The 576,716-nt window shown below is 35.0% G+C and overlaps 1 protein-coding gene across 4 annotated transcripts; it reads left to right on the plus strand.

Annotated features, from left to right (window-relative positions):
• Nucleotides 1-1,706: 1,706 nt before the first annotated feature.
• PRR16 (proline rich 16) lies at nt 1,707-370,246 on the plus strand. 4 transcript variants are annotated; one of them, XR_011964416.1, is made up of 4 exons: nt 1,795-2,048; nt 203,486-204,387; nt 327,314-327,347; nt 370,131-370,246. XR_011964416.1 is itself a non-coding variant. In XM_072597145.1 (2 exons), the coding sequence occupies exons 1-2, from the start codon at nt 1,890-1,892 to the stop codon at nt 204,242-204,244; spliced, it is 918 nt and encodes a 305-aa protein (XP_072453246.1). In that variant the 5' UTR covers nt 1,707-1,889; the 3' UTR covers nt 204,245-215,566. The 4 variants fall into 4 exon arrangements, 1 of the variants encoding a protein (XP_072453246.1); XR_011964415.1 differs by lacking the exon at nt 327,314-327,347; XR_011964417.1 differs by lacking the exons at nt 327,314-327,347; nt 370,131-370,246 and adding an exon at nt 242,462-261,880.
• The last annotated feature ends 206,470 nt before the right edge of the window (nt 370,247-576,716 follow it).

The raw sequence follows: 576,716 nt of genomic DNA on the forward strand, positions 1-576,716 counted from the left end.
TAAAAATCAAATAAGAGAGGTAAAAGAATCATTAGGCAAAGAAATGAGAGGTGGCAAGAAAGAATCAACAGCTTGGAAAAGGAAGGACAAACACGGACTGAAAAAAATATTCCTCAAAAAATACAGTTGGCCAAATTGGTGGGGAGGAGGAACACTGAAGAAAACAACTCCTTGAAAAGTAGAATTAACCAAATAGAAAAGGAGGTACAAAAGATAACTGAAGAAAGTAATTCCTTAAAAATTAGAATTGGGGGTGTAGAAGCTAATGATTCTATGCAACATCAAGAATTAGTGAAACAAAATCAAAAGAATGAAAAAATAGGAGCAAATGTAAATTACCTCTTTGGAAAAAATAGCTGACCTGGAAAATAGATCTAAGAGAGATAATTTAAGAATTATTGGACTACTAAACCATAGGGCCAATACTCTGAAGCAGCTATATAAAGATTGTCATTTCTTCACCAAAAATAGCAGAGACTTGGTAGACACAGAACACATGATAAGTGGATTGGAGCCATGCCAGTCATTTTGAATTTTGTGTTGCCACTGGATTCCCATGACCCTAGAGGAGAGAGTGAGGTTAATGACTTTGCATGCCTTGGGATCCAGTCATCATTTATAGGAGTCACTTCATTTAAACTAAGATTGCTGGTCAAAATTGGAAAGTTGGTGGTCTAAAGGGGATCATTTTGACAGAAGGATTTCCTCATAAGCAACTTAGCTTAGCATAAAGATATTAAGAAAGGTAGAGGAGTATGAAAAAACCAAATAGATCAAATATTATATCTATGAGGGAACATAATGTAATAATGCAATGTTAAGGAAATGCAAGAAAGTCAAGTAAGTACAGAGATGCTTATATTGGTCACCAATGTCCTCTCCCCTTCCCCCCCCCCCCCATGTTTAATAATACAATTATAACCAAGTCTACTTGAGAGACAGGATATATGTAGGATCCACACCATTACCATTTATATATTCTAGAATTCAACGTAAGAGAAACTACTAGATGCTTCTTAGAAATGTCTTGGGCTCTCGGGCCTTGTGGATTCTGATTAGACTCCCTCCACCTCCTGCACTCCTAAGAACATAGAACAACCCTTGCTCCCTTGTTGAAACCCTCTTCTTTAAAGTTTCATTGGTACCTTTGGATTCATTAGCTCCATCATGTTGTCCCTGATCCCGCCAGTAGAAAGGGCTGTTCTTCAAATTTTCCTGGATCGTCTTTTTAATCTCTTTTTTTTGCCCCTATCAAACCATAATTTGTATCTTAACTTTTGTGACCCTCCTCAAATTATAATCTTCTTAAGGGAAAGGCCTGGGGTGTTTGTCATCGTTATATCTTCCACATAGTGCTTAGTGCTTAGTGCAAAGCATGGCTTAATAAACCCTTATTGAATGAATTTGAATTTGCTCTTCAAGGTAGAAAGAAAGATTATGGCAGTGGTGAGACAGGCAGAAACCCGAAATCGCACCATGTGTTTAAACAGCAGCACACACTACTGTTGTGGGAAAGAGATCCAGGCGGTATGCACTGCCCCTTCCTTTCCCCCCTGGGCTCTCCGTGCTTCTTCCCGTGTGTGCCTGCGTGAGGCAAAGAGGGAGTGCGTGTGCAAGAGTGGTGTGTGGGGCAGGCAGGCGCAGGCGCGCTGTTCGCCAGTCTGCAGCCCGGGCGCTCTCAGTGCAGTTTCTCTGGGAGTTGATGGCAGCACCACAGTGCGGCCGCCTGGCAGAGAGCGAGGAGCAGAGAGCCGCTGTTCAGGAAGAGCCAAACATGTTGGGGAAGCAGCGCGGTTGCGGCTACGGAGCCAGAGACCGGGGCACACAGCTTCCGCTCGGCCAACTGTCCTGACCTGCCTCCACTGCCCACCTGCCCCAGCCCCCAAAGTATGTCAGCCAAGTCCAAGGGGACCACCTCCTCCACCTCTCCGACCGAGGGGCCACCGGCAGCCTCCAAAACCAAGGTGAAGGAGCAGATCAAGATAATCGTAGAGGATTTGGAATTAGTCCTGGGGGATCTGAAGGACGTGGCCAAGGAACTTAAAGAGGTGAGAGGCGACAGGGTGGAGAGGGAGTGCTGCGTTTCCCGTTCTTCTGAGTATCGGGGGCACCCAATTTCACTGGGAACTGGCAGATTTCTAAACTCCTGGGAAACAACTAAGAAGCCTCCCGCAGACATACTTTGCTCGCTCCAGCACCTTCTGGGGAGACTTGTTTCACTTTTTTTTTTTTTTTTTTTATCCTGAAGAGATCAACTAGTGTTTCTATGAACCGATGGATGGAGGTGTGCGAGTGCTTGTGTGTGGAGAGGAGTGGGTGGGGGGTTGGGTTAGCCTTGGAAAAGAAATAATCAGCGGGACTAGAGAGGGTTTACGATGTTCGTTTTCTTTCCGCCTTCTCGGTCATCCGATCCTTTTTTTAATTTGGAAAGTCCGCTCGCTCAGTGCTGGAGGATGAGCTGCTCCTGGACACGCGGATTAAGCGCATTTGGCTAGGGTTGGCTAGGTCGGTATAGGGACAGCTCATTTTCCCCGGGTCTGGTGAAGCCTCGGCCATAAGGAAGGAGGCAGTTGTTGGGACAGAGGAATCCCAGCCCTCTGTATTTGAAAGGGGTCTCGATCAGTTCTTGAAGCATACTCCTCGTCCACACCTCTTTACTTCCCTCGCTACCTTCACTCAGTCTCTCCCTGTCGATTCTTTACATTCATGCTGGGATATGAGTGTGTGTGTGTGTGTGTGTGTGTGTGTGTGTTTACGCACCGTTCTTGTAACCTTGGTACTCGCTTCTTGAAGTGGAGTAGCACTGGTCTATTGCCTGTTCACCGGTTTTATTTGATCTTTATGGGAAGGCATGGAGAATGCCTTTAGGTCTGAGACAGCCGAACTCATCCTAGCTTGGAGATGGAGGAGTGTGCAGAGTTACAGAAGAACTGGGCGGGGCGGTGCCGGGTGACCGCCTCCGCTAGAGGGGCTTGGTTTGGCTGGTTTGGAGCAGAGACCTGGTATGGCTCTGCCACTGCTGCCACTATACTCTTCCTAATTGGCGCCTCCGGCTTCCTTCTTAGAGAGAGGACTCTGATCATAGGGTTGGCTGAGAGCTAAAATGATAAGCTAAAAAGGTGACGGTGGTGGGAGGCAGCTACCAAATGCGGGTTATCTCTGATATTTAATCTCTATTAGGGAAACCAAAGAGGTGAAATTTGTGACTGATTTTTGGCATCTGGCCTCTAAAGGTTACCCCACACCCCAGCAAATACACACACACACACACACACACACACACACACACTCACACACACTTCTTTCCTCGACTTGGGTAATAGCCAAAACAAAGATTTCCTCCCTCTACACCTCTCCCCGCTTCCCGCAAGTCTGTTAAAACATCACATTCATCGACGTGGTTCAATTTGCCAGTAGCAAGTGTCAGTTCCTGTAGGTTAATCTTCAGACAGAAATGTAATTACCATGATTTTTCCCCCCAGTGGCAAATGCTGTTCTAGCTGAAAGAATAAAACTTGTCCGTTTTTCCTCATATTACTAGCTGACATATGGTTAGGTTTTAGGTTGAAATTTTATGTCTAAAAATGCTGTTCATTCTTTTGTTTTCCTTTTATTTGACAACTATCATAGCCTACTTTTTTGTGTATGAAGCACATTTATTTTTTAATTAAAATTCGAACACATTCTTTTCATTACCCTTCTATTTAATGGAATAAACATTTGCTGTTACAATGTTGTTGAAGATCTGGGAAAGCTGCAGTGACAATATGTGGTTTTGCTGTCTTCCAAAGAGTAAGATGGAAATAAGAGAAACAGTCAATCATAATTCCACATGTCTTTTCAGTTGTACACAATCCTTTACTTTCCATATTTTACACAGCCTACCTTTCGTTTAACAATCCCCACATATTATTTTCTTCATATGTGAATGATTGCTTCTAAGTCAATTGGAGTCTAGATGCCTAGCAAAGTTTTAACCATCTTATGGTTCTTTAAAAAACCTATTAGAGTCTTGTGTTACATAAATACATATGTATGTATGTATGTATGTATATTTCTATGTATGTAAATCAGACTCTCCATTTCTAATGAGCTAACTGTCTTAGCAGCCTTGGGATCAAGAGTCATCATTTATAGGAGTCACTTTATTAAACTAAGATTGCTGATTAAAATTGAAAAGCTGGTGGTCTGAAGGATAAACAATTTGACATAATGATTTCTTCATAAGCAACTTAGCCTAGAATAAAGATATAAAGAAATATATAGGGAGTATAAAAAAAACAGTGATCAAATGTTATATCTATGAAAATATAATCTAATAATACAATATTAAGGAAATGAAAGAAAGGCAAGTAAGCATAGATGCTTTCATTGGTCACCAGCATCCCCTCCCCCTTGGAGGATGGTTAATGATACAACATGTATCAGATGCTGAAACTTTGAATGCTAGACTAAACACAGTAATTCAATGTTTATGTTCCAAACAGTACAGTCATGTACATGTTAAACTGTATATTGTAACTTTTTAGAACATTGGTATTTTTTGTTAAATATAACATGAACTGTCACTATTTTGAGAACATTTATGGAGCATGTTTGCCCTATGACATCTTGCAGTTGTCCAACATCTATATTTATAAGTTAGGCTACACATGCTACTGAGCATTGCCTTAAATTTATTTTTGATAGGGTGCCGGGAAACTTCCTAAATTATAGTACTACTATATTAGGCATATAGAGTGTGAAAAAAAACCCTAAATATTGCTATAATCATTCATAAACATTCACAAGAAATATCCTAGAATATTGTATTTTTCTCTACCCTGTTTGTGTTTTCATTGATGAAGGGAGCTCCTATAGATATGCAGTTTCAGAATTTATGGTCTTAGTTGCCCGGTGCGTTGCCAAGTTGTAACTTGCCTGTGGTCACACTGACACTATATTTCAGATGATAAATTTGAACGCAGGTCTTCTTATCTCTGACACAAGTTCTAAATCCACTGTATTAAGCTGCTTTTCCAGTTTATAATTAGTATATATTAAATATAGACTGTCACATTTGGACTTTGAATTCCTGCATCATTAGTGACATGTTTTGAAACAGAAGATGTTTTGATAGGGATTAGTAAATAGTTCTTACAAAGAACAGGATTTTTTTAATGGTCATGAATGGATCATTGTGTCAGTTGCCATATGGTATTTGTTTTTCTTTTCCATTGAGTTTACTTTAATTAAAATATAATATCATTTTAAAAACTATTCTGCTTTTTATCACAATTTAAGCCTTCTGCTATGATCAAGGAACTGAAGTTTTGCTTGAATTTTCTCTCAGTTACATCATCAGTGTGATATAATCTTGTTGTCTTAAGTTTTCTAAATAAACTGATTTTCCTCAAGTCATCAAGAACATCCAGGTAACATAGTACACCATGTTTATCACTCCTTTCTTAAATGACTAACAACTAACCCCAGACTTAAGGTAGCTATCATAGGTGTGATTTATAATTGAATTCAGTATCCTTTTCAGATCTCAGGAATGAGATCCCAGATTCAGCTCTGGGAATGATTGGAAATTTTCTATGTTTTAGAATTTTATTTTGAGGAATGAAAGGATTATAAGAAAGTCTCAATCTTTCTGGTACCCTCCAAATATGCTTGTCTTACTAAAACAACAATTTATTACATAAATTCAGGGAGGTTAAATAATATTTCTCCAAACAAGATAACTAAACCCTGAAAAATCCTGATATTATGATATTAGTTTATAAGATTCTCTAGGACCTATCATGTAACAAGAGAACTCTGTGTTTAGCAATCTCTTGATAATTCTGTTCTTAGGAAGAGGAAATAGGAATAAGAGTGCAAAAGTGAAAGATTAAGAAGTTCTTATTGAGTTCTGCTATAATATATCTGAGTAGGGGGGTTGAAAGAAAAAAATGTAAGACATGGACTTAAATTATATTCAATGTGAGAATAAAAGACTGACACCAAACAATGTCAAATAATGCAAGCAAATAAATTACTGCTAGAGAGAGAATGGGCTCTAGAGGGCTATCAGTGAGTATTCAGGGAAACTTTCTACAAGAAAGAAGGATTTTAGTTGAGCCTTAGAGGATGGTTCACATTTGGATTGCCATAGGGGAGCAATAGAAAATAGCTCATCCGAGTAGTGTTTTTTCTACATGTCTGAAGTTGAAAATAGATGTGAAACTCCAGAGTATTTTGGGCAAATATAACCCATTAACTTGTAGCAGGTGTAGGATAATCCATTTCCACTGAGAAATATGTGAGGAGGAGCTTTTTCTAAATATTGGTTCCTTAAAAATAGTGTTCGAGCAGTCTGACATAAGCCATTTGCAGCTTATATGTCCTTCTCTAGGAGTCATAAAGCAGAGAAATCTGCCCTCCTGGTTGCCTGAATGGTATAATGAGAACTTTGATAATACGACTGTTTGGACTGAATCTTGGTGTTCATTTGGCACAGGTGCTCCTATTGCTTACTTGATGAACATGAAAACCTGGCATTAATCTACTTAATGGTCTTCCTTTAACAACAAATATTTTATTTCTATGTAGTCATTTCCAGAATCATATATTCTAGTATTTCTCCTTATTATTTTGGGTAAGAAAATTATCACAAGAGGAATCTAAGTCTAAGAAACTTTGATGTTATTCATGAGCCATAAATAAATAAATAAATAAAACTGGCCTGGGTTTTCAAAGTTTTCCTCTAATCCTTACTGTTACAAAACTGGTTGGCAGGTGAATGTGTTATACACTGGGATTAGCTTTGAAAGATGCTATCTATTTTTTTTACTATTTTTTTATTTGACATCTATGGAGGACAATCCTTATGTTCACTATGAAATGTTATAATTTTTAAAAACGTTAATAAATCTGAATGTATTCCTTTTTGTTAGGTATTTCTTAAGAGCTTGAAGTCCTAGGGAGATACAGAGATAAGAATGATGATGTTGGGAAGAAAAAAACGACAACACTTTAATTTTTATAAACCACTTTATCTACAAGTGCCTTCCCTTATGGAGTTTCCAATCATGATAGTACCTTTCTCTTTTATACTGCATTATTTGAAACTGTAATTAAAACTGTACAATTAAACAATAGTTACAAGGCTATTTTGGAAAACAACAACAACAAAATTCATTTAAATTGTATGTACTCTGTATATTGACTGATAAAGCATTTAAAGGGAAAAAAAAAACTTCCTTGTATTATTCCATTTTTACTCTGAAAAATATCATTTTTGGTGTGTGACCAGTTCATGGGAAAATATTTGTAGCCCTGGATTTTTATACTCCAAGATCAAGCTAGCTTCTGTTTTTGAGCTCTAAGAAAAAAATGTAGATGGCATAGTGTGGTGGAAAGACCATTAGAGAGAACTAGAGTCACCCGGTATTTTTCACAGCTTTGGTTATAATACAATTATTGACCTTCTGTAAATGAAAACCTTCGAGTCTTAGTTTATTCATTTGTAAAACGAACAATTTGTATGAAACTATCTTTAAAGTCTCTTCCAATTAAAATCTTCCAATTTTATGTGAATCTGGTAGCATACTGCTGGCAAGAGAAGATCATGGTCATATATAGATTACATATGCCACAATGAGGATTCAGAGTAGGATGTTATTGGAGGAATACATAACTATCACATTAAAATATTGACTATATTTTAATATTTTTACATTTTACAAAAGATGTCAAGTTTATGTTTTTATTAACTATCCTATATCTCTTCATCGTAGTCATTTTGAACATTCTTCTCTTTCAACATTATATTATCTTCATTCTCATCTACTCCCTTTGAAAACTTTTTTTTTCTCCCAAAGCAACTGCAGAGAGATGCAGGTGACATTATTAACAGTGCAATTAAAATCTAGGAGATGCTTTCTTTTTTTACCTTCACCTCCTGACTTCCCTGGCTTCCTTTCAACTCAACTTAAATCCCACCTGCTATAAAAGGTCTTTCTTGGTGGCTGCAACCCTTCCCTCCCCTCCCATCCTCTGCCATGTCTTTCCTCTGAGATTATCTCACATTTACACTTAATATATCTTGTATTCCTAGGGTCAAGCAGTATTATGTACTCTCTATCAAAAACACAAATAAATATCTGTTACCTTGAATTGAAGTTAGCACAGTTAATAACTGCTGTTGTAAAATTATTTAGTAACTGACAGATAAATATGTTGATTAAGCACAGCAGTGATTCATAAAATCCCTTATTAAGAAAGAGCAGGGCCTAGTGCTTTTCATTAGAAAGCCACTGAAGGCTTTTTTTTTTGAGTTCTCATTGAGTATGTAAGACTTGGAATATGGCATTGGGAATGACAGTTTGTATTCAGGAATTTGAAGAGCTGCTCTGTGGAAGAGGGGTTTGATTTTTTCTGTTTGACCAAGGAAGGCAGAAAAAGGAACAATGAGTAGAAACTGTAAAGAACTAAATTCAGAACCATGGAAAGAAAACTATCTGACACTCACAGCTATTCAAATATTCAACGGGCTACCTCAAGTGAAAATGAGTTTGTGATCACTTAAGGCCATCAATCAATGTCTTGAAATTCCATTTATTGCTGTTTTGTAGCTGGAACTTTGTTCCAGTAAACATCAGACTAGATGATTTCTGAGATACCTTCCAATTTTGAAATTCTAGAACAGTGTATGATATTGACTCAACACCTAATTTTTTTGTTGTTTAACACAGAATTTTGGAAGATAAGTATAATATATGTCAATTTGGACCAAAGTGATAGAAACTTTTTTCTTATTCTGATAAAGATTTTTTTTACTAGTTGGCTTTTGTTTCTTTTTTTGGAATTTCTTAATAATTGTCATTCATTTGGAGTTTTATAACATTTAGTTTGGAAAATCCTATAAGATTAATACATTTTAGTTAACTACTATGAACATATATATGCATATATGTCGCATTCATAATAATAATCAAAATATCTACTTATGTAGTACCTACTATGGCACTATGCTAAGCGCTTTATAATCATGATCTCATTTGACACTCACAACAACCCTGCCTGAATATAGATACTATTATTGTTCCAGTTCTACAAATGAGGATACTGAGGCAAACAGAGTTTATGTGACTTTCCCAGGGTCATGCAAAGTGTCTGATGTTACATTTGAACTCAAGTCTATCACTATAAGCTTGATATTCTATCCTCTGTACCGACCAACCACCTAGTTGTGTTAGACAAAATGAATTTCAGAAAGTATTCTGTAAAACATTGTCACACCTTTTTAATTGTAGAACAGACTTTGATATGTTATCAAATGCCAATTGCAATTTTCCTTTTCCCCCTTAGTGCACACAGCAATATAACTACTAAATGTGAGATGTGTTATTCGAATTAAAAAGAAAAAGAAAGAAATGTGTTAGTAGCCCTTCATGCCCTTTAGAGCACAGTGGGTTATTGTTTCAGTGTCAGGATTGTTTTGTTTTGTTTTTTGAAATGTGTTTGGAGTATGGTCTTTAAACACATCCTGCCCCTCATAACACATTTAGATTATTCATAGAACCAGTTTGAAGTACTTATTTCAAAATTCAGGTAGCAATAAAAATACTATAAAGACTTTAAAGCATTATTGAAGTAATACATAATAAAATCATTGAATTGTTTTCATGGTTACTGGAATTATATTTCTTTTCAACCACGTTGCTTTCAATGCATAGCATTCCACCTATGTAAAGAAATGAGGGAAATAGAATTTTTTTAACCTTATATAATGACAACATAATATGCTATCTACTTAATTTTAGTATAATGTTACCATCTATCTACCTATTTGCGTATCTATCTAGACATCTATCTATATTATACTCTTTGTAAACAGTATTTACCCCTTTTGCAGAAAACTAAAATTTTTAGGCTTCAATGTTAAAATGAATCCTCTATCAGTTTATTAGTTTAATTAATCAATAAGCATCTATTAAGTACCTACTATAAGCCAGGCACAGGGATTACAAATACAAAACTGATAGTCTCTACCTTACAAGAAAGTACATTCTACTGGATCACATGAAAATTGTACCTCACAAATAATACTTATTGCCTCCCAAACAGAGGTCAAATTTCAATATTTGGCTTCAAAGTCCTGCAAACTGACTTTAACAAACCACTCCAGCCTTATCTAACACATATGCTTTTAGCCAAACTGCACTGGCCATTCCATGAACATGTTGTTCATTGACTCTCTTCCATGACTTTATTCATACCATCCCTATGACAGAAATGGCCTCCCATTCTCATCTCCCACTTGGCAAAATTTTGGTTCAAATACCACTAATAGAAATTAGATAGACTTTGCCCTGACTTCCAATTGCTAAACTCTACTGACCGCTAGTTAGTTTGAGGTAATTCTAATTTAAAGGACTGAAGAATATAAAGCAAGCCTCTGAGGCATTATCATCTCCCCTTCCCTTCTCATCCCCCATCAATTATTCTAGGCAGGAGACTTATTGTACAGTAAGGAATACAGTATAGTGACTCATACAGTGGAGATGCTGAGTTCTGGGTGGATCTAACCCAGATGAACAAGATATTGTGATGGCAACCAAATTAGAATCTTTTGCTGTTTTTGTTTTACCACAAGCTCCTCTGATTGAATAATGTGATTAAAGAAGACATCTTCCCATATATTGATAGGCCTGCCCATTGAGGGAAGCTTGATTAGGGGGGCTGTTTTGTAGGAGGGTCCCAGGTATCTTTTGTTTTTTCTGTTGTGGCACTGGGTCAGAAGATTATGCCCTCTGAGTCTGAAAAATGTATAAATACTCTGAGGGTGAGGTTTTACTTTGGGACTCAGTTATTGTATGAAGATCTGAGTGCCAGATGAGAGTCTGGGAAGGCCCTAAGCAGCCCCCCAGCTTTGAACACCCAGATATTGGTGCTTCCCTTTCTGGTAAAGATATATGTATGTTAATGGTCAGGCAGTTTGGAAGTGCTGTCTGTTGATTATTGATTTCTCTGAAATTTTGATTTTGATTTTCTCTGATACCTGTGCTTGATTAAAGTGATTGTTAATCCCTCAAAAGCTGCCTTTCCTTTTGGAAGCAGGTCAAAGAACCTGTGGTAGCAGGGCCCCCCTGTGAATGCTTACTGATTCAGATATCTAGTTCTGATCTCACACCCGGTACTACTAAGGCCCAGAAGCTATGAGTTTATTTGACCACATGTGCACCTCACTTCCATTGTGCTCTTAAATTTATTCCCACTCTTCCCCAAGATATTTATTTGTGGAAGAGAGAATGCCAGTATTGTGGTGGGAAATTTTTTTTTATCAACTGTATTAACTCTGTCATCTTTGTGAATTCCTTTATTAAAAGTTAATTGTGTCTATTCACTGATCATTAACAGGAAGCATGCTGGTACTGATAGAAGATAATGAACTACAGTTTTAAAAAGGTGACCCCAAATGCCACTACTTTGGTTGCTAAAGTATCAACTATCCTATGGATACCCAGTCCAATAATATCAGTTCTAATTAGGGAAATAGAGCCACTGTGTGGGCATATCCAATATATATTGGATTTCCATGTACATTTTCAGGGAATCACTGAAGAGGATATTCATTTAGGAGAATCTTCTTTATGGATACCCTAGTAAGGATTCACTGGAGAAGAATTAGTAGTTTTTCTTTATTTGTTTTTGACTGGTAATTAGGCAGTATTTCTTGTAGTGTGTTTATAAGATAGAAGTCTTTTTTATATAATTTTGACATAGTTGGACATTTATATACTGAGATTTCTTGTATTGGTACCCATTATTGGTGTAGAAGCTAATATCAGTGCTATGAATTGTTTGCATCTTTAAAGTCTTGGTTTTTATCTGTTTACTTAAAGCACAATCTGGGAGCTCATAAATGTTTCCTTCATCCTTCTTCCTCTTCTTCCTCCTCTCTTGTCTTTTCTTCCTTCTTACTTTTCTCCCTCACTCTTATTTTTAATAAAATATAGATGGAAGCCTAGGTATTTATGACTTCTTCAGTTTTCTGAGCTAGTAGTTTTAGCAAATAATACAAAATTTTTGCTGAAATAGTTTTATCCTAGGAAGGATATAGGATAATTTGGGGTAAAGTTTGATTTTCATTGAGTGGTTGTTTTGCTTTGGTTTAATATTGCTATACATATACACACATATATTTAGGTGGGCTTTAATAATTAGAAATTATCTCCTCCAAAGTTTGTGCCCTGTTCCCTCCAAAAAGTAATCTGATATTCATGTTTACTTAAAGAGCAATTTCTTTATTTACTTTTATTTTCCATTATATGAGCCAAATTAAGTAATGAAATTTCATGTTATAAAGCGTGGAATTATTTCTAGAATATGAGGACTGAGCTTAATGACTACTCTTTAATTGTAAAGATTTGCAATTTTTAAATTCTTTGCTTTTCTGAGAACTTTCTTGAGAAATTGCTATGCTGATTCATTCTATAAGCATTTATTGAGCATCACCTGGATGAGGAGGAAGTGGAGGAAGAAGAGGCATAATTTTTATGCTAACTGATATAGCACTTCAGTAGACTTGGGGTCATGAAATATACTCAAAATCCTACCTGTAAGTGTAGTATTGCCTCTAGAATCATTTCATTAACTATACTCCACTGCTCACTGGTTGTTGTCCCCAAAGGATAGCCAACTACTAGTATATACATACATACACACATATATACATTCATATATACATGCATATACACATATACATACACTACACATATATGTGTGTGTGTGTGTGTGTGTGTGTGTGTGAAGCTTGAGTTGAAATTACATCAACTATAATTCAGAGTGAATTGTCTCACTTTCAAGTAAAGGTTGGTTAAAGCCAGGTTGTTTCTCCAGTAATGACCACATGTAAATATTAGTAAGGACCCCAAAGAAGACTCAAGATTGCAATATAGGAAAAAAGAGGGTTGAGCATAGCAATTTCAGTCCTTTAAAAAAAAATTTATGGAGTTCTCGTGAAGTTATTCTTAGGTGTGATTCTCTGCTTGTCTGTGAGTATCAGTGACTTTCTAGAATCCATGACTGGCCTGTTATTCTTCTAGGGTTTTGCCTATTGAAATGGACTTTATTCTGGGGATCACACAGATACACTCACACACACACACATACATACATACATATATATTTATAAGTATGCAATTCCACAAACAAATCTGTGCCATTCTTTTGTCTTCTGCTTGAACCTAGAGAAGATATTACCAGCTTTATCAGGGTTGGCTTTTTGTCTAGTTAGGGTGCACAGCTGCCCCCTTTCAAACTCTGCAGTTATTCCCATGCCCAATAGGTTGCTTACTTGGGCATATTCATCTCATCATTTTTTTTGCTTTTTCACTTCCCAAAATCTCTAACTACTAAAACCAGCTCTGGAGGATTCTGATACTGACTAATGCCAGTAGTGGGACCTTTGATGGAAAATCAATACCTCTCCATTTCACACGGTCACCTGGATACTTAGTTTTTTATGTAAACATTTACCTAACATCAAGAAAGTTTAAAAAAAGAGAGAGAAAAAAAGAAACACCATGTGTTCAATGACATATGGCAATTGGGTGGGCCAATGTGATCTTCTGCCTACCCCTTTTCTTGGCAGCTTTCAAAAGTCCTGCCTCACTCATTGTAAAGGAGAAGAGAATAAGGGACCACTAAGGTCATCCTATTTGTATGTGTATTTTTTTAGGCTCGGTACCTTATCATTTATTCATGATTTGAGCTCTATAACTGATTAGGAGATTTTTCATCTTTTCACAGTAATGGCCCTCTGTCATGCATGATTGGCTGGCTTGCTAGGGCAGCTAGGTAACACAGTGTATAGAGTATTAGGTCTGTAAGGAAGATCTGAGTTCAAATCTGGTCTCAGACACCTACTAGTTGTTCATCTCTGGGAAAGCCAGTTAACCCTTATTTGCCTGAGCTCCTCATCTATAAAATGGAGACACATTGGAGAATGAAATGTCAAAACACTTCAGTATCTTTGCCAGAAAAACCTCTTGGAAGTCATCACATAGAGTTGGACACAACTGAACAACTACATAATGATGACACAAAGGATTAGAAACATTCCAGTCAAAATGTTGGGCTTGAAAATAGACAGTTAGTTTATGCAAATGCTCTATATAACTCAACAGGACAAGTTAATCAGAACATGCTCTAAGGAACAGGCCATCATTGACAAGTCCTTTATTATACAAGAAATCAGTAATCAACTCTTAAACTTACTAACATGAGTGATTCAAGCAACCATTTTAAGCCTCAGTTTCCTCATTGGAAAAGCAGAGATAATAATTTTCTACCTACTCCCCAGAATCGTTGTTAGAAAAAGCATTTTTTCTTTGTATTAGCATATATATAAATGCTATATTATTATACAAAACATTATACATAGAAATCTGATATTTTGAAAATAGAGATTGTATAAAAGCAGAAGACTTGCATCAAAATAATTATGGTCTGATGCATAATATGGTAATTATCATGTCAAAGTAACATAAAAAGTAATTCAGGTAATATGGTATGGTTCACTGGAAAGTTTACTGTCTTCTCAGGGGACCTCAGATTATCCACTTCTGCTACTTACTACTATTGTGAACTTGAATACATTACTTATTATCTCTGGACCTTATTTTTCTTATCAACAAAATAATAAAATTGTATTATATGACCTTTTCTAGCTCTGAATCTATCATCCTAACTGCACTGTCAAATTTCAATGCATTCCTCATGATTTGACAAGATTTCTAAGTTTTTGTTTAGTAAAGCATTTAGGAACTTAATGCTACATCATTTTGGGGGATATAAGAGCCAGCCTTGAAAATAGAATATTCTGATTCTAAATTTAAACTACCCCTCCTCCCCCTGATCAATGATTGGGTAGACAAGAAGAAATGGAATTATTCAATGCTACTTCAATGAAAGAAGGTTCATGTAATATATCAGAAGAGTTTTTGTAAGAAAATTCAGAATAAATGCAAAAGATTCAATGTGAGCCATCTGTCTTCTTACTGAAATGTGCTAAAAATGAATCATTCTTTTTGCACATGGTTGTTCATGAAGTTCTTACTCTTTTCTGTATTTGACTTCTTATATTTCATTTTAACTAATAGTATCTGGAAAATCAAGGCTTATTTAATTTAATGCATTAAGTATATTCAATATATTTAAAATATATTATTTACTTTAAAGCTTATTAGTTGATTTAGTTACATATTCTATTAAATATAATTATTTTTCTGACTTTAATGTTCTAACATTCCTCATGAACAGCACCTCTGAAAGCATCACAGGTGGCTGTTTGTTTCATGGTTACACCTTGATAACTTCTGAATCATTCCTTCAAATGAAGGGTAAAATACAGACATATTGAGCACCTTGAACTCTCTTCTATTTCCCTCCTTCCTGTTCTTTTTTCCTAGTGTTTTTTATAGTACTTTATTTTCCCTAGTTACATACAAAAGCAGTTTCTAACATTCATTTTAAAAGCTTGAGTTCCAAATTCTCTCACTTCCTCCCTCCCCATCTATGCTCTCATTGAGAATGCAAGCAAATTGATGTAGCTTAAATATGTGTGATCATACAAAACATATATAGCAGTCATGTTGTAAAAGAAAACACAGACAAAAAAACCCTCAAGAAAATTAAAGTTAATAAAAACAACTAAGTTTCAATCTGTATTCAGATACCATCAGTTCTTTCTCTGGGGTTGAATTGTAGTTTTCATCATAATTCCTTCAGAATTGTCTTGGATCAGAATTGTATTACTGAGAATGTAATGTAATGTAATGTAAATTTGAAGCTGATCATCTTACAATATTGTTGTTACTTTTTACACAGTGTATTTCACTTTGCATCAGCCCATACAAGTCTTTCCAGGATTTTCTGAAAACATCCTGCTCATTTCTTATAGTACAATAGTATCCCTTCACAATCACATACCACAACTTGTTCAGTCATTCCGCAACTGATGAGCATCCCCTCAATTTCTAATTTTTTGCCCCCAGAAAAGAGCTGCTATAATATTTCTCTGCATATATATCCTTTTCCCTTTTATTTTTTATCTCTTTTGGGATGCAGATCTAGCAGTGGTATTGCTTGGTCAAAGGGAATGCATGGTTTTTTAGATCTTTGGACATAGTTCCAAATTTTTCTCCAGAATGGTTGGAGTTCACAGTTCACAGTTCAAAGTTTATAACTCCACTGAAAGTATATTAATGTCTCATTTTTCCCACATCCCCTCCAACATTTTTCATTTGTCATTTTTCATTTCTGTCCTATTACTCAGTCTAAGAAGTAAGTATGAAGTAGTGCCTCAGAATTGTTTTAGAGCATTTTTTTTCATATGACTGTAGGTGACTTTGATTGCTTCAACTGAAAACTTCTCATGTCTTTTGATTATTTATCAATTGGGGAATGGCTCTTATATTTTATAAATTTAATTCAGCTCTCTATGTTTGAGAAATGAGGGCTTTATCAGAGAAACTTGTTTTCAAATGTTTTTTTCACAGTTACTATTACCACCTCCATTTCCGTTCGTCCTATAACCTCTATTTATTCTATTTCTTTTCACCCTATCCCTCCTCAAAAGTATTGTTTTGGACTGACTTACCTCTAATTTGTCCTTCCTTTTATCATCTCCCCACCACCACTTTTCTTATATCCTTTTCTTCCTATTTTCTTGCAGGGTAAGCTAGATCTCTATACCCAATCAAGTGTGTATGGCATTCCCTCTTTGAGGCAGTTCTGATGAAAGTAAGCTTTACTAACTGCCCCTTATCTCCCCCATCTTCACTTCCACTGTAACAGATTTTTTTTTACATGAGATAATTTACCCTATTCTACCTCTCACTTTTTCTTCCTCCCAGTACCTTTCTCCCTCTCACCACTTAATTTTATTTTTTAGGTAACATCCCTCCATATTCAACTCACATCTATGTCCTCTTTATATATACTCTTTTTAATTGCCATAATAATGAGAAAGTTCTTATAATTTACAAATATCATCTTTCCATGTGAGAATGTTAACAGTTTAACTCTCAAATCCCTTATCATTTCCCTTTCCTGTTTGCCTTTTTATACTGCTCTTAAGTCTTGTATTGGGAAGTCAAATTTTCTATTCAGCTCTGGTCTTTTCATCAAGAATACTTGAACATCCTTTACATCATTGAATATCCATTTTGTCCCGTAAGGATTATACTCATTTTTGCTGAGTAGGTGATTCTTGGTTGTTATCCTAGATCCTTTGCTCTCCTGAATTTATTCCAAGCCTCTGACCCTATAATGTAGTAACTACTAAATAGATGTTCTTCTAACTGTGGCTGCACAATACTTGTTTTTTTTTTCTGACTGCTGGTAGTATTTTTTCCTTGACCTGGGATCTTTGGAATTTGGCTATAATATGCCTTGGAGTTTTCATTTTGGGAACGCTTTCACTAGATGATGAGTGGATTCTTTCCATTTCTATTTTACAGAAGGTGAAGGTACAGAAAGATTTAGAATATCTGGGCAGTTTTCCTTCACAGTTTCTTCAAAGATGACGTCTAGGCTCTTTTTTTATCATGATATTTTAGGAGTATTAAAAATTTTTAAATGATCTCTCCAGGATCAATTTTTCTTCTCCATTGTTTTTCCAATGAGATATTTCACATTTTCTTCTATTTTTTCATATTTTCAATTTTGTTTTATTGTTTCTTGATTTTCATGAAGTCAGTAACTTCCAGTTGTTCAACTCTATATTTTAAGGAATTATTTGTCTTCAGTGAGCTTTTGAACCTCATTTTTACATTTGATCAATTTTATTTTTTTGGAAAATTTATTTTTTCTTTTGTAAATTTTTGTACCTTTTTTCCATTTGCTCGATTCTGCTTCTCAAGGCATTGCCATTTGGTCTATTCTGTTTTTTAAGGTGCTATTTTCTCCACTATTTTTTAGTGTCTCCTTTAACAATCTCTTGACTCTTTTTTCATGACAGTCTTGCATCACTCGTATTTCTCTTCTCATTTTTTCCTCTTCCTCTTTTACTTGATTTTCAAAATCCTTTTTCTGCTCTTATATGTCTTGAATCCATTCATATTTTTCTTGGAGGCTTTAGATGTAGGAGTTTTGACTTTTTAATTTTCTTCTGAGTGTGTGTTTTAATCTTCTTTTTCACCATAGTAGCTTTTCATTATTGGAATTTTTCCTGTTCTTTGCTCATTTCCACAGCTTATTTCTTGACTTGTAAAAGTCTCTTTGGTAAAATGAGATATAATTCCAGGGTGATGGGTATACTGCTGCAGCCTAAGGTGTTTTATGCAGGTCTTTTCAGAGATACTTCTAGGGACCTGTAAGTTTCAGTTCTTCTAAGATGTTGGATCTCAGGAGAAGCATGTTTACTACTCTCCTGGCCTTTGCTCTGGTCTACAAGTGACCACAAGCATTCTTTTCTGCCTGGGAACTTTGACAAGGGTTCCCACTCCACTGTGGCCACAAACTCATGTGTGTTAGTGCTTCCCCTAGCCCTACAACTGCCACCCAGGACTATGAACTGGCTTCAAGTATGGGCAGAGCAACAAAGTCCTGCCTCAGTGCAAGCAAAGAGACCCTGTAATCACCTCCTAACTAGATGTTCAACTCCCTTATAAATTGTGGACTAAGAACTCTAGAAGCAGCTATTGTCACTGCTGATTCAATGGCTCCCAAGATGTACTTCTGCTTTTTGGAAGCCAGGACTGTGCTGGTTCAACCTGTTTGGACTGTACTCTATTCTCACCCAGGTGCAACAGACCTTTCTTGATGAACTTCTAATTTGTCTTTGGTTGGAAAATTGTTGCACCCCATCACTTTCTGGGTTCTTCCACTCGGAGAATTGTTTGTGGCAGTATTTAAAGATTTTCAGAGGGTTTTGGGGGAGACTTTAGACGACTTGCTACCTTTTCTACTACATCTTGGCTCTGCCTCTAAGGGCTACTTATGATCTAAGATAGAGGAGTCTGCAAAGAATATTAATGACTTGAGAAAGGGGAAAATGTACTTGGGGAAGATTCTAAGTAGAAGTAGAACATTTGATCTAGGTCTTAAAGGATGGTCATGATTCCAAAAGATAGAAATGAAATATGTGTACAGAAAGAACATTCTGATCATAGCAAATAGTACAAACAAAAACACAGAGACCGTATAGCACAGGACATTTGCCAGGGATGATGAATAGTTTATTTTGGTTGGAAAATAGCATTCTGAAAAAGAAGTAGTTGGAGTCAGGGTTAGAAAGGTATACTAATACCTTCATAAGAAGCATCTTGAATGCTAGGCTAAGAAGTTTAAACATGATTAGGTGGTCATCAGTAATTTTTTGAAGGATGTTGAGGTGATGACATTTTAAAGCATTTCTAAGTTAGATAAGTAAGATTTCATGACTTGAGAGTGTAAAAAGAAAATGAAGTCAAAATAAATTTGGGGCTTTTCAAAATAAAACTCTGGGAACTTATATTTAAAAAATTAAATACAAAGGGTAGAAATGAGGGAAGTTATATAAAGAGAAATATAAAAAAAATAGCAAGATCTTCAAGGAGTAGAAAATCTAAAGCCTAATAAGAAAAAGTTGTACCATGTACTTCTTTATCTAGGGTAAAAAAGATCATGCAAAAAACAGTACTACCAAAAGATATATGAGGATAATTGGCACAGAAACAAGGTAGAATTAGCTAGATCCTGTTTTCTTGTTTTTTTTGCCCTAGGACTAGAAGAAACATCTTAAGAATAAGTAGTAAAGAACAAAAATTTTTTAAAGGGAATTGAAAAAAAGATCATTTTCCTTCCAATTATTGTGCAAAAGTTATATGGGAGAAGACAAAGATAATGATTTGTGTTGAAGAAGAAAAAAATGAGAAGGATTTACAGGGCTTTGGAAAGATGGAGAAAGGCAGAGTATTGTTCATTTGGACATGTAGGGATCAAGGGATAGTGTGAAGACAAAGATGGCAGGAATGTTTTAAACTTGGATGAGTGAAGGATGATTGCACTATTAACAGAGAAACCTGAAGTTAGAATAAGATTTGGGAGGGGTTGTATGGGGAGGAATATACTGAGTTTAGCTTTTGAAATGTTGATTTGAGGTGAGATCTCCAAGGTCCAAATTTTGAAAGTGATTGAGTTATGTCTCTGAAATTCAGGAAAATTCTTCTTTCCTCTAACAATAAATTGTATAGCAATCCCTCTGGACTCTTCCCCAAATTTGAATAACCACTCACAATGAGAGATTGGGTCACTTGTCACCTCAGGTTCTAGGAAGTACCTTATGAATAAATGATTACTCCTAAGATTGTAGCTCACAGGTCTCCAGGACAGTGTTTCCTATTAACAGTCAAAAATAAATTCATTTAAATTTAGAAAACTTAGTTTAGACATTTATTCAAATATTATAAGAAGAAAAGTAGTTACAAAGCAAACTCTCTCCTAAAATATGGGATATATTTTCCTATAAATATACACATCATCTTCTGGAAAAGTAGGCATGCACTTATATAGAATATAACCATAGTGGTGCAGAGGTGTACATGTGGCTAAAGCAAATAGCAACTTTGGAACTACAAGCCTTCACACTCTTTCTCCCTGCAGAACCTCCTCATGAATTTCATCATGAGATCTGACATTTGTAATGTACAGGTCAATCCATGAATAAGCTAGTCTGGCTCCCAAAAAAGCGTGGTTTGTCTGCTGCATAGATCAAACCTCAGGATTCTGAGGACTCTCACTGTAATGAGCAGCTGTAGTTTCTACAACTTATACCCTCAGGCTTCTCTGATTTGTTGTTGTTTGCTTGTTTGTTTGTTGGCTTTCCAGCGCAAGAGCTATTGGTCTCTATCAGAAAGAGCAAAGACCCCCTAGCCTAGAGTGGATAGAAATCCCTCCTTTCCCCACCAGACCTTATTCGTTGTCTCTACAAGTCTTTTCACATATTATAGATTCCCTACAAGGTGTGGAATGTTTCCTTTACATCTGAAAATGCCCATCCTTTACCTTTCAGTGTCTTTGACCTTACCCCTTAAAACCTTCTACTTTCACAATGTTTAAAGGGGACATGTCAACACAAGAATTTATAATGAAGAAAAAGGCTATGTGGTGGACTGGAGAGAAAACTGATCTTTGAGTTAGAACTGTAAGTCCTGCTCATACTAATTTCGTAGCCTTAGGGAAGTCACTCTAAGAGTAATTAGCAGAAAAGTTATTGATCTATATTGATTTTTTCCACAAGTAGTTCCCCACAACTAATGAAATTACATGTCCACAATAACAAAAACTGAAGAGGAAGTCTATAGATTTTCCTTTTTTATACATGTCGTTTATCTTCTTCCGCCTTAATCACCACATATTTCAAATAATATAAAACAAAGTAGACAATATATAGTTTAGATGCAAGTTTATTTATAATAACAAATATTGTAATTTTAGATTTACAAAATACTTTCTAAGTATCTCATTTGATCATCACAACAGCCCTGAGAGGTAAGTGCTATTGCTAGTCCTCTATTACAGATAAAACAGCTAGGTAGGGCAATGGATAGGATGCTAGTTAGGAAGTCCTGAATTTAAATCTAGCCTCAGATTCTAAATAGTTGTATGACTTCGGACTAGTAATTTAACCAGTTTGCTTCACTTTCCTCAAATGTAAAATGAGGATAATAATAGAACTTACCTCCTAGGGTTGTGTGCAACAAGTGAAGTAATATTTATAAGACATTTAGCACAAAGCCTGTCTGTCACATAGTAGGATCTACATAAATGTAATTATTATTACTAGTAGATGAGGAACCTGAGGCATGCAGGTGGTCTAAGCGTCTAAGACTGGATTTGAATTCAAGTCTTCCTGTTCCAGTTCTAGTGCTCTATCCACTGCGCCACTAGCTGTCTTTAATTAACTGACGCCTTTCATCAATATTCTGCCAGGGCAGGGATAAATATGTTTTATTATTTGTTCCCTGGAACTATACATAATGTTTTAGATATTTATGTTTCTCTTTAATTTAATAATTTTTTCTTTGGAGTTTTTCTTGTAATTTTCTATGTAGTTCATTTACTTCTGTTTATTGTTCTCTGCATTAGTTTTTGTACATTTTCCCAGATTTTTCTCCATTTTTCATACTCATCATCCCTTACTACACAAAATATTAGTATAACATGGTTATTGTTTTTGTAAACATTCCAAATCCATATGTGACTACTTTATTTCCAAATCTTTGGTGCTACAGAGTGCTACTAATACATGCACACATATATGCATGGATCTTTTGCTTATGTTTTTATCTTTTAGAAGTTCCTAATAGTGGGATCTATAAGACACATAGAAATAGATTTATTTTTGCTTATAACAAATATGCAAATATTTAAAGAACTCTGCATGTGAAATTTGAATACTAAATTATTTTTACTCACTCCCTCTAGTGTCTAGAAATATTACTACTTTTATTACTTATTATACTGTATCAGTAATGCAAAGATACTAATAAAATGTGTCCAATTTTTAAAAATAATGCTAATGCATTCAGCTATATCCAAGAGATCATGATGACCTTTGCAAATTTTGTATAATTTACAACAATCTCCATTTTAAATATTCCCTTATCTGAGAGCTGTCACGCATTTTACATGTAGTTTTTTGCATTTTGCATGCCAGGCTTTGATTACACCTACTGAAAATGCAAGAAGAGAATTGAAATAATTGACTCTAAATATTTAGGTCATGTTAAGAGAAAATGAATATTACATTGGAATCTATCCATTAGTTTCCTATCTAGTTTTATATACTGTATAGAAAATGCTGAACTACTGCTACAGATAGTAATATGAAATGAGCCTTTTTAGGTTGCTATAGATAGGTAAATTCCACCAGATTTAATTTTATTAGTTTTGAGATTATTAATGTCATATTTCAATTATTCTCTTTGCCACTGTAAAATGAAGCTCTAGAACTTGTTTAGTGGAATATTAGAGGTGCCCTCAAGACTGAATGATTAGTGAGATAAGACTTTATTCAGACAAGAAAAAAATAAACCTCAATTAATTAATTATGAACTTAACTGCTATCACAATTGATCTACTGCTTTTAAAAATGATGAAATAGTATTTAAACTTATTGTGTTTTACTTTACAGGCAAAGTAGGGGCAATAAAGAGTTAGGGGAAAAGCCAATGAAAAATAAGCATCTTATTATGGCTTGCCAACATACTTTATTCCACTTTCTCTATGGCTTGTTGAAAAACTTTTCATGTTGTACTAAATGCATTTTGAAATAGAATTAGAGATTCAACAATAAAACAACACTTTGTTTTTTTCAGTGAAATTTATATCCGTTTAGCACTTAACCTCATTCATATCAGGTTCCATTATATACCCTTGAGGGAAACTACTCTTCTTAATGTAGCAGTAACAGAACAATATGATGCAGCATGCATGTTTATGGCTCTCTGATTAATCACAGACAATAGGTAGTAGGATGCTTTAAAGTTTAACATCTGCTTTATGTGAACCTTAATGTTTATGAATATAATGTCTAATGAATGCTCTACCTCACCAACAGAGTAACACTCTACTGTTTGTCTTAATATACTGTATGCTCAATATTACCTTGAAAGAAAATGCTTTTCCTTTTGGGAAAAAGGAATAGAAAAGTTGCTAAAGATAATACTTTTTTCTCAATGTTCTTCCTTTTATTTATTCATTCAAAAGGACAGATTTTTATGCAAATTTATCATTTAATTTTAATCTGGATTGAGTTCTACAGAATGGTAAATTCTCAGGCTGTATTTCTAAATATATGACATATTAGCTATTAGTAATATGTTTATTTGCACTGGGTACTTGATGAGGAAGAGAAAAAGGAGCATTAAGGAGAAAGCACTGAAATTTATGACCTAAGGATGGAATTAAAATAATGAAAGAAAAAATGTAGTGGGTGGTGATATTAGAGGAAAAAGGGTAAAAATCCAGCAAAATAGTTTTAAATGCAGGATTAGAACATTGCATGCTAGAATAGTCAGCTTTTCTGTGGCCATACAATTGCTTCTTTGGAAATGCAGGGTAATGTTGGGTAACAAAGATAACAAAGCTAATATCGGATCAAATAATCTAAAATTATGAGGAGTTTCTAATGATTATTTCTATTGGAAAGCTGGAATGGTTGGGATTTTATGGACCCGTGGTACCATATTTTTATTTCCTTTCCAATTTTCTTGTTATAACATTTGATGTCTTCAAAACTCTGCAAAGTCCAGCTTCAGTGATTTTGATCAACTCAGTATTTCACATTAAAATCCATAGGTGGGATAACTGTACTTGGTCACAGTTTGATTTATTTCAATTAATCAATAAGCATTAAGTACCTACAATGTGCTAGACTGTAGTAGGCACTGATGATACAAAGACAAAAACAATGAAATAATCACTGTTCCTTAACCGTGAAACTTCATTTCTAGACTCTGTATTTGCATCAGCCAGCCTCCTTTCCTACACTGCAATTTGCTTTCTCGTCTTTCTCATTGACTCTCTCGTTTCCTTTAATATGTATCTCAAGAACCACTTTCTACATGAAACCTTTTCTGATTCCTACAACTGTAGGTACAATGGTAGTCCCTAACTATGCTATATTTAAATACCTTATATTTATTTTGTAATTATTCTTTACATATGTGTGTGTGTGTGTGTGTGTGTGTGTGTGTGTAGTCTCCCCTGTGAGAATGTAAGCTCTTTCACAGCACAGCTAATTTCCAAGTGCTGATTTTAAAGCTTCCCTTTATGTCTGTGTATAGTATTTGTAAATGTGTGATATTATCAAATTTTTTCCCGCTATATCATTCTGCTTTTGTCTAGAAAAGTAAGAATAGAGCTATTATTAGAAGGGATGAAAAACTAATTGTTTTCAGTTAGAGGCATTTTATTAAAGAACATACAAAAAAGGGCAATAAGCATAATCAAATTTGCTCTTCAACTTGTTCGTTTTTAATTCATTTTGAACTATGAATTGTGGCAAGATTTAATGGACAAAACAACAGTGTATAATTGAATATGACATCTGTTCTTGCTTGCTATATAAAATGTTAGTTTTCTCAAATGGCAATAGAGACCCTAGTAAGGAATGAAAAATTCATGGAAATAGTGACCTTTTTCCCGTATGATATATGATTTATACCTAGCTTTTGTTAGACTTTTTTCTTTCATGTGTTGTGTATAGAATTAAGACTAGGAGATCGCTGTAAATTTCGAAAGATTATTTGGAGCCAGGTAACTCATTTTCTCAGAGAAATGAAGAACCATTTGACATACTCTGATCATATCTTATTAGATGTGAGGGACAAGAACTATATAACTTTCTTTTGTTGATCCAGGAGTTTGAGAAAGATGTTACTATGGTGCAGTGCAATGGAAAGAACACTGAATTTGAGTCATGATTCCAATATGACCTAAAGATAGGAGCATTTGCTCTATTTTTAAAAAGCTACTTTAAACTCTGTGTCTCTGTTTTTAATCTTTAAAGTGGGAATAATAAGACTGCTAATGCCCCAATGTGGTATTGGGAAGAAAATCGTACAAAAAGGTGATATGTTGTCTTATTTATTACTTTGTATACATTAAGTTTGAAAGCAAAGTCATTAATTGGTATTTCTATAATTAATGAAGGACCAAAGAAAATGACCTCTTTTCTCCACTTAATAGTATTTTATTTTCTCCAATTACATGTAAAAATTATTTTCAACATTCACTTTTATGAGATTTTGAGTTTCGATTTTTTTCTCCCTTACTCCCTTCCCCTTCCCTGAGACAGCAAACAATCTGATACAGGTTGTTCATGTACAATCATATTATACATATTCCCACATCAATCATGTTGTGAAACAAGAACCAGAAGAAAAGGGAAAACAAACAAGAAAGGAAAAAAAGCAAAAAATGTGAAAATAGTATGCCTCGATATGCAGTAAGACTCCACAGTTCTTTCTGCAGAAGGCATAAGATTTTTCATCATGAGTCTTTTGGAACTGACTTGTATCATTTTATTGCTGAGAACAGCTAAGTCTATCAAAGCTGATCATTGCTGTGGATAATGTTCTCCTGGTTCTGCTCACTTCACTTAGCATCAGTTCATGCAAGGCCTTCCTGGTTTTCCTGAAATCTGATTGCTGGTTATTTTTTATAGTCTAATTGTATTCCATTATATACATATAAGTTTAGACTTCACCCCAATTAATGGGTATTCCCTCAGTTTTCATTTTTTTTTTGCCAACACGAAAAGATCTGCTATAAATATTTTTGTACATGTGGATCCTTTCCCCTTTTTAATGAACATTTTGGGATATAGACCTAGTAGTAGTTGTGCTGCATCAAAGGGTATACATAGGTTTGTAGTCCCTTTTGGCATAGTTCCAAATTGCTCTCCAGAATGGCTGGATCAGTTAAAAATGACAACAACAATGCATTAGTGTTCCAATTTTCCCATATTTTCTCTAACATTTATCATTTTCCTTTTCTGTAATATTGATCAAATCATATTGATTACATTAATCTGATAGATGTAAGGCAATACCTCAGAGTTTTGATTTTCATTTTTCTAATCAATAGTGATTTCCATATTTTTATGTGACTATAAATAGCTTTAATTTCTTCATCTGACAACTGTCTGTTCATATCTTTTGACCATTTACCAATTGGGGAATGACTTGTATTCTTACAAATTTGATCCGGTTCCCTCTATATTTTAGAAATGAGGCCTTTATCAGACACGCTGGCAATAAAAAAATTGTTTTACAGTTTTCTGCTTTCCTCCTAATCGTGGTGAAAATGGATTTGTTTGTGCAAAACCTTTTTTAATTTAATGTAATCAAAATCATCCATTTTATATTTCATAATGTTCTCTATCTCATTTGGTCATCAGTTCTTCTCTTATCCATAGATCTAACTGGTAAAGTATTCCTTGCTCTCCTAATGTGCTTATGGTATTATCCTTTATGTCTAGATGATGTACCTATTTTGAACTTATCTTGGTATACAGTATAAAAATATTGGTCTGTACCTAGTTTCTACCATGCTCTTTTCCAGTTTTTCCCAGTATTTTTAGTTAGATAGTGATTTTTCATTGTTATTCTTATTTAGTTTTTATTTTTCCCCAGTGATATGTAAAAATAATTTTTTAACGTTTCTTTTAAAACTTTAAGTTCTAAATTCCCTAGCTTCCTCCTTCCCCACCCTAGCTCATTGAGAAGGCAGGCAATTCATTATAGGTTACACATGTGTCAACATATAAAACATCAATACAAAATATTATATCCCATCCTGGTCACGTTATGAAAGAAAACATAGGATTCCCCACCCCACCCCCGCAACAAAAAGAAACTCAAGAAAAATAAAGGAAGCTAAAAAATATGTTTCATTCTGTATTCAGATGCCATCAGTTCTTTCTCGGGGAATAGATAGCATTTTTTCATCATAAACCCTTCAGAGTTTTTTTTGGATCATTGTATTGCTGAGAACAGTTAAATCATTCACAGGTTATCATCTCACAATATTGCTGTTACTCTCTCTCTCTCTGTATATATCTATAAATATAATTATAAATATATAGATATGTATGTATGTTTGTATAATTTATTTATTTTTCAGTTTTCAACATTGACTTCTACAAGAATTTGAATTCAAAATTTTCTCCTCATGCACACCATCTATCCCTACCTCTAGTCTGTCCTCCCTTCTGTTATTCCCCTTTCTTCCTTTCTCCTCCCCTCTATATTCCTGTAGGGCAAAATAGACTTCTATACTCCATCCATCGCCTGTACATTTTATTTCCCAGTTGCATGCAAAAACAATTTTTAACATTCATTATTAAATCTGTGAGTTCCATATTCTCTCTCTTCCTCCCTACTCCCTTCATCTTCACTGAGAAAACAAGAAATTCAGTATAGGTCAGACATATGTAGCCATACAAAACATAATAGTTCCATAATAGTTAAATTGTGAAAGACTAACCACATTTCCCTCTGCCCTGTCCTGACCTCCATTTATTCCTTTTTCCCTCTTAACCTTTCCTCCCACAATAGTGTTTGCTTCTTATTTTCCGTTTCCCCAATTTAGTGTCCCTTCCATTATTTTCCCTCTCCCATCCCATTCTCCCTGCCTTCCTGAAGTGTAAAATAGATTTCTGTACCCAACTGAGTATGTGTGATTCCCTCCGTAAGCCAACTCTCATGAGAGTAAGGCTTACTTGTTCCCTTTCGTCTTCCTCTCCTTTTTAAAAGCTCTTTCTTGCCACCTGTATGTGAAATGATTTTCGACATTCTACCTCTCCCTTTGTCTTACTCCTAGCACATTCCACTCAACAGTAAATTTTGTTTTTTAGGGATTCTCCATTCATAATCAGCTCACCCTGTGGCCTATATGTGTATATGTACACACACACATATATGCACATATACCCATGTACATATTCATACCTACACATATATTATATACACATTCATACATACTCATACAAACCTCTAAGTATCTTAATACTGAAAAAAGACTCATGAGTTACAAATAATAACTTTCCAGGTAGGAATATAAACAGTTCAACTTTAGTAAGTCCCTTATGACTTCTCTTTCGTGTTTACCTTTTCATGTTTCTCTTGATTCTTGTATTTGAAAGTCAAATTTTTTATTCAGCTCTCGTCTTTTACACAAGAATGCTTGGAAGTCCTCTATTTCATGGAAATTCCATTTTTTTCCCCTGAAGTGTTATACTCAGTTTTGCTGAGTAGGTGATTCTTGGTTTTAATCCTATCTGCTTTGACCTAGGGAATATCATATTCCAAGCCCCTTGATCCCTTAGTGTAAAAACTGGTATATCCTGTGTTATCCTGATTACATTTACACAATACTTGATTTGTTTCTTTTTGGATGCTTGAAATATTTTCTCCTTGACCTGGGAACTCCAAAATTTGGCTATAATATTCCCAGGAGTTTTCCTTTTGTGATCCCTTTCAGCAGAACATTGGTGAATTCTTTCCATTTTTATTTTACCCTCTAGTTCTAGAATATCAGGACAGTTTCCTTGATAATTTCTTGGAAGATGATGTCTAGACTTTTTCTTTTTTTCTTTTTGATCATGGTTTTCAGGTAGACCAATAAATTTTAAATTATCTCTCCTGGATCTATTTTCAAGGTCAGTTGTTTTTCCAATGAGATATTTCGCACTGTCTTCTATTTTTTCATTCTTTTGGTTTTGTTTTATAATTTCTTGATTTCTTATAAAGTCAGTAGCTTCTGTCTGACCCATTCTAATTTTTAAAGAACTATTTTCTTCAGTGAGCTTTTGGACCTTCTTTTCCATTTGGCCAATTCTGCTTCTTAAGACATTCTTTTCCTCATTGGCTTTTTGGACATCTTTTTCCATTTGGCATGCTTATTAGCCTATGTTGGGTTAGTCTATTTTTAAAGGTATTTTCTTCAGTATTTATTTTGGTATCCTTTAGCAATATATTGACTCGATTTTCATGATTTTCTTGTGTCGCTCACACTTCTCTTCCCAACCTTTCCTTTACCTCTCTTTCTTCATTTTCATAATACTTTTTGAGCTCTTCCATGGCCTCTTTTATATTTTTTTGGAGGCTCTAGATGTCGGAGCCTTGACCTAGTTGTCTTCCTCTAGTTGTATGCTTTGCTCTTCTTCATCTGAACAGATGGAAGAAAACACATTTTCACCAAGAAAGTAACCTTCTATAAGTTTATTCCCCCCCCCCCTTTTGGGCATTTTCCCAACTACTTACTTGACTTGAGACCTTTAGCAGGTGGAGAGTGTACTACCCTAGGCTTCAGAGGTTTTATGTAGCTGTTCTCTGAGATATCTCTAGGGACCTGTAAATTCTGTTTCTCCGAAGTGGCATAGTCAAGGGAGAGGAGTTTACTCCTCTCCTGGCCTGTGTTCTTGTCTGTAAACCACCACAAACAGTCTTTTCTGCCCTGGACCTTTGAGTAGTAGACCCTCTCTATAGTCATCACCATATCTGCCACACCAGTACTCTGCCTCACCCCAGGACTGCCACTCAGGACTGAGACCCAGATCAGTGCTCTATTCCCCCAGGGTCTGTAGGCAGAGAGCTCCAGAAGTGGCTGCTGCTGAAGCAGTGGTTATTGCTGCCCTGGACCTGGACCATGCTCCCCTCTCACCCAGGTAAGATAGCTTTCTCACTGACCTTTGAAGCTGTCTTTGGCATTTTGGGGTTGAGAAATCTGGAACAGCAGCTGTGCATGATTCAGTGCCCTGAAACCTGCTCCAGTCTTATCTGTGCGGCATGTTACATGATGGTCTTCACTCTGCTCTGATCTGTAGTGATAGACCTTTCCTGCCTGTCTTGGACTGGAAATCTTTTTCATTCTGTCATTTTGTGGCTTCTGCTGCTCTATAATTTCTCTAGAGTCATTTTACAGGTGTCTTAAGGGCTTTTGAGGGAGAGTTTGAGCAGGTATGTGCTTCTATTCCACCATCTTGGCTCTGCCTGTCCACAGTACATTTCACTTTGCATCAGTGTATATAAGTCTTTCCAGATTTTTCTAAGAGCATCCTTCTCATCATTTCTTATACAACAGTAATGTTCTATCACAATCATATACCACAGTTTCTTCAGCCATTTCCCAATTGATGGGCAGACCCTAAATTTCCAATTCATTGCCACCAGAAAAGAGCTTCTAAGAATACTTTTGCACACATAAATCCTTTTCATTTTTAAAATTTCTTTTTGCATATATGCCTAATAGTCATATTGCTATGTAAAAGGGTATGCTGGATTTTAGACCCCTTTTTTCATAGCTACTAATTGTTCTACAGAATGGTTGAATCAGTTTGCAACTCTATCAGTAGGGTAGTAAAATCTCATTTTTCCTACATCACCTCCAAAATTTCTCAATTACATTTTCTTTCCTATTAGCCAATTTAACAGATATGAAGTAGTACCTCAAAATTATTTTAGTTTGCATTTCTCCAATAAATAGTGAATTAGAGATTTTTTTTTCATATGGTTACAGGGAGCTTTGGTTACTTCATCTGAAAACTTCATAACTTTTGATCATTTATCAATTTATCAATGATTTTCACAAATTTCACTCAATTCTCTACATGTTTGAGAAATGAGGGCTTTATCAGAGAAACTTGTTTCATTTTTCTCCCACATTTACTTTTGCTAACTGTATTTTCCTCCATACAATTTTCTCCCATTTATTCTATTCTCCCTCTCCTTTCACCCTGTTTCCCTACAAAAATGCTTTATTTCTGACTACCCTCTCCCCAAATGTGTCCTCCCTTTTATCACCTCCTTTTCTCTTATCTCCTTCAACTAGTACTTTCCTATAAAGTAAGATAGAGTTCTGTACCCAATTGAGTATGTATTTTATTCCTTCTTTGAGTCATTTCAGATGAGAGCATGGTTCACTCACTCCCTGACTCCCTGTCATATCCCTCATCTCCTTCTCCACTGAACAATTTTTCATCTCTCTTTCATGTGAGATAACTTACCCCATTCTACCTCTTCCTTTTTTCTCCGGTACGTTCTTCTCTCACCCATTAATTTTACTTTTGAAAAATCATCACTACATGTTAAAGTCATAGATGGTCCCTCTGGTTATATATACACTCCTTCTAACTAACTTAAGAATAAAGATGTCATTATGAGTTACAAGTATCGTCTTCCCATGTAGGAATGTAAACAGTTTAGTCTCATTAAATCCCTTATGATTTCTCTTTGTTGTTTACCTTTATAATGGCAAGTAAAAGAAGGTCTTTTGCTGTTTTTGTTTTAGTATAATCAAGAAGTATGGTGACTGAGGAGGATCTTTCCCTTTTCATTGTTGAGCCTAAGAAGATTTGTTAGAAGGTCCATGCCTTTTGTTAATGAGGTGTCATTCTCAAGGGATGTGATGCCCTCTGACTAAAACATGTTGAAAAAATCTGAGGTGAGGGTTTTATTTTGGGGTTAATGTGCCCCTTGGCTTTGAGAACCAATATGTCATGCTTCTCTCTCTGGTAACTATGATTGGATAATTGGGGTCCAACTGTCTATTGAATTCAGGCAGAGGAAGTCATGTCTGTTGATTTTTAATTTCTCTGTATTTTCTTTGAAGTTCAGGGTGCTGACTCCCCTGAAATATATATATGTGAATGATACATGTGCTTGGTTAAAGGAATGATGCATGCATTTAATTAAAGTGATTAACTCCTCAAAAATTTGCTTTCCTTTTACGAATGCGGATCTAAGAACCTGTGATAACAGGCCCTCCTGTGTATGTTGGGGTACTTACTGTTACAACTTTTTGATAATTCTCTTGAAATTCTGCATTTGAAAGTAAAATTTTCCATTCATTTCTGGCCTTCTCATCAACAATGCTGGAAAGTCCTCTTTTTCATTAGATATTCCTTTTTCTCCCTGAAGGATTACACTCAGTTTGTTAGGTAGGTGATTCTTGGTTGTAATCTTAGTTCCTTTGCCCTGCAGAATATATTCAAAGTTCTGACCTTTTAATGTAGTAGATACTAAATCTTGTGTTATCCTGACTGTGGTTCCATGATTCCTGAGTTATTTCTTTCCAGTTGCTTGCAGTATTTCCTCTTTGATCTGAGAAATCTGAAATTTGACTGTAATATTTCTTAGAGTTTTCATTTGGGGATCTCTTTCAATAGATGATTGGTAGAGTCTTTCCATTTCTATTTTATTCTTTGTTTGTAGAATATCAGGGCAGTTTTCCTTGATAATTTCTTGGAAGATGATGTCCAGCCTCTTCTTTTTTTTATCATGGCTTTGTGGTAGTCCAACAATTCTTAAATTATCCCTCCTGCATCTATTTTTAGGGTCAGTTGTTTTTCCAATGAGGTATTTTACATATTCTTCTATTTTTGTTTTTATTCTTTTGGTTTTGTTTGACTGATTTTTGATGTCTCATGGGATCATTAGCTTCTACTTCAAAAATTATAATTTTGAAGGAACAATTTTCTTCAGTAAGTTTTTTTATCTCATTTTCCATTTGGATAATTCTGAGCTTTAAGGAATTATTTTCTTCAGTCAGTTTTTGTCCTTCTTCCAAGCTGTTACTCTCTCTTGCATTCCTCTCATTTATTTTCCCCGTTTTTCTTCTACCTATCTTATTTGACTTTCAAAATTCTTTTTGAGCTCTTCCATGAAGGCTTTTTAGGCTTGAGACCAATTCATATTTCCTTTCAACCTTTTTCATGTAGGCATTCTGACAATGTTGTTTTCTAAGTTTGTGTTTTGTTCTTCCCTGTCATCATAGTAGCTTTCTATAATCAAGGTTCTTTTATGCTTCTTACTCATTTTTTGACCCTATTTTGTGGATTTTAAAGTTGAGCTCTGCTCCTGGGGCCCATGGGACACTGTTCCAATCTTCTTGTGCTGGGAGCCAAGGGCCAAGTCATTGGCTCTGTATTTTGGAGCCTCAGATACTGGCTACTTGATCACTGTTCTGGGGTGGTCTGGCCGAGTCACACCTATTGTTACTTGGTTTCTGGTCCTGACAATTTGCCTTCTCTGCTGGGGCTAGAAATTTCACAGCTGGCCTGCTGTGGCACTGGCCTGCTGAACCTTGACCAAGGACCCTTGGTTGCTTATGTATGCTGTGGCTCAGAGTCTCTTGCTGGCCTGTCCAGACACCAACTATGCTAGGCTGTGGTCCCCCTTTACCCCAGCAAGACAGATCTTTTCTGAAGTCCTTGTATGTTATCTTAAGCTGGAAAATTGTTTCATTCATTCTTTTTTTAGAAATTCATTGTTTTTGTTGCTCCAGAATGTCTTTTGAGGCTTGAGTTATTTTTTTTTCTGAGGAAAACTATGGAGAGTTCAGGCAACTTCCTGGCTTCCCTCTGCCATCATAACTTGGCCACCTGAACATGACCTATTTTTAAAGAAGAGGAAATAAGAGCTCTGTCCCGATGTTATCTTTTCTACACTTAAAGTGCAGAATGACCCAAGAATCTTAATACCACATTATAGCTTCAATATAAATGTGCAGATCTCTTCACTGATCTTGTATTCATAATATGAACTCTTAAAGCTTATTCTTAAATAGTTACTCCCTTAAGAGTATACGTTGTGAACATTTTAGTTTAAAAGGATAAAAACTCATTGCAAAATTCCAAATATTCCCAAAGATGGAGTATAAGAATGACTTATAATGAAAGATCAAGGAAATGTATGATTGGGAATGAAAGTAGACCAGTCATTTAGCAAGACTGAAAAATGCTAAATTGAAGATCAAGTACTGTACTGGCATCCTTACATTTTAATGTAAGAAAAACATCTAGAGGTAATTCCACCCTTTTCTGGGTTCCAAGAACTATGTGAAAATGTGGGCAAGAATAACAATGGTTCAAAAGATCAATATATATACATACATATGTATATAAATGAGTTTCATCAAGCATTAATACATGCATTGATGAAATTAAAGATCCTTTGAATAAATACAAAATGTCTATAGTATGAATGTATGATAATCTGAACATAGGTAAACTCTTTAGGGTAGTTATTTTTTATTTTATTTTAGAAATAATATTACTTTAATGTTTATCAGGTTTATGAAACACTCTCCCTATATCATCTTATCTGATTTTTGCAAGTCCGTGAAATAGGTGCTATAGGTTTGTTTATGCCTGCAGAACCAATAAGGAAACTGAGATTCAGAGAAGTATAATTATTTTTTCTCATGGTAACACAACTGGTAAGTGTGTGTAATGAGAGATTTGGATTTAGTATTCCTCTGATTCTAGATCTACCACTCTATCCACTACAAAATGTTGATTTCTCATCAATAAATATGTCAATTAGAACTGATAATTAAAAGTACTATTATTCCTTCATTTAACAACAACAACAACAACAAAATTTGTAAACCTATTGTGCTCAAGTCATGTGCTAGCCATTGAAGGGGATAAAAACAGAAATAATTTTAAGTGTTTTACTTACATGAAAATATAGGCATTTTCTGCTTTAATTTGGCTTTGGCTCATGAGTCTGAATTAAATATATTGTAATCACTAAAGAGCAGCATTTATTTCTTAGTTTTTTCCTGATCCTAGTTAACTAATGGAGGTAATACATCACAAATTGATTCTCACTTAATGGATTTGAAATATCTATTCAGGTTAAACACAATTCATTATCATAACCTGTTAATTAACTTCATTAAATACATGTTATTATTTTCACTCTGCTTTTTAAGTAAACCAGCAGCATGTTGTTAAACAAATTTTAGAAGACTCACAACATATAAAGTCTTCTTAAGTTTCTTTAATAGCATGAAGCTAAGTTGATTAGAAAGCAGCCTGAAAATAACAATATTCATTTAATAAAGTTAATTATCTGGTCATGATAATAAAAATAAATTGCATATCTGGACTTTTATTTCAGTGTGTCCTTTCTGGGATTGAATGTACTATGCAAATGAATTATCATTACAATTATATATATATATATATATGAATAAAAAATTTTCTTTTGGGTACATTATAGTTCTGAACTACCTTTGTGGGGAAACTCGGTAGTGTTGGGGAGTGTTGAATGTTTCATGACCTAATACCTTGATGACATATCTAAAATGTCTTAATGAACAAACTCTTAAAGCTAATTTTGTATTTCTATCAGCAACTAATTCAGGGTTCTGTACATGATATACTTAGCAAATGCAGTTAAGCTAAATTTCTAAATTCCACGTAAGGTTTAGGGGTGCTTGGGGTCCCAAAATACTGACACATCTGGTCCTGCTAGAATGAATTTGACTCAAGCCTTCTTTCAGTCAAAGAAAAACAAAATTTATTTAAGATCAGCCATTTTGAGTAGGCTCTTAAAGAGCCTAAGCATTTGTGATGCTTGTATTGACAAAGGCCAGGTTTAATCTCAGCTAGATTGAATCAGAAAAACTTCATGGAGGTAAGATGGAGCTTATGTACAGAAAGACTGTTGGAGGAATCTAGGGGTGTCCAAGTGGTCTGGGGTTATGGGAGGAGGATCTTGAGGAGAAGTCTATGGAGGATCTTGATAGGACTGAGGTGTCTAAAGGTCAGAACCAAGAGAGTGGGATTTTAATGGGATCAAGGGTGGGAAGCAGCTGGAGGCAATCTGGAGGTAACAGACAGTGGAGGCCTTGGCTAGGTTAAGGGTACTTTGATAGGATCAGGGATTGGAAGCAGCCAGAGGCAATTGGACAAAGCTACAATGAAGGGCTTATTGTCTCAGGTGAATGCCTGATGAAGAGGAAAGATTCAAGGAGAGTTCAAAGGGATTTCCAGAACCTGTACCCCATTAAACATTCAATCACTGTAGGCACCATGGTATAGTAACAAAGGATCAGGAAAGCAGATTTAGGTCTCAACTCTTCCTCACATTAGGATTGTGACCTACCCCTCTCCTTACCACCCCCCTCCAAAAAAAACCACTACATACGTGCATTTTGTGTAGATAGTTTTTCCACTGAAAGTTCTTGCACTTGGAGAAATCCCGTTGTCTCATTATTGAGACTTTACCCAAGTAATTCACATAAATAGGAAATAAAACAGTGAGGAGAAATTGGGTCAAAGGTGAAGCATTTTCTAAAAATGAAATTTTAGAAATACAGGATATCATAGGTGAAAGGGACCTAAGAGAAAGAGTGCTGGACATGGAATCAATCAATCAATAAGCATTTACAAAGCACCTAATGTATGTCATACTTTCTGTTAGCTGCTGGGAATGCAAAGAAAAGAGCAAAATCGTTTGTTCCTCAGGGAGCTTACAACTTATTTGGGTAGATATTCAATTTCTGGGAATAAGACATAGATTTAAATACAGTCTCCAATATAATAGCTATATAATCATGAACAAGTCAGTTAACAATTTGTCTCACTTTCTCATTAATAAATGAGGGTAATGATTCATATAGTAGGTACCTTCCATGGTTTTTGTGAAATTCAACGAACCAAACCAATGTGATACAGTAGAAAGACCATTAGATTTGGAGTCAAGTGATCTCATTTTAAAGTATCATCTTTGTCATCTACTGTCTGGATGATTATTTGCAAATCTCTTAACATCTTCGGGCCTTGGATTTCCCATCAGTAATATGTCTTGGACCAGATGATATCTAAATAACCATTCATAGCAAAGTGGATAGAATGTTGTACCTGTAGTCATACAGATATGAATTCAAACTCTGCCTCAGACATGTATGAGTTGTATGACCTTGGGTAAGTCATTTAACCTTTCTTATTCTCAGTGCCTTCATCTGCAAAATGGGTTAAATAATAGTATCAGCCTCAAGGACTGTTATGAGGCTCAAATATGTAAAGTGCTTTTGTGAATCTTAAAGCACTACATAAATACTATTTACCATCCTCCTCCTCCTCAAACCTCTCTCCTAACTCTCAACTTGTTTTCATATTTTAATCACACAGATAATTTATGGGGAGTACTTTGTAAAATTTAAAAAGTGATATGTGGTCTTTTCCAAGTGTAAACCTATAATCTAATTATCCTATTATCTTAATCTAGGTCCTCATTTTACGCAAGAAGTCCGTGCAGATGACAGGAAATGTTCAAGGTCACATAGCTTGTTACAAAGCTACAAGTAAAACCTAAGTCTCCTTTCTCCCAGTTTTATCCTTTTTCTACTGTTCTTTTTACATTTGTGCTTTTAAAAAAATATATCCTTAAAATCTTCCTCTTTTGTTTTCTTGACTGGCAGTTTATTTAAAGAAGTGAAACTTTTGATTTCTTGAATGCTTTCAAGTGGAAATGTCTTGACCTTACTACTTAGATAGAGTACCTGAATGGTCTAAGTGAACAAAATTAGCTACCCTAAACAATGAAAGAATTGGGAATATACTTGACAGTGATCTGAAAATGCATAGAAAAGGGAAGGAGCAAAGTGCATCCATTAACAGTTTAACTTAGAGCCGAATATTCATTTTGTATAGAAAGTAAAAATAGCTGTGGGATTTGAAATTGCTGGAAACTGGCCCTGGCTAAGCAAGGAAGAACTGGAAAGAAACAAGTTTCTGACAAGATGTTGTTGCAGTTATTTGCTGATTACTTTTTACCAAACTAGTGGCTTGACTCATATAGGGAGTTCTCAGTGAGGACCTTCCTCTGTGTTTTGGTGTATCTTCTTGGCAACTTGTGGTTTGGGAGAATTGCCTGGAGAGGCAGCATTTCACAGTCAAGTAAACTGAGAGCTGGATTCAGTCAGGCAGTGCAAGTCTTACTTCTGATCCCCAGCTAATAGTAACTTTGAGACCCAGGATAAGTCACTTAAACTGTCAGTGCCACATTCAACTCTATGCATTTATTTAGCACTTGTATATATCTATTCTTCAAATAAAAAAGAAATCATGCCCAAATGACCAGAAGAAAATCCCTAGTTAAGAAGCTAGCCTGCTGCTGAGCTATATATGCCATTGAAAGAGAATAAATGAGTTAGAGATTTTAATCTCACACTGGAAAATCTGTAACTGGGGTTTTCAGAAATCATTTTTAGGATTTTACTTTGAGCCTGTTAGCCAGATGAATTGCAAAGTCCAGTTATTTATATAGGACTGGATCTATAAACATTTAGCAGCTGTATAAGTAACAATTGTTTTTAATGAAGCTAACTATATCTTATGGTGTAGAATTTTCCATTTTTACAATTAAAATCTGTAGTGTGGTATTCTTGAAGGTTTGAACCCTTTTCCCACCAAGTCTTATAATAATCTCTCGAAAAAGCTGAGAAAATATTAAGGGAATTTAAACAAACAAAAAAAAGGAAAGCTCCTTTTATTGAAAAAGAGAAGAAAATGTCAACTCCAGAAATGATTCTGGAATTACTTTGTCTTCTTTAATCTGATACACATGCATACATATACGTATGTATGCTGTTGATCTCTCTATTTTCCTGGATCTATTTATCTATTTATCTTCCTGTTGGAAGTATGACTTAGGTCTTCCTAAATTTGAGATAAGCTTTGAATTTACTTTACTGTGTGACACTGCATCTCCAGGCACTTCTCCCAAATTACAAGCTGCCAAAAGATGCTGAAATGTCAAAGCAAAGGAAAAGGTACTTAATAATAATTCCTGATTCCAATGAAATCACTGGGCTAGTAAAAAAAAAATATGTGTATTTATGTGTATGTACATTTACATATATATATATATATATATATATATATATATATATATACACTCACATATATACATACACACATAGATATATCAGTTTTCATATAGTGCATTGTCTCTGTATCATATTCACTTGTAAACCCATACTGAATGACAAGTTATAACTGCAGAGACATAAAACACTGGAATCTCCAGTAATGAGACTTCTAAACAAATTAATTAATTAATTAATTAACATCTAACATGTACAGGAGTGCTTTCATTCATCTGCTTGAATTCTCACTTGTGTTTCCTTGTATTAGTTTAGTGCTTTGAATTAGGAAATGTAAGCAGCTTCTGAGTTCACTGTATGCTTGGTTTTATACTTCCAAACTTCTTTCAGGAGATGAATAAAATCATATTAGAAATTATCGCTGAAGGCTAAAATTAAGAGTCTGATGAATAAAGTATTTTGACCAGACATTTCAGAAGAAGCCTGTGCTTTCCAAATTAATCGATATTTTTTTAAAGTGAAAGTGCATTTAGTGACATGACATAATGGCTGATGTGATCTCTGTCACATGATAACACTGGGTTTGAATAAATTTCTGTCATTTGCTAGGGCCAAAGACCCTTACATTATTTCCTGTTCATCTTTAGACATTTCTCTCCTTCCCTTCCACTTCTGACTACACCTTTCATAATGATTACTAAATCAACCCTACCCTCTCTGAAAAGAATGGTTCTATTATTTGACTTGTGACAGTCACTATCCTCTTTTCATCTTTTATTAGAACACTGCTTTCTGGCTGCCACTTCCTTGCATTTGTTGTCTTCCTGTATTAGAACGTACTCTCCTTGAGGGCAGGGACAGTCTTGTTTTCTTATATTTTCATCTACAGTACCTAGCATAGTATCCTTCACATAGTAAAGACAATACATTTTTTATTATTAACTCTTTTTTCATTTGATTCATCCATGTAGAAAACATAGATATAGTTCTTTCAGAAAGATTATTTCTTTTTTTATTTTGTTATTTATTTACTTTTAGTTTTCAACATTCATTCCCACAAAATTCTGAGTTCCCACTTTTCTCCCTGTCTCTCCTCCCACCACCCCAAGACATCGAACATTCTGATTACTCCTTCAACCAATCTGCCCTCCCTTCTAACATCCCTCCCTTCCCTTATCCCCATTTTCTCTTTTGTCCTATAGGGCAAGATAAATTTCTATACTCCATTATCTGTATTTCTTATTTCTCAGTTGTGTGCAGGAGCAATACTCAGCATTTGATCCTAAAACTTTGAGTTCCAACTTGTCTTCCTTCTTCCCTTCCCACCCATCCCCACTGAGAAGGCAAGCAATTCAATGTAGGCTATATATGTGTAGTTTTGCAAATGACTTCCATAATAGTCATGTTATGTAAGACTAACTATATTTTCCTCCATCCTATTCTGCCCTCCATTTCTTCTTTTCTCTCTTTTGACCTTGTCCCTCCCAAAAAGTGTTTACTTCTAATTGCTCCCTCCTCCCATTTGCTTTCACTTTCCATCATCCCCTCACCCAGCTTATCCCCTTATCCCCTACTTTCCTGTATTGTAAGATAGGTTTTCATATCAAATTGAGTATGCATGTTATTCCTTTCTTGAGGCAAATGTGATGAGAGTAAGCTTCCCTTTTCCCTTCTCACCTCTCCGTTTTTTACCTCTATTGAAAAGACTTTTTCTTGCCTCTTTTATAAGAGATAATTTGCCCCATTCTATTTCTCCCTTTCTTCTCCCAATATATTCCTCTCTCACCCATTAATTTTATTTTTTTAAATATGATCCCTTCCTATTCATCTCTCTCTCTCTCTCTGTCTCTCCATATATGTATATATATATGTATATATATATGTATGTTATTATCTGTGTGTGTGTGTGTGTGTGTAATCCCACCAACTACTCAGACACAGAGAAAAGTTTCAAGAGTTACAAATGTTATTTTTCCATGTAGGAATGCAAACAGTTCAACTTTAGTAAGTCCCTTATGATTTCTCTTTACTGTTTACCTTTTCATGCTTCTCTTGATCCTTGTGTATGAAAGTGAAATTTTCTTTTCAGCTCTGGTCTTTTCATCAAGAATGTTTGAAAGTCCTCTATTTCATTGAAAGACCATGTTTTCCCCTGAAATATTATACTCAGTTTTGCTGGGTAGGTGATTCTTGGTTTTAATGCTAGTGCCTTTGACTTCTCGAATATCATATTCCATGCCCTTTGATCCCTTAATGTAGAAGATGCTAGATCTTGTGTTATCCGAATTGTACTTCCACAATACTCGAATTGTTTCTTTCTATCTGCTTGCAATGTTTTCTCCTTGACCTGGGAACTCTGGAATTTGGTTACAATATTCCTAGGAATTTCTCTTTTTAGATCTCTTTTAGGAGGTGATCTTTGGATTCTTTCAATATTTATTTTGCCCTTTGGCGCTAGAATAGCAGGGCAATTTTCCTTGATAATTTCATGAACGATGATGTCTAGGCTCTGTTTTTGATCATGGCTTTCAGGTAGTTCCATAATTTTTAAATTGTCTCTCCTGGATCTATTTACCAAGTCAATTGTTTTTCCAATGAGGTATTTCACATTATCTTACATTTTTGGTTTTGTTTTGTGATTTCTGATTTCTTATAAAGTCATTAGCCTCCATCTGTTCCATTCTAAATTCTAAATTTTTAAAGAACTGTTTTCTTCAGTGAGTTTTTGAATCTCCTTTTCCATTTGGCTAATTCTTCTTTTTAAAGCATTCTTCTCCTCATTGGCTTTTTGAACCTTTTTTTGCCCTTTGAGTTAGTCTGTTTTTAAAAATATTATTTTCTTCAGCATTTTTTGGGTCTCCTTTAGCAAGCTGTTGACTTGCTTTTCATGATTTTCTTGCATCTCCCTCATTTTTCTTCCCAATTTTTACTTTTCCTCTCTTACTTGATTTTTAAAATTCTCTTTGAGCTCTTTCATGACCTGAGACCGTTGAATATTTATTTTGCATGTTTGGGATACAGAAGTCTTGACTTTTATGTCTTTCCTTGATGGTAAGCATTGTTCTTCCTCATCTGAAAGGGTGGGAGAAGATACCTGTTCACCAAGAAAGTAACCCTCTATAGTCTTATTTTTTTCCCTTTTTTGGGCATTTTCCCAACCAGTTACTTGACTTTTGGGTTCTTGGTCAAAAGCAGGGTATATTTTGGGGACCTGTAAGATCTCAGTTCCTCCAAGGAGGCACATAGAAGCCTGCACACTAATCTGGGAGTAACCAGAAACTTTTGTGCCCAGAATTTGCGAGTGGTAGAATTTCCTCTCCACAGCAGCCTCACTTCCAATTCCACCATGCCAGTACTCACTGTTGAGGTTTAGATCAGCTGCTCAATTCCCCCAGGGGCTTTACGATGAGGCTTCCAACAATGGATGTCCACTGCTGCCTGCCATGGGAGCTTCTGCCACTGCCATCTGTGGCCAGAGCCATGGAGGGAACCCTGCTCCCTTTTTGGTCAGCTGAAAAAGTCCTCTCACTGACCGTTAGAGCCTGTGGGTTGAGAGATCTGGGAACCGCTGCTGCTTCTGATACTTTGGATGCCATCCCTGAGGCCTGCTCTGGTCCTCCTCCCTGTGCCATGGAGTCAAGGTTGGGCTGTGCTCTGCTCCTTGTCCTGTAGGACAGACCTTTCCCCTTGACCTTCCATGTCACTGTGGGATAGACGTCTCTTTCACTCTGTCGTTCTGTGGCTTCTGCTGCTCTAGAATTTGCTGAGAGTCATTCTTTACAGGTATTCTATGAGTTGTGGGGGGAAAGCTAGAATATATGAATCTTTCTACTCTGCCATCTTGGCTCTACCCTCTAGAAAGATTATTTCAAGCCGAGAACCTTTCTTAACTGGTGAGTATGGGGCAGGGCATGAGTGAGGAGTTCTTATAAAGAGCAGAATTTGGATGATATTCTGAATATATGTGTTTAAATATGTATGTGTGTAAATGTATGCATATACAATACTCACATATGTGTGTATATGTATATATATATATATATATAATTACGAAATAAATGAATCGATATTTTCATTCTTATCAGTTTGATTAACAGCGTGCTAGCCATGTGATTGACTGGATTTGGCAGATGATATTTATTATGAAGAAAGATCAAAGAGATCAATCTCATTTTAAAGAAAACAAACACTTGTATGTAAAGCTCACATTTCACAATTTTACTTTTCTTCAACAGGATCATTTTCTGATAAACCACTACTGGTTCTTTTATACTCTAAACCTGGTATTGTCAGAGGGAGGCGGAGAAGGAGGGTTGGAGGAGGAATATTACTATGAAGACCTTTTGCTTCTTATCGTGTAGAGTTAATTAGACTTTCAAATACTGCAGTTTCAATTTGTGTGATGTAACAGACAGCAATATTTTTTGTATTCCTGTCGGATAAAGTATTAGAAGGCAAAATGAATTCTATATTCCAGAGACTTTCTACTCTGTGACCTAACGGTCATTGATTCTGAATGAACTGTTTTACAAAGACATACATTCATAAATAAAAAGGACCTAGATTGAAAAATTGTCTCTTTGTGTAGCAGTACTTACTTTTATGTTTGATATCGTAGTGCCAACGCAATATTCACAGCAGCTGTGATGGCCATGAATATCGCAACACAATTCTGAATTGCAAAATACGACAGACTCTCCACATGGAAGACAGAATCAAAACATTTATTCAGACACCACAAATCCAAATCCATCATAACAACAAAAATCTATACACAATAACAATGCAGAGGACAATGCCATCCCCAAGCCTTCCCCCTGCTAGGTTTCCCACAGACCAGCTTCACTAAACAAATCACAAACGACCGTCTTAAATAAAATCACAAACAAGCTCTTCACTCACACTAGCCAGCAGCCTGCATCCTTCCTAGCTTTGACTTCTCTGCTCTCAAGAGTAACTTTCTCTCAGTTCTAGTCTAGCTCTGACTCTTCGTGTTCCACCCATTCAACAAACTCCTTCCACCACAGGCTCCATGGGACTCAGACACATGTAACTCAGACTTCCATGTGACCCAGGCAGATTACATAGGCCTATCAATTAATATGAAAGATTTTCCATTTTAGTTACCAGTAATTCATGCCATTATCTGGTTCATAAGAGGGAAAAAGGAAATTTGGATAGGTAAGATGAAAGTTTGAGTACTTAAAATAGTTTACACTGATATTGTTTACTTTACAAAAAAATATGCAATTGATAATCTTTACTTACATATTTATTTTGTCCATGAATATCCAGTGTAAAATTTTAATTGACTGGCAAAAAAGTAGTATATCGATAAACCTTTTCCTTTATAATAATTTGCCTTTTGTATTTCATGTGTTCATTTTGTAAATACCTATATTCACAAAATTTAAAACCACCACAGCCTGTTATGTTCATGGGGCCCACTATGGTTTAAACATAATCTGTAAGCCAGATTTCCTGCACAGTTTCTATGGAGTTCCCTATATCTATATGTAGGATAGCTTTGAACTGGATGCTTTTGCTATTATGTTAAGAGTAGGGGAAATTTTCTAGATATATTATAAGATCCGTGGCAGTAACGCACTTCTGTGATGTCTTGGATAGAAGCAATCTCATTTGAGAAAGTGTCATATATTTTGCTAAAGCTTTCCATTGATTTAAATTTTACAGGTTCTGTGAATATACAAAGCTCTTAATTTAATAAATGTTTATTAAGTGTTTACTCTGTGAATAGAGAACATGGCTAAGGAAAGTTTAGGAAAAATGTAGGAAGGTATCCTATCTCCACGATGCATTCAGTCTGGTATCAAGTATAAGACACTCACATTATTTGGGGGAGTGCAATTTAAAATGGTTAAAAAGTTTGTTGAAATCGATCATTACTATCTTGTACTTGTCAGAATATTAAAGAAATTGATTAAAAATATCTTCTATTCTTCTCCTCTACCCTCTAATTCTCATAACTATCTGCAGTAACACTTAGGAACAATTTTAGAACCTAAGTATCAGAAGAATTTAAGTAGTTAATAAGTCAGCCATATAAAACCAAAATTAAAAAAATATAAAACCCCACCATTTCTTCTAGACCTAGCTTATGCAGATTTTTGTGGAACATAAGTAAGGAATCCATATGTGTTTTGCTTTAGCGTTTGAGATCCCACAATTTTTGTGCCTTAAATTGCCTTAATTAAAAGTAAAAAAAAAAAAAAAAAGTCATTTTAAAAGACCTGATTGTGATCTACTTGTAAACAAGATAATTGTGCTACAACTGAAATAGAACATAGTGACCTTCTTTTCTCTTTGACTCTTACTGTCTTTCTCCATTTACTGATTTTGCCTTTTAATGTTTCTGACTTTCTCAGTTCTTCCTGACCTAGATCCATCTCTTTCCTTTTGTTTGACCTTTCATTCTCTCTGCTACCTACCTTCTATCTTGATTTATTAAACTTCCTTAATTTCCTTTATGCTTTCCTTGAACCATTCTCATAATTTTTCATTATTTACAGTTGAATATAGACTTCCTCTCTTCACTTATTTATCTTCTCTCTAGTAAACTTTAAAAAAAATCTTTAAAAGGATATCAAGTTGTATATCAAGTATATTGAGCACATGATAGCCAGTAATTTTTAAAAAGGATTTTAGTTGTGTATGGTAATTTTTAAAGTTATGAGATAGAGAAAATTGTTGGGTTTCTTAAGAGATAAAGCAGTGCATTTTAATGTACGCCTGAATAGATTTAAGCCATACATCTATAAACTTCGCAGTAAAGTCATTCTCTAATGCCCCATCATTATATGAAGGAGAAGTTGCATTCTTATAGGGTAAGCTGATGGATTGCTAAGTTACAGTAGGATCTACCAAACTGGAGCTACCAAAGTCCTCCTTTGAGGACTAGACTGCATTTCAAGGAACTGCGTAGTGAAGGTAGAAGGGATTTATCACTAGAAGTCTGATTACTAGGTTCTGGGACCCAGCAAATTGTGAAATGAGTGGGGATATTCAGAATTTTTAGTGATGAGTGGAGTATTCATATTCTTCTCCCAACCAAGCAACACACACACACACACACACACACACACACACACCTTTCTGGAAGTTGAAGGTAATGAAGTTGAAAAATCATTTCAGTAAGTATTTAGGTACAGTTAAGTGTCTCATACTGTTATTGGCTCCATGCACAGTAGAGATAAACAGTAGACCCATTTTCTACCTGCAAGGAAGCTAAAATGTTACTGGGGACACTAAAGATACGTACCTGAAATAATCAGTGAACATGATTCTCCCTATTCAGTTGTGATCTCCTCTAGGACAGGGGTTGCCTACTACCTCTCTTTGAATCTCAAGTGTTTAGTACAATGTTGGCATATAGCAGGTCCTTATTAAAGTTTATTAACTGTTATGACTGTATATAATAAAGTACCCAGTTGTGTTGTACCAATAATTACAAAATGAGAGAAGATACAGTGAAGTTCTAATAGTGTGGGAAAGATTATATATGCAAATGGAACAGAGATAGATCACTGTGGGATAGAATCATTAGCAAATATCATCAATCATTAAGGAATACCATCAGTTATCAAAGAATGCCATCAATCATGAGGGGAATGCCCAGACTTAGCACACTATTGGCTTATTTACCTCAAACAGTGAGTCTTGTCAGCAAAGATGGATTAACCACCTGAATGAGAAGTAGCCATCAATATTAATAATATTTAACATATTCCCATAATGCTAGTATATAAAAAGCAGGAAAAATACTCACTGGGTCTTATTATTTTAAGTTAGTTCCAATTTTGTCCTTAAATCATTATAACTTAATATTATCGCTTCGTTGGTGAAAATATGAGAGCGTATTTCCTGAAATCAGTTAGATATTTTTATGAACATATAACACATGATTGGCAGAACCCATTTTGTTCTGAAGTGCTTTGTAAATTCTAAATGACAACATTAGATATGTATGACAGTGTACTGCTAATGTATGTAGAAATGCATTTTATAATAGAAATATTGGAAATTATATGCTTTTGTAGTTGAAACTACCTTGTAGTTGAAATTATTAAGATTTGTGTTTAAGAATTATTCTCTCACTTATCCTTGCAAAGCAAGAGCCTGTTATCTGCATGACATAGTACTGTGCAGTCAGTCACATGTACAAAAGGATCATGCCTTATAAAAGCCAAATAAATATATATGTATATGCATGTACATACACATGTATATATGTGTGTGCATGTGCATATGCACATATGTATATATGTGTACACATATGTTATGTGTGTATATTGAATGATGCTAACATTTAGGAAGAAAATAATCAGAGGCAGAAGATGAAGGAAACTCAGTAGGTTACCACAGACTTCTTAGATTGAAGAAGAAGTCTGATTTGGGGATGCTCAGTTTAGCCTCATTACTTCAGTTTCCAAAATTTAAATACCTAGAGGGTACCTGCCCAACTTTGATCCAAGTATTTGAGTACAGAGGCATTCTTAAAGAGTATCACTTCCCCAAATGATTATTTCATATGATATGAAGCACCATAGAAGAGAGTATCTTTGCATAAAATATCTAAATATAAAGTCAGAGACATTGCCAAGGTCATCTTTACTGGATCATACCATTGTCAGTTGCTGACCATGAGTGTCACAAGACAATGTGTCTGCTTACTCTAGATTGAAGACTTACAGTTGGATGGAAGTTTTTAGCTTCTCTAGTGCTAGTCTATGTGAACACTGAGACTCAAAGAGGCAAAGTCATATTGATTGAAAAGATAACAAAAGGCCTGAGACTCCAACTGTGATCCTCTGAATCCTAATGTGACATTTTTGATACTGCACCATGATCCAAGAAGGATAGATTTAGAGCTGGAAGAAAAATTATAGAAAATCTACTCCAACCATTTCATTTTTAAGGATAAGGCCATTGAAGGTTAAATGACTTCCTTATGTATCCCTAGTGCTTAACATAGTTCCTGGCACACAGGATGTATTTAATAAATATATATTGACTAAACGATTGTCCAATGTCACACAACTAGTAGATGGCACATAGGATGAAAACCAAGTTCTTTGAATTTTAAGTCCAAAACTCTTTTAACCATTCTATGTTCCCCCAAAGATTATGGTCAAGACACTTGTCATCCTCATTAACACTCATTAAAATTCTTCTATGTCCATCACGTTAATGCAGAACTTTTGATCATCTCTACTATATTCTTTCTCTAATTTTGCCTCCAACTGTAGAATATATCTTGACAAATCATGCTGACCTAGCCTAGATAAATTCTAGCTGTCAAATCCCAAGTTTTCTGCCCTAGCAGCTATCTATATACATCTATGTACATATGCACATAAATGTTTATATCTATGTATACACATATCTATGTATACACACATATACACTATGTTTACATGCTATATACGTCCATCACATTTGTGTGTATTTTTCCCCTTACCTATCATTTTGCCTTTCTCCTTTCTAAGGTTAATCCTTCTATCAATACCTTTAATACCATCTCCTCTGAGTTGCTGAACTACGTCTTCTTGCTCTGTAGCATCTTTGGTCTCTCTTTGTTGACTCATAACATCAGAAGGAATAGAGCAGAAGTGACCTCAGATCATCTCATCCAACTGCTAATTTTAAAGATGAGAACACTGAGTGTAGGAGAGGCTGAGTGATTTATCCTGGATCATAGACAGAGTTGTGGACTTTTTTTTTTATTTGTTTGTTTATTAGAAACAGTTTTTTTAGATTTTAAATTCATTCTCTCAAAAGGAAGAATGCCAAATTCTAGCCAACATTAACAAGCAAAACAGCTCCACCTGTCACTTTGGCATCATTCAAACAAACATATTAAAAAAAATTACCAATATCTTATTTATATGGGTCTAGTTTGAAAGTAAAAGAGGATAATTTGAGAAAAAGGAGGAATCCTACATTTTGATCCAAGCAAAGAAAAACCTACTAAGCAAGAATAACAAATATCTCTCAGATTTATCTTGGTGCAGGAGAAAGAGAACAGTTTACTATGAGAGTTAATAAAATCTTAAGAAAGTACATTACCTACTAATGTAGGAGAAGCTCATTGTCAATTAGCAGCTAAAAGTCATTATGATACCCAGTAATTATATTTTAAATGTTTTGTGAATATTGTCTTATTTAAATTTCAAACAGCCCTGTGAGTTAGGGTCAAAGAGGTTTAAAAAAATTTTCTTTATTCTTGCAGAGATAAAATTGGAACCAAATATATGCAATGGCCATTTGAATTGGAAAATTTTTCCTATTCATTAATAGGCTCATTAAGTCATGTGGAGCCTGTGGTGGGAGGAGTTTGCAGAATGGGTGGGGCAGGAAGAGGCAGGGCTAGGGCAGAACTGAGAGAAAGTTAGTCTTGAGAATAGTCAGTGTTAGGAGGGATTCAGGCTCCTGGATAGCATGAGTGATTTTGTGATTGTTTGTGATTTTCTTTAAGAAGGCCTCCCTGTGATGAGTGTGATGTAACTGATTTCTGGGAAGCCCAGCAAGGGGAAGGCATGGGAATGGTGTTGTCCTCTGCATTGTTATTGTGTATAGATTTTTGTTACTATGATGGATTTGGGTCTGAATACATGTTTTGGTTCTGCTTTCCTTGTGGAGCGTCTGTGGTATTTCATGATTCTGAATTGTACCGTGCTATTCATGACTTTCATGGGTTCTACAAATATTACATTGGTGCTACAGGACAGTAATTTATAACACCCTGCCTCTCTAGGCATAAATCATGGTATTACAACATTTCAGAGCTAGATGGAATCAGGCTGTAAGTAAATGGCAGAAATGGGGCTAACTTTCTGACTTTTTTATTTTAATTCATGTGTATTTTTACTGAACCAACTCTAAAATTCAGTGAACATTTCTGGGAGACTTTCAGCCCTCAACCAGATAAAATTATTTGGCTTACAATTCTCTTTATGGTAGCACCATTCCCATTCCCTCTGGGACATATCATTTGCAGTCTCTGCTTTCTTTCTGTATAGATAACACTCAAATTTTTAATGGGAGAGTTGCTTTTTGATCTAGTCAAGGACAAAATGGTGACCTGAAACTCTTACTGTCTTGTCAGGGTAGTGATACTACCATGAAATTTCAGAGATTCAGTCAGTTGCTCTCTGGCTCCTTTCCCTATATATAGTTTCTAGTCTTTTAAAGAGAATTTTTTACTTTTCCCATATGTTCTATTTTTAAGTGGTAGAGAAGAGGATACTGGTAATAGAATCTATGTCTAGAATGATGGTGATGGCTGAGCTGCTCTTCTGACTATGCTTTCCTCCTTGATAGAAATTAATTACAGGCATATCTTGAAGATACTGCAGGTTCAGTTCTATATCATGACAATAAAGAGAATATTTTAATAAAATGAATCACATGATTCTTTTTAGTTTCACAGTGCATATAGAATTACCTTTACATTATACTGTAGTCTATTAATTTACAATATTAGTATGTCTAAAAGTGCACATGCCTTAATTTAAAATATTTTATTGCTAAAAAATGCTTACCTTCATCTGAGCCTTCAGTGAGTCATAATCTTTGCTATTATAGGATCTTGCCTCAATATTGATGACTGCCCACTGCTCAGGATGGTGGTTACTAAAGGTTGGGGTGGCTATGGCATTTTCTAAAATAAGACAGCAACGAAGTTTGCCATAGTCTATCATCATCTTCATGTGCTTTCCTGCTCTTATCCCTTTTTGAATCAAATTGGAGACTTTTCTCCAGGAGAGAGGATGTGTTGGACAGCAGGAGTTCCTTTCTAATAAGAAAACCTCATTGTCATGCATCCTTTTCACTTACACTCTGTTTTTCCTTTCCTCTCCCATACCCCCAATAAATAACTGGATCAATAGAATATTGAGTTATTGTTTCACACTTTATTACTGTTTCATTACAGCTTTACATTAAAAAATTTTCTCACATTATTAAAAAAGCAATATGGTACACGATTTTGACAGTGAAAATCCATAAGAAAAGTATGATTCATGTGTAAATTTTATATCACATTCTCTCCAGAAAGGTGATTTTTAACCTGTGCACTCTACTTAAGTATAAATACGAATGGTTTGATTTGAAAGAAAGGAAAGATAGAAAGTGGAGCTGAGAAGTATCTGCTCTTGTTGCAAGGGATAATTCTATGACTGAGGGTATGGAAATTCACAGTTAAAAAAAACAAAATACCAGAACATTACGAAGGAAGAATCTGTAAGGAATATACAATTATATTGTCAATTTCAGCTTTCAAACTTATGACAATGTGAGAAACACTCTGAAATACAGAAATGTAAAGGTTTTTTTTTTTTATGTAATGCTTTTACATGGCATTAAAAATCATCATATCCAAAGAACTTTCCACTGAAATACTACATGCATTTTTGCTGTTCACATCTTTTTCCTGTAATGTCTTTTCTCTACAAAATACTCTTTCACTCACAATATATAGAGTATTATGAGACAAAAAGAGGTCTAATCCACTGAAAAGACTGTGCAAAACATGAAATACTGGATTGTTCAAATAATTTAAAGAATTTTGGGGTTTTCGCAGGTGGTGAAATTTCCTCTTTTATGAGCTTTCCTTCCCTGAAAACCCCAAGTAGAAGTCACTTCTGAATTTCTATACTGTTGTTATTGCTGATGTTCAGTTGTTTTCGGTTGTGTCTGTCTCTTCATGACCCAATTGCAGTTTTTTTTCTGGGGGGGGGGGGTAGCAGAGATATTGGATTAATTTGACATTTTATTTTCCAGTTCATTTTACAGATGAGTAATTTGAGACAAAGAGGGTTAAGTGACTTGTCCAGGATCACATAGCTAATAAATGTCTGAGGCCAGATTTGAACTCAGTTAAAAAATCTTCCAGACCTGAAACTCTACCCACTGTACCACCTTTCTTTGCCCCACTCCTGTAATTCATTATAATTCTGTGCTATTCATGTTAATCTTTCATATTATGCTGTGAATTCCATTTTTATGACCCAACTTTAGTGCCATGTCCTCACTGATGCCTAACTTGACCACTCCGAATATAAATATGGGATAAACGCAAAGATTTGCACTTGGGTCCAAACACATACACACACACACTCACACACACACACACACACACACACACACACACACACACACAGTGATCTCATAGGCATAATATGGGGGAGGAATAGATAGATGACAATTGAATTTAAAAAAAAAGATCTGTGGATTTTAGTGTAGTGCAAAATCAATATGAGGAGTTACTAGTATGTGGTGGTGGCTAAAAAAAGATAATGTGATCTTGAACTGCATTAAAAGGGGTGTAGCTTCCAGGAATAGGGAATTAATATATCCTCTATGCACTCTTCTCTTGTCAGACTATGTTCAGTTCTGGGTGTGGTGGATTCAGAAAGATAAGGAGAAGAACGAGAATGACCTTAAGAGGACAGTCAGGATAAGGGGATATCCTCACGTTCTTGACATATGAGGATTAGTTGTGAGACATTTTTATCTTGAAGAAAACTGTCATTGATCTTCAGGTACTTGAAGAGCTATCATTTAGAACTGAACATCATACAGAGAATTTTGTATTTTTCTTCCCGGGGAGAATCAAAAAGCAAAGCAAAGCATATAAGTTAAAGAATCAAATTTAAGCTTGATGTCAAGGGAAAAAATACTAACATTAAAGCTCTGACAAAGTGTAATGGGCTGCTTTGAATTATGGTTAGATCCTCTCTTATTGATGGTTTTTAAGGAGACACTGAATGATGGTAGACTAGAGCTCCCTTTGGTGAACTGGTTGGACTACATGACTACTGAGGTAATAGTAACATTAGTTAACATTTATATAGCCCTTACAGTATGTTAAGGAGTATGCTAAGTGCTTTACAGTTATTATCTCATTTGATCCTCACAACTGCATTTGGAGGAAGGGAATTTTAGGGTAGGTCTTTAAGAAGATTATTAAATCAAAAAAGAGTTGCAGAAAATCTATCATATTTTGATAAGAGAGGGATGATATTCTAACTGTATTTGCATATTTGAATACCTCCTATGTGGAAGAGAAATGGGGCAATCTGCTTGACTTTAGACTAGAATAATGGACTATTATAAGTCAAAGTATACTTAGATTTATGTAGGGGAAAATACCAAACGTCCTTTAAGCAATTAAAACTTTTCAAAAGCTGTCTTGAGTCCCAAAGGGATTTTGGTCAGGTATTTGTTGAACATATGAATTTCTTTTCAACTCTTACATTCTATGAATCTATCTTTAGTGAAACAGTTTAAAAAAACTGCTCTAACATTTCTAGTCAAATCATAAACATTTAGTAAATATTTTCTGTGTGCTTGGAAAATAGTAGCTACTTAAAAATGTCTTTTGATTAACTTTAGTTTCTAATTTTAACTGTTCCCCCTTACTATGCTTACTGATTTTTTTTCTGTACTCTATTTCCTATCTTCATTCTCTTTTTCCAAGTTCCCCTACGTATCTGTATTCTCTTCTTCCCTGAAAATTTATACCAAAAGATTTTTCTTCAATGAGATATTTTTTGAGGACTTTTTTAAATCTTTCAACTCTGAACAAAATTTCATAGTTTCACTTTCTCCTGAAGGTATGTAAGATTATTGATTCTTTATTAAATTTCTGGAATTTGAGAAGTGCATTTCTAGAAGACTTCAACAAACCTATAACTTGGTCTTGTCTGAAAATGTATATTCCAGTCTGCAGCCCATATCCCCTTCTCTGTGAGGTGGTGGTTAAGCCAGCTTCATCATCTTTCTCCTGGAATCATGATTATTCATCGCATTGATCAAAGTTCTTAAGACATTCAAAATTATATCTCCTTACAATAGTAAAGTTATTGTAGTTTGTATATAAATTTTTTTCTTCTCATTTCACTCACCGTTTTCATTGTTACTTTTTTTTTTTAGCACAGTAACATTCCATTATATTCATTTCTAGTGATGTGATATGACAAGCACATAAACATCCATGTATAATTTGGGTCTTTTTCTCCCCTTTCTTTCATCTCTTTGGGGCATAAGACTCCACAGTTATTACTTCATTCAGTTCTCCTAAGAAACTTGTACAGAGGTGTTATCACAGTTAAATTCTGTTTGCGTCACTTTATTTTCAACTATTTGAAAATATAATTGTATATAAAACATGGTAATTGGTTATAGTTCAATGGAAACATTCCATGGTATCACTTGATTAAAGAATATGCAAAGCTTAGTGAATTCAAAAGTATTGTTGCAAATTGCTCCAGAAATAGTGCATTAGTTTCCATTTCCTTCCATAGACTTGTAAACCATTGTTATTCTTTTATGTCATTAATGTCAATGTAATGGATCTGGGACAGAACCAGAAAGCTATTTTATTTTGCATGTCTCTAATAATTAGTGACTGTGGCAGCTAGTGACTGTGCAGTTGATAGAATGGAGGGCCTAGGGTCATGAAGACTCATTTTCCTGAGTTTAAATCTGGCAACAGACACTTATTAGTTGTCTGACCCAAGGCAACTCTTTTTACCTCAGTTCCTTATCTGTAAAATGAGCTAGAATAGGAAATGGAAAACCAATTCAGTATCTCTGACAATAAAACACAAATGGGGTCACAAAAATTCAAATGTGACTGAAAAACAACTAAGCAACAACAAATTGTTAGTGATTAGGATTTTATTTTCAGATAGCTGTTTACAGCTTCAATTTCTTCCTTTGAAAGCTTCCTGCTATTCTGCTTTGACTATTTATTTATTGGGGAATACTTTATGTTCTTATGTACTTTCATCAGTTAGATGTATTTTACACGCTAAGCCTTTAGCAAAGAAATATGCTGCGAACAGTTTCCAAATTATGTATTACCCTTCTAATTTTAACTCTGCTGACTTCACAGGAGGTGTCAAATATTTTGTAACCCAAAATATTAATTTTATTACCTCTGAGTGTGTATTTTTCTCAAAATATTAAGAGTTCTCCTATTTATATGGGCAAGTAGCTTTTCTTCCCCTTCTTTTCTCTTGTTTATGATATACTCTGTAATATCTGGGTCATGTGTTCATTAGTAACTTATATTGGTATACAGTGGGAGATATCAGTCTAAATCAAATTTATGCCAGACTCCTTTTAATTTTCTTAGGCAATTTTTGTCAAATAGTAAGCACTTACCCCAGTACTTTAATTTAGTGAAAAATTGTATTGTGGTGTTTAGTTGTGTATATTATCTATCTATCTATCTATCTATCTATCTATCTATCTATCTATCTATCTGTCTGTCTGTCTGTCTGTCTGTCTGTCTGTCTGTCTGTCTGTCTGTCTGAATGTCTGTGTGTCTCTCTGTCTGTCTTTCTATCCATCCATCAATCTCTCTTTATCTATATGTAGATAGTTAAAGATATAGATATACATATACCTCTATATAGGTATGTAGAAATATCTATGAAGATATAGATAGAAAGATAGATCAACATATATCTATATAGGTATAGACATATTGTTACCTATGTATATATGTCTATCTATATATAGATATATTTTGCAATCAAATAGTTTTAATGCTTGTAGCTTAATTGGAGACCAAATTTTTTTTCCATGAATTATTTTGAAAGTTTTGACCTTTTGTCTCTTTCGATGAAATGTAGTCAATCTCTATCCCCTCCCCAGGTCAATAAAGCAATTCTTTTACAGTTTGATATGGAATTGAGTGATTTAAATAATTAATAATGTCACTGTGTGTTCATTAATTATATAGACTAGATATAATAACAAAAACATAATAATAATATTTGTATAAAGTTTTAAGATTTGAAAGTCTTTATCTCTTATCTATCAAATTTGGTTCTGACCAGTGTGAATGAGTCCCATGAAATTGTCACAATGTTGCATTTTGCAGCATATGAAGTTACAATGATACATCATCTTCTACACCTGACATCCTTTGTATTCAATCTTTTGCCAAGGCCTGTAGATTTCACCTCTTGCAGCATTTTTCAAATGTGTCCCATTATTTCCTCTAATACTGCCACTATTCTGGTACTGGTTTTTATCACCCATTCCCTGGACTATTACAATATCCTGCTTTTGGGTCTGTCTACCTCAAATCTCTTCCTAATTCAATGATTCTTCATTCAGCCATCAAAATGTTTTCCCTGAAATACAAATATAATAAGCTCCCTATTATTTTGGGGATCAAATAAAATAAAATCTCTATTTGGCATTCAAATTCATTCAACATCTAGCTGTTTTTCATCTTTCCAGTTTTATAGTTTACTTCTGGAAATGTTCTCTTCAATCCAGTGACACTGGCCATCTTGCTGTACCATGAACAAGACACTTCTCTCAGATCTAAGCATTTTCTCTGTTACTTTCCCATGCCTATAGCATTCTCCCTCCTCATTTCTGCCTGCTGATTTCTCCTAAGGCTCAAATAAAATTATATCCTCTGTAGGAAGTCTTTTTCAAACCATCTCATTTTTAGTGCCTTTTCTCTGTTAATTATTTCCAATTTATCCTGCATATGATTTGTTTGTAAAATTTATTTTTATGTTGCCTTACCCATTAGAATGTGTGCTCCTTGAGGGCACATTATTATTTTTTTCTTTTTGCCTCTTTTTATATCCCCAGATTAACACAGTGTCTGGGACACAGTAGAAAGATAATAAATTTTTGTTGATTGATTTATATATAAAATAGGTTAACTGGTCCCAGTCCAATGGAAATATATAATGAAAATTTAAAATAATTTAAATTCTGTTAATTAGCAGAGATAGATAAGAATATTTTAAATTTGTTTATCATAAATTAATACAGTTTTAGAACACAATTTCTTTTCAAAATAAAAAAATGGCCAAAATGTTAAAAATAAGCCTATTTTGACAATATGACCAACATACTATTGTTGTCATTTACAATATTTTAGTAACTTAGATTGAGCTATCTTCTCTTTGTTTAAATATCTACTTGCAGAGAGCTTTATCTTTGTCTCAGTGAATTTGCATGCTTCCATTGACATTTGGGTCAGCATGCAAAATTTTTTGCTCTGTGACTTTTACAGCTCAGAACATATCTTCAAATTCATTGTGAGTAAATTGCCATTATCTGCTTTTTTGGCATCATTGTGAGGCTTTTCAGACACCTATTGATTTAAATAAACATAATCAATTCTTCCAAGTGGGATTCAAACAATTTCCAGATATTATCATCTTTAGTTGATCAAAATCAAACTTTCCTTTATTTTTTTTCCTTCTGTAACAACGTGCTTTGATGGGAAAATTCAAACTTACTATTTTCATAATGTTGCAAAATGTTGTTCTACCCTGCTGCATCCTCATCTGCATTGACCGCTTTTCTGAGAATTTTAACATTATGCAATTGACTTGAATATCTTAGGATTAAAAAAAAAAGTTCAGAATTCTGTCCCTGCCTCCTCCAATGATCCATTGAAAAGGCCTGCAATATGATATCCATGGCATGAATGAAGTCATGCAAAATATATTTCTATGTTAACAATTTTGCAACAACAACAAAAAAGCACAAACAAGAAAGCAAAAAAACAAACAAAAAATTACGTTCCGATCTGCACTCAGAGGCCATCAGTGCTCTTTCTGGAGGTGAATCACAGTTTTCGTTATGAGTTCTTTAAATTGGGCTTGGACCATTACATTTTTCATGGGAGCTAAGTCTTTCATGGTTTATGATTTTTGCAATATTGTTATCATTCTGTACAATGTTCTCTTGGTTCTACTTACTTCACTTCACATCAATTCATGCCTTCCCAGGTTTTTTTTTTTTCTGAAACCATATCCCCTACCATTTCTTATAATATAATTATATTTCATCACAGCAATAATATACCATAACTCATTTAACCATTTCTCATTTGAAGTGAATTCTATCAATTTTGAATTATTTACCATAAAATAGAGCTGGCATAAATATGTTTGTACATCTTGGTCCTTTTCCTTCTCTTTTGATCTCTTTGGGATACAGACCTAGTAGTGGTATTTCCTTGGCCTCAATTTTTAAAGTTATTGAACCTATCAATGCTTGCAGCAAAACTTTCCACACTATCCACTTCATTTCCATTTTCTTTAGTTGCCTTAAATAAACTTGAATTTTTTTTTCTCTGAATGGCTACTCTGCCATTTTTCATTGCAATCTTCAATCTATAAAACTAAAAGATATTCCATTTCTATAATTGTAACACTTCTGCTCCTTATAATTGTTTGCAATCCCCCATACACATGCACATATGCATACACATATGTACCCCCACACACAAATTGCTATTGATGAATGCTATTAATTTTTCCATTTTTAATGCTACATCTACTATTTTTTGAACTATATGAAATAGCAGTGATGATAAAGAACATCCTCTCTTTATCCTTAATCTTGTTGGAAGGACTTTTAACATTTGTTACTTTCATATAATATTAACTCTTTATTTTAGATAGATACTCCTTATTGAATTAAGAAAAGTTTCATTTATTCCCTTGCTTTTTAGTGTTTCTCATTAAAAATGAATTTTTCAGTCAGAAACTTTGTCTTCATTCATTAATATAATTATGTGATTTTTATTGTTTTTCTTAATAAAAAATCTATTTATCCTTTATAACATTAAGCAGCTTCAAAGTCCTCTTTTTGTTTTCCTTAACTCTCTATATCTCTTAAAGACCTTAGAGTTCTGAGATGTCATTTTGTTTCTTCCCTTTTTAGAATATAAGATTTTAACTTCATATAACACCTTTAGTTTGATTAAATTTATTTTCCTTTTTAGTCAAGTGTGGGCATATTTATATATAGATGTAAATATATACATACTCCAAAACATATGTACAGTTATATGCATATATATACATATATAATATAAATGCATACTTTCTGTAACAGATTCTACTCCTAACCTTGCATAATTGCTTTCTTGTTCAAATTGATTTCCAGAATGAATTATAGTTAACCTTATGATTTTATGAAGCACATTATTCAGATTTTTATTTTAAATTATGGTATTTAAAGACTTTGAATAGTCTGAGATTATCTCTTTGATTTGCTTTCCAGTCCGTATGTTTTTGACAGTTGTTACCTTTCATTTTCTCCCATTTTCCTCAAACTTTACATTTTATTCTATTTTTTAAAAATGTTTTTTCTTTTTAATATATTCTAATCTTCAGCAGTTTGTTACTACCTTTTGTTCTAAATGATTAATTCATTCTTTTTTTCATTTTACCTTTAGAGTCCCATATCTTCTTTCCATTTCCTGTTTTATGTCGTCCAGGTAATCTCTTCATCTGTGTGTCTGGGGAATTTTTTTCCTTTGAAGTTTTGCCTGAAGTTGTAGAGTTATACTCTTCTTTTTAATTGGCCTCAAGTAGTTCTAGATGATTAATATGTTTTTCTTGTGCTCAAACTAATTTTACTCATAGCTCCAGCCTTATTTCCTAAATATAGACTTTGTCCTTTTTCATTCGTGTTGGTTGACTCCTGTTTGGTACTGCTACTGATTATCTAATGTCTTGTTGGTCACTTACATTTCCTTTTTCTTTTCTTTTTTCTTGGTAGTTATTTTTTTATTTTTAAATTATTTATTTATTTTTAGTTTTTAATATTCAACTTTCACAAGATTTTGAGTTCCAAATTTTCTCCCCATCCCTCCCCTCCACCCACCCCAAGACGACATGTATTCTTATTACCCTTTACCCAATCTGCCCTCTCTTCTATCATACCTTTCCCTTCTCTTATTCTTATCCCCACTGTTTTATGGTATGGTAAGATAGATTTCTATACTCCATTGCCTATATATCTTATTTCCCAGTTGCATGTAAAATCATTTTTTTAACATTCATTTTTAAAACTTTGAGTTCCAACTTCTATCCCTCCCTCCCTCCCTCCCTAACCATCCCCACTGAGAAGGCAAGCAATTTGATATAGGTTATGCATGTTGAGTTATGCAAAACACTTCCATAACAGTCATGTTGTAAATGACTATATTTCCCTCCATCCTATCCTGCCTCCCATTTATTCTATTCTCTCTTTTGACCTTGTCCCTTCTCAAAAGCGTTTACTTCTAATTACCCCATCCTCCCATTTGTCCCTCCTTCTATCATTCCCTCTCACCCCTGCTTATCCCTTTCCCCCCTACTTTCTGTAGTGTGAGATAGATTTTCATACCAAATTGAGTGTGCATGTTATTCCATCCTTAAGAAGAATGTGATGATAATAATTTTGGTTTTTCCCTCTCACTTTCCCCCTTTTTCCCTCTTTTCTTGCTCTTTTATGTGAGAGATAATTTGCCCCATTCTAGTTCTCCTTTTCTCCTCCCAATATATTCCTGTCACCCCTTAATTTTATTTTTTTAGATATAATTTCATATTCAACTCACCCTGTACCCCATGTCTATATGTCTGTAATCCCTCCAACTACCCTAATACTGAGAAATGTCTCAAGAGTTACAAATATTATCTTCCCATGTAGGATTGTAAACAGTTCAACTTTAGTATGTTCTTTATGATTTCTCTTTTCTGTTATCTTTTCAAGCTTCTCTGGATTATTGTATCTGAAGTCAAATTTTCTATTCAGCTTTGGTCTTTTCATAAAGAATCCTTGAATGTCCTCTATTTCATTGGACATCCATTTTTTCTCCTGAAGTATCATCTTCAATTTTGCTGGTTGGGTGATTCTTGGCTTTAATCCTAGCTCCTTAGACCTCTGGAATATCATATTCCAGAGGCTCCAGCCCCTTAATACACACTCTGTTAGATCTTCTATTATTCTGATGGTGTTTCCACAATACTTGAATTGTTTCTTTCTGACTGCTTGCAATATTTTCTTCTTGAACTGGGAGCTCTGGAATTTGGCTACAATATTCCTAGGAATTTTCTTTTTGGGATCTCTTTCAGGAGATGACTGGTGGATTCTTTCTATATCTCTTTTACCCTCTAATTCTACAATATCAGAGAAGTTTTCCTTGATAATTTCTTGAAAAATTATGTCTAGGCTCTTTTTTTTTTATCATGGCCTTAGTTAAATAATTTTTAAATAGTTTCTCCTGGATCTATTTTCCAAGGTAGTTGTTTTTCCAATGAGATATTTCACAATGTCTGCTATTTTTTTTCCTTTGGTTTTCTTTTATAATTTCCTGATTTTTCATAAAGTCATTACTTTCCATCTGCTCCATTCTAATCTTAAAGGATTTATTTTCTTCAGTGAGCTTTTGGACCTCCTTTTCCATAATTTTCTTGTACTCTTGAGATGCAGGAACTTTGATTTTATTGTTTTCTGTTTGTATATTTTGGTCTTCCTTGTCACCAAAGTAAGATTCTATAGTCTGATTTTTTTTCCTGGTGTTTGCTCATTTCCCCAGTCCTTTACTTGACTTTTGAGCTCTTTGTCAAGGTAGCTCTCTGCTGCAATCTAGTTTCAATTACAGCCAGTCTATTTAACTAATTCCTTCAAAGGTCTCTAATAATCTTCAAATTGCCATATCTATTAATTTCATTAAAATCCTAGACTCATGATGTGAATGTAATATGTCAAACTGTTAATAATTCTCTCCTTCTGAATAGCATGCCTTTATTTTTCTTCTCCTCCTTCTTTAGCTACTCCTTTTCTATTTCTTTCATTGCTCCATATCCATTTTTTGTCTCATTACAATGATTGCTTCCCAAGCTTTAAGCTTGGACTTTTTCTGTGTTCTTTCTCTTGGCATTCTTAATCATTTATATGGCTTTAACTCTCATCTCTACTTTGATTATCCCAAATATTATCTCTAGTTCATACCTCTCTCTAAATTAACCTATAGGACAGCTTTGTTAAGACAACTGAAGCATTTTCTGGGGGAAAAAAGTATTATATTACTTAGTATTTACACTACCAGATGATGCTGGACTGGACATTACAGTATGGATCCATTATCTCTTTCAGACTCCATCTGATTATATTCATACCTTAAACTGAGTCTTTCTCAAACTGCTCCAAAATAAATTCCACTTTCTATGTGATCCCATGATTTTCTGTTGTCAATCCGCCCAACACACAGAGAATATCTCACATAATTTATCTGAAACACAGCAATACATTTATAATGTATTCTAATTATTGATGCCTGTGTTCTATCCCTCATCTATATTATAAATTCCATAAGGGTAACAATCACGTACTGCTCACACTTTGTATCTATCTCATCTATGGCCAGATTAAAAAAATAATTTGAATTAATTTCTTTTAAAATGACATTCTTTTATTCCTTTTTGTTCCTTCTAAAATATGATTTCTTCTTTGAGATTATATTTAAATGTTTTTCTCTAGGTCTGTAACTTTTGCTTAATTTCTTTCAGTTTTAATTTCCACTATTTCTATTATTTGTAATTTCTCTGAAATGAATATATATCTTTTTTGAGTGAAAGGGAAAGTTGTAGAAGAGAAGACATGGGAATCACTAATAAATAATCACTTTTAAAAAATGAATCACCTCTTTTTCTTCACTTTCATATTTTGAATTTTTTTCTAAATTGTTTGAGGTAATATGCATCACTTTTCTCAGAGAAAAAATAAAGAAGAATGATGCCATCCTCTCAGGATCTTTATATTATTCCTTTATAGGTTCTGGAATTTCTGTGGGCCTAATAGGATATATTTAAGTTTCTTAATTTAATTTCTTCTTTAGTTTGCTACAGTCTCTTTAGGACAAGACTTAGAAGATAGGAACAAGTGCTTCAGTTTTGCCACTCAGTACTAACTTGAGTTGCTTTAAACTAGGTAGACAAAATATTATTGTTTTATAAAATTTTTACGTATTGTCTCATGAAGACAAAGTTAAAATCTCCTTTTACATTTCTGAGAAATAGCATGCCTTTCACTTCCAATAGCATCTTATTCATTTATAATCATGGTTTTTAAAAGCATAGGTCTTGGTTTCACACACACACACACACACATAATATTACACTGAAAATGTTTTGGGATAAATTATATATCTCTTATAATGATTTAACTTAATGTAAGGGTAATATTAATAATCACAGCATATAATACCTCTATATACTGTTGTAATATTTAATATTATGGCTAGTGATATAATTTTACTAATTAGAAGAGTCATGTTTTTTTAATAGCAGTTATTAACATTGTCAGTCTTCAGACAGAAACTTAAAAGAAATATTATGAATAAACGTTATGGCTAAAGACAAGTTTGAAATATAGCCAGAAAACAGGGAATTGCTATTAGGGAATTTAATTAATTAATGGTATGTTTGCTGTATTGCCAACTAAAACATCTTTTTATTCTGAAGTTTTATAGATCATTGAAATCATTATAGCCTGGCAATGAGATAATCTAGATGACTTGAATTACTCAGCTATGTGTGAAATGAACATTTATTTCACAGTAGGGTTCTCCCCTGTCAATTCTTTCCAGAATATCACTTTTCAAGAAGATATAGTCTCTTAAAATAAAAATGAATTATCCTTTTACAGTAGAAATACCAAATAGACCAATAATTAATGTACTTGCTAATGGATCCCCTCTGATTATAATTCTTTATAAAATAACTTATTTTCTGTTTAGCTACAGACTTCTCCAGTGATTTTTTTAAAGGGTAGAGAGAAAGAGTAAAAAAAAAAAAAAAAAAACTTTCAGAGTAGCTAGCTTACACTCTATTACCATTGTATTTCCAAAGGTCAGTAGAGAAATTTACATAGAAGTGACAAGAGTCTTAGATTCTGAATCAAAGGACCTAGAATTTAATCCTGTTCAACCATCTTTTTTTTTTTTAACTACCTGTGTTACCTTGGATAAGTCTTTTAACTTTTCTGGCACTCAGTTTCCTAATCTGTGAAATGATGAGTTTAAAAAGATTTACTTAAAATAATAGCAAGCATTTATAAAGATCTCTAAGTACCTTGCAAATATCTCATTTTTTATCATTTTTAGATTATTTTCAACTCTAAATCTTATGGATTGAGGAAATAATGGTAATGATAATAGAAATAACAAACATTTATTTAGGTAAGTGCTATCACTTACTATGTGCCAGAGACTATGCTAAATGTTTTAAATTAATTACTCAGAACAACCCTGGGAGGTAGGTGCTATTATTAACCCTATTTTATACTTAAGGAAACTGAGACAAAAAGATTGAAGTGATTTGCCCAAGGTCACACAGCTAGGAAGTGACTGAGGCTATATTTGAACTCAGGTCTTTGTATTTCTAGGCTCAGTTGACACCTCCCCCCTCCAAAAAAAAGATTTGCTTATCCTAATCAATAAATGTAAATAAGATAATATGGACATTCCAGATCTTTAAATAATTGAATGCTGATATGTCTCCCTCTGAGTATAAAAATTTTACCTCTTGTACATTCTTTATTAAAAATAGGTAATTTTGTTTTGTCCTTTTTGGTGGAAAAAAAATTGCAGATGCTCAATCATATCAAAATGAATAATAAATATTAATTTAAATCATCTTCTAGTTGAGAATGACAACCTCTTTTTGTGGTTGACTTTGTTTTTTTTTTTAATTTCCCTTTGTGTTTGGGATATTTAATTTTTATTTATGATAAAAATGCATTTTAAATATTGTACCTTATATAAGGCTACATAGTTTGCTGCATTTAATCAGATCATGTTCATTCATCTTCTCTGTTGTGATGCAACTCACACTCTCTTCCCATTAGCTTTCTACTTCATATTCTGGGCACAATAATCAAATTAACAGTACAATATCATTGTTCCTGAAATGTATGTGTCAATTAGCTGCCTTCTGTATGAACTCACTATCTTTGTGATTTACCAGAGCAAAATTATCTTCCCTGTCCACCAACTTTCTTTTATGATCTCTTTCCCCCATTAGAATTTAACCTCCTTGGGAATTAGGGCTGCTTCTCCTTTGTATTCATATTTGCAACAGTTAGCACAGAATTGGACCATGTTAAATGCCAAATTAATGATTTTTTAATCTATTCATTTATACATTGAGTTAGTTTCTTTCAGGAGCAGCTACTTAGAGCAATGGATAGAGTGTTGGGGCTGTAGTGAAAATTCATCTTCTTGACTTCAAAACTGGCCTCTTACACTTACCGGCTGTGTGACCTTGGACAAGTCACTTAACCCTGTTTGCCTCCTTTTTCTCATCTGTAAAATGAGCTAGAGAAGGAAATGGCAAACCACTCCAGTATTTCTCCCAAGAAAACTCCAAATGAGTTCGCAAAGAGTTGAAAATGACTGAAAAATGACTCAATAGGAATGTTTCTTTGAGGTCTCTACCTCTTACCTAAGGTTGTGAAAACAAGACTTTTTCATTTTCATCTATTCTTTACATTTAAATATGGATATAAAATAATTTCTCTAGTAGGGACTGCAAGTAGGAGTGGGAAAGTTGAAAAATTTAAATTATTTCTGATACAGTTAAATAGTCTATTTATTCTACTTATGGTAGGGATGACCTTAAGAAATAGTTATATAATGAAACACTTATGTACCATAAAAATCCAATAAAATAAATTTATTTACTTTAATAAGAGCTGAAAATGATGAAATTAATTATTAAAAATAGATGCTGCCTCCTCATTCCCATGGCTATAATGTTTTGCATAGCCATGGAAATTCCACTAAAACTCTGACTTTCAACAGGATAACTTTTTAGGCCTCGTGTAACTAGGAAGTAGTATTAATAAATGGTTCAACTCCCAACTGCCAAGAACAATCAGATAATAAGGATAGTCTACTTACTTCTTTACAGTGAAGTAGTTCCTACCTATGCAAATTCAATGCTGTTCTACTTTATTTAGCATGCCATCTGAAACTATGTATAGACATACCAGTTGTTGAAATTGTAGCAGCTAGAGAAGGCTAGAGTTTTTACATTTTATTATTATTTCTACTGAAAAAAGAAAACAATACCATACAACAGCAAAAGGATATGGGAATGCAGTTTTTGTCTTTTCACCTCATGCTTTTCTTAAAACATTTTCACAGAAAAAAAAAGATTCCAAATGTACAGTAGTTCCAAATTATTCTAAAGAGCTTGCCAGCTACTGAAACAATGAGAACACAATGAGAAGATATCACTAAGGTTTCCAAATGCTCATAAGACAGGGACATAATTAAGAAGAATAGTTAATATGTAATAATTTATTTAATACTATTATTTATAATATTTAATATGTAATATTTAATAATAATTAAGAATTTATATTACACCTTAAGTTTTGTGAAGCACTTCACACACACACACACATGCTCACATGCACACAATCTTATGTGAGTTTCATAGTAAGACTGCTATTATCATCCCCATTTAACACTTGAGGAAATGGAAGAATAGAGAGGTTAAGTGACTGGCCCAGAGTGACAGAGCTAGCACATGTCTATCTCCATATCTAGGTCTGGATCTACATCTAATCTATACATACTTATACCTATGCATCTATCTGTCTGTCTGTCTATCTATCTATAGCAGTAAGGTAGTATAGTGATTAAGCATTGGACTAATTCAAGAAAACATGAGTTTGAATCTAGACTTGGACACTTTTGATGCTCGGCAACATTTTTGATGTTTGAAAGGATACATACCTGAATACACACATACATATACACGTATGGTTGTATGTATGTAGAGGAAATTGACAGTATTTATTCCCTTCTATTAGGTTCTAAACTCTGAGCTTCTAAGGAGTTTTAATCAATCTTTAGACGAGAGGTGTTTTGAATGAAGCCTGAAAAATGCTGTATTTGAATGGCTTAAAAAAATTACAAAGCCTGTATTTCTGTATCTGATTTGCAATAATATATATGTTCAAGGAAATGCAGCAGTTTTTATGGATTCCAGTACTAGAGTATCTTCCAGTAAACTGGAACCTTTATTAACCTCTTTGTCTGGTTTGTACTAAAATAGTTGGTTTTGAAAGAAACTAGTTACCATGGTGATAGATGTTTTTAAAAATCATAGGTAGATAAAGGCACTGAAGTATCATATGAGAAAATATAGAGCATAGTATTCATATTCAAGAGATTTCCATTTCTGTTTTGTATGTTCACTTCTTTTATATGAAAGAAAGTTGGTGGCTTTTGTGTGTTTGTGTGTGTGTGTGTGTATGCTGAAATGAAAATGGAAGTATGCTTTGTAATTTTGCATTAGATTTATTTCATTTAAAAAAGTTTACAGTATTCTAATCAATCTTTCCCGTTACCTGAAAAGCTGAAAAAAGTATGGACACTCCCTTTTACTTATGATGTTGTGAACATACAAATGGTTGATTGTACTGATTTTCTCTCCATGCAGTAGCCTCACTCTCTTAGATAGTAGCCAAGCTGCTCTGGACTAATGTTCCCCTCTAGTGGCCAATGCTAGGAGTGGTCCTTTCCAGGCTGTACTTCTGACTTCTGGACTTTCTCCACCATGCTTCCCAAACTACTTTATCCTGGAAACTCATTCAGTCCTTGCACTTCACATAATAGGATGGTCTTCCAACCTTCCTTCTGATTGTCTAGTTCCTCCCAGAACCTTTATTTTAAGGAGAATTGCCCAGGCTAGCTATATCTTCATTCATCTCTGGGCTATACTCCTGACTCTCCAGGATTTTCTCTACAATAAGTATCTGGGTACTGCACTGAGTAGTTTCTTCTGCTCCCTGAAAAAGAGAAAATGTGTCACTAATGCATTTTCCCATAAACCTGAGGCACACTTTCCACAAATATAGGTGGGAAGAAGGGATTAACATATGGAACATATATTACCAGGGCATATATATGGAGAGACAATTCACCATGCCTTCACTGCAGTGTCTTGGATGTCTTCAGGTTATATCATCAACCTACTTCTTACTCGTTGCCACTAGACATTTAGCCTTCACCAGTAAAAGAGTAACAACTCCTTTAGGCGCTAAACTATTGAATAGCGATCTACTTAATACTGTTGTACTGGACACATGGTCTGCTGTATGCTGTATTTTGCCAAATGCATAATCTTTAATGTATCTTGCCAGAAATGACCTTATTAGGTATATGATGCTCCATTTATTATTCCTTGTTTTAGCTATAGTGCTTGGCTACTTATGAGAAGAGTGGGCTCTGTAGTGCTCTTTTAGCCACAGAACATGCAACAGCTTTGCAGGAAAACAGAACAAAATAAAACAATGTCAATGTTTTGTCCCCTTAGAAAATGACTTGTTCTCTTCAGAATTTTGGCTTTCCTGGCCTGAAGTCCAGAGAATTTCATCCTCAAGTGACAAGTATTTTTGATTCTCAGAAGTCTTGGCCAGCAGACCACATGCTCCAGTAAAACTGAGGGGTGGAGAAACAGATTAAAATATGATTGAGAATGATTAAAAATTTAGAAAATACTATTCAATGCAGATAATTCTAATTTGTGGTCTTCTATGTCAATGCAAATTTTGCAGGGAATCTTTTCTATTTGAGTTTGATACTCCTGGGTTAGGACCAAAAGACACTTTTAGTTCAGGAACCAAAACTCTCAAGATCAAGATTGTGTTGCCTTTCATTTCAGCTTCCAGTTATAGGGGTTTTCATCTTTCTGTCAGAATATCATCACAGTTTACTGACAAACATTCTCTATGACTCCCAGTTGTAATCTCTGAAGCCTAGACCATTCCTAGGCAAGGGTTATGCAAGGGCTATTTGCTCAATAACTACCAAACAATTCTCAGGTTTGAAGTTCCCCAGTTTTATAATTCAAAGTCTCTTTTTATCCCAAACAGATGAGTAGGTAAGGAAATGGATAGAGATAAAATTAAATTGAAGGATGTTACTTCTACATGCTAAGCTACATTCTTGACCTTTCGTATACATATATGGCTAACTAAAACTTAAAGGGACTATGAAATCAAGTTTAAAAATCATGTACTCATATCACACCAAATCACTTTTGGATCACCTATAATTTTGATTCTTTAGAGATGGTGGTATCATAAGATTTAGAGTCATAGAACATGGCAGGAGAATATTGGTATTTATAAAAAAATCTATTGTGCACGTGCATATATGTGTGAGTGTATAAGGAGCTTAGGAGTGTATAAAAACACTGTGGAATTTCTCAAATGAAATCTATTCTGTTCCTTTCCTCCTTTTCAATTCAGGCTCCAAATTGTCGAATTGTTGTGAAGTGTTGGGGTCTCCTCTTGTCTTCTCTCTCACACAGTCTCTGTGTGTGTGTGTGTGTGTGTGTATATACATATATATGTTATACATATATATGTATATACACACACACGTACATACACACATACACAATATATGTATATATAATGCGATGAGTGTATGTATATATATACACATATATGTGCATATACATGTGTGTATATACATATATATGTATGTGTATATATATATATATAGAGAGAGAGAGAGAGAAAGAGAGAGAGAGAGAGAGAAAGAGAGAGAGAGAGAGAGAGAGAGAGAGAGAGAGAGAGAGAGAGAGAGAGAAAGAGAGAGAGAGAGACTGACATAATATAGACATACAGGTTTTCCACCTGGGGGAGGCAACACTTCTTGCTGTCTCACCCTCTCTTTATCCTTGTGTTTCTTCCCTCTTCCTATTTTCATATAGCTTTCATTTCTCTCTTAGGTTATATGTGAAGCAAAATTCCTCACCTGATCAATGCTATTCAGTGTAAGAAGAGTCCTAATGATAATACTTGTATCAAGGAAAAGTAAAAGTACACATTTTGAAGTAAACAGACGTAATATAAAATTGACATCATCAATATCTAAAACCCTTGAAAGTCCACATTCTTAGACTTATTTGCCATGTCTTCACCTATTACTTCGTACTCCTATAATAAAGCCTGCTTTTCCTCAAGCATCAACATTCATAACATCATATATCTAGAGCTAGATATCTACTTTAATATTCTCATTTGACATTTGGGAAAAATTGAGACCTAAGGAAGTTAAGTGATTTTTTGATATCACATACAGTTGTCAGAGTGGAGATTTGAATTCAGGCCTTTCAACTTCAAAGACTTTACTTTTTCCACTATACTACAAAATGTTCAAAATCCTTGTTTAAAAATATTTTTATTAAGAATTTTTTCTTTGCAACAGCACCATTTTCTATTATTTTTCATTATTCATTACAATTCGTGTATTATGTTGTCATTGTTTCTATTTATTATAGAATGCTTCAGAGGAGATCCTCTTCCTAAGATCTCTAACAAATGGTACAAAAGAATGAGAACTTAAGGTATAAATGTGGAAAGTTTATTATTATGGTAGCTGTTTGTGGGCTAGACAAATGGGAAAGAGGAAAGGTTACTGAGAGCCTTCTTGATCTGGATTTGGGCTCAGGAACTCTTATAGGCTGTAGGAAGTATGATGTGTGAATATTTTACATCAAGGGAAATATTCAGGCTGATTTGAGAATGATCAAGTTCAATTTGGTCAATGTATGAGCAAGATTATTTTGCCTGACTGATGTCCTAATTATGGTAGTTGTGGGCAGTGAACCGTTTGGGGAGAAAAGAATTTTGGAGAGATTTGAAATGATTTTTGAGTTAGTAGTTGGCTTTGGGGCAAGGCCAGGGAGGTATATGATGGTCTAATTTCAGGATGGGAAATATTTCTTCCTGCATGTTTCTGTAAGAGATTAACTAAAAGTCTGATGGTTATCTTGAGAGCAGTTTTATTCAATAAGGTATTCTTTCTATTTCTGAGTTGTTTATCAGTCTATACTCATATATTCATATAATGGTCTCATTGGAGCACTGCATTTTAACCTACAAATAAAAGATAGCCAAATATATGTTTTTCCATATTCTTTTTAAATTGGATTGGTGATTTTTAGTTATGTATTAAGAAAAGAACTGATGAACATAAATAAATCATAGTATTAAGCATATTATCTAAGAATGGGGATAAATGCAGGATAGCCTGCTAAAGCTACAGTAATATTCACATAAGCATCATTTTCTTTGACCTCTGAGAATGAAGCAGGTTATTATCCCAAGTAAAAAGAGATAGTTTGCCATAAGTTGTATCAAAAAGAAAACTGTCAGTCTTACAAACAAATTTTGCACAAATCTAAGCTTCATCTCTTTGTTGAGAGTAGTTTTGGTAATTGATTGACGTATACAGTCACCAGATGGATGGCTTTGCCATAGGTTTCAGATAGACTAGACCTAACTTGTAGCAACTTCCTTTATGATACCTCATCCATTCTCCTACTTTTGCCCCACAGGCAGGCATATATACAATACCTTCTCACAAATGACTGTTCATAATTTCTAAAATTATACACATTTCTTAGAGAAGAACAGGAGGGCTAGTGGAGAATGTATTCTCAGCTCAGCATAATATTAAACTATGAAATTGTTATGCATATTTAAATGGGTAAAAATTGTTTCAAGTATAATTAATTCATTGAAGATCTGCTATTGGGCTGTTGCACAGCAAGCTGATGAGGCAGTGATAAAAAAAAAAATTACTAACTGACATCTAATGAGTTGAAGAACTCGGCATTCAGCTTGTTAACAGGCAGTTAATGTAAATGTTAATTCCAATACTAGCTCAGTCAGGAATTACAGGCCTTTTTTCTTTGTTGATTTTGTTATTTCATTGATTACTTTCATTCTCTTATCCCTTTTACCAAAACAATGTGAAATAAATTTAGACTGGTATGAGGAATAAGATTCATAGTCATCAGCCTCACATCTTTTACTTATTTAATAATCTTATTTTACTTATTTAGTTTAACTGTAGTTAACTGTGGTCCACAGACCCTTGGAGATCACTGAGACCAATTCAGACTCTCATTCAGATCCAGGAGGTCAAAAGTTCTTTCATCACAATATGAAAATATTTTAGTTGGTGACATAGTAAATATCTACAGATATAATCTATATAAAAAAACTCAGGCATCTTCCATAATTTTAACAGTGTGAAATGGTCCTATTGATGAGGGTCAGGTAGAATTGTAGTGGGACATATCTAAAGAATTTCAAAGACTGAGGTCTATTCCGAGCCTCTTAAAAAGATTTATTATGGCTTTGTACTTTCATGCTCTGGTGAGCGGCTAAGTTCCTTAGAGGAATTAACAACTGCAGTAAGGCAAGATATAGAATTTTATAGAATATATGATGTTGAATATACAATCAAAATTTACATAGAATATTGGAATATAATTAATATTAAAAAGGCAGGAGGTGTTTGTTAAGTGATTATTAGGTAATTATTAGATAATGGAGGAAGGGCCCCAGCCTCAGTGGAACTACACATGTAGTTACCCATAATGCATACAAATAAATCCATTTGGGATATGTGTGTATGATAATGATAATAATAATAATAATAAGAATCTCTATGTTATAAGTTCAGTCTAGGTCAGTTCTTTACTATTACAGCACAGACACTCTCTTAGGGTGGGCCCCTTCTATGGTTTGGTGGTCAAACATCTTGCTCTATATCCTGGTGGTGCTTTATTCTGATTGACTAGCTGTTGTGGTCTTGTTTGGTCAAGATGCATAATATGGTTGAGGTTGGGTTCATGGACATACTTGTTTTTGTGGGAAATATGATAAATGGGTCTGGGGGCAGTGGTTAACTAGAGACAGTGTCTGAGATCTCATCACATGGACACTCCTGCTGTTTCTGTGAGGAATATGAGTTCATGGACACACTTGTTCTAGTGAGCAGTGAGGCATATATAAAGAAGTTAGGATATTGGGGTGGGGCCAAGTAGGCACAGTGAGCCTGCTGTTCAATGGGGTCCGTAAGGAAGTTAAAATGTTGGGACTAGAGACAGCTCTATTAGTATTCCATCACTGTGACCAAAAAGTTTTAGAATTGCTTATTTAGTAATTTTCAATTTTGAAAGTAGGTTAAGGTAAGTTCTGGATATCTCTAGCATTTGAATTTCATTCTGTCAAATCAATTTCTAATTTGTATAATATTAATCTGTGTTCTTGTGCAGTCCCCTAACTAGATTTTTAAAATCTCATATTAAATTGTTCCTGTTTAACTGTGATTGTTTTGGTCCCTCTGAGGGCTAGATGCATTACTTTTCCACCACTCCCCCAGAGTTCTCTAGTACTTTTGGGAGCCTGGGGGTCTAATATCTCTGCTATTCAGTGAAACCTTCACTGATTGTGTTTCCCCAATTTAGGAATGAATCAAAACACCACAGATCCACTTAACTATTTAACAGTAAGACTGGCTTTCATGGAGGAATATTTACTTTAAAGTTATAATAAAAGCAAAATTAAAATAATTTTTCCTAACAAGTCAGGAGCATTTAGCGTCTCCCCCCCCCCCCCCCCACTGCCTCATGGGATTAAGTTCACAGCTTAATTTAATTCCAATATAAAAGAGGTTCTACCAAATTCCAAATCCCAAAATGTGCTTCCTCGGATCTCGCTTCTGCTGTGGATGGAACTTCTGTCCTGGAATCCTGGGCTCCAAGATTCCCATGGATTTTATTATAAGTGCTGGACTCCAGTCTACATGCCTAGAAAATTGAAAAACACAAACAAAAGAAAACCTAAACTGCAAGTCTATTTCTCGGAACCATAAAGCCTAAAAGGAGAGAAAGGTGGCCCAGCATAGTATCCTTCAGTTAGTGAATAATTCCTTTACCCCTAGACACTTCTGGAAAGAGAGAAATGGTGCCTATTCAGGTAGATACATTCTGCTACACAGCCAATGGGGTGGGACAGGGGAAGGGGAGGCTGCTCTTTCTCACATGGCAAGTCAACACAAAATGTCCAAACATGCAAAAATCTTCCTGTCTCAGAATCAAGTCCCTGGCATCTCCCTTGTAGGTCCTTTTATTATGGGTGTTTTGGATGCATACCAAACCCCTGTTGCATCTGCATTCCAAGGGGTGTGCTGGAGCCAATTCAAACCACTCACTGGAGCAATTGGTAAGTTTTCAATGTGAGCATTTATACCTTGGAAAGTGGTAAAGTCTACAAGTGAGGGCTTGATTTATTGTTTTATAGTTTGTCTAGAATTAAGAAAGTGATGGAGAAAATGGTTATGTTAGATATAATCTAAGAGTTCATTAAATTCCTTTCCTCACTCTCATTTTGATTGCTTAACATTTATCAGTTCAAACATAATTATTCTCAAAACCAAATCAAGTGCTTTAAACATAGAAAAGGATTATTATGGTGGAGCAGAATGCTTACTAAATCTGGGGTCACAAGATCTGGTTTTGAATACTATTCCATTACTAATTTTCTTTGACAGTTCTCTCTAGGATCAGTTTCTTCAGTGGTAAAAAGAGTGTGTTATATAGATATCCTTTTAGGTCCTTTCTAGTTGGCAAGCTATCACTGTAGGAAATGTGTAATAATTGTTTGTTTGGATTAAATAACCATTCAGCTTTCAAATGTGCAACAGATTGTTTATATATTTATTAAGAAATATTTAACTTCTTATTCCTTTAAAGTATACCTGAAAACCATATGTGGAAAAAATATTTATAGAAGCTCTTTAATACTGTCAAAGAACTGAAAAATAAGGGATTACTTGTCACTTGGGAATACTTGAACACATTATGGTATAGAGTGTAATAGAATACTGTTATGCTGTAAGAAATGTTGAAGGGGTCTGTTTTGAAATGTAGTGATGCAAGGTAGAATGAGCTGACCTAGGATAGTAATTCATATAATACTGTAAAGACAAACTACTTCAAAAGGCTTAAGAACTTTTCAATGGAATGACCAACCGTTATTCTGGAAAATACATGATGAATCATGTTTCCCACCTCCTGTAAAAGAGATGTTAAAGTTTGAGACATATACTTTTTGGACATAGCCATTGTGAGAATTTGCTTGACTTTTTTGTTTCTAGGATGTTGTTATGTTTTTTCTCCCATGGGAGGATTTTGAGTGAGAGAAAATAGAATTTTATTTACTGAAAAAGTAAGTTTAATTGAATAAAAAATGAAGTATTTTTTGAAGGTTCTGTGTTTGAAAGGATTTGACCTAGGAGATAAGTCTCAAAGAGTAGACTGAAAAGTATAAGATAATTGTTTTATGCAGAATAATGCAGCTTAAGTTGCAGACTGGACTTCAACCCAGATTTTGATTCCAAACACAGAGTTACATCTACTGCTCTTTGCTGTTCTTTACGTAACTTCTACAGGAATCACAATAATAAACACTTCACAACCTAATAGCATTGTATGACAGTGCATTTTATATGTCCAGGAAATTCTTTCTAAAAGTGAATAATTTTTTCTTAATCAACTTTACACAAATGTTTTTCTTTTTATGCATTTTCTCTTCTTTTCCTTCCTTCACCCTTTCTTTTTTCCTTCCTTTCGTCCTTGTTTTCTTCCTCTCTTCTTCTCTCCTACCATCTCTCTTTCCATCATCCTTCCTTCTTTTCTTTCTTTGTCTTTCTTTCCTTCCTTCTTTTCTAACTAGAAGCAGTAATCATTAAGTCCAGCACATTCCTGTTGTTTTGCAGATGAAGTAATTGATGTCAGAAGAATTTAAGTAGGTTAAACAAAGTCACACATATAAGTAAGCAGTAGAAACAGAGTATAAGCCTAAGTCCTCTGACTTTAAATCTAGTCCTATAATAGCATTTTTCACATTAATTCTTTTCATTTATTCTTTAAAATGTCCAAAATGTACAACTAAGACAGTGAACAAAAAATAAATAAGCTTTATATAAAATCCTATTATGATATGTTACAATAGAAAAATAACTAAGATTTATGTCTAGGTCTTCCATAATTCTACAGAATGTGGAACATTGTTTATATGATTAGATTATTCTGTTGATGAATTACATTTTATGTCTTTCTTTTCCTTTTTTGGGTGCTGTTATTTTAATAAATGGCTTTGTATGGGGTTAGAAAATCTTTGATATGAGGGAAATGTAAAAATCAATAAAAGTTGAATATGTTATTCATACATACATGCATGTTCATTTTTATTGCACATATCTATATGTATGTACACATATATTTATGTATAAACATATATATCTACATCTTTACTCTGTTAACTTATCAATCTACATCAGTCTACTGCTGCACTCAAGATAAAATACAAATTTCTTATCCTGACATTTCAATCCCTGAATCATTTGCCTCAAAACAAATTTTTCAGTCTATTTTATGTTTATTGTCCTTTAGAACTAAACTGTGCTTCCAGATTTTTATTTAAGTTTTACAAAGAAATATCCACTTACAAGACAATAACTAAGTAAAGTCATTTTCCCAAAAACTTCAGAAAAAACTCTTAGCTCAATTTCTACACAATATTGGATCCATCAAGTTCATATCCAGATGCTGGCTGAATGCTGGGTTAGTCTTCATTACACTTACCTCTGGTCTGAGTCCAGAAGATCACCTCCTTGTTTGTCTGGGCACCTTTGCTGCCTAACAGCAAAATCCTGCTTCTCAACTATGGTCTTTCTCATCCTTTCTTCTTCACCACTTTGCTACTTTTTGTTGAAATCGTTGGTGATTTTGAATTTTCAATGAACTTTATTTTATACATATGTAGATGCACTTCTTTCTTGTTTGTGAAACAGACTTAATTTTTAATGCTTAGAAAGCTAGTGGCCTCTCATTCCCAGGGGACTAACTGTAATGGTAACAGACTTAGTGTAGATACCTTATCATCTTTAGTCTTTCTGTAGCTCACAACTTCTCAACTCAAGAGATTCACCAGCTTCACTCTCCCCAAGATCAAGAATTAAAAGTAAGTGTCATACTCAGATCCTATATGGTATTAATGTTTAGAGGACCTAACGGAGGGGAGGGCAGATAATAGTTTAATGGAGGAGGAGGTAGGAAGAAAGTAAATTTTTATTTTCCTCACTTGGTAATGAAGCATAAGACAGGTACTTTGAAAGTGCTTTTTAAACTCACAGTGGAATTAAATCTTATGAACTTAAATATTTTTAGGTAGAAAGGACTTTAGAAGTCAACAGATCAAAACAGTGATTATATAACTAGTAAATGACAGAGCTAGAACTTGAACTGAAATTCTCTAACCTCCAATGTTGTCTTCCCCTGTTGCTATGAGCGTTGAATGGGAAGGAGAAGTGATATTTTTTCTGGCCTGTAAAAGGAGGAGCTCAAGGAATGCTTCAAGGAGCTGGTAGCATTAGAAATAAGCCTGGAAAAATAGCCAGGATTTTTATAGTTGGAGAAGGGACACAAAAAAGCCATGTTATAGGAACAGGAAATTTTGGGATCTAGGTCAAGAAAGCATAGTAATTGTTCTGCAGTATTTTATTATACAGAAATAATGCAACATATTACAAAAAAAAGTATAAAACAAATTAGACGAGCCAGGTTTAACTCGGGCCAGGCTTCAGAATTTGAACTCTTTTCTGAGAAAATGTGTAGCCATTGAAGAATCTGACCAATTTGATCAGAGCTGTACATTAAGAAAATTAATCTAAAAGTGGTTTATTACACTGGAGGGAATGAATAGACTAGAGAGAGTAACGAAGAAACAATTACATCAGTGTAAGTAGAAGTATTGACCTGGAGTTATGTCAGTAGAGCTAGTAAAGAGAAAGGGGAGAGTTTTGTAGAGATAGAACTTGTTGACTATCTAGCCATTAGGAAGCAAGAGAAGAGGAATCTAAATAAAGCTCATAAGCATGAGTAGTTTATGCACAGAACTAAGAAAATGACAAAAAGCAACATGAGGAATTTTATTTTAAACTTGTTGAGTTTTTGGTACCATTGGGTTATCTAAGTAGAAGTGTCAAATAGAGAGCTGAACATGTGGGTTTGCAACTTGATAAGAGGCAGGGATAAAGAGATAGTTGAGGATTTATTTCAGTAGAAAGTGAGAATAATATAACTTATCAAACTTGTGACATGAAGCCAAAGAAACAGTTGGGGGGAAATATACTTCTGAATATGTTATTCAATAAAGAAGTCTTTGAACAAACATATGTTAAGAGATTCCTGTGTCAGCCACAGAAGTAAATGAGAAAAAAAAGGACATATCAACAACATTCCCTGTCATGAAGAAACATTGAAATTATGATAAGAAACATGAACTTTACTTAAATAAATATGTATAAAATCTCACAAAGTAGGTACCAGCTACCATGAAATGGTGACACTTGAGCTAAGTCTTAATGGAAGCCAAAGTTCCTAAGAAGCAAACGTGAGGAGGGAGAACATTCTATGAATAAGGAACAGACAGTGCTAGTCAAGAAAGATAGGAGATAAAGAATCGTTTTATAAATAAGAAAGTAGAACTTTAAGGATGGGCAGTAGTGTGCACAGAAGAGGATAATGTCTAAAACGATGGGACAAAGGACAGGTTATAATGAACCTAAAATGAAAAACAAGATAGCGTGTATTTGATCCTAGAGGTATAAATAACCCCTGGATTTATAAAACAAACAAAAATCAGACTATAAAAGTAAGAAACAAACAAGCAAAAAACCCTAAATGAACATAATGTAGAAAATCTGAAAATAAGAAATAAAACAAAAAATTAAAAATGGATTAACGAATAAAATTAGTTGTTCTATATCCAAGTCATTTCTGGCTTGGAGAAAGATTTCTAAACTTCACTCTTTTTATGCCAAGAAAATGTTGCTGTTTTCCTTAGTTCTTGAAGAGGACCATGATAGGTAATGCAATGACATGCAAGTAAACTGAATTTAAATGAGGGAAGGCTGTGTGAAGTTATCAACTTCATTGTCACCTGTAGATCCATTTGGCCAGATACAGATCAGGACAACTGGAGATGATTCTGGATTTAATGGGGAATCTTGACCTTTTTAAGCTAAGGCATTTAAAATAACTCAATCTGACTGAGGCAAAGCCTATTTAATGATTAAGGCTTAATTCAAAATATGAGGCAGGGAATGGCCTCTTTAAAAACAAATAGGATATTGAGGTATCATTGCAATACTGCATGAAATAACCATTTTGAACAAAGAAAAGATTATAAATTGCAATCTGATTTCAGATTCAAGAATTCAAGAAATTCAACTATTCAAGAATAATTGAGTAACATATTGACTATCTCATTCCCTCCTAACCTATTCCCATCACTCCTGTAGTAAACAAAGACATCTCATGCCTTTTACAGCTATCTTTTTTTTTTTCAGTGGAGAAGTGCAGGTCATAGGGTCGGTCATTTCAGGTAGATGGAGAAGAAACAATCTTTTTTGAGTAAGGGTCAAGCTTAATCTAATAATCTATTTCTTAAAGAAAGGCCTTAATATTTGTCCTACTGATGGTCCTAAAAGGAAAAATTTGAAACAAATTTTAGACTAAAGAATTATTATTTCTTAATGTTTTAGATAAACTAAAAAGGATACTTTTAATGTGTAACATCAACATAGGACTAAATGAACATTTCCTGAAACTGGTAAACATAGTATCTTACACACATGATGTTGCGGTGAATGATATCTTCTGATAAATGGAGCTAGCTTAAATATTACGCATGTTACGAGAAGCAGTCCTCAATCAAAACAGTATGGGCCCCAGAGAAACTGTTATCGAATAAAAAGATTTAAGTCCCACAGGGCAAAGTCACTGGTGCAGAGTAGGCAAGGTGTCTGGACTATAAAATATCTCTACTTTGTACCTATTTTATGTGTATTTTATATATACTTCTATAAGTACACATAAGATCCTTACATTGGGGTACTTCCTGAAGTAATGCCCCTGAGAGCAGTACTTGAATTTTGTTTTTATATCTCCTTTGTTTAGTATAGTACCTGGCAAAAAGGAAGTGCCCAGTAAGTACTTGGTGATTAGTTGGTTATGTTTGTAGAGATTCAATTAATGGTATCATACTAGGTTTGCAATATGCAAAGTGTCTTGTAATCTTGAAGTATTGTCATTTTATTTTAGGTGATATAGTGTGGTATTTGTTATCTCTGAAACACTTCCCCCCGCCCCCTAACCCCATCTAGATCATCTTATCTTTCATTTTGGAGAATTCCTTAGCCAAATTCAAGTGATTAGTGGACTACTCAGTAACATAAGAGTTGGGTCTGAAATTTTCTCACAGCTCTTTCACACTAGCTGTCAGGAATTAGCATGGTAAACCATATAGTCTCCCTTTTACTTGGTTTGTTCAGTTGAACTGTCTTGAGCCTTAGTTTATTCCTTATCACTGAAAGTCATCCAAAGGTAACCAAATGATCATTTTAAAACCTCTTTGCAGATATTGTCCAGTCATGTTTTCAGTCATATCTGACTTGTTGTGATCCCATTTGGGCTTTTCTTGACAGAATTATTTTCCACTTACCTCTCTAACTCATTTTACAGATGAGAAAACTGAGACAAGCAAGATTAAGTGACTTGCCCAAGGTTGCAAAACTGGCGATGTCACATTTGAACACCAGACTTCCTGATCTCATGCTCAGTGCTCTAGCCACAGTGCCACCTACTGTCCCTAAATAGAATTTGTGATTTTGGTAGCGACTGGACTTGGAACTTTGAAATGTATGTCAACTCTAAAATTATGAAAATGAGGAGGGTTAGATAACTTACAACCTCCCTTTCAAACTGTAAAATTCTATGAACCTTTATTCTATACTTGATTGTGGAGTACTCATGGTCTATGTTTCAAAATCTTTGGGACATAAAATTATGGAGTCCCCTAACTGGAAGAAAACTCAGAGATCATGTTGAACCTCTAGTGCGATCTGAATCAGAATCTCCTCCATAACATATATTCAACATTTCCTGTGCCTCTATGCTTATTGCACACATGAAGGTCTGCATTATGTTAAGGATGTTCTACTGAATCTGCTCCTACGCAGGACCGTTCTGTGAAGATCTCTTGTAAAACTAGGATAAAATGTCCCCCAATATATTAATTACTTCTGATAATTGCAGAGTAATTGATATTCTAGGAGAGGATAAGTTTTATTTGTTTATGTATTCAGTTTTAACTCCTGATACTCTTCCATCTCAGGAAATTAGAGAGATCACAAAACCATGCAGTTTTATTAGACAGTTGACCTTCTAGGAATTCCTCCAAGGCAATGTCATTATCCTTGTATTTCAGAACCTAATTTGGACAGACTATATGACTGACATGAATACATTTCATAAGAAATTCTTATGGAATCCACATTCCACATGCTATGCCTCAGCATAAGGGTAATCTCAAAATGCCTCTGAAACCTAGTTGGACCAAGATAAGGTTGAAATGGATAAATGATTGAGACACAAATAATGATGTAAATAAATTAATGGAGCATGAAAAAAAATGCACCTCTTAGATCTATGGATAAAAGAAGAATTTATGACCAAATGAGAGAGAAGATCATGGGAAAGAAAACCGATAATTTAATTATATGAAATTGAAAAATCTTTTTCACAAACAAAACTAATATAGCTAAAATTAGAAGGAAAACAGAAAACTAGAAACATTTTGCAGCAAATGAAGGCCTCATTCCTCAAATATATAGGTAACTCAGCCAAATTTTAAAAGAAGAACCATTTTCTTATCTAATAGGAAACAGATATTAACCATCATTTTTTTTCAGAAGAAGAAATCAAAGTTATCAATAGTCACATAAAATGCTCTATATTACTGCTGATTAAAGAAATGCAGATTAAAACAATCCTGGCATACCTATCTGATTAGCTAACATGACAGAAAAGGGAAATGACAAATGATAGAGAAGATGTGGATAAATGGGAATACCAATAAATTACTGGAGCTGTGAATTGATTCAACCATTCCAGAGAACAATCAAGAACTTTGCCCAAAGGACTGTAAGACTGTGAATACCCTTTAACCCAGCAGTACTACTATTAATTCTGTATCCCAAGACATCAAAGAAAAGGGAAAATATTTATAATGGTTCTCTTTGTGGTGTCAAAGAACTGTATGTGGAAGGGATACCCATTAATTGGGGAATGGCTAAACAAGTTGTGGTATATGATTATGATGAAATACTATTGTGCTATAAGAAATGACAAACAGGATGCTTTCAGAAAAATCTGGGAAGACATACAAACTGATGCAAAGTAAAGGGACCAGAACCAGAAGAACATTGTATAAAGTAACATCAACAAGGTAAGGATGATCAATTGTGAAAGACTTAGTTACGCTGATCAAGATAATCATCTAAGGCAATTCCAAAGGAATCAAGATGAAAAAAATACTATCCATCTCAGTAATTCTCAATAAAGATTGACACATACTTTTTTTAACTTTGTCAGTTTTTCTTTTTGCAACTTGGCTAATATGGAAATGTGCTTTGTATGATTTCAACTATAAGCATTCTTAAGGAAGAAGGAGGGAAAGGATGGAAGGAGAGAGAATTCGGAATTCAAAATGATTCAAGTGAATTTTTTTTACATGTAAATTGAGAAATATTTTAAAAAATAGGAAAAATATCTTAAAATGGAACTTAGTTTCCCATTTAGATATAGGAAAAGTCAGAAATATGACTAAGGAGGTAGAATGATAATGAACTTGATCATGAGTTTAGCTTTGTCTCCATGCTTTTTCTTGATTTCCTAATCTACATATACAAGAAGAAGGGGGTTTTAGAATTAAGAAACTAGAGAACCCCAGTACTTTAAAATGAATTGTGTTTGTCTTTCATTTTCAAAGAAGACCATGACATCAGGGAATTAATGACATGACTTGCGGTTGACTTTGATTTAAATGAAGGAGTGTTGTGCAAGGTCCCCAGACTCACTTTCTCCTCTAGAGCCATCTGAATCCAGTGACCTGATATTCATCAGAATGACTGGAGATGGCCCAGGATGCAATGGAAGACCCTGACTCTTTTAGACTAAGGCCTTTTCTGGTACTCAGAGTAAGATAATGCCCATTTTGTGAATAGGCCTCTTTAAGAAGTGAGTGAAAGAATGGCCCCTTTAATTAGAAAAAAAAGGGGAAAAAATCAAGCTGGGAGGGGAAGACCCTCAGGGTGGCTGTTCCAAAGAGAAACAGTTACTGTTGACATTCACTCTAAGCCAGGAGGGCCCAAAAGTGGACCTTGGGCAGGGACATATTGTGGTCCCATCTATGAGCTTCAGAATGAACTGGATTTAAGGTTTGGTAACCCTGGGCAAGTTGCTTAACTTCAACTTGTTTCTGTTTCCTCATCTATAAACTGGGGATAATAGCACAGTCTACCTCCCATGGTTGTTGTAAGGGTAAAATGAGAAGATATTTGTAAATCATTTGTAAATCATTTAGTACAGTGCTTGACATTTAGTAGGCACTATATCAATGCTGGGTAGCAAAGTAGAAAGGGTACTGGGCCTAGAGGTCAAAACTGACATTAGACACTTACTAGCTATGCGTTATTTGCCTCAGTTTCCTTCACTATAGAATGAGCTGGAGAAGGAAGCGGCCAACCACTGTGGTATCTTGGCTAAGAAAATCCTAACTGGGGTTGTAAAGTGTCAGACATGGACTGAATGACAATATAAATGCCAACTATTATTATTATTTATAACTGCAGTAGCAGCACTATTACTACTACATGATATAGCAGCACTATATGGAGGTAGTAGCAATAAAATCATATTAGTGGTAGTAGTATATGAGAATGGTAGAACCCATACTAGTGTTGGTGCTGTTAGTGGTAGTAGTAGTAGCAGCAGCAGCAGCAGCATCTGTAGCAGCAGCAGCAATAACAACTAATATTTTTGTAGTGTCTTAAAGTTTGCAGAATACTTAAATCATTTGAACATCACAACAATCCAGTGACATGTTGTTCAATGTCTGACTTCATGACCTAAACTGATGTTTGCTTGCCAAAGCTACTGCAGTGGTTGCACATTTCCTTTTCCAGTGCATTTTACAGATGAGGAAACTGAGGCAAACAGAGTTACATGGCTTGTTCAGATGCACACATCTATCAAGTGTTCTATATAAGGTGCAGTAGTATACTCTTACTTTATCAGTAGCAGTGATAGTAGTACTAGAGTACTAACAGTAGCCATAGTACTCCGGAGACATGGCAGAATCTACTCTTTCCTTGAGAACATAGAGCCAAAGACTTTAGCTAAAGTTAGAAGGTGGAGATGTTGTTGAGGTCCAAAACCATGCTTCTAGAAGGGGTCATGTTGGACAGTGACTTGCAAAGACTAGCAGCACCTAGGGGAGCAGTATCCTTAAGAGCAGCAGCTGGAGGCCACTAAGGGTCCAGAGGAACAGTATCCATTGGAAGTCAACAGAGAGTAAACCCAGAGAGACCAATGAAATCACTTGGATCCACAACACTGAATCATGTGGTGCTCCTCCTTCTGTGCACCTTGGCCCTAGATGTGTCTGCTTTTCTCACTGGTGTTGTGTATATTTGTGGAAGCAGTTTTCTCTGGTTTATGAGGTGAATATTTTGCTAGTTTACCTACCAGTCCTTTATATTAAATATTTTTGCATTGAATTAATATTGTCCTTTGGCTAACTATTAAAGGGAAGCACATTGGGAGAGGGGGCTTGTGAGCTGAAGTTTTAATGGCTGTGGTCCCAGTTACTAACCTGAAGCATGGGTAGCTTTTTATGGGAAGCTACTGGTTGAGTTGGGAGTGCCTCCCCTTCCAGCACTAGTCAAGCCATTTTCAAAATCAGTGGAAAGTAATGATATATTGTCTCGTATTATTAAGTTTATCAAGATGAATTCATTATCTTCCCTGTTCCCCAGTGCCCAGCACAATGTCTGGCACAATTAGGCATGCAAATATTTCTGGACTGAATGATTGATTCGTTTCTATAATTAATCAATAAACATTTATTAAAAACTAAATGATTAATTAGTGCTATAGATACAAAAATTAAATAGTCTCTGCCTTTAAGAAACTTACAGTCTTACTAGAAAGACAAGATACAAGCAAATGTATTCAAAGAAATATAAACAAGATCTCTAGGAAATAATCAGAGGGAAGTCATTAGAATAAAGAGGGGTTGGGGAGAAATTCCTGCAGAACATGGAATTTTAGTTGAGACTCAAAGGAATCCAAGAAGATCAGTAGGCAGGCATGGGTGACAACCAGAGAAAATGTCCAGACCCAAGAGATGGAGTGTTTTGTAATTACTTTTTTTCATATAAACAAATGGACTTAGCTTAGTTAACCCAAGTCATTGCTTTGAATACACTGAAAAAAGTGACTAGGTAAAAAGCAGTGCATTTAGTTAAGATAAATAGAGACATTGGTATGTATTTTAACATGAACTACAGTTTATGGCATTTTAATCTGGAATTCATTTTTTAAAAGTTTAAGTAAATCTCCCCCAACATTTCATGAAATTTGTCTTTTGGAATGGTGTGGTGTCTCTCACAATATGACATGGGAAATCAAAAGCATCACCTCACATTTTTCCCCTTAAGGATTATATTGAATGTGGCTTATTTTTAGGAGAAAATCTTGGCACAGCAATGGGACTCAATTTTATAAAAGATATAAAAATGTGATATGACATAATGCTTTATAAATTAGATTTAAAATGCCTCATGAATTATTTCATGGTTTTTAAAACCATACCCATTGAGGTGAAAAAGCCTAAAACTAAATTTTGGAAATGAAACATTTTCTAGTACATTTTCCTTTCGGTCTCACTGCCATGTTTCACCAGATTTTCATGTATCAGTTCCCTCATAATTTTTTTTTTTAAATGGGGAAACTTGGATATTTGACCTTTCTTCACTGGTGATTATTAAGTGCTGATATGCAAATTAGATGCTCAGTCTTTACTTGAAGAGATTCCTCAGTCTGCTTAGCTGTGGAAGTTTGCCAAGAAGATTGCTTGTCTTTTTCCTTTCAGAGTCCTGAAAAAAAAAATTGAGAAACCAAATTGCTTTTATTAAATCTGATCAGTTTTGACAATGCAGTAGTCTAAGATTACATACTTTAAGGTAGACTTTATTTTTCCTGAAGCCAATTTACTTATTGACTGGCAAAAGTTTATTAATAGAATAATGATAATTAAAAGCACACAGTTCTTTTGAGTACATTGAAGGATTGTGCTGTATATAGATCTATGTCTTGACTAGATAACTGAAATTGTTGGTTAACTTAATGTTTCTAAATTGTTATAGGAGAAAGAAATATGCTGGGAAAATGCTATTATAACATTCTTCTTACTAGTTTCTCTGTTTCCACTTTTACTGTGCTATAAACCTTACTTCACAATACTGCCAAAATATCCTTTTAAAGGCACTGTTCTGATGTAATTCCCCTATACAAAAATCTTAAGTGGTTCCATACTGCCTTTAGGATAAAATGTACACTCCTTTAGCCATCATTTATGATCCTCCACAGACCACATCCAACTTATATTTCCATGCCTATTTCATTATCCTTTCCTTGCACATACTGTGTTCTATCCAAATTGGACTAGAAGCTGCACCCTGCTTTGTCTTGGAATCTCTCACTCTTGTAGACATATTTCTTTCACGTGTACTATGTTATATACATATGTATATGTGTGAGTATAAGTATATATGTGTATATGTTCATGTGTGTATACATATACATACATAAACACATGCACATACACATATATATACATATGTGTGTATGTATAAATATCTCTATATAGATATCTAACAGTTGATAGATAGACAGATAGATACATATGCACATAGAGTAAAGAACTTCCTCATATCCAAGTCTTGAAACCCTTCAAGTTTCAGTTCAAGGACTTACTCCTCCACCATACTTTCCCTTCTCTAATTTTTCAAGACCACTTTGTCAGCAAATCTCTTTTGCTTCTGTAATACTCTGCCTTGTATCATACCAATTCATGCACATTTCACATGCTTTGTAGTATAATAGCTCCTTACTGTAGTGACTATCACTAGTTCATCTTTGTATCTTTAGCATCTAATATACATACCAACTTAAATTAATATTTATTTTATTCAGTGTATAATTAAAATGAACTGACTTCTTGACTACATTTGTCCTTCAGATTTATAGGGATGGGGGCTTATCAATAAAGTCAGATTACCAGATCAAGGGATTTGTATTTTAACTCTAATAAGTCTGAGGGTGTCTATCACTCTCTAAAATGTGAAGACTGAAATATCCTACCTTAAAAAGAGTGAATCATTTTCTTTTTTTCACTCCCTCTTCTCAAATTCATTCCCATTATAATTATAGTCCTACTTTCCTATGGAGACTTATATGAGAGAAACATGCTCATTGGCATGGAATTGTCATTTCTTAACAAATGAATCACTTTCTGGTGATAGTCCAAAAATAAATGACATCATTTTGTGGTGGTTGTTGTCTGGTGAGATATGAAGAGGTAGAATGTGAAGCACTGAAACACTTAGGCTGCTCAATTATTCAGATTATTTTCAAGATTCTTTCTCTACCTTCAAATTCTACATGTCCTTTGAGATGGAAGATGTAGGGAAAGTTTGTAGGTCTCTGGGAATAGAAGGAACTGCACTTATTGAAAGTAATCTTATCACAAACTGGAATGAGTAATTTATTCTTTATTGTGAGTCTACTAAGGCAAGATAATGTGATAGTATGAGGAAAACTGGCAGGATACATGGAGATGAAAATAAGTAATTTTGAAAATTTTAATTAGACGGGGTTTGGGATTAGATCTGATTCTGGGATAAAGCTTTCAGTTTGGTTACTATTCCACATAGAACTAATCTGATTAGAATGACAATGTTACGCAGACAGTGAAGGTAACTGAAGAAGATCGTTTTGGATTTCATTACATTTCTAAGTTAGATAAAATCAGAATTTCTTTGAAAGCTTATCATTTTATCATGGTTAAAATTATTACTGTTTCTAACTTTCTGCTGAGGACTGCCTAACTCCAGTGATAATATGTATCTAGATATAAAACAATGAAAATCCATGTGATGGGATAGAAAGATCATTGAATTTAGATTTTGAGGACATGCATTCAAATTTCTGTTCTGCTATTTAAGATTTGTGTAACTCTAGGCAAGTTATTTAATTCATTTCAACAAACAAAGATATTAAAGCAACTCCCGTAAAGCCAAATTGCTTATAGGGAGTCCTGTGCAGTATGATGACAACCAAATTTGATTCTGGATTAGCCTGAACGAAGGGTGGATTTGGCATGAGAGTTTTTTGGTTTTTTTTTTTTGCTTCATAATAAAACATACTTGGTTCACATCCTACCTTAGGGAGACTGACAAGAAAGAGGTGGGGGTGAAGAGAAGAAGATAGACACAAACTGACAGAAAGAGACAGACACAGACATAGAGACAGACACAAAGACAAAGAAAGAGATATAGAGACAGAGACAAAGACAGACAAAGAAATAGAGACACCAAAATAGATATTGACAACAGAGATAGGCAAAGAGTCAGTGCAACAGAAACAGATAATTACAAAGAGACAGAAAGACAGAGATGTACAGATAGACAGAAATGGAGAGATATAGAGACAGACATGAAAAGAAACAAAACGATAGAAACAAATTTAAACTTTGTAAAGAAGATGAGGGTAAAACTGACTCCTCAACACATCGCTAATTTTTACCTTGCTTCCCTAGAAACGTCGAGAAATTTCGTTTTGTATGAGATTAGGACCTGTCTCTGGTTTGCACTGAAATATCTCATCTTGCTATTATCTGAAGTGCTCCTTCACTCTTGAGTTATTTATGGCTATATTCTAACCTATATAACTCCCCTAATTTTGTGTATTTGTTAGGATAAATTGATTTACTTGCTATTCACTATTTGTGATGGTCTTTTGTGCAACTGTTTTCCAAGTTAGCGTGTTAAGCTTCAAGTACCCTAAATCTTTAGGGGACAGTGACCAGGGAAACTATCAAATTTAGACTTAAAAACCATGTCCTTAGCCCAGCAGCATTTGGAGGGAGTTGAAGAAAAATAATATTTACAGTCTGGCATTTCATTGTCTAAGAGAGGGAAAAGGTATCCAGTCTATTCCTGTCAAATCAGGAATTTTAGTTTCTTTTGGAGATCAATAGGCAAGATTTGAAAAATATCCATTCCTTCTCTCAGGAAGCCTGTCAATAAATTTAGACATCCCATGTAGATATATGCATATTGCATAGACATACCATCTTACATTTAATACTTACTTACTATCTACAAGGTGCTATGTTTGATAACACCAAGTGGTCTCTGCCCTCAAAGAAACTGAGGAATATAGCATGTAATCAGATAAGTAAGTAAATAGCATGAACAAAATAATTACATTGGAGCATCAATAAATGCCTTATTTACAAGATGGCATCTCAGTTGTGATTTGAAGGAAGCTAACGTTTGACTGTTGGTATGAAAAACTATTTTTTTTTTTATCATTTTTCCTCTTTATCCAAAATCTAAAACAGACTTCCCCCTTGAAGGTAGATTTTATTTTTATTGTTCCCAAAGAGTTCTAAATGATATGAGACTTCTTTCTAACAGAAAGTGGTAAAAAACAACTTGTTCAAAGGTAGTAAGGTAGAAGGTGAAGTGTTCTATAGTGAGAGCAATTATGTCTAGGTCACAATTTCTTCTGTAAATTCAGTAGGTTAGTTGAATTTCAGCCCAAATTTTCATTATTTGCTCTAAATACTAGTACTACATGTGTCAGCTATTATCTTTTATGCAATAGGTACACTCATATTCTAGGACATTTCATAGTAATGTCTCATCAGCTCACAAATACCCTATTATAGTGGGGTGGAGGAAAGAGAAACCATGGGAAATATTGCTTACAGAATTAAGGAACTTTTTTTTTTTAAGAGTACTATAGTATTTTCATTTGTTGGCAGTAAGAAAGAAGTTATTGTAAGCTTAGTTACATTCATTTTGCTTTTAAAGATAAGCCACAACTTTGCAAATTCAAATGCTTTGCACAAGATATACCAGGTTAGCCCAATGTGATTGTCCATGACTGACTACATGATTTTTGCTTCAAAGGACCAAACTTTGCTATAGTGAACCTAATTCCTTGATTGTAATATAATTTTGTTCACTTGAGTATTTCTGGAAAGACGTTGGGACTTAAAGAATTACATTTTAAAGATGGAGATTATTGATTATTTGGAATCATAATCATATTTGATTTACCAATGGCTAAAAATTATACTATATGTAGCAAGTTACTACAACATAGTCTTGAAAACAATCTAAACTTATGTCTGGTTTTTCTTTCACAAAATTTTTTTCTATTGATATGTTTGTCAAGGATAGGTCAAAACTGATTTTTACACTTTACTGACTTGAAATGAGCTACTTTCAGAATCTTAGAACATGCTATTCTTGGTATGACAAGAGCACTAGCTTATTTTCCCCTTTATTACTGAAAATTAAACTAGAAGAGTCTATCATGTGCCTAAAACAAGGTTGACCTCCTTGAGGATTTTTTATCCTAATATACCTTTCATTGTTTTTTGCTTTTTTCTCTTTTGCTATTTCCACTGTTTGGAAACAAACAGCTAAACAAATCTTTTGAAAATAGCATTTTCATTGTGCCTTGCTAAAGAAGTGAAAATGCTGTATATTGCTTCAGTCACCATGTATGAGTTCTGATGAATGGCCCAAATTCATTCAAGTCCTCAAATAATCTGGCATTATTTTACCTATATTTTTACTTAACTTTGCTTTTTACTATTTTGTAATGCATAATTTATTACGGTCAAACTGATTACCTCATTGTCTCCACACATGGCATGGTCATTAACTATCCATTACTTTATCCATGGAACTTTTCCAAAATAGAATGGCCTCTCTGTTAGAATTATATGCACCTGTAAAAGTCTGCATCCAATTCTCTCTTCCATGAGGATTTTTTGATTAGTAAAAATGGTAGATCTACAATAGTGTTGGGTTTTTATCCCATTTCTGTCATCTACCACTTCTATAACCCCGGACATGTTCAAAAGTCCCAATTCCCCTATGTTTAAAATGTGTCAGTGGTACCAGTTCATGTCTACAGTCTCCTCTAGTTCTAAATTTATTACATTATAGCTGCTCAAGTTCATATTTTTCACCCTTTTCCATCGCTTATGTCATCAATATTATGAATTTTAAAAATTCTTTAAGTATTTTGTATGTCTTGGTTTTTCTTTTCTCAATCACATTTCTAATTCCTTGTGGTTGGAACTAATGTGTCATATTTAAGTTCATTCCACACAATTCCCAATGTAATGCTAGATGTCTAATTAATTTTCAGACTTTAATAAGTTCTCTAGTCATTGTAGCCAACTGAACTATGATCTGGGGCATAGAAAGAAATGACAAATATGATTCCTTACTCAATATCAGTGGTCTTTACAAATAATAGAAAATAAGAGAAGTACTATAAAAATAGGGAAAGAAAAATGTAATTCTGATTTTCTAAAAAAGGGAAGAGAGTAGAGTTCTCAAAGTAAAGGAATGGAAAGCTTAAATCTAATTCTTGTCCACATCATTAAATTCAACATAAAAAAAAATAAAGTTTTAGCATTTCAGAAAGGAAACAGGGATCACTAGGAGCCAGAATATGTTCATCAAGGACAATTTGCGTGGGGGGAAGAGTCAAGATGGAGGAGTAGAAAGATTCACATATGCTAGCTCCAAACCCACAGCCCATAAAATATCTATAAAAAAGAACTCCCAACAAATTCTGGAGCAGCAGAAGCCACAGAACAACAGAGCAGAGGAGACTTCTGTTCCAGAGAGCCCAGAAAACCTGATGGGAAATGTCTGTCACACCCCAGACGCGGACCCGGAGCCCAGCCCAGCCCTTTCTTGGCCCAAGAGCACCGAGAGGAACAGAACCGAGCAGGCTTCAGGGATGGAATCTCCAGTGGCCACGCAGGTCCCTCTTCCCACAGGTGACAAGGGTCTGTGAGAGAGTCTTTTCACTGGTCCAGGGAGAGTGGGGTGTCCCCATAACTCAGGTCCCTTTGGAAGGCAGCAGCAGGGCAGCCAGAGACAGGGTCTCCCCAAGCAGGCAGGAGCCCAGATCCATTGCTGAAGGTCTCTACATAAACTCCCTGAGGGAACTGAGCCTGAGAGGCGGCCCTGCCCCCACCTAAGCACCTGAACTTAATCTCACACTGAATAGCAGCCCCGCCCTGACCCAAAGCCCTGAGGCTGGGAAGCAGCATTTGAATGTCAGACCCCAAGCACTCGCTGGGAGGATCTAGAGGCGAAGTGGGTGTGTAGAGAATATTCAGAAGTCAAGTCACTGGCTGGGAAAATGCCCAGAAAAGGGAAAAGAAATAAGACTACAGAAGGTTACTTTCTTGGTGAACAGGCATTTCCTCCCTTCCTTTCTGATGAGAAAGAACAATGCTTACCATCAGGGAAAGACACAGAAGTCAAGGCTTCTGTATCCCAGCCCATCCAATGGGCTCAGGCCTTGGAAGAGCTCAAAAAGGATTTTGAAAATCAAGTAAGAGAGGTGGAGGAAAAACTGGGAAGAGAAATGAGGGAGATGCAGTCAAAGCATGAACAACAGGTTAGCACCCTGCTAAAGGAGACCCAAAAAAAATGCTTGAAAAATAGGCTAACTCAATTGGCAAAAGAGGTTCAAAAAGCCAATGAGGAGAAGAATGCTTTCAAAAGAAGAATTAGCCAAATGGAAAAGGAGGTTCAAGAGCTCACTGAAGAAAATAGTTCTTTCAAAATTAGAATGGAACGTGTGGAGGCTAATGACTTTATGAGAAACCAAGAAATCACAAAACAAAACCAAAAGAATGAGAAAATGGAAGATAATGTGAAATATCTCATTGGAAAAACAACTGACCTGGAAAATAGATCCAGGCGAGAAAATTTAAAAATCATGGGTCTACCTGAAAGCCATGATCAAAAAGAGAGCCTAGACATCACCTTTTATGAAATTATCAAAGAAAATTGCCCCGAGATTCTAGAACCAGAGGGCAAAATAAATATTGAAAGAATCCACTGATCACCTCCTGAAAGAGATCCAAAAAGAGATACTCCTAGGAACATTGTGGCCAAATTCCAGAGTTCCTTGATCAAGGAGAAAATATTGCAAGCAGGTAGAAAGAAACAATTCAAGTACTGTGGAAATACAGTCAGGATAACACAAGATCTAGCAGCTTCTACATTAAAGGATCGAAGGGCATGGAATAGGATATTCCAGAAGTCAAAGGAACTAGGACTAAAACCAAGAATCACCTACCCAGCAAAACTGAGTATAATACTTCAGGGGAAAAATTGGTCTTTCAATGGAATAGAGGACTTTCAAGCATTCTTGATGAAAAGACCAGAGCTGAAAAGAAAATTTGACTTTCAAACACAAGAATGAAGAGAAGCACGAAAAGGTAAACAGCAAAGAGAAGTCATAAGGGACTTACTAAAGTTGAACTGTTTACATTCCTACATGGAAAGACAATATTTGTAACTCTTGAAACTTTTCAGTATCTGGGTACTGGGTGGGATTACACACATACACATGCACACGCACACACACATAGAGAGAAGTGCACAGAGTGAATTGAAGAGGATGAGATCATATCTTAAAAAAAATGAAATCAAGCAGTGAGAGAGAAATATATTGGGAGGAGAAAGGGAGAAATGGAATGGGGCAAATTATCTCTCATAAAAGAGGCAAGCAAAAGACTTTTTAGTGGAGGGAAAAAGAGGGGAGGTGAGAGAAAAACATGAAGTTTACTCTCATCACATTCCACTAAAAGAAGGAATAAAATGCACACTCATTTTGGTATGAAAACCTATCTTACAATACAGGAAAGTGGCTGATAAGGGGACAAGTAGGGTGGGGGGGATGATGGAAGGGAGGGCATGGGGAGGAGGGAGCAATTTGAGGTTGGCACTCATGGGGAGGGACAGGATCAAAAAAGAATAGAAGTAATGGGGGACAGGATAGGATGGAGCGAAATATAGTTAGTCTTATACAACACGACTATTATGGAAGTCATTTGCAAAACTACACAGATTTGGTCTATATTGAATTGCTTGCCTTCCAAAGGGAAGGGGTGTGGAGGGAGGGATGAAGAGAAGTTGGAACTTCAAGTTTTAGGAACACCTGTCGAGTACTGTTCTTGCCACTAGGAAATAAGAAATACAGGTAAAGGGGTATAGAAAGTTATTTGGCCCTACAGGACAAAAGAGAAGATGGAGACAAGGGCAGACAGGGATGGTAGAAGAGAGAGCAGATTGGTGATAGGGGCAATTAGAATGCTTGATGTTTTTTGGGGGGCGGAGGGGACAGAAGGGGAGAATATTTGGAACCAAAAATTTTTTTAAAATGAATGTTAAAAGTTAAATTAAATAAATAAACATACAAACAAACAAATAAATAAATAAATAATTTTGCAAACCTTAAAAAAAAAAGAAATATGAGTTAATAATGTAGTTAAGAAAGTGACTACAATCTTATTTTTCTTTAGAAGAAGTATGTGATTTAGAAGAGTTGGAATTATCCCACTGTATTCTGCACTGTTCAGGACATTTTGTAAGTTGTATTCTCACTGGTAGTCATGGTCTTGAAAGGGGGCAATTAATAAATTAAGTATGTCCAGAGGATTGTGATTGGGATGGTTTGAGAACATGTATTATGATGCATAATGATTAACCTACAAAAGATAAAATTATCTGGGAAAAGAAGGTGCCAGATAACTAATTTTGGAAATTTGAAGTGGAATTGTAAAAGGGAGTAGGGTTATTATGCCTGGCTACAGGCTATAATATGAGTACGTGGAACTATAGGAAGACAATCATATGTTTGGCAAAGTGTAGTGGACTATCCCATAAAGTAGGGAACCACTTGGCACTGGAAATTTTGAGTTAAATGTAGTTTGTTTTGATATTATGTAAAGAAAAGTATTCCTCTTTGAAGTGGGAATTTGAAATAGAAGTTGTCTGGTGTAGCTTCCAGTTATAGGATTCTAAGTGTATATAAATTCACATAGTTGCATCTCCAAGGTTTAATTAAAATATGCACGCGTGCGTACACACACCTCATATGAGTTCCTGAAACGTGAGGCATTCATATTCAAATATAATTGGGAGTACTTAAACTTTGTAATAGAAAATGAATGATGAGTCAAAGCATGGTAGATCTCTGACACCAGAAAATCATTCCTTTATGTGACATAGCTTACCCTTCAGGTTTTATTTTCTCTAAATTTTTTTTGGCTTGTCTTTTTCAAATTGATTTATTTATTTTTAGTTTGCAACATTCATTTCCATAAGATATTGAGTTCCAAATTTTCTCCCCATCTCTCTCCTCCCCCACCCCAAAACATTATGCATTCTGATTACCCCTTCCTCCAATCTGCCCTCCCTTCTATCACATCCCTCCCTCGTCTTATCCCCATCTTCTCTCTTTACTTGTAGGGCAAGACAGATTTCTACACCCCGTTACATGTGTTTCTCATTTACCAGTTGCATGCAAAAACTATTCTTAACATTCATTCCTTCAACTTTGAGTTTCAATTTCTCTACCTTGGTCCCTCCTCCCCCATACCCACTGAGAAGGCAAACAATTCTATATAGGCTATGTTTGTGTAGTTTTGCTGAAGACTTCCATAATAGACACATTGTGAATGAATAATTATATTTCCTTCCATCTTATCCTGCCCCCTATTTATTCTGTTTTCTCTTTCGACCTTATCCCTCCCCTAAAGTGTTTTATTCTAATTATGCCCTCCTCCCATTTGCCTTCACTTCTATCATACCCCACCCCACTTATTCCCTTCTCCCCTATTTTCCTGTAGTGGAAGATAGACGTTCATACCAAATTGAGTGTGCGTGTTATTCCCTCCTTAAGCCAAATATGATGAAAGTAAGATTCACTTTTTCCCTCTCACATCCCCCCTTTTTCCCTCCACTAAAAAGTCTTTTGCTTGCCTCTTTTATGAGAGATAATTTGCCCCATTCCATTTCTCCCTTTCTCCTCCCAATATATTTCTCTCTAACCCCTTAATTTTATTTCTTAGATATCATCCTTTCCTACACAACTCACCCTGTGCACTCTATCTATATGTGTGTGTGTGTGTGTGTGTGTGTGTGTGTATGTGTGTAGTCCCTCCAACTACCCAAATACTGAGAAAAGTTTCAAGAGTTACACATATCTTTCCATTTAGGAATGTAAACAGTTCAACTTTAGTAAGGCCGTTATGATTTCTCTTTCTTGTTTATCTTTTCATGCTTCTCTTGATTCTTGTGATTTAAAGTCCGATTTTCTATTCAGTTCTGGTATTTTCATTAAGAATACTTGATAGTCCTCTATTTCATTGAGTGACCATTTTTCCTCTGCAATATTATATTCAGTTTTGCTGAGTAAGGAATTTTTGGTTTTATTCCTAGTTCCTTTGATTTCTGGGATATCATATTCTAAACCCTTTGATCCCTTAATTTAGAAGCTGCTAGATTTTGTGTTATCCTAATCATATTCCCACAATACTCAAATTGTTTCTTTCTGACTACTTGCAATATTTTCTCCTTGACCTGAGAACTCTGGAATTTGAGTACAGTATTCCTAGGAGCTTCTATTTTCAAATCTCTTTCAGGAAGAGATCAGTGGATTCTTCCAATATTTATTTTACCCTATGGCTCTAGAATATAAGGGCAGTTTTACTTCATAATTTTATGAAAGATGTTGTCTAGGCTCTTTCTTTTGATCATGACTTTCACGTATTCCCATAACTTTTAAATTGTCTCTCCTGGATCTGTTTTCCAGGTCAGTTGTTTTTCCCACAAGTTATTTCACATTATCTTCTATTTTTTTCATTCTTTTGATTTTGTTTTGTCATTTTTTTGGTTTTTCATGAAGTCATTAGCTTCCATCTGCTCAATTCTAATTTTTAAATAACTATTTCCTTCAGTGAGTTTTGGACGGCCTTTTCCATCAGGTTAATTCTGATTTTTAAAGCATTCTTCTCCTCATTGACTTTTTGGGCCTCTTTTGCCATTTGAGTTAGTCTATTTGTAAAGGTGTTATTTTTTAAGAATTTTTTTAGGTCTCCTTTAGCAAGATGTTGACCTGCTTTTCATGATTTTCTTGTATTGCTCTCATTTCTATTCCTAATTTTTTGTCCACCTCTCTTACTTGATTTTCAAAATTATTTTTGAGCTCTTCCATGGCCTGAGACCATGGCATATTTATGTTGCAGATTTTGGATGCAGAAGCCTTGACTTTTAGGTCTTCCTCTGATGGTATGCATTGACCTTCCTCATCTGAAAAGATAGAACAAAAATACCTGTTGGCCAAGAAAGTACCTTCTATAATGTTATGGTTTTTTTCCCCATTTTTTGTGCATTTTCCAAGCCAGTTACTTGATTTTTGAGTCCTTTATCAAAAGGAGAATATACTCTGGGGACCTGTAAATTCTCCATTCCTTCAAGGTGGCATAATCAAGGAAGAGGAGTTTATACCTCTTTTGGCCTGCACTCTGATCTGGGAGCTACTGCAATATTTTCTACCCAGGAACTGTGAGTAGGGTTCTCTCTCCAGAGCCTAAACCAGCTCCATCAGGCCAATATTATTCCTCAACCCACAATGGCCACTCAGAACTGTGACCCAGATCAGTAACTCAATTCCCCAGGGTCTTTAGGCAGAGGACTCGAAAAATGGACGCTGCTACTGGTGTTGCCTAGGAACACCTGAGTAATTGATGGTGTAAAATATAGAACAGTTAGAAAGAATTTCAAATTCTGAGAAAAAGTATCATAGAGGTAGTAGAGAAACAACAGGATTTATTGAATAGGAGAATGGCATGGTAACCATTTGCTTTAGAAAAAAAAATACTGATAGTTCACAATAGAGAATGAAGTGTAGAAGGGAGATACAAGGAAGGTAGACCAACCCATAGGCTATAGTGATGGTCTATTTGTGAGATGATGAGGGACTGCCCCAGAGTAGTGGCAATTTCAAAGTAGGGAACAGATTGTGTATATAGGGTTTTGTGAAGGTAGAATCAAGAGGAATTGGAAATAGATTGGCTTCAAGGGCAGTGAGAGTGAGGTGTCAAGAATGTAATGTCTCTTATTTTGTTATTCTGGGTGAGTGGGAAGATGGTGGTAACCTTGATAAAAATAGAAAAATTAAGAAAGCCTTTTGGGTCAAATAAATTATTTCAGTGAGTAATTTAGTGATTTGAACATGTCTATGGGGACCTAATATAATAGGCAGTTGGAAACACAAGACTAGATTAGCGCTGGCTAAATAAACTTGGTAATCATCTGTAAGGAGTTGAATCTATAGGAGCTGATGAGATCACTAAGCAGTATTTTATAGATAAAATAGGAGAGCAACAAGACAGAAACATAAGGACACTCATGGTTATAGGGCATGACCTGGATAAAGACAGAGTTAAGTAAGACATAAATAATTTGATGTCTTAAATTTGTGGTTATTATCAAAGGGGGAGACTTATATAACACACTGTTTGATAAAAATCAGCAGATCAAAGGATCTCCATAGGACAAAATGATAAATGCTAAAAGGGATAAATATCAACTTCTGCAATTGTACTTTAAATGTAAATAGCATAAATTTAGTATAGTTAGAAATAGGACTTGTTAAAAAGAAATTTGAGTGGGTGAAGACAACATCCACCTAGCAGGTTATTATCATTAAATATATTTTTTGAATTGATAGCAAAGCCCAGGAAAGCAACTTGAAAACTTGAAGACCCCCAAGAAAAAGCTCTGAAAAGAGCAGCATAAAAAAAAAAAAAAAAACAAAAACTTGAACAAACAGAAGTTTGCAACAGTTCCCCCTCCACCTCAGAAGTAGAGGTCAACTTTAACATAAAGTTAGATGTCAAGAAATAGACTGGAAGAATGAGTTAACAAGAAAAGAAAAACCTGACCATAAAAAGATACTGTGGTGACAGTGAAGATCAAAACATAAATTCAGAAGACAACAGTGTCAAAAGAGTTGTATCCAAAGCCTCAAAGAAAAATATGATTTGGTCTGAGGCCCAAAAATAATTTTAGAAAGGGCACAAAAGTATATCGTATAAATCAAATAAGAGAGGCAGAGGGAAATTGGGAAAAGAAATGAAAGTAATGCAAGGAAATAATGAAAAAAAACCAGTTGCTGGGTAAAGAAGACACAAAAAATCCTGAAGGAAATAACAAACCAAAAATAAAATTCTATAGACCAAATGATAGAAAAGACAAAAAGAGTCATTGAAGAGAACTCCTTAAAAAGAAGGATTGACCAAATGAGAAAAAAAGATGTATAAAAATCACTGAAGAAAATAATCCTTTAAAAATGTAAAAAATGGGAAAGTGGGGAACCTAATGGCTCCATGGGACTTCAAAAAACCAACAATGGAATGAAATCAAAAGAATGAAAATAATAGAAGAAAATATGAAATATCTCATTGGAAAAACAAATAACCTGAAAAATGAATTGAGGAGAGATACTTTTAGAATTATTAGACAGCCTGAAAGCCACAATCAAATAAGCCTAGACATCACATTTCAAGAAATTATCAAGGGAAATTTCCCTGATCTCTTAGAATCAGAGAATAAAATATAAAATGAAAGAATTCAATGAACACCTGAAAAAGATCCCTAAATTAAAACTTCCAGGAATATTGTAGCTCATTTGCAGAGTTACCAGATCAAGGGGAAAATATTTCAAACATTCAGGAGGAAATAATTCAAATACTATGTAGTCACAATCAGGAGAACGCAAGATTTAGCAGCTTCTACATTAAAGGATAGGAGGCTTGGAATATGATATTTCAGTGGGCAGAAGAGCTTGGATTAAATCCAAGAATCATCTATCCAGTAAAACTAAGTTTATACTTATATCCTAAATTTATACTTATACTTCCTTGAGGAGGAAAATGAATATTTAATGAAATAAGGGACTTTCAAGAATTCCTGAGGAAAAGACAAGAGCTGAATAAAAAATTTGACTTTCAAATGCATGACTTAAGAGAACCACAAAAAGATACATAAGAAAGTGAAATTCAATAAATGTTAAACTGTTTACATTCCTACATAGGAAGAAGATACTTGTAACTACTAAGAACTTTCTTATTTTAGGGCAATTAGAATGAGTATGAATACATATTTACATATCCATTTACATACATACACAGAGAGACAGAAGGCATGAGTGTGAATTGACCATGATAGCCTGATATCAAAATAATAAAATAACATTAAGGAGTGAGAAAGAGGGATGAACTGGGAGAATGGGAAAAGGAGAGGTAGAATGATATAAATCATCTCACTTAAAAGAGGCATGAAGAGTGGAGGAGAATATGGGGGGAGTGGCATGCAATCCTCAAGCCTCATTCTCATCAGAATTAGCTCAAATGGGGAATAATGTACATAATAAGTTGTGCATAGAAATCTATTTTACCGTACAGACAAGTAGGACAGGAAGTGAAGAAGGGATAGGGTGTTGATAGATGGGAGACCAAATTTGGGTAGGCAGTAGTTAGAAGCAAAAAACTTTTGGGGAGGGACAAGGTGAAAGGAGGGAGGGAGGGAGAGAGACAGAGAGGGAGAGAGAGAGAGAGAGAGAGAGAGAGAGAGAGAGAGAGAGAGAGAGAGAGAGAGAGAGAGAGAGAGAGAGAGACAGAGAGAGAGAGACAGAGAGAGAGAGACAGAGAGAGACAGAGACAGAGAGACAGAGAGAGACAGAGACAGAGAGACAGAGACAGAGACAGAGTCAGAGACAGAGACAGAGAGACAGAGACAGAGAGACAGAGAGACAGAGACAGAGATACAGAGAGAGACAGAGAGGAAGAGAGAGAGAGAGAGAGAAAGTGTATGGAGAGAAATACATAGTAATCACAATTGTGAGCAGACTTCTCTAATAAAAGTCATTTCTTTTCTAGAGCTGAGTCAAATTTAGAAGAATGTAAGTCATTCCAGAATTGATAAATGGTCAAAGGATATAACAGGCAGGTTTTAAAAAAAGAAATCAGAGCTATCTATAATCTTATTTAAAAAGTGCTCTAAATCACAATTGATTAGATAAATGCAAATAAAGCTAACTCTGAGGTATCATTTCAGAGGCATTTTAATAATTTTAATAATATTTTAATCGGTTAATATAACAGAAAAGAAAGATCACAAATGTGTTGGTGGAATTGTGAACTGATCTAATCATTCTGAAGAATGATTTGGAACTATGCCTAAAGGGCTATAAAGCTATACATACCCCTTGACCCAACAATACCACTACTAGGTCTGTATCCCAAAGAGATTTTTAAAAACGGAAAAGGACCTACATGCATAAAAATGTTTATGACTACTCTTTTTGTGATTGTCAAAAAGGAAAAAAAAAAAACAGAAATTGAGGGGATGCCCATCAGTTGAGGAATGGCCAAACCAATTGTGGTTTGTGATTGTGATGAAATACTACTGTGCTATAAAAAAGGAATAAGCAGGATGTTTTCAGCAAAAGCTTTAAAGACTTCCATGAACTGGTGCAAAATGAAGTGATTAGAATAAGGAGAACAGTGTACAAAGTAAAGGTTATATTGAATGATGATCAACTGTGAATGACTTAGCTATTTTCTGCAAAACAATAACCTGACCATTCCAAAGGACTCATCATGAAAAATACTGTCCACCTGCAGAGAATGAACCGATGAAGCATAAATACAAATTGAAGCATACTTTAAAAAAGCATTTATTTTTCTTTTGTGTATTTTCTTTTATATGACTATTATGAAAATGTGTTTTATATGACTGCATATATACTATGTATATAAAATTGCTTTCCTTCCCAACGGTGGGGAAGTAGAGGGAGATAATTTGAAACTCAAAATAAAAAAGTATATTAAGAATGATTTTTGCATGTAATTGAAAAGTAATAAAATATTCAAATTGGAAAAATGACTATGATGAGGTCACTAACTAAGTGAAGTAGCATGAAGTACAAAAGACATAGTAGGGTAGGCCATTTTCCATCTGGTCAAATTCACACTTAAAAAAGGATTTTCACTATAACATACCTCCCAAATGATCATAAACCATACGCTTAGATTGAAAAAAGAACCATTATCTTCTGAGGCATCTCATTACATTTTAGGATAGCTCTGTTAAGAAATTGTTCTGTGCATTAAACCTAAATCAAATCCTACCACTTATATCTGTGCTTAGTTTTGTCCTTTTTGACAAAATCTAATCACTCTTCCATTTGACAGCCTTTTAAATGGTTGAAGACAATTTCCATGTGCCACTCAACTGTAGTCTTTTCTTCTCCAGGCTAAATATTCCCACTTCTGTCAATAAGACCTCTTAAGTCACCAACCCTGCACTGCCTACAATCTTCTCCTTTTCTCATCTTGTCCCATTGGTAGAAACAGTTCAACTGTATACTATCTTTTTTTTTTCTTGAGTTCCTTAAGTCTTTATTCTATCACTGTGTTCTTGCCCTGTCAAACCCCTGCCTTAAATTGCCCCAAATATCTATTCCTTTCTATTTTCTTCCAGGAAGTCAAACATAACAGTCCATTAATGAATACTGGGCCCAAAAAAAGCAGTGGAAAAAATAATTGAATTTATACAGAACTTTAAAGTTTGTGAGTCACCTTACAAATATTATTTCATTTTATCTTTACAATAGCCATGTTACACACAGGAGCTGAATACCAGATTTTCTGTAGGTAATGAGTTTGAAGATCTAGCTAAAACAGGTATGACCCAGAGCCAGCTTAAGCTGACCCAAGCCCAGAGAAATATAGAAGAAGTGTTGTGATACTTAAAAAAGCTGTATTCCTTCCAGTGTAGGTCCCTGTGGATATACTCTCCCAAAGAAAAGTCATGTTTTAACTTCCTGAACAAAAACATTGAATTGGCATATGGAATCAGACTGAAACTTCCAGATCCTTGGCAATCAGTTTATACTTACATCTTCCTCACTGCAGAAACTAATCTCTTGTTCAAGTAAAGTGTTTACTTTTTGGATAGGGAAAATACAGTTGCATCAAAAATTTTAAAAGTATTTGGAATTTATAATATTAACAAGGGAGATGAAATTTCTCTAAATGAGGGTACTAATACTTGAAATTCACAAAGATATTTGGAAGAATGTTCTTTTTATATATTAAAGTGATATATAAATGGGTATGATATTATGCAAAGTCTTTGCTCTTCTAGGAGCTTATGTAAGGTCAAGTAGGAATTTCCTTGTGTCTTTTCTTGCATAAAATTTCATAACCTGAGACTGAGTTAAAAGATTGAATTGAATTAGGTGAAGTACTTTCAATGTTAAAAGGAAGAGACATGTTCTGTTAGTCACACACTCAATTTGTAGGAGAATCAACAGAAGAGCCCCCCGCCCCCCGCCACCTCCCCAGTCACAAAAAGCTTGAGTGATGTTGGCAAACTTTATCCTTTTTCATGTATCCTAGTTTCTTCCTTTATCCTAACTCCTGGAACTTTAATCCACCACATTTCTATCTTTTGTCTTTTCTCTAGTTTCTCACCTGGAACCTCTTTCAATAATCTAATACCTTGTTCAGTAAATCTCCATTCCTGGTATGTTTTTTTACCTGAATTATCCTTTGTTTGCCAACTAACCAGGTACTCAAGACACCACAACTCATTTTAATTGCAGAATTCTTAGAAAGGGTATTTTTCTAAAGTCTAATTTAGATTGTTGAATGTCTGTATAAGATCATTTCTTAAAAGGGAATTACTTGTACACAATACAGGCTCAGTTCTTTTAAATTAGCATGGTATGTGATTCTGTCAGAAGCTTTGCCACAGGAAGGACTCTTAGTTTTTCTCTCTTTTTTTTTTTTGTAAAAAAATAAACCTTGCATTAACTTCCATTAGGCTCTGACTATATTTTGATAATGAAGATGTGCAGTTTCATGATGTTATCAGGCATGAATAAGAAAAGAATTGATTGAGTAAATGCTGGCCAAAATGAAAATACTTGTGATTTATATTGTTTTTATCTTCAATAATTATTGCTTCATCTAAAAGAGTGTCAGAGAAAATGGCTACCTTCTTTTTCTATTAGTTATGCACTACAACTCAATAGGAAAAAATATCTCAAAGATTTTTAAATGATTAAATTGCCATATGCCAACATAGTTTTGAAAGACGGGCAAATTCCAAGAAATGTTTCAAAATGGATGACTAATTGAATGTTATGGTGGTTTCTCACTCATATGATTCATACCTCATTACAGGCAGCAGGATGTGCAGAGACATTGTTTGTGGCTTATTTTTGTTATTTAATTTTATCTCAGCAATTTAGACATTAAGCTTTCTACATTTTCATAGCAAATCTTCTTTTTTAATAGTTGTCCAATCTCCAAGTTGAAAAGATTTTGGAATAATGATATCTTAGTTAAAAACACTACTTATAAGGTCTGAAAATTATCCTGAATTGAGATATTTTTTATTGAGGTCTAGGTGTAATTATTTGCCTTCCATAATCTTCACTGGAAGTGTCTGGTTCAGCAAGTTAGTCCAAATTTGTGAAAAATGAGACAAAGAAAAAATGAAACTGTTAGATTACTTTAAGATCACTTAATTTTTTTTTAATTTTTATTTCTAAGATGCACTGAAGTATCATTATATTATTTTTTAAAGCAGAAAATTGAGGGACTATTATTAAAGAAAACAATCTCTTCTGTCTTTTTAATATAACTGTCTGAGGTTTGGTCTGAAGTCTAAACATAGAAGTTTTCTGGGTTTTCCCAAACTGTGTGTCATGCAATCTCATGTTCCTGGCTTCCCATTCTCTTTGCTCCTACTTTACTGTTAAGTTCCATTTTTCCTGGTAATCTCATCTGAAATGTTTGGAAGGGTCCCTTACATAATGTATTTCTGTTCAGAAAAGGCTACATAGCATCACTGAATAATTGCCACAATCATAAAGTCTATGTCTGATCTAATATAAATTTAGTAATAAATTCACTTTTCAAATTAGAGAAATACCTTTTCAATTGATCCAAGATGAATTAGAAATCACTGAAGATCTATTTTACTTAGACATTTATTTGTTAATTATTCTGTCTTTACAGGGAATTTATTTATTTGTTTATTTATGAATAAGATTGTTATTAACTCACTTCATTATGTTATTGTAATATTGGAACAAAGTTATTTCCTTTCATTTGCAAACTTTTTTGCTCTTAAATAACTAAATAGACTGATGATTCACCAGTTCATGGTTAGTGTTGTTTTACAGCTTTCAAAGTTAAGAATTTTGGGTGAGTCAATGTAAATTTCTTCCTTAAATGAGATTACACATCTAAGCATGGTTATGTGCTTAGATTTCACTGCAGAAAGTGTAGTGTTCATTGTCATAAACTCATGTGGGTAGAGACAGCATTATTAGATAATTCTGGGTAATTGATACGGACCTGTAGACAAAAGTCAGACATTTAAATTTGTGTAAAGAACAGTTTCAAATAATGCCATGTTTGAGACACAAACGTGGCAATGAAAATATAAAACCATTGATTCAAATCCTGTATTCAAACTGAATATTTTATGGGATCTAAATACAGATCACGTTCATTGATTTGTTTTAAATTTTGGCAATGTCATTTTCTCTCCTTTTATCATTTTGATCACAAGAAATAAATTTGTATTTGATTTCGTTGGCATTTTTTAAAACTCTTATTTCCATTTTGTGTATCATTTCTATAGATTTTTGTTTCCTTTCTTTTCTTTCATAATTTTATCTTTTATGTTTAAGTTTATGATTTTCTGTTTTTAATTGTGTACTTTCTTTCTAAATACTTTCTCCACTCTTGTTTGCTAATATGCGGTTTCAGAGACACACTTTTCCCCTCCCACTAGTGAACTAACTAGAAGATAGATAGCTTAATATGTTCTCATCCTTATATCTTCCTCAGTTAATTTTCCTCTATGATTTTTAGTTTGATTTATTATTTGAGATGTCATTGTTTAGTCTTCTTTTAGGCATTTTTGCAACTCCTTTTCCTGTTTGTTTTTATTGCATTATTATACAAAGACTATTTTAATATTCATACTTTCTTACACTTATTTGTTTATTATTTATGAATATATTATATATTTGTTACATTTATTCCCTGTAATCTACCACATAGGCTTTTTAAAAGCATAATATGTAAACTAGGTATGTATATTCATTAAGGTTACCATTCAGAAGGCATCATACACACACACACACACACACACACACGCACGCACATATACAGTGTCTAAATGTACTTACCTTGTGTTCAACTCTCCCTCCTTTTGTTTATGTTTTTTTTCTGTTTAAATTTGAAAATATCTTCAAATTACTATATGCAATTTTTTTATTTTTGGAATTCAATAAACTTTTCTTTATGAATTTTATTTTACATTGTAATACTTTTTAGTTTTCTTTTGGTCTTTGGTTTCTGTTCTTTAATTTATTTTTAGCATCTTTGATACTTTATCTACTTGTGACCTTGCTTTGCTCTTAAAGCTTCTCTACTAACTTTTAGATCCTTTAGACTTTCTCTTGAATTCCAAGTAACTTAGCTATAATTTTCCTTCTCTTTCTTTTAGCCCCTTGTTCTTTCACTGCTTTACATATTCCTGTCCCTCCACCTCACTTAAACCCCATGCAGTCCTGTCTGGGCAGTCTTCAGCCTCTTCTCTTTGATTTGTTTGGTGTTCATGGTTTAGAATCTGAGAGAAAACTGATGAGAGAAGTCTGGCGCCGTATAGCTTTCTAGAATTCATTCCTTATCAGTAAAAGCTCTTTGTCTTCTTTTGATCTCTTTGGTGGCATTTTCTTTGGTCCGTGAAAATCTCCAGTAGTTATTCTTTTTTCATTTTGTATGACTGGGAAGGATAAGTGTCTGTTGCCCCTTATGGCATATGGAAGATTCAGATTAGATAATTGTCATTTGGGAATTAGACATGATCCTTTCACAGTAAAATTGTGAAGCACAAGCCTGCAAGATTGTACTGGCTGCTGCTGGTACATGGTGTAGTTCAGGAGTGTGGAGTGGGATTTCTAAACATTATAATTTTCTGATAGAATTTCATGAATTTTATGTTATGTAATAATACTAGTTTCTAGTCTAATGATCTTGTCTTCAGTTACTTTATTTCTAAACCTTTCTTTGCCTTTTTTTTCTGTTTGGAGAAATATGTGGAAGAACAACTTTATCACTTGACCACAGTTTAAGAATAACTGATTTTAGATAATCTATTGACTAGAGTATAAAAATCGAATAAATTACAAAGCCCTGTCAACTACTATTTGGTTTCTACCATGTGAAGCCAATTCAAAAAACAAGAAGCATAAGCTCAAACCCTAAATTTAATTTTGACTTCTACATTTATAAAAAATACCATATGTGAAGTCTGTACTCAAGATTAGGGAGACAGGTAGGTAGAGTGGGAAAGAGCTCCAGAAGGAAAAAGAGAGCCCATATCACCTCCCTATTGAAAAAAGATCGGCTTAGGAGAAAGAAAAGTGTCTGCCTTAACCTTTATAGAGCCACATTCACTTATTGTTGAATTGCTGTTCAAGAATCATTTATTAATTGCTTGCTAATTTCAAAACACTGTGTTGAGTATTAGGAGGGATAAAATTCCATTGGCAATTATTATGATCTGAATATACATAAAAACATTGTCTATTACATATCACAGATGGAGGAACTACAAGGTTTTCTTGAGGAACTTGTAATTGCTCTCATTGCAGGAAACAATATAATTTGGAGAGACAAAAAAAAAAAAAAACCAGTAAAAACTAGGACAGGAAGAACATCCTATAAAAGAATGCACATAAGGTAACAAAAAAACGATTATTTCTTACACCTATAGTAAGAGTAATAAAGGTTGTAAATTTAACTATTTTACAACGTCTGTATGTGCACAAGAAAAGTATAAATCATGTATTGTGAATGTAATGTAGGAAAAGGTGTTTAATTTCCGAGATCAAGGAAGTCTTCAGGGAGCAAGTTACATTCAATCAAGATTTTGAAGGAGAGGTAGGATTCCAGATGTAGGCAGAACAATTCATTCTATGTACAAGCTTAGCAAAGCAAGATGTAGAGATTGGAGAAGGTAGGCAAAAGTGCTTTTGAGGGAATGGCCATTCAGTTTGTTCAGAATATAAAGTATGAAGGAGAGAGAAAAATTAAGCTGCAGACAGATTGTGGAGGGGCTTGAATCTAAATTAACAGATTTTGGATTTTCACAAAGAAAATAGAAATCTAATGACAAATTTTGATCACTGGGGAATGCTGTGATCAGACATTTTGATTTAAAAAAGAAAATTATTATGACAGCATTATATAGGATTTATGAGGATAGAGGCTGCAATAAGACCTGAAAAAGCATCTGAAAAGTGAAAAGAAACCAACTGGTCCATCTTCTTTAAATTTATATTGCCCATCACTATCATCAGCGGGTTTAATCTATTTTTCCACTATTATGGCTATAATATTAATTTTTTAATATTGATTTAATTTTTTCACATATAAAACATACCTTTATTTTCACATTTATTATTTTATTATTGTTATTTTATACCATAATTTATAAGCCTTCAGACTGAATGCTTTTAATTTTATCCTAATATGACTCATGATGACTCTAACTCAACTGGGGCACTTTAAGGTATGACCTACACCCTTTCATTTATATGCTGCTATACCCTTTGAATTCATCATTATGTCATTAATCTATAAATCCAAAGAGTGTAATATAACATAATTCTCTGAAGTCAGAGATTTATACGAATTTGCTTGCTTCATGTATCTTTAAGGTTGAAAGAAGTAAAACGACCATCTTTGGAAGAATTCCTTCTCAGTGATCATTTTGTCTGAGACTATTTCATCTATCTGTTTTCTAATAAGAGTTAGTATTCCACTTGTATATATCACACATTACTTCCTGTTTTAATTATTTCTGTACCTGTTATAGTTTTCTGTTAGATTTTAAATTCTTCTAGTACGTAAAACCCTTCACAGTCTATGTCCAGCTTAGTGTTTCAGATTTATTTCACTTTACTCCCCATTCTATACCGAACCTTCCAGTCAACTTAATGATTTTCTCTTCCCTGCATATGATAGTACATCTCCATTCTCTGGATCTTTTCACAGGTACAGTTCCATACTGGAATGCTCTAACTCTTTATCTCTGCCTCTTGGAAACTAATTCTCTTCACATCTGAGTTTGGGTGTTACCTGCTCAAATCAGTGATTTTTTTTGATTTTCTTAGTTGTCATTGCTATCCCTAGTTTCTGAAATTCATCTGTATTTAATTTGTATGTTTACCTTGCACACATATATGACATGTAATCATATATATACATATAATTTTCACATATACACCATATATACAGATAGAAAACATTGACTTTATATGTTTGATTTTACATATATGCACATTGCAGTATATATGTATGTGTATATATACACACAGACATTCAGAGAGAGAGACCTACTATGTATAAGGTGTTGTGTGTATATAAATTTATATATGTACATATTAGTCTATAGCTACAGCTATATCATCTATATCTATCTATGACATCTACTCTATGCAAAGTACTTTAACTGGAGGGATTTTGTAGAATATAAGGTACTTGGGAATAGCAAAATTTTATTGTCTCTATATTTCCAACATCAAGCATAGTACCTTGCAAATAATAGATACTTGTTGACTTGAATTGAATTAGCTATAGATCATTAATTACTTTTTAAATTTTCTCAAAACTTGTATCTAAATACCTTTAAGTTAGGAGACATTCAATAAATATTTATAATTGATCAATAGTGAATCTTGCTTTTTTTTATTTTTAAGATTCATTTTAAGAAAATTTCAGTTCCAATTTCTCTGCCGTCTCCCCCTCCACAAACCCTCCCAAGCACTCATTGAAAAGGGAAGAATATCATACCCATTATACATGTGAAGTCATGCAGGACATATTTCTATATTCACTGTGTTAATAATATAATATTATATTATAATAAATAATAATAAAATATAAGCAAAAAAAAGCTTTTAAAACTTGCTTCTGCATTCAGAGGTCCTCAGTTGTCTCTCTGGAAGGGGATAGTATTTTTCTTCAGAAGTCCTTTGGAATTTCTTTAGATTATTATATTGATCAATGTAGCTAAATCTTTCACATTTAGCTATAGTTAAAATATTGCTGTTATTGTGTACAATGTTCTACTGGTTCTCCTCACTTTACTTTGCAGTAGCTTATATTGCAGGTTTTTCTGAAACTCTCCCACCCACCATTTTTAATAACATAATAGCATTCCATCACAATCATATACATTTTAATGGTAGATTCTTAAGTAGTATCACTTGAATGGCAAGGGATTTAATGAGAAGAAATTTATTTTGAGGTATTTTAAATCTGCAAGATTCTATGTATTCATTGAGAATTCTTAAGAATTAGAAATAGCATTTGTATAAATATTCAGAAAAAAACCAGGATCTAGATCAGGTGTGTGTTTCAAGTGGAAACTCATTCACTGATATAGATTGCAATCTATCTATAACTTACATTCATAGAGAGTTGCTTATAAGTCAAAAGAGGTTAATAGTCTTGTCCATGGACAAATACTTGATAAGTATCAGGTGTGAGATTTCAACCCAGGTCTCCTTAATTACAAATCTAGAACATCATTCTCAAAATCATGTTGCCTCTTATTTTATATGGAGTATTTTTTTATAATGTTTGCCAAATTAAATTGTTTCTTAAGGGAAGGGGTTATTTTGTTTGCTCCTTTGTTTATTTTATTTCTGAAGTTCAAGTGTTGCATCTTTCCAATAGGAGACTTTTAAATCTTGCTAAATCAAACTGAATAAATAAGATATCTGTTCGTATAGTTTCTTTGCCTCACCAAAAGAAAATATATTATCACAGTATCTGTAGAAGTATTAACAATAATCAAGTTATTATTATTATTATTATTATTATTATTATTATTTAAATACTGGTTAGAATACATTATATGTTAGAAGCTTCTTTTCTTTGCTGGTCTGACAGACACACTTTATTACTGCAAATATCTACCTCAAAACATCCGGTAGAACTCAATTAATAGACTCTATATGAACTGTGCCATTATCATGGACATGGTTGTTGTCCTTCATTTTCAAAGAAGACCAAAAATGACACCACTACACTAGAGTCAAGTTTCAATGTGTCTGACTGTGGCTGATCAGACTAATAAGAGCTTGGAATGATCTACCTCAGGTTGGACACAAATAGTCCATGTGGACATTTGGGGTGGATACTCTCAAGCTGCACATCCTGCATTTCCTTTGAGCGGTTTCAATTCATAAAGCACAACACTTTCTCTGATGTGGGCACACCATGCTGAGCAGTCCTGTACCAATGTCTCCTATGTCACACAATTAATTCCAAAGTTCTTAAGAGAGACCTTGAGAGTGTCTCTCTATCATTTCTTCTGACCATCATGTGAACACTTACTTGCCCTGTGTGAGTTCTCCATAAAACAGTCTTTTTGGCAAAAAACTACAAAAAACCCTACAAGCGTAGGTTTTGCATTCAAACAATGGCACCAGCCCATCAGAATAGCATTCTCTGTAGTAGTATGAATGCTTGGTAGTTTAGTTTGAGTAAGGACCTCAGTGTCTGGCACCTTATCCTTCCAGGTGATTTTTCAGAATCTTCCTAAGTCAATTTAAGTGGAAGTGATTCCGTTTCCTGGTATGGTGCAGGTATAATGTCCATGTTTCACAGGCAGACCACAATGAGGTCAGCATCATGGCTCTGTATGCCTTCCGCTTGATACTCAATATTTCCTCTTCTCTTCACCTCTTCTCTACCATACTTTCCTTTGGAGTCTCCCAAACATCAAGCTACCTCCAGCAATGCATACATCAACTTATTATCAATGTATACATTCCTGGAAAGTACACTACCAAGATAAGTGAACTTATCCACAGCTTTAAAACTTCTCCATTTGTTACAACCAATGGTTCCATGTGAAGACGGTGTGGTGGTGACTGATAGAGTACCCGTGTTTTCTTGGTTTAATTATTAGGCCAAAATTTGCACAAGCAGCAGAGAACTGATCCACACTTAGTTGCATCTCAGCTTCAGAGGCTGCACTGAGTGCACAATCATCTGCAAACAGAAAATCATTCACCAACACTCCCTCCACTTTGGTCTGGGTTGTAGCTTTTTCAGAGTGAAGAAATTAGCATCAGTGTAGTAGTTGACCTTGATGCCATGTTCATTCTCATTGAAAGCATTTAACGATATGACGGAAAACATCATGATAAAAAGCATGGGAATAACCTCACAGCCTTATTTTACTCTATTGCTGACTGGGAAGACATGAGAGCATTGTCCATTATCTAGAACCTGGGCAAGTATACCATCATTAAATTGAAGTGCAATGATGATGAACTTCTCCAGGTAATGAAATTTTGACATTTTTCTTATAAGCCCTCATGACTAACAGTATCAAAAGCCTTTGCCAAATCTACAAATATTGTGTATTGACTTCTGTTCTGCTTCTTAAAGAAATTGAAGAACATTGTTTTTAAATAGATGTCTATACAAAATCCTAATAATCTACAAGCTAAATAAACTATAAAAAAAGATCTATAAAAATATCAAGATATGACAAGAGCTCAAAATCATATAAAAAGTGAAGATACTTCATGTGGAGATTTGTATTCCTATCTGCTACATTAATTTTTCCAATCATGCAGATCAAAAAATGAGTTGACACCCTGATATCCTTTAATGGCAAAATTTCAATTCCAAAATTTCATCATTCTGTTTACCTGCAAAATAGTCTTCAGAAATGTATGCCTAAAAGAATAATCATTCTCAAAAAGTCCACTTCTTAGTATAGAAATACACCTGGGCTTTTAGAGGCTATGTCAAATTGTGCATACATAGAAGTCCTCTATTTCATTTAAGATTTATATTTTCTCTTAATATGATCATACTAAGTTTTCCTGAGGAAATTTTTCTTGTCTCTAAGTCCATGTATTTTTACTTGTGGAATACTGCATTGACAGCTCTCTACTCTTACGTTGCAGTTGCTGGTAAATCTTGCATATCCTGGATATAGTTCATGAGTACCTGAATTCTTTCTGTTTATAAAGTTTGCGGCAGTTTTCATTTGCATGTCTCTTTTAGAAAGTAACCATTGGATCCTTTCTATTTCCATTTTGCTCTCTGATTCTGAAAATTTGGGCCTAAATATGATATTTAGGTCACTGTTTTGGCCAAGGCTTTCAGATAGTTAAATGATTCTTATTTTATCCCCTAGATCTGTTTTCTAGGTCAATTGTTTTTCCTCTGATACATTTTAAATTCTCTTTCACTTTTTTCCAGTCATTTAACTTTGTTTTAACATTTCTTGTTACTCGTGAAGTATTTACCATCTATTTTTTCCATTCTGATTTTCGGAGGTGACAGATTGTTGCTTGAACAAAGTTTTGAACCTCTTGAATCAAACTGTTAATCCCTTTTCCAATTCTCCCTCTCATAGTTCTCTTTAATTTTCAATGTATTCTTGTACTCTCATTTTCTTTTTCTTTCCTTCTCTTTCTTTCGTCCTTCCTTCCTTCCTTCCTTCCTTCCTTCCTTCCTTCCTTCCTTCCTTCCTTCCTTCCTTCCTTCCTTTCTTTCTTTCTTTCTTTCTTTCTTTCTTCCTTCCTTCCTTCCTTCCTTCCTTCCTTCCTTCCTTCCTTCCTTCCTTCCTTCCTTCCTTCCTTCCTTCCTTCCTTTCCTTCCTTCCTTCCTTTCCTTCCTTCCTTCCTTCCTTCCTTCCTTCCTTCCTTCCTTCCTTCCTTCCTTCCTTCCTTCCTTCCTTCCTTCCTTCCTTCCTTCTTCTTTCTTTCTTTCTTTCTTTCTTTCTTTCTTTCTTTCTTTCTTTCTTTCTTTCTTTCTTTCTTTCTTTCTTTCTTTCTTCCTTTCTTCCTTTGCAACAAATTTCCCTATTAAAGGCTTCATTTTTGAGATATATAATGAACTTCTTCAAATTCTTAAGAATAATATCCATTTCCTAATATTTTTTTAAAGATATGAAAACAGAGTCTTGAAAGAAAAAAAAGGAAGGAAGGAAAGAAGAAAGAGAAAAAAAAAGAAAGCCTGGGCTATCTATAGCCACATAAAAGAAGGCTCCAAATTACTACAAATACAAAAATGCAAATTAAAGCAATTCTGAGATTCCACCTCATATTCATCTGAATGACAACGTAGGAAAATGATAAATGTTTGAATGGCTGTGTAAAAACAGGAACATTGGTGCTGGATTGCTAATAGGCAGCAATGTTCTGGAAAGCAATTTTTAATGATATACACGAGTGAAAATTCCCTAGCAATGCTTGTCTTTTTCTCCAGCTATATCATTGTTAAGCTAAAATCCAAAAGAAATCAAAGAAAAAAACATCCTGTAAGTAATATACATGTACAAATGTGTGCATATATGTATTATGTATGAATGTTTGTAAATATATTTGCATACACATTCATGGATGCATACATATACTTTTCAGTGGGGCACTTTCTTGTGCTTGGTCTCCCTCTGGGTGCCCTGAGTTCATATGCTGACTACCACCTCCAAGGTTCAATACATCTGGATTTTCAATATTCAGAGTATTCAAATTTCAAATTCCTTTCCAGTGTCTCAAGATGAATCTTGAATTTTGTGTGAATCTTGAAGCCTCTGGAACGAAGTTATTTTGTCTAAATGGTGACACACTCCTTACTGGTTGGGACTACAAACAACTGTTTGAACTTCTCTTTCCAAGCCCTCTGGTCTTGTGACGACATAGTAGTTTCAGAGGAGCCCTCTATTCTTACTGCCTCTGGACACAGAGCTTTGCAGGCTGCAAGTGTCCCTTCCAAGCATATGGACTCACTGGGAGGTTATCTTGACCTGGTGTTGACATGTTATGTATACCAGGGGAAAAAAAAGTCAATTACTATAATTTATAATTTGATTTCTTGATCATTATTCAATCTGGTATAAACGTCATAGTATTTTTGAAAGGGGTTTGTGGAAGTTAGTATGCTCCCTCTTTAAGTAGCTATCTTAGCAGGAAGTCTATTGCCAAAATTTTAGCATGAATTTTGGACTTGCCCAAAGTTAAACAGATCTCTATTATTTCTATTGTGCATACAAATAGATATAATTGTATATTGCTTAATAGTTGTGCAAATGGACAGCACAATTCAGCTTGAAGTTCAAGAAGTTGGTTTTTTTGAGTCTATACATTACAAAGTAAAGTGTAAAGTTGACAATTCTTTTAAATACTGATGAATTTTTAAAACATAACCATTCCTTATTCTGGCAAAAAAATGGCTTTGTTTGTTTTCTTTTTTATACATTAATTATTTTGAAATAGCTTCAACTCTTTATGCAAAATTATATTATAGAGAAGGCTTCTTGAGTTCTCAAGATGTATGACTAAATTTTAATGTTTAGAATCAAAAATGGTAATTACAATCTGAAAGAGTAAGGTAGATGGGAGAGTGGGCAGAACATAGCACCTGAAATCAGGAAGACAAGTTCAAATTGAGTGTGAGAAACTTACTAGATGTGTGTCTTGGGTGAATATTTTATTTGACTCAAGTTCTTTGTGAAAAGTGGGAAAAATAATATCACCTCCCTGGCAAGATTGTTGTGATGATCAAAACAGGTAATATTTGTAAAAGAACATATCTCATACATAGCAGGAGATACATAAATACTTATTTCTTCCCCCTCACATTGTATTTTTGAGTTAGTAAAATAATGCCTCTTGAAGGTAATACCTTCAGGTTTAATAGAAGTGTATGTATACCTTCATCTTGAGGCTTATTTAAGTTTAGGTGAAAGGTAAAACTTTCAAGATAATATTAATTTTTAAGAGCCATATTTAAATTAATGTAAGCATCTTCAATATCTGAAATAGAGGTAAAATCAGACTCTTTATTTGAAGCAAACAAGATAAATAATGTTGAAAAACCTTTTAATTTTTTTCAAATAGTGCAACCAACTTGAATACTTGCTAGATTTAAAAAAATATGTTCATGATCAATACTTTTGAAAGATATGATCATTCTTAACAAAAGCATTGAATTATGGGATAATTTGGGCATATGTAATGATTTGTTTTCTACACAGCCCTTTGATAAATTTTCAGTACAAAGAACTCAGTTTAATGGTTATAGGATGTCTCAAAAATATACTTTTGTTAGCCATAAATAATAAAGAGAGCTTTCAATTTCCTATCATGGAGATGCACTTGGAAATCTGGAAAATGAAATGCAGTTCAGTCCCCAGTGTTCTCAGCACAGTGAGTACATAGTAAAGAAAAACTTACTGGCAGGTGCTATACCCTTGTTGTTGAAACAACATATTTAATGCCAAAGTGGGCTTTTTGTTTTATTTTGAAATCTAATATATAAAGCGAAGTATCCTAAATTTGTATACACACATACACATATACACATATGTAAACACACATGTGCACAAGGGGAAATGCAATGCTATATTTCTTTTTCTTTCTTTTACAATTTTGAGGCAAATAAATTATTTTTGATAGAAAGCAGAATCATCAGTTGATATTAAGTTCAGAAAGAATATAGAGTTTACCAACAAAATATACTGAGTGATTATCTTTCTCTTAAAAAAAAAACACAACAGGGGGGAGGAGCCAAGATGGTGGAGTAGAAAGATACACATATGCTAGCTCCAAACCCACAGCCCATAAAATACCTCTAAAGAAGAACTCCCAACACATTCTGGAGCAGCAGAAGCCACAGAACAGAGGAGTGGAGGAGATTTCTGTTCCAGGGAGCCCTGAGAAACCGACGCCAAGGGTCTGTTGAACACCAGACCCAGAGTGGAGCCCAGCCCTGCCTTGGCCGCGGGGCACAGAGAGGAGCAGATCAGAGCAGGCTTCAGGGACAGAACCTTCAGTGGCCACGCAGGTCCCTCCACCCATGGGTGCTAAAGGCCAGTGAGGGAGTCTTTCTGGCTCACTGAGAGGGGAGCAGGGTGGCCCCATAACTCAGGCCCCCTCAGGAGGCAGCAGCAGGGTCGGCAGCAGACAGGAGCTCCCAAAGTAGGCAGGAGCTCGGATCCATTGTTGAGGGTCTCTGCATAAACCCCCTGAGGGAACTGAGCCCCATGTGGTGGCCCTTCCCCCACCTGAGCACCTGAACTTAATCTCACAATGAATAGAAGCCCCAACACCACCCAAAGCCCTGAGGCTGGGAAGCAGCATTTGAATCTCAGACCCCAAGCACTGGCTGGGCAGATCTGGAGGCAAAGTGCTTGTGGAGAGGACACTTGGAAGTCAAGTCACTGGCTGAGAAAATGCCCAGAAAAAGGAAAAAAAATAAGACCATAGAAGGTTACTTTCTTGATGAACAGATATCTCCTCCCATCCTTTCAGATGAGGAAGAACAAAGCTTACCATCAGGGAAGGACACAGAAGTCAAGGCTTCTGTATCCCAAACACCCAGAATAAATATTCAATGGGCTCAGGCCATGGAAGAGGTCAAAAAGGATTTTGAAAATCAAGTTAAAGAGGTGGAGGAAAAACTGGGAAGAGAAATGAGAGACATGCAAGCAAAGTATGAAAAGCAGCTCAACTCCTTGCTAAAGGAGACTCAAAAAAATGGTGAAGAAAATAACACCTTGAAAAATAGGCTAACTCAATTGGTAAAAGAGGTTCAAAAAGTCAAGGAGGAGAAGAATACTTTCAAAAGCAGAATGAGCCAAATGTAAAGGAAGTTCAAAAGCTCACTGAAGAAAATAGTTCTTTCAAAATTAGAATGGAACAGATGGAGGCTAATGACTTTATGAGAAACCAACAAATCACAAAACAAAACCAAAAGAATGAGAAAATGGAAGATAATGTGAAATATCTCATTGGAAAACAACTGACCTGGAAAATAGATCCAGGAGAGACGATTTAAAAATTGTGGGACTACCTGAAAACCATGATCAAAAAAAGAGCCTAGACATCATCTTTCATGAAATTGTCAAGGAAAACTGCCCTGAGATTCTAGAACCAGAGGGCAAAATAAGTATTCAAGGAATCCACAGATCACCACCTGAAAGACATCCAAAAAGAGAAACTCCTAGGAACATTGTGGCCAAATTCCAGAGTTCCTTGATCAAGGAGAAAATATTGCAAGCAGCTAGAAAGAAACAATTCAAGTATTGTGGAAATACAAACAGGATAACACAAGATCTAGCAGCTTCTACGTTAAGGGATCGAAGGGTGTAGAATACGTATTCCAGAAGTCAAAGGAACTGGGACAAACACCAAGAATCACCTATCCAGCAAAACTGAGTATAATACTTCAGGGGAAAAATTGTTCTTTCAATGAAATAGAGGACTTTCAAGCATTCTTGATGAAAAGACCAGAGCTGAAAAGAAAATTTGACTTTCAAACACAGGAATGAAGAGAAGCATGAAAAGGTAAAGAGCAAAGAGAAGTCATAAGGGACTTACTAAAGTTGAACTGTTTACATTCCTACATGGAAAGACAATACTTGTAACTCTTGAAACTTTTCAGTATTTGGGTAGTTGGTGGGATTACACACACACACACACACACACACACACACACACACACACACACACACACACGCCCACACAGAGACAAAGAGCACAGAGTGAATTGAATAGGATGGGATCATGTCTTTAAAAAAATGAAATTAAGTGGTGACAGAGAAATATATTGGGAGGAAAAAGGGAGAAATGGAATGGGGCAAATTATCTCTCATAAAAGAGGCAAGCAAAAGACTTTTTAGTGGAGGGAAAAAGAGGGGAGGTGAGATTAAAACATGAAGTTTACTCTCATCACATTCCTCTAAAGGAAGGAATAAAATGCACACTCATTTTGATATGAAAATCTATCTTAAAATACAGGAAAGTGGGGGAGAAGGGGATAAGCAGGGTGGGAAGGGAGGGCAACGGGAGGAGGGAGCAATTTGAAGTCAACAGTCTTGGTGAGGGACAGGATGAAAAGAGAGAATAGAAGCAATGGGGGCAGGAGAGGATAGAGGGAAATATAGTTAATCTTAGACAACACGACTATTTAACAGAAGTGATTTGCAAAACTACACAGATATGGCCTATATTGAATTGCTTGCCTTCCCACACGGAATGGGTGGGGAGGCAGGGATGAAGAGAAGTTCGAACTCAAAGTTTTAGTAACAACTGTCGAGTACTGTTCTCGCTACTAGGAAATAAGAAATACAGGTAAAGGGGTATAGAAAGTTATCTGTCCCTACAGGACATAAGAAAAGACAGGGACAAGGGAAGGGAGGGATGATAGAAGAGAGGGCAGATTGGTGATAGGAGCAAGTAGAATGCTAGGTGTTTAGGGGTGGTGGGAGGGGACAAAAGGGGAGAAAATTCGGAACCCAAAATTTTGTGAAAATGAATGTTAAAAGTTAAATAAATAAATTTTTAAAAAATATAACAAAATTCAAACTTTTTAAAATAAAATCTTGACAGTAGGAAATTAATTCTGTCTGTCCTTATGACATTGTATATATTGAGTATAATTGTTTATTTGAATAAGCTCTGAGTCAAATTTTGCTTTTATGCAATTTTCATTTTTTTAAAATAATTCTTTGTAATGGCATAACATCCCAGATATAAATAGCAAGGTCTCACAAGACAATTAACTGAATTCTCTGAAGTATATTGTGTCATAAGTGGTTTAAGCTGTAATTCTCTGTTCAGAGGTGAATCTATAACATAGCATATGGTTAGTGTGCTTTTTTTCCTCATCAATTGATAAACATTAACTTGAATTATCTTTTGAGTCTTGCTGTGAATTGCTGAGTTTCTTATTGCAATAGCTCTTTTTTTCTCCAATTTCTCAAAGAATTCAAAGTTATCAGGTGGAATATATTTCGTATGTCATAAAATAGACTGGATCTAAAGTCAGAGGTACTGAAGAAAAATTCCACATCTCATAGTTGCTATTTACATTTCCTTATCTGTAAAGTAAGGACTCTACTATATCTTCGACCTCTTAGTGTATGATTCTATGAAATCATTCTTGTCTTGAGAAAGTCATGATCAATCAGTAAGTATTTATCAGATACTTACTATGTGCTAAACACTGTGTACTTACTCAGGATAAGAGAGCAGAAAATACCACTGCCCTCAAGGAACTTATCTTCTAATGAGGAAATCTCTCTTTTTCTTCTTCTTCTTCTTCTTCTTCTTCTTCTTCTTCTTCTTCTTCTTCTTCTTCTTCTTCTTCTTCTTCTCTCTCTCTCCATATATATATATATATATTATATATATATATATATACATATATATATAGGTATAGGTATATTCAAGATATCACCTCAGACATGAAGTTTCTATCTTTTGGAGAAACTGGGAAAGGCCTTAATTGCATACCTAAAGTAGTTTCTCTCCCCATTACAGTTAATTCTCTCCGGTTCACAATTGAACTTCAATATCTCTTCATTGTTGCAAAGCTTTCATTTGTATTTTGCAACATTAATTTTCATAATTTTCATTGTAGTACTGAACTGAATTAGAAGAGATATTTTCTAATGAGGCCAAAATTTCTCTCTTTGTCCCTAGGCCCTTCAACAAATAAAAGTCATGTAAAATGAGGTTGTTGTATGCATCTGACCAAATAATTATAGATGCCTGGACTGGATTAATTAGTCAATGTATGATTGGTGTGGTACTAGGTTTAGTATTGGTGTTGTCATGAATTAGGTTTTTTTTTTTATTTTTGGTAGGGTGAAGTAAGAAGAATGAGAATGATTTGTACAGCAGCATTATTGAAAAAACTATCTACTTTGAAAGATTTAAGAAGTGTCATCAGTGAATTGGCTAAGAATAACTGAGAGAACTAATTGACTTTTGATGGTTTTTTCAGTATTTTGAATTTGTTATAATATTTCTTTTCCTTTCTAATTATTAAAGAATGTTTATTTCGTTCAGTCTTTTGGGGGGAAGTCCCATAGGTCATATTTTCAATATTCTAAGATGTTTGTTATCCTTTCATTTTTTTCTGTTTAAATATTTGTAATTTCATTTTACTTCTCGATTCACATATATGATGGCTCTGCTTCTAATAATTGTGACCAATACATTCTTTTTTCAGAGGCATTTCTAGTATTCATTTTTTTGTAGTTATTTTCTGTTATTACGCTGCTGCAAACAGTATTTTCATTATATTCCAAGATTTTTTCTTTTTACTCACATACGTTTTTATGGTATCATCCAAAAGATGAAGCAAATATTTTTTCTCTAAGTTCTTCAGTAGGTTTCCTTTTTTTCTGTTCTACATTTCCTTTTTTTCTTTCCGTTAAAAATACCCAGCTCTGAGAAAATAATATTAAATTTGCTTGTAGTCATTGTTTTAGTATCTATATCTTTTTTGTAATTTTGTTAACTTTTGGTATTTTTTAACATCCAATTTTTAAAATTTTGACTTCCAAATTCTTTCCTTCCCTTCAGCCCCCCTCCTCTTGAGAAAACAAGTGATACATTATCAGTTATTCACATGAAGTCAACTAAATAATTTTCTATATTAGCCAATTTGAATAACAGGCAAGAAAAATGAAATGAAGAAATATACTTCAATCTCTACTCAGAGTTCATCACTTCTTTCTCTCGAGGTAGACAGCATTTTGCATCATCATACCTGTTGAGTTGTCTTAGAGCATTATCTTGTTCGGAGTAACCAAGCCTTCACAACTGATCATTATTTCAATAGTGCTGTTACTGTATACAATGTTTTACTGGTTTTGCTTTCTTTGCTTTGCATCAGTATGTGGCCCCTGATCACTCTTCTTTCTAAGAGGTATTGGGGCTCTTTTCAAAGTTTACATGAACATTTATGATAGCTTTGGAAAAAAATAGCCAATCATCCAGGTATTTTATTTATAATTTTGATAAATTATAATTTATGATTTATTTATGATTAATATGATTAACTATGGTTTACAAAGATTAATAAAATATAACTAAGAAAATGAACCACAGCAAAGCATGTATCTTGACAAATTATGCTTCAAGTACTTTCACTGGGATTTTTAACCTCATCAAAGTTTTGCCTTTGTTTTTAATAACCATTCTATTCTATAGTTGTGGAATCCTAGAGGTACAATAGGTCAGTTAGGATGACTTGTTTGCATGATGGATACATGTTGCATGGGTAGGTAGTGTGACTGCACTGTTTACATTAAATACCAAAGGCAAGGAGAGGGAGAAAAGAGAATAATAGCTAATTATATGGGCATTTCTATTCTGCTTTCTGAAGAGTGTCATTGTTGTGGTTTTTATTGTCCTTGCTGCTGATGCTGTTGCTTTTGAGTTATTTCCTTTAGGAGTGCAGTCTGTAATATGATGAGATAATTGGCTAAACCTGCTTAGGTGAATCCAGACATATATGCTTCGGAATCAATACTATTCCCATGATCCTGAAGTCTCTTATTGTTGTAACTCTCTCGTTATTCCAGGTCCTCTGAAATCATTTAACCTCTGCTCTTAAGTCATCATTAAAGTGCTTCCCATCTTGTATAAAGGATAGAATGGAAACTTCTCATAGCTTCTTCATATAGATACAGAGGTGTGTGTGTGTGTGTGTGTGTGTGTGTGTGTGTGTGTGTAGCAAGTATTACTGTCTTCTTTTGAGAGATTAAACCTTTATGATAAAATGGGAATGGAAATTCAGACTGTTCATAATCTCTATTACTAGAAAAGATCATAGATTCAGAGGTAGAGGTAAAATGTAGTTTAATGCAACCCTCTTATTTTACAGAGGAAGAAACTGAGTCCCAGAGAGGTCAAATGATTTGCCTAAGGCTACACATATAGGAAGTTGCAGAGCCATGATATGAACCAAGGTCTTCTGACTACAAATCTTGGGAGTTTTTTCCTTTTTTCCTGTAGCACACTGTTCAGTGATATATAGCTTTTTCTAAAATTTGGTTCTTCTCTCATTTCCAGTGCCAGCTGAACAAATTTTCTTTCCTTTTTTTTATTTCCATAAACTCTACCAAGTGCTGAGATAACTTTTTTCTTTAAAACTTTGGGGGAGTTCCAGATCTTACATTCAATTAGCATAAAGATCTCATAGTTTGGAAATTCCTCTCATGGGAGTCAGAGAGCCTAAGTATGTTCCCACAGGTAGTGTGAATTAGAGATATGGCTTGAATCTAATTCTTCCTGTTACTAAGGCGAATTAGTCCCTATGTCACTCAGCATTTTTTTAGATACCAATGGTCTAAATGGTAAAAATAAAAATAATAATGTATATTATGTGACAATGTGTTTTACAATTTTTAATCTTAGAGGGCAGTTTCCTTTTATTTTTCCTGAAGGACCAAGATCAGATATTTCTATTGCAGTGTGAAGCATAATTTGGAATACCATGGAAATATATATGAACAAATATTATTCTTCTAAATTAATTTAATATAAATATACAACCTTTTAGAGTGGTTACTCATTTTTCTTATTTTGTTTCCTTTCTTTTGGGCTCACAGATATTCTAATGTAATATTTTGTTTCTGAAATTTCCCAGCACTTTTTTTAGAAAATGTGCATGATTGGTTGAGTAGGCATTATAGTTTACCCTGTCCTATAATATAAAATTTTATTGGTGGTGTTCCAAGGACATTTGAGAGTTATCCTTAGAGTGCAGTTTACTGGTAAAACATCTTGGTCGCAATTTTCATGGGAATGGAATTTACATTATGGGTTTGTGAACCTATACAGTTGGACATGTTATATGTGTTTATCACACATGTCTAGAATCTAAATATTATCAGGAAATTTTACACACACACACACACACACACACACAGAGAAGGAGAGAGAGAGAGAGAGAAAGAGAGAGAGACTCATCTTAGAGAATGTAAACAATTTGAGGATAGAAACTGTTTTGTTTCCCTTCCCCCCTCTCTTAGTCTTTGTCTTTATTCCTCCCTCTGTTTTTCCATCTCTGCATTCTTTCCTTCTGATACAGATAGAGGGTTTATCAAGCACACAATATGTGCTAGTCAGTATACTAAGCACTGGGGATAAAAATACAAGCAGACAAGACAGTAGCAAGCTTCCATTCTATTGTGACAACATGATATAAATGGAATTGAAATTGAAGTCATAGATGGGAAATGGAAGAGGATTGATTTAAATTTGATACTAGGAAATATTTCCTTATAATTAGAGCTAGGTAAGAGAGGAATGAATAGTGTCAGTATAGAGTAAGTTCTTCCTCACTAAAATTCTCCAATCGTAGGCTAAATAAACTTTGGATTATGTTGCAGAGTAAATTCTTCTACACGTACAATTTAGACTGACTACTCTCTGAGGCCCCTAACAAGGCTGATATTTTGTGAATCTGAGAAAAAATGCAGTAGGAATAAATGAGAAGTCTAGATAAAGCATTTTAGAAGTTTGAAGAGGAAAGACATGAACAAAAATAAAGTCCATAATATAAATACTTTATCCCTTTATTTCTTCTCACAAACTTTCTTCCTTACAATGTAATCCTTTATGTGTAGAGTGGTCTATGTATTGTTATAGTATATCTACCTATCTATCTATCTATCTATCTATCTATCTATCTATCTATCTATCTATCTATCTATCTATCTATCTATCTATCTACCTATCTATCTATGTATCTATCTATCTATCTATCTATCTATCTATCTATCTATCTATCTATCTATCTATCTATCTATCTATCTATCTATCTTTCTATCTATCTATCTATCTATCTATCTATCTATCTATCTATCTATTTGTTATATCTATTTATCTGATTATTATATCTATTCATTCATTTATTTGTCATCTGTTGTAATCTGTTACAAGTAACAGAGAATCACTTTTTATATACTTGTTGAGAAATTCGATAACATTTTATTACAACTGTCTATACTGAAAACTATTTGCTTACACCTATACTTCAGGAAAAAAAAAAACATAAAAATTTTCAAATATAAAGCCAGAAAAGAAATGACCCAATTCATAACTTTACAGGGCTGTGCTAGAACCAACTCAAACCAACTTGGAGAGTTGATAGTTAAATTTGTAGATGACTATGACTCAGGCATTAGCAAATACTACAAATCAACCCTGGTCTGTTGTTGTGTGGATTGTCTAGACTTTAAAAAGTGAATAAAATATTAATAATACCATATATACTTAAAAGCGTGTATTGTACATTTCCCCCAAATCAGACAAATATTTATAAGTATATCATGTCTTAGACCATATCTGAGGGAAATATAGAAAGGCATAGGTAGATATTTCATAAAGTCGGTTTTAGAAAGTGATGGAAATACTACTTAAATATTTTGAAAATTTCTGCAAATACACAGTTTAAACAGTCATCCTGTTGTATTGTATTCCAACTTTATCAACTATGTCACATAGACAACTTCATAAGTGACTTGAGACATGGAACTCTTTACTTTGGGATCACTGACTATGATTAAGGCTATCTTTTTCTTAACCTAAAATGTCTTGTCGTGGTTGACTAGACTTACTTGGTGAGAATATGTTATCACCAAAGCACAGGCTGTGGATATGGGTTTGATACCTACATATGACAATTAGCTTAATATTTCATTGTATGTATTTTAAAATTTTTATTCTGTTTTCTTTTTAGTGGGTAGAATTAGCTGTAGAGTCTAGGAGATGTGGGTTCAAGTTCTGCTTTTAACATACTGTGGATTTGTGACTGAAGGGAGCCACTTAATCTCTCAGTACTTCAAGCTTTTTTCTAAGACTATAAATTGCAGAGCAAATTTCCATCTACATTGGTGGAAGGAGTTTCCTTACTGGGACTCTGCAGCCCAAGAAAGTTTCAATTTGTTCAGAATCTCTGTTCCAAAATGATAGGTGACATCTCTGAGATTGAAACTTTTGTTTTCAGTTATCAGGAGGTAGCTAGCATGGTATATATCCCTCCCTAGTGTTGCAAAGATTATCTGAAGCCTATTTCAAATGGAAAATGGTATGTAATATAACAAATATATACCGTTTCAAATGAAATTGTTATTCCCAACATACAACGTGTAACACAATTGGCGAGAAGGAACACAGATGATTTGGTGTGTTGGCATTCTTTAGGGAAACCAAAAGCTTTGTTATTCTTTCTTCTTCTGTCTTATTTTCTCTTTTTATACCCATACTTCCCATAACCCTTCACAACTAACACCAGAAGAATCAATTTTGATTTGTGTGATATTTTTAAGGCTTCTTTCAGATGATAGATAGATAGATAGATAGATAGATAGATAGATAGATAGATAGAAAGATAGATAGATAGATAGATAGATAGATAGATAGATAGATAGATAGATAGATAGATAGATAGATAGATAGATGGAGCATTTCTTAAGCACACACTATGTGTCAGTCATTGTACTAAGCAGTGGAGATACAATTTCAAATAGACAAGATGGTCTTTATCTTCCAGGAGCTTACATTCTATTGGGAGAACACAACATATAAAGAGGAGCTGAAAATGGGCACAGGAAGGTATCCCTCCAAGTATAAGGTAGCAACGAAAATGAAAAGCATAAAAAGTGAATCTGGGAGTAAGTGCATGACTGGAGTCCTTCCTGAGACAGTAATTTCATGAGGAAGCCACCAACTGGTAGAACAAAAGCTCAGGGCAATGGTTTCACCAAGGTGAGAAAGATGTCTAAATCTTGTGAACCTAATAAAAGTTTTATTAATCAAATTTTTAATTCTGGTATGCCCTGTTTCTTTGCTAATCTTTAAGGGAGAACAAATGTGTTCAAATTGCTCACTCCCTGAATATATACTGTACATGGAATCCATGTTTTTTGATACCTATGTGTTTATTCATTTTGACAATGCAATTTTATTTTTCATTTATTATAAGACAAATATAAGCAACTAACATCAACTAAAGCTAAGAAATTTTCCAGTTGATTATGGACACTTGATAATTGAGAAGCAAAGTAAGCTTGCTCACGTATTTTTTTTAAGGACAGTAGATAATTTCTCAACAGTTTTAATTTAGTTTGGATAACTTGACCTGAGATCATTTCTAAATCAAATGAAATAGTTTTCAGCTGACTTTTGCTAGAAACTGAATAGCAGATAATTGAAATGGCTCACTAACAGTATTTACTAGGTAGACAGGCATTCTCAGCAAGACAAAAAAACTAAGTTTGTTTTTAAATAATTAAAATCCCACTTTAATTCCTCATGGTGAGAGAGAACTTTGACTTCTCAAAGACTATTCCAATAGACAACACAAGCTCTGGGAACTCATACCAAGTTGAAAGGGCTTGAAATGTGCCAAGTTTTGAATTATCTGTCTGTAATCATGTATAACCAATCTAATGAAGTGAAGAGGGTTTCATTCTCAAAGGTCCACCATGAGGTGAGTATTTATTGGGGAAGAGAGCAAAGACTCAGGAAGACAGTCTACCTAAATGCAGATGGGATTACAGTTTTCAGTGGCTAAGGGAGTGTGCATAACTGAAATCAAGAATTTTTCAAGTTTTAACGTTCATAATATATATATTATATATATGTTTATATATTGATCTGCATTGCTCTAATTTCCACTGTGGGACTTCTCTACACCTGTGAAATCCCTGGTTTAAAATATAAATGTGTCTGTGTTTAATTGAGAGATGACATTTTTTACATATTATACAAACATAAATATATACAATATACATACATGCATACACATACTAAAGGCACAAAAGACGGAAGAAAAGCAGTGGTAGTTTTAAAACTAGGAAATTTTTTGAGTATTTGTGCTTTGTGTATAGTGCCATGTGAGTGCCAACTGTCAGAACTTGGTCGTGCTTCTACTATACAGAAATGCATTCCTTGACCTTTTTGGAGATCAGAAGACATGTGGAGTGAGTTTGTGATTTTGAGTCATTCATCCCAGGAGTTCTGAGAGCTTCTGTCAAGAAGGAATATTCTAAGCAATGGTTACACAATGTAAATATGAGACCTGAACCTTCTCTTACCTTCTTTAACTAAACATATCAATTCTGTGGATGAAGGGACAGATTATGACTTAATTTTAGGAAAAGTTTTTTTATTGGAAAAAAAGATCTATTTTTCATTAAATTTGGGAACATTTTGGTCATTCTTTTCCCCTGTAATTAAAAATATCTTTCTCAAATGTTATATGAAATATTTCTTTACTGTTCTTGTAAATGATACAATTTTATTGCTTCTTCATTTCTTTACTGATAGTTCTTTTATTAACTTCAGAGTACTCTGTGTAGTAAGAACATTTGATTCAATAATTTATTGAATATTATGACCAAGATACCATTTAATACTGAAAGTTCATTAGATAAATGAAATTTTAAGAAGTTATTTCACAAATGTGTAAATATTCTGGATACATTTGACCTTCAACTTTGTAGTACTATAATTGTTTTTCCAACATGATTCTTGAAACTAATGTCTTAAAATTTTATTTTTCATTATGGTAAGTATGATTATTAGTGTTGCTTTTCTTGAGTTAAATCTCCAGCGTATTTATAACTAATTTTCTTCTATCATTGTTCTGAGGTTAAGTTCATGGAGTTAATTGGCTGTTGACTTGTAAAGCAGCAAGGGGCAGAGGCTGACTGTGTTCCATCTGCTAAACAAAGACCCTATATGAGATGATATGGTTTCTTATCTGCTCTGCTTTCAAAATGAGTCAGTACGTTACTGGTGTCATGACTCAGACAATCTAAAAAGAGACATGAAATATTGGATTTGGAATTAATTTTTCCAAGGTCATACAATTTCTTGACCATACAATGGTACATTTGGGATTAGAACTGAATTTTTTTCTTGAGCAGCAATCCATCATTTATTGCTGTAAACCTTTTCTATACACCAATTCTATACTCCTGTGGCCTGAGATATAAGGTACAGTAGCAGAACTGAGAAGTTCTAAAGTCCCTAAAGGGAATCTGTTTGGTATTTCTTCGCCATTCCATGGCATTCCGAGAAATATCTTGGTATAATGAATAGAGAATTGGCTTCAATTTTAGAAAAACATTGGTTTGAGTCACATTACTTCTGACTTGTGATGGCTGTGTGACCATTAGAAAGTCACTCTTAAAACTGTATTCAACTCTCCAACAGTCTATTTTGCAAAGCATTTTCTATATGTCTGACCAAACTCCCTCTGCAAAATTTTGAAATTCGTTTATTTTTCTTTTCTTCTGAGTTTACATGAACCTGCTTACTTTAGCTGGTTCAATTTGAATGTTCTTTAGCAGTTAGGTCAACTTTAGATCAAAGGTTGATTATTCCTTTTACCTACCCCTATCCATATACCTCCCTGCTGCCCCTTGACTTTCTCCTCTCTTTCTGTAATTCACTTTTGATTTCATAAGTGTAAGTAACTCAAGCTGAGAGATATTCCTTTATCTAGACAGAACTGTTCTTACTCTCCATATTATAATCTTTGAAAAGAAAGGGAATGAAATATAAGCAGTAGAATCTGTTCTCCTTTCATACATTTTTTTCTTCTCCATCTTCTCCACCCCCACCACTAAAACACAAACATCAACAAATTGAGAAGGGCTTCTTTAATGTTGGGATCCAGGTAAAGAATTGTTGCTCATCCTTAGAAATGAGAGGGAAAGAGAGGAGTAAATAATTTATTCACCAGGCAACTCAGTTGTAGGTTTTACAGTTCTAAAACAAAATTATCAGCAAAATGTTTCGATCACATACCTTGTAAAAAGAAACAAAATGGGGATCAGTTTGTACTTGAGAGCTCTTTATTTCTAGGATAAATAAATTTGTAAATTATTTCAAAATTCACCAAAATAATGAAAGTAAGTTTCTTGGTTTTGTGACAAGAGATGTTGATTATTGGTTATATTTACTGATATTTTTCCTATTTCCATCATGCTTCCACAAAAGTTTTCTATATGAACATTTCTCATCTATCAAATTCTCTTTGTCTTCCATTCAACTTTTTCATAGTTAACATGACCCATACTCACTGCATAACACCTTCCTTTTCATACTCTCCAGGACCTTGTTCGGTATATTTTGGAAGCATGTGGTAAATATGCCATTTTTAAGAGTTTTCTAATTCTCTTAACAGAAGCTCCATAACCTACTCCCACCTCCCCACATGATGAAAACAGGGGAAACAATGCCGCAGGCAGACAGTGGCAACAAGACAACAGGAAATACTTGAAAAGGTCAGCCCCACCTTGAAATGATGCTTTCAATAATTTGGATACCACATCTAGTGTATTTAAGTTAGATGTTGCCCCTGCCTATCAATTATTGCTTGAATATTATATTTGAACATTTTCAAAAGTTGAGCTAATTTAATTTCTTTGAATATTGAAATAACAATGGAAATATGGCAGATATTATCGACAGAAATAAAATCAAAAGTTTCTAATTTTAATGTAACAAAGGGTAATACTAGCTAAAATATTCTTACTTTCAAAATCTACTATTGTATTTTTCCTAACAATATGGTGAAATTCTAAGATATTTTAAAGGAATGTACTTAAAAAATCAAAATATAACTTTCAGAGTACTAAAAGTAATGCTAACTCAGTGACAGTCTATAAAACAAAATAATTTAACGTGGATCATTGTGCATATATTAAGAAAAAGAAAGCTTATTCTTCTGTCCAGATAAGGGGAAAACAGTCCTAGAAAAATATCTTCATAGTGTATCAGAGAAGAAAGTTGATTCTTTGAAGGCTGATTTTTGCAGCATGTAACTAATTCATAATGACAACTTGGCAGTAGATTTCCTATATGCAACTATCAGAAACATCATTACCTTTTACAAAAGTGAAAGTTAATGGAGTCACAACATATACTGGTTAAGGTCACCAAAATTCTTTAGCTATTATTTTATATTTTCCCACTACAAAAACTCTCAGTATATGTTCCACAAGGAGAGTATTGTCTTTTTTGTCAAGGAGCATGGGTTTAGTCTTTAGAGTGTGTTGTTGCTCATACAACTACTTTTTTCTCCCTTAGGCTTTCTACCCCAAAAGGGACTCTGGTTATTCTAGTTATCTAAATAAAAGTGTGAATATTAAAATCCACTTCCAATAGTGCTCTGAGACCTGTTAGAATCAGTCAACTGATTATTGTTTTTTTTTTTCCTAAAATGGAAATGAAATAAATCTAGAGAGACAAAGAAACACATTATATTTCTAACAATGCTCAAGTTTCAAGCTAGTAGCTTATTATTTCCAGTATGTAAATGTGTTGATGTCCTTTCCTTGCTTTTATTTTTTCCTTCCTCTGATTATCTAATTCAGTGATACTACCTTTGAAAAAATGTTTTTTGCTGGTGTTCATTTTTTAATTCAGGTCCTGTTAGAGAAATTTTCTAACCAGAACTGATGGGTTTCAATGTTCCCTAATATATATAAAGGCTTATGATTTTGAACCCAGAATTTAGATGTTATATATTTTAGAGGTAGTCCTTCAATAATCACAGGTTATTTCTAAATATCTTTGTAGAGGCCCTGAACCTGATGGATTCCTTGATTTATTTATTTATTTCTATTCATTTTATGTATTTATTTATTTGCTTGTTTTTTATTTTTACCACAGTTCATATCACATAAAACAATTCCAACTTTTGGTCAGGTGATATTTCTTTTAAAGCATTTCGAATATAGACCACAAACGAATTTTTTTTAACATTATCCAACTGAGACGCAAATAATAACTATGTATGCTAACTTCACAAGCCCTTGACCTATTAGTCTCCACACTATTACTAAGAATTAAAGGACCCGAACTTATTGTTGTTTTAAATTCCTAAGCTTAATCGTTTAATTTTCGACTTAACCTCAGATGTTCCTCTACCAAAAATCTATAATTTAATAGATCTGGTATTAAGCTTACAAACTTTTTGACTATAGGAAATTGCCACTAAACCTAGGGACATTGCAGGGAAACAATATCTCCCCAACTTCATATCAATTCCAGGCAGTAGTAGATTGTCAACTTACACTCAGTCAGGCTTGAAGTTTGCCAGGTATCAGTGGGGAAATTAAGTCAGGAGACTCCTACTTCAGCCCAGAAGGAACAGCCGCTCTCCCACCCTTCCCATGAGATGACCTTTTTTAGTTCATACCAACATCTCGTAGGTTTACTGGAGTAATGGATTTGAAGCTCAGACTACCTTTCTTTTATTTTTTTTTTCTTGGGGAAAGGTGGTTTTATTTGTTTTTTTTTTTAAATTTATTTATTTAACTTTTAACATTCATTTTCACAAAATTTGGGGTTACAAATTTTCTCCCCTTTTATCCCCTCCCCCCCCCAAACACCAAGCATTCTAATTGCCCCTATGACCAATCTGCTCTCTCTTCTATCATCCCTCTCTGCCCTTGTCTCCGTCTTCTCTTTTGTCCTGTAGGGGCAGATAGCTTTCTATACCCCTTTACCTGTTTTTCTTATTTCCTAGTGGCAAGAACATTACTCGACAGTTGATCCTAACACTCTGAGTTCCAACTTCTCTTCCTCCCTCCCTCCCCACCCCTTCCCTTTGGAAGGCAAGCAATTCAATATAGGCCATATCTGTGTAGTTTTGCAAATGACTTCCATAATAGTTGTGTTGTATAGGACTAACTATATTTCCCTCCATCCTATCCTGTCCCCCATTACTTCTATTCTCTTTTGATGCTATCCCTCCCCATGAGTGTCGACCTCAAATTGCACTCTCCTCCCCATGCCCTCCCTTCTATCATCCCCCCCACCCTGCTTGTCCCCTTATCCCCCACTTTCCTGTATTGTGAGATAGGTTTTCATACCAAAATGAGTGTGCATTTTATTCTTTCCTTTAGTGGAATGTGATGAGAGTAGACCATGTTTTTCTCTCACCTCCCCTCTTTATCCCTCCACTAATGAGTCTTTTGCTTGCCTCTTTTATGAGAGATATTTTGCCCCATTCAATTTCTCCCTTTCTCCTCCCAATATTTCTCTCTCACTGCTTGATTTCATTTTTTTTAAGATATGATCCCATCCTCCTCTATTCACTCTGTGCACTCTGTCTCTATGTATGTGTGCATGTGTGCATGTGTGTGTGTGTAATCCCACCCAGTACCCAGATACTGAAATGTTTCAAGAGTTACAAATATTGTCTTTCCATGTAGGAATGTAAACAGTTCAGCTTTAGTAAGTCCCTTATGACTTCTCTTTGCTGTTCACCTTTTCATGGTTCTCTTCATTCTTGTGTTTAAAAGTCAAATTTTCTTTTCAGCTCTGGTCTTTTCATCAAGAAAATTTGAAAATCCTCTATTTCATTGAAAGACCAATTTTTCCCCTGAAGTATTATACTCAGTTTTGCTGGGTAGGTGATTCTTGGTTTTAGTCCTAGTTCCTTTGACTTCTGGAATATCCTATTCCATGCCCTTCGATTACTTAATGTAGAGGCTGCTAGATCTTGTGTTATCCTGATTGTATTTCCACCATACTTGAATTGTTTCTTTCTAGCTGCTTGCAATATTTTCTCCTTGACCTGGAAACTCTGGAATTTGGCCACAATGTTCCTAGGAGTTTCTCTTTTTGGATCTCTTTCAGGCGGTGTTCTGTGGATTCCTTGAATATATATTTTGCCCTCTGGTTCTAGAATCTCAGGGCAGTTTTTCTCGATAATTTCATGAAAGATGATGTCTAGGCTCTTTTTTTCATCACGGCTTTCAGATAGCTCCATAATTTTTAAATTGTCTCTCCTGGATCCATTTTCCAGGTCAGTTATTTTTCCAATGAGATGTTTCACATTATCTTGCATTTTTTCATACTTTTTGCTGTTTTTTAACTGCTTGTTTTATGTCATAGTCATTAACTTCCCTGAACTCAATTCTCTCTTTCAAAGAACTATTTTGTTCAGTGCGCTTTTGAACCTTCTTTTCCAGTTGGCTAATTCTGCTTTTTAAAACCTCCTTCTCTTCATTGGCCTCTTTTTCCAATTGAGTTAGCCTCTTTTTAAAGGTGTTATTTTCCTCAGCATTTTTTGGTTCTCCTTTAACAAGCTGCTAACTCATTTTTCAAGTTCTTCTGTTGACTGAGCTCAGTTTAAGTTCCCTTTGGAGGCTCTGGAGGCCTTGACTTCCTGTTCCAGTATGCCTTGTTCTTCCTCATCTTAAAGGATGGGAGGAGATCTCTGTTCACCAAAAAAATAACCTTCCATGGTCTTATTTTTTCCCCTTTTTTGGATGTTTTCCTAGCCAGTTACTTGACTTCTGAATCCTTTGTCAATACAGTGGTCCTATTGTCCCTCCTCTCCCCAGTATAGTGTTTAAGGCTGAGATTTGACTCAGCTGCCCAATTCCCTGGGGACTTTGGGTGGGTGCAGGTCCATCACTCATGGCTGAGGTTTAGATTGGCTACTCCCTACTGCCAGAGGCTTTAAGTTGAGCTACCTGGACAATGGACCCAGGTTGCTTCCATGCCACTGTAGCTGCATGTAGCCTGCTGCTGCTGCTGCTGCTGCTGCTGCTGTCCCTGGGGCTATTGCTCCCATTCCCCTCTAGTCCATCTGGGAAAGCCCTCCCACACTGACTTTTGTAGCTTTCTTTGTAGCTTATGGGTTGAGGGATCTGGGACCCTCCCTGATGAAAACTCTGCTCCTGAAGTCTGTTCAGGTCCTGTTCCTCCCAGTGCTACATGGCCAGGGCTGGGCTCTGCTCTGCTCAGTGTCCCATGAGATAGACCTTTCCTGTCAGCCTTCCAGGTTACCTACGGCTGGAAACCTCTTTTGCTTTGTTGTTCTGTGGCTTCTGTTGCTTTATAATTTGTTGAGAGTCCTTTTTACAGGTATTTTGTGGGCCGTGGGGGAAGTACTAGAGTATATACCACCATCTTGGCTCTGCCCCCCCACCCCGGTTTATTTTAAAAGAATTATTCATCAGTATTGAAATGATGAATAATAAATGCTAATTATCATTTGTTACTGTTTTCCAATTTAAAATGTGAATATGAATGTGAATTTACACAGTCACTAAATTTATAGAGTGTGTTGTACAGGGCACAATATTTTGTAGTTTGGATGGAAAGATCCTAAGAAAAGAACTGGAATTCTGGATCTGCCACCCTCTAGTTTTGTGACCATTTGTACATCACTTCACTTTATTTTTTGAAAGAGATAGAGACTCATTTATTTTTAGCTATACAATGAGGTCATTGAACTAAGGAATCTTTCACCTCTTATAAATCTAAAATTTCACTGTTGTATAACAGGAATCCCTAACTCTACTGATATTATGCTCTTACAAGGTGACACTGCATCCAAGTCTATTTTTGTATGTTTTTAATGCCTTCATCTGGCATCATAGACCACAATCCAGGTCCTTGATCTTGTCAGCTAAGATGGCTTATGTTTCCCGCTATTTTTATTTGAAGCAAGCATAGAGCTGCAAAGAACATATCTCATCACACAATGTCCCCTATAATTCCAGGATGTGTATGGAGTGGGGAACCTTTCTGAATACATTTCATTCCAGGTGCACTCAGAATACTGATAGCAACAATTAATTTCCACTTAGTGCTACAGAAATAGTTTAAGCATATTCGTTTTTTAAATTTAGTATCTTATTTTCCCCATTTATACATAAAACACTTTCTACATTTCTTTTAAAAATTTTTTTCTTTTTTTTTTATTATTAAATTTATTTATTTAACTTTTAACATTCATTTTCACAAAATTTTGGGTTACAAATTTTCTCCCCTTTTATCCCCTCCCCCCCCAAACACCAAGCATTCTAATTGCCCCTATGACCAATCTGCTCTCTCTTCTATCATCCCTCTCTGCCCTTGTCTCCATCTTCTCTTTTGTCCTGTAGGGGCAGATAGCTTTCTATACCCCTTTACCTGTTTTTCTTATTTCCTAGTGGCAAGAACATTACTCGACAGTTGATCCTAACACTTTGAGTTCCAACTTCTCTTCCTCCCTCCCTCCCCACCCCTTCCCTTCGGAAGGCAAGCAATTCAATATAGGCCATATCTGTGTAGTTTTGCAAATGACTTCCATAATAGTTGTGTTGTATAGGACTAACTATATTTCCCTCCATCCTATCCTGTCTCCCATTACTTCTATTCTCTTTTGATGCTATCCCTCCCCATGAGTGTCGACCTCGAATTGCACTCTCCTCCTCATGCCCTCCCTTCTATCATCCCCTCCACCCTTCTTGTCCCCTTATCCCCCACTTTCCTGTATTGTGAGATAGGTTTTCCTACCAAAATGAGTGTGCACCTTATTCTTTTCTTTAGTGGAATGTGATGAGAGTAGACTTCATGTTTTTCTCTCACCTCCCCTCTTTATCCCTCCACTAATGAGTCTTTTGCTTGCCTCTTTTATGACAGATAATTTGCCCCATTCAATTTCTCCCTTTCTCTTCCCAATATATTTCTCTCTCACTGCTTGATTTCATTTTGTTTTAAAGATATGATCCCATCCTCCTCTATTCACTCTGTGCACTCTGTCTCTATGTATGTGTGCATGTGTGCATGTGTGTGTGTGTAATCCCACCCAGTACCCAGATACTGAAATGTTTCAAGAGTTACAAATATTGTCTTTCCATGTAGGAATGTAAACAGTTCAGCTTTAGTAAGTCCCTTATGACTTCACTTTGCTGTTCACCTTTTCATGGTTCTCTTCATTCTTGTGTTTGAAAGTCAAATTTTCTTTTCAGCTCTGGTCTTTTCATCAAGAATACTTGAAAATCCTCTATTTCTTTGAAAGACCATTTTTTCCCCTGAAGTATTATAGTCAGTTTTGCTGGGTAGGTGATTCTTGGTTTTAGTCCTAGTTCCTTTGACTTCTGGAATATACTGTTCCATGCCCTTCGATCCCTTAATGTAGAGGCTGCCAGATCTTGTGTTATCCTGATTGTATTTCCACAATACTTGAATTGTTTCTTTCTAGCTGCCTGCAGTATTTTCTCCTTGACCTGGGAACTCTGGAATTTGGCCACAATGTTCCTAGGAGTTTCTCTTTTTGGATCTCTTTCAGGTGGTGTTCTGTGGATTCCTTGAATATTTATTTTGCCCTCTGGTTCTAGAATCTCAGGGCAGTTTTCCTTGATAATTTCATGAAAGATGATGTCTAGGCTCTTCTTTTGATCATGGCTTTCAGGTAGTCCCATAATTTTTAAATTGTCTCTCCTGGATCTATTTTCCAGGTCTGTTGTTTTTCCAATGAGATATTTCACATTATCTTCCATTTTTCCATTCTTCTCTCTTTGTTCTGTGATTTCTTGGTTTTGCATAAAGTCATTAGCCTCCATCTGTGACATTCTAATTTTGAAAGAACTATTTTCTTCAGTGAGCTTTTGAATCTCCTTTTCCATTTGGCTAATTCTGCTTTTGAAAGCATTCTTCTCCTCATTGGCTTTTTGAACCTCTTTTGTCAATTGAGTTAGGCTAGTTTTCAAGGTGTTAATTTCTTCAACATTTTTTTGGGTCTCCCTTAGCAGGGAGCTGATCTGCTGTTCATGCTTTGACTTCATGTCTCTCATTTCTCTTCCCAGCTTTTCCTCCACCTCTCTAACTTGATTTTCAAAATTCTTTTTGAGCTCTTCCATGGCCTGAGCCCATTGGGTGGGCTGGGACACAGAAGCCTTGATTTCTGTGTCTTTGCCTGACGGTAAGCATTGTTCTTCCTCATCAGAAAGGAAGGGAGGAAATGCCTGTTCGCCAAGAAAGTAACCTTCTATAGTCTTATTTCTTTTCCCTTTTCTGGGCATTTTCCCAGCCAGTGACTTGACCTCTGAATATTTTCCTCACACCCACCTCACCTCCTGATCCTCCTAGCCCGTGTTTGTGGTCTGAGATTCAAATGCTGCTTCCAGCCTCAGGGCTTTTGGCGGGGGCAGGGCTGCTATTCAGTATGAGATTATGTTCTGGTGCTGAGGTCGGGGCAGGGCCACCTCTCAGGCTCAGTTCCCTCAGGCGGTTTATGCACAGACCTTCCGCAATGGATTCAGGCTCCCGCCCTCTTGGGGAGCCCCTGTCTGCAGCCGCCTCTCAGCTTCTACCTCCCAGGGGGGGCCTGAATTATGGGGGCACCCCACTCCCCTCTCGACCCGCCAAAGAGACTCTCTCACCCACCCCTGTCACCTGTGGGTGGAGGGACTTGTGCGGCCGCTGGAGATCCCGTCCCTGAATCCTGCTCGGATCTGTTTCTCTCGGTGCCGCGGCCGCGGCAGGGCTGCACTCAGCTCCCAGTCCCGGCGCCCAGTCCGCAGCGCGAAGGACCCCCCCGCGAGAGGTTTACAGGTCTCTCTGGAACAGAAATCTCCCTCGCTCCAATGTTCCGTGGCCTCTGGGTGCGGAATTCGCCGTGAGTTACTTCCCTGTAGCCATTCTATGGGTTGTGGGTTCAGAGCTATGTGTATGTGCGTCTTTCTACTCCGCCATCTTGGCTCCGCCCCTCTTTTTAAAATTGAGTCTCAAATTCTCATACTTGTCACCTCCCTCACTGAGAAGGCAAGCAATTTGTTGTAAGTTATACATGTATAGTCAGGTGAAATACATTTCCTTATTAATCAAGATGTAAAAGAAAAAATAGGCCAAAATAAAAAAAAAAGAAAAATTAAGATAATTTTAAAAAATATTCAATCTGTATTCAGATTCCACCAATTGTTTCTCTGGAGTTGGATAGTATTTTTCATCACAAGTCCTTCAGATTTGTCTTACAACATTGTACTGCTGAGAATAGCTAAGTCATTCACAATAATTATGTACAAAACACAAAACGATCTACGCATTTCACTTTATATCAGTTCATTTATGTCTCCAGGTTTTTCTGAGAGCATCTAGCTAATCATTTCTTATAGCACAATATTTTTCCATCACAATCATATACCACAAAATGTTCAGCCATTCCACAATTGATAGGTATCCCCTCAATTAATAATTCTTTGCCACCAGAAAAGAGCTAATATAAATATTTGGACATAGTTCCAAATTACATAATTTTTAATTCAAAACTTCAGCAACAGTGCATTGGTACCTCAATTTTCCCACACCTATGCCATCATTTGTAATTTTCATTTTCTGTCCTCTTACCCAAACTAATAGGTATGAGGGAGTACCTCAGAATTGTTTTAATTTGTATTTCTCTAATGAGTAGTGGTTTAGAACATTTTTCATATGGTTATAGATAGCTTTGATTACTTCATCTGAAAACTGACTATTCATATTTTTGGGTAATTTCTCAACTGGGGAATGGCTCTTATTTTTATAAAGCTGATTCATTTATGTATCTGAGAGATGAAGCCTTTATCAGAGAAACTTGATTCAAAATTTTTTTACAGTTATGATTAATGACTGTATTTTACTCCATCTTTTTCCCCTACCCCAGTTTATTCTATTCTCCCTCCTCAAAAGTATTTTGCTTCTAATACCTCCTCCAATCTACCCTACCTTCTATGAGCAACCCTCTTCACTTGTCCATTTCCCCTCATACTTTCCTCTGGAGTAGGATAGATTTCTTTATCCCATTGACTGTGTATGTTATTACCTCTTTGAGCCAATTATGATGAGAGTACGGTTCAAGCATTTCCTGCCACCTTCCCCATTTTCCCCTTCACTGTTAAAGCTTTTTGCCTCTCTTTTTTGAGATAATTTACCTCATTCTGTCTCACCCTTTTCTTTTCTTCTAGTGCATTCCTATACTCTGACACATTAATTTTATTTTTTAGATATCAACTCTTCATATTCAACTCACACCTGTGCCATCTGTGTATATATGCTCCTTCTACTTCCCTAATAAGGATAAAGTTCTTAAGAGTTACAAGTATCATCTTCCCATGTTACAATTTAAACTGTTTAATATTGTTAAGTCCCATAGGAATTCTCTTTCCTGTATACCTCTCTATGCTTCTTTTGAGTCATATTTTCTCTTCAGTTTTTTTTTTTAACAGGAATACTTGAAAGTCCTCTATTTCATTCAGTGCCCATTTTTCCTACTGAAAGATTATACTCAGTTGCCCTGGGTAGGTGATTCTTGGTTTTAATTCTAGATCCTTTGCCCTTGGGAATATCATATTCCAAGCCTTTGGATCTTTTAGTGTAGAAGTTTCTAAATCTTTTGTTATCCCAACCCTGGCTCTATGATAAATGAATTATTTCTTTCTGGCTCCATGCAATATTTTCTCCTTGATCTGTGAACTTTGGAATTTAGCTACAAGGAGTTTTCCTTTTAGGATCTCATTTAAGAGGTGATGAATGTATTCTTTAATTTGTATTTTGCCCTCTAGTTCTAGAATATCATGGAAGTATTCCTTGATAATTTCTTGAAAGATGATGTCTAGGTTCCTTTTCTTCACTCATGGCTTGTAATAGTCTAACAATTTTCAAATTCTCTCTCCTCTATCTATTGTCCAGGTCAGTTATTGTTGTTGTTTGTAATGAGATATTTTACATTGTCTTCTATTTTTCATTCTTTTGTGTTTTAAATTATTTCCTGATTTTTCATAAAGTCATTAGCTTCCATTTGCTCTGTTCTAATTTTAAGGAATTATCATCTTCAGTGAGCTTTTTGACCTTCTTTTCTATTTCACTTAATCTACTTTTTAAGAAGTTTTCAATGAATTTTTGTGCTTCTTTTTCCAGTTGGTCAATTCTGCTTTTCTAAGGCATTCTTCTCCTCATTGGCTTTGTGGACCTCTTACCATTTGCCTTAATCTCTGCTTTTGAGGTGTTATTTTCTTCAGTATTTTTCTTGCCTCCTTCATCATTTTTGACTCATTTTTTCATGAATTTCTTGCATCATTATAATTTCTCTTCCATTTTTCCTCTACCTCTCTTTCTTTATTTTCAAATCTTTTTTGAGCTCTTCCAAGACATGAGACCAACTCATATTTTTCTTGGAGGCTTTAAATGTAGGGTTTTTGACTCTGTTATTATCTTCTGATTGTGTGCTTTTAACTTCCTTGTCATCAGAGAAACTCCCTGAGGTCAAGATTTTTTTTATAAGTTGCTCTTTAGGGCTGTGCTTCCAGGGTGAAGGGCATACTGTCCAAAACTTCAGGTGTTTGGTGCACCTGTTTTCAGAGATAGTTCTGGGGGCCTATAATTTTTTTGGTTCTTTCAAGCTGGTATTATCTAAGGAGAGGCATATTTACTATTTTCCTGGTCTGTCTTCTGGTCTGTGAATTACCCCAAGTACACTTTTCTGCCCTGGAACTGTAAGGAGAGTCCCTGCTCCACTGGGCTTCAAACTCTGCTGTGCTAGTGTTCCTCATCACCATAGGACTACCCACAGGACTGAAACCTGGATCAGAGTATGGGCAAAGCAACAAAGGTGTGCCTACATGTTTGCAGAGAACCTTGTAATCTCCTTCTGAGTAGTTGTTCAACTCACATACCATCTGGCAGCCGAGGGCTCCTGAACTGTCCCCTGTTGATTCAATCATTCCTAAGTCCCGGTTCTGGTTTGCTGTGACTGGGACTGAGCTGTCATGGCCTGTGTTAATTTTTGTTCCACTCTCACCCAGATGTGACAGACCTTATTTGCTGACCTTCTGAATTATCTTTGGCATCTGAGTACTGAGAGGTCTGGAAACTGCCAGTGCTGCCACTGATTCAGTCACCCTAAGGCCTGCTCTTGGTTTGCTGGGGCCCAGTGTACACAAGTGTGGCCTGTGTTGAGCTGTGCTCCTCTGTCACTGTGGTGCAACAGTTTTCCTGCCAACCTTCTAAGTTATCTTGGGCTGGAAATTTGTTTCATTCTAACTTTTTGTGGGTTCTGATACTCTAACATTTATTTACTCATTATATAAAGATACTGTGAGGGGTTTCTTGGAGAGCTCAGTGAGATCCTGCCTTTATTCTGCCATCTTTCTCCACCTCCCATCAATTTCTGTATATATAAAAAAAATTCAAATGAAAAATTTCATCCTTTCAACTGTGTGGAAGATAAAAAACCTAAGAAAGGATCAACTTTGGTGGTTTAGATTTAGGAAATGAGTAAAGAAGGTTTAATAATAATGTGTATCAGTACTGGTTCAGATGAAGTGTTATTTAGTAGGTAACTTCACAAAGTTTTGGATTAGAAAGCATATATAGGACTGGTAAATTTTGTTATACGTTACTCTTACAGTTAGTAACATCCAAAAATATGAAATGAAACGTTTTCAGATTGACTTGACCCCTTTTTGTTCTCTTTTTGTTTTTTTAAGTAAAATTTCTTTGTTCCATTAAATATTTTCCAATTATATTTTTAAAATTCAACATTTTTTATTTTTAAATTGTGAGTCCCAAATTCTCTTTCTCTTTCCAACCCCTGTCTCTTCTTGATGAGGCAAGCAATTTGATACTGATTATACCTGTGAAGTTTTGAAAAACGTTGTTCCATAGTAACCTCACTGCAAAAAGAAAACAGACAAAACATCAAGCAAAGTAAAGAAAGTCTAAAAAGTATGTTTCAATATTCATTAGGGGTTGATAGAGAAAGCATTTTTCTTTCTGTGGATGGAGAAGGAATTTTTCATCATGGCCCTTTCAAATTCTCTTGGATCATTTTCTTGATCAGAGAGACAAATTCTTTCACAGTGGATCATCCTTAAAATATTGCTGTTATTGTATAGACGGACCTCCCAGTTGTGTGTACTTCACTTTGCATGTGTTTATATAAGTCTTCTAAGGTTTTTCTGAAACCATCCTGCTCACCAATGTTTTTTAACCACAATGGCATCTATCCCAAAACAAATACATACCATAGGTTGTTCAGCCATTCCCCAAATGATGGGTATCCCCTCAATTTCCAGTTCTTTGCCACCAGAAAAAGAGCTACTATAAATATTTTTATACAAATAGGTCCTTACCCCCCTTCACTTTAATCTGTTTTTGGGAACTTGGTATTGAAATTTCTGATTTAAAAGATATGTAGAATTTTATAGCTCTTTTGAAGATATTTTGAAATCATTTTCAGAATCGTAGCACTAGTTTACAATTCCACCCACATTGCGTTAGTGTCCCAATTTTTTTACATCCTCTAGAAAATTTGTCATTTTTATTTTCTGCCATGTTAACCAATCTTATAGCTGTGAAATAGTATCTTAGAGTTCTGTTAATGTGCATTTCTCTAATTAATAGTGATTTCCAACATTATTTTTCCCATGTGGCTTGATAACTTTGATTTCTTTTTCTGGAAACTGTTTGTTCATGTCATTTGACAATTTCCCCATTGAAAAATAGTTCTTATTTCTGTAAGTTCAGCTCAGTCCCTTCTATATTTGAGAAATGAGGCCATTTTCTGAGAAAATTTGTAAATTTCCCCCACTTTACCATTTTCCTTCCAATTTTTGCTACATTAATTTTGTTTATGTAAAACATATTTTTAATTTCATGTAATCAGAATTACCCATTTTACTTCTTGTGACCTTCTCTATCTCTATACATTTTTCCATGCTCCCCTAATTTACTTGTTATGTCACTCTTTATATCAATCTCATGTACTCATTTTCATCATATCTTGGCAAATAGTGTGAGATGTTGATCTATGCATAATTTCTCCCAAACAGTTTTCCAGGTGTTGCTATTTTTTCCAAGTATTTTTTCCAAAGGATTGAGTTCTTATCCCAAAAGCTTGAATCTTTAAGTTTATCAAACACCACATTACCATAGTCATTTACTACCTTGTAATGTGTGCCTAATCTATTCCACTAATCTACCACTCTGTTTCTTAGCCAGTGCATGACTGTTTTCATGATTGTTTCCTTGAAATATAGTTGGAAGTTTAGAACTGCTAGAAGTAGTTAACTTCCTTCATTTACATTTTTAAAATTGCTTTTATGTTCTCTATCTTTGTTACTAGTTTGTCTGGATCTCTAAAATAATTCTTTGATTGGTTGATAAGTATGGCAACAAATAAGTAAAATAGGTAGAATTGTCATTTTCATTTTCCTGGCTCAGTCTACTCATGAAAAATTATTATTTCTCTTATTATTTGCATCTGTTTTCATTTGAGTAAAAAGTGTTTTATAATATTGTCCATGTAGTCCCTGGGTTTGGCTTAGTAGGTAGAATTCTAAGTATTTTATATTGTCTGCAATGATTTTAAATGGAATTTCTCTATCTCTTCCTACTGTGTTCTTTTTGTAATATAATGCTGAATTGTTTTAATTATGATGAATCTTTTTAATGCTGAATATGTGGATTTATTTCACACTTTGCAGCTTTGTTAAAGTTGTTAATTGTTTTAACTGAAATGACTGAGGAAATAAAGTTTAAAGCTTCAGAACACATCAATTTATTAAGTAATACATTCCAGTTGCATGACAAATCAGGACCAGGCCTCCTCAGGATATCCTTGGAGCTCAAACAGAGGATAAGAATGATTTTTGTTCATTAAAATATAATAAAAATCAGAATAAAAAATAGGATGTTTAATTTGGTCATATCATTTCTTATTGGAGGAAATATTAGAGATTTTGTGAGTTAGGAGGGGGAGAGTTAACAGGTGTATTTCTTTGAAATAAGAGAAATATGTCTTCTACTCCACACAAGTGTCTGTATTCAATCAAAGAAACATGGAAACAGCAACCTATTGATCAGTGTGGGGACAGTTTTAGATAAGCTATACGGGTTGTTTAAGATGCATAATTGTGAGAAAACTCCTTGAATTAATCTACAAAATTGACTCGGTTTCTGGTCAGCATATCCTAGGCCTCTAGTTTCAAGGCTCTTTAAATAATTGGTATAGATGGTCTAGTTTTGCAGCAATGCAGTACTAGGTTCAAACAATGAAATAAAGTTTTCTCACAAGACAGAAATTGAACTAGACCCATAGTTGAATACAAAGGGACCTGAGTTAGATCTAGAATTATGTCACAAGATGGAGTCAACATGATTCAGCCAGTTCCACAGTTCTTTCCTTCTTTCTTTCGTTCTTCCCTTCCTAAAGCCATAAACCCAGTGTACTCTAAAGCCCATAGAGTGGACAACAGTAAGTCCCTGTCCAAGTTCCACTTACTGACTGTTTTCTGGACCTTCTTGGCTTAGAGTGATTATCTATAGTAACTTTTTCTCTTTCCTTCCAAGATTGATTTCGTTACTTTTTTTTCTTTTTCTCATTAAACAGGTCATTTTCTGACTACTCCTTAAAGAAGCTTATTCAATGAATGGGCATTACCTCACTCTAAGTGAGTACCTGAAAAAACCTTAGCCTAAAAAGGCCAAGGGTCTCCCATTGCATCCTGGGCTATCTCCAGTCATCCTTATGAATGTCTGGTGACTGGATCCAGATGGCTTAGGAGAAGCAAGTGAAACTGGTGAATGTGCATAGCTTCCATCACTCAAACAAAGTCAAGTGCAAGTCATATTATTTTTCTGATGCCATGGTCTTCTTTGAAAAAGAAAGATAAACACAGCAATCATATCATCAGCAAAGAGTGATTTTTGTTCCCTCCTTGCCTATTTTTATTTCTCCATTGAATAGCAGTGATCATAATAAATATTCCTGCTTCACCTCTGGTCATATTTGGAAGGCTTCAACTCTATCTTCATTATAGGAAATTACAGAAAATGCTTAGTTTTAGATAAGATGCTCCTTATTTTAAGAAAGACTTCATTGATTCATATCTCTTCTAGTGTTTTTCATAAGTCTTAAATATTGTCCAAATAATTTTCTGCATCTATTGATATAATGATATAATTTGGATTCTTTTTTGTAAATTATACAGTCAATAATTATGGTGATATTTCTCATAATATTGACTGAATCCTGCATTTTTATTCATAGTTATATGTTTATACAAATATATATATATTTAAGTATAATCTCTTTGCTAATATTTTGTTTAAAAGTTTTACTTCAAGCCTATTAAGGAAATAGGTCTATAATTTTCTTTTTATGTTTTTGGTTGTCCTTTATTAGGTATCAAAACCATGTTTATGTCAGAAAAAGAATTTAGAAGGACTTATTGATCTATATTTTCAAATGACTTAAAAATATTGAGATTGTGTTTTTCAAAATGTTTTGTAAAATTAACTTGAAAATCCATGTGGTCCTTGAGGATTTTCTTAAGGACCTAATTTATGTTTAATAAAATTGGTTTTTCTAAGGTGTGGTCATTTAAGTAATCTATTTTATCTTCTTTTAATCTGGACAGCTTGTGCTATTTGAAATACTCATTCATTTCATTAAATTGTCAGATTTACTGCCATATAATTAGACAAAATAAGTGTTTTTTGAAAAATTGCTTTAACTATGTCTTTATTAGGCATTTATTCGCCCTTTAAATATTTGATACTGGTAATTTTGTTTTCTCTCATTTTCAAATTCAAATTAGTCAATATTGTCTATCTCTTTTATCTTTTTTAAAAATAAAATTATTTCCTAGAGTTATTTATTAGTTAATTTTTCTGCTTTCAATTTGATTAATCTCTCCTTTGATTTTTGGGGTTTCCATTTTGTTGTTTAATAGAAGATTTTTACTTTTTTTCTTTTTCTATTTTCTTTCAGTTGTTTGTTCTATTTATTTACTTATTTCCTCTTTTTCTCTTTTATTGATTATGTGTTTAGAGTTATAAATTTTCTCCTAAATATTGTTTTCTCTCTTTCCACAAATTTTGGTGTGTTATCTCATTGTTGTCATTTTCTTTGATGAAATTATTGATTATTTCTGTTCTTGAGCATTGTATTGTTTAGTTTCACCTTAACTTTTAATCTGTGTTTCCATGGTTCTTTTTCAAATGCAATTTTATTGAATTTTTATCTGAAAATGGTACACAAGATATTTTTTGTTTTTTGCATTTTGTTGTGAGTTTTCTGTGCTTTAATATATCCTCAACTTTTGTGAAGGTGCTTGTGTCTTCATCTTCCATTGCTGAAGAAGACCATGTCATCAGAGAAATAATGACATGACTTGCACTTGACTTTGTTTTGAGTGAGGGAGGGCTGTGCAGGTAAGATTATGTGAAATACCTCATTGGAAAAACAACTGACCTGGAAAATAGATCCTGGAGAGACAATTTTAAAATTATGGGACTACCTGAAAGCCGTAATCAAAAAAGAGCTTAGACTTCAGCTTTCATGAAATTATCAAGGAAAACTGCCCTGATATTCTAGAACTGGAGGAGAAAATAAGCATTGAAAGAATCCACCTCCTGAAATGGGTCTGAAAAGAGAAACTCCTAAGAATATTGTAGCCAAATTCCAGAGTTCCCAGGTCAAGGAGGAAATATTGCAAGCAGCTACAAAACAAAACAAAACAAAACAAAAACAAAAATAACAACAAGAAAAAAACAAACGTTCGAGTATAGTGGAAATACAATCAGGATAACACAAGTTCTAGCAGCTTCTACATTAAAGTATCAAAGGACTTGGAATATGATATTCCAGAAATCAAAGGAACTAGGGTTAAGTGAAATAGTTCCATTGCAAATAATAATTCTACATCACTTGCTCAGCAAAACGGAGTATAATACTTCAGGGGAAAAATGGTTATTCAATGAAATAGAGGACTTTCAAGCATTCTGTATGAAAAGACCAGAGCTGAATAGAAAATTTGACTTTCAAACACAAGAATCAAGAGGATGAAAAGGTAAACAAGAAAGAGAAATTATAAGACACTTACTAAAGTTAAACTGTTTACATTCCTATATGGAAAGATAATATTTGTAACTCTTGAAACTTTGCTCAGTATTTGGGTACTTGGAGGGATTTTATATACATATGCATACATGCATACATACATACAGACATATATATATATATGTATATATATACGCATACAGATTGACAGAGAGCACCAGGTGAATTGAATAGGAAGGGATCATATCAAAAAAATAAATTTAATGGATAACAGGAAAATATTGGAAGGAGATAAGGAGAAATGGAGTGGGGCAAATTATCTCTCATAAAAGAGGCAAGAAAAAGCTTTTTCAATGGAGGGGAAAAGGGGAAAAGTGAGAGAGGAAAAAGTGAAGTTTACTCTTATCATATTTGGCTTAAGGAAGGAATAACATGCACATTCCATTTGGTATGAAAACCTATGGTAAGCTACAGCAACGTAAGGGAGAAGGGGAAAAGTGGGATGAGAAGATGATAGAAAGGAGGGCAAATGGGAGGAGGAAGCAATTAGAAGTAAACCCTTTTGGGGAGGGACAAAGTCAAATGGGAGAATAGAAGAAATGGGGGGCAGGATACGATGAAGGGAAATATAGTTAGTCTTACACAACATGACTATTATGGAAGTCATTTGCCCAAAGGTCATCTTTGGGATACATCCCTAGAAGTGACATTGCTGCATCAAATTTTTATAACATTTTTCAGCATAGTTTCAAATTGTTCTCCAGAATGGTTGGATCAGCTCACAGCTCTACCAGCAATGAATTAATGTTCCACCTGTACCACACCTTCCCCATGTTTTCTCATGTAAACTGATCTAATAGGTGCAGTGCGGTATCTTAGAGTTGTTTTGATTTTCATCTCTCTAATCAGTAGTGATTTAGAGCACTGTTTTCATATAATTATAGAAAAATTTGGCTCCTTCCTCTGAAAACTGCCTATTCATATCCTTTGACCATTTATCAATTGGGAAATGAATTGTTTTCTTATAAATTTAATTCTTGTCTCTATATATTTTAGAAATGAGGCCTTTATCACAGACACTAGTTGTAAAAATTGCTTCCCCATTTTCTGCTTCCCTCCTCATCTTGGTTGCATTGGTTTTGTTTTTGCAAAAATCTTTCAATTCAATGTAATCAAAATTATCCATTTTTGCTTTTAATAGTGTTCTCTATCTCTTGTTTGGTCATAAATTCCTCCATTCTCCATAAATCTGATAAATAAAATTTTCCTTTTTCCCTTAATTTGTTTATGGCATTAGCCTTTATTCCAAGATTGTGTACCCATTTGAACTTTATTCGGATATAGAGTGTCAGCTGTTGGTCAATGACCAGTTTCTGAAACACTATGTTCCAGTTTTCCCAGCACTTTTTGTCAGTCAGTTCTTATTCCAAACCCTAAGGTCCTTGGGTTGATCAAACAGTAGACTAATATAGTCATTGATTACTATGTCCTATGTATCTAACCTATTCCACTGATCTACCACTCTATGTCTTAGCCAGTAGCAAGTAATTTTGATGATTGAAGCTTTGTAATACAGTTTAATATCTGGTATAGCTAGGCCACCTTCCTTAGCATTTCTTTTTATTAATTCCTTTGTTCTTCTGGTCCTTTTGCTCTTCCAGATGAATTTTGATATTATTTTTTCTGTCTCTGTAAAATATTTTTTTGGTAGATTGATATGGCACTGAATTAATTGATTAATTTAGGTAGAATTGTCATTTTTATTCTATTAGCTCAAGCTACCAGTGAGCAACTGATGTTTTTTCCGTTTATATAGAGCTGACTTTATCTGTCTGAAAAGTGTTTTGTAATTTTGTTCATATAGTCCCTGAAATGGTTTGGCAGGTAGACTCCCAAGTATTTTATACTGTCTATAGTAACTTTAAATGGAATCTCTATCTCTTGTTGGATTTTGTTAGTAATGTATAGAAATGCAAATGATTTGTGTGGGTTTATTTTTTATCTTGTTAATTTGCTGAAGTTGTTTATTATTTCAAGTATTTTTATTTTTACTCTAGGATTCTCTAAGTATATCATCATGTCATCTTCAAAGTGTGATATCTTTGTTTTCACTCTGCCTATTCTAATTCCTTCTACTTCTTTTTCTTAATAGAAAGCTAACATTTCTTTTACCATATCGAATAACAGTGGTGATAATGGACAACACTGTTACCCCCAGTCTTATTGAAAATGCATCTTGCTTGTGCCCATTACATGTAATGCTTCCTGATGTTTTAGTTAGATGCTACTTACTATTTTAAGGAAGGCACCATTTATTTTTATGCTCTCCAGTGTTTTCAAAAGGAATGTGTGTTGTATTTTGTCAAAAATTTTTCTGCATCTATTGAGATAATAATAATTTTTCTGGTATTTTTGTTGTTGATATGACCAGTTATGCTGATAGTCTTTCTAATTTTCAAGCAATCGAGCATTCCTGATATAAATCTTACCTACTCAATATGTATTCTTTTCATGATGAGTTGGTGCAATCTTTTTGCTACTATCTTATTTAAAAGTTTTGCATCTATATTCATTAGAGAAATTGGTCTGTAATTTTTTTATTAAAAATTTTTTCTGTTTTTATACTTCCTGATTCAGTTATCACAACCATATTTGTATCATAAAACGAATTTGGTAGTCCTCTTTCTTCACCTATTTCTCCAAATGGTTTATATAGTATTGGAATTAATTATTCTTTAAATATTTGAAAGAATTTGCTTGTAAATTAGTCTGACCCTGGGGATTTTTTTCTAGAGAGTTTAGTAATGGCTTATTCAATTTATTTTTCTGAGATAGGGCTAATTTAAGTATTTTACTTCCCCTTATGTAAATCAGGATTTTCTTATTTTGTAAATATTCATCCATTTCACTAATATTGTCAAATTTATAGGCATACAGTTGGGCAAAATAATTTCTAGTTATTGTTTTAGTTTCCTCCTCATTGGAAGTGAATTCACCCTTTTTGTTTTTGATACTGGTAATTTTGTTTTCTTCTTTTTTGTTTTAAAATCAAATCCACCAAATGTTTATATATTTGAATTTTATAAAGTCAGGTCTTAGTTTTATTTATTAGTTCAATAGTTTTCTTATTTTGAGTTTTATTATTCTCTCCTTTGGTTTTCAGTAATTCTAATTTGGCATTTAATTGAGGATTTTCAATTTTCTCTTTTTCTACCTTTTTCAGTTGTGTGCCAAATTCGTTGATCTCTTTGTCTATTTTATTCATGTAAGCTTTCAGAGATATAAATATTCTCCTAAGAACTGATTTTGCTTCATCCCATAAGCTTTGTTAAGAGAATTGTCATTTCCTTAAATGAAGTTATTCATTGTTTCTATGATGTGTTCTTTGACTCACTGATGCTTTATGATTAGATTGTTTAATTTCCAATTAATTTTGGTTAATCTTTCCATGACACTTCATTACATATACTTGTTATTGCATTATGATCTGAAAAGGATACATTGATTATTTTTGCCTTTCTGCACTATATTTTGGGGATTTTATGCCCTACAACATGGTCATTTTTTTGTGTATGTGCCATGCACTGCTGAGAAAAAGGTCTATTCCTTTCTATCCCCATTCAGTTTTCACCAGAGATCTGTCATATCTATGTTTTTCAGAATTCTATTCCCTTTCTTATCTTCTTTCTTGTTTATTTTGAAGTTAGATTTCTCAACCTCAGAGAAGAAGATGTTGAAGTCCCCCATTAGTATAGTTTTGCACTCTATTTATTCCTTAACTCCTTAACTTTTCCTCTAAGAATTTGGATGTTATGCCACTTGGTGCATATGTGTTTAGTAATGATATTTGAATGGATCAACTTGTTATCTCTTGAGCTCTGTAATTTGACTATAATGTTCTTTGTAGTTTTATTTTGGCAACTTTATCAAGAGCTGATTGGGATTCTTTCAATTTCTATTTTAACCTCTAATTATAAGATATCAGGGAAATTTTCTTTTATAATTCCCTGCAATATAATATCCAGGATTACTCTGTGATCATCACATTCAGAAAGCCCAGTAAATCTTGAATTATCTCTTCTCATTCTCTTTTGCTGTTAGTTATTTTCCAGTGAGACATTTCCCATTTTCTCCCATTTTTTTCTTTTGGCTTTGTTTTATTATTTCTTGATGTCTCATGAAGTCATTATTTTTCACTTGCCCAATTCTAATTTCTTTTTTAATTTTGAAAATATAATTTATTTTCATTTTTTAACATTTCACTTACACAAGATTTTTAATTCCAAATTTTCTCCCCTTCCCTCACCTCACCCCACCCCAACATGGTATGCAGCTCAACCAAGCCTTTCCTTAATCTGCCCTCCCTTTTATCACAGTCACTTCTCCCATTCCTCTTCTCTCTGTTTCCATGTAGGGCAAGATAGATTTCTATACCTTATTGCCTGCACAACTCATTTTCCAGTTGCATTCAATACTCAGTTATAACATTCATTTTTAAGGCTTTGAGTTTCACATTCTCTCCCTTTCTCCCTCCCTTTCTTCCCTCATTGCAATAGCAAGCAATTTGATATAGGTCATACATGTATAGCCATGCAAAACACTTCCATAAGAGTCATGTTGCAAAAGACTAACCACATTTCCCTCTATCCTGAACTGCTCTCCATTTATGCCATTCTTTCCCTTGACTTGTCCCCCCACAATAATGTTTGCTTGTTACCCCTTTCCCGCAATTTACCATCCCTTCTATTATCCTCCCTCTCCTATCCCCTTCTTACCCTCCGATCTTCCTACAGGGTAAGATAGATTTCCATATCTAAGTGAATGTGTGTTATTCTCTTCTTAAGTCAAATCGAATGAGAGGAACGCTTACTTATTCCTTCTCACCTCCCCCCTCTTCACCTCCATTGTAGAAGTGTTTTCTTGCTTCTTTCATGTGAGATAATTTATTACATTCTACCTCTCCCTTTCACTTTTCTCCAGTACATTCCTCTCAATACTTAATTTTATGTTTTAGGTATTCTCATTTTATATTCAGCTCACCTTTTGCCCTCTGTCTATACATACATACATACACTGAGACACAGACACATATATGTATATATACATACACATATATCTTCACATATACAATATACACATACACATAAATCCACATATGTATATAGATATATTTGTATATGTATGTATACATATATACATATGTGTACACACACGAACATATGTATGTGTGTATATATATATATAATCTTGATTCTTGCATTTGAAAGGCAAATCTTCTATTCAGCTCTGGTCTTTTCCACAGGAATCCTTTGAAGTCCCCTATTTCATTGAAATTCCATTGTTTCCCCGAAGTATTATACTCAGTATTCTCTGGGTCACTGACTTTTCACTTTAATTCTAGACCCTTTGACCTCTAGAATATCATATTCTAAACCCTCTGATCCCTTAGTGTAGAAGCTGCTAAATTCTGAGTTATCCTGATGGTATTACCACAATACTTGAATTGTTTCTTTCTTGCTGCTTGCAATATTTTCTCCTTAACCAGGAAATTCTGGAATTTGACTGAAATAATCCTAGAAGTTTTCCTTTTGGGATCACTGAAAGGAGGTGATCAGTGGATTCTTTCCATTTCTATTTTACTTACTGATTCTAGAATATAGAACAGTTTTCCTTGATAATGTCTTGAAAGATGACATCTAGGCTCTTACTTTTAATCATGGTTTTCAGATAGACCAACAATTTTTAAAATATCTCTCATGGATCTATTTTCCTGGTCAATTGTTTTACCAATGAGTTTTTTAACAGTGTCTTCTTTTTGTTTTCATTCTTTTTGTTTTGTTTTATAATTTCTTGATTTCTTATAAAGTCATTAGCTTCCATTTCCTCCATTCTAATTTTTAAGGAATTATTTTCTTTTCCTAAAAAGTTATTTTGCCTTCTTTTCCTTTTGGGTAATTCTTCTTTTTAAGGCACTTTTCTCCTCATTGGCTTTTTGGACATCTTTTGCCATTGGGTTAGTATTTTTAGAGGTGTTATTTTCTTCATTATTTTTTGTTTTCTCCTTTAGCAACCTATTGACTCATTTTTCATGATTTTCTTGCATCACTCTCATTTTTCTTCCCAATTTTTCCCATACTTCTCTTATTTGATTTTCAAAATCCTTTTGACCTCTTCTATGGCCTGAGACTATTTCATGGTTTTCTTGGAGACTTTGAATGTAGGAGTCTGAAATCCTCCACTTGTATGCTTTGATCTTCCTTGTTGTAAGAAAATGCCTTTTCAGCAAGAAAGTAACCCTCTATAGTGCTATTTTTCACTTTTGGATCATTTTCTTAGCCAATTACTTGACTTTTGAGCTCTTTGTTAAGTGGAGGGTGTAGTGGCCCAAGTTTCAGGGATTTTGTGCAGCTGTTTTCCATCTCTAGGGGCCTGAAGGTTCTCATTTCCTCAGTTCTTCTTAAGTGATATGATCAAAGGAGAGATGTTTACTCCTCTCCTGGCCTGCACTGTGGTCTGTGAGCAACCACAAGCACTCTTTTCTGCCCTGGAAGCATTACCGCCCCAGAGCCACCACCACCTCTGCTATGCCACCACTCCTCCTTGCCCCAGAACTGCAACCCAGGACTGTTACCCAGATCAGCAGATTGATTCCCTTACTATCTGCAGGCTAAGAGTGGCTACCACTGAAACAGTGGCCCTGAAGCTGGCCCTGGGGCTGGGGATGGGTCTGCAGCTAGACCTTGTTCCTCACTTACCCAGGTGAGAGAGTTTTCCCACTAATGTTTGAAGCTGTCTTTGTACTTTTTGGATTGGGAAGCATGAAAAGCACTACAGCTACCAATGAATCAGTGTCAAGGCCTGCTCTAGTCCTTTCTGTGCTGGAGTGATCTACACTGGGGACATTGCATCCAATTATGTTCATCATGATAACATCCATGCCTGATGATTCTTTGTGGCTTGTGCCATATCTTCGTATGAGTTAGACAAAGGACATCCACCCAACATTTTACTGGCCTTCTGTACGTTATTTTTTGGGTAATGTTATTACACATCTCGCCACTACATGATATCAGTTGGGACATTTTTTTCTATTAAACGTGATTCTGTGCAGTTTGGGAAAGACTAGGATTGGTGAAAAATACTCTGTCACTTCCCTTGAAGCAGTTCATCCCACTTTTCTCCTCACTTACAAATTTTGATCTAGTTCATTGTCCATATGCACTTCCAAATAGAGTTAGACAAGCTTTGTATAATGTCTTCTCAGATGTATGTTGATATTTGTGCAATCTATATTTTTCTCCCCTTTTGGCCTCTTTTGAGTAGATGGGCAGATAAAACTCCAGCAAGTAATTATAGATTTTGTCCTGGATTCTCTGCTTTTTCTTGGGGCATGATGCCATAAATACAATATTCACATATAGACGAACTGCTGGAGAACATTATCAGCAATGAGAAATCACTCCTCTACCTCAACTCTGCCCTAAGTCACCTTCATCAGATTATTTCATGTTTATTTCTGGTATGTTAGCCCTTTTGTTATGCCTCACCTGTGGTTTACTCTCAGTAAGTCATTTAATAGAACTGTTTCTCCTCTGCATCTTCCAAAGAATCTTGAATATGGTTGATGCAAAAATGGGACACATTTTTCCCTAAAAGAGTTGGAATGATAAGATGTACCAAAAAACTGGTCCACATCAGGTTGTCTAATTTTATTACCATATGTAAAACCTGCACATCAGTGCCAGTTTTAATCCCTTTACAATTTGGTGGATAAGTCAGCACTCTTGCTTACATAAAAAATATAATACTAGAAACTTTTTTCTTTCCTGTGATATCAATTATATTAGTTTTTCTATGATAGGTACATATTTCTCTCTACATTTCTTCCTCTTTCTTTTCTATCTTAAGGAGTTTTAGAAAGGTATCAAAACACAAAGGCCTTATTCATTAATTTGTGACTAGTATCTCTGAGAGTAGAACATGAAAAAGATAAAAATATCATTTTTAAAAATCTTAGCAATTTGCAGTTATGCTTAAATCTAGTACTTTTTTATTCAATTTCCTGTTTGTCTTTTAAAAGAATCTGAAATAGGCAGAATTTTACTAGTAGAAATATCATCTACTTAAGATATTCAAGAGAGAGCATGAAAAATAAAAGCTTTAATCTTTTAAAAATACAACACAGTTTTGGGGAATAGTAATTCACTGTTGATGGAATTATGAACTGATTCATTCAAGAGGGCATTTCGGAAATATGCTCAAGGACTATGAAATTTGATCCAGTAATAACACTAATAGGTCTGTATCCAAAAGAGATAAAGAAAAATGATGACTTCTGTTGCAAAAGTATTGATAGCAATTATTTTTGTAGTGAAAAAAATTGGAAATTGAGAGAATATCCATTAAATGGAGGATGACTGAACAAGATATGGTATATGATTTTGACTGAATACAATTGTACTAAAAGAAATGATAAGCAGGACAATTTCTTTTTTTATATATTTTTTATTATTATTTTTTAATATTTAACAATCACTGCCATACAATTGAGATTTTATCCCCCTCACACCTACCCCCCACTACCCCCCTCCCTCCCCACGACTGCATACAATTCTGTATAGGTTCTACATATACTTTCCTATTGAGTATATTTTCACTATAGTCATGCTATGTAGTCAGACTAAAATAAATGAAAGAAATCATAAAACAAATCAAAACATGATACACAAACACATACACATACACAAACATGATCTAAGCAGGACAATTTCAGAAAAAGCTGGAGAAAAAACACACCAAGTGAAGTGAGCAGAAGCAGAACATTGTAAACACCAACAGCAGTATTGTATAATGATCAACTGTGAATGACCTAGCTATTCTCAGCAATTAAATGTTTCAAGACAGTTCTAAAGGATGTATGATGAAAAGTTCTTTCCTCCTCCAAAGAATTAACTTATGGAGTCTGGATACAGATCAAAGCATACCAAACTGTTTTTCACTTTTTAATTTTTTCTTGTTTCTTTTTTTCTCTTCATCTTATTTTATAAACATAACTAATATGGTAATATGTTTTGCACAATGACACATATATAACTTATATTATAGAGCTTATATTATCTCAAAGACAGTGGATGTTATTGAAGAAGGAAGAAAGAATTTGGAGCTCAAACTATTTTTAAATGAATATTATATATTCTTTTTACATGTAACTGGAAAAATTAAAATATTTATTTTAAAATGATTACTTTAGGAATGAAAGAAATTGCCTTAAAAGAAGATTACATCAGGGATTAGAATTCATGAGTTTAAAGTCATGGACGTCATGACATAGTCATGGGTGATCCAATTTGTTAGGAGTAGAAGGAAGATATGTATTAGAGGAATAGAGCAAGTTGATGAAGTGGAAGAACTGAATCAAAATTGATATTGTGTTGTATTTCTTTTAGAGCAAAAGAAGGAAGGTCTAATCTTTTCACAAACTGTATTTTCTGTTTTGTGGAAAAAATACAACACAGTTTTCCCCTGGGAATTTACATACAAATTGCAATAATGTTTCTAACCAAGAAAAGAAAAATTATAAGAAATGATGATTGATTGTTATTATTTTAATCATTTATAATATACAATGATTTTAAACATGTGCTGTCTATGCAGTTATGGCAGCATGGAGAATCAAAACCAAAAACTTTTAAATGATTTGACTCTTTAATATTGGAATAAATAAAATTAATGCATTGCATAAAATTGTGAAAGGATAGATGAAATTTAATTGAAAAATCACAATTACCTTTACAAATCCTTATCACAGAACTATTATAATTATAAGGACCATCTTTATTATATGTTGCACCTCAACTGATCCCCTGCTGATGAAATTATTCCCAGAGATCCCATGATGCAATCACAAGATGTTCAAGATTTAATAAATTAATTATAAAATAACCTTTAAACCTAGACCATAAAAGTCCAGTAACTCTCTGGTTGAATTGAGAAGAGAAGAATATTAGAATTAATATTTAGAAAATTAGGAATGTTTTATATGGTTTATAGAGATGCAAAAAAGAGAAGCCAAAAATAATAGGAAAGGACTGTTAGAAAAAAAAAAAGGTTGACAAATCACAGTGAATCTTTTTGTTCGTTCTTCTTTTCCATATCTCTTTCTTGGTGTTTAAAAAAAACCAAACCTATCAGCCCCTATTCAAGGACAGGGTTAAATAAAAGCATTCCATATGGTTAGTTTTATAAGACATTTTGAAATCTTTTGAAGTTTAAAGTGAAGTAGAAGAAGCTTTACTTGGCTAAAACAGTGCTTATTTTCCCTTTCCTTGCACCATAACTGAGCCTTTATTGCAGAATGCATAAAAACGTATGTTACAGATGGAATTCAGTATAATATATTTCATCATGAGCACATATTAAAACCATGTTATAGTTAATTATATATTGTATAATAGGACATATCCAAATGTTGACATTAGAGTAAAGTTCTATTTTTAAAAGAAAAATAAATTAAAATACAAGGTAATAAAAGCATAGATAGATAGATAGATACATAGATACATAGGTAGATACACAGATAGATAGATGGATAGTCAGATTTAGACATACATATTAACATGTAACACTTTAGAGTAGATAGGTTCATCTTACTGTAAGAAAGTAAAGATATGCAGTACCTGAGATATATACAATCTTCTTTTAGGTCACTGATCAGCTATGATTGACTAAAATGAATTTTTAAGTTCGAGATCGGTTTTTCTGGGATGTAAAAGCTGCTGAAAATTATAAGAGCCTGAAAAAGGTCTAATATGTCATGTAGTATTTATATTAAATAGAGAATACTATATTAATGACAGTGAAGAATGTTTTAGGGCACAGAAAAAAACAGAATAGTAAGATTAAAGAAAATCATTTTTTTGTTGTTGTTGTGGAGCCAACATGCAAGATTAAAACTGGGAACTCATCTTATTTTGTTTATTCTGCCATTCCAGAATGTGTTTGGAGGCATTACTGTAATGTTGTTTGGAGGTAATTTAGCACTTCTCAGAAAAGTCCGAGCATCTAAATACTTGAAGGAAAAGTTAAATAAATTATAAGAAGAAATAATCAATAAAACTATACTGGTGGGGTACCTCAACTTTTCCCTCTCAGAACTAGATAAATATAAGCAAGAAATAAAAAGAAGGATTAAAGGGGATGAACTGCTTTTAGCAAAGCTGGATATGACTTTCTGGAGAAAACTAAATGAGAATAGAAAGAAATATGTCTTTTTTCATGGTGGTATATGACACCTACACCAAAATCGATCTTATATTAGTTCATGAAAATGGCACAATCAAATGCAGAAAAGCAGAAATAATTAAATGCATCATATTCAGATCACAATGCAATAAAAATCACATATATTAAAGAACTATGAAACATAGATTAGACTTTATTGGAAACTAAATAATCTAATCCTAAAAATGAGTGGGTCAAAGAATAAAGGATATAATAAATAATTACATTCAAATTTTAATTCAATTAAAAAGTAGTTGAAATAATTAACACTTTTAGCAAAGTTGTAGGGTATTAAACAAACATAGATGAATAGCAATAATTTTACATATTGCAAATAAAACGCAACAACAGGAGATAGAAAGAGTAATTCCATTTAAAACAATTATGGACAATATAAAATATTTTGCAGTCTTCTTGACAAGACAATCCCAGAAGCTATATAAACAGAATTATAAAACATTTTTCACATAAATAAAATCAGATCTAAACAATTAGAAAGATATCAACTGCTCATTGGTAGCCTTAGTCAATATAACAAAAATGACAATTCTGCATAACTTAATTTACTTATTGAATACCATACTAATCAGAGTCCTAAAAATTATTTTATAGATGTAGACAAAATAGTAACAAAATTCATCTTGAAGAACAGAAGGTCAAGTATATCAATGGAATTAATGAAAAAAAAGTAAAGAAAAGCAGCATAGTTGTATCAGATTTTGTATCAGATTTCATGCTATATTATAAATTGCTAATCATCAAAACCATCTGGCTCTGCCTGAGAAACACAATGGTGGATCAGTAGAAAAGATTAGTTAAATAATATTCTGTAGTAAATGGTCACAATAATCTTATACTTGATTCAAACCTCAAGGCTTTTGGAACAACAATTCACCATTTGTTAAAAACTTCTGAGAAAACTGGAAAACAATTTGACAGAAACTAGGTATAGATCAGAATCACATCGTATGACAAGATATGGTCTAAATTGATACATAATTTACACATAAATGATAATGTCATTAAAAAAAGTAGTGGAGTATGGAACAGTTTACCAGTCAGATCTCTCTGTAATGGAAGAATATATGACCACATGAGCTAGAGAGATTGCGAGATGTAAAATGAATAATTTTCATTACATACTTGTATTCTTCTAAATCCAGGTCACTCGTTAGTTAATAAATTGTCAAGTATGTGTGTTCATCTTTTATTGCTGAACAAGACCATGCCATTAGAGAAATAGTGACATGACTTGCACTTGACTTTGTTTTGAGTGAAGGAGGGCTGTGTAGATCACCAACCTCACTTCTCCTCCAGAGCCAATTGAATCCAGTGACCAGATATTCATCAGAATGACTGGAGATGACCAAGGATGAGACAATTGGGGTTAAATGACTTGTCTCAGCTAGTGAGTGTCAAATATCTCAGGTGAGATTTGAACTCAGGTCCTCCTGACTGGTGCTCTATCCACTGTACCATCTAGCTGCTCCAGGTCAAGTATATGGACAGTTTTCAAACACAGAAATCAAAGGTATCTGTAGAGATATAAAAATACTCTAACTCGAAACTGATTAGAAAAATGCAAATTGAAAGAACTCTGAGGTACCATTTGAAACCTATCAAACTGGTTACTGTAACAGAACAAAAATAAGAAATGTTAATTGTAATATGGTAAAAATTGGGTTGCGGATACGTCATTGGTGGAATTGTGAAGTGATATATAAAAAAAAAGAGCTACATACAAGAATATTTATAGCGGCTTTTTGTGGTGGCCAAGAATTAGAAGTTGAGATGTCCATCAATTGGGCAATGGTGAACAAGTTGCGGTATATGATTTTGATTGAATACTATTGATCTATAAGACATAAGAGCAGAATGTTTTCAGAAAAACCTGAAAGAATTTCATGAACTGATGTAAAGTGAAGTGAACAGGGCATGGAGCATATTTTATAAACATTTTGAGATGATCAACTACGAATGACTTAGCCATTCCCAGTAAAACAATGATTTAAAATAATTCTGAAGGACATGTGATGAATAATGTTATCCATCTTTAGAGAAAGAACTGACATCTGAGTGAGATCAAAGGGGACAGCTTTTTATTTTTCTTTTTTTTTCTGTGTTTTCTTTCACAACACAACTAAAAGACAAATATGTTTTATATGAATGCACATCAAACTGCTAACCTCAATGAGAGTGAAAGGATGAAGGGAAGGAGAGAATTTGAAACTCAAAATTTTTCTTAAATGTTAATTATTTTTACCTGTAATTGAAAAAAATATTCTAAATAAGGAAATAAACTTGTGGGCACAACAGAAACTTGATTTCCTTTCCTTTACCTGGAAACCTGTTTAGGTTGGCCAGGATATATTTTCTGCAGACATGTTTGTATTCTTTAGTGACAGGTGAGGAGTAGAAAAAAGGAAGAGAAAAAGAGAGATCTTCAATAACCATTTCATGTTACATTTTCAGATTTCTTACTATGGTTAAAGTTAGATAACTAGAAGAGAAGCAAAAAATATACACACATATGTATTTGTATGTCTCTGTGTACATGTACATATATGAATGTATGTGTGTATATATACATATATGTGTATGTATGTGTACATATACATATATATTCTTATCAAAATCAAGAGGGTAGATATGCATTTTATTATTCTTTGTATTGCCATCAGCACTACCACAAAGTAAAGTATAACCAACAGGTGAGTATTATATGGGACACTACATGCAGCAAGACGAAAAATGACATCACTTCCTGCCATTGGAGTCTTATGAGGTGCAGTAATTAGGCCAAATGCAGGATATATTTTTAAACAAATAATGTCATTAAAGTACTGTATTCCTGTTGGACTGAAGAATTTACACAAATTACTTGCTCATAGTATTTTTTAAAACTATGATTAGTTTAAGAAAATGATGAAATGAGAATAAGTAAATAATAAAGAGGACATGGATAAATAAAAAAGCATTATAAGTAATTAGTTTTAAATATATTATGAGTTAATATCAGGAATGCAAATGACAAACCAAAGTCAAGGAGATGAATGTGTTAGAGCTAGATGATACCTCAGAGATAATTTAGCTCATTTTAAAAAGTAAGTTATTTAGGCTTTATAGGCTATTTATAACAGCAAGCTTAGTGAGCCTGTACTAGCAGAGACCTTTATCCAGGGAATGACATATTGAAGATTTCAGGGTTCCAGACTTTGCATCAGGAATTCTTATTATTCCCAGACAAGAAAAAAATCTGAAAAACTAAAAACCTCTTTGAAAATATAGTTAACTATTTCATAATTGGTACCTAAAATAACCAAAGTTGGACTGTTTAATTTTTCATGATAGAATATGTTTAATTACAATTAATACTCTTTCAAATTAGGGACTAAATCATTGGCAAAATAACAGAATTAAAACTTAATTTCTTTTAAAAATAAATATTTTATCCTGAAACAACAAAGCAATTTAATGAAGAATTCAGTTGCATTATTACTTGGACACTAAATACTTTTCTTTTTCTCATTGCTTACTTTTTTCTTAACTACATAGAATTTGATGTTTTCTTGGCATAATTCCTATATCCTTTACTCATGGCATATTTGTTTTGTCATAAATAGATTTTCTTATTGAATCTATGCTGTCCCATATTTATCTGATGGAGTTCATATATGATTTTCATCACATTAGCTAGACTGATAAAAGAAAAATAATGACTCTGCTTTTGATATTATTATAGAAAAAATTAATCTAAATAACTTTATCTTTTAAGTTTTGACACTGAACATTCCCAGCAAATGATGATTAGAATTATGTCTGCTTAGTAGAAGGTATTTTTTCTTTTGGATGGCGTAGAAATAATGGACAGGCTCCTTCCCTGACTCACTCCTTACCCTCCTTTTGAATGGCAACCCACTTCTATGCTGTATTATTGGTGGCTATTTCTGTTTCTTTTTAATATATGCAGTGGATATTCCTAATAATGTAGTTTTCTTGATTTTTCTTCCATTTTCCTCTCATTTTCAGTATTATGACTCATCTAGGAAAGCAGCAGGAAGTGTCTCCTCTAAGGCAATTATGGAGTTCTGCTGCCAACATTTTTAAGCCTATTTACACATGGTCAAGAATAATGAAGATGGCTACCTACTTCCTTGGCATATATACTTTGTGTGTTGGAAGTGAGGTTGAGCTTAAAAAAAAAGGCAATGTATTCTACTGGATAAAGTGCTAGGCCTAGCATCAGGAAAAGCTCAGTTCAAACTTGACCACCAACATGGACAAGTTATATGATCCTGGCAAGTCACTTAATCTTTATTTGCCTCAATTTTCCTGTAAAACTGGCACACCACTTACCTCCCAGGGTTGTTGTGAGAATCAAATGAGATGCTATTTATAAAGCACTCAGTACAGTTTCTGGAACATCATAGGTGTTACATAAATGCTTACTCCAAACACCTCCCCTCCACACATAGACATACATACATACCTGAGTAAAGCATTTCATGATTATTTCAGGAACAGAAAGGTGTGGGGGTATTAATAGAGACAGAAAACGTTAAATCTTGTTTGACCAAGGCTGCAGCTATCTTAAAATTTCATAGACATTAGTATTTAATTTATGTGGGTGCCTGAATGGTAACGCTGCTGCATGTGATTTCACATTAGTGATTTGATATTCTGTCATAAATCTCAATGCTGGAAAGTTGTTTTTTTTCTTTTAATTCAATAATTTGAACATAGAATTTACTTTTGGTTCAATGATGAGGGACAATCAAACTTAATACCATGTTAGAAAACACAAATCTTACACAATATATACAAGTACACACACACACACACACACATATATATGTGCAGATATGCATACACGTATGTACTTATATAGTACACACAAACTCCCTTCTTTCATTAATTGTTATACATTTGCCATATATTTGTTATATGTATGAAATATGTAACTATATATTAGCATGTAATATAAAATTAAAATCATTATATTTACTGTTCACTTGATCAAATTATGACTTCTATTACTGATGCACAGCTGCCTGATATTAATGCTTCTTTACTTTTCTTGTGATACATGAGTAGTTGTAGTTGAAGTACATTCAGGATCTTGTATAACATTTGCATGATAGTTGCATTCAGTTGCATTTCAAAGTGATAGTCTAGGGGGCTGAGCCAGGATGACGGAGTGAAAGCAACGACTCACCTAAGCTCCTGGACAAATTCCTCTGGATACCTCTGAAAGGAGAATCTGACCAATCTTTGGAGGTGCGGAATCCAGTGGGTGACAGACATTGATAGATTGGGAGCCCAGGTTAGACTGGAAGGTCCACGGGAAGGATCTGTTCTGCGAGGGTGAGCCCCCAGCGCACAGCGCAGCGCGGTCAGCGCAGCAGGGCGGAAGGGACCTGAGAAGACTGAGTGTGGCAGGCGAAACCAGCGGAGCAGGAGACAAGCCAAACTGAGCCGGTGAGAGCTGCTGAGCGCCAGATATCAGCGCAGCAGCCCTTGAAACCTTCAGCCTGAAGACTAAACTTCGGTAAGTCACCTACTTGAACCTCCGGGAGCCAGGATGGCGGAGTGATCAGTAAATGCTCTCTCCTCCCCCTTGATGACCATGAAAGAAACATAAAATATTTCCCCAGAAAAATCCTGGATCAGCGGGAACAGCAGAAGGGGGCAAATAGTCTCATAACACCAGACGCTAGGAAAATAGCAAAGGAGGATTGTTCCTACTGTGGTGGAGGCAATCCAGAAGGACAGAGGATCCAGGGCAGAGAAAATTCGCACTGAGACCCAGGCAAGCCTCAGCGCCGGGAGACGAGCCCCAGGAGGGGTGGGAACACGCATTAGCATCTAGGAGCCCTCCAGGGGAAAAGGGAAGGCAACAGGGAAGCTGGGATCACCATCCCCTGACCTTGCCTTTGCCTCAGGTCAACTGAGGAAATCTCCTGTGACCAGATCACTCCTCCCCCACACCTAACAAGCTAACCCCAGGGTTGATTTGGGAAACAAAAAACAAAAACCTGCTTTTAGCTTCTTCACACATCAGCTCAACACAAAGTTCTGTACCTTCTGACTGAAAGAACCAGAAGCTACAACACTCAGCCAACATCATGAATCGGAAAAAGCAGATGAAGGGTGAAAAAACCATAGAATCTTTCTATGGGGATAAGGACCAAAACACAAACACCAAAGAGGTCAGAGCTGAGACTGTACTTCCATCTGAAACTTCAGAAGGGACTATGAACCTCTCGCAAGCACAACTAGCTTTCCTGGAACAGCTGAAGAAGGAAACAGAAGAAAAACTGGCCAATGATTTTAAAATTATAAAAAAAGAATTCACTAATGAGAACATCACTTTGAAAAGGAAAATTGAACAAATGGAAAAGGAAGTTCAAAAATTAACTGGAGAAAATAATCCCTAAAAGGAAGAGTTAATCAAATGGAAAAGGAAACCCAAAATCTAATTGGGAAAATTGATCAAATGGAAAAGGAAACACAAAACCTAACTGGGAAAATTGGTCGAATGGAAAAGGAAGTACAAAAATTAAATGGAGAAAATAGCTCCTTAAAGGGAAAAATTGGTCAGATGGAAAAGGAGATGCAAAAGTTAACTGAAGAAAACAATACGATGAAGATTAGAATTGGGCAAGTAGAAACTAATGACTCAATGAGGCAGCAAGAATCAGTCAAACAAAATCTAAAGAATGAAAAGATAGAAGAAAATGTAAAATATTTAATTGGAAAAACAACTGACCTGGAAAATAGATCCAGGAGAGAAAATTTAAGAATTATTGGCCTGCCAGAAACCCATGATGAAGAAAAGAGTCTGGACAATATCTTCCAGGAAATCATCAAGGAAAACTGCCCAGAAGTACTAGACTCAGAGGGCAAAATAGTCATCGAAAGAATCCACCGTTCCCCTCCCAAAAGGGATCCCAAACTCAAAACCCCAAGAAATATCGTTGCCAAATTCCAGAGCTATCAAGTGAAGGAGAAAATACTACAAGCAGTCAGAAAGAAACAATTCAAATATCAAGAACATACAGTCAGGATCACACAGGACCTTGCAGCTTCTACATTAAAAGATCGAAAGAATTGGAACCCAATATTCCGTAAGGCAAAGGAGTTGGGACTTCAACCAAGGATCAACTACCCAGCAAAGTTCAGCATAACATTTCAGGCAAGGAGAAAGTCATTCAACGAAATAAGGGATTTCCAGAGCTTCCTGACCAAAATGCCAGAACTCAATAGACAATTTGATCTTCAAATGCAGGTCTCAAGAGAATCATAAAAAGGTAAACAGGGGGGAAAAAACAAAAACAAAAACTTGCTACTCAATTAAGGCAAACTGTTTACCTCCCTATAAGGGAAGATGATACCTGTTAATCTTGAGAACTGTGCAGCTATTATGATAAAAGGGATATACGTAGAGGGAACGGGTATAAAGTAAATGATGTCATGTCAAAAATATGATTTAAGTATGAGAAGGGATTGTAATAGGAGGTGTGAAAAGGAGGAAGCAGAAAATGGCAAATTACATCACAGGAAGAAGTACAAAACTATAGTAGAGGGAAGGAGGGGAGGGAGATGAGCATTGTTTGAGAGGTACTCCCATCTGATTTGTTTAAAGAGGGAACAATAATCTTAAGTAGATAATCCTAACTAGCTCTATAAGGTAGTAGGAGGGGAAGGGGGAAGAAAGGGGAGGGAGGCTAAAAGGGAGGGAAGAAGCAATTAGAGTAAAGGGGAGTAAAAGGGAGGGGGGGCTAAAAAAAGGAGGGGAAGGCTGCAGGAGGAGGGGGAGAAAAGTGAATACTATTGAGGAGGGGAAGGGAGACGGGAGAGCTAAAAGCACAAATGGTGGGAAAGAGGATGGAGGGAAATACACAGATTGTAATCATAACTGTGAATGTGAATGGAATGAACTCTCCCATAAAATGGAGACGGATAGTAGAATGGATTAAAAGCCATAATCCAACAATATGCTGCTTACAAGAAACACATTTGAAACGGGGAGATACACATAGGATAAAGGTCAAAGGATGGAGCAGAATATATTGTGCTTCAGCTCATGTAAGAAAGGCAGGAGTAGCAATCCTGATCTCAGACAAAGCAAAAGCAGAAATAGATCTAATCAAAAGGGATGAGGATGGAAACTATATCCTGGTAAAAGGCACCATAGACAATGAAGCAATATCATTACTAAACACGTATGCTCCAAGTGGTATAGCATCCAGATTCTTAGAGGAGAGGTTGGGGGAGCTGAAGGAAGAAATTGACAGCAAAACTATACTAGTGGGGTCCTCAATCTCCCCCTCTCTGAACTCGACAAATCTAACCTCAAAATAAACAAGAAAGAGGTTAAGGAGGTAAATAAAACTCTGGATAAGGTAGATAGGATAGATCTTTGGAGAAAATTAAATGGGAATAGAAAGGACCAAGCAGTACATGGAACATTTACAAAAATTGACCATGTACTAGGACATAAAAATCTCATAATCCAGTGCAGAAAGGTAGAGATAATCAATGCACCCTTCTAACATCATAATGCAATAAAAATTACATGTAATAAAAGGCCATGGAAAAATAAACCAACAATCAATTGGAAACTAAATAGTCTAATTCTAAAGAAGGGTTGGGTTAAAGAAGAAATCATAGAAACAATAAACAATTTCATTCAAGAGAATGACAATAGTGAGACAACGTACCAAAACTTATGGGATACTGCAAAAGCAGTTATTAGGGGAAGTTTTATATCTTTGAATGCTTACATAAATAAAATAGAGAAAGAGGAGATCAATGACTTGGGCTTGCAGTTGAAAAAGCTAGAAAAAGAACAAATTGAAAATCCCCAAGTAAATACCAAATTAGAAATACTGAAAACCAAAGGAGAGATTAATAAAATTGAAATTAAGAAAACTATTGAATTAATAAATAAAACCAATAGTTGGTTTTATGAAAAAACTAATAAAATTGATAAACCTTTGGTCAATCTGATTAAAAAAAAGAAAGAAGAAAATCTAATTATTAGTATTAAAAATGAAAGGGGTGAACTCACCTCCAATGAGGAGGAAATTAAAACAATAATTAGAAACTACTTTGCCCAACTTTATGCCCACAAATTCGATAATCCAAACGAGACGGATGAATATTTTAAAAAATACAAATTGCCCAGATTAACAGAAAAGGAAGTTGAATACTTAAACAACCCCATCTCAGAAAAAAAAATTGAACAAGCCATCAATGAACTCCCTAGGAAAAAATCTCCAGGGCCAGATGGATTCACAAGTGAATTCTATCAAACATTTAAAGAACAGTGAATTCCAATACTATATAGACTATTTTTGAAAATTGGGGAAGAAGGAGTCCTCCCAAATTCTTTCTACGATACAAATATGGTTTTGATACCCAAACCAGGAAGAGACAAAACAGAGAAAGAAAATTATTGACCAATTTCCCTAATGAATATAGATGCAAAAATTTTAAATAAGATTTTAGCAAAACGAATACAGCATCTTATCACGAGATTAATACATTGTGATCAGGTAGGATTCATACCAGGATTACAGGGCTGGTTCAATATTAGGAAAACTATTAGCATTATCGATCTCATCATCACCAAAGCTAACAAAAAACACATGATTATCTCAATAGATGCAGAAAAAGCTTTTGACAAAATACAACACCCATTCCTACTAAAAACACTGGAGAATGTAGGAATAAAGGGAACTTTCCATTAAATAATAAGCAGTATCTATCTAAAACCTTCAGCAAGCATTATATGCAATGGGGATAAGCTAGATGCATTCCCAAGAAGATCAGGGGTGAAACAAGGATGTCCATTAACACCACTATTATTCAATATGGTACTAGAAATGTTACCTGTAGCAATTAGACAAGATAAAGATATTGAAGGAATAAGAATAGCCAAAGACGAAACTAAGTTATTACTGTTTGCAGATGATATGATGATCTACTTAGAGAATCCCAGAGATTCAAGTAAAAAATTACTTGAAATAATAAACAACGTTGGTAAAGTTGCAGGTTACAAAATAAACCCACACAAATCTTCTGCATTCCTATATATTAGCAACAAAGTCCAACAGCAAGAGATAGAAAGAGAAATCCCATTTAAAGCTAGGGTCGACAGTATAAAATATTTAGGAGTTTACCTGCCAAAACAAACACAGGGATTATATGAACACAATTACAAGACACTTTTTGCACAAATAAAGTCAGATTTAAGTAAGTGGAAAAACATTAGTTGCTCATGGGTAGGCCGTGCTAATATAATAAAAATGAAAATTCTACCTAAATTAATTTACTTATTTAGTGCCATATCAATTATACTATCAGACAATTGTTTTCTAGAGCTGGATAAAATAATATCAAAATTCATTTGGAAAAACAAAACGTCCAGAATATCAAAGGGACTAATGAAAAGAAGTGTTTGGGAAGGTGGCCTAGCGCTACCAGACCTCAAACTGTACTATAAAGCAGCAATTATCAAAACCACTTGGTATTGGCTAAGAAACAGAGAGGTAGAGAAGTGGAATAGACTTGACTCTCAAGACGCAGTAGGCAAGGAATATAGCAACCTTCTGTTTGATAAACCCAAGGACCCCAGCTTCTGGGATAAGAACTCACTGTTTGACAAATATTGCTGGGAAAACTGGATAACAGTGTGGCGGAAATTAGGCATAGACCCATACCTGACACCGTACACAAGAATAAAGTCCAAATGGGTACATGATTTAGGTATGAAGACTGATACCATGAATCAACTGGAGAAGCAAGGAATAGTGTATTTATCAGATCTATGGAGAAGGGAAGAATTTTTTACTAAAGGAGAGATAGAAAGCATTATGAAATGCAAAATGGATAACTTTGATTACATTAAACTGAGAAGTTTTTGCACAACCAAACCCAGTGCAACCAAAATCCAGAGGGATGTAGTAAATTGGGAAAGAATTTTTACAGCTAAGCTCGGGGATAAAGGCCTCATTTCTAGAATATATAGAGAACTGGTCCAAATGTATAATCATACAAGTCATTCCCCAATTGATAAATGGTCAAAGGATATGAACAGGCAATTTTCAGAAGAAGAAATTAAAGATATCTATAATCATATGAAAAAATGCTCTAAATCACTATTGATTAGAGAGCTGCAAATCAAAACAACTCTGAGGTACCACATCACACCTATAAGATTGGCAAACATGACAGAACAAGAAAATGATAAATGCTGGAGAGGATGTGGGAAAGTTCGAACACTAATTCATTGTTGGTGGAGCTGCGAGCGCATCCAACCATTCTGGAGACCAATTTGGAGCTATGCCCAAAGGGCTACAAAAATGTGCATACCCTTTGACCCAGCAATATCGCTACTAGGACTGTATCCCCAAGAGATCATAAAAATGGGAAAGGGTCCCACATGTGCAAAAATATTTATAGCAGCACTTTTTGTAGTTGCCAAAAACTGAAAGTCAAGGGGATGTCCATCAATTGGGGAATGGCTGAATAAATTATGGTATATGAATGTAATGGAGTACTATTGTGCCATAAGAAATGATGAACAAGAAGACTTCAGAGAGGCCTGGAAGGACTTATATGACCTGATGCTGAGTGAAAGGAGCAGAACCAGGAGAACTTTGTGCACAGCAACGACCACAGTGTGCGAGAGTTTTTTCTGTTAGACTTGGAATTTTGTAATAACGCAAGAACTTCTTATAAAAAAAAAAATCCCAATGGTGGTTCTCAAGGCAAAATGCCTTCCACACTCAGAGAAAGAAATATGGAAGTCATTCGCAAAATGTAGCAAATCATGTTTGTGTATGTGTATGTGTTTGTGTATCATGTTTTGATTTGTTATATGATTTCTTTCATTTATTTTAGTCTGACTACATAGCATGACTACAGTGAAAATATACTCAATAGGAAAGTATATGTAGAACCTATACAGAATTGTATGCAGTCGTGGGGAGGGAGGGGGGTAGTGGGGGTAGGTTTTGGGGGGGATAAAATCTCAGTTGTGTGGCAGTGATTGTTAAACATTAAAAATAATTTAAAAAATAATAATAAAAAAATACAAAACAAAACAAAACAAAAAAAAACCAAAGTGATAGTCTACAAAATAGCATTTAAAATTATTATTCTGTACCTAACTTAAGAAATTTCATAAAAATACTAGTTGGTTACAGGATTATCTCATTTATTCTATATGACTGAGCATCAGAAGTGTAAAACTGAGTTTAAACAGTTCAACAGAATTTTCTTTAAACCATTGTTAACTTCATATTACAAGATAGATTCGCCAATTGTAAAGTTCTGAAATGTTTTCAGACTATAGGTATGTTGAGCATAGACAAGGAGTTCCTATTGAATAGGATGGAGAAATTTAGAGAAATTATAACAAAATAAATAAATTATTTTATTCATGGTACCTAATAATTGCGAACTGAGGAAGAAAAAAAGAAAAATTAGGTCAGAATGTCTATGTCATAGAATGTTTCTGAGATTCAATCCTTTTCACCACCTAAAAACATCAGTAAGCACACCAAATAATTTTAAATCTGATGGAAAAATAGGAGAAGAGAGAATGAATAAATCATCAAATAATAAAGGTAGAAACTTTGATAAAAGTAGTAAGCAAAAATTTAGCTGTATCAATTTTAATAAAAGCTAAAGGACTAAAGAAAGCATGTAATAAGTTAGTTAATGATGCTATCACAATAAGTAGACACCCAAAACAAAGAAAGAGAAAACACAAGTAGCTCAAGATTGGTTTAAGAGATAATAACTAAAATGTCTTGACCATATTACAACGAAAGGAATTCTGGGTGACAGGTTGAGTCTAATAATCAAAGAAATAATTCAATAGAATTAATGTAAGTTATAAGCATGAAAATAAGAATTATAAAGTATAACTCAAAATGCCAACAAAGTATTTGCTTGGTATATATGGTTGAAAAATCTTAATGGATAAGTACTAATTTTGAATAAGGATCTTGATCATATAAGAATAAAAAAAAATTATTCCTGTACTTTTCAAAATCAATGTGTCATTTTATCAATGACCATTTTCTCTTTGCAACACATCCTTCACAGCAATTTCAAATTAATGTCCCTAACAGGTTATTTACAATGGAAAAGTAATGGAAACATTTTCAAGATTTTTCTGGGATAAAGCAAGTATACCTTCTGATTCTGCCATCATTTGACATTTGACATATGGATGTAAATGATAACTATGTTAATAAGAAAAGAGAAAAGAATATTCATTGTCATATATTTTTCAAAATAGTCTTTATTCCTGGAAGATATTTTTTACTATGAAAGTCCTACCAAGTCAACAAAAATTGAAGCAACCCGTTCCTTCAATAAAACAGTAAGTGGAATCCACAATAAAAGCACAAAATTATCAATTATTTTTAAATATATAGTAAGACAAGATAGAAAAAGAATACTCAAATTCTTCTGTAACTTCACCGATGTGTGTGTTTTCCCATCCTTGTTTTCTCATCCTCTCTCTCATCATCACCTCCCAAATCTTCCCCTAAGTTTTGTGGAGTTTTATGAGTTTTGCTCAAGATCTCCTGATAGTACAAATATATTAGTGGAGCAGGTAGGTTGCTCATCCCTCACTTTTGATGTGCAGTCAGCACATCTTTCTTTTATCTATACATTTCCGTTACTTTAAGAGGTTCCTTGCAGTGCTTCACCTTCAAAGTTCCTGATATGTAATGTTTTGAAGCGTGATGTTGCCCATCATGTGTCTTTTCTGTTGCCCTTTCAATGACTCTTAATTTCTTTTTTTGAGAGACTAGTGTTCAGTGATACATAACTATAAATAAAATACACATACATAATATTAATGGAATAACATTGGTATTCAAAAAAGTCTGTTTCAGAAATAGACTTTTCATTTGCAGTAGCAATTTATCATGTATCTGAGAGCTTCTTAAAAATATGGATACTGTGAAAGCACGGTGAATAAGAATTTTCAAAGAATTATGATATTGTAAGTAGTTTAGAATGAAGAAAGCAACAAAAGGAAGAGCAAAATAACAAATTAAACATTAACAAATAGTGGAAATATAAAAAGTGATGTTGCTGTTATTAAACTATTCATATTTCCTTTATTTTTTTACCGTTAAATTTATAAGTGGAAACTGGCTTGTCTTCTCAGTTACAAACACATTATTAAGAAGCTTTGCTTGTATACGTACTTGGAAGTGAGGTGTTTGGGTCTTCGTTGTGATGTGTCTGTTGTATCAAAACAAAACACACTCTCCCAAAATGTGAGCAAAACCCTTCCCCCATAAGACATACAAACTTTATCCACTGATGTACTCTCTTGCTATTTTTCCCAGCAATATTTTTGGGAGTATTTCCTGACATTTCTAATTGTTTAATTTTTTTTTAGTAACTGCTGCAGTGAGAACGTTACCCCTGAATGTCTGAAGCTGGAGGATTCTGATAGCACTCATTGCTCTTCACCTCAAAGAAAAAAAAAAGAAAATATTGAACTTAGCATCAAGTTTTAAAAGAATATATTTGTTATTCATAATGGGATACTACCAACTTCCTTTAACCCAACCTCCCTAACTCAGACCATTCCTGTTGCAAGGTGAGGGTGGGGAAGCATGTCTCATTGTGTTTTAGAGCTCCATTAAATTTTCTTTCTGTGTAAAAACCAGGGAAAATACGTTATAGGGCTGTTGTATAATCCCTCCTTCAGAGAGGGTGCCACCAAAACCTTCCAGCTTCCCATAACTTTGAAAAGAAGTTATGCCCTCTTCTCGTACTGCATCATCCCACCTCGCATGAAAAATTCATGAGGCCAAGAGAAGTCATGTGATAGAGATGGAAAAGGTCTAAGACTATGAGCTCTATTGGTCTCCTTATACTTCTGCTTAATTGATAGGAAGGGAAGAGGAGGTGCTGTCTCCTTGGAAATAAAGTAGATTAGATCTTGTGGTACAGGGTTCACTGAACAATTTCTCCTTACTTTCATCCATACTTTGTGGGGCCCCAATGTTTGTTTCAGGAAATTGTGCCAAGTTTCTCCTCTCCCACCCTCTTGTTCCATGATAGCTTAGGTAGAGAACAGATTGGAGGGCAGGGACTCACATGACTTCAGATAGACAATTTTATTTTTAATCAGTATTAATCATCAATATTTTATAGACTTTCTTCCTCTTCTAAGAGGAGGAAGACTATAAGACAAATGACATTAGGGTTTAAACTATTTTCTCTTTAATAGCCTCAGCATGTATTCTTCCTCTAGAATTCAGCATTATCATCCACCACCACCACCACCACCACCATCATCATCATCATCATCTACATTTATATAGTTATCTACAGTTTGCAAATTCTTTACCTCTGTTACCCCATGTTATCCTCACCACTTGGAATTATTACCCTAATTATTCATATGAAGAAACTGAGACAGAGAAAGGATTAATGTTTGTCCAGGGTCACACAGCTATGTGTCTGACGCCAGATTTGAACTCAGATCTTACTGACTCCATGTCAAGTATTTTGTTCACTGAAGTAACTAGTTGCCTTCATCTAAATGTTCATTCCTTCGATGAATTTATCTTTTCTTTAAGGCAATGAATTCTGTTGAGTACAAGGGAGGTTATAAATATAAATAGATAATGGTCCTTGACCTCAGAGGATTATTTCTTTCAGGCTTGCTAAGACATATGCAGAGATCAGTGTTATAACAATTAAAATAAAATGTCATAAATAGAGAGGACCATATGATTTAACGTAAGAGATGAGTTGTAGCTAGGAGGAATATGTCAGTTACTGTAATTAGCTAGTTTATTGTTATTAAGTTGTCTCTCTGTGCTGACTTCTTGTCTTTTAGATGCAGCACAAATCCATTAGCTATCATTTTAACCCTTTTCTTATTATTTTTGAATCAGTGCTTTTATTTTTGAAGATTTATTTTTTTTTATGGAAGATTGACATTCAAGGCACAGTGCCTTACTTTGATTTTATGACTCTTCTGTTTTCACTTTATGATTTTCTTGGTCAGAACATAATGTTGTTAGCAGTGGAATTAAGGGTGTCCTCTTTTCAAACAGTAATCCTAATTGCAAAAATTGTAACATTTTACTGGTTACATTATTCTGTACTTAAGTGACTGCTGCATTTTAAATATAAGTGGCCTGGGTGGGATAGAGATAATATAAAACATGTGCTGGAAAGTTTCACATATACATATTAGAGTATGTCTGAGTATGTACTGAAGAATGGATCCTGTTTCTTACAATGCAGTACTTTTAAACATTAGGAAATGTGTGCTGATTAGGATCCATTCTTTGCTCAGGAGGCTGGGGCGTATTTGAATGGGGGGAAAGGAGGAAGATATAATTGAAAGGTGGAATATAAGCAGGGAAGATTAAATATCTCCAGAGTATGTGCTAAACCTCTGTGACTTAAATCAACAAATTCTAATTCAATTAGAGTAAAAAAATGTTAAACACCATGTTCAGCATAGTGCACTACACACCTCTTACAGTTTCAGGTTATGATAAAAATGGGGATGTTTGGAGAGAGAGAGAGAGAGAGAGAGAGAGAGAGAGAGAGAGAGAGAGAGAGAGAGAGAGAGAGAGAGAGAGAGAGAGAGATGGAGGGAGGGAGGAAGAGAGAGAGAGGAGAAAGAGAACAGAAGTGATAGAACAGTTAGTTAACCATATTTTTATGTTTGTGCTTGATTTTATTTTTTAAAAGGAAAATAATGACAAAAATAAGTTCATTTCAGAGATTTATGTCAAAATGCAGTTTCCAGAGAATAGCATGGCATTATTAGAGAGTAATACTCATCTACTTTACCTTCTACATCTATATTTGTTTTGCAGCACAATGAGAAATAATGATTATAGTATAAACTGATGAGAGTGAAGTACTTGAGAAATCCTGTCATTTAAAAATAATCATTGTTCCCCCCAAAAAAGCCCATACATAAATAGAATATTTTTAACATGCAAAAGTAAGCAAATTGGAACAATAATATTGTATATGTGTAGCAGAGGTTGTGGGTTCACTATTCCAACCCTGACTCAAATAGTACATTGTGTCCTCAGAGAGTAGAATAACTGTGGGGTTTCTAAAAACAGCATTTGATGGATTCAGTTTGTGTTGGTCTGTCAGCAATAAGCATCTATTAAGTTCTTCCTCTGTGTCAGGCTCTACATTTTTCTTAATGCTCTTCCATAACCAATCAGCTAACAAGTATTCTCAGTTCTATATCTAAAACATTTTTTCACATTTGTCCCATTCTCTCCCCCCCCTCGTTTCTATCTCTCTGTCTCTGTCTTTGTCTCTTTCTCTGTCTGTCTCTGTCTCTTTGTCTGTCTGTCTGTCTGTTTCTCTCTCTCTCTGTGGATATGTGTTTTAATTTATTGAATGCATAGTAAATTCTGACCCAAGCTCTCATCTTGATTATATGTGAATATTTGTGTTTTAAGTGTGTTTCTTGTAAATGAAACTTTCTTATATTCTGTTTTCTAATCTAGAATGCTATCCTCTCTTTAATGGGTGAGTTCATTGCATTCATATTATTTTTGTGTGAAGTATATATTTCCTTTGAACATATCCCTATCTTTTGCTTACCCCTCTCAACAAAGAAAAATAAAATGGTTAAAAAGAATTAAGATCAGAATTAGAAAAAAAGAATTAGACCAGAACTACTTATCTAAGAATGGAATCATTTGATCACTCTCCTTTGTACTTCCTCTCTTTACCTAGTCTATACTCTAATGATTAGTTCTTTCAGTTACTGTTCTTTTTATCTCCTCATCCCTTTTATGATTGACACTCTGAATGTTTTTTCCAGAGGAGAATATTCCTTCTCAGTTCTGCACTCCTCAAAATCTTCCTTTTCCTGTCCTTGTCTCTATGTATTCCCCTTCTGGTTTGTGTCCATCCGTTTTTTCAAAGAGAATCATGATATCACAGAAATGATGACATGACTTGCATTTGACTTTTTTTTGAGTGAGGGAGGGCTTTTCAAGGTCACCAGCCTCATTTTCTCCTCCTGAGTTATCTGGATCCACTGACCAGATATTCATCAGGATGACTGGAGATGGCCCAGGATACAATGGGAGACTTTGGCCTTTTAGGCTAGAACCTTTTCAGGTACTCACCTGAAGTGAGGTAATGCCCATTCAGTGAACAGACCTCTTTAAGAAGTAGTCAGGGGATGTTGCCTTAAATTAGAAAAGAAAATAAATAAGGAAATAAATCAAGCTGGGAGAGGCAGGAGCTGCAGGATTATTGTTTCTACCAGAAACAGTTACTATTGCCATTCACTGTAAGTCAGGAGGGTCCAAAAACAGGCATTGAGTGAAGATTGGGCAGGGATGCATTATTGTTCAATCTATGGCCTTCAGAGTTCACTGGGTCTAAGGTTTTAGGGAAGACAAGAAAGAATGGAAGGAAAGAAAGAAAGAAAGAAAGAAAGAAAGAAAGAAAGAAAGAAAGGGAGGAAGGAAGGAAGGAAGGAAGGAAGGAAGGAAGGAAGGAAGGAAGGAAGGAAGGGAGAGAAGAGAGAGAGAGAGAGAGAGAGAGAGAGAGAGAGAGAGAGAGAGAGAGAGAGAGAGAGAGAGAGAGAGAGAGAGAGAGAGAGAGAGAGAGAGAGAAATCTAGCTAGTAAACCCCAAGTTAACTGGGCAGCTTATGGCCATCAAAATTTACATTCTTTTGGAGAGAAGGAAGAGGAGAGGGAGAGCCTGAGAGACAGCTAACTGGGTCCCCATTCAGGAAGCTACTCACAGATTGTGTTCTTGCTTCATTTTCGAAAAGGACCATGATATCAGAGAAACGATGGAATGACTTTCACTTGACTTTGTTTTGAGTGAGGGAGGGCTGTGCAAAGTTGCCAGCCTCACTTTCTCCTCCTGCACCATCAATATAAAATCCTTCCTTGAATGTGTTGGGAGGAAAGAAGTGTTTTATCAACTTTTATTCTGGTTCCATTGAGAATGAAGTTTATGAAATCCCCATCATATAACAAAATCAACTCTTGACTGATCACACTCAATTTTCTGGTATAAATGTGTTTTATTTAGTTGTGTCTTTTTAAATAAACTTTTCATAATATTGTGTTCAAAAAATTTTCCTTCATTTCTAATAGTTGTAAGTCTCGTGTGATCATGACTGTGGTTTAATGAAACTTGAACTCTTTTTGCCTGATTGCATTTTTTTTCCTTTGTCTTAGAAGATGTAGGTTTTGCTTGTGATATTCTTAGTGTTTTCAACTTGGAATTTCAGAAGGTTTTCAATGGATTTTTCTATTTACATTTTGTTTTCTTGTCACAATAGACGTGGGAAGATTTCATTTATGATTTCTTGAATATGTCATTCAGATTTTTTATTTATTGTCTGTTTTTAGGGAGTCTCATTGGATTCCCTAAATTTATTTTCTTTCTTTCATCTTTTCCAAGTCTGTTTTTTAAAGAGATATATTACCTAATATTCTATTTATTTGATCTTTTGAGTTTAATATCTATCCTTTTAACTAAGTTCTGTTTGCCCTTTTCTTTTATATGGAGGATAAATTGGGTATGATTTTCAACCTTTTGTTCTAAGCTGTTTACTTTTCCATCATTTTTATCAGAAATTGAATTGTATTTTTAATCTCCTGCTTCATTTCTTTTAATCCCTCTTTGAGTCCTGGCAGCTACGCTATTTTTTTTCTCTCTGAAACTTTACTTTTCTTTTCTTTTTAGTTACTATATTTTTCTGAGTTTACCTCCTTGTTTATTTTAGTTCGATGTTTAATCACTGTGTTTGGTATTTCATTTTGTTTACTGATATCTCTAGCCACATTTTCTGGATTAGGTCCCTGTATTAGGGCCAAACTCTCCTCACTCTTGTACTCATGAATAGTTTGGGTAGGACCTCCTTGGCCCTATTTCCTGGGTAGACTGTATGTTGCTGGAGCTGCTACTATGAATCTGTATCCACTCTTGGAATCTCTGGCTTCTGCATTTCTCTCCTAGTGGGCAAACAAATATTAAAGTACTCACAGAACTATATATTTAGATCAGGATGGAACCTTAAAACCAATAAGTGCAAATTCCTCATTTCGCAGTTGAAGAAACTGATGTTGTGGTTCACAGTGTTAGCAAATAAATGAGGCAGGGTTTGAACTCAGATCTTTGTGACTCCAAGTTTAGCATTCTGTCTACCACATTCCTTTGACTCTTCTTTTTATTCTCCTTGTACAATCCAAATCTAGTGGTGACCCTATCTTCTGCCAAGGGCACTAAACGTCTAGTATAGATTGTCCTCATCATTGGTGTCCTGAGAGGTTTCCACTGTTCGGCCTGTTAGGTAATGATGTTGGCTCTATCATTTCCATTGGCTCGAATAGAAGCATTTGTTTGAGTTCTCTCATTGATTCCTTGGTGTTTGAGCTTCCTGGCTCTGTGTCATATAATGATTCCACTGTGGGTGGCCAAAACATTGGCTTCAGGCATTTTGGAAGGCTTTAAGTAAGACTTCCTGACCCTGTCTTCTTGTCCATTGAAGATGCGGTCTGGCTTTGTCTCTTGCTTATCAGAGCATTGAATACATGGTCTCCTTCCTTGTCTTTGCTAAGAAGTCCCAAAGGCTTTTTATTGTCTTCTTGTGCAGTCTTGGGCTGGAAAGAAGAAATCATTACAATTTCTTTATTTTCTTTATAAATTCTTTTCTTCTGGTGTACTGTTAGATTGTTGCTATAGAATTTGTGGAAGAGCTGGGTTCCTCGAGGACCTTTCATATTTCCATCTTGACTAGAAGTGATTTCTCCAGCTGCCAGTGCTATCCCCACCCCAACTGCTTAGTTATTTTGTACTTAGATTGTATATATTTTGTATTTAATTACTTGGATTCATATAGGGTTCTTAAAAGCATGTAAGCGCCTTGATAGAAGTAAATGCTTAATTGATCATTTCAGATATTTAATAAATGTTTGTTGAATGATATATTTGAATGAGTTTTATAAAACTATCAAGGTGTAGGATAATATTATCTTTATAATCCCTTAGCATTATGCATAAAATATTTGAAGCTAGAAGATGTGTCAGTTATGAAGGCATCCTTCACTTATACAGAATTCTATGATTTCTAAAACACTTCTTTACAGATATCAACACTTTTGAGAAAAGATTTATGCACTGTTTTCCTCATAATACTTTTGTGACCTGCAAATATTGTTTATCTCTGCTTTGCTTATAAGGAAATTGAGGGTCAGAATGATGAAGTAGTTTCCCTTAGGTCACAAAACTTGTTAGTAGAATCTAGGACTAGATCTCAGATTTCATTGCTGATACCATTTTTATCATAACATTCTGTATCTTATCTAGTTACCCAGTTGTTTAATGAAAAGAGCTGTAACTAGAAGCAATGTGTTTTGCCTACCAACCTAGTGTTCTTGCTACTACTATTCCAATGGAAAGTGGTCTGAAGAGGAAATAAAGATCCTCACTTAGTGAATCCAGCTCACATTTAAAAAAAAAAATAAACTGCTGATGGAAATGTATGAAGAGTTTCTAGGGAATATAATGTGCTTATGAAATTTTGTGGTGGAAAAAAAAACAACTAGCCTGTATAGCTGTATTCTGAATTCTGATAATATTACTTTGTTACTGTCCTTTACATTGTACTTGCATTACTATTATAAGTTGTTTTATATAATGTTTTATATAATATTATAACTTTCATCAGCTATCAATTCTGCACTGAAATCCCTATTCTTTATGTAAAGTGGTGACTGGAGAAGTCTTAGACTCGTATAATATATTTCTCAAAGGACTGAAACCAATTATTATATTTCTATTTCCTTTTTTTTGCCGTGATGCATTATTTTGTTGCTTATGTAGTCCAATAGATTTTGTGAAATGCTAGGGCTGACTATATTAAAATATCTTTCTTTTCTTGAAGTAAAAAAAAAAAGATATTCTTCCTTAATAAGCTAATAATTTTGCATGTTTAAATATCCCACAAATAATGATTGTGCATTAAAATGTATGTTTATTTAATGATATTTTGAGAGTTAGCCAATGTACTATTTAGACATTAGTTTGGGGAGTTTTACTTTTTCACTTATATATACTATGAAACATTTAATAGTTGGCAAAGAAATAAAACTTAATGCTTTAGCCAACTTCCTGACAAGACATTTTTGGGGAGAAATGGAAGTATTTTCTAGGGAATTATACTTTTGAGAGCTTTTTTCATTGATACATTAACTTCTTCATTCTGTAATTAGACTATTGCTAAGACATTGTAGAAATTACAAAAAATGACTAATTCATGATGCATTCAACAACCATTCATTGAAACCTACAATATGCAAAATGTACGATGGTGGCAGCAGCAGCAACAGTAGTAGCAGCAGCAGCAGCAGCAGCAGCAGCAGCAGCAGCAGTAGTAGTAGTAGTAGTTGTAGATAAAGAGCTGATCTGTGAGTAAAGAAGGGGGGTCAGATCCTACCTCAGACAGATACTGACTCTTTGACTCTAGACACTTAATTTATCAATATCCCACATAATTTTCTAAGGGGATAAATTACAGAGTAAATTTAAATCTTTGTTGATCTTCAAAACAGATTGTAATTTAAAAACAATGCTTTTAAATTTAGTTTTGTCTCACTAAATCTAACATGTTTGACTATTAATAAATTTATCTGTTTTTCTAATCTATCATGAACCCATCATGTATGAATATATGTGTGTCTTTCTATATTCCTGTTTATGTATCATACATCTACCTATCTCCCTCAACATAGCATATATATGTATATGTGTGTGTACATACACATACGTATATGTATATATAATACTATAACAACATTTGTATGTATGCATGCATTTATGTATACACACATAGCCATATACCAACATTCTTATGTAACAGTGAATCTACTATGATTAAAACCTTAAAAATTAAATATAGTTGTCCTAACAAAATTACCAATTTGTTTTCGTTTTCCTGTCATAGACTCATAAGGAAAGTAAGATTAAGCCCTATAGTTAAGATAATAGAATCATAATCTTTTGAATAGAGAGTTAATTTAAATTCAGAAGCATCTGGGAGTTTAGGTTTTGATATTACTACCGTTAATCCTTAGGGAAATGATTTTCATCAGTCCCAAATATTTTGAACGTACAGTTGTCTGCTTTGTAACTACCTCTAGGATCCACCTGGCATATTGAACTCCTCTAGCAGTGGAATCTTCTTTTTAATTCTATACTTACATACATACATGCACACATATGTATGTCAATACTGATACTGATGTCAATATAGACATGTGTGAATATATTCAATGAGACAGTAGTAATGGTAAGAATACTGGATTGGACTGGATGTCATGAAATGAGTTTTTAGGCCTGTCTGTATTACTACCATTTACTATCACATGTGATAGTGGCTAATCATTACATCTCTCTGGAGTTCTTTCTTCCAGAGCAAAATGAGGAGGAAGGAATATATGATATTTGATATGTTATCCATCCCTAAAAGTCTGTAATTCTTAACTTCTGAGTTAAAGCATCAAAGTTATAGTAATAGGTGAAACACCCTAATAGTAATAGGTAAAGTACCCCTAGGGGCAAAATATATTAAAATACTGTGAGTCAGTAACATTTTAGGTTTAATTAGTTTATTAAATAAATGACTTTTGCCATACCATACAGGGTTCTGAAGAAGTGGGACAAAAGAGTGAAAATGTAGTGGAAGTAAAGTACATGAATTTTTGTGAGGTCAGGGGAGGTTCAAATGTTGGGGCAGCAGTTTTCAGTGTATGGGTTCTAAAGGAAAGGAAGAGGAGAAGAATGAAGAAAGAACCATGGAAAAGGTAAAAGCCAGGTTATGAAAGCCTAACTTATCTACTTATGTACGATTTAAGAGAGACAAAGACACCCCTACAGAACTATGGCAGAATTTCACTATATCTCTTCCTTTAATTAGGTATTCTCTTAGTCATCGAGAGATTATTTCCCCCTACATTCTCTCTTTCTTGGATTCAGGTTTCCATTCTGAGGGGAAGGATCCCATTCCATTTTCCATTTCCTTGTGGAATGAGAATTGTTAGAAAGGGTGGCACAACTGGAACAAAACTCAATGTAAATCTTACCCTTCCCTTCCCTTCCCTTCCTTTCCCTTCCCTTCTTCCCTCGCCTCTCCTCACCTTCCCTTCCCTTCCCTTGCCTTGCCTTCCCTTCCCTTCCTTTCCCTTCCCTTCCCTTCTCTTCTCCTCTCTTTTGCCCCTGGATGTAAGCCTTGGGCACAAATGAATAAAAATAAGGAGAGGAAACATGCTATTCTATTGTGGAAGTGCAGTATTGTCCAGAACATTTCTATGGGACACTATAGAGGCTATCAGACTCACATTCCCTTTAAAATGAAGATGACTTATCTATGTTATTTTATTTGTAAATATCACTACATAAGTTATTTCTTGATCATCATAGTTAAAAAGAGGTGAGGTAAAGCAATCTTAAATTTGAAGTAACTATTTAACAATATATTTATCTACAGCTTGGCTCACCATTGGTCCTCCCTCCCTGAGTCATAAACCAGATAAACCTAATTCAACTCTATGCCTTCTTGTACTTATCATTTCAACAATGTCACTTTGCATTTGTATTGCTCTTCAGAATTTATAAACCATTTTCCTGAACATTTCAGGTTGATACTGTAGCTATCATTATCAGCATTTTACAGAAAAAGAAACTGAGGCACAGAGAGATCTAAGGATTCACTTACAGTCACATTATTATTAAATTGCAAAATTTGGACTCATACCCTTCTCTCAATTCTTGAAACTGATTTTAAAGATGAATATGGTTGTAAAGAAGTATTAAGGAAAGAATTAATCACAAGTGAAAAATTCTGCAATTGTCTAAAATAATGAGACCTATAGCTTTTATTAAGGTTCTAATTGAATAGTTGATCATTTTGTCATTAACAAGTATTATCTAAGAAAATAGTCTCTTATGTGGTCTGTATTTGAACAAAGACTTGATTTTCCTCTGCTATTATGCTTAAATAGTATTGGTCAAGAATATCTCATAAATTAAGTGTTGTTTAGGTAATTTTTATTTTTGTTACAATAATGTTTTGTCTAAATCATGTTCCCCTTATTTGGTGAGAGTAAGGTCTTATTTAATATTTCTATTTTCTGTAGCATTTAGCACAGTTTTTTCTGTCCATTACATGCTTAATAACTGCTCATTGATGTTGAAAGTTCTATAAGACTTATACGTTTTATGATTAGAAGAATATATATGTGGCAGGTAGTTCAGAATATGCTGGAACATTTAGTCTAAAACCTATTCTTTCCAATATCAATTTTTTATTTATCAATAATAACACTTAAATGGCAGTGTTATGTGCTGAGAACACCATTATCACTTCAAAGACTAGAGAATACTGCAGAGTTTATAGAGCATATTAGTCACCTGGTCTGGATTACTAATATTATCTTTAAAAGTTATTTGCAGACTTTCATATTTAAAATTTCATGAAATGTTTTCCAGCACCAGAAAAGTAAGAAAAGTGATAAGTGAGTTAGTTGCTCTTTCTTTCTTTCTTCCTTCCTTCCTTTCTTTCTTTTTCTTTCTTTCTTTCTTTCTTTCTTTCTTTCTTTCTTTCTTTCTTTCTTTCTTTCTATCTTTCTTTGTTTCTTTCTTTGTTTCTTTGTTTCTTTGTTTCTTTCTTCCTTCCTTCCTTCCTTCCCTCTTCCTTCCTTCCTTCTTCCTTCCTTCCTTCCTTCCTTTCCTTCCTTCCTCTTCCTTTCTTTCTTTTCTTTCTTTCTTTCTTTCTTTCTTTCTTTCTTTGTTTCTTTCTATCTTTCTTTGTTTCTTTCTTTGTTTCTTTCTTTCTTTCTTTTCTTTCTTTCTTTCTTTCTTTTCTTTCTTTCTTTCTTTCTTTCTTTGTTTCTTCCTTCCTTCCTTCCTTCCTTCCTTCCTTCCTTCCTTCCTTCCTTCCTTCCTTCCTTCCTTCCTTCCTTCCTTCCTTCCTTTCTTTCTTTCTTTCTTTTCTTTCTTTCTTTCTTCTTTCTTTCTTTCTTTCTTTCTTTCTTTCTTTCTTTCTTTTTTCTTTGCTATAAGCCTAAAGTGATTTTCCTGTAATAGCCAAAGCTGTATGGGAGCCAACTTGTACTGGCTTGAGATTGCTAGATTTTCAGTGTTAGTATTTACACATTGGAAAATGGCATACTACAGTTCTTTATTTTTTTTTAGCTGTCTAGACTTAACAAAGTGATGGAAAAAATATTAATAGTGCAGGTTACATGTTGACATGTGTTCTGCTTGCATGTTTTTGAGAACTAATTGTTAGACATTTACAAGCATATCCTTGGTTATAGCTATACTGTATTTCAACTAATAATAAGCATCTCAGATATCTTTGAAGCAAAAAAAAAATGTTTATAATGTTATGATCCCTCAATCTTGTAAGAAGAGCTGAACTGGACCTACAGCAGACTTGTTGGGAAAAAAAATTGGCAATTGGAAATGTCTAAGTATGCTAACAGCAAGCAGCTGGGGGAAAATGTCAGACAGTGATATTATTACAAATGATATTTAATTTTGTTCACATTTTTAATAAAAAGCAGACTGATGGGATTTAAGGGAGCCCAGGGCAGATGGATGGGGCAGGTTGACACACACAGTATCTGCAAACAGGGATTTCCAGAAGATCTGACATTCTGGACGTTGCATTTACACCTGCATCAACAGAAAATCCAATTACATTTATATTTTCATTTAAAGTTGCCTCTTGTGTCAAAATATTTCTTAACTCTTGAGCCAGTGACCTTATTTGTCATGCTGAATTAGAAGTGGTTCTGTACCTGACCTGGTATTTGAAACTGTGGCTGCATGACCAAAATTTCCCTTGCGCCCTCTTGGATCAGGCTATACCACCTTCATTTTCCAGACAGATAAAGTAATGGGGGTAATCACATAAACTACCTTAGATTTCACATTTATTTCAGTTTCTGTCTGCAGACAGTGGGTTCCCATGCCACACAGTGATTTTAATAACCAGAAATAAAACCTTTGATGGAAAGCCTGCTGCTTATTTCTTACTGATTTTCATTTACTGTAAAGAGAGATACATTTGTACCACTAACTCATCTGAGACAGCTGTCTCATGCATTCCAGGGCTCCTTTGCCCCTTCTTCATCTGAAAGTGTAGTAGGCCTTCTCTATGATTTGCATCTATTAGTCCCCATGAATGTATTCTCATACATTCATCATGTCTACTATTAGGCTTTTTGTATCCCTTATGATTTTGCAGAGGCAGTGTGGTGTATTGTAGCCAGTTGGAGAGTTAGGGAAATCAAGCTTCAAGTACTAATTCACATATATTCTGATTGAATGATCCTGGCCACGTTTCTTAAGCTCCAGTATGACCATTTGACTCTCTAAGCCGTTAAGTTGCATCTCCTCATGCTGATCTACCTGTGTTGGTAGAGGATGCCTCCTAACTGCAGTTCCCTATAATCATGGTTCTGAAATCATAGGGACACCTGAGAGTCCCTAGTACCCCTTTCGTCGGGTCTATAAAGTGAAAACAATTTACAAAACTTATTTACATAATCTACATAACTTTTTTTTCTAATTCATGCTAGTAAAATGGCTTGATTTTCTGATAGGATATATACTGATGTGCACAGCCCATATAGATAATTGTTCTTTGTTGTCCTTGATAATTTAGAAGTATAAAGTGTTTACTGAGACCAAAAAGGTTGAGAACTGCTGCACTATAATGAAATCACAGAAAGAGTCAAGAAAAATGCCTTTCATTTGTCCAGTTTTTTTTTTTACTTTGTTTTCCCCACAAAGAAAATGTGTAAATATATATCTTCTTCATTACACAAAATTCGAATTTAAGAATACGTTAAAGGACCAAGCTGCATTAATTGACAAAATACAGCACATCCTCTAGATAGTAGGAAGAACATTTTTATTTCAAAGCAACTTTGTAGTATCTTCTTGTAATTATTTGCATTTGCATGGGAGAAATTATAATACATTATAGTAAAATTAAGCAAAAATTATACAGAAATTTTCTTATCAACTGAAGCCTTGTCCTTCAGATGTTCCTCAATTAATTGAGAAATGAAGAAAAATTATCAGATTTCCCTTTTATTTTGTCTCTCATTTCATTCTTATTTTTAATCTGTCTCTTCTGTCAGGATGCAATAGAAAATATGTGTCATGATGTAGATTTGTCTCAGGCACATCACTGTATAATTAATAGAAAGTATATAAAATTAATATATGGTATTTGAATTATTATGTAGATTTAATATGTATATTTCATCAGGCACACAAATTTAACTTTTTTGGTTTTGCTTTGATATTTCAGAGATTAATAATTTGCTTGGTGTGGGTACACATTTTGTTAATAGTAATGATGATGATGATAATTATATAAATAGTTAACATTTACATAGCACCTACTTTGTTGTTCCACGCACTATGCTATGTGCTTTGTAATACTACCTTATGTGATTCTCAAAACAACCCTGAGAGATATATGCTATTCTAATCCTCATTTTAAAGATGAGAAATTGAAGACAGATTAAATGACTTATAAGGGATCACACAACCAGTAAGTGTATTAGGTTGGATTTGAACTCAGGTCTTCCTGACTCCAGAAACCCATATCCACTGGGCAGCTTAGTTGCCTCTAAGGGCAAAGTGTTCTAGAGGGTGAGAGAAAGAGGTGATCATATATTCTGATTCTAAAGCTTTGCTGAAGCTTTCCCCTATGCCAAGAGTGAAAGAGATAAGGGGTGAGATTGAGAGAGAAAGAAGGATCTATTGTAGAAGTATGACTTAAGTACAGGGTGAAGTATGTTGTTTAGTTTTTGTTTTCACTTAGGATTTGATAGTTCTATGTAGTTTTCTTTATTCACTTCTTGATGTATGGTATAAAGGTTTTTCTTTGGTAATATTCTTCCTAAATTATCTTTTATCATCCTTCTTTCTAGGTCAGTTATGTTGAATGGTTGATATCATCATTTTTTTTTTTAATTTTTCACCCTTTTATTTAATTCTAATATTTTTGTTATATCTTTGAATCATCGGATTCTGTGTCTTTCACTGTAGTATTTTTTTTTTAAGGTGTGGAATTTCTGGGTAATGTTGACTAATTTTCTCCCTGAGTTCTCATTCTAAGTGTTCTGATTTCATTTTTTTAAGTCTCTTGTTTTTAAGTCCTTTTCCTTTTACACGCCCACTTTCCTCCCCACCTTCCTCCTTCCAAGTTTGAATAATCACTTTCTTCCATCAGACCGGCACCTTCTGCTCTGAGTACTAGAAGGCTTTGTTCTTTAAGTAAGATGTTCTTTAAGTAGGATGTTCTTCAAGTGGATGCTTTGGGGAAAAGAAATGATCATTTTCTTTCTCCATGGGCATGTTACATTGTTTTTTTAGGTGCCTTAAACTCTTCCTTTATTTCTTCCATTTTATTTATCCCTTCAGTCAATCCATTCTGGTCTTCAAAGTTCTACAAATACTATTTACAGAAGTACAGAAATTGCTTCCCTGGGGTCCATAGGTATGTCCAGGCTCTTCCTTCTTTTATAGCCATGGCTTAAGATTGCATTCCTGACCTGGAACCAGTTTCTACACTAAGCATTGTCAAGAAGCAACACAGATTGTGACCATTTGTGGCTTCTCTATGTCTCTTGGGATTTCGCCAATCTCTGGTCACTTTTGATCTATTTACATCCAATGTAAAGTCACACAACTAATGTTTCAGGTCTCTTCTCTTGCAAAAATTCCATGGCAGATGTTGCTGGCTTCAAGGAATTTTCCTAAAGAATCGCTAGTCTCCCAGTTGTATTGTCTCCCCACTCTTCAGTTTCCTTGTGTTGTCATCACAAAGCCTTGAAGCTGCCCTTCTTCGTATATGATCTCCTTGTGTCATCCCCTGTTGGTTTGTAAAGAGCTCTCTTGTGGGTTTTTTTTGCCTTTATTATTGTTTTTTTGCAAAGTTCCCTTTATTTTAAGCAAGTGTTTAAGCAAATGTTTCTCCAGAGAGTATGGATAGAGCAGGATATTTGGCTAGAACATTTTATATTACCATCTTAACTTCAAGTTGTTTGTCTATTTTCACTCAGAGTCCACATAACCTTTTTCCTTTACACCCCCACTTTCTTCCCCACCTTCCTCATTCCAAGTTTGAATAATCACTTTCTTCCATCAGACCTGCACCTTCTGGTCTGAGTACTAGAAGGCTTTGCTCTTTAAGTAGGATGTTCTTTAAATCAGATGCACTCAGGAAAAGAAATGATCATTTTTTTTCTCCATGGAACATATTACATTAGTAAATCCCTCTTATCTTCCTCTCACTCTCAAATATCCAGTGTCAAACTTGGAAACTCTGAAACGGGAGCCTCCAAAGTTGGAATTACCCATGAAGCTACCCCAATGCTGATGCTGCCCAGGAAATATTTGTTCTCTGACCAGAAGACTATATTCTAAGATGACAACGTCTTTCTCTCTCTAAGGACATTTTCCATTTAATTTGTATCATCTGTTTATATCTTCTGCTCAATACATAATGCAGAATGCCCTCTATGAGGGCAGGGAGTGTTATTTCTGACACATAATGAGCATTTAATAAATGTACACTGATTGAATATAGGAACTTTTCAAATTGATCAAGGACTTCTTTGGGGAGATGGGACAGAGGAAGGTAGGTGTTTGAGAATTAACATAATACTCAATATTTATTATTTTGTAGTTAATAGAGGGGTATACAGAACATTTTAGATTAGACTTTTAACGAGTTGCTTCTTTCAAATTTCTTTATAGTCAAAAGATTTAAAGTAATGGAGCTATAGCCAAATATAGTGCCTCTAATAAATGATGATTTGGACTGGCTGTTTGCTCTAATTTCATACTTCAAGTCCATAGTAGATTAAAGGTAAATTGGTCCATGTGGCTTAAACTTGTTATGAAAATCAAATGCCATTCTACTGTACAGGGTGGTATGAAGATACATGGATCTATTTGTGAGTATAACTGAAATGTATCCATGAGGTGAATAGAAAAAAGCTGAGTTATTCTGACCTTTGTTTTCAATTTCTAGATGAGAACTCTAATTAGATTAAAGCATAAAATTACCTGAGAGATCATAGCTGTCAGTAAGTACTTAGATTTAACATAATTGAATTTCGTTTCTTGACTTGAGGCCTAATTATACTCCTTATTAAATAGTACAACATGGCATAGTAGATAAAGTATTAGATTTGGAGTGTAGAAGATATATATTCAAATCCTGACTCTGAGACACGAAACGGGTGTAATTCACTTAGCGTTTCTAAGAGCCAAGCAACTTCTAAGAACATAGATATAAATGACTTTTAGTCTTGCTTAGTAGAAGGAATTCTTACAGTTAAAAATCACAGCAAGCATCAGTACTAGAATTTAAATCTTGTTATTTGGCTGTGTGTGCTCTGCTCTTTCTACTGTACAGACTACATATCTCCTTGATACTTAATTTTTCTTTATCTAACTCTATTGTAACTTTTGATTTTTGATATTATAGGAAAATAAAATAATTACAGGAAAGTCAGAACAAACACTGCTTATGGGTGGGAGAAGGGAAAAGGGTTACCTGTTCCCATTCATCACTGCTACTCCAGGAGATCAAGACTGAATTTTAGATATCACAATTCCTCTCCAATGCCACTACTATCTCTACCAATGTTTGAGAATATTTAGAATATGCTATATGTGATTTCTTTTGTTTCCTCCATAAAGTTTCTTTAGATGTGGTCATTTCCATCTCGTAGAGGGGAAATGATATCAATTAATAATTTTCTTTGAACAAAATGAAGTCAGAAAGCTGAGTCCTGGGGATGATGATCCTGTGCAAGTTTGCTTTGTGTTGAATTACAAGTTACTAATTAAGCTATTCAGACCAGGGCCAAGTTAGAATTTATCCTCATCTTCACCATGAGTCCCTATCACATGATAAGGTTCAGAAAAGTTAGGTTATTTGTATGAAGATACTGGAGCAGGTGTTTTCCAGTTCTTCCACAGACTCTGTCTTTTGGGCACTCACTCAACTGAAACAGATTGCCAATTCCTCCACTCTTTGGTAGATGATATTCATGAGTTTCTGTGTATTCTGACCAAAATAATTCATTGCTTGGTGTCCAGCCATATGGTGATGAACCTCTTTGTACTTGGCTATTCTTGTCCTCTAACAGCAGATAAAATCAGTACTCACAACCTTTCCAGAATGGTACAACTTGATGGGGGTCTGCTAAAAGTTCCACACCACACCACCATGAGACATAAGAATGGGAGTTTATTAGAGAAAGGATTTTTTAAAAGGTTTTACAGTAGTTTTATTTGAGATGATATAAATTGTTGTATTAGTTAAAGCAAGAGGATGATAGATTCAACCACATTAACAATCAAGCAAGAAAATATGAGCTTAATCACCAAATAAGTGAAAGTTTAGATAAAATATTAATTACAAAGATTAAGTTATTAGAGATTTTATTCCTAAAGATGGACAGCAATAATTAAAATTTTGGGCACAGAAACTCATGAAATCTTTTAATGGAATGTGGCTGAATTGTTCTCTGAAGCCATAGAAGGAGTGCCCAAAATAAAGAAGTCACACATCTTTGGAAATGTTAAAGAATTAGAGATGCACTCAGTCTACCCATCTATCTATCTATTAATCTATCTTATTTATTTTAGTCAGTATGCTTAATATTTGGCATTTTAAAGGCATCCTATGTATTTTGATTCCTTCCTAAATTGTAAATGGTTACAAGAAAATGTTATGACATTCTATAGAGTTTGATTATATAATAACCAATCTTAGTCAAATACAAACATTAGAAACACCAAATTACATGCGAAGAGTAGAGCTGAATTAAGTAGGAATGTTCAAGCAATTAAAAAAACTAACAACAAATAAAGAGACAGAAAAACTATAATGAAAAACCCAAATGCCTGGAGCAGTTTGTCATAGGCCACTTTTCTTAGGGGAGAATAGCCCTACACACTTCCATAGAAATTAAAGGAAGTATTATTTTAAGACACAATGCCAATATTATGTTCATAGTACTGACATTGTATCAAATTATTTTTCAAAAACTTTACAAAATCAGGAGTGGAAATAATTTTTAGAATATTCATCACCCAAGTGGATAAAACAATTGTAAGTGGTCATTTGAGAATTGAGCCTTTGCTTAATTCATAACTTGCACAACTTGGTATTCAAGATTTCTACCTTATATTTTCTGCTATGTGTGTGTAAAATTTTATATTTAATCATAGCATCAATCTACGATTTTTTAAAGCTCTCCATGGAAATTTTGATTGTTTCTGCTATTAGCTGTATGCTATCTTAAATATTTGACTTATGACAATATGACATAAACTTCAACTGCAAAGAAACTTCTAGTTATTTAAAAATACTTCAAAAAAGGATTTTGAGGTATTAATTAATGATTTGATGTTTAATGTGATAAAATGAGGGAATGTCATTCTTTATAGTAAAAAAGATTTATATCATTGAAAATACACTCTGCTCCACAAAAAACTTAAAAAATTTGAATTTCAGGAGATTGTTGGAAGGCTCATTAGGGAGCAATGGTGATAGAAATTAAAAGGTATAGTCAAAAAGGAGGATTGAAATAGATTAAATAAATTCTCAATTTCAACACCAGCATTGGAAAATTTAAAAACTGACAATAGTTGTCTTTGGAATTACAATAAAGCTGCTATGTATGCTTGTGTAATATACTATTTAATTATTTTCAACTCGGTTTGTGTATCTCATTTTTTTTCTAGATGAGACAGCAAATTTTATAGCAAAAACTACTTTCATATACATTAAACTTTTTCTCTCTAGCTGAAATGTTTGTTAATGATTATTAATCTCATAATAAAATAATATTTTTAAAAGATGTGAAGGTTAAATAGTACTTTTATGTGGAATATATTTGTTTCTTTTTTCTCAAATGTTCTCATTGATATTGGCTACCAAAGAAAGGTGAAATGACTTAGTCATATTTCTAAATGTTATAACAAAGTCCTTCAAACACAGACATTTAAATGTAGACATTTAAAATTCATTCCAATTATAATTGACTATGTTTAAATGAAAAAAATGGTGCTATGCTTTAGTTTATACATATTTGACTCACAATATGTGTGTATGTTTATATGTAGACATATGCATAATATTTAAATAACATTACAAAAATTGTCTCATAGTTAGTATTTTCTAATTTAAAATGTTATATTTCATGATTATTGTGTTTATTATTTTAATATTTTAAATATTTATAATATTGAATTTTTTCTCATTGTGTACACATTCTCTGTGGCTTAATATATTTGTAATTTACTATGATCCAAAATATTCGTCTTGTGTCCGATTTTCTGTTGTGTTTCCTTAGGTCAGTGCTTAGAAAATAGTCTTAAAGTGTATGATTTGGAATACGAATCTTGGTGTATCAAAATATGCAGAGCTTTTGTTCTTCTTTCCTCTAACCTGTGATGTGTTTGGGACTGAAAATAAAAAGGTCATTACATCAGATCAAGTTCTGAATCTAATTAATGCAAGCATATATATATATATATATACATATATATACATAATTTAATGATAATAACAGGTCATCACTAATTATCACTATCAAAATATGAGGTGAATTACACTTGTAAAACATTTAGCACAATGCCTGACATATTACAATTGTTGTATAAATGCTTATTACCCTTCCTTTCAAATAAGGGTAAAATGGACATGTTTGAAATAATTATCCAGATTTTTTGTTTAGACATGTGATTTCATTAGTGTAATGAGCTTTCTCTTCAAAACATTGGCTGCACCAAATGCATTGAAACAAATTTTCCAAGTTATAGCTTTTTAAAAGTTTTTCCTCATATGTTTTTTGAAAAATTATTTTTATCTTATCTCTTTTATTGTTATTTTGTTCACAAGTAACTTGTAGGTTTGACTGAAAGCCTCAATATCTTATTGTTCTTTCTAAATGGAAAAGACTACTCAGAATTTCAGAAACCTATAAATCCCTCAAGGTTTCTTCTCTAAGACATTTGCTACTGATGTGAAAGTGCTTTGGTCTAAACATCCTAATATCTCAGCAACAGTTATCTATAGACAGGCAAAAGAAACACTCAAGCATGCACACTTATTCATACACACACACACACACACACACACACAGTATTTAGAAGGAATAAAAACACCAAAATTGAATCATTTAAACTAGCCTAGATCATTTCAATTTCAGAAACATAAAGAATGAAAAATGAGCATCATACTTGGCAATTAATGATCATTGCTAAGTTGGAGAAAACAGTTTCAATTTGAGTGATAAATTCAGAAGCCAGATTGCAAATGGTTAAGAACCAGGTGAAAAAAGAGGAAGTAGAGGCAACTTGTATAGACAACTTTGTATAGAAGAGTGAGAAAGGAAATTTATAGAGTAATAAGTTTAGGAAAGGATAGGGTACATTGAAAGATTTTTAAGGATCGGGATATTTGGACATATGTGAAAACAGTGAAATAACAGTGAAAGATCAAGTAACTAGGAAGAAGATACAAATTAGAGAGGAAAAAAGGGATAATTTTTTTTTTTGCAATGTTCTAGAGAAGATGGGAAGGGTAGATAAAGAGGGATTGGATTGGGCGAGGAGAAGGACCAACACATTGTCAGAAACTGAAAGGAGGAAAGAGTATGGAATGATGTCAAGGGAATTTGAAATGAATGGGATGGAAGAAGAGGCTCATTAAATATCTTCATTTTAAAAAATTAAAATAGATTATGGCTTCATATAAGAAAGGAGAAGGTGGAGATATGGAAAGTTTGAGGAGAAGAGTTTTGAAAAAGCTTTCATAGGAAAGGAGAAGAATAAAAGGATAATCGTGAAATAGTGATATAAAGTATTTTGGTGCAAGAGGATGAGGAAGCATATAGGAGTTTGGGGAAAATGTAAGCATATATAAGGCAGCACTGGAGGAAACTAGAGGTTCTAAAAGGTAGAGCTGAAGATGAAGTTTATTCCATCCAGAAAGGGCAGTCTGAGCAAATATACAGAGATAAGAGAGAACATTGTGAGGAACAAAAAAGATGGTTTGGCTCAACTTTAGAGTACTATGGAGGGAAACAACATATAAATAGAATGCAAAGGCAAATTGGAGTCAGATTGTGACAGACTTTGTTTTCCAAACTGAGAAGTTTAGATGTGTGGATAGGAGAGAATCACTGTAGTTTATTAAATAATGGAATGGCATGGTTAAAATAGTATTTAAAGAAAATCACTTCAGCAGCTTAATTTAGGAGAATGTATTGAAACAGGAGAAATCTGTGGCATGGATACCAAGTAGAAGGCTATGCAATAGTCCAACAGAAGACGACAAAAGCTGAAATTAAAGTGGAATCAATGAAAATTGAGAGAAGTGAATAGAGATGTGGAGGTAGAAGGGAAAAGAATTGGCAACTAGTTGCATATTTGTGGTGAGAGAGAATAAAGAGTTGAAGATGACTAAGTTTGTGGACCTGGATGACTGGAAAAACCTTAGTGCTTTCAATAGAAATATGACATTTATAGTATAAATCTATAAACCAAGTTTAAATACTGTACATTAATTACGAAAAGCCTTATCACCTTTTGAATATAATAGATATTTTATGAATGTTTACTTGCAGACTCCTCCTATTGTCTAAAAAGATACTGAATATTTAGGGATAAAAGTTTTTTATCTTTAAATTTCTCCAAGACCCATAGTATCATATACCTACAAAAGCTTAATGATTTCTAATGATGAATATGTAAAAAAAGAAAAATGGATTTAAAAACGTGTTTCTTTTCTGTATATTAGTCGATGCCCTTGGAAACTTACTGTTATTTAACAAATGGATGTTAAAGTGAAAGGCTAGGCCTCTATTTTTCATGTTAAAAGTGATGCAGCAAAATGTAAGCAACCAAATCTATCAAATAAAGAAATTTTTATTTATCAGAGTATACATAAATGTGATCAACATGTTTTCACTACTTAAGACATAATGTTTAAAAATGATTTAGTAGGAAACATGAAAAAAATGTGGAATTACTTGCATTCATTTGCCTTGATACACCAAATCTTATCCTAGATTAAATTATCAGACACCATGTTAGGTGCTCATGATAAAAAGAGATAAATCAAACAGTCCTTGACCCCAAGGAGTTTTCATTATGTCACTAGAGATGCCATGTATTTGTATCAGTAATGGAAAACATTTGTTCAAAATATGTTAAAATCAATAAAAGTTAATTTTCAGGATAAGACAAAAGTGAAAGATGGAATTTGGAAAGGCCTAATATAGGATTATCATTTGAGCAAAGCTTTGGAAAAAGTGATCATAAGAAGAAGAGTTATGAATTGAGTGCATTTCCTACATGAGACACAGTCTGTACAAAGGAACAGGGAAGGTTGTGTAATGCCAGGTCTAAGAAACAGGAAGAAAGCTAATTTGACTAATCAGAAACATGAATGAATAAAATAATATATAGCAATACTACAAATGTAGGTTAGCACCAAGATATGAGGTGCATTAAATGCGAAATAGAGCTTATATTTATTCATAAATTTAATAAAGGATCCTTGGAGCTTATTAATCAGGGGTGTAGCATAAGCAGACCTGTGCTTTAACAATACCGGGTTTTTTTATGTCCCTGCTATGTGACCAGAGAGAAATGAATTGGAAAGAAAATATACTTGAGTCATATGGAATAATTAGATTGCCAGTTAGCATAATAGTTTAGGAAGATCACAAGGACTTCTCCCCTTGAGTGGAAAGATTAAGTTTGAATTTAGAGGATGTTTTGAAGATGAAAAGACTTGGTCATTGATTGGTTATACAGGTTTAGAGAGAGGAGTGGCAGGTGACTAAAATTGTGAACTGAGGTGATTGAAAGGATGGTAGTCCTTTTGAAAGAAATGAGGGTTCTGAAAGAAGGTTTGGTTTAATGGACAAGATAATGAGTTTAGTTTTTGATATGCCAGGCTTGAAATGACTGCAGGAGATCCATTCTGAGATGTCTAATGGGCAATTGTTTATGTGTGATCAGAGTCTGGCAGAGAGATGGGAGTTAAATATGTACGTATGGGAGTCTTCTTCAGAGGCAGGGTAGATGAACCCAAGGAAACTAATGATACCACCAAGAGAGAATGTAGAAAAAAATACAGCCTCAGACAGAACTTTAACATATGTTCACAGTTAGGGTACAGAATATGAATGATGACCCATTAGATAAGACTGAGGAGTCACCAGATAGGTAGAATCAAAACAGAGAGAAATACAATGACATCATAAAGAAGAAAGAGTTCAAAGGAAGAGAGGCTGACCAACAGTTCCAAATGCTGCATGTTCAACAAACTTAAGAATTTAGAAAAAGATCGTCAGATTTGTCAATTAAGGGATAATTTGTAACATTGGAAAGAGAAATTTCAGTTGATGATATCATTGTGTGTGACTGCAAAAAGGTTTAGAAGTTAGTGAGAGAGAGGAAGAGGAATGAGTAATTGTACAGATTTTTTTTATTTTTGTTTTTATTATGTAGTAGGAAGTTGTTAAAGAAAAGATAGAGTATGATAGCTTGAAGAGGTAATATGATCAATGAGGGTGTTTTTTTAAGAATAAGGAATACCTGAACATTAAATCATGAATTAGTGGATAAAGAGAAATTGAAAATTGGAGAAAGCAATTAATTGTGGAGGCAATCTGCTGGAGGATATACTATTGAAAAAGGTAATGTATGAAAGTAGAGGGGCTCCTCAGTAAAGCTTGGTCTTTCATAGAGGAGATAATAGTAGCTTATAATAATCAAGGTTTATAGGACGAGGACACAGTGAATGAGTGTTGACTCTGTAGTGAGAGGAATGGGTTCATGTCTCAGTTTTCATATAATACATCTGTGACCTTCAACAATTCATTTGTTTTCTGTGCTTTGACTTCCTTATCTGAAAAATTAGGAGGTTGGGTTGGGGGCCTCTGTTATTCCTCTATTTTTAGATTTCTGATTTTTTGTAGAATAGAGGAGAGGTGAGAGTTCCTAACAAATGTCCTCTTTTATTTCAGGAAAATATAGAGAGAAATCTTCCCTTGAAAGGGTAAGGTAAGTGGTTGGTGTAGGAGATTAGCCACTTTGGGCACACAAGATAGTAAAAGGATGGCTTTGCCAGAGTAAAGATGCAGTTGTGATTACATATGAGGAATATGTAGTGTAATAAGCCAGTGATCTTCAGTATCATATTAACAGAAGTGGAGGAAAAGGATGGTGGAAATAATGCAGATTTGGGTTGTGACAACGTACGAGAAAAGGTATGAATAAATGAAAAATATATTTATTAAGCACTTACTAAATATCAAATTGCTTTGTTAAGTGCGATAGTTACAAATACAGAGAAATATGATAGTACTTGCCTTCAAAGAATTTACATTCTGATGAAGAACGACAACTCACATAAGGAAAGAGAGGACAGTGATGAGTGTTTTGAATTAGGAAGTAAAAAGGAAAGTCAGTAAAACCTTGGGGCAATTGATTGACATATTGTTTCTAGAAATGATGGTATCAATTTATTACTATTTCCTGAGCTGGCGGTGAAAAATGGGATGTAGGATGGTATCACGAACAGAGGCATGACAAGAAGATAGTTGGAAAGTGGCAATATGATAGATTTGGGCAGGGTAGTTATGGAGAACTCACACCAACAGAAGCACAGGGCTCCTAGGTTGAGACCTGGAGAGGCAAGTTAACAAGTTATAACAAGAGAAAAGGACAGAGGACTTTAGAGCAGAGGAGAGTAAGCCTGCATGGTCAGATTTAGGAAGCGAAGCCAGAGCAGGGTAGATGGTCTGAGGGAGTCCTAAGGAACAGAGGGGCTGGAGGTCACAGTGAGTGAAAAATGGAATTAGAAAGAATGAATAGGTAAACTGAAACTTTCAGGAGTTAAGATGGTGGAATAAGAAGTAAGGCACTCCCACTGTCTTTTACTGACACCTGAAAACTCAGAAAATATCACTCCAGGAGAAGCCCTAGAACTGCTGAGCCAACCAAAAAATGGGGCACAGCAGTCTTGTAGCCCAGAAAGCTTGGGGGATTAACAGAAAAGTCCCTCTCAGTCTGATGGAAAGGGACCAGTACAGGATTTGAGGCCTCCAGTGAGCTCCACCTCAGCAAACCAGGAGGAAATCCAGAGCCCCAGGGTCAGAATCAGGCATTCATCAATAACAGGACCCCTAAGTACCTTGGCACAGACAGAGAAACCAGTAGACTACAGCTTGGAAAATAACCACTTTTGCAGGCAGGCAGGAATCCTCCAGTTTTCAGTGCTTCAAAGAAGCCTTGGTGAGCAGGGGTCTTCCAGTGGGGTCAGATCCGCCATCCATACCCAGAGAACGGATGTATCAAATGTTGAGAATGCAGCAAGAGTGCTTCAATTCATTTAAGTAAGTTGATGAGTAAGTCAAAGATTACTACCAAGCCAGTACTGCAAATCTATACAGTGATTTACATTCTAGGTTTAGAATGCAGTAAGGTGCAGATTTGATGTTTCAATCATCTTCCTTGAAGTAACTCTTTAACCATTTTTTGTGAACAGTGAAACTTCCTGTTTTATGATTGGTCTATCTCATTCATTATTGTTTGTTGAATTTTCTCGCCATAAATATTAAAAATGTAATTTCTTTGAGGATTCTTTCTTTTTAACAAATTTTTGTAGTAATGACTTTGAATTTTAATTTATTCTTTATGCTACTTTGATTACTTACATCAACTCAACTTTTTGACTTTCATTCAATAACTGCTGAACAATAAACAGAATTTTTAACATAAATTAGTTTTCTGGATTCTAGTCCACACATTTCATTGCTGCTGTTATTTTTGTTGTACTTTTTTCTAATGGGAGAGAAGACATTCCAGATTTCTATTATATCAACTACTGGACTGTACAAATTACTTGACAGTAGCAACGATTTGGGCATTTTCACTAGACTGTAAAATATACATCTCCTCAAAAATTTTGGAAGTTTTTTTTCTTTTCATCTCCAATGTGCCTAGAAGTCTTGTCTCTATCGAGATAATGAATTCTGATAAACTATTTATGTACTTATAAATATAGTTTTCTGAGATTATAGAAACTCTCAAAATTGGAAAGGGACACTGAAACAAGTCTCTCCAGTATAAAAACATGAAAAAAGGTTAAGAAATTTACCCAAGAGATGAAGATATACATGCATAAGTGGCTTAGAAATTCATATGATTCAAACTTCTATAAAAATGTACAGTTTATAATCAAGTCTAGATTCAGAAAAAAATGAACCTCTCATCAATGGTAATATGCATAGTTGCATTATGATGAATTAAGAATATGTTTTAAAAACATGTGAACTGAATAGAAAATCATGTAAAATAATTTTAGCAAAATGAGAACATTAAATATTTAAAAAATTAAAGATTTCAAAGATGTAAGGTTAATTATGTCAGCATGTTTAGTTATTTTACTTCTTTTCAAAAGTAATTTGCACACCACTCTAGACACTGATTTAATCTTCAACGTCTTTCTTTAGGTCTTTAAAAACTTTATCAAACTATTCCTACTATGATGATGGATGATTCCTGTCCTTAGGAATATTCTTTAATTAATTCACATTCCCTCTGGTTCTTACCATATATGTTATCCAACATATATGTGTATATATATATATATATATAGTGCTGAAATATTTTATACTTTCTGCAAAATATTATGGTAGATTTAATTTATTCATGATGATTTTTCATGAACAATTTTTTTGTGTTGTATTTTGGTATAGTAAACCAGCTAGTTGTATTTGTACTATCAAACTGAAAACGAATTATTTGAAATTCATGTATAGTATGTATAATCACCTCTTCAAACTTATTTGAGACCTTAGCATTATTTTTGGTGTCCTTATCATTATTTTATAGAATATATGAATTTTATGTTGAGAAGATTTTTACATTTTTTTCTAATATTGCCTCCACCATGATTTTTTTCATTATAGCAGAATTTATACGTTTTTATTTTTTTAAAATATTGGTCTTTTTCTGTTCTTCCAATTTCAGGAAGCCTACAAAAGAAATTGACATTAATCTCATCAGGCTAAAAGTCCCTCTGAAGACTTTTGCTTGCTTTCTGAGTATTCATTAAGCTCTTTTGCCTCAAATTTATTAGTCATTGGCATTGTTTTTCGCTTTTTACCATATTGTCCTTCGTGTTTTGCTGTAGATTATATTTTTTTAATGCCTTCATATGTTTCAACTTTACATCTCCGTTGTTTACTCATTTCTCCATTTCAAGTCTTATTTCATCTCATTTTGGTTTAGGGATGGAAGTAATTCTTACAGTTACTCTACATTGTTCTTCAGAATGCTTTTCTTTGAGTCAGAGTTGATACTATTATTGACAAACAACAAAAATTTTTTGGTAACTACTGGTAAGATGTTTTTAATTTTATTTTGTTATCTCTGTAATTCTCACACTTAATGAAAACATTCACATTTCCAGTTCATTTCATGAATGCTCTTTTGCTCCATTTGTCTGCTTTTGCAGTCAGTGATGCAGACACTGATTTATTTCTAGCAGGTATGTATTGTTATTTCTCATTCATTCCTGTCTCTCTTGCCTTGTGATTTTCCAACATGAGGTAGCAGCATTTGATCTGTTGTCCTCAAGCACCATATTGGTTCCCACTAGAGCCACCCAGTAACATTATGCCATCTTTCCTGCTTCTTTGACTTTGTAGATGCATTATATTGACTGGCATGCTGAGCCATTCAGTCACATATTATAGCCCAATTATCCATTGCTTCTGGTATGCTTGACTTTCCCAGCTACTGTAGCCATCCAAAGGAACATAAAGTCCCCACTATAGATCTCCCTGGCTGTAATTACCCTAGTCTCTTATGGGGCCCTCTTTCACATGTTCAAAAACTGATTCAATTTTGAATAATAATTTTTGTTGTCCTTGTTTCTGTTCAACTCCATCTCATCTTTTCCATGGAGTTTAGATAGAGTTGGTCCTGGGAGAAGTTGCCATTTTCATACTATTACTTTGTATTTAATGTTCTAAACACTACTTCATAATCATATTTAACTGCTATTTGTAAATACATAAAATATCAGGATATAAGCTCATCTTCTGTAGGCTTATTGAAACTTGTTTAGAAAAAAGACTAGAAGGGAAGAGAACAAGGATTATATAGAACAACCCCTTTTGTTATGTGGTTTTGATTTCTTCTGAGAGGTCCCTACATTTTGGAAGTTCTTCACTTCAATGTAGCTTACTTATGAGAATTTGGAGTGGTAAAATCTATCAGAATAAATCAAATTTTTGTGGATCAAGGGAAACTGTGAGCAGCAATTTTGTTCCAGCTACAGAATTATTTGTTGAATTTTCAACAATATTATTTTTCAAAAAATATTTCAAGTTTGATATATTTGTTGTGTGGAGATATATCATCTGTTAGTTTATAAAGGTAACAAGTTTCTGATGTATTGATATTAGGACATATATATGTTCACAAAAGAGTTTTCATTATACTGACTGACCTCCTGATTCAATCACTAGCATCTCTAGAGCCCAAATGGCCCATTTTAGGGTATATCCAAACCCTTCACAGCTCTTCTTTACAGTATTATAGCACACAGAGCTGTAGCTTTACATTATCCAGGCTAGTATTCCCTTGCTTTTCTGTCCCTCTTTCACTCAGACTCTCAATGCTTGAGTTGGACCTTGATTACAACCTCCTTTTCTTCTTCTTACTTCCTCTTCTAACTACTACTACAACTACTACCACTACTACCACTATCACCACCACCACCACCACCACCACCACCACCACCACCACCACCACCACCACCACCACCACCACCACTACTACTACTACTCCCATTGCTTTTTTAGGTTTATAGCTAGTCTCAATGCATTTGGCCAAGCAAACCACTACACTCCTTAATTGAAACTCATTTTAATACTACTACTATTACTACTCTAATTAAAAACAACAGCATCAAAAACAAGTAGTTTAATTTACCCCTACATGTTCTTGATAATGTTATGCTTTAGACAACCCAGTAATGAATCATGTAAGAAAACTATCTTCTCAATGCCATTTAGCTGTCGTTTCACTTTGGGGCACCTTATTTCCTTTTACGAAAACAGTGAATTTAGATCTCTGTCCTTACAAAAGTACTTCATGCAGGGAGTCTTTCTAACTCTCTAGCAATGAGTTTCTATCTTTCCTTTTCCTTCTCTGAATTGCATGATCAAGAAAAGAAATGCCATATTGTCAAACATTATTTGTTTGAACATTCTGATGTTACTTATTTTACAGCATATCTTGCAAAAAATTGTAAGCTCTTTGAGGACAAGAACTGTTTCATTTTTGTCTTTGACCTCGTGACTAGGACAATGTCTTCCACATAATATCCACATAATAAATGCTTGTTGCTTTATTGGTGATTGGACCAGTCATTTTATAAGTCAATGAATAACTCGAATTTATTACTTGTTCAATATGATATACAGAGAATGGCGCATGGGAAGGCTAAATTGATCCAATTGTATTTTTTTTTTCTTTTGGATTATTGTTCATTTTTTTGCCTTCTGATTTCCATGCAGGTGGTTGATCAGATTGACACACTGACCTCTGACCTACAGCTGGAGGATGAGATGACAGACAGCTCTAAAACTGATACACTGAACAGCAGCTCCAGCAGCACAACCGCCTCCAGCTTAGAGAAGATCAAAGTGCAGTCCAGTGCACCACTCATCAAGCCACCAGTCCACCCTTCTGCTATTCTCACAGTCCTGAGAAAACCTAACCCTCCTCCTCCTCCTCCACGACTGACACCTGTGAAGTGTGATGATCCTCACAGGCCTGTGCCAACCATCAATCCTTTAAAAACTAATGGCACACTTCTCCGAAATGGAGGTTTACCTGGATCATCAAATAAAATCCCAAATGGGAACATCTGCTGTATACCAAGTAGTAACTTGGACAAGGTCCAGATACAGCCTCTGATCCACAGACCTCAGAAGGACAGGTGTCCCCAAGCAGGAACACGGGAAAGGGTACGGTTTAATGAAAAGGTGCAATACCATGGGTATTGTCCTGACTGTGATGTCCGGTATAACATAAAAAATCGAGAGGTTCACATCCACAGCGAATCCCTCCACATGCCGGGAAAGCTTCCTCACCAGTGTCCTCCTCTCCCACCCCCACCACCCCCTCTCCCTCCTTTTCCTCTGGAAAATGGAGGGCTGGGAATAAGCCACAGTAACAGTTTTCCCCCTATCAGACCTGCAACTGTGCCTCCATCCACTGCACCTAAACCACAGAAGACCATCTTGAGGAAATCAACCACTACAACAGTGTGATGTATGCCACTTGAAAACTGCTTTCATTTTTTTCTATATTATAAACATAAAATAATAGATAATGATGAGCACTTTCTACTCAAGCAATAAGAAGCCCAAATATATTACAGCCTGTGTTCAGTGAAGTGGCATAAAATCACCTGGTAAGTGTAGCAAACAATGTTTACATCTCATATATTAATAAAAAGGTTCTAACATTAAAACTCATGTGATAATGCAGATTTCAGAGTGCATTTTTATTTACAGATGGTTTAAATTGTGATCTGGATTTTATTATATTTTTATTTTGATTTGTCATAGGAAAGGTTGGTTGTTTTTTGTTTAAGGCATAATAAATCATTGCCCTGAGAGCTAGTCATAATGTTAACTTCGGTAAAAAAAAAAATGCAATAAAATAAGAAATTTTACCAATGAAAAATATATTTATTGCTTTTTAAATGTTCACATTTGCAATGTTTCTAGACTTTCTATTCAATCATTCTTAATTACCAGTCTCCAAGTACCATATACAGAAGCTAAGTAGTACCTTCGTGTTACCTAAAAATTATGAATACATATTGACATTTTCATAACCTAAAATTTTCTTCAATGGTAATTTGATGGTGTGACTAGTAATTGTTATATAAGAAGCAAATAAATGATCATTAGGATTCAGATAAAATAGTGGTTTTAAATTTTTTTTTTCCATCCATGGATTGCTTCAATGAAACAACACATTACCTCTTCTGGTGTATCTGTATGATCTTTCTAATATCTGCATTTTATGAAAAATCCCAGTTTATGCCAGAAGTAGATATTTTCATTAGTATACATATTGATGAGTACAGCTTAACGAACAGACCCTTGAGACAAACTAAGGTTTTTGGATTTTTTTTGGAGAACCACTGAAATAAATATATGGGAGTTTTTCTTCCTCAATAAGGAGACTCAGAATCCCTGAGTAGATCTGTAGTATAAAAGGTAAGGTATAAATTGGTGCTGATGTCTTAATTGTCTCAGAATTGCAGGAGATTCACAAAATTAGACCTTTTTCTATTGGATATCTTTTTTTTTTTTTTAATTTCAATGTTTGAAGCATTCTAAGTTGGATAATTTGGAAATTTTGCCTTAGAGATTACAATTTATATATATATTTTTGAAAATTGTCTTTTATCTGTAAAGAATTGAAGGACATGAAGTAGGTGTTCAGAAATCTCATACCATTCTAACATTCTAAGATTATGATGATTTTAGTAGACAGTTACTTGTAATCATTTCTTTAAAAAAGCTAGCACCATATTCCAGATCAAATTGATTAAGGTGAACAAAGGACTTTTTTTTTGTTGGCTTTTGATTACTGGTGGTGGTGTTTTAAGGAACAGTTCAAAGATTGGGTAGGTATAAACTTGAATTAATAATTCAGTCCAAAAAGTCTGATAAAAAAGGTATGTGTCAACAAATTCAGAATTTCATGTGTCTTCTGTTTTTGTTTCTTTTTTTTGCCATTTCTTTCACACTGATGAACTCATTATATGTGCTCCACACCCATACTCATCCCACATACTCAATATATTGTCTACTTTTCTGTCCTTTCATGTAGCCACAAATTCATCACATCACACTTGGGCTATTTGCAAAAAAACAAAAAAACAAACTTTTAAGTGGTTTTTCATGCTCAGGTTTCTTTCCATGCCAATCAAATGTGTTTTTCCTAAAACACAGGTCCAATCATATCTTCATATTCCCTTAGTAAGCCCCATTGGTTCCTTAGAAATCTGCAAGGATAAATAAAAAGTCCTTTGCTTGGCATTTTATTCACTCACAATCTGTCCCTTCCTCCAACCTTTCCAGTTGTTTTACTTTACCCCTTCTCTGTACTTTATGATCGGAAACATTGCACTGGTTATTGTGCAGAACACTTCATCTCTGTACTCTGTGCCTTTGTGTTAACTGTTTGCAATGTTCTCCCATTTCACTTGTATCTTAACTTCCTAGGCATCCTTCAATACTCAGGTCAAATTCCACCCTCAGTACCAGACCTTTTCTTGTCCCCACTCTTAGAACCATTACCTTTCTTCTCCCTTTACTTTCCATCTACTGCAAATATATCTCTAAAGTACAAATATATTACCACGAATTACTCAATTATTTCCATTAATTAATTAGTTTAATTAAAGATTATCATGTGAGTCCTCTGAGAGAAAGAATAATTTTATTTAGTTTTTTCTCCTCTCCTTTACATCCCCCATCGTTAGAACAAAAAATATAGTAAACAATAAATGTTTGTTTACTGACTGATTATAAACCACCAAAAACTTTATAGCCTATAGAGTTTAAATGAATGTTATAAGCTATAAAGTACCATCAGAACTCATCTAGTACAACTCCCTCATTTTATTTAGGGAAGGAAATTGAGGATCAAAGAGGCTAAGTGAATTTTGCAGTTAATTTCATTTTTCTATCAATGGCTCTGTTTAGTTTTGACTTCATGATCATATCATTCTACTTGTAGGATAAGCTGATGTCCTGAAATCTTGTCATAAAGCTCAAAAACTTCTAGATTCCTCCAGTTGCCTCTCCAGTATGTTTGAAGAGCTAGAAGGTAGAGCCATAAAATCTCATGAAAGCCTTCTTAACTGAGGTCTCCAAACTCACCTAGCAGACATAGATGATTAATAAGTGTTTGTTGAATTAAATTAGATAGTTAATTCGTGACAGAACTAAGATTACAATTTATGTCTAATGAAACTTGGTTTAATGATTTATTTTTTGCTTGGATGTGGAGGTAATAAATGTGGGGGAACAGTAAATTTTATAATCTGAGCTTGTGGTTGTATGTTATTATGGTGAATAGATAAATCATCTGAATTAGCAATGATGAACTAATCAACACTCTTATGTATGTCGTTTCAAGTAGCTATGATGCTACCTAATCATATTACTTTTTTGTCCACATTTTTCCATCTTACATAAAAATATGTATCAAAATAAATATTAATTACTTTGCCAAAATCCATATATACTTTATGTCTTGTATCTCTAAATCTACTCTTCCCAAAACAATGAATTCAGTTTATGATTTACACTTATTGAACTCAGGCTAGTTACATTTTGAGGCTAACAATCTAGATCTTTGCTATCGATTGACTTCAACCTCTATGGTTTTTGAAATCTACATTTTCAAAAATTATTTTTGGAAAGTAAGGATATTTACTCCTCTAAATTTTGTGAAATCTTTCCCGCTCTCCATGATTTCTTTTAATATATAACTTGTCTGGGTCCCCAAACTTAATTTAATATTGCTTCAGTCTCTCCCTCACAAACTCTTTTCTTTGAGGCATAGTAGCTCCCATATAAGCATCCATTTCCTACTGTAAACTAATTCTCATCTCATGATTCTTTTTTTTTATTTCTTCAAGATATTTGGTAGGTGTTACATGGCCTCCATTTACATAATTATCTAATAAATACTCCTCAGTGAGAATGCTGACTTGTTTTTTAAAAAAAGAAAAGATAAAAATCTAGTATTACCATCCTGTACTTAATATTATTTTATTTAAATTGCATGCTACTTATTTACATTACCATGACATCATTTATACTAGTGTTTGGAATCCATCTAGGATTTATTTGCCTAATACTTGTACTTCACTTTTTATTAATATATTTCTGTAATTGTATTGTACCAATATTTCTGTTTGCCAAAATTATAATTCTCCAACATCTATTTGAACCTAATGTTTTCATTTAAAAATATATAATCTTCCAAAACATGGGTATTTGTCTTGAAGCCTGTAATTATGGTGATATAGAACACAAAATATCATTATATAGTTAGCTAATATTACTTACATTTCAAAATATGTTATATAAAACACAAGGTAGAAAATATCACCTTTTCCCCTCTTCGTTGAGTACTCAGAGAAGAAAAACTCACCTCAAGAGCAATTTATTTTAAATAAAAGACAGAAGTTTTGTCTTAATTTAAATATCCAGTATTCCATAGACCAAACATCTGTGTTTTGGGGAAAACATTATTCTCAAAAGATTTTATGCAATTGCTTAACTTTTACAATAACACCTACTATTGCTGAACATATTTGAAAAGACTTTTTTAAATCTTGAATTCAATTTTATCTTTAGAGTTTAAATCCAAGTTGATTCATTTTCATTAAAGATGTCACTATTTCTATAAGAATTTGAGTAAAGGTGGGCAGGGAAAAAAGTAACAAACATGACAAAATTACTACATACTTCTCATGTAATGATTATTAATAAAAAGAGGAAATAACAAGGTTTGGACCAAGGGTGGGGAATTTCTTGTGACCTTGAGGCCACATGTGGCCCTCTACATCTTCAAGTGAGACTATTTGACTGAATCCAAACTTCACAAAATAAATTCTTTAATAAAAGGAATTATTCTGTAAAACTGTGACTCAGTCAAAAGACCACACCCAAGGACCTAGAATGCCATAGGTTCTCAACCCCTGGTATAGAAGTTCTTAATTTTTTGATAATTCCTAGAGTAAGCAAATAACGAGACCACCAAAAATGAAAATAAGAAAATATGTATCTTTTTTCCCCCTCAATTCTCATAGTATTTGGAAGAAGGATTACATGCATCTATTTCATTTTCTCTCTAATTTAGCCCTAATTCTCAACAATGAATATGGAGTTATTCAATTTTCTCAATCAAAGAATCAATTCCATTAAGTTAAGTTATTAGGATTATAATCATATATCCTTTTATTAATGCCAATATATCCTGATAAAATCGTGAAAGTAAGTCATGGTGCTGCTTGGCTTTACTTGGATAGCTCAATTACTGTTTTTTATCTAGGGGAAACATACGCTTTTGAATGATCAGATAGTCCTATAAGCATATCCTTTAAATTATGTGAAACACTTTATCTGCAGGCTCTAATTATATTTTCTTGAAAGATTCCATAAACAATTCTTTGTGTAATTGAACTGGAAAAGTTACAATCCAATCATAAACCTCAATTTTGTTTACCATTTTTGAGTGTAGTATTTATCATAAAGTTATTTACATTAAAACACTCACCATGTTCTAGAGTAAACTAGTTTAGGTCCACATTGATCCTCCCTCCCAAATATTATGTCCTCAATAAACTTTGACATAATATAAACTGAGAGATATCACAGATTAAGCTGTCAAATACTCTGATAAAATGATGATTTCCAAATGAGGGAATAATTTTCTAATATAAAATCTTTTCAAAACCAGTCCATATAGCATCATTCAATAGAAGATGTCATATGAAACACTTCATCTGAAAATTACTAGCTGCCACTATGACTATATGTTTTCTGGTCTTGCGTGTATTGGATGACATAGAGTAATTAAGTCCAAGGATTGAGCATTTGAGAACATATTTTACTCACCTGAAAAACTGCACAATTTTAAAGTGATGACAAGTCTAGTACTCTCACATATTGTACACAGCAGTATAGGGCATAAAACTGCACCATTGTAACAGCTTGATTTCGTCACAATTACTCACTGTGTCATTTTATGGGAAGCAATTGGACTTTATCATGCTGACTTTTTTGTGATGCAAGAGAAGCTTAAAGACAGGCATGGAGATACTGAGCAAATGAACCTCTATTTAAAATGTGATTAAGTCTCAATGGGGTATAATGTAAGGAGAATAGTACAAACAGACTATATTAAAGAGCTGCTATTTGTATTTGTCTACATTTTTGTTTGTCAATAGTCAATTAATGGCTTAGAGTAGTATCTTCTGTTATCTGTGAGTATACTGAATTTTTATACTGACTTACAATTGAAAAACCACTTCTTTTTTATTTATTGAATTAAATATTGCTGAATTACATGTAAAATAATTAACAATTCTTTTTATTTTGAATTCCAAAATCTTTACCTCCTTTTCACCCATTACCCCTGCTTGAGAAAGCAAGCAATTTGATTTTGATTATATATGTGGACTTATGTAAAAGATACTATAACATTAACCATGTTATAAAAGAAAATACAAACAAATTTTAAAAAGAAAGTTTTAAAAAAGAACGACTCAGTCTGTATACAGAATTCATCAGTTTTCTCCCTGGAGTTTTTCGGCACTTTTTTTCATCATGATTCCTTTGAGATTGTCTTGGAGAGAAGCTAAGACTTTCACAGTTGATATTGCTGTTATTGTGTAGAAAGTTCTCCCCACTTCACTTTGTAACAGTTTGTGTAAGTTTTCCCAGATTTTTCTGAAATCATCCTGCTTATCATCTCTCATAGAACAGTAATATTCCATCACAATCATATACTATAATTTGCTCAATCATTCCCCAGTTGATGGGCATAACATTGATTTTTTTATGGGTTGACAACACAAGAAGAGCTGTTATAAATATATATAAATATATTTATACAAATAAGTCACCTTTCCTTTTTCTTCTGCATCACTTGGGATAAAGACCCACTAATGTTATTTCTGGGTCAAAAGATGTGCACAGTTCTATAGCCCTTTGGACATAGTTCCAAACTCTCCTACAGAATTATTGAAGTAGTTCACTTCGCTCCACTAATTAAGATTCCAATTTTTCTACATCTCCTCAAACATCTGTCTTTTTACTTTTCTGTCATGTTGTAACAGTAAGCAACCCAACGTACACAAGGGAGTCTGCTACCACAGTTTCTTAGATCTATATTCATAAAAGGAAAGGCAACTTGAGGAGGTTAACAATCACTTTAACCAAGCACATATGTCATTCACCTAGTTCAGGGCAGTCAGTACCCTGAATTTTAAAGAAAATACAGAGAAATCAAAAATCAACAGACATGCTTCCATTCCAAATGTCTGACCATTAACATACACGTATCTTTACCAGAGAGGGAACATCTGGGTTTCTCAAAGCCAAGGGGCTCCTTAGCAGCTTCCCAGAGTCCTCTTCTGGTCAAATAAACACTTCTAGTCAGTAAGCCCCAAAGTAAAATCTCACCCTCAGTGTATTCATACACTTTTCAGAGCCAGAGGACATAACCCTCTGACCCAGTGCGTCAGCAGAAAAAATAAAAGGTACTTGAGACTCTTTTACAAAACAACACCCCTCATCAAGCTTCCTTCTATGGGCCTGGGTGTGGAAGATCTTCTTTAATCACATTATTTAATCAGAGACAATTTTAGTATATTCAAAACAGTAAAAGATCCTAATTTGATAACCATCACACCTTTGCCTATCTGATAGGCACAGAAACTTTAATTTCTTTGATTAGTAGTAATTTAGCAATTTTATGTGACTATTGATGGCTTTTTTTCTTGACAATCTCCTGTTCATATATTTAATCAATTTTTAATTAGGGATTGGCTGTTATTTATATAAATTTGCCCCAGTTCTTTATATATTTGAGAAATGAGGCTTTTATCAAGGAAGCTGCTATGCATTTATCCTGTTTCCAGTTTTCCTTCTAATTTTCACTGCATTAATTTTGATTGTGTAAAAGTTTTTTTAAGTTTTATGTAATCAAAACTCTCTATTTTACTTCCCACTATCCTCTGTATCAATTGCTAAGTCATTAATTCTTCCCTTAACCATAGATCTGACAGGTGCATTTTCCCTACTCTCATAATTTACTTATGATATAACCCTTTGTCTACTTTTTGTATTGACCATATCTTGATATATGGATAAGATTTTGGTGTATGCCTAGTTTGTGCAAAACTTTTCCAGTCTTTCTAGCATTTTTAAAAAAATGTTGACGTACCCCAGAAACTAGAATCTTTGGTTTATCAAACACTAGATTAATATGGGCATTAATAATTGCATATTTGTGTAGTTCATCTATGCGCAAGATCTACCACTCTGTATCTCAAGCAGGACCAGATGGTTTTGATGATTACCAGTTTGTAGCATAGTTTGAAATCTGGAACTGCTAGGCTGCCATCCTTCACATTTTTTAAAATTTGCTTTTCTTGATATTTTTGAATTTTTGTTCCTTCAGAAGAATACTGTTACTATTTTTTCTGGCTCTTTAAAATAATTACTTGGTAATTGAATTGGTGTAGCAAAAATTTACCTAAAATTGTAATTTTTATTATATTGGCTTAGGTTATCCATGAGCAATTAATATTTCTCCAATAGTTTGGAACTATATTTGTGTGAAAAAGCATTTTGTAATTGTGTCCATCTAAATTCAATACCCTAACTTTAACCCAAAATTAGCAAGTAGCATACCAAATATTTTATACTGTCTGTCATTATTTTATTTTTTCCTTGGTAGTATTTTTTTTTCAATTATATGTGAAGATAGCTTTCTACATTCATTTCTGTAATATTTTGAGTTCCAAATTTTTCTCCCTCTCTCCCTTCCATCCTCCACTCCCCACAATGCAAACAATCTGATATACATGTACATTTGTGGAAACATTTCCACTGTAGTAGTGTTGTGAAAGCAGAATCAGAACAAAAAGTTAAAATCACAAGAAAGAAAAAAAGTGAAAATAGCATGATTTTATTTGCATTTAGATTCATTCTTTGAATGCAGTTAGCATTTTCCATCATGAACCTTTTAGAATACTCTTGAATAATTATATTCATGACAAATCCTAAGTCTATCACAGTTAATCATTTCACAATGTTCCTGCTGCTGTATACAATGTTCCTGTGGTTCTGCTCACTTCACACAGCATCAGTTCATGTGAGTCTTTTCATGTTTTTCTGAAATCCACCTGCTCATCATTTTTTATAGAGCAATAGTATCCCATTATATTCCTACAATTTGTTCAGCCATGCCACAGCTGATGGGCATCTTCTCCAATTTTTTGCCACCTCAAAAAAAGCAGCTGTGAATATGTTTGTACCTGTGGGTCCTTCACCCTTTATATGATATCTTTGAGAAACAGACCTACTATTGGTGTTGCTGGATCAAAGGATATGCACAGTTTTATAGCTCTTTAGGAATAGTTCCAAATTGTTCTCCAGAATAGTTGGATTAGTTCACAATTCCAACAACAATGCATTAGTGTCCCAATTTTCTCACATTCTCCTTAACATACATCATTTTTCTTTTTTTCATATTAGTCAATCTGATAGGTATGATGTGGTACCTCAGAGCTGTTTAATTTACATTTCTGTAATCAAAAGCTATTTAGAGCACTCCCTCATGTGCCTATAGATAGCACTGATTTCTTCATCCAAAAACAGCCTATTCATATCCTTTGATCATTTATCACTTGTGAAATGACTTACATTCTTATTAATTTGACTCAGTTCTTTATATTTAGAAAGGAGGCCTTTATCAGAAACACTGGCTATAAAAATTGTTTCCCAGCTTTCTGCCTTCCTTCTGATCTTATTGGAATTGGTTTTATTTTTGCAAAAGTCTTTTTTTTAAGTTAATGTAATTAAAATTATCCATTTCATCTGCCATTATTTTAAATGTATTTTTTCTTTCTATATTCTGACCCTAGGTTTTTTTGATAGTATATAGAAATGCTGATGATTTGTGTCTATAACATCACATTAAGTTTATATCCATTGTAGTTCATGTTTACTCTTGGTTATAGACAAGTATTGCATATCATTTTAGAAAGGCTCCACTGATTCCTCTGCTTTTGATAAGAATGAGTCTTGTATTTTGTCAAATGCTTCTTTTGTACCTATTAATATCATATGAGTTTTATTGTTTTTCTTATCGATATGGTCAATTATGAAGATAGTTTTCCTAATATTCAACCAGTGCCGCATTTCTGGTATGAATCTCACATGTTCATCATGTTTGATCTTGGTGACAAATTAGTGTAATCCCCTTGTCTCTGTTGTTTCTCATCCTTCATTCTCAAAGTGGACCAATAACATCATGAGCTTAGTGTCTTGACTTGCATATTAATTGGATTTAAGTGAGGCAGAGCTGTGAAACCTTGTCAGCCACACTCTTTCTTTAAGAGTAATAGAAGTCCAGTGGCAAGACAAAAGTCAAGATGACTGGAAAAGACCTGGAATGCAGTGAGTGACATCGCGCTTTCTAAATCAAGTTCATTCCCAAGTCTCACTTTGTCTGAGGCAATACCCATCTTATGACTAAAGGCTAAGTAACAACTGATACAAAAGATGAACCGGTTTATCATCACAAAAAAGCATCAATTTGAGAGGGAAAGGTCCTCAAAGTTTCTGGCCAGAATAAAAAAGTTGAGATTTGCATTCATTCAAAATCTAAACAACTTGAGTCAGAGAGGCTTAGGCTATGGATTATTATTGGGGATTCAATAAAGGCCAGAGTTATTTGGGTTTAAAGGCATATTCAGGTAGCTCCATGTGAAACACAATCATATTTTTTAAAGTCTTTTTTTCAGAGATAGATTTTAAAAAACTCAACCTGTTATTATATACATATATATGTATACATATACATATGTGTGTGGGAGGGGGTAGATAAGTATATAGTTATAGATGATAGTTGTGCTGGAAAAAGAAAAGTAAATTGTCCTAACTTTTTGAGGAGAAAAATGAATACATGGATTTTTTAAAATCTAAAATCAGGAGAAGATTCTGGGAAGATGGTGGAGGAGGTCAGAAAATTCCAAGCTCTGAAAATTTTTCCTCACAAAAGAGTTAAAATAGTACCTGAGGGTGAACAAAATGTGAGTAGAGATAAATAATCACTGGGGTCTTCCTGGAACAATTTGAGAATATTTGAAGAAAAATCCTAAAATTTGTCCACTGTGAACAGTAAACACATCTAGGCTAGGTTTCATTTTAACAACAGACTATAAGGCACTTAAACAACAAGCTGTAAGCCCTGGGGTTAGCTGGTTTGAGAGGCCCTATCCACAAGAACTTTTACCCCTGCAAAGTGAGGGGAGTTGGATATATGAGTCTGGGAAGATGGATGGAACCTCTGCTCATAAGGAATACCTGACCTAGCTGTGCTGCGAAGAGTAGCCATGGAGAGAAGGAACCAGCACACACCCCATAAGAGCAGAAGCAGTGGGTCTGAAAGCCTCTGGCTATGGACACTGCTATGAGGTTGAAGCTTGGTCTTTGGTTATAGGCTAACAAGAATAAGTGAAGATCTGGGTCAAGAGGCACCATCTCCCATACCCCAGGGCTCCAGGTGATTAGAAAAATTAAGCTAGTACCACAAAAAAATGCACATGCAAAGGAGAAAGAATTCAAATATACAAAGCTACTGTGGGAGTAGAAATGACTGGGGTTCATCTTCAGTGGAGGATATGAGAGTAAAGAAACTCTCAAAGAGTAAGGTCAAATGATCATCTGCTCAAAAAGAATTCATAGAAGATCTTAAAAAGGAATTTAAAAAAATCAAATGACAGAGATGCAGGAAAAGCTAAAAAAAAAAAAAAAAAAGGAGTAATCTAAGAAAAACCAAAAACTAAGAAGGTTACAAAAGGAAAGCCAACCAATTAGAAAAGAAGATCCAGAATCTTAAGGATGAAAATGATGCTTTGAAAATGAGAATTGGGCCAAGTGAAGCAGCAAAATTATAAGAGATCAAAAAATAATTAAACAAAATATGAATAATTGTAAGAGTAACATACACAAGAGGGTCTGCTATCATGAGATTCTTTGACTGGCTTTTCTAAAAGGGAAGGCAACTTTTGAGGAGTTAACAATCACTTTAATCAAATGCATTTATCATTCAGTTAGTCCAAGGGATAAAGTCAGCACACTGATCCTCAGAGAAAATACAGAGAAATCAAAGATCAATAGACATGGCTTCCTCTGTCTAACCATAATCAACACATACGTCATAATCCTGACCATAGTTACCAGAGAGGGAAGCACCAACACCTGAGTTTCCAAAGCCAGGGGGGCTATTTAGTGACTTCCCAGAGTTGTCGCCTGGCTAAACAAAAACTTCCAATCAGTTAAGTAAAACCTCACCCTCAGAGTATTTATATACTTTTCAGAGCCTGAGGGCATGACTCTCTCACCCATGCCTCAACAGATAAAACAACCCCCCTAAACAAGCTTCCCTCAATGGGCAGGCACAACAATGGATGGGAAATCATATTATTCAGAGGCATTATACTTCTTGGTGTAAACAAAAACAGCAAAGGCATGCTGCTTTGTTTGGCCTCACAATAATGAAAAAATTAGAAGAGAAAGTGAAACATCTTATAAGAAAAGCAACAGATTTTGATAATAGATCAAGAACAGAAGATATGAAAATAATTGGACTAACTGAAAGTTATGATACAAAAAGAATCTTGATACACTAATACAGGAAATAATTAAAGAAAATTGTCATGAAGTATTAGAACAAGGTAGGAAGATAGAAAGAGAAAAAGTAATCTGTCTATCACCAGGTAAAAGAGATCTTATGAAGAAATCCCATAAAATATCTTAGTTAAATTCTGAAACCCACAGCTCGAGGATAGCACATTAAAAGCATCAAGATTAAAACAATTTAAATATGGTGGTGCCACAATTAGAATTACACACAACCAAGCAGCAGAGACATTAAAGGATTGCTCGTCTTGGACCACAAAATATCGAAGAGTAAAACAACTGGGGTTCTGTCAGAAAATATCATTTCCTAAAAGTATAAGTATTATCTTGAATGAAAAAAAATGGATATGTGATAATCTCTCAGACTTTCAAGACCTTGTTAAAAAAAAACAAAATAAACCTGAACTTAATTGAAGATTCAACATGCAAAAACCAAGAGAAAGAAGTACATACCAAAGACTGATTATAAGGGATTCATAAGGACAGATTTTACTTACTATAAATACACACTTTTATATGTGTGTGTGTGCATATAACTATAGAATGTAAAATGTATATCTAAGATTCTTATTAATAATTGGGTAGTTCATAAGAAAAATTGGGGTAAACCTGAATATGATATGAATTTTAAAAGTAAAACCATTTAAGAATAGCTAAAAAGAGTTATCATTTTATGCAAATGATGTGAAAAAGGAAAAATAGATACAGAGGAATTAGATGGGGGAGGAGGGCTGGTAGTTCTGGTAACCTACTTTGATCAGGAACCAGTTTAAGAGGGAAGAATATGCATATATTTAGAAGAGTTTAAACGTTTTTTAAATTCAGAAGAAATAAAACAGTAGAGGTATAGGCAGTGGGGAGAGGACAAGGGAGGGTTCTTTAGAAGGGAAAATGAGGAAAGAGGTAAAAGGGGGGTATAGAAGCATGTTTAGATTTATGGGAATGGGTAGAGGTGGGATCTTTGAAGGGGAGTAGGCAAGTAATAAGAGGGCAAGGTAGTGGGTAGCAGTAAAGTAGAGGAGGCAGAAGGGGTAGGAAATGGGATATGCACAAATACAAAAGCAAAGATCAGGTGTAGAGTATGTTTGGGGAAGTATGTGTCTATATATGTATGTATGTACGTATGTATGTATGTATGTATGTATGTATGTATGTCTATAGCTATAAAGAAACATTTATTTTGTAACCTTCCAGAGGGGTGAGGGGAAGGAAAAATAGAACAAATAAAAAAGCGCACAGCAGAGAACAAAGGAAAACTCACAAGGAAGCAAAAAAAAATATGGACAGTTCTCAACACAATGTGTATTATTCATCGTACAGGCTTTCTTGAAATGAAAATTTAATGTCACCTATTTTGAATCTTCTTTTTATGTTCTGATATGCACATGACATGCTTTTTAAAAACTATTTTTATTTTGTATTTAAGTTCCAATATTTAAGTTTAGGTTATGTTTTTGTTTCTTTTCTCTGTTCAATATTTTTTTCTGGTGTTTGAGTCTAAGACAATTTTTTTTAAAAAAATCTAAAACCTAGCCCCCAAACCCAAAATATTGGCCATATATATTTGTTATTCTTGTGGTTGTTCATCCTTCATTCACAAAGAGAACCAACATCAGGAAGGTAATGTGTTTACTTGCCGGTGAATTAGATTTAATGGAGGCTAAATAGACAAGAATTGAGACAAAAGATAGCCCAATTTACCATCTCAAAACAATGTGATCTTTCCCAGCCTCTAAAATATTTTATTTTTCTACAATGCTTGCCCATGAGCTCTTAGATCGCTACTCCCTCCTTTCCCTCCAGCTCTTCTTGATACTTGAATACACACAGCTGGCCCCAATTCAAAATTAAATACAATTAAAATATTGTTCTAAATTTTAAAAAAATATATGTATATATACACATATATGTATGTATATGTATATATATATATATGTGTGTGTGTGTGTACATATGTATAGATTTATTCTCACTTCATGCCTGAGTGATTCATTTCAAATCAACCCTCTAAATGTCTTTTCATTCTGTAGTCTAGCTACAGTACATTGGTGTACATACACATATGTAGATATGTGTATATGTATTTATATGCACACATATATGTGTGTGTGCATATGATAAAGGATATCTATTAAGAGCTAAGATGTAACATTCCTAAGATGATCACCATGTTAAAACCCCTTTCCTAAGCAATTCCAACCTGTCATAAGTGGTGAAAGGAATGGTGCTAATTGTTATATGACTTTTTAAAGGATTAGACCTTGAACACCCAAGGAAAAGAAATATTGTGATAGACAGGGAATTAACCTTTCCTCCATCTCAGCAGCTGATATGGCTTCTAGAAGATAATCCACATGCCTTGAAATCCATCTCTGTTTCAGATACTCTCCAACAGTGGTGGTATTTCCCATAGTTGTAGAAGGCAACTTTTATCACTATGTTTCAATCTCGGTTGCCATGACTGCAACACTATAGCATCCTCTGTGCCTCCACATGGCCTGTCATTCTCTTTGACCAACACAAACTAGAAGGAAGTAGCCCTGTTTCATCAATTCCAAAGAAACAAAATTGAGGATGTTTGGAAATATATGTTCATATCAATTTCCCACCTTTTCCATGATCTCATTGATGAATTTCTTGCGTTTATTTAGTTTCTGGTGGACACTGAAAATATCTGCTGTATATGTTTTACTGATGCTTTTTGTTTTGCTTACCATTTTTTCCCAAAATTATGCCTTACTTCTGCACTATGTGAATTACCTATTTTAATAAAGATTAAAAAAATTTCCAACAGAAACATTTGATACATCAATCCTGTCTGAAAGTACATTCAACACTGTGAAGACCCACAGTACTCTACTTTACTAGCAAAAATAGGAAAGCACATTTGCCTCATATCTTTTCTGTGGCCAAGCTAGGTCATTATAATTTCAGTTTTGTCTTACTGTTCTTTATTGTTAGGTTGCTGTCATTGTGAATATGATTTTGCCAGTTCTATTTATTTCTTTCAGTTGTCATAATTTTTGTATTTTCATATATCAAGGTTATTTCTAAATCCATATTTAGTCAGACATCCTTCTAGACCTCTTGACCTAGATTTTGCATACTTTACAGAACAGGCACTTATTCATGTACTCTCACATCCTCAAATCTAGCATGTCTAAAACAGAGATTAACATTCCCTTTGTAATCTCCTCCCCCCCCCCCAAGAGAAAACTTTTCTCTCTGACTTCATTATTTCTAACCATCGCACTACTATTCACTCAGTTTATCATGTCTGATAGCTTACTGTTATTTTGTTTTATCTTATTTCCTTCATTTAACATGTTTAAACTGTGGCCAGTCTTATCAGTTATATTTCTTCAATATCTCTCACAATATCTCCCTGCAATAGCAGAGACCCCAGTATACACACAAGGACCTGCCTGTACAGGTTCTTAGCTCTGCTTTTCTGAAAGGAAAGAAACTTTTGAGGGGTTTATTCAAGTACATACATCATTCACTTATTTCAGAGACAAAGTCAGCACCCTGAACTTCAGAAAAAATACAGAGAAACAAAGATCAACCAACAGACAGGCTTCCAACTGTCTGACCATAAGTAATACATACATCACAGATCAACAGACAGATCCAACTGTCTGACCATTACATACATACATACATAGTAACCAGAGAGGGAAGCACCAACATCTGGGTTTTCAAATGGGGGAGGAGGAGTCCTTAGTGACTGTCCAGAGTCTCATCATCTTTCTAAACACTTCCAATGAGTAAAACCACAAAGTAAAACCTCACCTCAGAGTATTTATACACTTTTCAGAGCCAGAGAACATCACAACCCTTGAGAACTGGTGCCTCATTAGAAAATTAACAAAAGTATGGTCCTCCCCTAATCAAGTTTCCCTTTATGGGCAGGTGGGGAAGATCTTTAACTCTCATTAGCATTAGAATCCCTTAATTTTATTACCCTATTGTGGCCCACATTACCAACCACCTGGACTCTTATAATAGCCTCCTGACAGGCCTTTCCACCTCTAGTCTCCTGACTTTTCAAATCCATCTTCCATAATACTGACATGCTAATCTTCCTTATGATGAAATCTAGTCTTACAACACCTCACAGCAAAAATATTAGATCTCTTCTAGTTGTCTACCAAGTGAAATTTAAACTCTTTAATTTGAATTTTATAGCTCTCCACAAAATTATGATACAGTTGTAAGAGCGCTATATTCATGACATTTGTCACTCATTTGGGCCTCAGATATCTCATTTATAAAATGAGGGAGTTTGTAAAAAATTAATTCTAAACTCCTTGCCAGTTCAAAATTTATGATTCAATGAATCTGACACTACCCTACCTTTCACGGTATATTTCAAACTACTCAACTACATATAATTTAGCCAAATTAAACTAGATCTCATCCCTCATGCATGCTTCATCATCCATCATTTCTGAGCCTTTGCTCATGCTCTGCTCTCTTAGAATCCCTGTTCATTCTTTCCTCTTTTAAATTGGCTTCCTAGTTGAATAGATCATCATTTCTCAACCATAAGTCGTTAATGTCTTTGTTTCTCCTTAGTTCACAAAGGTGATTTTGTATTTCACTTCCTTATTTACAATTTATTCTTTTCTTATAATAATAGAAGTAAAAATAGAATGAAAACCAATATGCAATAGTGGATAGAGTGCAGACGTAGGATAGAGAAAGTATGAAATCAAGTACTATCTCTGATTCACATGATTTGGAACCCTGGATAAATCACTTATACCCACTGTGCCCTAGACAACTTTCTAAGATTATAAATTATAGAACAGTTTTCAATCTGCTTTGGTGTATTTCTGTGGGAGACAATTCCTTCACTACCCCAGTGAATTTCCCTACCCCAGAAAAAGTGATAGGTTTAGGAGTTGCAGAGAATTATATTACTATTTGTAATGTGTATCCTGTGCCAGAATTGCACTTAGTTTTGATGAGAACATGGGTTATATCTTTTTGTAAATTTTCTGTATCTCACAGCAATGAGTGTTCTTTTACACGGTAGGTACTTTGTGAAACCGTGCTTCCCAAAGGCATGATTGTGAATTATCTTTCCAACACTGCTCATTCCTTATGTTTTCAATCATTTGGCATTCGTTTCTTAGCTAATTTATTTATTACTGCTTAGTTTTATGTCTTCTATTATATTGTAAGCTGTTTATCATATATACATATTCACATGTGTACATACATGCTTGCGTGTACATATACACATGCATACATATATACACATACACATGCTTACATGTGTATACATACATAATAGATATTATTACATATTATCATCTGAGTTATGTGTTTATTCACATTCTAGATATTATATAGAACTTTGTTGAATGTATGTAACAAGTGGGAGATAGTAATAGAGAATATTTTCTGCATACTGATTCTGAGAAGGTCATATCAATAGTACCCCTAAAATTCTAGGGTTATTCTGTGTTATTGTATCTAACAATATTAATTTTTTGTCTAGAACTTGTGCAGAAAATAAAAGTTAGGTGGAAAGTTGTGAATATTTTAGAAACGATCTGTGACTTGGAACCACAGAAATGAAGAGCCAAAAGAGACTGTAGAAATCATGTAATATACCCTCCTTTTTACAGAGGCAAAAAATTGAAGGGTACAGAGATTCAGTGAAATTCCCAGGGTCATGGGTGGAAAAAGAAATTGCTGTTTCAAATGACATGAAATTCCCTATTTTGAATCTGAAATGAGTAATTTCTAATCCAGGATATAGGATGACAGTTTGGAATTCTGTAATCAGCAGTTTAGAATGCTAAAGAAGTCTCAATAAAGAAGGATATAATAAAATCATTCTAAAATATAGCAATAAATAGAAGAATAGTATTTGCAGTTGAAGGTAAAGGTAACTTAGAAGCTATAAAGATGCACTACAAATTCTTGACATGAAATAATATGGTGTGAAAGAAAGGCTACATCTATGTTATTATTTGAAGATATAATTACTACTTTTTAGTATCTTTAATACTCACAAGTAATCATTCTTATGCATATCTTTTCCAAAATTATACAACTCTGAATATTAAAAAAAATACCACTCTGAATAAGAAAAGCATTTCTTGAAAATACACCTTCATGTTTGATATACTGATACAAGACATATTTTCCTTTTTGTATAATGGAAAATGTAGGTCTCCTTGTTATAACCAAGAGAAATGTATAATGGTTGGCTAATTTAATTGAATATGATAAGCAGGATTTCTGATAACTCATCATCTTCAGTGTTCTGAGACCTATAATTCACCCACCAAGATTATTTATTTAGCCATGCAGCAATATGAATGCAATGTTCATTGTTCAGGGATCACAGTCCAAAACAATGCAGGTACTAAGAAAAGAAAGAGACAACACATATTGATCTCCCCACAAACCACAGAATAACAGAATTTTAGGGTTGAAAGATACCTTTGAAGCCAAAAAGTTTTGTTTATTACTAGAACAAGAATTCTCTGTATGGTATTCTAGAGAAGTAAGTGGTTTGCTGGCCTCTGCTTGAAGACTTCCAATGATGGGTAATCTGCTATCTCTTAATGTTTTGTGGGAGAAAGTGTATCCTTATGTAAAAAAAAAAAAATATATATATATATATATATATATATATATATATATATATATATATATATATATATATATATATATTGTGGTTTATTTGGCAAGTAGTGAAATAAGATATACACTTGAAAGGGAGCTTCTATAACTATGATTTCAGGATTATACCTATTCCAACAATTTCAGTGTTACAAAGGACTGCTGACTATAAGCTACTTAGAAAATAATAGCTTCCACACTTCGTTGCTTACAAGAAAGACATTTAAAAGTAGATATAAATAATAGATTAAATATGATAGACTGATAAGTTGTCCTTAAAGATTGATAGGGAAAGGAAATTAGCCAAGAACTGTCTATTGTTAGACCTTATTCTGAGAAAGATGAACAAGTTTGGTCATTTCAAGAGGAAGCAATGATAAGAATTTTTTTTTTTCCTTCTGTGTTTAAAAAAAATTTTGAATTCAACAACAACTAAAAATATTTCTAATATTCAGAAAAAAATACATAAAATGGATATGATATTAAGCCATAAATTTCCATTTTATACCACTTGCTTTAAAATATATATATGTATATATATATATATATAATTCCAATATTACTTTGAAAAATGTCCTTTTCTATGCTTCTATCTGAACTTCCTTCTTTCTGTTCTCTTCTGCAGCTTTAAAAATAATTCTTCAATAACCTTCTTTGTTCTTGGCATTATTATTGTGAAGATACCTCTCCTCCTGCCCCACCCCTTTAAAAACCAAGAGAAAGTTAAAAAAAAATAAAGACAAACTCTTTGTAAAATTTAGCACAGTCAAGTACACAGTGGCTATGTCCAAGTTTATACATTTTAAGTCCTTCTTCTGGCATATGTCATCTCAGGTCGCCTGGTGATATGGTTGGTCATTGAATTGGTCAGAGTGTTTTAAAGTTATTTTCTTTCCAAGCTTTTCTAAAGATGAGTCTAAATTTGTTTTCTTGCAGTTACCATTATTATTGGTTCAGGCTAGTGGGGCCTTTCTAAATTCTCTTCACATCAGCCTTTAAAATACTTCACTTTCTTTTCAAATTAATCATTCTTTTTTTAAGGTTAAAGAAGGAATTCTTAGCTGGAAGTTTGGTGAAACTTGTGGACCCCTTCTAAGACTAATATTGTTGCCATTTTAATTGTAAAACAAAATACATAGGATTCCAAAGGATTGCAAAAGTTAATGTCAATAAAGATTAAAGTCCAGGAATCCCTTGAAATCTAATCAATCTATATAGAGGTCTAGAGATCCTAGGTTAAGAATCTCTGGGCCAAATCTTTTTAGTTTCTTTCACTGATACTTTTACTGCAGCAGGAAATCTAAGTCCAAAATAAAGAAAAATATCCAAAATAATAAGATATAGGGAGACCATATACAAAGCAAGACTTAGAGATGATGTTAGACTTGAGTTCCCTAACATCTCCCCCAAAGTTAATAATAATTGTGATTCTATGGGATATCTAATTCTTTCTTATCTTTTGGTGAATCCTGAATATTTTCCCCATGGTTATATTTTTTTATTTCACTATGATTTAGTTTCTAAACTCAAGGGATTGAATGTTTGTCCTGTTCATTTTCTTCTATAATGCCAATAATACTGAAGGAACATAGGTCAGGGCTTTCATTCCGTTGAACAAAAATTAAATAAACAAGGCTTACTGAAGAACAGTCATGCCCTATATATTTTTCTGCTTGAAATCTGGTGGCATACTGTTTGAGAATTGTTTTTAATGCACAATATTGGCTATATTTACGCAGAATTTTCACAATTTTTTAAGGCAGTGATTCTCAATGTGTTTTTTGGGTATCCCTGCAGATCTCTGACCATTCCAGCGAGTCCATGAAGTCAAAATTATTTTCATAATAATAATAAGAGGAAGTTTTCATTTTAACATAGAAAATAGAGATAGATATAATAATCCACATACACAAAAACTCTTTAGGGATTCTCCATAACAAGTGCAAAGGTTATCTAGGTCAAAAATTTTGAAAACTACCACTTTAAAGGAAAAATATTTGAACCTAGAAGTTTAAAAAATTAACCTACCTTGCTATTGGAAAGGTCAACCATCATAAATTCTCTAATCCCATGAAATGGGAGAAACAACTCTAAAGTGATTGTAACCTGTGGGCAGTTATAAATAGTAGCAGATTGTTTAATTTTCTCTTCATTTTTAAACAACAAATGAATGGGATGAGGTCTGACTGTACCTTTTCTCCTGAAACTGTTACTGCATGATCTTCAAAAACAAGCAGCTCTGGTAGTACTGTTCTGATTATACTGACAAACAGATAGCAACTGGTGTTTGCCCAGCAATCGTGTAAACACTGTCTCTGATGTTGGAAAACATTTTGCTAAAGGATCACTGGGCTTTTCTATTTCTTTTCAGTGATCAATTAGGTCACTGTTTTTCAAAAGAGATCAGAGGGAGACTAGACTGCTGATTTAGAGCTAGAATGCGTTGCAGAATCTATTCAGTTCAACCTTACCATATTTCAAAGGAAGAAACTGTGACCACAGAAGTTTTAGTGACTTGCCCAATGTCACAAAGGTATTAAGGGACAGAGTTAAATTTTGAACTCATGTCTTCTGATTCCAAACACAGCATTTTTTCCCCAATACAACATAGAAAGCTATAGACCCTTCAGTGGTGTAAGAGCATCTGAGTGATGGAAGAATTAAGGGAATTACATAGGATTTGTGTTGGCTAGGTCAAGGAAAACTTAAAAACTATTTTGTGTAGGCAATATTAAAGGAAGGAGTTAAATGATATACCATGTTAGTCACCAGTTCAATTATTTAAGTAAAAAACATAACTTTTTTTATTACTTTCTCCCACTGCTCCATCATGATAGAAGAATAAAATGCATTTATAATAAATATACATAATCTACCTTCCTTGCTTTCACATTCTACAAGATCTACTATGATCAACAACACTTTAAAATTTGCAAAACACTTTGCCCACAGCAACCTATGGTAAATACTGCAAGGTGACCCCAAGTCACAATGCAAGTTTTAAACTATCAGTTATAAAAGTCTAAAATTGCACTAAGCCTTTCAGAACATGCTGTATTAACGTTATCTTGCAGATACGCTATAAGAGCTTAAAAGAATATTATTTCCCAAATATCATTTAAATTTGTGTTCAAAGTAATCATTATTTTACAGCTGGAAAAGCTGAAAGAAGCAGAGGTTAGTTATATGACCTAGTGTAACGTTCACACAATAACTGACTGAAAATAGTTTCCAGCACCTACATTATGGTCAATTGCTTTTTTTCAAGATAGTCCCTCTTCGTTAAGGAAGCCTAGATGAGGAAAACATCTACCGAGTTTTTTGTGTAGACAGGAATATTCTCTAAAAAATCATGGTGAAAAAATATATATGCGTAACAGTAAAGCAAATTTTACCTTTTAAAAATTACTGCTTAAAGATGAAGAATTCTTTTTTTTAATTAAATTTATTTATTTAAGTTTTAACATTCATTTTAACAAAATTTTGGGTTACAAATTTTCTCCCCTTTTATCCCCTCCCCCCCAAACACCAAGCATTCTAATTGCCCCTATGACCAATCTGCTCTCTCTTCTATCATCCCTCTCTGCCCTTGTCTCCGTCTTCTCTTTTGTCCTGTAGGGCCGGATAGCTTTCTATACCCTTTTACCTGTATTTCTTATTTCCTAGTGGCAAGAATAGTACTCGACAGTTGATCCTAACACTTTGAGTTCCAACTTCTTTACCTCCCTCCCTCTCCACCCCTTCCCTTTGGAAGGCCAGTAATTCAATATAGGCCAAATCTGTGTAGTTTTGCAAATGACTTCCATAATAGTTGTGTTGTATAGGACTAACTATATTTCCCTCCATCCTATGCTGTCCCCCATTACTTCTATTCTCTTTTGATCCTGTCCCTCCCCATGAGTGTCGACCTCAAATTGCACCCTCCTCCCCTTCCTTCCCTTCTATCATCCCCCCCACCCTGCTTGTCCCCTTATCCCCCACTTTCCTGTATTGTAAGGTAGGTTTTCATACCAAAATGAGTGTGCATTTTATTCTTTCCTTTAGTGGAATGTGATGAGAGTAGACTTCATGTTTTTCTCTCACCTCCCCTCTTTATCCCTCCACTAATGAGTCTTTTGCTTGCCTCTTTTATGAGAGATAATTTGCCCCATTCAATTTCTCCCTTTCTCCTCCCAATATCTTTCTCTCTCACTGCTTGATTTCATTTTTTTTAAGATATGATCCCATCCTCTTCAATTCACTCTGTGCATTCCATCTCTATGTATGTGTGCGTGTGTGCATGTGTGTGTGTGTGTAATCCCACCCAGTACCCAGATACTGAAATGTTTCAAGAGTTACAAATATTGTCTTTCCATGTAGGAGTGTAAAGAGTTCAACTTTAGTAAGCCCCTTATGACTTCTCTTTGCTGTTCCCCTTTTCATGATTCTCTTCATTCTTGTGTTTGAAAGTCAAATTTTCTTTTCAGCTCTGGTCTTTTCATCAAGAATGCTTGAAAATCCTCTATTTCATTGAAAGACCAATTTTTCCCCTGAAGTATTATACTCAGTTTTGCTGGGTAGGTGATTCTTGGTTTTAGTCCTAGTTCCTTTGACTTCTGGAATATCCTATTCCATGCCCTTCGATCCCTTAATGTAGAGGCTGCTAGATCTTGTGTTATCCTGATTGTATTTCCACAATACTTGAATTGTTTCTTTCTAGCTGCTTGCAATATTTTCTCCTTGACCTGGGAACTCTGGAATTTGGCCACGATGTTCCTAGGAGTTTCTCTTTTTGGATCTCTTTCAGGCTGTGTTCTGTGGATTCCTTGAATATTTATTTTGCCCTCTGGTTCTAGAATCTCAGGGCAGTTTTCCTTGATAATTTCATGAAAGATGATGTCTAGGCTCTTCTTTTGATCTTGGCTTTCAGGTAGTCCCATAATTTTTAAAGTGTCTCTCCTGGATCTATTTTCCAGGTCAGTTGTTTTTCCAATGAGGTATTTCACATTATCTTCCATTTTTCCATTCTTCTCGCTTTGTTCTGTGATTTCTTGCTTTCTCCTAAAGTCCTTAGCCTCCATCTGTGCCATTCTAATTTTGAAAGACCTCTTTTCTTCAGTGAGCTTTTGAATCTCCTTTTCCATTTGGCTAATTCTGCTTTTGAAAGCATTCTTCTCCTCATTGGCTTGAACCTCTTTTGCCAATTGAGTTAGGCTAGTTTTCAAGGTGTTAATTTCTTCAACTTTTTTTGGGGTCTCCTTTAGCAGGGAGCTGATCTGCTGTTCATGCTTTGACTTCATGCCTCTCATTTCTCTTCCCAGCTTTTCCTTTACCTCTCTAACTTGATTTTCAAAATTCTTTTTGAGCTCTTCCATGGCCTGAGCCCATTGGGTGGGCTGGGACACAGAAGCCTTTATTTCTGTGTCTTTGCCTGATGGTAAGCATTGTTCTTCCTCATCAGAAAGGAAGAGAGGAAATGCCTGTTCACCAAGAAAGTAACCTTCTATAGTCTTATTTCTTTTCCCTTTTCTGGGCATTTTCCCAGCCAGTGACTTGACCTCTGAATATTCTCCTCACACCCACCATGCCTCCTGATCCTACCAGCCAGAGTTTGAGGTCTGAGATTCAAATGCTGCTTCCAGCCTTAGGACTTTTGGAGGGGGCAGGGCTGTTATTCAGTGTGAGATTAAGATCAGGTGCTCAGGTGGGGGCAGGGCCGCCTCTCAGGCTCAGTTCCCTCAGGGGGTTTATGCACAGACCTTCCACAATGGATCCAGGCTACTGCCCCCTTGGGGAGCCCTGGTCTGCAGCCGCCTCTCAGCTTCAACCTCCCAGGGGGGCCTGAGTTGTGGGGGCACCCCACTCCCCTCTCGACCAGCCAAAGAGACTCTCTCACCGACCCCCATCACCTGTGGGTTGAGGGACTTGTGCGGCCGCTGGAGATCCCGTCCCTGAAGCCTGCTTGTATCTGTTCCTCTTGGTGCCGTGGCCGCGGCAGGTCTGGGCTGGGCTCCGCGTCTGCAGCATGACGGACCTTTTGCGAGAGGTTTGCAGGTCTCTCCAGAACAGAAATCTCCCTTGTTCCAATGTTCCTTGGCCTCTGGGTGCAGAGTTCGCCGTGAGTTACTTCCCTGTAGCCGTTCTATGGGTTGTGGGTTCCGAGCTATGTGTATGTGCGTCTTTCTACTCCGCCATCTTGGCTCCGCCCCCCAAGATGAAGAATTCTTTAGATAGATATTAATGTGACTTGGTCAGATCACATATATGTGGGTATACTGTACTTATATCAGTATATGTAACTTATACATAAAATATAAGATGTCATAAAATATAATCATTATATTATTATTTATATAAAGTGTTTTGTAGACCTTAAAGGATTATATAAATACTAGTTATTGTAGTCATAATTATTACTACTGATCATTTAATTCACTTGTCTCCCTGTTGTCAATGGGTTCTAGGGGGGAAAAGTTAAATTTAATATGTATCTGGACAGTCTGACATTCACTGAATTTTGACTTACCTTTTTTCAGTCTCCAAAATAAACTTACTTTCTACAAATCTTGTGTATTTACATTATCAACATTTTTTAATTAGAACCATTTTAGACATGTCTTTAAGGAAATATAGAAATATCTTAATAGAAATCACATCAACTTTAAATACATTTCAAATGGTTTCCTTTCTCACTTTACCTGTGTGACTAAAGAAATAGAAGTTATTTTTCAACATTCAGAGAAATGGGCACTTAGCGTAATGTGATCAGTAACAACATTTGTAACCTCATAATGAAATCTAAAGAGAAAAAAAATAGTAAATAGAAAAGTAATAGCTGGTATTTATATAGAGTTTTAATATTTGCAAAGTACATCACATACGTTATCTCATTCAATACATACAACAATCCTGGGAAGGTAGGTACTATTATTTTCCCCATTTCACTGATGAGAAAACTGGGGAATACAAGTTGAGTAATATGCCCAGAGTCACAGAGTTAGCAAGTTTCTGGGGAGAGATTTAAACTGAGGTTGTCTTATTTCTAGGTCCAGTGCTTTCTCTACTATACAACATATGGGCCTAGTCTTTGCTCAGACACCAAGAATTGTTTGTAAGATAAATCACTCCAGTCAAGAAGTATAGGATAGTGTAAAATAGGATATAGTGGTGTTGATAGAAATCCATTGTAAAAGTGACATATCAGTAACATAAATATGTAAATTTTTTTCGGTTTGTGAAAAAGACCTTACCATAAAGGAGATGAAATACTCAAATTGGAGAAGAGCTTGGAGACTCAGAACTGAATAGCTGGATGAGAAGTTCCTTCTATATTGGATATATTAGTAGGGAGCTTAGGAAAGGAAATAATATGGAAAAAGGTAGCAGGTAGGTCTCTCAGAAGGTAGCTTGGAGGCAAAGCATGAAAAGTTGAAAATCCCAGGCTGAGGAGTTGGCATCTTGATCCTAGAGGTGATATAGAAACCATTTCTTGATTGCTTTGAAAAATAAATTAAATGAATTTAAAATATTATGCAATGTAGTATCCTCAAAGGTTGGGACTGTTTAGTTTTAATTTTGTACCTCTATTTTCTAGCACAAGGCCTTGAATTTGGTAGGCACTGAAATGTTTGTTAGACTCAATTGAGTTGGTTAGCTGCCATCACATTCAATACAAAACCCCTAAACCTCAAAAAGTAACTTCCCCTGCCTTTTTTTTTAATTTGCTCTATTTCCACATGAGGAAAATGTCATTTTTTCTCCCTGTTTAAGCCATTTTTCTTTGTCTGCTTACCTTTATTTGCCATCAGAACCAAAGAGAAAGTACATGGAATTAGAGAGGACCACCGTACCCTCTACAGTATCTAAGAGCTAGACAGTGACTCAGGACAGAATCTTGTGGGAAAGGAGGTTAGACAAAACTGAAGAGCTATTTGATGGATAGAAGAAAGATTCTGTGGGACACATAAAATTACAAAGACAACTCAAAATTCTATTATACGTTAAGAAATTATGGAATCCTAAAGATAAAGACCACCTTCATTTTACAGGGCAAACTGAGGAATAGAGAGGTTAACTGACTTGCCTAAAGTATTAAATATCAGAGGTAGAGTTTGAACCTGTGCCTTCTGACTTCACAGTCATTGATGTTTTCAAGTCAAGCAAACTTACTTACTTTGACCATAACTATCCTATAAGGCAATAAATTTTCATTTTACAGATACATAAAGTGAAGCTCAGAGAGCTTAAATGTTCCCCCCCTTCTCTCCAAATCACACTGTATCAGATCTTTGAAAGAAATCCACTGCACCAATAGAGGATGCTATTTGTCACCAAATACAGAAAATTATTATGACTAAGTATTCTCATGTTTGACGTTTGGAGTTTGTAAATGTACCACATATGACAAGTCTCATTAATTTGGCCATTCAGTTTTCTTATAATCAATTTATAATGCAAATTAAAGAAATCTGACTCACTGATTGGTCTGAGACATTTTTCATGCACAGTGATTCTTTGTTCTGTTGCTACCTATAGTAGAACCTTAAAAACTGCACCCCCTTTTTTGTTCTCATAGGTAAATGTCTTCTGTTTACTTTTTACTTATATGACTTAATAGCATTTACTCTGATAAATATGAAAATATGGTATTGGTTTGAGCACGGGTAGCTCTAAAATAAGACTTTTGTTAAAAATAAGTGGAAGTATATATAGAAAAGTTATCTTGCAAATTACTATATAAAATATATTTGTTTTGCAGGAATTTAAAAAAATTCAGTATGAATAAAAATGTTTATTCATTTTTGTCATCACAACTGTCTTCAATTTTGTATTTCATTTTTATTCGTCCTCCTGAATTATGTCATCTTTACTAACGTCTTTTCATTTTGAGAGCCAGTCTTTTTTCAAGGAAGGAGTTTCAGCATCAACTGTTGAAACTAACAAGTGACTTTTACTACTGAACTATTCCAGAATTTCAAAATTTTTCTCATATGTATTAAGAGGACATTAAGACACCCTTTGGGTTTTAGTGTGGGGATGGAGAGTATGATCTATTTTCTACTTATTATTAATATTTTAAAACCAGAAGTAAGCTTAGAGGTCATCAATTCTAACTTGTTTTTCAAGATGAATAAACGGAATTCCAAAAAAGTAAAGTGAATTCTGGAAGCCATGGTGCCAGTTAGTAGATTTTAGCATTATTGTCCTGCTGATTTCTAGTTTCAGTGCCCATTCTAAGGGAATGATAAAAGATCCACAGAAGCCACAGTTCCTTATAGAGGAAATGCTCAAGTTGCCTTAAGATAGAGTATTAAAAATTCAGTTCAATGAACACTCATTTAAATTCTTAGTGTGTACTATGCTACGTATGAAAGATAGAGATACGAAGATGAGCAAGGTGTCCCTCATTTTAAGGAGGTGAGAATACTCAAAGACTAAGGTGACCATGTTGCAAATCAGTGTGTAATTGCATGGGAAAGATACAAAGACAAGTGCTGTGAGAGCTCCAAATGTCATGATATTTGAAAAGATGCAAATGACTCTGGAAAAGCAGACATGTTTCTGTAGCATATGAGAATTAGAAGTAGCAGCTGGTAAAGAATTCCTTAGTTCTACACCATATGGAAAACTGTAAACTTAATGGACCAATGACATTAAAGTACCACTTGCCTTTTGGTTACTGTACAAATTTTGGCTTCTAAGGGAGAAATATTTTTGTACAGAAATCTCAGCATGTATGGCAGCATATAACATGTTCACCTTCAACGACTTAAACTTCTCCGTATAAACTTCAACTTCTAAACACTTAATAAATTTTGCCTATTTTTTTCAGTATTTATAATAGCTGTAATGCCTCCATGTTGTTCTGGAATTTGATCACTGCAGTTTTAACATACTTAACTTCTGCCTCATGCCTTCAAATTCTTTAATCACTTCTTTACTGAATGGAAAGTATTCAGAATTATTCATTATTTCTTGCTTTTTTTTTTAATCTAATAACGTGTCAAAGACAAAAAGCTCTCCTGTTCTCTAGTGAAATCAGAAGAAAAGATTTAGTTTTCCTACACATTTACCCTGATTCCATTTCCCCATCTTGCTTAAAAAACAGGTGTTTTTTTTCTTTGTCACTTTATACAAGGCACAGTTTGGTTCCTTTTTAACTGTCAGGAAATGATTTCCTTATTTCTTGCTTAAAATTACATAAAGATCACTTCATTAAAATGTGACACAGTACCATACGTGTGAACAATTAGCTACAGAAAGGAAATCTGACCGAGAAAGTCATTATTGCAGAGGAAATATAATGACAAGTATAAAAAGTCACTGTTGTTACATTATGAGGCACAAGAATCAATTAACAAGTGCAATGATTGCTAAAAAAAAAAAAAAAAAAAAACTTATTTGATACCATATTATATATTTCAGAATCTGACCATTGAAACTAGGAAGAAAATATGACACTGAGGGGGGTGAGGAAGTACATGAATTTCAGGAGATTAATAAAATTAAAGAAGGGAAAGGAAGAGAGCTGATTTAAATAAATTTATTCAGTTCAGGTGAAAATGCTAGTTATACTTTTACAGAAATTACATGACTTCTAATTTCCCATTCGTAGTGATGATATTGTCAATGATGAACTTTCTCTACATGGACTTAATGTAATACATTGAATTTCTTTCATGTACTTGCGTCTCATTTGGTTTTATAGTATAATTAGGTGTGTATAAATACTAGATTGTAAACTCCAGAATGGCAGGGACCATGAATTATTATTTCTCTTTTTTTTGCCTTAGGGTTTGCTCTGTTGATATCATTATGTATATTATTATCCTGTTTTGGCTTGTTTCACAACAGTTTGTACAAGTCTTTCCATGTTGTCCCAAATTCTTCAGTCATAATGCATTTTAATTCTAGTATTCCATGAAATTCATAGACCATAATTGTTTGGCTATTTATGAATGGACAATTCTCAAGTAAAAAGGTTGTTACAAAGACAAGTGGCAAAAGGGACATAGGGACACAGAGGTGGACACTGAAGGAATAGGTAATGTTATGGTGAAGGAAGTCAAGCAGAACGGGGAAGATGGTGGGAAGTGAAAGGTTACTCATGTAATTTGGGCAGGGCGGAGGGGGAATTAAAGGTTTAATTTTTTTAATTTTTTTTGAGTAAATAGACCAACTCTTACCTGTAACACCTTATAGTTAATTCATTAACATATACAAACCATTTCAAAGTAGTCAGTGAAACTTTGAAGTTAACATGTCCCCACCATCTAAAACTTATCAAAACATTTTAACATTCTGCAGAGATCCGGAATTTGTCTGATCACACATTACTGAATCAAATAACCTTGGCAGCAGCACTTAGATGACTTCCCTTGATTTCACAAGCATTACCAAGATGTGAGTTTTGGTTAGAAATCATACAATTTGTAAATTCCGCTACTTTGATTTTGGGGACAGTTTTTATGTGACTACCAGGTTCTTCTTTGAAATATTATTTGTGATTTTGCCCCTTTATGCCAGCTATTTATAAACTTGTTTACTATACTGACTAGAAGTTGGGAGGGGTAGTTGAGGGGACCAGAACAAAACACAATTTTAACATAGATAGGAAAGAGAAAATATACAGAGGGCACTTTTTCATTTACTTGTCTTTGATTTCACATTGTTTGCGATTAGTTATCTTATCAATCACTCACTCAATAACCATTTGTTAGGTACCTACCACATACTAGACTATGTGTGACATTTTCAGTGATGAATTTTTTTTTTTACAAGAAGCATATGGTAATCATGAGAGAATCTAGATATTCTAGAATTAAAGTATCTCTGTTTCTTAACTATGACCAGAAAGTCAATAGTCTGAACCTCTTGATATATTCCTATAAATAAAAAGTTAAAAAATCTATCTGTTAGAAGGATGTCTTACTGTTTTTGCCCTCATGTAGAAGTTTTTACCTTTGCAGTAATTCTCTCAAGTAGAATTCCCTACAATGTATATGCTAAGTACACTTTATTAATAAATTGTTGACAACAAAATCTGCCAGGTCCTATATACTACTTGTTGATTAACTGTAAGGATTAATCCAATGATATTAACGGTTTCTTTGCTCTAGCCTAGTAAATTCCCCTTCTTTTTCAGGTATCTGTTGAAAGCTTCCTCTAGGCACCCTCTTTATGTGTATGGAAGGATTCATGAGGGAGGAAGATATCTTTAGAAACTATAGATTTTTCAATGTGTCATTTTTCCATGGGTTACAACCATCCATCCCACAAAGCCCCTGGGTCGATTAAAGAGGCAGATGGTTCATGTTAAATTCTCTTAAAATTCGGATTTAGTCATAGAAAACATATTATCATAGACATATTATGGTGGAAAAAATGTCAAAATATTCACAGTATTACTCTTGTGGAAGAAAACTGGTGCCTCTTGGAAAGGGAAATGACAGAAAAATACTGTGATATGGAAATGTAGTGGACTATTATTGAATGTATGAATAAAAAATGTTGAACTGCTTACTACATAGCTAGCACTGTGGAAACAAATACAAGAACAAAGATATTCTCTTCTCTCAAGGAATTTACGTTCTACTTGGTAGAGACAGCACAAATAGGGGTGAGGTAAGGACTGCTTTGTCAGAAAGGTTATAAAGATAATAAGTGGGTATCCTATTAGAATAGACTGATAAATATCCAGGAGTCATAATGGCAGAGTTGATTAGTTCTTGATTCCAGAAATGTAGCCTGGGAAAGGAGAGAAAGAGATCCTTTCTGTGGCCATACACTTGGTAATAGAACGGTGACCCATGAATGGAACCTGCTTGAAACAGTGGGATGAGTGAGTGGGGTCACAGGACTAAAGCTCTAGAGATTAAAGTTCTAAAAATGGCAAGTGATTGTTTCTGGAGAATATCTCTGAGTAGGGAGTTGTACTATTCATTAAGGGATGATATTTGAGAAATTTAGAGACTCTTTATGAATTAATGTAGAGTGAGATAAGCAAAATGAAAGAAATGGTATACACAAAGACTTCTGTGAAAATGAACTTATTTTACATATATTATCATTTTATCATCATCATAAAACTATGCTACAGATATTATTATTACAGATGAAACTGAGCTTCAAAGTTTGTGATTTTCCCTGTTCATATAGATAGTAAATATGAATTTAAATTCCAACACATATCTTCCCAATTCCAACAGTAGAATTCTGCATCCAGTGCTCTTTCCACTCACTGTACATAGTGATTCCTTAATGTTAATAATTCACTTATAAGTTATTCCTAGTCTTGTAGATTAAAAAAATAGGATGTGCTTACTCTCATACTATGAGTCAAGCAGACAAGTTTCATAATTTCTTACCCTATGCACTCCTTTCCAAATATTCTGAATATTCACAAAAGGCAGTTATAGTTTGGGGAAAAGAAAAATGTTATAGAATGGAGTATGGTAGTCATTTTTACCACATAAAGCTATATGGTAACTTTTTTGTTGCAGAATTGTGGAAGAGTTATAATCATTTTCATGATTGCCATATTATCTATAACCTACTGAATGCCGATATGTGCAGTATATTATACTAGGCGCTCTGCTCAAACTTTTCACCTCTGATTCAGCAATGAATATTTTATTCATTTTTCAATGATTTCCTGTCTCTATATATAATGTTCTATTTACATTGATGATAGCAGTTTTCATACTCTCAAAAGCAGAATTTTATAATCTCAGTATTAGAAAACATTGGAGACTATTTCAAGACTGCATGGTCTGCTGCTCTTATTTCCTTTTAATGACTGAAAATAAGAATACTACAGATCCAAGACATCTTTTCTTTTACTGTCCTGGTCTAAGTAACGTCATAAGGAGATAAAACTTTTTAAAGAAGAAATATGCAATGTGACAAAATCGAAAATTTCTTTCTTTGGCTTTGTGGGTGATTTTAAAAAATAATGATAAAGGAAATATATCATTGTAAAAATTCAGCAACTTTAAGTTGAGGGAAATAGACATGAATGGTGGAATTACCGAATACAATATCAGGAAAAATACACTAACAATCATCTCTTCATGTCCTCTAGTCATACAAATGACAAACTGGTGACCTGGAAAGGTTAAGTCACTTGTCCATGAAAAATCAGTAAGTGGAAGAGTTGGGAAATAGAAACCACATTTTCTATTAACATTCTGTCAATTCTACTGGCGTTGTGGGAGTTGAAATCACGTGACCAAAGTGAACTAGTAATGAGAAGGGTGAAAATCAAAACCCAAAACACTGCTCCAAGTCGACCCCAATATACTATCTCTCAGGATAGGGAAGGACAGAATCTTGGAGGTTCTTGAATAGTGATCTATATCTAATAGTCTAATTAATGTTAAATATCTTTGGAAGATGTTGGTAAACTCTATTTATGAAATTGCTTTATAAAATCTAAAAGTACTCAAAATATAAACACGTAGTAATAATAACAACATTAACACTAGCACATACATGATGTTTGAAGGTTTGCACAATGCTTCACAAACATTATCTCCCTACAACAACTCAGAAAAGTAAGCACTATTATTATCTTCATATGACAGATGAGGAAATTAAGACAAAAAATTTGAGTGACTTGCTAAGTGTCTTATAGGTAGTAAGTGATCAAGGCAGGGTTTGACTTCATAACTTCCTGAATACATATCCAATGCTCTATCCATTGAACTACCTAGCTGCCTTTACGTAAGTATTTATAATTGATGATTTAGAATATACATTTGTACAGCCTTCCACTTAAATTCAAACCACTTGCCGCTCATGACATCTTCCTGACGTTATGATCCTCTTGGAGGATGAAGGACAAACAAATATTGTCTTTGATTGTTTACATTTTAACATAATCATATACTTTGAGTTGGAAGAAATCTTAAAAATAAAACCCAATGTCCTCCTTCTGTTTGTAAAAATATAGATTTATAACTTTTTTCTTCAACACATGGTAGCATGGTATAGCATATATGGAATACTGGACTTGGAATCAGGAAGATCTGAATTGACTTCCTGCCTCAGATTCTTACTATGTGACTTAAGTTAGTAGATCTCTCTAAGGATCAACTTTCTCTCCCTCCCTCCTTCTCTCTATCTCTTTCTCCTCTTCTCACCCCCTCCCATCTCTTCTCATAGGACAGTTTTAAATCTGTTTCTTCTCTCTCTAGTGTATTTTATTACCTATGACCTGTCTCTGAGCTGCATTTAAATAATGAATGCAACAAATAGGTTATCCATGAAACGGTTAGCCACTTAATCTGACACTTAAAAAAATATGAACTACTTAACAAACAGGAATTGGGAAACAAGTTTATTTCATTCCTTTGAGAAAATTAACAGAGATGGAAGAAAATCAACCATGTCATAAGTACAAATTCACCAATTATGTTCTCAAATTCAGGAACAATTACAACTATTCTTTTTTCTTTTCTTCCCATGGGCCTTGGTTATAGCCCCCTTACAGACTTTGTCTTAGATTTTGCATTCAACATCTTCCCCTACCCCAATTTCCCATGACAGCAAAGCATCAATGGAATTAAAACTACTTTATTAGCTCCCAGTATGCTTGTACCCCCTATCTCTCCTTATGAACATCAGTTCCTAGCAAAGATGTTAGAAAAAGTTTCGCCACTTTTTTCTTGAGCCAATGGTTATAGCAATTTGCAGCTTCTACCTGATACCCAGTCTGCTTGTGCCCTGCTCCTGTGTTTGAATCTGCTTCATATCAGTGTTGCTTCTTCTTCTATCACCCTTTGCTTAGAAAGTGCATGAGTCAAGTGTTCTAGCACTTCAGTGGAGGAGCATTGATAATTTCCTTTCTCACCAGAAGTCAAGCAAAATAAACCTTGTGTTGATATTGCAGGACTAAAGGAGGTGATGGTGTTGCATATCTCTTTAATGTAGAGTCTTTTTTTTTTTTCATTTTAATCACATGCTAAATTCCACATGTAACTTTCAAACGTCTCCTGCTTGTCTGGGATTCCTTCTGTCCTTCTTCTTTTCATTTTATTTTTGTGTTGTTTGAGAATTCGAACTCTAATCTTCTCCACCTCCCAAATGGGGGAAAAAGAAAAACAAGCACAAATCCCTTTATGACTCTGTCCAAAAACATTTTTCTCACTATTCATCTTTGATTCATCTCTTAGTGCATGGGTAACATATTTTGTCATCAGTCTTCTGGAACGATCGATTCTAGGTCATTACAGCTATGAAACTTTTTGAATCTTTTAAGTTATTTTCTTTAAATAGTTGTTGCTATTGCAAATGCTGCCCTCCTGATTCTTCTCACTTCACTCTGTACCACTCTTTGCAAGTCTTCAAGTTTCACTGAAATTACCTCTTTCATTGTTTCTTACAGTGCAATAGTGGTCTATTGCATTGTATACAATAATTTGTTTAGTCATTCCCCAATATATGGGCACATCTTTAGTGTACAGATCCTTACAACTACAAAAATAACTACTACAAATATATTGATAGATATCAATTCTCTCCTTTTTACTATATATCTTTAGTATACAGGCCTAGTAGTGGGATCACTCAGTCAAAGGGTATCCAAAGTTTGTGACTTTCTTGGCATAGTTCCAACTGTCTGTGACAATTCACAGTATCACTAATGTTGAATCAATACAACACATTTCCCCCCCAACCCCTTTAATAAACGTCGATAAGTGAGAATCTTATGAATGTATTGTTGAACTAATGAGTTGTTCTACTTTGCATTTCTCTATTAGTGTTATACCATCTAGTAAAACATGAATGCTGTCTTTACCACAACCACTTTTTTCCTGTTATAAATGTCTTTGATATAGCTTTTATACCTCATTTCATATGAAAGTCATCATTCTTAATATACATCATTCTATTTACACTCATTGCATCTTTCAATTGTCCTTTGGGCATCCATGGTTCTGATTGTTCTAAATGCACAGTGAAAATATCTATATGGCATTATCAGAACACATGGAGTAAACATATGGAGTTTTCCCCCATGGGCTAAGTGGTCAAATTATATGAGCAAGTTTCTCAAATAAAAATTGTAACCTTAAGACAAGTTTCTTCAAATTAGTATAAATAAGAGAAACACAAAGTGAAACAACTCTGAGGTTTTATTTCATACTTAGTAAATTGGTAATGATGATCCAAAATGGAAATAAATAGTTTTGGGTAAGTTTCAGGAAAAGAAGAACTCTTATTTGAATTTTGAAATGGTCCAAAAATTTTGGAAAGCAAGCTGAAATTATTCTAAACAAAGAAAAAAATGAATCAATTTCCATGTGCTTTTATCCAGAGATCCTACCTTGTACATACCCCAGCAGGATTAAGTACAAAAAAATAAAGGTTCATATACAACAAAATATTCATAGCAGCACTTTTTAGTTTACAAAAGCACTGGAAATAAAGCTGGTGCCCATCAGTTGAACAGTGCCTAAAGTAACTATGGAATACAGGTATCATGAATATTAATGTAATTTAAGCATTGCTAACTATATTTGGCTTAAGGAAGGAATAGCATGCACACTCAGTTGAGTATGAAAATCTATGTTACCCTACAGGAGAGTAAGGGGGAATGGGATGTGGGGGGATGATAGAATGGAGGGCAAAAGGAAGGAGGGGTTAGTTAGAAGAAAACACTTTTGAGGAGGGACAGGGTCAAAAGACAGATTAGAATGAATGGGGGAAGGATAGGATGGAGGGAAATATAATTAGTCTTTCACAACACGACTCTTATGGAAGTGTTTTGCATGGCTACACATGTATAATCTGTATCAAATTGCTTTCATCTCAATGGGAGTGGGTGGCAAAGGAGGAAGGGAGGGAATTTAGAACTCAGTTTTAAAAATGAATGTTCAAATTGTTTTTACGTGCAACTGGAAAATAAGACATAAAAGGAGTGATATATAGAAATCTACCCTGCCCTACAAGAAAACAGAAGGGAAGGGGAAAAGAAAAAGTGGAGGTGTAATAGAAGGGGAAAACTAGGGGAAAAGGTGATCAGAATGTATGCAGTTTTGGGGTGGGGGAAAGGAGAGATGAGGAGAAAATTTGTTACTGAAATTTTTGTGGAAGTGAATGTTGAAAACTAAAAACAAATTAATTAGGGAAAAGAATTCTAGTGCCTTCCCTCTGTTAATTATTTTTTTTTTAAATTTATCCTATACATAGATAAGTTTGTATATATTTGCTTGCATGGTGTTTCCCCATTACATTGTGAATTACTTCAGGGCAAAAAAAAAAAAAAAATTCCAGCTTCTGGGTGGAGAAGATGTGACTTCTTTCAGTTGTCCTGAATCTGAATTCATCTGACACAGTGTGATGGCATTCAAAATAGGATCTTTTGCTATTTTGTTTTAGTATAATCAAGTGCTTGATTGAATCTTGCTTTTATGGAAGAGTCTTTACTAGGAGTAAAGTACAGAAACAAGAGTTTCTTTAATTAGAAACAGTGTATGTATTTGTTTCGTTAAGATGATTAAAGATTTCCCCATCCATTAATGGACCTGCCCATTAAAAAGAGTTTGATTACGGAAGACTCACAGCTTTTGTTAATGAGGCACTGGTTCTCAAAAGTTGGGATGCCCTCTGACTCTGAAAAAGATATAAATACTCTGAGACTGAGGTTTTACTTTGGGGCTTAGTGAAGGTTTGAGGACCTGATGAGGACTCTGGAAAGTCACTTTAATAAGCCTCCTGGTTTGAAAACCCAGATGTTGTGATTCCTTCTCTGGTAAGTAGGGTCAGACAGCTGTACCTGTCTGTTGAATTATAGTCGGGCAGAGGAATCTGTTGATTACTTTGCGGCTTACTGACTAGAAGTGTTTGTTTGGCCAGATGAGGACTCTGGAAAGTCACTGAAGGAGCCCTTTAGCTTTGAGAACCCAGATGTTGTGCTTCCTTCTCTGGTGACCATGGTCAGACTGTGGGGGTCTAATTGTCTATTGAATTCAGGCAGAGGAAGCCATGTCTATGAATCTTTTGATTTCTCTGTATTTTCTTTGAATTTCAGGGTGCTGACTCCCCTGAATTAGGTGAATGATATATGTACTTGGTTAAAAGAATTATACATGTGCTTGATTAAAGTGATTGTTAACCCCTCAAAAGTTGCCTTTCTTTTTATGAATGCAGACCTAAGAATCTGTGATAGAAGGCCCCCTATGTATTTTGGTGTGCTTACTGTAACACATAGTCAATTACCCCCCAGTATCCAGGCTTAGCCTGCACCTTCATTACCATCATACCACCAAAGTTTAACCTTAATAAAATTGAAGTCTTGTTTTTAAGGTGCACTGGTGGAGAATACTAGTGCCACATCTGCTCTGGTCCCCAAAATTGATCCTTTGGTTTTGTCTCCCAAAACAGTGGATGATGACATTGGCAAGACAACTGGTGACTGGAAAGGGCTGAAGATCACAGTAAGACTTACAATTCAGTATATGAATGTAATGCAATACTATTGTGCTATAGGAAAAGATGAACAGGAAAATTTCAGAGAGGCCTGGAAAGACTTACATAATCTGATGCTGAGTGAAAGGAGCAAAACCAGGAGAATTTTGTGCACAATAATGACCACAGTGTGCAAGAGTGTTTTATGGTAGACTTGGAATGTCATTGCAATGCAAGAACTTAAAAAAAAGGCAAAATGCTTTCCACATCCAGAGAAAGAACTATGGAATTCAATCGTAGCATGCAGCATATTATTTGGTGTGTGTGTGTGTGTGTGTGTGTGTGTGTGTGTGTGTGTGTGTGTGTATGGAATATATTTTGGTTCCTTATATGATCTGTCTCATTCATTTTAATTTTTTTACACAGCATGACTATAGTGAAAATGTATTTAATAGGAATGTATGTGTAGAACCTATATAAAATTGTATGCCGTCTTGGGAAAGAAGAGAGGAGGGAGGGGAAAGGGAGAGGAAAAAAGTCTAAGTTATATGGCAGTGATTGTAGAACACTGAAAATAAATAAAATTAATTTTAAAAAAGACACCATTCCGAACAAACAAGCCCAGATTGAATTTGCACCTTCCGTCTCAGTCTTGATCATCGATGCCCTAACGTAACTTTCTCGGTATAGAAAGAAGTAGGAATATATTAAACACAAGAAAAAGAGCAGCCTCAATGTGATCATTAGCATTACTCCATAGATAAGGCATTGATATCTCGCAAGAGATCTCTGGAACCATTGAAGAGATTCTTGGAACCATCCATTCTGGGGGCTGAAATATTGATGGCATATATTCTCATGAACAACAGTAGTACTTTGGAATTCCAGTGAATAGAAGCTACACGGAAAACTATTGCAATAAATTTGCATTTAATAACTAAAAAAAAGAATTGATAAATATAAAAAAAAATCCAGAGAAATATGGAAAGTTATAATGACCACTCTTGTCTACAGAGTAGAGTTCATGAAATTGATTTCATTTCCTTAATGACAGAAATGGGAGAATTGGGATACTAACATGAAAATGACATAGCATTTGCTGTCATACATAGTATCTCAGTTTTTCTGAATGATTTTTTTTTTTTGCTAAAGTTTTAATCTTCTTTATAAGTGATGGTTTACTGGATAAAGGAGGAATGAGAAGTATATACTTGAAATTTAATGTGATGTAAACACACACATATATGTATATATATATGTATATATATATATATATATACACACATATATACATATTTCATTTATTATTTATCTAAAATTTATACACAAACAGGCATATATTTTGTTGTTGTTGTTGTTGTTGTTGTTGAATCATTTCATTTGCATCTGACTCTTTGTAATGCCTTTGGGAATTTTCTTGGCAAAGACACTGAAGTGATTTGCCATTTCCTTCTACAATTCATTTTAAAGAGGAGGAATGGGGACAAACGAGTTTAAGTGACTTGCCCAGAGAGTGTCTGAGGCCACATTTGAACTCAGGTCTTCCTTACTCCAGTGCTCTTTCCTAATCACCCATATTTATGTATACCAACATGTGCAAATACATATATACATATATACATATATATATATACATATAAATATCTATGTGTATGTGTGTTTTATGGATTTGCGATCATTGAATATACTACAGTATGCAATTTTCTCAATATGATCCATCTTCCAACTCAATTATAAACTCTACTCATTATCCATGTGTACTTAACCATCTTTAGTTAATCTGTAATGATAGTTAAAAGAAAGTACATGCAAGATCTACTCCGAGTTAAAGAGGAAGAAATACTGAATACAAGATAAGGACAAAGGAACCATATTTAGCACCTTTTATATCACTGAATCTTTTATATGATCAAGTGAAATGTATTATCCCAATCAGTTTTTATGTTTTAAGATTTTGTTTGGTCTTTCAAAAATAAAAGCATGCAGTAAGCAATGCAATGAATATTAATATTTTATTGCATAATTTAAATTTGGTACATTAAGAGTAATACAGATTTATACCAACTTTATATTAGAGCATTCCATAACTCTTTCCACCAGAATTACAAAAATAGTCTTTTAATATTATTGTTTCATATATCTTTGGAGATGCCATGAATCTTTTCTTACTGTTTCTTTGATCTTAATATTTTTTCTGTTGCTTTCTTCCCCAAAGGAAACAAGTTCTAAGTTTTCCCTTAATCATTTCATGTTTATTTCACAGAATCATAAAATGTCAGAACTGTAAGGTATAATATTTAATAGAACCTGCATATTTTATAATTGAGGAAAATGACGACCCAACATGTGGAGTGACTGACTTTAAATTAGAGTGATAGCTAAATTAGTCCTATATTCATTTATTTAAAATAGTTTTACCATTTTATACTACCTTCCTACTAACCTACATTACAGTAGTATTGTACTTGTAGTGATTAAATCTGTCCGAAGGGAGTGAGTGTTCATTATTTGTTTTGTAATAATTTACAAGGCACAGCTTCATATTATAGATGACACTGGCAATGCTTTGCTCCTTCTTCCCTTCCAATTCCCTGCTCTTCTGAATCTGAATATTGCCATTTTGTAATCTTTAAATTTTATGATGCCCAGAACAATGTTACAATCATATTTATTGAATGGATTCTTCAGGGAATTCTGAGTTTTAGTTCACCACTAATTACCTTTCTACTTCAAGGTAAATTTTTAAAGATCATGATGGCTATGCTTTGGCAATTTTATGTTGTATAGGAAAGTAATTGAGCCGTAACACCACACACATCCCCTACTTAACTTGATGGGAAATTATCAAAGAAGAAAGAAATGGGAGGTCATTAAGCTATAAGTACTTGGGCTGCTTAATTTTCATGTTACTACTCATGGGATTTAATTATTTTTTGGTGAATTGTTGATTGATCAGTTATGTAGAAAATGTAATATTTCAAAAATGGTAGAGGTGGGCTGTGATAGGAGGACATCCAATTCAATTCAACAAATTTCCATTATGTACCACCTATTTCATGTAAAATATAGTACTAGAATCTTTATATACAAAGATATCAGAGGACCTTGGTTTGAATTCTGGCTCTGCCACTTACTGTCTTTAGAAATGTGGAGAATTTAACTTCTCCCAAGATAGTTTCCTCGGGTATAAAATGAGCACCTTGAGTTTTGTCTTCCAAGGTCTCTGCCAGATCGTAATTATTGGCACACATATGCTACATAGTCTTTTACCAATGAATTTGCAATTTGATTGGTGAGAAAGCTCCATACACAATTTACCTTCAGATGGTTAAATAGCATACTTCCAAATCCTATCTTTGACACTCAGTACCTACATGACCTTGAAAATACTGATTTCACCTATACTAGTCTCTGTTTCTTCTATAAAATCAAGGACTTGTTCTGGAAGACCTCTTAGTTTTTCATCCTTAGATCCCATGTAAATGTAAAAGAGAAGCCCTTGCCAACTGTTATCAGAAGTTTAAGGATGTAGAGACCTCTGTCACCTGAAGGCATAGCAGAAAATTTCATACCAGAAGGAGTACCTTAGTTATTGAAGGAAAGGGAAAGATTTCTACACAATGGAGAAACAGAACATTTATTGTCCACTAGATTCCTGTTATAAGCTCAGGTTAGAAGTGATTTCTAAAATTATTTTTTCATCCAAATATAAAAATATCATTTTTTCTACTTTGAACTGTAGACCAATTTTTGTACAATTTCAAAAAAAATGGACAAATGATAATGGGACCTAATCAAAATTATTTTCATTCATTATATGAACCTAAATGTAAATAAATTTATAGGCATATGTAGTGATGGAAAATTGAGGATAATTTTAATATATTTTGAAAAAATTAAATTTCTTTGTGTTACTAGCACCATTAAATATTGTCTCCTGGAATCAACACTAAAATATAATTAATTAATATATTTCCCCTAGAAAATATTCATGAGTCCACCAGCTTGAAGTGAGTCATCTTTCTGGCACTCTACTCCCTCAGTACTTTTTTCTACTGCCAGTTTCACAGCAGGCTACCGTGTATTACAGAGATCACCAGTTTGATTTACCTTCTTCAAAGCAGAATCTGTGTTTTACATGCATGATATAGCTGATAAAATAGAATCAAGTTTTGCCACATTCTGCTACCTTCCCACCAACATATAATAGAATAGTAGTTGTATCTGTAGTGATAAATCTGTCCCACAAGAGGTGAGTCTTCATTATTTACTTTGTCAAAGGTACAAGACACTGCTTCATACTGTAGATGAGCTTGGAAAGAAGTCAAGAAGTCATGTCTAAATCTTTTACACTTAAAAAAATTGTCTGGCAAAGTCATTTGACCTTTGTAAAACTGAACTTCTTTGTTTTGGAAGTGGTGTTAATGGTGCCTGTATCAGCAATTTCACAAATCATAATTTTTTTTGAGGATCAGATGAGATACAAGTAAGAAGCTTTGAAGCTTTTAAGAACTAGATAGATATCAGCTTTAATTGTTGCTGCTATTAATTTTTCCCCTCATTGGGTCTTACACAATATTTTGAACATAACTCCTCAGAGAAGATATCTTGGATTGAATTCAAATCCTATTAATGAATTTATTTTGAACTGAACTAGTCTGAAGTTTACCTTTGCCTTGTTTATGACAAATGGATTTCTGACCTAAGCAAATTAACGTGTCAGCATGGTTCCAAGAGGGCAATTGGAAGAAATCAACTTTTTCAGTGTCTTAGTATCTCCCATTTGTAGAAGAATAATACCCTGTGCAAATCATTTTCATTTAGTCACTCAGCTAATTTTAGGAGACTGTCTAGGCTATGTTTAGCTATTTATATTAATATTTGTACTGGAAAGTAACGAAATTGTGTCTGTTTTGTGATATTCACTAATCCAGACTTCTCAAAAACTGAGTCTTTCATTCATCTCAGTTTCTTGACATTTGTGATAATTAACTGCTCTTTTAAATGGGATATTTTTTACCTATTAGGAAATTGATTAATTATAATTAATATGAGCCATTAAATGATACAGTAGATAGAATGGTGGGCCTGGAGTTAGAATCAAATGAGATAATATTTGTAAAGCACATAGCACAGTTCCTGGCGCATGATACATGCTGAATAAGTGTTTATCCTCTTCTCCTACAATATATTTATGCCTTGAGAATTTTTTGCAATCTTTTCTAGATGCTGTTTCTTTTAATTACTAAATTAAACTAATAATTCTTCATCTTCAGGGAGTTTTTTAAAGTTTATTTAAAGCTATCCTTTTGAAATCAAGAAGGTACGATAGATATGTGTAGAGTGTATATGGAAGATACAGGCAGTACCTAAGGATAGGATTTCATTTGAACTTTCCTTTACTCTTGGAGCAGCTAGCATAGATGACTGGTATTGAAATCAGAAAGAACTTTCTGAGTCCAAATATGATCTCAGACATTTGCTAACTCTGTGACTCTAACTTGATTTGCCTCAGTTTTCTCTTCTGTGAAATGAGCTAGAGGAGGAAATAGCAATCCAGTCCAGTACCTTAACAAAGAAAACCCCAAATGAGGTCACAGAGAATTGATCATGCCTGAAAAATAACTCAACAAAAGGATGCCTTTGGTAGAAGAACTATATTTTTTGAACCCCATAAAGTGACTGGAAATTTTCAAATAAGACATCAGAAATTTTCAAGTAAAACATCGGAATATAGTACAAGGAAGTTATTCTAGCTAAAGTCAAGTTGAAAAATCAATGTTTTTATGATAGAAATAGGATGGTTTGTTATGGATCTTAGCAAATTACTGTTAAATATCACTAGCATATATCATGTTAAAGGTTATTGTGAAACAGAATAGGTTTTGCTTTATTGTTTAACATTTTAGTGAAATTCAAATATCTTTTTTTAGGGAAGCAGTAATGGGCTGGTTAATGTTTAACAGCTTGGAATGGCGGGAGTGCACTCATGATAGACTTTTAAGTTTGATTAGCTTTATTGATGCTTTCTTAAGTTGAGATACTAATAAAACAATAATTCAAACCCTACTTTTAAAGTGTTTTACAATTGCCAAAGTGTAAATAAATAATCATACTGAAAATTTAACAGTGACTTAGAGTGCTATATCAGGTAACAAAACTGCTCAGACAGTTTTTTTGCCCTTTTCAACTGGTTTTTAAACAGGAGGCAAATGCATTAGTTTGTTTTATTCTTCAAATTGTCAGAATCACTCTTTATGGATGAATTCCTTCTACCTTTGAAAAATCTTTGTTGATGCAAGGCTGGAGAGTTTAGAGTGACTTAATTAATGGGTTACTGTGACTGAGGGATTAGTGTTATGAACAAGATACGTTTTTATTAAGCTATCTTCCCAGAAAACATGTCAGAGACTTTGTAATTACTTAAAGAGAATTTGAAATCATAGGGAAATTATTTTAGAAATTATACATAGATGAAACACGAGAGAGAAAGAGGGAGAGAGACAGAGAGGGAGAGAGAGAGAGAAAGAGAGGGGGGGGTAACCAGCTAATGGAAGTTAGACTGCTGTCTAATGGAAATTACCAGATCAGACTTGTGTTAAAACTCTGGTTTTAAACCTAATGGCCTGCTTATTTACTCCTGCCAGTCATTTTAATCGAAAGTTATGAATACAGTCATATTTGTGGTGAAGCCAAGGGGATGAAAAATGCTGCTGTTTGTTCATTGGTCCAAAGGTTTAGTATATGTTTTGGAATATTTCACCTTTTTAATAATACCTTTTGGAATTTTTAAATTTAGTTTTCAACATTCATTTCCATGATTTTGAGTTCCAAATTTTCTTCCCATTATAACTAGTGAGAGAAATATGAGGAAAGAATAAGAGAGAGAAGATAATATGCTTCAATCTGCCTTCAGACTCCATAGTTGTTTTTATTTTCCTGTATGCAGACAGCATTTTCCATCATGAATCTTTTGGAGTTGAACTGTTCTGATTCTTTTTTTTTTTTTTTTGAGGTAATTGGAATTAAGTGACTTGCCTGGGGTCACACAGCCAGTAAGTGTCTGAGGCCAGAATTAAACTCAGGTCCTTCTGACTCCAGGGCTACAGCTCTGTCTAGCTGCTCCTGAATATTTCCCCTATTTTTTATATTTTATATCCATGCTTATGTCATAGTGCAAGTAGGAATAAAAGGGTAATTCTAAGAAATAGCTGATATAATGTGAGCTGTTACATGTATTAAACAATCTCTTAATAAGCTTAAACTTTTTCATATATTGTCTTAGTGAATTAGCAATTCATTGAGAATAGATTCCAAGTGATCTGATACACCACTGAATTATCTAGACTGTACTTGTGCAAGTATAAGAGCCTTCTGCAGAAGTCATAAAATCTGATCTTAAACCGTTTAACTAACTTAATAACCAAAGCATGTTGATAATAACGTTAATTTTAGTGGATACTATAATGTCTGAATTTGTCATGATTTTTGTGCTAATCTAGCATCTACCACAGTGCTTTAATCATAGCACACTGAGATTTTATTTTCTATGCTATAGAAAATTCATAGTTTATTTCTGTCATAAAAAGAAATCTGAACCAAGTTCTACAGAAGAAGGAATAGGAATATTTAGTTACCATGAGGGTGAATGACTTCTCCATCAACATATCTGTGATTATACTGAATATTTATCCAATATTAATATAAATTTATATAGTATATTATTGATTATAAACATAAATCAAATTTTTATTTTTATTTACTACAGATAGAAGGACATTTGTATTTCCCAGTTCAAATTACTATAGAGGAATATGTCTGTCACTGTCTATGGCTATTCTTTGCCATTTTAGGTTTCTATTCAGTTTAATGAGGGAAAGATTGAAATAGGAAACATCTCTACTCCCAAGAAATCATTCAAATAAAGACAGTGTAAATCACACCACTTCCCATAGAAAATAAACATTTAGTGAACTGTTTGATACAGGAATGTTTTCAAATGATAGCAGCTTGAGTCCTGGATAATTGTATCTGTTTTGAAAGCTAGAGGGATGTGTAAAAAGCCCTGTCCTCCAAGCTTTCAATTTTTGCCATGCAAAAAAAAAAAATATACATAATTGGTCCTTAAGCTCATTCACTAGCACAATCAGAATTGTTTTGCTCATTCCCCACTGGCATGTTTGGTTAAATATATTTCTAAAAGAGCTAAATGGTGGTAGTTACACAATTTCCCCAGATACACTCAGCTGAGGAAAACTGTGCAAAACGAATTGATCTTTTCTTCATATACTTCGTATGCTTCTCCATCCAATGCAATCTAACCAGGCTTTTAAAAATGTGCTTCATCCTAAAGTTTCAAAAGTTTTGTTGCAAATATCCTATTAGTGTTAACTCATTATACTTCCTTCCCTTTGTGATGTTTGTTGATCATATTTATTTTTAAAAGATGGCTACATCCCCTTTATTCACCAACTATCCACTAGAAAATACACTATTCTTTGCCTACTAACTGTAGCCTCTTATTTTATTAAACCATCTCACTTTACATAAAAGATTAAAAGTTAGTCCATTAGTTATTAGAAAATAATTTTAACTCTTTCATGTGCAATGAAATAATCTAATAAAATAAAGAATCTTCAGTCTCTTAGCTGATTCTAAATAGTATGGAGTTGGGAGAGCAAGAAAAATAAGATTCTTTTGCTGTTTTTGTTTATGCCAAGAAGGATAATGCCTCTGAATAAATGATTAAGGAGGATTTTTCCCACTCATTGTTGGGTCTGCTCATTGAGGGAGGTTTGATGATGGGAGTTGTTTTGTAGGAGGGTCCCAAGTACCCTTTGATTTTTCTGCTGAGGCACTGGGTCGGAGGGTCACCCACCCACTCTGAAAAGTGTATAAATACTCAGAGGGTGAGGTTTTATTTTGGGGCTTACTGACTTAAAGTGCTTACTTGGCCAGACGAGGACTCTGGGAAGCCACTAAGAATCCCCACACTCCCCCCCCCCCCATACATACACACATCACTTGGAAAACCCAGATATGTGTACTTTCCTCTCTGCTATCTATGGTCAGACAGTTGCACTTGTCTGTTGAATTGTAATGTTGTATGTTTTGATTATAGTCAGACAGAGGAAGCCATGTTTGTTGATCTTTGATTTCTCTGTATTTTGTCTGAAGTTCAGGGTGACTTTTTCTCCTGAACTAACTGAATGATACATAAGTGCAAGAGTGAGGATTTGGACCTTTTTTCTCTGGCTGCTCATCCAGCATTCATACTATAGTTATGTCACTGTTCTGACATTGTGCCATTTATTATTATTTCCTTCCTCAAAGGTTATTCTTAGGAAAGCCCTCAGAGAGGTATAGAAATGCAATTCTTTTTGTTTAGAATTATTATTGCTTCAACATAATATTTTGACTTCATGATCAAATTTATGATTTTCAAAATTAATTTGTTCTTATCTCAACCTTTATATATGATTTTTCAATAGGTGTAGTAATTAGTCACTCAGTGAGCATTTGTTAAGCACCTACTATGTGCCAGACACTGTGCTAAGTGGTAGAGACACAAAAAAGGTGGGTGGGGTCCCTGCTCTTCATGAACTTGCAGTTTAATGGAGGAGAGAACATGCAAACAACTATGGATAATCAAGATATGTACAAGAATTGGGATAATATCAGAGAAAATGTGTCAATATCAAGGAGGACTGGGAAAAGTTTCATGAAAAAGTTAGGATTTGACCTGGGATTTAATAAAAACGAGGGATTCTAGGCAGTAGGTAAAAGGAAGTAGAGAATTTCAGGCATGGGGGAAAGCCAGCAAAATTTCCTCAAGTTGGGGATGGAGTGTCGTACGTGATGAACAGCAAGAAGACCAGTGATACTGGATACTGAAGACCAGTAAGTGGAAAGGAGTGAGGTTTAAGAAGACTTAGGAAGGGACCAGGTTATGAAGGGCTTTAAAATTCTAGATAGATAGATAGATAGATAGATAGATAGATAGATAGATAGATAGATAGATAGATAGACAGATAGATAGATACAGGTATAGATAGATATAGCTACATCAAAATATCTATCTAGATATCTAGACCTATAGTCATCTCTATCTATCCAATATTTGATTCTGGGGGTAATTGTAAACCAATGGAATTTATCAATTTGATAACTTATTTGAAAATGAATTTGTGTGGGGAGGGACTTGAGGCAAGGAGACAAACAAGAGGCTATTCCAACAGTAAAGGTATGAAGTGAGAAGAATTTGCCTCACGGCCTTGCAATATCAGAGAAGGGAGTATTTATGAGTGATGTTACGAAGGTATAAAGGATAAGATGTGACAAAAGATTGAACATAGAATTGGGGGCAGAGAGTGAGAAGTAGAAGATGTTACCTAGTTTCTGAGTTGGGGTGACTGGGAGAATGGTGCCAATAGAGGAAGTCAGGGAGAGGGAAGGGTTTGGGAGAAAAGACTTATTGAGTTTAAGATGTTTACAAGATAGTTCGACTTGCGCAATAGGCAATGGAAGATATGAGACCAGACATCAGGAAAGAGATTAGATCTGGAAAATAGATCTGAGAATCATGCATATAGATGATAATTGAATACAGGGAGGTGATGAAGTCAAACAAAATACTATATAGAGAGAGAAGAAGTGGGATTGAATTGGGGCAAAATAATGCTTGTAGAATATGTCTATAAATGATGAAAATTTCCCTTACTCAAGTGAGCATGATTTATTCACATGAAGAAGTAGTAGCTGTTCTGGTAAGAGCTTGGTTGCTTTTTTAGCCCTACCCCTTGCCCTTTTGTGGGGGATATCAGTAATTCAAAGCTCCTCCTTTTGGTAATGGCTTTCTCCCTTTTCACTCCTTCAGCTCCACCCCATTTAAGAACAGTTTTCCTTTCAAACTAGCTAATAGAAAGCAATGGAAAGGAAAAAAAATGTCAAAATATCACCTCTTATAACAGCCTAGTTGTCACAGGTTCCCTTAAATAAAAATTATTAAATTCATGGCCTCAGAAGGGGTAAAATTATGTTTCTCTACCTGCTCTGAAAAGTATAAAGAATCATAAATAAATCATAGTTGTAGATTCTCTCTCTGTTTATCTCTCTGTGATTCAGTCTCTCCATCTCTCTCTCTCTCTCTCTCTCTCTCTCTCTCTCTCTCTCTCTCTCTCTCTCTCTCTCTCTCTCTCTCTCTCTCCTTTTATTCCTACTGCCTTTTTGTCTGCTGCATTTGAATCTTAAAACCTATACCCTCAATGCAATGACCACATTTATCTTGAAAAATCAACTGGGCAAAAATAGGAAATAGAAAGCTAATATACTCTTAAGAAAAAGAAAGGATAGTCACAGTTCTTTCTGGAAGAGAGAGATGAAAAGGAAAAAAAAAAAACGAGTTGAGGAATCATCAGCCTTTTTTTCAGTTCCCTTCAGGGATTCCATCAAAAAAATGGATACCTCCAGACACACCTCATAGGCCAAGTTTCTATATTGGCGTCTTCATTGCTGCAATTGTGTTCTTGCTTCCATAGACAAGGCTTCTTTCCTCAGGGTCTCCCACTCTGAGAGTATTGTCCACAATACTTTCTGTACCACCACTTTTTTCACGTTACTGACATCTGGGCTGTCTTTTTATTCATGTCTGGTACGCAGAGTTGGGGGTTAGTGAGAGAGGCTGGGAAACTCTTGCATCAGAACTGTGGCTTCCACTTTTCCCTAAAGTTAGCAGAATTACTCTCAGTCACAGTCTAGCCCCTGTTGGGTCCATGCTAAAAACTTTTTTTTTTGTTTTAGAAGAGAAATGTGGAAGTATTTCCTGTCCACCAGCAAACATTTGTCTCCTGTGACATTTATACGGCTTTCAGAAATTTGATTAGTTCCCTTTATCTATAGAATGCTGTCTAAAAGGTTAATCTGGCATTTAAGACCTCCACAATCTGGTCCATGCTAACTTTGTTAAATTAATATTCTACTACACCCCTTCACTATTGACAAAGTCATCATTATCCCAGAATATATGATGTGCACTGCCACTTTGATTTCCTGGACCATACCACTTACCTTCCAAGGGATATTATTAGTCTTACTACCTATCTGTGATTTACCTAGATCTAAGTCATCTGAGAAACTTTTCTTCTCTGCTCTGATGCATAATACCTAACTCAATAACCAATGTTTTTTATAAGGAGCTCTGAGCAATACCTAGCACATAGTCGGCATTTAATAAATGCTTATTCCCTTCCCCTTCTAAATATCTCTCTTGCTTATTATCTGCATATACTAAAAACCTGAAATCTATGTAGTCTTAAGGTTTTTTTTTAATATGCTCTGCTTTCATAACTTAATGGAAAACTCCCTGAGAACAGGAAAGTGTTTGATTTTTTATCCTTAGTTCCAGAGAGAGAGAGAGAGAGAGAGAGAGAGAGAGAGAGAGAGAGAGAGAGAGAGAGAGAGAGAGAGAGAGAGAAAGTTACATATATAGATATAGGTATGGATAGATAGATAGTTATACTTATATGTTGGCTATATAGTTATTTATTTGTAGTTGAGTGATGAAATGTCACTCAATACGTTTGTTTGTTGATGATTAATAATTTCACAAGAATTAGACTCTATGTTCCAGGCAATATTCTTAGCAATAGGGCATGACAGAAAGACAAAAATTAAACTCCCCCTGGCCTCAAGGAGTTTAATTTGTTTGGAGGAAATGAGACCACATATACTTAGAGAAGTACAAAAAAAATTAGATAAATTTTCTTTGGAGGTAGAATGCACTAACCATTAAAGGTATCATTGATTTCAAGGAAGCAAGGGCTTCTAAGAGGAGATAGTGTATTTAAGGGATGGCAGATAGCTAGTACAAAGGCACACAGAAAATAGACTTATGTGTGAGCAACAAAGAAGCACTTTGACCCAAATCTTTGAGTGTAAAAACTGGAAGCAGTATGTAAGAAACTTGAAAAGTTTGGTCTGGGACAGTTTGTGAAAGACTTAAAAAGCTAAGCTGAGGAGTTTCCATTTGGTTGTAGAGACAATAGGGAGACATTGAAATGTATAGAATAGAGGAATAATGTGATTAAAATTATAATTTAGGAGAATCATTCTAGCTATATGAATTAAAGAAAGGAGAGACTCAAAGCAAGGAAATGATTTAGGAGACTACTGCAACAGTCTAGGTTAAGTCTGGTACAAGCATGGCCATATGAAAAGAGAAAAAAGGAAGGATGAAAATGATATTACAGATGTAGAAATCATAAGCTTTGGCTGCTACTTGCATGTATAGTTTAGGGGAGTATAATGAATCAAGCATAGTGCTGTAGTTTTGAGCCTGGGTGACTGGAAAGATGTCTGTACTCTCAAAAGAAACAGGGAATTTAGAAGACAGGTGAGTTTGTAAGGGAAAATAATACATTATATTTTGGATTTATTGAGATAATGTTGATTAATTCCACCCCATTTCAACATAGTTATAGGTGAACACCAATCCAAAACTTGGTATGTCTATATGCCTGTATGTTTAGATATCATCTCCACAGTTAGAATATAATCTTCTTGAGGCCATGGTGGTTAATAAAACAGAATTCAGCACAGCTTCAGTCAACTAAAAAAAATCCTAAAAACTCAATGGATTTTGTACAATAATAATTGAATTCAATAGGTAATAATAAATATGAAAAAAAATCCCCAAACTTTAAGATGCATAAGGTTTCTTGGGATACATTTTCTAGCACACAAAATTCTGGTATAAATTTCATCACACTGTACTCTTTATGGAAATACAGAAAAACTTAAATATTTGAGGAAATATTTAGTGCTCATATCTGGGCTATGCCATTATATTTAATATGACAATGCTACCAATTTAACTTACACTTTTAATGCTCTACCAATCAAATAATTAAAGAAATGTCATATAGAACTTGAAAAAATAAAAAAATAGAAAAACAACAGATCTAAAAATCAAGAGAAATGAGGAGAATACTTAGAGATAAATGGAGAATAGCACTTGCAGACCTCACAATATATAATAAGGCATCCATCATCAAAATTGTCTGATACTGCTTAAAAATAGAAAGGTAGATTAGATGGAACAGACTGGAAAAGAGAACAGAAACAATTTATTTCAATAATGCAGCATTCAGTAAACTAGAAAACAAATTACTTAGGAAAAAACTCCCTATTTGATTAAAAGAAACTAAGAAAACTATAATTCATGCTGTCATAAATTTGGCTCAGGCAAACATTTTATACTATATTCCACACAATATTCTAAATGAATATAAGAACATAATATTTAAGATCACACTACCACAAATAGAAAAAAAACTAATTTTTTACCTTTCACAGAAATGAATAGGGGATGCATTTGTAATCAAATGCCAATTCGAGGCAATTACAAAAGATAAAATATATAACTTTAATGAGAAGAAACTGAAAAGTTGCTGCACAAGTAAAACTAATGTGCCCAGGACAAAATGGGAAGTATTCAAATGGGAAAAATAGTCTTGTGTATCAAAAGTCTTTGATATGGAATCAGTCAAACATTTCACACACACACACGCACACACACAGAGACACACACACAATGTCCATGACTATGGTATATCGTGAATATTTTCAGACTTTATCAAAGCAATTATTCTGATTTTAAGACTTTATTTTTGTCCTTAAATAATAATTTGCTATGTATGATGGGTTTTCATGAAGGAGGGAAGGCTATTTGGGGAAATTATAGTAGTATTAAAAAAAGTAATCAATTTCTTTTAAAAATGTTAAGAAAGACATGAAACCCAAGATAATTGTGGAGACTCTTAGAAATGCGCTTAGTGATCAGGCTAAGATGAATTTTGTCCCAAAGTAATAAAAGTATTGATATCTCTGCTATATGAGACATTATTAACTGCTTTTGAAAGAATCTGGTTAATGTATACACAAAGTATCACATCATTGGAGTTTATCAAATGACATATTTTTAAATATAAAATATACTACATTCTGTAATTCATGATCCAATGAGCTTGATTTCATATACTGGTAAAGTTGTAGAATTATGTTACTAAATCAATAATGACCATTTAGTTAAGGATGTGATGATCACAGAAAGTTACCATGGTTTCATCGAAAACAGATCCTGTCAGGTTAATTTCATTTCTTTTTTGATAGAGTGACTACAGACATAATAGCTTAGTAGGATTGCTGATGGGCATATAGATGTAGTTTATCTTGTTTTCAACATAACATTTGAAAAAGAATGTCATGATATTTTTTATGGGTAAGATGAAGGAATGTGGGCTATTTTTAACAGCAGTGAGTGTGCTTTGGTATAAGCACACCAAACACCCTCGACCAGTTACTTGTCTAATTATTTTACTAATTGTCTCAACTGTAGTTCAAAGGCAATCAAGAGATATGGATATTCTGTCTCATCAACTGATTAGCTTTATTTTGTTTTTAAAACCTAAGAAACTTCTTTTGTAATAAACTTTTCTCAATATTAAATAGCATGGAAATAGAAAAACATAATTTCACTGGTTATATACAGTTAACAGATAATGTAACTATACATATATGTATATTCATGTATCTATATCTGTATACATATATATAGAGAGATACCAAAATATATGTATGTATATGTGTATATGTATGTATGTATATACAAATGACACAAATGTATACACCCATTGTGAAAATGCACATACATCTGTGTATATGTGACAGAGAGAGAGAGAGAGAGAGAGAGAGAGAGAGAGAGAGAGAGAGATTTCAGCAATGTGTCTTTCACCTCTAGAATTTCACAACGAGAAGAAACTCTGACCATTGACTACAGCTTCTAATTCTTCCAAAAGAGAGAAATCCAATTCAGTCATTCAGTCAACAAGCATATACTAAGCACTTTTTATGTGCCAAGAATGGTACTAAGTCTTGGGAATAGCTAGAAAGGCAAATACAATGCCCCTCCTCTAAAGGGACTCAAATTCTCAGGGAGCGGGGTTACAACATGCAAACAAGTATATACAAGATATATACAGAGTAAACTGAATATAATCCCAGAAGGACAAGACTAGCAGTACATGAAGCATGGAAATTATGTAGATGTTGCTGAATCATAAAGCTTGTGGAGAGGAGTTGGCATGAAAGAAAATGTGACAAATGGATATGGGCAAGTTAATGAAAGGCTATCAATAGCAAACAGATGATTTTATATATGATCTGTGAGGTTACAGATTGGATTTGGTTGAGTAAAGGGTTAGGAAAATCACTGTTTTTGAGAAGAGAATGACTTGAAATCGGTAGAGACTTGGGGCAGGCAGACCAACCAGAAGTTCATTTCAATCATCCAGTCATACCATAAGGAAAGAATATATTTGAGTGGTAATCGTGAGTGGAAAGGGGGGGGGGGGAGAATATAAGAAAAATCTTGTGAAGGAAGATAAATCAAAACTTGGAAAGAGATTTGACATGTAGAGGGGGAATAAAAGCACAGTTACTGACATCAAGGTTTTGGTCATGGAGGACTGAGAAGATGGTAATGTGCTTGACCATAATGGTGGATCTAGGAAGAAAAGAAGGTTTTGGGAGGATTGTAATTAATTCTCTTCTAAATATGTTGATTTTGAGATACTTACAAAAACCAGTACTAGGTATATGAAATGAAGTTTATTATATAACTCTGGAGCTTATGAGAGAAATTAGGCCTGAAAATATAGAACTGGGAATCATCTACAGCAAAATAATATACAAATATGTGGCAACTGATTAATTCGCTAAGAATCATAATATATGAGGGAGTGGAGCCAAGATGGTGGGATAGAAGCAGGGACCTGCCTGAGATCTCCCCTGAAACCCCTAAAATACCTGTAAAAATAACTCTAAACAAATTCTAGAGTAGTGGAAGCCAGAAAATGACAAAGTGAAACAGATTTCTAGACCAAGAGAGTCTGGAAGGTTGATAGGAAGGGTCTATTGCATTGAACTTGAAGGGGAGCACAGACCAGCGTGACACAGATGAGACTGGAGAAGGCCTTAGAGCACTGAATTACTGGCAGTTATAGCAGGTTCTGGACTTCTCAACCCACAAAACACCAAAGACAACTTCAAAGTTCAGTGGGAAAGCTCTTTCACCAGAATGAGAGAAGAATGTGGTCAGGCCCCAGCCTCAGTCTCAGTCTCAGAGTGGTAGCAGCAATTGCTGCAGCAGCTGCTACTTCTGGAGCTCTCAGTGTGCAGATGGTGGGGGAATTGTTGGTTGCTCTGGGTCACAGCCCTGGATGGTGGTCCTGGGACTAGGAGGAGCACTGACATGGCAGAGCTGATAGTGGCTGTGCAGAAAAAATCCTACTGGCAGTTCTAGGGCAGAAAAGAGTTTTTGTGTTTGCTCACAGATCAGGGGGCAGGCCAGGAGAGGAGTCAACACCTCTCCTTTGATCATAACACTTTCAAGGAACTGAGAATTTATAGGTCCCTAGAGATATCTCTGAAAGAGCTGTACAAAACTCTTGAAACTTGAGGCAGTACACTATCCACTTAACAAAGAGCTCACAAAAAGAGGAAAAATAAGACTATAGAAAGTTACCTTCTCGGCAAAAAGGCAGTTTCTTATAACGAGGAAGATCAAAGAATACAACCAGAGGAAGATAGCAAGGTCAAGGCTCCAAAGCCTCCAAGAAAAATATGAAATGGTTTCATTCCATGGAAAAACTGAAAAAGGATTTTGAAAATCAAATAAGAGAAATAGAGGAAAAATAGTGAGGAAAAACGAGAGCGATGCAAGAAAATCATGAAAAACAAGTCAACAGCTTGCTAAAGGAGATTCAAAAAAAATGCTGAAGAAAATAAAGTCTTAAAAAATAGACTAACGCAAGTGGCAAAAGATGTTCAAAAAGTCAATGAGGAGAAGAATGCTTTAAAAAGTAGAAGTGGACAAATGGAAAAGGTGATTCAGAAGTTCACTGAAAAAATAATTCCTTCAAAATTAGATTGGAGCAAATGGAAGCTAATGACTTTATGAGAAATCAAGAAAATACAAAACAGAACCAAAAGAATGAAAAAATAGCAGACGATTATGAAACATCTTATTGGAAAAGCAATTTTTCTGGAAAATAAATTCAGAAGAGAGAATTTAAAAATTAATCCTCTACCTGAAAATTATGATTAAAAAAAAGAGCCTAGACATCATCTTTGAAGAAATTATCAAGGAAAACTGTCCTGATATTCTAGAACAAGGGGATAAAATAGAAATGGATCCATAGATCACCTCCTGAAAGAGATCCTAAAAAGAATACTCTTAGGAATATTGTAGTGAAATTCCAGAGTACCCAGGTCAAGGAGAAAATATTACAAGCAGACAGAAAGAAACAATTCAAGAATCATGGAAACACAAGCAGGATAACACAAGATTTAGCAGTATCTTCATTAAGGGATCTGAGGGCTTGGAATATGATATTCCAGATGTCAGAGGAGCTAGGATTAAAACCAATAATTACCTACCCAGCAAAACTAAGTATAATAATACATCAGGGGAAAAAGTGGAATTTCAATGAAATATAGAACTTCCAAGCATTCTTCTTGAAAAGACTAGAGTTGAATAGAAAATTTGGCTTTCAAATACAAGAATCAAGAGAAACATGTAAAGGTAAACAGAAAAGAAACTTCAAAGGGACTCATTAAAGTTGAACTGTTCACTTTTCCACATGGAAAAATGAAATTTGCAACTCATAAAACCTTTCTAAGTTTTAGGGTAGTTGGAGGGACTATGTATACCTATACACACGCACACACATATATGTATATAAATATATATGTGTGTGCATATATGTATATTATATGTGTGTATGTTGGTACGTATGTATATATACAAATACATACTTACATACATATGTTAGTGGAAGAGGGAAGAGGTGAGAGGAAATAAATGTGCCTTACTGTCATCAGATTTGGCTTAAGGAGGGAATAACATGGATTTAATTGCGGATGGAAATCTATATCACCCTGCAGGAAGGCAGGTGGAAGGGGATAGGAGAGGGAGGATAATAGAAGGGAAGACAGATTGGGGGAAGGAGTAATCAGAAGCAAACATTATTGTGGGGGCAACAGGTCATGAGAAAGAATGGAACAACTTGAGGACAGGACAGGATAAAGGAAAATGTTCGTCTAACACATAACTGTTATGGAAATGTTGTGTATGGCAAACATGTATGACCTATATCGAATTGTTTCCTTTCTCTATGAGGGTGGCTAGGGAGGGAAAAGGGGACAGAAGGTAGAACTCAAAGCTTTAAAAATGAACATTAAAAATTGTTTTTACATGCAACTGGGAAATAAATTTAACAGGCAATGGGATATAGAAATCTATCTTGCCCTATAGGAAAATAGAAGGGAGGAGAATGGGAGGAGGGGAATGATAGGGAGGGCAGATTTGGGAAAAGGGTGATTGGGGTGTATGGTGTCCTGGGGTGAAGGGAGGGGAGAGATGGAGAGAAAATTTGGAATTCAAAATCTCGTGAAAGTGAATGTTGAAAACTGAAAATAAATTATATTAAAAATAAAAAAAATTATAGGTAAAAAAAAAAGAATGATAGTATATAAGGGGGGATTTTAAACTCTGTGTATCTGTGTGTGTGTGCGTGTGTGTGTGTGCGTGTGTGTGTGTGTGTGTGTGTGTGTGATGAACCCCACTGGAAGTTTGGATGAAATCTATGGATTATCAATATATAAATACATGAAATAAAATGCATATGATTTCAGAGGAAATCCATTCCATGAAATAGTTATCAGAATAGTTTTATAAGTTTTTAAACCTCTGGGTAAAAATCTTTGTTATAGGGGAAAAGAAAAGGGATTGGCATTGAATCTTGGGGGATACCCATAATTAGTATATATGACCTAATGAAAGAACCAGCAAAGGATATAGAGGTATAGGAGAAAAATGGGCACACAGAGAACCATGAAAAATGTCATGAAAATCTAGAGGGGAGAGTGTGTAGCTGAAGAACGTAGTCATAAAATATAAAACTCTCTAGGTTGTCTTCTGAGAATATGCTAAACCCAGTTCAAACATGACAGTTAACTGTCATAGTATGTGACAAATTTTTTCCTTCAATGGCAGTTATTGTTATTTCCCAATTCTCCTCAAGAAGGAATGCCTTTCTTTTCTCTGTCCTCATGCAGACTTTCCCAGCTATGATAGCTAACTCATAATAGTTAACTATTACTCCCCCCATTTTCTCTATTTTATAAACATATTAGCCAAAGTCTGTGAGAGGAATGATTGAAACTGGATTACACAGAATTAAATATCTCAGTTTTTCAATATACATTATTATGTTCTAAGAGGTGATTTTCATCACAATTGCTATTTAAACACTAGCCAATTCCCTAGACTATCTTATACTATGTAAGGAGCATTAGTTACAATTACGCTCCTGAAATAATTCCCTTCCAAAGTTGCCAAATATTTCCCTACTGGAGGATTACTCTTGTCCTCTAGTTCATACCTCTCAAATTATAAGATGGCACTGGCTATATTCAACAAAACCATGAAATGGAAACAAGGAACAAATGAAAACAATTTGATTTATTACAACATTGCTTGTTCAACAATTCCCTTCACTACTTAGTCAATCATTAGAAGGAGCAACCTGCATTGCATAGTGTATAATTCTCATTACATAGTTTTTGAGGAAGATTTCATGTTATAAAAGTATAAGCTTGATAGTCATTTGCATAAGATTGTAAACCTAATTGCGGAGAGCTAATAGTCCTTTCAAACATACCTGCTCTTTAATGATGTTGATTTTAATTTGACATGGTTAAGTTATATGATAGGTTAAAAAGACTGGAGAAACTATAAAATTTAGAATGTTCATATGAGTGTATACACACACACACACAGACACAGACACACATATATATATATAAAATTTATGTGCATGTTTTCAAATAAGAGGATAAGTAGGAGGAGCAGGAGGATAAGGACAAGGAGGAGGAAGAGGAGAAAGAAGAAGTAGAGAAGAACCAGAAGCTCTCACCTTCCCTCCTCCTCATCTTCTTATCACTATTTTTGGCTTCCTGGAGGCAAAATGTTGAAGGCCAGAGTAATGGATATGGCTTTATTTCATGCATGGTAAATAAGATTATAAATCTCTCTGTCTCTCTGTCTCTCTCTGTCTCTGTCTCTCTGTCTCTGTCTCTCTGTCTCTCTGTCTCTGTCTCTCTCTCTCTCTCTCTTTCTCTCTCTCTGTCTCTCCCTCTCTCTGTACACAGAATGTATATTGCGTTCATCAAGGATCCCTTCACTGACCTCAGTAATATGCTCAACGGTTTATATGTTTCAATATGATTCTATACATAGCAAGTTCAAAGCCATGTCAAGGTTAAGAATAGTTAAACATCAACGGAAAAACCACAACTGTATTAAAAATAATATAAACAACAACGATATAACACCAACAATATCGGCAATAATAATTTGATTCTATCTATATCAAATGAGGAAAGTCTGTTTGGCATTGACAATCTTATAGACTTCATTGTTCATATAGAGTTCATGTAGTTTTTTCCCACCTTATGTCTTGTATTTGGGTCTTACTGAAGTATGAAGCTAAGCATATTCCTTTGGACACCTTTATCTTTGTAGTGGGAATGAGCTCCAAGAAAAATGATAATTCTCTTAAGATTTTCAGTAATTCTTATCACAAACTGCTTACTGTCAGACTTTGTTGATAATGAAAAAAAAATGGTATTACTAAATAACTTGACCATGGTCCATGAACCGTTCATGAGACTACTTCTGCCTGGAAGACAATAGCTGGTCCTTTGGCAATATATCATTCATATTTACTTACACTGCTACTAGGTTATCCCTATTCCTAATGTAGCTGCAAAGCAAACATCAGGGGGATTTTTGAGGGGCATATCTTGGCACTCAGAGAGTCAAGCTGTATCATGTGCCTTTAATGCGGATCCCCCTCTTCTACCTTTGTGGCTGATACTTTCATTATTCTCAAAGACCTTTTTAAGCTCCTTTCCTGATATAATGATGAGGACAATTAAATATATAGTAGACCTTATGTTTTACGTCAGAAATTTCTCACATGCCACATTGTGGCCCACGATTCTCCTGAGTGCAGGTTTTCTTAGATTAAAATAAAATTGAGAAATATTTTGCAAAATAATAAAAATGTAATATAACATATATAATGTTATTTTTCCACCTAAGTCAATATGTGTCCCATGGAGATCATTATGTGTGGTTTAGTGATCCCTGTTACAATTTAATTTTGACAAAATTGTAAAAAATGACTAGTTTGACTGGTCTTTTTGCATCAAGGTAGGAAAATAGCAAGCCATGGATTTATTCGGCTTTCTAAATAGCCATGCTGTTATTTAGAAGCTCCTATTCCAAATCTAGTTCTCTACATTAATTATATCCAGCTTTTCACAGAGCCCCAGTAACAGTGCCCTCCCATATTAGGACTGGGGTGGGGAACATGAAGTCCTTTGTTCTATACTGTAGTCAATGTCAATATTGGTGAAGGGAGGTGGACAAAGATATATATATATGTATGTATGTATGTATGTATGTATGTATGTATGTATGTATGTATACTAGTAAAGACAGAGACATAACTAGAAATTTTGTAATCCAGATCAATTCAGTTGAAGTAAAGGGGAAAAGGCATTCAAGGAGGAGCTAACTTAGGGTACAGTCTAATTATTCCATCTTGTTGTTTAGCATTGTCTAACTAGCTATTCTTGCAAACTGTATAAATGCTGCCAGAATCCTCTATACTTTTATGACATAGTACAAAACCTAGATTGGCTGAACATAGAGTTTTAAGAAGGGATTTTCAAAAACTGAGCATTAGTCTATTTACTTTTCCCTTGAAAAGAAAAATAAAAAAATCTTATGATTATTAAAGTGAGAAATGAGACTATTGTCTTTCCTTTTCTTCCAATCTTTCTATCAAAATTTCCATTTAAAATTAAGACTTTTTTTCCTTCTCTTCTACTGTACCAATAAATATTTGAGGTCTGTTATGGAAGGGCACTAATTTTGTACCATTTATGATATAGAGGGGAGAAAGACTCCTTCTGTATTTTCCCCTCTAAATATTATATGTTGCTCAGACAAGAGACTCCTCACATGGGGGGACAAACCAACAACTCTGCTATGTTTCCTCCTCCCTGCAAAGCTTAATGCAGTGTCTAGGAAGCAGAATAGTACTTGTGTTGGATTCTCTTCCCTATCTAAAATAATCATTCTACTAAGTAGCACAATTGTGAAAGTGGAAACTGCCTGAAAGTCAGCCCTACTCACAGCACTTAATTAATTACGGCTTTTGGGGTGCTAGAGAGCTGGGAATGAGGCCTGGAGAATTCAGATTTCTGAGAATGAGTGGGCAGCTGGGGAGGTGGTAGAGCCACAGACTCAATAAATGTTTACTTTACACAGAAGCCTAAAATAGTTTAAATTCAGTAATTAAAGGCATATTTTACCAACTCCAGTGACAGCCATAGTGAATAAGAAGGATCTTGTGGGCTTGATGTAGGCTTTAGCGATTCACATAATACATTTAATGTGAAAAGTGACAAAAATAATCCTAAAGGAAAGTCAAGGTTTAAATAGGTCTGTTTTTCAAAACCAGTGACGAGCAGAAGAAAGAAATCACCTCCTTCAGAATCACGAGAATTATTATAATTATCTGTGGGGTGCAGATAAATCATGATTGCGATTTCACTTTTGTAAATATTTTGTGACAGTGCAGCTGGTGGTAAATAATAGTGTTGAGATAGTTGAAGAACTTATACAATGGGGAGGGGAGAGAGTGTGTACACTTGAATAACATTAGTAAAATGTAAAATCTTCCTTCCCACTCTGGTTTTTATTTGTTTCACATTTTTCAAGTTAAACTGACCTACTTATTATCACCTGCAGAAAGAATTTTAACTCTTTCTCTAGATCATTTGGCATGCTTAGATTTCTTTCCCTCCTCACTCTTGTCCCTTAGAATTCCTAGAAACCGTCAAAGTTTAACTCTAGTGTCATCTCCTACCTGGGACTCTTCCTCATTCTCTAGTCATTCACGTCTTCTTCCCCACAATGTTGTATCTGTTTTGGCTATGTCTTGCATTATAACTTCATCTAAGGCTAGGTCTTGGCAGGGTGGAGATGGAGTGGAGGTTGTAGACTGTAGGGTATGTTTATTTTTTTTGTTTTTGTGTATGTGGTGGGGTTGGGGGAGTCACAACACAATTGCCATATGTAAGTAAATGCAAAATACAGGTGGAAGAGATGAAAAGCAATGTAGGTAGATTCTCTAACAACTCCAGGACACTAAGAATATTTATTAAGTGCTTTCTGAGGATAATAAATTAGCAGGAAATTTTGTCTTTTATTTTTTCTCTCCACCTGATTGATTTAATTGGTTTTTTTATATGTACCAATTTTATTGTTATGTTTTAAGTGAAATGGACAAGACTTACACAAATGATAGATTTACTTTTCCCTTCTTCTGTTAATTTTCTAGTATTTAATTTTAATGTTAATTCCCTTGCATGAACAACTGAGGGCAACCAATAAACTTTCACAGAAATTGAAATGCATATGTTACAAATATATTCATTTATTCTACAAACATTTCCTGCCACAAAAACTTTAATTGTCCATGAAAACTGTAGCTTTATTTGAACAAAATGTAAAGTCATAATCATAATTTAGAGGTGGAAGAGATCTCAGAGTTCTTCTTTTCTAACCCCCAAAAGAAACTGAGGTATGAAAATGTTAAAGTATGCCCACAGTCACATAGGTAGTAAGAGGGAGAATTAAGACCAGAGTCATAGGATAACAGTGTCAAAGGAAGAGTAGAGGCCTTAAAGGCCAACTAGTCCAAACTTCTCAATTTAAAATAAAAAAAAAAAAAACAAAACTGTGAGAAACTATTTAAGAAAGGTGCATTAGCGCAATGACACCTGAGGAAATGTAAAAAAATTCCTTGCATTTGTATAACCAGCTTTATGTAAATATTAAAAAGGCTTAAAATTCGTAAAAATAGATTTATATAATTTTAATTCTAGATCCTAATATACCACATTAGTGTTACTGCTTATGCCCTAAATAAATTGAGCCCACTCTAGTTAGATAGATAGATAGATAGATAGTTTGCACACACACACATACACATATACGTATATGTGTATGTATATATGTATATATATAATATTTATTTATATATGTATATATGTGTGTGCATATATGTGTGTGTTTAAACTCATCTTTAGAGAAAAGGATTATGCTTATACATCTAACAATGGGAGGAACTTGGCCAACTCCAGAAGTTTACAGATAATTAAACTGAGGACTAGAGAGATAAAGGGACTTGTCCAATTTCAAACAGGTAGTAAAAGGTAGGGGCAGGGACACAAATAGTTGGCAGAGAGCACTAGTCCTGGAGTCAGGAAAATCTGAGTTCAAATTTGGTCTCAGACACTTACTAGCTGGGTATCCCTGATCAAGTTGCTTAATTAACCCTACCTCAATTTCCTAATGTGAAATAGCAAAGAAGGAAATAGCAAACTACTCTGGTTTCTTGGCCAGGAAAACTCCAAATGAGGTCACAAAGAGTTGGACGCAACTGAAATGACTGAACAATAACAACAGGAAAAGTAAAGGGTTGAGCTAAAATTTAAACCCAGATGTTCAGAACCAAAATTAAGCATTCTTTCAACTCCATTAGAAATTCCCATAATTCTATTTTTTTCATTTTCAGAAAAAACGTAGGTCTATAATAATCTAACCAAGGTATCATAAAAGATTAAAAATATAATACTTTGATAGTCAATATAGACAACATTATAAAGACCTCAAATGTATAAAAGCATAAAATTGTTGGAATAGAAAATGAATCTGGAACTTTATTGGTATAAATAGTTCAACTAAGGAAACTCTTTTGTCAATACAGGTCATATTATATATATATAATATATATATATACATATATATGTATATATATGTATATATATATATTATTCTTAGAGAGTTACTTAGAAACAGAATTAAAATCATTTTCACCAAATTATTATGGTGATTTATTAGTTTTTTTTAAATTTTATTTATTTATTTATTTTTAGTTTTCAGCATTCATTTCCTCAACATTTTCAGTTCCAGATTTTCTCCCCATCTCTCCCTTCCCCCACCCCAAAACACCATGGTGATTTATTTCAATGGCAGAAATGGAACTGAGGTCTTCCTGGCTCCCACTTCTCTGTTTACTAGACTGCACTCCCAGGACTGCTCAGAATTATCTCTAATTCCCACTGTAGCTTCAGTGATTGTGAGAAAAAAAATTAAAACATGCCAGAAAAAGTACCACATTCTAGAAAAAAATTGTGCAACTAGGAGAACTTTATCTTTTACTGAACAGATATATCAAGAAATTAAATTTTCCACACCAAAAAGGAAGTTGAGATGTCAACAAAGTATATTTACATTAAAATGAGTGGTTATGAGAATTAAGAATATTTACTGGCAATACCTTCTAGGTCTTTTACTTTCAGGATCAATAACATTGGTTCTAATATTTTTAAAAATATATGAAGCATATTAAAAATTGGGTGAATAGTATATTCTGACTTTGTAAAATAAGAGAAAAATTAGTAGTGACTAAAATGACACAAAATATCCAGGAGTATATAAGATTTATATTCAATTCAACAAATATTTACTACCTACTTGTGTGCGTGTCAGTTGAGAACTCCCTCCACAAATATAGATTCACAACTGGTCTGTCACTTAAAATATGCATTCTAGACAGTTGTCTGAGGCACAGAGAGGATTTAGGAACTGGGTTGAGGGGTAGATTTCAGATTATTTTATGTAGAGAATGATACTAATTATAACACTTTATACAAAGACACATATGTAGCACATAGAGCATTTTAAGATTAGCAAAACACTTTACAAATATTATCTCATTTGCCTCACAGCAGCTCTGCGAGAGATAAATTCTATTATTATCCCTAATTTTACATATGGAAAAACTAAGGCAAATAAATATTATGTCAAAATTATTAAGGATTGTAGAGCTAGTAAGTGATCGAAGTAGAATTTGAACTCTGATCTTTCTGGCTCCAGGTCCAGGACTCTACTACTGTACCAACTATCTGTAGTATTAAAAAAGACACCTTAGGAGGTAATGACTTCAATGATTTTCCAACATGTTTCAGTTGACCCTGTGCAGTAGAAAAGTATACGACATGTGTTAATATTTCCACTTTGCATGGAAGGTAACTGAGATAGAGAGTAAGTAGGAAATTTGCTTGTAATGCAATAATTTGGCAATTATTTTTATTTTAATAAGAAATAGCTTTTTCCCATTGATAGCAAAACCAGACATTAATTATAATATGAACTCCATAGATTGGTAGAAAGCGAAAGATCTTGGGACTGAAACAGGTATCAAGTGTCAGATTGAGCTGCATTGGTGGTATTGCATTTTAGTAGCTCTTACTGACAAATTGATGAGGAGCGTTTATTAGCCTTCTATGGAAGGATATTTCACCAGCCCATCAGAGTGTTTATTACATCTTTCTGTGCCCATAAAGCAGCAGAATTTCAAAGAAAGGCCTAATCTCCAACTTGTATTTGGCATCATTCCCTGTATCTGCTCCTATTATAATCTTGGAACAATGACATCATATTACCAAAATAAAATCCATTAACCATTTTCTTTAGGGCTCATGGGTTCTATCATTTGAATTTCTGGTTGCAAAGCCATAAGCATCCTCAAAGTGAACACCTGCAACTGACGATTTTGTTGTTGTTATTGAACTTAGGCAATAAAATAAGGCCAAATTACCAGGTGTTCAAGACATACTATGCAATTTTCCACCTTGCTCAAGAACTCCTCCTCCCCCATATAATTTCATTCCTGCAGATGAGAGCACAATCTCTCCCTCCCTCCCTCCCTCCCTCTCTCTCTCTCTCTCTCTCTCTGTCTTACACACACACTCTCACACACACACACACACGACAACTTTATAACTATCTATTATTAAATCACTCTTAATTTTAAGGTGCCATACTGCACAAAACTTCCTTTGACTTTTCAGGAGATGTGAGGGATAAACAAAGAACACAGAAGTGATTTATAATATTAATCATTCTTTCCATCCAAGTCTATCCAGAGTGGACAAAATGTCATTTGCCTTATTCTTCCCATTTTCTTGGTTTTCTACTCTTGATCTTGCACAAGAAACATATATATGTGTGTATATATATATATATATATATATATATATATATATATATATATATATATATATATGTTTGTATGTGTGTATACACACACACACACGCACATTGGGGACCTTTGTTTATATTCTCATGCGCTTGACAGAACTACTGATACATAGCAAATAAATAATAAACCCTTATTGACTGTCTATGAACATCTACTACACTGGGACCCCACTAAAAATTCCTGAGGTTGCCTAGATCAAAACTTTTCTTAGATGGCTAATTGTCTCAATTGTCTCAATAAGTATTATATCCCTATACAAGAGTATGGATGGCAAGGAATTTCTCAATTATGCATTTATATCCCTACTACCTAGCATCTATTATTGATAGGTTCATTGATCTGATGATTTATCTCCTTGTGACAGTCAGTCATACTGAGTTCTTTCGTTTCTAAAAACATTGGAACATCCTTAAAGCATCTCATCCCTCATATTTGGCTGCCCTTTTCCTTTAGACTAATAATTGATAGTCAAATGTGGTGAAACATTTTTTTCTGCTAACATTAGCTTTAGCTCCATCATAACTTTCATCCTAGACTTGAACATTACAACATGAAATTGAAGCCTTTGAATCTCATGTTTAAAGGTTGATATTTTTTTTCTTTTGTCTTCCCAGTATCTATGCAGTGGAAGCATAGACACATGCTTAAGGATTCTAGAGTTTCTTGGACTCAACAATTCAGCATTCAAATGAATATGGTAAAACATTCTCACTAATAACAACTGTAAATATAGAGAGAAATGTAAAAAATAAATAAATCAATGATTTTCAAATTTCCAAAACTTGCTAGATTTAATCTCTAGGTCTAGCATATAAAATCCAAGGTCTTGGATCTTGTGCTTTACAGTTGCTATCATGGCAAACAGTAAACACATAATAATATGATTTATTGCCATAGTGATAAATGGGATATCTATCAGCTATGTGTCACAGAAAAAAAAAATAAATGGTTACAGGTTAGACCCATTCTATTCCTCTGTGTTGGCTTCTTTTTTTAAATGTGCCATTGCAAGTAAATTGGGATTGCATAGTGGAAATGTGCCTATCAGTTCTATTTATTGTAATGCAGAAGTAGAAACATTCTACATTTTAAAGGTTTATTCATAATATAAATCCACTTCTGCGTAAGAGTCTCTTTTTAATTATCCCCACCAATAAAATGGTACAGATTCATGATCATCATCCATCTCACTGTTTCACTAAAATGTCCTTTTCATTATCTAACCTGAGCTAAATTTTTACTTAGATTATAGAAAATAATTAAGACATCTCATGTAGTGATTCCAGAAGGCCTATAATCATGAGCAACATCAGACCTATGCTCAGCTGTCTCACAGATTATCTTCTTGGTAGCTATTATTACACAACTTGGAATCTTCTTCAACTCTCCAGCTATAATTACTATAAAACCTCCCAAATCCTGCCTGGTTGCCCAGCCTCCCCACAGTTTTAATGAAGCAGCTAAAAGGACCCTGCTCAATTTGGGGGTTTTTACATTAGTTTTCCTATTTTTCTTCCTCTAATATTATCCATTTTTATCTATATTAATTAACCTGTTCATGAATTTGTAAAATGGGAACTAGACCTTTTTCAAGTATGTTGTTTTCCTTTCATTTTTATTCTGTTTCCTTCATTCATTTCATTTGTAACATGCTTTTGAAATTTTAAACAAATATTTTATGAGAAAACAATCTTGTTAAAAGAAGTAATCTATTTAAATTAATTAATAAAGGGTTCAATTTCATTTTATTTTCCTTTTCTCCAAAGGATACATTTAATTTTCAGCTAATGCCATTTCACTTTTTCTGAATCGTTTGATAACCACTTAAGATTATCCATTCTTTAAAACACTTTTTAACACTATCTTTTGATTTTCAAAATGTATTCATTTCTTTTATCCCTTTTCTCACTACCTGAAGCAGGAAGTGATGTATATCATACTCAAGCCCTAAGACATCTGTTGTTTTTGCCATTGACCTGCCACATTGATAGTCTCTCTAAATTCCATACAAATAAAGCCACAAACTAAACCCAGCAGCTGCTATTTTGTCAGTGGAAGGTAAGCAGAATACTAAATACTAAATTAAAACACTACCCTACTAAAAACTGCCAGTAGACCAAACTTTTTTTTTTAATTTTGTCAAACTCTAACTTCCAGGAGCTTAAAAAAAAATAACTTCAATAAAATACCTTGCCTATCTTGAAGAAATATCATTGTGACTTAGGATGTGCTTCTACAAATTTTTCATTTATTAGTACTTTACAGGCAAGTTTATCATTTCCTACCTTTGTACCCAATAAAGAAACAAGAAATCAAGGACAAGAAGAAAATCTATGTGTTGGCACAACCTCCATGCATTTTCTCAAGCTATTCCTCTCTGTCTAGAATAAAAATAACAAAAACAGCAAATATTTGGAAATACTAAATAATAATTACATAAAATAAGTTCAGAGTGTGACAAACAAAGAGTGGTCCTCAAACTCCAGGAAATGTATGTGTGTGTGTGGGGGGGGGTGGGTGGGTAGGTGTGTACACATGCATGTGAACATCAGGAAAATAAGAAACAAACACGGGTAGTTGAGTATGTATAACTTTACATAGGAGAATTAAAAAGCAAAGTGTTTTTAGAGTCTTAAAGGAGGAAGTCCATGGGTGGTATGGGTGGTTTTGAGGGCAAGGATCAGGTTATTCTTCCTGAAACAGATGAAATTGAATTTTTTTCACATTATTTACATTTTTGTTCATGGAGCATCTCTCCATAGTTATTTCTGAAAAGAAAATAGATGAAGATAGTCTAGCCATTTAAAACTTTGTTTTGAAGATACTTTATGAATTTAAGTAGGAGAATTGCTCCAAAGTCTTTAAAAGCCATTTGACGTTATGTAATATTGAACATTGTAAGGAAAACAAATAGTAGTATACAATTTATTCCCTTTATGCCAAATAAATTAAGTATATATTGTCTTTTCTTCCTTTTTTTACTAAAACTGCCATAGAACCTATTCCACTTGACCAGGTATGATTTATTAAAAAGAATACACACAGTCATCATATTCTATTGAAAATCACAAACAGAGAAGTTACAAAAAAAATAAGTAAATTTGTCACTTTTTAATCTTTTTTCTTCCAGCACCACTCATGGTGGTCAGGCTTATGCACAAAGGATTGTAAAAAGCAAATGTTCTTGATTGGGAGCTCTAAGAACTGGTAGCATAACCTAGGGTGTCAGTTTGTTAGAGTTCTAGACCTTGAAGCAAAAAAATCATGGGCTCCAATACTATAGTGAAATATGTACATACAAATTAATAAACATTTATTAATCACCTACTATATGCCGGGCTCTGTGTTAAACAATAAGGATATAAAGAAAAGCAAAAGACAGTCTCTGCCCTCAAGAAGCTCTAACGTAAACAACCACAGGCAATAAGTGTTAAAGATCTTCCCTGCCCATTAATAATCCTCAGGTGGAATCCATTAAGGGAAGCTTGATTTGGGGAGATTTGTTTTGCAGGAAAGTCCACTCATTTTGTTAATTTCTAGTGAATCTGTGTCAAGAGAATTGTGATACCCTCTAACTCTGAAAAACATATATATTCTCTGAAGTGAGGTTTTGTTTTGGGGCTTACTCTTTGGAAGAAGATTGCTGTGCAAGATGAGACTCTGGATAGCTGTAAGGAGCCCCCATGCTTTGAAAACCCAGGTACTGGTGCTTCTCTCTCTGGTAACTATGTAGTATGTAATGATCAGAGAGTTGGATCTGTCTGTTTATCTGTGATGTATGTATTACTTATGGTCAGACAGTTAGAAGCCTCATCTGTTGGTCTCTATTTCTCTCCTTCTGTTTTCTCTGTTGGTATATGTGATTTAAGATGATCACTGACCCCTTGAAAGTTGCTTTCCTTTTAGAAAAGCAGATCTAAGAGCTTGTGCTAGCCAGCCATCTGGATATGTCAGGGAGCTTGGAGCTACAGAAATTCACATTATAATGGGAGAGACAATACAAAAATGGATATGTACAAATAAAATATATGCATGATAAATTGGAGATAATCAACAGAGAGAAGGCACTAGAATTAAGGCAGATTGGGAAAGGCTCCCTATAAAAGACACACACACACACACACACACACACACACACACACATATATATATATATATTGCTAGTACAAGTCAGGAAGTGAAGATGAGGAGGAAGACCATTCCAGATATGGGTGAAAGCCAACGAACATGCGAGTGATTGAGACATAGAGTATTTTGTTCAGGGAAGAGCAAAGTGGTCAATATCCTTGGATTGCAGTGGGCATTGTAGTAGAAAGGGTCTCTGTAAGTTGCCAGAACATTGGGAAACTTGTGGGCAAGGAGCAGGTTATAGATTTTGGCACAAACAAGAACAAGAACAAAATGAGTAACAAATATATGAAAAATGGAAATAAAAGCATAGGAGAATAAAACCATAATGATAATCAACTCACTGAACTTGAAACTGATATAGTTAGAAGGGAATAATCCAAAAAGCAGGTTTTCAATAATAATAAACTGAATTTAGCAAAATTTGGTGTAATTTGGCAACCTCAAAATGTCCCCTCTCATGTCTGAAATACAAAAAGACACTTAATCATAAACAACGTAATTTCTACTGCTTCTTTTCTTTTATTTAATGTTGTAAATGAAGGAATCTCTGAACTTAAGATACAAAGTTTCCTGAATAATGCTGATAACCAAAAAAAAAAATAATGCTGATAACCTATATATAATATAGTATAATATAATATATATAATATATAATAAATTATTGCTAAATATCTCTAGTAAAGGAAGATAAGGGAAATTGAAAGGTGCATTGTACCAATGAATTGTATGATAATTTAAACCCAAGATTATATCATTTTATCTTTATTAATTTCTCTGAATTTGTTTCATAATCATAATAATGATAGGTCACATTTACAACTTTATGATTTCCTCACTACTTTGTGTTTATGATGTTCTAAATACAGAGCATCTTAGTGTGGTTTTAATCTATTGGAGCATAAAACTACATTGAAATTTTTGGAATATCTTGTATTTTTAATAACTTTTTATAAATTACAGCATATTGTCTATGGTCACACAGCTAATATTAGGCATTAGGAGTTACAGATGACAGAGACCTTAGCAACCATCTATTCCAACCCTCTCATTTTACAGATGGAAAGAGTTTGAACAGATGAACACAGTGGCCACATCCTGATAAACCATTTCAGCAGATGGGTCAAACCAGGATAAGGGTAACCAAGGGGTCTCATGTGAAGACTTCCTCTGGTGGAATGGGTAGATGAGAATAATTTGTTCCAATGGCCATGAAGGCAGCTGAAGCAGGCGATGAGGAATGCTTAGAGATTGGTTAGACACCAACGATGCCAGGGTCATCCACTGAAGCCTAGGGCATCACCAGCTGTCTTGACTCTCTTCTGCCTCTGCACTATGATGGATCTTGAGGACAGAATGAGACTGAGTACTTCATGCAACTCTACCTCACTTAAATCCAACTTACACATGAATCAAAAGACATAATAAAAAAAAAGACAGATGGAAAAAGTGAGGCTGTGACTTTCTGCATAAGTAGTAAGTATAAAGAAGTTAGATGGCACAGTGAATAGAGTGCCAGCCAGAGTCAGGAAGACTCATTTTCCTGAGTTCCAATCTGGCCTCAGATGGTTATTAGCAATATGATTCAGGGGAAGTAATTGTAGCTCTAATGCGAATTTCACGAAGTCTATGGAAGCCATGAATATCCCAGCACAATTCTGAATCACGAAATGCAACAGACTGTCTATGTGGAAGACAGAACCAAAACATTTATTCAGACACATGAAAGCCAAATCCACTAGAGTAACAAAAATCTATACCCCTTAACAATGCAGAGGATAAAACCATCCCTAAGCCTTCCCCCTGCTAGGCTTCCTACCAACCAACTCCATGAAAGAAACTGTAAGCAGGTCCCCTTAAATAAAATCACAAACAAGCTCTTTCACTCAAGTTAACCAGCAGCCTCCTTGCCTGCATTCTTCCCAGCTCTGAGTAGACTCTGATCAACTTCCTCTCAGCTCTGCTTTAGCTCCACTTCTTTTTGTTCCACCCATTCATCCTCTCACCACAGGCACCATGTGACTCAGGCTTCCGTGTTATCCAAGTAGATCACTTGGGCCTATGAATGGATGGGAAAGATTTTTCCATTAAGAAGCAAAATTATATATACATACATATATATAAGCAAAATGCAGTATTAATAGTCTTTTAGCTATGTTTATCTCAGCTCCTCTTCTATAAAATTAGTTGGATAAGGAAATGGTATACTGCTCTATCATATTTGCCAACAAAACCTCAAATGGTGTTGCAAAGAGTTGGAAATCACTCAAAATCAACTGAACAACAACAGTCAGTCGCAGAGTCAAAATTCAAATCCATGTCTTTTTGGTTCGCATGTAGTGTTCTTTCCAACCTTCATGGAAAATCAGTAACAACTACCTCAGGGAAAGTAAAAACTGAAAAATTCGTAGCATTTTAATTTATGAAATGTAATATAACCTCCAAGTAATTAGAGTGGTATTTAAATCCCAGGGGAATCATGCATGCTATTGTTGCTTGATGTCTTGTCCCTGTTTTTATTTTTTCTCCTCAGTATCCTGAGGTTCTTTGTGGCGAAGGTATTTTACTGGGCAAGTAAATCACCAGTCTATTCACCATATTTCAAATCTGGCCTTTTATTCTTCCAATCAATTCAGCTATATGAGATAAAACTGAAATTCAGCCACAGTAGGATTTTTTTTTCCTGACACGTTGGCACACATGGTAACATTAATTTATCTTACCTGGAATTTGAGAGGTGAATGGATAATTTAATTACCACGTCTGATTCTGTCTGGGCATAGTGTCAGCTATAACATCTGGCATTTGTCTGCCAGTGGAAATTCATTTTTATTTTTGCTTTTATTTGTGTACTGTGCTATAGTAATATTTGCGATATATTTTGTACCCTTCAGAATGTTGATTTGTAACAGATTTAACACTTGCCTGTAATCCAGGACAACATATTCCAGAATCTAAGGCAAATTATGTATTTAACATTCAGCAACTCTCTAAATGAAAGAGACTACAACGGGATGATATAAAAAGACCTGTCCTCCTTCCTTCAACTTATTTCTATGCAGATTCATAATATTTGACAAGGGGTATAAAATAGAAAAGCCAACAATCTCATTTCCACATATCATGGGTCCATAGAGAATATAATTTGAAAGAGGAAAAGGAAAGACTTTTATTTCATAATGAGGAGGTTCTTAGGAAAAATAATGGCAGAAAAATCCAAGTTTGGTTGTGTGTGTGTGGTTTGTGGGTTTGTGTGTTTGTGTCTGTGCGTGCGTGCGTGCGTGCGTGTGTGTGTGTGTGTGTGTGTGTGTGTGTGTACTAAGAATGAATTACATTTTTGGGAAAAGTAGCTCTACCACTACAGCCTTATTTCTTGGTACAGATTAGGAATCTAAGCCTCATACTCTATTTCACTAGTGTGGTTGTCATATGTTTCTTATCAATATCATCATCCATTAGGCAAGGCAAAATTATTTTACTTGGTATATGGTTGGTATTTAATATATGTTTGATGACTTAACCTAACCTCTTGAATGAAAAAGGGTACCCTTTTTCAAGGAAGAAACGAAGAAATGAGCGAAATAAGCATTTACCAAACATTTACTATATACCAGGGATCATGCTAAGTACTTTTACAAATACTATCTCATTTGACCAGACACAAGATCAACAACACCTCACCAGTGGTTAATTATAACAGACTAAGCCACTCCCAGATAACTAAATACTGTCCCACCCTCTTAATAGTATTTTTTTTTCCAATTTCTTGTAAAGATAGGTTTCAACATTCACTTTTAAAAGATTTTTTGTCCCATTTTTCTCCCTCCCTCCTTTTTCCCCTCCCCAAGCATTTTAATATAGGCTATACATGCACAATCATATTAAACATATTTCCATGTTAATCATGTTGTGAAAGAATAGAAAAAAGGGGAAAATCTCAAGATTTTAAAACCTCAAAATTTAAAATTTCATTTTAAATCGATGAGATGAAGCCTTGTTGCAGATTCATCTTCAACCATTGCCTTCTTACATAAATGTACAAGGTCATGTCACATATTGAACTAGTCTTAAAGAATATGTTGTGTTAACTTTGTGCCAAAAATTGTATCACATATAATTGATGTTGTGTATTCATAAGATTACTATTTAAAACCAATTATTCAATATATATTATGGTCTCCACTTGAAGATACACATACACACAATGTGTACATATACACATGCATATTTGTATATAATTGTAATGTAGTAATGGTAAATTTAAACTTTGAAGGAGTTTACAGTTTTTGGAAATGCATCATATATATGCACAGACAGGTACACAAACAACTAGAGGAAGGCAAAGATTCCAAAACAGTGCATAATTTAAATATATATATATATGTATATACATATACATATATATTATGTAGAATTTCCTTGTTTATAAGATTTACCTTTTTAATTACTCTGTCTCAGCTGTTTAAATTAGTTTGCATTCTCTACTTCATACTCTGCTTGATAGAAAAAAATGTTAGACGGAAAGTAGAGAACCAATTATTTACAAGTATAGCAGAGGGTAGGAGAAAACTTGTATGAAATTAAAACTCTGTCATGGATAATCCACCATTTCTTTAATAATGCTAAAGAAAACTAGGCTACCTAATGATGCTTATACAATTGCCTACTCATAAAGAATACACATAAGTATTTCCTTACAAGAAATTTAAAAAAAAGAGAGGCAGCTACTAGCTCAGTGGATATAGCATTGAGCCTAGTGAAGACCTGAATTTAAATGCAGACCCAAATGCCTCCTAGCTGTGTGACCCTGGGCAAGTCATTTAACACCTGATTCTTAACAAAATTGATGTACCAGAGAAGAAATGGCAAACTACTCTAGTATCTTTGCCAAGAAAACCTCAAATGGGGTAACAAAGGGTAAGACATGACTGAAAAGTCTGAACAAAAACAGAAAATTTAAAACTGATCCTTCACAAATGGAAATGTCTACATGTTACATTTTTAAAAATCATTCCATGATTCTTTTCCTGTGACTGATAGAGGCCCAAAGGCCCTATAGGTTAAGTACTGTCAGAAACATAGCAGATTACTGACCCAGTTTAAATTCAAATATCACATGCTTAGTGGTATATTTTTTTCTCTAACACAATCACTTTAGTTCATGCAGGTCATTGGAGAATATTTGTTAGGTTCAATTCTGAAATATTTGTTGAAAAAGGAAATGTTCTGTTCTCTCCTATTTAGTAACTAACAAAACTCAGTATGACTCCTGGGTTCCATGAAATATGTAGAATAATTTCTCCTGTGTGTGGAAACAGGCATTGGAACAATTTTTAAAAGGGAAAAAAGTAGCCTAGCAAAATAAAGAGATGGGTTTTCTTAATCTATTCTGAGAGTCTATTATAAGACTGATTAAAATGTGAAGGTTAAAGAAGATATTTTGCTTTACAAATAAACAGTATTTTTTTCATAATGACTAAATAGTTAAGTGCTCAAAGTAGTCTTTTTTTCCCTCTGATCTTGTATTCAAAAAACTTCCTTAAGCTGTTACTTAAAAAGAATATATTATTTCAGATAAATTATCTTCAATATGGTCTGAATGTTTCTTATAGGATAACATATGGTATGGATAGCATCATATAAATCTAGTATCATCTCTTTCTTTAAAAAGCTAATATGGAATATACTTTCCCTGTGTGTGTCAAAGGTGTGGGGGGTGGAGGAAAAGGGGATGTTGGAGAAGTCCAGATAATTTGAAGACATGGATAGCCTGGGCACTTTCTGTAAATGGAGTTTTTTAGAGGAGCTCTCCACCATTTAACAAAGGGAGTGGCGCTGGAGCACAGGGTACTCATGAAATATTAGTACAAGAACTGAAGTAATCTTCCAGAGCGTGATGGAGAGAAATCCAAAGGAGTACAGCGGGATGATAAATGAATGGAATAAAGTATCTAGTTCAACAACACAGGAAATAAAGAGTCTAAACAACTCAATTTCACTTAGAGAAATTAAGCCATAAATTAACTGGGAAGTGGTTGAGGGGGAAGAGATACTATTATCAAGATAGATTTTTTAAAGTGAGTTCTATCAAACACCTGAAAACAATAACATGCTACAGAAACTGCATGTAAAAATAGAGAAAGAAAATTCTTACCAAAATCATTCCTTAAGGATATTATTCTATAATTTTCACACTTCATCTTTCCTAAGTTTGGGTTTCAGGACCATATTTGTCTGATAGATGGATCATAAGATCATAGTATTACACATTTAGAATTAGAAGCAACCTCATTAATTTCTAAGGTCTCTCTCAACCATAAATCAACATTCTTATATTCCTTTTCTGAAACAAATATTGTCCCCATACTCAAACTTAAAAAGAGATTAAATAAAAATAAGGGAGACAAATATCATTGAGGAATATTGATACAAATATGATAAATAAAATATTAACTATTAACAAAGCATATATGGCAGTATAACATGAAAATAACAATGAGGTTGTATTTATAACAGTAACATAAAGGTTGATTTGTCATTTTAAAAGTATATATATATGTATATATATATATACATATATATTACAGCTTTTTTCTTGATACTATTTTTTTCCAATTGCATGTAATGATAATTTTCAACCCTCACTTTTTTGTAAAATTTTGAATTCCAATTCTTTCTAACTCATTCCCATCCCCACCCTTCTCCAAGACAGCAAGCAATCAGATATAAGTAAAATGTGTACAATCATGTTAAACATGTTTCTATATTCATCATATTGTGAAAAAAGAATGAGAACGAAGGGGAATAAACAAGAGAAAGAAAAAAAGATGAAATCAGTATGCTTGAACCTAGGCAAGATAGACAGAGTGATGACAGTAACTCTCCTGAGCTCTCCCCAATCCCTTAGAAATGCCTTTAAATAATGACTCTAAAGTTCTAGAGAAGCAGAACCCACAAAAAGATGGAATGAAAGAATTTTCTAGCCCAACACAACTTAGAAGGTCAACAGGATAGGTCTGTTGCACCAGGGTGAGACAAGTCCAGAGCAGGCCATGCCAACACAGACCAAGCCCCAGTAAACCATGAGCAGGCCTTGGAACTACTCAATCAGCAGCAGCAGTAGCAGTTTCCAAATGTCTCAATCAAGAGACAACAAAGACAACTCAGAAGGTTAGCAGGAAAGATTGGTCAGACTTCAGGAAGAGTGGCGCACAGTTGAAACCAAGCTGTGACAGCACAGCCCTGGCCCAAACAAGTGAGGACCTGGTGTTAGGACTAACTGAGCCAGCAGCGGCAGGTGATGCTACCAGATCTCTCAGCTCATAGACAGTAAAGACATTCAACAACTGGTCATAAAGAGATTATAGGGATCTCTTTGCTAACACTGTGGGCAGGACTCTGTCGCTTTGCCCATAAGTATGCAGGTTGTAGCTCTGGGTGACAATCCAAGGACTAGGAGGAGCAGGAGCACACAAGAGTTTGACACTGCAGTCGAATCAGAACCCTCCTCACAGTTCCAGGGCAGAAATGAGTGCATTCACTAACCAGAGCACAGGCCAGGAGAGTAGCAAACACACCTCTCCTTAGATCATACCGAATAAATCAAAATCAGAAACGAATGGACATTTAGAGTTCCTAAGAATAAAATAGCCAGAAAATTGGATTTGGGCTTTAAAACTACAATTTATTTGTGACTACAAACTCCACAGACTTTTAAACACTCATCTAAATATATCTGAGGTCATTTTCTCCTCTCCTACCAAATGTGAAAGCATTATTTCTCTAAGAAGTGTATTACAGAGTTAGTTTGATGCTGTGAATAGGTATTGTGAAGTTAAAAACGCATGGAAACACTATAGTTCATGAGAACTGGACGGGTGGCAGGGTTTGGAAAGTAATAAAAATGTTAAATAGGCTGACTGTACTGAATTTAAATAATGAATTTGGGAATTTATTCCCTGGAAACCTGACTGTGTATTATGCTACAACTATTTTAAAAAAACACACACAGTATCTGCTGGTATTGATATTAACTTAAAGGTAATTGCACCATGCTTTAATTGTAAGCATTGATATTAATTGTGTGAGTTGGAATCTCCTGGCACTGTAAATTGAATAATTTATTGCTTATAATCTCAACTGTGATGCTGACAAAAGTGTTTCTGTTGGTAAATCTTAGAGTCAAGGAGAAAATACCAACAGCTGCTAACTGGAAAGTGGTAAATGATGCATACCTATTAAAACCAGGTCCAAGTGGATGTTTTGCTAGGAAGATCAAGATAAGAGTTCTCTGAAGGCAGGGATGGGATCTTCCTGACCCATTTCGTTCCCTATGAATGGAAGTTTTCCTTTCAGACTACAAACATGGTTTTTATAGCAATTGAATACAATGAAGTCATATTACATAAATCAGCAGTTCCAAAAACCCTTCAGTGTTTATCCACCATCAGACAGAGTTAAGGGATCTTGTCACTATATTAATAAGAAAGGTCAGTCTATGTTTTTTTAGATCCAAACCTTACAGAGCAATTTAATTCTTCTGTGCCCCTCTTTCTTCTCCTAGGATCATAGCTATATATCTGGAAAAGAACTTGGAACTCATATAGTCCAGCCCCCTCTTACAAATAAGAAAACAGAGACCAAGGGGATAAATTGAGGCCAGAGTCACACAAGTGATGGGTATCAGAGGCACAACTTGAACCCAAAGGCTTTGCCTGCAGAACCACTTTCCCTGTCATTTCACAACAATGCCTGCCTCTCTCTGACTGAGAACACAAGTGCTTTTTAAGGACAGTTGAAATGAATTCAAAGTGATAGGGTTACAAGCTTGAAATGACATTGTTATAAACATTTTGGTGATGCCCTGGCCTATACAACTCTTACTTTTTTAATGAGCTGAGCATGTCAAGTAGGATATGGAAGAAGCTCCTTGCAGCAAAATTCCCACAGTGTTTTTGTGTTTGTTTTTTACTTCTCTTCTTAAACAGCAATTTTCACTAGACCAGTTAATCATAAAGTCAATAAGCGTTTATTAAGTGCTTACTATTTGCAAGAATTGAATTACATATTGGGCATGCAAAAAGGCCACACACACACACACACACACACACACACACACACACACACACACTGTCCTCAAGGAGATCTTCTAATGAGGAAGATAGCATTAAAAAAGGGCACACACACAATGCCCTTAAGAATGAAGCTATCTTCCAAGACTGAGTTCCCCAAACTGACAAAAATATTTGGTGACTGGAGCCATATCTTTTATACCCTAAGCATCTATAGTGTATCGTTGAATCCAAGTGTTTAATCCTGTACATTGTTCGATTTCACCAAGACACAGTGAAAATTAGCAATAAGAAGAAAACCCAAATTAATAAAATGATAATTGACCCATAAAAAAGGGAGAAGCTAACTCCAAATTTTTCCCTTTTACACCAACATTATGCATATCCGTGAAAACTAAGTCAGAGATACGTGTGAAAGATATAGTCATGATTCCTATAGCTCACCTTCCAATGTTCCTGAAACTGCGCCAGTTATTCAGGGAGCTGAACCTATCTTCTTGTTTGCTGTCATGCAATCTTGTAATTATATTTATATATAGCTAGTACTATCTATAAGAGTGCTAGAAATTTTACTGAAATCTCTCTTGTTAACTGTAATTTGTCTAATCTGTATGATATTGAAATGTTTGAAATGGAAGAGAATTCCTCAATCTTTATATAAGGGGCTGTGCCCACAGGCCCCAAAATAGTCTGATTTATATCTTTGACAATTTGGTGAATAACAAATGATGTTTTCAGTCCAAGATGATGTCAAACCATGTGGCTTCTCAGAAATAAGTGTATATTTTCAGTATCAGAGATGATAGAGTCATTAGGTAGTGAAAAAAACCTGGTGTAGGTACTTACTAAAGGGTTCTATGGAAGCCAATATACTTCCACATCGACACCACCGTGAGAGTGGAGAAAAAATTATGTCTATCAAATACTTTGTACCCAGAAACTATCTTTTTGTTTCTTCTACAGCAAAAAGACTTCCACCTCATGGTCCTTGACCTTTATAAAGATCACCAGTTCAGGGATAAATCTTTTACTTGGCTCAAGCTTGTGGATTGTGAAAAAAAAATAACCCTTATATCCTTTTATGTTTATTTCTCTTTTATGCTAGAAGGGCAAAAATTTGTGAATGTGAAATCAGGATTGTAGCATTCTTGTACTGCTAGAGAGCTTGGCATTACTGCAAAAGATCCTGAGAAAACTTGGGATAGAATATTTTTTTCTTTCCAAGGTGAATGAAAATCATCTGTTCAGTTTTTCATTATTTGTGTCCAAAATGCCTCATCACAACTAAGTCACTTTGCCTAACTAACTATATCTTCATACTCCCTTGTTGACTGACTGACTTCATGATTCTTTTTTAACTCCACCTCCTTCCCTCGTCATTGTACTACCCCAATTTATCTTTTGTCTTGTCAGTCTCATAATAGGATTCCAATTTGGTCAGCAATACTTAGCTTCATGAACATGGCTGTGGGTTTGGCTGTTTATATATCCTTTATCTTCCTTTACATAAGAAACAAAATGCTTTGGTTAAGTTGGGAAAAAAGAAGAGCACTGATGTTCTTCAATATTCCCATAATCAAGAATATTGTCAGTATCTTAGCCTTTGCTTCCCATACACTATAATATCTAAGCACTCAAGTCCTTTGATTCACCAGTTCAATTGTCCTTGAGTATTTATTCATCACTGCTGTCTAGTCGTTATAGAAAACACTTAGACCTTTGACATTTCTTCACTTCTAGTAGATTAGATAGTACCTTGATCTTGTCAAAATTATTGGTAATAATATTAGAATCTAATTCTATTTGGAATGTGTAAATTTCTTGATTTATATAAAAGAAAGGTATAGGCTGAATCTTGAATCCAGAGGTTTTACTGAACTCAGGGATGAATGCAATAATGTGATCCATGTATCACATGGATCAATGTGTATTCTGTCTCTCTTTTTATGTTTGTCTGTCTTTGTTTCTCTCTGTCTCTGTCTCTCTGTCTCTCTCTGACTCCCCCCAACTTCAGTCTTTGCTGATTTCCCAAGGATATTTTGAAGTCCATATTTGTAGTGTATGCATTTGCCAGTCCATAAAAGATTATAAACTTCTGATGTGGAATTTTAACCACTATGTCTTCTTAGGTGTTTGGTAAGTGGAAAGTTTTTTACAACCAGCAGTGTGGTATTAATTAATTTATATCACTTTCTTGTATAATATCAATTGGCACTAATTTTGGGCTCTTCAAAAAAAAGAACCTTTAGCAATTTATGGAGAAAATGAAGTAGTCATAAATTGTCAACATGAGTCTCTGCATTTTCAGAAACAAATTCTCATGACATTCATTATGACATGACATTGTTTGGTGAGTTTCCACCATGTATGGACATCTGATTGTTTTTTGTTATATTCTTTAATATTGCAAGGTAAAGTGTTTATTTTCTTGCTTCAATGGCATTTCTGTATTATCTTGTGCTCTAACACAAGAATGTATATCATTCCATTTTTAACTTTTGGCATAGAAGTATTAATCTTTCCATAAGTTGTTGGACCTTGGTTTCCCTTAATACTGTTCAGCTTTTCTTTGGATACTTTCCAAACTTTTTCAAGTTCATTAAAGAGTTCCAAAAATGTATTTTATGAATAATACTACTTAGCTGTTAACTGTCTAGATGTAGTTTTCCAATTCAGCTTCTATTTCAATATACTAGTGAATCTCAAAACATTTAGCCATATATATAAAACTTGATGTTTTTATTGTTGTGGTGCTGGGACAAAATAGCAAGGTATTTATGATATTACCTTCATCCATTGGTTTGCTATGACCTCTGGATTCCAGCTCAAAGGCTTTAACTCATATCTTCCTTTGACATACAATAAGGATTTTACCCTTAAAGAGGCCAAAGAATAATTTGATATCATGAGGGATAAGTTCTACATGATCAAGTAGATACTATGTTTTTATGGTTAAGCTATATAGCTCAATATAGCGCTATAGCTTCAATTACAGTGATTCAGAAGATGTTTTAGTTCAATTCTATCATTATTTAGGAAGTCATAATTAGTTCCCTTAAAGAGTGATGATAATTGGTTAAAATTTTTCAGATCTATAATTGACTTAACTCACTTTTAATTGATATGACTAACATTCCAAGTCTGGTTGACTGGAAGAATGATTTGCCATAATCAGGTAACTAGTCTAATTGAAGTAGCGAGACATATTAAGAAAGTAACAAAAGGCAGAATATGGCAGGTAAGTTGAGCCACCACTCCTGTCTCTTTAATTAATACTCCCCTCATACTCTGATGAAGATGGCCCAAGTCTCTAAACCTAAGAGCCTTGAGCATAGCAGTGCCATGGCTGCATTCCTTAGTCTGCTGATCCTATTTCCAGCCCTGCCCTCATAGTCATTATCCCAGTAATCAATACCTGTGATTAAGGAGATATCAACTGTCATAAGCTAGAAGAGCTAAAGCAGCAAGGTCTCCCAAGGAAGGTAGCACGTGGGGGCAAGTCAAATGACTACCGCCTTAAACACCACATCTACCCAGACCCTGATAAAGACAGTTTACTACTTTGCCTTCAAGAGTCTTGGGAATAGCATTTCTTACAGCCCAGTGCTCAACTTGTATACCTTCATATAGTTTCGGTGCCCAGAATGTGACTTCTATCTTAAACAGGGTTATACTGTGAGGTTACACTGTTTATACTACATCTCATGAACATCTCCACCTTGTGCTTCACACCAACAATCAGGCAATAAACTCAATTAGCTTTTCATAAAATCATATTAGATGGGATGTTAGAAAAAATATTACAAAAACATTTAGCTCTATTAATTCTTCAGTATGTTTTTCCATAGATAGACATGGTATACACAAGGAGAATGAGATCAAACTTAGAATATAATGGTAGTAAGGAATAGATATAGGATGTATTTATGACAAAGACAATGGAAAATTTCCAGTACTTTAGACCATGGGAATTTTTTCCTTATATATAGGCTCCTCACACTGGATTTCTATACCCTTGTCCTCTCTACAACCTGACTCTTGACTGACATTACTCATACTCCTTGAGACCATTTCAGGGGTTTTTTCTGTATCTATTTCTTTCTAAAGTGTGGGTATCTGCTCCATCACCTTTTTTGGTTTCCTTTCCACAGATTTTGCTGGCTTTTAATTCATCAATATGGTATTCATACTTTCTACTGAATATACCAGATTACTAATGTAATTTCCAGTGCCCCAGACCTTCCAGAGTTCATTCTTCTCTAATCTTTGGTACTGTTTTATGTGAAGCCTTGAGGACATTCCTTAATATTTTCACATTTTTGTTATGGTTCTTGTGTCAATTACAACCACATATGGTTTCGTGTATTAGATCAGAATTTTTATAAAAGCAACTTTCTTCCAAGAACTACGTAAAAATGAATTTGTTAATGATGATACCAGTTAACTGGCTTTTTAATTATTCCATTTTGTTATAATTGGGATCCAGTTGGATTTATAATGGCAAATTTTTAAGAAAGAGAACTTTCTAAATTTAAGTGTTCATGAGATGGGGTAAATAAAGAAACCTTTGATTATATACCAATGCCAGATTGTAATAAAAATGGAAACATCCCAACAATTATATGCTTGGACTTGATTCTATGTTTTATCAAAAATCCTCTCAGATCCAAATCACAAAAAAATGGATTCCTGACCACTGTAAGACAATCATTAAAAAAGAAGAAAAGTAGCAAATCACTACAGCAAATTCATTTCATCAATAAGCCTAGATTTTAAAAAGTAAGAGATATAATATGGGGGTTACTAAAATCTGAAAAAGGAAAAAAGAAATGGTCTCAGATCACTGAAAATATTTACTTATTTCAAACTCTGTAATACATATTTAATAATAAAAATTGAAAAGAAAAAAGAAAGTAAAAAAGAAGAAGAAAATGTGAAACAAAAAACGTATGTGTGTAGCACCCACAGCAGCCACTATGGATATGCAGGAATATTTTTAGGGTAAATTCACAAAATATGAACTGTCATTCTCAAAGACAAAACCAAAATATTTATTCAGATACCAGAATCCAATTCCACCCTGCTAAAAAGAAAGTTTGTACACATTACCAATAGAGGGAAGACCAGCTTCCCCAAGCCTTCTCTCTGTCAGGTCTCCCCAGACAAGCTCTCTTAGGCAAAAATGTCCCTCTCTCACCCAGACTAGCTTCTCTGCTCTACCTGCTGCCTCTCTCTCAGTTCCACCTCACTGTCTCTTCCTGCTGCATCCTTCTTGCTCCACGCATTCTGCATGCTCTTACCACCATGCCATGTGAATCAGACTCCATGTAACTCAATCTGTGGGCTGGGCCAAAGCTCAAAGCACATCATATGAGCTTATTAAGGGGCAGGGAAGATCTTCAAATATTAGAATGTGACATTGAATTTTTCAAATATAACTGACATTGCTATACATCTATTTATACATTAAATGTAAAAGAATCATAAATGGATATTGACTTGTCTCAGTACTTTTTCTATTTTCACATCATCAAAATAAGAAAACAAATCATCATTGTCGTCCTCATCATCTAATTAACAGATCAATTATTTCAAAACAGTCATTCAACAAAGTCAACATATATTATAAGCATAATAAACAAATTCCCCACAATATTTTGTCTCAACAGGAAAAAAAATTCACTTACATCTATACAATAGTGAATTTAACATTTACTTTAGATATGTAAAATGGACCACAACACATCAATATATCGTAACTAATAGGTTTGCATTATTAATGAAGCAAAAGTTGTACCACACTAAGGAAATTATAGTAATATTAACATGCTCTTGCCTAAAAGGAGAGGGACTGATAGAATACATAATAAACATTGTCAAAAAACCTACAGAAATACTTTTGGAAAAAGTAAACACCATTTCATCAAGCAATAGTAAAGTCTGGATTTATCAAATAATATGAAAAGTTATTTACTTCCAGAGAAAGCCTATTAAATGGCTGAAGTAAAGGAGAGGTGTTAAAAGGTCATCCATGTACAGCAGCTACATGAACTCAGTTGATGGCGTATTGATAAAAAGCCATTGAATATATGGTTGAGTCATACAGATTTGTTTGTGGAAACACAGAATTTTATTATGATACTTCAGTACAGCCTCTAGAAATTACACAAAAATTGGTCTTAGAGAGTCTGGGCTCAATGATCAGTGGAAATTATGTACAGATATGGTTAAAACTGTGTAAGATATCATATTAGGCTATAATACTTTAATAACTACTTAATACCTAGCAACATGTGGTTATGCTATTTGAATATAAGCACTGATTTTTTATCATGAACTGATAGATGAGAAATTCCCTTTCTGAAACATATACCTAAAATATTCTGGAGAAATCAACCAATGTTCTTTTGAAACAGGGCAAATATTATTGTCTGAAGGGTTGTCTCCAAAATCATGGACATAACATTGATCCACAGAGACAAAAACAGTGATAACAAATACCGCTAAACTCCAAGTTATGTGCAATGGAAAAAAAAATAGAGATCTAACAGAGGAGATTGAAAACATTGGAGAACTGAATGAGATTCATATCAACTTTGTCCTGTCTAGAATTGGAATAGTGGAAAGGATGATTTCTGTTTGTTTATAGAAGATAACTTTATATCTTAAAATGTATATTCAACTACAAAAATGCAGTCATTTTTAATCCATGTTATCAATAAAATTAAATATAAAAAATATCTAGTTAAAGTTTCGTTGTAAGACCATTTCTATCTGAACTCTATTGAACAAAATGAAAACAATTAGTATATAATAATACTGATAAAAATTATATTGATAATATTAAAATGTGTATTAGTAATAATTTTATTATTGAGCAACTTGTATGGGTGTAATGATAAAATAATAAACTGACCTTTCGGTGCTCAGGAATTTATTTACATAATTTATTTGAATAAAATTTTACAACAATTTTTTTTTTGTGGTAGATAGAACGGATGTTATTTAGGCTCAGTTTTTTTTTTTTTTAATTTTCAAAATGATTTCATCATGCTCCTTAGCATACTCTACTCTCCAAGGTGGAGTGTTAGTAAAAATAGATTTGACTCTCTTTTTGTGATGTTAGATTATGCTTAATTTATTAAGAATCAAAATGCCTAGAAGGTTAGATTCGTTGGCACTCAACCTCACAATCTCTTTTTTTTCCTTTGTAGGAGTTTTTTCTTTGGATATATTGTGATATACAAATAGAATGCATTTAGGGATATCATTGAAGCCCTATTCTTCCATGAATGACTGGTGATACTGCTATTGTTATAATATTAGGTAAATTATTGAAGATTTGAAGGAAAAAAATTACATTTAAAGTACCATTATACTTAGTCTGAAGATTATCACTTGTGCTACAGAAGTTGAATACTGAGGTCAATGAGGCATGTAGTTTGCACTTAGCTTACATCAATGAATTCTTGAGTGTTATGAGTAAGCTTTTGGTCTACCACCTACTGGGAATTTGCATTCCTAAAATTCAGGTAATTAAGGCATATGGGGACACGATCTGAATAGAATGAGGAACGCATTTCAAAGTCATGTCTAGGTTCTTTTATATTCATACTATTTTTAATGATATATATTAAATCTGCAAATTGGATCATTGTCATATAAAAGCTGTTAAATGAAATTTTATGAATTTGAATGCTCAACATATTATAGTTACAAGCTATATATGGCTTTATTCATGGAGATTGTAGCTTGGTTTCTAGTGAAGAATAAGGAGTCACAATTCTGGCATTTGGTGAATTTTAACTTAAAAGTATCATCATTCAAGAGAATGGAAAACACCTTAAAAAAAGAAAGAATTCTTTAAAACAGAAGATTCTTGCACATTCGTATAGCCGATAATGCTTTAGACAAATCATTGATCTAATTTAAAGGTCTTCAAGATAGAAACACCAAAGATAAAAGAGACATTTCACTTAATAAAAAAAAAAAATTTCTTAATCATCTTCTATTTTCAGGGGCACTGTGTGTAGGACACTAGTGAGGCAAACACAAAAAATAAACAGTTTTATTACAGTTCCTGTTAGTTTCAGAAACTGTATATACTAAAATTCCAATTCATGACCACCTGCTTAAAGGAATCAGTAATCTTCTGTAAATCTTCTTGTTTATAATGCATTGCAAATTGCTCATTTAGGAAGCTGTTAAAATTGATCCATATTCTAGGCTTGCTATTAAAAAAATGTGTTAGGTCCAGAAAAATCATTCCTATTCATCTAAAATTATTTTCTTAGTAACATGAATTTTATTTTGGGAAAAATAGCTTTAAAAAAGTGGTAAGCCTTGTCTTTTAATTTATAGTACCAAAGATGAGGTAAACAATAGACCAGATATTTGTAAGTTATTGTTAGGCATCATAAGGGTCTATTACTATAAATAATGGAGGTTTTCAAAAGGATTAATTGAGCCAGTCAATGCTGAAAGCCACAGGTCCTTTTATTTGGTATGTACAAAGGAAGAATCCTTGTCCTTACTGCAGACCCAACCTAAGGAGGGAGGCAAAGGTAACAAGAAAGGAATAGGACAACCAACTTACCGTTTCACATCAATACTGCAATTTACACTTCCAAAGCCAACTCGGGAAAGGGCAAGGGAGTAATATAATCAAAGATGTCTCTAAGAATCTCATGTATGACAGTTCTCAGGCCTTGGCTGGATAGAGTCCACAAAGCTCTTGGAATACTGCTTGATTATTAAGTCCTTTACTGAGGACAACTTAAGTATCTCCTTAGTCATGGCAACTATAAGCTCTATAGTCATGACCTATTCTAAAATCAGAGTAGCTCAGGAATTTCATGAGTTCTCAAAATTCTTTGTTTCCCACACTTGATTCACAAGCAAGGAGAAATTATTCAGATAGAAATTCAAAAATCTGTGATCAAGAATGGAAAATCCCCAAAATAGGGGAGGGTACCATCAGGTAGAGGACACCTAAGTGGTACAGTGGGTAGAGCTGGACCTGGGGTCAAAAATATTTGAATTCAAATCTTCCCTCAGACACTAGCTGTTTGACCATGGGCAAGATACTTAACCTCGTTTGCCTCAGTTTCCTCATCTGTAGAAAAGGTTCCAGTATCTTTGCCAAAGACATGTTAAATCATCATGAAGAGTGACATGATTGAAAATGACTGAACAGCAACTGAGTGAGAGCAAATGACTGAACATGCTATCTGAAAATACTGCCTAGAAAAAGTGCAAAGATGAATGAAGTACATGTAGAGACATAAAGAAAAAGATAAAAAGTCAAAGGTTTTTCAAATCATCTCATACTTGAGGCAAAGATATAATCTGTATTACTTTATCTAAAAATATGATACTCATGCTCTATATTGTTGCATAGAGGTTGTGATCAGGAGGAGTCTGGATGTGATTAACATGTTTAAATAGTTTTGTTATGACATTTAACATATCTACTTACAGAAAGTGTGAACATCTCTAATTGCCATCATATCTGGAACCTTTTTCCCCTAACGTTGATAATGCTTCTTTGGCAAGCTGTAAAGGACCCTTACCTGAGGTACTTGATGACCAACTGTCATCACATTAAGGATGATTATCTGCATTATGGCTTTTGAGGAAGATTGACTATTATAAAATTAAGACATATGCTAGGAACTGTCCTGCTGTAAATAAACACAGAATAAATACAGAGCTCATAATAAATACATATCATATATAAATACAGAATAAATACAGACTCAGAGATAAGTTCCCTCCAGGGAGTAATTTTCTCCAGAGAACCATGAAGTTCCAGGTGAAGAAGAAGCACTTGGCCATAGAGATGATAGAGTTTAGGACAATGGTGGAGCAAGAATAGATTTCCTGGATAAGCAGAGGAATTTTAGGAACAAGCTTCTTGAGTCATTCTTGGTCAAAATTGAATTCCTGGATGAGAGAAACAATTCCAGGGCCAAGTAGGTGTAAGTGTAAGTGAAGTGGAATATTTTTATGTTCTTTTTTTCTTCTAGAGTTCAGTTTCCCAGGCTCAGGCTAAATTGTGACCATCTGAAAGATTAATCTTCTTTGAACCTTGATAATTCACAGCTGTGTTGAATCACCTAGGTTTCTTACTTTCTGGTTCTGAGCCAATCAGGAGACAAGTCTTTGTTATATATTCTGGGAAGTTGGCATTTTGCTTTGGGAACTCGCTTATAAGAAGGGACTTTTGATTCCCTGGATGGGACTCTGAGTAGCTGTTTGTTAAGAGCCCCCTGACTACTCAGATGTCGGTGTAATGATGTACATAAGTGGTTGAATTACTTTGTTCAGTTGGAATCCTATCTGTTGAATCTCTGTGCTGTTTCCTCTGCTTATATTTCTTACACTCACTTCTTTCTAATTAAAGTAGGATTGTTGACCCCTTTAAAGTTGTCCTTCCTTTAGAAAAGCACATCAGAGAACATATGTTAGCAGCCCACCTTTTGTGCTAGTGTGGTTGCTACTACAGTAGGTGCAAGAGACAGTGACCCAACATAGGCTGGAAGGATTCCAAATGTTAATCAGCATTAATGGTGTAGTTATGTGAACTAGGATTTTAGATCCAAAAAGTGTCTTAAAGGTCATTTAGTTTATCCCCTCACTGTATCACCTTATTTTATACTGGAGAAAACTGAGGCCCAAAAAAGTTTAGTGATTTGACCAGGGTCAAATAAGAAAAAAAAATAGTGGAGTAAGAAATTGCATTCAGATCTTCTAGTTCTCAAATCTAACACCCAAAGGAACACAGATCTAACAGGGATGTTAGAAGTCATTCAGGACATACCCCTCATTTTTTTAATTTTATTTATTTTTTTTTAAAGTTCTACAATCATGACCATAAAATTTAGATTTTTACCCCCCCATACCTCCCCCCACTACCCTCTCCCTCCCCGAGACGGCATACAATTCTACATAGGATCTACATATACTTATCTATTGAATACGTTTTCACTATAGTCACGCTGTGTAGACAAACTCAAATAAATGGAAGAAATCATATAACAAATCAAAACATAATACACACACACACACACACACACACACACAAACATGATCTGCTACATTCTGAGAATGAATTCCACAGTTTTTTCTCTGAGTGTGCAAGGCATTTTGTCTTAGAAAACCATTGGGAATTTTTTTTTTAAGTTCTTGTGTTATTACAAAGTTCCAAGTCTACCAGAAAAAAACTCTTGCACACTGTAGCCGCTGCTGTGCACAAAATGCTACTGGTTCTGCTCCTTTTAGTCAGCATCAGATTATATAAGTCCTTCCAGGCCTCCCTGAAGTCTTCTTGTTCATCATTTCTGACGGCACAATAGTACTCCATTATATTCATACACCATAATTTATTCAGCCATTCCCCAATTGATGGGCATCCCCTTGATTTCCAGTTTTTGGCCACCACAAAGAGTGTTGCTATAAGTATTTTCGTATATGTGAGACCCTTCCCCATTTTTATGATCTCTTGGGGATACAGTCCTAGTAGCGATATTGCTGGGTTAAAGGGTATGCATATTTTTGTACCCTTTGGGCATAGTTCCAAACCATTCTCCAGAATGTTTGGATGAGCTCACAGCTCCACCAACAATGAATTAGTGTTCCAACTCTCCCACATCCTCTCCAACGTTTATCATTTTCCTGTTCTGTCATGTGTGCCAATCTTATAGGTGTGATGTGGCACCTCAGAGTTGTTTTGATTTGCATCTCTCTAATGAAAAGTGATTTAAAGAATTTTTTCATGTGATTGTAGATATCTTCAATTTCTTCCTCAGAAAATTGCCTGTTCATATCCTTTGAACATTTATCAATTGGGGAATGATTTCTATAGTTGTAGATTTGAGCAACTTCTCTATATATTCTAGAAATGAGGCCTTTATCTCTGAGATTAGCTGTAAAAATTCTTTCCCAACTTACTACATCCCTCCGAATTTTGGTTGCATTGGGTTTGGTTGTGCAAAAACTTTTCAGTTTAATGTAATCAAAATTAACAATCTTGCATTTCATAATGTATATACTCCTCATTTTGTAGATAAGGAAAGTAAGTTCTAAGGAAATTAAATTATTTACCCAAGGTCATAGAGTGAGATGGAGACTCTGGTTCTTAGACTCCTGAACTCAAATTATTTCCACTGCTCCATGCTATCTGTCACATCTATTTTTGGGCAACTTTCTAGAAAACCACTTGTGCTTTTGCCTTTCAGGAGGTAATACAAGAATGGGGTAGTTAGTATGAGATATATGGAGGAGTATATAGGTCTCTTGGGCAGGTTAGGCTCACCAAAGAAGGAAGAAGAGTTATCTTGGCTATTCATTAGCTCATGTTATTTGCATTTTTTCTCAGTTAAAAAATGTCCTGCATTTATTATATTTTTAGGCTGGATTATTGTATGGTAATAGAGGACATGTTTAAGTTTACTGTAGTGATACAGACAATGCTATATTTTGTTAATTTCACATATACTGTATTTCTTAGTACACAGTGTTTTTTTTTTTACATGTTGCTTCTCCCATTATATTATAAGCAACTTGAGAGCAGGAAATATCTTCTGCTTTGCCTTTTGTCTACAGTGTTTAGCATAGTGCCTAGCATATAGTAGGCATTTAATAAGTGCTTTTTTGCTTACTTACTATTCTCAGATGTGATCCTGTTAAGCTGTAAATGAGCCAACTTTTGACATTAACAAGGGAAACTCTGGGTTGGAGGCATAAACCAAAGAATAATTTAGAAGTAGCAAAATATAGAGATTTGCTTCTGGACCTGGAGACAGAGTCTTTCTACAGAGACCTGGAGAGAGGTGAAGATATATGTATACATATGTGTGTGTATGTGTGTGTGTGTGTGTGTGAATGTATGTGTGTGTAACAGTAATTTAAATGGGGAGATCTTTCTCTTAATAGACCCATGCGACCTGCCTGGATCACATGGAAGCCTGAATCACATGAGTCTGAGTCACATGGAACCTGGGTTGGGAGGAGCTTGCTGAAAGGGTGGAATAGGAAGGTTGGATCAGGAAAAGGTGGAACTAGATCAGAATTGAGAGGAAATTCATCAGAGAGCAGTCAGAGCTAGGAAGGACGCAGGCAAGCAGGCTGCTGGCTTGCCTGAATGATTTTGTAATTGTTTGTGATTTTGTTTAAGAGACCCTGATTGTGATTTGTTTAGTGGAGCTATTTTGTGGGGAGCCTAGCAGAGGTAAGGTTTGGGGATGGTGCTGTCCTCTGCACTGTTATTGTGTATAGATTTTTATTACTATGATGGATTTGGCTTTGTGATGTCTGAATAAATGTTTTGGTTTTGTCTTCCATGGAGAGACTCTGTTGTATTTCATGATTCAGAAATGTGCTGGGATAGTCATGGCCACCCTAGGTGCTATGAATATCGCATTGGCATTGCAGTGTAATATACATATGCATGTATGTATATGTGTATATATGTATATATGTATATATATATATATATATATATATGTATATATATATATATATATATATATATATGTGGGTATATATACACATACGCCATACACCTGCATATGTATGTATCAATATATATGCATGTACATAAATGTACGTGTATGTGTGCATATATGCATGCTGTGTATATGTATGCATGCGTTTCCATACATACATATGTGAATACATACATACATATATGTATAAGTGTGTGTGTGTGTGTGTGTGTATATAGGGGCAAAGTTTCTAAAAGTGGCCAGGTCTTGATTAATCTGGCAGTGAAAGGATAGCTGAATTTATTGCTCGGCCTTGTTTGTGTATCTATTTAAGTTCGATTCACTAACTTTCCAGGTTAAAGTTTCTGTATGTGAACTTTTTGTCAATTTGGCAGAAATCAATGCTTTTAAGAAAAGATTTTAATTAAAGGCATGAATCTAACTGAATCATCAACCTAGAAACTGGAACGAACTGTACTCATTTTCTGATCCAAATGTAGAATTAAATTCTATTATTAATGTTGTTACTGAACCATGAAATGAACCAAATCCTTCCCTCTTGAATTCTCCATTTCTTTATCTCTCCTAACTGCCCTCCCCTTAAAAATGAACACTTAATTGATCCAGTTTGAATTGAGACTTTGTGTTTTCTGAAACCCTTAGTCTAGCAAGAAACCAGAACCACAAAATGCTTTCAGAACAGATACTTCATTAGGCTCAAGTGCCCAGATTTAATGAAATGTTTCTTGGTATAGAACTGCAATGGAAGTGAATATTACATATATATAGCAGTTCAATATTCCCCCAGAAAAAGAGCATGTGATGTCATACAGACATTTGTTGGAGTTGACATTTGTTGAAACCATTTTATATGGTTTAGACTACTCAAGTAAATGAACTGAATTTTCTGGATAATTTAGGATAAGAAGAATTTCAAAAGTAAAAGTTACTAAAATATCGATGTATATCATTCTGATAGTACACATACTCTAAGAGGTAAAATTTGAAACAATCACTTTGTAGAAGCTTTTTAAAAATTTTAATTAAAAATGTATTGATGATTCAAAATTTCTACCATAGTTATTTCTTAATATACTATCCCCTTCTGCTGATCCATTTGTACAGCAAAGAAAAAAAAAGTGACTGGCAAATCAACAAAATGACCATATTTGCTGATATATGCAAAATTGCTCTCATGTAGTAGGCATCTCTCTTAAGAGAAGAAGGAAGTACATTCACCAAATTTTCCCTAAGATTGCAATTGGTCCTTGTAAGTAACTCTAGTTCAGTTGCTTCTAGGTGTTATTTTCATTTACATTATTATGGTCCTGTATACATTTTTTTATTTATTTTCTACCTACCCTCTGCATCATAATATTCAAATTTCCTTATATCTCTTTTCATATTTGTTGTTTCATATGATATATTGGTATTCTCTGAAATTCATATACCACAATTTCACCAAAGCATCTTAAAACAAAGCCATAAAATGTTATACTAATAAGGTCAACTATAGTAACCCTCAGTTTTGACTTTCTAATTAGTTAATCTATGAGTTTCATTGTCTTTGTTTTCTTTTAGTAGGAATGAAAGAACAAAGTCTATTATTTCTAAACTAAAGTCAGAATAATTGTGACCATCTCAGTGCTACAGGGTAATGCAGATTGAAATGGTGAATAGACATGTTCAGTTGCCATGAACAATCTAGACATGACTCTCCCTCAATATTCCCACTGTGGATATTGTATATCATAAATTAGCATAAATAAAATTCTGTTCTCTGCATGTCCTGGCACAGAGTTTGAATATAAGTTTTAAGTATGAGGTATGGCAAATGTAATGCAATGAAATCAACTCAGCAACATGAGACATTCATGGTCTCTGCAATCACTGTGTTCATTCATTTTAAACAGCCAGCATAACAGAGCTAAATCTTTATCAGATGTTGCAAACTATGAATTGCAAATAAATTTGAATAGTATTGAATGAATCTATAGTGTACATTAATGAATACTGAAGGGTAGGATCAAATGGTAATCCAGCAATCATCAATAAGCATTTGCTACATGCTGAGCATTGAGGATGCAAAGGTACTAAATGTGCAAATATAAAAATGAGAACCTCATCGTTCTCCTAGACCTTCTTCTCTCTTAGAGAGGCAATTAATTAACATATAAATAAAGCAATATATGCACACACACGTGCACACACACACGCACACACACACAATAGGCAGTGCTTCGGGCTGAGGGTGGCAATCACTGGAGGAATCAGGAAAGATCACTTAAAAGATCTGGCTCTTAAGCAAACTCTAGAAGAAAATCCAGGACCGCCAGGGGGCAAGGATAATCAGAAAAGATTGCAGACATGGAAAAAACTTTTGCAAGGGCACAGAGGTGGAGATTTAGTCAGTTCAAATCTGGTCACAGACACTTAAGAGCTGTGTGACCCTGGTAAGTCATTTAACCCTGTTTACCTTAGCTCTTCATCTATAAAGGGAGCTAAAGAGTGAAATGGCAAACTACTTCAGTAGCTTTTCCAAGAAAATCCCAAAAGAGTTCATGAAGAGTTGGACACAATGGACACAAATACATAGCAATAGCTCATAGTAAAAAAAGACAGATAGTTTGGCTGGGGATGAGACTGCAAAAACCAGTGAATAGATCACAATCAGCCTAGAAAGACAAACCGAAAGAATGGAAAAATATGGTAGTGTTGATTTTGGTTCTGGGAGCAAAAGTGTTGGCACTGATGTCTAGGGTGGACATATTTCTTTTATTAGCTGACAAAAGGAGCTTTAGTCTAGGCAGTCTATAACTTAGAATCACAGAATATTTAAATGAAACCATAGCAATGCTGATTTCATAATTATAAAAGAAAAATCATAATAAACCATCAACCACAGGGAAATTGGTAAGTGATGTCATAGACCATGTGGAGAATTTGTTATAATAGAAAGTAAACTTTCTTGGATGGTGAGTCAATAGCAGGAGGCTCATTGAAATATTCTACCTATGTTTTTGCATAACGGATGCAGAGCATAAACATGTCAGCTCTGCACATACATTTGTTCCTATAAGACCCCACGTATGCAAGTCTAAGAAGAGATTATTTAAAGGAAGGAAGAGGAAGCAATAAAAGACATCATCCTTCAGTGATTTTTCTAGAGAAATCTTGATGAATCACTAGCTATCTTGGCTTTTGCAAATCTCTGTTTTTTCTGTTTGAACATTTAAAATATACACTTTGCTTAACCAAAAAAAAAACAAAAACAAAAACATAGTTTGAAATGGCATTGAGATTATTCGCTGGAAATTTGAGAAATAGCTTCCATATTTCTTTCTTCTTTTATAACATTTTAAAATTTTCTTATAAAATTTTGATATCTTTTTTTGTATCACTTTCTTTTCCATACAAATCCCTGTGCTCTCACCTACCCAGAAATCCAATCTTTATACATGAAAAGGAAGAAAAAGAGAAAGGAGTTTAGCAAAACTAAGCAACATAAAACTAGTAAGAATATCCCCAATGATTTGTAATACCCTAGTCACTTCAAAAAAAAAGAGAGAGAGAGAGAGATAGCAGTATATTTTCATACATCTTCTTCAAGACCAAACTTAGCCTTTATAATTATGGTGACCCATCTTGTTATTTTTGTTATTCTTCCCATTTTGTGAGATTGTCCATATTGTTTTTTTTCTGTTTCTGCTTATTTCACTTGGCATCAATTCATATAAGAGAAAGGAAAAGAATAAACATTTATCAAAGCACCTACTATGTGCCAGGAACTGTGTCAATTGCTTTACATATATTATCTATTTGGACTCTCCCAATAACCCTGAGGTGTCAGTGCTGTTATTTTCCAATTTATGTACCTGAGGAAACTGGGGCAACCAAAGATTAAGTGATTTGTCCTGCATCCCATAGCTAATAAGTGTCTTAAGCTTAATTTGCACTATGGTCTTCTTGACTCTAGTTCCAATACACCACCTATCTGTCAATAAATCCTCCTTTCTGTATTATTTTCATCATTTTTAGGGTCAGTGATAAATTACTATACCACAACTTGTTTAGACATTTTCTATTTAGTAGACATTCACTTTGTTTCCACCATTTTTAAATGTTATCATAAATATTTTATAAGACTTTTTCTATCTTTAACCCCTTTGGAATATTTCCTTAGTAGTGATATCTCTAGGTCAAAGAACATAAACATTTTTTGGTCATTCTTTTAGCACAAGTATAAGTTTTTATCCATACTGCTTTAACCCAGGAGTGAAGAATCTGTGACCTAGAGGCCATATGTGGCCCTCTATATAGGTCTTCAAGAGTAGCACTTTGAATGAATTCAAACTTCATAGAAAAAATCCCCTAAATAAAAGGATTTGTTGGGGGGCAGAGCCAAGATGGTGGAGTAGAAGGACTCTAGATTTCCCCCCATAGCCCTTAAAATCCTGTAAAAATGACTCCAAGCAAATTCTAGAGCACCAGACAACAAAAAGTGACAAAGTGAAACAGATTTCCAGACCAAGACAGTCTGGAAGGCTGACAGGAAGGGTTTGTCAGATCAGGCTATGAGCAGAGCACAGCTCATCTTGGGACATGTGCCACAGACAGGACTGGAGCAGGCTGCAGAGTGTTGAATCATGGATAGGTGCTGCAGTTTTCCAGATTTCCCAGCCCACAAATGCCAAAGACAGCTTCAAAGGTCAGTAAGAAAGCTCTTTCACCTGGATGAGAGGGAAGCAGGATATGGCCACAGACCTGGCCCCAGGGTGGCAGCAGTTACTGCACTAGCATCCACTTTTGGAGGCCTCAGCCCAAACACTATGAGAGAATCAAGGAGCTGATCTGGGTCTCAGTCCTAAGTGACTGAGTGTGGTGGAGCTTTTGGCAGTTGAGAAGAGGGAATCCTACTCACAGTTCCAGGGCAGAAAAGAGAGCTTTTGGTTGTTCAAAGACCAGATCCCAAGCCAGGAGAGGAGTAAACACCTCTCCCTTGATTGCGCCACCATGGAGGAACTGAGAACTTGGAGATCCCTAAATATATCTCAGAGAGCAGCTCCACAAAACCTCTAAAGGTTAGGGTAGTTTACCCTCCACTTGACAAAGGACTCAAAAGTCAAGTAGCTGGCTGGGAAAATTCCCCAAAAGAGGAAAAAGTAAGATTACAGAAGGTTATTTTCTTGGTGAAAAGATATTTTCTTCCATCCTCTTGGATGAGGAAGAACAAAGCATGTATCAGGGGAATACAGCAAAGTCAGGCTTCTACATCCAAAGCCTCCAAAAAATATGCAGTGGTCTCAGGCCATGGAAGAGTTTAAAAGAGATATTGAAAATCAAGTAAGAGAAGTAGAGGAAAAATGGGAAGAGAAATGAGAGTGATGCAAGAAAATCACAAAAAGCGAGTCAACAGCTTGCTAAAGGATAAGCCCCCAAAATGCTGCAGAAAATAGCACCTTTAAAAATAGACTAACCCAAATGGCAAAAGAGGTCCAAAAAAACAAATGAGGGGAAGAATGCTTTAAAAAGCAGAATTGGCCAAATGGAAAAGCAAGTTCCAAAGCTCACTGAAAAAAAATAGTTCTTTAAAAATTAGAATGGCACAGATGGAAGGTAATGATATTATGAGAAACCAAGAAATTTTAAAACAAAACTAAAAGAAGGAACAAAATGGAAGACAATGTGAAATATCTGATTGGAAAACCAACTGACCTGAAAACAGATGATGGAGAGATACTTAAAAATTACTGATCTACCTGAAAATTATAATTTAAAAAAAGCCTAGACATCATCTTTGAAGAAATTATAAAAGAAAACTGCCTAGATATTCTAGAACCAGAGGGTAAAATAGAAATGGAAAGAATTCACTGATCACCTCATGAAAGCAATCCCAAAAGGAAAACTCCTAGGAATATTGTAGCCAGATTCCCGAGTTCCCAGGACAAGGAGAAGATATTACAAGCAGCCAGAAAGAAACAGTTCAAGTATGGTAGAAATACAATCAGGATAACACAGGATTTAACAGCTTCTATACTAATGGATCAAAGGGCTTGGAATATGACAATCCAGAGATCAAAGGAGCTAGCATTAAAACATAGAATCACCTATCCAGCAAAACTGAGTATAATACTTCAGGAAAAAAAATGAAATTTCACTGAAATAGAGGACTTCCAATCATTCATGTTGAAAATACCAGAGCTAAATAGATAATTTGACTTTCAAATATAAGAATCAAGAAAAACATGAAAAGATAAACAAGAAAGTGAAACCTTAAGGGACTCATTAAAGTTGAACTGTTTACATTCCTACTTGAAAAGATGTCGTTTGTAAATCATGAGATCTTTTTCAGTATTAGGGTGGTTCCCCTCTAACTACCCTGATACTGATAAAGGTCTTATGATTTACATATGGCCCAAGGTGAGCTGAGTATGAAGGGAGAATACCTAAACAATGAAATTTGCTGTCGAGTGGAATGTATTAGGAGTAAGAGAAAAGGAGAGGTAGAATATAGCAAATCATCTCACATAACAGGGGCAAGAAAGAGCTTTTACAATGGAGGGGAAGAGCAGGGAGATGAAAGGAAATAAGTGAGTCTTACTCTCATAGGATTTAACTTAAGCAGGAAATAACACCCACTAAATTGGATATGGAAATGTGTTTTACCCTGGCTTTTTAAATCCTGGTCTCATTTTTCACTCTGGCATCTAAGACTATGTTAATTTGCAAGACTTATTTACCAAAACAGTAAGTTGAGCAACCCTGGTGAGTCCTGCACAGAAGAGACATGAACGCTAATGTGAAAATGCCCCGAGTCAAGCAGACAGTAGGGGGCAAACATCTCACAGAAGATGACCAGGCACTGCTTAAGAGAGCAATTCCTATATCATCCTCCCTTCACCTGTAATTGGTCCAGAAACAGCTGCTGTAATAGGTCCTCCCAGAAGGAGGAAGGCATGGGGCATGATGATAGGAGAGGGAAGATAATAGCAGGGACAGCAAATTAGGGAAAGGGATAATCAGAAGCAAATACTATTATGAAGGACAGGTCAAGGGGGAGAATGGAATAAATGGAGGGCAGGATAAGACAGGGAAATGTGGCTAGTGTTTTGCAACATAACTCTTATGGAAGTGTTTTGCATGGTTACACATGTATGACCTATACTGAATTGCTTGTTCTCTCAATGAGAGTGGGTGGAGAGGGAGGAGGGGAGAGAAAGTGGAACTCAAAGCTTTAATAATTGATGTTATAAATTGTTTTAGCATGCAACTGGAAGATAAGATGTACAGGCAATGGGGTATAGAAATCTAGTTTGCCCTACAGGAAAATAAAGGGGAAGGGGGATGGAAAAAAGGGGAGGATAATATTAGGAAAGATAGACTGGAGATTGGGGTGAATAGGGTGTATGCTTCCCTAGGTTGGAGATTGGAAAGAGATGGGGAGAAAATTTTGAATTCAAATTCTTGTGGAAATGAATGCTGAGAACTGGAAAATAAATAAATTACATATTTTTAAAAAAATTAAAACAGAAAAAGAATTTTTTTGTAAAATTGGACTCAGTCACAATGCCACAACCAAGGACTTAGAAGGCCCCTTGTGGCCTCCAGGCCTCAGGTTATCTTTTCCTGATAAACATTTCCTATTCAAACAATAGTGCATCAGTGAATCAGTCTTTTCTAGTCCCTCCATTTCTTTGTATTCTTATCTTCTACCATCTTTGCCCATTTGCTGGATGTGAAGAGGATCCTCAAGGATGTGTGGTTTACATTTCTTTTGTTAATAGTGATTTAGAGCAATCTTTCATATGGTTTCTAGCAATTAGAGTTTCTTCTTTTGAGAATCATTTATTTGTATCTTTTGGCCTCTTACCTATTTAGATATGGCTCCAGTACAACCATTCTTTCTTGATTTTTGAGACTTCAAAGAAAGAATATGTTTATAAAATTCTAGAGAGTTGTTTTTGCATTTCATGCATAGGTCAGGTGTCAGGACCTTAAGCATCTGATTGGTATCCTGGTCCAGAACACTCAATAGCCCAGTGAGAGAGAAAGTCAATAGACATATCAGGAAGATAAAGTGTGATAAAATGTTTGTACTCACAGGAAGGTAGATCAGGCATCGTAAAAAACTTGCCTATGATATTCACCTTTTCTATATATATTCTCTTTGTGTGGTGACAGAAGAGTAGAAAGAACTTTTTCTTCAAAGAAATGTTTTATTGCTGCACCTCCCTGGGTAGCCAAGCTAGAAAGATCAGTCCACAATCCACCTTGAAACTAAAATAGCATCAATAGTAGCAACAGTAACAGCAATATTGATAGCTACCATTTTTATAGCTCTGATCATGCTCCAGGCACTGGGTTAAGTGTTTTTAAATATTATCTGAACGGATCCTCACAACAACATAGGAAGGTAGGTTAATACCATCTTTTTTTTCAGTTGTGGAAACTGAGCCAAATAGAAGTTAAGTGACTTGCCATGTCATACAAGTAAAGGGTCTGGGGCCAGATTTGATCTCAATTTTTTCTCACTCCAATTCCAACACTTTATTATTGACTGTACCACCTAGCTGCCAATTCACAGACTTCAAGAGTCTTCCAGAGTTAGATTGGACTCCAATATTTATTGTCCCATTTATCTTCATATTCCTTACTTTTTAAGGGGAGAAAAGGATATGATTATCACTGTATCTTTGATAGAATTTAAAACTCATTGGGCATAGTGAAATATGAGACAATTCTATACCCACAGAGATACCATTGATTCCCTGTTACTTTTCCAGCGTTCCTGAGTCAATTATAGTTTTTAATATGCTAGAGTTATGGGAGGGGGGAAATTAAGAGATATTGATTTGATTTGGTATATGTTAATTAGGATATTTAAAATAAGATTTCACTGAAAGATTTCATAGTGGTTTACAATTTCAAGTACCATTTTAAAGATGAAAAAAATTCTTTAGAAATCAAGAGATTTTCCTTACTTAAATTTAAAAGCCTGTGACTATTAAAGAATATGTATTTTATCGTGGTAATTCTTATGTTGATATGTTTGTCTTTTGCTTCCTTGTGTCCCTGAAGCTGCATTCATTTTAAGAAATAATCGAACACCAAAACAAAACAAAAAAACCCACAGATCCTACAGAGAGAGAAATACACTTTCATGTCTTCAAACATTTGTGATTCTATTAGTAAGGGATTCCCTCTACCGAGATAGATTAAACCTTCTTCATAATTTAGTATATGATCTTTGAGTGTTCCTGTGAACAGAAAAATCCATCACTGCAATCAACTTGTCCCCAACCTCTTCTAATCTAGTTAGGACAAATTTTGATATAGCTATGCTGCCTATCACTGACCTATATCTGAACCATTTTGTAACTTAATAAAAACTGCCAATGCTGATCTTTTATTTACTGAGATTAAAAAAAAAAATCCAGGAGGGAGGAGCCAAGATGGAGGAGTAGAAAGATATACAGACACTTAGCTCTTACCCCACAGCCCATAAAATACCTGTAAAGAATAACTTTCAACAAATTCTAGAGCAGCAGATGCCACAGAACAACAGAGTGGAGGAGATTTCTGTTCCAGAGAGACCTGAAAAACGGATGGGAAAGGTCTGTCTTGCACTGGACGTGGAGCAGAGTAGAGCCTAGCCCTGCATTGGCCATGTGGCACAGAGAGGAGCAGATCCAAGGAGGTGGAATCTCCAGCAGCAGCCAGGTCCCTCAACCCACAGGAGCCAAAGGTCAGTGGGAGGGACTTTTTGGCCATCCAAGAGGAGAGCAGGGTTTCCCCATAACTCAGGCCCCCTTGGGAGGCAGCAACAGAGGCAGTAGCAGACACGGGTTCCCAAAGCAGGCAGTGACCCGCACCCATTGTTGAAGGACTTCTCGTAAACCCCTGGAGGGAACTAAGCCCCTTGTGGTGGCTTTGCCCCCACCTGAGCAACTGAATTAATCTCATACTGAATAGCAGCCCCATCCCCGCCAAAAACTCTTAAGGCTTGGGAGCAGGGCATTTAAATCTCAGCCCCCAGCCCCAACCTGGCTTGGCTGAGCTGGAGGCGAGGTGGTTGTGGAGAGGAAACTCAGAAGTCAAGTAACTTGCTGGGAAAATGCCCAAACAAGGGAAAAAAATAAGAAGGCTACTTTCCTGGGGAACAGGTGTTTCCCTCCATCCTTTTAGATGAGGAAGAACAAGGCATACCGTCAGAGGGAGTCAAGGGCCCTGCCTCCAAAGGGGACTTAAACTTGGCTCAGGCAATAGAAGACCTTAAAAAACAAGTTAGCAGCTTACTAAAGGAGAACCCAAAAAAACGCTGAGAAAAATAGCAGCTTTAAAAAGAGGCTAATTCAGTTGGAAAAAGAAATCCAAAAAGCCAACAAGGAGAAAGGTTTTAAAAAGCAGAATTAACCAAATAGAGGAAAAGGTCCAAAAGCTCACTGAACAAAATAATTAGTTGAAAGAGAGAATTGAGACCAGGGAAATGAATGACTATGAGTTAAACCAAGAAGTTAGTAAACAAAACAGAAAATTTGAAAAAAACAGAAGATAAGGTGAAAGAACTGGTTGGAAAAACTGACCTGGAAAATAGATCCAGGAGAAATAATTTAAAAATTATTGGACTACCTGAAAGCCATGATCAAAAAAAGAGCTTAGACATTATCTTCCATGAAATTATCAAGGAAAACTGCCTTGATGTTATAGAATCAGAGTGCAAAATGGATATTGAAAGATCTCATCGTTCACCTCCTGAAAGAAACCCAAGCAGAGAAACTCCTATGAATACTGTGGTCAAATTTATGAGTTCCTAGATCAAGGAGAAAATACTGCAAGCAGCTAAAAGGAAACAATTTGAGTACTGTGGAAATACAATCAGGATAACACAGGATCTGGCAGCTTCAACATTAAGGATTGAAGGGCTTAGAGTGGGATATTTCAGAAGTTAAAGGAAGTGGGATTGAAGCCAAGAATCACCTATCCAGCAAATCTGAATATAATACTTCCTGGGAAAAAATGGTCATTCAGTGATATAGACACGTTTCAAGATTTCAAGTTGAGGAAAAGATCAAATCTGCATTTAAAAATTTGACTTTCCAAGACAAGAATCAAGATAAGTATGAAAAGGTAAACAGAAAAGAAAAATCATAAAAGACTCTCTATAGCTGAACTGTTTACATTACTACATGGAAACAAAATACTTTTAACTCTTAAATTTTTTCTCAATATTCGGGTAGTTGGAGAGATTGTATATACACACACACACACACACACACACATACATATAGAGAGATAGAGAGTATAGGGTGTGATATATCAGAAGAGATGATATCCCACACACAAAATGAAATAAAATAAAATGAAATAAAAATTAAGGGGTGGAGGAAAATTCCGAGAAGAGAAAGGGAGTAATAGAATGGGGTAGGCTATAACCCATAAAAGAGATAAGAAAAATCTTATTCAGTGGAGGAGACAAGGGAGAAGGGGAGGAGGGGGGGGGAACAAAGCTACTGTCCCCACGTGTGGCTGAAGGAGGGAATAACATGCTCACTAAATTTGATGTGAAAAAGTATATACACCACAGGATAGTAGGAGAGGAGGTGACAAGTGGAGTGAGGGGAATGTTAGAAGGGAGGGCAAATAGGAGAAGGGAGTCACTAGAAATAAACACTTTCAAGAAGGGACAAGGTCAATTGTGTGGGGGGGAAATAAGGAGGGATAGGGTAGGTCAGAGGGAAATGTAATTAGTATTACACAACACCATTATTACGGAAATCCTTTGCAAAACAACACTTATTTAGTCTGTATTGGATTACTTCCCTTCTCAGTAGGACTGGGGAGGGGGGAGAGAGAGAAGTTGGAATTCAAAGTATTAAAAACAAATGTTTAGAATTTTTATTGCATATAATTGGGGAATAAGAACTACAGGGATAGGGGTTTGGAAATTCATTTTGCCCTGCAAGAAAAGAGAAAAGATGGGGATAGGAGAGGGGTGGGGTGTGTTGGAGGGGAGGGAACATTGAGGGAAGGAGTAATCAGAATGTAAGGTAATAGGAAACGGGGGGAAGGGAGTGATGGGGAGAAAAATTGGACATGTTACGTGATGAGGTAAAAGCAATTAGTATTAAAACAATAGACTAAATTAATTACTGAGAATAAATCAATGACATCTTCAGTTTGGAGAAAAGAATTTCAATCTAAATTTCCTACAGGAAGGCAACCTCAGATAAAATTTGGCATTGATGGAAAAGTCAAGGTTTTAATGGTAAATTTGATTGTATGACTGCCATTTAATCAGAAAATAGAACTTATATAAAAAGACACGTAAGCCACTTAAGTCTTGCCTCAAAAGATGTTCCTTAGCTAAAGTAAAACTCTAATCGTATTTGAAACCTGATTATTGGAACTTGCCATTTTTAGATGCTATGGGACTGTTGAGTGAATGCTCTTCTGAGTCTAACTCCAGGTATGGGTAGCAAGAAAAGCAATCTGAGCCTCCAATACATGATGCCAGTAAGCTGATGAGATGCTGGTATGAACTTCATAGGTGATCTCAAGGGAAAGGTGGGAGAGCAGCTGCTCAGCATGTGCTGAGGTGGGATTCTCCTGATTCAATTTCCCCACTGACACCTGGTAGACTTCAAGCCTGACTGAATGCAAGTGGATAATCTAATCCTGCCTGGAACTGACATGAAGTTGGGGAGATATTGTACCCCTGCAATGTCCTTGCTATTGGTGGCAAGTTGCTATAGTCAAAAGGTTTGTAAGTTTAATACCAGATCTATTCCATTATAGATTATGGATAGGGGAACATCCGAGGTTGCCTAAAATTAAGCTATTAGGCATAGGACTTTAGACCAACAACGTTAAGTTAGGGTCCTTTAATTCTTAGTAATACTGTGGAGACAATTAGGTCAAGAGCTTGTGAAGTTAGCAACCTAAATATTATCTGTGTCTCAGTTGGTTAATGTTTAAAAAAAACAAAATTCTTTTGTGGTCCATATTGTAAATGCTTTAAAAAGATGTATCACCTGACCAAAAGTCTGAATTGCTTTATCTGTTATAAACTGTGTTAAAAATAAATTTTAAAAAATCTCCAGAAAGCTTCTTAATAAATTAAGAAATACCATGATAACCTAGCAATAAATAGTTTCTGCCTTGTTTCACCCATATAAGAAAAATATGCTCTGAAAAAAAAAACAAAGCATTAGTTATTTCATATGTCCTAAGAGTCAAGATTATAACGACAAATGTGAAACAGTTTCTGTTCTTAAGGAGTTTATTTCTGATTGGATAGAGGTGTGGATTCACCATATACACAAATAAATGCAAAACAACAAAGGAGGAAGAAAGAACAAACTGTTTGGACTCTCGCTGTGTAGGGGATGGAAGAGGATAATCAGGGGAAAAAAAGACATAGAGGAAATAGTACAAAAGCTCACTTCTCTAAGGATTCTAAGATGCAGAACTCAGCAGGAAATATGTTCCAGGCATGTAGGATGACTTATAGGATTGAAACAATTGAGCAATAGAATGTTGAGTTTGGCTAACAGTTACATTAACATGGGGGAGAGAGGCAAAGGAGAATGATTCGGGTTTTATATCAGGTTTACCAAAAAAAAAATAAGTTTTGAAATAGACTGATTTACTTCTTTTAATGCTGATAGTTTACAACTGATGAAGTTACTTGCTGTTTTCATTAATGGATGTTAATCATATAGCTATTTCACAAATAAAGACTTTACTTGTTATTAATTTTATTTTGGAATTCACAAGGTCAAAGTATCCTATTCATGGAAGACTAAATTCAGGAAAGAACCATAACCCATACTCATGCTTCTATCTCAATTGAGCAGATGGAAATGAGTGGGTTGAATACAGGAAATAATAAAAGAAACAATTTAAAGATTATTAGATATTTACTAAGAGCACTAGTTTTTGTGATTATTTGGTCTAACAGCACGACTTATTATGAAGCTTTACATCTCTTTTGGGTAGCATTAGAAACAACATGAAAAAACATTTGCAGAATTCAAGTCAATTCAACCAATATTTATCTTAATATCATAAATATTGGTAGGGGGAAAATTGGCATATAATCTCTTTTAAGATATTTTCTATTCATTCATTATTGTCATGCAGGGTTTATTAGAAGATGTAACAAGAGAAATAACCTTGTTAGATGCCCATTTGATGATACATATCAGGCAAAGCATAAAACAAGGAGAGGCATGCTCCCAAATGGTACTAACCACTATGATGGAAGAGATGCAATATAGTGAGATAGAAGAGGCACTCCCTGTGGATAATGAGATCCTTGAGATGTTCCTATTTGCGGATGATATAGTATTGATAGTATTAAGTTCCAAGACACTACATTATCTCTTAGATGATGTGAATTATAACTGACATTCACTTGCCCTATCCATTCCTACATGTGTATATATGGGTAAGATAATGGACATGAATAATTAGCTGTGCCCAAAGTTGAAAAAGAGAAGGAGAACAGACCAGATTGTTTTGGGAAACTGCAAAATTCTTTTTATTAACTCATGAAATCAAAAGTAACATATCTTGTGTGAAGAAACTCACCCAAACACACTTTTGGATTCTCGTATTTCACCACTATAACTATGTAGTAGGGAGACATAAAAATTCATAATCTCTGAAGAATTAAAGGTAGTATTATGCAGAGGAAAATGGAGAGGCAAATAGTGGAGGATAATGGATTACAATAACGAACTATGAAGAATAGGAGCAAAGGACATCATCAAGGAATTGTATGACTACCAGAGAAGAGAGGCTGATCAGGTGGCAAGAATGAGAGATAATAGGAGGCCATCTAGAATACCCAATTGGTACTCTTGTGATGCCAGGAGAAATCAAAGAACCTCTCCAATACTGGTTGGATCATCAGTGTCTAACTTTTGGGAGAACATATGTGAGTAACGCAGGGATAGATAGGTATCTAACTCTATTGCCCAACAAAGCTAAAATAAATGAAGTCATGGATCCATTTGAACATTTGAAAGACACAGGAAGAGATATTAACATTTCTAGTGTATACTTCCTCACATCATAGAACTCATAGGGAAATTAATCAGATATTCAGTTTCAGTGTAGGTTAGGGCAGAGTGAGAAGGGAAAAAGGTAGATTATTTAGTAGGTTGGATTTTTGATGTATTGAGTTTATGGTTAAAAAGAAACATATAATAGGGAAAGTTTAGAGAAGATAGCTGGAGACGGGCAACTAGAATGGGAAAAAGAAATTAGCTTTAAAAATATACATTTTGAACACATCTGCATAGTACTTATAAGTGAAGTCATGAGAATGGCTGATTATTCTCAAGGAGGATTTTGCTTGGATGTTCATGAATGAATTGAGGAGTAGTTTGAAGAAGACCTGAGGCACATCCACATCTTAAAAGTGAAAGAAAATTTAAAAACATCACCCAGCAGAAGTGATAAATCAGAGAAGTCAAAGTAGACTTAGTGTAGTATCATTTCTCAGGAGCAAAATGAGTAATGTGTCAAATATTTAAATGTGTCAAAGGGGTGCTTTGCTATATAGAAGATAAAAAATATGATAACAGAAAAATTCAGGTTTGAAGTTTATGAAGTCATTGGTGACTTTTGTGAATGAAATTGTGACAGAATAACAAAGATTGAAACCTTATGCTTGGTAGTTATGGATTGGTAGGAAAAGCAACACATGATGCATGAATTTTAAGATAAATTGAGGCAGAGAGTGGAGGGAAGTTTATGACTGTCATAAATGAACAAGAGTCATATGAAATTTCTAAGTACCACTACAGTAGTACTAGATGTCATGGAAAAATGAAAATTTTATGGCTATTTGAAAAGGATATGTGATGTGTTCTGACTGAATGAAATGTATATGAGAAAAAAAACATTAATTTTGCTTTTGGTAAATTACCACTAATTACATATAAGAAAGTTTAATGTCAGAAACACAAAATTATTTTGATTAAGTTAAAATGCCTTTTTAGTAAGACCTAAATCCTCCAGTCTCCCTGATATAAACAAAAATCTCAAAAAAGTCATTGGAGGAGTTATCTAAATGACAACTTTGAAAACTGCATCATTAATCATTGTGTATTGCATGGTCTTGAAAGATAAACCTCCATAATTGACAGAAGAAATAATGTCTTATATTTCATATATATATTTCAAGTGCTTCCCAACCCGTTTCATTATTTTAAAACCACCTTAAATTTTAATTAATCAAATTCTTAATTATTTTAATTTTTAAATTTTCATGGGTGACATTGTGGTAGAAGATATTGAGTACTGGTCTCATTGACATGAAGATTTGAGTTCAAGTGTCTCTTTTCTCACATCTTGTCAAAATAAACCTAGGCAAGTCATTTAACATCTCAGAGCTTTACACAATTACCTAAGAGAAGAACCCTACTTAAATTAAGAGTTAGAAATCAAGTAATAAGCTTGGGAAATGAGTAAACAATAGAAAAACATTGACCATAGAAACTTACTATGGTAACAAAGAAGATCAAATCACACTCTCAGACAAAAAGAAAAGGATTTTGAAAATCAAGTAAGAAAGATAGAGGCAAAGCTGAGAAGAAAAATAAGAGTAATGTAAGAAAATCATGAAAAATGAGTCAACAGCTTGGTAAGGGAGACATAAAATTCAGTATTGAAGGAAATAACATATTAATAAAAACAAGCTGGGCCAAATGGTAAAACAGGTCCAAAAAGCCAATGCAGAGAAGAATGGGCCAAATAGAAAAGGAGGTCCAAAACCTCACTGAAGGAAACAATTCCTTGAAAATTAGAGTGAAGCAAATGGAAGTTAATGAGTCTATGATAAATCAAGAAATTAGCAAAACCAAAAGAATGAAAAAATAGAAGATAAAGTGAAATATCTAATTAGAAAAAACAACTAGCCTGGAAAGTAGATCCAGGAGAGAAAAGTTAAGAATTATTGGATTATCTAAAAATCATGATAAAAAAATGAGCCTACACAATATCTTTGAAGAAAACGTTCAGGAAAACTGCCCTCATAGTTTATCATCATAAGGTTAAATAGGAATTAAAAAAAAAAAGCCAGATAACCTCCTGAAAGAGACCTCAAAATGAAAACTGAGGAATACTAGAGTCAAATTCCAGAACTCCCACATCAAGTAGAAAATATCACAAACAAGTGGAAAGAATTAGTTAAAATATTGTGGAACCACAGTCAGGATAATACAAGATTTAGCAGCTTCTATATTAAAGAACTGGAAGGCTTAGAATATGATATTCAGGAGGACAAAGGAGCTAGAATTGCATCAAAGAATCACCTGCCCAGGAAAAATGAGTACAAGGGGGAAATTCTTGTATATTCAATGAAGTAAAGGATTTTCAAGTATCATTGATGAAAAACAAGAGCTGAATAAAAAATTTGACCTTCAAATTAAAGATTCAAGAGAAGCATCAAAAGGTAAACAGAAAGGTGAAATCATAAGGGACTTAATAAATTTAAACTCTTTATAATCCTACTTAGGAAGATGATATTTGCAACTCTTAAGAACCTTCCCATTACTAGGTTATTTAGAAGGAGCATGTACATAGAGAGAACAGAGGTGTGAGTTGATTATAAAGGGATGTTATCCAAAAAATAAAACTAAAGAATGAGAGAAGCATGTACTAGGAGAAAGAGAAAGAGCAAGGTAGAATAGGGTAAATTATCTCACATGAAACAAAGCAAGAAAAGGCTTTTGCAGTAGAGGAAGAAGGAAAAATTAAGGTGGAGTGAATGAACCTTAAGCTCATCAAAATTGACTAAAAGAGGGAATAACATACACACTCAGCTGAGTATAGAAATCTATTTTGTGATACAGGAAAGTTAGAAGGAAAGGGGATAACAGAAGGTGGGGTCAGTGATGGAAATGAGGGCAGACTGGGGGAGTAGTAGTCACAAATGAAACACTTTTAAGGAGGAACAGGGTGAAAGGGGAGAGAAAATAAAATAAATGGTAGGAGAGGTAGGATGGAGGGAAATTCTGCGAGCAATAATAATCGTGAAAAAAAATTTGAAACAAGTTTCTCTAATAAAGGTGTCATTTCTCAAACAGAGAATGGCATCACATTTATAAAAGTAACAGCCATTCCCCTAATGACAAATGATCCAAAGATATGATGAGTTTTCAGATGAAATGATCAAAGCTATCTATAACTGTATGAAAAAAATACTATCACTATTGAGTAGAGAAAAGCAAATTAAAACAATTCTGCAGTACTACCTCATAAATATTAGATTGGCTAATAGAACAGAAAAGGTAAATGACAAATTTAGAGGGGATAAGGAAAAAATGTGACATTAAGGCAATGTTGGTGGAGTTGTGAACTGATTAGGCCTTTCTGTAGAGCAATATGGAACTATTCCCAAGAGTATATGCCCTTTGACTTAACAACACCTCTAAAAGATCTATATCCCAAAAGCAATTTAAAAAAAAAAAAAAGAAAAACGACTTATATGCACAAAAATATTTACAACAGCTCTTTCATGGGCATAAAAATTAGAAGTTAAGGGTAATACTTAACAATTGGGGAGTGGCTGAACAAGTTGTGGTATGTGATTATGATGGAATACTATCGTACTATAAAAAATGATGAGTAGGGAGCTCTCAGAAAAACCTAGAAAGACTTGGATGAGGTGATGCAGAGTCAACTATACTGTGATCAAAGTAACAACAAAGTTGTAAAATGATTGGGGTTATGAGTGACGTAGCTGTTCTTGACAATATTATAATTCAAGATAACTCTGAAGGACTTATGGTGAAAAATGCCACCCATCCTCAGAGAAAGAACTGTTGATGTCTGAATACAGACTGAAACATACTTTTGTTTTTACTTTCTTATTACTATTGATTTTTTTTCTTGTCTATGTTTTCTTTTACAAAAAGGTCATTATGAATATGTTTTGCATGATTAAGATTCACTCAGTCTCTCTCACCTGACCTGCCTTTCCCTCCATTGTAACAACCTTTTTATGCCTCTTTTATGTGAGATAATTTACCACATTCTATTTCTCCCTTTCTCCTTTTCTCAGCATATTCCTTTACCACACTTTAACTTTATTCTTTATATATCATCCTTTCATTTTCAACTCACTCTTTGTCCTCTACCTGTATCTCTGTATATAGGTAGATAGATATAGGTATACAGATGAATAGAGAGATAAAAATTTTTAGATATATATAGATATATTACCTCCAACTACCCTATACTGAGAAAAATCTCGAAAGTTACAAACATTATATTTCCATGTAGTAATGCAAACAGTTCAACTTTAATAAGCCCTTATGTTTTTTCTTTCCTGTTCACCTTCTCATGCTTCTCTTGATTTTTGTATTTGAGAGTCAAATTTTCCATTCACCTCTGGTCTTTTTAACAAGAATGCTTGGAAGTCCTCTATTTCATGCAAATTCCATTTTATTATGAAGTATTGTACTCAGTTTTGCTGGGTGGGTGATTCTTGGATTTTATCTTCACTTCTTTGACCTCTGGAATATCATATTCCAAGCCCTTAGATCCCTTAGTGTAGAGGCTCCTAAATTCTGTGTTATCCTGATTGTATTTCCACCATACTTGAATTGTTTCTTTCTGGCTGCTTGTAATATTTTCTCCTTGACTTGAGAACTCTGGAATTCAGCTACAATATTCCTAGGAATTTTCCTTTCAGAATCACTTTCAGTAGGTGGCCGGTGAATTCTTTCCATTTCTATTATACCCTCTGCTTCTAGAATATCAGATTTCCATGATGTCTAAGCTCTTTTTTGATCATGGTTTTCAGGTAGAACAATAATTTTTAAATTGTGTCTCCTGGAATTATTTTCCAGATCAGTTGTTTCTCCAGTGAGATGTTTCACATTGCCTTCTATTTTTTTCATTCATTTGGTTTTGTTTTGTAATTTCTTAATTTCTCATAATATCATTACCTTCCATCTGCTCCATTCTAATTTTTAAAGAATTATTTTCTTCACTGAGCTTTTGAACCTCCTTTTCCACTTGTAAATTCTGCTTTTTAAAGTATTTTTCTCCTCATTGGCCTTTTGAACCTCTTCTGTCATTTGGGCTAGTCTATTTTCAAAAGTCTTAATTTCTTCAGCATTTTTTAGGTCTCCTTTAGCAAGCTGCTGATTTATTTTTCATGATTTTCTTGCATAGCTCTCATTTCTCTTCCTAATCTTTTCTCGGCCTTTCTTACTTGATTTTCAAAATTCTTTTTGAGCTCTCCCATGGCCTCAGATCATTGCATAATGTTATGGAGGTTTTGGAAGTAAAAGCCTTGACTTTTATGTCTTCCTCTGATGATATGTTTTGTTCTTTCTCATCAGAAAGGATGGAAAAAAAATATCTGTTCACCAAGAACATAACCATCTGCAGTCATTTTTTCCCTTTTATGGGCATTTTCCCAGCCAGTTACTTGACTTTGGGGTCCTTTGTAAAATGGAGGTTATACTCTAGAGATCTGTAAGTTCTCAATTCCTCCAAGGTGGCACAAGCAAGGGTGGAGAGTTTATTCCTCACCTGTCCTGTGCTCTGTTTTGTGGGCAACCACAAGCATTCTTATCTGCCCAGGATTTCCAAGCAGGGTTCCCTCTCCCCTGTCTTCACCAGCTTCACCACCCCAGCACTCCTCCTCACCTGAGGACCACAACTCAGAACTGAAACCCAGATCAGCAGGCTGATTCTCCCACGGCCTTTAAGCTAAGGGCTCAAAAAGTCGGTGCTGCTGCTGCAGTAGCTGCCACCACCCTGGGACCCCAGCCAGATGACACTCCCCTTTAACCTAGGTGAAAGAGCTTTCTTAGTGTCCTGTGAAGCTGTCTTTGGCGTTTCTGGGTTGAGACATCTGGGAACTGCAGTTACTTTCCATGATTCCATGCCTTGAAGTCTCCTCCAGTCCTGCTGCACAGCCAAGGCTGGGCTGTGTTCTGCTCTGAGTCAGATGGGGTAGACTTTTCCTGTTGGCCTTTCAGGCTGTGTTGGGCTGGAAATCTCTTTCCCTCTGTGGTTTTGTGGCTTCTGATGCTCCAGAATTTGTTTGGGTTCATTTTGTACAGGCATTTTAACGAACTACAGTAGATCCATCTTTCTACCCTGACATTTTGGCCTTGGGATATCTTTAAATAGGTCATACATGGATTTTTCAATATGTGTTCTACCTTCTGGTTCTAGAATATCAGGGCAGTTTCCTTTTATATTTTCTTTAAAAATGTCTAGGTTTTTTTTTTTTTTGTAATGGCTTTCATATAGTACAATAATTTTTAAATGAACTCTCATGAATTTCTTTTGCATATCAGTTGTTTTTCCAATAAGATTTTTCACATCTTCTATTTTTTTCATTGTTTTGGTTTTATGTTATAATTTCTTGATTTTTTATAAAGTTATAAGGAATTATTTTATTCAGTGAACTTTTGGACCTCCTCTTCCATTTTGTCATTTCTGCTTTTTAAACCATTGTTCTCTTCACTGACTTTTTGTACCTCTTGCTATTTGAGTTACTCTGTTTTTTAAGGTGTTATTTTTTCAGCATTTTTTTGTTGTCTCCTTTAGCAAGCTGTTGACTCTTTTCATAATTTTCTTGCAAAACTTTCATTTCACTTCCCAATTTTTATTCTGCTTCTTTTACTTGATTTTCAAAATTCTTTCTGAGGTTTTCCATGGCCTGCTAACAATTCATATTTTTCTTGGAGATTTTGGATGTTGGAGCTTTGACTTTGCTGTCTTTTTCTAGTAGTATGTTTTGATCTTCCTTATCACCAAAGTAAGATTCTATAGCTTTTTTTTCTTTTCTGCTGCTTACTCATTTTCCCAACCAATTACTTGACTTTTAAGCTCTTTGTTCAAGGAAAGTCTGCTTCCAGTGGTGGAGTTGTGGAATATTTTCCCATCTTGTGTAGCTGTTTTCAGAGATACTTCTAGGGTGCAAATATTCAGCTCTTCTAATGTGGTATGATTAAAGGAGAGTTATTTACTCTTCTTCTGGTCTGTGCTCTTGTGTATGAGTGACCTCAGTAAGTCTTTTTTGCCTTGGAACTGTGAGGAGGATTCCCTTTCTATCTATGCAAGAAGCTCCACTACAGCAGCACTCCTTCTTGTCCCATGACCACCACCCAGGACTGTGACCGAGATTCAAGCAAGGCCAAGCAAGAAAATCTGCCTCCATACTAACAAAGTGGTTCCTGCAATACCCCTCTGATCAGCTGCCTGATCTCCCCACAATCTGTGGGCCTAGAGCTTCAGAAACAGCTGCTGCTGTTGTTCAGGTCACTGTCAAATCCACCACTCCAGGGCTGGGGCTTCAATGCTCCTCTCTTATGCAGGTCCAACAGGCTTTTCCTACTGACCCCCCAAGTTTCATGGTGTTTTGGGGTTGAGAAGTCTGGGAACTGCCACTGCTGCCAGTAATTCAGTACCCTGAGGTCTGCTCAGGTCCATCTGTGTCAGCAGCACCCACATTCGACTGTGCTCCTCTCTCAGCCTTGTGCAATAGACTTCTCCTGTTACCTTTCCAGGTTGTCTTGGGTTGGAAATTTGTTGCACTGTGTCATTTTGTGGGTTGTGCTGCTCTAGAATTTATTTACAGTCATTTAAATAGATATTTGTGGGAGATTTGGGGGAGAGATTATCAAGTCTTTGCTTTTACCCCGTCATCTTGGCTCTGTCTCTTAAGTGCTTACATTGTGCCAAGAACTGTGAGAAATGTAGAGTATATAAATAAACAAAAAAAGTTCCTGATCTCATTCTAACACAAAAATGAAGCTTAAATGAGTGTGATTATGAAGATAGAAACAATGAGGTGGCATGGTAGACAAAGCCCGAAGAGTCAGGAGTACAGCTTGGAAAGGAATGATGACATCAATGGTCTGGGCATATTCTTTATAAAGACATTGTCATGGATGAAATAGTCATTCAGAGGCAAAGGCAACAGTGGTGGAGGGTATATCCGATATGTGAAGTTCAAGCTCCATGCTTTTCAAGCATGAAGAGTTGTCTATGACATGAGAGGAAAAGAAAATCCAAAAAATCAGAAAAACAGTCATACTTCTATTGCCCCAAAAGACAGTAATCTCTCGGAAAGTAGATGTCATGTCTAATGTAATGGTTACATACATACTCTCCATGTCCAACACCAAATACAGTTGTTGGCACCAACTCAAAAAATCTCAGAACAAATAAATGAGTTTCTATGGTGGGTACTTATTGAAGGTTTGTTGAATTTGAAAAGTCCATCTGAAATGATTTATTGTGAAACACTTTAGATAACTAATCATGGGCTATTGAAAAGTTCCTAAATGGTGAGAATCAATTCTAACACAAAACATAAGCTCAGCTCACATAACAAGTAGAATAAGATGCAGTTTTATGTTTCTTCCCTTCTCTGACCTGTCATTTCTCCATGAAGAAAAACAATTCAAGCCTCCTATTACTACAAAATTGTGAATGCAAAAGGGAATTTCATTGAGAGATATTGGAATGAAGGCTTTTGTTAATGTGAAAAATTTAGGCTCCTGTCAAGATGTAAGCTAATCATATTTTCATTGTTCAAGATGTTAACTTTGATTTACTTGTTATTGCAAAACAGAAAATAATAGGTAATATTTGTATTGTCATTTTATATCCACAGGAGATTTCTCTAGACGGTGCAGACTTTAAAAAGTTTACTTCATATGATTCATTATAATTAATAATGCTATAGTAACAGTTAAAGTTATTGTAAAGGAAGAATATAGTAGTTATTAATAGTTAGTCTATTAATTTTTAATCACTGCAGAAAAATGCTGAGATAATCTAATTTTTTGTGGATGCCAAGAAGAAAGTTTATCAGGAATGATCTGTCAAATATGTCTCTATCCATAATCTCCTTTGCCAATTTATGAAATGATGCATAAAGATATGCTTCATTGCCATAAACTTTAATCTGTTCTGTTCTAAAGGTTGAAAACTATGATGATTTCTCCAAATACCCTTAAAATTTCTTTTCAGCCTTAAATTTAAGTGCATTCTCATTCAAAAGCTCTATCTAGCTTACATTGGAAAATTCCTCTTTAGGAAATAAACCTTGACTTTCAATAGAGACTGAATTTAGTGATTTTCTTTTGTTTCTTCTTGGTATATTGTATATTGGGTAGGGTACCCAGGGCTTTCTATGAACAGAATATAAACATTTTTCCTTTGATTACACTGAAACAATAGAAGGTACAGTCCCCTAAATTGAATAGGAGCTTGTGTTACGCAAGAGTTCACAGACATAGTTCTCATGTTCTGTGATGCAGAAATGGGAAAAAAAAATGAAACTGCTCTACTATTATTCACAGGAAAGCAAACATTCTTTAGGCATTCTTTTCATATAATCACAGTCATTCAATATTTTTTCTTTCTTTTTTGGTGGGGGACCATGGGTGATTCTCTACTGGAATGAAAACCAAAAGATTCCAAAAGGAATAATTTATATAAGTGATGTTGAAGTAGCTACTTTATATAATAACAATAGATAATATAATGAAATCTTAATTATATCAGTTCATCAAATGAAGTTCTAGACAAGCAGTTTTCCCATGAGGCAACTCTGTTCACGGAAATTATATCATTATTTCAGATACAAAACAACAAAGACATCAGGGACATAGAGATCCTCTAGTTGCCTCATTTTTCATATAAGTAAATAGACACAGAGAGATAAAGAGACTAAAGCTGGTTAGGGCAGGATAAAAGTTCAAACTGAGGTTTCTCAGCAGTTAGTCTAGTTGTTTTCACATCCCTTTAAGCCTCCTCTTAGTCTGTCCACCTCTCTTCCCCACTTCTTTTATTTATTTATTCATTTATTTTTATCTTCACACCATCAACTCAGAGTTTAAATTACCTAGCAGTCTCTGGCAAGTCATTCACATTTTTTGAGACTTTTTTCTATTCAACTGGTTTGAGTAGAAGCAACAGTTCTGCAAACAAAGTAAAATACAAAGTCACAAAAAAATAGTATTTTTTTATGTGTAATGTCAGATAGTGAAACATAATAAACAGACTGAGAAGGCTGTTCTCATATGAGAAGTCTGGTGTTTTTGTTTATAATTTTCTTTGATTAGCTATTCTGTCCTTGTTTTTAGGTAGGTTCATTTTACTCTTTTTGAATTTTACTTAAGAAAATTACTTTATCAAGGACAGAATTTCATCTATGATATAAAGAATAAATTTACCCTTTCAAATATAATTTTATTACAAAATAGCTCTATTAAGAAATTCTGATTTTAATTAAGCTCCTCAATAAATAGTCTCCTTTATTTAAATATCGGCTTTTTTAGATGAATGTATTTATTATTTGTTAATCTTAAGGTGGTCCATATATTGCCATTTCCATTGGTGCCAAAAATTGAGTTTGTGGTACATATAGTTGGAGTTCTCTGGATGGAGGAACTTTACTGTCTAGAAAGATAATTTATTCCCCTGTAAGGAATGCCAGTAGCATATAGTTCATATTTTATAGGAGATAATTTTGCCAGTTTTGCTCACAGTGGTGAAATTCTTCTGCTTTTGCCAAAAAATGTCTTTTTGTTAAATGGTTATTCTACTGTATACTTCCTCAGAACCTGGTTCGAATTGGAGAAATGTTTTTGTTTACTCTTTGGTCTTTTTCTGCTAAGCTGCAAATAATGCCAGATAGGTGTAGAAATGAAGATCTGTTATTAGGGTCTTCACTCCATTGAAAGAAAATAAGAAATGTATCTATGTATCTAAGTAAACATATATATATATATATATATATATATATATATATATATGCATGTATGTGAACACATACATACATATACACATATACACACATGTTTGTGTGTATATGTATACATATTTAAAAGCTTGAAACCTTCAACTTAGTTTTTATACTCTACAAGAGCATGATTGACTTGTATTCATAAGATCATAGAATTTACAACTTAGAGGATTCTCAGAAATAATATAGCCCAATATATCATTCTATAGACTATAAAACTGAGATTCAAAAAAGTAATATGCTATGCCTAAGACCATATAAGATGGATAATCAGGCTTACTTTGTCAAACCTCAGATTCCAAATCCAGTACTTTTTATATTATGCCACACTGCTTATATTTGAATGAACTTTATTGTATTACCAGATCCACACAGATTAGGCATTAAAGGTGTGGTGGTGGTGATGGATGACTATTATAAGCAATCACAATTATAACATCAGGATAAGTGACAGATAACAGCATGTCTTTGGAGCAAGAATGAGGAGAAACTCAAAAGCAGATGAAGAGCTAGGTTGTGTATGCTATGGCAAGGGGACACCTCCGACAAGGAACTTTATCTTGTGCTCATTGAATCTCACATTTATTTTGGGAGAGGAAGATGGCGGAGTAGAAAGACGCACATACATTACCTCCGAACCTACTGCCCATAAAATATCTGTAAAAAAAGAACCACCAGCGAATTCTGGAGCAGGCAGAAGCCACAGAACAATGGGGCAGACAAGATTTCTGCTCCAGAGAGCCTGAAAACCTCTCGCAAAAAGTCCCTTGCGCCCCGGACCCGGAGCAGAGCCCAACCATGCCTCAGCAGTGTGGCACGGAAAGGAGCAGATCTGAACAGGCTTCAGGGATGGAATCTCCAGCAGCTGCGCAGGTCCCTCCACCCACAGGTGACAAGGGTCAGTGAGAGGGTCTCTTCGGCTGGTCAAGAGGGGTGTGGGGTGCCCCCATAACTCAAGCCACCTTGGGAGGCAGCAGCGGAGGCAGGAACAGACTGTGGCTCCCCAAGCAGGCAGGAGCCTGGATCCATTGTTGAAGGTCTCTGCATAAACCCCCTGAGGGAACTGAGCCCATGAGGTGGCCCTGCCCTGACCTTAGCACCTGAACTTAATCTCACACTGAATAGCAGCCCTGCCCCTGCCAAAAGCCCTGAGGGGGGAAGCAGCATTTGAATCTCAGACCCCAAGTGCTGGCTAGGCGGATCTGGAGTCAAGGTGGGGGTGGAGAGGACACTCAGAAGTCAAGTCACTGGCTGGGAAAATGACTAGAAAAGGGAAAAAAAAATAAGACTATAGAAGGTTACTTTCTTGGTGAACAGGCATTTCCTCCCTTCCTTTCTGATGAGGAAGAAAAATGCTTACCATCAGGCAAAGACATAGAAGTCAAGGCTTCTATATCCCAGTCAACTCAATGGGCTCAGACCATGGAAGAGCTCAAAAAGGATTTTGAAAATCAAGTTAGAGAGGTGGAGGAAAAACTGGGAAGAGAAATGAAAGACATGCAGTCAAAGCATGAACAGCAGGTCAGCACCCTGCTAAAGGAGACCGCAAAAAAATGCTGAAGAAAGTAACACCTTGAAAAATAGGCTAACTCAATTCCAAAAGAAGTTCAAAAAGCCAATGAGAAGAATGCTTTCAAAAGCAGAATTAGCCAAATGGAAAAGGAGGTTCAATAGCTCACTGAAGAAAATAGTTCTTTCAAAATTAGAATGGAACAGATGGAGGCTAAGGACTTTATGAGAAACCAAGAAATCACAAAACAAAACCAAAAGAATGAAAAAATGGAAGATAATGTGAAATATCTCATTGGAAAAACAACTGACCTGGAGAATAGATCTAGGAGAGACAATTTAAAAATTATGGGACTACCTGAAAGCCATGATCAAAAAAAGAGCCTAGACATCATCTTTCATGAAATTATCAAGGAAAACTGCCCTGAGAGTCTAGAACCAGAGGGCAAAATAAATATTCATGGAATCCACAGATCACTGCCTGAAAGAGATCCAAAAAGAGAAACTCCTAGGAACATTGTGGCCAAATTCCAGAGTTCCCAGGTCAAGGAGAAAATGTGGCAAGCAGCTAGAAAGAAAAAATTCAAGTATTGTGGAAACACAATCAGGATAACACAAGATCTAGCAGCTTCTACATTAAGGGATCGAAGGGCGTGGAATAGGATATTCCAGAAGTCAAAGGAACTAGGACTAAAACCAAGAATCACCTACCCAGCAAAACTGAGTATAATACTTCAGCGGAAAAAATGGTCTTTCAATGAAATTGGGGACTTTCAAACATTCTTGATGAAAAGATCAGAGCTGAAAAGAAAATTTGACTTTCAAACACAAGAATGAAGAGAAGCATGAAAAACTAAATAGCAAAGAGAAGTCATAAGGGACTTTATTAAAGTTGAACTGTTTACATTCCTACATGGAAAGACAATATTTGTAACTCTTGAAACAATTCAGTATATGTGTACTGGGTGGGATTACACACACACACACATGCACATGCACATGCACACACACATAGAGACAGAGTGCATAGAGTGAATTGAAGAGAATGGGATCATATCTTAAAAAAATGAAATCAAGCAGTGAGAGAGAAATATATTGGGAGGAGAAAGGGAGAAATGGAATGGGGCAAATTATCTCTCATAAAAGAGGCAAGGAAAAGACTTATTAGTGGAGGGATAAAGAGGGGAGGGGAGAGAAAAACATGAAGTTTACTCTCATCACATTCCACTAAAGGAAGGAATAAAATGCACACTCATTTTGGTATGAAAACCTATCTTACAATACAGGAAAGTGGGGGATTAGGGGATAAGCAGGGTGGGGGGGGATGATGGAAGGGAGGGCATGGGGAAGAGGGAGCAATTTGAGGTCAACACACTTGGGGAGGGACAGGATCAAAGAGAGAATAGAAGTAATGGGGGACAGCATAGGATGGAGGGAAATATAGTTAGTCTTTTACAACACGACTAATATGGAAGTCATTTGCCAAACTACACAGATTTGGCCTATATTGAATTATTTGCCTTCCAAAGGGAAGGGATGGGGAGGGAGGGAGGAACAGAAGTTGGAACTCAAAGTTTTATGAACAACTGTCGAGTACTGTTCTTGCCACTAGGAAATAAGAAATACAGGTAAAGGGGTATAGGATGGAGACAGGGGCAGAGAGGGATGATAGAAGAGAGGGAAGATTGGCAGACAGGGGCAATTAGAATGCTCGGTGTTTTGGGGTGGGGGGAGGGGACAAAAGAGGAGAAAATTTGGAACCCAAAATTTTGTGAAAATGAATGTTAAAAGTTAAATAAATAAATAAATAAATAAATAAATAAATAAATAAATAAATAAATAAATAAGGGGAAAAAATTAAAAAAAGAATGAATGACAAAAAAAAATTATTTTGGAACAGGTTAAGCCTAAAAAGTTAGGCTTTTCCTCTCACTTTCATCATCACAGTAAAATTGTGGGAGGAATCTCTCTCTGTCTCTCTGTTTCTGTCTCTCTCTCTCTCTCTCTCTCTCTCTCTCTCTCTCTCTCTCTCTCTCTCTCAGTATTATTAATTTTTAACAGTCTTTTCTTTTTAAATTTTGAATTTCAAATCATCTCCCTTCTTCTACTAGTGGCCCTCACCCACCAAAAAGGGAAATCAATAAGATATCAACTGTATATGTGAAATCGTGCAAAACATTTCCATATTAGTCATATTGTCAAAAAATATTAAAAAAATGTATTTGGATTTGCACTCAGAGTTCTTCAGTTCTCTCCATGGAAGTAGAGTATTTTTTTTTCATCATGTGTCCTTTGGCATTAACTTGGATCATTGTGTTGATCAGAGTAGTCAAATCTTTACCCATTGATCCACATTATAACATTGCTCTTACTTTGCACAATCACTTTGCATCAGTTAATATAGGTCTTGCCATATTTTTGTCTTTCTTTTTATTTTTTCTGAAGCCACCTCCATCATCATTACTTATGCTACAATAGTACTACATTGTACATATGGCTCCTTTTCTTTTGTCTTTGATCTCTTTCAGGTATGTGCCCCAAAGTGGTCTTGCTGGATTAAAGGTAATAACCAATTTTATAGCTCTTTGGGAAGAGTTTTAAATTATTCTCCTGAATGGTTGGACCAGTTCATTATTCCACCAACAGTTCATTGGTGTGCCTATTTTCCTATTTTTCCTCATTCTATCAAGCACTTGCTGTTTCTGATAGTTGTGAGATGTTGCCTCAGAACTGTTTTAATAAGTGCATTTCTCTAATCAATAGTGATTTAGAGCATCTTTTTAAATTAATTAATGTATTTGTTTTCAGCTTTCTACAGTCACTTCTGTATATCTTAGGTTTCCCCCCCTTCCACCCCCTCCTTCCTCCTTCCCTCCCCCCCTCCCTGAGACTGTGGGTAATCTTATATAGGTTCTACACATACATTCTTATTAAATACATTTCCACCGTAGTCATGATGCATAGAAGAATTAAAATGAATGGGAGAAACCATGAAAACAAAACAAAACCATAACACAATAGAAAACGGTCTGTTTCATTCTGTGATCCAATTCCATAGTTCTTTCTCTTGTGTGTGTGGAAGGCATTTTGCCTCAAGAGTCCATTAGGAATTTTTTTAGGTTCTTGCATTGCTGTGAAGGGCTAAATCTACCAGAAAAATTCCTCACATACTATGTTTGTTGCTATGTACGAAGTTCTCCTGGTTCTGTTCCTTTCATTCAGCATCAGCTCATATAGGTCCTTAGAGGCCTATCTGAAATCTTCCTCTTCACCATTTCTTATAGCACAATAATATTCCATTATATTAATATGCCACAACTTGTTTAATCATTCCCCAATTGATGGGAATCCCCTTGATTTTAAGTTCTTGGCCCCCAAGAGGAGAGCTAGTTATGTACATGTGGGACCTTTTCCCATTGTTATGATCTCTTTGGGATACAGTCTTAGAAGCAATATTGCTAGGTCAAAGGGTATGCATACTTTTACAGCCCTTTGGGCATAGTTCCAAACTGTTCTCCAGAATGATTGGTTCAGCTCACAGCTCCACCAACAATAGATTAGTGTTGCAACTCTCCCACGCCTTCTCCAACATTTATCATCTTCCTGTTTTGTCATGTTAGCCAGTCTGGCAGGTGAGATATGGTACTTCAGAGTTGTTTGTATTTGCATCTCTAATCAATGGTGATTTAGAGCATTTTTTTATATGACTACAGATGGCTTTCATTCCTTTCCCTGAAAACTTCCTGTTCATATATTTTGACCATTTATCAGTTGGGGAATGGCTCTTATTTTTATAAATTTTATTCAATTATCTATACATTTAAGAACTTAGGCCTTTACTAAAGAACTTTATTGTAATTTGTTTTTATATTACTTCATTGTCTATGGGAATTCTGCTCCAGCTCTTTATTTTAACTATGCATGTCTTCCTTTTCATGTGTCTCTTTTAAACAACATATTGTTAGATTCCAGTTTCTAATCATTTTGCTATCTGCTTCTATTTTATGAGTTAGCGTATCAAATTAAATAACAGTTACGGTTATTTTTTGCTTGTTTCCTGCCATCTCATTTTCATCTGCTTATTTCTTTCTCTCTCTGTTGATCTTATCCTTCCTCAAAAGTGATTTTGCCTCTAATCACTGCTTCTCTTGATCTGCCCTCCCTCTCCTCTAATCCCATCTCCCTCCAATTTCTCTATTTGGTGAAATTGATTTCTGTATACATTCTGTGTGTGTGTTTGTGTGTGTGTGTGTGTGTGTGTGTATGTATGTATGTGTATGTATGTATATCTATATATCTGTATCTATATCTATCTATCCATCTATCCATCTATCTATCTATCTATCTATCTATCTATCTATCTATCTATCTATCTATCTATCTATCTATCTATTCTTCCCTCTTTGAACTAGTACCAATAAGTGTGAGTTTTAAGCATTTCCTACCACTGCCGCCTCCCTTACTCATTCCCACCCCACTCCACCCCTGCTTCTCCCCTTTACTGTAAAAGTTCTTCCTTATGTGACTCTTATGGGAAATAGTTTTCCCCATTCTTTTTCTCTCCCCCCTTCCCCCAGGCATGCCTTTTTCTTGCCTATTCATTTTTTTATGTCATCCCAGTGTAATTGACTCACTCTTTCGTCCTCTTTCTATGTGGTATCCATTTACTGCTGTGTATCATCTTCTCATATAGAAGGTAAACAGTTTAACCTTATTGAGTCTCTTATGATTTCTTTCATGTTTATATCTTCATGTTTCTCCTGAGTCTTACATTTGGATATCAAATTTTCTATCAGCTCTGATCTTTTTATCATGAATTTTTAACAGTCTAATTAATTCATTAAGTATGAAATTTTTTTTACCCTTAAGGGTTATTTAAGTTTGTTTTCTGAGAAGGATAGGCTTGGTCTTAATCCTAGTTCCTTTGCTTGCTGGAAGAACATATTCCAAGCCCTCTGGTCCTTTCATGTGGAAGCCACTAAATCCTCTTCCATTTTGACTGTGGTTGCATGATATTTGAATGGTTTCTTTATGACTGCTTGAAATATTTTGTACTTGACCAAGGAGCTCTGGAATTTGGCTGCAGTATCCTTGGGGGTTCAATTTTGAGATCTCTTTCAGGAGGTGATGGGTGAATTCTTTCAATTTCTATTGAGCTCTCTGGATCTAAAGTACCATATAATTTCATGAAGTATGTTGTCTAGACCTTTTTTAATTTGATTTTGTGGTTGTCAAACAGTAATAATAAATGTTATAAATGTCTCCCAATTACATGTAAAACATTAATAATCAATTGATAGAAAAAATAATCCCCAAATTCTCTCCCTCCCTCCCATGACTACCTTGAGAAGGGAAGCGATTTGATACATTTGAAGTCATGCACAACCTATTTTCATGTTAGCTATGTGGCAAAAGAAACAGTAACAAAATAAAACAAAAAATAGAGAGTTTAAAAAATATGCGTCAATATGCATTCAGATCGATAGTCACAGGTTGTGTTGGATCATTGTTTAATCAGAGTAGTTAAGCCATTCACATTTCATCATCCTTTCAATATTGCTCACACAGTATACAATTTTCTCACAGTTCTGCTCACTTCCCTTTGCGTTAATTCATAGAAGTGCTTAAAGTATGCTTTGATCTGAATCCAGACTTCCCTCAATTCTTTTCTGGGGAGTGATAGCATTTTTTTAAATCATAAGTAGTTCAGAATTTTCTTGGATCATTGTATTGCTGAGAATAACTAATTCATTCACAGATAATTATCTTACAATATTGTAGTTACAGTATACAATGCTCTGGTTCTACTCATTTAACTTTGCACCAATTCATACTAAGTTTCCATAGTTGTGGTGTTTCTTTTTTGAGAGCATCCCACTATCATTTCTCTTAGCACAATAGTATTCCACCACAATAATATAATACAGCTTGTTCAGCCATTCCCCTAATTGTTGGGGATCCCCTCAATTTCCAATTCTTTGCCACCAGGTAAGAGGTGCTATAAATATTTTCCACCCCACAGCATCTACTTCAGCCAACTTCATAGTCATTGGAACAAATGATTCTCAACTGCCTATTCTGCTAGGGGAAGTCTCCACATGCTTGGGGGAGACAGTTCCCTATTTCGTTGATGGGTTTGGGCCCTGATAGTTACTCTCAACCTGGTTCAGTCCATTTTACAAGACAATTTAACCTAATGTGACTGCTGGGCATGCTACAGCTTCTTGGACCCAGGTGAGAGTTGAGTGTCAGCCACCAAAAATATATGAGCAGCCTTGTAAAGGGATTGGCAAGCCATCACATAAGAGGTGGTAGGCCACCTTGAATACACTCCATAGGCCACAACACACACAGGGGAGTGGCGACCAAGGAGAAAGTGTTTCATTTTGGAGAGGTGGAAAAGTTGGGTTAGTTATTGAGATGGGGAAGATCAGGCCCATGGAGGTAGGCAGATGGTGAGATGCTAAGATAATTACATGGGGATGTGAAGGTGATACATGAGGTATCTACCAAAGGCAGATTTTTCAATCAATATTTATCAAAAGTGTTTGTCTCTGAAGCACTGAGGAAAGGAACAGAAATCAGAAGGCATTTGCAAAGGACCCAGGTTCTCTTCTGAAAGTTCAGGTAGATTACCATTGCCATGCGTGTCTTAAGTAAACTAGCATTACTGTTGTGGTTGGGGGAAGGGAGAGAGAAAAAACATATTCCCTATCTTTCTGGAAGCCTAATGAAGAGAAAATGATAATGAAGAACACCAAAAACAGATAGTTCAGAGTTCTTTCCCAGCTCTTATAGATTACAGGAGGGGAAATAGGGATTCTTTCACAAAATTCTGACCTGAATGATAGTCATAAGACAATAAATTTGATATACACTGTCTCCCAGGCATGGTAACAAATTCTAAGTTGCTATGTCAACTTAGCAAATACATTTTTCAGAAAGGCCCCAGAACAAGTGTCCAGCCGAGGTTCTCCTGATATTTTCTGTTTTAATAATAAAGGTTCATAAGTATAATTAAAGCACCCATAATGGATTTAATTATATTCCTTGCTCATGAAAAGAAGGGAATGAATACTTTTTAACATGGTTTCCATCAAATATGGTTAAAAGTTTTAAAAGAGTGTTTAGAAGATGAAAGCTTCAATTATCTGGAAAATGCTGTTGGACAATGATGAGGAAATGAGATCTTTTGTGAACTATTTTCTATACTTTCCTCTGTCCACCAAGAATTTTAAGGGTAGCTGAGATAAATAGTTCTCCTTATAGAGCTGAGTTAAGTAGTTCTCCTCTCATCAGACAAGATAACAAGCTCTTCAAATACTGCTGATCCTTCTGCCAAGTCCTTAGCATCTCTCCTCTCTAAAGGAGTAGGGAGGGAGGAGGAATCATTGGCCTAGAAAATCATCAGCTCTAGAAAGTATCTGAGTTTGTCCTCTATAAAACTGAGATTCTGCTATTTCTGTTTTATCAAATCTGGCATGTTTTAGACTTTGGAATATACACATTGTACTTGCAGCTACCCAGAGGAATAATGGGATGAAGTCAGAATATACTGATAAAATAGAGTATCTTTCCAGAATAAAACAAGTCAAGGAAATATAGAAAATAGACCCTATTATTTGATATCTACATGTGATTCTAATTTCACAAACATTTGGGATAATAGTTTCCAAAGATATAAATGCATCACCAATTTTCCAAGAATTACAATAAAGCATAATATACCATATCCTAAAATTTTAACAAGAATGAGGTATTTTTTCTGTGATGACTCATAAGTCATAGAAATTCAGAGTCTAGTTTTGTTACCTGTATATGAACAAGATTTTTAGAAAATAGAAACTTTAAATATATATAATATGCAGGTTTGCATTTGAATTAGCACCAGATTTATGGTTTTATTAGCTTACTTGACTACAGGATGAGGGAGCTGCTTCTACTAATACAAATCACACCTCCTTTGCAACTTATTGCCTTATAATGTTGTTTAGCTCAGTCCCCTAAACAACTCTACAAGACAATAAGTTGCAAAGAAGGTGTGATTTCCATTAGTAGAAGCAGTTCCCTCATCCTGCAGTCAACTAAACTAATAAAATATACCCAATATGTGCAAAGAGGCAAGATTTCAACCCAGATCTTCCAGGCCAACTAAGTAGATAGTTGAAATATCTGAGTATTGCAATTTTGTATTTTCTTCACCAGTTTAATTGAATTTAACAAATCAATGAATTTTTACTTATGAAAAGGAGGATCTTGGATATAAAAGGTCTTAATATGATGAAAAAACATGCTTCTCCCTAGTTATACTAAGAGAATCTAACCTCTGTGTCTCGGTTCCTGACTCAAATTCAATCTTCTTAAATCCTTCACCAAATCCAGTCTGCTTTGCTCTTTCCCTTATCTAAATTCCCAAAGAAGTGCTTTATATCTGACCAAATTGATAACGTAATTGTTTGTCTTCTCTAAATGCTGTCTACAAGTCTTATGTTCACAATGCAATTGTAATCTGCCTGTAGAGGCCTCTTTACTATTCTTTCTTTTCTCAGTCCTATCTGACTCTTCCTAACCCCATTTGTCATTTTCTTGATGAAGATACTGGGGTGGTTTTCTATTTCCTTCCTCAACTCATTTTACAGATGAGAAAATTGAGACAAACAGGGTGAAGTGATTTGCCAAGGGCCACAAAGCTAGTAAGTGTCTCAGTCTGTGTTTTGATTCTTAAGTCCAATGCTCTATCCACTACACCACCTAGAAAACCATTATTTTATAATAATTTTATATATGTATGTGCATATATATATATACATATATATATAAATATATATATATATATATAAAACTGCTTAATAAATGTTTTAGTTTGTTTAATTTTTAGGCTATAGCCAATACAAATGATTTTGACTGTGATTTAAGAAAAATATAGGTATAATTAAGCTTTTTTATAAACACCAACAATAATTCCAACTAAACTGAGGTTATTATAAAATATTGCTTTGATAGAAAAATCATGACTTAAATGTTATTTCCATTAACTCTAAATCACTTCAAAACACTGAAAAATTTACATGATAAGCTAAATTGATGAAAAGAGAATGTTTCCATTTTTATTATACAAATTTTCTTACATAAAATAATAATGTTAATAAATATACTACTGATGCTATTAAGACTAAATGATAATAGTAATATTTATTTTATTTTTTAAAAGTTTTCAAAGAATTTTACATATATTATTGTATATGATCTCAAGATTATGGAAGAGAGATTCCAAGATTAAGAAAGTGAGACACTGGTCTTTTAGAAATGACAGATTTTTTGCTCCCAGCATTACACAATTACTACAGTAAGCCTCAAAACCACTTCTCAAAATCCAAGTTCTAGTCCTAATTAGTTCATGCTCACTTCGGTCTAAGTTTACTAATGTTTACTAATGTAACTTGAAATTCAATTCAACAAAAATGCAGATTGGATTAGAAGTTAATCTTTTATACTGTTAAAATTTATTTATTGTTCCTAGAAATAGGAGATTCATTAGACAATAACTGGAATTGTTTTTAAATGTAAAAGAATTGGATTTTTCCCAGAGTTAATGAATTGTCCACATGTATGTATATATAATTTACCATGTCTATGGTCCTTGGTAATCAGTAATGATCATTCTTTTGTCAAATGGAACTTTATTGTTATCTCTTAGGAAAGAGTTTTAATGGAGTCCAGACAGTGTTTCAGATGTTTTATACTGGGAGGAATGATGGATTGGTGATCAGAATACATGGGCTAAAATGCTTGATTTGCTACCTACTACCTATACAAACTCAAGCAATTTCTTTGATATGTAAAATGAGATTTTGGACAAGAAGATCTCTAAAATCTCTTCCCATGTTAAAATCCATTAGTTAATGATATAATTAAATAATCCTTTTTCTTAGTGAAAGAATTGGAGAATTTGTATTCTTTCCGTGTGTTTTTTGGGGAAGGTAGTGCAGTTTGATCTCTTGTGTCTATAATCTATTTGGTAATTTTTAGAATAGATGAATTTCTAAACTTAAAGACCTATTATTAGAATTTTTCTAATTGGGTGTTAAAACTCTTAACTAAAAGATTACAGTCCAATCTTAGTACTTGATGTACTTAATAATAGTCCCCTGATACAATCTTGGAAGGTTTATGAAGGAGATGATGTGTAAATTCATTTTGACAAAAACATTTTTTAAAACTTTTTAATGACAAAGTGTTCTTATGCTTTAAAGAATAAATAATAGCTCCATGAAGGAGATAAGGAGTCAAGAAAAGGAAAGAGCTTAAGGAAACATAGTAACAAAGACATCAATGAATAATTTGCATCTTTTGAGTTCATTTATTGGTCAATAAATGTGATTATCATTCCTCACAAATATGTTTTTCCCCAAAAACTTCATTCATGAAGGCAGAGAGATCAGATAGCAATTGTATGGAGCAATGGGACAAATGGAAAGGTTTTTTGTTTTAATGATATGGGAGACAGGGGTATGTTTATAGAAAAATGTGAAGGAGAGAGCTAAGATGAAGAGATTGAAACTGAATATTCATGAAGAAAGAGAATGACTACTAGATTAGGGTTCTGACATGCACAGGATGAAATCACAGTTAAACCATTGGTAGAGTGATTAACTTTACTGAAGGACAGGGGAAACTATTACTCTGACATAGGAAATAAGGAAGGGAAAGTGGAAAATAATGCTGCCAAGTTTTGAAGAAAGAAATTGAGGGAGATTGCATCAAGTGGTCTCAATTTTAATGAAGCAAGAGACTAAATTATCTATTACATACCTAACTGTGGTGTGTTAGTGGGAGGGACAGAGCAAGATGTGAGGAAAAGATTTTGACCAGTTTTTGTGGGCCATAAAATGATAAGCTGTCAGATATTTGTAGTAAAATTGTAGCTGAAACAGCCAATTTTTATTTATGAAAACTGCTGAATTAGTATTAAAGTGAGAGATTATTTTAAGTGGGTATACTGTGTGTGGGCATATGGGGAAAGAATTTAAAGAGCAGGTTGAGTAAACTCTATAAGGATATCTCAGTTGTTTGACATCTTCTAGATAATCTTATAGTTTTATATCAAATAACAATAGCAGATTTATTCCATATGGTTCTCTTTTCAATTCTATAGATTCAATGTGTTAAGTCTAATTTAGTTATTGTAATGTAGTCCTTAGGAAAGCTGCTTCAATCAAAGCTTTTTAATGAATGACAAGTTAATGAATTAACATGGTTCTAGGAGGTTAAATTTGCCAGCTCTGAAAACCTTAAATTAGTTTAATTATTTTAAGTCCCTAAGCTAGCTAGTGTTTAAAAGCTATTTTTCGGAGGAAGCTGATTTGTTCTAGAAAGGCATTTAATCTCTTCCTAATGAATGGTGACTTTTGTCCACCTTTTGGAGGACCTTTCTCTAATAGCCACATTCTTTACCCAGGAAAGTGAATAACTGATTAAAAATTATTTGGGGGTGATAGAACTGAAATAAGGATTTGAATGGTCTGGAGAAGTATTCTGTTTATAGCACCATAGAGTCTGATGAATTATCCTTATTACACTATGGGGTTTAACGATGAACACAATCATTGTGTCTATGAGATATAGTGTCTTTTTCCCATGGAAAGTCCTGGATCATACACATAATTATTACACTCTATCTTTTAAACATGCCCCATGTTTTCTTTCTGTTTGAATTTGTCATTGCAATATTGCCCTTTTCTTTCTCTTCCAATACATATTCTTAATATGTTTCCATATGTGTTTTTTCTTCATTATGAGGGACTGTGACACTTTTCAGTTTACATCCTTAATGAGTACTACATGCCTTGCACATAAAAAATATTTCATTCTTTCATCAGATTATAACATGCAATAGAAAAAGGAAACGTTGAATTTAGAATCAGAATACTTGGGTTTAAGTCCCATTTCTTTTACTTAATTGTTTTGTGATAGTGGATAAGTTATTTAACCTCTCTGACTACATTTCCCACAATTTTTAAGTAGAATAGTGCCTTAAAGATTTACTTCAAATAAAATGGTGGTCAAACTTGGGGTCAGAAAGACGTGAATTTACCTCCTTCCTCTGGCATGCATCAGTTACCTGGTCAAAAGCAAATCACTTAATCTCTCAGTGCTCCAGGGAATTTTTTTAAATGAGTTGCTGATCTGTACAGATGTAGAGAATTTTTACATTCAGAGTTTCACCCACCAAAGGAATTGTAGGTGTATACCAAACCAAAAACAATAAAAATTGACATCATTGGGTTGCTACAAGAAGAAAAAATGAAAAATGTAAAGCACTATATAAATGTGAAATGTAAGTTATAATCATCAAATTCATTGATTTCATTATAAACTGACTTCTTTACTGTGACAAATAGGGAGACACACCCTCACATGTGATCAAAATATGATGCAATATCCTTAAATTAGGAGATCTAAGTCTTGTATCTCCTTTAGGATTTGACTCAGAACATATAATAAGTACCTATTTCTTAATTTCAACAAGTTCAGGAAAGCCTCATGTAAAAGATAAGCAATCATGGTAAACTCTTTGTCTTTCTCTGTTTTTCTCTCTATCTCCTTCCCTACCCCCTCCCCTTTCCCTCTTTCCTTTCTCCTCCCTTTCTCCCTTTCATTCTTCCTCTCTCTCCTCTCATCCTCTAAACTTATACACTTATACTTTGTTATTTGAAGGCTACAAAAATGGCATTTGTGCTTGAGGCTCCCTGTGATATTGCCCAGTGGGAGGAAAGCACTGGAGCACTTAGAAAGTCAGTAACTAGATTGACATTTAAATTGACAGATGAATTATATCTATTTCGCAGTCAAAATAGTGCAGATGTTTTGTTGACATAAAAAGCAAGAACAATGAATTGTTTCCATTCTGAGGAAGTTACTTTTACAAAAGGTTGGGGGAAATTTAAAGACAATCCATTTTATCCGCTTCAGTGGACACGTCCTGAGTAGACTGAGGTGATCTGACATTCTTTCTCTGGCCGACACACACATTCCTTCTGAAGCCTCTACGCTTTTGTCAGCATGTCCGACATGCCTGGAATACCCTCTTTCATGTCTGCCTCTTAGAATCCTTAACTGCCTTTGAAACTCAGCTCAACTCAGCTCAGGTGCTGCATTCTACATAAAGCTTTACCTTATCTTCCTAGTTCTTTGTGATTTCTCCCTCTATTTTCTATATTTATCCATTTATATCTTGTAGTCACTAGAACATAACTTCATTGGAGGCACAGGTTGTTCTTCATCTTAGTCTCTCCCCACTCCCTCCCCCCTTAATGCCAGGAACAATGCTCTGCATATAGTAAGCACTTAAGGACTCTTTCTTGAAATGATTTACATTTTGGAGATGCATCTCCATGGTTCCAAAACACAGTGACAAATAAGTTATACTGACCACTTTTGTCAGATACAGAACACGTGTTTTATATCATATGATTTAGAATGAAAAGCAAACAGAGTTCATTATGGTCAATTCAGTCATCCCTCTTCACCCATTTCTACATCAATAAGTGGGTTTAAAAGAGATTAAGTGGTTTTCTCTAGATCACGTGGGCAGTGAGAAGAAAGCTAGGAGTTGAACTCAAGTCCTTTGATTGTGAACATAGAGCTCTTTTCCCTCTATTATACTGCTTCTTTAGGTAAGGGCTGAAGTATTTCCTCCACAAAAGTAGCATATCACATAATCCTTTCAGAAACTTTAGAAATGATAGAATGAGATGTTAGTGGTACAATGGAAAGATCACTATCAAGGGGCCTGAGTTCAAAATCCATCTTTTAAATTGGTTATGTATATAATTTTGAGAAAGTCATTTCACTTCCATGGACTGCACTTGCTCCACCTGTAAAATGAAGAAGTTTGGCAAGAGCAACTTTAAAGTCACTTCCAGCTCTATACCTATAATATTAATGTTACTGTACTTATGCTGTTCTTATACTTGCATGTCTATATAGTTTATAATGTTTAGTGAAGATCTTAATTAACTTATTTAGACGGGATAGATATTAAGAGAAACAGAAAGCCTAATATGCCCATAAATGTAATGATTGTATTATCTTCCTCTTGTTGAAACTGAAAGCTAAAAGTTAAAAGTAAACCTCCTACAGACAAAGCTAACATTCTACAGATAACTCAGTCTACTAGAGATGTGCCACAATTCTATAAGCAGCATTCATTTAATCCAATTAAATAAATTCTGTTTTTAAGATGAGGGCTATTTTGTACCGAATAGAAGCCAAAAAATAGCCTTTTAGTGATCCCAGATGGATTTCTTTTAAAAAGTGAAGCGTTCAAGGTTTGATTACAATAAATTATATGGTCTATTTGTTTTGTGTTTTATTAACTATGATAGCATGCTAACTTTAGTGTACCCTTGCAATTTTCTATTGTAGTTTAAGTCCCATTAGAACAAAAACCATTGCAACTAAAAATTCACTTTAACAGCAGTACTTATAAGGCTCATAGTAATAGCAGTTTCCCTTTTCTCACTCATAACTAATTAGTAGTTAATAGTTCTATATATTCCCTTTATCTTTTATTTTGTTAACCTTAAAATATCATGTAATAGATACATTGATGAGGATAGAAAATTATCCTAAGATTTTTCAGGAATATACATTGCACATAGCTTGTACTTAATAAATATTTACTGAATGAAAATAACCTGTTATCTCAATATTGTACAATGGTACTGATTTCTCCTTTTACTATAAATACATGAATTTGTACCTACATGAATGCTTTTGTGTGTATACAGTGATACAACATGGAGATAACTGTAAATGTGCGCACACACATACAGCAATGAAACAAAGCCAGTACCTTGTCAAGTGCTCTCCCATGCAAAGGAATATCAGCATGAAAGAAGATTTTGTGGCCTAAAATTTGAAAGGGAAATAAGCCAGAAGAGATGGGAAGCTCTTCAAATAGGAAAATCGGAAGAGTCAAAGAGAATTATTCCACTAAAGAAGATATACATGAAGAAGAGACTTTATCAAAACCTTTTCTAAGATCTGGATAAACTGGATTCAGGTACAGAGATCTAAGCTTGGTAGTATGTTATTTAATAGTTAGAAATGACTTGGATTACAGCATAGATGATATTTACAGATGGCAGAAATTTGGGAGGGATACCTAACACACTGAATCACAAAGCCACAATCCAAAGAGAACATGAGAAGATAAAGCATTGTTATCTACATTTTTAGCAAAGTGTTGAGTAAGACTACCATTCTATTTTTGGACAAAAGATAGAGAAAAACTGGTTCAGCAATACAACTGTTAGGTAGATTCAAAATTGGTCCAATAAAGAAGGATATTTGTTAAAGATTTTATGTCAACACAGAAGACTATCTCTAGTGAACTCCCTCAACAATCTGTCTTCTGCCTTATACTGTTTAGTATTTCTTATTAGATGAATGCAAGTATAGCTGGCATGATTACTATTTTTTATATTGAATTACAATCAGAATCCAAAGAATCTCCAAAATAGATTCATAGATGTTGATGCAATAAGATCAATCTGAGTCAATAATGTGATATGAAAGTAAAAAAAAAAATATATGTATAATTCCAGCCAAAGACTCCATTAAAAGATACAGGCAGGGATCATAGTGGTGTGTATGTGTGGTGTGTGTGTTTGTGTGTGTGTGCATGTGTGTGTAGGCAGAGATGGTGGGAGGAATACATTGGAATAAAGCCTTGATCTGTTGTTTTTAAGGATAGGAAATTCTAAGCAAGAAAATCCTACTTATTCAAATTAGTACCTTCTCTGTAAGTTAGATAGTTGCCGAAAGCATTGTGAAGTTAAATGTGTTGCTCCAAGTTAGATAATCATTAGAGTTGAGATTTAAACCATGGGGTTTTGTTTTTGTTTAAACTTAAAGTTTGGCTTTTAATCTGCTAAACCATTCTGCATCTCATGTTAGCTATGTTCAAGTATTTGAAAGTGTTAATACACAGACAAGGGATTAGAGGTATATGCAATCCCAGTGTGTAGAACTCAAAACAATTAAGAGAAGTTTTAGAGGCTAAATTCGGTTTGACATTAGAAAAAAAAGATGAAGCTTTAATAATTAGTTAAAAATAGCTATACAAAAGTATATTTGGCTTCCTCATAAGATATTGAAGACTGTATTATTGTTCAATATAAGCTATTCTGCAGATTGTCCCTTGCAACTGAGATTCTGTGATTCTGAGGACCAGGTTGGGTAACTACAGATGCCTAACCTAAATAAAAGAAGATTGATGTGGGAGAAGAGGAAGAATGGTATCAGTCTTTCCATATTTTTGAAGGTACATCATAAAGAAAAGGGGTTAAATTCATTTTGATTGTTCTTGGAGGACAGAACTGAGATCAGTCAGGGGAAGGAATTAAAAGAACAGATTTTGGCTCAAAATAAAGACTTGATAGTATAATTTTGTGGTTGTACAGTCCTGCCCAACTTTTATTAACCTCATTTTGAGGTTTTCTTAGCAAAGATAATAAAGTGGTTTGCCATTTTGTTCTCCAGCACACTTTACAGATGAGGAACTGAGGCAAACAGAGTTAAGTGACTTGCCCAGGGTCATACAACTATTAGATGTCTGAGGCAGGATTTGAACTCATGAAGATGAGTCCACTGTACCACCTATCTGCCTTTCCTCATACAACAGAGCTACCCAAAAGTGCAATGAGGTCTCTCAGATATGAGTAATTTCTCAACACTGATGGTTGTTAAGCAGAAGCTTGGTGACCACTTATGGGGGGTGGTGTAGAGGAGATTTCAGCTCCAAAACAAGTTGGGTTAAAGATCTGTGTGGTCCCTTCCAATTCAGAGTCTTACTAATCTCATTCTTGAATACAGCATTTTCTGTATCTTTGGTGTAATAGAGTAATACTAAAGTAATTGGGGTGCAAGGACTATTCTTAAGAGTTAATTCTATAGCAATGTATTATTTTTTTTTAAAAGCAAGAAATGTATCAGATCTAAATGGCAGAACTACTTGAGGCAACTTTATACATTTTGGTTTCCTTATATTTTTGTATACATGAGTATCAAAAATACTTGTGTCATTAGATAATAAAGGACAGCCTCCATTTTCTAGATTCACTATATGAACATAAAAACAGAATTTTCATAACAACACAAACATACCTATACTGAAGATATGAAGAAACCACTAGTAGGTTTCTAGATTAATTTATTTTAGAGTTGGTGCAATTCCTATTGCCATGGGAATTTCAGGTTGCCCATTACTTAAATTTGGTATTTTGTTTCCTTAGGAGGAAGTTGATTAGAATCCGGAGTAAAGGTAAAACCCATTGGATAGGTTAGAGATTTCTTGCTTCAAATAAGATTCTAAAGTTATGAAGGAAAATTGGAGGTGAGAAATTCCTTTTCAAAACTTAATCCACAACTTACTTTAGGAAAGTTAAAGAGTGAATACCTAGTCCTTCCAGATGAACTTTGATGGACAAAGAAGAAAATATTGGGGATACAGTTTTTTTTCTACTCCCTGGACAATGAGAGGCAGATATTTTTTGTTTCTTTAACAATAATACTGTGCATTTAGATATCTCTTTCTTACAACAAGGTCTGGGAGGTGGAGCCAAAATGGTGGAGTAGAAAAATGCATGTACTCTAGTGCTTCCCCCACAGTCCACAGAATAACTGTAAAAAATGACCGTCGATAAATTCTAGAGCAGCAGAAGTCACAGAACAACAGAGTGAAAGAGGTTTCCAGCCAAAGGTAACCTGGAAAGCTGAAAGGAAAGGTCTATCTCATGGGATGCTGAGTAGAGTGGAGCTCAGCCTTGGATGCATGGCGCTGGGAGGAACAGGACCTGAACAGACCTTTGGGACAGAATTTCCGGGCAGGGAGGGTCCCAGATCCCTCAACCCACAAGTGACAAAGAAAGTTCCAAAGGTCAGTGTGGAAGGGCTTTCACAGATGGATGACAGGGCAGTGGGGTCCCCCCAGCACTGGCCTCAGGCGGTGGCAGAGGTGGTAGTAGCATGAGCAGCTGACAGCGGGAAGCTACTGTAGCTGCAGAAGCAAGGCAGCCTTGGTCCATTGTTCAGGCAGCTCAGCTTAAAGCCACTGGGGGAATTGAGTAACTGATCTGAACCTCTGCCCTCAATGGTGGCCACGCCCCCACCCAAAGCCCTCAGGGGAATTGAGCAGCTGATCTGAATCTCAGTCTTGAGCACAATACTGGGGGGGAGGACCCTCCTCTTGACAAAGGATTCAGAAGTCAAGTAACTGGTGGGAAAAACGCCAAAAAAAAAAAAATAAGACCATAGAAGATTACTTTCTTGGTGAACAAGTGTTTCCTTCCATCCTTTCAGATGAGGAAGAACAAGACATACTGTCAGAGTAAGTCAAGGCTTCTGACTCCAGTACCTCCAAAATGAATATGAAATGGGTTCAAGCCCGAGAAGAGCTTGAAAAGTGATTCAGCAGCCTACTAAAGGAGAACCAAAAAAATGCTGAGGAAAATAACACTTTTAAAAATAGGCTAACTCAATTGCAAAAGAGGTCCAAAAAGCCAAAGAAGAGAAGGAGACTTTGAAAAACAGAATTAGCCAAATGGAAAAGAAGGTTGAAAATATCACTGAACAAAATAGTTCTTTAAAAGAGAGACTGGAATTCAGGGAAGCTAATGACTATGAGATAAACCAAGAATTCAACAAACAAAACCAAAATACTGCAAAAGTAAAAGATAATGTGAAATATCTCATTGGAAAAACAACTGACCTGAAAAACAGATCCAGGAGAGCCAATTTAATAATTATGGGACTACCTGAAAGTCATAATCAAAAAAAAAAAAACCTAGATATTATCTTTCATGAAATTATCAAGGAAAATTGCCCTGACATTCTAGAACCAGAGGGCAAAATAAATATTGAAAGAATCCACTGGTCACCTCCTGAAAGACACTCAAAAAGAGAAACTCTTAGGAATATTGTATCCAAATGTCAGGGTTCCCAGGTCAAGGAGAAAATATTGTAAGCAACTAGAAAGAAACAATTCGAGTAGTGTGGAAATACAATCAGGTTAACACAGGATCTGGCAGCTTCTACATTAAGGGATTGAAGGACTTGGAATAGGATATTCCAGAAGTCAAAGGAACTGGGATTAAAACCAAGAATCATCCAGCAAAACTGAGTATAATATTTTAAGGGAATAAATGGTCATTCAATGATATAGAGAATTTTCAAGCATTCATGATGAAAAGACCAGAACTGAATAGAAAATTGAACTTTCAAACATAAGAATCAAGAAAAGCATGAAAAAGTAAACAGGAAAGAGAAATCATAAAGAACTTTCTAAAGCTGAACTGCTTACATTCCTACACAGAAAGATAGTATTTGTAACTCTTGAGACTTTTCTCAGTATTTGAATAGGTGGAGCGATTATACACTCACACACACACACACACACACACACACACACACACACACACACACATAGACAGAGAGTACTGGTTGAGTTGAATCAAGAGAGATGATATTCTTAAAAAAATTAAATTAAAGGGTCAGAGAGGAAAATATTGGGAGGAGAAAGGGAGAAATGGAATGGGGCAGACTCTCACTCATAAAAGAGATAAGAAAAAACTTTTTCAATGGATGAGAAAAAGGAGGAAGTGAGAGGGGAAAAATGAAGTGTACTGTTTTCACTTATGGCTCAAGGAGGGAATAACTTCCTCAGTAAATTTGATATGAAAATCTATCTTACACTACAGGAAATTAGGGGAGAAGGGGACAAGTGGGATGAGGAGGATGATAGAAGGGAGGGCAAATGGGAGAAAGAATTAACTAGAAGTAAACACTTTTGAGAAGGTACCAGGTCAAATGAGAATAGAAAAATAGAAAAAAAGGAGGAAGACAGGGTAGGACGTAGGGCAATATAGTTAGTCTTACACAACATGACTATTTTGGAAGTCTTTTGCAAAATTACACATATATAGCCTGTATTGAATTACTTGCCTTCTCAGTGGGGATGTGTAGGGAGGGAGAGAGAGAAGTTGTAGTTCAACGTATTAGAAAAAAATGTTGAGAATTATTATTGCATATAATCAGGAAATAAGAAATACAGGTAATGGGTTATAGAAATTTATCTTGCCCTACAAGAAAAGAGAGAAGATGGGGATAAGGGAAGGGTGGAGTATGATAGAAGGGAGGATACATTGAGAGAAAGGGTAACTAGGATGAAAGGTATTATGGAGTGGGGGAGGTGAGAGATGGGGAGAAAAATTGCAACTCACAGTTTTGTGGAAATGAACGTTGAAATCTAAAAATAAATTTAAATAAAATTTTTAAAAAACAAGGTCTAGTTTAAATGTGTTATATAAACATATTTTTATTATTATTATTTTATTTCTTTCCAATGTTCTACAATCATTTCCATATAACTTGGAGTTATTCCCCTCCCTCACTGTCCTTTCCCTGTCCCTCTCCCCTCCCTCCCCAAGACGGCATACAATTTTATATATAGTCTACACATACTGTTCTATTAAATACATTTTCACCTTAGTCTTGTTGCATAGAAAAATTAAAATGAATGGGGAAATCATAAAGCAAACCAAAATGTAATACAAAACCAAATGATCTGCTACATTCTGTGATCGAATTCCATAGTTCTCTCTCTGGATGTGGAAAGCATTTTGTCTTAAGAGACCGATGGAAATTTTTTAAGTCCTTGCATTGTAATGATGTTCTAAGTCTACCAGAAAAAATGTTTGCACACTGTGCTTGTTGCTGTGTATAAAGTTCTCTTGGTTCTTCTCCTTTTGCTCAGCATCAGTCAATATTAGTCTTTCCAGGCCTCTCTTGTCTTCCTGTTCATCATTTCTTACAGCACTATAATATTCCATTACATTCATATACCACAATTTATTCAGCCATTTCCCAATTGATGGGTATCCCTTTGATTTCCAGTTTTTGGCCACCACAAAGAGTGCTGCTATAAACAATTTTATATATGTGGGACCCTTCTCCATTTTCAAAATATATTTTTAATATTTTGCCAAAGGAAATGGGATAAGAGAACATGATAAGTGGAAGGGCTATTTATTGGATTTGGATACAAAGAACCTAGGTCTAATTTCTATCTCTGTTACATCTTACCTGTCTGACTTCACTTTTCTGAGCTTCGCTTTCTCATTGGTAAAATTAGAAGATTTGATATGGTGACCTCTTAGGTCCCTTCCAGTTCTAAATCTATGATCTTAAAACTGGTTTGTTCTATGGAGAAGCTGAATTGTAGATATCAGTTAACTCCTAATCAACATTGACTTTGACCATTTTGCTTGTCTCTCCCTCAGTTTTTGCAGTTTTAAAATTGGAATAATTTACAAAATCAGCAAGGTTATCAGAGATAACTTAATGTTCTCTCACTCATGAGAACATTTTCAAGAAAAATGAAACATGTGTACACACATAGATATGTGTGTGTATACACATATAGATACACACATACATACACAAAACTTTAAAAAAGTACCTTATAAACCATTTGAATGATTTTATAGATGCGAAAATTATGGCTCAGAGAGGTGAAATGATTAACTTGCAGAACCAGGGTATAAACCCAGTTCTCCAGACTCCTAATCCAGAGCTATTTGCATTATTCATACTTGGTGTAAGCACTTTAAAGGAAAAGCATTATGCAAATTCTGCACTAGTACCTATGTGAATATAAGGAAGGTAGATAACATTGCCTTTACTGATCAGGAAAAAAATGGGATAGAATGAGCTTATTGGAAGACTGAAATGTGAAATAATAACAATAATAATAATAATAATAATAATAATAATAATAACAATAATAATTACATCACATTCAGTAACTATATTGGAACTAGAGTCTGTCTCCTCACTTTGATTCTAGTTATATGGCATATTTTTATCATTATAACACTGAAATTACACACACACACACACACACACACACACACACACGCACACATATATCTGTATATATGTGCATTTGTGTGTATGTGTATATGTATGTACATTTATATATAGTTTACTTTTAAAATAATTTAAAGTAATTTAAGTTTTGAGTAATTTTTCTGAAAAACCTATACAACGCATTTATAACCCAATTAGACTGAAAGCTTTGTGGGGAACAATAATCTTGTTCTGTCTTTGCAGTGCTGAATACTTATTTGATCATGCATTGCACAAATGAGACTTTAATAGTTATTAGCTGAATATGAAATGGCAGGTTTGAGATGGGCTTCAGAGCCCATCAAGTCCAGTCTGAACCTGAGGTCTGCACTGTAACATCCCTATTAAGTGGTATCCCATCTTTACTTGAAGACATTCTAGTCTGAAGAATTCAATACCTTCTAAGGCAGACTATTTCACTTTTGGATTGTTAGGAAGTTTTTTTTTTTAATTTTTTTCTTATTATGCAAATTGCTTCCTTTATAAACTTATAACTATTGTTCCTAGTTCTGCCTTCTGAGAACAAGTGTAACAATTGTAATCCCTCTTACACATGACATACTTGAAATACTTGAGGAGAGTAGCTATTATGTTCTCCCTAAATCTTCATTTCTCCTGACTAAGCATGCACAATTCTTTCCATTCATCTTCATGTGGCATGATCTTGAGGCTCTTCAACAATTCTGGTTGCCATCTTCTTGATTTTCTCTAGTTTATCAATGTCATTCCTAAAATATGGTGACTAAATTGAGTGCAATACTCACCAAATGTGAGTATAGGGCAGGATACAAAGAGACAAAGGACTCCCTAGTTCTAACAGTTATGTGTCTCTTAATGCATCCTAAGATCACATTTCTGGTTTTAGCGGCCATAGAACACTGTTAATGCTGCACATATGTTCTACTAAAATCCTCACATTTTTTTCAGAAAAACTGCTCTGTGCCACGCTTTCCCTTCTTTTATTTTTTATGAAGTTAATTTTTAACCTAGTGTAAGACTTTACATTTATCTCTATTAAATTTTACCTTGTTATATTTGACTTAAAATTTTACTCTGTTGAGATTTTTTTGAACTCTGATTTTTTTTACTGAACATGTTATCTTTCTTCATCTTGTGTCACATGACAAATCTAAATGAGCTGAATTTTCATTGTAGCTATTTCCCTTCCAGGCACCAAGTACCACACATTCAAGGATTTTCTTATTTAAACTTTTTCTCTCTCCAAATACCTAATGCAGAAATTTGATAAGAAACACAGTGCAACATCCGTATATTACATGCCTGCTATGCTCCCACAATGCTACTGTGCTAGATATAAGGGAAACAAAGTATTTCAAACATATTTGTAAAATTGGTCATTTGAATTCAATGCCATTGAATTGCAAAAAGGAGATTGCAAATTTAAAAGTTGAAAAAAAACCTATATATTCTAAAATATTTGTCATAGCTCTCTTTGTTTTGGCAAAGAACTGGAAATTGTAGGGATGCTTATCAATTAAGGAATGAGTGAACGGGTTGTGGTACACGACTTTGATGGAATACTACACTTCTATAAAAACATGAATAGACTTGAATGAAATATAAAGAACTGAATAAGTGAAATAAAGAGAACACTGTATATAGTAAAAGAAAATATTGTCTTAAGAAAGAGTCTTTTTTGACTATTGTAAATACCCAAATTAACTATAAGGGAAATATGAAGGAAGATGCTATCTACATCCAGAGGAAGAACTGATAAATAGAAGTATGTATAGAGTGATATTATATATAGAGTGTGTGTATACATATACATACATACATAGAAATATCCGTGTCCAATGGTAGCCACCTTTAGGGTAGGGGAGGAGGAAAATAAGGAAGTTTACAAGATAACTTGATTATATTATATTATATTATATTATATTATATTATATTATGTTATATTATATTATATTATATTATATTATATTATATTATATTTTTAAAAGAAATAATAAGTGGTACCTAATAGCTTTTCAGTTTCATGTGCAATCATATTATTCTATTGTGTTATGAAAATGCTTATTTTATTTGATAAATTAAAACAAAAGAAATAAAAATTTAAGAAAATAAATTGAATTGCACAGGATAAATTTCTACTACATAGGTCACAACCATCTTTTTTTAAAGAAGCAAATGTATTAAAATAGTATAAATTCAATAAAAGGACACAGACCAATTTTTTTTCATTTAATTAATATAGGGAATCTCTCCATTATGCATTCTTCTATCCAACTTGTATTAAAGAGTTGCCTGATGGACTGAGCAGTTGATTTGCCCAGTCAATTTATTAGTCAATTGATAAATATTATTATGTTCTACTGTATGTAAGGTACTGTGCTAAGCACTGGGGATACAAGAAATGACAAAAGACAATTCTTGTCCTCAAGGAACTCCCAATCTAAAGGAGGTGGCATATATACAAAAGCATATATAAAAGATAAATAGGAAATAATCAATAGCGGGAAAGTGTAGTAAAGTATGAATTTTATTTGGGACTTCAAGCAAGCCAGGGAAGCCCAGAATCACAGATCAATATGTTAGAGGAGGGACCTGAACCAAATTTTCATGACTTCAAGGTCAGCTCTATCTATACTACTCTAGCAAAGTAACAATTAACTTAGGTGAAAGAAATTTAACATTCAACCTGAATCATTCAAAATGCAGCCAAAAGCTGCAAAGGAAGACTGTTCTCCAAGAAATCACAACTGAAGTTTGTGAAACACTAGTATTTTACTTGAACTTTTAAGAGACAATTCTTTCTCCCTAAGAACAGAAGGCTTTTGTTTTGTTTTGTTTCTGTTTGCTTGTTCTTTTCTGTTTTATTTTTTAACCACACACACACACACACACACATACACACACACATATACACACATAATAATACAAAGGCTCAAACTACTTTCCAACGTCCAGTGGAATAAAAGATTATTTGGATTATTTATAGGATCCAGGAAGTTTCCATGATGAAGAAAATATTCAGACTGAGCTTTGTAGAGAGAATGTATAGAATTGACAGAGATGGAGTTAGTGTAGGGGGAGAAGACAAGGCTATCCCATGCATACAGAAAAGCATCAGTTCTGACTTAGCAAAGCAGAGCATGCAAATGGGGGATAGTAGTAAAGTCTGAAAGGAACAATGAGTATCTGGAGAAAAGAAATATAGCATAAGGCTGGAAAGAAATAATGGATCATTATATGTTGAGAGGTCTTGAATTTGCCAGGCTCCAAATCCTAGGGGCAAAAATTAAAAAAAAAAAAAAGAAACTCTTCCCTTTAAGTAATTTAAATTATATCAGGGGAATTAAAACAAGATAAATGTGAAGATAAAATAAAAGAGTTCCTGCTTTTATTAAATGAGTACATCTGGATGTATTTGAAGAGATTGCAGATGTGATTGCGATTAATCATCATTAGGAAGGGAGAGATGCCATAGGACTTCAGATAGTAAGAAAAAAATTCTCAAATTTCAATAATAGATGGTGGATTTTTAAAAACACTAAACCAGTAAGCTTGATGTTTATCTTTGGGAAAATTATAGGACAGATGTTGACATGGTTTCTTTGTGAGCTGTTAGAGAAGTGGCTACATTAAAAATTCATTGAAAAAGTCAAAGTATGTAAATTTCATTTTTTTTAAAAATTATTCAACTAATGAAGAAGCATTGATTAAATGCTTGTTGTGTTCCAGGCACTGTGTTATGATCTGGGTCTCCAAATAAAAAGCCTCTGGCCTTATATCATTTACATTGGAATGGGGGAATTGAAAGAAATCATGAATTCCAAGAGGCAGAGGTAAGGAAGGAGAACATTCAAGGAATGGGTTAAAGAGCATGTGTAAAATACATACAGAGTAGATGAAAGGTAAACTTAGAAGGGAAGCAACTAGTACCTGGAGGACATCAAAGACCTCCTGAGGAAGGCAGTGCTTGAGTCAAGTGCAACAAGTAGCCACCGTTTTAAGAATCAGAGGACATGAGGGAAAGCATTTTAAGAATTTAAGACAACTTCACTATTGATTAGAGACATGCAAATCAAAACAACTATGAGGCACCACATCACACCTATGAGATTGGCTAACATGACAAAACAGGAAAATGATAAATGTTGGAGAAGGTATGGGAGAGTTGGAACACCAATTCATTGTTGGTAGAGTTTTCACCTGATCCAACCATTCTGGAGAGCAATTTGGAACTATATACAAAGGACTACAAAAATGTGCATATCCTTTGACCCAGGATTACTTCTTCTAGGGCTGTATCCCAAAGACATCATAAAAATGGGAAAAGGACCCACATGTACAAACATATTTATAGAAACTTTTTGTGGCAGCCAATAACTGGAAATCAAGGGGATGCTCATCAAATGGAGAATGACTGAAGAAGTTGTGTTATATGAGTGTAATGCAATGCTATTCTGCTATAAGAAATGATGAACAGGTGGACTTCAGGAAAACCTGAAAATACTTATATGAACTAATGTTGAGTGTAGTGAGTAGAACCAGGAGAACATTATATGCAATGAGCCATGGTGTGTGAGGACTCATTTGGACAGACTTAGCCCTTCTCAGCAACGCAAGGACCTAAAATATTTCCAAAACACTCATGATGCAAAATGCCTTCCACATCCAGAGAAAGAACTACAGAGTGGGAACACAGAATGAAGCCAATTATTTTCTCTTTCATTTTGTGTTTTCCTCGTGGTTTCTCCCATTCATTAGAATTCTTCTATGCAACATGACTACTGTAAAAATGTGTTTAATAGGAATGTATGGGTAGAGCTCATATAAGATTACAATCTGTCTTAGAGTGGGAAGAATGAGGGAGGGGGAGAAAGTTTAAAACATATAGAAGTAAATGCTGAAAACTGAAAACAAATAAATTAATAAATTTGGGGGGGAAAAGAATTTAAGACAATCAGTATAAAGGTATGAGGAGAGATGGAATATCCTGAGCAAGGAATAGTAAGTTGACCAGTATGACAGGAGCATACAGCATATGAGAGGTAATGTGAAAGATGGTTGGAAAGATGGATGGGGAGCATGATATGATGCTTTAAACATCAATTAGAGGACCTTATATAAGAAACTACAAGTCATGGGGAAGCACTTTATTTTTCTGAGTAAGGTGGTGACATTTTCAGAGCTAGACTTTAGGATAATCATTTGACATCTCTATAGAATGATACAGTAAGAGGTTTGAAGAAGTGAGACTGCTTAGGATCTTTGGAAATATTCCAAGCAAGTGGACAACTGTACTTGAACTAATGTGATTTTTGTTTAGATGGATACATGAGGATAGATTTGAGACATATTATAAAGAAATAAATGACAAAAATCCAGCAACTAATTGAATACATGAGATAAATGAGAATGAGTAGTTGATGATAATATCAAGGTTGTGAACCTGGAGGACTAGAAGCACAATGGCGAATAAGGCAATGATAAGAAATTTCACAAGATGAGTGGAATTGAGGAGAAAGATAATGTGTTCTCATTTGGACTTTTTAGTTTTCAGATTCATAGAGATATTCATTAAGGAATAAGGAAAGGAAGTGCACTTGTAATTTTCTTAATATTATAAAGCACTAGGTAAGGAAATATTTCCATCTCATCAAGGGTCAGCATATTATCCTCAACTTATATTCTTATATAGTTTCCTAGAGCACTGAAAAGTTAAGTGAATTACTCAGGGTAACATTGCCAGTCTGTCAGAAGCAGAATTTGAACTCATATCTATGTCAGAGGCTGTTTAGCCAGTTAATGTTTTAAATTCAATTTTAAAATGCTATTGCAATACGTATTAGTGGAAGGCCTATAGTTTTACTGCACTGTAGAGTTATATTCGGAATGAGATAGAGGTTTACTATTTAGAGTTAATAAGCCAATTTTAAACTGAGAAATCAATATTCTTTACATTATGATTCCATCCAGAATTTTCAACTCTAAGTGATCAATATAATATAATGGTCATTAAATTCTGAGATTTTGCTTAAATATTTCTGAAAACTCATGTGTATGATGACAAAATAATTCTATTGACAATGTAGTTAAACTAGATTAAAGTCTCAATGAATGCACTTAATCACATATTATTTTACGAGCCATAAAAAAGAAGTAACATTTCACAATTGCAGGGAGTGAATGGCAAAGAATCATGTAAAACATACTTATATATTAGTCATATTATACATAAGTAAAAAAAATTAAAAGTAATAAATTCATATGTCAATTTTCAGTCAGAGTTCATCAATTATTTCTCTTGAAGTAGATAGCATTTACATCACGATGATGAAACAATTGTATTGATCAGAGTTGCCAAGTCTTTCATAGTAGATTATCATTGCAAACTTGCTGTCACTGTACACCATGATCTCTCAGTTCTTCTTGCTTCCCCTTTGCATCAGTTTATAGATCCTGCCTTTATGCTAATTTTTTTCTGAAACCTGCCCATTCATCATTTTTTTTACTAGCACAATAGTACTCCATTGCAATCATGTACCACAACTTGTTAAGCTATTCAATCTCAATTTCCCCCAAATTACAATTCTTTTCTCCTAGGAAAACAACTGCTATAAATACTTTAGTACATGTACCTTTTCCTTTGATGTTTTTGGGATACAGACTTAGTAATGTGGGTCAAAGGCTGTATACAGTTTTATGCTCTTTGGACATTGTTCCAAATTATTCTCCAGAATGCTTGGACCAATTCCAACAATAGTTTATTAGTGTACCTACTTTCCCTCATCCTAGCTTTCAGGTACTCCAATAATTTTTAAGCTATTTCTCCTGGATCTTTTTTTCAGGCCAGTTGTTTTTTTCAATGAGATATTTTGCATTGTCTTCTATTTTTTTCGTTCTTTTGGTTTTGTTTACCATTTGTTGATTTCTTATAAAGGTTTTAGCTTCTATTTGCTCTATTCTAATTTTTACAGAATTATGTTCTTCAGTGAGCTTTTGGACCTCCTTTTCATTTGGTCACTTCTGTTTTTTAAGGTGTTATTTTCTTCAGTATTTTTTGTGTGTCTCCTTTATCAAGCTATTGAGTCATTTTTTCATGATTTTCTTTCGTCACTCTCATTCCTCTTCCCAATTTTAACTCTACTTTTCTGAATTGATTTGCAAAATTCTTTTTCATTTCTTCCATGCTCTGACACCATATTTTTTCTTGGTGGCTTTGGATATAGGAGTTCTAACTTCGTTGTTTTCTTCTGAGATTGTTTTTATCTTCCTTGTCAACAAGTAAGTTTCTGTAATCAGAGTTTTTATTCCCGTTGTTTGCTCATTTTCCCAGCCTATTATTTGATTTTTTAAAAACTCTCTTTAAAGGTATGGTTCTGCTTCCAATGTGGAGGGCAAACTGTCCCAAACTTCACAGATATTTTGCAGCTTTTTTCAGAGATACTTTTCAGGACCTATAAGTTTTCCACTCTTCCAGGGTTGTATGATGTAAGGAGAGATGTTTACTCCTCCCCTGGCCTATGTTCTGGCCTATGAGTAACCACAAGTATTCTTTTCTGCCTTGGAAATGTGAGGAGAGTCAACTCTCCATTACTGTCATAAGCTCTGTTATGATAGTGCTCCTTCTTGTCCTAAGACTGTCACCTAGGACTGTGACCCCGAGCCAAGTATGGACAAAGCAGCAGAGTCCTGCCTCAGTGCTAGCCAGAGACCCCTGTAATCTCTTTAATGTATACAGACTGAGAGCTCTAGTACTTCCCAACAGAGAATTATACCAAAGTGGAACTTCAAGAGGACTCCACAAAGCGATAAAAGAATTCTCAGGCTAAAACTGGCAAAGTGCCTCTTTGCTACAAATGAATTTGAACCCATTCTCCCAGGGAACTTGTATAAATAACAGAAAGTTACTCTCCTAATGTGAGAAAAATGACTTGTACTAAATGTTCTACTCTCCTTCTTTTGTAAATACTCTTTTTTTTACCCTTTTCGTTTGTAAATACTCTTCCAAAAGATAACTGAGGCTACTAGCTGATAATGAATCAGAAGTACTGATAGAAAGATAAAGATAAATCTCTATCTGTCTATCTATCTATCTATCTATCTATCTATCTATCTATCTATCTATCTATCTATCTATCTATCTATCTATCTATCTATCTATCTACCTACCTACCTACCTATCTATCTATCTATCTATCTATCTATCTATCTATCTATCTATCTATCTATCTATCTATCTATCTATCTATCTGTCTATCTATCTGAACAATACTACTAAAAACCCAGACCTTGAGGGTTACCTAGATACAGTAGCTGCTTCTGCCCTCTGGCAACTAAGGCCTGCCAGTGCCAGTGGAAGCTGATAAACCAGCCCCAGATGGTGATGCACACCTGTACCTCCGTTGTTTTGTAAGCACTCCTTAATATTTTGGAATATGAAAAAAAAACAAAAGATGAAAACAAAATATAGAGTGTGAGAAAATCCATTTACTTTTGAGTGCTTTTAAAAAATTATCATTTGCAATCCGAATATTTGTGAAAATAATTAGAAATTTTGAAAAAGTAACTCATAAATAGCATTTAGCCACTAAATTTCTATTCTTGTCCTTAGTTGTGGCAAAAACTAATCAAGCAAAACTGAGAAAGACCTGTCACTAGAGCTATTATAAATGTGCATTTTCTGAGATTGGATCCCCATATTTCCTTAGATTTCATATATATATATATATATATATATGTTCTCCTTTTGCACATTAAAGTATACTTTGTGATGAATTTGGCCATTCAGAAAGAAAGTAAACAGCCTGATTAACTTTTACTACTAAATTTATTTTGCTAGGTCTGAGCCTTTCACATTTTATTGTGTGTTTTTTTCTCCCCTGAGAAAAAGGAGTTTGGACGTTTCCGGTGGCAAAATGCCAGAAATTGACATTTCCAGGAGAAGGCAAATTGAAGTAGTTCTCTTTTTGAATATTTGTCACAGCCATCTCTTATACTTGTGACAGATTGGACAAAAGGAAGCTTTAAAACCTTTAACAATTCCCTTTGGGCTCTTCTACCTGACTTTGGTCTCTAACTGAAATGGAAAATATGCTTAGTGTGATTGTTGCATATATAAACTCCCCAGTGCCTTTTTTAGCACTGCTGCAGAAGTCATCTGCAAACAGGCATTTTTCAAAACATGTCTGTTTTAAGAAAGAAGTGGAAACATCATACAAGCACTCTTCTCAAAATGTATAGTCAGCAAGCAATACTTCCAGTGTGGTTCAGGACACTACTTTTATCCACAAAATGAAACATACTTATATGTGCAATACTTTTGTCTCCAAACTACTTTCAGAAGAATTAATGAAATATGATAAAAATTCAACTTTTCAATATCCTTTGGGTGTTTGATGAATTCTGAATGATTTGTCTTTCCAGTTATTTCTATTTTGTCTTATAGAATGTACACTTCAGTAGAACTTAAGTTCTTTGAGGTCCTAGAATAGGGTTATGTTTCTGTGTGTGCTCATTTTTTTTAAAATGCCTATGCAAAATTTATTCAGAAATGCATAAAATTCAAACTCTACCTCATTCATCTCTGAACTCTATTTCACACTTCCAATGCTTGACTACCATGCCTCGCCTGACTTTTTAGCTTGAAAGTCCCTCTGGCCTTAGGAGTAACCTTCTCCATACTAGAAGGTTCCTTTATCCTTGAAGCCTTCATACTCTACAGAATCCTTCTGCCACTGAACTCCTTTTCTCCCATTCATGAGTTTACTCCTGTCATCTCCATTTTAAGGACAGGATCCAGCCAACTAGTTGTAATTCCTCTCCTACCTCTCCTTACAACTTTCTAGATTTTACACTATGTCTTCCTGTGGTAATCTCCACATATACCCTTTCCTGTTAGGTGTTGTATCTTCCCCATTAGAATATAAATTCCTTGAGAACAGGGACTGTTTTACTTTGTACTTGTATTTGTATCTCTAGCACTTATCAAAATACCTGATACACAGTAAAATTTTAATATATTCTATTTCACTTGACTGATTTATGGGTTAACTTTGTGGTTAGATTGATCAGAAATCCATCTATAGGTCATTTGGGCAAAAAAAAGAATGTACAATCAATTTTAGGACTTTTTTTGAGAGCTTCTGAGATCCGAGGGAACTTGCCAAATGCATTCACCTCCTTTTCCAGCAGCTTTTATTTGCTTTTAACTTCCTGAACTTCCCTTTTAACCACCTTGGAAACTATTTTTCCTGAGAGTAATTTGAATGTGTGTATACATATCTATGTATGTATGTATGTATGCATGCATGTATGTATGTGCATATGTATATATTAAATAAATTGATTGAAGTCTCAAGCCCTGGGTGATCCATTCTACCAGATGCAGGCTAGCAAGCAAGGCAAATGAGGGGGGAAAGATTCAACAAGAGGGTAGAGCTGTTTAATTTATCTTTCAGTGCAGCCATATGGTTTGATATTATCTATACCCATACGCATATTAACTTCAAGTGGTTAATAAGATGTTTTGCTTTGACTCCTTTAATTTGGAAGCCATAATTACTTCTATTTAGGAGAGACAATAACGGAATTAAGCCTAGGTAGAATATAAGAGGTTTATAGTGTCTCCCTGAAAAATACCATGTTTCATAGCAATTATTCTTATATTACTGTGCTGATATCAAGATCTAGCTAGAGATGTCTCTCATGTAAACATCATATACTCTAGCCTTTGCCCTGTGCTTAAATTTATATTATAAGTTTATGTTACCTAAATAAGCCATGACTGTTGAACTGGGGCAAAGATTTTGTGATAGCAAAAGTATTACAAATGTTACAGGTTCTGATGAAACTTTCGATATTTATAAGTTGCTATTTGTACCCCTGGGAATCTTTGGGACACTTTTTTTATTCCTTTTATCCTTCTTACTTGAGTACCTAGAAGTTAACATTTCAATCATCTCTCTTGAGGGAACTCTTCTCTTAATGTGTAAGCTTTCTGCTTTTCATTTGATCCAACTTCTGGGGTTTTTTTGCACTGGACTTCTTGTGACCATGTAGGTAATGATACATTTTTCACACCCTCCATCTTGACAGGTTCATTCTATATCTCTCTCTGTCTTTGTCTCTGTGCCTCTGTGTGTCTGCCTCTCTCTCTCTCTCTCTCTCTCTCTCTCTCTCTCTCTCTCTCTCTCTCTCTCTCTCTCTCTCTCTCTCTCTCTCACTCTCTTTCTCTCTCATAACCTTTCTGTGTATTACCTAACCCTCTATGTCATTCACACAGTACTTTCCTTCATGTCTTCTTCATCTCAGCCAAACTGGTTTCTTACTGTTCTTTGTACATGACACTCTATATCTGATCTTTTTACCTTTTCACATGCTATCTCCTATGCTTGGAATTCTTCTGTTCCTAGCTTTCATCAAAGTATTGCCGGGTACCACCAAGAGACCTTTCCTGATTCCCACTCTCCCACTCCCATGGTCCATTTTTCATCCTCTTTTTCACCCCCCAAAATTACTTTGTATTTATTCTGTGTAAATTTTTTTGTGTCCCTATCTGTGCATATACTGTTGTTGCCTAGAAGAATATAATCTCCTTGAGGGCAGGGACTTCTTTATTTATGTTGGTTTCTTCCTCCCATCTAGCACTCTGGAAAATAGTAGGGGGCCAAAGCCTGCATGTAACAGTGCAGAGTAGTAAAATAACTATAATTTATCATCTTAACTGTTACCTAAGGACACTGAGAGACTCTGGATTGCCCTTGATCATGAAGCTGATATGTGTCAAAAGTCTTGCTTCCAGTCATTGTTATCAATTTTAAAATTGCCAACTGATAAAACAACCCTATGCAAACATTGATTTTAAAAAGAAGTACTATGCTAGTTTAAAGTTTTTGTTTTATTTCACACAGAGATATACACTCATATGCTACTATTTACCTCAAATGTGTTAGTGCTTACAGGGTTTTTCATTGTCTCTGGGACCACCTTACATCAAATATTTCCCTATCAGTTACTATATTGCTCATGATAAGAGAAATGGAGAACCAGCTTGTATAGGTTATTTTTGGAGAAAATATTTTACAGTTACTAAAATGTAACAGGTCTATATGTTAACTAGATCTAACTACAGTGGCATAAAAATAAGTAGTTTCAGTTTTTCCTCACATATAAATAATTATTTCCATGTGATCTTTCATATTACTCAAGATTTAAGAAGTAGGAAACAAAATATTTTTAACATAACAACTACCTATTAGTCAAACTTGCAAATCAAAAGAGATTTTATTTACTAATTCTATGCTTTCAAAATTAATTACAAATTTACTCTATGTATTATAGATATCTATGTAATATAGATATTAGGACTTAAAAACTCATTTTATTTTTTTAAATTCTGCCATAAACTTGCCAATCATTATAGAGTATTTTGTAAAACTACTGGCATTACATTTCAGTAGTGTCTTAAGAAAGTGTAGTTCCATAAAAAAAAAAAAAAAATTACTTCTACTAGATTAATTACCATGGTATTAACAGCTAACAACGTTTTCCTGATGTCTTTTATAATGTTTGTATTAGACACAGTTTTGATAGATCCTGGTAAAGATTGGCATATAGTATTCTCCTTTTTGACTTTGAGAGGTTGCTTTTTCTCCACAATTTATTTATTTATTTTTAGTTTTCAACATCCATTTCCACAAAATTTTGGGTTCCAAATATTCTCCCTATATCTTCCCTCCCCTCAACCCAACACATCATGCATTCTGATTGCCCTTTCCTCCAATCTACCCTCCCTTCTGTCACACTCCTCCCTTCCCTTATCCCGATCTTGTCTCTTTTCTTATAGGGCAAGAGAGATTTTTATACCCAATTACGTGTATTTCTTATTTCTCAGTTACATGCAAGAAAAATTCTCAGCATTCCTTCCCAAAATTTTAAGTTTCAACTTCTCTCCCTTCCTCCCTCCCCACCCATCCCCACTGAGAAGGCAAGCAATTCAATATAGGCTCTATATGCATAGTTTTGCTAAAGACTTCCAAAATAATCATGTGAAAGACTACCTATATTTCCCTCCATCCTATGCTGCCCCCCATTTATTCTATTCTCTCTCTGAACCTTATCCCTCCCTAAAAGTTTTTACTTCTAATTATTCCCCTCCTCTCATTTGCCCTCCCTTCTATCATCACACTCACATGCCACTTTTCCCTTTCTCCCCTACTTTCCTGTAGTGTAAGATAGGTTTCCATACCCACTTGAGTGTGCATGTTATTTTCTCCTTAAGCCAAATGAGATGAAAGTAAGCTTCACTTTTTCCCTCTCACTTCCCTTTTCCCCTTCATTGAAAAAGCTTTTTCTTGCCTTTTTATGAGAGATAATTTGTCCTATTCCATTTCTCCCTTTCTGTTCCCAATATATTCCTTTCTCCCCTCTTAATTTTATTTATTTAGATATCATTCCTTCCTATTCAACTCACCCTGCACCCTCTTTCTATGTATATATATATGTGTGTATAATCCCTCCAACTACCCAAATAGTGAGAAAAGTTTCAAGAGTTACAAATATTATCTTTCCACGTAGGGATGTAAACAGTTCAGCTTTAGTAAGTCCCTTATGATTTCTCTTTCCTTTTTACCTTTTCATGCTTCTCTTGATTCTTGTGTTTGAAAGTCAAATTTTCTTTTTTTTAACTTTTCTTTTTTTTATTTTTTATTTTTTTATTTTAATAATTAAATTATTTATTTAACTTTTAACATTCATTTTCATGAAATTTTGGTTTACAAATTTTCTCCCCTTTTATCCCCTCCCCCCCCCAAACACCAAGCATTCTAATTGCCCCTGTGACCAATCTGCTTTCTCTTCTATCATCTCTCTCTGCCCTTGTCTCCAGCTTCTCTTTTGTCCTGTAGGGCCAGATAGCTTTCTATACCCCTTTACTTCTATTTCTTATTTCCTAGTGGTAAGAACATTACAGTTGATCCTAACACTTTGAGTTCCAACTTCTTTAGCTCCCTCCCTCTCCACCCCTTCCCTTTGGAAGGCAAGCCATTCAATATAGGCCAAATCTGTGTAGTTTTGCAAATGACTTCCATAATAGTTGTGTTGTATAGGACTAACTATATTTCCCTCCATCCTATCCTGTCCCCCATTACTTCTATTCTCTTATGATCCTTTCCCTCCCCATGAGTGTCGACCTCGAATTGCACTCTCCTCCCCATGCCCTCCCGTCTATCCTCCCCCCCCACCCTGCTTGTGCCCTTGTCCCCCACTCTCCTGTATTGTGAGATAGGTTTTCCTATGAAAATGAGTGTGCATTTTATTCTTTCCTTTAGTGGAATGTGATGAGAGTAGACCTCATGTTTTTCTCTCGCCTCCCCTCTTTATCCCTCCACTAATGAGTCTTTTGCTTGCGTCTTTTATGAGAGATAATTTGCCCCATTCAATTTCTCCCTTTCTCCTCCCAATATATTTCTCCCTCACTGCTTGATTTCATTTTTTTAAGATATGATCCCATCCTCTTCAATTCATTCTGTGCACTCTGTCTCTATGTGTGCATGTGTGTGCATGTGCATGTGTGTGTGTGTAATCCCACCCAGTACCCAGATACTGAGAAGTTTCAAGAGTTACAAATATTGTCTTTCCATGTAGGAATGTAAACAGTTCAACTTTAGTAAGTCCCTTATGACTTCTCTTTGCTATTTAGTTTTTCATGCATCTCTTCATTCTTGTGTTTGAAAGTCAAATTTTCTTTTCAGCTCTGGTCTTTTCATCAAGAATGCTTGAAAATCCTCTATTTCATTGAAAGACCATTTTTTCCCCTGAAGTATTATACTCAGTTTTGCTGGGTAGGTGATTCTTGGTTTTAGTCCTAGTTCCTTTGACTTCTGGAATATCCTATTCCATGCCCTTCGATCCTTTAATGTAGAGGCTGCTAGATCTTGTGTTATCCTGATTGTATTTCCACAATACTTGAATTGTTTCTTTCTAGCTGCTTGCAATATTTTCTCCTTGACCTGGGAACTCTGGAATTTGGCCACAATGTTCCTAGGAGTTTCTCTTTTTGGATCTCTTTCAGGCGGTGTTCTGTGGATTCCTTGAATATTTACTTTGGCCTCTGATTCTAGACTCTCAGGGCAGTTTTCCTTGATAATTTCATGAAAGTTAATGTCTAGGCTCTTCTTTTGATCATGGCTTTCAGGTAGTCCCAAAATTTTTAAATTGTCTCCCCTGAATCTATTTTCCAGGTCAGTTGTTTTTGCAATGAGATATTTCACATTATCTTCCATTTTTCCATTCTTTTGGTTTTGTATTGTGATATCATGCTTTATCACAAAGTCCTTAGCCTCCATCTGTGCCATTCTAGTTTTGAAAGAACTATTTTCTTCAGTGAGCTTTTGAATCTCCTTTTCCATTTGGCTAATTCTGCTTTTGAAAACATTCTTCTCCTCATTGGCTTTTTGAACCTCTTTTGCCAATTGAGTTAGGCTAGTTTTCAAGGTGTTAATTTCTTCAACATTTTTTGGGGTCTCCTTTAGCAGGGACCTGATCTGCTTTTCATGCTTTTCTTTCATCTCTCTCATTTCTCTTCCCAGTTTTTCCTCCACCTCTCTAACTTGATTTTCAAAATTCTTTTTCAGCTCTTCCATGGCCTGAGCCCATTGGGTGGGCTGGGACACAGAAGCCTTGATTTCTGTGTCTTTGCCTGATGGTAAGCATTGTTCTTCCTCATCAGAAAGGAAGGGAGGAAATGCCTGTTAGCCAAGAAATTAACCTTCTATGGTCTTAATTCCTTTCCCTTTTCTGGGCATTTTCCCAGCAGTGACTTGACCTCTGAATATTCTCCTCACACCCACCTCCTCTCCTGATCCTCCCAGCCAGCGTTTGGGGTCTGAGATTCAAATGCTGCTTCCAGCCTTAGGGCTTTTGGCGGGGGCAGGGCTGCTATTCAGTATGAGATTGTGTTTAGGTGCTGAGGTCAGGGCAGAGCCACCTCTCAGGCTCAGTTCCCTCAGGGGGTTTGTGCACAGACCTTCCACAATGGATCCAGTCTCCCGCCCGCTTGGGGAGCCCTGGTCTGCATCCGCCTCTCAGCTTCTATCTCCCGGGGGGGGGGGGACTGAATTATGGGGGCACCCCACTCCCCTCTTGACCCGCCAAAGAGACTCTCTCACCGACCCCCGTCACCTGTGGGTGGAGGGACTTGTGCGGCCGCTGGAGATCCTGTCCCTGAAGCCTGCTCGGATCTTTTCCTCTCGGTGCCGCGGCCGCGGCAGGGCTGCACTCAGCTCCCAGTCCCGGCACCCATTCCGCAGCTCGAAGGAGCCCCCGTGAGAGGTTTGCAGGTCTCTCTGGAACAGAAATCTCCCTCGCTCCAATATTCCGTGGCCTCTGGGTGCAGAATTCGCCATGAGTTACTCCCCTGTAGCCATTCTATGGGTTGTGGGTTCTGAGCTATGTTTATGTGCGTCTTTCTACTCTGCCATCTTGGCTCCGCCCCGAAAGTCAAATTTTCTATTCAGCTCTAGTCTTTGAATCAAGAAGGCTTGAAAGTCCTCTCTTTCATTGAATGACAATTTTTCCCTTGAAGTATTATACTCAGTTTTGCTGGGTAGGTGATTTTTGTTTTATTCCTAGTTTCTTTGACTTCTGAAATATTCTATTGCAAGCTCTCTGATCCCTTAATGTAAAAGCTGCCAGATCCTGCGTTATCCTGATTGTATTTCCATAATACTCGAATTGTTTCTTTCTAGCTGCTTGCAATATTTCGTCCTTGACCTCTGAAATCTGGAATTTGGTTACAATATTCCTAGAAGATTTTCTTTTTGGATCTTTTTCAGAAGGTGATCAGTCAGTTCTTTCAATATTTATATTACTCTCTTTTTCCATAATATTAGGGCAATTTTCCTTGATAATTTCATGAAAGATGATGTCTAAGCTCTTTTTTTAATCATGGCTTTCAGATAGCTCCATAATTTTTAAATTTCCTCTCCTGGATCAATTTTCCAGGTCAGTTATTTTTCCAATGAGATATTTCTTATTGTCTTCTATTTTTTCATTCTTTTGGTTTTCTTTTGTAGTTTCTTGGTTTCTCATAAAATCATCAGCTTCCATCTTCTCCATTCTAATTTTCAAAGAACTATTTTCTTCAGTGAGTTTTTGAATCTCCTTTTCCATTTGGCTAATTCTGCTCTTTAAAACATTCTTCTCTTCATTGGCTTTTTGGACCTCTTTTGCCGTTTGATTTAGTCTGTTTTGAAAAGTGGTAATTTTTTCAGCATTTTTTTGGATCTCCTTTAGCAAGTTGTTGAGTTGCTTTTCATGATTTTTTTGCATTGCTCTCATTTCTCTTCTCATTTTTTCCTCCATCTTTCTTACTTAATTTTCAAAATCTTTTTTTGAGCTCTTCCATTGTCTGAGACCATTGCATATTTTTTTGGAGGTTTTACATAGAGAAGTCTTGACTTTTATGTCTTCCTCTGAAGGCCTGAATTGCTCCTCCTCAGCAGAAAGGATGGAGGAAAATACTTGGTCACCAAGAAAGTAACCTTCTATCGTCTTATTCTTTTTCCCTGCCTTTGGGTATTTTTCCAGCCAGTTACTTGACTTCTGAAATCTTTGTCAAGGAGAGGGTGTACTCTTGGGACCTGTAATTTCTCAGTTCCTCCATGGTGGCAGAATCAAGGGAGAAGACTTTATTCCTCTCCTGGCTTGCACTCTGGTCTGTGAGCAGGATTCCCTCTCTAGAACCTCCACTAGCTCAACCACTCCAGTCAACACTCCTCACCCCAAGGCCCCCACTCAGGACCGAGATCCAGATCAGCTCCTCAATTCCCCCAGTGGCTTTAAGCCAGGGCTCCAACAATGGAAGCTGCCACTGCCTGGGGCCAGGACAAGATTGCTATGTTCCCTTCTCACCCAAGTGAAATAGCTTTCTCACTGATCTTTGAAGCTGTCTTTAGCGTTTGTGAGTTGAGGAATCCAGAACTCACAGCTCCTGCCAGTGGCATGGCACCTTTTAGTCTGCTCCAGTCCTTTCCTTTCTGTGGTGCAGCCCACTCTTGGCTGTGCTTCACTCTGCACCTGTGCTAGGTTACACTCCCAAAGGGTTGTTTTAAATAGAGGAGGATCAGGAAACACATTCATATGTGTATGTATATATGTGTGTATACATACACATAAGTATGCATGTATGTGTGCATGTATGTATATGAAGTATACTGTGTAATTGCTCCTTGCTTCTTCCATGAGATATTAATGAATATGTGTTTCTGAATACATGTACTTATAAAAAATTGTGGCTAGTAGAATAATTAAATGACAGTACTGTCATGCATTTGCACCAGGCAAATGCCAGAAAAAGTGCTGTTTGTTTTTTTTTCTCTCTCTGACCATCCAAGCTCTGTTTTGGATGTGGCCTCATCCCCTTCCAAAGAATGTTAAGGCAAAGGACTCTCTGTCTCTCTCTCTCTCTGTCTCTCTCTCTCTCTGTCTCTCTCTCTCTCTCTTTCTCCCTCTGTATATATATATATATATATATATATATATATATATATATATATATATATATATATATATATACACATATACACATATGTATATATACATATATACATATACATATATACACATATGTATATACACACATATACATATACATATATACACATATGTATATACACATATATACACATACGTGTGTGTGTGTGTGTGTGTGTGTGTGTATATATCACAGCACTCATCACAGGGCCCTGTTTAGAGTAGCCATTCTTGAATACTGACTAAATGAAAGAGAGTTTTGGCTTTGATTTCATTAGATTTTTGAGGAAGTTTTTAAGGTCTATTCCCTTAAATATGATTAAATCAATGGTCATTTTGATGCATAGTTAATATAATTTGATTTATAATTTAATATATAATAGAGAAACTCTACTCGTTTGTCCCCATTTTAGTGAAAAGGACAAAATGTGTTTTGTCTCCCTAGAGTTAAAATGAAATCAAAACAGAACCAGGTGGTTTTTCATCCACTTAAGTGGAAGTGATCTATTAATTGATAAGAAGTAGATAGGAAATAGTTTTCTGAAATATAGTAGAGCAACTACTACAGAGAAGCTCAGATGTATTGAGTGCCTTGATATGCTTAGAAATTATAGGATGAGAGGAGCCACCTGAGGAGTTCAGTAATGAGTGAAAGAAGGGGAAACCTGGTGACTGGGACTAGGATCCTATTTATAAATAATCAAAAAAAAATGAGTCACCTCTGAGAAATGATCCAGCGTAAAGCCAATCACAGGCAGCACAGCTGAGAAATGCTACTGGGAATGATTTCAAGGGTCTAATCATGGTATAATGACCTCTTTTGTTCAGCAACAAACTAAGAATTGTTTAAAATAAAGCATGACATTCATAGCAACATTTGTAAGTAAAACACATTATTCAATCAGTATGTGTATCTCATCATTCAATCAATATCAAGTATGCAAGTAATAATAGCAACATCCTTTAGTAAAATATAACATTCAATCTACATCAAGTACCCAAAGTCCTTTTACAAAATGTCACACTATGCACCCCTAGGTTACTGTAAGAACATTCTTAATCAACATCAAGTGTCCAAGTAAAGTCCTCTTTCATTGTAATTGGAGGTTGGCCTCCAAGTACCAGGGCTTTTCCTCTGTGGGTTAACCACTTCCAGCTTTAACCTGGATTCACACTTAGGCAGCTCTCTCTTTCTGCCCCATGCCTCAGCTTATTGGGACTTCTCCCCTCTGTAGCCTCTGTCTGTGAGAAAACCAAGCTCAGCAGGGTAACACAACAAACACCAATACACACCACCACCATTATCTGAATTCATTCAAAGATCAACAGACAGGACTTCTGTCTGAGAAATCAACAACAGACAGGGCTTCCTCCTGGCTCTCAGAGGTCTTCCTCTCCACTATCAAAGGTCTTCCTCTCCACTATCAATGGTCTTCTTTTCAGCTCTCTTCTTCTGAATGATGGCTCACCCCTTCAATGCTGGCTTTCTTCAAGTCTGCCTCTCTTAGCTCTTTCTTCCTTTCTATACAGTTCTAGTCATCATCTACTTGGCTAGATCCCACTTACATGTGTCTAATTGGTTAAAACTCATTCTACCACACACACACACACACACACACACACACACACACTGTTTCAAGTTAAAGACTCTTGATTAATCAAAGGCAATATTCAATCAGAGGCACTTTATTGTCCAAAAAAAAAAAAAACAACAACAAAAGATCCTACTTTGCTTGACATTACATCCAGTCATTCACATCTTTCCTTCTGCCTCTTGGAAAGTCCAACAAAGCCAAGGAGTTTTCTTTCTTTTCTCTTCTACCATCATCAATGGCACTTGGAATCAGAAATATGTGGTGATAGGAGACTCTACTTACATGTTTCCTGAGAAGGATATTGCTTCCTGAATTCCTTCCTTCTGAGAAGATGAAAAAGAATCTTGACATTTTTGGAAATTTTCAACTCTGAACCAAATCATGTAGCAGAGAAGGGAAATTTCTAGGGTAGCACCAACTTTGAAAGTAATTCCTACTTGAGAAAAGTTCTACAGTTGATGGTACTGATTTTGTAGAGGCATTCCTTAAAGTAACTTGCTCCTTGTAAAAGGAAAAATAACACTCTAAGTATTTTCTATTTACTATACTACTTGGGGTATGAAACCATTTACACATCTTCAGAAAAAGAAGGCACAACTGTGCAGTGAAGTTTTATCCATCAGAGGAGAATCTGGTCACTTTGCAAGTGTTAGTTGCCCCTCTTTGAAAGTGTGTTGGCCTCTATATGTACTGTTATGGGTATTTTTTGTGACTGACTGCAATCAAGTTTAAGGAAAAGACATTACATGCTTTTACTTTTAACTAATTATATACTGTAGCCCTCAAAATTAGACCCCATACTGCCAGCATGCTGTGACATGGCCCCAAGTGTCCCATTTTATGATCCCAAGGGGTAACCAATCCAAGAATAAGAAGATAGGTTTCATTCTACCCTACAAGCAATACTCACTCGTAGACTTTAGGTAGCTAGGTGGTGCAGTGGATAGAGCACCAGTGCAAGAGTCAGGAGGACCTGAGTTCAAATCTCACCTCAGACACTTGACACTCACTAGCTGTGTGACCTTGGGCAAGTTACTTAACCCCAATTGCCTCATCCTGGGTCATCTCCAGTCATCTTGATGAATATCTGGTGATTGAATTCAGATGGTTCTGGAGGAGAAGTGAGACTGGTGACCTGCACAGCCCTCCCTCACTCAAAATAAAGTCAAGTGCAAGTCATGTCATTATTTCTCTGATGGCATGGTCTTCTTCGACAACGAAGAACGAATACACTCACACACACACGCACACACACACTTGCAGACCTTATCTAAAATGCAACATGTTTCCATACTACTCCTTTAATCCATTATTGAATACAATGCTGAACTTAAAGTTAGGAAGAACAGAGGTAAAATCATGCTTGAGACGTTTTTTTAGATGTTTGTCCTGGGCATGTCACCTATCCTTTCCCAACCTCAATTTTCTCAACTGTAAAATGCAGTAATTGGATTCAATGGCCTCTATCAAATCTTCAGACTCTAAATCTATGATCCCATTCAGCTGACTTATCTTGTCTGCCCAGAGGACATGTAGATTCCATTGGGAAAACCTGCTTCGTCCCACTCCCTGATAAATTTACATCTTCCTTTCCTTCCTATCCTTCTCACCTATCCCCCATCATGGGATGTCTTTGGTAGGAAGATCCTAGTTTATAAGACTCTGTGCTCTGGTTCAATGGATAATGAATATAAACTTTATCATTCCTTTCATTTTCAGTGTGGCAGAGTGAGTTACATAGGATGAACAAAGATATATGAGTTTTGATCCATATTATATCTCATTAAATTACCTTTCCCCCAAAAAAAATTCTCCCCCAAACCTACCCTATTTCTTCCTAGAGCATAAAGTATTCTTCATGGATCCCAGATTCTCATTCTCCTTGCTATCCTTGATTCCTTACTCAATGGATCTTCTCTCTTCAGAGTAAACAGTGAATGACTAATTGTCAAATACAATGGCTATTTCTCAGCCAGAATCTTTCTCAATCTCTCTGTACCATTTTATATCCTCTTTTCTTGGATTCTTACCCTCTCCTCTCGGAGCAACAGAAAATGTTGCATGTTCCTTATTAAAACCCATATTTGCACAATGAAGAAAATAATCATGGAAACAGACTTTAATAAACTATTTTAAATCCTGCAAATAAAGAGTTAAAATGCACAGCCTCTGATTAATTTGTAAACACAACTGATTGTCATTAGGGAACATAGAAATTTACTGGCAGAATTTCAACAGAAATTTCTGTAAAATTGTCAGGTAGGGTTAAATATTATTAGATTTCCCAGTTACTTAAAAGTAAACAAACACAGATATTTTATTTTTAGTAGTAAATGAGAATATATTAATCATTCCCCTAAATAATAATAATGACTTGGATTTGTGCAGCACGTTAAGGTTTACAATGCATTTTATGTGTTATCTCATTTTTAAATACCTGGCACTTGGAAGTGTCAGTTTACAAAAAACAAAAAAACAAAAAAAACAAAAACAAAAACAAAAACAAGCTTTATGTGTTTTTCTTTTGTCTGAGCCTCATAACAAGCCTTTCAAGTTCTCTACTACATTTTCAGAGATGATGAATTATTTGAGAAGTAAGTGATTAGGCCAGTGACACACAGCCAAGTATAAGAAGCAAGAGGTGAGCCCAGATCTCTCCTAACTCTAAACCCAGCACTCTTAATTTTTTAGAACTCTCCCAATTATAATGGCATATTTCATAATAAAAAAATATAAATATATTCTCAATTATGTTTTAGGAAAGGTCTTTACTTAAAAGGAAGTGAGAATTTCTTGTTTTGGTGACTTAGTCTTCTTATGGAATTATTCAAAATTTTAATGTCTCATTATTAGACATGAGTTTAAGATGCATTGATAAATTTTCACAATGGAGGGATTTACATGATATGTCATAAACTAAAGACATAGGCTAATAGAATTAAGAGCTAAAAGGGGCTTAAAATTCATCTAATCTAGATCATTTCATTTTATAGATAAAAAAATATACGGTAATTAAACGATTTTTAAATTTAAAAAAAAGGTAAACAGATTTAATTTTGCCTTCAGATGTTCAAAATGTGATCTTGTTCGATGTATTTTAAATAGACTGCTGGCTTACAAAATGCCTCCTAGAATTTCTAATGATCCATGGTAATGAACATGAATTTCTTCATTTCTAATAACTGCTTTTTAAAGTTATTCAAGAAATACATTTCCTTGTTTAACATGATATCCTCTGTCTCTCCATCTCCCCCTCTCTCATTTTTTTTAGACTGAAAGGAATATCTACTTTTGGAGGCATGTCAGTTAATTATTTTCTCATCAGATTCATCACTATGACTTCTTGCCATCTAGAGCTGATTAATGGAATCAAGAACCTGACCCCCCTCAGAGCAGCAAAGTCCTCAGAGATGGAGCACAAGATTTCAGTGGAGTAGTCTGCATCAATTCATCTGCCTTGAACCCAACAGCCATGAGCTGAAAGCCCTGAAGAATAGCCACAGCCTTAAGTTTTATCCACTTAGAAATCACTAGGAAGATACAACGTAGATGAAAAGGACTAAAGTAAATTATTTAATTATTTATCGCACTTGGGGAAACAAAATTTTAGCAATTAGACCACCATTTTATTTTATTTTATTGTGATAAGTGGAAGGGAAGGAGTCAAGCCAAGGAGGATAAATTATAAAGGAGATACCTCTGGTTAGAATTACTCCCCCCAAATAAACTTTCAACATATGCCAAATGGAAAGCTAGAGCACTTATATAATGGTAATAAAACATGTCGGACAAAAGGAATATTGCCGTTTGTGGAGAAAGAAGATTGTTGCCATCCCATGAATAATTTCAAAGCCATAGAGGAACAGTGCTGATCATGCTCAGCGCTTGAAAAGAGTCTGTATCCCACCCATCCCATGTAGTTGAAGAGAGGGTTTGGGAAAAGTCAGCTCTCACCCACTGCATCTCAATGCACTTCTAATGTTTGCACTGTCACTTCCATTCAGGGTAATGATATGTGCTGGTATTTGCACAGATGGTCTCATGGGATTTTAGAGAGCTAACAAACAGTTTCTTGTAGATGCTCTGAAAAAGGAATAGTGAAAAACTGTGAAGAAATCATTCCTTTTTCTTCAAAAGGAGGAGAGGACTTACATTCAGTGAAAATGATCCTTTCTTAAATTTGATAAACCAACAACAAAAGTCACCACTAAAATCCATGTGGTCAAGAAAATTAAAAAGGGTTCAATTCTTTTTTCAATGAAAATCATTTTATATCATAATAAAAAACCAAGAAGTCAAATTCAATGAACTGGACAGTCCAACATTCTTGCTCAACTTGGACTCTGTTCTTCCACTTGATAGTAAAAACAAAATCATTTTTAATATGTATTTGACATATACAAGTTTTATAGCCATTTATCTGTGCTTCATGGAAAAATGTAACAAACAGCATTTTCAGTTTATTTTTCTAAATAAATGTGTTGTTTGTATTATTTGCTGTTGCCTATTCAAATTGCTTTTGATTGCCTAAAGAATACTTTTCTCTTGAAACACATAACTCTTTTGTCATGTTAATTCAGAACAACTGACAGATTGAAAGCTCCATCACAGTGTGCCTGTAAAACAGAAATATGTTTCCACTGAATATCTTAAAGAAAAAATGGCATATTTTTAACCATAGATTTCATTTAGGAAGTAGTTTTGATATTCTTGAAAGATGACTACACTCTCCTAATAGGAGATAATGTTATTAGATTGATGACAGACCACTTAAATAGATTTCAGTTGAATTCTTATTACAATTTCAACTTTCAAAACAATACCCTGAATCCCATGGATTTTCTGAAGTGATGCAGCAGAGAGTGACAATGGGAGAAAAATGTCGGGCTTCACATATAATTGTTGGTCTTTACAATTACATATAAGCTACCCAGAGGTCTGTGTACATTTTTCAATACATCTAAAGCCATGTTTGCAACAGAATGGCTGAATAGTTTAGACTCAATGATGAGGGTTGTTCATTTTTGAATCTATAAATATTTATTCAACATTTGGTTTATTTCTGACTTCTCAAACTATTAGTATTTAAATAGTTAAAACTTTCCATAAACTATTTGAAATGGGAATCACATTTGCCATAAAAATAGATCACTGGGGTTTCCATTTCCTGAGTGGGGCCACTGATATGGTGTTCACTTAAATCCTTTAACATTCTGCAAGTTCCCTTCATGTTTGTACGATATCCTATAACATGACCGTAAAAATGAATTTGTCATGCATGATTTGCTCATTTGAAAACAAAGAACTTATAAAGGAAAATAATCTACCATTTAGTATAAGGAACACACATTTTTAGGTCCCATAGGATCTTGGTTATTGAAGCATGGAAACATGGGATGGTTCAAATTATTTTTGAATCCATTTAGATTGCTTTGTGCTATGAATAATTTGAAACCAATATAGAATATCAAAAATCCCTTCAAGCATTTGAAACCAAATCAAAGCAACCAATCAAGAACAATGAAATTAATTGCTTACTCATTTTGGGGATATATTAAATGTTACACAATGCAATTAAACATAGAGCCTCTAAAAGCTAAACTCAAAATAAGTAGGACTTAATAATAATTCTGGCCTATGTGAAGAATCCATAATATGTAGGACATATAAGCATCATGGAGCTGTTATTTTCTGACTGGTACTGTATATTACTACTTACATCAGATGAGGCACCATAATTTTAAAATGTCTTTTCTTTCTGAGAATAAACAAATACTCTATATCATCATCCCTCTAAGTAAGTGTCATGAAGTAAATAGGTGTGTGAAGCTTCAAGAACTATAATTCATAATCCAAACTATTGTTAGGACCTGCAATATTCCTGAAGGTGCCCAACTTAATATTTGCCTAATTAAACAATTAACTTAGTGCTTTTTCTTTAAAGAAAAATCAGCAGCTTATAAACCAAGAAGGAAGATGACCCTAACTTGAGGATTATTTTTTCTTATAGAACAGGTATTTACACAATTTGGTATTATGCACTTATGATACATCGATGACACAAATTCTTAATTTTTTTTCTTGTTTTTGTTACTGCTGATTTTCGTTTTCTATACTTGAAAAATCTTTATTTCAAAACAGCATTGCCATAATTTTATTTTCTTTCTTTCCTTCTTTCTTTTTCTTTCTCTCTTTCTTTCTTTCTCTTTTTTTTTTACTATTATCTTCTTCCTCCTCAGTTTGCAATATTTATATAGGCTTGTGATGGACGGAATGCTGGACTTTGAGAGAGGAAGAGTTGAGTTGGAATCCTGCCTCCAACAATTTATTGCTATGTCACAAGTCATTTAACTGCTTTAAGTATTACATTCCCTCTCAGAGAAATAATACCCCCTACCTCACTGGATTATTTTGAGGGTCCAACAAATTGACCCATGTAAAGTGCTTTGCACATTTTAAAATACAATTATAAATGTCAACTATTATTTTTGTACAACTTATTTTTCAAACAAAATTAAATCATATTACTCTCCACCCCGGAATTCGAAATTCAACATTTTTCCTAATTTAATGTCAAAGGAGTCAACACACAGTTTCACTAGGATAGAGTATGTGTGCATGAATTAAAATGGTTCTGACTTTTAAAGCTAAACCTTATGCAATCAAAACCAAGCTTTCCTATCTTTTTAGGTAAATGTCATATGTTGAGGTGTTTCCTCTATCCTTGGATGAATATCTTTTCTCCTTGATGTGGGTATTCCTCCTACGGATGATAATCCTTACCTAATTTCACATCCTGCATGACTCTTGCCCATTACCTCTTGTAAATTCTCCACAAAAGTACCACCAGTATGTTAGGACTTTAATCTATGCCACTTCATTCACCATGAGTACATGTATCTTATGATCCTTCCACAAGTATTACTTTGTTTTATTACATTTCCAACCCTCTCCTTTTCTGATCACATATCTCTTTCATGCATTCAATTTGTTTTGTAATATGCTACATCCAATTAGTTTTCATCATACATGCCTTCATTTCTTTTGGGCAGTATTATGTTAAGGAGGGGGAGTATAAACAGCAGATTACATTCAAATATGTACTTATCTTAGCAACTATAAACAGAAAAAGTATATACAGAAATGAGATTTGGGAGTCTTTAATTAATATATATCTCATTTTTCTATGGGGGGTTCCAGGAGCAAAGAAAAGAGATGCTAGCTATGGAATTTTTTAGAAATGTAATTACATTTAGACATGATGTCATAAACTTTGTGGGTCATATTTTTCAATGTCAAAAAAAAATTCACTTATGATGACTCTAGAAATATTTTGTTAGATTTTCCCTTCTCTTTCTAGTTTATACAATTTAAGAAAAAATATTTTTGACTATTTAGAAGAAAGTCCTTTTCCCTTATTTGCCGTTTCTGTAACAAAGCCAACATCTCACTTATAGGGTTAACCTCCAAGTGGAGTCAAATAATGCAAGTGTTTGCAAACTGCACTGAGTTGTTTGGGCCAAAAAGATTTTCTATCTCACCCTTTCCTCTTTATTTTGATTTTACTCATAAGTAGAGAAGGTTGTGGAAATGAAGGGATGGGAACCTGATCTAACTATTCAAGCATTTTAGATTAGGGAAAAAAATGGTTGGGAAACAAAGGCAAAAAAAAGGGAAAAAATTAATTCCTAAACTAAAATGCAAACATTGACAATGTTAATCAGTGTTGTCGATTGCCTGCCAGGATTTCATATCAAATGTAAAATGAACTTAATAATGACCATGTGTATTTGAATGACTCTGACATCTTGAACAAAAAACTATAAATTCACATTATTATTGTGATGGGCTAGGGACCATTAGTACAAAAATGTATCAACATTAGTCCTAGAACTGTCACCCATCAATTTGTTTATGGTTATATGGAGCCATTGTTGGCTAATTTTTCTTCAAAGTTATCATATGTAACTGCCATAGTTTTGGTCCTACAGCCTGCTCTTACAGTTAATCTGAAGAGTTCACAAGTTTCTAACACAATCATCTTTGTATTTTTCTAGTATTGGCAATCTGTAGACCAAATCAATATTTTTCTTCATTCTTATGAAAGTAGTGATTTTCCCCCCAGGAAAATGTGGAACTTTCCATAGCAAGCAAGAAATAGAGTAAAGAAGAATTAAATAATATGGCACATATTAGAAATAAGACTACATCTTCAGTTAAAATTGTTCTGGACATTAAAAACTGTTTGATACTGGAAGCAAATGGGGAAAAAATCATATTTATAGTTTAAACCTTAGAAAATACTTTCACCTGAAAAATCCACAGAATTAAAATAAAACTTTTGTGTGTTTTTTAACTTTATTTTCCTCCTCAGACTCTCACTTTCATTATCTGGTGTCTTTTATATGTGCACACATGGTAAATGGTCGTTTTCTCTTGTGCAACACAGATAGAATATTTTTAGTAGGAAAACAATAATAACTAAGCACCCCCAAATAATTTCGTGACTTAATTTTTTTGTTGTTATTGTTTGGAATCAACTGCTTTTTTCTCCTGTTGTGAAATGCTTTTGGGTTATTAATAGGAAGTGAAGATCAAAAGTGTGGAAGTCCAGGAGAACCAAGTTTGAAAAGGTAATAGGTGACATTTTTTCTCTGCAAAGTGCTACTTTGTACATTATATGATTATGCTAGAGAAATTTGATGGAAATTCTACCTTAAGTAAGAGAAGATAAAAGAGATTAATATATAATACAGAAGGTAAAACATTTATTTATGTTCCCAAGCTTGGAAAATTCAACAGTTTTGAAACTGTCCATTCTGTATGTGGTTTCAATAAACCTGAGGACCATGTGGGCATTTTCTTTCAATCATGTCATTAAAAGTTTCTGGAATGAAGTCAGCCTTTTAATAAAACTAATTTTAATTGTAGTCTAAAATGTAAGGTGTGTTCTTCCTTGTAGAAGTAAAAAAAAGTACAGTGGTTTTTAGTACAAAAACTGCACTTCTCTTCCTCCCTATGCCCCCCTCACCAATCTTTACATCTTCCCACAGGAAAAAAAATGAGGAGAAGGTGGTATAGTGGTTAGAGAACTTATCTTAAAACCTGAAAGATCTAGATTCAAATATTGCCTTTAAAACATACTGACTATGTTTCTGAAGAAGTCACTTAACTCTCTTAATGCTCTAGGTATCTCAATCTCCCCAAGAATAAATTGCAGATAATGAAGAGAAAGTGCTGATCTGCACTGGGAGAATGAGTATCCTCACCTGGGAATTCCCTATGCCAATGAAATAATGGACCCAATTCCTATCCCCTAATTAATGTCGATCGACTGCAGTTATTCACTTAGATAATAGAACATCTGTTTTACAAGAGCAAAATATAATTTGTATTTTCAAAGGCAGAAAAAGCTAGTTATTTTATCTTTTACAAACTCAGAAGTCTCAAAAATGCATGTGTTCTAAACTTATTGTAATTCCATTACTGTGAATAATGTTCAAGAAAGATATAAATGATTTTCTGTGTATTACATGTAAATACCAATCAATTACTGAATTAAATAGGTTCATTTCTTCAAATAAAGACTGCTTTTCATGTCTTAAAGAGAATAAAAAGGAAAAGCAAACCTGCCCATTCTGCCTAGGGAGGTCACTTGGGATTAGGCACACTTAACAGAGAAGTGTTAGCCCAAAACCTAGCAAATGTATTTTTTTTTCCAGCATGTTTAATATCAGTTACATACTCAGATGATTCACTGAGTGAAATAATCCTATTTCACAGTTCAATTTAGAATTTAGAGGAAAAAATCAAAGCAGAAAGGGAAAAGAAAGCTGCTTTCCCTTTGGGTTTGGTAATAGATGAACATGTGATAAGGCAGCTGGTTTATATTTACAAGTCTCTGCAAAGAGAACCTGTCTACCAATAATGACCTGATTGCTGTTTGAAAAAAATGCTGATATTAACCTTCAGAGAGAATCAAGAAAAGCAGTTGTCTTTATACTCTTCTCATAACAGATCATCGATGCTGCTTAACAAACAGTAAGGCTGATTCTTTTAGTTTTGGGACAAGTCTATCCTAGGGAGTCTCCATTTTGTCCAAGAAACTTTCAAGGGTACTTGTCTTTCAGTTTAGATTACTCCTAGTATCTGACTGTTATATTGGAAAAGTAAGCAGAAGAGCTAGATTTTTAATGAGCTGTTGCTGACAATTTTTGTCTTTTTGACATTCTTCCTGAGACCTCACATAGAACTTTATCTTGCACTTAGCATGCAATAAATAATATGTTTTTGTGTCATTCTATTATTCTATAAATTCCTTAAGGGAAGGCCTCTTGTCTTATTTTAACTGTGCTTTTTCCACTGCCTCACTCAGTATTCTGAAAAAAGTAGCAACATTATATAATGGATAGGCTCTTGAAGCTGTAATTCTGGTGCTTTTGCCCTTCACTTTTTCAGTTACATTCACTGTCACTGTTTTGGGCTGTCAACTGCATAAATCACTTGGGATATATGAAGTGTTCAGAGAAGATTGCACCTATAATGTGAGGGCTTATTGAGTCCTTTCCAGAGCTGCTTATCCAACTTTGGTGTGTACATTTCATCATAGGTATGTGGTCTGCAAAAAGTCTTAGCTATTCATGTAAAAAGGTAGAGATAGCATTATCTACTCTTTTAAAAAAAAATTTTCTCGGTGAAGAGATTTGATGGGTTTTTAAGACTCATTTGCTAAAAATGTAAATAGGCATCCTGTTCTGATTAGTATGTGTAACAGCAAGCAAAATAGGGTCTTTTGCTATATTTCTGGATCTTATTTTAGCCAATCAGACATGTAAGTGGACTTCAGCCAATCAGATACATGCATGTGACCTCTAGCCAATCAAATGCTGAGTAGAACAGTATATAGAGAGACCCCTTGTTGAGGAAGCAGACACTGAGCAGAGCCAGCATGGAAGGGGTGAGCCACCATTGAGAAGAGGGGAGCTAGGAGGAGGCCTCTGAAAGCAGGGAGGAGACCTCTGATGTCAGACTTGCTGAAGGAGCCTCTGAACTTTAAAAAGAATAGAACTGTAGGGCAGAAACCTACTCATTAGAAGGAGGCTTACTTTAAGCCCCTTTTGAGAGATGTTAAAATGAACTGAGCTGTTATCACAGAGCCTCTGGACTTTGGAGGTGAATTAAGATGATGGTGCTTGTGGTGTATGTCAGTAATATTGTTGCTCTATTGAGCTTTGTTTTCCCAGAAGCAGAAGCTTCAGGAAGGAGGCAGGAGAACTTGGAGTGGAGCAGTACCCATGAGCTGAAATATGGAATAGGAGCAAACCAGGCAAGAGTTGGGAGTGGTTAGACCTTAGAGGAAGAAATATGGGACTTGGAAGTCAATCTCAAGTTAAGATAAAAGAGGACTTTACTTGTACACTTCTGACTTTGCAAATTATGAAATAACTAGCTTTTTGCCATTGAAAACACAAATAATATTTTGCTTTTTAAAAAGAGATATTCTATTATCTCAATCCTGAATGGTGTCCAGGGATAAGGAGGAGCACTGACGTGGTGGAGTTGGTAGAGGCTCTGGAGAGGGAATCCTACTCACAGGTCCTGGCAGAAAAGAGTGCTTGTGGTTGCTCCCAGACCAGAGTGCAAGCCAAGAGAAGAGCAAACACTTCTCCCCTGATTGTGCCACCTTGGAGGAACTGAGAAATTACAGGTTCCTAGAGTATACCCGCCACTTCACAAAGGACTCAAAAGTCAAGTAACTGACTGGGAAAATTCTTGGAAAAGGGAAAAAATAAGACTATAGAAGGCTACTTTCTTGATGAAAAGGTATTTTCTTCCATCTTTTTGGATGAGGAAGAACAAAGCATACCATCGGAGGAAGACACCAAAATCAAGACTTCCTCATCCAAAATCTCCAAAAAATGTAATAGTCTCAGGCCATGGAAGATCTCAAAGAGGATTTTGAAAATCAAGTAGGAGAGGTAGAGGAAAAATTAGGAAGAGAAATGAGAGTGATGCAAGAAATTCATGAAAAAGAAGTCAACAGCTTGCTAAAGGAAACCAAAATAAATATTGAAGAAAAGACATTTAGAAATAGACTAAACCAAAATAGATTAATATGCATGCCAAATGGGAAAAGATGTCCAAAAAGCCAATGAGGAGAAGAATGACTTAAGAATCACAATTGGCCAAATGGAAAAGATGGTTCAAAAACTCACTGAAGACAATAGTTCTTTAAAAATTAGAAGGGAAGAGATAGAAGCTAATGACTTTATGAGAAGCCAAGAAGTTATAAAACAAAACCAAAAGAATGAAAAAAATAGAAGAAAATGTGAAATATCTCACTGGAAGAAGAACTGACCTGGAAAATAGATCCAGGAGAGATAATTTAAAAATTGTTGGTCTATGTGAAAAACATGATCAAAAAGAAGCCTAGATATCACCTTCCAAGAAATTATCAAGGAAAATTGCCCTAATATTCTAGAACCAGAGGGTAAAATAGAAATGGAAGGAATTCGCTGAACACCTCGTGAAAGAGACCCCAAAAGAAAAACTTCTTGTAGCCAAATTCCAGAGTTCCGAGTTCAAGGAGAAAATATTACAAGCAGTCAGAAAGAAACAATTCAAGTGTTATGGAAATACAATTAGGATATCACAGGATTTAGCACTTCTACACTAATGAATCGAAGGGCTTGGAATATGATATTTCAGAGGTCAAAGGAGATAGGATCAAAGCCAAGAATCACCTACCCAGCAAAATTGAGTATAATACGTCAGAGGAAAAAAATGGAATTTCAGTGAAATAAAGGACTTCCAAGCATTCTGTTGAAAAGACCAGAAGGGTATAAAAAATTTGACTTTCAAATACAAGAACCAAGAGAAACATGAAAAGGTGAACAGGAAAGAGAAGGCTTAAGGAACTCATTAAAGTTGAACTGTTTACCTTTCTACATGGAAAGATGTTATTTGTAACTTTCGAGACCTTTTTTCAGTATCAGAGTAGTTGGAGGGAATGTGTGTGTGTGTGTGTGTGTAGGTGTGTATGGATATTTATGTATGTGTATAATATATATGTGTAGGTATGTATATGTACATGTGTGTATGTGTGTATGTATAGATATATGAATGTGTGGGTGTGTGTATGTAAACAGCAGACACATAGTGAGGTAAACATGAAGGGAGGATACCTAAAATAAATAAAGTTTACTGTTCAGTGGAATGTACTAGGAGTAAGAGAAAGGGAGAGGTAGAATATAGCAAATCATCTCAAATAAAAGAGGAAAGAAAGAGCTTTTGCAATGGGAGAGGAAGGAGGAGGGGAGATGAAAGGAAATAATTGAGCCTTACTCTCATGGGATTTGGCTTAAAGAGGGAATAACACACACTCAATTGGGTATGGAAATCTATTTTACCCTGCAGGAAGGCAAGGGGAAAGGGTATCATAGAGGGAAGATAATAGAAGGGACAGAAAATTGGGGCGAGGGGTAATCAGAATCAAACACTATTGTGGGAGGACAGGTCAAAGGAGAGAATGGAATAAATGAAGGGCAGAATTGGACAGAGTGAAATATGGTTAGTCCTTCCCAACATAAATATTATGAAAGTGCTTTGCATTGTTACATATCTACGACCTATATTGAATTGCTTCTTTTCTCAGTAGGAGTGGATGGGGAAGGATGGAGAGAATATGGAATTCAAAGCTTTAAGAATGTATGTTAAAAATTGCTTTAACATACAACTGGAAATTAAGCTATACAGGCAACAGAGTATAGAAACTATTTTGCCCTACAAGAAAATAAAGGGGAAGAGGGGTGGAGGAAGGGGGTGTAATAGAAGGGTGGATGGACTGGAGGAGGGGGTGAATGGGATGCATGCTGTCCTGGGATGGAGTGGGGGAGAGATGGGAAGAAAATTTTGAATTCAAATTCTTGTGGAAGTGAATGTTAAGAAGTGAAAAATAAATAAATTAGATATTTAAAAAATAATAAAATAAAATGTCAAAAAAAAGTGAAGCAGTGAAGCAGTTGTATCCTAACAGTGGATAAAACACATACATGGGACTCAGTTTTGATTTAGGTAACCAAAGCAACAGGAACTGAGTGGAGTAATAGTTTAATAAATATCTACAGGATTACATATTTGATTGTTGTTTCCAGAATAAAATAGGGAGAATATATTGGGGAAGATATAGACTGATGAGAAAAATGAGCTGTTTAGTGAAGGCATGACGTACCCAAGACCATACAGGTATTAAATGGTGAAGCTAGGCTAGGATTCCATATTCTCTAAATTAAAATTCATCACCCTTTTCACTAAAAAGATGTCTAAAAGTCAGGAATAGAATGGAGATTTTGTAGCTTTCAGCCTAGGGTTCATTCCACTAAAGCATACAAGAAGAGAGAACATCCTCATTCTATTTGCTGATTAAAATAAATAAGAAAATAGAAAAAATAATATGTTGAAGGTAACAACAATAGCAAAAACAATTCCCTTCGAAGTTAAAACACTGAAAAACTCCCTTCAAAAGTAAAAATTTTTCTTTTATTGGGCATCAAAATTAAGTGAGTGCCAGCCACAGTAATTTCTATCTGGGACTCTGTGTTCCTTAACTATGTTACAGAATGAAGGTTGTGAGAAACTTTTGATTATTTAACTCTCATAAGAAGTTAAACCGAACAGAAACACAAGTTGGACTGAGTGAGAAGCAGAAAGCTCAAACATGAATATAATTAATAATAGAACATATTCAAAAACTACATTGTGTAGCTTCTTTACAGAATAAGAAAGCAATGGAGCTAGATAAAATAGAAAATTGTTGGTTCAAATGTTTTATATATAATTAGATTATTATCAAAACACTTTGCCAGATTTCTCTTAGACAAAATTTATTTTCACCTATATTAACAGAACATTCTAGAATAAAATTGATATTCTAATCTTTTATTTAGCCAACAATATTCTATCAATAAATTGCTAAATATTGCCAATTTATTTATAGAAACAGAGGGCTTTATCTCAGATCAGTTCCATGTCAACAGAACCAGAAATACTGAAAGGTTACCTACCATTAAGTAAAGCAAAATAATCAATACAAATTACTTAACTCATTGATTGAAGTTGTGCAACAGTATCACTTCACAAAATTTAACACTTGAGCATTAGCAGAATGAAAGCATTAGTGATAAAATAGCAGGTTTGTGCACTTTATATAAAATATTTACAATTTATATTACTAAAAACATCTATAAACATTTATAACAAAACAAAAACTTAGCTAAGGAGCAAAAAAAAATCAAAATCAGTGTCCCTAAAAATCCTAGAGGAATAAATCATAAGACTATCTCCATGTTAAATATTGAACAAGCTGCCCAAAAGTGCTAAAACATTTTATTGCTTTTGTTTATTTTTCACCCTGTTGCCTCAGTTCCATAATAATAGTTAAATCACATATTGAAAATATCTAAACTAGGCAGAAATATAGTGAGAAACAATTTTTGATGTCCACATGAAAAACTTTTCTCTATTTAAAATGCTCTACTTAAATTTTGTTTCAGGAAGAAGTATTATAAAATGTAACATTTCCAGGAGAAAATGTAAGCCAGTTATGTCAAATATATTAACATCTTTGTAAATAGAAACAACTATGACTTCCAAATTTAAAAGAGTCAGACCAAAACAATCAATTACGTGAATAGAAAATTCTATGAATTACTCATTAGAAAGTTCTATCCTTTTGTGGATTTTTTCTACAGTGATATCAAAATGTTAAGTTTATAATGTTTAACAAGTGCAAAGGAAGAAGGGGAGATGGTTTGCAAGCTGGAAATAAGAAGCTGATTTCAAGCAACTGAGGAAAGTAATATGTACAAATACTTAATCTTCTTTAGCTAAAAAAAACTTTAATAAATTTATCAAGTACAAAAATATGGTTGTGTATATCAGAAGACTTATTGGAAACCTAAAGTCTAAGCTCAATGGCAAAAAATAATTTCATACAAATTAGTATAACACTATTACTCAATATAAATATTCTGGATAAGCAAAAATGTAAACATTTCCAATATATTTGTTGATTTACAAATATATCTGATGTTGATGAAATACAAAACTTATCGACGTTTGAAAAGCTAAAGGAAAAAAATTAACATTTTCTCTTAGAAAGGGGAGGGATCATTAATAAATATTCTCAGAGCCCAAAGTGAGCAAGCTAAAAACTCAGAGAAATATTTAGGAATAAAATGAGCAAACATAAATACTGAAAATTGTCGCGTGAGTACTAAATGTGTTGACTATAACCCAAAATGAATGACTTTTGGATCTTGCCTAGGAAAACGGCTAAGATCTAAGGGTAGAGTTGAAAGGACAAAGTCATATGTACTAAACTAACAATATTTCAAAAAGTTGAATAATAATTTAAAAGTCGTATATTATATAATACATATAAAACACTAAAATTAGTAAATTGTTGTCATGCCAATTATTTGTAAAGATGGGGGACTATTATAACACCTCTGGACCATGGAATCACGAGGAGAAATACAGAATGGTTTTCTATAAGGAACCCACACTTAGTGATCAGTCCAGATTATGAAAGAGTGATAGAAATCACTGAGAATTTTCAAGTTTCAAAGTTTAGCACCAATGAAACATGCATGAGAACCTCAATATCCTCCATAAACTAGTAAACTACAAATTTCAGTACAACAAATCTAGAACTTAAAATACTCTTGAGGACAGATTAAATAAAATGGTCTGAAATGATATTATTTTGACAAATAAAATTCATCCCCTAAATTAAGAACATTTTAAACATATTAACATACCCAATACATATAATCTCTAATCTATGTGGAAAGAAAATAATTCAAAATATGAAGACATAATAGAGAAAATCAAAACCACATGGGAAAAGCATTATGTATATTTCATCCACATGGTCTTATACTACTGCAATTGTCCTAGCGATGCTGTGTCTGCAATAGATGAACTTGCCTCAAAAGTTGTTTTTTATTTAATGATAAGAAATTATCATTTTTATCTACCTTACAGTAGCTTACAGACCATCATCTATAAAAGAATGACAGTCCCATCAAAATTTCTCTCTGAATTCCATTAAAATAAGAACCATAAGAGGAAAACAACAATGAAAATGAGAAAAAAAATAACTTACATTTAATTGAGGTTTGCCTTACTTTTGTGTTATCTCATTTGTATTTAGCAACAACCCTGTGAAATAATTTAGTATCCATACTTTTATTTCAATTATGTAACAAAAGACAGTAAAATATTTAGGTGTCAATTAAAGCGAAAAAAAGCATTATAAATTATAACTGAAGAAATCAAGAAGAAGAAGATTTAACTGTAAGGAGAACTTTTCCAGGGTAGCATAACTGGGGAAAAATGAAAAGTATCAAAAATATGACAAAATTGTGACATAGACAAAAGTAAAAATATTCAAGCACTTAAGGGGGAAAAAAAGAATAGTAGAACCTGCCCTAAGGGAATTAATGCTTCCTACAGGTTATTTCCATATGCACCACTTAAGTTTGACTGTTTAAAAGCCACAAGATGTACCCTTGAACATAACCAGCCATCTCAAAAATGCAGGCTTCTTAGCATAAGAAATTCAATAAGTGACTGTGGTTGGATTAGGGCAAATATGTTGCCATCACTGGAAAATAACTCAAAAGACACAAATTTTTAGAGCATTATTTTGGAGCAAGGACAATACTGTCTATTACTGTGTATTCAATATTATGTGAAATATTTTTTGTTATCAGTCTTTTATTCTTATAACAAAGAACATTTATTAAGAATGCCATATTACAGAGGACGATTGATGAAGAATACTACCCATTTCCAAATGGAAAAGCAATAGAATAACATTCAGAATAAGATACACATTAGTGAAGACAGATAATATGAGGATTTGTTTTGGTTGACTATGCACATTTCTTGAAAGAGTTTTGTTTTTATAGTTTTTTTTTTGTAATTGAGAAAGGAAAAATAAATGTTTGACAATTTCAAAAAATAAAAAAAAATACAGTTGTTGTAGGATTCTTAAGAAAGCTGCTAGGATGACTTAACTGTGGATTCATTCAGAAAGGCAACAAATATTTATTAAGTATCATAGTACTGTGAAAACTAACCAAAGAAACAAAATTTAAATAATAAGGTCCCACTGCCAGTGGAGTCTAGTAGTAAATAAAAGCACAGATATCTAGATTAAAATTGTATATATAAATGTACAATACAGATATAGAACAATAAAATTAAATGAGAAAACACCTAAACAGAAGGGCATCAAAAGAACACTATGAGTGTGGGGGAGGGGACATTTAAGTTGAACTTTGTCTTTTCTCCATTTAATAGCATTTTATTTTACCCCTTATTACATATCAAAATAGTTTTCAACATTCACTGCTTTAAGATTTTGAGTTCCATTTTTTCCTCCCTCCCTCCTTATGCTCCCCCTTCCCCAAGATGGCAAACAATCTGATTTAGGTTATAAATGTAAAGTCATATTTGACATATTTACACATTAATCATATTGTGAAAGAAGAATCAGAACAAAAGGGAAAACCTTGAGAGGGAAAACCAAAACCAAAACTAAAAAAAAAAAAAAAATGAAAATAGTATAATAGTATGTTTCATCTGCATTCAAACTCCATAGTTCTTTCTCTGGATGTGGAGAGTATTTTCCATCATGACTCCTTTGGAAATGTCTTGGATCATTTTATTGCTGACAAGAGTGATGCCTATCATAGTTGATTATTATACAATGTTCCTGCTACTGTGTACAATGGTCTACCATGTACAATGCTCAGTTCACTCAACATGTGTTCATGCAAGTGTAATGTTAATGTAAGGTTAGCAGTGGTTGGCAGAAGAGTTACAGATGCCTAATGAGGCACTGGGTCACAAGGGTTGTGTGCTCCAGCTCTGAAAAGTGTGTACATACTCTGAGGTGAGGTTTTACTTTGGGGTTTATTCTTTGGACGAAAGTTCATTTGCCAGAGGAGACTCTGGGGAGCCACTAAGGAGCCCCTGGGCTTTGAAAACCCAGATGTTGGTACTTCTCTCTCTGGTAATGATGTGTTACCTTGTGTCTCTTGTGTAAGCTGGGGTCATTGCTGTTGCAGTCTTTACAAATTTTATGAAATCAGCCTGCCCATCATTTTGTAAAGCACAATAGTATTCCATTACATTCATATACCACAACTTGTTCAGCTATTTCTCAATATATGATGATCTCTTCAATTTCCAATTCTTTGTCAACACACCAAGAAAAGCTGCTATAAACATTTTTGAACATGCGGATCCTTTCCCCAATTTTTATGATCTCTTGGGGATATAGATCCAGTAGTAGTAAGCTGGATCAAAGAGAATGCACATTTTTATGATTCTTTGGGCATAGTTTCAAATTGCTCTCCAGAATGATTGGACTGGTTCACAACTCCACCATGAGTTGAGTTTTAAAGAACAGAAAGAAAATCAGGGTGAATGATAATAAAACAAGTCACTTAAAATAAATCTAGGCAGGAGTTTACTTGCTAATGATTTTCATAACCATATTCTTGTTGCACAAGTAATTTTCTATTTCGTCTGAGAAAAAAACTAGAGAAGACAAACATTTTCAGATGGATGATAGTAACCTGAAAAATGTCAATAGAAGCCTAACTAGGGTGATAAAGGACCTCAAGTTTATACCTTACGAAGATCAAGTGAATAAACTGGGGGCTTTTAGCTGTAAGAAGCAAGAACATTTTAGCTGACTTTAAGAGTTTGAGGGGTTGCTATGTGGATGAGAGCTCAGAACTATTCTGCTTCAGCCCAGAGGATGTGACTATTAATCTATTAGACAGAAGTTTTGGATAGGCCTCATTTAAGTGAAAAATTACTAACAATTAGTTATCTAAAAGTATAACAGTCTGCCTTAGGAAATAATGCATACTACTTGAGGACTTTAATGAAAAGTTGAATGGTCACCTGTTAAGCATATTGTAGATTTTTTTCCATGTAATTGTGACATATGTGACCTTCGAAATCCTTTCCAAATATAAAATTATCCTTGGAATCCAGGGAATGGATTAAATCAACATCTAGGTGCATTCCTAGCCAGATTCCATGGTATTCCAAAGCATAGTATTCCAATAGTTCAGAATTTCATAAACTTAAAAAGAAGGAAGGAAGGAAACATGAAAGAAAAATGCTTTTCCTTTCAAAATTGGAAAAATACAGTTCAGGGACAAAAAATTAATTTTTCTGCTATAATTCAGGAGAGCGTTAAAACTGTATTCAACTTTAGGATAATTTAATATAAACATACTTTACTGTTAAAAGTTTCCTTGGATATTTACTAATTATATTTTATATACTAGAGGGTAAAGCCTAAACTATATTTTAGTCAAAACTGCAGAGTCAAAACTCATTTTGAAGACTGGGTGAGCTAACACCTTCAATTTTAAATAGCCATCTGATTTTAAATAATAATAATAAAAAGTTCTCTGCCTACAATCTCGTTTAGGACACATTTTGTGAATGTTTCTTCTAGCAACCTTTCAAATAATTTAATCTTTGAGCTTCTTGTTCCTTGAAGAATTGTCTTCTTTCTTCTCTCTGTTTATCATTTTCTTTACAGGGCTAGTTAATACAATCTGTGTCTAATATGCATGTGCCCAAGAGCTCAGTGTGTGGAGATCTATTTCATATCCTTGTTTTGGGCTTTCTATTCCCTCTTCACATGAGATAATAATTAGCCAGCTAAAATGAATAATTTCTCTGAATCTTTAGAGCTGAACTCCAAAATAAAAAATTGACATAATTGTAAATATTAGACACAAATGTTTCTAATCTTAGATAATTAGAAGTTGTTAGAGAGTTAGAAATTTTTTTTAAAAATGAGAAGGATTTGAAATAGTTTTCCATTATCTTGTAGCTACTGGTGCTAATCACTTCTAGTAGAACTACCACCTGCAGGAAAAGACACCATTGCTTTCTACATTACTCTGCTACTTCCAGCATTGTATGAATTGCTCCTTGCCAACCTAAGATCATTGGCTTTTGCATGCCATGGATTGTGAAATGAGCATCAGGTACCACCTCCCCCTTTTCCTCTCCAGTTTATTAAAAGACTGTACATTTAAATAGTTCTCATCCTCATTACCTGTTTTGCCAATTGTGGTTTCATATCATGTGCAAAGCATGAAAAAAAACCTAAGTTGTTATCCACAAAACATAAGGTAAAAACAGTTAAAAACTTCTGCAAGAACATAAAACAAGTCAGCAAAGAACTATCTAAGGTATCAGTGAATCACTGACATAGAGATAGCTTTATATCAAGGGGCCATAGCTGGGTTCCAGATCAATGTTCTTGGGAACAAACTTGCCTCAAATTTCCTCATATCTACTTGCATGACTGCTTAGATCATAACAGCCCCAGTTGGATGTGTGAAAGTATGGGTGTGAACAAAAACTCCACTTTAACTATTCTCTGGGTCCATAACACTCTAACATTTGAACTCATATATCTCCTAGCTCTATTGATTCTACCTGTTTTTGCTTTCTTTTGGACCACATTTTGAAAACTTCGAGACTGCTTCTACCTGGAGATTTGTAATTATATTTTTATTAGAGAAATTGATAATCTGATTCTTCAGGGTCTCAGTGATCAAATGTGGAGCTATGAATGAAATAGTTAATTCCGAGGGTGGGATCTGATCGATTGTTTCTCTTTACAAAACAAACAAACAAAAAACTTAGGTAGGGAAGATGGAAGCTCATTTAGCAGTCCAGGCATTGAAAAGGAGTGGTAACATTCTGCCATCAGGTTCGGCAACCAATGGAAACAACAAAGAAATGGAAAAATAAAGGAGTGATATCTTTTCAAATGAGTAATACATTGGTAATAGTGACAGCCACACAGTCATTAAGATAATGGAGAACACAGCCGTGGCCAGGTAGAAAGTAACACTCATGATAACATTTAGGCTTTAGGAAGCAGTTCCATAGTACCCATAGAAAAGAATCATGGCTAACCTGGATTTTAGGTCTCATTCAACCAGGTATCTGACAACTTTATAGCAGGCTTTGGTAAGTTGTGAGTTGAAAATAACTGTGGGAAGGGTAGGAAGAAATATTTTGAGTGCAAAGTAGCTAAGGGCAAGCCCTAGCTAGCATAATGGTTTAGAAATAACATGAGGCTTAGCTGTATTTAAAAGCCATAATTATGTAAGTCTCTGACAACTGCATGGACCAGACAGAAGGATAGGCCTGTGTTAACCAATTATTGGTGTTTGGTAGGGCTCCCTTGGCTTTGCAGCAAGGATTTTAGAGTTATGCTGCGAAGTTGACATCTGTGACCCTGGTTACCAGGGTAGCTGGCAGTCAGTGGTCAGGAAGATAGATTGTTTTGAGCCAAGATACTATTGTAAATATATCTGGCCACAAACTCAACTGACATTGTTCTAAGCCAAGATTTGTACAAAAAATATAGTGCATTTGAGTGAACTTTGTTTTGAGGTTGATTAAACAACCTATGGACCATTTAGGGGAAAAGTCTATTTAAAAAATTAAGACTTTGTAAGGGATGTTCTGAGACCTCAGAAAGTTTTCTTACAAATTTCTTTTAATCTTCCTGCTGCCTTTCCTGCTGTTGACAACTTTTTATAAATTTAAAGATGACTGGAGGTCACTGAGCATGTTTTATTAAAGTGTTTCTGTTTTTATCTTATTTATTTATTTTTGTTCTTGTTTTCTGAATCAGGGATGTGCTGAAGCCACCTCAAATTGGCTTGTGAGAAGTGATTGTAAAATCATAGATGTGAATATTCATACCTCGGAAATTGGCAAACTCTAGGAAAATGAATCTGATTTATCATGCTGTCAATTATCTGAACTTTAGAAAGTGATGGATGGAGAAAATATTAATGTAAGTGAAACTCCAAGTGTACCGCACATACTTTTATGCAGTTAGTAAACATTTATCAATGCACCTCTGATCTGAAATCTCAGGTTATAATTGACTAATTGTATAAGAGGTGGAACCAGAAATGGGACAAAGGGTCGTCTAGTGTGATACACACAAACACACACACACACAAACATGCATAATGACAAAATTATTCAGATGGTAGAAGTTTATCAGAGCCATTGAGTTCTCACTGAAAACTTCATCGAGTAGTAGAATCCACCAAAGATAATATTAGCCAATGATATAGAAAATACTTGGAGATGGTTGTAGAAAGACTTAGGTCAATGGTTGCCTCATAGGATATGACTATCAAAGAAAGAAGGGCAAGATATGGATTCTAGAAAGGAACATACTGATACCAGGAGATCAACACAAAGCCATACCTAAGAGGAACTTCAGGAGGATTACAGGAAAGAAAAAATAAAAGATGTTCTGTGACAAGGTGAGTGAAGTAATTCTTTCCTATAAATATTCTCTGCATCTGTGTCTCACTACTCTTGTTCTTTAAGTTTGAACCCATGTGTGCAGGGGGGAGAGTGTACCCTGGTTTCTTGGAGAGATTATTTTATACTGTTTTGCTCCATCTTCACAATATATGATATCTATTAAGCTAATATACTTAAAGTGGTTGGTTGATAATAGGAAACACACTGGTAAAGTCTCAGGAGCATTAGAAGCAGCAAAGTCTCATGACTAAGGGCAACTAGTTCATTCAGTAGATAGAGCACCGACCCTAGAATCAAGAGGACCTGAGTTCAAATCCAGCCTTAGACCCTTGAAACTAGCTGTATGACCCTGGGCGAGTCCCTTAACTCTAATTGCCTGGGGAAGAAAAGAAACTGAAAATAAAAACAAAACCATGACAAAAACTTTCCCTACCAGAAAAATAAAGCAGCTGCACATCTTCTCCCCTACAGTCTTGCAGCATCTTTTTTTTTAAAATTAAATTATTTTATTTGTTTTCAGTGTTCTACAGTCACTTCCATGTATCTTAGATTTTTTTTCTCTCCCTCCCCCTTATTCCCTCTTCCTCCCTGAGATGGTGTACAGTCTTATATAGGTTCTATACATACATTCCTATTAAATACATGTTGTATAGAAGAATTAAAATGAATGGGAGAAACAACAAAACAAAAAAAAAACCCTATAATACAAAGAAAATGCTCTGCTTCAATCTGTGATCCAGTTCCATAGTTCTTCCTCTGGATATGAAAGGCATTTTGCCTCAAGAGTCCATTGGAAATTTTTTAAGTCTTTACATAGCAATGAAGTACTAACTCTACCGGAAAAAATTTTTGCACACTATGGTTGTTGTGTAAAAGTTCTCCTAGCTCTGCTCCTTTCACTAAGCATCAGTGCATATAAGTTTTGCCAGGCATCTCTGAAGTCTTCCTGTTCATTGTTTCTCATAGTACAATAGTATTCCATTACATTCATATATCATATCTTGTTCAGCCATTCCCCAATTGATGGACATCTCCTTGATTTCCAGATTTTGGCCACCACAAAGAGGGCTGCTATAAATATTTTTGTACATGTTGGACCCTTTCCCATTTCTATGATCTCTGTGGGATCGAATCCCAGAAGTGATATTGCTGGGTCAAAGGATATGCAGATTTTTGTAGCCCTCTGGGGATAGTTCTGAATTGCTCTCCAGAATGGTTGGATCAGCTCACAGTTCCACCAACAATGAATTAGTGTTCTAACTCTCCCACATCTTCTCCAACATTTATCATCTTCCTCTTTTGTCATGTTAGCCAATCTGATAGGTATGATGTGGTACTTGAGAGTTGTTTTGATTTACATTTCTCTAATCCATAGGGATTTAGAGCATTTTTTCATATGACTATAGATAGATTTAATTTCTTCTTTTGAAAACTCCCTGTTCATATCCTTTGCCCTTGCAGTACCTCTTTAAAAAAATCTCATGGTTATACCTAAGATCCTGAGGTGATTACTAATCTACCACTCTCCCTAGACACATCCTAATAATTTCCAATGAGAGTGGGATGGGAGTTAGGGAAAGGATTCAAACAAGGTCGAGAAGTAGGTCTAAGGGACATATGCAAGGTAGGTTTGGAAATGGCAACCCTCACAGCTAGGAGAAACAGGAAAACATCAGTGCATCAGTACTTCAACTAAGTTTTAAAGGAAATCAGAAATTCCGAGAAGCAAAACGTGAGGAGGCAGTGAATGAGAGCAGACAGTTCAAAGACGTGGGGATGAGAGGCAAAGAATCATGTGTGGAACAGCAAATACCACAGTGTAGCTAGATCATAGAGTGAGAGAAGAGTGGTATGCATGGAGACTAGAAATTTAAGAAGATGTCAGATTGTGAAGGGATTTAAATGTCAAGCTGAGGAGTATATATTTGAACATAAAGTTCATAACAAACATCTGGAGTTTATTGAGTTGCAAAGGGAGGAAGTCATGATCCCACCTAAACTTTAGGGAAATCTTTTGGAGATTATTTGAAAGATTGTTTGGAATAAGGAAAGACTTGAGGTAGGGAAGGTAAATAGGATACTACTGCAATAATCTGAATGAGAGGTGAAGCTGGGCATGTATATAATAGTTATTTAAGAAGAAGAAATTAAAAGGTCTGACAGAGCTGTGGGCTGTTGGGATGCTTGGGTGTATGTGCTTGGGCCCCAATTCTAAAAGTCACATTTCTCTTTGAAAATCACATTTCTCCCTAGTCTCAAAATACTATCCCAGGAAGTTTCTCCCCAGTGCAAGGACACAGCCTGTCCCAGCAACAACTGTTATCTCCTTTCCTGATGTAGGAGCCAGCTGCACCTATAGAACTTGGTAGTCTGAATTAGAACTGACTGTGCACTGGGTCATAATAACATTTACTACTCATCGACCAGTCATATGTATCCTAGACTTAGACATATGCATACTTCTGTACCTTTACCTTGTCTAACAAGACATTGATGAGAGCACCCTGGTATTTCTGAGCCAGCCCTAGCTGACTTAGTGATGTTTCAGGCCTAAAACCACACCTCCAGGTAGCCATCTCCTTGTAAAATTTCCCAATGAACTTTGCGTAAAATACCTGCGCAGTAGATACCAAGAGTGCGTGTTCCTTTAAGAACTGACCACTTCTTAATCACTCCCTAATCCCACCCCCCAAAATACCTAGTTAGCATATTTGGCACATGGTTCACTATAGAATATCCTGTATAAACTTTCCCTGTACCCCTCTAAGGTTGGAGATTCCTTAAGAACTCTTGCCCTCTGAAAAGCGTAATAAACCTTTACCTTGACTTCAACAATGCTTGAGCCCATTAATTCTTCTCCATCTGACCTGCCTGTAGTGCCCCTGTCCTTATGGGGGTCTCACACCCCCTTCTAGGCCTCATCAGGGGTGAATGCGAGTGAAGTGTCATAGGTGACAGTGAGTTTATAAACCTGGAGAAGTAGAAATATAGAGATGTGCTCAAGAAAAATATCAAAAAGGAATTTAGAAAAGACATAGGTTTTAGATAGAATAGAAGGATTTTTGCCTTAGACATGATGAGTTTGAGATGCCTGTGGTATATCCAGTTTTAAATGTCCATTAGGCAATTAGTACTACAACTCAGGAGTGAGACAAAGGTTGGATATTAAGATCTATGATTGATCTGAATTTAGATCTATCTTCAAAGACATGGTAATTGAGCCTACTGGCCTTGATGGGCTCACTATATGGAAGAATGTAGAGTGGAGAAAAAAAGAGAAAAGAAAAGAACCTTGGGGAAGATCCACATTCAAAGGCAATAATGTATTTGAATATATAGCAAATGAAAGATCCATTACACAAATAACAGAAGAACCAAGAGAGAGCAGCACTATAAAAACCAGAGAGGAAAGAATACACAAGATTAAAATGTGGTCAAGAGTTTTAAATGTTGAAGAAAGATCAAGAAGTTTGAGAAATGAGAAAGATTCATCAGATTTTTTTTTAAATTAATAGGTTATTGTTAAGTGACGACAGCAGTTTCAACTGAGAAAAGACCAGAAGTGAGATCTAAGAAGAGGGAAAAGACAGGAAGTAGAAACATTGGGATAGATATTTTTTCTCTCCAAGGAATTTAGCTGGGAAAGGGAAGAATGATAGAGGACAAAAGTATTTTTATCTGTCTGTCTGTCTATCTATCTATCTATCCATCTATCTATCTATTACTTTATTTGCTTTCACTGTTCTCCCATCACTCTCATATTTCTTAGATTTTTCCTCTCCCTCCCCTCCTTCCCCCTTTTTCCCCAATCCCTCCCTGATATGGCATACAGTTTTATATAGATTCTACACATACATTATTATTAAATGCATTTTCACCTTAGTCATCTTACATAAAAGAATTAATATGAATGGGAGAAATCACAAAACAAACAAAAATATAATATAAAAGATATGATCTGCTTCATTCTGCGATTGAATTTCATAGTTCTTTCCCTGCATGTGGAAGGCATTTGGCCTTAGGAAACCGTTGGGAATTATTTAAGTCTTTGCATTGTAATGAAGTACTAAGTCTACCAGAAAAATTCCTCACACACTGTGGTTGTTGCTGCGTATAAAGTTCTCCTGGTTCTGCTCCTTTCACTCATCATCAATTCATAGAAGTCTTTCCAGGCTTCTCTGAAATATTCCTGCTCATCATTTCTTGTAGGAAAATAGCATTCCATTATATTCATACACCACAATTGATATAGCCATTCCCAAATTAGTGGGCATCCCCTTGATTTTGAGTTTTTGGCCACCACAAAGAGAGCTGCTATAAATATTTTTGTACATGTCGGATCCTTTCCCATTCTTATGATCTCTTGGGGATACAGTCCTAGAAGCAGTATTGGTAGATCAAAGGGTATACATATTTTGTAGCCCTTTGGGCATTTTCTGTATCTTGAGATAATAATTTGATTTCTGTGAGTTTTCTTGTTGATATGATCAATAATGCTGATAGTTTTCCTAATATTGACACAGCCCCGCTCTCCAGAATGGATGGATTAGCTCACAACTCTACCAACAAAGAATTATTGTTCCAACTCTCCCATATCACACCTATCAGAGTGGATAACATGACAAACATTATTTTCTGGAAACTGAAAAAAGTAGCAAAGTTCATCTGGAACAACAAAATGTCCAGAATATCAAGGAAAAGTAGCCTAGCCACACCACATCTTAAATTGCACTATAAAGCAACAATCATCAAAACCACTTGGTACTAGCTAAGAAATAGATGGGTAGATTAGTGTAATATGTTAGCTGTACAAGACACAGGAGTTAATGACTATAGCAGTCTACTATTTCATAAACCCAAGGACTCCAACTTCTGCGATAAGAACTCAATATTTAAGAAAAAAGTGTTGGAAAAACTTGGAACTATTGTGATGGAAAATGGGCATAGACCAACACCAAACACTGAATACGAGAATAAAGTCCAAATGGTATACAATCTAGGTATAAAGACTGATACTATAAATAAACTAGGGTAATAAGGAGTAGTTTATTTGTAAGATTTATGAAGAATGGAGGAATTTGTAACCAAACATGAGAAAGAAAAGATTATGAAATGCAAAATAAATAATCCTGACTACATTAAATTGAAAATTTTTTGCACAAACTAAAACAATGCAGTCAAGATTAGGAGGGAAGCAGAAAACCTGGAAAGAATTTTTACGGGTAGTGTCTGTGACAAAAGCCTTATTTCTAAAATATATAGAGAACTGAGTCAAATTTACAAGAATACAAGTCTTTCCCCTATTGGTAAATGTTCAAAGGATATGAACAAGCAGTTTTCAGAGGAATAAATTAAAGCTATCTGTAGTCATAAAGAAAATGCTCTAAATCACTATTGATTAGAGACATGCCAATCAAAACAATTCTGAGGTACCAAGTCACATCTATCAGATTAGCTAACATGGCAAAACAGGAAAATGATAAATGTTGGAGAAGATGTGGGGGAGTTGGAACACTAATTCATAGTAGTTCATTGTTGAAGAAGGGCTATAAAATAGTGCATACTCCTTGACCCAGCAATATTGCTTCTAGGACTGTATATCAAAGAGATCATAAAAATACACAAAGGACCCATATGTACAAAAATATTTATAGTAGCTCTTTTTGTGGTGGCCAAGAACTGGAAATCAAGGGAATGCCCTTCATTTGGGGAATGGATGAACAAGTTGTGGTATATGAATATAATGGAATGCTATTGTCTTGTTATAAATGACAAACAGGCAGACTTCAGAAAATTCTGGAAAGACTTATATAAACTAATACTTAATGAAGTGAGCAAAACAAGAAGAACATTATACACAGTAACAGCCACAGTATGCACAGACTGTTTTTGATATGTATAGCCCTTCACATCAATGCAAGGCCCTAAAACATTTCCAAAGGACTCATGATGTAAAATTCCATCCACATCCAGTGAAAGAACTGTGAAGTTTAAATGAGGAATGAAGCAGAATATTTTCTCTTTTGTTATGTTTTTCTCATGACTTCTCTAATTTGTTTAATTCTTCTATGCAACATGACTAATATGAAAACGTGTTTAATAAGAATGTTAGTGTAGAGCCCATGTAATATTGAATGCCATCTTGAGAAGTGAGGGGCAAATTAGAGGAGATGAAAATTTGGAACTTATGGGAGCGATTGTTGAAAACTGAAAACAAATAAATTGATAAATTTGGGGAAAAAAGAAAATTCCCACAGGTACATATTTTTTAAAAAATAACTTTTTTAAAATGTGGAACAGAATTATACTTTAAAATTCACTAAATAAATTGAATGTTTATGTGTATGTTTGATCCAAACCTGCCAGATTCTAACACAAGAATACTATTGAATCATTGATTTATTCATTTGCTTCACAAGTATTTAGGAAGTGCTTGCTACGTATTAGATACTATGCTAGGGATCAGGGAGACAAAAACAGTTAAATATTTTCCTCCTTTCAGATGTTTACATATTACTAAAGAGAGTTGGAAGACAGGGGAGGAGGAAAAAATTTATGTACATAATTTAATAAGTAAAAGGTAGTCATGCCAGGCCATTGAATATCACACCAACTTAAAGGGAAGAAGCATGTGTTTAAGAGATGGAGATTGTGGGAGAATGGACTCTTCTAAGTCTCAGTCATCTAGGTCTTTCGCAGAAACAGCAGAGATATTTCTAGCTAAATATAGCCCTGAGACTAGAGGTTATCTTTTCTTTGAACTGAATTCTGAATTCCTTATGTAGGGGTCTGAGTTTCTCTGTCAGATATTTCACCATAATTTGCGCTAAGCATTCCCTGTCGATTTGACTTTGGCCTTTATCTTTGTACTTGGTTGTGCTATACACGTAAGTACTTTGTGCTTTGTTGACTACCTCTGACCTTTATCTTTGTAAGGGCTACTTGACTGATAACTGACAAACTGCTGGAGGGTTTAGAATTCCCCAGTTTTTAAACTTTAAATGTCTTCTATTCATCCATATATAGGAGTGCATCCAAAAAGATACAGAAGAAACCTTAAGCCCAAGTGGAAAAGTTGTCTTTTCTACTTGACCAGATACTTCCTTTTCTTTTAATATGTAGGTATTGCCTTCAAAGTCTGAAAAAGACTCGTAATTACATACTCAAAATAAATACAGTATAATTTCATTGGAAAATAGTAGAACATTAAAAATTGGAGAAGAGAGAAGGAGAAAGGAGGGGATGAATTAAGCTAGACGTCCTTCAATGTTATGATGATCTATAGTTTTAGGTATTGCAAAGTACTTTACAAATATCAGGTCACTTTATTTTCATAATAATTATGAGAAGTAGATGCTGTTATTATTTGCATTTTACAGAGGACAAAACTAAGGCAAACATAGGCTATTTTACTTGTCCTGGGTCACAAAACTAGTTAGCATTTGAGGTTGGATTTGAACACAGTTCTTCCTGACTCTAGGTTTCAGATGTTACCTATTGTGGCACCTACATGCCTTATCCTTCTGTAGATCATACTTTGCCAAACCCCAACCTTAGATTACTCTTACCGTTGGCTTATTTCACACCTACTCATATACTTCCCAGAAGAGGTAGAAGAAATTAATGCAAAAATGTTGATTAGGCTCACTACCAGTTTATCCTATCTGTCCTCAACTGCTATGTATTTCAGGAAGGCAATTCTTGTAGTCCATCAAAATTATTCTTTATGTGCAGAACAGATTTTCCAAAGGCCCTGAATCATATTTTAACAATTTTGGGACTTTCTGCTGAGAGCTCTCTGTCCTCTTCATGTCCTATCATAGCTCATTGACAACATCCCTATTTTTCTTTCCTTTACTCCACATTCTGATAAAGAGCTAAAGTTTATACAGAAAGGCTAACCTTTCTAAATCTTCCCTTAATCCCATCTCCTCCTCCATTTTTGAGCAGATTGCCACCACTATCATCTGTTTTCAATCACATTCTATCCATTGCTTTCTTCTTTGCTGCCTACTAACACATCAAGTTTTGTTATTATTCTTAAAAATCTCTCAGCACAGCCCTATAGTCCTATTAACTTTTGTCTGTGGGGGCGTGGAGGGGAGGCAGGGTGCAGCCAGGATGGCAGAGTGAGAGCAACTACTCACCTAAGCTCTTAGGCAAACCCCTTCAGATACTTCTAAAAAGAGAATCTGACCAAATTTTGGAGGCGCAGAATTCACTAGGAGACAGATTGTGGGAGATTCACAACCCAGGAGAGACTGGAAGGTTGACGAGAAGGATCTGTTCCGTGGGGGTGGAGGAACACATGGGGCACATTTCAGTGGGTCCCCACCATGACAGAGCTGAGCAGGAAAGTGCCAGGGCGTTCTGAGGCAGCCACAGCATGGTGGAATCTAGGGGATAACTGCCCAGGATGGGAGTACAGTGGAACCAAGTGAATGAGAGCTGTGGAGCCACAACTATCTGCAGCAGCTACTCCAGAGACAATCAGCTCACAGATTAAATGTCTGTAAGTCACCTACTTGAAATTCCAGGAGCCAAAATGGCAGAGTGATCAGTGAATGTTCTCTCCCTCTCCCCTTGTTGACCTTGAAAGAACCATAAAATTTTTCCCTGGAAAAATACTGGATCAGTGGGATCAGAAGAAGAGGCACAGTCTCATAGCACCTGAGGCTAGGAAAATCGCTAAGGAGGATACCTGCTACTATGGCAGAGGACCAGAGTTGTCCCAGACAGAACCACCTCAGCAAACTGTGAGGAGATCCAGAGCTCCAGGGGAGTGGAGCTTCGCAATCAACAACACCAGGACTCCAGGCATTCCTCAGCCCTCCAAGGGAAATAGGAAGACACTAGGACAGCCAGGATTACCATCACTTAGCTTGCCTTTGCTCTACCTCAGCTTAGGAGACCTCCCGTGACCAGACCACCCCTCCCCCACCTTAACAAAGTAGCTCCAGGTGTAATCCAGGGAAACACAAAAAAGACTTCACCTGGCCTCTCTTTTCTCACACCAGCCAGCTCAGCAACAGGTTCTTTAGCTTCTACCTGACAGAACCAGACACCACAACACTCAAAGCCTCATCGTCATGAGTAAGAAGCAAAGCAGGAAAGAAAAGACCATAGAATCTTTCTATAGGGAGAAGGACCAAAACACAAATGCCAAGAGGTCAGCACTGAGACTGTACTCCCATCTGAAAATTCAGAAAGGACTATTAACTAGTTGCAAGCACAAAGAGCACTCTTGGCGGAACTGAAGAAGGATTTCCAAAGCCAAATTAGAGAAATAGAAGAAAAACTGAATATAAAAGTATGAAAAAGAATTCAGTGAAGGGAACAGTTCCTTAAAAAGAAAAGTTGGACAAATGGAAAAGGAAGCACAAAACCCAACTGGGAAAATTGGAAAAATGGAAAAGGAAGCACAAAACCTAACTGGAAAAATTGGACAAAGGGAAAAGAAAGTACAAAACCTAACTGGAGAAAATAATTCCTTAAAAGGAATAATTGGACAGATGGAAAAGGAGATGCAAAAGTTAACTGAAGAAAACAATTTGATAAAAATTAGAATTAGACAAGTGGAAGCTAACGATTCTATGAGACATCAAAAATCAATCAAACAAAGTCTAAAGAATGAAAAGGCAGAAGAAAATGCAAAATATCTGACTGGAAAACAACTGACCTGCAAAATAGATCCAGGAAAGAAAAATCTAAGGATTATTGGCCTATCAGAAAGTCATGACGAAAGAAAGAGCCTGGACAATATCTTCCAAGACATCATCAAGGAAAACTGCCCATAAGTACTAAATCAAGAAGGCGAAATAGCCATCAGGAGAATTCAACATTCACTTCCCTAATGGGGTCCCAAACAAAAAAACACCAAAAAATATCGTTGCTAAATTCCAGAACTATCAAGTGAAGTAGAAAATACTACAGTCAGCCACAAAGAAACCATTCAAATATTGAGGAGCTACACTTCAGGATCACACAGGAACTTGCAGCTTCTACATTAAACGATTGAAGGAATTGGAATATAATATTCTGTAAGGCAAAGGAGCTGGGACAACAACCCAGGATCAATTACCTAGCAAGGTTGAGCATAACATTTCAGGCAAGGAGATAGACATTCAGTGAAAGAAGAGATTTCCAAGCCTTCCTGATAAAAACGCCAGAATTCAATAGAAAATTTGATCTTCAAACACAGGTTTCAAGAGAGGCATAAAAAGTTAAACAGAGGAAAAGAAAAATTTGTTACCTCATATGGGCAAATTGTTTATTTCCCTATAAGGGAAGATGATACTTGTTAATCATGACAATTGTATATTTATTATGAAATATAAAAGGGATATACATAGATAGAGGGAGTGGTTATAACGTAAATGATGTGATGATAAAATGTGATTTAAGGGTGCAAAGGGATTGTAACAGGAGATGGGAAAAGCAGGAGGGATAAAATGATAAATGACATCACAGGAAGAGACACAAAATTATATTACAATAGAAAGAAAAAGAGGAAGGAGATGAGCATTGTTTGAGAGGTATTGTCATCTGATTTGTTCCAAGGAGAGAGCAACAAATTTAAGTATATAAATCTAACTAGCTCTGTAGCGAGTAGGAGGGGACAGGGAAACAAAGGGGAGAGAAGGCTAAAAGGGAGAGAAAAAGTAAGAAGGGTAAAGGGGAGTAAAAGCGAGGGGTATGGAAAGAAGAAAGGGAAGATTGCAGAAGGTGGTGGTCAAAAGTACATCTCAATAGTGGAGCTGAAGGGAGAAGGGGGAACTAAAAGCCCAAAATGTGGCAAAGAGGATGGAGGGAAAGACACAGAGAGTAATCATAACTGTGAATGTGAATGGGAGGAACTCTCCCATAAAACAGAGACAGTTAGCAAATGGATTAAAAAGCACAATCCAACAAGATGTTGTTTAAGATGAAACATGTTTGAAATGGGGGGATACATGCTGGGTAAAGGTAAAAAGTTGGAGCAGAAAATGTTCTGCTTCATCTGATGTAAAAAAAGCAGGGGTAGCAACCCTAATCTCAGACAAAGTAAAAGCCAAATTAGATCTAATCGAAAAAGATAAGGAAGGAAAGTATATCCTGCTAAAAGGCACCATAGACCACGAAGCAATATCATTACTAAACATACATGCTCCAATTGGTCTAGCATCCAAATTTTTAGAGAAAGGAACAGAAAGCAAAACTTTACTAGTGGAGAACCTTAACTTCCTCCTCTCTGAACTTGATAAATCTAACCTCAAAATAAACGAGAAAGAAGTCAATGAGGTGAATAAAACTCTGGATAAGAGAGATATGATAGATCCCTGGAGAAAACTGAATGGGGATAGAAAAGAATATATCTTTTGCTCAGGGGGTAGATGACACATACGCAGTAACTGACTATTTAATAGGGCGTAAAAACCTCACAACCCGGTGCAGAAAAGCAGTGAGAGTCCATGCATCCTTCTCATATCATAATGCAATAAAAATTGCATGTAATAAAAAGCCATGGAAAGACAGACCAATTGGGAAATAGATAATTTAATCCTAAAGAATGAGTGGGTTAAAGAACAAATCACAGAAAAAATCAGTAACTTCATTCAAGAGAACGCCAATAATGAGAAAATCTGACAAATCTTATGGGATACTGCAAAGACAGTTCTTAGGGAAAGCTTTCTATCTTTGAATGCCTATATGAATAAAATAGAGAAAAAGAAGATCAATGAATTGGGCATGCAGTTGAAAAAATTAGAAAAATAACAAACTGAATATCCCCAAGTAAATACCAAATTAAAATACTGAAAACCAAAGGAGAGATTAATAGAATTGAAATTCAGAAAACTGTTGAAATAATAAATAAAATTAAGAGTTGGTTTTATGAAATAAAAAACAATAAAATTGATAAACCTTTGGTCAGCTCCTTTGAAAAAAATCAAGAAGAAAACCAAATTACCAATATCAAAAATGAAAAGGGTGAACTCACCTCCAATGAACAGGATATTAAAATAATAATTAGGAATTACTTTGCCCAACTTTATACCCATAAATTCTACAATTTAATTGAAACAGATGATTATTTTAAAAAATGTAAATTGTCCAGATTAACAGTAGAGGAAGTTGAATACTTAAATAACCCCATCTCAGAAAAAGAAATTGAACTAGCTATCAAGGACCTCCTTAGGAAACAATCTCCAGAGCCGGATAGATTTATAAGTGAATTTATCAAGCATTTGAAGAAGAGCTAATTCCAATACTATGAAGTCTATTTGAGAAAATTAGAGGAGTCCTCCAAAATTCTTTTTATGATACAAATATGGTTTTGATACTTAAACCAGAAAAGCCAAAACAGAGAAAAAAAATTATAGATCAATTTCTCTAATGAATATAAAGGCAAAAATTTTAAACAAGATTTTAGCCAAAAGAATACAGTAACTTATCACTAGAATAATACACTATGATCAGATAGGTTTTGTACCAGGAGAGCAGGGCTGGTTCAATATTAGGAAAACTACTAGCATTATTGATCATATCAATAACAAAACTAAGAGAAACCACATATATAGCAGTTCTCTTTGTCCTGGCGAAAAACTGAAAATCAAGAGGATACCCATAAATTTGGGAATGGCTGAATAACTTGTGGTGTATCAATGTAATGGAATACTATTGTGCTATAAGCAATGCTGAACAGCAAACTTCAGAGAGGCCTGGAAAGATTTATATGATCTGATGCTAGAACCAAGAGAACTTTGTACACATCAAATAATTCTCAATTGTTTCTTAAGCCAAAATGCCTTCCACATGCAGGGAAAGAATTGTGGAATTCAACCGAAGAATGAAGCATATCATTTTCTTTTCTATTATGTTTTTGTTTGTTTTATGATTTCTCCCATTCATTTTAATTCTTCTATGCAACATGACTAAGGTGAAAATGTATTTAATAAGAATGTATGTGTAGAACCTATATAAAACTGTATGGCATCTCAGGGAGGGAGTGAGGAGATGGGGAGGGGGAAGGGAGGGGAAAAATCCAAGATATATGGGAGTGACTGTAAAACACTGAAAACAAATAAAATAATAAAAAAAAAAACCTATACAATCAAAAGTTTTAAAAGACAAAAAAAGCTTTTGGTAGTTTGATTGGTAGGATGCTGAATTAGTGAATTAATGTAGATAGAATTGTCGTGTTTATTATATTAGCTCAGCCTACCCACAAGTAACTAATGATTTTCCAATTATTTAGCCATGACTTTATTTGTGCTAAAAGTGTTTTGGAATCTTGTTCACATAATCCCTAAGTTTGTTTTAGCAAGCAGACTCCCAAATATTTTATAGTGTCTACAGTAAATTTAAGTGGGATTTCCTTTGCTATCTCATTGTTGAATTTTATTAGCAATATATAAAAAGGAAAATGATTTATGTGGGTTTATTTTGTATCCTGCAACTTTGCTAAAGTTTTTTTTTTTTATTATTTCAGGTATTTTTTGAGTTGATTCTTTAGGATTCTCCAAGATTATCATCATATAGTTTGTAAAGAGTGATAGCTTAGTTTGTTCTATGACTGTTCTAATTCCTTTTTTTCCTCTTGTTGCTAAAGCTAACATTTCTGGTACCATATTGAATAACACTGATGATAACGGACATCCTTGTTTCACCTTTCTCTCATCTTAGTGGAAATCCTACAAGCTTACCTCCATTACATATAGTGCCTGCTGATGATTTGAGGTAGTTGCTACTTATTATTTTAAGGAAGGCTCCATTTATTCCTATGCTCTCCAGTGTTTTCAATGGGAATTACGATTGCATTTTGTTGAAACCTCTTTTTCTGTACCTTGAGATAATCATTTGATCTCTGCTAGTTTTCTTGTTGATATGATCAATAACGCTGATAGTTTTCCTAATATTGAACCAGCCCTGAATTCCTGGTATATATCCTACCTGGTCAAAATATGTTGTTGTCATAATAAGTTGCTATAATCTTTTTGCTAATATCCTATTTAAAATTTTTGCATCTATAGTTATTAGGGAAATTGCTTTATAATTTTTTTTCTTCTCTAGCTCTCTCTGGTTTAGGTATAAGCACCATATTTGTATCATAAAAAGAATTTGGTCAGAATCCTTCTTTTTCAATTTTCCCAAATAGTCTATGTAGTATTGGAATTAACTGTCAATTGAATATTTGATAGAATTCTCTTGTAAATCCATGTGGCCCTGGAGATATTTTCCTAGGGAGTTCATTGAAGGCTTGTTCAATTTCTTGTGCTGAGGTGGGGTTATTTAAGTATTTGCTTCCTCTTTTGTTAATCTGTGCAATTTATATTTTTGTAAATATTCATCTAAGATTGTGAAATTTATGGACATACAGTTGGGCAAAATAATTTCTAATTATTGTTGTAGTTTTTTCTTCATTGGAGATGAATTCACCCTTTCCATTATTGATACTGGTAATGTGGTTTTCTACTTTCTTTTTTAAAATCAAATTGAAAAAAAAGTTTATCCATTTTATTGTTTTTTCCATAAGACCAGCTCTAAGTTTTATTTATTAGTTCAATAGTTTTCTTAATTTCAATTTTATTAATCTCTCCTTTGTTTTTCATTATTTCTAACTTGGTATTTAATTGAGGATTTTCAATTTGTTATTTTTCTAGCTTTTTCAGTTGCCTGTTCATTGTTCACGTTCATGTTGCAGTTCATTGATCTCCTCTTTCTCTCTTTTATTCGTGTAATCATTCAGAGATATAAAACTTTCCCTAAGAACTGCTTTCACAGCATTACATAAGTTTTAGTAGGTTGTCTCATTACTGTTATTCCTGTAAATGAAGTCATTGATTGTTTCTATGATTTGTGATTTGACCCACTCATTCTTTAAGATTAGATTATTTAGTTTTCAATTATTTTTGTTTTGTCTTTCCGTGGCCCTTTATTGCACATAATTTTTATTGCATCATTATTTGAAAAGGATGCATTGACTACTTCTGTCTTTCTGGATTGGATTGTGAGGTATCTAATGCTCTACTACATGGTCAGTTTTTGTGTATGTGCCATGTACTGCTAGGAAAAAGTTACATTTATTTCTATCCTTATTCATACCACTTGGGGCATACATGTTTAGTAATGATATTACTTCATTGTCTATGATGCCTTGTAGCAAGATATATTGTCCTTTTTACCTCTTTTGATTTGATCCATTTTTTCTTTTGCTTTGTCTGAGATTAGGATTACTGCCCCTGTTTTTTACTTCAGGTGAAGTATAATATATTCTCCTCCAGCTTTTTACCTTCATCCTGTGTGTATACCCCTCTGTCAGATTTGTTTCTTGTAAACAGCAATATGTAGGATTATGGTTTTTAATCCTTTCTGCTCTCTCCCTCTTTATAATGAGAGAGTTCATCCCATTCACATTCCCATTTATGGGTATTTCTGTGTCTTTCTCTCCTTCCTGCTCTCTCTCTCTTTTTTTTGCTTATATTTCTCCTTTTTCCCCTTCCCTCCTAAAAAAGAGTTTTGCGTTTAATGTCCACCCCCCTCAATCTTCCCTGCCTTCTGTCAGTGCCCCTTCGTTTTCTTTCCCTTTTTTCCTCCTACTGCCTATTGGGAAAGTTAGATTTCTATACTTAACTGAATATGTTATTCCTTCCTTGAACCAAATCTAATGAGAGTAAATCTCAAACAACGGTTATCTTCCTCCCTTCTTTCCCTCTACCATAATATGTTCTTGTGCCTCTTTATGTGATGTAATTTACGCTTTTCTCTCCCCTTTCTTCTCCCTTACCACCCTTCAATTAGTTTTTTTAATCATATCAGTTAATTTGTACCCACACTTCCTGTGTATGTATATCCTTTTTAAATGTTGTAATAAATATGCAATACTCAAGATTAACAAGTATCATCCTCCCATACAGGGATATAAACCATTTGCCCATATTGAATAACAAGGTTTTTTTTCTGTTTTTTTTTCCTGTTTACCTTTTTATGCATCTCTTGAGTCTTGTATTTGAAGATCAAATTTTCTATCGAGCTCTGGTCTTTTCACCAGGAAGTTGTGGAAACCCCTTAATTTATTGAATATCCATCTCTTTGCCAGAAAAATTATGTCAATTTTTGCTCTATAACTGATCCTTGGTTGTAGTCCAAGTTCCTTTGTCCTATAGAATGTCATATCCCAGTCCCTCTAATCTTTTAATGTAGAAACTACTAGGTTCTGTGTGATCCTGACTGTAGTTCCTTGATACTTTAATTATTTGTTTCTGGCTGCTTGCAGTATTTTCTCCTTGACCTGAAAATTCTGGAATTTGGCAACAATATTCCTTGGCATTTTCATTTTGGGATTTCTTTCAGAAGGTACTAAGTGGATACTTTCAATGACTACTTTACCCTCTGAATCTAGGACCTCAGAGTAGTTTTCCTTGATGATTACTTAGAAGATACTATTCAGCCTCTTCGTTTTTTCATAATGGCTTTTCAGGAGACCAATAATTCTTACACTTTCTCTCCTGGATTTATTTTCCATGTCACTAATTTTTCCAGTGAGATATTTTAATTTCATTCTTTTTTTATTTTTTAGATTTTGCTTGACTGATTTTTGACGTCTCATAGTCATTAGTTTCTACTTTCCCAGTTCTGATTTTAAAAAAAAATGTTTTCTCCAGTTAGCTTTTGTACCTCCTTTCTCATTTTTCCAATTTTACTTTTTAAAGATTTGACTGTATTTTTAAAATCTTTGGCCAGTTTTTCTCCAACGTTTATAATTTGGGTCTTAAAGTTCTTCTTGAACTCTTCCAAGAATGCTTTTTGCACTTGAGACCAGTTCATATTCCCTTTTGAGGTTTCAGATGTCGGTATAGTGTCAATGCTGTCCTCTTCTGAATTCATATTTTGATCTTCTCTGTTCCTGTAATAATATTTTATGGTCTTTGCTTTTCTAATTTGTTTCTTTCCCATGGTCATTGTATTTTTCCTGGCTTTTAAAGTGAATATCTTTTTCTGGGGTACAGGGGGCTCTCTCTAGTCTTTCTTATGCTGGGAGCTAGGATCTTGTGTGTGCTATAGCTTCTGATTCTTTCAACTAGGAGCTTTATAATGCTCCAGTTTACCTGATACTGAGGTGGCTGATGTTGCCAAGGCCATGGCTAGGTTAAGTCTATCTGCCTTTCCCCTGGGTTTCACTGAAGCTTGCACCCTGAGGTGTTGTGGAGGGGTGGTCTGCCTGCTGGAGGTTTCCTCCTCCCCTAGAGCTGTGTTAAAGCATAGGTAGATTCAGCTGCTGGTGGATGCCAGTCTGCACTGATGTTAGCCCAATACTCCTGGCTGTGCTTAGGTATTCCTAGGGTCTTAGTGTTGGTGCTGACCACCTCCACCACCCTAGAACTCAGGATCTCCCTCTGTTCCCCTGAGGTGGGGCTTGCTGCGACATATCTGTTCCTTCACTGTTCCCCTTCAGCCAAAGCAAGAGAAATCTTTTCTGTTCATCTCCCTAGCCTCCTGAACTAAAAGACTACTGACTTCCCTCTGCACACTCTGCTATTACAAGATTTTTCCACGGGCATATTCTCTGAATTTTTCCAGGTCAAGAATGGAGGGTGAGAACATTTACAACTTATTTAACTCCACCATCTTGACTAGTGGAATTTCAAGTATGTGATTTTCAAAGATTTAATCCGTAGGCTAATAGCCACTGGAGTAGCTGCTGTTCTTGCTGTTGGCCTTGTGCTTCTCTCTCACCTAGCACTGTCGGACTCCCCTCCTGTTCTGAGAGGTTTGGAAATCTGCACTGCTGCTGGTGATTCAGTCTGCCTAGGTCTGCTAATGCTTCCATGTGGCAGAGTCTGAACTGCGGCAACCTGCATGATCTGCACTCCCCCAGCCTGGAGTAACACATTCTTTTTGCAGACCTTTTGGGCTGTCCTGGGATGGAAATCTTCCACATGCTGTAGCCTAGTGGATTCTGCCACTCTAAAATTTCACTTTTTAGATTAACTTTTTAGAGGTATTTGAAGGAATTTGTGGAAGCACTCTCTCCTTTTACTCTGCCATCTTGGCTCTGCCATCTTGTGGGAATTTTCATAAAAGAAATGGTTACTAAGAAGTTAGTATTTTTAGCTTTACATCATAGTTCCACAAAATAAATCTGACTAAAACCTCCAGTGAATGAATATTGTGCACTTCTGAGGTTGGGAAATATTTCTTTTTGAAGAAAGTACTATTAACGTATATTTGAATTACATCTGAAGAGGTCAACAATGATGTTGACAGCCATTAATGTGAAGAACACTTACTTGTCTCTCATTTAATTAAGTTTTTACTAAATTCTATGACTTGCTTATGATCAATAATTAATTTCTTCTAAGAAAATGAAAAGGTTATAACCCCCTTTGCTCATAGTGATCAAGATTTTTTGGCTTGTGAGTCATCCCTATTGAAATCCGTCTATTGATTTATCAATTTTCAAAAGCAAAAGTTCCCTTGGAAAATAAATCACTGTCTTTTGACTAATGGAGAGTTGTGCTCAAATCTTGGGTTGATCACTCGAGTTTCAGTTACAGAAGCTTACCCTCAAACAACTATATATTCTATGAGTCATGATGGCATTGATCTCAGTCTGTTCCAGGAGACGTCCAGCAAGAGATAAAACATGATATGAGCAGATAATAGTATGAATTACTTTGCTGAAAACCTAATGCAACAAACGTGAAATTCACTAAATCTCCAAAGAATTTTCCTTGTGCTTTTGTGTGAATATTTTTGATAGCAATATTAAAGGGATAGTGTACCGAATTTCCCCTCTCAGCTACTTTCTCCAAACTGTGTTCCCAGTACATATATATATATACATATATATATATATGTATATATATATACACACATATATATATGTATATATATATATACACATACATATATACACATATATATGTATATACATGTATGTATATGTATGTATGTATGTGTATGTATGTATGAATAGATAGATATATAGATATAGATATAGATATAAATATCCCAACTAGCAAATTCCATTCATCAACACTGCCTAAAATAACAAAATGGAAGATCATGTACAGTTGTTCAGTCATTTCTGAATACTTCTAAACGTATTATTGTCTTGTCAAGTGGTACCAATCTAAAACAGAAACTAGGCCACTAATCAATACAAATGGATTCCTGTGGGCTGTATAACTAATTAGTTTTAAAGATAATGTGCCTATGTCTTACTGAATTTTTATTTGTTTTGTTAAACAGGTCTTAATTATGTTTTAATCTGGTTCAATTGCACTCAGGCTGTGTGTTTCAGACTTCTGGTCCATAGTTCTACATCTTCTTCATAAGAATAGTCTGAGATAGTTTATCAAAAACTTTGCTAAAATCTAGATAAACTTTATCTACAGCATTGCATCCAAACATCACAATTTGTTGAACCAATTAACAACTGATGTGAACCTTTTTAGTTTTTCATCAAGTCTTCTTTTTTCTTATGTATTCTCTTCTCTATTTTCCTCTTCTGTTCTCATCTTTCTTTTTTCTTCTAAGCTTTCCTTAAGGATTAAGATGTTTGTTTTGCTTACAAACGTTCCCTTCCTGATATGCTTGTTTTTGACTTCACCTGCTCCTTTCCCAATCCTTTCCTTTGGACTTTTTTGAGTTTCTATTTTTTCTTTTTTTAAGGATAATTCATTTATTTTTAGTTTTCAACATTCATTTACACAAAATTTTGACTTCCAAAATATCTCCCCATCTCTCTCCACCCGCATCCCAAAACACCATACATTTTGATTACCCCTTCCCCAATCTTCCCTCCCTTCCCTTATACCCATCTTCTCTCTTTTCTTGTAGGGCAAGATAGATCTGTATACCCCATTATTTGTATTTCTTATTTCCCAGTTGCATGCAAAAACAATTCTCAACATTCATTCCTAAAACTTTGAATTCTAACTTCTCTCCCTTGCTCCCTTCCCACCCATACGCAATGAGAAGGCAAGTAATTCAATATAGGCTACATATGAGTCGTTTTGCAAAAGACTTCCATAATACTCATGCAGTGTAAGACTAACTATATTTCCCTGCATCCTATTCTGTCCCCCCCCCCATTAATTCTGTTCTCTCTTTGAACCTTGCCCATTCTCAAAAGTATTGGCTTCTAATTACTGTCTTATCCCATTTGCCCTTCTTTCTATCATACCCCCACCACAGTTATCCCCTTTTCTCCTACTTTCCTGTAGTGTAAATTAGATTTTCATACCAAATTTAGTGTGCATGTTATTCTCTCCTTAAGTCAAATGCGATGAGAGTAAGCTTCACTTTCTCCCTCTCAGCTCCCCCCTTTTCCCCTCCATTGAAAAGCTTTCTCTTGCCTCTTTTATGAGACATAATTTGCCCCACTCCATTTCTCCCTTTCTCCTCCCAACATATTCCTCTCTTACCCCTTAATTTTATGTTTTTTAGATATCATCCCTTCCTATTCAACTCACCTTGTGCTCTCTGTCCATATATATGTGTATAATCCCTCCATCCACCCAAATACTGAGAAAAGTTTCAAGAGTTCCAAATATTATCTTTCCATGTAGGAAAATAAACAGTTCAAGTTTAGTAAGTCCCTTATGATTTCTCTTTCCTGTTTACCTTTTCATACTTCTCTTGATTCTTGTGTTTGAAAGTCAAATTTTCTATTCAGCTCTTGTCTTTTCATCAAGAATGATTGAAAGTCCTCTGATCATTAAATGACTATTTTTCCCCCTGAGATATTATACTCATTTTTGTTGGGTAAATGATTCTTGGTTTTCATCCTAATTCCTTTGATTTCTGGAATATTATATTCCAAGCCCTTCGATCCCTTAATGCAGAAGCTGCTATGTCTTGTTTTGTCCTGATTGTATTTCTACAATACTCTAATTCTTTCTTTCTAGCTGCTTGCAATATTTTCTTCTTGACTTGGGAGCGCTAGAATTTGGCTACAATATTCCTCAGAGTTTTTCTTTTCCTATGTCTTTCAGGAGGTGATTGGTGGATTCTATCGGTATTTATTTTACCCTTTGTTTCTAGAATATCAGGGAAGTTTTCCTTGATAATTTCGTGAAAGGTGATGTCTAGGCTCTTTTTTTGATCTTGGCTTTCAAGTAGTCCGATAATGTTTAAATTCTTTCTTCCGGATCTATTTTGCAGGTCAGTTGTTTTTCCAATGAGATATTTTGCATTGTCTTGTATTTTTTTCGTTCTTTTGGTTTTGTTTTGTAATTTTTTGGTTTCTCAAAAAGTCATTAGCTTCCAACTGCTCCATTCTAATTTTTAAAGAACTATTTTCCTCAGTGAGATTTTGAGCTTCCTTTTCCATTTGGCTAACTCTGCTTTTTAAAATTTTTTTCTCCTCATTCACTTTTGGACCTCTTTTGCCAATTGAGTTAGCCTATTTTTAAAGGTGTTCTTTTCTTCCACATTCTTTTGGGTCTCCTTTTGCAAGTTGTTGACTCGCTTTTCATGATTTTATTACATTTCTCTCATTTCTTTTCCCAATTTTTCCTTCACCTCTCTTACCTGATTTTCAAAATTCTTTTTGAACTCTTCCATGGGGTGACACCATTGTGTATTGTTTTTGAAGTTTTCAATATAGGCTACATATGTGTCGTTTTGCTCTGATCTGAGAGCAACGCTAAGCACTCTTTTCTGCCCAGGATCTGTGAGGAGCATTCCCTCTCCAGAACCTCCACCAGCTCCACCAGGTCAGCCAGAGTTCCTCCTCACCCCAGGGCCACCACTCAGGGATGAGATCCAGATCAGCAATTCCCCTACAGTCTTTAGGCTGAGGTCTCCTAAAATGAACTCTGTGCCACAGTAACTGCTGCCACCCTAGGGCAGCCAGGACCAGGCAGGGTTCCTTTTTAGCCCAGGTGAAAGAATTTTCTCACTGATGTTTGAAGCTGCCTTTGGCTTTTGTGGGTTGAAAGATCTGGGAACCACAGGTGCTGCCAGGAATTCTGCATGCCCAGAGGCTTGCTCCAGTCCTGTCACTGCCCTGTGGCCAAGGCCGGGATGTGCTTTGTTCTGCACCTGGTATGATAGACCTTTCCTGTTGGCCTTCCAGGCTGCCTTGGGCTGGAAATCTCTTTCATTCTGTCTTTGTGTGGCTCCAGCTGCTCTGGAATTTGTTTAGAGTCACTTTTCGCAAGTATTTTATGGGCTATGGGGAGAGGGGGAAGTTCCTATGACTTTGATGAATTTCTATCTCTTGCGTGTGCGTCTATGTGTGTTTGTGTGTGCATGCACATGTGGGCATCCACCTGTGTGTGTCCGCTTATGTGTAAATATTTGTACATTCAACCCTCCTTTGCCTCATTCAGATAAGAATGAGTGGCACCAGATGCTCACTTACAAAGCTATTACTCTATCTTTATCTGTTTTTCTTCAAACATATCCCAATTAAAAGAAAGAGCAAGTTTTATTCCTTTCTTTGTCCTTTCTGCAATAGTGTATTTCTTTAACTCTCTCTTCTATTTGCCCTTAGAAACCTCAGAATGAAATGTCTATGCAGGACATTTTTTCCTGTTTTTTTAATATGTTTTTTTCAGTTTACCTTTATTTCCCTCCACATCCTTTAAAGATATTAAAGTTCTATAGAGAGGCTTACCTCTCACACCCCACCATAGGAATGTTAATCATTTATCAGCATGTAGCTCCACTTAAATAGCTAAATTTGAATTGCTAAAATAAATTTCCCCATTTAGGCTCCTCCAGAACTTGGGATTTGAATTTCAAAGTTCCTACTAATTTTTAGTATTTTCGCTAGAAATCATTGAAAGTATTCTGTTGGATTGAAGATTTGTTTTTTACCTTTATGATTCCACTGAGGTTTTCATGGCACTATTCTTGGTTATAAATGGGTTTCCATTGCATTATGTAGTGGTATAATCCAGTATTTCCTCTTATTTATAGTAAAATTTGCCCAGTCTTATGGAACTCTAAATGTAGTCTCTTAGTATTTAAATATTTTCTTTTTATGGTTGATTACATCATTTTATTTTACATTAAAATTCTGCATTTTTGTTATACCATTCCCTGGACTTTAGTTGATAATATAGAATGTCATTTTTTCTTTGACAAGGCTTGGGATTTTGCCATTCTTTATATTCTTATCATTTAATAAAATTCATGGCATATAACATCAGTTTAATAAATCTTTGTTTATTGACTTAGGGATTTTAAAATTTATTTTGCCCTTAATTTTCTTTTTTCTTTTTTTCTTTTTTTAAAAATTTATTTATTAACTTTTAACATTCATTTTCACAAAATTTTGGGTTTCAAATTCTCTCCCTTTTTGTCCCCCCCAGTCCCAAAATCCCCAGCATTCTAATTGCCCCTATCACCAATCTGCCCTCTCTTCTATCATCCCTCCCTTCCCTTGTCCCCATCTTCTCTTTTGTCTTGTAGGGCCAGATAACTTTCTATACCCCTTAACCTGTATTTCTTATTTCCTAGTAGCAAGAACAGTACTCGACAGTTGTTCCTAAAACTTTGAGTTCCAACTTCTCTTCGTCCCTCCTTCCCCACCCATTCCCTTTGGAAGGCAACCAATGCAATATAGGCCATATCTGTGTAGTTTTGCAAATGACTTCCATAATAGTCGTGTTGTGTAAGACTAACTATATTTCCCTCCATCCTATCCTGCCCCCATTGCTTCTATTCTCACTTTTGATCCTGTCCCTCCCCAAGAGTGTTGACTTCTAATTACTCCCTCCTCCCATTTCCCTACCTTCCATCATCCCCCCCCCATCCTGCTTATCCCCTTATCCCCCACTTTCCTGTATTGTAAGATAGGTTTTCATACCAAAATGAGTGTGCATTTTATTCCTTCCTTTAGTAGAATGTGGTGAGAGTGAACTTCATGTTTTTCTCTGACCTCCCCTCTTTTTCCCTCCACTAAAAAGTCTTTTGCTTGCCTCTTTTATGAGAGATAATTTGCCCCATTCCATTTCTCCCTTTCTCCTCCCAATGCATTTCACTCTCACCACTTAATTTCCTTTTTTTAAGATATGGTCTCTCTGTCTCTGTGTCTGTGCATGTGTGTGTGTGTGTGTAATCCCACCCAGTACACAGATATTGAAAAGTTTCAAGAGTTACAAATATTGTCTTTCCATATAGGAATGTAAACAGTTCAACTTTAGTAAGTCCCTTATGACTTCTCTTTGCTGTTTACCTTTTCATGCTTCTCTTCATTCTTGTGTTTGAAAGTCAAATTTTCTTTTCACCTCTGGTCTTTTCGTCAAGAATGCTTGAAAGTCCCCAATTTCACTGAAAGACCATTTTTTCCCCTGAAGTATTATACTCAGTTTTGCTGGGTAGGTGATTCTTGATTTTAGTCCTAGTTCCTTTGACTTCTGGAATATCCTATTCCATGCCCTTTGATCCCTTAATGTAGAAGCTGCTAGATCTTGTGTTATCCTGATTGTATTTTCATAATACTTGAATTGTTTCTTTCTCGATGCTTGAAATATTTTCTCCTTGACCTGGGAACTCTGGAATTTGGCCACAATGTTTCTAGAAGTTTCTCTTTTTGGATCTCTTTCAGGTGGTGATCTGTGGATTCCTTGAAGACTTATTTTGCCCTCTGGTTCTAGAATCTCAGGGCAGTTTTCCTTGACAGTTTCATGAAAGATGCTCTTTTTTGGTCACGGCTTTCACCTAATCCCATAATTTTTAAATTGTTTCTCCTGGATCTATTTTCCAAGTCAGTTGTTTTTCCAATGATATATTTCACATTTTCTTCCATTTTTTCATTCTTTTGCTTTTGTTTTGTGATTTCTTGGTTTCTCACAAAGTCATTAGCCTCCATCTGTTCCATTCTTACTTTGAAAGAACTATTTTCTTCAGTGATCTTTTGAACCTCCTTTTCCATTTGCCCAATTCTGCTTTTTAAAGCATTCTTCTCTTCCTTGGCTTTTTGAACCTCTTTTGCCAATTGAGTTAGCCAATTTTTCAAGGTGTTATTTTCTTCAGCATATTTTTGGGTCTCCTTTAGCAAGGTGTTGACCTGCTTTCCATGCTTTTCTTTCATCTCTCTCATTTCTCTTCCCAGTTTTTCCTCCACCTCTCTTACTTGATTTTCAAAATCCTTTTTGAGCTCTTCCATGGCCTGAGCCCATTGGGTGGGCTGGGATTCAGAAGCCTTGATTTCTATGTCTTTCCCTGATGGTAAGCATTGTTCTTCCTCATCTGAAAGGAAGGGAGGAAATATCTGTTCACCAAGAAAGTAACCTTCTATTGCCTTATTTTTTTTCCCTTTTCTGGGCATTTTCCCAGCCAGTGACTTGACTTCTGAGTGCTCTCTCCACACCCACTTTGCCTCCAGATCCGCCCAGCCAGTGCTTGGGGTCTGAGATTCAAATGCTGCTTCCCATCCTCAGGGCTTTTGGCGGGGGCGGGGCTGCTATTCAGTGTGAAATTAAGTTCAGGTGGTCAGGTGGGGGAAGGGCCCCCACAAGGGGCTCATTTCCCTCAAGTGGTTTATGCACAGTCTTTCAACAATGGATTGTTGAAGCTCCTGCCTGCTTTGGGAGTGCCTGTCTGCTGCCGCCTCTGCTGCTGCCTCCCAAGGGGGCCTTAGTTATGGAGACACCCTGCTCCCCTCTCAGAGAGCCAAAAAGACTCTCTCACTGACCTTTGGGGCCTATGGGTGGAGGCACCCGTGCAGCCCGCTGGAGATCCCTTCCCTGAAGCCTGCTCGGATCCGCTCCTCTCGGTGCTCTGGGGCCAAGGCGGGGCTGGGCTCTGCTCCAGGTCCAGTGCAAGACGGACCTTTCATGTCGGGTTTTCAGGTCTCTCTGGAAAAGAAATCTCCTCTGCTCCATTGTTCTGTGGCTTCTGCTGCTGCAGAATTTGTTGGGAGTTCTTCTTTACAGGTAATTTATTGCCTGTGGGTTTGGAGCTAGCATATGTGTGTCTTTCTACTGTGCCATCTTGGCTCCTCCCCCTACCCTTAATTTTCTTTTCTCTAACTGTCTTATTCACTCTCTGTAGAAGGTTTTTGAATCACCCTTTAGAAGAGGTGGGGAATTTGAAGCCTCAGGGCGATATGTAGCCCTCCATGTCCTCAAGTGAAGCATTTTGACTGAATCCAAACTTTACAGAACATGATTTGCTGTATCAAAGAGCCATACTTGAGGATTAAGAGGGCCACATGTGACTCAAGGCCACAGGTACTCTACCCTTGCTTTAAAGTATAGATCAAATCTTTTCCTGACCACTCAAGTTTACAGAATTCTATCCATTCTTTTTTTATGAGCATTTAATTCTAATATCATTTGAATCTGGCCTCAGATAGTTCCATTTTATGACTCTTAACAAATTATTTAAACTTTGGGTATCTGAAATTCCCATTCTCTAAATGGAGATAATAACAGAATTATTGTTTTATTATTATTATTATTATATTGTATTATTATTGTAGTATTATTATCCACAGTGCAGGATTGTTGGCTAGGTAACATAAACCATTTGCAAAGCCCTTTAGAAACCCTAAAGTATAAGGAATATCTGTCTACCTACCTGCCTATCTACTTATAATTATTCTTAAATATTGAACTGAAATTGTTCTTTCTTTCTTGATTGTCAAATTAAATGGCCTTTTCTGAATCTTTATCCTCTTGTTAACCTTTCCAAAGCCTTTGACACTTTCAGTTATCCCTCTTCTCTCCTTTTAATTCCTTTTGTCTAGGTTTTTATAAGACCCCTCTCTCTGTGTTCTCTGCCTACTTGTGTGAGTGCTCCTTTTCAGTTTCCTTTGCTGTATCTTCATCCACATTACACCCATGGGTGTGTCCCAAGTTTTTGTTCTATTTGCTGTTTTGTTGTTTCAATTGTGTCTAACGCTTCATGACATCATTGTCATGTCGCCTTCTTGGCGAGGGTACTAGAGTACTTTGTGATTTCCTTCTACATTTCATTGTATGGAAGAGGAGCTGAGCCAAATAGTGCAAGTGACTTGCAAAGTCACACAGTAGTATTTAAGAGTCCAAGTCCAAGTCCAACGCTGTAGCAAATGTGCTACCTAGTCACCATATCTGTACTATTACATCTTCTTTTCTCCCTTTATGCTATTTCACTTGATAGTCTCATCACCTTCCTTGGATTCAATGATCTCAGTGATGATGATTCTAAAATTTCTTCATCCAACTGAAATTTTTCTACTGATCTGTTTATGACTAGTCTCTACTATTTGGGAGGATATTTTTGATGGCATACTTTCTAAAATGCTTGCCTAATGATCTCTTGGTGACTCTTTCATTTACTCCTATCACAAGTTAATTTTGTTGTTTAAGTTTGCTTGTGGAAATTTGACTGTATACTTCTGTTCAGGAATTCATGTTACTCAGAAAGCAATTGAAGTATCTTGTTTCTTTGACTTTGTGAGACAGATATTACTGTAAGAAAATGTTCAAAAAGTTGTATCTCTCAGAAAGCACACATTTCTGTGGCTTTTGACTATGGTGAATTCAATTATTTCAAGAATCATTAAAACCTGAGATGAAACAGGATGATACACCAAACACAAAGGCAAGTGTGATTGGAATCAAAACCAAACAAAATAACAACTCTTGGAAGGGACTAATCATTGGCACAAAGCAATCTAATTTGCCATTACAAATAAGTAGACATTTCAACAAACTGGGATGAGTAGGTTGTTATTTATTTCCCTACAAACTTCTATAGGCTTTTTGAAGTTGAATAAATAATGAGAGAATTTAAAAAGCCATTTCTAACCATTTCTTTGAAGGAATAATATGTGTTCTATGAGCAAGAGTATGTAAAGACAGGAGTCCTAAAGACTGGGTAAAGACAGATTTTTCTTAAGTTAATGGAGCTTACTTTTTATTCCAAACCATGTTAAGTAATTGTCATTAAAAAAGTCCATCTGATCTTCATCAGATTACAAAATATTTGCCCCATCACACAGGGGGAGGAATTTTTACTTTCAATGAACCTGCAAGTCTTGTCCTCAGCAAAGGAATGTTGAATTCTGATATTTAGAGGAACTATTATAAAGGAACTGTGAGCAGCTGGGTGGTGCAGTGGATAGAGAACCAGTACAGGAGGTCATGTCTCACCTCAGACACTTGACACTCACCTTGGGCAAGGCACTTAACCCCAACTGCCTCATTCTGGGTCATCTCCAGTCATTCTGATGAATATCTGGTCACTGGATTCAGATGGCTCTGGAGGAGAAGTGAGGCTGGTGACCTGCACAGCCCTCCCTCACTCAAAACAAAGTCAAATGCAAGTCATGTCATCATTTCTCTGATGGCATGGTCTTCAGCAGCGAGAGACGAACACACACACACACACACACACACACACACACACACACACACACACACACACACACACAAGGAACTATTTGCCCAGTAAAATTCATATAGTCTAAAGTGGAGATAGACGATTTGAACATAACCTTGCACATACCACATAACAAAAGGCAAAAATGTTCATCTTATAGATGATAAAAATATGCCTGTGCACTGGATTGATTAAATATCACTGAGTTTAAACCCTATGGATATTCATAATTTTTGATGCAGTTCAGGTATGATTTCATGATGAAAATTTAAAGAATATGCTTCAAAGTTTTGTGAATTCAATGGCAAATCATGTAAAATGCCTGACTGTAGCATAATGCAGACATAATGAAATGACAAAACCTCATAACATACATCTATAACCCCCAAATAGACACATGACCTACATACAAAAGGTCCCATCATAAATGATTCATAGGAGGAAGAAAGAAATTATATTTTGGATCAACAAGCAGTATAATATTTTATGCATAAGCAAGAAAAATAGAGGGACCCAGAAGAAAAAGTGGATATTTTTATTATGTGCACAAACAAATCCAACAAAGTTGGAATTTAAAAGGAAGTAGTGAACAGGGAACAATTTATGCAATGATAATGTTTTAGAGAAAAAGAACTTTTAAGATTTTAACACGCTGCACCAGGATGGCATTTTGGAAGAAATTGCCTGAATCCAGAGACTACCAAATCTGTTAAAGAAAAAGCAGTTTCCCCAGCTTCTGGGATAAGAACTCATTGTTTGACAAAAATTGCTGGGAAAACTGGATAACAGTGTGGCGGAAATTAGGCATAGACCCATACCTGACACCGTACACAAGAATAAAGTCCAAATGGATACATGATTTAGGTATAAAGATTGATACCATGAATAAACTGGAGAAGCAAGGAATAGTGTATTTATCAGATCTATGGAGAAGGGAAGAATTCTTTACTAAAGGAGAGATAGAATGCATTATGAAATGCAAAATGGATAACTTTGATTACATTAAACTGAGAAGTTTTTGCACAACCAAACCCAATGCAACCAAAATCTGGAGGGATGTAGTAAACTGGGAAAGAATTTTTACAGCTAAGCTCGGGGATAAAGGCCTCATTTCTAGAATATATAGAGAACTGATCCAAATGTATAATCATACAAGTCATTCCCCAATTGATAAATGGTCAAAGGATATGAACAGGCAATTTTCAGAGGAAGAAATTAATGCTATCTATAATCATATGAAAAAATGCTCTAATTCACTATTGGTTAGAGAGATGCAAATCAAAACAACTCTGAGGTACCACATCACACCTATAAGATTGGCAAACATGACAGAACAAGAAAATGATAAATGCTGGAGAGGATGTGGGAAAGTTGGAACATTAATTCATTGTTGGTGGAGCTGCGAGCGCATGCAACCATTCTGGAGAGCAATTTGGAACTATGCCCAAAGGGCTACAAAAATGTGCATACCCTTTGACCCAGCAATATCGCTACTAGGACTATATCCCCAAGAGATCATAAAAATGGGAAAGGGTCCCACATGTACAAAAATATTTATAGCAGCACTCTATGTAGTTGCCAAAAACTGGAAGTCAAGGGGATGTCCATCAATTGGGGAATGGCTGAATAAATTATGGTATATGAATGTAATGGAGTACTATTGTGCCATAAGAAATGATGAACAAGAAGACTTCAGAGAGGCCTGGAAGGACTTATATGACCTGATGCTGAGTGAAAGGAGCAGAACCAGGAGAACTTTATGCACAGCAACAACCACAGTGTGTGAGAGTTTTTTCTGGTAGACTTAGATTTTTGTAATAACACAAGAACTTCTTACCAAAAAAAAAAAAATCCCAATGGAGGATCTCAAGGCAAAATGCCTGCCACACTCAGAGAGAGAAATATGGAAGTCACTCACATATTGTAGCAGATCATGTTTGTGTATGTGTATGTGTTTGTGTATCATGTTCTGATTTGTTATACGATTTCTTTCATTTATCTTAGTCTGACTACGTAGCATGACTATAGTGAAAATATACTCAATAGGAAAGTATATGTAGAATCTATACAGAATTGTATGCAGTCGTGGGGAGGGAGGGGGGTAGTGGGGAGTAGGTGGGACGGGATAAAATCGCAATTGTATGGCAGTGATTGTTAAACATTACAAAATAAAAAAAAAAAGAAAAGAAAAAGCAGTTCCATGATCCCCTTGGAAACTTTGATACAGCAATGGCTTGTGAAATCATTCATCTGCAAAGGTGTTCTTTTTTGTCTTGTTACATATCGTCTTACTTTATTAACATGCAAAACATACTATTTTGCCTGCTACATAGCTAATACTTAAGTCATGTGTAAAGAGTGTGTCTGCTTAAGGGGATTTTGTTTTCCTAAAAAAAAATCTTTAATACTCTGGATAACAGAATGATAAATCATGAACCCAAAAAATAAACATGAAACACATCATTCACCTCCTGACAAAAAAGGGATAAAATTGAATGAGAAAAGATACATACATTTAAAAAACTTGTTAATGTGAAAAAATGTGTTTATGCTGCATATTTGTCTTCATTTTTGAGAGTTTTTTTTTTTCAAAATTTTTTCAGTAATGATGAGAGAGGACAGTAGGAGTGATAAATATAGCACAAAGTAAAAGCCAAAGTGGTATTTATCATATAATGCACATCTAAATTTTTATCAATTTAATTTATGGCTGTGTAGTGATATTGCCCTGAGTTAAAATTCAAGGAGACATTGAACAATACCACTAAAGAGAAGTGTTGAAAATACACTCTATCACCTTCCCCTAAAGAAGGGGAGGGGATGAAAGGTATCTCAGTATACGGTCTTAATGCGTTGTGGGAAGGACTTATTGGGAATGAATGGGGAGCACTAATTGAAAAAAATGCATTAAATGCACACCATTTAAAATGATTCTACGTGTACTTTTAAATCATTTCAGTGTTGACATATGCTGTGTAACAAGATAAAACAAAGAAAAAAAACAAAGTGAAAATAAAAAAATGAATATGTGAAATCTATAATGTAGACTGCATATCAAAAATTTTAATCATTTTATTTTGTAAGTTTATTTGTACACAACACTACCTATGATTAACAGCACACAGATTAAGAACATTTTCTTTTTGACTAGCAAAATAAAATGCGTTTCTTGCTGTGGATTTTTAAAAGTACGAGAAATCTTTCTGTTTGCTTAACATTTAGAGGAAGAGCCTATTATATTTCCACTAAGGCAAAAAGGAACTGAACTGCATGCATGCTTTCACCATCAAAAATCTTTGAATCACTCACAGCCAGTCATTATTGGGCTGTGTATAATCAAGAGTATATTTACTCTATAGTCTGTTATATACTCTATAATCAAGAGTATATTTAATTAGCAGCTTATAGGTAGTCACTACCAGGCAATAACACAATTATAGTTTTTGTAGTAACTATTTGGTCAGATCCTTGATGAACTGATTAATAGCAAGCACAGTCTTTGTGTTAATATACTGGCTATGCATCAATACTTTGTTGATACCATGGAATGATTTTGTGTAAAATATGTGGTTGCTGTGTGTGCTACAGCTTCTTGGAGACATTGATGAGAACTGGGTGACAAGTGGATACCAGAGATGAATTAACAGCCCTGAAAATGTTTAGACCTCACATCAGAGGTAGACGTCCTTCCTGAGGTGGATAGTGTACAGTGGTGTATTGTCCTTCCATATACCTCATTTCAGCCAAAAGTTTAAACCAGATCAAGGGTAAACAACAGGCATCAAACGTTTACATTCCCTGGGGTGGAATGGGTGGATGAAGACAGTTTATTCCAGTGACCATGAAGGCAACTGAAGCAGGTGCTGTGGAGCACTTACAGTTTGGTAGTACACTGAAAAAGCCAAGACCATTCATTACATCCTGGGCCATCACCAGCCATCTTGACTTTTGACTTGTCCCTGGACTTTGATTACTGCAGAAGAGAGTTTAGTGTTGATGACTTTGTGCAACTCTATCTCAATTAAATCTAGTTTATGCACAGGTCAAGATATCACCCATAATGTCATTCATCCTCCTTGAAAATGAAGAATAAATGACAACACAAAATATGGCACATTTGATAAAAACGAATGTGTTTGGAAAGCTTAATTGGACATTTTTGACAAGTCAATATCTCTGATATATGCCATATGTTGGATATTGACTTCATTCATATGACTAAGTCTACAAAGTAGTGACAAATTGTATTCAGGTATTCGTCACCGTTGTTGGTCAATGACTTGATCTGTAATATCAGAAGAATATTGACCTGAAATTGATTTAGTTAGTTGGATAGAGTGGTAAGCTAATGAAACACTGGTAATGGACTCAGTCTTTATGATGTAGGCCATTAACTTGATATGTTTTAAGATCACAAACTGCACTCCTGACCTCAATTCTACTGCTTACCAAGTATGAATTATTGGTCTTGGAGTGCATGGGAAAGATTAGTGTCACTATTTCAAAGCTTCCATCACGCCAGGGAAAGGGACCCAAAGCACATGTTTGGCTGATGTTTGGACAGAAGTATAAAATTCTTTCCAGTGGAGTAGATATTATTACTTCCGAGTCACTTCTGAAAGAATAATACCAGAGTGACTGAAATAATGTTTTGTGCTGACCATACATAATGTGAATAATTTTATCTTTGAACTGCATTGTTTGAACCTCCGCATTGATCTCAATGTATATATTTCATGTGTGTATCTATTTACTCAGTTGATAAATTTCATGGTACTCATTAACAGCAACAAAGCTATGGGAGAAATTTCATCTAGTTAGATTTCCTGTATTCCACAGAATGTCTTATGCCTCTTTCCATCAGTTTTTATAAATGTATGTTACTGGTCACAAAGTAAGCTGCATGAAAGACTATGTATGTATGTGTGTATATACGTATGTATGGATGCACATGTATGAATGTGTATGTGTATGTACACACATATATTATGTATAAAACACACATATCCATACATATATGTGTGAATATATTGCATGTATATAATATATATGTATTTATATACATCAGAGTAACCAATTGAAAGTTTGGCAACCACTCAAGAGCATATGTTACCAAATCTATATTAGTAATGACAACCTTGTAATTGGGAGACACTGAATTTATCTCATACCCTATACCATATAGTTAGGAATACACTAAGCTGAAAACAATTCAGTGCTGGTTGTTCTCTCTTTCACCAATTCAGTATTACTAAAGCATTAAACAATGAATCTGTGTCTATGAGATATCACTGACTTGCCATCTCTTCAGCACATACATAATATGTGAAAAATAAATATTTGTTGAATTAAATTAAATTGACTCTAACACTGAAAGCAGGACTCTAATGCACTTGTAAAGCATTTTACCTCTTAGGCAAAACTAGAAACATATAGAACTTCTTTTCCAATAAAAAAACACAATTTTAAGTACTTGATAACATGCTAACTACCTCTTCTTGTTTCTTTTTGGATTTTTTTTTTTTTACAATAAAAATAAGGAAATCTTAATGCACTGATGATATTCACTTTTTCCCCCTAAACTTGATCAGTGATTTTGTCAGCATGGGGAGTTCCTGGTGAAGCATTTCTTCCACCAATGCAGATAACACCCATTTGACAACTGAGTCTAGGGTCCTGAAAGGTCACATTGTTTGCCTACCATTTCAAAGACAATATATGTCAGAGGCAGGACATGAAATCAAGTCTTTCTGACACTGAAGCCAACTCCTTGTTATGCCCTACTATTATCTCTTTCACATTGTTACAAAAAAGTAAATACCAAGGCATGTGATGGCCCACTATAAATAATCTCATCTAAAGGTAAGCTCACTTATTGTTCTCTTGAGCAATAATATCTTTTTTATTCAAATAAATGTCAATAATAACAAGAAGGGGAAACGCATTTATATAGTACCTACTGTGTGCTAGGCACCGTGCTGAGTGTTTTACAAATATCTCCTATTCCATCCAGCTGCCTTAAAATAATGGCATGGAGTGATTCTTGGATCAACTTTAGGGACTATCATACCCAAACCCTTAACTATATAAGATATGAAAACCAAGGATGTTAAGTAACTTACTTCTGGTCATACAACTTGTTACTTACTAAAACAGGATTGAACTGAAGTCATTCTGAATCCAAGGGGACTATTCTAGCCACAACAATTTCTGAATTAGTGAGACCAATGAACCCTTGTGTAGAGATCACATATGTGCGCAAATTAACACATCCAAAATTATACTTTTATAAAACATGATAACTGACGCTGGTCCAATGAAAATTTTCAATATAGGTTAGAATAATGCAGCCCCTTCATAACATTCATTATTTACACTAATCAAGAGCTAGTTATGTACTACCTAGCTGCCTAGGAATTAATCCTTTCTGCAATTTTAAAATACGTTTTTGAAATAATATTAAAAATGGAATAGCGTGTCTATTCTCACTGAAAAATATAAAGCTTTCCTCTTTAACTGTTTTGGGCCAATTAATTAATTAGCATATTTGGAATATTAAAGACACGCATAAGAGATAGGAAAATAGATATTTCTTTTGTCTTTTTGCTTCTAATAATGATACTGTATATATGAGATTCTCTCACTGGGATGCTCCCACTAATTACTCTTTTCTGTAACTATTATCTATTGATAATGAATTTTGGGAACTCATAAGTCAGATAAGCTTTAAGGAATTGTAGCTGTCTCTCAGAAGCCTTTTTAGTAGTGGCATTGTTCAATATACACCCAGAGGGCAGAACCTGGAGAGAGGAACAAATTTTTCAGCAAATATCGTATCTTACTATCTTCAGCTGAGATTTTAGCATGCTCTGTTTAGATGCAGTGCAATACTCAGAGCTTGAGTATGCAATTAAAGGGTTGCTTTATCTAGGCAATGACACATTAATATGTAGTATAGTGGGTGCTGATGGAGGCAACCTGCATGGGGCTAGATGAGCTATCAGAGCTAAAAAATCTTTGAGAAGGTGAAGAAGTCTTTGTGCTGGTCACTCAGTGGAGGGCAGCTGCCTGTACTCCAGGTCATTGAAAGATCTTCATCTGCTCTTGCCAGGTGAGCCTGATTTAACTCAATTCTGGATTACCACAATCCAGCCTATCTCCTGTCCCTTATCTTCCAGTGCCTTGGAGTAACTAAATTGTCTAAAATGGCAGTGAGGTTCCAGGAGCTGATGGCCCTTGCCAAGAAAAAAATGTCAATCCCACAACATGCTAACTCCTCTCCATCTGACCTTCTTATTTATTGTTAAATCAAGTCAAATATTTGTCCATAGGGCTTTTCCCATCCTATCTTCCTTGGAACTCTCACAATAAATATTTTTGAAAAATCTTTCTTTGGTCTATGTCCAACTTTTTTTCTTATTTTTTTTTTTATTAATCAAAAAATCATTATTCCTACAGATGGTGTTTCTACTGAATTTCTACCCTTGTCCTTTTTATCTTTCCTGCCCCTCTGTCCTGGTACCAGAGTATGTTCGTATAAAAGTCTGCATATTAGGGAATATCCTGAGATCTAGTTCTCAGACCATTCTGCCCTTTAGAGACATGGTTTTTTTGTTTTGTTTTGTTTCTTTTTTTTTGTCTTTTGTTTTTTGTTTTTTGCCTTGCTGGTTCTGTTTTGTACTGAACCCAGCTTCTAATGAGTTTCTGAGGGCTAATTCTCCACATGGGCAGATGTTTAGGTAGGTAAATGTTAACCTGGGTTCTGGGTTGTAGAGTTCTCAGGCAAGACTAGTATCTCTAGAGTGAAAGGTGCCACGCCCTTATGAGGGATATTATCAACCACTAGTATCCACCCAATTCACCTAACTTTCATGTGTGACTCCAACAAGCTGTAGCATGAAAAATGGCCACACCCAGGTAATCCATTCAGGAAGACAGACTAAACCAAGTTGAGGGTAACTGAGGGGTCCCAAACCAATCAGTAAATTAGAAGACTATCTACCCCATGGATGTGAAGATAGCCTGCAGAATGCAGTTGGGAACAATTTGTTCCAATAGCTGTGAACATGGCTAAATCAGGTGCTGTGGAGCACTTAAGAGCTTGGTTAGACATCAAAATGTCAGTCATATTAACTTTTTTTTTCTTGCTACTAAACTTCATTGATTCTGTAACAGAGAGTGAGGTAGAAGACTACGACCAACTCTGCCTCACTTAATTTATACTCAAGTCGAAAGACGTCATCCATATCATTTTACCATTTTTACCTACCTCCAAGTCCTGTGGTGACAGGCAAGTGAAGACGCAGCAGGTGTGGAAAAACTGGGAGCTATAGTCACAGCTCTGCACACTTGAGACCCAAGCCATAAGGTGGTCTTCTGACTGAACTAAAGTAGCAGTGAAGTTCCACGGTACCTCGGGTATCTGAACAGCTTTTTTAAAGGATTACATTGCTCATCTCTTGGCATAAGGAAGGTACTAGAAAGGGTGCCTTAAAAATTATCAGTTTTATCCAACCCTGGAATAGTTGCTTCAGCATGTAGTAATTCTACCTTGTATTCCACACACACACACACACACACACACACACACACACACACAGTGTACAAAACTTATAAAGATGCTTCTATTCACCAATGGTACATGCAACGCGTACACATTTACGGACAACAGCAAATACAATAGACCTGAAAGCTCTTTTTGTGGGAAGTCTTATCAGGTATCACATCCAAATACCCACTCTGAATGAAACAAAGCTGGCAAATGAATGTCAACTTACTGATGTCAGAACTGGATGTACATTTGTTTCTGGAGTGTCTACTATGGTAGGGAGTGCCTTGAAGCGGGCATAAATTTTGTAATCAAATCCAATCTTGTCAACAACATTTACATGTCCCAAAAAGAGTGAATGACAAGATTGTGGAAATGTATTTGTCACTTGCAAGAAAGTGCCATCCAACTATAATCAGTACGTATGCTCCCACCATGACAAACCCTGATGAGGTTAAAAAAATATGAAGACCTGGATACCCTCATCATCAAGGTGTCAAAAGAGGAAAAGCTTAAAATTCTAGATGACTTTCACATCAGAGTTGGCACAGACTATCATATATGGTAGGAAGTCTTTGAGAGAAATGGAATTGGAAAAGTAGCATTACTGTTATGTCACTTACTATTGAAGACTGCAGAGTCTTTTGACCTTCTCATCCTGAACATTGTCTTCTATTCACCTAAACAAAATAAAACTTCATGGATGTACCCTCTCAGCGAATAATAACACTTAAAAGACTATATTGTTATAAGAAGAAGAGACAGACAGGATATGAGAGTCTGTGGAGTTCTGGTTTTGTTTGTTTTCTTCATTTAGCAGCATCCGAATTTCCCCATCATTTTCATCAAACCAGTCTTGATGTTTGTGAGTGTTCTGACACAGATGAATAACATGCAGTGGTGTACAGAGGAAGCTGCTAACTCCCTTTCCACTCCACTATTACCAATCATGTATTGACTCAGATTTCCCTCCAAGTTAGCAACAAACTGTTCATAATCAGAGAAGTGCTTTAATTTGTTGACATTAAGTTTTTTTGGTAGTTTTCTTACCTTGGGGTCACCACTTTTGTTGAATGTAATCGTTTAATGAGGAAAGGATAAGTCTATGATTAGTCCACAGCTCAGCACCACACATCACCTTTGTCACTCTCAAATCCCGGAGTCAAGGGGACGTGAGTTTAAACAGCCTCAGATACTCACTAGCTGTATGGCACTGGAAAAGTCACTTAACCATGATTGTCTTAAAAATTATATTACATTAACCCTGCCTACCCATGAACAATGAATATTTCTCAAATTACTTGAACCTGGTTCTGTATGCATAATGTCAAAGATAATTTTGTTTATATAGTTTCTAGGTTTATCTTGGCAGGTGTACTTCCAGGTATTTTATAATGTTTAGAGTTATTTTAAAGGGGACACCTTTCACTCTCTTCTTGCAGGATTTTTAAAATAATATGTAGGAATGCTGATGCTTTATGTGGACTTATTTTATATCCTGCTATCTTGCATATGTAAGATTAAATTACAATTAATGATTTTTTTAAAGCTATAGCAACAGATATAATGAACTGATGATCCTGTGGCCATTAATATCATGTAAGGAATAAGAAAAGTAAATTGAGCTTATCAAATATCATTTTCCAATGTCATGAAGGAGATTAGGCATCAAGTGCAAAGTGCAACGGGAGTCTGCAGAGATGAGTTTTTCCAGATGTCTTTGTTTGCATGTAGCATTGTCATGATTGCATCAAGTCCTAAAATTTTACAGACTATATAGAACTGGAGTCAGGAAAATCTGAATTTGGATCTTGCCTCACACTCTTAATAACTATGTGGTTAGTAAATCACTTAACCTTTGTCTACCTCGGTTTTGTTATCTGTAAAATGGGAATTACAACAACATCTACTCCCTAGGGTTGCTATGCAAATAAAATGAGGCAATTGTAAAGCACTTTGCAAGCCTTAAAGTTCCATACAAATGCTAGGAGTTATTGTGGTTATTTCATAATTATGAGTTTGACTTAGACTAGTAGTCTCCAAATATGTTGATTTTACTTGCCAGTAAAATAATAAAATTATGTCTATGCCTTCTATATCTATATCATATGAATATATAATGTATGATACGTAAGTGCATATTTATGAATATATACTATTTTATACATGTACTATACTCTTAAGTTGCATAGTTATAAAATTTATACAAATTACAATGATGCAATAAAGATAAAATATTTTTAAAAAGTGAAGTCCCCTTAAAGACCAGTTACATTTGTTAGCTTCTGACTTCTTTAATGAACTGGACATTTTCTGAACTTTCTCACCAATAGCCTAAGGGGCAGTGACTCTGTGGTTTAGCAATTCCTTAATACTTTTTAGAGCAACAAAGGTGGAGAAGAATAGAATTCACTTCTATTCACCACAACTGCAATATGACTTCAATATAGTTTTTTTTTTCCATCTCTGGCTTATTTTGGAGGTTCTGTTAGCCAGATAGAATAGGCATCAATCACAGGCAATATATTCACTCGGGAAATATAGGATGTCGTCTTTAAATTTATCTTTTTTCATATTTTTTTAGGTAAGTTTTCTTCCTAAAAGTCAAAGAAGATTTTTTAAGGGATGGAGGAATAATGGACCTTAACTAAAAATAGGAAATACAGGTGATTTTGTATAACCTGGGTAGGAAGAATTTAAGTTAAAAACAGGAATATGAAATTCAATTCATCCTCTGTTCAGCCTAGGGCTAAAACTCAAAGTGTAGGCAAAGGGACTCCTTTGAACAAATCCAGGAATTGCTGCACTTCTGATTAGAAGGTAGAGCTTGATTTCCTTAGGGTGGATGTCTTTGCAAGATAAGGATTATAACTGAGGGATGAGGAAACAGGACAAATGACAGATCTCCTATGAGGGATGTATTATTTCAGGTCAAAGAAAAATTGTAGGCAAGGAGTTTATAAATCCTTAACTTTTAATTCCCAATAAAATTTAGCAGATATTTTTGAGTAGCAATTTTCCCATCATCTACTCCTTGCCCCTAGTCCTTCTGGATTTTGTGGTCTGTGTTTTATTCCTGGGTAACTTTGTGTTATCTTTAAATAATTTCCTACTCTACTGGAAAATATTGACTAGGATGTGTCCCTGATGACTTCAAAATTATTCTGAATTCAGTTTTGATTACTTTTTTGTACTTTTCCTTTTCTTTTTCAAAAGTATTTTTGCAATATTCTCTACCTGAGCATTTTGCCTTTTACTATTTACCTGTGTTATACAAAATATGACCTTGATACAGATGAGAACATGATGTGAGTTTCATACTTCCTCTATATGCCGTGTTCCCTATGAATTGACTCTACTCCACTGAATTAGTGATTCAAGGAATACATGCAGTTTATAGTCTTAGAAATTCAGAACAAGGATATAAGTAGTACAATACTGGGATAGTATTCATGAGTTGATTGGAAAAATACACTAATTCTACTTTTAGGACATGATAGATGCCAGATTCTCTGGCAGGGTACAAATATTATCCATCTAGGCTCATTGTCATAAATGGAGGAACATGTGAGTATAATCTATCTATATATCTGTCTATCTATCTGTCTATCATCTATCTATGTACCTGTATATGTATATGTATATATATAACTGTATATTCATATGTGTGTATATACATACATACTGTATATATATATATATATATATATATATATATATATATATATATATATATGCAGTGTGTGTGTGTGTGTGTGTGTGTGTGTGTGTGTGTGTGTGTGTGTATGCGAAATAACTGCCTTGGTGACACAATCTCATAGGTCAGTTAAGAACATATACATTGAAACTGAATAGGCCATAAGTGATCTTCCTAAGAAAAGGCACCATGACTAAACAAATTTACAAGTGTATTCTATCAAATATTGAAAGAGCAACTAGTTCCAATACTAAATGAATAATATGGAATAATTGACAAAGAAGGGATCCTATCAAACTTCTTTCATGAAATAAATGTAATGCTGATACCTAAACCAGGAAGAGTAATGGCAGAAAAAGAAAATTATAGCACTATTTTGTTAATGAATATGGATGCAAAAATCCCAAGTAAAACACTAGCTTTAAGACTACAACAATATTACACATATTATTCATTGTGCCCAAGTGGGATATATAATAGGAATTCAGGGGTGGTTTCAGAAAACGAAAACTATGAACGTAATTGATTATATCAATAATAAAAGTAAAAAAAAAAAAGATTATATCAATACATGCAGAAAAAGCTTTTAATAAAGTACACACTAATTTCTGTTAAAATACTTGACAGTAAAGATATACATGGATTTTCCTTAAGTTGATAAAAATAATTTATTTAAAATCATAAGGAAGCATTATTGGCAATGGGGATAAGGTAGAAGCCTTACCAGTAAGACTGAGTGAGAAACGAAGAGGCTCACTGTCACCAGTATTGTAATGGAAATCCTAGCAGTGGTAACAAGAAAAGAAAAAAAAATAGAGGAAATCAGAATAAGGAATGAGGTAATAAAACTATCTCTTTTGCTGATGATATGATATGCTTGGAAAATCCGAAAAACTCAAATAAAAAGTTAGGTGAAACAGTTAATAATTTTAGTAAAGTACTAGTATATAAAGTAAATCCTCAAGCAAATATAACAATAGTAAATGTAAGTCATCAACATTCATATGCATCACAAATAAAACCCTGTAAGAATGGATAGTAAGAGATATCCCATTTGAAATAATTCTGGACATTATAAAATACCAGGGGGTGCCTCAGCCAAAAGCAAACCCAGAAACTATATAAGCAAACTTATAAGAAAACTTTCTATGAAAATAAAATCAGATGTCAATAGCTGGAGAAATATTGATTGTTTATGGGTAAGCAAAGCTAATACAGTAAAAGTGACAATTTTAAGTAATTTGTATATTTCATGTCATTCCAATTAAATTACAAAAGAACTTATTTTACTTAATTAGAAAAATAAAATTCATTTGAAAGAGCAAAAAATCAAGAATATCAAAGGAAATAATGGAAAAACATAATGTTTCGCAGCAACAGATCTTAAAATAAAGCACTATCAATATTATCTGTTACTGGCTAAGAAAAAGGTAGATAAATGCAATAGAGTAAACATACAATTCACAGCAGTACATAAATATAATAACCTTGCATATCTATGTGCGTGTATAATGACAGCAATCTCTAAATCAGGGGAGGGAAAAAGGGGAAAAGTGTTACATGATAACTTTATTATATATTTGAAAGGAAAGCAAACTAGACATAATAAATTTGCAGTTTCACGTGCAATCATCTTTTTTCTTATTATACTATGTTGTAGAAATTGTTTTATTTCATAAATTAAAAAATTTAAAAATACTGATGTATGTGGCTGCAAGCCTGAATTCCAGCAAGTACCTGTTGCCTATTACTTCTACTGTATTTTGTGAGTGCCAAGGCATGTGTTTTCCAGTAAAACATTAGCCAGAAGACTCACTTAACTTCTATATAGTAAGAAGAGTTGATATAAACATGTATTTTCCTTTAACCACCCCCAAAATCTGGGATATACTCTACCATAAATACTCACTGTCAATAAAGGGAGAGTGGAGTGATATTTTAAAGAATAATGGTCATGGTGCAAATGTATGGGGGCTATGTTATCAAAGTAAGTAATATATATGGAATTGTAGGACCACACTGTCTTTTCAGGGTATTTACAAAGTTCTTTACAGAGTGTAGCATTGGCGATGGATGTGATCACTACTGCTAAGATAGACTCATTTCTCAAAGACTATGCATATCTAGTGGGTGATATTTGACCTTTCTCCTCTCTTGGTTAGTTCGTTAGCTGAACTCCTAGAGCTTGTTCCTCAAGGGGCAGATCTAGTTTTTAAAATGTCCATCTTTAGGATCAGCTGCAATCCTTACCTGAAGCATTGTGTTACTCTGTGTATATATAACTGCTGCCAAAGTCAGGAAATTCTGGTTCAAGTCCTGCTTCTAGAACTTGTTTGCTCTGTGATCTGGGAGAAGACATGAAATTACCCAGTCTCTAGACAACTCTCTAAGAATATAAGTTATAGACCTGCATTGGTAAAGAGAGGGTCTTATTTCAAGAGTTTCCTACTTTAATAACATAATAAATCAGTGTGTGTGTGTGTGTGTGTGTGTGTGTGTGTGTGTGCGCTCACATGTTGTATCACAGACTTGGAGGGCTTTTCTGGAAGGCTAGACACTTTGTGGGCTCTATACACTGGTAATGTACATTCTAAGGGGAGTTCAATTTGCTAAGAAGAATTGAGTTTGTTTTGGTGTGCCATGGCCCATGTCAGATCTTCTGCCAAATGTTCAAACACTACACAGGGAGGTGGAGTGAGGAGAGTGAGACGCAAATATGTATGTGAATCAGAGAGCAAGAGGAGAAAAATGCATATGTGCTTGATGAGTGTTTCGGAGCCAGAAGTTAAAACAGTTGGTGAGTGCAAAGATCAACTAGCAGCTCATCTTTCCCTATTTTTCCAGAATGTAGAGGTGACTGCTGGCTGAGAGCTTCTACACAAAGTTTAGACATATATTTGTATTTAATTTTAATGTCATACTATTAGTACATTACAATACCCTTAATAGTAGTGTTAATTATAATATTATATTACATTAATATTAATAATAGATTCTTTATAAGCTTGTAAGTGTGTAGTTTAAGAATAAGAGAAGATAAACTAGCTTGTAGCAGAAGACTTGTTCCTAGTTTATTCCAGAGTAGTAGGTGAAGCTAAAAATCTGGGTAATTCTTCCTACCCTCTCTCATATCTTATGCTCCTCTGCTCTATCACTTTACAAGTAGGATGAAACTGCACAGAACTGAAGGTCAACTTCCATTTCCCTTTGTTTTTTGGGAGGGTTAGTATAGACAAACACCTCATCAACAAATACCCATCCTGCTAGTGATGAACCTCTCTCTTCTTAGAGAGCCTAATCCTGAGCAAGCTGATTATAACCTAATTTTGGGCAAAGCCTGGAATAGTCTTTTAAACACTTAGAGTCACTTTTATGTCAATTTAGGTTTCAGAATAAGATTGTGTGGATAAAATAGCAAAGTAATTAAATTCCATTCCTTACATTAGGATCTCTAGTTGATCTTTATTGTTATTTAAGACTGTGCCTCTAGATCTCAAGGCCTAGAACTGGGAAGACCTGCGTTCAAATATGGGCTTAGACACTTACTAACTGTGTGAACCTGGGTAAGATGCTTAGCCTCTACTTGCCTAAGTTTCTTCAACTTTAAAACAGGGATAATAATATTACCTTCTTCCAGGGTTGTTGTGAGGATCACAAGAGAAAATAAAACTTAGCACAATGCTGGCCAGTGGTAATATTGTGTAAATGTTAGATATTATTATTATGTGTTAAGTTATCTGAGGTCATGTATTACAGAGTTGGATTCTTTCTTTGATTTTGTCTCCAGTGGATTACTGAATTTCTCAATTTCTCTTCTTATTTTTCATACATTTTGCCTGCTTTATATAGCAACTATCTCAGTAGATACATGTCAGGAGCATATTTCCACCTCCATTTTCAGTTTAAAACCATTTTGAATAGAATTCTAAGACTTGATACTTCTGGCTAAGATGGTAAAGTGAAAATTAAGCCCTGGTTGATTAATAATGAAAAAGAGCTCTATAAAGCAACAGGACAAAAATAAACTTCCTAAAATTTTATAAAAATTTATATGAATTTATACAAAGTGAGGTATGAAGAACCAGAACTTTCTCCATTTCTGCCAGGATAAGCAATAGTCTTAGTTCCTCCATCCTCTCTTAGGAGAGGCTTAATGAGGCATAAGAGAATGAATAGAGGGGAGGTAGAGAAAAAGAGACTGAAGTCTTTAATTTTGAGATTTACTGAGTGGGATAATCCTCTTGTTCTAAGGGCAATCCTTCCCAATATAACTTTCATGTGGCCACCTCCAGCTTTACCTCCTCCATGATGTGAATACCAACTGAAAAACCCAGGGTTTTCCGTGTCATTGCAAAGCACCAAAATTTTTAAAGAGCAAGCCACATGTGTCTCTGGAAGTTGCCAGAGCTGATAAGTGCATTCATGGGATGGTATCTTAAGGCTTAGCTGCACAAATACTTAGTGGAATATATTACAATAAACTCCTGCAACACAAATTATTTTAGACATAAAAGCTGGCCTCACAGATTTGCTAGCAGAATGACTCTGGGCAAGTCATTTAACCTCTGTCTGCTCCAGCTTCCTCTTCTGTAAAATGAAAACAATGATACTACCTACTTTTAAATGTTGTAAGTTAAGATGAGATATTATTTGCAAAAAAATGTTGAATATCTTAAAGTTCTAAAACTTAAACGTTCTAGCCATTAGTATTAATTTGTGACTTCAATGTCATATTTGTACTTCTACTGACACTAGGATGACCTTGGCCAGATAAAACAAAAATGAAATTATTTCCTCATTGTTTCTTCATACACTTTTAGCTGGGTTCTGGATTTCATGCCACTTCTATATGTTTCTAAATTCTCTTTTGTTATAATTTTAATTTATGGTTTTTAATAATAATAATATTAATAATGTAATACTTATATTAGGGCATTTAATGGGGTATCACCTGTAGTGTACCTAGCACTAACTGAAAATGCAGGAGCCCTAAACTTCTTAAACCCTAACAGCAATCATCAAAATATCTACATCAGAATTGTCGCTCAGTCACTGTTGATGAAGAAAGCAAAATGAAGAAATATGACTATGTTTTAACCCTTCAAGAACACACTTCAATAAAACTCTTTAAAATATTACAGTTGGTGTTGGTGTGAACTTAATAGTTTCAAACATCACTCAGAACCAAAAAGAAATCAGGTTATTCAGACAAAAGAAGAAAACTGTGATTGGAAACAATAAAAAAAGCCAGTTGTCATGAATTTATAAACTATTGTAAAACAACCCAATTAATCCTAAGAGAAGACACAAAGTCGTTTAGACATATGGGGCAGCTGAAAAAGTTGTTATTATTTCTTCTGTAATGTGGTTTAAATTCCTTGACATTAAATACTTCTACATCAACATCAACAAAAATATTAAGAACCACAAAACAAAAAGAGGTATCATATGTACAACGACACATAATAGGCTAAGGAGGAATGCTTGAAAGTCCTCTATTTCATTGAAAGACCAATTTTTCCGCTGAAGTATTTTACTCAGTTTTTCTGGGTAGGTGATTCTTGGTTTTAGTCCTAGTTCCTTTGACTTCTGGAATATTCTATTCCATGCCCTTCGATCCCTTATACTCAGTTTTGCTGGGTAGGTGATTCTTGGTTTTAGTCCTAGTTCCTTTGACTTCTGGAATATCCTATTCCATGCCTTTCGATCCCTTAACGTAGAGGCTGCTAGATCTTGTGTTATCCTGATTGTATTTCCATAATACTTGAATTGTTTCTTTCTAGATGCTTGAAATATTTTTTCCTTGACCTGGGAACTCTGGAATTTGGCCACAATGTTCCTAGGAGTTTCTCTTTTTGGATCTCTTTCAGGTGGTGATCTGTGGATTCCTTGAATACTTATTTTGCCCTCTGGTTCTAGACTCTCCAGGCAGTTTTCTTTGATAATTTCATGAAAGATGATGTCTAGGCTCTTTTTTTGATAATGGCTTTCAGGTAGTCCCATAATTTTTAAATTGTCTCTCCTGGATGTATTTTCCAGGTCAGTTGTTTTTCCAATGAGATATTTCACATTATCTTCCATTTTTTCATTCTTTTGGTTTTGTTTTGTGATTTCTTGGTTTCTCATAAAGTCCTTAGCCTCCATCTGTTCCATTCTAATTTTGAAAGAACTATTTTCTTCAGTGAGCTGTTGAATCTCCTTTTCCATTTGGGTAATTCTGCTTTTGAAAGCATTCTTCTCCTCATTGGCTTTTTGAACCTCTTTTGTCAGTTGAGTTAGCCTGTTTTTCAAGGTGTTATTTTCTTCAACCTTTTTTTGGGTCTCCTTTAGCAGGGTGTTTACTTGTTTTTCATGCTTTGCTTGCATGTCACTTATTTCCCTTCCCAGTTTTTCCTTCACCTCTCTAACTTGATTTTCAAAATCCATTTTGAGCTCTTCCATGGCCTGAGCCCATTGGGTGGGCTGGGATACAGAAGCCTTGATTTCTGTGTCTTTCCCTGATGGTAAGCATTATTCTTCCTCATCAGAAAGGAAGGGAGGAAATACCTGTTCCCCAAGAAAGTAACCTTCTATAGTCTTATTTTTTTTTCCATTTTCTGGGCATTTTCCCAGCCAGTGACTTGCCTTCTGAATATTCTCTTCACACCCACTTGGCCTCCAGATCCTCCCAGCCAGCACTTGGGGTCTGAGATTCAAATGCTGCTTCTCAGCCTCAGGGCTTGGCAAGGACAGGGCTGCCATTCAGTATGAGATCAAGTTCAGCTGCTCAGGTAGGGGAAGGGCCGCCTCTCAGGCTCAGTTCCCTCAGGGGGTTTATGCAGAGACCTTCAACAATGGATCCAGGCTCCTGCCTGCTTGGGGAGCCCCAGACTGCTCCTGCCTCTGCTGCTGCCTCCCGAGGGGACCAGAGTTATGGGGGCACCCCACTCCCCTTTCTACCCGCCAAAGAGACCCTCTCACCGACCATTGTCACGTGTGGGTGAAGGGACCCCAGCGGCTGCTGGAGATCCCGTCCCTGAAACCTGCTCAGATCCGCTCCTCTCTGCCACATGTGGCCAAGGCAAGGCTGAGCTTGTCTCTGTGTCCACAGCACAAAGGACCTTTTGCGAGAGGTTTTCATGCTCTCTGTAACAGAAATCTCGTCTGCTCCATTGTTCTGTGGCTTCTGCTGCTCCAGATTTTGTTGGGAGTTCTTTTTTACAGATATTTTATGGGCTGTGGGTTCGGAGCTAGCTTATGTGTGTCTTTCTACTCCGCCATCTTGGCTCCGCCCCCGACTCCAACTTTCTTAATGAACTACTGACTCGATGGCTTCTCAGTATAGCTTCTCACCCGTCCCTACACGGAAGATGCTTGTTCCTTTGTATCCTTATTTTATAGATGATGGAACTGAAGTTCAAAGAGGTTAAATGATTAGTCTACAAGTACTTAGCAGCAGTTGTTATTCCCACACTTAATTTGATTATCTGATATCTTCCACAGCAGAACCATCATAGCTCTTGTCATTCCAGGAACTAGCTCATCACAAGGGAAAAAACGAAGACTCAGTTTCACTGTGACAGTTGTGTGAGGAGAAGTAGGATAGTATAATTAAAATAATGCCAGTCATGGAGGAGAAGCTGAGTTCAGATTCTTGCTCTAAACTATACCAGCTGTGTCACCATAAACAAGTCTTGTAAACCCTATTAGATTCAATTTTCTCATTTGTAAAATGGAGATATTAATATTTGCCCTATCTATCTCACTCAGTTACTATGAGGAAAACATTATACAATCTATAAAATGCTTAATAATTATCAGATATTAATATTGTGTGATCTAGTACTTAGCACATTATCTGCCACATGATAATTAATCAATGAAAAAGTATTAATCAAGCACTTACTATGTTCTAAGTACTGTGTTAAGCCCTGGGGTTACTAATAAAAGTGAAAGATAATCCCTGCCCTCAAGAAACTTACGATATAATGAGGGAGACAACATAAAAACAAATACGTACCAAAAAAATTATGTAAGGATAAATAGGATATAATCAACAAAGGGAAGGCACTGGAATTAAGAAGATTTGGAGGAAACTTCCTCTAAGAGATGAGATTATAGTTGAGTCTTAAAATAAGCCAGTAATGGAGATTAGTAGTTGTAGTGGAGTAGGAAGAGAATTCCAAGCCTGGGAGACAGTCAGAGAAAATGACCAGAGCCAGTAAATGTATTGTCCTGTTTGTGAAGCAGCCAGGAGGCCAGTGTCACTGGATTTAGATAGTTTAAGAGTATTTATTGAAGAATAAGACATAAGAAGACTGGAAAAGTCAGAAGGGACTAGGTTATAACGCCATAGAATACTTTATATTTGTTGCTCAAGTTAATATGCAGTCATTGGAGCATACTGTATATGTGTGTGAGTGTCTGTGATATGGTCAGACTTATATTTTATGAAAATCGTTTTAGTGGATAAATGAAAGACAGATTTCCAGGGGAGAAACTTGAAGAAGGAAGACTTATCATCAGAATATTGCAATAATCCAGGCACAATGCGATGAGGGCCAGCATTAGAGTGGTGGAAGTATCAGAGGAGAAAAGAAGATGTATTCAAAAAATGTCATAAAGATGAAACTGACAGAATTGGGGGAGGGGAGATTGAGAGATAGTGAGGAGTCCAGCATGATTCCTAGATTGTGAGCCTGAGGTTCTGGAAGGATGGCGTTACCACTACAATAATAGGGAAGAGAAGTTAAGGTTTACAGGGAAAGACAATGAGTTATGTTTTAGAAATATTGAGTTTCAAATGTCTATTGGACATTTAATTTGAGATGTCTGAAAGGTAATTGGAGATATGAGACTGGAGGTCACCAGAGAGACTGAGACAGGAAAGGTTGATTTTAAAAACTATCAGAATAGAGATGGTTATTAAATACATGGGAGCTGATGAGATCAACAAGTAAAATAGTATAAAAATAAAAGAGGAGACCCAGTACAGAATCCTGAAGGAAACTTGCAGCTAAATTACATGATTTAGAACAGAGTGGTAAAATAATGAGGAGGAACACCAGGAAAGAATGCTGTTCTATATATCTCTGAAGAAGAGAATATTAAGGAAAGAGAGAGAGAGAAAGAGAGAGAGAGAGAGAGAGAGAGAGAGAGAGAGAGAGAGAGAGAGAGAGAGAGAGAGAGAGAGAGAGACTTCCAGGAGCCAGGATGGCAGAGTAAGCAGTAAATCACTGTAACTTTCCCATACTCATTTCCAAAGAACCGTAAAATAGAGGTCTCAAAGAAATCTTGAAATAGCAAGATGAGCAAAAAGATAGGGTGAAACAATTTTTTTAGCACAAGAAACTTGGAAGATTGGCAAAAAAAAGTCCATCTCACTTGGGAGAAAGGAGAGTACAGTCCAGAACCAGAGGCATCGCAGCAAGCCAGCAGCAAGGCCTACCTCAGAAAAAACAGTTGGAGATCCTGAGCTCCACTATGATGGAGGAGGCAAACACCAACACCACAACCCCCTAAATGCCTTAGCACAGCCAGGAGAAATGACAGACTCCAAGTCTGAGAACTGCCAAGTGGCTTCCGTGTAACCCTGAGCAAACAGACATCAGTTGTTAGACCATCATGTGTTTCAGCACAAGCCTGTGCAAAGAGGTAACCCTAACCCTATGGGTGACTAAGCAAACAAAGAGTTACCAACCAGCACAGTCCCTTAAAGCTTAAACAAAGACCTGGGAAAACATGCAATCTCTAGAGGCCAGTCAACACCACATGCTTCAGTGTAATCATGGGAAAACACACAAACACCCCCAGTCCTTACCTCACACCAGACAACACTTCTAGGACCCAAGCTTAGCCCCAGGCAAGCTGCCAAGCCCCTACAAGTCACACCTGTGCCAGCAACTTCTTCAGCACAACACCAGTCTCAAGAATCCCTCAGGGGCCTCAGGACAAAATCAGTGTAACAACAGCTAAATAACCAGGACCTGCAGTCACTAGTACAAGAAGCCCAAGACAATGCCCCTTTCACGGGGACTTATATTTAAAAGAAAGAGAAAAGAAGGGAAAAAAGAAAAGCAAAAGTAGCAACAGAAAAATAAAAAAAAACTGACCATAGAAAGTTATTGTAGTAACAGAAAGACCAAGATACAAACTCAGAAGAAAACTACATAAAAATACCAGCTAATTTTGCCCTTTGGGCAAAATTCCCAAAGAAAAATGGGAAATGGTCTTAAGCACAGAAAGAACTCATGGCAGAACTCAAAAAGGAGCATAAAATATATGACAGGCAGAAGAAAAATTGGGAAAAGAGATGAGAGTGATGCAAGAAAACGAATCAACAGCTTGGAGATCTGCTTAGAAAGCAGAATTGGCAAAAAGAAAAAATGAGATACAAAATTTCACTAAAGAAAACAAAAGAAAGGAAAGTGCAAAAGTTAATTGAGGAAAGTAACACTTTAAAAGTTAGAATTAGAGAAGGCAGAGCCAAGATGGCAGATAAAAGGCAGGGATTCATCTGAGCTCTACCCCAATCCCCTCCCAGTACCTTTAAAAATAATTCTAAATAAATTTTAGAGCAGCCAACCCACAAAAATATGGAGAGAAAAAAATTTGTAGTCGATGACAACTTGGAAAGTGAGTAGGAAAAAACTATTGCACAAGGGTGAGTACAGTGCAAGCAGGATCAGGGCAGACTGGGCCCCAGCAAACCAGGAGCAAGCTTCCTGGCTACTTAATCAGTGGTAGCACTGAGGGTTTCTACCTCTCACCCTGTAGATACCAAAGACAAGTTAGAAGGTCAGCAGGACAGGTCAGTTGCATCTGGGAGATAATGTATCATGGTCCATCTTAGGCCATGCCAGCACAGCCCCCACCTGAGCAAACTACGAGCAGGCCTTGGGAATGACTGGAAGATCAAAACACACCGAGAAGAAGACAATGGAGTTGTTTTGCTTTGTTTTCTTTCTTCTTTCTCATGGTTACTCCCATTAATTCTAATTCTTCTTTACAATGTGACTAATGTGAAAATGTGTTTAACTAGAATGTATATGTAGATCCTATATCAGATTGCATGCTGCCCTGTGGAGGGAGGCCAAGAAAACTTAAAATTTAAAATCTTATAGAAGTGAATGTTGAAAACTAAAAATAAATTAATTAATAAAAATAGTAACTGGGAAAAAATTGAATCAAGTTTCTCTAATAAAAGCCTCATTTCTCAAACATATAGAGAACTGAGTCAAATTTATAAAAGTAACAGCCATTCCTAATTGATAAATGATCTAAAGCAATGATCAATATTCAGATGAAGTAACCAAAGCTGTCTGGGACTATACCAAAAGAAAATACTTTCTTGATTAGAGAAATGCAAATTAAAACATTTCCGAACTACTAATTTATACCTCTTAGATTGGGTTAATAGGGCAGCAAAGATAAATGACAAATTTTGTGGAGGAGCTAAGGGAGAAATGAGACATTCATGCACTGTAGGTGGAGCTGTGTATTAATTAAACCATTCTGTAGAGAAACTTGAAACTATGTCCAAAGGGCTATAAAACCCTTTGAGCTAGCAATGACACTATTAGGTCTGTATCCCAAAAGAGATTTTTAAAAAAGGAAAGGGACATTTCTTTTTGTATATGTATAAAAATATTTATAGTAGCTGTTTTCTCGGAGTAAAGAATCAGAAACTGAGGGGATGCCCACCAATTGGAAAATGGGTTGAACAAATTGTGTTATGTGATTATGAAAGAGTAGTAGTATTGCACTTTAGTAAATGATAAGTAGGATGCTCTCAGAGAAATACAGAAAAACTTACATGAGTTAAGGCAAAATTGTGTTCTTCCTTCGTTGTCGAAGAAGACTATGCCATCAGAAAAATGATGGCATGACTTGCACTTGACTTTGTTTTGAATAAGGGAGGGCTGTGCAGGTTACCAGACTTACTTCTCCTCCAAAGTCATCTGAATCCAGTGATCTGATATTCCTCAGGATGACTGGAGATGACCTAGGATGAACAACATAAATTTGGTAGGCTCAGTCAACAAATTTGCATGTCTTCTTCCAGTATTGTTCAACAACATATAAATAGGAGTGACAGAGGCAGACAGATGATAGGGAGGAATTCAGAGCTGGGATTTTGAAAGGCCTGAACCGTGGTAGGACAAGATGGTAAGAGAATGGGAAACAGAGGGCAATGTAATATTTTTTTAAGTTTTTAAATGTATTTTAAACTTAAAAGTAAAATAAGAAAAAAAAAAAAACATGGTCATATACACAGCAGAACGTAAGAAAGGATTCAATTTAAAGCAGTGAATTTCCATTTCAAGAAAACCAAAAAATAAATACTTCACATTGTTCTCAAAGCTCTCCTGCTTTGCTTCCTTATAGGTTTTTTTTGTTCTCTGCTGAGCATTTTTTACTTTATTTTTTCCCTTCCCCTCCCCGAAAGAAGGCTATAATCAACCACAGATATCTATCTAACTATATGTATCTATCTATCTATCTATCTATCTATCTATCTATCTATCTATCTATCTCTATATCTATCCATACACACATATACATATATGTGTATAAATATACATATAGAGAAAAGTTGTTTTTTATACGTGGGAATGTAAACTATACCCCTAAAATTAATAGTTTGAAAGAAAGACTGAGGTAGAGCTGCGTATGACGTGATTCTAAAAAGAAAAATGTTGTAGGAAAATGTAAAAAAGAGTAATTAGAATGGAAATGGGATAAATTTACCCATAAAATGGGAATTGATAGATTCAAAATTTGAATTAATAGTATGTTGATTTCAAGAAATGCTATTAAAAATGAGAAATACATATAAACATAAAATTAAAAAAATCTTGTATAAATAAAATCTATGAAGCCAAGAATAGAAGGAATTCAGAAAATTGGGGGGAAGAACTTTTATAAACAATCTCATATAGAATGTGATTGGGTTGAATGTTGCTCTGCTGCAGGAAATGATGAGTTGGTTGACTTAGAAAAACATGGAAAGACTCAGACATATAAAGGAAAATGATATCCACCTTCAGAGAAACAGATGACAAGTGGAAATAAGCATAATATGGTCTACATATATATGTACGAGTATATATATTTATATATGTATATGGTTATAGATATCTACATATGTGTTTATATACATATGTGTATGTCTGTATGCACATATACGTATATGTGTATATGTATGTGTGTATAATGCAAAATGAAATGTATTGTTTACAAAGTAATAGCAATTTTGTAGAATGATCAGCTATGAATGACTTAGCTATTCTCATTAATACTATGATCCAAGACAGCTCTGAAGGACTTCATGATGAAAAGGGTTATCCATCCCCAGATAAAGAATTGATGATGTCTGAAATGGCAAGTGAAGCATGCTTTTTAAAACTTTACTTTTCTTGAGGTTTTTCTTAATTTATGTTTGCTTTTACAATATGATTATTATGGAAATGTTTTGCATGAGCACATATGTTATATATACATATATGTGTGTATGTATATATGTATATGTATATGTAAAACCAATACCAAATTGCTTGGCTTGTCAATAAAGGGGAACAGTAGGGAAGGAGGAAGGGAGAGAATTTGGAACTCAAAATTTTATACATGTATGTTAATTTTATTTTTTACATGAAACTAGGGAAAATAAAATACTAAACAAAGAAAAAATAAGAATTGGGCAAGTGGAAGATAATGACTATTTGACATCATGAATCAATTAAACAAATTCAAAATGATAAGGGAAAACACGTAAAATACTTCATTGGAAAAAACAAAAAAAGTGACTTGGAAAATAGACTGAGGAAAGACAACATTAGAATCTTTGGACTACCTGAAAGTCATAATCAAGAGGAGGAACTGCAAGTAAAGGCATGGACACAGCTGGGCTCATCCATAAATTCCTTCAGATACATTGAAGAAGTTAATCTGAATGGATTTAAGAGTGCCAGATTCTACTGGGAAACAGAGTGTGGCAAATTTCCAGCTGAGGACAGCCCAAAAGGTTAATAGGAAGGATCTGTTACATGGGGCTAAGAGAGTGCAGAGTTAGGAGCTGCCATAGCTGAGCAGGAATGGCTTCCCGGCGGGCTGAATCACCAGTGGCAGTTTGGGTTCCCAAACCACTCAGCACAGAAGGAGAATCCAGCAAAATTGGGTGAGAGAGAAGCACAAGGTCCATGGCAGCTGCAGCAGCTACTCCTAGGGCTATAAGCCCACAGATTAAATGTTTGAAAGTCACCTACTTGAACTTCTGGGAGTCAAGAAAACAGAGTAAACTATAAGTGCTCACATCCTCTCTCGTTAACCTTGGAAAACACAGAGAACATTGCCTCAGGAAAATCTGGAATACTGGAGCAAGCAGAAGGGGTAAACAGTCTTTTAGCTCATGAGGCTAAGGAGACCTTGGGGAAGGGTCCCTCTTCCTGTGACTGAAGGGGAACATTGAAGAAATGGAAGCATCCCAGCAAGCCCCACCTGAGCAGACCAGCAGGAGATCCTCAGCCCAAGGATAGTAGAGCTCTCCAAGACCCCAGACATGCTTTATCACAGCCAGGGAAATTGGGCAGACTCTCACACAGATGGAGGTCACCAAGCTGCTAGATCTACCTGTGCAAGATATTAAATTCTATTATAAAACAGCAATAAGAAATAGAGGGGTAGATCAGTGGAATAGACCAGGTACACATGACAAAATAGTCAATAATCATAGTAGTCTACTACTTGATAATCCCAGGGATCCCATCTTCTGGGATAAGAACTCACTGTTTGACAAAAACTGTTGGGCAAACTGGAAAATAGTGTAGCCGAAACTGGTCATAGACCAATGCCTGACACTGTATTTGAGAATAAAGTCTAAATGGCTACATGATCTAGGTATAAAATCTGATACCATAAACAAATTAGGGGAGAAAGGAATAGTTTAGTTTCAGATTTAGGGAAAATATAGGAATTTATGACCAAATAAGAGATAGAGGACATTATCAAATGCAAAATGAATAATTCTCATTACATTAAATTGGAAAGGTTTTTCACAAACAAAACAAATGCAACCAAGATTAGGAGGGAAACAGAAAACTAGTTTACAACTAGTGTCTGTGATAAAAGCCTCTTTTGTAAAATATAGAGAAATGAGTCAAATTTACAAGAATACAAATCACTTCCCAACTGATTAGTGGTCAAAAGACATGAACAGGTAGTTCTCAGAGGAAGAAATTAAAGCTATCTATAGTCATATGAAAAATGCTCTAAATCACTATTGTCTAGAGAGATGCAAATCAGAACAACTCTGAGGTACCACATCACACCTATCAGATTGGCTAACACGACAAAACAGAAAGGAGAGGATGTGGGAAAATTGGAACACTGATTAGTAGTTGGTGGAGCTTTGAGCTGATCCAACCATTCTAGAGAGCAATTTGGAACTATGCCCAAAGCACTACAAAAAATGTGCATACACTTTGACCCAGCTAAATTGCTTCTAAGATTGTATCCCAAAGACATCATGAAAATGGAAAAAGGATCCACATCCACATACACAAAAATATCTATAGCAACAAATTTATGATGGCCAAGAACTGGAAATTGAAGGAATAACCATCAATTCGGGAATGGCTGAACACGTTGTGTTATATAAATGTAATGCAATCCTATTGTACTATAAGAGATGATGAACGAGTAGCCTTTGGAAGTACCTGAATAGACTTGTATAAACTGATGCTCAGTGAAGTGAGCAGAACAAGGAGAACATTATACATAGTAACAGTTGTAATATGTGAGAACTGTTTCTGATAGACTTAGTCTTTCACAGCAATGCAAGGACTTAAAACGTTTCCAAAGGACTCATGATGCAAAATGCCATCCCCATAGAGAGAAAGATCTATGAAGTCAAAACACAGAATGAAGTAGGTTATTTTCTCTTTTGTTATGTTTTGTTTTGTTTAGTTCTACTCTGGGTTTCTTCCATTCATTTTAATTCTTCCACGTAACATGACTAATATGAAAATGTGTTTAATAATGAATGTGTAAAGCCCTTATAAGACTGCTTGCCACCTTCTGGAGGGAGGGGGGAAGGAGGAGGTCAAAATTTAAAACTTTTGGAAGTGATTGTTGAAATTTGAAAACATAAATCAATTGGAAGGGAAAAAAGGAGGATCTGTTCAACATATTTCAAGAAATTATCAAGGAAAACTGCCCTCATATCCAGACACCAGAGGGCAAAGTATGCATTGAAAGAATCCCCTGATAACCTCAAGAAAGCGATCCCAAAATAAAATCAAAGGAATGTTATAGGCAAATTTTAGAACTAACAGGTCAAGGAAAAAATACTCCAAGCACTCAAAAATAAACATTTCAGATATTGGGAAGTCACAAGCAGGCTCACATAGAATTTGACATACTACAACATTGAGGTATCAGAGATCATGGAACACAATACTCCAGAGGGCAAAGGAGCTAACATCACAATGATCCAAGAGAAGTACAAGATACTCAGAAAGGAAAATGTTATCCATATCCAGATAAAGACCTGATGGACTCTGATTGCACAGTGAAGCTTTTTTTTCACCAAGTTCATTTTTTCTTTTGATCTGTATGTTCTTCCACAACTTTAATGAATATGGAAATGTGTTAAACATGATAGCATAAGGTTAAACTATATCAAACTTCCTACCATTTTCAGAAGAGGAAAATGGAGGGAGGAAGGCAAAAAAAAAAAAACAATTGGAACTCAATATCTTGTAAAAATAAATATTTAAAATTTTCTTTATGTGTAATTAGGGAAATAAAAAATATAATTTTAAAAACAAACAAGAAAAAGCATGCTCAACAATGTCAAAAGTTACATAACAGTCAATGAAAATGATGATTGAGAAAAAGCTATTGGATTTGTCACCTAAAATAATTAGTAACTTTGGACAGAGTGATTTCAAGGACAAAATAAGTCAGATTCTAAGAGGTTAAAAGAGAATGAGAGAAGAAAAGGTGAAAGCACCTGTTTTAGACTGTCTTTTCAATAGGTTTAAATGGAAAAGGAGGAAGAAAAATAGCATGATAGCCAGGATGGAAAGATCAACGGATAGTTTTATTTTCTAGAATGGGGAGATAAAGGCATGTTTGAAGGAGTTAGGAAATGAGCCATGAGACTTCCCACTGGGGAAGGAGGGATTTAAAATAAGCAAAAGATGGAATTACAGAGAAATCTATCTGTTGGAGGAGATAGGCTAGAATGTAATTGCTCAAAAAGGTAGAGGACTTAGCTTGGGTAAGGACTATGATAACTAGATGTGAAACTGGGGTGATAGAAAAAAAACGGATAGAAGGCACCTGAGTGATATGAGAAAAGAAAGCAGGAAGAAGAGGGATGTCATGGTGAATAGCCTCAGTTATTTCTGTAAAACAGGAAACAATGTTCTCAATAGGGAGAATAGGGGGAAGGGGAACCAAGGGAGGTTTGAGGAGCAATAAAAACCTTTGAAAGTGTCAATTTGGGGAAAGGAATACAGTTTATAATGGAAGGTATAGGAGAATTGCTTAGCAGTAGTGAAGGTCCATTTAAGGTTATGTAACAAAAATTTGTAGTGGACTTAATATGGTTGTGTTACCTTCTATACTGTTCAGCATCAGTGTGTAGGAGTAAGAATAAGGAATGCTTAGGGTGATCCAAGGGTGGGGATAATGGGCAAGATGTTAAGGGAGCTAAATATTTAAAAGAGGAGTCAGAGAAGAAACAAATTGGTTCACCAATGAGTCAAGATGGGGAAAAAAGAAGAGCGTAGGTAGATCAAGGAGATTGCCTAGGATAAAACTGTAGTGCCATGGATGTCACAGTGAAGATGAAGAATAGGGTTATGTAAGGGAAGAAAGAGGGAGAGGTAAATAGTCAATACATTATGGTCAGATAAGGGACTTATTTTGAACATAGAGGTGATATATTTGTTCGTGACAGAAAGATCAATGACCACATTTGTGTATGAATGAGCTGAGCATGGAGAGTATCTCATAGAAGATAAACAGGTTAACAAACTGTGTGGTTTGAATATTTGAGGGAGAATCAGTATGTATACTGAAGTCCCCTCGTATAAGGATAGGAATTAAAGAGAAAAGAGAGAAATTTTCTCTCTCTCTCTCTCTCCCTCTCCCTCTCCCTCTGGCTCTCTGTCTGTATGTAAATATACACACTTAAATATGTATATGTAGAGAGATAGATAGATAGATAGATAGATAGATAGATAGATAGATAGATAGATAGATAAAGAGATGGATAAACAGATATTGACATACATAGATTGATATAAAAACTCAAACCTCAAAGGAAAAGAGGCTACTGAGTGATGGAGGAAGTGGGAGAATCTGGAAGTGGCAATGTCAAAGGGGAGCAAGGAATTTCAACTCCCCTGCCTCAGGCAATGCTCTGCGGAGAGTGAATGAAGTTGTAGCCAGTACTGGAAATGGTATCCATGGTGGAATGTGTCATTGAAAGGAAGCTAGGAGCTATTGGATACCTGGAGTGGGACAGGAAAAGAATTAAGATGAAGAGAAGTTTGTTATCTATGAAACAGGTATTCCAGAGGATACAATGGAAGGGCTAGGTAGAATTAGGATGAAACTTTGGAGTGGCAATGTTAAGGGGGATGGAAATGAGAATCAGGTGGTAAGTAGTGAGGAACAGGGCTTGACTGACGATCTACAGGGGTTAAAAGTCACTGAGATCTGAAGGTATTATAAGTTATGTGAATTTTCACCTCTAGCCTCTACAAGAACAGACACTGCAGACTTGAATTTTAAAGAAGGATTGTTCTTTTTTGCACTGGAGATGGTTCTTGTAATCCAGATGACTAACAGACATGGCAGGGAGTCCTTGGGAGGAATGGAGTCAGAAGCAGCTACAGTAATGATCTTTTATTACTGAAGACTTGTTCATCTTATGACCTTCTTATCTCAAACACTGTCTTTTGTACCTAAATTTACCTAAATGTAATAACACTTCATGTATGCACCCCCGGAGCAAACATTGGCACTTAATAGACTATGTCAATATGAACAGAAGAGACAGAAAGGATATGAGAGTGCGGAGGGCAATGTATGGTGCAGTGTTCTGGACTGATAATAGACTTATCCTCTCTAAGCTAAATATTCTCTTTCAACAAAAGTGGTAGCCTCAATGCTAGACAACTACTAGGAGACTTAATGTCAACAGGTTAAAGCACTTCTCTGAGTGTGAGCAATTTGTTGCTAACTTGGAGGGAAAGCTGAGCCAACACATGCTTAGTCGTAGTGGAGTAGAAAAGGAGTGCGTATCTTTCAGACATTTGGTGTACAGCACTGTATTTAGTCATCTGGGCCAGAATATTCACAAACATCAAAATTTGTTTGACGAAAATTATGGAGAAACTGAAATTTCTAATGAAAAACTAGAACTCCACAGAGTTTGCCAGCACCGTAGTCTGTCTGTCTCTAAGAAAGCACATTTAATTCCATCAAAAGTAAAGTGCTCACTTATAAGGGCAGTCCTGGGCAGCATCAAGACAGTGGTCTCTGTATCACAGTTAGTCCGGGACAAATATTACGTAGAAACAGAACGAAGAAGGTTTAGCGCCAAGAGATGGCCCAAGGCCACATGAGCAGGTACATGTAAAATTTTCTATGTCATTTGTTTTACTATTTATAAGTATTGTGATGTCATAGGTCACTTTCTTGGCTCTTGTTTTCCCCATACATTTCCCCACCTGGCTGTCCTTTTGGACCTAATGATCTTCAGAAATTCATTATTCTGCAAGCTAAAATCAACTCTTAAATTCATACCTCCTTAGTATCCTTTACCCCTAGGACCCCTACCTCTCTCTGATTGGAAAGGATGGACATCAAAGATCTCTAGAAAGGACTCCAGGAATTTATCCTGTCCCTGTCCTAGGTAACCTCATACCTCTTCATTTTAGTTTTTTAAATATGTTAATTTGCCCCATTAGATGATGACAGGTACTGTCATGCCTTTTTTTGCATCCTCAGTCCTTAGCACAATGCCTAGTACATAGTAGGCACTTTCCAAATGTTTATGGACAGTCTCTATAGTTTCATTTTAAAAAGGGAAACCCAACTTAATTCTTATTTGACATCCTAAATTCCTATTATTCTTATCTTTGAGTTGCAAGAGGTGGTATAGTCTGTCAACTTAGTTGTATATGGCCAATACAAACTAAGATCCCATCAAAGTCAGACTTCAGACCTGTGATACTTCATTACTCCATAATTTGTCCCCACTATGGTTTAGTCTTGTGTACTTTCATACTGGTTATACATCATTTTGTTTTCAGTCTTTCCTATTCATCTTGTGCTTTTCACGATCTCCTGCCTATTTAGATTCATTTTGGTTTCTGCTTCTGCCTGCTGACTTAAATCTGACATTTCCAGTTCCTTCCCCAGGTCACAATTTACTCCACTTGCTCTGCCAAAAATATTTTCCCAAGGACTGCTCTAAATTCTGGGTTAAGCTGCTGATTATAAACTCTTCATTTTTTACTTCATTTGCATGGATCTCTGACAGTGTTCAAAAATATATTTGCTGGAAATTTTTATTCTAACTCAAACTCTCCTGCATCTTCCTTATCAGCCTCTTCACCTGCTGATATTTTATTTGAATTTTCTGGCATTTCAGAGAAATACTTGATTTGCCAGCCAAGAACCACACACATATCTACTTCCACTATTTTTACCAAAGACCATCACATTTGAATACTGCTAAACTCTGTCATATATTCATTTTACAAAGGGATTGGTTTGTTTCTACTACATCCTCCTTAACAGACTGGCATGTAGACTTTGCTTGAGAAGACAGGGTTTGTTCACAATTCCCTGAACTTTACTTATTTCCATCTATTACCACTTTGGCCAGACCTGGAGCAAGTTGCATGGTTTCCCACAGCCTTTGTTTTGGAAAAAATTAACATCTATGACTAAAGAGAGATGTTTTCTATTTCAACTATTACTATTTTGAAATGAAATTTTGTCAAAATATCTAAGTAAAGCATTTTCTTCTGCAACAGACATCTTGAAAGCATTCTCTCTCTTTTTAATCCACTGAAACCATTTGTAATTTTAACCATGTAATTTTCCCAGGGATCCTTTCACCTGCCTTTTGGGCAGAAAATATAATTCCACAATTTCCACGCATATTCTTCCTTTCCCAATCTTCTACTTATGAAAAACAGATTTTTCAAGAAATCCATGAAAGTTACATACCAGTCATTTTAAAAGACCAATAATTTAATTTCTGCATTCAAATTATTGAGGGTATCAATTTTGACTCCAGCATTTAGCCATACCTTTTCCTGTGATGTATTTTCAAAGTCCCACCATTCTCTTGAACGCTTGACAAATACTATCTGTTCTTCTTTTTTAATTGAGTTGATTTATTCATCCCCTTCATGCCTTTATTATTTTATTCCTTGTTATTTCTTCTTATATCAAGTTATTTGATACTAACATATGGCGAAATCCACTTTCTTGCGAGTCAACATTTAATATATCATTCTAAGAGTCTATTTGCATTTTTCCGGTTGTAAATTATTTTAAATCTCCTCTTAGAGTAGGTGAAGACATTATATTTTGCTATGTATGCTACATCAGTGGAATTATTTGAATACCTTAAAATTTTAATATGGCAGTTCTCTTTTTATTCAATTTTGTTGTTACAATGCCATGATGATAAATAAAGCTTCCATAGTCATTTTATCTATTTGTATAAAGCTTGGACTGCTTTGTGATGGCAAAAGAATCACTCCAATACTATGAGTATACTCTACTGATAACTACATTTTCTAAACACTTTGAATCTGAAAATATTCACTTCTTAAAAGTAAGAAATATCTGGAGGAATTGTGAATTACAGATTTTAGGAGAATTTTTAAAACAGTTGTTTTCAAAATCTCAAATCCTTTTAATATTATTAACAAAATATTTTGTGTTCTGAGACCTTTATGTAGTGTCTTTGACTTATGGAATCAATCAATAAGATTGTGTAATAGAAGATGTAAAATGGATGTGAATAATTCCTTAGAGTCTCTCCTAAATGAACCAATCAACCAAGTGCATAAGCCAAATGTTGACATCCTAGTTAATAAAACTGAGAAGTTAAATACTTGACCCATTGGATTAAATCAGATGATAAAATAACCTATGGTTGGTTGAAAGAATTAGATCTATCTCTGGGCTTGTTTGGAGCAGTAAAAAGTTTCCAGTAGAAAAATTCTAGTAGATGTTTTGAGAAAAAAATTTGGAAACAATTGATATAATTGGATTTTGAGTCTGCAATAAAAGGCAGGGGACAGTGAACACAGAGGGAGTGAACACTTTTCCCTGATTATATCATCAATGAGACTGGACCAGTAGCAAATAATACATCAACCAAGGAACTAAGAGATGATTGAGACACACTGACAAAAGTCAGGTTTAGAAACATTTTTCTTTCAGGGTAGAGATAGGTAAGCTTGAGGATTTTTCAAAAGATCTGACCCTCAGGGCTCCCATATACAAAATTTGTTACTGTGTTCTAAAAGCAAGCTTTAAAGTTACATCTCATGGCAGCCTTCCTGTAGCATAACTTGTCTCATACCAGCAGTTCCCATCTCACATCAAATTGCTCAGTTTGTTTCTACTGTTTCCCAGGACCCCACAGATATGATATACAATGCAAATGTTTAGTATCTCAGCTCATCAGGTTTTAGAACTTAATTAATCTAATTTGGTATCTTGGGAGCAATTATGAAATTAATTCAGAGGTATTTTGAAACTTAAGGTTTTTTCTTTTATCATCATTTCCTAGTTCACATACATGCAAGCCCAAAAGTAATATTCAAATTTTGGCCTGTATTAGACATCTATGGACTCAATGGATTAGATTTTTAAATGATAGTCAGGTAATAAATGTCAAGAATCAAAATAAGGTTATATTTTTAAAAAGTCACTTGGACTGATCAAAACATCTAGCCTTTTTGTTTTTTTTACAACTCTTCGTGTGTATACACATACACATATACCTATGTATGTACATATACTTACATATATATGCATATGCATGTGGAAAACAAAGGGATTCTAAAATATTTTTTTATTTTGCTGCTGTCTCAATAGTAAAAATGTAGAAGCCATATATACATGTATGTATGTATGTATATATATATATATATATATATAATATGTGTTTTTTTTAAAGATAGGACATAGCAGTTATTCCAGTTCTATTTAGCATTTCTCTGAGGAACCTCATTACAGGATTAATGAAAAATGAAAATATATTCTCAAGATTATGCTGGAAATAACTAATCCATTAGTGGTAGGAATGTGGACTAGAAACTAATAAATTTAAGTTGCCTTTGCTGCTATTGAAAACAAAAAAACCAAACAAACAAAAAGAAAACAAAGCACAAAGAGAAATTTAGCAGGAAAGAGGGTCACAAAAGATAAGTCAGAAATCAAATGACAATACCTGAGAATTTGGTACGACTTAACAAATAGCCATATGTGTGTGTATACATATATTATACATATATGTATATACACATATATTATATATATGTAAGTATATATGATGCATATTTATGTATATGTGTGTGCATATGTGTGTGTGTATGTCAAGGGTGAAATGTGACCTTGAGTTTCACAAAATCTCACATCCTTGATTGTCAATAACTTGAATTCTGACATACTTCATTATTCACGTCCTATAAACCATTTTGAGCTAATGACATGTTAGAAATTATGTGGTAAGTTCAGAAATTGAGCTATTTAAACCTTTCATAGCAAGAAGGGAAAATGAAGACACCCACATTGCTGAAATTTCATATAACAAAAGATACAATAAATCTGAGAAACCAATTAAAGAATAAGGTCTGGAGACATTTTGTGGAAAATATTTGTAACACTTCAAGAAAATATATCTTACCTATTGTAAAAAACAAAAACAAAAAAGCACCCTTTTTTCCAGAAAAAAAAAATCTGTTAAAATTTTGGTATGAGTAAAGGAATTGCAACAACATATCACGACACACTGAAAACCATATATTTTTCTTTTTCATTCTTCCTTTATTGACTTTGGGTAGTGGTGGTGGTATAAGAAAACCTTTAATTTTATGAGAGAACTCCCAACTTTTAAACTCCCTAAAATGATAAAAATCAATAAAATATGGAGATTGGGAGGATATGAGTACTATGAACCCTTTATGGCTTAGAGTTATCCAATATTAACTCATACTTTATTTTTAATATTCTTTAAAAAAGCATTTATTTATTTAATATTCTTTTCTTTTAAAATGTTGATTTCTAAATTCTATCACTCCCAGATTTGAGCCAAATTTGAATTCAACTCTTGTTGACTCCAAATTCAGTGTTCTATCCATGCACCCCTTAGCTGCTTATAAAATATAAAATATCCAGATTACCAGAACAAGAAATGAAGGACTTAAATATTACCACGTCAGAAACAGAAATTGAAAAGTGCATAAATGTACTCCCAAGACTAAGTGAATTGAAGGGAAGGGGGTAGGAGGGCGGACTGAGACGGACTTGGAAGTGAATTCTATCAAACTTAATTAAAATATTACATAAATAGATTCAAAATATAGCAAAGCATGTTAGCATTGTCATCCGTTGAAAAAATATTATCCTCATAATCAAAAAAGAATAGTCAAAATAAAAAAAGTTCAGAACTGTACTAAAGTTCAGAACACATATTGGTGTAAAACTAATGACAAACTATTAATGAGGCGCTACAGTAGTATAGCAAGAGATTATTTATTATGATCCGGTTGGATTTGTAGTGAGACTGACGTCACTTGAACTTCATGAAAACTAAAAACATTATTCTAAATTATTCCAAAAAATAATAAAAGGATAGGTAAATCAATAAAAACAGAAAAAAGTCTTGTCAAACATCAAGATTTATTAAAAATCCTGAAAAATCTGAGAAATAAATGTGACTTTCTTTAGTATGATTAATACTTATGTCTATCTTAAACCAAGAGTATGAGTTATCTACAGCAGAAACACACTAGTGGAATTTTCAATACGATAGAGGATGATCATTATTTAATAGAATTTTTGATGTTCAAACTTGATCAATCAGGCAAGAAAATTAAGCAGAAAAAGCATAAGCAAAGAGCAAAGAAATGCATTTCCATTTCTAGATGATGTGAACTTAATTATAAAAACTGTAATTATTCAATGAAAAAAATAAATAAAAAATAATAACCAGCAAATTAACAAGTTAAGGGAAAAATCAATAGTTTTTTATATACTACCAACAAAACACAACAGAAGGAGAAAAGGGAAATGTTTTAATCCAAATAAAAATAAAATTTATAAAATATATATCAATCAACTTTCCAAATACATTGATGACTTATTTGATTAAAACTAAAACTGTTCACAGATACTAAAACCAACCACTGAAATAATATAAATTATTAGTGGTTGAGACATGTCAATGCCATATAAACAAAATTATCCTACTTTAATTAATTTACAGTTTTAGTGTCATACTGTAAACGGGCAAAAAAAATTTACTTTTATGTCTACAGCCTCCCAGGATTCTTACATGCTCAGAATGATAAAACCCAGAGACATGCCCTTAGAACATTATTCCATATGCATCACCAACCTTATTCCCTAGTCCCTTTTTGAATTACACATTTAGAATTACATTCCCTTTTTCCTTGTCCCTCATTCTTCACTACGTTTTAAGCATTTCACCTTTTATTTAATGGGACACAGCTATATTGCAATCTTCCTCTATGAAGGAGAGGAGAAGAGAGAAGAGGAGAGGAGAGGAGAGGAGGGGAGGAGAGGGGAGGGGAGGGGAGAGAAAAGGAGGCTTACAGAACAGCTGGTTGTAAAGGAATTGCAAATGAAGAGGGAGAACTCCATTGTTTTTAAGCTTGACTCAAACTACAACTTTTTCTTTTTTAAAAATTAATTTATTTGTTTTCAATTTTCAACAGCCACTTCCATAAGTTTTCAGTTTTTCTCCCCCTCCCTTCTACCTCCCTCCCCAAGACAGCCTACAATCTTATATACGTTTTATATTTACATTCTTGTTGAACACATTTTCACATTAGTCATGTTGCATAGAAAAATTAAAATGAATGGGAGAAACCATGAGAAAAACCAAACCAAAAGAAAACATAACACAAGAGAAAATAGTCTGCTTCATTCTGCATTGCAATTCCATAGTTCTTTCTCCAAATGTGGATGGCGTTTTGCCTCGAGTCCTTTGGGAATGTTTTGGGTCCTTGCATTGCTGCGAAAGGCTAAATCTACCAGAAACTGTCCTCTCACGCTGTGGCTGTTATTGCTTTTTCTCTAATCAAGGGCATGTAACAACTTGCATATGGACAACATGGGAAGTTTTAGACCTCTTCCCCATCTTACTACTGAGGAAGGGACAGGAGGATAAGAGCAACGTTTTGCCAATAGATTAAGAAGCTGACCAATTTAAAAGGGTAGGATTCTTTTAAGAACTAACTTCTTGAGGGAAGGTGTATGGGATGTTCTGGGAGGTCTTGCACTAGTGATGTTTGCTGAGCTCTTTTCCTGACTGCTCATTCATCTCTGGTATCTACCTGTCATATAACTTTCACCTGTGTCTCTAAGAAGTTATAACAGTTCAGCCACCACATACTAGTAAAACCATCTCAGCAGGTGGGCTAAATCAAGTTGAGGTCTCAAATTTGTTGGTGAGTTAGGGGGGTGTCTCTCTCAAGTTTTCGAAGACTTCTCCTGGTGGAATGGGTGAGTGTGAATGATTTGTCCATGACCTTGAAAGAGGCTTCGGTAGGCACTCTGTAGCACTTAGACCTTGGTCAGACATTGAAAATGCAAAAGTCGTCTATTGCATCTCAGGCCATTGGCAGCTGTCTTAAATTTTGTCTTGCCACTGGACTTGGATGAGGTTGACCACCAAAGTTCTTAGTTTCATAAACAGTCTGCTTTTTGGATCTTTTTATATTGAAATCACTGTATATCCTGAGGAATATAAAATACAAAAAAAAAATGTAAGTGGGTGAGAGGTATTCTTTGAAAGGTTTACTGATAAATGGCAAGTGGTCTAGTTATTCAAAATAGGGCAAGTAGCCCGAAAGTTCTCATTAGTGTGTTTGTTTAATGGTTTGAAGCTGGAAGATTTGGACATTTCAGACACATCAGTGTTGGACTGCATTATAATTGGTGAGAATAACAAAAGTACTAGTGCTGGTACTGAGCTCCATAGCATAAGGAAGCAGCGGAGAAAGACTATAGTGAGAGAAACCATCTTATGGCACTGATATATGAAATATATGCACTTAGTGATTTAATTAGAATTATTTTTCTCTGCTTTATTCTTTTTCCTATTCTTCACAGGCCACACAAAGGTTTCCTGAAGGAACAGTAGTCCATGAAATGTTGGTTTTATTAATATGCCTAGGTATAATATCATTAATAACTACATTATAAAGTAAAACTTCATATTGACTATCTTTTATAATTATGCAATTTCCTATTCAGATATTTTGATCAATATTTTGACCCAAATATTAATGTTCAAAATGCTAAGCTTAAAAGTCAAAGAAAATTGTTTGTTCAGGGATAATTTTATATGATATTCCTGATCATCTTGATGGGATACGGGCCCAAGCCTAGACCTTTTCCTCCTACCCCAGAAATGATTTGGGCCTCATCTGTTTGACTATATTTTATTGACATACCTTAATAGCTATATTTTGGGCCCTCCTGCCTTAGAGTGAATGTCAATAGTAACCATCTCTATTTTATCAGCAACCCTGAGGGTCTTCTCTTCAAATGTTGGTTTTGTTTTTTTTTTTTTTTTAATTAAAGAAGTCATCCCTTGACTTATTGTTTAAAGAGGTATATTCACTGAATGGTCATCACCTCACTCAAAGTAAGAACCTGAAAAGGTTTTGGCCTAAGAGGGACATGGTTTCCCATTACATCCTGGACAATCTCCAGCCATCCTGATGAATATCTGGCCACTGGACCCAGATGACTCTGGAGGAGAAAGTGAGTCTGGTGACCTTGCACAGCCCTCCTTCACTTAAATTAAAATCAACTGCAAGTCATGTCATCATTTCTCTGATGTCATGATCTTCTTTAAAAACAAAGGACAAAAATAACCTTGGTTTGAGGGGGTAATGATCAGGTACAGGGTGAATTCCAGACCTTTGCCACTTATCTCAAAAAAAAAATTGGGTCCCATTTTTTTACGTGCGTTGGAAATCCCTACCTTGAACTCCTTGAATTTCCCCATCTGATCTGACATTTACCTGAGGCTATAATTTTCTCAACTGCCCTTCATTATCACTATAGCTATTTCTCTGTTACTCTTAACCAAGTTGCCTATAGATTGCCTCCAGCTACTTCCCATATTTGATCCCTTCTAAGACACCGTTCTCTTTGTCCAGGTAGCCTCAAGTCACCCCAGCCTACTGGCCACTCTCAATAAGATCCCTCCTAGATCTGTCCTCCAGTCACTTCAGACCATCCCTCCCACAGACTTTTGTGTATATAAGTTCAATCTTGTTTCCATGACAGTGTTCAGATTCAATCCAAGTCACTTGCATTAGAGATACAAATATTCACATTCCTTAAGACTCTACTCAATATGGGAGGTATTTAGAATCACACCTACTTATCAGTGTTTTAATAAACCTTGTCTTCGGGTGAAAGAAAGCTTGGGTCACATTCATTTGGGCAGGACCTGTGTGTTGCTGTTTCAGGGTCTTACTATCCCTATACCTCAACAATCTGGTGTGCTTCTGATGCCACAGTATACAATAAATGGCACTGGAAAAAACAAAGAAAAAAAACTCCCTTCCCTTTGTAGTGTTTTCAGTTTTTCTACTTGAAACAATACAATGCAATACAATCAACATTTATTAATGATTTACTGTGTTCCAGGAACAGAGTTAAGAAAGACATTCCCCACCCTCAAAGATCTTATATTCTAAAGGGAGAAGATAAGAAAAAAAATCTGGTGAGGCGGGGTGATGTTTAGTGGGATGGTGGGGTGCATAAAAGAATATCATATTCTGTGGAGTTCGAAGCAAAAAGAACTGGAAAATCCAGATCCCAGCCCTTTATAAGAGAATATTTTGGGAGGAATTTAGGGTTTTTCCCTCCAGAACTCCAACAAAGAAAAAAGAAGTCTGAGAGCATTGGGAAGGTATTTATTATCCAAAGCAATAATACACTTGTTTCTTGTGGCAATTCCATGGTGACAGAAGAAAGTACTGCAGTCTGTGCAAACGTGCCCACTCCTGAAGAATACTTAAAGTGATCTTGGCTCTAATGATTCCCAGGTCACAAACAAAGATTGTGTTTATGTACACAGCTAGTTTTTTATATAAGCTTAGTTTAAAAGAGTAAAAAATAATACATCCCAAATTGTTTTAGTCATTTTTCAATAAAGACTTTAAGTGATGATAGAGAGTGAGAGTCACAGAAGTATTAGTGTTCAGAGGTATAACCCCTATCCCAAAGCCCATTAAGATGGGACTCTTTCCATACTGGTTAACATGAAGTCCCAGCTCTATATGAGGGGAAGGGCAGAACTGGTTAGAGGGAAAGGCGTCAGCTCTCACCCACTTCTCTTTTAGGGACTCTTTAAGCAGGATTCCCCACTTTGGGAACTTCGCAAGCTTCAAGTCTTTTTGAAGTAACTTGAGCACTCCTTGAACCCAGCTTCAAGAGACGGGATGGAAGACACCAACCCTACTTCAAGTTGCTGGAGGAAAAGGCTCTGGAAAGACATGAGAGGAACTATCTGTCTCCATTGTGTGTCTCTAACCCTAGCTTGTTACACTAGAGACTTTGAAGTGTTTCCTCTTGGGTGAGACAAAGGACTCTTTCTTAGCTGACCTGAGCTATTTTGCTTCCAACAGGAGAGCTCTTTCACTCTGTGTTTTCTGACATTTATTCATTCATTTATTCATTTGTTTATTTGTTTACCCATTTATTTATTTGTTTGTTCATTTGTCCATCTGTCTCTCTATCTATCTTCTTATTCATTCATTCATCCATCTATCTATCTACTTGTTTTTTTTCATGTATAGTTTCCTCTGATTTTTGTTTTGTTATGATTTTGATATATAAACTTTTTTATTTGTCATTTGTGTTCACTGTAGAATTAGTATTAGGTGGAAAAAGGAGTCAAGCCTTGGAGACAGTGCTTTAGTTCCCTTTTACCCCAAAATAGTGATAGTCACCAGAAGTTACATGGAACTTGATCATATCCCCTAGACAAAAAATATTTAAGGGAAGAGAGAGATATCCTCTCTCTCTGAGAAGAGCAGAGTGGTAGCATCTGACCCTAATTTCCTACTTTTCCTCTTGGCAGAAATTAAAGTCTAACTTGGAAAAGGATGGGTATAAAAGACACTAGAGATGTCTCTTCTGTTTCCCTTTGAGTCACATACACAAGGACAGACTTTTGCCACAGATGGGCCCCTCTACACATAGGCTCACTGACCCTCTTTCCTTACTGGGGGTAGCAGGAATGTTTTCTAATCTGCATAAATATTTAGGACACACCTAGCATTCATACAATTGAAGGTGATAAATTCAAAACGCCATCAACTTGTGGTTAAATCAATAAGCTTTCCCAATGAAGTGGATCTTTTATGTACCTCGGTAATTTTGTGTTGTCTCATTTCTTAGAAAATAATCGTCTCGAGATCAGAAACTGTTTGCTTTTCTTTGTAACACCTATGCGTAGCACAATGCTGACACATTATGAATTCTTAATAGTTGTTTACATAAATAGATAATATGAAATAAGGGTTATTTCAAATAATTTGTCCTAGAATTTAGACATTAATAATGAAACACTTTAAGATTTTGAAATGCTTTATCTATATCATCTCATTGGATACTCAAAGCAACTTTATGAGGCAGGCACTATTATCATCTCCATTTTACTGACACCACAAGAAAAAAAATAAGTGAATTGTGCAGTATCATGTAACATAGTTGTATGAGGCAAGATATGAACTGAAATAGATTTGAGTCCAGGTCCTGCATTCTATACACTATATGACCTGTTAGTCTTTTTTAGAATTACACATTAAAGTGCAGCACACATACACAGAACAATCTATTTCTATATCTGAACTCTCCTTGGGGTCATTTCCACACCACTTTTCTGTGTACAGTGGAAAGATTGACTGGTTAGAGCAAAGATCAAAATCAATACAAGATGAAAGGGGGAAATGAGGTAAAGGTAAGAAGAAACCTTTGTGTGCAATTACAAGAGTTTCAACCAATTGTTATTGATGCTGAAAAATGATAAAATATCAATAGTTACAATAAAGGAAAAAAGCATTGACTCTATGTGCCTGCAACGTGTTGTCCTACGTCTTTTTTTTCTTTTCCTTTTACAGGGTTTCACATGACGATTTCATCAGTTCCCATTAATTCAAACATTATATCTATGAATATGATTCTCATATCTATTTTTTAAAATCTAACTCATGACTTCCAATTAGTCAATAAGCATTTAAGTATCTACCTTGGGCAATGCACTGTGCAAGGTCATGGAAATGAGAAGAAGGGTAAACAGCAATCCTTGTCCTTGAGGAGCTCAGTATAATGGAGGAGGCAATACGTAAATAGTATGAACAAACAAGATACAAACAGAATAAAATGGAGAAAATTAACAGAGTAAAGTTATTATCATTAAAGAGGATCAGGAAAGACTTCCTGTAGAAGATGGGAAGCAAGGGGGTGGAGATAAGAAGGGAGAGTATTCCAGACAAGGGTTCAGTCAGTGAAAACGCCCATAGTCAGAGATGGAGTGTCTTGTGTAAGGCATAGCAAGGAGTCCAATGTCTCTGAATTATAGATGATGTAGAAATTAGCAGTGTTTAAGAAGATGGGAAATATAGGTGGAGGGAAACAAGTTATGAAGGACTTTAAACAGGAGAGGCTTTTATATTTGATTTTGAAGGTGTCAGGGAGTCATTGGAGTAAATGTAGTGACATAATGAGCTGGAAAGGAACTGGAAAATCTCTCCATTTCCTCTGCCAAGAAACCCCAAATGGAAGCATAAAGAGTCAGAGACGACTGTAAAACAAACTGGACACAGAATGATGAGGGCCTGTACCAGAGAGATGTCAGTGATAGAAGAGAGGAGGGAGAGTACATGATTTTGAACATCAGTGTATCTAAAACTTGAACTTTCAATTTCCCTCAGTTTCCAAATCTTCTTCTCCTCCTAGCTTCTCTATTATTGTAGAGAATATGGTGTTTCAATCTCAATAGCCACTCAGGTTCACAATAGTAGATTTCAGTCTCAAATTCTCACGCCTGTCTTCATAACCAAAATATAGTCAAGTCTTCCTCTGTTTGTTGATTATTTTGTGTAAGAGAATACTTCAGGGTTTCAGACTCTTTGGTGTTATACCCAGCTTTTACTGTTCCTGCTCAGGAAATGTGTTTTTTGGATACCATGTGAGACTTTGTAGTCCAATATTATAATTCATTACTGTACCCAACCAAACATACCCTCAAGTCCTTATATATACTTAGTTATAATTATGTTTATATGAGGTTGAGGTGGAGGGATAGGGAGGGCAAAAGAATGAGGGTTTGAGCATACAGGGTGAATTGTTTGGGCATCCTATTCCTTAGAAAGACTTTGGTCAGTCAAGATGGCAGAGTAGAAAGATGCACATACACTAGCTCTTCCTTTACAGCCCATGAAATACCTGTAAAGAAAGACTCTCAACAAATTCTAGAGCAGCAGAAGTCACAGAACAATGTAGTGGAGGATGTTTCCAGTCCATGGTGACCCAAAAGGCCTGTGGGAAAGGTCTGTTACACGGGACGTGGAGCAGAGCCCAGCCCAGCCTTGGCCATAAAGCATGGTCCTGGGAGGAGCACGAACAAGCAGGCTTTGGGGACAGAATCTTTAGAGGAAGCAGTAGTGGTTTACAAATCGCTCAACCCACAGGCACCAAAGATCAATAAGTGGATTTTTTCAGCTGGCTGAGAAAGGAGCAGAGTCTTCCCATACCTCTAGCCACAGAAAGTGGCAGAGGCTACATTGGTCTGCAGCAGCTCCCACAGCAGCTCACATCCTTTGTTGGATGGTAAAACCCCTGGAGGAACTGAGCAACTGATCCTTACCTCAGCAATGTGTGGCAGCCCTGCCCTCACTTAATGCTCCTGGAAGAATTGAGCACCTTATCTGAATCTCAGCTTCCAGTGCTGGCTTGGTGGAATTGGAAGCCAGGTGGTTGTGGAGAGGAAACTCTACTGCTCACAGATTCTGGGCACAAAAATTTCTTGTTGCTCCCAGACCAGTGTACATGATTGATTGTGCTATTTTGGAGGAACTACAGATCCCCTACTCTTGATAAAGGACCCAAAAGTCAAGTTAGGAAAATGCCCAAAAAAGAAAAAAAAAAGAATAAGACTATGGAAGGTTACTTTCTCAATTGGCAAAAGAGATTCAAAAAGCCAGTGAGGAAAAGAATGCTTTAAAAAGCAGAATTAGCCAAATGGAAAAGGTGGTTCAAAAGCTCCTTGAAGAAAATAGTCCTTTAAAAATTAGACTGGAATAGACGGAGGCTAATGACTTTATGAGAAACCAAGAAATCACAAAACAAAAACAAAAGAATGAAAAAATGGAAGATAATGTGAAATATATCATTGGAAAAACAACTGACTTGGAAAATAGATCCAGGAGAAACAATTTAAAAATTATGGGACTAGGTGAAAGCCATGACGCAAAAAGAGCATCTTTCATGAAATTGTCAAGGAAAACTGCCCTGAGATTCTAGAACCAGAGGGCAAAATAAGTATTCAAGGAATCCACCAACCACCTCCTGAAAGAGATCCAAAAAGAGAAACTCCTAGGAACATTGTAGCCAAGTTCCAGAGCTACCAAGTCAAGGAGAAAATATTGCATTCAACTAGAAAGAAATAATTTCAGTGTTGTGGAAATACAATCAGGATAACACAACATCTAACAGTTTCTACATTAAAGGATCAAAGGGCTTGGAATATGATATTTCAGAAGTCAAAGGAACTAGGACTAAAACCAAGAATCACCTACCCAGAAAAACTGAGTATAATACTTCAGGGGAAAAAATGGTCTTTCAATGAAATAGAGGACTTTCAAGCATTCTTCATGAAAAGACCAGAGCTGAAAAGAAAATTTGATTTTCAAACACAAGATTAAAGAGAAGCATAAAAACGTAAACAGGAAAGGGAAATCATAAAGGACTTACTAAAGTTATACTATTTACATTCCCACATGGAAAGAAACTTTTTTCAGTATCTGGGTAGTTGGTGGAATTACACACACACACACACACACAAACACACACACACACACACGCATATATGTATATAGAGAGAAAGACACAGAGGGCCAAGGGTGAGTTGAATAGGAAGGGATCATATTTAAAAAAATGAAATTAAGGTGTGAGAGAGGAGTATATTGGAAGGAGAAAGGGAGAGATGGACTGTAGCAAATTTTCTCTCATAAAAGAGGCAAGAAAAAGACTTGTCAATGGAGGGGAAAAGGGGAGAGGTGAGAGGGAAAACGTGAAGCTTACTCTCATCACATACGACCCAAGGAAAGAATAAAATGTACATTCATTTTGGTATGAAAAAGTGGGGGAGAAGGGGATAAGTAGGGTGGGGGGATGATGGAAGGAAAGGTAATGGGAGGAGGGAGCAATTGGAAGTCAACACTCTTGGGCAAGGACAAGGTCAAAAGAGAGAACAGAATAAATGGGGGGGGGCAGGATAGGATGGTGGGAAATACAGTTAGTCTTATGCAACATTACCATTACAGAAGTCAATTGCAAAACTACACATATATAGCCTATATTGAATTGCTTGCCTTCCCAACGGGGATGAGTGGGGAGGGAGGAAGGGAGAGAAGATGAAACTCAAAATTTTGGGAACAGCTGTTGAATATTGTTCTTGGATACAATTGGGAAACAAGAAATACAGGTAATGGTGTATAGAAATTTATATTGCCTTACAGGACAAAAAAGAAGATGGGGATAAGGGAAGGGAGGGATGTTGGAAGGGAGGGTAGATTGGTGGAAGGGGTAATCAGAATGCTCAACACTTTGAAGTGGGGGGAGGGGAGAGATGGGCAGACAATTTGGAACTCAAAATTTTGTGGAAATTAATGTTGAAAACTTAAAATAAATAAAATTTAAAAAAAAAACAAAAAAATAGAAAAGACTTTGGTCCAGAAACCACTCAGAATACTTTGATTAGAGATGTCCCAGAGTATGCTTTGTGGCCTAGTGTTGCAATCTATGAAACTAGGGCAAAAGGACTGTACATGTAACTGCAGCAAATTTACTGAAAATCCTATGTAAACCAAATAAAAGCAGTGTTACAGGTAAAGGGATTTGAATTCTTAGTGTTACTATTATTAGAAGACTCTGGGCAGAAAGTGGGAAAAATTACTTAATTCCCTTATCCCACAACTACTAATTGCCTCAGAAGAGAAACAAAGATTGTTTGAACTAAACTGAAGAGTTTCATTTTTCTTAACATCTTCTGGCATATACTCATCTTTGAAAATGAAAACAACTCTGGTAAAATCAAATTGACACATTAATTAGAAGAGTACACCTCAGATATTAAGAATATTGTCTAACACCAGAATAATGAAGATTATCTGTATAGGTCTACATCATTTATTTTTAAAATTTTATTCATAATTTTTATTTCATATTCCTTCATTTCTCAATATATTTCTTCTTTTCCTCACCCAGTAAGCCATTCTTAATAACCAAAGAGAAAGAAAGAGAAAAAGGAAGGGAAAATGTAAAAAAAGAAAAAAATAACTGTGTAACCAGGGGAATTCTGTGATCTCCTAAACTAAAGCCCCTCCCATGAGCTGGGCATGTATTCTGATTTCTTTCAATGGGACATAGTCTAATTCTTTGGGACAGTGTCATTAGATTAATAACCATTGGTGGGGATATCATCAAAGATCATCGACCACCAAGCCAATAAGTATCACATATTTGCTGATCTATTGGAAGAATTGAGGAGAAACCATGACACTCTCTTTGGGAACACTTTCAGTGCTTCCTCTCCCTTATACTTACAGTGAGAGAGGTTTGTAGAATGCCTCTTCTCACAACACGTTCTCCAGTGGAGTGTTTCACAGAATGTCTTTCCTCAAAAATAATGGAAGCAAAAAAATATGAGAGTGAGAAGATGTGCTCTTCTAAATAACTCTTACTTGTGGCATAGGGTGACAGATTTATAGTTGAAAGAGACATTAAAGGGTATCTAGTCCAACCACTTAATTTTACAAATAATTAAGTTGAGGTCCACAGAAATTCTTCATTGTCTTTATTTCTCAGACAGTGTACAGTGGAATGACTCCAGATATGTATTGATATTCACACTCCAGTAGAACAGTAGAAGAACTTTAGGGCTGAAACTGATAGAGAGTTTTAGACAGAGTGTACTTGGAACTAATAGGAGATTGCCCCATCACCCATAGAGAAAGGGAATTAATAAGAAAGTAACGGCAGAGAACTAGGAAATTAAATACAGCTGTTCTTCAAAGGCAGTTTTCTAAGGATGGGGTAGTGCTTCTTCTCCCAGTTTGTTATACCTTAGCATAAATGCATACTGGGGAGCTGGGACCATAGAAACCAAAAAGATTTTCACGAGAAAATTTTTTTCCTGATTTTCCTTAGTCACTTTGCATCAATCCTACAAGTCTCCCCATTGCTCCTTATATTCCTCGTGTACATAATTTCTGATAATACAGTAACATTTATGTATAATCACATTCCTTCTTACCATAATTGATTTAGCAATTCCACAATCAATGACCATTTATTGTGTTTCTATTTTTTCATTCTCTTAAAAAGTGTGGCTGTAAATATTTTGTTACATTTAGGACTGCTATTTCTATTTTGACATTCTTTTGACATGTACACTCCTTGGGTTAAATGATTATGTACATTTCAGTCATTTTATTAGCATAATTTTAAATTGCTTTCCAATGATAAGACCAATTCACAACTCCACTAACATTATATTAGTTTATCTTTCCACTTTCACAACTTTTCCTTGATTACTTATTTCTATCTTTTATGCTTATTTATTTATGTTATTCTTTGTATAGCTTGTAGATCAGAATTTTTCAGAGATATTTATTTGGTAAAAAAGAAATTCCAAGATCAGTAACTTCCCTTCATGTTATGAACTCGATGAATTTGTTCAAAAGATTTTCAATTTTATGGAATCAAAATTATTTATTTTCTCATTTTACTGACCTCTTATTCTTGACTTGATTGAAAATTCCTTTTCTAACTTATTTTTTGGTTACTTTTAATTTTGAGGTCACCAATTATGCTTGCGTTCATTGTGATAAATGAGCAAAGCTGTTGTTCAAAACCTAATTTTGTTAAACTTTTTACTGTTTCCCCTATAATTTCTGTTATATAGTATTTTGAGTTCTTCATGAAATAATTTGTCTTTTGCATTATAAAACCTTCAGTTACTTAGTTCAGTTGCTTCTGCTTCTCTTTTTGATTCTAAGAATGTACTTAAAATAATACAAACAGGAGCAAATAGTTTTCATGACAAAGTAAAATTGAGACCTAGAAGTGCTCTTCCCAAGTAGCAATTAAGCTATTTGTTTTCATTATTTTCACTGAGATTCTGTGTATTTTAATTCTCTAAATAAATCTTGCACTATTTTTTCAGCTTTATAAAGCACTTCTTTGGTAGTATGATTGGCATAGCATTGAATCTGTAAGATTAATTTAAGTCATATTGTCATTTTTATTATATTGGCATAACAGAGCTGTGGGCACTAAATATTCCTTCAATTATTTAAGTCATTCTTCATTTCTCTGAGAAACTTTTTGTAATTATATCTATCTAGGTCTTAATAGTGGTTTGACAACGTGATTTAATATTTTTTTACATTTTTAATGGAATGTACATTTCTTTTATTACCTTGCTGGTCCTGTAATTGCTATGTAGAAATGCTATTGACTTTTGTGGGTGGATTTTTCCTCTTATTTATGCTCTTGCTTTATGATTTTAGTATTTTCTCTTATTTATTCTTTTAACTATCATGTGCAGAATTATGTCTGAGAGACCTTTTTGCAAAGTACTTTGCTGAATCCTCTTAAGCAATAAAATAAGACATTCTCAATATTGGTGGTGTTTTTTGTATTTTAATATGTCCATGAAGTTGTTTGTATGATTTTCAGTTTTTCTTTTACTTAAAGATAGGATCAGGGTTATGTGTTAAAACACTAAGTATTTGTTTTCTTTAAAAAGACAATAATATTGAGTCTGAGATTTGATTATATCCTGCTTCCTTAATGCAACTTCTTAGTTAAGTAAGGTCCTTAAAAGTGACATTAAAATAGAGTCAGAGACTCTTGGATTTGTTGAATTTCTGAAGACAACACAAGTCACTACATCTTGCCCTTCTGTCCATACACATGTCTATATGGAAAAGAAGAGAATCGTGCTTAAAGAAGGCAAGTGCCGCTGTATCTTTTATTTGTTTGTCTTTTTTTGGTGTATACTTGCTGTGTTAGGATAAAGTCATCCTCCATTTTTATAAAATTGTTCAATGACTTTCCAGTTCCTTGTTTTGTCCCAAGGTTGAACCTGAATTAAGAAATTGTTGATGTTAAGTCTGCCTCTAACAGCATGATTTGGTATTTTATGTTTCCTTGGTACTGAAGAATTCAAGAGAGAAAATTGGGTAATTAGAAAAGCCTCTGGGGGGCGGAGCCAAGATGGCGGAGTAGAAAGGCGCAAATACACATAGCTCCGAACCCACAACCTATACAACATCGGTATAAAGTAACTCATGGCGAATTCTGGAGCAGTGAGGCCACAGAACAGTGAAGAGAAGGAGATTTCTGTTCCAGAGGGACCTGCAAACCTCTCACAAAAGGTCCATCGCGCTGCAGACGCGGAGCCCAGCCCAGCCCAGACTTGCTGTGGCCCCGGCACCAAGACAAACAGACGCGAGCAGTCTTCAGGGACGGGATCTCCAGTGGCCGCACAAGTCCCTCCACCCACAGGTGATGGGGGTCGGTGAGAGAGTCTCTTTGGCGGGTCGAGAGGGGAGGTAGAGGCTGGGAGGCGGCTGCAGACCGGGGCTCCCCAAGCAGGCAGGAGGCTGGATCCATTGTTGAAGGTCTGTGCATAAACCCCCTGAGGGAACTGAGCCTGAGAGGCAGCCCTGCCCCAACCTGACCACCTGAACTTAATCCCACACTGAATAGCAGCCCTGCCCCCTCCAAAAGCCCTAAGGCTAGAAGCAGCATTTGAATCTCAGACCTCAAACTCTGGCTGGGAGGATCAGGAGGTGAGGTGGGTATGAGGAGAATATTCAGAGGTCAAGTCACTAGCTGGGAAAATGCCCAGAAAAGGAAAAAGAAATAAGACTATAGAAGGTTACTTTCTAGGTGAACAGGCATTTCCTCCCTGCCTTTCTGATGAGGAAGAACAACGCTTACTATCAGGGAAAGACACAGAAGTAAAGGCTTCTGTATCCCAGCCCACTCAATGGGCTCAGGCCATGGAAGAGCTCAAAAAGAATTTTGAAAATCAAGTTAGAGAGGTGGAGGAAAAGCTGGGAAGAGAAATGAGAGACATGAAGTCAAAGTATGAACAACAAATCAGCACCCTGCTAAAGGAGACCTCAAAAAATGCTGAAGAAAATAACACCTTGAAAAATAGGATAACTCAATTAGCAAAAGAGGTTCAAGAAGCCAATGAGGAGAAGAATGCTTTCAAAAGCAGAATTAGCCAGATGGAAAAGGAGATTCAAAAGCTCACTGAATAAAATAGTTCTTTCAAAATTTAAATGGAACAGATGGAGGCTAAGGACTTTGTGAGAAAGCAAGATATCACAATACAAGCCCAAAAGAATGGAAAAAATGGAAGACAATGTGAAATATCTTATGGGAAAAACAACTGACCTGGAAAATAGATCCAGGAGAGATAATTTAAAAATTATGGGCCTACCTGAAAGCCATGATCAAAATAAGAGCCTAGACATCATCTTTCATGAAATTATCAAGGAAAACTACCCTGAGATTCTAGAACCAGAGGGCAAAATAAATATTCAAGGAATCCACAGAACACCGCCTGAAAGAGATCCAAAAAGAGAAACTCCTAGGAACATTGTGGCCAAATACCAGAATTCCCAGGTCAAGGAGAAAATATTGCAAGCAGCTAGAAAGAAACAATTCAAGTATTGCAGTAGTACAATCAGGATAACACAAGATCTAGCAGCCTCTACATTAAGGGATCGAAGGGCATGGAATAGGATATTCCAGAAGTCAAAGGAACTAGGACTAAAACCAAGAATCACCTACCCAGCAAAACTGAGTATAATACTTCAGGGGAAAAAGTGGTCTTTCAATGAAATACAGGATTTTCAAGCATTCTTGATGAAAAGACCAGAGCTGAAAAGAAAATTTCACTTTCAAACACAAGAATGAACAGGACCAGGAAAAGGTGAACAGAAAAGAGAAGTCATAAGAGACTTACTGAAGTTGAGCTGTTTACATTCCTACATAGAAAGACAATATTTGTAACTCTTGAAACTTTTCAGTATCTGGGTACTGGGTGGGATTACACATACACACATGCACACACGCACACATACATAGAGACAGAGTGCACAGAGTGAATTGAAAAGGATGGGATCATATCTTTAAAAAAAATGAAATCAAGCAGTGAGAGACAAATATATTGGGAGGAGAAAGGAAGCAATTGAACGGGGCAAATTATCTCTCATAAAAGAGGCAAGCAAAAGACTCATTAGTGGAGGGATAAAGAGGGGAGGTGAGAGAAAAACATGAAGTTTACTCTCATCACATTCCACTAAAGGAAAGAATAAAATGCACACTCATTTTGGTATGAAAACCTATCTTACAATACAGGAAAGTGGGGGATAAGGGGATAAGCAGGGTGGGGGGATGATAGAAGGGAGGGCATGGGGAGGAGGGTGCAATTTGTGGTCAACACTCATGGGGAGGGATAGGATCAAAAGAGAATAGAAGTAATGGGGGACTGGACAGGATGAAGGGAAATATAGTTAGTCTTATACAACACAACTATTATGGAAGTCATTTGCAAAACTACACAGATTTGGCCTATATTGAATTGCTGGCCTTCCAAAGGGAAAGGGTGGAGAGGGAGGGAGGTAAAGAAGTTGGAACTCAAAGTGTTAGTATCAACTGTCGAGTAATGTTCTTGCCACTAGGAAATAAGAAATACAGGTAAAGGGGTATAGAAAGTTATCTGGTCCTACAGGACAAAAGAGAAGATGGAGACAAAGGCAGAGAGGGATGATAGAAGAGAGAGCAGATTGGTCATAGGGGCAATTAGAATGCTTGGTGTTTGGGGGTGGAGGGGATAAAAGGGGAGAAATTTTGTAACCCAAAATTTTGTGAAAATGAATGTTAAAATTTAAATAAATAAATTTAATTTTAAAAAAAAGCCTCTGGACAGAGATGAAAAATAGGTAGTCACTGCCTAAAGGCAGGGCAGGATAGAACATTTGTGAAGAGTAGAATGATGTTTAATACAGTTTGTGTGTGTGTTCATCCTTTGTTGCCAAAAAAGACCATGCTATCAGAGAACTGATAATATGACTTGCAGTTGAATTTGTTTTGAATGAGGGAGGGCTGAGCAGGTCACCAGTCTCACTTCTCCTCCAGAGCCATCTGAATACAGTGACCAGATATTCATCAGGATGACTGGAGATGACTCAGGTTGAGGCAACTGGGGTTAATTGACTTGCCCAAGGTCACACAGTTAGTGAAGTCAAGTATCTGAGGTGAGATTTGAACTCAGGTCCTACAGTATGTGGAAGGTAGATGAATGAAAAGTGAAAAACAAGAAGTCAAATCTTACATGAAATTCTGATATATTATGAAATGAAAGGAAAGAAGGAAGGAAGAAAATGCATTTCTCAAGCATTTAATATGTGCCAGGCCCTGTGCTAAGTGCTGGAGATACTTCTGTCCTCAGTGAACTTATTTTCTAATCAGGAAGACACCTCACTAAAGAGAGTTGAAAAGTAGAGGGAAGGGGAAAAGAAGGAAGAATGAAGGTACCTGGTTAATGTGTCAAAAAGTGGGAGATGATTTTGAAATCCAGAAAGTCAGTAGTTGGACAACTAGGGAAATAAAGGTGCATTCACCTAGGCCACTTAACAAAATGAATACTTAGAATGAACTTACCAGCTGAAGAAGAAATCCCTATATAGAGGGATATTCTAGGATAACTAAGTCTCAAAGATAGTGGGATGTTCTAGGGCAAGGAGTCTCCAGGTGCTGAGGCAATTTCCAGGTTAAAACAGAAAGTAGAGGCATAGTTTTAAAATCTGGAAAAACGGGGGGAGGAGCCAAGATGATGGAGTAGAAAGACACACATATGCTAGCTCCGAACCCACAGCCCATAAAATGTCTGTAAAGAAGAACTCCCAACAACAAGCAGCAGCAGAAGCCACAGAACAACAGAGCAGACAAGATTTCTGTTTCAGAGAGACCTGAAAACCTGACGAGAAAGTTCTGTTGTGCAGCACACCTGGAGCAGAGCCCAGCCTTGCCTTGGCCATGCAGCACCAAGAGGAGCAGATCCCATTGGGCTTCAGGGACAGAATCTCCAGGGGCCACGCAGGTCCCTCCACCCACAGGAGACAAGGGTTGGTGAGAGGGCCTCTTTGGCAGGTAAAGAGGGGAGTGTGGTGTCCCCATAACTCAGGCCCCCTCGAGAGGCAGCAGTGGGGGTGGCAGCAGACAGGGGCTTCCAGAGCAGGCAGGAGCTCGGATCCATTATTGAAGGTCTCCGAATAAACCTGCTGAGGGAACTAAACCCTGAGTGGAGGCCCTGCCCCCACCTGAGCACCTGAACTTAATCTCACACTGAATAGCCGCCCCGCCCCCTCCAAAAGCCCTGAGGCTAGGAAGCAGCATTTGAATGTCAGACCCCAAGCACTGGCTGGGCGGATCTGGAGGCATGGTGGGTGTGGAAAGAAAACTCAGAAGTCAAGTCATTGGCTGGGAAAATGCCCAGAAAAGGGAAAAAAAAATAAGACTATAGAAGATTACTTTCTTGGTGAACAGATAATTCCTCCCTTCCTTTCAGATGAGGAAGAACAATGCTTACCATCAGGGAAAGACACAGAAGTCCAGTCTTCTGTATCCCACACATCCAAAATAAATATACCATGGGCTCAGACCATGGAAGAGCTCAAAAAGGATTTTGAAAATGAAGTAAGAGAGGTGGAGGAAAAACAGGGAAGAGAAATGAGAGAGATGAAAGAAAAGCATGGAAAGCAGGTCAACACCTTGCTAAAGGAGACCCAAAAATATGTTGAAGAAAATACCACCTTGAAAAAATAGGCTAACTCAATTGGCAAAAGAGGTTCAAAAAGCCAATGAGAAGAATGTTTTAAAGAGAAGAATTAACCAAGTGGAAAAGGAGGTTCAAAAGCTCACTGAAGAAAATAGTTCTTTCAAAATTAGAATGGAACAGATGGAGGCTAATGACTTTATGTGAAACTAAGAAATCACAAAACAAAACCAAAAGAATGAAAAAATGGAAGATAATGTGAAATATATCATTGGAAAAACAACTGACCTGGAAAATACATCCAGGAGAGATAATTTAAAAATTATGGGCCTACCTGAAAGCCATGATCAAAAAAGAGCCTAGACATCATCTTTCATGAAATTATCAAGGAAAACTGCCCTGAGAGTCTAGAACCAGAGGGCAAAATAAGTCTTCAAGGAATCCACAGATCACCGCCTGAAAGAGATCCAAAAAGAGAAACTCCTAGGAACATTGTGGCCAAATTCCAGAGTTCCCAGGTCAAGGAGAAAATGTTGCAAGGAGCTAGAAAGAAACAATTCAAGTATTGTAGTAGTACAATCAGGATAACACAAGATCTAGCAGCTTCTACATTAAGGGATCAAAGGGCGTGGAACAGGATATTCCAGAAGTCAAAGGAACTAGGACTAAAACCAAGAATCACCTAGCCAGCAAAACTGAGTATAATACTTCAGGGGAAAAAATGGTCTTTCAATGAAATAGAGGACTTTCAAGCATTCTTGATGAAAAGACCAGAGCTGAAAAGAAAATTTCACTTTCAAACACAAGAATGAAGAGAAGCATGAAAAGGTAAACAGCAAAGAGAAGTCATAAGGGACTTACTAAGTTGAACTGTTTACATTCCTACATGGAAAGACAATATTTGTAACTCTTGAAACTATTCAGTATCTGGGTACTGGGTGGGGTTACACACACACACACACACACACAGAGTGCACAGAGTGAATTGAATAGGATAGGATCATATCTTAAAAAATGAAATTAAGCGGTGAGAGAGAAATATATCGGGAGGAGAAAGGGAGAAATGGAATGGGGCAAATTATCTCTCATAAAAGAGGCAAGCAAAAGACTTTTTAGTGGAGGGAAAAAGAAGGCAGGTGAGAGAAAAACATGAAGTTTACTCTCATCACATTCCACTAAAGGAAGGAATAAAATGCATACTCATTTTGGTATGAAAACTTATCTTACAATACAGGAAAGTGGGGGATAAGGGGATAAGCAGGGTGGCGGGGAAGGATGGAAGGGAAGGCAATGGGAGGAGGGAGCAATTTGAAGTCAACACTCTTGGGGAGGGACAGCATCAAAAGAGAGAATGGAAGCAATGGGGAGCAGGACAGGATGGAGGGAAATATAGTCAGTCTTACACAACACGACTATTATGGAAATCACTTGCAAAAGTACACAGATATGGCCACAGATATGCATTGGTTGCCTTCCAAAGGCAACGGGTGGGGAGGGAGGGATGAAGAGAAGTTGGAACTCAAAGTTTTAGGAACAACTGTCGAGTACTGTTCTTGCTACTAGGAAATAAGAAATACAGGGAAAGGAGTATAGAAAGTTATCTGGCCCTACAGGACAAAAGAGAAGATGGGGACAAGGGAAGGGAGGGATGAGAAAAGAAAGAGCAGACTGGTGATAGGGGCAATTAGAATGTTTGGTGTTTTGGGGTTGGGGAGCGGACAAATGGGGAGAAAATTTGGAATCCAAATTTTTGTGAAAATGAATGTTAAAAGTTAAATAAATTACTTAAATAAAAAAAAGAAAAAAATCTGGAAAAACATGAACACAGCTAGGAGGGAAAAAACAGGTACTTAAAAGCTGAAAATACTGTTTGTTATTAGCTTAATTGCCTTCCGTTCTGGGACTTTCTTTGTTGGCAGCTTTAACTGCATTGTGCTGCGTGTGTGCGTGTGTGTGTGTGTGTGTGTGTCCCTGTGGTTACTTTTGAAGTCTTTTGACCTGCATCAAGCATTTCGTTTTTCATTTGCCCCGCCTCCTCCTAGAGGACCTCACGATATAAAGAGATATTCCTATTTGTTTTTGCAAGCACACTGAGTCCGTATCACCATTTCTTATTAGAATGAAACAACAATGATTTTCTTAAGAAACCGAAGGACAAATGGCATTTGATACAGTTACAATCACTACTATTTACAGTAACAATGTTACTGAAGACTAAAGCCAATCCATGTTCCCGGTTGGTGAGTGGGTGGTCTTAATGTTACCCAGTTTCAGTGGAGCATGATATTCTTAGTGACATTACTCGAAAATTATCAACAGCTGACTGCATTATGTAAATTAATCTCTAGATTCAGTTTGGGTGGCCTGAATGTGAAAGTACTAAAAATACAAATGAATTTTCTGGTCAGGGAATATGTACTAAGGGAGAAATATTTAACCCTTCCTATATCTGTTTACTTTTAAAGGGATCAATAATAAGTGAAACACCCATTAACAATACAAAGTCATTATGAATGGAGCTATATAAGTGCACATCAAGGTACATTAGTATCAAGATAACGAATTATAAGTCTATAGAGGGGGAAATAAACAATCTCTTAAAAAATTTTATGTCCTCTTGGCAATGCTTTACTAAATCATTCAGCCTTTCAAAATAAGATAAAATTGGAAAGGAAGGGAAGGTAAAAAAGGAAAGCAAAAGGAAAGAAAAGGAAAAGGAAGGGAAGAAAATAACTTCATTAGAGAGGTGGAGAAAAGATTATAAAGGAGTGTGCTTAATAATTTTCTTCTGAAGTGCACCATCAATAATTGATTTTTAGAAATTATAAAATGCTATTTCACTTATATTTTGCCTCTAAATCTCATTAATGAGAAATTTCTTACATGAGATTTCAAAACAATATATTTTATAAGATTCTGATGTATGTTCTTTCAGAGTTGATGATCATATTCTGCTGTTATTTCCTTGGGAGAAAAAGTATTATAGAATAAAAATAATTTAAAAGGCTTATACTTCTTAGATGTCCTAAATTTATGTGTTGAATCTGTATGAAGTTTTTCCTTTAAAATACTGAAACCATGACCATAAGGAAGGGAAGGGAAGAAAAAAGAATGAAAGAAAAGGGGAAAGGGGAAAGGAGAGGAGAAGAGAAAATATGAAAAGAATTCCACTAAATGACATTGTTTTTTCCTATTTAAAAGTAACATTTTATTTTCCCCCAAATACATGTCAAAACAATTTTAACTTTTCTCAAAAGTGTTTTAGTTCCAAATTCTATCTTTCCCTCCCTCTTCTCCCTTCCTGAGATGATAGGCAATCTGGTATAGGTTATACATGTGCAAGCATATAAAACATTTCCATATTAGTCATTTTGTACAAGTAGAAAGGAAAAAAGTAGGAAAGAAGAAAAGAAGGAAGGAAAAGGAAGCAAAGAAACAAAAAGAATAAAAGGAAATAAAGAAATAAAGAAAAGAAAAAAATCAATACACAGGATGCTTCAGTCTGTGTTAAGTTCTCTCTGCAGAAGCAGACACCGTTTTCATCATGAGTCCTTTAGAATTGTCTTGGATCATGGCATTATGTAGAATAGCTAAATTATTCACAGTTCTTCTATGTAATACTTTTGCTATGACTATGTATAATATTTTACTGGTTCTGATGACTTCACTCTGCATAGGTACATGCAAGTCTCTCCAGGTTTCTCTGAAATCATCCTGCATATCATTTTTTTAGTACAGTACTATACCATCACAACTATATATCATAACTTGTTCAGCCATTCCATAATCGATAGACATCCCCCTAATTTCTAAATCTTAACCACAACAAAAAAAACTACTATAAATATTTTTGTATAGATAGATTCACTTTCCTTTTTTAAAACATCCCTTTCGTATACAGACATTTTAGTAGTACTGCTGGATGAAAGGACATATGAACTTTTCGTTGTTGTTGTTTGTTTTGTTTTATTTTCTCTTTTTTGTTAATATTGTATTAAAAATATTTGCCTCCATATTCATCAGGGAAATAGGTCTATAATTTTCTTTTTACGGCTTGAATCTTCCTGGTTTACGTATCAGTACTATATTTGTATCATAAGAAGAATTTGATAGGACTTCATCAATTTCCCCAAATAGTCTCTATAGGTTTGGAACTAATTTTTCTTTAAAAGTTTGACAGGATTTGCTTGTAAATCCATCGGACCCTGGAGATTTTTTTCCCTAGGGAGTTCATTGATGTTTTCTTCAATTTCTTTTTCTGAGGTTGGGCTATTTAAGTAGTTTACTTCCTCTTCTGTTAATCCAGGCAATTTATATTTTTATAAGTTTTCATCCATTTCCCCAAGATTGTCAAATTTAGTGGCATAGAGTTGGGCAAAAGAGGTACTAATTGTTGTTTTAATTTATTCTTTATTGATGGTGAAATCATCTTTTTCATTTTTCATACTAGTAATTTGGTTTTCTTTTTTATTAAGTAAAGGTTTGTCTATTTTATTTGTTTTTTTATAAAAGCAATTCTTAGTTATATTTACTAATTTGATAATTTTCTAAATTTCAATTTTATTAATCTCTCCATTGACTTTCAGTATTTCTAATTTGGTATTTACTTGAGGATTTTTAATTTGTGCTGTTTCTATCTTTTTCAGTTGTATGACCAATTCATTGGTCTTTCCTTTCTATATTTTATTCATATAAACATTCAGAGACATAAAACTTCCACTGAATCCAGTAAGTCTTGGTATGTCGTCTCATTATTGTTATTTTCTTAAATGAAGTTATTGACTATTTCCACGATTTGTTCTTTGACTCTTTTATTCTTCAGAATTAGATAAATTATTTTTCAATTAATTTTAATCTATCTTTCAATTATCCTTTATGACATTTTTTTTTATGTCATGAACTGAAAAGGATGCATTTAATTATCCTGCCTTTCTCCATTGGATTGTGAAGTGTTTATGTCATATACCATAATTTATTCAGTCGTTCCCCAATTGATGGCCATCTCCTTAACTTCCAGTTTTTGGCCGCCACAAAGAATGCTGCTATAAATATTTCTGTACATGTGGGACCATTTCCCATTGTTATGATCTCTTGTGGATACAGTCCTAGAAGCAGTATTGCTGAGTCAAAGGGTATGTACATTTTTGTAGCCCTTTGGCCATAGTTCCAAATTGCTCTTCAGAGTGGTTGCATTAGCTCACAGCTCCACCAAAAATGAATTAGTTTTCCAACTTTCCCAGATCTTCTCCAACATTTATCATCTTGCTGTTTTGTCATGTTAACCAATCTGATAGGTGTGATATGGTACCTCAGAGTTGTTTTGATTTGCATCTCTCTAAACAATAGTGATTTAGAGCGCTTTTTCATATAACTACAGATATCTTTAATTTCTTCCTCTGAAAATTGCCTGTTCACATCCTTTGACTATTTATCAATTGGGGAATGACTTCTATTCTTGTACATTTGACTCAGTTCTCTATATATTTTAGAAATGAGGTCTTCATCACAGACACTAGTAGCAAAAATTCTTTCCCACTTTTCTGCATCTTTTCAAATCTTGGTTGCATTGGGTTTGGTTGTACAAAAACTTTTCAGTTTAATGTAATCGAAATTATCCATTTTGCACTTCATAATACTTTCTATGTCTTCTTTAGTCAAAAACTCTTGCCTTCTCCATAAATCTGTTAAATACACTATTCCTTGCTCCACTAATTTGTATATAATATCAATCTTTATACCTAGATCATGTACCCATTTGGACTTTTTTTTCTTGTGTATGGCATCAAGCATTGGTCTATTCCTAAATTCCTCCAGACTGTTATCCATTTTTCCCAGCAATTTTTGTTGAACAGTGAGTTCTTGTCCCAGAAGCTGGGGTCCTTGGATTTATCAATCCATAGACTGTTATATTCATTGCCTACTGTGTCTTGAGTACTTAGAACATTCTACTTGTCTACCCTTCTGTTTTTTACCCTAAACCAAGTGTTTTTGATAATTGCTGCTTTATAATAAAATTTGAGATCTGGTAGAGCTAGATCACCTTCCTAGCATTTCTTTTCATTAGTCCCCTTGATAGTCTGGATCTTTTGTTCTTCCAGATGAATTTTGACATATTTTTTCAGCTCGAGAAAATAATTATCTGGCAGTTTGATTGGTATGGCACTGAATAAGTAAATTAATTTAGGCATAATTGTCATTTTTATTATATTAGCTGGGCCTACCCACTTACTTAGATCTGACTTTATTTGTGCAAAGTGTCTTGTAATTGTGTTCATATACTCCCTGGATTTTTTTTGGCAGGTCGACTCAAATATTTTATAGTGTCTACCCTAGGTTTAAATGGGATTTCTCTTTCTATCTTTGCTGTTGGGCTTTGTTACTAATGTATAGAAATTCAGAAGATTTGTGTGGATTTATTTTGTAATCTGTAACTTTGCCAGATTTGTTTACTATTTTAAGTAGATTTTTGATTGAATCTCTGTGATTCTGTAAGTATATCATCATATCATGTGTAAACAGTGATAACTTAGTTTTTTCTTTGCCTGTTCTAATTGCTTCAATTACTTTATCTTCTCTAATTGCTACAGCTAACATTTCTACTACCATATTGAATAATAACAGTGATAATGGACATCCTTGTACCACCCCTGATCTTATTGGAAATGCTGCCTTAATTTTTTTTATTGTTTATTTTGAAGGTAGAAGTGTCAAGTTCAGAGAAGGGAAGGTTGAGGTCTCCTACAGTAATATAGTTAGCTCTCTATTCTTTCCTGTAACTCCCTTATCTTCTCCTCTGAGAATTTGGATACTACACCACTTAGTGCATATATGTTTAGTAATGATAATTCTTCAGGGTATATGGTGCCTTTCAGCAGGATATAGTTTCTTTCCTTATCTCATTTAATTAGAACTATTTTTGCTTTTTCTTTGTCTGAGATTAGGATTGCTACTCCTGCTTTTTTTTTTATTTCAGCTGAAGCATAATATATTCCACTTCAGCCTTTTACCTTTGCTCTGTGTATATTCCCCTGTTTCAATGTGTTTCTTGCAAACAACATATTGTAGAATTATGGTTTTTAATTCAATCTGCTATCCACTTCCATTTTGTGGGAGAGTCAGTCCCATTCACATTCATTTATGATTACTATCTGTGTCTTTCTTTCCACCGAATTCCTCCCCTCATTTATTTTTTTCTCTGCTTTCCTTTTCTCTCCTCAAAGGAGTTTTGCTTTTGACCACCAAATACCTCATCCTTCCCTCCTTTCTGTCAGCCCACCTCCTTTTTATTTTCCTTTTCACTACCACTGTATCTCTGCCCTCTAACCACCCCTTCTTTTATTTCCACTTGCCTCTTCTACTGCCTGTACAGCAAGTTGATTTCTATACTTCATTCCTTATGTTATTCCCTCCTTGACCAAATCCAATGAGAGTAAGTTTCAAATAATTTTCACCTCCCTTCTTTCCTTCTAGTACGATGATTTTGTGCCTCTTCATGTGATATAATTTACTCTTTTCTTCCTCCTTTTTCCCTTTTTTTCCCATTAAAATCCCCTTTCACTCCTTAATTAGGATTTTTATCAACACATAAGAAAACTTACACCCACATCCTCTGTCAATATATGTTCTGTTAAATGTTATTAAAAAAGTACAGTTCTCATGATTTATAAGTATCATCTTCCCATGTAGTGATGTAAACAGTTTGACCTTATTGCTTAGCATGTGTTTTTTTTTCTGTTTACCTTTATATGTTCCTCTCAGGTCCTACATTTGTAGATCAAATTTTCCATTGTCCTGTGGTCTTTTCATCAAGAAGGTCTAGAAAGCCCTTATTTCATTAAATGTCCATCTCCTTGCCTGAGAGCATATGCTCAATTTTTCTGGACAATTGATCCTTGGTTGTAATCCAACCCCCTTTGCCTTATGGAATGTCATATTTCAATCCCTTTGATCCTTTAATGTAGAAGCTGTAAGGTTCTGTATGATCCTGATTGTGTCTCCAAATTATTTGAATTGTTCCTTTCTGACTGCTGGGAGATGAACAATTTTTAAATTATCTCTCCTGAATCTATTTTCCAGGTCAGCTGTTTATCCAATTTGGAGCGAAGTCCAGTATGGATCAGCACAGCATAGAATGGCTAGAATATGCCTCAGGGAATTGAATCATCGGCAGCTGTGGCAGTTCTCAGTTTCTCAACCCACAAATGACAAAAAATTCACTGGAAAAACTCTTTGGGGCCTAAGCAAAAGAGAAGCATGCTGCCTGACTGTGTCCCAGTCTAGTCACATGGTGGTGGGTAGTAGGGTGATGGAATCTGCTGACAATAGCAGCAGCACAAGAAGAGGCTACTTCTGGAGCTCTAGGCCCACAGATGGTAGGGAAACGAGCTGCTGATACAAAATCCCTGAAGCCTGGGACAGTACAACTACTTCCATCTTCATCCCTCCTGGAAGCAGAGTTCTTTTACATTGACTAAGATTTAGGAAGTCAAGTGTTTGAATGGGAAGATGAGTAAATATTTTAAAAGAACTCAGAGTATAGAATCTTACTTTGGTGAAAAGAAAGATCAGGGCACACAATCAGAGGAGGACAGCAGACTCAAATATCGTACATTAAATGCCACCAAGAGGAATACGAACTAGTCTTAGGCCATGAAGGAGCTCAAAAAGGATTCTGAAAATCAAGAAAGAGAAGTAAAGGAAAAATTGGGAAGAGAAATGAGAATGATGCCAGAAAAATCATGAAAACTGAGTCAACAGTTTGCTAAAGGAGATCTCTAAAAGTACTGGAGAAAATAACATCTTAAAAAATAGAATAACACAAATGGCAAAATAAGTTCAAAAAGTCAATGAAGAGAAGAATGTCTTGAAAAAGGAGGTCCAGGGGTGGAGCCAAGATGGCAGAGTAGAAAGATGCATATACTCTAGAGCTTCCCCCACAGCCCACAAAATACCTATAAAAAAATGACTCTCAGCAAATTCAGGAGCAGCAGAAGCCACAGAACAACAGACTGAAGGAGGTTTCCAGCAAAAAGTAAGAAACAATTCAATATTGTGGAAATAAAATCTGAATAACACAAGATCTACTAACTTCTACATTAAGGAAACAAGGGGCTTGAAACACAGTATTTGAGAGGGCAGTGGAGCTAAGATCAAAACCAAGAATCACCTAAGCAGCAAAATTGAATATAATCAATCAGTGGAGAAAAGAACATTCAATGAAATAGAGGACTTTGAAGCTTTCTTGATAAAAGACCAGAGCTGAATAGAAAATTTGACTTTCAAATACAAGATTCAAGAGAAACATGAAAAGGTAAACAGGGAAGAGAATTCATAAAACATTTATTGAAGTTGAACTGCTTACATTCCTACACAGAGAGATGATATTTGTAACTCATGAAACCTTTCTCAATATTAAGGCAGTTGGAGAAAAGAGAAAGAGACAGACAGAGAGAGAGAGAGAGAGAGAGAAACAGAGAGAGAGAAACAGAGAGAGAGAGAGAGAGAAAGAGAGAGGGAGATGGCACAGGGTGAGTTGAATATGAAGGGATGATCGCTAAAAAATAAAATTTAGAGGTGAGAGAGGAATATATTGGGAGATAGAGAAAGAGAGAGATAGAATGGGATAAACTGTCTCACATAAAAGAGGCAAGAGACAGGTTTCACAATGGAGCGGAAGAAGGGAGTGGTGATAAGGAATGAGTGAACTTTTCTCTCATTAGATTTCGATTAAGAAGGCAATAACATACGCACTCAGTTGGCGATCTTACCCTACAGGAAAGCAGGGGGAATGGGATAAAATGTGGGGGATGAAAGAAAGGAAGGTAGATTGGGGAAGAGAGTAGTAATCAGCAAACACTTTGAAAAGGACACAGTTAAGGGAGAAAATAGAATAATTGGGAGGAGGGATGGAATAGAAGAAATATAGTTAGTCTTTCACAAAACGGCTATTATAGAGGTATTGCATAACTACAAATTTATAACCTATATAGAATTGCTTGCCTTCTCTATGGGGGTGAGTGTGGAGAAAAGAACAGAGATAATTTGGAACTCAAATTTCTAAAAAAAAATGTGTTAAAAAAAATTTTTACATGCAACTGGGAAATGATATTCTGGCAATGGGGTATAGAAATTTATCTTGCCCTTCAAAAAAGTAAAGGTGAAGGGGATGGGGGGGTGATAAAAGGGAGGGCAGACTTGGAGAAGGAGTAATAAGATTGCATGTCACCTCAAGGTGGTGGGAAAAGATTGGGAGAAAATTTGGAACTCAAAATCTTATGGAAATGAATGTTGAAAACCAAAAATAAATAAATAAATTTAAATCTTAATTAAAAAATAAGAACTGGAAAGTACATTACAGATTCATTAATCTATCTCCCTCATTTTGAAAATGAGGAGACCGAAGTCCAGAGGAGAAAAGGGACTTGCCCAGGGTCAGACAGATAGTAAATAGTAGAACTGAGAGTTATGTCCTCTAAGTCAGGGCTGTATCTAGTGATTTTGGTGCCCAGGGCAAGGAACAAGAAAAGCTATATCAACTTTTAAAAATAAGCATAAGGTTTGGGGGAAGAGAGGACAAGGGAGACTTTAGGACCTCAGATGTTAAGCTTATTTAAAAGACCCCAGGACATCTCTGCTGTTGAAAAGATGTACAGAGTGCCACTGGTCCAGGGAAGAGTTCAGCCATGGGGGAGGCATTCACCATCTGGTAGCTTCCTATTTCTTTCCTGATCCTTCAGTCATGAAGAGTTGAACACAATTGAAACGACTCAACAACAAAGTTTTGCTAACTAGGTGCTAAACTGTCAGTGTCCTCTAAATTTTAGCAATTAGGGCTTTCTTCTGACTCCAAATTCAGTGATCCTTCCATGATATTATGCCTACATTTTACAGGAGGAAACTGAGGCCTGCAGAGGAGAAAAGACTTGCTTACAGTCATTCAGTTCGCTACAGGCCTTTAATGAAAACCCAAGTCATTCTTATGCTTAGTCTACTACAGATACTCTCATAAGAAGATATTTCACTAAAGCCTTGAGCTCCCAGGTGGAAAAGAAAGGATGGATTAAACAATAAAATATCTCAGCAGAGCAGGACACTACTCATTCCTTATCATCATCATCATCATCATCATCATTATTATTATTATTATTATTTTACAGTATGGGATATATCATTAAAGTAATCTGCTGCTGTTCAGTCATTTTTCAGGCATTCCCCACCCTTCATGAACCTATTTGGGATTTTCTTGGCAAAGATACTTGATGCTTTGCCATTTCCTTCTTCAGTTCATTTTACACACGAGGAAACTGAGGCAAACAGGATTAAATGATTTTTCGAGGGTGATACAGATATTGTGCATGAATGCATGTGCAGTTATGCAAAATACTTCCATAAAAGTAATATTTTCAAAGACTAACTACATTTCTCTGTATCCTATACTGCCCCCCATTTATTCTGTTCTCTTTCTTGACCTTGTCCTTCCCCAAAAGTTTTTACTTCTAATTACCCCCTCTTCCCATTTCCCCTCCTTTCTATCATCCTACACACACCCTATTTATCCACTTCTCCCATAATTTCTTGTAGTGTAAAATAGATTTTCTCACCAAGAGCAAACATGATATTCCCTCCTTAAGCCAAAAGTTATGAGTAAGCTTCACTTTTTCTCTCATACCTCCTCTCTTTCCTCCTCCTTTGAAAAAGCTTTTCCTTGCCTCTTTTATGAGACATAATTTACCCCACTCCATTTCTCCCTTTCTCTTTCCAAAATATTCCTCTTACCGCTTAATTTTATTTTTAGATATGATCCCATCATATTCAACCCTGTATCATCTATGTGTTTGTCTGTCTATTTATCTATCTATCGTCTTTCTGTCTATCAATTTATTTTCTCCAACTACCATAATACTGAAAAAGGTCTCATAATTTACAAATATCATCTTTCCATGTAAGAATGCAAATAGTTCAACTTTAATAAGTCTCTTATGATTTCTCCTTTCTGTTCACCTTTTCATGTTCCTCTTGATTCTTGTATTTGAAAGTCCAATTATCTATTCACCTCTGGTCTTTTCATCAAGAATGCTTGAAAGTCCTCTTTTCCATTGAATGTTCATTTTTTTCACCTGAAGGATTATACTCAGTTTCGCTTAGTAGTTCATTGGTTTTAATCCTAGTTCCTGTGCCCTCCAGAATATCGTGTTCTAAGCCCTTCAATCTCTTATTATAGAAGTTACAAGGTCTTGTTACCATGATTGTGTTTCCATAACACTTGATTTATTTCTTTCTGTCTGCTTGCAATATTTTCTACTTGACCTGGGAATTCTGGACTTTGGCTACAACATTCCTAGGAGTTTTCCTTTCAGGAACTCTTTCAGGAGGTCATCAGTGGATTCTTCCCATTTATATTTTACCATCTGGATCTAGAATATCAGGGCAATTTACTTGGTAATTTCTTGAAAGATGAGATCTAGTCTCCTTTTTGATCATGACTACCAGGTAGTCCAATCACTTTTAAATTATTTCTCCTGGATATATTTTCCAGGTCAGTAGTTTCTCCAGTGAGATATTTCACATTATCTTCCGTTTTTCCATTCTTTTGGTTCTCTTTCATAATTTCTTGGTTCCTCATAAAGTCTTCCATTTAGTCCATCCTTATTTTGAAGCAATTATTTTTTCAGTGAGTTTTTGGACCTTCTTCTTCATTTGGCCAATTCTGTTTTTCAAGGCATTCTTGTCTTCATTGGTTTTTTGGAGTTCTTTTGCCATTTGGTTTAATGTATTTTTTTATGATGCTGTTTTTTTTCAGTATTTTTCTGGGTCTCTTTTAGCAAACTGTTGACTTGATTTTCATAATTTTCTTACATCAGTCTCATTTCTCTTCCCAATTTTTTCTCCACTTACTTGATTGTCCAATCGTTTTTGCTCTTTTTCATGGCCTGTGACCAATTCATATACTTCTTATTGCCTTTTGATATAGAAACTTTGACTTCTTTGGTTTCTGATTGTTTGTTTTTTATCTTTTTTGTTACCAAAGGAAGAATCTGTGGTCTGAGTTTTTCTCTTTTTACATAGTTGGCTCATCTTCCCAGGCAAATACTTCACTTTCTGTTTGTCAAGGTAGGACTCTGCTTCCAGTGGGGGTGGGAGTGAAGGTGAGTGTACTGTCCATGTATTCAGGCATTTTGTATCAGCCACTACATCTTCCACTGTCTTTGGGCCCAGAGCTCTGGAAGCTGCGTCTGCAGAAGCTTTGGTTTCTTCTGTTGCTGTTGCTGCTTGTTTCTACCACTACCATCCTCCTGACCTAGGACTGGGGCCAGCCCTGGCTAGACCCCACATGCCTCTTTCATCTAGGTATCATAGTGTTTTCCAACTTATCTTTCTGGCATTTCTAGGTTGAAAACTCTGGAAACTGTCACAATTGCCAATGATCTAGTCCGATGAGTCTTGCTGTGGCCCAACTGTGTGGGAAGCTCATGTTGTACTGTACTTCATTCCTTGCTCACTGCGATGGACCCTTCCTGTCGACTTTTAAGGTTGTCTTGGGTTAGGAATTTGTTTCATTCCTTTATTTTGTGGGTCTTGTAGCTCTATTATTTTTTTGGATTCATTTTTTAAATATTTGGAGGGCTTTGAAATAGAGTTCAGAAAAGTCCGTACTTTTATTCAACCGTCTTGGCTCTGCCCCTATTTGATTCTTTTTAAAGATAGGGTTCTGCTTTCAGTATGAGGGAGGACTTTACCAACCCTCCAGGGTTTTGTGCTACTGTTTCTTTTTTCCCACTTTCTTTCTTTCCTTCTTTCTTTTTTTTTTTTTAACAAATTGCAAGTCCCATTGATAAGAATCATTTTTATTAATTTATTTGTTTTCAATTTTCTACAATCACTTCCATAAGTCTCAGATTTTCTACCCCTCCCTCTCTGCTCCCTCCCTGATGGGGTGTGCCATCTTATATGGGTTCTACACATGCATTATCATTAAGTACATTTTTCACCTTAGTCATGTTGTATAGAAGAATTAAAATGAATGGGAGAAACCATGAGAAAAACCAAAGCAAAACATAGCATAAAAGAAAATGTTCTCCTTCATTCTGTGATCCAGTTACATAGTGCTTTCTCTGGATGTGGAAGGCGTTTTGCCTCAACAGTCCATTGGGAATGTTTTAGGTTTGTGCATTGTGAAACTGTTTTCAGAGATATTTCTAGGGAGCTTTAACATTTCATTTCTTCCAAGGTTGTATGATCCAAAAGGAGTTGTTCATTTGCTTCTTTCCCAGACTGTGTTCTTGTCTGCAAGACCCCAGAAGCACTCTTTTCTTCCCTTGAAAGATGAGTAGTGTGTTATCCATCCCCCTCCCACTGTGGCTACAAGCTCTGGTGGGCTTGAGGTTCTCCTCCTCATCCCAAGACTGCAACCCAGGAATGCAACCTAGATCCAAGTATTGGCAAAGCAACAAATTTCTGCCTTAGTGGCTCCAAAGAGATGCCTGTAATATCCTTCTAACCAATTGTTCAACCCCTTTAACATCTCTGTGCTGAGAGCTCTGGAGCAGCTGCTGCCACTGTCACTGCTTTTTCACTCTCTCCCTAGGCTTGATCCTGGTTTCCTGCAAGCAAGATTGGGTTTTACTTTGTTTCACTTTCACCCTGGTGTGACAGACCTCTCCTGATGACCTTCTAAGTTGTCTGTGCAGTGATTCAGTCACCCTGAGGCTTACCCTGGGTTTGCTGAGACGGGGGCTGTGCTGAGGGGCTTTGCACTGGAATATACCCCTCTCTCATTCATATCAGACAATCTTTTCTTGTCTACCTTCCAGGTTGTCTTACACTGGACATTTCTTTTCCTCTGTCTTTTTGTGGGTTCTGCTGATCATTGATCACTATATAAAGCCTTTACACATTGTATAAAACATATAAATATTCAAAAGCCCTCAAACTAGCTTCTTCCGTGCCAGGATTTTCCATAACACTAGTAATTCTTTCTTCAAGAATTATAATGAAGGTAAATTTGTAGCTATATATTGTTTTCCAATTAAGGAATGTTTATTAAAGACAGTTATGATTTATAGTTTTCTTTGTTAAAACTGGAAAGATTCTAACATCAGATTATTATTTTTCTAACTATTGATATGTGTCAAACTTTAGATAATAATTTTCTTTATAACAAATTAGGTAAAGTGACTATAGTGCTAAGATCAACAAGTAAAGAGAGATATTATGGCATAATACTCGGTAGGTCACCCTTGAAATTAAAAAAAAAATCTTAATTAAAGTCTTAATCTTGACATATTCTAACTGTATGGACAGTAGGCACAATGGACACAGTGACTATAGGGAATTCGTTTACCCCTTTAGTGTCCTAAAGCACCTCTCTATGATTATATGTAAAGGAGATATTGTTGATCTATATCCCAAGAGGAAATTTCGATAATGCAATATCTCATACCAATGAGATTACAGCAGGTAATGATGGTCCTGATAATTCTTTGAAGAGATCAAGGATAAATTAATTTCAGACATCTAAAACTAATATTTAAAGTGAAAACTTGGAGACATTTTTTTGTTTCTGGAAGATACAGTACAATGGGCTGTGATAAACCATTTAAATTCACCACTTCCTTGCCTTTTTTTAAATAAGAAAAACATATTTCCCCTCCAAAAATTATTAAATGGAAATCTCCCACGCACATAATTAACCTTTTTAAAAAGTCTGTCCATTAAATGGTTTGGTCTAAGAAAAATATATTCATATGTTTTATGGGAGATTTCAGTTCCTGGAAAACATTATGGAATACTTCCACTGTTTAAATTTGGAGACTAAATAAGTGTTCTTAAATATGCATTTTAAATAAGACTTTTCCCACAAATCATTACCTGTTAAAATATTGTTAGACTTTTCTTTCTGAAGAAAAGCCAAACCATACAGCTGCCAACTAATCTTAAGGTCCAAGTCAGCCAATGACAGAGTTGGATGTTCATTTACATTATGGAACAAAACTATTTAAACATGCAGAAGAATAGGTTACACTAAAGAGTGTACCTTTTGGCTCTGTTATACTTTTCCCCCTATACTTATAGGGGAGCATTTTAGACTGTTTACACCTTTTTAAAAAATTAATTTATTGTCAGCAAAATTATCCAAATTCAGAGTCTGACTTTCTGGCTTGAAGAATTAGGATTTTCCTGATATATCTTTTAAAGAAATGACACAGCTATAAATAATATAAACTTACTTAGTTCTCACAAAATAGGCATTATTCCCAGACTATACAGACATTATAGCTTGTGCTGCATGAAAATCTCTTCCACTTTGTCTCATTCTGTTATCCCAATTCTCACAAGCAATAGGGAGAAAGCGAGAAAATCAGTGTATTCAGAATCCTTGAGTGTCAACAAGGAGCAATTTAATTGACATGTTCTTTTTCATTCCACAACTCACAGGAAGAAAGCAATGAATATGGAGAATAAAACAGAATAATTGTCTCCACAAAAAATAATAAAAGAGGAATCCACTGAAAATAGCAGTATGAAAGGTGAATGTAAAAATAAGATGCACAATATAAACAAGGTCGTTAAGAAAGATGTCTACTTACAAAGTGGTGAAGAAAATCTTCATATAAAAGCAAAGTTTTTTAAATTGCATCTTGAACACAGAAAGAAAAAATATTATCTAGAACTAAGGAAAGAGTCTTTTCCAAGGAAACCACAGGCTATCCCATGAAGTATGCTGAATAATGCATCTCAAGCCATGTAATGAGCCTGCATTTACTGGACTTTACAGTTTGAAATATGTCAAGCACATTTGATGTTGATCCCTTAACCCATACTTCTCCCCAATACTGTCAGTGATAAGGAGTTCAGGTACTATGTCATTTCAAAGGAGAAATATCTTTTAGTTTCAACCCACAAGATGAAATTATATCTTTTCTGAACTGAATAAATGTTGCAGAACTTTAGTACTTCTTCATCTTACCATAATATTGACATCATCTATATGTCAGATGGTGCAGAGCAGATGGACTAGGAATTCTCTATTTTGCCCAGACCTTTTTTCCATTCCTGTGTATATGCAAACATGTTTGTATGGATGTACATGCATATTTACGTATGCACATATAAATATAGATATATAATTTTATTGGACATTACATATGTACATGTATATGTATATATGATATATATATACATATGTCAATATATTTAAAATTTTTGTGGACAAATTTCCCGTTTATTAGTGTTTTATTTTTTCCAATTACATGTACAGATAGTTTTCAACATTTAATTTTATAAGACCTTGAGTGCCAAATGTTTTCTCCCTCTCTCACCACCATCATCCCCAACAGAGAAAGCACTCCGATATAGGTTTTACATGTACAATCATATTAAGCATATTTCCAGAGTCATTATGCTATGAAAGAAGAATTGAAACAAACGGGAAAAAACGTCAGAAAGAAAAAAAGCAAAAGAGTGAAAAATTATGCTCCATAGCTCTTTCTATGAATGTTGATATCATTTTCCACCAGAATTCTTTTGGAATTTTCTTTTATCCTTGTATTTCTGAAAAGAGTTAAGTAAATCATAGTTAAATCACCATACAAAGTTGCTGCTGCTGTGCACAATGTTTTCCCAGTTCTTCAAACTTCACTCATCATAAATTCATGTAAATCTTTCTGATTTTTTTCTGAAATCTGTTTATCATTTCTCAGTGCACAACAGTATATCATTATAATCACATACCACAATTTGTTCATTCTCCAAAAGATGGACATTCCCTCAATTTCCAATTTCTTGCCATAACTAAAACAACTATTATAAATATTTTTGTTATATAGATCCTTTTCTCCTTTTATGACTTTTTTGGCATATAGACCTAGTAGTGGTATTGCTAGCCCAATGGGTATGCATAATTTTATGGCCCTTTGGGCATAGTTCCAAATTGATCTCCAGAATGGTTGGATCAATTCACAACTTCACCAACAATGCATTGGTTTTCTCATTTTCCCGTATCTTCTCCCACACTTATCATTTTCATTTTTTGCCGTATTAACTGTATTAACTGATGTGATGAGTATTTGGTGTTACATCAGAGTTGTGTTAATTTCTATTTCTCAAATCAATAGTAATTTAGAGCATTTTTTCATATCACTATAGATACCTTCAATTTCATCATCTAAAAACTGTCTGTTTATACCATTTATCAAATGGGGAAGGACTTCTATTCTTATGAATTCTTATTCATTGCTCTACCTATTTTAGAAATGAAACATTTCTTGTAAATATTTACTGTAAAAATGGTTCACCATCTTTCTACTTTCCTTCTAACCTTGGTACCATTGGCTTTGTTCGTACATATTTTTTTAAATTTAATGTAATAAAAATATCCATTTTTACATTTCATAATGGTCTCTCTCTCTTGTTTGATCATAAAATTTTCCCTTCTCCATAGATCTGACAGGCAAACTATTCATTGCTCCCCTAATTTGCTTATGGTACCACACTTTATGTCTAATTCATATATTCATTTTGACCTTATCTTTGTATATCATGTAAGATGCTGGTTTATGCCTAATTTCTGCTGTACTGTTTTTTTTTCCAGTTTTCCCAGCAGTTTTTGTCATTCAGTTATTTCCCCAGAAATTGGAGTCTTTGGGTTTATAAAACATTTTATAAACCTTTACTACTGTGTCTTTCAACAACTGTCTCCGTTGATCAACTAATCTATTTCTTAGCCATTCCTAAACACTTTTGATTATTACCACTTTATAACATAGTTTTAGATCTAGTATGAATAGGTCACCGTCTTTTACATTGTTTCATGAATTCTCTGTGACTCAATGTGAATTTTGTTATTTTTTCTAGCTTTATCAAATGTTTTTGAGTTTGGCATGGTACTGAATAGGTAAATTAATGAAAATAGACTTGTTTTTTTTTTTTATATTAGCTCAGCCCACTCATGAGATATTGATGTTTTTTCTATTTTTAAATCTGACTTTGTGTGAAAAGTGTTTTGTTACTGAGTTTATATAGCTTCTGGATTTGTCTCGGCAGGTTCAATTCCAAATAGTTTATGTTATCTGCAGTTATTTTAAATAAAATTTCTCTCTCTTGCTAATGGACTTTGTTGTCAATGTACTGAAATGCTGATGATTTATATGGGTTTTTCTATATCATGAAACTGCTAAAGTTGATAATTATTTCAAGTACTTTCTAAGTTGCTTTTCTAGGATTCTTTAAGTTTGTCATCATACTATCTGTCAAGAGTGTTAGTTTTGTTTCCTCGTTGCCTCTTCCTTCCTTTTCTTTTTTTTTCTCTTATTGCTGAAGCTAACATTTCTAGTATAATATTGAATAATGGTGATGATAATGGTCAAATCTTTCTTTCACTCCAGACCTAACTTGAACAATTCATATTTTGGGGATACTTTAGATGTAGGGGCTTTTACTTTGTTGACTTCTTCTGGTTATGTGTTTTCATGTTCTTTGTCACTAAAATAACTTTCAATATTCAGAGGTTTTTTTCTGTTGTTTGCTCATTTCCCCAGCATATTAGCTGACATACATTTTTTAAAGTAGGTCTCTGCTTTCAGGGTGGAGGGCACATATCCCAAGTTTCAGGGAGTTTATGCAGCTGTTTTCAGAGATATATCTAGGTACCTGTAAGTTTTCAGTTTTTCCAAGATGGCATGACCTAAGAAGGGTTTACTATTTTCTTGGTCTGTGCTCCGATTAATGAGAACACAAGCACTCTATTTTGCCATGGAAATGTAAGGAGGATCCCCCTCCACTGTAGGTACAGGATCTGCTATGCTAGTGCTCTTCTTTAGCCTGGGATTGCCATGAGGATCAGGATCTCAGCATGGACAAAGCAAGAGAGTCCTGCTTATTATTATTATTACTAAGATAACCATGTGATTTTTATGGGTTTTGTCATAATATGGTCACTTAAGGTAATATTTTTCCAAGTATTGAACCAATTCTCATTCCTGTTCATAGTATATTAGCCTCATGATAAATTGCTTTAATGTCTTTGCTAATATTTTGTATAAATTTTTGCATCTATATTCATTAGGGAAATAGATCTTTATTTTTCTTTGTTTTGGTTCTTCCTGGCTTAGATATCAGAGCTATATTTGTATCATAAAAACGAATGTGTTGAGACTCTTTTTTTTCCTATTTTTTCAAATAGTTTATATAATATTGGAATTAATTTTCTCTAATTTGTTTGGCTGAATTCACCTTTAATTCCATCTGGCCCAGGAGATTTTTTTCTTGGGGAATTCCTTCATGGCTTCTTTGATTTCTTCTTATAAAATGGGGTTATTTTTGTATTTTATTTCCTCTTGTGTTAATTTAGGCAAATTTATATTTTTGTGAAAACTCATTCATTTCACTTAAGTTGTCAGATTTATTGGCATAGAGTTGGACAAAATAGCTCCTAATTGTTAGCTTAATTTCTTCTTTATTTGTGGTGAATTCACCCTTTTCATTTTTTATACTAGTAATTTGATTTTCGGCTTTCTTTTTTAAAATGAAAATTAACTAAAGGCTTCTTTATGCTATTTTTTTCCATAGAACTAGCTCTTAGTTTTATTTATTAGTTTAATGGTTTTCTTACTTTTAGCTTTCTTAATCATTCCTTTGATTTTCTGATTTCTAATTTATTACTTAATGAGGACTTTAATTTGTTCCTTTTCTAGTTTTTTTAATTGTATGACCAATTCATTGACCATTTCTTTCTATATTTTATTAATGTAAGCATCCATTGCATCCTGGGCCATCTCCAGCCTTCCTGATGAATATTAGGCCACTAGATCCAAATGGCTCAGGAGAAGAAAGTGAGCTTGGTGACCTTGCACAGCCCTCCCTCACTCAGATCAAAGTCAACTGCAAGTAACGTCATCATCTTGATATCATGATCCTCTTCGAGAACAAAGGACAAACACAATGTAAGTATTTAGGGATACAAAATTTATTTTAAGAACTTCTTTGGCTGCGTCCCATATATTGTCACATGTTGTCTCATTATTGGCATTCTCTTTGATGAAATTACTGATTCTTTCTATGATTTTTTTTGTTTCACTCATTCAGTATTTTTTTTCAGTTATATAAAGGATTTATTAAGCTCTTCTTGTGTGCCAGACACGGTACCATATGTTTAGTGGAAAGAGTGATGGACTCAGCAGTCAGGAAACTATGGTTATAGTTACGATTGAACCAGTCACAACCTCACTGTTTTATTACATTCACATTAAACATATTTTGACATTAGTCATCTTGTAAAGAAGGATTAGAACCAATAGGAGAAGCCACAAGAAAGAAGAAAAAAGAGAGAGAGCAAATAGTATGCTTTGATCTGTATTTAGACTTCTTAGTTCTTTTTTCTAGAAATGGATAGCTTTTTCCATCATTAGTGTTTTGGAGTTTTCTTAGATCCTTGCTTTGTTGAGCAGAGATAAGTTGATCACAATCAGTAAGAGACGATGTTCCTATTGCTGTGTAAAATTACCTTCTGGTTCTGCTCACTTCACTCAGCATCAGTTCTTGTAAATCTTTGCAGATTTTTCTGGTCTGCCTGCTCATCATTTCTTATGCAATATGCTATTCTATTACATTCATATATACTTCATCACGTTCACAAATTTCCCAATTAATGTGCATCTCCTCAGTTTCCATTTCTCAACCACAACTAAAAGAGCTGCTATAAATATTTTTGTACATGTGATCCTTTTGCTGTTTTTTTATGATCTCTTTTGGATACAGGACTAGAAGTGATACACTCTCTTTAGGATTACATTATTCAGGTTGTAATCAATTTTTAATATATCTTTTCATGGTCCTTTATTATATGTAATTTATATTACATCATGATCTGAAAAGGACTCATTTACTACCTCCGCCTTTCTGCATTTGATTATAAGGTTTTTATGCCCTACTTCATGGCTGATTTTTGGGTAGGTGCCTTGTACCACTGGGGAAAAAAGGGTATATTCCTTTTTATCCCCATTCAGTTTTCTCCAGAACACTATCATCTAAAGTTTTCTAAAATTCTATTCATATTCTTAACTTTCTTTATTTCATGGTTAGATTTACCTAGTTCCAAAAGGGGCAGAGGAGGTTCCCCCTAGTATAGTTCTGTTGTCTATTTATTCCTGCAACTTTTCATTTTTCTTCATATAGATATAAATATAAGTGCAATATTCATATATAAATATATGTGTATACAGATAGGTGGTGTGTGTGCATGTGTATATATATATATATATAAACATGCATACATACAGATATACAGATAAATGTATGTATGTACGTGCATGCATACATACACTCATATACCTTTATATGTATATATCTGTATATACACACATATATGAATGCACATACATATAGATACATGAATGTGTGTATATGTATGTATATATGTGTGTGTATATATATATATATATATACACACACACACACACACATGCTTATATGTGTGTGTGAATATGTGTGTGTGTAGGGATATGCATGTATATTGTAGTAGTCTGGTTTTTGCTCCACTCTGCAATCTCCTTTTGTTTAAAGATAGAGTATATCCTATTCACATTCACAGTTATAATTACTAACTGTGTATTTTCTTCCATCTTATTTTCCTCCACACTTTATACCTTTCTCCATTCCTGCTCTCCCTCCTTTCCAGTATTTTGCTTCTGACCACATCTCACTCAATCTGCCTTCCCTTCTACCAGAGGTGCTCCCTTTCCTCTCTCCCTTTTCTTTCCCCTTTCCCCTCCTATTTCCCTATAGGGTAAGATAATTTTCTGTACACAACAATGTGTGCTACGTTATTCCCTCTTACAGAAAATCCAATGTGAGTAAAGTTGAAAGAATTTTTTCTTTTTACCCCTTTTTCCCTCTACTACAATAGGTCTTTATGCCTCTAAATGTCATGCAATTTACCCTCTTCTGTCTTTCCCTTTCCTCTTCCTCCAGTAGGTAACTTACACCCACACACTCTGTCTATGTATATACCCCTTATAACTGTTCTATTGAAAATACAGCTTTCAAGAGTTATAAGTAGGGATATAAACAGTTTAACCTTATTGAATAAATTGTTTTTCTTCTTTCCTTTATATCTTTGTGTGCTTCTCTGGAGTATTTGAAGATCTAAATTTCTTTTTACATCTGGACTTTTCATCAGAAAAATTTGAACATCTTTTTCATTGAACATCCATCTTTTACCCTGAAAGATTATTCGCAGTTTTGCTGGGTAGTTGATATTGATGGTAATCCAAGCTCTTTGCTTGTTGAAATATCATATTCCAAGCCTTCTGATCCTTTAATTTATAATCTCCGAAATCCTCAGTAATCCTGACTGTGGATCCTTGATATTTAAATTATTGCTTTCTGGATGCTTGCAGTATTTTCTCCTGGCCTTGATAATTCTGGAATTTGGAGACAGTATTCTTTGACATTTTCTTTTGGAGACTCTTGTTCAGCAGGTAATTGGTGGAATCTATTAATTCCAATTTCACCCAGTGATTCTAGGATATCAAAGCCCTTTTCTTCCATTATTTACATACATATGCTGTCAAGGTGCTTTTATTTTTTATCATGACTTTCAGAGAGTACAAAAGTTCTAAAATTTTCTTTCCTGGGTCTATTTTCCAGGTCAGTCTTTTTTTTCTTACGAACTATTTTAGTTTTTTTCATTCTTTTGATTTTCTTTGATGTATTCTTTATAAGTCATAGAGTCATTAGCTTCTACTTGAACAGTTCTTATTTTTAAGGAATTATATTCTTCAGTTTACATTTGTAACTCCTCCATTTTTCAGGTTATACTTTTGTGTTCTTCTAATGTTTATTCATTCTTTAGTTTTGCACATTCGTTTTCACAAAATTTTGACTTACAGATTTTCTCCCCATTTCTCCCCTTTCTGTACTCCATAATGCACTGCATACTGGTTATCCCTTCCCTCAATATGCCCTCCCTTTTATCACACCTCTCCATTCCTTATCCCCATCTTCTCCCTTTTCTTGTAGAGCAAGATAGATATCTATATCCCATTATCTCTATTTCTTATTTCTCAGTTGTATGTAAATCACTTCTCAACATTCATTTCTAGTACTTTGAATTCCAACTTCTCTCCCTTCCTCCCTCCTCACCCATCCTCACTGAGAAGGTGAGCAACTCATTATAGGCTATATATGTGCGGTTTTGCAAAAGACTTCCATAATAGTCGTGTTGTGTAAGACTATTTCCCTCCATCCTATCCTGCCCCCCATTTTTTCTATTCTCTTTTGACATTGTCCCTCCCCAAAAGTGTTAACTTCTAATTACCCCCTTCTTCCATTTGCTCTCCCTTCTATCATCTTCCTCACCATACTTGTCTCCTTCTCTTCTTTCCTGTAATGTAAGATAGATTTTCATACCAAATTGAGTGAGCATGTTGTTCCCTCCTTAAGCTAAATGTGAAAAGAGTAAGCTTCACGTTTTCCCTTTCCCGCCTTTTCTCCTCCATTGAAAAAGCTTTTACTTGCCTCTTTTATGAAGGACAATTTGCCCCATTTCATTTCTCCCATCCTCTTCCCAACACATTCCTCTCTCACCCCTTAATTGTATTTTTTAGATATCATCCCTTCTTATTTCACTTACCTTTTGCTCTATGTGAGTATGTGTGTGTGTGTGTGTGTGTGCGTGTGTGTGTGTGCATATGTGTGTGTGTGTGTGTGTATAATCCCTCCAACTACTCAAATCTTGAGAAAAGTCTCAAGAGTTACATATATTATCTTTCTATGTAGGCATGTAAGCAGTTCAGATTTAGAAAGTACTTTATGATTTCTCTTTCCTGTTTACCTTTTCATGCTTCTCTTGATTCTTGTGTTTGAAAGCCAGATTTTCTGTTCAGTTCTCTTCTTTTCATCAAAAATGCTTGAAAGTCTTCTAGTCATTGAAAGACCATTTTTTGCCCTGAATTATTATACTCAATTTTTCTGGGTAGGTGACTCTTGGTTTTAATCCTAGTTAGTTTGACTTCCAGAATATAATATTCCAAGCCCTTCAGGCCCTTCTAGCTGCTTGCAATATTTTTCCCCAGACCTGGGATCTCTGGAATTTGGCTGCAACATTCCTAGGAGTTTCTCTTTTCAGATCTTTTTCAGGAGGTTATTGGTGGATTCTTTCAATATTTATTTTGCCCTCTGGTTCCAGAATATCAGGGCGGTTTTCCTTGATAATTTCATGAAATTTGATGTCTTTTTTTGATCATAGCTTTCAGATAGTCCCATAATTTTTAAATTGTCTCTCTTGCAGCTATTTTCCAGGTTATTTGCTTTTCCAAGGAAATGTTTCACATTACCTTCTATTTTTTCATTTTTTTGGTTTTGTTTTGTTATTTCTTGGTTTCTCATAAAAATATTAGCTTCTGTCTATTCTATTCTAATTTTTAAAGAACTGTTTTCTTCAGTGAGCTTTTGGACATACTTTTTCCATTTGGCTAATTCTGCTTTTCAAAGCATTCTTCTCATTGGCTTTTTGGACTTGTTTTGCCAGTTGAGTTACCCTGTTTTTAAAGGTGTTGTTTTCTTCAGAAATTTTTGGGGCCTCCTTTAGCAAGTTGTTTGCTTGCTTTTCATGATTTTCTTACATCACTCTCATGTCTCTTCTCAATTTTTCCTCCTCTCTTACTTGATTTTCAAAGTCCTTTTTGAACTCTTATAAGGTCTGAGCCCATTGCATATTTATTTTGAAGGTTTCGAATGCATGATCTTTGACTTTTAGGACTTTCTCTCATGTTATGCTTTGTTCTTCCTCATCCAAAAGGATAGAAGAAAATACCTGTTCACCAAGAAAGTAATTTTCTATATTCTTATCTTTTCTCCCTTTTGGGGGCATTTTCCCAGCCAGTTACTTCACTTTTGAGTCCTTTCTCAATAGCAGACTAAACTCTGGGGACCTGTAAGTTCTCAGTTCCTCCAAGGTGGCACAATCAAAGGGGGGAAGTTTATTCCTCTCCTGGCCTGCACACTGGTCTGGGAGCAACCAAAACTTTTCTGCCCGACATCTAATACTTAGAATTCTCTCACCAAAACCACCTCCAACTCTATCACACCAGCGCTTCTCTTCACCTAAGGGCAAAGCCTAGGGCTGTTATTCAGATCAGTGGTTCAATTTCCGCAGGGGTTTTAGGCTGCCCCTCAGGGCTGAGATTCAAATCAGCACCTCAATTCCCCCAGGAGCTCCAAAAATGAGCCTGAGGGCTCCAAAATTGGAAGCTGTCACTACAATGGCTGCTGCTAGTGATCCAGACCAAGCTCCCCTCTCTTGGGTGTAGGAGTTCTTCCACTGACCTTTGAAGTTGTCTGTTACGTTTGTGGGTTGAGCAATCTAGAAACTACTGTGGCTGGTGGCTCCCTGAAGACCGTTCTGGATCCTGGCTGCATTGGACTGCACTCCATGCTGGACTGTCTCCACACCGGGCTGTCTCCAAGCTGGTCTCTCCAATTACACTTTTTAAAAAGTAATTTTCTTCAGCTACGTTTCATCTTTCCTCCTCAAACTTGTTGATTCTTGTATTTCTCTTTTATTTTCCCAATTTTTCTTCTACCTCTCTTTTTTGACTTTCAAAATTCTTTTGGAGCTCTCTCATGAAGGCTTTTTGGGCTTGAGACCAATTCATATTTTCTTTCGAGGTTTTACATGTAAGCATTCTGACATTGCTATCCTCTTCTGCATTTTTTGGGTTGTCTTCCCCTCTCACTATAATAGCTTTCCATGGTCAAGGCTCTTTTTTCTGGTTCTTCCTCAATTTTACAACTTTTTGGCTTTTAAAGTTAATTTCTACTCCTGGGGCTCAGGGGTCACTGTCTCATACTTCCTGTGCTGGAGTCCAGCATCCTGGTTACTGACTTTATGTGCTGGTTTCTCAGTTGCTTTGGCTTCCTTACTGCACTGGAGTGGCATGGCCTAGTTGTGCCTATTGTTGCTGGATTACAGGGCTGGTAATTTGTTTTCTATTTTGTGGTTGTCAGTCCCACAGCTGGCCTGCCATGTCACTGGCTTGGTGAGCTGGGACCAAGGAGTCTCAGTTGCTGATCTGTGCTGTAGCTAAGACCCTCCCACTGATGTGCCCAGACATCAGTTGTACTGGGCTTTCCTCCCCTTTTACCAAAGTGAGATAGACCTTTCCTGAGGTTTTTCTCAGTTGTCTTAACCTAGAAAATTGTTTCCCTCCATCTTTGTGTATGTTCTCTTTATAGGCTTGATTGAATGTTTTTAACAAGGGAAACTGGAGAGAACTCAAGAAATTTGACGGCTTCTTTCTACCACCTTGGCTCTGCCCCTCATTTCCCATTTATTCTGATCTTTGGTGAGTTAAACATATGAAGAGGTCCTAGGTTCATTGAGTGATGCTTTTCAGTTCCAAAAGGAGTTTCTCAGTCAGAAAAACATGACTATTGACCTCTTGCCAGTTATGTGAAGAGGATGGTAAAAGTCTGGCATATTTTACCAACAGATGCACAGTAGGAGTTTGGTTATCACAGAGATTAAAATTTAATTTAAATCTAAATGCCTAAATCAGTAGTTCTACTTACTGCTTTAAGAAAATATTAGCTAGCATTTACCTAGCACTTTAAAGATCATAACACATTTTTCATATGTGTAAAGCCAATCATGGCAGCATATATGAGGACTGCTGCTGAGGATGATTTTAAAGGTCTAATTGTATAGTATAATGAACACTATTTATTCAATAATAAACTAAATAGTGTTCAATTAAGTAGAGCATAACATTCATCGCAACATCCTTAAGCGAAATATATCATCTAATACGTATATGTATCTCATAACACTCAGTATATCAGATGGCACAGAACATATATCATTGAATTCCCAAAGTTGGGGATCCCAGGATAGGGTCTTTCTTAATACCACATGTCTTTTAAGGGTAGCAGAAAATACCACACCATCCACCCCTAAGTCACTGTACTAACTATCCCCTTAATCAGTAATAGTGTTCAAGTGAAGTCCTTTCTCATCTGGAATCCAGACTGAACTGCAAATTCCATGGCTCCTCCTCTGTGGGCTGACCACTCCCAGATCTTGCCTGGTCTCACACACAGGCTACTTTCTGCTCCTACTCTTTGTTTGAGCTCACAGGGACTGTTCCACTCCAAGTTCTTCCTACTTCTTCCTGGCAGCAGACCCCAGGGGCTCCTACTTATAGACTATTTCTATGGAAAACAAAGTTCAACAGGGCTATTACAACATTTACACACATTACCAACACTATCATCTCAATTAACTCATAAAGACCAAAAGAGGGGGCTTCTGTCTGAGAAATCTACACAGATCAACAGACAGAGCTTCTGTCTGAAGAATTAATGCAGATCAACAGACAGGGATCCCAACATCACAAACATTAACTCCTTTAGGCCTCCCCACAAGGAAGTTCCACTAGCCCACTCACACTCACTACTCTCTCTCTCTCTCTCTCTCTCTCTCTCTCTCTCTCTCTCTCTCTCTCTCTCTCTCTCTCTCTCTCTTCAGTTCTGCTTCTTTCTCTCCTGTCTCTTCAAGCAATAAAATACATATACTGTCTCCAGTGAAAGACTCAATTCAAGCAAAGACTCATGAATCAATCAAAGGCATTTGTTTGGCTGAATTTCAATCCAGAAAAAAAGAGCAAAGAATTCTCTTTTACTTGCCTTTACATTATGTTTGTCATACCATTTATTTCTTACAACCCTGCGAAGTTGTTGCTATTATTAGTCCCATTTTACAGATTTGGATTTTGAGGTTTAGAGAGGTTAAGTGACTTTTCCAGTGTCATGCAACTAGCAAGCATATAAAATATGAATTGAACTCAGATTTTCCTGACTTCAAGTCCAAAACTTCATCTCCTGCACCACATAAGTTCTTCCTTTGTGTCCTGAGAAGATATCAAGAATACTTATAATTTAAGTTTATTCATCCTATTTTAAGTCACTCTTCTAGTTACATAATGGGGTTTTTCTATTTAACATTTATTTTGTGAGAAGGAAAAAAAAACTGCCTCATGCTTGAATTATATTTAAATTGAATATACATTTTTACTCCTTTTGGGTGGAATAACTTCAAATAATTTGTCCCTAATGGATCACAGTTATAAATTCAACAAATTGATGTTTGAGAAAAAGGGACTTCGATTTTTCTCATTAATGGTCAGGCTTTCCTATATCTAAACCCATTCTTGTCCTCATTCCAGAATTCTAAACATCTGGGCACTTTGGAAGAGGTAATAGTTAAAATGTACATTCCCTTTGAGCTGGCAATGGTTTCTTAATGTTGAATATGCTTTTGAGATGTATCATAGAGAATAGGGTGAGTCTCAGCAGAGAATGAAGATGATGGAGAAAAGAACTCAAAATGAAGTGTGTCAGAGTTTCTCTTCATCAATGTCGTAATCTAAAAGACATTTCTATGTATTTTTGAACACCCTAATGGAAATTTTTCCTAATGGAAAAATGATTTTGTTGTTCTTATTCATAAAATTTTAATATCTTTAAAAATTTTCCCCATTATATTTTTATTCTCTATTTTTTAACCAGTTGTTGCTAGATTTGATTTGTCTATCTCTCAGAGAGTGAATTTTTTTCTTAAAGATTTTCCTTTTATTACCATCTTTTCTAATTCCAGATATATAGAACATACTTCATTTTTAATTATTTTCTACCATCTTTCCATTTTAAACTTTTTATCTGTATAATTCATTTCAATGTCAAATACTCAGTTCACTTCTAGATTCTATTGAAGACATGCCTCAGATTATTTTGAAAAAACACATAGATTTTGGGGAATTACAATAACTAATTGTAGCACTTTTTATGTGGCAAGTGCTTTACAATTACTATCTCATTTGATTTTCACAATAACCTTAGGACAAAAATGCTACTATTATTCTTACTTTACATATTAAGAAACTGAGAAAAACATAGGTTATGTCATTTGCCAAGAGTTACACAGCTAGTATCTGAGGCCAGATATTCCTGACTCCAGACCCTAGAACTCTACTCCCTGCCCCATTTAGCTGCCCCCAAAAGAAAAGTATGTATGAAACAAGTGATAGAAGGAGTTAGTTGGAGTGGAGCAATCTAGAATGGGAAAGGATGGAATAGGGAAGTTTAACTTAGGTAAATAGAAGTAACAGATGGACTTTCAACTTTTTCCTCTTCCTTGTGTTTCTAGAAATATAGTGATAGAACATTAGGAGGATAAAAAAAATAGTGAAGCAAGCTTGAACAATATGCTTTCTGTTGTCAATTATCATTCTGCTGTCATCTCAAACAAAAGTTCTTTTTTCATCTTCCTTTTTGTATCTCTAGCCAGTATTACTTTAGTAGACCCAGTAGTCTGAGCTGAACTATTATTCTGGAATTTACCTACATATCCTCAGCTCATTTCCCTGAACCTAGATAAAGTCAGGACTTTGGAGGTCAGTGATGCATATATTCACATCTTTTATCCCTTTAGTATAAGATACGTGGTGTGTTTATTTTTGTACATTACTTTATAAATGCTGTGGTTAGATAAGCAACATATTACTTTGTTTTCCATAAAATTTCTAAATCTATCACATGCTTCAGGACATTTCTAGAATTTTGCCAATGACCAAAACACAGTAAGTTATGGATAAGAAAATTTCTTATACCCACATCCTAAATTTGATTTCTAATAACATCATCATATTTCACATTATAAAATCCCTTTGAAAGCAAAATGAAAACATGCAAAATTTTTGCTTGGTCAGATACTATACTCAAACTAAAAGTCATCATATTAAATATCAGCTCAATCCTTTGTGCTATACTCCTTGCTGTATACACATACATACATACATACACACACACAGACACACACACACACACACTAATAATCAAGAGTCCAAGTTACCCTTATTTATCAACTACACAAAAGCAAAAGTCTCCAGAAAATGAAATCAGTGTATTTGAGTATCTTCCCGAATGATATTATGTATATGCGTAATACTAATTTTAGATTTAATATTTAAAATTAATCTTTATTATTTTTTCTTGCTGACAATTTCAGCTGAGAAAATGACAAGAATCACAAACTCTGAGATCTGAAAAAGGTGGTCGCCTAATGGTGGTCTCCCCCTCCTCCTCCTCCTCCTCCTACTACTACTAGTACTACTACAACAACTATCTCTGTGGTATGACAGTATTTCATATACTTGAAGGCAATTCCCATATTCCCAGTAATTGATATATTTTTGCCCAATTCTCCTCAATCGTGTGTATTATGTTTCTTAGTGAAATAAACCTAAGATCAGTTTGGCTCTCAACTGTCACATTACATTGTTAGCTCATATTAAGCTTGTAGTACACTAAAGCCCAATATTTCCGCCCCCCCCTCCAGAACTGTTGCCTAGTAATATCTCCCCATTTTTCATTTCTGAATTTTATTTCTTGTCCAATGCATCAGACTTCAGATTTTCCCTCTTAAATTTCGTTTTATGAGTTTTCACCCAGTTTTCCAGTTAGTCATAATTTTGTATTCTGAATCTGGTATCCAGCATATTAACATTCTTTACCCATTTTGAGTCATCTGGAAATCTAATGCCATCTCAAATTTTAACCAAATCATTTTGAAAATATGTTAAATCATATAGGATTGAGCACAGAATAACTTAGTGACCTCCCAGTCTTTTGGAGGTATGTGGAAAAGGAATATTTTAATATATTTTTTCTTCATCTAAAGGAGATCTTAAAGAAAATCTAGTGACTAGTCTTAGTCTATCGTTCTTACAACTGAGAAAATGTAGGTCTCAAATAATACTTTACCAAAGTCATGCTGAGAAAGGAATTGAGTTTGGCACTTTTGGATTTCTGAATTTGAATCAGTGCAATCTCCTCTAAAAGATAAATCCAAGAAAGTGAAGGGTGGTTTGAGATGGAAGTATCGATGCATTAAGAAATGAGTGAAGAGGTGTCTCCTTTAATTAAAAAAATCAAACTGCCAATTCATGTCTTCATCTCTCTGATCTCATGGTCCACTTTGAGAATGAAGGATGAACCATGCAAACACACATAAATAACCTATGAGAGATGGAGAGAGCTTGCTGCTTTACCTTTTCAATAAGTAAGGCATCATAATCTACACATTGTGCAAAGTAACATTGTTATTTCTTTGGCTAGTGCTTTTCCTTTTGGATAGAAAGCAGATAGTGGCATACAACATTGACAATTACTTAAAAGTAAAATATGAGAACAATTAATTTTTCATAAAATTCATAATTGATCAATTCTATGATTTTTTTTCTTTCTGTAATATAATGCTGCATCGTAAAATTGAATTAAAGTCATCACCACAGTATAGTGGAAATAATACTGGTGTAGGATTAGAAGTTACGCGTAAAATATCATTTTAAAACCAGTTGTGTGTGCCATTAGACAAGTCCATTTATTTCTCAGAGGTACAGATTGTTCTCTGAAAAAATGAAGACAATAAAATATTACCCATTACACAAGATTATTGTGAGGAAAGTATTCTCTACATCACCAAAGAATTTGTAACTATTATTATCTTTCAGAAAGGACTATCAAATGATAGTCTTGAATGTAGACAAATAGCATGTAAAAAATTCTTTCTGTGAACTAGAATAAGAGAGTGTCTATGATTATTTCAACGTTAGACCCACAATAGAGTAGGTCATATTTCTCTTGCTGTGTATTTTCTACCTCCCCTCAACCTGGATTTCAGGTTACTGCTGACTCTGCTTCTGGTTTTCAGGCTTAAATTACTCTCTCATAAATCATTACTGATAGCACTGTTACTGAGCACTTAAATGTGGTAAAAACACTAAGAAACAAACTTCCCTCTGGCAATTCTGTTAAACTCTTGCGCACAATTTTATGCTTTGTTGTTAAAGATTTATTGCAAATAATACTACTTTGTTTTGGTAGTCCTTAACAGTTTTAAAAATGCATAATTATTAGGCACTAAAGATTTCTATTGAAATGAAATATATTTCCTAAGAGGGTAATTAGTTAATTCTCTAATCACAATCTTAGGATTTTGGATGTTGCTGTTATACACATTTCAGAGTTAAGAAAACTGAGGCCCAGGGAGGTAAAGTGAATTGCCCAAGGTCATACAGTTTCTGAGTAATAGAGCTTGAATTTACATATTTGTTATTTGACCCCAAATATTTTTTGCATTTCACTATTTGAAGGCTGAAAGTTTTTTTTATCATAAATTTATTTTTTAATTTGTATTTATTTTAGTTTTCAACATTCATTTTTATAAGATTTTGAGCTACAAAATTTCTCCCCTTCCCTTTTTCCTCCCTCCCAAGATGGCATGCAATCTGATATAGGCTACACATGTACAATCATATTAAATATATTTCCACATTAGTCATGTTGTGAAAGAAAAAACAGAACAAAAAGGACAAACCACAAGAAAGAAAAAAACAATGGAAAGAGAAAATAGTATGCATTGATTTGCATTCAGATTCCACTGTTCTTTCTCTGGATAAGGTAAGGATTTTCCATCCTGAGTCTATTAGAATTGTCTTAGATCATTGCATTGTGGAGAAGACCTACGTGTATTAGAATTGGTCATCTCACAATGTTGCTGTTACTGTATACAATGTTCTCCTGCTGCTGCTCATTTCACTCGGCATCAGTTCAGGTAAGTCTTTCCAGTTTTTTTTCTCTCAATTCCACCTGTTCATCATTTCCTTTCACATGATAGTATTTCATTACATTCATATACCACAATTTGTTCACCCATTCCTCAATTAATGTACAATCTCTCAATTTCCAATTCTTAGACACCACAAAAAGAGCTGCTATAAATATTTTTCACATGTATATCCTTTTCCCCTTTGTAGATCTCTTTGAGATATAGACTTATTATTGGTATTGCTGGGTCAAAGGATATGCACAGTTTTATATCCCTTTGGGTGTAGTTCTAAATTACTCTCCAGAACGGTGGGATCAATTCACAACTCCACCAATAATGCATTAGTATTCCATTTTTTTGTGGGGGGGGGGGGCATCATGGATTTAAAGCTGAAAGGGACCTTAGAGATAATCTAGTCCAATCCTTTCATTTTACAGTTAAGGAAAGTGACTCTCAGATGGCAAGTGATTTACGTATAGTCAAACAGCGAAATAGTGTGAAAGGTGGGACCTTTACCTATGGATTCTTAACTCCTAGCCAAGGACTGTGTTTCCTACACTAGTGGTGTCAAATTCAAGTAGAAATGGAGAAATAAACCATACATATTTGTCTCTGTGATCTCATACAGACATTCTTTTAAAATGTAATGTTATATATATTTTATTGCATTTTTATTAATTTTGTTAAAAATTTCCAGTTTATATAGGAATCTTGTTCTGGATACACTTGGAAGTGCCATGAGATGCATAAAACCTGCAACCACTAGCTCTGTATTTCACACCTCTACCTTTCACTAAGGGAATAGTAGCAAGGTTTGAAAGCAACTGAGAAACGCTTCCACTAAGACTGAGAAAGGCCTCCACCAGAAGATGGGAACTTTGATTAGGAAGTTAAAGAAAAGAGGATGACAGATAAAAAGGAAGAGCAATCCACGCATGACGGACAACTTTTGAAAATGCCCAAAGTCAAGGAATAGAAGTTCTTCTTAAGAAACAGCAAGGAGGCTAGTGTCACTAAATCATAGAACATGCAGCAAAAAGAAGTTTTCATAGTTTAAATACATATACATACACACACACACACACACATATATATACATATGCATAAACACACACAAACACACACAAACACACACACACACACACACACACACACAAAGGAAAATTAGGTAAATTCCAGAGATAAAGAATGCTAACAACTTAAGAGATCAAGAAAGACTGTGTAGGAGGTGATGCTTTAAATGTTTTATGAAGGAAGCAGGAAGTTCTATGAATTAGAATAGAGAAGAGGCTAAATTCCAGACATGGAAATACTTAGTTCCAGGGCCCAGAGGTGGGGAATGAAATTTAAGGTATGATATTGCTAGCATATTGGTATAATTAATTATCCTACTAGATGATTGTTTAAAAAAGACTGTTGTTATTCAAAACGCATTTAAATTTTCAGTCTTCCCAAGTCAGTGTCAAGATGATTCTTAAGCCGATAGGTACCCAGCACAACCTCATGGTATAGTTTAGGGAATACTGACACGCCTTTCTTGAGTCTACCCAAAGCAATTCATCAACCCTCCTACTATTCTCAGCATAATTCCTCCTTTATGGGTTTTGCCAATGAAGGCTATTGTTAATATGACAATATATTACATGAAAGGACAACTAAGAGCCCTTTCAGTGACTAATGTCATCATTAACTAATCAATGAAAAGCTAAATCTAAGGTAAATACCTTTAGCAAAAGTATTATTAAATAAAGATCTTTAGCAAAATTAAATATACTTCATTTATTTTCAAAGACTTGAAGATGTGAAAAACAGAAGACCTAAGTTTTATGGACAAAGAAGAGAAAGTAATTTTAAATATGGAAACATGCCTGAGAGGACCGTATTAGATAATCCTGGGTGAGTCACTTGATATTGATCACAAAAAGGCAGGAGATGAAGAAGGAAGAGAGACAAAAGGTACAAGAAAAGAGCAACTTAATTGTGTATATCAGGAAGGATGGACATAAAACAAATTTCATCTACTTTGTAATTTTACTTAGGGCCAACAAAGTCGGGGTCACATTTAGGCAGTTCACAATGCACTGCTTTCAGAAACCACACTTGAAATAAATTAAACTACTGTTAAAAGAACCAATATGGCCTGGAGTTTATGAGAATATCCATTTTATTCTTCAGCATCTGTAATGTCTTCAGTATGAATGTTTATCCCTAGTTGTTGATGATGATGATGTTGTATTAAAATAAAATTTCATCAGTTATAGTAAAGGGCTCATTATTTCGATTGGTTCACTTAGCCTGACGTCAAAAAATGTTCTGATCAGTGCAGAACAAGCATAGGAAAATACACTTCATCCACAAGTCTATATCAAGCAAAATGAAGATTGAAATTATGGTGCTGCTAAAATACAAATTGAAATAGTTGCAGAACTGAAGTAATTGTAGATCCTCATTTAATAAAAACCCCAGAAATCACATATAATAATGAAAGAAAACAAAAAAAAAATAAAACCGCATCCGAAATGATTTTAAAAAGGACGTGGGAATATTTAAATATTAAGCTCTTTTTGAATTTGAAAGCATTAATACAAAAATAGAGCAATTTGGAAAAAGACTAATTAGCAAGTTATCTGCTGTTTACACTATGAATGAATGCAATTCCAAAATTACTTGGAAGAAAGCATAAAAACATTTCCAGACCTACACAAATCCATATACATGACAGCCATTGCCATAGTAAGAACCACAAAAGGAAAAGTGGAACTACAAGAGAATACATGTAAACAGATGTCACACACCATCATGGCAAAAAAACAGCTTGAGAGGACTCTTGAAGATCTTTGTAAAGACACAAGAAGATTGTATCAATATATAGCTAGTACACAAAGTAGAAAAAAAAACATTTTTCTGTCATATCCTATAATTTAAGTTACCAACAAAGAAATATGTAGAAAGGACAATGGAAAGCAAAATTATCAGAGATTCCAAAAAGTCTTAATCATTAACTAAAAGTGAAAACTGAAACAGAGTATATAAGAAGTCCAAAGAGTACAACGTGAACAATTCACTTTTAGTTAAAGTGCTTTATTTGGTCACCGAGAGAAGTAGAGACATCAAAGTGCAGACAGGACTCTGAAAGAAAATTTATGGTTGTCAAAATAATTGCAAGATGTTCAATATTAAAATTTAAAATGCAAATCTTATCAAATATAAAATAGAAAGCTTATGCTAAGCTACTATAATGAATAACAGAAAAGTTCTATTCGGGAATATCACTGAGATTCTAACTTCTTGGCCAAACTGGAAGGGAAGGGGAGATTAGGGTAATTTCTGTATATTTGTCGAAACTTGTTACAGTGGTACATGTTGCTCATAAGACAATTTAACAGCTTTCTCTTAGACACAAATCTGATTCCACTATTTTTAACAGAGAACTTGAAATATGTACTACCTGAAGAACAACAGGGGACCCTGAGATAGGCCAATGAAATATATTTTTTTTGAAAAATGCACGTATATATCATCATATATCTATGAAATACTGTCAGAAAACAGGTTAATGCTACAAAAAGTCCTAGGAATGTACAGCAAAACTCATTGTCAGTAATTTCTGATGTCTTTTTTTAATGTTTTCAAATTCCATTTCTAGAAGATCATACTTCAGTTTTGTTCTTTTTTCCTGCTGCCTTCCCTTCTCTGCCTTCTCCCCAAGAGAGCAGACAACCTGACATGGGTTATAAATATACAGTCATGGAAACGTTTCTACATTAGTCATGTTGTTAAGGAAGAAACAGAACAGAAGGGAAAAGCCACAAAGAACAATAAAACCAAAAAAAGTGAAAATAGTTAGCTTTGATCTGATTCAGACTCGGTAGTTCTTTCTCGGGATGAGGATAGCATTTACCATCAGGAGTGTTTTGGAAATGCCTTGGATCCTTGTATTACTGAGAAGAGCTAAATCAATCATTGTTGATCATCACAGGATGTTGCTGTTACTAGATAAAATGTTTTCCTTGTTCTGCCCATTTCACTCAACATCAGTTTACGTAAGTCTTTCCAGGATTTTCTGAAATTGGCTTGTACATCACTTCTTTTGACAGAATATTATTCTATTCTATTCATATATAATAATTTCATCAGCCATTCCCCAATTGAAAGACATCCCCTCAATTTTCAATTATTTGAGACCAAAAAAGAATTGCTATAAATTTTTTCACATCTTCTCCAACATTTATCATTTTCTTTTGCTATCATATTAGTTAATCAGATATGTGTGAATAAGTACCTGAGTTATTTTACTTTTCATTTCTCTAATCAATAGTGATTTAGAGCAATTTTTCATATGACTATAGGTAAATTAAACTTCTTCATGTGAAAACTACCTGTTCGTATTCTTGGACTACTTCTCAATTGGGGAAAGAATTGCATTCTTATGTATTTGACATAGTTGTCTAAGTAATTGAGTCATGAGGACTTTATCAGAAACACTGACTGTAAAAATTGTTTCTCATCTTTCTGTATTTCTTCTAAACATATTTGCATTGGTTTTGTTTGCACAAAACCTTTTTTTAATTTGATATAATCAAAATTATCCATTTTTCATTTGATAATGCTTTGTATCTTGTATTGTCATAAATTCTTCTCTTCGGCACAAATCTGAGAGATAAACTATTTCTTGCTCTCCTGATTTGCTTATGTTATTATGTTTTACATCTAAATCATATACCCATCGAATTCATGACTTTATCTTGTTACACAGTATGAGATGTTACTTTTGCCTAGTTTATACCATTCTATTTTCTATTTTCCCAGCAGTTTTTTTAAATCAAATTATAAGTTTTTATCCCAGAAGCTGGAGTTTTTTGATTTATCAAACAATAGATCATTGTAGTGATTTCATGCTGTTTATTGTGTACTTAACCCATTCCATGGATCTATCACTCCATTTGCTAAGCAGTATCATGAAGTTTTGGTGATTGGCGTTTTATAACATACTTTTAGATATGTTAAAACTAGGCTACCTTCCTCTGAATGTGTTCTGTGAATTTGGTCGATGTTCTTGACATTTTGTTCCTTCAGATGAACTTTGCTATTTTTTCTACCTCTACAAAATATTTTTGGTAGTTTGATTAGTATGGCACTGAATAAGTAAATTAATTTAGATGGAATTGTCATTTTTATTATGTTAGTTCAGCCTATACATGAGCAACTGATATTTTTTCAATTGTTTAGATTTGACTTTAAATGAATGAAAAGTGTTTTAATCTTGTGTTCATATATTTCCTGGGTCAGTCTTGACAAGTAAACTCCCAAGTATTTTATGTTGCTGACAGTTATTTCAAATGGAATTTCTCTTCTTATCTCTTGCTACTGGGCTTTTTTAGCAATATACAGAAATGCCAATGTTATATGTTCATTTATTACATATCTCACAATTTTGCTAAAGTTCATAGTTATTTCAAATAGCTTTCAGTTGATTGTCTAGGATTATTCTAGTATAATATCATATCATCTGCAAAGAGTGTTTTTTTTCCTCATTGCCTATTCAAATTCTTTCCATTTCTTTTTTCTTATCTTAATGCTAAAGCCAACATTTCTAGTACAATATTGAATGATAGTGCTGATAATGTGCATCAGTGTTTCACCCCTGACCTCATTGGGAAAGGTTAGCTTATTCCCATATCAGATGATGCTTGTTGAAGGTTTTATATGGATACTACTTATCATTTTAAGAAAAGTTCCATTTATTCCTATGCTTTCTAGAAGAAAGGATGCTATATTTTATCAAAAGATTTTTCTGAACCTATTGAGATGATCACATGAGTACTGTTAGTTTTGTTATAGATATGGTCAATTATGCTTATAAGTGCTCCTAAAATTAAACCAACCCTGCATTCCTCATATAAATCCCTCCTGGTCATAGTGTATTATCCTCATGAGAAATTGCTGAAATCTCTTTACTAATATTTTATTTAAAATTTTTTCATCAACATTAATTAGGAAAATTGATGTAAAATTTCCTTTCTCTATTTTGCCTATTCTTAGTTTATGTATCATAATAAAATTTGGTAATACTCCTTCTTTGTCTACTGTTTCAAATAGATTATATACTATTGGAATTATTTTTTTTCTTAAACTGTTTGTCATAATTCACTGGTAAATTGGTCGGATCAAAAATATTTTTTTTCTTAACCAGTTCATTGACGGTTTGTTCAGTTTAGCTTTCTGAAATGGGGATATTTAAGTATTTTATTTTCTCTTCTGTTAATCTGGGCATTTCATATTTTTTGTAAATATTCATCCATTTCACTTAAATTGTCAGATGTATTAGTAGACATTTTGATAAAATAGCTCCTGATTAGTTAGAATTTCTTCTTCCTGATGGTGAATTCACCCTTTTCATTTCTTTTACTTCATTTTATTTGCTTCTTTTTAAATCAAAGTAATTGATAAATGTTTATTTTCTTTTTTCCCCACAAAATCTGTTGGTTTTTTGTTTTTTTTCAGTTCTATACCTTTCTTACTTTCAATTTTACTTATCTCTTTGATTTTCAGAATTTTTAATTTGGTATTTCTTTGAGAATTATTAATTTGTTATTTTTCTAGCACTGTTAATGCCTAATTAACTCACTGACCTGTTCTTTATTTTACTCATGTAAGTATTTAGAGATATAAAATTTACTCTAAGTACTGCTTTCGCTGCATCTCGTTAATTGTGGTCCATTTTCTCACTACTAAAATTTTCTTTGAAGAAATTATTGATTGTTTCTATGATTTGGTGTTTGACTCACTCATTCTTTGTGATTGGATTATTCTGAAATTTTTATTGCACTATGATCTGGAAAGGATACATTTAATATTTCTGCCTTTCTACTTTTGATTGTTAGGCTTTTATGCCCTATTCTATGATCAAGTGTTGTGTAGGTGACAGATATCACTGAGAAACAAAAGTTATATTTCTGTCCCTATTCAATATTCTCCAGAGATCTATTATATCTAACTTTTCAATCTATTTAATTCTTTACTTTTTTCTCGTTTATATAGAACTATCTAGTTTTTAGAGTTGAAGGTTGATGTCCCCCAATAGAAGAGTTTAGCTGTGATGTCCTCCACAAGTAGAATTTTGTTGTCCATTTCTTCCTGCAAATCATTTAGCTTGTACTCTAACAATTTGGATACTATATTTAGATTTTATATGTTTAGTACTAAATATTCCGTCTTTTTCTATGTACTTTCCTGTCTTATCTCCTTTAAGAAGATCTATTTTTGTTTCTGCTTTGTCTAAGATCAGGATTCCTACCCCAGATTGTTTTTTTTCTTCAACTGAATTACATATTATTATATGTTTTGATCAAAACTTTTACCTTACTCCACATGTCTCTCTGCTTTAAATATGTTTCTTGTAAACAACAATTGTTGAATTCTGGCTTTTAATCCCCTTTGTTATTCGCTTCCATTTTATGGGAGAGTTTGTTCCTTTTACATCTAGTTTTGATTGCTTACTGTGTATTTCCCTTCATCCTATTTGTCTCCATTTTTATATATTTCTCTGTCCTTTTACCCGCTCTTTTGTTCACCAGTGTTCTGCTTTTCCCTCTGCCTTCCCCTCTCTACTGCTCACATATTCCTTACTCTTCCCCCTCTTACTCTCTGTAGGACATGCCAGGTTTCTCTGCCCAACTGAGTCTGTATGTTATTCCCTCTTTGAGCCAAAACTGATGAAATTAAGCTTCAAGCAATACTCACCTCCTCCGTTCTTTCCCACTACTATAATAGATTTTCCCCCCTTTCCTCTTCTCCTAGTCCAACCTCCTTTTTGATCTCAATTGATTTTTATCATCATGTCAAAGTTAAATTATATCCACATGCTTTAAGTATATCCCTTCTAAATATCATAATAGATAATTATTGAGTTACAAGTATCATCTTCCCGTGTAGTAATGTAAACAATTTAAATTTATTGAATACCATACATATTTTTTCTTTCCCATTTAACTTTTAATGACTCTCTTGACTCTTGTATTTAAAGATCAAATTTTCTATTCAGCTTTGATCTTTTCATTAAGAAAGTTTGAGAAACCTCTATTTCATTGAATATCCATCTTTTCCCCTGAAAGATTATGATCAATTTTACTGGGGAGCTGATCTTTTTTTTTTTCTTGTAATCCAAGCTCTTTTGCCTTCTTCAATACTATTCTACGCCCTTTGTTCCTTTAATGTATAAGTTCCTGACTGTGGTTCCTTGATATTTGATTTTTTTTCCTTTTTTTATTTCTGATTGCTTGTGGTATTATTTCCCTTAAGTTGATAATTACAAACTCCAGCTACAACATTCCTATGAGTTTTAATTTTTGGGGTCTCTTTCAGGAGATGTTTGGTGGATTCCTTCAATAATTATTTTGCCCTCTGGTTGTAGGCTATCAGGGAAGTTTTACTCAATAATTTCTTGAAAGATACTACTTAGAGTCTTTTATTTCATTATGGCTTTCAGGTAGTTCAGTAATTCTTAAACTGTCTCTCCTGGATCTATTTTCCTATTCAGTTGTTTTTCAAATGAGGTATTTTACATTTTCTATTTTTTTCATTCCTTTGGTTTTGTTTGACTGATTCTTATTATCTTATTAGCTTCCACTGGAACAATTCTACTTTTTAAGGAATTGTTTCCTTCAGTTAACTTTTGTATCCCCTTTTCCCTTTGGCCAAGTACACATTTTAAGTAGCTGTTTTCTTCGATAACGTTTCCCCTTTTTGAAAAATCTGGTTTTTAAGGAGATGTTTTCTTGAGTCAAATGTTATACTTCCTTTTCCAAATTGTTGTGACTGTTTTTTTTCATAATTCTCATGCACAACTCTCATTTCTTTTTTCATTTTTTCCTAAGTCGATTTTTTTAGATTCTTTCCTTTCAAGATGATTTGATGGGTTTGAAACCAAATTACATTCCCTTTGAGGCTTCACACATAGGCATTTAGACATAGGTGCTCTTTTCTGAGTTTCTGTTATGATTTTCCTTGTCACCATCGTTGTTTTCTATAGTCAATGTTCTTTTATGGTTTTTGATAATTTTTCAAATTTGAGCTTTGCTCCTGAGGTACACGAGACACTCTCCCAAACCTCTTGAACTGGGGACTAGAATCTGGGTCATTGCCTTTGTGCACCAGGGACTCTGCAGTTGGCAACTTGCCCACTGTGCTAAAGTCCCCCACACTACTTGTGCTTTTTGTGCCCTGGGATCTGAGGCTGGCAGTTTGCTTGCTGTTCTGGCACTGAAGGTTTCACAGGTGGCCTGCTGTGCTACTGGGTTCCTGGTTCCTCATCTGTGATGTGGCTAAGAACCTCCTACTGAATTGCAAAGCTATTTCCTGTGTTGTGTTGTGCTTTCCTTTTATCCAAGTGTGACAGACCTTTGCTGAAGTATTTTTAAGTTATTGTACTGTAAAATTATTTCCCTTCACATTTTTTGGAATTTTTGTCATTCCAGAGTTTTTTAGAGGCTTCATTTAATATTGTTTCTATGGGAAACTGGGGAGATCTCAGGCAATTTACTGGCTTCTCTCCACCATCTTGGCTCAGCATGATGTCTTCATGTTGATTTTATCTTTAGAGATTACCACAAATACTTTGACTAAATTCCTCATTCATTCCTTAGTCTCATATTATAAATACAAAAAATAAATCTAAGTAGGATAAAGCTACTTAAATATTTTAAAATGTAATCAATGGAATGTAATTACAAAAATCAATGCAATAATGTTAAAAAAGAATTTAAAATATTTCAGTGAAATTGTATAAGTGCCTTGTCTTTCAGTATACTAGCAGGAAAACCAATGCTCCTAAATGTCATCCAATATGAAGAGGCATTATGCCACATCATATTAATAATCACTGAATATACACAGATAACATTCATGTTTAGGGCTCCACCAAACATCACATTAAACATCTTCTTCACCTTTCTTGAATTGTATTTTTGATTTAATGAATAAATAGTTCCTAACATACATGAAGGGAAAAAAAAAATTGGTGACTGAAGATTTCAAGTTTGAATCTAGAACTCAAATTGAATCAATGGCCAAAGGAAATGTTTACAATATCTTGGTTTTCTCTACATAAAATAGATTCTACTTACAGTTATCGAAAAAAATGCCACAGCCATGTGTCCCCAAAGACTTACAGGCATTCCACAGTAAATGATGTGTTATAAAGATACATTTAACACCTGAAAGACTAGTGTTAAGGTACAATGTTAGAAACACAAAATAGAAGATAAATGATTTCAAAATATTCTGACACCAACTTGTACAATATAATTAAATATTGGGTCTGTTACCCTAAGGAAGTAATAGAAATGTGTCTTAAAAGCACAGTATAAAAAGATTAAAATCCTAAAAATTACTTTTGGAATAAATAAGCATCATTTCTGAGAGAAATACTCAAAGACTGATAATCACCATACTGCAATAGTTTTGTTGAATGTAACCAAAATTTGTTTATGGAAAGAGTCTATGAAAAAGCTAACCTCTGATATAAGAACATAAAAATTCACATACAACATGTGAATTAGCTAAAACTGTTTTAAAGAAGTGCTAGATGAGTAATTCATGTTAATTTGTTTATGAAAATGGAGTGGTACAGGCAGAGCCAAGATGGTGGAGTGGAAAGACTCACATACACATAACTCCGAATCCACAAGCTGCAGAATATCTATAAAAAAGAACCCCCGGTGAATTCTAGGGCAGCAGAAGCCACAGAACGGTGGAGAAAAGGAGATTTCTGTTCCAGAGAGCCCTGCAAACCTCTCACAAAAGGACTGTTGCACTGCGGATGCGGGGCCAAGCTCAGCCCTGCCACGGCCTAGGCACCGAGAGGAGCGGATCCGAGCAGGCTTCAGGGATGGAATCTCCATGGGTCCCTCCACCCACAGGTGATGGGGGTTGGTGAGAGGGTCTCTTTGGCTGGTCGAGAGGGGAGTGGGGAGCCCCCATAACTCATGCCCTCTCGGGAGGCAACAGCGGAGGTGGGAGCTGACCAGGGCTCCCCAAGCAAGCAGAAGCCTGGATCCATTGTTGAAAGTCTCTGCATAAACCCCCTGAGGGAACTGAGCCCGTGAGGCAGCCCTGCCCCCACCTGAGGAGCTGAACTTAATCTCACACTGACTAGCAGCCCTGCCCCCACCCAAAGCCCTCAGGCTGGGAAGCAGCATTTGAATCTCATACCCCAAGCACTGGCTGGGAAGATCTGGAGGAGAAGTGTGTGTGAAGAGAATATTCAGAAGTAAAGTCACTGACTGGGAAAATGCCCAGAAAAGGGAAAAGAAATAAGACTATAGAAGGTTACTTTCTTGGTGAACAGGCATTTCCTCCCTTCCTTTCTGATGAGGAAGAACAATGCTTACCATCAGGGAAAGACACAGAAGTCAAGGCTTCTGTATCCCAGCCCACTCAATGGGCTCAGGGTATGGAAGAGCTCAAAAAGGACTTTGAAAATCAAGTTAGAGAGGTGGAGGAAAAACTGGGAAGAGCAATGAGAGACATGCAAGCAAAGCATGACCAGCAGGTCAGCACCCTGCTAAAGGAGACCCAAAAAAATGCTGAAGAAAATAACACCTTGAAAAATAGGTTAACTCAATTGGCAAAGGAGGTTCAAAAAGTCAATGAGGAGCAGAATGCTTTCAAAAGCAGAATTAGCCAAATGGAAAAGGAGGTTCAAAAGCTCACTGAAGAAAATAGTACTTTTAAAATTAGAATGGAACAGATGGAGGCTAATGACTTTATGAGAAACTAAGAAATCACAAAACAAAACCAAAAGAATGACAAAATGGAAGATAATGTGAAATATCTCATGGGAAAAACAACTGACCTGGAAAATAGATCCAGGAGAGACAGTTTAAAAATTATGGGACTACCTGAAAGGCTTGATCCAAAAAAGAGCCCAGACATCATCTTGCAAGAAATTATCAAGGAAAACTGCCCTGAGATTCTAGAACCAGTGGGCAAAATATTCAAGGAATCCACAGAACACCTCCTGAAAGAGATCCAAAAAGAGAAACTCTTAGGAACATTGTGGCCAAATTCCAGAATTCCCAGGTAAAGGAGAAAATATTGCAAGCAGCTAGAAAGAAACAATTCAAGTACTGTGGAAATACAATCAGGATAACACAAGATCTACCAGCTTCTACATTAAGGGATCGAAGGGCATGGAATAGGATATTCCAGAAGTCAAAGGAACTAGGACTAAAACCAGGAATCACCTACCCAGCAAAACTGAATATAATACTTCAGGGGAAAAATTGGTCTTTCAATGAAATAGAGGACTTTCAAGAATTCTTGATGAAAAGACAAGAGCTGAAAAGAAAATGTTACTTTCCAACAGGAGAATGAAGAGGAGTATGAAAAGGTGAACAGCAAAGAGAAGTCATAAGGGACTTACTAATGTTGGACTGTTTACATTCCTACATGGAAAGACAATATTTGTAACTCTTGAAACTTCTCAGTATCTGGGTACTGGGTGGGATTGCACACACACATGCACATGCACACACACATAGAGACAGAGAGCACAGAATGATTTGAAGAGGATGGGATCATATCTTTAAAAAATGAAATCAAGCAGTGAGAGAGAAATATATTGGGAAGAGAAAGGGAGAAATGGAATGGGGCAAATTATCTCTCATAAAAGAGGCAAGCAAAAGACTTATTAATGGAAGGATAAAGAGGGGAGGTGAGAGAAAAAACATGAAGATTACTCTCATCACATTCCACTAAAGGAAGGAATATAATGCACACTCATTTTGGTATGAAAACCTATCTTACAATACAGGAAAGTGGGGGATAAGGAGGTAAGTAGGGTGGGGGGAATGATGGAAGTGAGGGCATGGGGAGGAGGGAGCAATTTGAGGTCGACACCCATGGGGAGGGACAGGATCAAAGAGAGAATAGAAGTAATGGGGGACAGGATAGGATGGAGGGAAATATAGTTAGTCTTATACAACGCAAGTATTATGGAAGTCATTTGCAACACTACACAGATTTGGCCTATATTGAATTGCTTGCCTTCCAAAGGGATGGGGTAAGGGGGAGGGAGGGAGGTAAAGAAGTTGGAACTCAAAGTTTTAGGAACAACTGTCAAGTACTGTTCTTGCCAGTAGGAAATAAGAAATATAGGTAAAGGGGTATAGAAAGTTATCTGGCCTTACAGGACAAAAGAGAAGATGGAGACAAGGGCAGAGAGGGATGATAGAAGAGAGAGCAGATTGGTCACAGGGGCAATTAGAATACTCGGTGTTTTGGGGTGGGGGGAGGGGACAAAAGGGGAGAAAATTTGGAACCCAAAATTTTGTTAAAATGAATGTTAAAAGTTAAAAAAAAAGAAAGAAAATGGAGTGGTAAAAGATCTGGCAGTGCTACACCAGATCATAACAGCACAATTTCCAGATAGACAAACTTTAAATAGGAAATCTTCAAGTGCATATTTCTCAATGCAAATTTTGGAAAGAAATAGTAGGACACAGCACTTCAAACTGTATAAATTCTTCTTCTGAAACCAGTCTGACAGAAATTAGGTTTTGACCAACGTATCACATGACATACCATAGCATAACATAACATAACATAACAGCACGACTTGACATGACATGCTATGGTATAAGATATGATGTGACCTCATATTAGATCATTTCATGTCTTTCAACATGATGTAAAACTTAGATATTCAGTATGATATGAACAAATTAGAAAGACACAGAAGTTACATTTCATAACTTTGGATGGAGGAAAATCTTGGCGTTACAAAAGATAGAGAATAACATCAAAGGAGAGCTCTGATTCCATAAATTTGAATAGGTTTGACCAACAAAAATAAAGAATCCAGATAGAAGGGAAAGAGTGAAATGGGAAAAACAAAACATTTGCATCAAATTTACCTGTTAAACAACTGAAATAAATTAAGGAATTGTTTCAAATATATAAAATGGCATACGTTACTTATTAGACAAACAAGAGATGCAATTATTTACAGTCATATGAAAATATACTCTAAGTGGTTTCAGGGAAATGCAAGATTTAAAATTCTAAGGTTCTATTTAGCACCCATATGTTGGCAAAAAAGGATAAGTGTATTTATTTTTTGCAGATGTATGTAGAACCAAAATAATAATGAACTACTGGTGGAGCTATGAAACGTGAAGCTTTTTGGAAAGCAATGTGAGATCATCACCAAAATTTCACTACACTATTTATACCTTTTGAAACTGAAATAATTCCAAGTAATAAACCAGCAAAACATTAAAAAAAAACCGGATACATACGTAAGTTTGCACATATGAATATGAATATCTACATATGATGTACAGTTCCTTGTGGTTTCTCAGGTTTTGAGTGTGACAAGTATATTTGGAAACAATTTATACTTTCAACAAACTTTTTTTCTTTTGTATTTAATTTATTTTTCCAGGACTCATAGTTTCAAGTTCAGAAAGGACTATCTCCAACTCAGTATCCTCTTAATATTCAGAGATTTGTAGATTTGAATATTATTCAGAATACGGTCATTTCCCATTTGAGTACATTCTTCTCATGAATGCAAATGTTATAGATATTTCAAAGGTAGAAGAAATGTCATCATCTCTTGAAGCTTTATATTTCTCCATACTTTTCAAGGAAGAACAAAAAAGGACCATCATATTACATCTCAATGAGGTCTCTCTTCTTTGTAAAAACACAACCAAAGCTATAGAAAAAGAATTGCATATTGGAAATGAAAAAAATACAAAAATAATAATCAATCGTTGAGATTCAGGGGGAATACAGTAGTATTAACTGCTTTTAATGATGCTAGGAATCAGTCTAACTAGTCTATACATCAATATGCAATTATGAAAGGGAAAAGTACAAATGTCCATATTCTTTGACGCAGCACTCCCTCAACTGGACATGTACCTCAAAAGAAGACAAAGGCAGAAAAAATGTCCTATAGCAACAAAATATTCGTAGTAAAAATATTTGGGTTAGAAAAGAACTAGAAAAAGCATAAGTTCTATCAACTGATGAATGGGTGAACACTTTGTGGCATATGAATGTAATGAAATGTTATTGTAAAAAAATGAAAATAATAAATGTAAGGACATTTGTAGTTTTTTTGTTTCTTTTTGCGATGTTTTTCCATTTGTACTTCATTTTTCAGCATCAAGCTACTGAAACTTTGATGTTGAGAAACAGATAAACCTAACTAAGTGGGCTGAGAAAAATGACAATATGTATTTCCTTGATTTACTTTATCTTGTAACTCAATTTTATTTTCATAATAAATTTGGAAGAAGCTTAATGATTTTCACTTCTGTTTAGATTAATGATCTCTAAGAGAGGGCCTGATAGCTATACAAATGCAAAGGAATCAGATAAGAATTTAGTCTCAGCTTTGGGCACACTACCTTACCTTAGTAGGTGGATAACTAAAGAGTTGTCAGTTCACCTTTTTCATTTAACAGTTCTAGCCCTTATTCCTTGTAAACTCAAAACAAGTAGATTTCTAGAAACACCAAAGAAATGAGACTAAAAGCTCTAACAACAATGCTCAGGTGAAATGACTTACCAAGTAGTCACCAGAGGACCTGTGGAGACCAGTGAAGATGCCACATCTAGCAAGGAAGAAGTCTAATCTACATGCAGCATTAATATTGATTTAATGTCAAAAGTTCTAAAGGAAGGCCACAGTGCAATAGGTGGATTGCTCAGGAAATATTTATGAGACTACATGGATAATGTTGCACAGAATGAAAATACATAAAATATCCAGGTGTATGAGACCATATATCCATCAAAGTTCTCAACTAAATCCCCTAAAATTCTCAATAACTCATGTTCTTTAAATTAGGCCAATAGAAGAGGCCACCAAAGCACAGAAGTCAAGTCAGTATGCTCGAGAGTCATTTATTAGCATATCTTGATAGATGCACTGCAGTCATATTACCAGACAATGATGTCAGAAGTGTGAGTTTTCGATGCATATATCTATGCTGGCCACATATACTCCTTACCTGATCTGTGTGAAAACCAGCTTTTCCTGTTGATGATGTGTGCAATTCTAAAGGATATTTTTAAAAGATCTCTGTTTTCCCAGCTAAATATTCAATTCAATAACTATTTAAATGTTATTTAGAGAAAGGTCCCTTACACAGAGATTAAGTTCATAGAGTATAAAATAATAATTATGCATATGAAAGGGGTCCTAAATTCCATTAAGTTCAGTGGTCTGAAATGTAAGCATAAATTGGAACCAATAAAGCATAAATAAGAATATCTGGAGGCTGAACATTTACTTAGTCCTGGAATGGAGTATTATCTGTGTTCTATTATATTTTTATTTATCTTGTTAAATATTTAACAATTACATTTTAATGCGGATCAGGCTTCAATTGCGAGCCATGCTGCAAGTATCTGACATCTCTAATCTAGACAATCTTAAACTTGTACAAAGTCATATAGGTAGCAATTGGTAGGGCTGGGAATTGATTCTAGTTCCTCTTGGATGCATTGTAGCTCAGTGCTAAAGTCTGTATTGTTGTTGTTCAGTTGATTTTTAGTTTCATCTAACTGTTCATGACTCTATTTGGGGTTTTCTTGGCAAAGGTACTGAACTAGTCTGCCATTTTCTTTTTCAGCTCATTTTATAGATGAAGGGATTGAGACAAATAGGGTTAAGTGACTTGCCCAAGATCACCCAGATGAAAATTGTGTGAAGTCAGATTTTAACTTAGGAAGTAGAGTCTTCTTGACTCTAGGCTGAGCATTCTTTCCACTGTGTTACTTAAGTGTCCCTATACTTAAGTTTTCCTTTGTGTTACAGTCATAATCATGCTTTGTACATGTCACAAAATTGCAATCGCAAATATAATACACTTCTCATGACCCTTTAAAGGTTCTTAATTAGATGACTGTCATCTTGACAATAGATCCCTTCAGTTATAGCATCTCACAACTGATCAATTGTGCATCTAAAGACATATTCATAAAATCAAATCCATCTTGTTTGTTTATCTGTGAATCTTAGCTTCTAGTAATACTAATGACAGTCATGACATTTGAAATTCTTACAAGAAACTTAAACTCAAAAGTTTTCTTTATGGGACACAGCAATCTGAAGTACAATATCTCCCTCCCATTGAAATATAATAATCCCCAAACCTGAAAATATCACTGAAGATTCTTCTATTAAACTATGGATTCAGATGCTGTTTCAGCAAAGAAATTCCATTTATCATCCTGATACAGCTCTTGTCCTTGTAATGAAATCCTAAGGCCCTTTACTGAACTGAGGAAATAATTCAAAAGTCCAAGAAAAACACACAACATTTTGAGGGGCATTATTAACACTCCTACTATTTTATGATCCTTTCTCTGAGGCAGCATCAGAGACAAGACACCAATTAGGAAAAATCCAGTGAATGCAAAAGAATATTTCAAATACTCTGTTCTTGCTAAACCTCAGTGATAATTTCTTTTGAGAAAATAGCATTGTAAACTGGAAAAGAATATATAAAAGTGTTATCGTTCATTATCACCATCTTCCTCATCACAGTAGAAAATAAAAGATATAACAGAGTTTATTCAGCTTCCTCCCTCATCACTATACTAGAAATATTCAGAACTCTATTCAACAAAATACTGTCATATCTTTGCACTTCATTAGCATAGTAAGTTTCATAGATTTAAACCATGCTATCTCTCTTACACATAAAGAGGTGGTTGACTATGACAACAATGTTATTCTTAGACATGAAAAAATGACTCATGGCCAAAGGTATGGATGATTAGTATAAATGAGCAGGTTGAATTTCCTAGTAGAAGTTCCCAGTTCAAACTATTTTTTAATTATGGAAATACAAAGTTTTATGCAACATAAGAAATTAATTTTTAATGTTATCTTTGTCACTTGGTATGGTTTATTGGAAAGGAGTGTTAATGAAAAAAAGGCAAGTGAATTTGCACAGCCCTAGTTTTATATGGTCTCATAGACTTTAATGGCCAGGAAATGATCTACCTTGCTGCCACAAAAAAAAAGATAGGCTTAGTATAGCTTACCTAAACATGCTATATAACTGATTTCTTAAAATAAATTAATTTGAAAGGCATCATATAGCTAAATAAATGTCCAATGCTGTAGACTCCTACTTCTACTTTGGAAAGAACAAAAAAGTTAAATGTATGATATGCCCAAATACTCTTGTTAAAAACCTTTTCCACCTATATGTTTATAATTTTGCATCATTCAAAGACAGATTATCACAGAACCATGGAGTTGTTGAAGAAAATTTATATATGAACTCTTCCTCAATTTCACTTTTGCACTTTCCCACTAAACTTTATTTCTAAATCCTGCTTCCCAAGACTTTGTTTTGCTGCTTTTTCTCCATTAGTTTAAAAGATAACAGTTTTAGAAAAATTTCACTGACATCCATTTCAGTACTTAATTTGTTGGTGAGCCCTTGGGGGTTAAATGCAAAGCTGAAATAAGAGTAACACTCTTAGGATAAAAGATTCACAGATCGCATATTAGAGTATATGTTTACTATAAAGACAAAGAAAGAAATCAGTCTAGCCTCAAGAAAATCAGGGGCTTGAGTTGATTTGTAATGCATTGTATGGGGAAGTCCCCCACTTACTCTTTTAGATTTGCAGATGGAATTCCCCCAAAATACCTGTAACCTTACATTCTTTATTAATCCTGTGTCTAGGCTCAACATTATGGTACACGAGTATCAACAGATAAGTGTTTTTTTTTTTTATTAATAGACATGATAGTAGGCAAAATTATCTCTTAATAAAACATTTATTAATCTGCCATGTTAAGAAGAGCAGTTAGTTACAAGATATCCCTGCTCACCTCTACGCACATGAATCTGGACACTGCTGTGAATAAACATACTGACGTTGGGAAGAGTGGACTTAAACTTATAGTATAATAATAGTAAGGCATACATGTATGTACATGTGCAGCAAAGGTAATTCACAAATTGTGGGTACTTCAAGGCCTAGAAGTCCATTCTTTCTTCATGGTTACAGTTACTCTGGTAGACTTCTAGGATCAACTTTTTTGAATCTCACTTTCCTCTATTTGTAGACCTCCACTTCATGAGGGAACTCAATTATTCTCACTTTACTGCTAGCTTAACTCATTCTCTAGACTTTTCTACCTCCTAGCACCAGCTTTGCCGTTGCAATATTTCCAGCTTCTCTTTATGTTGACTTCACCTATTAGAATGCAAAGTCCTGGATTATTGGAAGTATCTTTTTCCTTCCATTTGTGTCCTCAGTCCTTAATCTAGAGCCTGTCACACAGTAAATTTTTAAATGTATTTAACAATAATCTCTCTCTCTGTCTCTGTCTCTGTCTCTGTCTCTGTCTCTCTCTCTCTCTCTCTCTCTCTCTCTCTCTCTCTCTCTCTGTCTGTCTCTCTCTGTCTCTCTCTCTCTCTGTCTGTCTCTCTCTCTCTGTCTGTCTCTCTCTTTCTCTCTCTCTCTCTCTCTCTCTCTCTCTCTCTCTCTCTCTCTCTCTCTCTCTCTCTCTCTCCCCTCTCTATCTATCCTTATTGAGGAATGGCATTTATTGAAGACAGTTCTTTCCTTGGTCTCTCCATGTCTGTGTTTATCTGGAATTTGTATCTCTGCTTCTTGCTGTATGCAGTGTTTCTGATTGGTCTAGTAACTATGACTATATGGATACTGCATAGATGGAGAAGGAAAAAAAAATCCTATGTTCCGTCTTCTTACCTTGTTGCTTTCTGATACAACTTCAGGGATGTCTTTCCACAATTGCATATAGATCACAAATTTGAATTCCAACTTTTGAAATTCATACAGAGATTTAAAGGTTGCAGAGGCATAACTATTTGTTTGTTCAGTTGTTCAAGAGATTTCTTTCTTAATCAATTAAAGAGGCACTTCACTTAATAAAAGAATCAGGGATATGGACACATCTTTCCATATCATCTGTCACCTTCCCCCCATATCAAATCTGTTACTAAGGTTGGCCAATTTCACCTTCGCAATATTTCTCAATCTTGCCTTCTTCTTTCCTCTGTCTCTGTCACCACTCTAGTACCAGCCCTCATTACCTCATATCTGACTTATTGCAACGGACTGCTGTTGTGTTTACCTGCCTCAAATCTCTTCCCACTTTAATCTATTCTCTATTAAGCCACAAAAGTGATTTTCCTATAGTAGAGTTCTAACCATACAAATCTCTGACCCAATCCCACACTCAACTCAGTAAATACCGCTGATCTTTCATTGTCTACAGAATCAAATTCAAAAATATGTTGCTCAGCATTTAAAGACCTTTATAGGGACTGGAGACAAGACTGTAGAGTGAAAACAGGGATTTATGTGAGCTCTCCAGCATGCTCCAAAAGTGAATGAGAGCAAATTTTACAGCAGCAGAATCTACAAAGAGACAGAATATTACAGACTTCTAGGCCAGGACAACCTTGAGGATTGACAGAAGAGGTGTGTTACACCAGACTGGGAGAGGAGGTCAAAGCTTTCAGGCTACACCAGTTCAAACTTGATCATGGCAAGGGCTGGGTAGACCCAGTGGATGGACTAGCTGGCAGCATTGACAACTCCCAGATCTCCTGGTGCAGGAGTTGGTGAGGAAGGTAAAAACTGGGTGAGAGAGAGGTGTAGTTCTGCATGGGCCCTGTGGTGACAACAGCAGCTACTCCTCTGTCTATCAGTCCACAGAGTGAATGTTTGAAAAATCACCTATTTTAACTTCTGGAAGCCAAGATGTCAGAGTAAACAGTAAGTAGTTCTCATCCTCCCTTGACCTTGAAAATCCCAAAGATTATTGGCCCACGAAAAATCCTGGAACAGTGAGGCAAGCAGAAAGAAATATCTACTGGTAACTGAAATGGGAAGACCTTTCCCATTCATTAAAAGGTCCATGCCACCTGCCTGCATCACATGGAGCCTGTGATAGGAGGCCTTGTCTGAACTGTGGAACAGGAAGGGTGGAACAGGGAGAGGCAGAGCTACAGTAGAGTGGAGAGGAAAGTGGTCAGAGTCCAGTCAGAGCTGGATAGCATAAGCAAAAGAGCTTGTTTGTGACTTTGTTTACAGGGATCTGTTTTTGACTTGTTTAATGCTACTGGTTTGTGGGAAGGCTAGCAGGGCGAAGCCTTGGGGATGGTGTTGTCCTCTGCATTGTTATTGTGTACAGATTTTTCTTACTGTTATGTTTTTGGATTTTTGGTGTCTGAATGAATGTTTTGATTCTATCTTCCATGTAGAGATTCTGTTTTATTTTGTGATTCATAATTGTGCCAGAATATAAATGGCCACAGTGGGCACTGTGAATATCACATTGGTGTTATGTATGACAAAGAATGGAAAACTTTTTGCTCTAGCTCAGGAGGCTAGGGGGTTAATGGAAAATTCCCTGTTTCTGTGGCAGAAGGAGATTAGTACAGGATGGGAGATGTCCAAGCAAGCAAACAGCAAGCTCCACCTCAGTGGACAAGTGGCAGATCCCGAGCCCCAGTGTGGAGAAATTCCATAAGGCGAAGGAGCTGGTACTATAACCAAGGATTAATTGCCCATCAAAGTTGAACATAGTATTTCAGGCAAAGAGATGGACACTCAGTGAAATAAGGGATTTCCAGAACTTCCTGATGAAAAGGTCTGAACTCAATAGAAAATTCAACCTTCAAATACAGGTCTCAAGAGAGCCATAAAAATGTAAACAGAGGGGAAAAAAAAGTTTCTACACAATATGAGCAAACTATTTACATCCCTATAAGGGAAGATGATACTTGTTAATCTTGACAATTGTATATTTATTATGAAATATGAAAGGTATATACATAGATAGAACGAGTGGGTATAAATTAAATGATGTGATGATAACAAATGTGATTTAAGGATGCAAAGAAATTGTAATGGGAAAAGTGAAAAGGAGGAGGCAAAAATATAAATTCTACCACAGGAAGAGGAAAAAAATATATCACAGCAGTGGGAAAGGGGAGAGGGAGATGAACATTGCTTGAGAGGTACTCTTATCTGATTGGATTCAAGGAAGGTACAACAAACAGTTAAGTATAGAAGTACAATTAGCTCTATAGGCAGTAGTAGGAAAAGGAGGAAAGAAAGGTAGATGAGACTAAGGGAGGAGAGAATTAGTAAGGGAAAAGAAGATTAAAAGGGTGGGGGCTGAATAAAGGGAGGGAAGACTGAGGGAGACAGTGGTCAAAAATTCAAACTTTTGTGGAGGGGAAGGGAAGAGGGAGGACTAAAAACATAAACAAGGGGAAAGGGGAGAGAGAGACAGACATAGATGGTAATCTTAACTGTGAATGTGAAGGAGATGAACTCTCCAATAAAACAGAGATGGATATAAGAATGGATTGAAAACATTCAACAATATGAGGTTTTAAAAAAAGCACGTTTGAAACAGGGGCATAAACACAGGGTAAAGTTAAAAGGCTGGAGCAAAATATTTTGTACTTCAGCGTATATAAGAAAAAGCAGTGGGAGCAATCCTAATCTCAGACAAAGCAAAAGCAGAAATAGATCAAAAGAGACAAGGAAGGAAAATATGTCTCGCTAAAAGGCACCATAGGGAAGAAGCAATTTCAGTACTAAACACATATATTTCAAGGGGTATGGCATCTAAATTCTTAGATAACAAGTTAAGGTAGTTTCAGGAAAAAATAGAAAGCAAAACTATGCTAGTGGAGGATTTCAACCTTCCCCTCTCTGAACTGGAAAAATCAAAACTCAAAATAAAGAAGGAAGGAGCTAAGGATGTGAATAGAACTCTGCATAAGGGAAATATGATAGATCTCTGGAGAAAACAGAATGGGGATAGAAAGGAATATACTGGGGGCAGAGCCAAGATGGCAGAGTAGAAAGACGCACATACACATAGCTCCAAACCCACAACCCATAGAACATCTGTAAAAAGGAACTCACAGAGAATTCTGGAGCAGCAGAGCCCACAGAACAGTGGAGCGGAGGAGATTTCTGTTCCAGAGGGACCTGCAAACCTCTCGCAAAAGGTCCATTGCACAGTGGACTGGGAACGGAGCACAGCCCTGCCATGGCCGCAGCACTGAGAGGAGCTGATACGAGTGGGCTTCAGGGATGGGATCTCCAGCGGCCATGTGGGTCCCTCCACGCACAGGTGATGGCGGTCAGTGAGAGGGTCTCTTTGGCCAGTCGAGGGGAGAGTGGGGTGCCCCCATAACTCAGGCTCCCTCAGGAGGCAACAGTGGAGGCAGGAGCAGACCAGGGCTCCCCAAGCAGGCAGGAGCCTGGATTCATTGTTGAAGGTCTCTGCATAAACCCCTGAGGGAACTGAGCCTGTGAGGCAGCCCTGCCCCCACCTGAGGAGCTGAACTTAATCTCACACTGCATAGCAGCCCTGCCCCCGCCCAAAGCCCTGAGGGTGGGAAGCAGCATTTGAATCTCAGACCCCAAGCACTGGCTGGGAAGATCAGGAGGAGAAGTGGGTGTGAAGAGAATATTCAAAAGTCAAGTCACTGGCTGGGAAAATGCCCAGAAAAGGGAAAAAAATAAGACTCTAGAAGGTTACTTTCTTGGTGAACAGGCATTTCCTCCCTTCCTTTCTGATGAGGAAGAACAATGCTTACCATCAGGGAAAGGCACAGAAGTCAAGGCTTCTGTGTCCCAGCCCACTCAATGGGCTCAGGCCATGGAAGAGCTCAAAAAGAATTTTGAAAGTCAAGTTAGAGAGGTGGAGGAAAAGCTGGGAAGAGCAATGAGAGACATGCAGTCAAAGCATGAAGAGCAGGTCAGCACCCTGCTAAAGGAGATGCAAAAAAATGCTGAAGAAAATAACACCTTGAAAAATAGGCTAACTCAAATGGCAAAGGAGGTTCAAAAAGTCAATGAGGAGAAAAATGCTTTCAAAAGCAAAATTAGCCAAATGGAAAAGGAGGTTCAAAAGCTCACTGAAAAAAATAGTTCTTTCAAAATTAGAATGGAACAGATGGAGGCTAATGACTTACGAGAAACCAAGAAACAAAACCATTCCTACATGGAAAGACAATAATTTGTAATTCTTGAAACTTCTCAGTATCTGGGTAGTTCGTGAGATTACACACACACACACACACACACACACACACACACACACACACACACACACATACACACACGCACACACACACAGCACAGAGTGAATTGAATAGGATGGGATCATATCTTGAAAAAATGAAATTAAGGGGTGAGAGAGAAATATATTGGGAGGAGAAAGTGAGGAATGGAATGGGGCAAATTATCTCATAAAAGAATTAGGCAAAAGACTTTTGGTGGAGGGAAAAAGAGGAGAGGTGAGAGAAAAATATGAAGTTTACTCTTATCACATTCGACTAAAGTAAGGAATAAAATGCACACTCATTTTGGTATGAAAACCTATCTTACAATACAGGAAAGTGGGGGAGAAGGGGATAAGCAGGGTGGGGGGATGATGGAAGGGAGGGCAATGGGAGGAGGGAGCAATTTGAAGTTAACACTCTTGGGGAGGGACAGGATCAAAAGAGAGAATGGAAGCAATAGGGGGCAGGATAGGATGGAGGGAAATATAGTTAGTCTTACACAACACGACTGTCATGGAAGTCGTCTGCAAAATTACGCAGATATGGCCTATATTGAATTTCTTGCCTTCCCAAAGGGAATGGGTGGGCAGGGAGGGATGAAGAGAAGTTGGAACTCAAAGTCTTAGGAACAACTTTCGAGTACTGTTTTTGCTACCAGGAAATAATAAATACAGGTAATGGGGTATAGAAAGTTATCTGGCCCTATAGTAGAGAAGAGAAGATGGGGACAAGGTAAGGGAGGGATGATAGAAGAGAGGCCAGATTGGTGATAGGGGCAATTAGAATGGTCGGTTTTTTGGGGTGGGGGAGGGGACAAAAGGGGAGAAAATGTGGAACCCAAAATTTTGTGAAAAAGAATGTTAAAAGTTAATTAAATTAATTAAAAAAATAAAAAAAGAAACTATACATCACTCCTTTGTCATATTTCCTCTCTAAACTTGGTCCAATTTCTTCCAGGATTTTCTAGCCTTGAATTGATGATCATCTCTCCTAAATAGAACTGAGGGAGTACAGCTTCCAGTTTAAGGGAAAGTGGGGAAAATGCTTAGTTATATTCAGATAATTATTATACTATTCAAATACAATTTTATATGACTGTATCTTGAATGTCTTCTGACTCCAGCAGCTCTGTAGGAATATTGTAAATGGCTTCAAGGTGTTTTGGATTTCCCTGGGTCTTGCATTCACTACAAGCACTTTTTTTTTTTTGCTTTGGGCTTCCACACCTTGATCTTGTTTTAGGTAAACTCAAACTCTGGTTTTGGGTTTGCCTTGCATCTTGGCTTGCCCAAATTTTGATGAATATTTATAATTTCTGATATCGACCTCAATCTACCTTGCTTTTAAATTATCCTTGTGTGCTGGTATCCTTGTCTAAGTCCTGTATAATGTAAACTGTCCAAAGCATAGGTAAAAAGGAGTCACACTTCTGGATTGCTGTCCTCTACCAAATGATCTGATAAATTTCTTTCTAAAATTAATTTAGATTCTTTTCAATTAATTATTTTATTTTATATAATTTTATTTTATAAATTATTTTATAATTTCAAATAGTTAAAACAGTAGAAGTAGTACCAAAACATCATATTATGACTCAATGTATGTGGACAGTATCAAGTTATATGACACCACTGGAAAAATATTTTTTCTATTTTGTGGAATTGTTTTTAAAGTGATAAAATTCCAATTATGCATGATGATTTTAAAGTTATTAATGTACACAAACAGAAGATGGTAAGACAAAAGAGTTTGAATTCAAGTCAGAGATCAAATTGAACCAATGTATGAAGATAATGTTTACAAATTCCTTGGATTACTCCCTACAAGCCCCTTTGAGAATAAAACTATTAAGTAGAAGACTGTGACTTTCTATGTCAGGACAATTGTAAGTATCTTGAAGTGGGTCTCCAATCAGAAAAGTTAAAAAAAATGCATGTATAATAATTAATATCTATGCAATATCAGATGTGTTTTTTGCAACTATAAATGAACAATGAAAATTTTCAGAAGCGTCCTAACCAAAGTGCATGCAGTATTAATGTAACATTGGGGTTATCACACTGAAACAGTTCTAGAAGTTGTTACTTTCTGATCACAAAAAAGACTAATACATATATGTGTGTGTATATATATATATATATATATATATATATATATATATATATACGTATATATATATATATACGTATATATATATATATATATGTTCACAGCACATAATAAATAAGTTGAAGACAGTGAAATTCTATTTGAACAAACAGGTCTTTCTTTGCAAAGAGATCATAAAGAATAGGTATACTCGTGAATATAACTACTTTAAACCAAAATATTGCCTAATGGTGAATTAGCCATTAAATGGCTAAGAGCAAAAAGCAAAAATGGCTGTTTGCAAGACTCTAGTACATTTGTGAATCTATGTGTGTATGTGAGTAGGCATATATGGATGTGTATACACACTCACACATCCACTCACACAAGTATGTATATAAATTTAAATGAACTAAATTAATATTTTGAAGACACTTTCAAATAAATCGTTCAGTCAAGTAAATTTACTTCTAGCAAGAGAGGAATAAATGGAAAGTCAGGATGAGATCGTTGCCCCCAGAAATTATTGAATTTTTCATAAGGAGTCCAGATCTACATATATTGTGCAACATAACTGTAAAAAAAAGCGCAATGCAGCACCTGCAAGTTTCAAAAAATAGTACATAGGAAGATTATTTGATGACTAATTATATCTCATAAACTCACTGTTTTATGTTAACTAACTGATGACAAATCTCTGTGCTGCAAATACAAACCTCAAAATATTTTTAAAAATTCAGCACATCACCTATAATTAAAATGGACCATTACTGCTAGAAAAACTGTTTTTGGCACTCTGATGTGCATAAATATGCATAAATATTTAAGAATAACACAATGTACACATATATACATATGTATGTATGTATATATACATACACAGACATATATATAGTGTTTAATATATTAAAATATTTTAATATATGTACATATATGCATAGTAGGTATACTCATAATATTCAAACCATAAGCAATGAAAAAAATTCCAAATACAGAAACTTTTGACAGAAATCAAGCCATGTAGAAATATGGTAGAAACATGGTAGGGACATAATTAGATATACATAATCATTGTAACCTTATCTCCTGTTGGAGTTATCTTGAAAACACTTTCAATGAGTCTACAGAAGGTAGTTTATATCCCACTACTATCTATTCATTTAATGAAATAACATTAAAATAGCTTGTCTTAACCATTTTTGTGAGAATTCCATTGAAAAAAAGCAGGATAGTAACAAACACATTAATGCAGTATTAGCAGGATGAGGTAGAGACAAGAAATATATACAACCTATTTTTTTATAATCAAGAAAATTAAGTTCAGAGATTAAGAGACTCACCCGTCATCATAACAAAATTGAAATTGAATCTGCTTTCTCTAAGTCCTGTTTCCTTTGTAAAACATCACTATCTCTCTTTCAACAAATATTCCATTAAAATTTTATGCAAAGTTGTTTTGGTTTATAACTTATGAATAAACTTTTGCAGAAATTAAAATCTAAGAATAAGTTGACAGACTTGGAGTGATCCAAGTTCTGTTTCTGCTTAACCTCATGTAAAGCATTACCATTAGCTGTCACAAATTCCCAACAGCGTAATTAATGGATCCAGGCTGGGTAAATAACAAACCATGCCAGGTAGCATATGGATCTAAAATGCAATAATTTTTATGAAAAAAACATATGAATACCAAATCCCCCAAATGTAGTTCTTCATCCAGGCACAGAATATTGTGGTAGACATCCTGGAAGTGGTGATGTCAGAGTTTCCCATGGATTAGCACACAAGCAGCATGAAGCTGGGGTTATTTGCTGAGCAGAAAGCAATAGGTGTTTTGTTTTTTTTTTTTCTTGAGTAGTGGAGACTGATTTGACACCATAATTGCAATATTATTCATCCTACCATTTCTCGTGTTCCCCATGCTGTAGGAGGTGAAATAGAACAAATCAGAGGTCAAAGTTGTCATCAAGTCTGACATCAAATTCTCTTTGCTAGCCCAGAAAATTGAGGTCTTGATCTTCATGCTTCTAAACATGATTGGAGTACAAATAATCTGAATGAGGGGAAAAGTCAAGGACAAGTCAGTGAGAATACTACCCTGTGAAATATAAAGCAAATCATACAGATGAAGAAATCATAAATTAATGCAAAGGTTCAACGATTAACCCACCAATGACGAGAAGAAAGAAACATCTCCCTATGTGTTGAGATGCCCTATTTAGAGATCTGGGAGCTGAAATTGATGCAAATATGATGGCATTAAATCATTCACCTTGGCATATGCTGCTAGCTTCTTGGATGGGGCCCCACTCTTTACCAGTCTCATTGTTCCCTGTTTCAGACCCACCTCTGCATCAATTCTCATTTTGGTGAATTCTTCGTTCTCCTTTGCTACACACATTTTGCTCAAACTCTTAGACTAGGTCTGGACTCACCATAGCATGAAGGGGATGGACAGAGGGGTCCTTAGATTCTCTAAGGCTTACAGGTCTGAGTTTTTAGAGTCTCAGGTTTTCACAACAATCATTTTGTTAGTCCCACCTCTGTGATCTTTTTGAGATTTGTAGCAAAAACCAGACAGATGTCAGGTTGCCATGCCTTTTCTGAGGGGGCAATTTGTCTTCTTAGAGTGCTTCACCTCTGTACCTTCTTCAAAGGCCAGTTTCGAACACTGCCTCTAATCTCACATAGTATTAACTCTGTTTTGTACATGTGTGGCTTGTACAGTTGTCAACCAAATAAATTCTATTTTAGGTCTAGATGAGTATGCTATAGAGATCTTTAGAAGAATGTTTCAGTTGGGAAATTTAGCAGCTAAAAACACTAAGCATTTTATTTAACACAGGCAAATCACTAGGTTATGCATGATGAAAGACAGGCAAATGTTTCTACTGGACAGCCCACAGATTAAATAACATTTAAATGTTCACAGTTTGAAAATGTCTGCTATGCTTTCTTTTGGAAGTATGGGGGAGGAAGAAAAAATAAATAGAGGAGCTTGTGAATGTTGTTATAGTTGACCACAAATTATAGCAACATGATAAACTTTAAAATGAATTTAGAAATAGTCCAGTAACTTAGAAAAACAAAATTGTCTAAGCGATTTGAGTAAACTAGAAAGAGTGAAAACAATTTCCCCATTTAAATGTCAACAGATGAAACTCATGATCATTATTTTACCTAAAGTCTATGATATACAGAAACAATTAGAGTTGGCATTGTGTGGTCTTTGTAGTTAAATTTCTTTGTAGAAAGGTTTATACTAGAATTTATTCATTTTAATGTTCAAGACTGGATGAGGGTTTATTTCAATTTGGAGATTTTATGACTTGGTGATAACTGAACCTATTTCTTTCCTGTGTTTTCCATCCTACTTTACCATCCCATTGAGCTATTTATTCCAAAACCCAAATAATTACATCTATAAAGTCTGTGCCAAAGGATTTCAGGCCCTTCTGAAAACAAAACTACCAAACAAAGGGCAGAGCCAAGATGGCAGAGTGAGAGCATGTGCTCACCTAAATTCTATGAAAAACTCCTACAGATATCTCTAAAAACACAATCTGAACAACCCACTGAGAGATAGAGTGTGGCAGATTTCCATCCCATGACAACATGGAAGGTTGATGGGAAGGATCTGTTGTATGGGCCTGGAAGGTCACAGAGTGCACAGGCTGTACCAACATGGAGCCCGCCATAGTAAAGCCAAGCAGGAACCACCAGGCAAACTGAAGGAGAAGCAGCAATGCAGATTTTCAAACATATCAGTAGAGTATGAGAGTCCAGTGGAACTTAGTGAGAGAGAAGTGAAGTACACCTGGTAACAGCAGTAGCCACTCCTGACACTATCAGCATGCAAATTTAATGTCAGCACGTCAGCTACTTGAACTTTCAGGAGCCAAGATGGCAGAGTGGTCTTCAAGTGCTCTCCCTCTCCTGTTGTTAACCCAGAGAATATTTCCCCAAGAAAAATACTGGAATAGTGTGATCTGCTGAAGGGGTATACAGTCTCTTAGCTCAAGAGGCCAAGAAATCATAAAGAGGGGGTCTTTCTTGCTGTAGCTGAAGGAGACCAGTGCAGGAACAAAGTTGTCCCAGACAGCGAAACAGGAGGAGACCCTGAGCTTCAGGGGAGTGGAGCCTATAAGCACCAATACTAAGACCCCATGAATTCCTTAGCACAGCCAGAAGAATTGGGAAGACACTAGCCCAGACTAAGATTGGCCAACCAGGCTCAGCTGAGCCTGCCTGTGCTCTAGCTCAGACCAGACCACTCCTCCCCCACACCTCAAGGAGCAAGCTCCAGGGTAACTCTAGGGGAAATTCAGAACGTCTTCACCTGGCCTCTGCTTTGTCACACCATCTAGTTCAGCACCAGGTAAGCTACAGCATTCTACTTTGTAGCTGAAACAACCAGAGGCCGCAATCCAGAAAACCTCAAGTTATTAGCAAAAGAATTGTGGGACAGAAACCCTGTGGCCCAGAAGAAGAGATTCACTTTAAAAACCATGAAAAAGACAATCATCATGAGCAAGAAGCAAATCAGAAAATAAAAGCACATAAAATCTTACTAAAGAAACAAGGATCAAAACAGGAATATCAGATGTACTCCCATCTGAAAGCTCAGAAGGGAAGATGAACATGACTCAAGTCCAAAGAGCATTTTTAGAAGAAGTCAAGATGGTAATGCTGAAAAAACACATGGAAAAGAACTGGAAACTATTACCTCTTAATTGGGAAATGAATGAAGAGGTCATGACATATGATACCTAAAGCAGAAAGAGACAAAACAGGAAAAGAAAATTACAGATCAATTTCTCTAATGAATATAGACGCAAAAATTTTAAGATATTAGCAAAAAGAATACAGCAAATTATCAAAAGAATAATTCATTATGATCAGAAAGGATTTATATCAGGAATGCAGGGCTGTGTCAGTACTATGAAAGCTATCAGCACTATAGTTCACATCAACAACAAAGCTATGAGAAACCATATTATTATCTAAATAGATGCAGAATAAGCATTTGACAAAATGTGACATCCATTCCTATAGAAAACACTGGAGAGCATAGGAATAAATGGAGTTTCCATAAAATTTACTTGAAACTGTCAGCAAGTACTACACACAATGATGATTAGCTAGATGCATTTACAATAAGATCAGGGGTGCGACAAGCATGTTGATTTTCACCGCTGTTATTTAATATGGTACTAGAAGTATTACCTGTGGCAATAAGGGGAAAAAAAGAAATTGAATCAATTAGAATAGTCAAAGAAGAAACTATGCTATCATTCCTTGCAGATGATATGATGCTATAACTAGAGAATACTAGAGAGTCAAGAAAAAAAAATACTTGAAATAATAAACAACTTTGGCAAAGTTACAGGCTACAAAATAATCCCAGAAAAATCATCTGGATTTCTATATATTGCTAACAAATCTCAACAGTGTGAGATAGCAGGAGTAATCCCATTTAAAGTTACAGTAAACACTAAAATATTTGAGAGTCTACCAGCCGAAACAAACTCAGGGACTACATGAACACAATTACAAAACACTTATTGCACAAATAAGTCAGATCTAAATAAGTGGAAAAGCATCAGCTTCTCCTGCGTAGGTCAAGCTAATATAATAAAAACTACATTCTACCTAACTTAATTTACTTTTTCAGTGCAATATCAATCAAATTACCAGAGATTTATTTTCTAGAGCTTGAAAAAATAATATCAAAATTCTTCAGGAAGAACAAAATGTTCAGAATATCCAGCAAATTAGTGAAAAGAAATTCTAGGGAAGGTGTCCTACTCCTACCAGATGTAAAATTATATTAAAATTCAGCAATCATCAAAACCACTTGTTACTGGCTAAGAAGTAGGCGCATAGATCAGTGGAAGAGGCTAGGTGCTCAAGACACAGTAGTCAATGTATATAGCAATCTAATGTTTCATAAGCCGAAAGACTCCAGCTTCTGGGAAAATAACTTCCTGATCGACAAAACTGCTGAGAAAACAGGATAACAGTGTGGCAGAAATCGAGCACAAAGCAATGCCTGACACCGTTAACAATAATAAAGTCCAACTGAACACAGGATATAGGTATAAAGACTGATAATATAAACCAATTAAGGGAACAAAGAATAGCATATTTGTCAGATTTAGGGCGAATAAAGAAATTTATGAGCAAACAAGAGAAGTGCAAAATGGAAAATCTGAAAAGTTTTTGCATAAACAAACCCAGTGCAGCCACGATTAGGAGGGAAGTAGAAAACTGGGAAAGAAATTTGCAGCTAGTTTCTCATATATAGAGAACTGAGTCAAATTTACAAAAGTACAAGTCTTTCCCCAATTGATATATGCTTAAAGGAAATGAACAGGCAGTTTCCAGAAGAAGAAATTAAAGCTATCTAAAGTCACATGAAAAATAAACTCTAAATCATTATTGAGTAGAAAGATGCAAATCAAATAATTCTGAGTTGTCATATCACACCTATCAGATTGACTAACATGACAAAAGAGGAATATGATAAATGTTGGAGCAGATGTGAGAGAGTTGAAAGACCAATTAGTTTTTGGTGGAGCTGTGAGTTAGTCCAACCATTCTGGAGAGCAATTTTGAACTGTGCTCAAAGTGTACAAATATGAGCATAACCTTTGACCCAGCAATATCGCTTTGACAACTGTATCCCAAAGAGATCATAAAAATGGGAAAGGGTCCCACATGTACAAAAATATTTTTAACAGCTCTCTTTGTATTTGTCAAGAACAGGAAATCGAGTGGATGCCCATCATTTGTGGAATGACTGAACAAATTGTGGTGTATGAATGGAATGGAATACTGTCGTGCTATAAGAAATGATGAACAGGAACACTTCAGAGAGGCCTTCAAGGACTTATAGGAACTGATGCTGAGTGAAAAGATTCAAGAGAATATTCTACACAGTAAAAAGCACAATGCGTGAGGAAAATTTTTGGTAGAGTTAGGTCTTCAAGGCAATGCAAGATCCTAAAACATCCCCAGAGGGCTCATAAGCAAAATGTTCTCTGCATCAAGAGAAAGAAATATGGAATTGGACGAGAGAATGAAGCAGAATATTTTCTCTCATGTTATGCTTTCTTTTGTTTGATTTTTGTCATGGTTTCTTCCATTCATTTTAATTCTTCTATGCAACATGAGTAATGTGAAAATGTGTTTATAAGACTGTATGTGTAGAACCCATATAAGATTGCACGCCTTTTCAGGGAGGGAGGGTGAAGAAAGGGAGAGAAAGTCTAAGAGTTATGGAAGTGATTGTAGAAAACTGAAAACAAATTAATAATTTAAAAACTACCAAACAATAGCAATTTTAAGTTTATTTAAATTAAAAATAAATATATAGTAAAATATTTGGAGATGGGGAGAGAAAATGGCAAAAGCAACAGATATCTACATAATTTTATAATAAATATATTTAAGAATCATAGGATTATTTAGCAATAATACTTTTGAGATAACTCAAGCTTTCATAGTAATAACTTGTCACAATCATCCTTCAAGTCTTTAGATATCTAATGTCAAACAGATAATGTTATCTGTAATTATGTGGCTAACTTAAGTAAGTGGAAAACATTGCTAATGATATCAAGTTCAGAACTATAATCGGTAATGCAATGAATTTTCTTTATTTTTTTCTATAGTGAAACATCAGCTGATCAGCTACAGATTATGTGCTATTTATTGCCCTCCACAGAAGACTTTCTATTGGAATAGGGGAAAGTCCCAATCCTATACAATATAGAAAGTACATACAATTCTTTAACATGTGCTAATGAAAGACTAATTTAATAACCGTAAGTGAGGTGTCCCTTTTACTTAAAACAGTCAACCTGCTCACAATACTGTGCAAATTGATTTAAGGTATTTTGTGACTTTTCTGCAAAAACGTATTCATGTTTAAAAAATGCACAAATACATTTAACTTTATAGGGAATATTAAATCCATTAAATCTAATCTCTATGGGAAAAATATAGACTCTTGCTATTCATAAAGCTTGAAGTCTTGCCCAAATGAATTTACTCGAAACAATCACATTGAATTTAGTCCTAAATTAAGTAAGTCACATTCTAACTTGATTTGAAGGAATCAGAATCATAGTTATAATATTGATAATATGTGATCATGACATTTGCTTGCCACGTATAGAATTTTAAAAATTTTGAGTGTCATAAACAGGTTCATCAATAAAAGACTAGTATTTAAGGAAACAAACAATGGCAGTTTCATTTTTGGTCAATGCAACATGAAATTTCACAAAATTTCTTGAAATGAATGAAATAAGTTTGAGTTCATTAAAAATGATTCTAGCGATTTGAGAAATAATTAGGAAATCAAGTAACCTTAAAGCCAAATTTGTACACTAGTAAATTTCCTTTCACTCAGCATGAACAGTGATTTTGGTGTTCTGATTAATAAAATATTGTGTTCAATAACCACAATGTACTCAATTTCTTTTCTAGGTCCTAAGTCTCTACAGTTTTACACCTCCCCCTCATGTGGACATTGATCCCCAACTCTGTGCCCCTTTTTCTCTTCCCCCATTAAAGTGCAATCTCCTACAAGCTATTAATTTTCCCGAACTCCTTAGTGTCTTTTGAATTTGTTCTCAGGTTTAACTCAGCTGGTAATTGAAAAAGTCGCTCTTCTCATAACAAATGAACCAGAAACAGAATACCTGCATGTTCTCTGAATATGGGACTGAGGCTTTTCTATTACATATCACTAAATCTTTATGAAATAAGGTTCCCTAGCCTATTCAACTTGAGTTAACAGCAGGTAAAGTAGACTACCAATGCATGGAGGAAAGGTTCCACTAGCCATGCTTACATACAATACACTTCCTTCTTTTAAAAATAATTTTATTCATATCTTCTCTTTCTACATTCTTCAATTTCTACCTGTCCTCTACTTCTGCCAGAGAACTCTCCCATATAAGAAAGATTTTTTTTTCAGAAAAAAGTGAAAAAAATCAGTGAAGGTAATTGATAAAACAATAACAAAATTGCAAATGTATTGAATACTCCCTAACCATATATATCCCACCTCTACCAATGAGTAGGGGGAAGCCTCTTGTCACATCAGTAATTTGGAGTCATTTTGTTTGCAATTGTACATCTATTTCTAATGCCTTTGCTGTTTTTTTTCCATTTACACTGCTATAGTCAAAATATGTATCATTTTCTTGGCTATATTTGTTTCATTTTATGTGAATTCATGTAGATCTTCCCGTGCTTTTCCTCGTTCAACACATTAATCATTTTTAATATCACAGTCACATGACTTTACATTAGTGTACCACAATTCATTTAGACTTTCTACAATTGATGGGCATCTATTTTGTCTCAAGTTCTTTGTTTTCACAATTTGTGATGCTAAAAATATTTTTCTGAGAATGGAACCTATTTAGCAATTGCTTCCTTGGGGAATATTCCTAGTAGTACAATGTTTGAGTCAAAGCGTATGCATATTTTAGTTGCTTTATTTTCAAATCTAAATTGCTTTCAAATATGTTGTACCAATTCATATTACTACCAACAATGAGCAGATATTTCTTTCTACAACCCATACAATATTACCTATTTTCATCTTTTGTCACCTTTTTCAAGTTTCTAAATGTGAAGTGAAACTTTAGGGCTTATTTAATTTCTTGAATGTGGTTTATGAACCTCAAGTAAAACAAAATTTCCTCTATTTGCTTTCACATAAGGTTTATACTTAAATAGTAATCATCTTTTTTTTTGAGACTGAAGCTTCATTTTAGTTCATAACATTGAGCACATCATTAGGTACTTAAATGTAGTATACATTTATTAAGTCTATTTATCTCCATAAAGACGTTTTAAATTGAAGTTATCTTTATTATAAGTTAATTGTCTATAATCGTGTAAGTGTTTGATTCTGAAAGGACTATGATAACATTTCTTTCAAAAGATTTTAAAAAAAAGATGCAAAATGAGATGAGGAAAGGCAAAATTATGAATATATTATTTTGTCAGGTAACTTCAAAAACACTAAAATCATAAGAGGAAAGGTCCAAATACTGATAACACAAACTAGATAACAAAGAAAATAACTCAGCAAGGCTTTCTTCTTTGTACTCAAATTGCCTAAGCAGTAGTTCAACAGACACCTTACCATCCTGAGACAGATAAGTGGCACAGTGAATAGATCACGGAGCCTAAAGTTGGGCTAGAACTGAGTTCAAACCTAGCCTCAGGCACCTAATGGCTGTATGACTCAATTCAAGCCACTTAACTTTCATCAGATTCAATTTCCTCATCAGTAAAATGTGAATCATTTTTCACAGGATTGTTGTGAAGAGAAATAACAATTATTCATAATAAACACTTAAATGCTTGTTACCTCTCCTCTCTCACACCACTTCAGAGTATGTTCAGTATATCATGTCTAGATTCAAAGCAATGCATGGATACTTGAGTCACTAAGAGGCTGATACTATGAAACGGTTTAAGCTGTCTGGTTGGTTGAAGACCCAAAAGTACTAATGAGAGAGGAGACTGAGAGGGAACTGAATAAGTAAAAGGATTCCAGTAGGTGGTATGTCCAGTAACACTTTCAATTGATAAAGGTGGCTGTGAAATGCTGGGTAAGGGATAAGAAATAGCAAAATCAAGTGTGCGTGAATATCTGAAGTCTTTCATGTTTATTATTTGAAGACTGAATATTCTAAGATGGAATTGGCTCTGCGAACTTCACAAGGTTAGAAAAGCCATCAGAAATCCTCTCAATGGCTGAAATCAGTAAAAGATCCCACCAAGCCACCAATAGATGAAAACGAGTCCAGTGGTAATTCAGATGAGATGTTAAGCAACCTGTTTGACTCAAGAAAAGTGTATATGGACTTGTCAGCTAAGAAATTGATCCCAGCCCAAAGTCAGCAACTTTGAAGAAAAGAACTCATGTACTGCCAATGAGTCATACCAAAATGACTTTAGATGGGACTCCTCAAGGAGAAAAAGAGATTTCCCAAGGCCAAAAGTCAAAAGTTTTCTCTCAACCCCTTGTGGCCCTTACAGGTGTTCTTCATTACAATTTTCCTTATAGTTTGAGTCCTCAGTGACTGAGATTGTGCAGGAGGGATGGTATATCCTGTCTTGGTAAGAAGATTTTGGAACTTCTGCATTTGTTTTACCTATTCAGTAAATATATCTTTGTGACAGTTTTGTAAATACATACATCCATATATATATGTATATATATAAACACACATATACATACATACATGCATGCATATATACATACTTGCACACATACATATGCGTGTAAATTGGTTGATTGGTTGGTTGTTCTCCTCCATCTTCGAACAGGACCAAAATGACATCACCTTTGTAAAGTGAAATTTCAGTGTGTCCAACTGTGGTTGATCAGACCAATACGAGCTCAGAATGCTCTACCAAATGCTGGGCACAGAGAGCATATGTGAATATTTGAGATGGATATCCCAAATTTGCTCCTCCTGCGTTTTCTTTGTACTGTCTCAATTCTGCTTTTGCTCAAGGAGCACAGCAGCTTTTCTTATGTGGGCATGCCATGCTGAGCAGTCCTGTGCAGTGACTGTTGCACAGTCAAATCCAAATCCAAAATTCTTGAGAGAGACTTTAAGGGTGTCCTTGTATCTTTTCTTCTGATCACCATGTGATCTCCTGCCCCACGCAAGTTCTCCATAAAAGTCTTTTTGGCCAGCATATATTTGGCATTCGAACAATATGGCCAGCCCATCGAAGTTGCGCTCTCTGAAGAATAGTTTGAATACCTGGCAAGTTCAGCTCTAGCAAAGACTTCAGTGTCTGGTACCTTATCCTGCCAGGTGATCCTCAGAATCTTACTAAGACAGTTCAAAACCCAGGAGTTCAAGGATGCTTCCATTGTCTATCTCTGTAAGGGTAAAGGGAATAGGTTGTCCTGTGACAATCACAGGGGGATCTCTCAGTTATTGCTGACAAAATTCTTGCCAGAGTCCTCCTAAACAGGCTGATCCTTCACCTGGAAGATGGTCATATACCTGAGAACCAGTGTGGCTTCAGAAAGGGTCAAGGAACAGTAGATATGGTGTCTGCTGCTTGACAACTCCAGGAAAAATTCCAGGAGCAGAATAGAGGTCTGTGCACAATGTTTTTAGTTCTGACCAAAGCCTTTGACACTGTTAGTCATGAGGGCTTACAGAAAATTATGTCAAAACTTGGTTGCGGAGAGAAGTTCATCAGCACTGTATGCCAATTTCATGATATCATGTTTGCCTGGGTTCTGGATAATGAACAAAACTCTCATGCCTTCCAATCACCAATGGAGTGAAACAGGACTGTGTGTTTGCACCCATGCTTTTTAGCATGATCATTTCAGCCATGTTGTCAAATGCTTTCAATGAGGATGAACATGGTATCAATGTCAGCTACCATACTGATGGTAAGTTCTTCAATTTGGAAAGGCTACCAGCCAAGACCAAAGTGGAGGTAGTGTTGGTGCATGATTTTCTGTTTGCAGATGAAAGTTCATTCAATGCAACCTCTGCAGTTGAGTTGCAACAAACTATGGATCAATTCTTTGCTGCCTGTGCTAATTTTGGCCTAATAATTAACACCAAGAAAACTCAGGTACTCTTTCAGCCACCACCACACCATCCATAAGTGGAACCATCAATTACAACAAATAGAGAAGTATTGAATGCTGTGGAAAAGTTCACTTACCTTGGTAGTGTACTTTCCAGGGATATGCACATTGACACTGAGGTTGATGCAAGCATTGCCAGAGCTAGCTCAGCATTTGGGAGTCTCTGAAGAAAAGTTTGGGAGAGAAGAGGTATTAGACTGACTACCAAATTGAAGGTCTAGAGAGTCGTTGTGCTGACCATATTGTTGTATGCCTGTGAAACATGGGCAGTCTACCAGTGCCATGCCAGGAAACTGAATCGTTTTGAAATGTGTATATATAATATATATGTATATATATTCATATATATGTATACATGTATTTGCCTATATGTACACATACATATATATGCATATGTGTGTATATATATATATAAATATATATATATATATATATATATATATATATATATATATATATATATATATATATATATATATATATATATATATATTTGTAAATATATCGCTGGAAAAGGCCAAGGTGTCACACTACACCCAGAGCTATCTCCACTTATCCTGATCTCTATCTTGCCACTGGCTTCAGATGGCTCTAGAGGATAAAGTGCTGTTGTTGAGTTTGCATAGCTCTGCCTCACTTTAATCCAATTCACTTGCAAGTCATGGCATCACCCTCCTGATGTCATGGTTCTCATCAAGACTGAAGTACAAACAACTATCTTTGTAAGTGCGTATTTCTCCTATTGGTTGATCAATAAATAGAGGAATATGGGATGGGGTCTCAAGGGAAACAGTGTTAGAAACTCCAGACTTTGAATTGCCTGATATATCCTTGAAGGTAAAAATGAAAACTTGCTAACTGTATTCTAGTTTGAGTATAAGTTAAGAGAACATAGAACAGGTGGAACAAAGGTATTCCTTAGGGTGTAACTTGTATTGTTAGCACTGCTATAGAAATGACTCAAATAGATATTATTACATAGGTCATTAGTCATTTAAACTTTGAGTTAGAGTTTCTTAATCAGTGCTTTCAAAAACTTTTTATAGACAAAAGCTTGAAATTATACCATGTATCCTTTCTTCTTTTCACCTACTACTGTGAGATGCTAGTTTCCCTCCTACATTTCCTTCAAGTTGAAACAAGCAGAAAATGACAATTGCAGGAAAGTTTAATCCTCAAACTTCCTAGCCTCTGGCATTTTCTTATGATTGATGAGGCATGTTAATGCCCTCTACAGAGTTGCAAATTTGTTCAGAAATTCTGAAAATAAAACAACAACAACAACAACAACAACAACAACAATGTAACTGTGCTCCCAAGGCTATTTGTATATATCCTTTTACCCCGAGATACTGCTCCTAAGTCCACACTCCAAAATGGTTAAAGAAAGAATAAAAGGACTCATATGTACAAATTTATTGCAGCTTATTTCATGATAGTAAAGAGTGGATTTGAAAATGTGCTTATTAGTTAGGAAATGAATGAACTAATAATGGTATACAAATGTGATGGAATTACTGTGTGCTATAAGAATTTATGAAGGAAGTAGTTTCAAAAAATTTTAGAATATTTACATGTATAGTGACATGAGCTGAACTAGAGCATCAATTTATGTAATAAACATATTGTAAACATAAGTAAGTTTGTAAGATTTACAAATATTGACCAATACATAGACCATCTATAGTTCCGCAGAAATTATGATGAAATGTGACACATATTTCCCATCTCCGGACAGAAAGACAATGAACTCAGAGTAGACATGGATGGATACACTTTTGTTTGGTTTGGTTTTGACACATCTAATGAAAGAATTTATTTTGTTTGACTACGTGTCTGTAATGAATTTAGTTTTTCTTGCTCTCTCTGAGGAGAAGAAAGGAATTAGAGAATGTGGACGTGACAATAAAACAAAACTAAATATTTTTTTAAAAGACCTGATGAAGAAGCATTTTGGTGAGATTGTAGAATAATATGAGGGAATTCTGTATTTCCTCTTATGTGCCTCTGAAAGAAGTATTGATCTAATTTTCATCTCTTCAGTAAATTGATGGGCAATTTTCTTTGTTTTCAAGGAGGAATTTGAATTCAGGAGAAGGTAATCCTACTTGTGCAACCAGCAGTGTAAGGCAGAAGCTTATTCTTATGTGTACTGTCTCCTTATCTCATTTTGACTATCCTTTCGTTGCTACTGTTCTATATTATCTTTATATGAGTATTGTAACTTTGGTTAATTTGTGTTTGATTTCATGTGAAATTGCTTAGAAATTTGGAAGGAAAGCTTGGATCCATGACATGAATTAGAGATCTCACAAGACCTCCTGAACTCGGCCCTGTTTCAGTTGGGGGCAATGAGGGGGTATAATTCATAGTGTGCTAGGTCTGCTATCGGGAAGACCAGATTTCAAATTTGGACTTACATTCTTACTACCTCTGTGACTCTGGATAAATCATTTAACCTTGGTTTGTCTCAGTTTCCTCTTTTATAAAATGGAGATAATAATAGTAGCAACCTTGCAGAGTTGTGAGAAACAAATGAGATAATTTATCTAAAAAAACTTACCATGTTGCCACACAATAGATGCTATATAAATGCTAGCTATTATTATTGATGTTCAAGAGAGTAGAGAACTATGTAGTGATTTCACTCATGAGTCAAAAGCACAATAAAGGAATACAAATTGTGAAATTAGGCAAGTACAAGTTTCCATAAACTAAGAGGTTATAATCAGAGAGGTCAATAATATTAATATAAAAACATCCTAAATCCTAAAGCAAATAAGAAGTCTTTGTGGTAAAAAAAAAAAAAAAAAAAAAAAAAAAAAAAAAAAAAAAGAAAGCTAGTCTAGAATAGGAAAGAGAGATGTGTTACTTCTGTGCTGAATGGAAAATGTGATTTTCAAACACAAGAATCAAAAGAAGCATGAAAATTTAAACAGGAAAGAAAAATCATAAGGGGTTTACTAAAGTTGAACTGTTTATATTCCTACTTGGAAAGATAGTATTCGTAACTCTTGAGACTTTTCTCAGTATTTGGGTAGTTGGAGGAAGAAGTTGGAAGTTAAGAAGGAAAGCAATTATTAATTAATTAATTAATAGTATATGTGCAGTCATGCAAAATACTTCCATAACAGTCATTTTGTGAAAGACTTATTTCCTTCCATCCTATCCTACCCCCCCATTTATTTTATACTCTTTTGACCCTGTCTCTCCTCAAAAATGTTTGCTTCTGATTAATCCCTCTTCCCATTTGCCTTCCCTTCTGTCAGCCCTCCCCCTTTTCCCCGACGTATCCCCTTCCATTCTACTTTTTTTGAGGGTGAGAGAAATTTTCATACCCAGTCATGATTTCTTTCTGGAGGCAACTCGTGTATTCTTTCATTTTATCCTCTGGTTCTATAATATTAGGGAGTTTTCCTTGAAAATTTCTTGGAAGATGATGACTATGCTCTTTTTTTTGTAATGGTTTTCAGGTAGTCTTTAACTCTTAAATTATCTTTCCTGGATCTATTTTCCAGGTCAGTTATTTTTCCAATGAGATATTTCACGTTGTCTTCTATTTTTGAGTTCCTTTGATTTTGTTTTATAATTTGTTGATTTTTCATAAAATCATTAACTTCTATATGCCCATTTAAATTTTGAAGGAATTATTTCCTTCAGTGAGCTTTTGGACCTCTTTTTCCTTTTGACCAATTTTGATTTTTAAGGCATTCTTCTTGTTGGTTTTTTTGGTGCTCCTTTGCCATTTGGGTTAGTCTATTTTTAAGGTATTTCTTTGGGTCCCCTTTAGCAAGCAAGTTTTTTTCATGATTTTTAGCATCACTCTCATTTCTCTTCCCAATTTTCCTCTGTTTCGCTTATTTGATTTTCGTAATCATTTTAGATATCTTCTGTGGCCTGTGATCAATTCGTATTTTTCTTGGAGACTTTGAATTCAGGAGCTTTAACTTAAAGACCTGCAAATATCCTGCTATTTCAAAGTTATATGATCAGAGTAGTGGTGTTTACTCCTCTCTTGGTCTGTGTTGTGGTCTGTGAGTGACCTCAAGGACTCTTTTCTGCCTTGGAACTGTGTGAATATTCCCTCTCCATCACTGCCCTGCTGCAAGCTCAGCCACACTTCCACACTTCCACACTCCCACAGCCTCCCCTGCTGCTGCTGTAACCACAGTAGGTTCTGCCACTGAGTGGCTGGGACTGGATCGTGATACTCTTTCACACAGGTATAACAGGTTTTTATCACTGAACTTCCAAGCTATCTTTGGTGTTTTGGAGCTGCAAAATTTGGAAACTACCACAGCTGTCAATGATTCAATCTCCCGAGGACTCCTCAGGTCCCATTTTTGTCACGTGCCCCATACTGGACTGTACTCTGCTTCCAGCCTGCTGTGATAGACACTTCCTGTCAACCTTTCAGGCTGTCTTGGGCTGGGGATTTGCTTTACGTCTTCATTCTGTGGGTCTGCAGCTCCAAAATTTGTCTAGAGTCACCTTTAAAGGTATTTGAGGGAGAGCTCAAGCAAATCCCTGCCTTTACTCCACCGTCTTCTCTCCTCCCTCTGTAATTTATTTCTTAAACTCTATGTGGACACATTCCCATTCAGTCTTATATCATATGCATTTCTCATGGATTTCTTCATTTTAGAAAATGCTATTCTTTGGAAATCTCTTATTTGCTATAGTAATAAAAAAAAATAAAAATGAAAGGGTCTTGAGAAGCCGTCTATTCCAAAGCTCTCATTTTACAAATAAGTTAACTGAAGCTCAGAAAAATTAAATAATTTTTCCAGTGTTTCACAAATTTAGATCCAAGTCTCCCAGTTCTCAGTGCTATACCACCTACACCACACTGATTCCTAAGATGGTTCTAAATTTAATGGAACTCATTAATTTTGTCATAAGTTAGAAATATAGAAACATCTCTTAAACGTGAAATTTATATATATGGTGTCAATATTGTATGTATCAACCCAAACGCAGTGAGAAGATTATAGAATCATAGAAATCTGGAGTAAGAATATGTCTTGGGATTTCTTTTGTATAACTCCTTTATTTTGCCTATGAAAAAACTTAAGCCCACAAGAGATAAATTCCCTGTCAAACTTTTTAGAAGTGTTAAGGGGCATAGCTGATACTAAAAAACAGGTTTTTTTTCTTCATTTAAAACTATGGTATAGCTCACTACTAGACCAAACTTTATCAACATTTCTGGTACTCTTGTTTCTACACTATTTGTAATTTTCAAAGTACAGTGATTATTGAATAACAGTAATTATTGAATAATAACCATTATTGAATAATAGTGAAAAATATTACTAAAATTCCACTAAAGGAGATAGTGGTAACATTATAAAGCACAAACTTCACTTCTGAATTTCCTGAGGCAAAATCAGGTAGGAAGCAAGGAAAAGAGAAAACATGAATAAAGCTCTCTGAACCAATGCAATGTTGCCACTGTCAATAATTAATAGTAAACAAAATTTATTCAATGTTTTTATAATTTTGATATGATTTTACAAATATCCCATAAAATAAAGAAATTAAATTAGAAGCAAATAGTGGATTTTAAATAAAATTACTATGAAAAGTATTAAGAGAAAACCGAGAGAAAAACAGAGGGCTTACCAATATTTATTAAGGCTAGCCATAAGCAAAATTAAAAATTGACATGTTTTTATCGTCTTCATCTTCTCACTTCCCTTTATGTACTTTTTCCTACCTGTTGGAATCCTGTTCATCCCTGTGGACTAAGCACTTAGGTCCCTCATGTTGCTTTCTCTAGAAACATTTCATTCCTGAAGAAGTGCCAGGTGCCAGAGAGTTTAGAGCATTGGACTTGGAGTCAGGAAAACCTGAGATCAGCTTCTTATTTGACAGATAAGGATAAATGGTCCAGAGATGAACTGGCTTCTCTCACGTTCCCCCACAAAGTAGGAAGCCTCATTAGGTTTCAAAGTCAGTCACTTGATTCCAAATTTCTGACACCTTCAGTCATTATTAAGCTGGATTTTAGGAGGAATATCTTCTGCGTAATCTTCACAAAATAGCAAATAACCAATATTCAGATTAATGTTGCATCTCTTCTAAAGAACTTGCGTTACAGTAGAGCATTAAAAGACTTTGGAGGAAAATATTGTATATTTAATGGCAGATTTTCAGGCAACAAGTTGGTAACACATAATTTGGAGTTTGAGATTGAGGATGCTCCTCTGGTACCTTTCAAATGACTTCTTATCTATGCAGAAGCCCCAGCAGCTGTAATCCCCAGCTAATGACCAAACTGAATGTGGACTTGGCTTGAAGTATAAGTAATTTCATGATAATAAGCACAGACTGAAAATATAAATAGGTATGAAAGCACAATTGAACTGAATAGTTTGCTCTGTGGGTAGCAGGATAAGGGAATGAGAAAAGTACTTTAGGGTTCCAACCTATTCTTCTCCTAAAAAAAGTCTTAATGCCCCATGAATTAGTTATGTTCACTCAGCCACATAAAAATAATTAGGAAAATACATGTTCAAACTCCAATACATCATTGTATCTTGAAAATAAAGATAGGAATTTGAGGAATATGCCAGTCGATCAATAGTTTGGCTGTTGTACAAAGCTGTAAAAACTCAGTCTGCTTCTCATGACAGACTCTCTTTCTCTCCTCTAAGGAAAACTTAGCTAAGTTGTGTGTGTTCATCCTTCATTGTTGAAGAAGACCATGCGATCAGAGAAATGATGACATAACTTGCACTTGACTTTGTTTTAAGTGAGGTAGGGCAGTGCAGATCACCAGTCTCACTTCTCCTCCAGAGCCATCTGAATCCATTGACGAGATATTTATCATGATGACTGGAGATGACCCAGGACACACTGGGAGACCATGGGCCCTTTAGCCCAAGGTGTTTGCAGGTACTCCCTTAGGGTGAGGCATTGTCCATTCATTGAATAGGCCTGTTTAAGAGGCAGACACAGCATGGCCCCTTTAAAGAGGCCAAGAAAAAGAAAGACATCAGGCTGGGAAGGAAACAGCAACAGTTTTTTTTTATTATTATTTTATTTGTTTTCAGTGTTCTACAAACACTTCCATATATCTTAGATGTTTCCCGTCCTTCCACCACTTCCCCCCTGCCTCCCCATTATGTCCCTGAGATGGCATACAGTGTGATATAGGTTCTATACATACATTCCTATTAAATATATTTCCATTCTAGTCATGTTGTATAGAAGAATTAAAATGAAAGGGAGAAATCATAAAACAAAGCAAAACATAATACAAAAGAAAATGATGTGATTCATTCTGCCATCGATTTCCATAGTTGTTCCCCTGGATGATGAAGGCATTTGACATTAAGAAACCATTGGGAATTATTTAAGTCCTTGCATTGCAATGAAGTACTAAGACTATCAGAAAAATTCCTAGCACACTGTGCTTCTTGGTGTGTACAAAGTTTTCCTGGTTCTGCCCCTTTCACTCAACCTCAGTTCATATAAGTCTTTCTAGGCATCTCTGAAGTCTTCCTGTTCATCACTTCTTAAAGCACAATAGTATTCCATTACATTCACATATCACAGTTTATTCAGCCATTCTCCAATTGATGGAAATCCTCTTGATTTCCAGTTTTTGATCAACACAAGGAGACTTGTTACAAAGAGTTTTACATATTTGAGATCCTTTCCCATTTTTATGATCTCTTGGGGATAGTGCTAGAAGTAGTATTGCTGGGTCAAAGGGAATGTGCATTTTTGTAGCCCTTTGTGCACAGTTCCAAATTGCTCTCCAGAATAGTTGGATCAGCTCACAGTTCCACCAGCAATGAAATCAGTGTTCCAATTCTCCCATATCTTCTCCAAGATTTATAATCATACTGATTTGTCATCTTAGTCAACCTGATAGGTGTGTTGTGCTATCTCAGAGTTGTTTTGATTTGCATCTCTCTAATCAATAGTGATTTAGAGCATTTTTCCATTTTACTATAGATAGATTTAATTTTTTCCTCTGAAAGCTGCCTGTTCATATCCTTGACCATTTATCATTTGGGGAATAACTTGTATTCTTGTACATTTGGCTCATTTTTTTTTATGAGTTTTAGAAATGAGGCCTTTATCATAGACACCAGTTGAAAATTCTTTCCCAGTTTTCTGCTTGTTTCTGGAAGAACTTTTCAGTTTAAAGTAATCAAAATTATTCAGTTTGCACTTTATAACACTTTCTATCTCTTGTTTAGTCAAAAATTATTCCCTTCTCCATAAATCTGATAAATACACTATTTCTTCCTCCACTAATCCGTTTATACTATCAATCTGTATACATAGATCATGTACCCAATTGGGCTTTATTCTTATGTATAGTGTCAAGCATTGGTCTATGCGTAGTTTCTGTCACATTTATCCAGTTTTCCAAGCAATTTTGGGGACTGTTAGCTGCTAGTTGGAATCCTCGGGTTTATCAAACAACAGACTATTATATTCATTGACTACTGTGTTTTGAGTACCTAACTTATTCCACTGGTCTACCCTTCTGTGTCTTCGCCAATACAAAGTAATTTTGAGAATTCCTGCTTTATAATACAATTTGAGATATGTTAGAGCTAGGCCACCTTCTCTAGCATTTCTTTTCATTAGTTCCCTTGATATTATGGACGTTTTATTCTTCCAGTTGAATTTTGATGCAATTTTTTCTAGCACTAGAAAATAATTATCTGATAGTTTATTGATAGGGCACTGAATAAGTAAATTAATTTAGACAGAATTGTCATTTTTCTTATATTTTCTTGGCCCATCCACAAGCAACTGAGTTTCTCCACTTACTTAGATCTGACTTTATTTGTGCAAAAAGTGTTATGTTATATTGTTCGTATAGTCCCTGGATTAGCTTTGGCAGGTATAGTCTCAAATATTTTATAGTATCTACCCTAGTTTTAAAGGGAAAGTCTCTTTCTATCTCTTGCTGTTGGACTTTGTTAGTAATATATAGAAATGCAGAATATCTGTTTGGGTTTATTTTGTAACCTATAACTTTGTCAAAACTCTTTATTATTTCAAGTAGTTTTCAGTTGATTACCTGAGATTCTGTAAGTATATCATCATATCATCTGGAAAGAGTAACAACGTAGATTCTTCTTTGCCTATTTTGATTACTTTAACTTCTTTTTCTTCTCTTATTGCTACAACTAGAATTTCTAGTACCATATTGAATAATAGAGGTCATAATGGACATCCTTTTTTCACTTCTTATCTCAATCAAAATGCATCTAGCCTATGCCCACTGCACATAATGCTTGCTGAAGGTTTTTTGGTAGATAGTGCTTATTATTTTATGGGAAGTTCGATTTATTCCTATGCCCTACACTGTTTTCAATAAGAATGAGTGTTCTGTTTTGTCAAAAGCATTTTCTCTATCTACTGATGCAGAAAATCCTGTAATTTCTATTAGTTTTTCTGGTGATATGATCAGTAATGCAAATAGTTTTGTTAATATTGAACCAGCCCTGCATTCCTGCTATAAATTCTACCTGACTATAATGTATTATTTTTGTGATAATTTGCTGTATTGTTTTTGCTAAAATCTTATTTATCCCCAATTGATAAATGGTCAAAGGATATGAACAGGCAATTTTCAGAGGAAGAAATTAAAACTATCTATAATCATATGAAAAAATGCTCTAAATCACTATTGGTTAGAGAGATGCAAATCAAAACAACTCTGAGGTACCACATCACACCTATAAGATTGGCAAACATGACAGAACAAGAAAATGATAAATGCTGGAGAGGATGTGGAAGAGTTGGAACACTAATTCATTGTTGGTGGAGCTGTGAGCGCATCCAACCATTCTGGAGAGCAATTTGGAACTATGCCCAAAGGGCTACAAAAATGTGCATACCCTTTGACCCAGCAATATCGCTACTAGGACTATATCCCCAAGAGATCATAAAAATGGGAAAGGGTCCCACATGTACAAAAATATTTATAGCAGCACTCTATGTAGTTGCCAAAAACTGGAAGTCAGGGGGATGTCCATCAATTGGGGAATGGCTGAATAAATTATGGTATATGAATGTAATGGAGTACTATTGTGCCATAAGAAATGATGAACAAGAAGACTTCAGAGAGGCCTGGAAGGACTTATATGACCTGATGCTGAGTGAAAGGAGCAGAACCAGGAGAACTTTATGCACAGCAACAACCACAGTGTGTGAGAGTTTTTTCTGGTAGACTTAGATTTTTGTAATAACACAAGAACTTCTGAAAAAAAAAAATCCCAATGGTGGACCTCAAGGCAAAATGCCTTCCACACTCAGAGAGAGAAATATGGAAGTCACTCACATAATGTAGCAGATCATGTTTGTGTATGTGTATCTGTTTGTGTATCATGTTCTGATTTGTTATACGGATTCTTTCATTTATCTTAGTCTGACTACATAGCATGACTATAGTGAAAATATACTCAATAGGAAAGTATATGTAGAATCTATACAGAATTGTATGCAGTTGTGGGGAGGGAGGGAGGTAGTGGGGGGTGGGTGGGGAGGGATAAAATCGCAATTGTATGGCAGTGATTGTTAAACATTAAAAAAATAAAAAAAAAATAAAATCTTATTTAAAAATTTGGCATCCATGCTCACTAGAGAAATTGATCTATAATTTTCTTTGCCTGCTTTGCTATTTCTGGTTTAGGTAACAAAACAATATTTGTGTCATAAAAAAGAATTTGGTAGGACTCCTTCCTCAATTTTCTCAAATGGTCTATGTGGTATTGGAATCAACTACTCTTTAAATATTTGATAGAATTCACTTTTAAATCTCCCTGGCATTGGAGATTGTTTCCTAGAGAACTGATGGATGGCTTGTTCATTTTTTTTCCCTGAGATATGGTTATTTATTTAGATTCCTCCTCTGTTAATCTGTGCAATTTACATATTTTTTAAATAATCATCCATTTAGATTGTATAATTTATGGGTATACAGTTGGGCAAAGTAATTTCCAATTATTATTTTAATTTCCTCAACATTGAAAGTGAAGTCATTGTTTTCATTTTTTATATTGGTTCTTTGGTATGCTTCTTTCGTTTTTATTTTTATAAAATTGACCAAAGGTTATCAATTTTATTGGTATTGTCATAAAACTAACTCTCAGTTTTATTATTTCAATAGTTTTCTTAATTTCTATGTTATTAATCTCTCCTTTTGTTTTCAGTATTTCTAATTTGGTATTAACTTGGGGGTTTTCAATTTTTAATTTTTCGTGCTTTTTTCGGCTGACTACCCAATTCATTGATGTCCTCTTTTGTTTTCTAAATTTTTCAGTTTTTTACATATTTTAAGTTTTCAGCATTCATTTCCAAGGAGCCAGTAAAACTCAAGTCAAGTGGGCATCTTTTGTCATTCCAAATTTAGCTTCTTTTGGAGAGGAGAAGGAAGGGGAGGTGGAGGTCGATGGGAGAGGAGGAGTTGAGTTATTCAACTAGCTGGGCTTCCATTCAGCCAGCTGTGTCTTCTCACAGGATTGTGTTCATCCTTCTTTCCCAAAGAAGACCATACCGTCAGAGAAATGATGACATGACTTGAACTTGACTTTGTTTTGAGTGAGTGAGGGCTCTGAAGGTCACCAGCCGCACTTTTCCTCCACAGCCATCTGAATCCATGGACAGGATATTCATTAGAATGACTGGAGATGACTCAGGATTCACTGGGCCCTTAGAAAGGCTAAACTCCCATGTGGGATTTTTGTGAATTCTTTAGTCATGCGATTCATGGAACTGATAAACACCATGTAGTTCTCCTTCTCTTTAGCAATCGTGGTAAAAAAAATAGAGTGTAATTGCAAACTATTTTTTGGAGGTGTTAAGGTTAAATGACTTGCCCAGAGTCACATAGCTAGTAATTCTCTGACACCATATTTTAACTGAGGTCTTTCTAACCACAAGGTTGGTGCTCTTTTCACTGCACCACCATGTTGCCCCATAAATCTGTATCCTGCTATTTTGATTCATCTAAAATCTTTCTAAAATGTAACTAGTAAAATTTCCATAAAAAGTGGAAAGAAACCTACTTATGACACCTTATTAAATTATTATTGGATAAACTTACTTTTTTCATGAAAGCTGGACATAAATGGTTTAAATTACACCAAACATTGGACTGTACAATATTGTGAATGTTTACATAACATCTACTCTAAACACAAAATGATGATGTGTGAATGACAGAATAATATATTTATTAAGAATACCTACTGTCATTCATATGCTATAACTAACCAATACTTTGAAAACATACCTAATATGATAAAATACCCAATAGCTTATTTCTAGCAAAATGGCAAGTTTTATAGTCAGAACCCTGAGACTTCCCTCATACACCTGAAATAGGGGAACAGTCATGTCCCCCTACTAGGATTTCCCACAGTTACTTACAAAAAAACAACAACAGTAGTTCACACGTTTTTTTCCTCCACAATCATCAGTATTATTTTTTTTCTCCTTGCTGAATCACTTAGTGATCTGATTACAACATTCACTTTCAGAGAGGATATAAATGACTATATTTGATTTGCTAATATTGAGAGTTTTCAGGGATTATCATTCTCACTCTTAGTAGCAAAAAGTATTCTGTCAATGGTTCTAAATTCATAGACATTCATCATAAAAAACAATTAATCACCTTATATCTTAGTCTTTATTTACAACATTATGCTAAATATAATTTAAAAACATAATGTTGTGAATAATTATTGTTATTTCTAATAAATATCACTTCATATGCTTTTTCCCTTGCTTCCCTATTGTATTTTTTACTTTCAAAAAGATTTATTGTTTTATTTTGCCCATTTATATGTACAAACAAATTTTAATATTCATTTTAAATTTTTGAGTTCCAAATTTTTTTCCTTCCTCCCTTGCCTATTGAGAAGGCAAACAATTTAACATAAATTATACCTGTGCAGTCATGAAAAGCATATTTCCATATTAGCTATGCTATAAAAGAAATGTATACCCCTCACAAAAAACCAAGAAAAATTAAAAAACCATTCATATTCATTGCTTTTTATAGTCATACTATTATTTTATTATATTTATTATTATTATTACGTTCATGTACCATAATTTATTCAGCCATTATGCAGTAATAGTAATTTACTTTGGTCTCAGTCATTTCCTCCTATGAAAAGTGATGGCATAAATACTTTGGAGTATGCTAAACTTTTATTCCCTTGGTCTTCTTTGGTATGTATTGCAGTGGGATATTTGCTTCAAATGATATAAACATTTTAATCACTTCTGAGATTATTTTGAAGAGTATTTGAATAAATTTATAGCTTGAGCCATAGTGTGTTAGCATGTGTTTTCATGAGTATTCTAATATTGACTATTCTCATCATTTGCCATCTCTGCCAATTTTTGGTGAAGTGAAATATCAGAACTATTTTAATTTGATTTTCTTATTACTAGTTACTCAGAAAAAAATCTTCTTTACTTTTTCTAAATAGTTTTCAAACCTTCTTTTGTGACTTTTTTTCCTATCATTTGACCCTTTATCCATGGGGAATGTCTTTTTGATCTGATACATTTCTGTTGATTCTCTACTATCCTGGGTTAGACCTAACTCTGGTTTCTTCCAAGGACTGGAAGAAAATCTGAAAATTATACACCATATGATGTTAGCAAATTTGCTCATATAATAAAATGACTTTTGGTTGACCAAAAAAGGAGAAGTGATCCTATTCTATGCAAAATGAAAGGATTTAAGATCTCCATCTCTTCTAGACAAACATAAATACCGTGGGGGAAAAATGAAATAATACAATAACGATCATTAATATTAATTAACACCAAATCTCTTTGTTACACAAACCCTACGACTGTTTCATCAGCATATTTTGTCTTGAGTCCCAAATAACAAGTCTAGCTGTCTAATCCCTGGAAATATTTTCCCTTGGAAATTGTGAAACTGGTCTTCTTCTAGGGGAAGTTCTGAATAGGACTCCTCCTAGCAGATCTGCTTTTTTAGTTCCAAGTCACTTGCAGAGATTTCCTATGCAATTCTGCTAAAATCTGCCAGTGACATCTCAATGCAATTTCATACAATCTCCTAGTTTGATTTTGCAATAACTAGTTCATGTGGTGAAAACTAGCTTATACCTCATAAATCTATCCTATCAATGATGTACTTATAAGAATATTAAATTAGGGGTCCATAATTCACCTGAAACTTCAGAGAATTTCAAGTTTTATGCACCACTTGTTCTTTCTATCTTTACTTGAGCCCTGTGTCTTTTAAGTGCTGTGTCATTCACAGACTGAAGAAGAATTTTAAAAAGAATCATGAGGGCCTGACATATAATGCTAAAGTAGGATCAGTGTTACATAGAACCATTTACGCTGAAGTTGTCATCCTTAACCTTCACTAAAAATGAATTAAGTATAGAGGTTTGTATGTATACATATGTATACACACACATGCACATGCACACACATCGATTACAGAACTACACAGAAATAGAACAGATAACTATGTTGAATACATATTTTTATTCACAACCAATTTTCACTCAGGGCAAGACTAACATCAAACATCTGCCCAAGGATGTCTATTAAAATCTCACACCAATTCTGAAATACATTTGTAGATGCTTAGACACTCTTAAATAGTTTGCACAGATAACTAAATCATTTTCTCCCAATTGTAATTGTTTCACTGTCTCAATACATTCAGAGCTATTAAAAGGTAATGGTCCAAGTCTTGTTTTTCTTATCAAGGTGGAAACTTTCTTTAATGCTCCAGCTTTTCCTTTAATAGGCTCCCCTTTGCTTTAAAATTGACTAAATATACATGAATACATATGGGGCAATTATCCCCTATATTTGGCAATTATTGCAGAATTTCCTGGGCATTAATTTCAAAGATCTTTTTAAATAGTATGTAAAAATGTGAAACTCAAGCATAGTAAAGTCAGAAAAGACCCAAGCAAACTGACTCACTAGCAGCAGTGGGAATTTCCAGAATTTTCAGTACAGAAGGGGGTCTGTTGGCACTGGGTGAGAGGTAAGTTCAGTCCTGCACAAGGCCTGCAGTAATGGCTGCAGTTAGTCCTGGGGCTATTAGTCAATAGACTGAATCCTAAGTCATCTATTTAAATTTCTGGGAGCCAAGATGTTGGAACAATCAATCTCATCTACAGTTATTGACCTCGAAAAACCTGGAGAATATTGCCCTAGGAAAAATCCTTGAATGATGGAGCCAGAAAAAAGATGTTACTGTAGTCCTTTAGCTTAAGAGGCTGGGGGGTTATCAGGAAAGTTCCCTCTTGCTGTGGCTGAAGGGGACCAGTACAGAACTCGAGGCATTCCAGGAAGCTAGCATCAAATCTTACCTCAGCTGTCCAGTGGGAGAGCCTGAGTCCCCAGGATGGTGAAGGCAACAAGCACCAACACCAGCCACCACCACGCAACCCCTGTGGACAGTCTGGGGAATTGGCAGACACCAGCATAGATGGGAATCCATCAGCTGCTGAGCCAACCCATACTTGCATATATCCCTAGGGGAGTAGAAGATCTCCAGTAGCCAGACCACTCCTCCCTCACACTTCATGCCATGAGCTTCAGTGTAACCCTGGGGAAATGCAGAAAGACCTCAATTGGCCTGGGCACATAACAGCAACTCCAGTTCAGCACTACGTAAATTAGAGGATTATGTAGCTTCCAGCTTCCAAAACTGGAGGACAGAATAAACAAAGCTGGTAATAAGGCCTCTAACCCCCACCACAGGAAGCATGGGACAGCGCCTCCTGTCCTCCAGAAGCAGAGATCCACTATAAAAGTCAGGAAAAAGACAATTACAAAAAGCAGAAAGCAACTTAGAAAAGCAAAGACCATAGGATTTTACTATATGGACAGGGAATATCAAAATAGGAAATCAGAAGAAGATAGTATTGACAGTAAAAATCACAAAAATGAATTTGAAGTGGTGTGAAGCCAAAAAACACATTCTTGGAAGAGCTCAAGAAGGATTTTAAAAGTCAAATTAGAGAGGTAGAAGAAAATTGATTAATAGAGTTGACAAAAAGGAAAAAAAATCACTGATGAAAACAACTCCTTAAAAGCTAAATTGGATAAATTGATAAAGAGGGGCAAAATCTATGTAAAGAAACCAACTGCTTAAAAGTAAAACTGGAAAACAAAATATGAAAAGATTACAACAAATTTTCATGAGAATAATGTATTTTGATCAGGTGGGATTTATGTCGGGAATTCAGGGCTGGTTCAATATCAGGAAATCTATCAGCATGATTAATCATATCAACAACAAAACTAACAGAAACCATATGATTATCTCAAGAAATGCAGAAACACTTTTGGCAAAATAAAACACCGATTCCTATGAAACACTAGAGAACATAGATATAAATTCCTTAAAATGATAAGTAATATCTACCTAAAACTATCAGTATGTATTATATGAAATGGGGATAATCTAGATTCATTTCAATAAGATCAGGGGTGAAACAAGGATGTCCATTATCACCACCGTTATTAAATATACAATTAGAAATGGTAGCTCCAGCAATAAGAGGAGAAAAGGAAATTGAAGGAGTTAGAATAGGCAAAGAAGAAACTAATTTATCACTCTTTGCAGATGATATGATGATATATTTAGAAAATCCTACTGAATCAAGTAAAATAAAACGATGTGGAATAATAAAAGTGTGGGATATAAAATAAACCCATATAAATACCCACATAAAATAAACCCACATTAATCATCAGCATGTCTGTATGTTACTAATAAATCGCAACAGCTAGATAGAGAAATTTTGTTTCAAGTTACTTTAGACATTATAAAAATATTTGGAGGAGAGGATTCTGAGATGATTGAGTAGGTCACAAAATTCCAAAGTCTAAAGATTTCCCCCCATATAAGAGTTAAAATAGCACCTTTAGGGCAAGCAAAGTTTGGATGGAAATAAATAAGAATAGGGGTACAAACCAGGGTTTTCCTGGGACAATTTGAAAAGATATGAAGAAAAATTTTAGGAAGGGGTCTGGCCTCTCTGAGGAGAAAAAATCTCCAGCCTAGGTTCCATTTAAACAACAAACATCAGGATGTTTAAGCAACAAGAGGCTATTGATTTGAAAGACTTCCTTGGTCCCAGCTACAGGAGATTTTACCCCTTGTCTCGTGAGGGGAGTTGGATGTTTGAGATCAGGGAGATTCAGGAAACTTCTGCTGATAAGGAACACCAGACCCAGATGTTCTGAGAGGGGTGGCAGGTGCTAGAAGGATGCAACACACACCTTTGGAATGGGGAAGAAAACCTTTGACTGTGAGCACTTACAAGAGGTGGAATGTTTGACTTTGGAATAATCCAAGAAAAACAAGAAAGTTATTAAAGGAAAGTCAACCAAGTAGAAGAGTAAATTCAGAATCTTAAGGAAGAAAATGTCACCTTGAAAATTAGCGTTGGGCAAAGTGAAGCCAATGAATTTATAAGAGATCAAGAAGTAATTAAACAAAGTATGAATAATGAAAAATAGGAAACAAAGTGGAACATCTTATATGAAAAAATTGATTTGAAGAATAGATCAAGAATGGAAAGCATAAAAATAATCAGACTAACTGAAAGTTATGATCAAGAAAAGAATCTTGATACAATAATACAAGAAATTGTTTTAAATTTACTCTCATGGGATTTGGTTCAAGGAGGGAATAACATAAGCAATTAAATATGGAAATCTAACTTGCCCTACAGGCAGCAGGAGGAGAAAGGGGAAATAAAAGTGAAGGGGGCTGATAGAAAAGAGTGGGCATTGAGGTAGGGAGTGGTCAAAAGCAAAACTCTTGAGGAAGGAAAGGGAGAAGGGAGAGATAAAAACATAATGCGGTGGAGGGTATGATTGAAAGACAGAAATGGTAATTTTAACTGTGGATGTTAATTGGGTAAATTCTCCAATAAAACGGAAATGGACAGCAGAATAGATTAAAAACTATAATCTTACAATGTGTTGTATACAAGAAACAGATTGGAAACAAGGGGTTACACAGAGAGTAAAAATCTTCAGCTGAAGAAAAAAAAACCCAGAAGTAGCGATTAAAATCTCAAAAAAACAAAAAACAAAAAACAAAAGCACAGACAGATTTAAACAAAAGAGATAAAGAAGGATAACTATATCCTGATAAAAAGCATAATAGACAAAATAAATGCACCAAATGGTACATCATCCAGTGTCTTAGAGGAGAAGTTAAGGGAATTACAGGGAGAAATAGCAAAAACTAAACTAGCGGGGGACCTCAAGTTCCCCCTCTCTGAACTTCATAAATCTAACCCCAAAATAAATAAGAAAGGAGTTAATGAGAGGAATAGAACTCTGGAAAAGGTAGATATGGTACACCTCTGGAGAAAACTGAATGGGGATAGAAAAAAATATTCCGTATTCTCAGGAGTACATACACAAAAATTGACTATGAACTATGGTACAAACACGTCAAAATCCGGTCATGGAAGGCAGAAATATCAAATGCATCCTTTGCAGATCATGATGCAATAGTAATTATATATAATTAATGGCTCTGGGAAGATAAATTAAAAATCAATTGAAAACTGAAAAAAATCTAACCTTAAAGAATGAGAAAAGAAACAACAATAACTTCATTCAAGAGAATGACAATAATGAGACAATATACCAACATTTTGGGGATGCAGTGAAAGATTTTTTTTTTTTCTGATGGGAAATTTCATGTCTCTGAATGATTACATGAATAAAATAGAAGAAGAGAAGATCAATGAATTGAATATGCAACTGAAAAAGCTAGTAAAAGAACACATTAAAAATACTTAATCAAATACTTAACGAGAAATACTGAAAGCTAAATGAGAGAAAAAATAAAATTGGAATTAAGAAAACTATTGGACTAATAAGTAAAACTAAGAGCTGATTATATTTAAAAAAACAATAAAATTGATAAACTTTTGGTTAATTTAATTTGAATAAAAAGAAAATCAAGTAACCAGTATCAAAAATTTAAAGGGTGAATACTCCACCAACGTAAAAGAAATTTAAAAAATAAATAGGAATCATTTTGCCCAATCATATGCTCATGAAATTCAGAACCTTAGTGAAATGGATTTGCAGAAATATAAAGTGTCCAGATAAACAGAGAGAAGATAAAATAACATATTTAAATAACCCCATTACAAAAAAGAAATGGAACAAACCATCAATGAATTCCTTAAGAAAAAAATCTCCAGGGCCAGATAGATAGATTTACAAATTAATTTTTTCAAACTTTTAAATAAGTTAATTCCAATAGACTATTTGGGAAAATTGGCAAAGCAGTCTTACTAAAATTTTTTTTTGATGATACAATTATAACACCCATCCCTCCATAAGGAAAAATAAAAACAGAGAAAGAAAATGATAGAATAATTTCTCTAATGAATATAGATGTAAAATTTCAAATAAAATAATAGCAAAAATTACAGCTATTTCTCACGAGAATAATACACTTCGATCAGATAGGACTTATACCAGGAATTCAGGGCTGGTTCAACACTAGAAAAACTATCTACATAATTGATCATATCAACAAGAAAACCAACAGAAACCCCAGGATTATCTCAATAGATGTAGAAAAACTTTTGACAAAATAGAACCCCCATTCTGTGAAAACACTGGAGAGTATAGCAGTAGATGGAGCCTTCATTGAAATAAGTGGTATCTACTGAAAACTATCAGCAAATATTATATGTAAGAGTGATAAGCTGGGTGCATTTCCAGTAAGATCAGGGATGAAATAAGGATGTCCATCATCACGACTGCAATTAAACGTGTTACTAGTAATGTTAGTTTTAGCAATGAAAGAAGAAAAAGAAATTGAAGGAATTAGAACAGGCAACTGTTATTAAGAAACTAAGTTATTACTCTTTGCAGACGATATGATGGTATATTTGGAGAATCGTAGAGAATCAATTAAAAAATGAATTGAAATAATAAACAACTTCAACACAGTTGTGGGATATAAAATAAACCCACATAATTCATCAGTATTTCTATATATTGCTAACAAATTCCAACTGCAAGAGACAGAAAGAGACATTCCACTTAAAATTACTGTAGACATTATAAAATATTTGAGAGTCTACCCGCCAAACCAAAGCAAGTAACCAGATGAACACAGTTGCGAAATATATTTCACAAAAATAAAGCCAGATCTAAATAACTGGAAAAAACATCAGTTGCTCATGGGTAAGCCAAGTTAATACAATAAAAATGACAATTTTACCAACATTAATTTACTTATTCAGTGCCATACCAATCAAAAATTATTTTATACATCTAGAAAAAATAACATCAGCATTCATCTGGAAGAAGAAAATGTCCAGAATATCAAAGAAATTAATGAAAAAATCTTAGGGAAGGTAGCCATACCAGATACGAAGCTGTTATTAGAAAGCAGCAATCATGAAATATACTGGATACTGGCCAAGAAATAGAGGGGTAAATCAGGGGAACAGATTAGGTATACAAGACACAGTAGTCAATGATTTTATCAACCTCTTGTTTGACCAATTTGAAGATCGCAGATACTTAGATAAGAACTCACTATTTGACAAAATCTGCTGGGAAAACTGGAAATAAGTATGGCAGAAACTGGGCATACGCTAATGTCTGACACCGTATACCAAAATAAAGTCCAAATGGGTACACTATTTACATATAGTGGCTGACACCACAAAGAAATTAGGAATGCAAAGAATACTGTATCTGTTAAAAATGCTCTTTTAATAAAATAAAATAAGCTATGAAACAGTTTAGAATGAGTTCCAAGGTTTTATTTCCTATCATTTTTATTTTCTGTGAGCAAAGTCCAACATTCATAGCACATACTCCACCAGTCATCGTGCTATAAATGACCATTGTCACAATATGCCTTCTCCATACTAAATATACAACAAAAATAAAACTGATGTTAAATAATGATTTAGAAAAAAAATTAAATATAGTCATTTAACCAGCAAAGGAAAAGGTAAAATAGAAATTTTGCAGATTACACTGTAAGAAGACCAAGAGTATATGTGTGTGTTACTAGAAGGTAAAACCTGATTATATATATATACTGTGTGTGTGTGTGATATGCTTATAGAGAAACCTATAAATTTAAAAACAAATACCATGTGAGATCTCTCTAAATAATTCCATATAAATTGAAAAATTGCTTACTGGTCAAATTAACTCTGATCTGAGTTAAAGGGAGTAGACACAGAATGAATACATGAGCATCTTTCACAAAAGGAGAATTTTAAAATTATTTTGGATATCTCATAAGCTTTTCAGCTCCAACACCTTAAAGTTATCGTTTCTCTATTTCTCTACACTTCTAAAGTTATCATTTCTCTCTTTCTCTACACTTTATTTAAAAGTAGTTGCCAAGTCATATTAATTCATCTCCACAACATATCCATTCCATTCTCCCCACTCATACTGCTACCAACCTCATAAATTTTTTTCCTGGACCACTGTGATTGTCACCTATGTACTCTCTCCAAATTGAGTCATCCCTAAGCTGCTGATGTTCACAAACCATGTTGGCTTATGTTATTCTTGTATGTAAAACAGTTCAAAATCAGTCTTCTATCTTTCTAGACTTAGCATACTATACTCACCATCATGCTCTCTGTGTTTTAGCCAAACTAGGATTAAACTTTCCTGCCCATAACATTCCTATAATATGTCTGTCTTTGCACAAACTGGGATTTGTTCTATGAGGTTTAACATGCATATTTTCATTGAAGGGTTAGCTCAAGTACCCTCTTTGATAGGAGACTGTCGATCCGTTTGGTTAGTAGTCCCCTCTCTGCAAAATAATTACTTGCATTTTATTTGTATAAATCTTGTATTTGCTTTTCTGTTAAAGGTGAATAATTCTTTGTTTTAATATTATTAGGTACTTGATATCTTGATAAGTGCTTAATTAACGTTTGTTAAATGAATTGAATGAATAAATAAAAAAGGATAGACATGGAATCATAGATTCTAGATATCTCCTTCTCAATAGAGAAGACCAATCGCCTTCCCAATACAGAAATCTCTTACACATTTGACAGCTATTCAGTTATGATTTTTTTGTCATGAACTTCTCCCATGGTTGTCATTTGTTATCATTTTAAAAGAAACTTGTTTGAAACCCACTCTCACTCAAATAGGGGCAATATATAAGCACGGAAATATACATATACACACATACACAATTAATTGCTTATAGAAATCTATTTTCTCCAACAGGGAAGTAAGAGGAAAAGAGATAAGACAGTGGAGGGGGATAATAAAGTAGAAGGCAGATGAAGGGAGGCTGTGGAGAGATATGACAGAGAGAAAAATAAAAGAGAAGAAAACAGGATGATGGGAAAGGGACAGTCAGTAATGGTAACTCAATGTGAATGGAATTATCTCACTCAGAAAAATAGAAGCAGAAAACAGAATGGATTAGAAAAAAACCCAACAGGTTGTTTACAAGAGAAAAACGCTTGAATCAGACAACATATATGAGAAAATAGGATGCAATAGCATCGATTTTCCCTCCATTGAAGTAAAAATTGGTAGAGTTAGCAAGAATTATTTCAGACAAAGCAAAAGCAAAAATAGGTCTAATTAGATAAACCTGGAGAGTCTTGCTAAAACGCAAAGTAGACAATAAAGTTGTTATTTGTCTGTGGTTGTTATTTTTCCTTCATTCTTTTTTCAATTCATTTTTCATTTTTAACACAGTTCATATGATATAAAGAATTCCAACTTTTGGTCAAGTAATACTTCTGTTATAGCATTTGCAACAGAGAGGATATAAAGAAAGAGCATGTAAATACAAGTGAATGAATGAAAGAATGAATAAAGCATTGATTAAGTGACAGGAGTACAAATAGAAAGGACCTTACGTTTTCACCTGCAAGTCCGATAGAAATGTTACGTGTTCCTTAAGGGTAGAGGACAGAGCCAATGCAGATTTTAATGCTTCTCCTTTAATGTCATTTCCACTGATAAAATCTTATAAGTTTCCGATGGTGAACCATGTTATACTTGAGTGGAAGCATCATTCTTCCAAAAGCTTTCAGCTTCAGGTTCCTGAAATGTCTCCACCATGGTTCAATGGGAGATAGTGGTCAATGTGTTGGTAGTGGTTTGACCTGCCTGGCGTATACTTTCTCTTGTCTTTTCTGCTCTGGGTACGCTCCTTTGCTTTGCCTACAAGTAGTAGTTCATTGATAGTTGTGGAGATGACAAGTATTTTTTCCAAAACAATTTATTTCTCTATATGATAGTTATAATTTCCGGACAAGAAGGAAAAGTGATCTCATGACGTGCTCTGCACACTCCCAAAGTTTTTGTTCCTATGAATTTGTTAATGGAATTTCATTAACAAGTGTTGTTTATGATGGAGTTGTAAGGTATAGTTTAAAGAAGACCATGCTTATATGCAATAAGACTTGAAGTTAAGTTTTTCCTCTGACATATACTAGCATTATGACCAGAAACAAGTCTCTCAGAACCCCTAGGAAACTCTAGGAAATTAAGTCAGGTCAGATTGTCTATTCAGATTTCTGGGGGAGGATCTCATAAATGGTTGGCACAGAAAATATCATGAATCTGAACAAAAACCAAACCAAAAAGCCTAAAAATCTGTTCCATTCACTGGCTTATATTAATGAAGTCCATTAACTTCTCTATTCATGTAATATAATTAAATATTTAATGAGATTTTCTAATTCACAAAATTTTGACTGCTACTCTTTACTATCCTGAATTCAGTGAGGCTTCCCTCTTGGAAGGCTGTAGAACTTCTTTACCTGTGTTGCTGTTCACTTATCTGAACTGGATAAAATTATAATGGCAAGCTTTATTTAGGAAAGATCAACTTTATTTTTTAATGTTATTAGCTATATTATGTATAATTATTGTGCATATAATTACACACATATTAAAGTATATTATGCATAATGTTATACATATATTTTGAAAAATAATTGTCCTTAAAATTCCATTAATTGAGACATTGTATAATTTTTATTGTCCATGCTCTAACACAACTGAACATGGTTGAACTTAGAAATTCCTCTTTGGAAGGAAGAATAAAACAGTCAGGTTTGCTTCCCATACCACATGCATTAGACCAATGCGATAATTCCAAACATGTGGTGCACTTCTTCAATGTTTTGTTGTAGTTTGAAGATTTAAATAAATCCTAACAACTTCCATCTTTCACCATATAAGCATTTCAAGGACTGTGTGGAAATATATGAAGTGAGACATAGAAAAAGAAAGTATCCACTTCTACTTTGAGCAAAAATTTGTCAGATCAGATACAGTCGTGCATTAAATGAGTATTCAAGCTTGAATCTATGGAAACCGAACTGCACACGTAAGAAGGAAAGTTGCCATTATATTTCTTCAGGTCTGCTGTTCTTTTAGAGCTCGATTTATTACAGGCAAGAGGAATTTGTTTATCAATGACAGATAGCGATTTCAGTTTAGTAGCTTATATATATGAGCAATTAAATTCTTACTATTTGTTTGAAAATTTACTCTTTTTTTAGTTTTCAACATTCTGTCTCACAAGATTTTGAGTTTTAAATTTTCTTTAGCTTCCTCCCCTCCCTCGTTCCCAAGATGGCATTCAATATATGCCCTACATATAAATTCATATTAAACATATATTTTCACCTTAGTTTGTTGTCGTCCTTCATCTTTTGAAGAGGACCAAAATGACATCATCACTGTAAAGTGAAATTTCAGTGTGTCCGACTGTGGCTGATCAGGCCAATATGAGCTTGGAATGCTCTACCACAGATTAGGCACAGATACGCCCTATGAATATTTGGGGAGGACATGCAAATTTGCACATCCTGGGTTTACTTTGAGCTACCTCAATTCTGTTTTGCTCAAAGAACACAGTACCTTTTCTTACGTGGGCATGCCATGCTGACCAATCCTGTGCCATTGTCTCCCATGTTGCACAGTCAAATCCAAAGTTCTTGAGAGAGACCTTGGGAATGTCTTTGTATCATTTCTTCTGGTCACCATGTGATCGCCTGCCCCATGCAAGTCCTCCATAAAATAGTCTTTTAGTCAAACGTACATTTTACATTGAGCAAGGTGGTCACTCTATCTAACTTGCACTCTCTGAAACACAGTTGAATACCTGGCAGTTCATCTTGAGCAAGGATTTCAGCGTTTGGTACCTTATCTGGCCAGGTCATCCTCAGAAGAGTGTTGGTGCATGATGTTAAGTTCACAGATGCTTGTGCGCTCAATGCAGCCTCTGAAGGTGAGATGCAACAAAGTATGGATCAATTCTCTGCTGCCTGTGCTGATTTTGCCTAATAGTTAACACTACAAAAACACAGGTGCTCCATCAGCCACCACCACACCATCCAGATGTGTCACCATCGCTTACAACAAATGCAGAAGTTTTTTGGGTTTTTTTAAAAATTAATTTATTTATTTAACTTTTAGCATTCATTTTCACAAAATTTTAGGTTCCAAATTTTCTCCCCTTTTGTCCCCTCTCCTCACCCCAAAACACCAAGTGTTCTAATTGCCCCTGTGTGCCAATCTGCCCTCTCTTCCCTTTCTGCCCTTGTCTCCATCCTATACCCCTTTACCTGTATTTCTTATTTCCTAGTGGCAAGAACAGCACTCAACAGTTGTTCCTAAAACTTTGAGTTCCAACTTCTCTTCCTCCCTCCCTCGCCACCCCTTCCCTCTGGAAGGCAAGCAATTCAATATAAGCCAAATCCGTGTAGTTTTGCAAATGACTTCCATAATAGTCGTGTTGTGTAAGAACTATTTATATTTCCCTCCATCCTATCCTGTACCCCATTACTTCTGTTCTCTCTTTTGATCCTGTCCCTCCCCATGAGTGTTGACCTCAAATTGCTCCCTCTTCCCCATTCCCTCCCTTCCATCATTCCCCCCACCCTGCTTATCCCCTTATCCCCCACTTTCCTGTATTGTAAGATAGGTTTTCATACCAAAATGGGTGTGCATTTTATTCTTTCCTTTAGTGGAATGTGATGAGAGTAAACTTTATGTTTTTCCTTCCCCTCCCCTCTTTATCCCTCCACTAATAAGTCTTTTGCTTACCTCTTTTATGAGAAATAATTTGCCCCATTCCATTTCTCCCTTTCTCCTCCCAATATATTTCTCTCTCACTGCTTGATTTCATTTTTTTAAGATATGGTCCCATCCTGTTCAATTCACTCTGTGCACTCTGTCTCTATGTGTGTGTGCATGTGCGTGTGCATGTGTGTGTGTGTAATCCCACCCAGTACCCAGATACTGAATAGTTTCAAGAGTTACAAATGTTGTTTTTCCATGTAGGAATGTAAACAGTTCACCTTTTATAAGTCCCTTATGACTTCTCTTTACTGTTCATCTTCTCATGCTTCTCTTCATTCTTTTTTTTTATTTTTTAATGTTTAACAATCACTGCCATACAATTGAGATTTGATCCCCCCCCATCTACCCCCCTCTACCCCCCTCCCTCCCCACGACTGCATACAATTCTGTATAGATTCTATATATACTTTCCTATTGAGTATATTTTCACTATAGTCATGCTATGTAGTCAGACTAAGATAAATGAAAGAAATCGTATAACAAATGAGAACATGATACACAAACACATACACATACACAAACATGATCTGCTACATTATGTGAGTGCTTCCATATTTCTCTCTCTGAGTGTGGAAGGCATTTTGCCTTGAGATCCACCATTGGGATTTTTTTCTTTTTTTTGTAAGAAGTTCTTGTGTTATTACAAAAATCTAAGTCTACCAGAAAAAACTCTCACACACTGTGGTCATTGCTGTGCATAAAGTTCTCCTGGTTGTGCTCCTTTCACTCAGCATCAGGGCATATAAGTCTTTCCAGGCCTCTCTGAAGTCTTCTTGTTCATCATTTCTTATGGCACAATAGTACTCCATTACATTCATATACCATAATTTATTCAGCCATTCCCCAATTGATGGACATCCCCTTGACTTCCAGTTTTTGGCAACTACATAGAGTGCTGCTATAAATATTTTTGTACATGTGGGACCCTTTCCCATTTTTATGATCTCTTGGGGATACAGTCCTAGTAGGGAAATTGCTGGGTCAAAGGGTATGCACATTTTTGTAGCCCTTTGGGCATAGTTCCAAATTGCTCTCCAGAATGGTTGGATGCGCTTGCAGCTCCACCAACAATGAACTAGTGTTCCAACTCTCCCACATCCTCTCCAGCACTTCTCATTTTCTTGTTCTGTCATGTTTGCCAATCTTATAGGTGTGATGTGGTACCTCAGAGTTGTTTTGATTTGCATCTCTCTAACCAATAGTGATTTAGAGCATTTTTTCATATGATTATAGATAACTTTAATTTCTTCCTCTGAAAATTGCCTGTTCATATCCTTTGACCATTTATCAATTGGGGAATGACTTGTATGATTATACATTTGAGTCAGTTCTCTATATATTCTAGAAATGAGGCCTTTATCCCCGAGCTTAGCTGTAAAAATTCTTTCCCAATTTACTACATCCCTCTGGATTTTGGTTGCATTGGGTTTGGTTGTGCAAAAACTTCTCAGTTTAATGTAATCAAAGTTATCTATTTTGCATTTCATAATGCTTTCTATTTCTCCTTTAGGAAAGAATTCTTCCCTTCTCCATAGATCTGATAAATACACTATTCCTTGCTTCTCCAATATATTCAAGGTATCAATCTTTATACCTAAATCATGTACCCATTTGGACTTTATTCTTGTGTACGGTGTCAGATATGGGTCTATGCCTAATTTCCCCCACACTGTTATCCAGTTTTCCCAGCAATTTTTGCCAAACAATGAGTTCTTATCCCAGAAGCTGGGGTCCTTGGGTTTATCAAACAGAAGGTTGCTATATTCCTTGCCTACTGCATTTTGAGTGCCAAGTCTATTCCACTTGTCTACCTTTCTGTTTCTTAGCCAATACCAAGTGGTTTTGATAATTGCTGCTTTATAGTAGAGTTTGAGGTCTGGTAGCGCTAGGCCACCTTCCCAAGCATTTCTTTTCATTAGTCCCTTTGATATTCTGGACCTTTTGTTCTTCCAAATGAATTTTGATATTATTTTATCCAGCTCTAGAAAGTAATTGTCTGATAGTTTAATTGGTATGGCACTAAATAAGTATATTAATTTGGGTAGAATTGTCATTTTTATTATATTAGCACGGCCTACCCATGAGCAACTAATGTTTTTCCACTTACTTAAATCTGACTTTATTCGTGCAAAAAGTGTCTTGTAATTGTGTTCATATAATCCCTGGGTTTGTTTTGGCAGGTAGACTCCTAAGTATTTTATACTGTCTACCCTAGCTTTAAATGGGATTTCTCTTTCTATCTCTTGCTGTTGGACTTTGTTGCTAATATATAGGAATGCAGAAGATTTGTGTGGGTTTATTTTGTACCCTGCAACTTTGCCAAAGTTGTTTATTAATTCAAGTAATTTTTTACTTGAATATCTGGGATTCTCTAGGTAAATCACCATATCATCTGCAAAGAGTGATAACTTAGTTTCTTCTTTGGCTATTCTTATTCGGTGAATATCTTTATCTTATCTAACTGCTACAGCTAACATTTCTAGTACCATATTGAATAATAGTGATGATAATGGAAAACCTTGTTTCACCCCTGATCTTATTGGGAATGCATCTAGCTTACCCCCATTGCATATAATGCTTGCTGAAGGTTTTAGATAGATACTGCTTATTATTTTATGGAAAGTTCCCTTTATTCCTACATTCTCCAATGTTTTTAGTAGGAATGGATGTTGTATTTTGTCAAAAGCTTTTTCTGCATCTATTGAGATAATCATGTGGTTTTTGTTAGCTTTGTTGTTGATGTGATCGATAATGCTAATAGTTTTCCTAATATTGAACAAGCCCTGTAATCCTGGTATGAATCCTACCTGATCATAATGTATTAATTTCGTGATAAGATGCTGTATTCGTTTTGCTAAGATCTTATTTAAAATTTTTGCATCTATATTCATTAGGGAAATTGATCTATAATTTTCTTTCTCTGTTTTGTCTCTTCCTGGTTTGGGTATCAAAACCATATTTGTATCATAGAAAGAATTTGGGAGGATTCCTTCTTCCCCAATTTTCAAAAATAGTGTATGTAGTATTGGAATTAACTGTTCTTTAAATGTTTGATAGAATTAACTTGTGAATCCATCTGGCCCTGGAGATTTTTTCCTAGGGAGTTCATTGATGGCTTGTTCAATTTCTTTTTCTGAGATGGGGTTGTTTAAGTATTCAATTTCTTCTTCTGTTAATCTGGGCAATTTGTATTTTTTAAAATATTCATCCATCTCGTTTAGATTATCGAATTTGTGGGCATAAAGTTGGGCAAAGTAGTTTCTAATTATTCTTTTAATTTCCTCCTCATTGGAGGTGAGTTCACCCCTTTCATTTTTAATATTAGTAATTTGGTTTTGTTCTTTCTTTTTTTTAATCAGATTGACCAAAGGTTTATCAATTTTATTAGTTTTTTCATAAAACCAACTATTGGTTTTATTTATTAATTCAATAGTTTTCTTAATTTCAATTTTATTAATCTCTCCTTTAGTTTTCAGTATTTCTAATTTGGTATTTACTTGGGGATTTTCAATTTCTTCTTTTTCTAGCTTTTTCAACTGCAATCCTAAGTCATTGATCTCCTCTTTCTCTATTTTATTTATGTAAGCATTCAAAGATATAAAACTTCCCCTAATAACTGCTTTTGCAGTATCCCATAAGTTTTGGTATGTTGTCTCACTATTGTCATTCTCTCGAATGAAATTGTTGATTGTTTCTATGATTTCTTCTTTAACCCAACCCTTCTTTAGAATTAGATTATTTAGTTTCCAATTGATTTTTGGTTTCTCTTTCCATGGCCTTTTATTACATGTAATTTTTATTGCATTATGATCTGAAAAG

This window comes from Notamacropus eugenii, chromosome 3 (assembly GCF_028372415.1).
Source record: "Notamacropus eugenii isolate mMacEug1 chromosome 3, mMacEug1.pri_v2, whole genome shotgun sequence".
Taxonomy (NCBI): domain Eukaryota; kingdom Metazoa; phylum Chordata; class Mammalia; order Diprotodontia; family Macropodidae; genus Notamacropus; species Notamacropus eugenii.

Excerpts from the sequence above, each read along its gene's own strand:
- PRR16 (XM_072597145.1), top strand. The coding sequence starts at position 1,890 with ATGTCAGCCAAGTCCAAGGGGACCACCTCCTCCACCTCTCCGACCGAG. Across the intron at positions 2,049-203,485 it reads TGGCCAAGGAACTTAAAGAG|GTGGTTGATCAGATTGACAC; the intron begins GTGAGAGGCGAC and ends ATTTCCATGCAG.